Source organism: Hippocampus guttulatus, chromosome 4, assembly GCF_054856545.1.
Source record: "Hippocampus guttulatus isolate MCC_2025c chromosome 4, RoL_Hgut_1.0, whole genome shotgun sequence".
Lineage (NCBI taxonomy): Eukaryota > Metazoa > Chordata > Actinopteri > Syngnathiformes > Syngnathidae > Hippocampus > Hippocampus guttulatus.
The window spans coordinates 21,766,464-22,332,795 of NC_141264.1; the positions used below are offsets into that span (position 1 = coordinate 21,766,464).

The 566,332-nt window shown below is 43.1% G+C and overlaps 28 protein-coding genes, 4 long non-coding RNA genes and 49 other non-coding genes across 107 annotated transcripts; 62 read left to right on the plus strand and 19 right to left on the minus strand.

Annotated features, from left to right (window-relative positions):
- Positions 1–6,693: 6,693 nt before the first annotated feature.
- Positions 6,694–40,923, minus strand: insc (INSC spindle orientation adaptor protein). Its single transcript, XM_086109215.1, has 13 exons — positions 40,759–40,923; positions 23,450–23,541; positions 17,647–18,028; positions 17,514–17,566; positions 17,268–17,391; positions 17,067–17,180; positions 13,330–13,455; positions 10,956–11,127; positions 10,510–10,688; positions 10,349–10,415; positions 9,747–9,902; positions 8,882–8,958; positions 6,694–7,738 (listed from the first exon to the last, which is right to left on the minus strand). Exons 2-13 carry the CDS (start codon positions 23,506–23,508, stop codon positions 7,610–7,612), a joined length of 1,638 nt encoding a protein of 545 aa, XP_085965341.1. The 5' UTR covers positions 23,509–23,541; positions 40,759–40,923; the 3' UTR covers positions 6,694–7,609.
- Positions 40,924–44,982: 4,059 nt separating this feature from the next.
- On the minus strand, positions 44,983–55,172 carry LOC147206566 (calcitonin gene-related peptide 1-like). Of its 2 annotated transcripts, none has more exons than XM_086110307.1 (5): positions 55,012–55,172; positions 53,305–53,400; positions 51,121–51,264; positions 46,482–46,660; positions 44,983–45,811 (listed from the first exon to the last, which is right to left on the minus strand). In XM_086110307.1, exons 2-4 carry the CDS (start codon positions 53,388–53,390, stop codon positions 46,501–46,503), a joined length of 390 nt encoding a protein of 129 aa, XP_085966433.1. In that variant the 5' UTR covers positions 53,391–53,400; positions 55,012–55,172; the 3' UTR covers positions 44,983–45,811; positions 46,482–46,500. The 2 variants fall into 2 exon arrangements, with proteins under 2 accessions (XP_085966433.1, XP_085966432.1); XM_086110306.1 differs by having other exon boundaries at positions 46,482–46,663.
- Positions 55,173–66,232: 11,060 nt separating this feature from the next.
- On the plus strand, positions 66,233–70,919 carry psma1 (proteasome 20S subunit alpha 1). Its single transcript, XM_086109488.1, has 10 exons — positions 66,233–66,378; positions 68,088–68,132; positions 68,229–68,330; positions 68,504–68,607; positions 68,695–68,783; positions 69,352–69,422; positions 69,499–69,628; positions 70,006–70,085; positions 70,214–70,318; positions 70,665–70,919. The coding sequence occupies exons 1-10, from the start codon at positions 66,376–66,378 to the stop codon at positions 70,737–70,739; spliced, it is 804 nt and encodes a 267-aa protein (XP_085965614.1). The 5' UTR covers positions 66,233–66,375; the 3' UTR covers positions 70,740–70,919.
- A 117-nt stretch (positions 70,920–71,036) lies between these two features.
- On the minus strand, positions 71,037–74,769 carry ric3b (RIC3 acetylcholine receptor chaperone b). The gene is made up of 6 exons (XM_086109487.1): positions 74,532–74,769; positions 73,502–73,740; positions 73,254–73,332; positions 73,073–73,166; positions 72,851–72,987; positions 71,037–71,903 (listed from the first exon to the last, which is right to left on the minus strand). The coding sequence occupies exons 1-6, from the start codon at positions 74,647–74,649 to the stop codon at positions 71,476–71,478; spliced, it is 1,095 nt and encodes a 364-aa protein (XP_085965613.1). The 5' UTR covers positions 74,650–74,769; the 3' UTR covers positions 71,037–71,475.
- Positions 74,770–75,253: 484 nt separating this feature from the next.
- On the minus strand, positions 75,254–80,730 carry LOC147206569 (rhombotin-1-like). Its single transcript, XM_086110025.1, has 5 exons — positions 80,415–80,730; positions 79,141–79,354; positions 76,566–76,691; positions 76,041–76,149; positions 75,254–75,632 (listed from the first exon to the last, which is right to left on the minus strand). The coding sequence occupies exons 1-4, from the start codon at positions 80,434–80,436 to the stop codon at positions 76,044–76,046; spliced, it is 468 nt and encodes a 155-aa protein (XP_085966151.1). The 5' UTR covers positions 80,437–80,730; the 3' UTR covers positions 75,254–75,632; positions 76,041–76,043.
- Positions 80,731–86,869: 6,139 nt separating this feature from the next.
- Positions 86,870–91,915, minus strand: rerglb (RERG/RAS-like b). The gene is made up of 5 exons (XM_086110302.1): positions 91,832–91,915; positions 90,818–90,874; positions 90,253–90,326; positions 88,472–88,623; positions 86,870–87,365 (listed from the first exon to the last, which is right to left on the minus strand). The coding sequence occupies exons 1-5, from the start codon at positions 91,881–91,883 to the stop codon at positions 87,077–87,079; spliced, it is 624 nt and encodes a 207-aa protein (XP_085966428.1). The 5' UTR covers positions 91,884–91,915; the 3' UTR covers positions 86,870–87,076.
- Positions 87,503–87,574, minus strand: trnaa-ugc (transfer RNA alanine (anticodon UGC)). Its single transcript has one exon. It is a non-coding gene; the product is annotated as a tRNA-Ala (tRNA).
- On the minus strand, positions 87,763–87,834 carry trnaa-cgc (transfer RNA alanine (anticodon CGC)). The gene has a single exon. It is a non-coding gene; the product is annotated as a tRNA-Ala (tRNA).
- A 3,642-nt stretch (positions 91,916–95,557) lies between the features above and the next one.
- LOC147206573 (tripartite motif-containing protein 66-like) lies at positions 95,558–99,264 on the minus strand. The gene is made up of 9 exons (XM_086108509.1): positions 99,254–99,264; positions 99,107–99,112; positions 98,792–98,945; positions 98,665–98,715; positions 98,064–98,425; positions 97,475–97,580; positions 96,294–96,368; positions 96,064–96,216; positions 95,558–95,802 (listed from the first exon to the last, which is right to left on the minus strand). Exons 1-9 carry the CDS (start codon positions 99,262–99,264, stop codon positions 95,620–95,622), a joined length of 1,101 nt encoding a protein of 366 aa, XP_085964635.1. The 3' UTR covers positions 95,558–95,619.
- Positions 99,265–100,533: 1,269 nt separating this feature from the next.
- On the plus strand, positions 100,534–102,221 carry rpl27a (ribosomal protein L27a). Its single transcript, XM_086110177.1, has 5 exons — positions 100,534–100,598; positions 101,179–101,242; positions 101,336–101,411; positions 101,796–101,970; positions 102,047–102,221. Exons 1-5 carry the CDS (start codon positions 100,596–100,598, stop codon positions 102,173–102,175), a joined length of 447 nt encoding a protein of 148 aa, XP_085966303.1. The 5' UTR covers positions 100,534–100,595; the 3' UTR covers positions 102,176–102,221.
- A 1,138-nt stretch (positions 102,222–103,359) lies between these two features.
- akip1 (A kinase (PRKA) interacting protein 1) lies at positions 103,360–107,177 on the plus strand. Of its 4 annotated transcripts, none has more exons than XM_086110130.1 (6): positions 103,360–103,459; positions 104,130–104,302; positions 105,066–105,140; positions 105,221–105,340; positions 106,225–106,356; positions 106,637–107,177. In XM_086110130.1, the coding sequence occupies exons 2-6, from the start codon at positions 104,147–104,149 to the stop codon at positions 106,733–106,735; spliced, it is 582 nt and encodes a 193-aa protein (XP_085966256.1). In that variant the 5' UTR covers positions 103,360–103,459; positions 104,130–104,146; the 3' UTR covers positions 106,736–107,177. The 4 variants fall into 4 exon arrangements, with proteins under 4 accessions (XP_085966256.1, XP_085966255.1, XP_085966253.1 ...); XM_086110129.1 differs by lacking the exon at positions 106,637–107,177 and adding an exon at positions 106,065–106,104 and having other exon boundaries at positions 106,225–106,576; XM_086110127.1 differs by lacking the exon at positions 106,637–107,177 and having other exon boundaries at positions 106,065–106,580.
- A 1,600-nt stretch (positions 107,178–108,777) lies between these two features.
- On the plus strand, positions 108,778–117,764 carry znf143b (zinc finger protein 143b). Of its 4 annotated transcripts, none has more exons than XM_086109686.1 (15): positions 108,778–108,859; positions 110,028–110,143; positions 111,241–111,429; positions 111,513–111,593; positions 112,060–112,259; positions 112,947–113,015; positions 113,101–113,211; positions 113,377–113,452; positions 114,008–114,133; positions 114,322–114,501; positions 115,021–115,248; positions 115,408–115,562; positions 115,648–115,761; positions 116,851–116,979; positions 117,401–117,764. In XM_086109686.1, exons 2-15 carry the CDS (start codon positions 110,038–110,040, stop codon positions 117,482–117,484), a joined length of 1,848 nt encoding a protein of 615 aa, XP_085965812.1. In that variant the 5' UTR covers positions 108,778–108,859; positions 110,028–110,037; the 3' UTR covers positions 117,485–117,764. The 4 variants fall into 4 exon arrangements, with proteins under 4 accessions (XP_085965812.1, XP_085965813.1, XP_085965811.1 ...); XM_086109687.1 differs by lacking the exon at positions 108,778–108,859 and adding an exon at positions 108,894–109,388; XM_086109685.1 differs by lacking the exon at positions 108,778–108,859 and having other exon boundaries at positions 108,894–110,143.
- An 805-nt stretch (positions 117,765–118,569) lies between these two features.
- On the plus strand, positions 118,570–125,259 carry wee1 (WEE1 G2 checkpoint kinase). The gene is made up of 10 exons (XM_086110020.1): positions 118,570–119,436; positions 120,833–121,047; positions 121,622–121,688; positions 121,793–121,965; positions 122,327–122,595; positions 122,706–122,795; positions 123,790–123,875; positions 123,962–124,132; positions 124,616–124,761; positions 125,031–125,259. The coding sequence occupies exons 1-10, from the start codon at positions 118,963–118,965 to the stop codon at positions 125,146–125,148; spliced, it is 1,809 nt and encodes a 602-aa protein (XP_085966146.1). The 5' UTR covers positions 118,570–118,962; the 3' UTR covers positions 125,149–125,259.
- Positions 125,260–126,617: 1,358 nt separating this feature from the next.
- On the plus strand, positions 126,618–140,106 carry swap70b (switching B cell complex subunit SWAP70b). The gene is made up of 12 exons (XM_086109679.1): positions 126,618–126,787; positions 127,670–127,810; positions 130,210–130,383; positions 131,139–131,375; positions 131,737–131,883; positions 131,977–132,085; positions 132,467–132,648; positions 135,230–135,337; positions 135,434–135,600; positions 137,737–137,935; positions 138,017–138,113; positions 138,905–140,106. Exons 1-12 carry the CDS (start codon positions 126,692–126,694, stop codon positions 139,021–139,023), a joined length of 1,776 nt encoding a protein of 591 aa, XP_085965805.1. The 5' UTR covers positions 126,618–126,691; the 3' UTR covers positions 139,024–140,106.
- A 16,802-nt stretch (positions 140,107–156,908) lies between these two features.
- On the minus strand, positions 156,909–174,016 carry LOC147206579 (uncharacterized). The gene is made up of 3 exons (XR_015100684.1): positions 173,770–174,016; positions 171,054–171,174; positions 156,909–157,001 (listed from the first exon to the last, which is right to left on the minus strand). It is a non-coding gene; the product is annotated as an uncharacterized LOC147206579 (long non-coding RNA).
- On the plus strand, positions 158,243–163,227 carry LOC147206580 (uncharacterized). The gene is made up of 4 exons (XM_086109446.1): positions 158,243–158,297; positions 159,741–159,861; positions 160,934–161,038; positions 161,752–163,227. Exons 2-4 carry the CDS (start codon positions 159,776–159,778, stop codon positions 162,089–162,091), a joined length of 531 nt encoding a protein of 176 aa, XP_085965572.1. The 5' UTR covers positions 158,243–158,297; positions 159,741–159,775; the 3' UTR covers positions 162,092–163,227.
- Positions 164,939–175,719, plus strand: ampd3b (adenosine monophosphate deaminase 3b). Of its 2 annotated transcripts, none has more exons than XM_086108985.1 (17): positions 164,939–165,014; positions 165,540–165,637; positions 166,508–167,721; positions 169,437–169,662; positions 169,756–169,930; positions 170,083–170,248; positions 170,333–170,552; positions 170,747–170,876; positions 170,982–171,176; positions 171,244–171,375; positions 171,759–171,922; positions 172,012–172,138; positions 172,231–172,394; positions 172,704–172,824; positions 172,957–173,130; positions 173,211–173,321; positions 174,363–175,719. In XM_086108985.1, the coding sequence occupies exons 3-17, from the start codon at positions 167,700–167,702 to the stop codon at positions 174,522–174,524; spliced, it is 2,289 nt and encodes a 762-aa protein (XP_085965111.1). In that variant the 5' UTR covers positions 164,939–165,014; positions 165,540–165,637; positions 166,508–167,699; the 3' UTR covers positions 174,525–175,719. The 2 variants fall into 2 exon arrangements, with proteins under 2 accessions (XP_085965111.1, XP_085965110.1); XM_086108984.1 differs by having other exon boundaries at positions 166,508–166,571.
- On the minus strand, positions 175,045–179,948 carry rnf141 (ring finger protein 141). Its single transcript, XM_086108986.1, has 6 exons — positions 179,863–179,948; positions 178,905–179,092; positions 178,253–178,361; positions 177,514–177,713; positions 177,334–177,441; positions 175,045–177,259 (listed from the first exon to the last, which is right to left on the minus strand). The coding sequence occupies exons 2-6, from the start codon at positions 179,033–179,035 to the stop codon at positions 177,118–177,120; spliced, it is 690 nt and encodes a 229-aa protein (XP_085965112.1). The 5' UTR covers positions 179,036–179,092; positions 179,863–179,948; the 3' UTR covers positions 175,045–177,117.
- A 1,203-nt stretch (positions 179,949–181,151) lies between these two features.
- Positions 181,152–194,153, minus strand: LOC147206583 (alpha-1,3-mannosyl-glycoprotein 4-beta-N-acetylglucosaminyltransferase C-like). Of its 2 annotated transcripts, none has more exons than XM_086109168.1 (5): positions 193,332–194,153; positions 193,100–193,258; positions 183,482–183,627; positions 182,597–182,744; positions 181,152–182,490 (listed from the first exon to the last, which is right to left on the minus strand). In XM_086109168.1, the coding sequence occupies exons 3-5, from the start codon at positions 183,614–183,616 to the stop codon at positions 181,325–181,327; spliced, it is 1,449 nt and encodes a 482-aa protein (XP_085965294.1). In that variant the 5' UTR covers positions 183,617–183,627; positions 193,100–193,258; positions 193,332–194,153; the 3' UTR covers positions 181,152–181,324. The 2 variants fall into 2 exon arrangements, with proteins under 2 accessions (XP_085965294.1, XP_085965295.1); XM_086109169.1 differs by having other exon boundaries at positions 193,081–193,258.
- A 4,607-nt stretch (positions 194,154–198,760) lies between these two features.
- Positions 198,761–201,724, minus strand: borcs5 (BLOC-1 related complex subunit 5). Its single transcript, XM_086109170.1, has 4 exons — positions 201,317–201,724; positions 200,420–200,563; positions 200,015–200,172; positions 198,761–199,582 (listed from the first exon to the last, which is right to left on the minus strand). The coding sequence occupies exons 1-4, from the start codon at positions 201,372–201,374 to the stop codon at positions 199,349–199,351; spliced, it is 594 nt and encodes a 197-aa protein (XP_085965296.1). The 5' UTR covers positions 201,375–201,724; the 3' UTR covers positions 198,761–199,348.
- A 185-nt stretch (positions 201,725–201,909) lies between these two features.
- Positions 201,910–213,905, minus strand: smc1b (structural maintenance of chromosomes 1B). The gene is made up of 25 exons (XM_086109171.1): positions 212,997–213,905; positions 211,982–212,170; positions 211,741–211,853; positions 211,458–211,661; positions 210,833–211,071; positions 210,435–210,693; positions 210,222–210,362; positions 209,730–209,812; positions 208,707–208,914; positions 208,448–208,633; positions 207,533–207,724; positions 207,307–207,453; positions 206,799–206,936; positions 206,510–206,626; positions 206,299–206,405; positions 206,044–206,185; positions 205,584–205,729; positions 205,314–205,467; positions 205,053–205,151; positions 204,774–204,927; positions 204,248–204,402; positions 204,021–204,172; positions 203,358–203,427; positions 202,910–203,020; positions 201,910–202,339 (listed from the first exon to the last, which is right to left on the minus strand). The coding sequence occupies exons 1-25, from the start codon at positions 213,103–213,105 to the stop codon at positions 202,232–202,234; spliced, it is 3,723 nt and encodes a 1,240-aa protein (XP_085965297.1). The 5' UTR covers positions 213,106–213,905; the 3' UTR covers positions 201,910–202,231.
- Positions 213,906–214,805: 900 nt separating this feature from the next.
- Positions 214,806–214,878, plus strand: trnar-acg (transfer RNA arginine (anticodon ACG)). Its single transcript has one exon. It is a non-coding gene; the product is annotated as a tRNA-Arg (tRNA).
- Positions 214,879–214,986: 108 nt separating this feature from the next.
- On the plus strand, positions 214,987–215,058 carry trnah-gug (transfer RNA histidin (anticodon GUG)). Its single transcript has one exon. It is a non-coding gene; the product is annotated as a tRNA-His (tRNA).
- A 281-nt stretch (positions 215,059–215,339) lies between these two features.
- trnah-gug (transfer RNA histidin (anticodon GUG)) lies at positions 215,340–215,411 on the plus strand. Its single transcript has one exon. It is a non-coding gene; the product is annotated as a tRNA-His (tRNA).
- Positions 215,412–216,049: 638 nt separating this feature from the next.
- On the plus strand, positions 216,050–216,121 carry trnah-gug (transfer RNA histidin (anticodon GUG)). The gene has a single exon. It is a non-coding gene; the product is annotated as a tRNA-His (tRNA).
- Positions 216,122–217,167: 1,046 nt separating this feature from the next.
- On the plus strand, positions 217,168–217,239 carry trnah-gug (transfer RNA histidin (anticodon GUG)). The gene has a single exon. It is a non-coding gene; the product is annotated as a tRNA-His (tRNA).
- Positions 217,240–217,370: 131 nt separating this feature from the next.
- trnar-acg (transfer RNA arginine (anticodon ACG)) lies at positions 217,371–217,443 on the plus strand. Its single transcript has one exon. It is a non-coding gene; the product is annotated as a tRNA-Arg (tRNA).
- A 641-nt stretch (positions 217,444–218,084) lies between these two features.
- Positions 218,085–218,157, plus strand: trnar-acg (transfer RNA arginine (anticodon ACG)). Its single transcript has one exon. It is a non-coding gene; the product is annotated as a tRNA-Arg (tRNA).
- Positions 218,158–218,265: 108 nt separating this feature from the next.
- On the plus strand, positions 218,266–218,337 carry trnah-gug (transfer RNA histidin (anticodon GUG)). The gene has a single exon. It is a non-coding gene; the product is annotated as a tRNA-His (tRNA).
- Positions 218,338–218,826: 489 nt separating this feature from the next.
- Positions 218,827–218,899, plus strand: trnar-acg (transfer RNA arginine (anticodon ACG)). Its single transcript has one exon. It is a non-coding gene; the product is annotated as a tRNA-Arg (tRNA).
- A 1,383-nt stretch (positions 218,900–220,282) lies between these two features.
- On the plus strand, positions 220,283–220,355 carry trnar-acg (transfer RNA arginine (anticodon ACG)). The gene has a single exon. It is a non-coding gene; the product is annotated as a tRNA-Arg (tRNA).
- A 108-nt stretch (positions 220,356–220,463) lies between these two features.
- Positions 220,464–220,535, plus strand: trnah-gug (transfer RNA histidin (anticodon GUG)). The gene has a single exon. It is a non-coding gene; the product is annotated as a tRNA-His (tRNA).
- Positions 220,536–221,024: 489 nt separating this feature from the next.
- trnar-acg (transfer RNA arginine (anticodon ACG)) lies at positions 221,025–221,097 on the plus strand. The gene has a single exon. It is a non-coding gene; the product is annotated as a tRNA-Arg (tRNA).
- Positions 221,098–221,205: 108 nt separating this feature from the next.
- trnah-gug (transfer RNA histidin (anticodon GUG)) lies at positions 221,206–221,277 on the plus strand. The gene has a single exon. It is a non-coding gene; the product is annotated as a tRNA-His (tRNA).
- A 104-nt stretch (positions 221,278–221,381) lies between these two features.
- trnar-acg (transfer RNA arginine (anticodon ACG)) lies at positions 221,382–221,454 on the plus strand. The gene has a single exon. It is a non-coding gene; the product is annotated as a tRNA-Arg (tRNA).
- A 284-nt stretch (positions 221,455–221,738) lies between these two features.
- Positions 221,739–221,811, plus strand: trnar-acg (transfer RNA arginine (anticodon ACG)). The gene has a single exon. It is a non-coding gene; the product is annotated as a tRNA-Arg (tRNA).
- A 108-nt stretch (positions 221,812–221,919) lies between these two features.
- trnah-gug (transfer RNA histidin (anticodon GUG)) lies at positions 221,920–221,991 on the plus strand. Its single transcript has one exon. It is a non-coding gene; the product is annotated as a tRNA-His (tRNA).
- Positions 221,992–222,650: 659 nt separating this feature from the next.
- trnah-gug (transfer RNA histidin (anticodon GUG)) lies at positions 222,651–222,722 on the plus strand. The gene has a single exon. It is a non-coding gene; the product is annotated as a tRNA-His (tRNA).
- Positions 222,723–222,825: 103 nt separating this feature from the next.
- trnar-acg (transfer RNA arginine (anticodon ACG)) lies at positions 222,826–222,898 on the plus strand. Its single transcript has one exon. It is a non-coding gene; the product is annotated as a tRNA-Arg (tRNA).
- A 108-nt stretch (positions 222,899–223,006) lies between these two features.
- trnah-gug (transfer RNA histidin (anticodon GUG)) lies at positions 223,007–223,078 on the plus strand. Its single transcript has one exon. It is a non-coding gene; the product is annotated as a tRNA-His (tRNA).
- Positions 223,079–223,182: 104 nt separating this feature from the next.
- Positions 223,183–223,255, plus strand: trnar-acg (transfer RNA arginine (anticodon ACG)). Its single transcript has one exon. It is a non-coding gene; the product is annotated as a tRNA-Arg (tRNA).
- A 283-nt stretch (positions 223,256–223,538) lies between these two features.
- On the plus strand, positions 223,539–223,611 carry trnar-acg (transfer RNA arginine (anticodon ACG)). Its single transcript has one exon. It is a non-coding gene; the product is annotated as a tRNA-Arg (tRNA).
- Positions 223,612–223,719: 108 nt separating this feature from the next.
- trnah-gug (transfer RNA histidin (anticodon GUG)) lies at positions 223,720–223,791 on the plus strand. Its single transcript has one exon. It is a non-coding gene; the product is annotated as a tRNA-His (tRNA).
- Positions 223,792–223,895: 104 nt separating this feature from the next.
- On the plus strand, positions 223,896–223,968 carry trnar-acg (transfer RNA arginine (anticodon ACG)). Its single transcript has one exon. It is a non-coding gene; the product is annotated as a tRNA-Arg (tRNA).
- Positions 223,969–224,626: 658 nt separating this feature from the next.
- Positions 224,627–224,699, plus strand: trnar-acg (transfer RNA arginine (anticodon ACG)). Its single transcript has one exon. It is a non-coding gene; the product is annotated as a tRNA-Arg (tRNA).
- Positions 224,700–224,807: 108 nt separating this feature from the next.
- On the plus strand, positions 224,808–224,879 carry trnah-gug (transfer RNA histidin (anticodon GUG)). The gene has a single exon. It is a non-coding gene; the product is annotated as a tRNA-His (tRNA).
- Positions 224,880–224,983: 104 nt separating this feature from the next.
- trnar-acg (transfer RNA arginine (anticodon ACG)) lies at positions 224,984–225,056 on the plus strand. Its single transcript has one exon. It is a non-coding gene; the product is annotated as a tRNA-Arg (tRNA).
- A 283-nt stretch (positions 225,057–225,339) lies between these two features.
- trnar-acg (transfer RNA arginine (anticodon ACG)) lies at positions 225,340–225,412 on the plus strand. Its single transcript has one exon. It is a non-coding gene; the product is annotated as a tRNA-Arg (tRNA).
- Positions 225,413–226,052: 640 nt separating this feature from the next.
- Positions 226,053–226,125, plus strand: trnar-acg (transfer RNA arginine (anticodon ACG)). The gene has a single exon. It is a non-coding gene; the product is annotated as a tRNA-Arg (tRNA).
- Positions 226,126–226,233: 108 nt separating this feature from the next.
- Positions 226,234–226,305, plus strand: trnah-gug (transfer RNA histidin (anticodon GUG)). Its single transcript has one exon. It is a non-coding gene; the product is annotated as a tRNA-His (tRNA).
- A 285-nt stretch (positions 226,306–226,590) lies between these two features.
- On the plus strand, positions 226,591–226,662 carry trnah-gug (transfer RNA histidin (anticodon GUG)). Its single transcript has one exon. It is a non-coding gene; the product is annotated as a tRNA-His (tRNA).
- Positions 226,663–226,765: 103 nt separating this feature from the next.
- On the plus strand, positions 226,766–226,838 carry trnar-acg (transfer RNA arginine (anticodon ACG)). Its single transcript has one exon. It is a non-coding gene; the product is annotated as a tRNA-Arg (tRNA).
- A 280-nt stretch (positions 226,839–227,118) lies between these two features.
- On the plus strand, positions 227,119–227,191 carry trnar-acg (transfer RNA arginine (anticodon ACG)). The gene has a single exon. It is a non-coding gene; the product is annotated as a tRNA-Arg (tRNA).
- Positions 227,192–227,474: 283 nt separating this feature from the next.
- trnar-acg (transfer RNA arginine (anticodon ACG)) lies at positions 227,475–227,547 on the plus strand. The gene has a single exon. It is a non-coding gene; the product is annotated as a tRNA-Arg (tRNA).
- Positions 227,548–228,227: 680 nt separating this feature from the next.
- On the plus strand, positions 228,228–228,300 carry trnar-acg (transfer RNA arginine (anticodon ACG)). Its single transcript has one exon. It is a non-coding gene; the product is annotated as a tRNA-Arg (tRNA).
- Positions 228,301–228,408: 108 nt separating this feature from the next.
- Positions 228,409–228,480, plus strand: trnah-gug (transfer RNA histidin (anticodon GUG)). Its single transcript has one exon. It is a non-coding gene; the product is annotated as a tRNA-His (tRNA).
- Positions 228,481–228,940: 460 nt separating this feature from the next.
- trnar-acg (transfer RNA arginine (anticodon ACG)) lies at positions 228,941–229,013 on the plus strand. The gene has a single exon. It is a non-coding gene; the product is annotated as a tRNA-Arg (tRNA).
- Positions 229,014–229,121: 108 nt separating this feature from the next.
- trnah-gug (transfer RNA histidin (anticodon GUG)) lies at positions 229,122–229,193 on the plus strand. Its single transcript has one exon. It is a non-coding gene; the product is annotated as a tRNA-His (tRNA).
- Positions 229,194–229,297: 104 nt separating this feature from the next.
- trnar-acg (transfer RNA arginine (anticodon ACG)) lies at positions 229,298–229,370 on the plus strand. The gene has a single exon. It is a non-coding gene; the product is annotated as a tRNA-Arg (tRNA).
- A 191-nt stretch (positions 229,371–229,561) lies between these two features.
- Positions 229,562–231,969, plus strand: LOC147206624 (uncharacterized). The gene is made up of 3 exons (XR_015100671.1): positions 229,562–229,852; positions 229,958–231,636; positions 231,742–231,969. It is a non-coding gene; the product is annotated as an uncharacterized LOC147206624 (long non-coding RNA).
- trnar-acg (transfer RNA arginine (anticodon ACG)) lies at positions 229,655–229,727 on the plus strand. The gene has a single exon. It is a non-coding gene; the product is annotated as a tRNA-Arg (tRNA).
- trnar-acg (transfer RNA arginine (anticodon ACG)) lies at positions 230,369–230,441 on the plus strand. Its single transcript has one exon. It is a non-coding gene; the product is annotated as a tRNA-Arg (tRNA).
- trnar-acg (transfer RNA arginine (anticodon ACG)) lies at positions 230,726–230,798 on the plus strand. The gene has a single exon. It is a non-coding gene; the product is annotated as a tRNA-Arg (tRNA).
- trnah-gug (transfer RNA histidin (anticodon GUG)) lies at positions 230,907–230,978 on the plus strand. The gene has a single exon. It is a non-coding gene; the product is annotated as a tRNA-His (tRNA).
- Positions 231,082–231,154, plus strand: trnar-acg (transfer RNA arginine (anticodon ACG)). Its single transcript has one exon. It is a non-coding gene; the product is annotated as a tRNA-Arg (tRNA).
- Positions 231,263–231,334, plus strand: trnah-gug (transfer RNA histidin (anticodon GUG)). The gene has a single exon. It is a non-coding gene; the product is annotated as a tRNA-His (tRNA).
- Positions 231,439–231,511, plus strand: trnar-acg (transfer RNA arginine (anticodon ACG)). The gene has a single exon. It is a non-coding gene; the product is annotated as a tRNA-Arg (tRNA).
- A 7-nt stretch (positions 231,970–231,976) lies between the features above and the next one.
- trnah-gug (transfer RNA histidin (anticodon GUG)) lies at positions 231,977–232,048 on the plus strand. Its single transcript has one exon. It is a non-coding gene; the product is annotated as a tRNA-His (tRNA).
- A 30-nt stretch (positions 232,049–232,078) lies between these two features.
- Positions 232,079–234,552, plus strand: LOC147206633 (uncharacterized). Of its 2 annotated transcripts, none has more exons than XR_015100670.1 (5): positions 232,079–232,350; positions 232,456–232,574; positions 232,711–232,839; positions 232,926–232,979; positions 233,946–234,552. It is a non-coding gene; the product is annotated as an uncharacterized LOC147206633 (long non-coding RNA). The 2 variants fall into 2 exon arrangements; XR_015100669.1 differs by having other exon boundaries at positions 232,080–232,350; positions 232,456–232,554.
- On the plus strand, positions 232,153–232,225 carry trnar-acg (transfer RNA arginine (anticodon ACG)). The gene has a single exon. It is a non-coding gene; the product is annotated as a tRNA-Arg (tRNA).
- An 88-nt stretch (positions 234,553–234,640) lies between the features above and the next one.
- On the minus strand, positions 234,641–273,117 carry LOC147206635 (copine-8-like). 2 transcript variants are annotated; one of them, XM_086108828.1, is made up of 21 exons: positions 272,556–273,117; positions 264,706–264,746; positions 262,790–262,836; positions 261,586–261,689; positions 259,800–259,839; positions 257,567–257,643; positions 256,965–257,028; positions 255,201–255,304; positions 254,039–254,143; positions 252,727–252,768; positions 252,243–252,318; positions 251,529–251,585; positions 250,712–250,773; positions 250,531–250,577; positions 248,379–248,560; positions 247,090–247,217; positions 246,352–246,454; positions 245,778–245,835; positions 244,313–244,386; positions 243,700–243,897; positions 234,641–237,801 (listed from the first exon to the last, which is right to left on the minus strand). In XM_086108828.1, exons 1-21 carry the CDS (start codon positions 272,630–272,632, stop codon positions 237,790–237,792), a joined length of 1,698 nt encoding a protein of 565 aa, XP_085964954.1. In that variant the 5' UTR covers positions 272,633–273,117; the 3' UTR covers positions 234,641–237,789. The 2 variants fall into 2 exon arrangements, with proteins under 2 accessions (XP_085964954.1, XP_085964953.1); XM_086108827.1 differs by lacking the exon at positions 234,641–237,801 and having other exon boundaries at positions 238,035–243,897.
- Positions 273,118–276,437: 3,320 nt separating this feature from the next.
- kif21a (kinesin family member 21A) lies at positions 276,438–304,226 on the minus strand. 9 transcript variants are annotated; one of them, XM_086108700.1, is made up of 35 exons: positions 303,964–304,226; positions 296,460–296,682; positions 295,735–295,917; positions 294,837–294,977; positions 294,635–294,769; positions 294,024–294,191; positions 293,344–293,459; positions 293,075–293,270; positions 292,571–292,760; positions 292,138–292,204; positions 291,319–291,522; positions 290,624–290,692; positions 289,347–289,437; positions 288,920–289,034; positions 288,419–288,607; positions 288,069–288,268; positions 287,519–287,626; positions 287,379–287,447; positions 287,136–287,278; positions 286,496–286,640; positions 285,598–285,792; positions 285,428–285,529; positions 285,076–285,241; positions 284,507–284,527; positions 283,364–283,421; positions 283,219–283,270; positions 282,792–282,958; positions 282,538–282,666; positions 281,352–281,488; positions 280,424–280,598; positions 279,812–279,976; positions 279,606–279,723; positions 278,784–278,954; positions 278,236–278,435; positions 276,438–278,046 (listed from the first exon to the last, which is right to left on the minus strand). In XM_086108700.1, exons 1-35 carry the CDS (start codon positions 304,005–304,007, stop codon positions 277,953–277,955), a joined length of 4,746 nt encoding a protein of 1,581 aa, XP_085964826.1. In that variant the 5' UTR covers positions 304,008–304,226; the 3' UTR covers positions 276,438–277,952. The 9 variants fall into 9 exon arrangements, with proteins under 9 accessions (XP_085964826.1, XP_085964825.1, XP_085964828.1 ...); XM_086108699.1 differs by having other exon boundaries at positions 286,496–286,643; XM_086108702.1 differs by lacking the exon at positions 284,507–284,527.
- LOC147206637 (uncharacterized) lies at positions 294,099–298,557 on the plus strand. The gene is made up of 3 exons (XR_015100652.1): positions 294,099–294,244; positions 295,726–297,114; positions 297,252–298,557. It is a non-coding gene; the product is annotated as an uncharacterized LOC147206637 (long non-coding RNA).
- A 919-nt stretch (positions 304,227–305,145) lies between the features above and the next one.
- LOC147206638 (proton myo-inositol cotransporter-like) lies at positions 305,146–316,907 on the minus strand. Of its 4 annotated transcripts, XM_086109745.1 has the most exons (13): positions 316,770–316,907; positions 314,296–314,768; positions 313,851–314,010; positions 311,605–311,813; positions 311,113–311,221; positions 310,864–311,027; positions 309,562–309,676; positions 309,341–309,466; positions 309,067–309,185; positions 308,577–308,729; positions 307,802–307,974; positions 306,268–306,336; positions 305,146–306,106 (listed from the first exon to the last, which is right to left on the minus strand). In XM_086109745.1, exons 2-13 carry the CDS (start codon positions 314,714–314,716, stop codon positions 306,098–306,100), a joined length of 1,827 nt encoding a protein of 608 aa, XP_085965871.1. In that variant the 5' UTR covers positions 314,717–314,768; positions 316,770–316,907; the 3' UTR covers positions 305,146–306,097. The 4 variants fall into 4 exon arrangements, with proteins under 4 accessions (XP_085965871.1, XP_085965870.1, XP_085965872.1 ...); XM_086109744.1 differs by having other exon boundaries at positions 305,146–306,336; XM_086109746.1 differs by having other exon boundaries at positions 305,146–307,974.
- A 284-nt stretch (positions 316,908–317,191) lies between these two features.
- On the plus strand, positions 317,192–350,024 carry lrrk2 (leucine-rich repeat kinase 2). Of its 3 annotated transcripts, none has more exons than XR_015100762.1 (51): positions 317,192–317,328; positions 318,655–318,740; positions 319,412–319,485; positions 320,729–320,817; positions 322,992–323,129; positions 323,968–324,102; positions 326,788–326,919; positions 327,989–328,108; positions 329,168–329,340; positions 329,407–329,486; positions 329,644–329,750; positions 330,678–330,932; positions 331,001–331,128; positions 331,224–331,368; positions 331,443–331,582; positions 331,864–331,995; positions 332,800–332,970; positions 333,148–333,409; positions 334,378–334,563; positions 334,625–334,737; positions 335,457–335,520; positions 335,605–335,801; positions 336,916–337,166; positions 337,264–337,415; positions 337,491–337,584; positions 338,062–338,248; positions 338,333–338,514; positions 338,703–338,932; positions 339,028–339,155; positions 339,512–339,730; positions 339,805–340,006; positions 340,586–340,674; positions 341,351–341,532; positions 342,320–342,474; positions 342,550–342,696; positions 343,393–343,584; positions 343,661–343,807; positions 344,197–344,309; positions 344,380–344,570; positions 344,947–345,107; positions 345,193–345,363; positions 345,458–345,558; positions 345,632–345,817; positions 346,822–347,015; positions 347,090–347,162; positions 347,280–347,467; positions 348,221–348,367; positions 348,763–349,007; positions 349,313–349,381; positions 349,440–349,600; positions 349,699–350,024. XR_015100762.1 is itself a non-coding variant. In XM_086109739.1 (51 exons), the coding sequence occupies exons 1-50, from the start codon at positions 317,193–317,195 to the stop codon at positions 349,590–349,592; spliced, it is 7,587 nt and encodes a 2,528-aa protein (XP_085965865.1). In that variant the 5' UTR covers position 317,192; the 3' UTR covers positions 349,593–349,600; positions 349,699–350,024. The 3 variants fall into 3 exon arrangements, 2 of the variants coding, with proteins under 2 accessions (XP_085965865.1, XP_085965866.1); XM_086109739.1 differs by having other exon boundaries at positions 349,465–349,600; XM_086109740.1 differs by lacking the exons at positions 348,221–348,367; positions 348,763–349,007; positions 349,313–349,381; positions 349,440–349,600; positions 349,699–350,024 and having other exon boundaries at positions 346,822–347,011; positions 347,280–347,459.
- Positions 350,025–350,237: 213 nt separating this feature from the next.
- On the minus strand, positions 350,238–367,618 carry slc6a15 (solute carrier family 6 member 15). The gene is given in 12 exon segments (XM_086109742.1): positions 350,238–352,754; positions 352,992–353,154; positions 353,933–354,092; positions 354,201–354,393; positions 355,006–355,198; positions 356,146–356,387; positions 357,209–357,319; positions 360,780–360,957; positions 360,959–361,176; positions 361,396–361,553; positions 365,203–365,669; positions 367,452–367,618. Coding segments are annotated over 11 exon segments (2,310 nt in total). The 5' UTR covers positions 365,510–365,669; positions 367,452–367,618; the 3' UTR covers positions 350,238–352,367.
- A 6,801-nt stretch (positions 367,619–374,419) lies between these two features.
- On the plus strand, positions 374,420–413,604 carry lrriq1 (leucine-rich repeats and IQ motif containing 1). Its single transcript, XM_086108510.1, has 27 exons — positions 374,420–374,631; positions 375,398–375,494; positions 375,622–375,707; positions 376,292–376,388; positions 376,480–376,577; positions 376,640–376,714; positions 376,820–378,769; positions 379,037–379,189; positions 379,277–379,427; positions 380,265–380,458; positions 381,237–381,367; positions 382,139–382,212; positions 382,285–382,378; positions 388,298–388,477; positions 392,534–392,812; positions 393,227–393,338; positions 394,346–394,468; positions 395,728–395,799; positions 396,799–396,923; positions 397,087–397,155; positions 399,302–399,378; positions 400,054–400,155; positions 405,440–405,530; positions 406,623–406,686; positions 406,789–406,900; positions 409,332–409,432; positions 410,893–413,604. The coding sequence occupies exons 1-27, from the start codon at positions 374,572–374,574 to the stop codon at positions 411,112–411,114; spliced, it is 4,989 nt and encodes a 1,662-aa protein (XP_085964636.1). The 5' UTR covers positions 374,420–374,571; the 3' UTR covers positions 411,115–413,604.
- A 148-nt stretch (positions 413,605–413,752) lies between these two features.
- Positions 413,753–420,875, plus strand: alx1 (ALX homeobox 1). Its single transcript, XM_086109828.1, has 4 exons — positions 413,753–414,096; positions 414,266–414,522; positions 417,431–417,559; positions 418,619–420,875. The coding sequence occupies exons 1-4, from the start codon at positions 413,895–413,897 to the stop codon at positions 418,952–418,954; spliced, it is 924 nt and encodes a 307-aa protein (XP_085965954.1). The 5' UTR covers positions 413,753–413,894; the 3' UTR covers positions 418,955–420,875.
- A 15,820-nt stretch (positions 420,876–436,695) lies between these two features.
- Positions 436,696–445,860, minus strand: rassf9 (Ras association domain family member 9). Its single transcript, XM_086110305.1, has 2 exons — positions 445,730–445,860; positions 436,696–439,123 (listed from the first exon to the last, which is right to left on the minus strand). The coding sequence occupies exons 1-2, from the start codon at positions 445,774–445,776 to the stop codon at positions 437,956–437,958; spliced, it is 1,215 nt and encodes a 404-aa protein (XP_085966431.1). The 5' UTR covers positions 445,777–445,860; the 3' UTR covers positions 436,696–437,955.
- Positions 445,861–447,267: 1,407 nt separating this feature from the next.
- On the plus strand, positions 447,268–451,669 carry nts (neurotensin). Its single transcript, XM_086109506.1, has 4 exons — positions 447,268–447,473; positions 448,344–448,396; positions 450,491–450,766; positions 451,403–451,669. Exons 1-4 carry the CDS (start codon positions 447,410–447,412, stop codon positions 451,547–451,549), a joined length of 540 nt encoding a protein of 179 aa, XP_085965632.1. The 5' UTR covers positions 447,268–447,409; the 3' UTR covers positions 451,550–451,669.
- A 14,702-nt stretch (positions 451,670–466,371) lies between these two features.
- On the minus strand, positions 466,372–545,022 carry LOC147206645 (alpha-1,3-mannosyl-glycoprotein 4-beta-N-acetylglucosaminyltransferase C-like). 3 transcript variants are annotated; one of them, XM_086109752.1, is made up of 6 exons: positions 544,375–545,022; positions 518,524–518,582; positions 510,176–510,238; positions 472,365–472,504; positions 472,076–472,223; positions 466,372–471,706 (listed from the first exon to the last, which is right to left on the minus strand). In XM_086109752.1, exons 4-6 carry the CDS (start codon positions 472,491–472,493, stop codon positions 470,550–470,552), a joined length of 1,434 nt encoding a protein of 477 aa, XP_085965878.1. In that variant the 5' UTR covers positions 472,494–472,504; positions 510,176–510,238; positions 518,524–518,582; positions 544,375–545,022; the 3' UTR covers positions 466,372–470,549. The 3 variants fall into 3 exon arrangements, with proteins under 3 accessions (XP_085965878.1, XP_085965877.1, XP_085965879.1); XM_086109751.1 differs by having other exon boundaries at positions 518,520–518,582; XM_086109753.1 differs by lacking the exons at positions 510,176–510,238; positions 518,524–518,582; positions 544,375–545,022 and having other exon boundaries at positions 472,365–473,477.
- Positions 545,023–566,332: the final 21,310 nt, after the last annotated feature.

A 566,332-nucleotide genomic window follows, 5' to 3' on the forward strand; every position in this document is an offset into this window, starting at 1 on the left:
ATGTCAACGATGCCGCCAAGAATTCAATAACTTTATTTTTTTGCACTGAAAGGAAGGACTAAGAGCAGTAAGCATACGGCTCCTGTGAGGACAAGTGGATACTAAGCGCACACGCCACTTGACAGATGATGTTGTTTTTTTAAATTATTATTTTAACGCGAGTGCACTGGGGGGCAAGCACTGGCAGTGTGTTCAAAGTGAATATGTAATTAAGAGTAGGTAATTGCAGACATTCTCGCTTTTTTTTTTTCTTCAACTTGAAATGAAGACCGAGCCGAGGTCACAGACCCGTCGATACATATTTAATAAGTAAAGAACTACTATGTGCCTGGATCAGTGGTTCTTAACCTTTTTAGAGCTACAGAAGCCAACCAGTTAATATGCACATTCACCGAATGCTTCATTAGTAGAAAAAAAAGTATATATATATATATTAAAACTTTAAGATATTTAAAAAAACACATTTATTAAAAACAGAAAAAAACTTTAAAAAAAAGATAAGTATATTATTATTATTTTTTTTTTTTAATTGTACAACGTACTATCATGACAGTCACACGTTGACCACTAAGCGAACTAAATTTCCCACAGCACTGATTGGACAAGCAATGTCATGTGATCATCTGCAGCCAGTGATTGCCAAGCGGGAGTGTCATAACTAATTGACATGTTGAGTCAGGTGTGTCTTACCCTCCATGACAGAGGCTCCGTGGAAACCCTGAGACCGATTCACCGAACCCTTGGGGTTCAATCGAACCCAGGTTAAGAACCACAGGTCTGGATGCTTCATGAACACAGCTCTTGCCCTGTGAACTCTAGCTATGACCACATTTACTTAAACCCGCTGCTCATGGATTAGAGGGGAAGCCTTTTATTTATTTATTATTGTAACCTGATAACATGGGTCATCTGTCCACTGCAGTAACCGCTGTCCCTGAAAGCGTTAAACAATTTTACTGTTCTATATGCTAACACGTCGAGTGAAAACGGAGTTACAAGATTAAAAAGATTTATTTTGGAGAAAGAAACAATGCAGATTATTCATAAATCGCCAGAACATAAACATCGTAGTGGTGCAATCAACACGGCGGCTAATCGAATGCTAATCATCGTTAAAGATGTCTTCTCTACTTAACATAAATTAGAGGTCAACTGTGTGAAACTAATAAACTCCGCTAGAATTTTAAGCGGCATCTCCACATAATGTTTATTACCGCGCACAAAACTGTATTTAAGGATGTTGTTTCGGGAGTTTGAACATTTCCATTTACTCCATATATGGCTATTTAACCCTTTCAAGGACAGCGGTTACTAGAGCGGACCGCTTATCATATTACGAGGTTACAGGGTGTATGAAAGAGTTAATATAACAAATGCACACCTATGTAATGTGGCTCGTTTCAAGCTAACGATTCACATTATGTCACAGAAATACAAAAAAAAACGAATAGAATCCTACACCCTAGTTGTCCACAGGCAAAATAATCTCTTCACAAGTCCTCAGAGAGGTCCGCAATTCTGTGTGTTCGTGCGTGCGTGTGCGCGCACAAGGCCTAAATGGAGAAGGCGTGCTGTAGCGGCACGTTAATGGTTAGCGGGCCCCAGTGGACCAGTGGGGGGGAAGAGGCGCTTGGGTGGGTGTGCGCGCTTGTGCGTACCCGCACGCGTGTGTCTGTGTCACATTAAAATTAAAGAAATGTCGCTTAAATGAACGCCGCTGTTTTGATATGATGGCTTCGGGAAAAAAAGAGACGGTGAAGGGAGAAAGTTCAATTGAAGTCCGTTTAAACGCGCGTGTTTGACCAGTTATCGTGTAGAATACAAAACGTAGATTTGTTGGCCGTCAGACAAAATCTCTAGAATGAGTTTGTGTTTGAAGAATCCTTGGATATTTCTCAAATGACCCTTATATGGACGCTTCGATCCAAAATTGATGGCTTTCTGTGTTTTAATGCATGGTTGCTTGCGGCTTTTTTTGTGATTCTACTCATGAAAGACACGACTACCAAAAAACACTTTGCTAAGTAAAATGAGGGGCTAAATTTTCCCCAAAAGCTGGAATGCCTCACTGAACCATGTGCCTCATCACTTCATGTTCCACCCCTGTGCAATGCATACCTGTCAACTTTTCGGAGCGCCAACCTGTATAAACTACCAAAAAAATCCTTATAAAGAGCAAAAAATCCTTATAACATACCAAAGCATTTTATATGTCAAAATAACGGCAGAAAAAAAAACAACGACATTTTCAATGATATTTATTGTAGATCTCCATAATACAATGTCTGGTTAATGTCTAATCATCATTCTACTTAGTGGCATTACTGTGTTCAGAGTTGTATTCCTGCGTTACTTTTTTCACCAACTCCAAATGATTTGGAGTTGGTGAAAAAAAACAAACGGATATTTTCAGAATCCGTATGATTTGTGCGATACCGCCATATACGTAAGATTCACCACAAAATCCGTATGAACTATGGCTAAACCGTATGAGTTGACAGGTATGGCAATGATGAACACTCAAAAATGTTTTGCTCTTTTTTTTCCCCACTCGTAAGTCTATTCGAAGTTCAAAGTTGGAAACAATCTGACACATCGTGTTGGATTAATGTATTTTTCAATGATGCCCAAAAAGTGTCCTCAAATAGTTACTTCAAAGCAATACAGCAGACATCCCATGTCTTTTCCGGCATGGCTTCTCGCCAATTTTTTTTTTTTGACTACTCATGATAGATATAGTCATAAAATTTTAGGTTGTAAAGTGAAACTAGCTTCGGTGGCTCATATTTCCTAAAAAAAATCTATGAAGGTTTGTGGCGACGCCACTCGACTGAAGCGCGCCTCAGGAGTCGATAGTCCGCTGCTCTCTGCAGTGCGTGCGTAAGCGCGAACATGTACGCACGCACGCGTCTTTTGGTTTCAACCAATCAGTGCCGATGCAACCGACGTCACAGATGAAAGAAGCTTTGAACGACAACGGCTAAGTTAGCCTAGCCGACACGACGCTCGAAGTCAGACAGATAATCTGTTCCCTTTTTGCCAAAATATATACAGTATATTTTTTACTACAATAACCGTCTTGTCCGCGGGCCTTTTTTCATTCCACTGGGGTTTAGCAAGTGTGTTTATAAAGAGACGAAAATCTCGAGGTTCACCACTGAACCAATGGCTTTCACCATCTTGCTCAGCTCACATGCACTGACAAAAACTCAATATTTTACCATTCATCATGCAAAATTTGCCACCTGTCTCGTATACCTGATTCAAATTAGATAACAATGGGACAAAATATCTTAGACAAATTTGTATTTGAAGGAACCCTGATCATGACCAAAACCTAGCAAGTCAAATCAAACCAAAATGGCTCTTTTTGGCCCTGATTGCTTGAGATTTTGTTTTGGTGGGTTTAGCCATGATAGACACATCTTATGCACTGTCGTTATAGATGAATATAAATATTGTCATACATAACCGTGTGCATTGCATTCAAGGCGCAATTCATCACATGCCCACAGAGTGAAGCAACACGCACGCACGCACGCACACACACACACAAAAAATGGGCTTAATAAAAAGCGCCTTTGAAAGCAAAAAGACTGCGGTTGCTCAAATTTTAATCACTGCATTTGATTAATTCATTCCTTTTTCCACAAGCACACTCGTTCCAAAAGCGGCACGAACGAGCTCGGAGTTACTTCACACTCCAAATGTTGTTTGCAATGTTTACTTTCTTTTTCTTATTTGAGTTTTTCCATTTACAGCCCACAAAATAAATAAAAACAAATCAGCACAAGCGCGTGAAAGAGTTTTGGCTCAAGGGCGTTATAAGATTAAAAACAAAACAAAAAAAAAAAAAACGATACACGCAGGGCATCCTGCTGACCCCCCCCCCCCCCCCCGTCCGCTTGAACGCATCGTGGCGCATTCAAGCTGCAAGGCAATTGGATGCAAGTCCATAGAGAGAATTTTTTTTGTTTGAGGACGTTGAAAGCACCACTCACCTCATTTTTCATTTTTATTTTGGTCCACGTTAACACGTTTGAAGTCTCGCTCTTTTGTTTAGGGTGGCATGGGAAACACACGGATGCTAATGCTAATTTTTAACAATCTTATAATACACACAACAAACATAAGACATTATGCTTTGCTGTTTTGGCAATAGTCTTACGCGTTGCTTGGAAAATCACGAATGCGAATGTAATTTATACATTTTTTTTTGCTAGATACTAATTCGACAAATGTGAGGAACTCTAACTCAATCCCAAAATACTCGGTTGAATCTTCCGTGACATTGCAAAGAAAAGTTTCAGTGCGAAATGGTCTTGAGGGCATTACGTACAAATCCACTCATTTACGACAACTGAAACACGATTACTTCGACCCTTTGCAGCAAATTAAACTAATATGAGGAGCTATATCAACACCATACCAAACGAATTTGATGAAAACATTCCAGTTTGGTCTTAGAAGACACTTAAAAAAAATGCATGTATTGAAAACTTTAACGGGTCCAAGATGTTGAATGAGAAAAAAAAAAAAATCACAATTGCTAAGGCTAATTCGTCAGAGAAAAAGTTAGCAGCAAATAAAACAAATGGAATAAATCCCACACGAATGACATTATCACAAAGTGTTTCGTGAAGACGGGTTTTAAGGATTACACGGTAAAATCCACCAATGCCATTTTTTTTTTTTAAATTTCTGATGAAAAGCGGGCAGCCCGGTAGTCGAGTGGTTAGCACGTGGACTTCACAGTGCAGAGGTACCGGGTTCAATTCCAGCTCCGCCCTTCCTGTGTGGAGTTTGCATGTTCTCCCCGTGCTTGCGTGGGTTTTCTCCGGGTCCTCCGGTTTCCTCCCACGTTCCAAAAACATGCATGGCAGGCTGATTGTGAACACTCAAAACTATCCCTAGATGTGAGTGTGAGAGCAGTTGTTTGTCTACGTGTGCCCTGCGATTGGCTGGCAACCGATTCAGGGTGTCCCCCGCCTATTGCCCTCAGACAGCTGGGATAGGCTCCAGCACGCCCCGCGACCCTTGTGAGGATAAACGGATCAGAAAATGGATGGATGGATGGTAAAACGTGTTCCCGTCACTAGCGTGCTGGTATTTTTATTGAACGCGATTCAGCCTGTTATTTTGTTCCTATTTGTGCCGTGAACATGGATCAAGACGGACGACAATGGAGGCGGTGGGTGCGCGCCAGGAAATCCAAGGTTGGCGAGCTGAGCGAGCGAGAAATAGGGGAGAAAAAATGCTTTTGATCAACTTGCTCTCACGGTCACGGTCAAAGACAGTGGCGTCATGAAAAGAAAAAAAAAAAGAAAAGAACCTGTTTGGTGGTGCACCATCAATACATTCTGCACAAAAGACATATTTGATCACAAAGAGCAGACACACACACACACACACACACACACACACACACACACACACACACACACACATTCACATTGTGTAAGCATGTGGCCTGAGGGGCAAAAGACAAAGCCACGAACAACAAAAAGGACAGAGAAGAAGAAGAAGAAGATTGTGTCTCCAAGGAAAACAACGCTAGTGGCGGAAATGTAGTTTTGTTTCCCTGCCAGTTGCCGCCGCAAAAGGACAAGTTTCGCACTGGAGCACTCACAATTCTGTTTGGGTCGCTTCTTCAAAACTTCCTTTCAAAGCCACGCTGTGCCACCGCAGTATAATCATGCTGTCTGGAAATAATAAATGGACATGAAACGACACCAAAAAAGAGGAAGAGAAAATTGACAAAGAGAAAAATACTGCAAAAAACAATATATTCTAAAAGATATCAATAATAGGAAAAATACCAAAAATCTGGGGGTGTCACGTTGCGAGGTGGTGGACCCCAAAAAAGCAGGCAGGAGGGAGGAGCAGCGTGAACTTGAAGGAGTGTATTGATAAAACACAGAAAACTAAATCCTAAACAAAGTCCTGAAAACAAAACGAATCCAAATGATCAAAACTAAATTAATAATTATTAAATTATAACCGAAACAAGACCAGTGCAAACATGACAGCAGCAAACAGCGACAATGACCCGATAATGAGTGGTCGGGCTGGGAGTCCTTTTAAAGCACTAATTACATAATGACCAACAGGTGTGCAGCTGCAGGAAGAACCCTACAGTGCCACCTGTTGGTCACAAACAGAATCATGACATGGTGGAAACAAAAATAGCCAGATAATACAAGAAAACAAAATATTCAGAAAATATCCCCAATAATTAAATGCACAAATACTTGAAAAATACACTATTAGACTGTATTACTGAAATGTTCACCAAAAATAGCACTGAAAAAAAAATACTGCTCTTCACATATGCTGCTTTCCATCATTTTTGGTTGCAGCCTTGCATAACAGCACTGATAATGCTGCTTACTTGCCATAGCGAGAAGTGAAGCTCCCAGCAGCCATCTTGAGTTGCCGCTCGCTAATCATGCCAAAAACGAATACCTTGATTTCTCTCCATAATTTTCACTTTTTTTTCCTCAACACTTTTCATGAAAATGGCTAATGTGGGGAAACCGACCTAGAAAATTTCCCCCAAAAAACAAAACAAAAAAACCCTCAGAAGAAAAAAAAAAGATGTCATTAAAGTGGGACAAGGTGTTAGGTGAGAGTACACTGAAGCATCACGCACATTGCAAGAGCGACACGGGTCACCCAAACACTTTTTGTTTTATTCATGTTTGCTGCAGGGTAGAAAACCGGAATATCTTTTCATTTTATCAGACAGATGCTATCATGCAAGATTGAGAGCTGCTTGTTTTTATTACATGTGTTGCGTACAATTGTCCCTTTTAAATAATAATGAGAATAAAAAGACAATTTAACTAATGCCAGTAGCACATATGATCATGACACATGAATGGAAATCCACATGAAGAAGACGAACTCTCCATGTCATGCGAAACACAAGCGATGGCAATAATTCATGCACGCAGTCATCATTAAAAAAAACATTGCTGCCCATAGAAGCGATATCTTGAATTGTAAAGACGTAGTTAGTATGTTGTTATGCAAATACAGTGGTTTGTATGACTGTAACATTACAACTTTATATTGTAAGTTTCATAATGTAAACTCTGAAATACATTAAGTAACATTCTGACTTTTTTTTTTTTTTTATCGGAAAGCACAAACCTCATCCATATAAAATTACAACGATATCATTGGTATACTGTGATTTTAATCTTGTAATAATTTGACATTTTATGTACTGTATATTCACGATTATCTAACCTTCCACCAATTCCGTCCATTTCTGGATTTAACAGACTTAAATAGTTGCAATCGACTGGACACTACTTTCTGTCCATTGAATCCAAGGTCCACTGGTTCTGGGTCCGTTAAATTGAGCTTCCACTGTATAAACAATATAAATAAATAGGATAAGTGACATGGACGCACAGAATTGTGTCCTGATTTGACTTGTCAAGCCAAGCCAGCATCTTATGTCGTATGTTTTCTTTCAACACACACACACGCATAAATGTCTCTACATCCATTCGCATACTTTTGTCTGGTGGTCCAGTCAAGGAATGTTTTCCACTTCTTGAGCGGTCAGCATTGGATGCGTATTATGAGCATGTTAGCGTCACACAAAGCTCTCTTCCATGTTGGAGCACAGGAGGAAGGAGTCGACCAAGCGCGGTTTAATCAATTGCTGATGATCTGCCGCTTCGATGCTGTCCGGGCACACTGAGGCCAGCCTCCTCAAGGCTGCCTGCACACAAAGATCCCAAAATATTTGGTATACGTGTACATTACAAACCTATGGACTTTCCAAAGGTAATATGGCCGCTTCAAACCAAAATTGTCACGTATGCGAGGTGGTGGTGGACCCCAAAAAGCAGGCAGGAGGGAGGAGCAGGGTGTATTTGAAGAATTGTATTAAAACAAAGAAAACTAAATCCCAAACACACAAAGTCCAAAGTATCAAACAAAAAAACCATGACTAAAGCTAAAACATAACAATGAACTAAACATGACAGAAACTAAGAGCAAACAGTAGCAAAAGCAACACACATGACAGTAGCAAGAAGCAACAATGACCCGACACTGAGTGGTCGGGCTGGGAGTCCTTTTAAAGCCTTAATTAGTTATGACCAACAGGTGTGCACTGCCGGGGGAGCCCTACAGTGCCACCTGTTGGTCCCTAAACCGAATCATGACAAAAATGAATTCTCTTTTCAATTTCATCCATTGGGTTTCCTTTAGACAAATTCGTAATATGCCCGCTACAGGTATTTCTTTTTGCCAAATTTCCTTGTCAGAGTTTGTCAAGTATCCAAGCGCTGGAATTTCTGCAAAATGACTCCTTCCAACCAAAATGGGTGCCTTTCTGCTCAATTTCTTCCATGGTTTCTTTGAGAGTTTTTCATTCTTCCTGTACGCTGAATTTCATGTTGGTCGAAATCATTGTTGGAGTTAATAAGCCTGAGTAGTTCATGATTCAGAGTTGCGCTGCCTACAAATGCACAAATGATTTACAAATTTGATACGTTGAATGCTCCCAAAAAATGAAAGAAAGAACAAATCTGTATGTTGGACAGCGCAACTTAACCCTCAGCCAAATGCCACAAAGTGTGAGGTTGAGGGCAAGCCCAATGAACTTACTGACCATCGCAACACCCTCCTCGTGATAATCATAAGTGTATATCCATGACGTGCATATTTTAACAAGTGAACTACTTCCTGGAAAGGAATATTTAAAAAAGAAAAAAATCATTAATACAATATAGGGGAAAACAATTGAATACTATTTTGAATGAAGGTAGTGCACTGAAAAAAGAAATTGGAGCTCACACACGCACACACACACACACACGCACGCACACACGCACACACACACACTCCTATCGCTTACCAGGCAAGCGACCAAGACCGAGTCGCTGTTATTTCTCTCTGTGGGAGATCGGCACAGCTCGATGAGACGAGGAACGGCTGAAGGCAGCAGAGGAAAGTTCACAGACATTGTTAACGTCGTCATAGTTATCACAGGTTCGGGGAGACCGGGGCTTGTTGTCACGTGGCTGAGTTGCCACATAGTATTTATGTTCTCCACCAGAGGGCGCAACTAAAAAGCGTGAGTGTAGTTTTCTTCCTTGATATCGTCAGGGACCATGCCCGTCTGAGAAAGGGAATAATAGCACATTGTGAGCTGAGATGAGGGCCAATTTACCATTTTCCGCGACTCGAGAATAAGAAATATAAACTTTTTATTCATTTTGAATCATGCATCTTCAAGATAAAAATCCTCACAGGATTTCTTAAAGGAGATGTCATCATATATCATACATCAGTCATTGTGCCGTTTTAAAATAACTCTAAACTGCAGCTAGAATTAGCTAATTTGGGAGAAGTAGCTCATTGATTTGGGTGTTAGTTGTCACGTGACATATGGAAAGAATGGGCCAATGAAAATGACCTCCTGGCAAATCGCTTTACGTATGCTTAGAACTGCCATTCGGGTGAACAGTCTTGACTAAGGAGGAAATTTGTCAAGTTTTGTTTCAGTCTTTAAAAATTGAGTTGTTTGTTAAAGGGAAGTAAAACAGGCATTTGAGACTGAGAACCATGGCCTTCATGCCTAAGGACTCCAATCCAGTACACGTTGTATTATATTTTCTGTTAAATTTAGTTCAACGACTATGTTCAATTAAGTTACAAAAAAAAAAAAAAAAAGCAAGAATTTTGTCCCGCTTCAAAAGAAAACAAATCAGCCACGGTACCTTTGAGCTGGATGGCAGCCTGAGCGACATCGCAGTCCCGGCTGAGACGCGCCAGCGTGACAGCGGCTTTCTGCTGCACGCGCTCGCAGGCGGCGCCCTCGGACGGGCTGGAGGAGGACGGCCTCTCGCCCAGCAGCAGCAGCAGCCTCTCCACACCTGACGAGAGATGGGAAAAGAAAAAAAAAAACCAAGGTCAGGCATCACCATCCAGCACGTGCCCTATGTAGCCAAACGTTTAGCGAGTGTTTGGTATTTCAAGCATAACTGTCCAGTTTTATTGACAGGCCTGTCCTCAGTTATGACCATATTTGGCACAATGCTGCCATCTTGAGGAGCGTGTATGCTCAATGGTGAACATCAGTGTCTTTCTGGACAAATGGACTCGTCACCAGATGATCTCAGAGCACATACAGGGAAACGAGCATTCACCCCGATTGTATCATTTTTAGAGTCTTGATTTTGAAATGTGGGAGGAAAAAGCCAGACAACCACAAGCTGAACATTCCAACTAGCCTCACAACCATAAGACAAATGTGCTAACCACTAGTGCAGAACAAATTAAAAATGAATCAAATTATGAGACGGAATCATGAACGAATCACCTTGCTCCTGCAGGACTTCACTCGCACACTGCTCCAAAACAGAGAGGTTGGCTAAGATAGTCACCACCTAATAATGTAAACGTTTGAAGTCAGCAGTCAATTTGGAGGCGATTTTATTTTCATATTATTGCTACAACTCGTTAACAATGGTGACACGGCACCTGGTCTTTGGAGTAGGGGGTGTCCACCCGCTGGCGGTCCTTGCACGCCTGCAGCAGGATGTGGATGGCGTTGAGCTGCAACAGGATCTCGCAGGCCATGCTGTCGAAGAAGGTGATGTTGGCAAGGGCCGCCGACGCCAGAAGGAAGACCTCGCCGCAGGAGGCGCTCTCGCACAAATCTTGACAGACATTGTCAAATCCAGAGTTCACATCAGTCATCCTCAAAGTGTTATGTAATGTACCACATCCTCTAGAGGTCAACATTTTTTAAAATCCTGAACAGTATAGTGCCGCTGGGCTGTATTGAACTTTTGCCCATTTAAATTTGCAATTCATATTCCGTTTTTTTTTTGCGCAGAAATTTGAATTGAAGCACAGGTGTTTGTCAAAGCAAGATTGGTACAGTATTCTGTCCGGCAGCATTGCAAATCAGGTGGATCACTCACTGATGAGCGCGGTGACGATGTCGTGCATGCTCTCCAGGAAGCTGGCCAGGTGTTGCGTGGACGTGTGATGCGGCGACGTGATCTGCGCCACCACCGCCGCTGCCTCAGCCCGCGCCGCCTCCGCGCTGCCGTCGTCCGTCAGGATGTCCGCCAAGCACAGGATGCCGTCCACCTGGTTGGGGCCAAGCATCATCAACACCACTTTTCTGCATATTATGATCAGAACAAGTGCTAAAAATCCTATATTAACAACATATGGATTTTGATGTCAATTTAATAACATTTAAAATGTTAAATGTAATGATATTAATGTAAATATTAGTCTTACATTTTAGTTCAATGTTTTAGATGCAATTCAATATATGTCCACAGAGAGGCAGTGTTGTACATCACATATGCTTTCAGCGTCTTCTTGCACTTGGCATGATTTTTTTTTTCACGTTATTGCCTGACCGCGTAATGAAAAAAGGGGAAATTGATTTTGTTTTTTGACACGTAAAAAGGATGAATAGTTGGTGAGTCAATACTAAATATAATCCACCGTCACTTCGGGGAAACAAAAGTTGGGAGACGAACATGCAGACCGACTCTCATCAATCCACACCTGTCACTCTCATCCGCTGATGAGCATCAACGCGCCCACGTTCACAGGACACTTCCCAGTTTGAGCCTCTGTGGACGTCAGCAGCAGTGACGTGAAACACCCCCGTTAGGATGCCTGCACATCATTACTTTGCTTACTTAACAACAAATAAAGTGCAGTAGAGGGTCAAGTAAATAAGAATTATTATTATTAAAAGATATATTTTATGATCTTTGATTTCATTCACTCTATTAACGCATTTATCCAACTTGTATAACAATGGAGCTGATCAATTTTTATTATTTAACGATATGTATAATTTTTTTTTAAAAATCCTTAATATTACGCCGCTCACAAATGAACAACAGTTTATAATTATTCATCAATAATATATATTAGGCTTTGTATGATCAGGATTTTGGAGCCAATCACCGATCAACAAGTGTAAAAAAAAAAAAAAAAAACGATAACCAATCACAGATGGACCATCTATCCAGTCTATTTTAACAACTTTATTTATGACAGTGGACCCCCGCTATTCGCGGGGGATTGGGACTTGACCGGCTCATCCAAAAAAATAATAGTAGAAAAATATTGGATTTTCTGATGGATAATCTGCTGAGAAAATTTTAGCAGGAGAGAATGTCCCTGGAGTCAACAAAATTGTGTTTACTGTAAAGATTTATTTTTCGGATTGAACAATGATGTCATTGATCAATTGGCAAATTATGATATTAAAACCAATCATTTATTAAAATATCTGCCGACTAATCAGATCTGCATAGTCTAAATAGTATCCCTTGTAAATTATATTTTTAAGTTTCTTAATTTCTGTTCAAATTTTTATCGCTGTCAAATGAAAAAAAATATGTATTGCCAACAATAGAAAAATATTTTTGCTTTGTAAGTTAAAAAGAAATGAGACTTTTCATTGGATAGCTACAGAAGTCTATTATTATTATTGTAGATTAATATAATAGTAATAATAAAAATAACAATAATAATACAGTGAACCCCAATATACTCAAGGTTTGAAGCCCGTGAATTTAGAATTTAAAAAAAAAGTTTTTTACTATTTTGTCTTTTTTGGCAGGGTGGAACCCCCGTTTTTTTAGACACAGATTTTTGCCATTCAGGGTCCAATGTAATCCCAAATCAATGGTGAAAGCTCAGCGACACCAGAGAGTCGACAATCTGTCAATCATCCGGTTTGCTCCCAAATTTTGTTAACCATCATGCTCCATGTTGTGATTACATCAAGTCCCATTAGGGGATGAAAGCAAGCAGTGTATCGGCTGATAAACAGCACCTGCACAGCACCGCCACCCTCCACAGCGACAGTTGTGTTTGTCGAGGCTGAGCGGACGCGGCTGACGGACGCTCCCCCGAGGACCCCACCGCCTCACTCGTCGGGAGCGGACTTTGCTCAGACGTTTCATGCCTGAAAGCTCCCCCCCCCCGCCCCCCCCCCCCTCAGTCTCACATTTTTACAAATATAAGCTGCTCATCACTTACAGCTTTGTGAGATCACCATTTTTAAAGTCGACTTGAAAAAAATAATACTGTAATTGCAATAAGGAAAGGAACGTTTTCAAATACCAGGAGGTATTAACTGTGTTTTACTACCGGGCTCCCCCTGACGACTCTCAAGTCTTGGAAGAAACGCTAACTCAGGGTTGTTGAGTAATCGTGGTTGATTTTAAATCAGAGTCCAATTAAAGTTGAATGATATTAGTACAGCAGTTCCTTGGCATGAAGACTGCAGATCAATATGGATGGGTGCGTGGGTACCTTGTCTAGCTGCTTGATGCCCTCCTCCACGCAGCAGATGGAGGCCACGGTCCTCAGAGCGTGAGCGTAGAGGCCTTTGAAGCGATCCTGCCGGCAGATCTTGAACAGCGACACCACCGCGCCTTCCTGCCAGAGATTCATAGATGCTGGGTTGAACGTTCGGACCGTATAACTTTGTCAGACCACTAAACTATTTCAATTCCACTGTACTTAATTAAAGAGAAGTGGGTTCGTCGACTTTAAATGACTTGACAAATTTGAATAGGAATTAAATCAAGTTAAAAAATATCATTGTAATTGTTGTTCGCGACCACGCTAGTCTGAACACAGCATACGGATTAAGATTGTGTTTGCGGAATATGATTTATGCGGAGAAATCTGACCGTTTTTATCCATTTTAGGGGGGCTGACATTTTACCTTAGACTGCCACTTCAACTGAAAATGACATCACAGTGCCTAAAGGGCACGACTGTCACAGATCACCTGTTTTCTGGGTTTGGTCATGTGACATTGGCAAATTTATGCCGCATTTCAGGAAAGTGGGAAGTCGGATTTTTCCGCTAGGACTGTGCCAGTTGCGATATCAAAGGATTCCAGATGAATGTAAAAAAAAAACAAAGATGGCCGATCGTGATCAAATGGTTTTTGTTTTGTTCCTCAAAACACATTTAGCAAACCTGAATTTGTCATTTGCTTTATTTATAGATAGCAAGTAATAGCACAGCGCATATTTTTGCAAAGAAATATTAGAATTGACTACCCCTTCAAATGAAAACTGATTCCTCACCCAATATCCAAAAGTCGGGCATGTGGATGTCCATACAAAGTGGAAAACAATCCATTCCAAATTACAAGTTGCTTCAAGACAATATAGAATTTCAATCGTAGGAAATCTTCCCCTCGGTCTTAATGGTACCCTTGTACCTCTCCTTAGCATTACACATCACGCACACACAAAAAGCCAACAAATAAGCAAAAAAAAAAAACACTTCCCAAAAGTTCCATGACAGTGCGGACGACCTCAACTTCGTCAAAAGATGAGATGCAACGTGCTGCTTTAGCATCTTGCATCATCCAAAATCGGTAGCATTTTCTCAGATCGAACAAACATTCTAACTTTCCTAGAACCCAGGCTGTCCAATCATCCAAACGGGAAAATGCGCTCAGGGCATGGAGGGCAGGGTGGTTGGCCACTCCACCACGTCAAGAACACGCCACTCTAATGGCCTTATTTGGATAATAGCTGTCCTTCCACCAGGTAATTCCATCTATTTGCACAAAGATGACTACCTGGAACTGTGTTTGCATGGACATGTACCCGATACATTTTTTTTCAGCTTTTCATCATCTTCTGAGTGTTTTCAGCTCATGAAATATGCAATATTTATCCATCGCGATGAATTCCAATGTTTTGTTGTCCCTGATGGGTCATTCCAGGACCTTCTGTTGATTTAGAAGCGCAACGAGCTGCTGGCCCTCCCAAAATAATGCTTCCCTCAACGTTTATGTTTCCGTAGGCCTTCATTATTTATTCAATTAAGATACAATTGGCTGTCTGTCCATTTCAGTATGTTTGCACCATGGGACCAGGTCTGGCTCAGCTAAAAGCAAAACACGTGGCTCTGAAATTTGACCTCACTCCTTTATTTAGGGGCCAGCCTTGAAAGTGTATATAACCAATACAGTATACGTTGCATTTTACAATACTACTGAAATGTATTCTGGATTTTATACGCGCCTGTGCCTAAAAAGCAAAGCATACAGAGTCTCTGTCACTGAAACGCATGGATGCAGTCAGTGAATGAGGCAACCTTAAAATATTCCCAATCTCTTTACTCTTGCTCTTTTCCTATTCTTCGTGGCCATTTGCTTCTTTGTTGACAATTGCGATATGTTTTTGTAAAGAACCATAGTGCACAGTATATTTTATGCGATGCCCCATCCCTCGATACATAGTCGCAATTTTTCCATTGCAGCGTTTTAGTAGATGTGTGATTATTTTCGCGCAATAGTGCGCCTTGGTTTGTAATGGGCTTTACATGCATGTTTTGGAATGTGTGAATATGGCGGTGTAGCCCCGGAGAAACCCCAGGCAAGAACATGAAAACACCACAGAGAAATGCCGTAGCCCAGATCTGAACCCAGGACCTCTCGAGTGTGAGGCAGATATGCCAACCAATCTGAAGGCCACTCACCCTGAATATCAGTTGCGATAGACACCAAAGATTCAGCAACCATGGACTAGTTAAGTGCTAATTAAATGGATGGATGGATTCAAGATGGTCTTGGTAGATTTTTTTTTAGTCCGCACTAATTCCAGATAGGCTGTTAAGAAAAGGCTTGATTCTTGAATCCTGCTGAGAAACACCAAGTAATGCGATGAATTTGTCGTTTGTTTCACCTGCACGGCCGCTTTGCTCTTTCACATGTCATTGAGCAATCGTTTCCACGTACCAACCAGACATCATCACGCACCAGGCTAAAAATGCCTCTCCGTCGTGGCGCATTTGCACGAACAGACCAATGCGGCGTGTAATTCTGTAATTTGCACTTCGTTGTGCACGAAGCATCCGATCAACACTTATTTACACACAGAAACATTTTCTATAGTGGGTTCACCCCTGATAGACATCACCTGAGCGATGTGAGGGCCATTCCCTGAAAAGGCCAAATATTTTTTCCAGTATACAATAATACAGAGTCTTCTGTCTGTCATAAGGCATTTTTGCGCTGTACTCATCAATTTATGTCACACTGTGACTACTTTCTATATATATACTGTGTGTTACCACCGAGAAAATATCAGATCTCCTTCCCAGCATTTAAAAATCTAATCGCATTTAACAGGAGAAAGGGGGGAAAAAAACGAAGATAAGTACGCACTCTGCGGAAAATGATAATGAGGATTGGAGAAGCTTGGAGATTTGCCAGAAATTCCGCACTTAGTTTTGGTGTGTGTGCGTGGGGGGGTGGGGGGGGGGGGTTAATGGCAGCCAATCATTCGTGGCTGCTGGAAGGCAGCCTCCCACTCTCCGCCCTGCAGTAAGGTGGGGCGGATTGATAGGTAGTCGCGACTAATCCACGTGATCAACGTTCTCTACTAATGGGAACTGACAGTATTGATTTTACAATCTGCGTATGTGTGTGTGTCCTGGAAGCGGCCAGCGAACTAATGGCCCAATTGAGACTTACTGTCTGATCTGCTTGCCTGATCTTGCAGTTAAACGGCCGCTTACACTTAAAAGGCAAGGTGCACACGTAGATTGTGAAAGACACCCAACACAACAATAAATTCAATGTCAAGAACAAACTCTCACTTAATCCTCTGCCCACCGGCATTTAAGAGTCTTGTCACTGCAGCCAAATTACAAGTAACTGGATGCCATACCTGGACTGACCTGTGAGAGGCAGCGGTGTGGTATTAAGTCAAGCAGACTGCCGGAAAGACAAAGAAGAAGCAGCTAGGTTTGCTGTAACCTGTTTCTAGTAAGTTCACGACATTTATGTGAAAAAACAAGATTTCACTTCATCTTCTTTGTAGTTTTAGCTGCGGTAGGCTTGGTTGTGTATGCAAGGAACCAGTTGATTTGGAATGATTGATACAAGATGTGCAAGATAGCCTGATTTACTGGTCTCAGATTTCAACTGAACTTCAACTGGTCGGTATAAACCGAGTCAATGTCAGGTTAATACGGCCACTCCGGACTTTAGTTGAAGGGCATCCCCTCCTCAGTACCTTGGCGATGATGCTGCAGAGCTGCGGTCCATCCTGGGTGAGAGACAGCAGGTTGCTGATGGCGCTGCCGATGGTGTGGACATTGTCTGAAGATTCAATCTGCTTGATCAGAACCTGCGAGAGAGATCATAGATCTGACATGAGAACATCAAGCCCAAAAGTAATTTGTCTGTAAAGTACAAAAGGGCATGTGGTACCAACCTGGATCTCATTGGCTAATGCCATGTCAATCATGTTGCTGAATGAATCACTGACATCCGTCAGGATCTCGTGGATGGCGTCTCTCATGGACTTCAGGAAGAACTCGTCCTCGGTGTGAATGCACCTGCAGAGAAAAGTAGCAATAAATCGATACGTGCTAGCCAAAACGTCAATGCACACATTGCATCGTCAGAGTCTACTGGAACGCTAACTGGCTACTACGCTATCGGTGACTTGACGTCGTACCTTTCTGTGATATTCGTCAGCTCCATGCACTTCTCCAGAAGAGATGTCTCAAACTGGAACAAAAGTTGAACGGCACGGATGAGTGACCTGACATCACCGGTTGAGCGTTCAAAAAGCCCAACATCCAGATCACCTTCTGCATCTCTGGCGGCGTGCTGCGTGCTGCGCTGTACTCATGCACCAGGGAGCGCACGTGACAATTTGCTCGCACCGCTGTACTGTGGACCCTCTGCCAGCGTCCCTTCTCCAGCCGCTGGAACATCTTACCCAGCTCGGTGCTGACGACGAGGGCCCGGCGAAGCAGTGTCTGTAGGTTATTGCGGGCCACGTGGTCCCCCACTGCCGCCTCTCCCGTCACCGCCCTGCCGGACACGATCAGCTCGGCCTGCTGGGCATCGTCCTCGACCTCGATGGGTTTGGCCTGGAGCACGCACATGCACTCCACCTCCGTCATGTGACGCAGGTCCTCCATCCAGCGCTGGACCGAGTCCACCTGCAGGCATTGTATGCGACTACTGCTGGAAGGGCAACCACAGGGAGAAACAAGTGGCCTGCATTTAGTCAAACGTAAAAGTCAAACCACTCAAATCTCATTTTCCAAAATGTCACGGCAGACATGCAGGACCGTGAAATAAAGGCTCGCAGGTGTGCCTTACAGGTCTTGGGTTTTGGGTTCAAATCTCTGATTCGGCCTTATGTGTGTCTTTAATGCGGCGCAGTGGACTTGTTTTCTCTTTACAAACTCTCCAAACTTTGAAGTCATCACACAGAGGCTGTTTTCGTGTCTTGGCAGGGCGCTGCTTGACAGAGCTAAAATGAGCCCAGCAGTTAATTTTGTCTTCCTGGCAGCAGGATGCTGCTTGGTACACTAATGCTGAATGCTAAATGATGAATATTAGTTAGTAGGCTTAATTGATTGTTTCCCTTTTTCTAATCGAAAGCCCACCCCAAAGTTTTTCTACACCTTTTTTGCTTCATCCATACTTTTTGCTGTTGTGAAACCTTTCCTGCGTCTGTTTTGGGCCACTTGACTCTCTTACATTTCTTAATCAGTTTGCACCGCCTCTCTCAAATTGACCAATCAGCTCTTGTTTACTCCCAGCGTTCTTGATTGATTTGAGTGTCCACAAAGTATGTTGCATTTGTCCCACTGGAATGGGGAGTACCCATACCTGTTCCTGTCTTACTCGCCTCCCGTTGTTTACTATTTGACAAAAGCTGCTGCTTGCAAGAGTCCACGGAGTAGTGCCGGGTGTCTGAACTGGCCAAAAAGTTGGTCGCGTCAGGCAAACGCATCAATACCTGCCTAATAAATTGAAGCTTAAGAGGGCAATTTTGAGTCCAGGTACCTGGGGAGTCCTCGAAGTGACCGGCTCAATACCGACAACATCTCTTATTTCCCTCCTCGGGCACCATCTGTCGTAGGCCGCACTGAAGGCGGACATAGAGGATTGTGGCGGTGTGTGCTCACCAAACACACGTTTTCCATTGGCAAGCTGTCTGGATGCATGACGTTTGCGCAGCCAGGTATTGGGTTTCAGCTACACAGGGCGAAATCATTAAAAAGGCCGCAGCTCCATTTCTGTCTAATCCACTAACAAACCCAGCAGCAGCTAGCGGGTTATGAAGCCAAATCAATGTCGGCTTTTCTTCGGGTCACGCAAAGGTCTCATTCAGCGCGGAAAGCGGCCAACGCCACCAAACCGCCACGGCAACAAGGTTGGTCTCCGAGCCAATCAGAGCACAGGAAACAGAGGAAACGTTCATACCTTCAGTGGAACCCCAGAGGTTGAAGAATCTGTAAATCAACCAAAATCTTTGGCCAAATAAACGCCTGTAAAAATCACGGTTGTAAGAGCTGAACGAGTCCAAAAATCAGTTGAAGATATGTCAGCGTAGCCATCGAGTAGCTGGCTGTCGGATCAGTCTTTTTCCAGGCTCGCGGCCCTGTGTATATAAGGTACAGATGTACAACCGATGGTGTTGTTCCTCACCTTCGAATTTACCGCCTTCTGATGTCGTATCCGGGGGGGGTTGAAGTCAAAGCACGAAAAGCAAATGTCACTTTCCCAGATGCTCAGCCATCTGAATGCCGATTCTACAGTTACGCTTTGCCAGCAAGGCAGTATGAAATAGGGCTACTGAGGCTACCAAAAAATCAATGGAATTGTTGCAAGGACACCTTTAATGGATTGTTTTAGAGGAGGATCTGGTAAAAATTGAGACCTGGAAAATTTAAAAAAATGTCAAAAGTATACAAATGTTGCACCATTCAATACATTTTAATCGTGACATTAAAGCCGTAACTTTATATTGAGAATAGATGCATTATTCAGAAAAGCAATGAAATTAATTTCTTCAGAGTTCCTCCGCTGAGAAGAGACTGACAATTTTGGAACATGTCAGCAAACCTCTCGATGAACGCGACGACGAGTGAGTCACACTCAGACAGCTTGATGAGCACTCGTTGTTGTGGCAGACGAGGGGGAAAGCCGCCGCACATTCGCTCTCACTTTGGCATCATTTCATACGATTAACCACTTCGCGTCACCGAAAGCAAGCTGGTCCGGGCACCAATGGAGCCATTTCCAAACCATTTTTCCACACATCACCCCATAAGAATGAGCCGGGCTGGATTTACTCGGCTCGCCGGCCGCAAATCGTCAATGATGAGGATAATAATAGGTCTGTTTTCCAAAGGAGAGGAAGCGGTGCATTTCACTTAGACAAACATGACAAATATTTTCATGCCGGGCCCAGATAGGGGTCCCGGCAGCTACGTCATCCTGCATTAACACTGGTCCTCTTCCTCCAGGGGAGGAAGTCAGCCACTCGCTACCTTGAGCATCAGTCAATGCCAGCAGCCTTTTTTCAAGCTTTGGTGTGACTTAAAATAACCGTTGATAGACAGCGGCAATTTCTCTCAACCCGACAGAGCAGGAGAAGCGGATCTCAGGTCTGAAAAGACGGCATGATGAAATACTCTTACACACGGATGCCTTCTTGAGAAGATGCTCCGCTACCATAATGAATCAATGAAGGGTCGAACTAAGACCTTGAGTTCTTCTTGTTGACCTGACCAAGACATTATGGATAATAGAATACGTCTACATTTCTAGCAAAGACCAAATTCTGTGTGCACTTTCTGTTCGAGAGAAAACAAAAACTTAGAAGTGATTCATTTTTGAAGCATTTGCGCTCCTGGTGTTGTTCCTGATGATGAATCATTGCTAGGTCTCATGATCTTTCCCTCTCCGGCAATCTGATGCATGAGAGTGAGCGCTAAATTGATTATAGACGCTTTGGTGAGAGAGCGTCGAGTAACTACTTCTGTGTGTTGTAACACTTTCAGTCCAGTCTTCCATTTTCTATACTGCTTAATCATGTTCACTCCATAGCTAGGATCAATCCCAGCTGATTTGGGTGGTCCGAAACTGTGCAATGGTCACCAATCCAGGCAGGTCATCTCAAAGTTCCTGCCTTGGTCTTTGCACTTTGCAAAGCCCGACTTGAAGAGGAGGAGTCTCTTGGGAAATCGTCACTCAGAAACTAGAGGGGAATTTGTGTGACACGTGTCCTCGCATTGTATGAGTGAGTGCATTTGTGGCTAAAACAGCAAAGTTTGAATGAAAACACACCACCACCATCCGTCTCAGAGCCAGACGTTCCGTCGGCCGACGTGGCGGAGTTAGCCTGCGGCATATGGGCAGGTGTGCAGCAGAGCAGATGTTGTCGCTCAAGTATGGCGATTCAAGCGCGGCTGGAACTAATTTGCGACTGAGGGAGGGGTGTGGTCGACCGAAGCATTCGTACTTGAAATTTACTCAAAGGCCTCAGATGATTTGAGTTTAAGAAGAACGCTCCAGAGATCACAAGTGCAAGTTGAGCCACTTTGGCTTTGGATCTTCTGGATGATGGACACTGGACAGTCTCTATGCGCAACCCGACTCCCTGCTGTTGCCTGCAACAAAGTTCTCACCGATGCTCCAAATTGAAGAGAATTTGCATTATAGTAGTTATGTCAAACTTGTTTTCAATGCAGCCATATCATAATTATGGTGCACGTCCACGTGGTAACTGCTGACTGTGCCCTCTGACTGATCCTTTTTGGTCCTCATGGAGAGCCACGACAGACATGTGACTGCCAGATGTTGTAGGCCAACCTTTCAAGTGAAGCCAGGAAACTGCATCATAGTGCATACAGGCAATTTCGCCGACTTTCACGCCTGGGCCGTTGTGAACGTGAATCATCTCTGTCATTTCTCCTGTTCTTATTCGGAGTCCGCACGTCAACTGTCTCACTGCATGTCTGCGCTCACGTTCTGTACAAAACATCCCATCCCTGGTGGTGATTCAGTAAATCCCCGGCTGATAGTTCATGCAAATAAACAGGAACTTGTCAAGCCACAAATGTCCATGTTTTGGTTTCCCATGTGCACACAGATGTTTTGAGGTCGCAAGTGTATTTGCACGTGTGGCTAAAGTCTCCACCCCAGTACATGATCCATGTGTGTTTCATTCTTTCCGTTTTCAATGGACTATACACTCGCAGCGGTTTTGACATTTGTCATAAGGTGGCGTGTTAACTTCTGATGGCGCGTAAATGCAGATTCACAATTTAGTAAATGTGTTAAAAGGTCAAATCGACTTGATGCTGATAATAGCGGGATACGACCGTTTTGGCTCCTCGTTTTTGAAAAATAAAAAGATTTAGATGCCACTGGAAGCTCGGAAATTACTAGCACAGAACGGCCGAGGTTATTTTTAGTCAGATGGCGTTCAATTAGTTTGAAACTTTTATGCCCTCTGACCTGTCCACCGAAAAACGTTAATGCGGTGCCATGTCTAAGGTCAATTGTGCATTGTGATCGTTTTTTTTTTTAATCTAACACAACAAAGCCCAAAACAATTGGTCTTCCATATATTTTAGTGGCTCTAATCCATCATACAAAATGAAAAACCGGGCCTGATAAATAGGACTGAATTTGAGTTTAATATTTTATTCATCACATGATGATGTGTGTGTGTGTACACAAGACCCGCAGAGACACGCTGCCCAAAAGTTCCATCCCCACTTATTGGGATTCGTCAAACTCCAAGTTGCTCTAAACAGTATTAGTACCATTCATCCTCTCGCAGTGACGCACAAGCCACTCACCTCATCTCTACTACGTCCAAAGAGGACCGAGTACTTCTGACCCGATGCTATTTTAGATTACGGCACCTGTTAGTGTTCTTGTCACTGTCGTGTTTGTTTGTGACGACTGTCTAGTGACTGTATCGTGTCTGAACACACTGATAGAGCCTTTTGAAGAAATATACACTGGGGGCCCTTGTTTTACGATGGATTACGTTTTACGATAGAGTTCTGTGAATGTGGTCTTGTAAATGCATTGCTAGTGTCTTTGTGTGGACACACAAGGTGAGAACAGGGCTTCATATTGCATCAGCAAATAGTGAGTGAAATGTAGCCGCTGGATTTTTCACTAGCGGGGCCCTTATTGTGAAAAGTATTAAGTCGCCAAAAGCACTGTTGGGACTGTTGTGGTTCTGATGCGTTCACTGCATCATCCTTGTGCGTACCATTTCGGAACCTTTTTTTTTTCTGTTTGGTGGAAACAGGACTTCGATTTGTATCAACCACTCTTGTGAGAGATATGGCTACTGGATTGTTTTACAGTAAAAGGTCTGCGCCGGCAAGCTCCGCTGCGACTATTATGTGGTGATGAGGCTTCATCCATGCTGGCGCTTGATTCATTCGTTTCCATTTCGGAACTGTATGGTGGAAATGGGGCTTCATATTGCATCAGCCACTCTTGTGATAGCTATGGTCACTATATATATTTTTATTTATTTTTTTATTTTTTTACACAATAAAGATCCGCTGCCAAACCCCATTGCGTCCTTTAAGGCCTCCCTGTCACCCTTCTACTTGCCTGCCGGGAGAAGAAGATAGCGAGCTGCTCTGCCTGGAGCTGCACTGCGGCGTTGCCATTCTTTCGTCCACCTTCCCGCTTCAGTTTCTCACCTGGAAGTCGAAGAAAACATATTTAATTCGTCTTGCGTGGAACAGGAACGACAGGCTCATCTACTTGAATGTCTCCGTATTGATCCGCCACCAAGCGTCCCATTCTTGTCTTGCTTTTCTTTGACTGCAACCAATTCTATTATGAATGAAAACTCTCTGTGAGGAGTCGCTGCGAGGCTGCTGTGGTGCGCCAGGAGAATCATATTTCTTATCGTCTAATTTATTGGCTGGCTGCCAGCCAGGGCTGCACGCTGTCACTCTCTCTCACTCTCTCGCTCTCTCTCATCACTACTTTGAGCCTTAAGTGCCGCAACTTTGTTCCACCCGTTTTTATTGATGAATCCCATTTGGATTAGTCCATTTTCAAGCGGGAGATGCCACCGAGGCACCCTGCCCAACCCCTCCTTACCGCCGCCGCCGCCTTCCGGGGAATCGTCTCTAATCCTTTTTAGTTAATGATATCCTGCAGGGCGGCTACTCATTTTGTGTTTACTGTAGATTTTAATTACCAACCGATAGTTGGCAAGAAGTGACAATGTATGTCACTCGCGGACGACAACGCCTGCTGTATACGTCAGACTTTGTGGGAACTGTTTGGGGCTCTTTGCTTTTCTACACCCAGTGAATCAAAGTCCATAGCGGAACTATTGTGTGGAAAGAAAAAAAAATCCACCTTTCGGATGAGCGAGATTGAGACTGGTTGAATAAGCAACTTAATATATGAAATATAATGAACAAAATGCAGGGTTGAAAAGTAACTTACAAAGTGTAACGTATTTGAGGTAAGCGACAAAGGGAAACATGCGATAGGTATCGTATGGCGCCAACGTACAAATTATCCACCCATCCATCTATTCTCTTCCGTTTATCTGAATTTGAGTCACGGGTGCAGCTGCTGTCGCGGGGAAGCCCAGACTTCCCATTCCCCGGCCACTTCGGCCAGTGTTTCCGGACGGATCCGAAGGCGTTCCCAGGCCAGCTGGAAGACCTGGTCTATCCAGCCTGTCCTGGCTTATCCCCGTGGCCTCCTCCCAGTGAGACGTGCTCAGAACATCTCACCAAAGTACAAATTATTACATATGAAAGCTAAAGTACAGAACGTATGATATGGTTCATAGCATAGAGAACTGAATTGAGGAATTGTGCCAGATTGTCAAAAGTCACCAGCAGTAATGGTAGATTACTACTTCTATGACAATTCTGGAAAACTGTAGTTCACGGGTGTCAAAGTCAAGGCCCGCGGGCCAGATCCGGCCACCTACGTCATTTAATCTGGCCCGCGGGAGCAAATCATGTGCGTCAACTATCATGATTCTTGCTGATATCTGTACCGAAATGTCAAATTGTCATGGGTAAAACATAACGTTGAGATTTTGCACCGGCCACCTGAGGGAAGCCGTAACTCCGAAGTGGCCCGCGACAAAAAATGAGTTTGACCCCCAGCTGTAGCCCATCGAAAATAAAAGCTGACTACCAAAACTGGTCATTATTTGAGCTCACCGCTAAAACCAGCTTTTTTGTTTCTTGAGAAGCTGCTCCGCTACCATCATTTGGCAGCCACATGTATCCCAACATACAAAGATGCAAATTTCCAACAGACAGTTGAACCCAGATCTGCTGATTGTGAGGCAGATGTGCTAAACCTAATGCCGGTGTGCAGATTAATTTGATTGGCCCTAGCAGGGATCACAGCCACAGAGAGACATGCGGCAGCAGATTCTATTACAAGCTCTCGTGAGGATGACCACAGAAACAGAGACTGAGTCCAATCATGCAATTTCCTGCAATTTTGGAGAGTGTCACTAAAAGAACTGAAAGATACTCAGCAAAAATTTGCCACTGCTTTAGGTTCACATGCTACAATGCCAATAATTGAGTGACGTTAAGGGCCATTTCCCAGCAGTCTAGCCCAAAGCCAAGTCGAACCATGCGAATAGGCGTAGTTTTCTTTCTTAAGTTTTTTTTCATAGACAGGTGCAGTTAGAAACGTTTTTTTTTTTTTTTTTTGCTGTCGTGGGAGTGAACACAACCGACTTGCCTCCCAGCCAATGATGTGCCAGTTGCATGTAAAAGAAAAAAACGCCCGGGGTCCGTTGAAACGCCCAGCATGGCGCAGCACAGTCTGCCAAAGTCCCATACACGGTACATTTAGACTCGCCCCAGTAAGAATAGCAAGAAACGCAAGTTTTTATGGCGAGCGCATGTGCACTCTCTATTAAAAAGAACCCCGAATGTTTTCTTTAAATGCAACATGGCACGTAACTGCCAAAAGGCAAAGCCAGTGGACCATCGCAGCTTGTCACCGAAGCCGCAAAAGTTATACAACTCTGGATTTTCTTTCAGGGATGATAGAGCTTCGACGACACACCGACTAATTTCCATACCATGTTCGATGTTTTTTTTTTTTATGTCCGGCATTGAAACGCGAGCCGCCCTTGCCTGCGAATTTCCCCCCGCCGGTGGGCTGCGGTGTCGGCGGTAAGGTGGACCAAACAAAGGACACCTCTGTTTTGGCTTCATGTCGCATGGCGGCTAAAGCAATAAGCTCTCGTTGCATGTGTATGGAAAAAAAAAAACATTCCAGAATCACTGCTGCACTTCCACACATTTTTTTAGGAATCATTGTAAAAGCTGGATAATTGTGTTCTGTTAGAACCTCTTTCATAAATGTTACAAGTTCCCAAACTGAGGAGCTGGGCCCAAAGTAGGGTACTCCATTTATTTATTTGGGCTTGCCAGGGTAACATGCTTTAAACAAGGCGGCACACAATATCGTTGCCTCTGTATTATTATTAGTTGTAAAATACAAATACAATTGTGAAATGTTTGAAATATAATGTACAAAATGGAACATATAAAAACATACATACAGAAAGTACAGAATGTTAAATCAAGATAATTCAGAGTGAGTTATATACGAAACAAAAACAAAAGGTGCTATACAAAAGGAACCATATGAAACTTGACATCCGATAAGTAAAATGAGGTCGGGTCATGTGGGAAATGTAATGGAGGAAAACAAATGAAACGTACTGAATGGAAGAGTAAGCTATAGTATATACCTTGCTACAAAAAAAAAAGGGAGATGCTTCAGGCTTTCACCCTCTTGTCTACAATAATCCAACCAAGTCGGGTGGGAAAGAAAGCTAAAAAAAAACAAACAAACTAGCATTTATGTTATAGAGTGAGCTCACTGTCTCTCTTAGTCACAATCAAGCAGTCGCTGTATAAAAATAAATGCTCGGTTGCTTTGATGTCATTCTGCGGTGAGCTTGAACGACTCTTGGCAGACTCTGTGACAAACCGCGGACATGAAGATTTAAACCAAATCACAGCCTCGGCTCAAATGAAGCATCCGCCTGGGCCTCGAAAGAAGAACAGGGTGGAGGCCATCTTGAATATTAACCTTCTTTAATTAAGGCCGGGTTCTGCTTTGCTTCGTGCTTTTAAGGCCTTTTGGGCACCAACAAACTGCACGGCTCTAGCTGTTGTGAAAGTGTGGTATAAATAAAGATTATACCACGGAGAGCTCTTTTGCACGTACTCGTTACAATGCACGTGGTCCTTTATCTCCAGTGCGTCTCTAAATACTCTGCATTCCGCTGATTACGTTGACACGGAGCTCCCTATCTGATGAACTACTTTGGCACTGCCTGTAAAAGTTGACTTGGATCGGGTCGTCGTTGTGTAAAAATGGCACCAACAATGAAAAGTGGGATAAGAAGTCCTCCCGAGAGCAGTAAGCACACACATACGAGGCAATACATCTTTACTTACTGTATGTCGCGCTTTCGCAATAGCTGTAGCGGTAACAGAACATTTTACATGAAATAACAAAAATTAATATAATGTTAAAAATATGTGTGTATATATATTGCCGCTGTACGCTTCCACCGTGATATACACCAGGATTCCCCACTAATCACCAAGTTTGGCGCGGAAGCCGTCCTTTCACTTTGAGCGATGCCGTGACATAAATCTTGCCATTAACCACACGCTCCGCCACGTCTTGCAACCTAACGATGGGAAATCAGTGGCGAGTAGCTGACACGTCTCAGGCCGGCGTGACAGGGGAAGCCTCGAAACGAGGAGGATGCTGACAATCATATTTCTTATTTACAGCATTACAGTGTGGTTAGCATTGAGGCTAACGTGTTAGCATTTCATCAATTCTCTTTTGTAGTCGTATTTAAGACGGGGTAAGATGTGAAGTCTTTGTCTATCTGCCTCAGTGCGTTCTCGACTGTCATCTGCCTGGACCACAGTCATTCATGGTGCCAAGGAAGACCTCAGAGTACCTAAAATGAGCTCAATGCACATGATTAAACTGTTCATTTCGCTTTTGGCTTTTTTTGTGAGACATAATCTGAAAGAAGAGAGAGCAGGGGAAAAAAATAAGTGTTAATCGAAATTTACAGACTTTTGTTGTGTTTCTGACTATTACAAAAACTGTATTTTAAACTCGGAGCTGGACGCCAAAGTAAATTTTGCCGGTCACTCATCCGTCATCAGTCGGTCATTTTTTCATGCCTCCCCAGTCTGTCAGTCGTCAGTCCGTCTTTTATTTTACCCACTCTTCAGCCATGGCTAAATTAATATTTGTCAGCGCTATTTTAGGACCGTCAGTAAAAAAATGTTTACAAGGGTAACCGCGTGATCAGTCACACTTTGTGTTTTTCGTCATTTGTCATTTGCCATTTGCCAGCAAGTCGGGAGTCCGTCAGTGATAGACTGACGGGCCTTCCGTCGGTACTGACGAAATGTTTAAACTTCCACTGGAAGGCACCAATTAATTTGGGTCATAAAAATTGGGCAGCACAGTGAGTGTCCCGCTTGTTAACGTGTGTTTCACAGCTCTGAGTTTTTGGGTTTCGAATCTCAGGTCGGGCCTTTCCGTGGAGTGTTTGCACGCTCTAACATTGCCTGTGTGTGTTTTCCCCTTGATACACTTGCTTCTTTGCACATTTCAAAAACATTGAATTCAGCGTTAGTTAAGATTTAACTGCTTATAAATGAGCGTTTGAAAGATTGTTTGTTGATGTGTGCTCTCTGATTGGCTGTCGACCAGTTCAAGATGATTCCCGCTTGATGTCAACTGGGATATGCCCCAGCACAAGGGCACTACATTCAGACATTGGTGGCTCAACTGGAAGAGTATTTTTTTTTTCGCCATGGGAGTGCCTTTATCCCTCTAAATAGACGACATAAGCGCAGTTCTTTTTTTCCACCCCACCCTGACATGTCATCAGATTGTACAGAAGCTATTCTCAGCACTACATGGTCTGCTTTTGCTCTTGATTTGCTTCTGTCCAATACACTTTTATTGGTCTCTGAGACGGGAACCTTCTCACATGCAAGCTGGAGACACAATCAAACACATGGCCTTGTAAGGCCCTCACCATTCTATTCCCGTCTCACCGCATTCTTTCCTTTGGCATCATTGTAATGCTAATATGGAGGGGAAAAAAATTTGACCATAATGGAAAAACGTGGCCACATAGCAAGTAACAAAAGCATGAATGGCGAACATAAATGTGGACGCGCACAACATTGCGGAGCAATCGTCACAGTCAAATAGAACCTTAATCATCGGTATCTCCACATGATTTTTTTTTCCAATATACTGGAACACTCATCATCATTAAAGAAGCCTTTACCGTAAGTCCAAGATTTTGAGGCAAAATTGAAGCAACACATAAAAGAGTTAGCTACTGGAAAAGAAATGTGGATACTGTGGACACACAACATTGTGGAGTGCACACTAATCCTTGTTAAAGACTTCTCCACATCTCTTAATATTTGAGGCAGCTTAGGAGAAATGACTAAATCGCCAGAATTCAAGCACGGATGCACACAACACTGCGGCACGGGAGGTGTCTATCGTGACTGCCACTGTTTGAGGACATAGAAATACCATCCATCCAATTTTATATGGCAGCTGTCCTTTTTGAGGTATCACATCACCTGGCGCCTATCTAAGCCGACTTGTGGCACGAGTCTCAGAGCCCCTTGGAAAGGTTGCCAGCCAATCGCAATGCACAAACAGATAATCATTCGTATTCACTCCTATGGACAAGTTAGTCTTCACTGAACCTATTGTGCATGTTTATAGAATGCGGGAGTAACCCACAGAACGCACCAACTGCACACAGGAAGTTCATAGCATAAATCGAAATGGTGTACTTCATGTTAATGCCAGTAACACGCATAAGCCCGCATGCTTGCTAAGTCTTTTCAGTGCTTCAAATACAATCATCCTCATAAAACAAAGCAGAATCATACCTCCTGAGTCATGACCAGTGAAATATCCAAATGCATTTTAGCTGGACCGCTAACAAAGCATTCAAATAGACTCATAAAGAAAAAAAAGTGACGAGGCGGTCAAGACTTTCTAGTCGGACTGAGAGACTTCTGGGAACTGAATTGGGTGTGGGGAAGGGGATCACTGATGGGTACATGACACCGGAGAAGCTACTGCCAGCGAGCCACTGGGAGCTGCTTAATAATGAATGAGGCCTGCAGAGAGGCGGCGTTGCAAATGGCTATTAGGGGAGAGTCATCCGGACGAAATTGGACGCAGGCAAACGGCCCGGTCGCCTAAATGCAGCAGTTGTAATCAGCCATAGCGAGTGGTCGCACATGTTGCTAACAGCCCTTGTCATCGCCCCCAGGCACTTTACACACAGCAGGCTGCAAACGTGTTGACACGCACACAGTTTTCTTGTAAAAAATGTCTTTGATGCAATGCCCACACGAGAAGTAGACCAAAAAAAAAAAATCATCAGTCTGCTTCAGTTTGGTGTGTTTCCATTGTCAAAGTTGTGAACGGCAGCAGAAAAATAAATCCGGAACCAATTTTTTTGCATCCTTTCTCGGGATACCAAGCGCGGTGGAACACCATTTACTAGAGGTGTGTCGTATTTTACCAAGTTCCCACACAGACTATATTAGGTAAGCGACAGGAAGTGAAACCTTGCGTTATCAACAGACGGCTACACCATAAACAAACACAGTGTAGCTCAACCTCTGGCTAACAATCGTTGCGGCAACCAGTATGCTTTTGGCAATGTGTTAAAATTTGCGTTGAAAGAAAAATAATGAATCTGATTATGTTTTCCAGGAGATTTTTTTTTATTTTATTGTATGAATGGCTAGGCGGTTAGCGCGTCGACCTAACAGTGCCGAGGTCATGGGTTTGAACCCGGCCTTCCTGTGTCGAGTTTGCATGTTCTCCCTGTGCCTGCGTGGGTTTTCTCCGGGTACTCCGGTTTCCTCCCACATTCCAAAAACATGCATGGCAGGCTGAATGAACACTCAAAATGGTCCCTAGGTGTGAGTGTGAGCGTGGATGGTTGTTCGTTTCTGTGTGCCCTGTGATTGGCTGGCAACCGATTCAGGGTGTCCCCCACCTACTGCCTGAAGACAGCTGGGATCGGCTCCAGCATGACCCGCGCCCTTGTGAAAATTAAGCGGATCAGAAAATGAATGAATGTTTACTGATTGCCATTGGCTGTTTTCTAAGTTTCATTTTAAGTCTGACCAAATCAGTTCCGGTTTACCCTCCAAAAATGCATTTTCTTTACTATTCTACCGAATGTGAACCAAACCGTGACTTTCAAACTAAACTGCTTACGGAACTGCGATTTCGAGATGTACTGTTACACTGGTACAATTCACCCACCCCGACTTGGTGGAAACAAGAGTTAAACGTGGCAACACACTAAAAGTAGACTTGGTGTTTCTCCCTTGAAACATCTGTTGAGAATCTCAACACTGAGGTTAGAGGAGATATAAACATATCTGTGATGCATTTTGGGTTGAAAGACTGGATGCCTGTCAAAACCAAAAAGATTACCTCAGTTTTTGCTGAGCAACCAGCGATCTAAAAACGGCAGCGGCGCATTAGACACACCTCACACAGTTTCCCTCCAGCTAAGCTTTTTTTGCAGCAGTTTCACGCTGTTTTTACTGCCAGGATTCAGGCCTTCGCGACAACTCCAAAGTCAGAGCGTTTTTGTAAATATGAGATAAATGTAGCTTAAGAAAGCTATTTGTTGAAGATTGAGCCATCACTGAGCTCTTTACCAGAACCAGAACTTTGTGGTTTCACTTGCAAAAACAGCAATTTAACACTTGGGACAGCCAACCAAAATACCTTCCAGCCCCCCTCATTTCTTTTTGTACAATAGAGGCTTTGTTGTGACTTTAACAGTGTCTCGTTAAACTGCTAGCCATGTTGAGTTTCAACCACGTGCTGTGATAGCAGTAGTTGAATTCAAACATCTAATGGGTATTGTCTCCCTTGTTGATCTTGATTGATTTTAGAAGTTCAGATCCAAAATGGTCACACCTTGTCATTGTCACCGAGTCACCAAGACACTGGCTGAGAATTTACGGTCCAAGTTTAGGTTCTTAGGTACATGGTGATAATTTGAGGTCAAAAATGAGATTTTGTTCATGGTAATTAGATCTCTGTAGCGGCTTTGCCAATCCGAGCCAAGGTATCGATCGTTTTAGATGCGTTGAGCAGAGATGCTTGTTGAGAATTTTTGGTTCGTCAACATTTGGTCAATCTTCAAACTTTCACGGTCAAAGGAAGATAACAATAGTTTTGGATGTTTTGACCGGAAACACTTTTTGTGAATTTTAGGTTAGAGATCACATTTCCTCAGGGTCTTATCAACGCTCTACTGGTCAATTACAAGAAGACCAATCATCATCTTCTTCAAGGCAAAATTTGGACATGGTCCTTGTCAACTTTCGAAAAGACTGTCATCACCCAACTGCTCTCCAAACTTTCCAGAGCAGAGTTTCATTTTGAGATGCTTGTTAAAAAGCTATGGTCGATGCTCTAAACACGAATAGTAAAAAAAAATTTCAGGACGATCTGTCCACACAACGAATATCAAAGTAAGGTAAGGTTCCTTTTCAATGCAGTTTTCAACATGACTTTTTTTTTCTTTTTTTTTTACGTATTGTCGTTCCCTGTGTCTTCGGTACTGATGCGCAAAGATTCTGCGGTCCAAACTGTGACTTAATAAGTTTTAAGAATGTGAAAGTTGCTTTTTTTTTGTCTGCACATATTTTTTTTCACCTTTGTTTCTGCGCTGGGAAAATACTGGCAGTTCCAGTGCACACAGTGAGAGGCTACAGCAATAAAATATGTCATGTAAAAACAATATTAATGCTGCTCCATGCTCGTCTTTAAAACCTTGCCAGGGGCTTTTGAGTCGTAAACTCTGGAGAAACCTGTCTGGAGCCTCCCAAGTTCAACGTGGAGCACGTGAAGCCTGTTGAGCAGGCCTATAGGATAAAAGCACACATTTCACTTTTTCCCCTTTTCAAGCATTTTTTTTTGTATGCTTTGAGTTCTTCTTTATGATCTTTATTGTTCTGAAGAAGCCACAATCATCCACCCAAACCTAAATGACTGCAGTGGATAGCTGTGTTTTACTGTAAAACCCCTTGGGAGTCTTCTAATTTCAGGATTCGACTTTCCCAGATGGACTGTGGTTTGTTCTCTTTGGCAAAGATCATGGATGTGAGTGGACGTCAAGGCTTTGAGCTTTGCTTTCGGCAGTACAGGGGGGGGTGCTTGGTTTCCAAGAGAGTTCTGTTCCTAAGGCGGCAATGGAGTTGTGTTCCCAAGGTGGCAACGTAACCCAAATTTGTCATTCAGTCATAACGTAGTCTATTGCTCTCGCTAACTTCCTGTTTAGTAAACTTGAAATTACACAAAAAATCTGTATGAATAACACTTCTCTGAGATAACTGAAACACTTACGTACAGTGATAACTGAGTGTGGCCATGTATTCATACACCAAACGCGCCTTATATCAAGAAACCATCACAATTCAATTTTTTTGCGACCCATTTAGGCAGGAAACACATCAGGCAGAATTTTATAACCACGGTAAAGACCGATCGTGGTTTCTGGCACACCGTTGCGTCCTAAATTGCAGTCCATTTTTGGTCGTCAACATCTTTTATCTGCCGTACTGAGCTTTTGTCTTAGATGGTCAAAATGGTACCAAAGTGTCCAACAGGCTTTTGTGGCACTGTCCATTATCCTCATCTTTCTTGCCTCTCAATCAAGCGGCCAATGACCTCTCTCGCATTTATGTCATACAGATACCTCAAGCCAGATGGAGTGGCTCACAAATGGCATCGGCCACAGAGTTACATGTCAGGAGGACCCAGCGACTAGAAGTACCATTTCATACATGTGAGTTATAGTCGGCTGAGCATGCGTCAAGACCCACGGCACACAGATTCAAGGATGTACTGTACGTGAAATCCGGGTGCATACGTGCCAATTGTTAAACTGAGACAGACCCCACATTTCACAACTGGGGGATGCACAAAAGTATGGATGTAGCCCGCTTTAATAATCATAAAGTGGCAAACACAGCTGCTTGAGATTAGGAGGCGAGGGTGAAATAGGTTGGCCGATCCCTTGGGTGGGACAGTTTAGGCGAGACGGCTAAAACAGGGATGTATGGACAGGAGGATCCACTGGGCGAGATCTAAGCCCAGCAACAAAACACACACACGCGCACACACGGACACACACACACACACACACCACTTCAAGGAGCTTTCATTTGGGGCGTTTCCCGGCAGCATCTCCAGCAAACGCCAAATGGGAACCACATGGGGGTCAACAGGAGTAAATAATAAAAAGACTATGCAGATGTCCAATGTTGCAGATGCATGCTACTTTAAAAAAGTCACATGAGCACTTTGTTCTTAGCACATGTGAGAATGTAATCGTTTATGTCGACAAAATGCTCTGTCCTGACTCATTTGAGCTGCTTAAATGTATGTACAGTATTTTTTTAATCGCTTCAATTAATCCGTTATGTACAGCCATTTAAGTGGAAAAATAACCCCTGTTAAAGAGTAAAATGTAAAAACAAAACCTGTCCTCACTGACTCTTGAAAAACTATTGAAATTATTATATTACAAAGACAATTATAATTACAAAGAAATAATATTAAATTGAATCGGAGACAATTAAATAATGTTAGGTGAAATTAAGCAATAAATCAAACAATGTAACATTACAGTTGAAGAGAATTGAATAAATAAGAATTAAATTAAATTGAAATAAGAGAAAATTAGATTACAATATATTAAATGTTGGCTAAAATATAAGAATACAAACCAGATACAAATTTATGAAGTAAAAGGCAATCTTAAATCAAGGTAAACAATAATAAATATAATACAATAAATTGAAGTAAATAAAATATAATATTGAAATAACTGTCATAAAATACAATTGAATTTAGACGAATGTAATTTAATATTATTCAACCAAACTGCTGTATCTAAAATTAGATAACAGCAAATTAAATAATTTTCAATAAAATGAATTGATATTAAATAAAATAGAATACTGTTAAGTATATTTATATTAAAATTAATCAAATTAACTATTTAAACACCTCTCCGTGAGCCGTCACCTTACCGTGGTGGAGGGGTTTGTGTGTCCCAATGATCCTAGGAGCTAAGTTGTCTGGGGCTTTATGCCCCTGGCAGGGTCACCCATGGCAAACAGGTCCTAGGTGAGGGACCAGACAAAGCACGGCTCACAAAGCCCCTTATGATAGATAAAATCGATGGCACTCAGTTTCCCTTGCCCGGACGCGGGTCACCGGGGCCCCACTCTGGAGCCAGGCCTGGAGGTGGGGCTCGTTGGCAAGCGCCTGGTGGCCGGGCCTACACCCATGGGGCCCGGCCGGGCTCAGCCCGAAGAGGCAACGTGGGTCCCCCTTCTCATGGTCTCACCACCCGTGGGAGGGGTCAAAGGGGTCGGGTGCAATGCGAGCTGGGCGGCAGCCAAAGGCGGGGACCCTGGCGGTCCGATCCTCGGCTGCAGAAGCTAGCTCTTGGGACATGGAATGTCACCTCTCTGGCAGGGAAGGAGCCCGAGCTGGTGTGTGAGGTAGAGAAGTTCCGACTGGATATAGTCGGACTTGCCTCCACACACAGCCTGGGTTCTGGTACTAGTTCTCTCGAGAGGGGTTGGACTCTCTTCCACTCTGGAGTTGCTCATGGTGAGAGGCGCAGAGCAGGTGTGGGCATACTCATTGCCCCCCGGCTCAGTGCCTGTACATTGGGGTTCACACCGGTAGACGAGAGGGTTGCTTCCCTCCGCCTTCGGGTGGGGGGACGGGTCCTGACTGTTGTTTGTGCATATGCACCAAACGGCAGCTCAGCATACCCACCCTTTTTGGAGTCCTTGGAGGGTGTGCTGGAGAGTACTCCTGCTGGGGACTCCCTTGTTCTGCTGGGGGACTTCAATGCTCACGTGGGCAATGACAGTGAGACCTGGAGGGGCGTGATTGGGAGGAACGGTCCCCCCGATCAGAACTCGAGTGGTGTTTTGTTATTGGACTTCTGTGCTCGTCACGGACTGTCCATAACGAACACCTTGTTCAAACATAAGGGTGTCCATATGTGCACTTGGCACCAGGACACCCTGGGCCGTAGTTCGATGATCGACCTTGTGGTTGTATCATCGGATTTGCGGCCGCATGTTTTGGACACTCGGGTGAAGAGAGGGGCGGAGCTGTCAACTGATCACCACCTGGTGGTGAGTAGGCTCCGATGGTGGGGGAAGATGCCGGTCCGTCCTGGCAGACCCAAACGTATTGTGAGGGTTTGTTGGGAGCGTCTGGCGGAATCCCCTGTCAGAAGGAGTTTCAACTCCCACCTCCGACAGAGCTTTTCCCATGTTCCGGGGGAGACGGGGGACATTGAGTCCGAGTGGACCATGTTCCGTGCCTCTATTGTTGAGGCGGCCAATCTGAGTTGTGGCCGTAAGGTGGTTGGTGCCTGTCGTGGCGGCAACCCTCGTACTCGCTGGTGGACACCAGCAGTAAGGGATGCCGTCAAGCTGAAGAAGGAGTCCTATCGAGCCTTTATGGCCTGTGGGACCCCAGAGGCAGCTGACGGGTATCGACTGGCCAAGCGGAACGCAGCTTCGGTGGTCGCCGAGGCAAAAACCCGAGCGTGGGAAGAGTTCGGTGAGGCCATGGAAGCCGACTTCCGGACGGCTTCGAGGAAATTCTGGTCCACCATCCGACGTCTCAGGAGGGGGAAGCAGTGCACCACTAACACTGTGTACAGTGGGGATGGGGCACTGCTGACTTCGACTCGGGACGTTGTGAACCGGTGGGCAGAGTACTTCGAAGACCTCCTCAACTCCACCAACACGTCTTCCTTGGAGGAAGCAGAGTCTGAGGACCCTGAGGTGGGCTCTCCTATCTCTGTGGTTGAAGTCACCGATGTGGTTAAAAAGCTCCTCGGTGGCAGGGCCCCAGGGGTGGATGAGATCCGCCCGGAGTTCCTCAAGGCTCTGGATGTTGTGGGGCTGTCCTGGTTGACACGCCTCTGCAACATCGCGTGGTCAACGGGGAGAGTGCCTCTGGATTGGCAGACCGGGGTGGTAGTCCCTCTTTTTAAAAAGGGGGACCGGAGGGTGTGTTCCAACTACAGAGGGATCACACTCCTCAGCCTCCCTGGTAAGGTCTATTCAGGGGTGCTGGAGAGGAGGGTCCGTCAGGAAGTCGAGCCTCAGATTGAGGAGGAGCAGTGTGGTTTTCGTCCCGGCCGTGGAACAGTGGACCAGCTCTACACCCTTAGCAGGGTCCTCGAGGGTATGTGGGAATTCGCCCAACCAGTCTACATGTGTTTTGTGGACTTGGAGAAGGCGTTTGACCGTGTCCCTCGGGGAGTTCTGTGGGGGGTGCTTCGTGGGTATGGGGTACCGAACCCTCTGATACGGGCTATTCGGTCACTATACCACCGATGTCAGAGTTTGGTTCGCATTGCCGGCAGTAAGTCGGAATCGTTTCCAGTGAGGGTAGGACTCCGCCAAGGCTGCCCTTTGTCGCCGATTCTGTTCATAATCTTTATGGACAGAATTTCTAGGCGCAGCCGAAGCGTTGAGGGCGTCCGTTTTGGTGGCCTCAGTATTGCATCCCTGCTTTTTGCAGATGATGTGCTGCTGTTGGCTCCTTCAAACGGGGCTCTCCAACTCTCACTGGAGCGTTTCGCAGCCGAGTGTGAAGCGGTTGGGATGAAAATCAGCACCTCCAAATCTGAAACCATGGTCCTCAGTCGGAAAAGGGTGGAGTGCCCCCTCCGGGTCGGGGGAGAGATCTTGCCCCAAGTGGAGGAGTTTAAGTATCTTGGGGTCTTGTTCACGAGTGAGGGCAGGAGGGAGCGAGAGATCGACAGGCGGATCGGTGCAGCGTCTGCTGTGATGCGGACGTTGTATCGGTCTGTCGTGGTGAAGAAGGAGCTGAGCCAAAGGGCGAAGCTCTCAATTTACCGGTCGATCTACGTTCCAACCCTCATCTATGGTCACGAGCTATGGGTCGTGACCGAAAGAACGAGATCCCGGATACAAGCGGCCGAAATGAGTTTTCTCCGCAGGGTGTCCGGGCTCTCCCTTAGAGATAAGGTGAGAAGCTCGGTCATCCGGGAGGGGCTCAGAGTCGAGCCGCTTCTCCTCCACATCGAGAGGAGCCAGATGAGGTGGCTTGGGCATCTGATTCGGATGCCTCCTGAACGCCTCCCTGGTGAGGTGTTCCGGGCATGTCCCACCGGGAGGAGACCCCGAGGAAGACCCAGGACACGCTGGAGTGACTATGTCACCGAGCTGGCCTGGGAACGCCTCGGGATCCCCCGGGGAGAGCTGGAAGAAGTAGCTATGGAGAGGGAAGTCTGGGCTTCCCTGCTAAAGCTGTTGCCTCCGCGACCCGGCCCCGGATAAGCGGTAGAAGATGGATGGATGGATGGATAACTATTTAAACTGAAATATTAGATCAATTAAAAGCATAAAACTAAATCACAAATACAATTGCATAATATTCAATAAAAACTAAATAATAACACTTATATGACATACTATTATCTTAAAATGTTATTTCAAAAAATAAGACATACCAGTCGTTTGTCACTAAAATTCAGTTTTGAGTGAATCAAAAAGTTAGTCAACCTTAAAATGGAGGTTTGTACCGTAATCAATTTGACATTTATTCATTATGATTCATCTCAGTCAAAAGGGAAAGTAGTCATGAAGCATCCTTTGGCTTCTCTCGCGCGACAAGCGCCAGCCTAGTAGATTTCAGTCCAATTAACATATGGACAGAAGAAAAAGTGGGGTTAAGATGTAGAGCTAAAAAAAAACCCTGAAAGAAACAGGTCACGATATGGGGAAGCTCAGAGCCGTCGTTGATATTCAAGCGGTCTGGTATTGATTTGCTCCATGGCCTTGGAGAGCCGTGCCGGCTGCCATATTGTACCCACCTACGCAAAAATTTATACCCACACTCTCCTAATTGAGTCCACCGCCGACGTCTCCCACGGTAAAGCGCCTCTGTGTGACGTACGCGCCAAGTGCACATACATCCAGATTTTGTGCTGGCGGATGAAATCATGTCATGACTCTACACTGTCTACATTTAGGCTTCATTTGGACTGCAGCAAAGTGTTTAATTGCAAATTAATGCCAATAGAGAGCCTAATTAGCCAAAAGGTGCCACCCCCTTCTCTTCTGTGTTGTTCAGCGCCCTTATTAGAGGTTGTAAGCGGGTCTCATGTGCTGAGCTATCATTTGGGTGTGAGCAGTGATAGAAGAAATCAATCATACACGCTCAACTTAAGATGTGGTGATGTCATGAAGGGGCCAGACGAATTGAAATTGGCATCTTTAAAAATAAAAACTGCCTTTGACTTTTAGTTTTTCCAGTGCTTAGTTTCAAAAGCATTGGTGCTTCAGAATTAAAAAAAAAAAAAATAGTACGCGGAAAGTTGACAAAAATGTGTCGTCAGCATATCAACAAACTATATCAAAGTGTTAGCTCTGACCATCTGCTTTTCTATTTGTTTGTCTCCGACCACAAAAAGTTGGACTCAGATTCATCAGGCTGGTCACACAAGATCCAAATTAAAGTCTTTGCTCTCAAAAAGTTGGACTCAAATCAACCGAGAGCATTCAGAAGCAAATCACTGTCCTTTGTTTACACAGAGAACCAGTGTCTTTTTTCATTGTCTTTTTCTTTCACCCAAAAATTGGATTCAAATGCACACCAGTCACTAAAGGTCCAAATAAAAATCATTTATTCTCCAAATGTTCCTCAATACTCGCCTCGTCCTTGAGTCCTATTAAGCTAACCGGTAGAGGAACAAAAAAAAAACATTCCCAATTGTCTTTGGAAAAGCTTTCTTACATTTTGGGCACGGAGTACATCAAGGAGAAAGAATTACGGCGCACTTAACTTCCACTTGTCACACAGCACTTGAAATCATTCCGTTTTGGAGGGGTGGTGCGGTCTCAAACAAATGCTGAGCACAGCTTTCGTTACCATGACAACTGGATGCGCAGCTCGAGCGTTGCGACAAAGCAAGGTCGACTTAGTGTTGACAACTTAATGACTTTGTTGCTGGACTTTGCAACTTTTCCAACCCCTCTAGCAACTAGTTAAAAAAAACTAGCCACAAATGTCCCGTCTTTTTGTGATTTTATCAGAGACACATGATAGTCACTCCTTGCCAGAAGCCCCAGCTGATAATTTAACTGTGCAATATCTCCAGCTAATTTTAAAAAACTGCGTCACCACAATTTGGCAAAATTCACAAGGGCTCACACACACGTTTTCAGAAATTGGCAGATAAATTCAGGGGGTTTTTTTGTTTCACACGAGAGGTGGAAAATTATCCAGTTTCACTTAATTGGACCAAAAATTATATAAGATGTCGATTTTCTTTCACACATTTCGTACTTTGATGAGTAAAATGACACAAGATCGTGATTATTTCAGAATCCGTACTTTTTTTCCCCTGACATTTTTGCTCAATTGTGCCATTGGATGTTTCCAATGTAAATGATGTACCTTGGTTCAATAAAGTTTGGGAAACACCGCATAATGCAATTTACAGGCGATGTTTTAAGTACAAAAATAAATAACATGCTTGGTCATACAAGTCATTGGTAAAAAAGTAAAAACAACAGTTTTAACATAAATGAGTGTAAAATTGGATCAAAATTTCTTTGAAAAAGTTTCGAAACATCTGAAATTCCCTCCAAGTTCCAGACAGGCATGAGACACATGAGCTAACATCCGTATTATGTTTACAATCTGCAGAAGTCACCACTTCCAGACATACTGTACTTGAATGAACTTTTCATTGAACTCACCCCCGCTCTGTGGTCTAAAAAGGTTAAGTGTTCCCGCCGGGATTCATAGCAACACCACTTAGTTCTTCTTCTGTCTCCTTCAGTTTTTTCCGTCCCGCAGCCGCGTTATGTAGCCCTGCCGGAGTAAAGAACTGCACAGACTGGCCTGGCTGGAGAAAGCCGACATCCTACTGACAGTCAAGCGGCGGAGCATAGTTTGTGCCGGGCCACGGTCCAAACAGACATGAAGCTATTCTATTTCGGTCTACTGCCATGTGAGCACGGCCACTGCTGCAGATTGAAGGGGGCGGGAGAAAGTCTCAGTATAATTGCATACTGAGATGTAATTGCATGACAAGGTAAAGAACTTTTTTCTTTCTTTCAAGCAAAATTCTGGAGAAAGAAGGAAAAAAAAACAAATAAATGAGGAGCTGGCTTCCAGATGTGTGGGCAAAGGGGAGGAGAAGTATGCAAGGGAGGGGCTGCAAAAGATGGAAAGAAAGTGCTGCAGCAGCAGAATGGAAGCCCGTTTCGGACCAAACGAAAAGCTTGTTTGCCTTCTTGGGGAAGAATCGCACACAGACGAGTGGGGGATTGTGGGGAAGGTGAGAGGACGTCGGGTTAGGCCCTTTGTTGTTTCTGGACCTGTACCGCCTTGACTTGTCCCACTGGTGTCTGCTTTCACGCTTGGAAGTGACACCCGTGTGGAAAAAAGCGGGGCCGGGGTGCTTTTTAAGACGGCGAAGGAAAGTTCAAGTGTAAACGGCAGTCAGCTGGTTTGCATTAGCTTACGTCGTGACTGAACAATTTCATGGCCACATACTCACACCTACTGTCGAGTCTATAAATATTAGCGCAAATGCCAACGTAAACAACTCATTTCCGCTCAAGTTTTACCTCATTTCCTGTTGAATTTGACTGGAGAGTACTGGCAACTCGCTCGACTTTATCGGAAGAGTTAGATTCCTGGACATACTACCAAATTCCAATTCTATGCCAAAATCCAAAAACGATCTGGCAACACATATTTATGGAGGATTATCGATTCGATTATCGCTGAATGTACACTATGTACCCCAATTTGGTTTCCGATCCTGCGCTCCGTTGATATGTGTGGTGGATGTCATCATATTTCATTCCTATGACATTAGTGTGCATCAGACCCTCTTAATCATTGTTGAAAAACATCATTGAATGCATTCTTATGATCATCTTTATTGTATTTTAATACATATATTCTAATATTGATGGCGGCAAAACTAGTGTGTGTGTGTGTGTGTGTGTGTGTGTGTGTGACATACAGATGCCCGATCGGCGGGTGCAAGGCCTTGCAGAGGCCACCCCCACATCATCCGCCAGTGGAGATCTTGCAGTTCCTCATGAATGTACTTGGTTTGTGGCAATCTCCTGTGCTCGGTTCAGCGAGTTCGTTTTGCTTCCACCATGCGTCTCCTGTACTGAATTTAAGGGGAATGAGAGCTCCGGATGTCCTGTGTCGAAGGGGATAGTGGCGGAAGAAGAGACACTGGATTTAGTCACTTGTGAGACAGAACTCATCAAAGCGGGACAGACCATTCACAGAGCCTTTGCAGCTTGGTGAATGGAGATAATTAGATGCATGGGAAGGTAAGCATCTGCGACAATGACAGACGGGTAGGTCGGAAACATAAATTTAACCCTCATGTCGGTACCTTATCTACAGAGGTTACAGTAGGTGGCCATGTGGGAATGAGGACTTTGTTTGGTAATTAACTGGCCTTTTTTTTTTGTTTGTTACTAGGCACCGCTATGGGGTCACCTCATCTAAATTTAACTAATGGAGCTCGTCCCATTTTGCTCATACACAAACCATCTGGGTTTACTGATCCAAAAGGTACGATGGTGAATCGAACTGAAGTCTACAACTTGATGCAAACATGTCACAGTATTCACAGGAAAGCTACTGCCTTCCCTGCAAATTGGCGTCACGGCATTTCATCGCCTATCCCTCTCAGACAGAACTCGATGGATTGCGCGCACACACCGCGTTTTGCGGCTTGCCGCATCAAGATAAATAGATGCGTGTAGTGCGCGAGTAACTATCGCTTTCAACACAAAGGGGCATGTGGCTCCGTTCAAGAAGCTGGGTGAGGACGCAAGCAAGACATGGGTTGACTTATACGAACCGCAATGTATAGTGTCGCAGTCGATGAAAACGTGTCCTGCTGTCAACCCTTCAACCTATTGTTGCCTATTGCAATTTGTGTCTTGTGTGTTTGTATTTTAACACAGAAGTCAATCAGTAGTCAATTATGGCTTGGTTCGGGGAGACATGAAGTGAATTTCCAGAAGCAGTAGAAAAGCATGCATCTTCCAAAGCGCTTTGGTTTGGAAATGGCTTCTGTGGTGTTGGATTCTGGGAATGAGACTGGGGTCGGCAGTTTTGGATTCAATTCGGTGTGGGGGGCAGGGGGGGGGGGGGGTTGATTTCTTCTCCACAAACCGTCTCATTTCCATGTGGAGGGGCCCCTTGCAGTGCATCTGTGTGCCATTAGCAGCGCCATTGTAGCCTTGTTACATCACTACTGGGAGACACAAGCTCCAAACCCGAAGGAATGACCTACCAAGCTGCCTTCCAGCTGCCTCCCCCCGCTCATCCCCACAAAGTACCCAAACGCAGAGATCATATGTACATATTTTTCTTCTGCCTGTGTCGTCCAGGAAAAGTTTCCGTGCAGATCCCAGTGGTTGTGGCTTTTTTCCATCTGAACACTGAAACTGGGAAAAGAGGGTCTGACGTGCACCCCCGTCTGATATACGCCAATAGCTTCGCTCCACATATTAATCATGCATATCATTTCAATTAGTGAGCATTACCTCCACAAGGGCGTTATTAAACATGCTCCTCACGTTACAAAATAACATCCTCACGCTCTGGTTTCGGAAGAGATGGCGACAAATTCCCTGCCCTCACTCGGGCGCACACTCACCACTCATCCGTGCTCCCAAATAGGATCAACTATATCCTGCTTTGCCGTTTCACCCTTAATGAATGGGCTCGTTATGACGCTCAGTGCGCAAACACTGTTGCCAACAGCCCCTCAATTTGTCCGCCTCGGTTGACGCTGAGCCATTTTTCATCCGAAACAATTTACATAGTTGAATTTATTGTCCTTTTTGGCACATTTTTAGATACCAAAATTAGCATAGAACACTTTTTTTTAGTCCCAAATTTGAGAGACCCCTGCATGACAAGGAAAGAATGGTTGTATAAGTTCGTTTATTGTAGGAATTAATGACAAAAGCTCTTGCTGATATTTTGTCATTTTTAGTTTAGTTTTTTTCTTCATAGTTCATTACAATGCGGTGCAATAAACAGCACGTGACCTTCAAACAAGGTGATTTGATGTGCCCGTTTTTATCACCCAGCTGGAGAGGAGACCAGCGAAGTCGCTCAGCACCAACATAGCTTTTTACACAGCTCAAGAAGATCATCACCATTAGGTGGCTGATGCAAAAACAATTGACACAATAATGGAGCGAGCTGCCACTTAGCTTGGAAATTGTTTTGTCAAAAACATCTTCATGAACTACACTGACGTTGGTTAAAACAACTACTGTACATTAAAAGATTGGATCGGACATGCTAAATTGTTGCTTAAAAGATATGTTAGTTAAAATTGATGGGGAAATCAAGTCAGAAATGTTACAATATAATAAAGTTACAATAATATGTTCTATCTGGTCCCTTCGGTCGAAACAGTATTCTGATTCATATTGTTTGATTATTAATTAAGCCATTTGGCTCTCATTTGGCATTGTGAGAAAACAGGTGCGCTGTGATTGCTCGTTACCTGAGCCCTGATCACCTGTGATGTCATTTTCAGTTGAGAGCAAGTGTCAAAATGGCCGCCCCTTGAGATGGATACAAATAGGGTACATTTTGCTGTTTAATTCATATCTCATAAATGCAATAGTAATCAGAATGCCGTGTCTAAGATAGTGGGGGTTCATAGATAGGATGGATAATAGGATTAATCAGATAAAATGTACGTTAAAACATATCTATTTTGAAAATTTTGTTTAAAAATATAGGCCGATACATTACTACGCTGAAATGTTCCTTAACACTTGTAATAAAAGAAATAATAAAAATAAAATGCTTGTTAAAATTATTCACGAAACCTACGACAACTACAATAAAATGTGCCCCGATCTATATTGAAGACTGTCTGTCCTCAGAAGCGCCAAAAAGAACCAGTCTGATTGCAGGTTGCACTGCCCTTTTTATTCAGCAATTACCCATGCATTTGTTATTTGCCCATATTTTGCAAAACATATCCCACCTGTGTGTGTGTGTGTGTTACAAATCACACACATATACAGACACACACATACTCATCGCTCTCTTCCGGTGGTGTTCTAATCCTATTGTTTGATTATTTCTAGTTGATTGACAGTGTTTAGAACATGTCCAAATATAATCATGTGCTCAGTGGCCCCCTTTAAAAAGAACAACACAACTACCCCAAACCCGAGTGTATCTAAAATACATTTTAATCTTGCGCAAATCTTGTCTTTTTTCCCCCCCAACAATATTGACAACAATCATCATCATCACCACCATCATCATCATCATCACCATCATCATCATCATCATCATACTTCACAGAACTGTACAATCATGTAAATTGTTCTACATCAAGGCACAAGACAACAGCCCACAGTGGGTTAGGGAGGATGTTTTGTTTTGTTTTGTTTTGTTTTTTTTGGGTGGAGGGGTGATGGGAGGTTCATTGGTAGGCTGATGGGGGTCCCGCTGGCTGGATGATGCTACACGGTAGGAGGCAAAGGAGGACTTGGTTAACACTTTTTCCCCCCAATGTAGAAAAAATGGCAAGTGAACACAAACTAAAGTTCTTTTATTTACAGGCCAAAATCAAGATGGAAACTTGATGGAGTTTTTTTTGTTTTGTTTTTTTATGTGAGTGTATGCAAAGGGACAGTTCACTGTTGATTTTCTGCTCCATTGTCGATGTTTTTTGTCCTCCAGGGTTTTTTTTAATCTCCCGACGTTTTATCGCCATGTGTCAACCTGTGTAAAACACAAAAAGAAGGAAATTAACATTTTACTAATGTAACTGCATACAACTGCAGAGCCCTTACCTATGAGAATGTTGTACTTTTTTTTTTCTTTTCCAAAAAGAAATATTTTAGATTTTTATTAACCCTGGAGCACTAGTTTTAAAAAAACACCTAAAACTACTCAGAAATGGTGGTTAAAACATGTTTAAAAAGGTATGCATTAAACTTAAGCACAATCAAATATTTGTTTAAAATGTTTTTGTTGAAATTGCACAAAAAATATTATTTATAATTGAATTCTATTCAAATATTATGATAGAAAGTATGTTTCCATGGTTACTTGTTTAAAAATGAATTAAAACATACTGCAGCAGTTCAATTGTTAATTGTAATGTTGCAATAAATACAATTAAATGTACCGTAACAATGCTAATTGTTTGGTTAAAAAATAAAAGCTACTGTTTGCTAAAACGTTGATCAGAAATAGTTAAAACAACCATATTAGCATGTATACATTTTGTTCTTTATGACATAATTTGGCAAGAATATTGGTCTTTAAAACATAGCTAGGTTATACGTTAGCTATAATCTGCTAAATTTGTCCCACCCCTTCTGACTTGTCCATTTACCGTTTGATAATGTGCCCGTTATCCAAATTGATATCCAATATCTCCGTTTACCGTTTTTGCGTCCAGGTGCTCACATGACAATGCTTCTCCTCCGCCGGCCGAAGGCTTTGGCGCCGACGTTGGTGGGCACAAAGTTGCTGTTGCCCATCCCCCCCGACCGGCTGAGGAAGTCGGCCAGGCGGTGGGTGACGCAGGTGGCTGTATTGCAGGCTCGCTTCTGTGCTGTAACGCTGCTTCAGGGTAAGCGGAGCAGGTGGTTATGATGATGTATGTAAAAATTCACCGTAAAGTTGAACATCCATCAATATTTTCGTCATTTTTTTCTCTGCGTTTTGGCCTTTTGTGCTGATGCAAAACCTCTCTCTTGTTTTATTAGCGCTACGCTAACAATGCTAAAATGCTACTTCTAAGTTAGTTATAATTCAAATGTTTGTTTAAAAATGTATTGCTAAAACATAACTATGCCAAGATATTGATTTATAGAATGTTGAGTAAAACATAACTACACCCAAATGTTACCTAGAAATTGTAGTTATACTGTTCAACCACGCTAATATGTTTGTCAAAAATGTTACAACATCCTACAACTATGCTGAATTTCAACTAATAGGTTAAAAAAATAGTAGTTCCAACATAACTACGCTCAAATGTTCGTTTAAAAAAAATAACTTGAACACATGCTAAAATGAACTGTAAAAAGAGATGTGTGTGTGGATTTATGGTTGCATTGGTATATATACAGTATTTTAGTTCTGATGTTCATACCTTAGGATAATATATGCTGGGCAGGCTGATGGGATGCCATCATTTCCTTTCTGTCTTTCTTTTTTACACTCTCTTTCAATCTGTCTTTTTTTCTTTCCTTCCTTCTTTCTTACTTTCCTGCTTCCTTTGGCTTTCCTGAAAAGTAAATGAGCTTATCGTCCTGGGCACACTGTACGCACTGAATGAAAGTCAGCTAAGGCTTTCTGGTAGAAAAATATGTTTATTGAACAAGCAACATGGCGGCGCTTGCTGATTAACGTTACATGCGAAGAAGTAGGTGTGTGTGTGTGTGTGTGTGTGTATATGCGTGTGCAAGTGCCTGTGCGTGTGTGTCTCTGTTGGTGTACAGCAAAGAACGTGATTGTCTGACGTAGGGCTGGGTGACATGGCCTCAAAATAAAATCTCTTTTTTTAGAATCCGATTTTCAATTGAACATTACTTTTAGGAACATTTCTATCAATTTGTCAGTTTTTTTCCCCTCCCTTTCAGAATTGCTTTAGTTCTTCTCATACTGAACAAGATTAGAAACAGTTTCGCCCCAGCGTTAAATTGCATCAACTTCCAGAAAATAATAAAAATAAATGCTTTTCTTTCCCCTCAAATATACAATAATGTGAAAATACGCATTTCTTCTGGGAAGAAAAAAAATCCATTCTGTTTAAATGTATGTCACACAATCCATAATAAAATTTTAAATGTACAGACAACGAGTTGTCGAATTACAGTACATGGCTCGGCTGCTCCATTTGTATGAATAACGTGGCACTCTTAAAATGAGAACATGAATTAACATTAATTTGTTTACTTAACCAATTTTAGGAAAATGTGGACCAGGTTAAAGAACAAATTGGGCTGTACATGTCCCGCAGGCCATACTTTGTTCACCACTTCGATATAGGGTGCTCAAAGTTCATAAAAAAGTCTTGTATGGGATTTGTACTCAAAGTGAACCCCAGCTATTTGTGGTTGACTGTGTTCTGTAATTGCGCAAAGATGCGCAAAGATGCGCAATTACAGAACTAGGTTAAAGAAATGGGTTAAAAAAAAGTCAGTGAATGATGCGAATATGCAGGGTTCACCATATTAGCTATAGTCCTGTTTCTTTAACCGACGAGAGTTCATATTTGTCCTCAGAGAGCCAGCAAGCAGGCCCACACTAATATCAGTGTTTTTTGATTAAATTAATAATCGGCATACCTGTTGAGCGTGATGTATTACATTGAAATGTTTTATGTTATTGCCTTGTGATGAGGTAAATTAATTTTGAAATACTCCAGAGGACGTACTTGGTACAGATGCCCGCTGTTCTGTTGCATTTCTGAATAGTGTTAATGGTCCAGCTTCCAAATGCACTGCTCGACATTGTTAAAATGTTAGTCGGAAATCTATTAACTGCGAGAAAATAATCATGATTAACTTTCTTTACAAACTAAACCAAATTCAAATTACTCAATGAAATGGATTCGTCGCCCAGCCCTAGTCTGAGACCAAAGATGGCCGCCTGTTTCTTTTCACTTCACGTCAGTCAGGCAAGTTACGCCAACATGCGCTGGCCAATGAGGACGACTGGGAGGTCATGACATAGCAAGGGTGCGGAATAGGGGTTGGCGGGGGGCAGAGGAGGATGGCGTAAAAGGGGGAGTGGTTAGACGGCGTCAAACGTCTCGCCGTAGCTGGCGTAGCGCTCGCCATCGGGAGCGCCACGCTTCTTGCCGGGCGTTCCCGCTCCCACGTTGGTGCGAGGGAACGTCTGCAACTTGTGCAGCTCCTGAGAGAGTTTGCCCAGTACGCAGGTGCTGAGGTTGGAGCAGCGCTTGGTTAGCGGCCGGGCCATGCTGTCAGAATCGGGGTACACAATACATACAGATCACATGCACAGGGGCGGGATCAGGCGGGAGAAAAGAAAACAATGACATGCAGGAAGATTTCATTGGATCCCACCAGAGTTCTTGGGAGTTTTTGGACACTATGAGAGCTCATCGGGCCTGCCGCAGGCAAATTCACCAAATTGATGTGAAAATTATTTTGTTACTACAAGTAATGCTTTGTTCATCTATCTATGCCAGCGACATACAGTGACTGACAGGTTCATGAAATGCTACTCATACGGTAAGTGTGAGTAAATATGGCATGTTAATATATTAGAAAGAAAACATTGCTAAAACATAATTATGCTCAAGTATTTTTATAACCCATTTACGCTAAAATACTAGTTCAGATTTGTTCAAACATGTTTTTCAAAAATTTCAAATATTTGATAGAATAGTTTGCTAATTTTCACTAAAATATGATGTTCATTGGAACATAACTACGCCTAAATCTTATCTATCAAAAAATGAATAGAATAGATTCATTGAAAAAAAACATTGGTGTTCATAGTTCGGATTTAAAAAAAAGTATTTAACATATTAAAACGTAACTAGGTTAACATTGTAGCTTAAAAATGTTTGTTAAGACCAACATACTGCATTGCTTGAGCAAGTCCAAAGATCTCCGGTGGGATACATTGCGGTTGTCTCCAACCATGCATTTTCTACACAGTACAGACAGTATATTTTTTTCCATTTCACCCCCCCCCCCCAAACCCTCTTCATTCCATTCGCACATTCATTGCAGGCATGCCAATCTGTCTCGTGCCAGCAAACCACTTAAGACCAGAACGTCCCTTCCTTGCATCATGCTCACTACATGACCACCCATCCATCCTTTCATGCAAATGTAATGCACCCCTTCACACCGACTACACACCCACCCTGCCCCCCCCACCCTTTTTTAAAAACTTTTTTTAATACATAACAGTCGAACGAACAGTTGCTCCCCATTCTCATGCGAACCACTATCATGCACACTTCATTCAAAGTAGCTCGACTAATTCGGAGCAAGTCGTTCATGCGGGAGTGCCTTCGTGACTGCTGTGGCATGTGTGAGTCAAACCACTCGCAAGAATAATAACTCGAGGATGCAATTTCTTTTCGAAGTACCGCATTGATGCTGAAGATGTGACATTGAACTGAAAGGCTGTGGAATAAAATCCTTTGAATGTTTAAAAATATGGAATGCAAAACTAGAATCAGGAATGCGGTTGAGTCAGTCAAGCGAAAGGAGGAGGTTGTTGGTCAATATGTGAACTGTCTATTAATTTAGGAACTTTAATGTCAGTGATGCGGGACCTTTCATGCTGTAGCTCTGCGTATGTTCTGAACGAGCTCAAACGTTTGATATTGAAATGGTTTGAATCAGTCGAGAAATGTGGAAGTAGAAGGTCAGATATCTCTTAATTTGGGATTTTAAAAATAGGCGAATTTGGGGAATGTTATGCTCGCTCTGTCATGTCCTGAATGAGCCATACAGATTAAAGTTGGAATAGTCAAGAATAGAATCTGTCAAGAACTGTTGGAAGAGGCAAACATGTCAAGTGTGTTAATTTATTAGTTTGGGAATGTTAATGTGAAGGCATTTGGGGAATGTGATCAATACTTCCATCTACTGTGAAGTATGTCCTGATTGAGTTCAACTGTTTGGAATTGGCGTGGTTCAGATCGGTCAAGAAATCTGGAAGGAGGAGATCAATTGGTCATTGTCAAAAATTCTTGATTTGGATATTTTATGGTGAAAATGTGACAATTTGAAAACGTGATTAATAGTTCCGTAGAAGTCTTGAATGTGCTGAACATTTTGAACATTTAAATGTCTCATTCACTCAAAAAGGTTAGTGTGAGTGTGTGTGTGCGCGTGTATGTGTGTGCGTGTGTGTGGAATTGAGGGAAAAAGTGGAAATTTGTGAAATGTCGAAATGTGGTTCCTAATGTCCTGAGTTTTAAATTTGGCATCATTTGAATCGGTTGACAAATACAGAAGGGGTCGGCCATTGAGAAGTTCCCGCAATATGTTAATGATCATAAAAATATGAGCCGAAAGACGTACCTGTTGCCCTCAGCCGCCTGCTGCTGCTGCTGCTCCAGCTCCTCGGCCGTCATCTGCACAAACTCCTTGACGATGGCGTTGAGTAGCCGCCGCGCCTCGTAATCCGTCAGCGTCACCCTCTCCGACATGGACTCCAATGCCGGTCTGCAGGTGGCAAAGAACGGCCGAACCAAACGTTTACAAGCGTAACAAATTTCTTGATTTGTTAACGAGAACATCAATATGTTGGAATGTTTGGTAAAATTTGTTGATTAAAACGAGACTACACTAAAAATGTCCAGCGTTGCTTTTCATCGGATCGTTTAAAAATATTTACACTAAAATTCAGTTGAAAATTGTTCCTTAAATATAACCATTCTGAAAATGTTTGTTAAAGTATGACCATGAAAATAACGACTAAAGCAAGGTTTGCAGAAAAATTTAGACTAACGTTTTCGTTACAAATTGTTAATTGAAACAAGATGATTAAAATGTTCATTGAGTATTTGTTTAAACATAATGTCAATCAAATGTTTTTTTAAAATACAACAACTTAAAATGTTACTTTAAAAATGTTTTAAAAAGCATAACCACGCTAAATAGCTAAGTAGCTAAAAAGCTAAGTAGCTAAAAAAAAGGTCAATAAAAATTAACGTCACTAAAATCACTATGCAAAAATGGTAGCTAACAAAAGGTCAATAAAACATAACCACACTAAAATGTTGCATGGTCAGTGTTTGTTGAAACATGGCTAAGCTAACATTGTAGCTAAAATAAAAAACAATTTTGCTAAAATGGTCTTGATAAGTCGAGGATCGAGATTTTTTTTTCATGAAACAATAGCACTAAAATTTTTAGAACAAATTTGATCAATCCATTCAAACTACTCTGAAATGTTCAAATGTTTGTTCAAGCATAACTACAGGAATATGATAGCTAAGAAATGTTAGTTGAACCATAAGTAAAATATTTGTGGAAAATATTGAACATAAATAACTACCCTCAAATATTGAGTTAAAAATGTGTGAGAGTTAAAAATGTGTGAGATTGATTGGTAAAAGATTATTGCGGTTGAGTGGTCCCTGGCCAAATGGGGATGGTTGGATGTTGGATGCGTGTGTGGGTGGGGTCACGGTGGCTCATGCGATGTCACCGGCCGGGAAGAGATGATGTCGGTGCTGGAGGGCTGCCCGCCAACGTAGCAAAACAATCTGCACAAAGTGCCCCGGCGTCTTAATGTGTATCTGCCTTTAGATATATACTGATGCTTTTGCCAGGACTTGTGTAAATATAGAAGTGCATATGTTTAGACATGACAGTGGCTCCACCCGCACAATCCCAAGTTTCCCAAAAAGTGTATCGCACTTTATCATACAAGATGTGCTATACAGTTGGAAAACAATTTTGCCGTTTAAAATCAATCAATAAAAACTGACAACAAAGCAAATAAATACAATTTTGCATAATGTAATTGTCATGTTTGATTTATGATGATAATAATAATAACAATAATAATAATAATACAAAATAACAATAAAAAATCCAATATTTTTTCAACTAGAACCTTAACGTAGCTTTTATTCATTTGAAAAGAAGAATTCTAAGAATAAAATGGGAGTAATAATATTTTTTTCCAAATCGTAACTTAACCGAATATTATTTTAATGGCAATTTTGACTAAAAATAACACAAAAATATTGTTACATGTTTTGAACATACCTGAGTACCATAACTGATCATATTTTCATACAGTTGAGTTATTTTAAAAGGCATATTTTTAATAATAATAAAAAGAAAAGAAAAATCAAACAATTATTGAGCATTACGAAAACATTTTTAAAGCCAGATTTTTTTTAATGCAGCTTTTTTATTGCTGCAATTATCAGGTGTACCTACAGTAATTGTCTTGTTCCATTACTTTAAACGGGTGTTAGTGGAGATTCTTGACCACAACAACAGTTTCCAAATGACCGTGTAGACTTGCATTAAACACTCTTTCCTTGTTTTTATTACATTATCGTAATCTGCCTGGAAGTGACATTAGCGTAATGGGATGCAACAACTTTTTAAATAGATTAGCTTTGACAGCAATGTGACATCTCCTTCAACTCGCTCCGTTATCACCCACAATGTACGCATGTTGTTGGTTCTTGTTCTCGTCCCATTTCAACAAACAGCGAGTGTCGGCTGACGCCATATTCTTACCTGGCGGGGGCAGCTTGCGAGCAGTACATCTGGCAGATGACCAGGGCATATGTGATGAGGAACGCCGAGATCTTCAGCATGACCATAGTACACTCCCTGCATGACACACACACGCATACTTGTAAGCACACCCCCCAAAAGTGCCATTTCCTGACAATCCTTAATATCCCTGAAAGCATCCCACCAGGATGGAAGTACTGCCAGTTCTGGCGGGTGGGACATGGCTGCAGGAGTGTACGTGCGTGCGTGTGTGTGTTGAGTGGGTGTTTGGGGGTGGGGACATCGATATGTGTATGAGAAGGATGAAGAGTTGGCAGGGTGACAGCGAGGAGGATGTCGAGGAGGTGGTGACTCCATCTAAATTCATGAAACATACCGTGGCTATGTTAAAATGTTCATTAAAACAATTCTAGTTGAAATAGAATTTGGTGGGGCGGCATGGTGGTCGACGGTTTGGCACGTCCACTTCACAGTGCAGAGGTGCAGGGTTTGATTCCGGCGCCGAGGCTCCTGTGTGGGTTTTCTCCGGGTACTCTCATTTCCTCCCACATTCCAAAAACATGTATGGGAGTTAGAGTGGACTACATTGTCCCTGGGTGTGATTGTGAACGCAAATGGTTGTTGTTTGTCTATGCCCTGCGATTGGTTGGCAACCAGTTCAGGGTGTCATATGATGCTGAAAGGAGTTCAAAATTGTTCTCCCCCACAAAAAAAACACTCAAGTGTTTTGTTTAAATGTTCGTGACTATCATAATTGCTAAAACTGTCGGAAAGAAATATTTGTGAAAGAAAAACTACGCTAAAATGTTCGTTAAAGATTGCACAAAAATACGTGTTAGAAACTCAAGAAACAACACTGCTACAAATTTAAAATGTTAGTTAAAACCATAACTGTGCTAAATTAGTGTAGGTAAAAATTCTTTGTCATAACTGTGCAAAAAGCTTTCTTCAATTTTTTTCCTGCGCTTAAACTTCAATTAATAAAACTTCATTAGTATATACAGTACAACATAGCTAAGGTAAAATGTCATTAAAATATTGTGAACCATAATCATGATAAAATATTTTGCCAGACCTATCCCTGTTTAAAAGAAACAAAAAAATGTTTAAAATATTAACATTTTTACATTACAATATTGGTTAAAAAAATACAAACATCTTAAAATGTCTGTTAAAACATAATTATGCAAAAATGTTTTTGCTGTCATTAAGATGTTATTTCAAAAATGTCCCTTGAAAATTACAAAACAAAAAGACTAATGACAAGAAAAAATGTTCAAACCGTAACAATGCTAAAATATTAACACCCACTGACACTAAATAATGGTCTGGTCAAACATAACTAGGCTATAAATGTTTGTTAAAACTGTTAGTTCAGACAGAACCATGCGAAAATCTTTGTTTCAAATGTCATTTAAAAGACAACCATAAAATATAAGCAGAGGGAGGAGGAGGAGAAGAAAAAGCGTGAAGGATGGAGAGGATGACAGAAAAGAGGAAGAGGTGGCGACTCCATCCAAGCTTCCCTGAGGAACCAGTGCATTAGTGTAATGAGCTGCCATTCCCTCACACACACACACACACACACAAACACAAAACCTGACTATCCCGTAGACTTTTTTTCATTCCCTCATTTTTAACCCACTTTTTGGCCACGGTTGCAATCATGATAACCACATATCATATCATCACAAAGCAAATACTCACCTTTGGCGAGAAGCACCAAAAATAAATAAATCTCAAATATGTGGGCTTTTTTTTCTTTTTCTTTTTCTTGTTTTTTTTTAGGGGGTTCCGGAACAGGAGCTGCGAGCTGTGTTTTTGCGTGTAGCGGCGAGGCAGTGGCCCCCTATATATCCCGCCACCCGGGTTTGTGCATCGGCTGTGGAGGTGCTTAATTATCCCGCAGCCCAGCCAATGGGGCAATGAGCTGGGTTCGACGGCAGCCAATGGGAGGGCGGCGAGACACGCGGACGTCATCCGCAGAGCCACTCCATTCACAAAAATCCGCCTCATTTGCATTGATGTCATTCATTAAATGGGCAGCAGGGGCAAAGTTACGTCGCTTAAATTGATAGGGCAGCCCCCCCCCCCCCCCCCCACCACCACCACCACCACCACAACACTTTTTTCACCGGGCAGGGGCGGGGCCATCTACTGGTGAGGGAGCACACTACACACTGAGGCACTCATTCATAAGCTTCTGCAATGTGACTCACCGCTCAGACTTCGGCGTAGCGATTTTTGGCATCCCACGACGTGTTTGCACCAAGGCGAGCTGCGTAATAAGAGCGAGAAATCCACATCGATTGAGCGAATGGAAGCTAAGACAATGTTGAACAGAACTCGAAAAAAATATTATAACAAGCATCCTTAAAGGTTAACTGTCTTTTAACATTGCATTTGTCTATGATGAACATCATTAAAATAGAGCATTTGTTAAAACATAGCTTCACAAGACTTATTCGAAGGGGAAGTCAAGTCAAAAAAGTTCTTTATAACATGTTCTATGCCACACCTGCTATATTGTTAGCCTGATTATCTGCGACATTGTTATTGTCATAATAGAGTGTGATTAAAACACAAAATGTATTTGTTTGAATGGTTTTTTTTTTTTATATCCAATCAATTAAAAATCAAAAAGATGCGACGACCATACTTGTCGAGTAGAAATGTCGCTAATTCCGCCTTGCTTCAGAGTCCTCTCAGCTACTTGTGGTCATGTTGCTTTGCTTTTGTTTGCTAATATTATTCCCAGTTGTTAGGAAACAAGGGAAACATTGACATGTTATTTATACACACACACACACACATACACATTTAGAAATGTTCGCTAAAAATGCTTGTTAAACAATGGCTAAATGCTAGGTGTTTGTTGAAACTGCACTTAAAAAGACGTACCAACAATAAAATACTGATTACATTTATTTCATGAAAACATTGTCTCATTTTAATTATTTTTTTATTTCATTGGGACTTTGCACATTCATCAACACAAAAATAAACAGTGTAAATGCGCCGGACTTAGCATCAATGCTAATTTTCAGCCGCAGTCCCAAGACGGGTTTCTAGAATAGTCCTGAAATCTTAGTTACAAATTGTTTGTTAAAACGCCTCTACACTAAAATGTTTGTGAAACCAATGTTCCTTCGGAATATTACTTCAAAACCACTGCGCTGGTTTGTTCAAACATAACTTTGTTCAAATAGTTTGTTAAAACACTGCCGCTTTCCTTCATAAGCTTATGCAATGACGTGACTCACCACTTATACGCTGATGCTTAGCGTGTTTTGGTGGTCTCACGCCATCTCCGCTCCCAACATGAGCATGGCGCGTGATAACAAGAGCGAATCATCAAAGTCTATTGAGCTAATGGAGTGATTGGAGCCACAAACGACAGGGAGGGGGGGTCAGGGGCTGGCAGGGGGGGTGGGGGGCACGGGGCTGCTGCTGCCCACGCGCTGAGCAAACGAGTTGTCCGTCCTCGGATCGATGGCTGCTGTTTCTCCAAAGCAATTACACAACTCTTTGTCATGCACTGTCGTCTCAGTTCCTTTTAATTAGCCACCACACACACACACACACGCAATCTCGAATTTTCGACCAGATATGCAAGGGCTTCTTCGAATTTTTTTTACTTTTATTTATCAAGTGCACTAAAATTAGTCAACCAAGCAATTTGCATATTGTTTATATAGTCCAGTTGTTTTTTGCAAAACTGCTACCTGAACTTTTTTGGGTAACTTTCTTACCCAAAATACTTTCGGATTTTACAAGATTTTTTTAGACGTGTAACATACCAGAAAATATTTGCCTCTGCACAGAAACAACGGCCGAATCCCATCTCTTCATTGAGAAACAAAACAGGAGCAATAGCAATTTGTCATAAAATGACCATTTGGGAATCACTCATGTGATATTTTCACAATTTGGACGTTGACAGACAGCAGAAAGTGGAGAAAACAATTTTTTTTGCTTGTAAAAATGAATTTATGAATTTATTTATTTGTGAGTGAATTTGTACACCGCGGCGTTACAAAGAGAAAAGTTGTGATTATTTTAGTGAGTCGTTAATTTGCATGCGGGCGTGTGCCCATCCCACTGTCAAGCCAATGAATGTGTGTGGTATGTCAGAGGAGCAGACAAGAAACAGGCTTGTGCGTCATTGAGGAACCCCATTAGACAGGATGAGCCTTTTAGTGCTATTGAGCTTAGCGGGCTCACCCGTGTCAGGTGCTAAATCACCTCCGGGCGGCTTGGATCTGCTTCCAACCCTCCATGGACTTTCTCTTCGCAAACTTCTGAACCCGCTTCTTCAAGTTGGTTGCCTTTTTTAAAGGGTCTAAAAACTTTCCCACGCCCAGTGTCACCATCCAGAGCATTTTTGGGGGGGGGGGGGGGGGCTATGCTACCTTTTTATAGATGATCAGCTCATCGGCAAGCTCTGCAGAAGCCTGATAATGATCCCGATCATTTGACTCAGGTGAAGAAACATATCAAGCATGGAGAATTGTTGCCCACCCCTGTACAAGAAGGTCCAGTTGTCTTATAGTCAACACCATAGAGATAAGTGACATCATGTTATAATCCAATATGTCAAAGGCCGTCAGTTGATCGGAGAGATAATTGTGTTATGTGTTTGTCATTTTTCCGGCGTGGGTGTCGTCTTTTCAGTTACCCACCCTGCCCCGAGGGGAGCCCACGTGGGTTATCCTGGCTCCTTGGAAGTTTCCCTTCCGTTCTTGAAAATAAATTTAGAAAAAAAAAAAAACTTTGCGACCACAGTCAATACAGTAACCTTTGAAAACCGCAGCACCCGCTTGTGCCTATCAACGCACTCACCTTAGTCCACCCTGGGAGGTCCAAATTTTTTAGACGTCCCACCACTCACAATCATCAATCTTTCACAGTTGATTGATTAAAAAAAAAGAAAGTGGTGGGATGGAACTTGACATCTCACATATAAGGTGAAGGTCTTTAAAAAAATCGGTTTTTCAAAATACATTGACACTCATGTGTCAATGTATTTTTGCTCTCACGAATTGAGAGCAAAAATTTTCAGTTTACTCACTTTTTTACGAATAATTTTAGACACTTTCATGTATCACACTGCGTTCGCTCTTTTTCAGGTTTTTGTGTTGCGTTCAGATGTCAGTCTGTTTTTATTTTTCACATTTGTGTAGCACACTGTTGTTACCTTCTGTTCCACTCTCATTCTGTTTTCTTAATTTTTTTGGGGGGGGCGGGGTGAAAAATTTATGTAGAACACTGCCATCCGTCAGTGAGCCTCAAAGGACCCCCTGTTGTGCTTTTTCTTTGGCTTTTCTTTTTCTTTTTGCGTATTCAATCCTCATGAACTTCATGAAGGGAGGGAGGCAATTTGCTTTTGGGTGCCTTTCTCCTTAGCGTTAAGACAGATATTTTAAGAAAGATGTGTATTTTTTTTAATTATCAATGGGTAACTTAGTTTGACGCTCTTTTTTTGACAGCAAAGGTTTATTTTATGATTGCGGATTCGATTATGTCCAGCGGGGACCGATTATCTTCTTTGGAGATTTCCCGGTAGATAGACGGATTGACATGGCCGCCTCCACGCCGCAAATGAGCGGACGCTTATTTGTGTTGGAATATCGGTAGAGAGCAGACTAACGAATGCGCCTTTGACTCTCGTCAAAGGGAAAAACAATTTCAAGCGGGCGGCCCACGGAGAAACAAAAAGACGTCGATGCGTTAGCGCTGCGGGGGGTGACGAAGAACCCCGCCAGAGAAGAAGATTCGTCGACGAGTACGATCACGTCACGCGTGTGGAGAAGCCAGCCGTCGATCGGGCCACGGCGCACGTGGTGATTGATGAACGCTGGCCCCGCAACTGGCGACTCCAGCTCCCGGTCGGTCCGAGCCGCGGCGCTCCGGATAAATCACTTCCCAAGGAGAACCGGCGCTTAAGTCGTTACCCACCTAATGGCTTTCCATCTTCAAATCTAATCAGACGTTTGCCACCAGTGAGGAGGCTCGCACCTGATTAAATGGCAGTTGCAGCTCAGCTTCTGCGCTCATGCTTTCGTGTAGCCCGCCGCTCTCTTGAGCTTTTGCGCTATTAATATTTTGTCTTGATAAAGTGAGACAAATTCTGCCGGGAAGAAATTGTCTTCGATTACCTTGCTTTGTTTACGCTCACAAAACAGCACAAATTGGCCCATCGGGCAGGGATGACATCGCCGTGAACAAATAAAAGCAAATCGATTACACAGGCACTAAGGAGCATATTCTCCCGTGTGATAGAGTCAGAAAAGGCGCCTCGTGATATATTTGTTCGGACTGCGTCGATCTTTCCATCGACTTAAGTGTGTCACCAACGCGGCTTCATGAAACGAACCCACTCCGGCTGGAGCGACCCTGATGTGAGGGAGGAGACTAAAGGATCTTTTGTCTGCCGTACTCGGGGGGGGGGGCTGCGGTAAGTCCAGCGAGGTGCTGGACTTGAAGGCGTAACATCATATTGCACATTTTGATTACATTAACTGCATCGGCGCTTTGCTGTGGTGGCTTTGCAGCTGCCGACTGCTGCAGCTGCAGATGGCGAAATCCATAGAAGTGAGGTGCCCCCTTGTGTGGCGAAACGCGTTGCTTGGCAACGATTAAACAACGCTTTTCTCCTGATGAAACGGCTCCAAACATGCATTGGGTCATGAGTGTGGTCCTCTGATCAAATAACTCGTCCAATATTTGTGAGATACAAATTCACATGCTTGAAAGTAGCCTGTCCGATTAGTCGGGAACACGTCACTGGTGACCATCGATATAATTTACGGCTCCGCTACGCAAGATAATTTCACGTTTGAAGTGTGGCATTGTTTTCCCATCGGATTTCTATGGAATTCAGATCTTTGAAATTTGCGCCACTTCCACCCACTTTTGAGTAGCGCCTTTGCGAACCTGACTGGTGTCACGCTGTCACTCTTTGCTTTTTGTCTGGCTTTTCGGCAGCACCCTGATGTCACACTTTACTCTGCGCTGCTTCGGTTTGCTGGGTCTCTGTGTAAAATTGCCTCACGACGCTTCAATTTTATATTTAGGAATCTACGAACCATTCTGGCGTTCCTGCCGTGGATGATGTTGGCCCTCTCCTTAGAGCTGCTGTGTGTGAAGTACACTCAACGGTGAGTGTCGTGACGTGCACGTCCGCCATACGGCCAGCAGGGCGAGGCTTTTCTTGGCGGAACGTACCCTGATGAAATGGGTGACGGATCCTTCTAAGATTTTATGCAGTTGACTTGGCAAGCACAATGGCGGCCACTTCATTCCTTCTTTGTGTAATCGTGATGAATGGAGCTTCTAAGGGCCACAAGCTCTCCGCTGTGTTCCTGTACTTCATCCGTTAGTGTCTTAAGTATCGATTAGCCCGAGGCACGTCTTTTCTTTTTATTTATTGATTTTCTTAATCAGCCCCAACATCCTTTCCCGAGCTGCCACACTGGGGGATGCTCTGAGCTTTTAAAAAAAAAAAAGAGAAAAAAAAGACCTGGTGTCCTTAACACAACAGACTGAAAAAGAAGCACCGACCGAGCACATAACTAAGCTTCACTGACGTGTGCTACACTTTTTCCGACTTTCGACCTACCCTTGCTTCGTGCTCCTTTTTCAGGCTTTTGTGTATTCTGTGGGTTTCCAACAAACTTGGACAAATCCTTTTAAGATGCGGGTCCTGCATGAAAGCGCCTGTGCGTCAGACTGTGTCAGAGCAAGCGGCTCCACCCCAAGCATCTTAAGGGAAACTTGGCCCGCAGTGGCATGAGGAGTCATTTGGCTTTCAATCACGCCTGATCAACTTGGCGCGCGTCTTGCGGTATTTATAGAAACTTAACGTGATGGGCTTATGACGACTGGCCGCCGCCCAACAATATGCTTTCATTTCTCTGCCTCTGCGGCAAAAGCTCCCGCTTACTGCTTTGCGATTTTTTCTTTTTCCACCGCTTGGATCACTAAAACGCCGTCACACTTAAAATGTCTTTGCAACCTTCCGTTCTGGTGCAAATCTTTATAAAAGTGCAGATATGCTGGGGATCTGCTCTGAGCTTTGATGCAAATTGAGAAAAATGCAACTGAGGCCTCCCCTAAAAATTGTTTAAACTGTAAATCTAACAATCTGTGAACTCAAAGCATTTAGATTTCAATTTCAAGATCATCTTACTCAGTCAAAATGTAACATTTCAACTTTGTTGACACCAATTCCTATTTACTTTTGACAGAGCTTTGGCTGCATTAGAGCATTTCCGAAAAAAAAATAATAATTATGAATTGTTGAGTTTTTCAGCCAATAACAGAGCATTAAAGAAACAAAAAACCCGGAAAGAGCGAAACTCCCGTCGATGAGAAAAGTAGTGCGTTGGCCCCATCTTGTGGCTGTTTCATGAACTATGTGGACATTAGGGGAGGAGCTTCTTTTAGCTGTCCAGTAGACTCTCCTGATGTTCAGTAGACTTAATTACTGACGGATTTATTGACTGTATGCTGATCGTACTCATAATAATCTTAGTTCAATTCTACTGTTAGCGCTGTACGGACATGTAAAAATTAGCTGCTAAAGTCATTGTGAACTTTTGTTTCTTCACAATGCTGTGTGCAACTATGTTCCGTTCCCGGGTTGACGTTGATTGTAATGTACCGATCAGATTGTTTTACGATTATGCCAAAAATCAATTGAACAACGACGGGCGTCCCCAGTAATAACCATAAATCCAAACATCAAGTTGAGCTCAACTAGCGTCGTCCTTCCTCTGCACTATTCTTTTGTGACTATCGATCGTCCGACCTTTCTGTCCTAACTCGCTCCAGTGCTGCTTCGTCTCCGGCCATGACGTTATAAAAGTCCACCGCGTAGCAGACAAGCTGTGTCAACACGGTAATGACATGAAATGATTTTGGCCTCCCCTGTTTGCCTCATGAGACTTCGTTGAAGTGAGCATTAATGGGAAAAGTCTTGAGAAAAAAATTGCAATTTTACATTTTTGTTTAATTTAAGAGAAGTAAGCGGAAAGAAAACGCCAGTGATCCAGTCACCTATTTTCAAGCAGACTACCGCCTCGTTTCTTTTCTGCGCATTTGACATATTTGGCAAATTTATGACTCATTCAAATGTGGCTGTTAACACCCTACACTGTAGTGTATCAAATTTACAAGACATATTTATGTTTCCTTTACAGTTACATGTCTGTCTGGCTATTAAAGGTTTTATGGGAGCCACAATTTCACATTGGGAAAAGATACGGTCAATATACACTACTATTTTAAAGTGCTCCATTTTTTCAAAGATTTCCTTTGGGAAAATTGACCATTTGGATTGAATTTAACAGCAATCTTAACTTGATTTTTGTTGTTGTTGTTCATCTTCTTTCTTTGCACTTGTTGCAAGTCTGGCTGCTGTACAGCGTGTTTGACTGCGTGACGTCCAGGCGTGTGCACACGTGAGTTTGGAGCTGGCTGCTCATCAGGCAAACTCTAAAATTTGCTTTGTGAATCAACCACACCTTGCGGACAAAACTTCTATTACATTTTAATTAAAACATTTATTTCAGATTCTTTTCCATAGACTTTTTACTGTTCATCAACTTTTTGGCGTCTTCTTGGCCTCACATTAAGTTCACCTTGAAAGGTCAAAGTGCATTTTAGGTTAGGCCTATAATTTCACCCCAAAAAAACTAAATTCCCAAATTTTTCTGAGTGGTTCATTTATGTTAAGCTTGGTAATTCCTCCTCATACATCACAGTTAGTTGCATTTTCTGTTCTTTGGTTATTATCACGTTTCCTCTTTGCCACCACCGGTATCTCTCTTTGTTGACGTCACGCCTCCCTCTTTTCCAAAAAAAAAAAGTCAATGAAAAAGCCAAACGCACTTGTAGAGTTAATCCTCTAGAAGCCCTCTTCGATCCTGTTAGACCAAAGCGCAGACGCAGCATTTCTGCAGCAAATGGATGATTTGTTTTTATTGCAAAATACATTGAAAGTCACTTAATAACATCCAAGGATACATTACAGAGAGAGAGAGAGAGAGATCAAGAGGTTTTGAAAAAGAGAAATAGCATCCTGTGGCATTGTATTTTATAGAATGATACAGTAATATATTGAAATCCAAGGTAAAGACTGAAACAGTGACATCACAGCTGTGCAGTAAGCTACAGTAACATTAGTCTTGTTTCACAGAGGATAAAGAATATGCGTCTGGGAGTATTGTTTTATTGTCTGTCAACATTTGTACATGTTGCCGGTGCTGCACGGTTTGTGTTTTAAATATACTGTACATCGCACATCGGTAGCCCATCTGTAGTGTTTTGCACTCTGCGTGAGCACTAAAATCACCTTTGTTTAGTTTGACCCTGGACTTGGCAACTGACAGTGATGATAAACAGCGTGACGTTTGAGTTGAGTTCCTTGGCACCATGCACTCCCAAGTGTTTGATTGTTCAGAATTACTCAAAATCATGAATAAATCGATCAGTCAAGATGACAGCTGAGCATGACCCAGACATAAACAAATCCACTTCATATTGTTACCAATGAGGAAAGCAAAGCCATATTTGTTCATACTCAATACCGTTTTTTTAACATGCTGCCCCGCAAAATCAAATGCCACTTTATGAAAAAAAAAGAGTCAAGACAAAAAAAAAAAAGTTGCTGAAGTCTAGAACAGATGACTTCATGAATGGTCCTACAACCAGTGAGCGTCAGTGGGGTGTGTGTGTGTCCCCCCCCCCCCCCCCACCTTTGCCCACTCGCTCTCCTCCGGGTAGAGCGTGCCAGCTGAGACGCACGGCGTGGCCGGGCAGTGCGCACTGTGACTCAGGCTGCTCTCCATTTGAAAAATTAAAAGAAAGGGAGGGGCAGAAAGGGCGGGGGCGACGTTTGGCAGATTTAAATGAGGCCTCCAGGATGAAACATGCTGATCTCAGCACAGCGCGTACAATCTCAATCATAAAGGAGGAAAGGAAGGAGAGGCTGGCGCGCTGATGTAATGGCCTCACGCCGACGCCATCGGCTTGGCACAGGGGAGGACTCGTCAGCATCCCTCCCCAACCCCCACAAAAAAACTTTCGTGTTCCCAAAAATCTCCCAAGTCCCACCTTCCCAAAGCCATCCTGATTCATACTTTTAAACTTGAGTGAGTTTTTTTTCCCAACTTGTTGCCCTCAAATCTGCTGTATTTATTTGATACATATCCACTTTTTGAGATGAAGAAAATAGGTACACAGTCGGTAACACACATGCTTGAGTCACATATACAATAACAAATGAGATCATGAGAACTACGCAGTTTAGATCTGTCATTTTTATTTGATTTGAATTTTTGCCTTTAGTTTTATTTTCAATTCACAATTTAAAAAAATAATGAATTTTAAAAACATTATCCTTCATTATGTGATTTTATTTCAATTAAAGGTTACATTGAAATTAATAACCTGCACCACCTGTTTAAAAAAACAACAAATTGTTGTGCATTTATTTCCTAAGAAAACATTTAATCTGGTAAAATTTGAAATTATTATTATTGTATTATAATTGATTGATATATTTATATTTGGACAATGAAATGGGTTATTTGTCAAACTGATGTATTGTTAATTGTAATGGCATACTATTTCAAAACACTACATTAAAAAACGTGAATGCATTTCTGCATTTTCTTTTTTTATTTAATCGCCTGTGGCTCAGAACTTTCTTCCTCTGCGGTTTAAAGGTCATCTTTTGGGGGCTGATCCAAAGTATTGGCTTAGAGTGCTGTGATGCAGTAGTAACATGTGTGAATTATTAAAATACAAAAAAAAGAGAGTCTTGATTTCACTTTATCGTTCTGTTTCTTGGCTCATGTATATTGTATTATTCTTTATTTCGAGTTAATTATTCTTGAAAAGACACACGCAAGCCAAAATTGAGATTAAGCTGTTTTAATTGAAATAATACTTTCAGAATCTTTACTGTTGAGCTACGATATGTTGTAGCTACAAAGAAAACAATTGTTGTTTTCATAGCATTTTCTCACATTGTTCTGCATTGTGTTTTCCATAGTTAAATGGATTATATATCAGTCATTCACTGTGGAAAAAAATGTTGGCGGAACATTATATCAGATAAATGTTGCCTTTACCCTTGAGGAGCTTGTCGGTCGTGTTCAAGCACCTAAAATAATAATACTGTTATTTTGAGAGAGAGAGAGAGAACATTTCAAGCTAATAGTGTGATTTTTTTTCCCCACTCAGAAAGCAATTGCTCTGTGAATCAGCTGGAGAAAAAAAAGCCCCCCAAAAAAATCCTCACTCTTTATATGACCCTTCCTTCCCTCCATTTTTTTAATCAGTTTATCCTCACGAGGGTCACGGGCGTGCTGGAGCCCGTCCCAGCTGTCTTCGGGCAGTAGGCGGGGAACACCCTGAACTGGATTAGAGTGTTCCATTAACCTGCCATGCAAGTTTTTGGAATGTGAGAGGAAACCGGAGTCCCCGGAGAAACCCCACGCAGGCACAGGGAGAATATGCAAACTCCACACAGGAAGGCCGGAGCTGGAATCGAACCCTGCACCTGAACTTTGCACTGTGACGCCTGTGTCGCTTTGTGCTTACCAGTTGCACACGTGCCACCTATTTCGAGAGTCCATTCAAATCTAATCAATTGTGAAGTTGCACGTTTATTTAGTTCCATATTGCATTTATGTCTCTTTCAAACACAATTTTTATCTGGGTGACGTAATTTTTCTGGGATAGATTTAGTTTCTTCTGGGCCGTCTTCTTCTGGTTCAGTGCTGCCGTCTTGTGCTGATTTGACGCATTACTTCTACCTTGATGGCAAGTGTGATCAGAATATAGCCACTTGTATCCAAAATAACACCGAAATGTTATTTGTATTATTCAACGTCCCGTTCCTATTGAAAATTTTGTTTTGACGAGGCGAAAAAGCTAGGTCGTGATTTTAGATCGGAGCTTGACTCTTTTTCCCTGTGACGTCACGGTGGCCAGGAAATCCAATCGAGCGGAGAGGTACCCGGCGAAGAAGTGCACAGGCGACGCGAAACCGACGCAAATATGGTCAGTGGGAATGATGTGTTGCCTGGCAAAACGTTATACACAACGTTCACATGTTTAATAAGCTATTTGAGCTATTCTATTTGGAGATAAATCCTGAAAAAACGAGCTCAGGGACAGCTTGCTCGACAGTGGCTAACGTTGGCTAACCAGCTAGCCAACTTTAGAGTGTACTGTGAGTAAGCAAAACAGCTTGGCCGGCTGAGCTAATGTTAGCTTCGCGTAAGCATCCTATACCCGCTCGTTGTGATTCATCTTGTTTGGTGAAGACTGGTTAAAAAAACATGTTTAGGTGTATACTGAGCATGTCGTTTTGGGGGTTGAAAAAGAGCCATGACGGTGCTGGTTGAGGATTTGTTTTAACTGGCGAGCGCGAGGTTAGCATGGAAGCCTACTTTCGTTTTTCATTCAGCCAATTCAAGTAAACTTGTCCAGTTAACTTTGAAAAATGGAGACTAACAAGAACTGTTTTGTTATTTCTCCATCGGCCGCTTACAGTAAAATTAACAAATTTATAAAAAGCACACTCATTATTAACCATTAGTTTAACATGCTTATAAATATTATTGCAACGTTTTCTGTAATTGGGGTGTCTTAAAAATAGGTTTACCTACCATTTTATTACGTTTTAGTTTGTACCCTGGTGTTCTTTCCACGATTCCCTCAAAGTTACCCCAATTTCCTTCCATCTGCACCATACATTGAGTGCTCTGGCTTCCTTTTCATTCTTGCCTATGTCCTGAAGTTTTTCCTTTGCACCCTGCTTCTCTGTCTTCGATAGTTTCTGACGCACCTTCTTTTCCAAGCTCTTTCTTGCTTTCATCCCCTCAGAACTGCTTTTTGGGTCATCTTTTCCTCCATCCTTCATTCATCCCCTCCTCCATACCTTCAGATGTATTTTTCCCCTATCATCTTTCCCTTCTTCGCCTAATTTCTGCTGAGAACAGCCTGGCATATTTTCCTTCTTGACATACTCCTTTCTTACTCACTGCCTGCTTCCTTTTATCCCTCAGTTGCTTGCTAGTCTTGCAGCCTTATTTCCATCTTTTGCCAAAGCTTACTTTTCCCCCCCTTTGCTTTGTTCTACCTTCCTTTCTGACCTCTTTCCCGCCTTCCTTCCTCCAGACTTAATTTATATTCTTGCATCCTTACCTCCATCCTTCCTTTGAAATCTACTGCTCTCCCTTCCTTCATCCCCCGCTTCCTTCTGTTACAGCTGTTTTTAATTCATGCATCCTTTGTTGTTTTACTTTACTCCTTCTGGACTTCCTTCATTTCTTCCCTCTTTATCTTTTTCTTCCTGCATTCATTCCCTCACACCTTCTTTTTGTTTAATGCATTGTTACTTCATTCTTTCCTGTCAGGTCTGTTTTCCTTCCTTCCTTAATTTACATCTGCATTTTTGCCTTTCTTTCCTCCTTCCTTCCAGCGAAGGGCTATTTAGTTTGCATCTTACTTAGTCCTTACTGTCATGTTTTGTAAACGATGCCATGTTTGCTGCTTTTTGGTGCAGCTCGTGTTACTGTTATCAATTATTTAACTTGTAACTTAAAACCTTCCTTCTAGAAAAGTCTTGTGTTAGACTCTGTTCGCAACAGTTCGGTTTAGTTGGTGGGACATGGCGATGCAAGACAATTATGTAAGACTGTGCCCTCGTGATCATGTTTTATGGTCCGAACGTGTTGACACGTATCGTTTTGTTTATGTTGCAGTTTCGCAATCAGTATGACAATGACGTGACCGTATGGAGCCCACAGGTGAGCTCTCTTTCTGTCTCTAAAATGTTGATTTCTATCAGAAAAGTGCCAATGCTGTGCTAAGGGCATTCGTCTTGATGTCGTTGATCGGCTCAGGGTCGCATTCATCAAATCGAGTATGCCATGGAGGCTGTGAAGCAAGGCTCTGCCACCGTAGGACTCAAATCCAAAACCCAGGCTGTCCTCGTTGCACTCAAGGTACAATAACTTTTGATTTTTAATTTATTTTTATTATTATTATTATTATTGTGTGTGTGTGTGTTAAGTTGACATGAGCTAGCAAGTTATCGTTGATTATCTTTACAAAGCAAACACGTCGCTTGGTTACAGTCAATACAAGAAGTGATCGCCTGTGTGTGTGTCGTGTGTAGAGAGCTCAGTCAGAACTGGCAGCCCACCAGAAGAAGATTCTACATGTCGACAACCACATCGGCATATCCATCGCTGGTCTCACTGCAGACGCCAGGCTGTTATGGTGGGTCGCATCTTTGTTTCAGAGCACGGTGAAAACAAACAAACAAAAAGAGACACACGCTAAATTGTTATCTTTTCTTTCTTCCAGTAACTTCATGCGTCAGGAGTGCTTGGACTCCAGGTTCGTGTTTGACCGTCCCCTGCCCGCGTCGCGACTCGTCCATCTTGTCGGCAGCAGTATCCTCACAGTCCGATGACATTTTATCTCTTAGTCGTGCATCACTTCAGCATACTTCCCTGATCCCCAATTATTATTTAGCCAGGACTTTAGCACCGTAGACTCACATGTTATATCCCAATTTGATATTCTTGTTGGCAGTTATGAATTACTTTCGAATGGAATCAACTCATGGTACTTTTATGGGAAAAATAAAACATCAAAGACTAACAAAGGAGAAATCCAATTTGATCCAAATGAAAAGTAGATCAAAGGTAGATCTCGAGTTGGTTTTTGGTTCCTTGAAGGAGGCATTCTTTCAAGGACGCATTCTTCCGCCGAACTAAACTGCACATCAGCTTTGTGCAATAAGTCAAAATGCTATTTGCCGCAACCCCCTTTTTTTTTTTTAACAATTCATTGTCATCCTCGTTTAAAAATGATTCTTCACTCGATGGCTCCACGTCCATTTGAATCGCCTCCAATACATGTACAGTGAATAGTGAAGCATGAATAGGCGGGACTTGACCGTAACTGCCGAACGGTTTCACATCAGAGCAGCAGCTATCGTCCTTGACAGAAGCTCAGAAACTCAAATCCCCACACAGCGATACGGAAGGAGACCCTACGGCGTCGGACTGCTCATCGCCGGCTACGACGTAAGTTCGCCGACTTGATTTGTCAGGAACCCGTACTTAAAGTTGAACCCAAATATGTTTAATATGTGTTTGTCAGGACATGGGCCCCCACATTTTCCAGACGTGCCCGTCAGCCAACTACTTTGACTGCAAAGCCATGTCCATAGGCGCCCGCTCGCAGTCGGCCCGCACCTACCTGGAGAGATGCATGGACAAGTTTGCAGACTGTGAGACAACACTTGTGACCAGCACAAGCACAGTAGCGCAAGTAGCTTTTCTGGAAGGCCGGTCAATCACAGTATCCTGGCTCTCAGGGGGATACTTTCCGGAACCACCTGTTACACCCCACCCAGCTCGAAAAGTGCATCAGCAAAAATCAATCAGTATTTAAAAAAAAAAAACAATGGTAAATTTCTTGAAATATTACAATGACAATTTAGGCGAACATGATCAACATCATGTGGTCATGTTTAGTTTTGGAAAAGGACTTAGAAGGTGCTGAAATTATGTTGTTAAAACCAACCGTAGCAGTCAGGTTTGCATCTCGCTACGTGTTGATGTCGGGAGCATTTAATCAGTTCTTAAACGTGTATTTAATGTTCAGGCAATCTGAATGAGCTGGTCCAGCATGGCCTGAGAGCCCTCAGAGAGACCCTCCCCACTGAGCAGGACCTCACCACCAAGGTACTCCACACACTGCCCCTTACTGGTCCTGTGTGATATTATACCTTCTTTCGGGGGGAAGCCATCCGGTTCATGAAATAGAATGTAATTATGATTTTTTTTTTTTTTTTATGAAAAAAATGTTTCAGAATGTTTCCATTGGCATTGTGGGTAAGGACATGGAGTTCACCATCTATGATGACGACGACGTGGCCCCCTTCCTGGAGGGTCTGGAGGAGAGGCCACAGAGAAAGGTGATGATTTCGTCAACATGCGACTACAGCATAAGGGCTGTTTTTGATCTCCTCTAACTGCAAATCGGTGGAGACATTTAATTATTTTTGTCAGGTCAAAGTAGCATCTAAAAAAGGCCCAAAACAAGAATAGCTTGTTTAGTTTTTTTGATGTTACTTTTTTTAGGTGGCATCTTATCTCAGAGGCCCACTGAGGCATCGTACGATCCCAAATTAACATTACGGGTCACCAAATGTTATTAGCATGCTACGTTAGCCTGTTAGCTTTTAGCATTTTGATAGGGAAGCTATAAATTGTTCCACAGTGATTTGGTTTGTTTGCCGATGAATGTTTTTGGTGCATCAGGTGGTTGCGCCTGCAGATGACGACGCTGCCGCCCCTGCCGCCGCACCCGCGTCTGACGAGCCCATGGAGCACTGAGGCGGAATCTAAAATTGGCGCACTTCCTGTTTGTGACGACAACAACAAAAAAAAAATTGAGATGTGCCACCTGCCTAAAGACATCAACCCCTACATATTCTGCCAGCAACAGTCAGTGAGTGCTTTTGTATCGGTAGAATGTACCCTTTATTCAACAAATAAACGCCCCTTTTTTTTGAAGTCACTTGTTCCATGTACGTTTGTCACTACAGAACCATTTAGTATTTGCAACTTGGCTGTTATATCCTCACTCCTACGAATAAAATTCAAAATGAAACTTCAAATGAGGCGCTTAGGTGAGTTTGAGGTATTTATTAAAAGGGTGAACATGCTTGCACGCATTTTGAAAAAAGATTCAAAACATGGATGAAACATTTGTGCACGTCACATAAGGGGGGAAAAAATCCTGGCACAAAATCTCTCATTTTAATCAAAAAGTTTTAATAACACTTGTCAACAAATTTCTACTCATTTAATCAGGGATGCAAGTAAAGTGTTTGCATTGAGTTCTCCTTTAAAGTAAAAGAATTTCAAAGTGGCCGAGCATCCTTGGATATTTTTCCGTATGCTGCCCTCTGAGAAAAATTTGGACATGTCTGCTTTACCTGACCTCAATACGGTCACCATTTCTACTTGCTATCAAGCAACGTCCACGGTTGTGAAATCCATGCGCAGTTTTGGGCACATGCCTATAAAGTTTGCACACAAATAAAACATCATCCGTCCAAGTCAGGAGTCACTGAGGCACCCGGCTTCTTCTTTTGCTCCGCCGTCTGATGGCACCACCACCGGCCGACGCTTGCGTCTCCAGGCGATCCATCTTCTCTCGCTCCATAGCCGATGTCATTTTCAAGGTGAGCTCCAACTCCTTCAACACGCCCGCCAGCTCCCCCTTGGGCACGCCCAACTGGATCCGCTCCTCCTCGCACTCAGGTTCTTTCTGCTCCTTTCCGCTCAGGTGGACGTCCTGCTGCACCGGGTCCTCCTTGCCTCCCAAACCAGCACCCGGTTCCTCATCAGCTGGATGTGCGCCGGGAAAGCCCGCGAGATCGTTCTCCCCGGGGTCACCCCCGTCATCTTCCCCGGCTTGCGTCTGTGATCCACAATGCTGACAGCAGCCGCAGCGAGGGCGCTCCCACAAGTCACGGCCGTCCTCTTCTTCGGCTGAGGTACAACACAACACGCTTAGTCTCTTCATATACGCTCGCTGTACGCCGTCATACTCGCTGATGTTCCTAATATTTTGACCTGCTTGAGTATGTTTAACATTTTAATCTTGTTGATTTACAAACCACTCGTATCACTATCATATCCATGTATGGACAATGGAGAGAACTGTGCGCGCCTCCAGTGTCGTCATACGCAGCGGATATAAAAAGTCAACATACCCCTGTTCAAATGCCAGATTCTTGTGATGCAAAAAAATAAATAAATTACACCAAAATATAATTTCATTATGTTTTCCAACAATGTGACTTACCTATGAATCAAGTGGGGGGGGGGGGGGGGGGGGTTCTTTCCAAGAGTCAAAGTAAAACTCTGGAGTTGCACAAGTGTCCACACCCTCTTATAACAGGGTATGATGTTGCTGTGTTCTGAATTAACCAATCCTGTTCAACATCTTGGGAGTACGCAAACAACTGCCGTCGTTTCAAGTGCCTCAAGTTATCCACAGATAAAGTTCAGATGTTCTAGTCAGCTTTTCCTGATATTTTTGTAATCATGTCTTGGAGAGCAAGACATGGTTCTTATAGAGAGCCATGTGTCCTTGTTCGAAGGTAGCGGTCAGGAGAAAGCTACAAAAGAATTTCCAAGGCAGTTTTTTTTCTTTAGGTAGAAATAGAGGTCTTAGTCAAGGTGGAGGAAATTATAAACAGGTCTAAATACCAGTCGGTATTAGCACAAAACCTTACGAATGTCAGGGGAAAAAAGCCTACTAGAACATCTTAACTTTATTTGGGGTTGGCACTCGAAATGGCGGCAGGTGTGTGCTGACTCCCATTTAACATGAGTTTGATTGTGATGGGCGAATTCTGAACACAGCCACATAACTGATTTATAACAGGGTGTCCTCTTGTCATCAAATTTAATTCTTGCATGCTTTTGCGTACCTTCTTCCCATGCTCCCTGGTCTTTTTTGTTGGTTGTTGCCACGCCCTCCACTAGCTGACCTTCCTGCATCACGCGAGTGATTTCTGTCAGCTGGTGCAGGAGACTCTCCTGGTCTACGTTCACTCCGTTATTGCCCCTGCAACACAAACACACACACACACACACTTTTAGATATCTGTCTGACATTAGCACATTAGCATTGGCTTTCCACTCGCAAGCACCTGTCAGGGCTGCGTTGAACATTGGAAACGATATTTTCCATCACCATCTCAGTCTCTCTCAGCTTCTCCTGCAGCTGAACCAGCTCAAAGTCGGCTATGGGTGAAATGACATGTTTTAGATGTTTCATAATACGATTGATCCACAATTGATAGCCATGAGTTTGTGGCTATCATGACTCACTGATCTTCCTCTTGGTGTTCTCTGAGCGCACTGAGGAGAATCTGCCCAGGGAAGACGGACTGCTCCCCTTGGAAGTGATCTGACCACACACACACACACACACACACACACCTTTTATTGAATCTCAACTGAAACATGGAAGTCAAAATAATGTTGCCATAAAGGTCCGTAAAATTGTTCCAAATTAAATTACTGTTTCAGGGTGTGCATTTTACTAGCTGCGGTATTTTACAATGTGTGACAGAGACCTTGAAGAGAATGTAGAGGATGTAGAGTAAAATCCCAAATCCGTAGACGGGAATGATTTGTCCCGCCAGATTGGACTTGGCGGCGGTTCCCAGCCCGCCTCCCGCTCCTGCACCTTTGGCTCTGGCTGCCACGCTCTCCGCCTTGTGGGCCCCGGAGGAGGGGCTCGAACCCGCCGCCACCCTCTGGCCGCGGCCTTCTGGGGCCATGTGACGGTGCACCATGGGCGGGAAGTGACCTCCTACACATGTAAGACCACTTATTTAATATGTGCCATTTAGAAATACACAACTGCAAAATTATTAGTTTCCCTAATTTCATTCTATGAACTACTGAGTACCAATAAATAAGTACCAAATTTCTAATTCATGACGAATTTTACATTAAGATGAACAGAATTAATACATCAAATTCTAAAGCCTAAATAAAAGGAATAAAAATGAAAGCATTTATATATGTAGTTGAAATATACAGTCGAAAATAATGCAAATTTCAATTAAAAATAAAGTATTTTAAACTTTAAATTGCTTTGTTAAAAAAAATGTTCCTGCGATCCTTAAATGGTAACTTCATGAATGTAATTAAATAATATCAATGGTGAATAATGGAATCCTTCAACGTGTTTTTTTATGAGAAAATGCAGAGGAAAAATATATCCAACAAATTAAAAAAACAAAATTAATATCATGATGGGAATATTTGAACTACCTACAATTTTCCACTAATTAGTTGAAAAAAACGGTAAAGACACTAATTTACGGCGTATAACACATATCTTTCCTGTCTGTTTTAGACGTTGCTTTTATTATTATTAATACGTACTTTAAGGAGTGCTTCTGAGATTTTTGGCGGCCTCCTCCTCCTCAGGGAGGAGAGTGTAACTACAAGGAGGTTGAACCATCGCTGCTTTTTACCTCATTCATTAAAAATAATAAATCACAACTTTACGGGTATTTGAACACAGCGAGGCGGAACACGTAAAAACCTAGGCCCGGAAAGTAAGCCCTGTGAGCGGCTGGGTAAACGACACACCTTCGGTCGCGCTAGCATCCTTCCTCCCACGAGACAACAACATCCTGGGAAACAGCAGGGCCACGCACAGCACGAGGCACGTGGCCAGCGTCACCTTCTGGAAGGTAGACATCACCATGACAACAACACCCGACACCCACCAAGTTGATGATAAATGGTAAAGGAAACGAAGCGCGACGGATTCCTTCCTTCCGTCCGTCCTTCCTTCCTTGTGGTCGCTCGTCGGCCGATCGATTTGATTTCCTACTGGAACCGGAAGTGCTCTGTTGGTTGCCATGGCAAGGTTATGTCACTAGATGACGCCAAAGAGCAGCCCTCCGAGCCTAAACCTAACATCAGCTCAACCTCCAATGCCCCCCACGGGACAATAATAATAATACTAACAGTAATAATCATCTTTATAACAAAAGAAAACACACAGGCAACACTGGTTGCCAACCAATCGTAGATCCAATATCCAAATCTTTCATTTATTATATATGTAGTGAAGTAAGAATGTTTTCTCTGTTAAAATAATTCAGTATAAATCAATAATTAGGATGACTTCACTTTGAGTCATTGTACTCTTGCTCGATCTCCTTTTTGTTCTGACAAAAAATGGCTGTTTAATGGGCTCATCATTTAATCATAAAACAGCTTCTTTTTTTTCTTTTTTTTTACATGGAAACAGTTAATTTTGCGGCACATAAATGAGAAATAAATAAGAAGTACACCAAACTTGATTAAACGATATTGATGTTGTTCATTCAGTTGAGAAGAAAACCAAAACAAACAACAACAGCAACAAAAAAAGCACACGTAAAAGCGTCTTTGGTCGCAATGAGGAACAAACTGTCCTTCAGTCCGTTTGTGTGTTACTCCTTGCGTGAGAGTTCGCCATTAAATATTTTTTTATTTTAAAAAAATCACATGAAGTAATAGAGGAGAAGTTTGTAACATGTCCACACTGGACTCGTGAAGCTGGAGATCTGTCCTTTAAGTGCTTGCTCCTTTAGATTGTGTCTGTGTGTTGTCATTTTCCAAATTTTTGACCTCCAAAAAGTTCGACAACAAGCTGGATGGAGAAGGTCCAAAATGCTTCTCACTGGTCCTCCTCTTCACCTGAAATAAGCAAGAAGGTGAACACTTATAGATAAAAGAAGCCTCGTACAATTATCAACAATAATGTAAATCAGGGTTTCACCAAAAAAAAAAACAAATTGACGATCTTTTCGTGGCTTTTTATTGTGGGCAGCCTAAGGCACACCTGTGTACACTAACAAATGTATATAATACACTAACATGTATTTATTTTTTTATTCTTGACCTCATCTACTGTATGAATGACCCGGCCCATCTTGGCCACTTAAAAAAAGTAGAATGTGCTTGCTTTTTTTGGGGGGGGGGGGGGGGGGTGTCAAAATTACTTTCCAATATTATGTGTTTTGGGTGCTTCTTTCAGAATGAGCATCCCCCCTAACCCCCCAAAAAAAATCTCAGAAAAAGAATAACGTGGCCTGTTTTGGTTACCTGTCACTGCGACAGCCTCTGTGCCTCGCCATTAAGATTGCCGCCTTCGTAATCCAGCTGGCACAGGATCATGTTGTTCTTCAGGAAGAAGCGGTCGCCCACGCAAAATCTGCATTGGGGTGGGGGGAATTTTTGTGATTAATTCAAGTTTACTGCAAAGGGGTTTCGTAGTTTAAGGCACGCGTCCAAGAATCCCAGAAGGGGCAAAAACAAAAAGCTAAACTAGTTTGTTTTGAATACTGTACTGTAATATGATAGTACAGTAATTTGGTTTTATACAATCGAATATGGTGGGAGGTAATGTACATTAGTACAATCAGAATTTTATTTATTTTTTTGTCACCACAATGCAGAACGATAGCCGCCCTGATGGCCATTCCATCCACAGATCTATGCTAGGCTATGCTAGCAACGCTAATCAGTGGATACACAGCCTAAATCCTGACATAACAACGATTTTAACCAGATCCCCATTACAATTCCTTTAAGTGTGATTTGCTATGCTAATGGCTATGCTAATCTTACCTATGGCGGCAGAGCTGGCAGGCGAAACAGTCCAAGTGGTAAACGTTGTCCCGCGCCCTCATCACCATCTCGAAGGCGGGGATCAGTTTAGTGCAGGCGGCGCATTTCCCCGTCACGCCAAAGAGCCTGAACGGGAAAAATCCCTTTGAGTCAGTCGCACACACACATAGACCATAGCGCAGACCACTGCCAAGGCACACCAATCGTATTTGCTCAACCACAAACCATCACAGTCCTCTGCACTTAATAAACCGTCGATTTAAGATTCGTATTACTGGGGCAGGGAGTTTGTTTGAGGGCAGGGTGTTTTTTTCATAAACGGGTGACACGGGGTTAAAAAAAAAAGTAAGCATTGATGTATGCAAAGCTTCAAGCAATTGTATTGCATGTTTTAAGTGTTATAAATTGTATTTATATTTAATTTGGTGATTCTTTTGCGGACCATTAGAGCAGCCCACTCATACCACACTTTGAGACTCACTGCCCTAACCTTTCAACATAATCCCAACCCCTACCTAAACCGTGACTGCTATCTTGATTAAACCATAATCCCAACTCAAACACTTCACTGTAATCCTTGATTGTAACCATTAACCCGTAACCCATCCAGAACCCAAATCCCAAACACGTAACCAGTAACTGCAACATTTATTTATAATCCCAACTCCTAGCCCTTGACTGTAGTCCTTAACTGTAACCGTTAACCGTTAACCCTAACCCAATCCCTCACCTTTACACGTAGCCAGCAAACCTAACCCCAAACTCCTAACCTCAACCCTTAACCAAAATCCGTAACAATAACCACAACTACAACCGGAACCGCTATTCCTCTAAACCATGACTTGTTTATCTGACAAGTTTTGAACTGCCAAGGAGAGGACAGAAGTAGGTCATCATGATTATAGACTACATTCTCAAATGTTATTGTGGTGACTCATTAGTGGCGTCACCGGCGCTGCTTTTACACATGAAGACAAACACACATGAACTCCACACACTAAGATAAGACGCCATCTCGTAGAATCCCAGCAAGCAACAGTAAGGTCAACGAGCGAACGTCCATTCTCGGGAACAAAAAAAAGAGCGCTGATGACCGCCATGTCCTCATCTAACGAGCAGCAGGCACCTGGTGGGCTCTGTTCCCTCTGCCCCCTTTTTTAACGAGGCTACGCGGCTCAATGCTAATTCTTCGCTAATGGCCCAATTAAAAGAAATCACATGGTTCTAATCCTGCTCTTCAAAGGACTCCAGGCCGGGCCCATGACGAGGAAAGCAGGAGGCGACGGAGCCAATTTAACCGTCAAAGGGGGCTTTTTTGCTGGGCTAAGTGCGGCGTGCGGCTAATGAGCGACTTAGCGGCCAGCAAATCCAGATGGAGTGCGCGCCAGGCCCGACAGCACATGAGCTCGGCGAATCAGGAGGTGTGCAGCTGACCGCTGAGCTCGTTATTTCCCCAAAGAAGTCTCAGCGGAGTCGTCCGGGAAACAACCACCATCCCATAATAGATAGTGCTAAACTTGCTATCATGATTAGCGATGGCTTTATGATTCTTAAAGTGGTAGCGTCGAGGGTAGCGTATTTATTTGGTTGTAAAACCTAGAGAAAATTGATTCTGGGGGGGTTTTTTTTGTTTTTTTTTTTGCATGGGGCGGAAAGCTGTGCAAGTGCTTGGTGCATCTTCCTCACATTCGTGAGGTTTTGTATTCTAATCTGGACACTAGCCTGGAGACCTTTTTTGAATGGATTTTCTTAATCCATTCCAAAAAAGGTTCATGTTTACTTCATTGAAAACTGCTCAATTGTCCATCGGTATGCAATTGGTTAAGATTAGGGTTCGGGTGACCCTCAGACCGCTGACTAACCATCAGTCCATTGCTTATCTTCTTGTGCCCTGTGATTGGCGACCAGTCCAGGATTTATCCTGCCTTTAAGTCAACTAACCCATGATCCAAATGAAGACAAAATGTTGCTACTAACACACAGAGATGACTCCACGCGAAATTTGAATAGACAACATTTAAAGGGAATAATAGTTCTGCCGAATGAAGTCAACTGTGTTCACACCCACAACGCTGCATCTGCAAAATTACCAACACCCAGTCTCTGCGCAGATTTAGAATACGAGTCATGGCCTATCTGCACCATTCACCAAAATAGTGCCCTTGTGTCAACTCCTCAGAGTCTTGGTCTTGATGTGGTCTCAATATGTCAAAGACTTGGCCTGGACTCATCAAAATCTTGCTCTTCATTTGGTCTCAACACCCTAACGTACTAGTCTTAAGTTTTGACTTAGTGTCATTTCCTCTGGCTTGGTCCAGACTCAAAATGTTCCTTTGACGACAAGTTTGGTTTGTGTTCTGACTGACATTGTCAACAGCAGAACCTTACAAAGATAGGTGTGTGCCTTTTAAATTTTACGTCTGATCAACTGAATTCATAACGGGTGGGCTCCAATTAAGATGAGGAAACCTCCAAAGGATGATCAGTGGAAACGGGGTGCGCTTGAGCTCAAGTTTGACCGCCATAGCAGAGGCTATTAATGCTTCCAAACAAGGACAAAGTTTGAAAATGTTACCTAAGGTAGTCCCGACGGCAGAGGATGAGGTTGGCTCGGGTGTAGAGGGTGGAGCCCACCCGGCCCAGCCGGCAGTCGCAGCAGGCACACTTGAGACAGTCCTCGTGCCAGTAGCGGTCCAGCGCCTGGAGCATGAAGCGGTCCCTGATCTTCCCGTTGCACCCGGCACAGCCTCGAGCCTTCTCTCTGGACTGGAGGGACACCAGGGACACACCTAGAGAACAGGAGGCAGGGAAAGGCTCGGGCTCACTTTTGGAAAGTTTTGGTACCACGAGCAGGTTTTGCGGGACAGTTTAGATACGACACACAACTTTTCATTGGTTGATTGACATCGAACGGTCCTCGTCCATATTGTACTGAGCAGCCAGAACACATGAGCAAATTGCAATAATCCATCACCAAAGTTTTGTGCTTTTCGATTTTGCCAGGACCTCCCAAATTCTACAAATTTTTAACTTCGGATGTTTGCTAAAGAATAAATAGCACTGAGTAGCTAGGACAGAGAGTACATTATACTTTCCGGCATTGCGTCTCCATACTTGACAAACGTGACCAAATCCAAATAACACAACGTAGCCTCGGTTTCCTCTACGATTTTAGCTAGCTAGCTATGACCCATGTCACGGCCCTTCAGCGGTTTCTTGTGGTACCGCAACGTTTTTAAAGCTTAGCAGTACTGAGTAACCAGGACAAGCGTTCCCAAGTTTCGTTATGTTTCGTTTCTGCTTAAGCGATCAATCGTCCTGCTTTGTGATCCTGGTACAACATCACAAAAAATTATGACAAATTGACACTGTTTTGACTTGACTGGAGTTTCCACTTTTGTGGAACAAAATTTCCATTATAGGCAATTTGACTTTAGAAATTTGATTGATGATAGTTCCGGAGGTAAAATAATTTTAGTGCGCAATGTTACGCTTGATTCACCCTTTCAGGGACAGTAGTTACTCCAGTGGACATCTTGCCACGTTATCACCATGAAAGGGTTAATTTCAGGTGCCGAAAGGCTGCGGATGGTCTAACAATAATCCAAAGTGCTCTATTTTTAGTAGCTCTGTTTCAGTTGTGTTCATGGATTAGTGTCAAGCATTTCTGGTGTCATTATAGTCAAAGACAGATCCTTTTCACTCATACATCACAGTTTAATATGACAGACAGAACTCCCATAAAGACATCGAAGGCTGTAATTCATTCAGTAATGAACACCATCAACTCGCATGCGGTGCCGACCACGCTCGCCTTTACCAAACGAGCATAAAGAGATCATCACTCACTGTCCTCCTTGTCCAGCAACATCCTTCCCTCCAAGCACTACACCGTCTCCACTCTGGGCTCTCCCGGGAACCAATCAATCCTCCCCCCGCCAGAAAAAAAAAAGTTTGTCACGCGTGAAAGTAGCTTCAATCAGAGGCAAAGCGGTACGCGTCCAATGCTGTTTGTTTTTGTTTTTTTTTTTTTTTCAGGAGAGACCACCGGCAGCCCTCCAGCTCCCCTCCTCCACCTCCTCCGTCTTATCTGAGCTGATGTCAGTGCTCAAGCATTCCTGCTTCATCCGCGGAGGCTGTCGCTTTGTGCAAATGCATCCATCCTCCACCCCCTCTAGAACTTTAACTCTCACTCTCTCTCTCTCTCTCTCTCTCTCTCTCTCTCTCTCTGTCTAATTATATGAAGTCATTATGCTCAGCTCTGATAGTATACGCACCCCTACCACCCCCCCCCCCCCCTCCCTGAATCAATTATTCAATACGCAGTCACACACTAGGACTGCCACGGCCTGAGGTGCTTTAGAATGAGCTTATTCAACTCCAAGGACAGCAATTATCTCCGGGACGCCCTGGCATCAACGCCGCGCTCCACAGACGAATCAACTGTTGGCCTGCTGGAGGCACAATCGGCGTCATGCAAAAAAACTGACCGGTGGAATAGGAAATGTGGTGTTTGTATCGCTCGGTGGCACGTGAGTGTCCTTCACGGGGGGTGCACAAGATTAATGTAATAGTGGGCTGGTTGAATGCTCAAAATATGAACTCCACAATTTTTTAAAATTTATTTTTGGCACGATTCAACTCAATTGCTGTAAACAGACATTGTTGTTAAGTTTGCAAGTGTGTGTGTGTGTGCAGGAGAAAAGGGGTGCACCGATTGGATCAAGATTCTGAAGGGAGTGCAGGGATTCCAAAAGTTTGGGAAGGATATTTTGTGTTTAAAGATTGATATTGAATTTTCAGATAATGCAAGGACAAGGATTGCATATTTTGTGCACGCCAAACAAACAACACAATCGAACAAGGGTTTGTTGTTTGGACGAAGCAAACGAAGTTCGGTGTGCCCCAGAGTTTGGTTGGGTGCCCCCTTGGGTGAATCTTCAAAACCTGAATACCACTTGACCCTGTTTGATGACTTGGTGGTGGTGTTTATTTTGAGGGGGTGTATGCAGTGGAAAGCTGGTGTACCTCCTATGCGGGGAGATTAAAGGGGACGCAAGGACCTTAAGAATTTGGGGGAAAACTTCAAAATAACGAGTTAGAAGACAAGTAAAACAAGAATCACTTGATCATTCTGTGCAAAAAACAAGCGCAGTCTGGCCCGAACCATACAAACGACCTCATGTGCCCCACTAAACAAGGAAAATCGAATGATAATAATCATAAATGTGAGTTTTAATTTTTTTTTAACAACTACATTTAAACCGAAACATGACAGTTAAAAAACGGGTTAAAATAGAAACCTCAAAATAATTTAAATAAAAAATGGTGATTCCCAGGACCGTTTAGGAAATACAGTGGTCATTTGGGTAAATTAACATCATTTCTCGAAATTCCCGATGGCCACCCAGCCCCTGGTATGTAGTCAAATCTCACCGCTGAGAGTACACTGATCGAGTACACACCACGCAGTGCAGCCTTTGCCATGTGTTGCTAGGCAGAATCCAATGGGCTGTGACCACCAGGACCAATAAAAAAAAACAGACAACTACCTGCCACGCCCACTATAAGTGTCTTGAGTGAGTACAGGGAGAATTGAATCACGAGCAAAATAATAAAATATCTTACTGTTTGTGGCAGTCCTTTTTCAACACAGCGTCATCTGCTGGATGTGATGGGACACTGTGTCTGCCACACTTCACACATCAAATGTACATGACCTTATTAAATAAAGCAACTTGGTTTCCCGTTCAGCCAAGGGACTCGCAGGCGTGCTTCGGTTCGTTTTATTCATGAGTCAAGACTCTAAATAGGACAAAGTGTGCTGAGTTCATTACTTATCGTTACCATTGAGCGCATTATTAGCCCCTGCAGATAGATTATTGGAACATGACAATGATTTTTCACGTCAGACGAATGCCACGCAGCCTCTCGGTCGAGCTCATTAGACGCCGCGGCGTAAACAACATGGCCCCCGGATCAGGTCGCACTAATTAACCAGCACCATCGACCCACTGTACTCTCATTATGCGGCCTCTCATCTGATCGCATGAAGGACGTCAAGGCGCTCAAGCATCGGCGCGCTAATTAATCAGCTGATGAGGTGCAAGCCGAGCTCCAGTTTCCCCTCACCCCGGCCCCCCTCATCATCGTTTGCGGCCCACACGGGAGCTAATTAGTTCCATTATTAATGCGCCTAATTAAATAGTTTCTCCCGGTAATCACCCTGGCCGTGACAAATGGATGGCGCATCATTATTTTGACGTGCATGAACGCTAGCCAACGCGCAAAGCCGGCAAGAATACTAACACTCTGTAAGTAAAGTAAACGATTGGCGGTTTACAAGCTTGTATATTGTTTCGCGTTGCTATTGTATCAGTGTATACTGTTGTATTTGTGGTCAGTCATTTAACTCTGAAATGCACAGTAGGTCAAATAATGTCCAAGCAGTGGTGAAACAAAGTGCAAATACTGTACTTAAAGCACAGGTGTCAAACTTAAGGCCCGGTGGGCAGATCCGGCCCGCCACATAATTTTATGCGGCCCGTGAAAGCAAATCACATGTGTCAACTTGCATGATCCTTGCTAAAAATGTGCACCGAAATGTCAAATTTTCATCCATCCATTTTCTTATCTGCTTTATCCTCACAAGGGTCACGGGGCATGCTGGAGCCTATGCTGGAGCCCACCCTCAAATTGTCATGTGTAATAAATAATAAATGAGATTTTGCAATCATTTAGTTATCCTGTTTACACTCAGTTCAACAATAATTGAACAAAGTAATATAGTTGACTGATTTCAAAATTAGCAATCCATTACTATGTTGTGTACAAATAATGCAATGAGACAATTAAAAATGTTTGTGGTCTCAACTGTCATAGAACGGTCCTCCGGGGGAAGACGTAACTCCGAAGTGCCCCGAGACAAAAATGAGTTTGACACCACTGACTTCAAATATTTCAGAGAAGCCGTTTTTGTCATTCACCAAAACAGAAAAGAAACATGAAGAAGAACATACACCTTTCATACCTAAGTGGAACAAGTAAAAAGTCTTCAGGAAAATACTCAAGAAAAGTACAGATACCTGGAAAAAAGAATCTACTGAAGTAGTTAGGTGCTTTTTAACTCCCCACTACTGCAAAGACGGCCCCGGCTTAACATCGCGGCCTATTCACAGACGCGGGGGTGCTATTAGGCTAATTGCGCTAAGAGCTGTCTGTGGCTGACATTAAAGGTGAGCTGAGGTTAGCGCGCTAATTGGCCGCCAGTGGAAATAGAAAAAGCTTTTGGCCATCTGGTCGTGTCCTCTGTCGGGGGGGAAAACAAAGGGCAAAGACAAATATAGAAGATGTTTTGTGAGCTCATCTCAAAGCAGCTGCCTGTCGTGCGTGTGTTGGGGGGAATACTATATTGTTGTTAATCAGTATCCACACACACACACACACACACACACACACACACACACACTTCAATTCCTGATTTCAGGAATTAGTGCATCCTCGATACCTTGAAATACGGCCGGTGTTGGACTGATAACGTTACTCACCCATCCATAATGTCTACCGAATTTCACGTTGCCAAGTGAAACTGTCTTTGAGGGCTGAATTTGCCCGTAAGGTAGTTCTGCAATTCTTATGTGCAAGTGAAGAAAAGATGAGTTATCAAAATTTGCCACCACGCTCCGCTCACAAGTAATGGTGAAAACCCCAATGTTTTGCAAGTTGTCATCATCCATCTGTCTAGTGTCCATGCTTCCAATTTTGTAACAATCCCAAGAATAATTCAACATTTGGCTTTGGAAAATCCTTGGATAATGACCCTAAAATGGTCGTTTCAAACCAAAATGTCACATTACTTTTGTCTTGTTTTTTGAGACTTTTTTTGTGCTTCTACTCATGATAGTTGTTTACCAAATTCCATGTTACTAAGCGAAGCAGGCATTGGGGACCGAATTTTCCTAAAAAGCCATTTTGCAATGGACAGAAGAGGCGCTACTACAATCTTGATTTGGCCACATCCTTTTCAATGGAGATTCCCGTCTTCTGGAAGTCATCCAATTTGTTGTCAGCGCTGCAGAGTTGTGAGATTGGCGCGACAGAGGATGTGCTCACCAGCTGTGAGATTAAGGGGAACTGATCGATGACCCTCCTGATTGGCTGGCGCCACGTCCCGCCAACCATCCAATCCCCCCGTGGTCTGTGGGCTTGTCCTCAGCGGAGCCAAAAGCAATTCTTCCTCCTCACAGGGGCCAAATAAGAGCACTGACCTGAAGCTTCAAGGCCACGCTTGGAGGCGCCGTCTCCATCTTCTCTGGAAGAAAAACATCTCGCTGAAGGGGAAGAAACATGAAGGGACTTAAATTAGAAACACCAGCATTGCATTACGGAGAAAACAGGGGGAAGAGGTGATAGTTTTGCATTAAATATATGTTGTTTTGTTTTTAATCACGTCTTGGTTTGTGCACCAGTTTGTCCCTGAAATTACATGTCAATCAAACGTCATGTGGGCAGATCACTGATGTGTTTATCCGGGAGGAGATTTCTCAAAGGATTTACTGTTTTGGATAGAAAAGAAAATGTATTACAAAATGTATGTTTAAATCCAGGTCAGTTTAACAAATAATGGGATATACTTTTTCTCAAATTAATATTGTTTGATTTTTATCAAACAAACTTTAAAATATTATATATGAAAATTATCATGAATAAAATTAGCTATTTTTCCATAAAATCCATCCATCCATCCATTTTCCGAACCGCTTGATCCTCACTAGGGTCGCGGGGAGTGCTGGAGCCTATCCCAGCCGTCTTCGGGCAGTAGGCGGGGGACACCCTGAATCAGTTGCCAGCCAATCGCAGGGCACACAGAGACGAACAACCATCCACGCCCACACTCACACCTAAAATGAATAGTAAAAAATCCAATGTGTTTATTTCTATTTTATCGAACTCTTTTGTATTTTACAGCAAATATTATTTTTTTAATGTATTTTTAGTTCATATCATAATTTATTATTCAATGTTTTACATATGACTGACACTTCAATAAATAATCACAACTCGTGCAACTGTAAGTCAATCCCATGCCCGGAAAAATAATTATATTATTATTATTATTAGTTATTCGTCAAAAATGTTGACGTTTTATTTTTATTTTTTGTATTATCAGTTGTAAACGACAAATAAACACTGCTGTGTTTTAAAGCTAAATTCTACATGACTGATTTATATCATAACATTTCCTTCAAGTGCTATAAAAATAAAGTTGTAAACTGAAACAGCTCGCAAGTGAGTGTACCCACAAGTCTCCGCGACAGTTTACTTCGTCTCCTCGCTGCATTTAGACGGCTCGCCCACCATCATGTACGAACTGAGAGGTAAGAACGACGATGCTGCTGCACACTTTTCAATGAATATATATACTATATATATAATATAATATGTCATATATGAATATGTGGTGTGAACAAAGCGTCAAAACAACGTTATGTTAGCTTACGTGACTGTAGTGTTACCTACTTCTATGTGTGACGTCATACGCCACGACAAAATCCATTTCGATCCTAATTATTTTTCGTCTGTTTCCCCTCATGTTATTGTTTGTGAAACAGCTTTAAAATTGAAACGAACAAGCCAGAGTTAAAAAAAAGCTGGTTTTACGTCTTTGCTGTCATCTAGTGACCAAACCGGTAGCCTACAGCTTGTGTTGAGCTCCAGTGAAGACCTTTTTATGTTCGTAAACAAGCGGACCAGAGTGCTTCTTGTCATATAAGGACTCTGCGTGAACATTTTTCAATAACATTACACTTCTCGGTGGCAGAAGAGTAACTTACTATCGCCGACCTGAACTAAAACGATGACAAAAACTTTGTGTTGGGGGGGGGGGGGGGGCATGATGCCAGACGTTCTCCATAATAACAAAAATAACATTTAGTTATTTGCATCTAGTTTACAAAATCAATCCAGAGCGACTTGTGGGTGAGTAGGATAGTTTGAGAGGATTTTGTAATAGTTGAACAGCCACAACTCGGGTTTGTGTAAAATATTTGCTTCGGGTGTCTTGTTAGGAAGTAATTTGTTTTAATTTAAATATAACTCACATGTCACTTTTAACCAATGACCTCCAAACAAAGGATCGATAACAGTTGTCCATCAGTCCTGGGAAGCCACATTTCCCATCATAGACGGCAAATGGAGATGCCAGGGACTGAACGCTGGACTTCATACATGCAAAGCATGCGCTCTACCACTGAGCTACATCCCCACTTCTTGCTGCATGAGTTAGGTGACTGTATCGCGAATGATCTGAGTACAGGCTAGATTTTATTTACAATGAATACAACCTGCCCGAGTGCAATTACAAACATTGTCAAGTGTTCTAAAACACAAAATATAAACAAGAATAATGTGATCATAGGATTAAGAGATATTCAGTTACATTTAAAGGCACAGGTGCAATTTTCCTCTTGTTTCATTTGGAAATGTCTCTAAACGTATCGGTGATCCCTCCGTCACACCGACTTCCTTCTCTTTCCGAACACATTGTTGATCAGCTTGGTCATGGACTTGGACCCACTGTAGCGACGGCGGTCGGCGCGGTACTTCAGGTGCTCCATCACCTGCCTGATTAGCTGTGTGAAGAGCCCGGCGATGTCTTGGTAGCTCTCGGCCGCTGACACTTCCTGGAAGTAGCAGCGGCTCTCCTGCGCCAGGCAGCGGCCTTCGTCCTCGTGTACCTGCCGGATGTGACACAGGTCCTGCTTGTTGCCCAGCAGACACACGGGGACACCCAGCGGCTGCCTGGAAAAAGAACAACACTGTCAGGAGCAACGAAACACTTTCCCCGAAAAGGCCGTCCAATTTTATTTGGTTTCCCTTTCAGTACTCTGAAGCAAATAGAACTTTGTTCATGTAATTGTTAATGATTTCAAAGGAAATGGAGATGCTGGGGATTGAACCCAGGACCTCATACATGCAAAGCATGCGCTCTACCACTGAGCTACATCCCCACTTGACTAGTTGTGTCACTCTACTGAAGATTACTTGTGCCGTATGGGATAAATTCGATGATTTTGAATGAAACGTGGTGTCCAAAATCTGAAAATTTAAGTTTTGCTATCAACAATGACACTAAGTTTCATTCAAGTTGAAATCTGGTTAAACCTCACTGGGTGAATTCGGCACTGATATGGGAAAATGGAGATGCTGGGGATTGAACCCAGGACCTCATACATGCGAAGCATGCGCTCTACCACTGAGCTACATCCCCACTGGTCTGGCTGTCAATACCCTTTAACACCACATCAACTTTGTAACGTAGCAGGATTTCAAATGTCAAAAAGAGTCATTGACACAAAAAGCATCCACTGAGCCCCCACTGCTGGTTTATCGTTGTTCGGACTAATTTTCTATTAGACAGGGCTATGGCCCGCATCTCGAGACCTTTGAGCGAGAGTACAAAAACAGCTGATAGGTACGTTTTAAGGATAGGCTCCGAAAGAAAGTCAACACATCAAGCCTCAAGTCGGCCCGGGCATGGAAGCGTTGGCATTCCAACCAGCTATTCCGGCATGAGGATCTGTGCGCAGCTTCAAAGGAAGTAGGACGGTGCTTTCTTAATGTTCTCTAAAGCTTTGAAGCACGTGCTGTTATCGTCTTCAAACCTTTCCTCCATATTGCTGCAGGAAACCATTTGTCAATGATGATCGGACACAAGATGATTGCACTAATCTCTATTCATGTTTGATCCAGTCTTCAAAACTTGAAGATGTTTGTCCAAAAACAGCATTGATTTGTCAGGGGATCCGAAGGACTTTGAAGGAGAATGCAACCATTTTAGATTGAGTTGAGATGAAAGAAAAATCTGATAAGTTATGAGTTACAGGGTGGCGGAAAGGGCTTCTGACCCTTTGCATTGGTCCTGCTGGCGGGCCTCACGGATCTGCCGCAGGATGTTCTTGGCGTCGAGGAAGGAGGTGCGGTCGCTGATGTTGTAGACCACCACAAAGCCGTCTGCCCACGCCACCGGTTCCTCCAGTACACACTTGGCCTCCGAGTGCTGACAACAAACAACACAAAACGGATAGAAGTGCTCAGCCCATTTGAACTTCTCTGCTCACCAAAACAGAAGCGCCTATAGAAATATATAAAAACCTTAGATGCATTAAGTACTGGATTTTACGCACTATATGGCATTTCGGAGTATGAGGAGCACCTTCAATGAATGGCCAATTTTAAAACTGCTTTCATACATAGGGCGCACCGCATTATAAGGCGCAGAGAATAGAAGCTACAATAGTGGCTGCAGTTGCATTATGCATCCACTAGATGGAGCTACGCTAAAGGAATACAATACAATACAGCTTCTTTTATATAGAGCTTTCACAACCACTGCAGCTGTAACAAAGCGCTTTACAGATCATTTCAAATACTAGGTCCAAGAAATCAGAATATTGATCCATATATGAGGCGCTTTGGATTATAAAGCGCACCGTCGGCTTATCAGAAAATTGAATACTTTTGGGCGAGCCTTATAGTGCGGAAAATACAGTCGTATTAGCAGCTCTGCGTAGTAACAAAAGACGATTTTTCCGTTATATGGAGACGTCATTAACAACAATTACGATTCAAATAGACTTGGACACATGTCCGCTTCAACAATGTCATGTGGATGTGGATTTTTTTTTTTAAGATCCCGCTTTATCATGACATAAATTGTAATATATTGCCACCACTGTTTAATATTAATCTTAATAATATTTGTTTTCCTCATCTTCAATAAAAAGGCAACTGCAGGAGGATCTGCAGTTGTTTCCACCACTGTTTGTGTAACCTTCAGGGTGATATTCAGGAAGGTCCCGTCCTTGAACCGACAAAACTGTAAAATTCCTCCGGCTTTTCTGATTTCACAACGTCTTTGTGCTCCAACGGATGCGACAATGTTCTCGGAGCTTGGGGCCATTCCAATAACACTTTTTGTGTGTGTGCGTGTGTGTGTGTCTTGTCTTTAAAGAGGCAGCACATGGCCTTGGGATACTCGCATGGATCGCTTCGGATTCACTGTTGATGACGTTTTGGATGGGTAAGGACAATTCCAGGTCTGCTTATGTGAAACACAGCGAAAAGGATTTCCATCCAGGCTGGATGAATTTTCGAATATGTTTCAAGTCCTCTCAGTGGAAAACAACCTGGGTCTCGTCCACTTGGCAGGTATTTTATTTTTTTTGTTGTACCCAATTTCAAGAAATATGTACTGGTTGAGGTTTGGCGTCTCACTCCTGAAAATCAAGTGGTGGCAGATTCAATTTCATTTTGTGTTTCATGTTGGAAAATGAGTTAGTTACTTTCGCTAAGTCCAGTCTCGGCTGCACGGTATGCCTTTTGAAGTGACGCCAGGAAATCAGGAAAGACGCTAAGCTAACATAGCAAATGAAACAGAGAGCAACAAACAAGGATGCTAAGCTAACATAGCACACAGATGGCGGCGCAAAAACTCAAACCAAAGCAACGTTGGGAGATGGAAGGCTGCGTGGTATTTCTTTGCGGTCACGCCATGAAGTCAGGCAAAACATTGATTCTAACATTCATCCATTCGTTATCTAAAACGGCTTTAAATTAGCATACCAAACCGGAGAGTCACAAACAAAGATGCTAAGTAAATGTTAAAGACAGATGGCAAACGTGGTACCTGTGAACAGGGATCAAACACCTCCAGGTTCAGATGCCTGCCATCGATGGACAGCCTTTTTCGATACAGAGAATCTGCGGTGACGTAAACAGACGGAACGCTCTTTCATACATGTTCAGGGTATTTCAGTGCAATCCCTAGATACAGTAAAATCAAATATGGCGGAGCTTGCACAAATCTGAATTGAGAACATACTTACCGAATCGCACGCAAGCGCAGTACGAGCAGACTCAAGTTTAAAAAAACAACAAAAAAAAAACTACGTGATGCATACCTTTCAGTCCTACAAAGTAGACCGCGAAGAAATTGTCCCATATTGTTTTTATTTCACCAATCCCCACACTGTGTGCGCACATATGTTTGTTTTTTCAGCTGGCAGTGCATGATTTTTCAGTGGTTAACTTTCTGCAAATATGCCACTGATAGACTATACAAACTTTGCTGGAGTTGCTCATTGAGAAAATGTTCTTCAGCTCGTGCCAGAAATGGCTCGGCGTTATGGCCTTAAAATAAAATCTCTTCTGCTCTTCGCGAAGAGAAAAAGCAAATGTCAGCGTCAACTCACTGGTGTCGGACGCGTATTCTCCAATGAAGCGTCTGGTCAGGAAGCGCACGAGTACAGCTGGACAAAAAAGATGTAGAGAAACATCAGTGCAGCCGTTGTGCCGGGGAGGTTTCAAGTGGGGGGGGGGGGGTTAAGGGTGGTGGGGAATGAACGTTAAGACGGTGCCAACGGTCGCTGCGAGCCTGCGGGTGAAAGTCAAGCCTCAGATGAAAGAGGCGACTGGAAGGCCTGTCAGCTTTTTCTGCTTGTGGGCCAACTTTGCGGCTTTGCACAGCATCGCTTTCAATTAGTAGCTCGAGTGCTGAGCGATGTTCGTGCTCTTCTGCGGACACAACGTTAGGCACACCTGCAGCGTCCAAAGGGCCGTTCATTTATTCATCCTTTCGTTACTCTCGTCAGTTTTGCACCGCAACATGGTAAGAACCGTTCCCAATTATTTTGACCCACTCATGATACTGAGTGTGGTAACCAATTATTATTTTAATTTAAATACATTTTAAAAAAGTAAATCAAATATAAAGTATACGATGATAAACCATAGGCTTTTGCATGCCCGCAATCCTCGCGAGGATAAGCAGTTCAGATAAAGGATGGATGGATGACCATAAACAAAATTGGTACTTTTCAAATTAATATGCTATCATAATCATTAGAAAAAATTGCTGGGTCATAAAAAAACATTAATTCACTTGTGGTCAGTTTTTAATTCATATAAAATAACGAAAATATTTCAACCAAATTAAAATTGTAAATCCAAGAAATACTGAAAAAATAAACAAGCATTATCAGCATCCAATAATTATTCTAAGATGCTTTTTTTTGTAATGACCAAATGAAAAAACATTTACCCAATATACTTGTAATGAATTTAACAACAATCATCAGCACTGGAAAAAGTTTACAATTGGAAGATAGTAAATGGGAAACATTGCCATCATGTTACGAATATGCATTTATGGTTTCTAAAGTGTTTTACTTTAAATAGTAACTATACATCTCAACACAGAAGCTTACCTGATTTTCCAGCTCCTGGACTTCCCAGCAAGGCCAACTTGATGTCGTTCATGTTTGCTCTTCTGCGTTGGTTTGATTTCTTTTAACTAAGGCATGTCTCAAAACAGGAGGGAGGCGAGGGGAGGGAAAACAAGCGCTCCCCTCCCCTCCTCGACGTTTCTTTAATTCTGTCTCTCTCTTTCTCTCTCATGCATTCAAAGTTGGAGGATTCAATGTGAAAAAGATATTGTGAGGACGGTCATCGTTTTTCGAACTTTAATTGTTTTTCTTTCGGCGAGTGAATGGCCTTTTGGTTGGCCTCAACATTCCCGAAGACTCACCAATTTTGGCATGCATTCGTATTTTGGTGAAAAGGCATCTTCCAAAAAAAAATAAAGATTTCTGATTACGCACAATAGAACATATATGTGCATCATTTTCTTACAGTGACATAAATTTGAAAAAAATGCGGACAAACTTTTTTTAACCGCCACGGTCCGAGATCGCCACGTCAGGCTTTTGTCGTAAAAGTGAGATGAGAACATCCGACACATTACCCAGACACGCATCGGACGAGAAATCCCAACGGGTAGTACGCCCAGCCAATAAATCCCCCCTCACAAGCCTTTACATTTTACATGCACTGAGCGTCGACCAATAGAATTCTTGTTCCTGTGACTAAAAACAAATTTTTCTTCCTGGCTGACTTCCATTCCCAGTACTTTGGACTCTTTTCCAAGTTTTCTTTTATTGGTGCAAGGTTACAATTTGATCCCTTTCAAATGATTCCAACCAGGATCCAAACAGTACAGGAATATCATTGATGAAAATCAAGCTCATGGTTTTGTGTTTGCGGCGATTGCGATGCCCACGCTTTCTGACTATTCCATGTTAACAATCATGTTCCACATTAGTCCGAGCATCAGGAATCCCATCAGTCAAGCAAAGCTCATTCGCCTTTTTTGGATGTTCTCTCTCGTTCCCGTGTTGACTTTATCGAATGCTACAACGGGATTTGCATACCCGAGTCAAAAGATGGAATGAAAATGTTGTTTACGGAGTGATGTTCTCTTCATTCAGCGGTGTTTAGAGATCACTTATACGCTTGCATGAGGCCAGCTAATTAAACCCAGAGAGTTCTTTGGTCAAAATGAGGGCCACCCTGAAAAGTGAAAGGTTGAAGAAAAAAAGTGTAATCTGATGCCAAAAAGGAATACATTTTAAAGCTAAGAAGTCATACATCAAAGGAAAAAGGCCTTAGGCTACATCTTCAGAAAAAAAGGGAAAAAAATATATATATATACATGTGTCAAGTCAAGTACAACTTTATTGTGCAATATGCTGTATGTGGAATTTCCTCCCTCTTAAACAGACAACAAGAGGAGCCGCTGCGGGTGCCCGCGCCGCCATCAACACTTGACATAAAATGACAAAATAATACAACACAACACAACACAATATATATATCCTATAATATATAATTTTTTTATTTGTATTGTTTTTAAGTGTGACTCTTCCATGATCAAGGGCAAACTATTTATTTTTTAATTTGAAAAAAAAAGTCTTATTTGCCACAGGCATGCAAATTGTACTTAAAAAAGAAAAAAGTCATGTCATTTCAAGGCTAAAGTTGTCATTTTGCAAAAATACATTCATATGTTTTTGGGATCAAAAGGTTTAGATTATGGGCAAAAAACAGAATATAATTTGGTGAATAAAGGTTGGTGATTACAAATTACGTAATATTTTCTGTGTTTTCTGGGGTGGGTTGTAATCTTAGCAAAATCGTCATTTTCCAGATAAAATGACATATATTTTCAAGATAGAAAGGACCATAATTTTTAATGGGAGAATTTATTTATTTTCAAGAAAAAAGTCAAAACACTGAAACTCAAGAGAATAAAGTTGTATACTTTTGAGCTAAAAAGAAAATCGAACACTTTTGGGATGAAGTCTAAACAATTTCCAGAAAAACTCTTCGAGCGATCACGATCTTAAAAGTCATACGTTCGAAAAGTATTATTTTTCAAGATATCGTCCCTCGGTTTTGAGAAATGCTTTCAATTATCAACTTTTAAAAAAAATGCGTGTTATCAACATGATTTCCCGCATTTTTTCGAACAAAAAAAAGTTGCATATTTTCAAGACCCCAAAAAAGTCTTATTTTCCAGAAAGAGTCAACATGAGTAAAGTTGGATCTTTTTCCCTAAAATGTAATCGAGCACACGCCGGGGGAAAAAAATCCTGCAAACAACAAGAGTGGTTACATCATGCGTGCAGCCAGGAATCTGACTGGCATGTTTTTGTGTTTATTCTGCTCAAAAGGGTTAATCTGCCACGTGTGACCTCCAGAGCAGAACAAAAATATACGGTATATGTGTTCAAAAATCAACTCTTTATCCCCAAATTTGGGCACACGGGGGAATTGGTTTTCTTTTATTTCTGCATTTTTATTATCCTTGTTATAGAGCAAGTCTATGATTATGATTTTTTTTTCTTAGCTGGCAGACAGACAGATGTGGCGTCCAAGTTAAACATCCCCCATTTATCCCTCTAAACGGCGCTTCTCAGGGAGGAAATGAGCAGGAGTGACCCCGAATGACACGCGAGGGAGTTAGAGTGAATCTCCTCGTACGCATGTAGCTCTTCCTCTTCATCATCTTCCTCATTCAGCGGCCACACTCGTTCTTTTGATGTCCGAACAGAAAACATTCCAGGTCAAGAAGAAATGGGATGGAGCTGTTTACCGGATGGATTAAAAGCCAGTTGAGGCACTCGAGATAAAAACTAAAAAAGAATTTTATGCTTTTCAAATGTATCTGAGCGTGATCCAAAAGACCCTTAAAAGCCCCGCACTTGCTCCCCCTCCTTCGTGTTCTTCTTCTCTGATCTGAGAGCCAGCGTTTACAGATTTTGTCTTATCAGAACACTTTCTCCACCGGAATGGCTTTTCATGGCTCTTTTTTTGTGACAAATGATCTTACGTCCAAGTAAGTTGTTTGAAAAGCGACCAAAGGGAGGAAAAAAATTAAACGGTTGAAAGAAAAACTGGAAAAGCAACGTTTGGGACCATTTTAGTTTGCCAGGTTGCGATGCATTATAATATTTTGTGCTTTGGCACAGTCGTGCGTGTGTTTCTATTTTACATTGTTGGGAAATTACAAAATGTTATGTTCTGGGAAGTACGATACAGTGTGCTAAGATATTTAAGTTCCAATTTTATGATTTGATACATAGCAAATTGACAGTATCATACCTTATGCTACAAGTAGGTTTTATGCGATCAGAGAGTTTAGAAAAGAAGCACACACAAAAAAATGATACTCAATATATCGTTTTAAAGAACTTGTATATGTACTGGCAGGGGGCTTTTGCTCAAACTATTGCCAACTTGGTTCAACAGCTGCAAAACAAGTCCAAACACTTTGTTACCAGCTACGCCAAGTAACCTACTGCTCGTTTTTGGAATGCTATGTGACGCCAACGTAAAATATGATATGAACAATTACAACAACATTGCCTACAGTTAACAGAGAATTATGCTAAAATGTTACAACACATTTTAAATAAATGATGACACAATACAGTACAATCAATCGCTAATCGCACATGTATGCTAGCCTGTGCTATGATAAAATGCAACAAGATACATACAGTGCTTACTTACAGTACATTACTCAAAATATTTTACATTCAGTTATGCTACACGACGCTAAGATGCATTGTGGTAACTTAAAATATGTCACGATTAATCAAGATGCTTTCTGTTCACTGAATAAGATGCGTACGATATAGTAGTGCTTATTACTTTACGATTCACGTCTCTTCCTCCTTCCTCCCCCCTCCTCTTCCTCACGGCGCCACCGCAGGCGAGCTCGCTCCATCCTGTCCTGGTTGGTCGACGGGAAGGTCCTGTCGGGGAAAATCTCCCTCAGTTTGCTCAGGAAAAACACCTCCAGGTTCCGACCGGCCCGGGCCACCTCCGAGTCGGGCTGCGGGCAAGCCGGAGTAGAACAGCAAGGTCAGAGAGCCTGTTTCATTTATGTGACTTCAACATCACACCGCTAATGAGGCCCTAATTACTTGACTTTTGAAGCACTTGCGCTCGAGGACTCTAATGAGAGCTGATATGTGTCCTGAAAGTCCCATCCACTACATGTGATCCTGCAATGCGGTATGCTATGATGTGTGGGACTTCCACCCCTACATAAATGCCACAATTCAAGAATTCGGCTTTGCGAATATGGACTTACATAGTTAAAGGTAGCACAGTTCTTGAGCATGAGCAGGACGTCGTGGACAAAGAGTTCTGGCATGAAGTAGTGCAGGGTGTTAGTCTTGTCCAGCTTCCTGCGGATCAGCGACAGGTCCACGGGCCTCTTAATGACCTGGTAGTAGTTTCTCGCCTGAAGCACAGCCAACAGACCACTTCAATGTCAGGGAAAAATGTGAGACGGTGCTGGAAGAGTTTAAGGTTACCGACCAGGCGACTGACGGGATCGTGGAAAGGAGCGCTTAGCGGGTGAACGTACAGCAGTAATGTCAACTTTTCACATCTCTGTCGAGAGGAAAAAAAGAGCACAGCACAACTTTTAGAAGTGGAATAAGTTGGAGTAAAATACAGTGAGGGTACAATACCTAACGCCACTATACATTATGATCAATTACAAGACAACATTATGCTTTGATACATTTTGACGAATTACGATAAGATAGCTAGCTTACAGTAAAGATACATTGTGCTGCTTATTACATTGTGCTAAAGTACAGTGTGCTACGCCACGATACTGTACTGTATGATTAAGCCTTGATTTATTATACACGGCATTAAGATGTGAACCCTGATGAAAAATCGACATTCACTGTTATGGTTCTGTTCCGTTGGTGACCAACAGGTGTCATGTCCTGCGGCCGCCACTGGGTGGCATTAGGAGGTGTGGGATCCGTCCGTTGACTGTTATGGTTCTATTCCGTTTGTGACCAACAAGTGGCATCGGAGGACGCCTCCTCCTGCGTCGCACCTGTTGGTCATCATGTTATAAGCTTGTTCGGTTAAAAGGACTGCCGCGCTGAGCACTCCGCGTTGGATCGTTGTTTTACTGTCTTTGTTTGTTTGTTGTTCCTTTGGTTTATCTGGGTCTTTCAGGACTTTGTTTTTGTTAATACATTTGGTTCAGTACACTTCTCCTGTCTCCCTGCTTTTTGGTCCTCTACCCACCACGCACAATCATGACAATTCACTATATTCACAAACACTGGCCACTCAATGGGATATGGACTTAAACATTATAAGTGACAATTCAATATGTTATGTTCGAAGATGGTATATGTTACGTTACAATACACCATGATAAGATATAATAAATTGGATTAAGTCACCGTATGATATTTTTGGGCTACGATGCATTACAAGTGCATATGCATTGACTTGTATTGTATGTTAGCCGTTGTGCTAGGCTAATATTCAGGCTACAACACACAAGATATGATGCGTGTTCCGATGCTTTTTGCTCACCCTCTGATACATTACAGTCACAATATCCTTAGAGTATGATTTCGTACCCTACGTTTTGTGACACGAATGACATATTGCACAAAGTTACATACTGTAACAAGAATCAAGGTCGAGAACCAATGCAATATAGTACGCTACGCGATTGTCACCCTCTGGTCACGGTGAGACAGAGCATAGGGAACGTTGACTCCCTCGCGGCGGAAGTTCTCAGCTGGGTCGTGGTCAGTCCTGCACAATGTACATGTCCAGTCACCCCTAGAGGACAGCAGGGCCTCACTTTAGAATACTGGCGTGTTAGCATTTTAGAAATTCTCATTCGAAATAGTAGCTGTCTAATTCCAGGTCAAGATGTAAAATTCTTATTGAACTGCTTTCGGGCTTTCTCTACTCAGGTTACCATCTTGCAATAAATTAGCATCCCAACTGTTTGCATTTTAATGATTCTGAGATGTACTAGCAATCAATGGTAGTCTTGCTACAGTATTTATGTGAGCTCTGCACATGTATTACAAGTAATCCCCGACCTAAGGACAAGATGCAAAGTCCTTACTGACTTTACAGCCTAACAACTGTTTGCATTTGATCAGTTTTTATGAAAAAAAAACACCCAATTACAGGGAAAGTTGTAAAATCATTGTCTATCTGGCTTTTGTTGCTATCTTGCTGTATGTTAGCGTAGCAAATAAGCATGTTGGGATTATATCGGTTCTGAATTAGAAATAGTAGCCAACTACGCACGTTGGGAAGGTAAGCAGTGAAGGAACGTGACAGGCCAAGTGGTAAACTTTGGGACAAAGATCACAGCACAACAGATCTCCTCCGTTCAGACACACGGCGCAGAAGTCTTCGCTCTCCGTGTCCTTGCTCTCGCCTTCGCCGTTTTGGATCGCCTCCTGTGTTAGAGGTGGCTCGACACATTTTGATTCTTGTATCTGGTCTTCTGGCTCCAGATCAAGCACCATGATCATCTCCCGGTCTGGATCCAAGTAGAAAGTATCCGGGTCAGCCTTCCCGGAATGAACCAGGATGTATGCTGGGTTCGGATTTGGAGAGACGTCAGGATGAAGTGGTTCCACACAGGATGTTGTTGTGCTGTCATCCTGCCAGAGGTGGGAGTTTGTCACATATGTGCAAGTCAGAAGTAAGCCTCAAGTATTAAGTCCCGCCACAAACTGAACAATGAATGTGAATGAACTATCGAGCAGTGTGCCGGGTTCTGCAAGTAGCTTTCTGCAACATATTCCCTAACAATCTTCAACGGGCAAAACTTGTAGTAGTTCCAAGTCATAATTGGCATTAAGTCTGTCTCGAGTCAAGTCATGTGACTCGAGTCCCCCACCTCTGTCTCTTGGATCTCCAGAATGTCAAATGCATTTGAATTGACTTCCTCCTGAAAAGAAAATCACCATCAACAATCTTTTCCCGGCATGAATCATCGTTATGCTTATTATGGTTCATTTTTGCACCCGCCAAGGACAAGCCGAGCATTCCTCAGAGAACTTGGCTCGCTTTTGGCACGGCAGTCGCATCAGGGAAACAAGCGGCTGCAAGTTCAGGCGCTCCAGTCTCACAACAGCTTTAGTGGAATCATGCAGAACCCGCTGGACGTCCGGCTGGATCCTGATTGGACAGCCAGAGAACGTGATTAGAATTTAGCAACTGTTTCCCTGAAACATCTTCTGGGGAATTCCCTTGTACAAAATCTCAATTTTAATGTTTGTTTCGCTACATTATAGAAACACGTACGACATTCACCACACCAACATGTACTCGATTCTCACCTTCCCCTAATACAAAAATGCAGATCAAAAATGTGTTATAAGCCCACAAAGCTTTCTTTGACAACATGGGGCAGAGGGCCTCTCTGCCCTGCCCCTTACAGAGAATGAAATTGCTACTCTGCGTTAACTTGAAAAGACAACGCTCACCACATCAACATGTGCCCAATCCCAACATTCCCAATATATTATTTTTATTACCTTATTTTGTTTAGTAACGTCTTCGTGAAAATTAGTTTTTCACTGGACGGAGCAGCTCCATCAGTTTGTCGCCCTCTTTCCATACTGATTACCGGGAAGAAGCAAAGACAGGACTTAATATCATTGGATATTGTACATTAAAAACAATCTAATTAAGCTGAATATCTACTCACAAACAACCTTACCTGATTAGAATCGTGAGAGACCGTGGAATGGTTTACCAGACTGGAGAAAAGGTGACAATGAGAGTCTCAATGTTGTCTGAAATTTATGTCATGGGGGAAAAAAAAATACAGAAGGATTTGATTGGACGAAAGGTGAAATCCCCACAAGTAAAAGTCTCCTGCTAATGATGCCTTCACTATTTCTCCAGGGCATTCCGTGCTCACAAACAACAGCCGCCGTGACTGTACATTTACTGCTTCAAAAAATCCCAATGGACTGTTGTGACGCCAGCGGGTGCAGGTTCGGACACTCCAGTCTCACAACAAAGAGAGAGAGAGATATTTCCATCCAGCCATCCATTTTCTGATCCGCTTTATCCTCACAAGGGTCGCGGAGGGTGCTGGAGCCTATCCCAGCTGTCTTCGGTCAGTAGGCGGGCTACACCCTGAAGTGGTTGCCCGTCACACATAGACGAACAATCATTCACGCTTTAGAGTGATCCATTAACCTGTCATGCATGTTTTTGGAATATGGGAGACTACACAGGAAGGCCGGAACCGGAATCGAACCCTGCACCTCTGTACTGTGAGGTGGACGTGCTAACCAGTCGACCACTGGTCTGCCTAATAATAAAATAAATAAGAAAAAATAGTATTTTCTGCATGCCTTTCGCTATTTGGTTAAAATGAACACCTGCAATAAAATGATCATTTATAATAAACAAAGGAAGAAAGAAAAGGCAAGGTCAATATTTTTATATATTTACAATTTCAGTCACTTGGTTAAAAGAAAAAACAAAATAACGAGAACAAATGCGGGAAGGATATCTATTTTTTTAATGTTTATTTCGAGGTCTTTCAGGGCACAAACAATTATGGCAGTTAAATACATAAGAGTTTAAGAAAACATTTTAAAATACCTTTAAGTAACAAAGTAAAATTTGAGAAATAACTCAAACAATAACATTTTTAAAAAGTGATTCTGTTCATTTGTGTTGTCGTTTTTATGTGATATTTTCCAAACCGGCCGCTGTAGGTCGCTGTAGTTTACTTGTCGTCGAGTGCCAAATCTCACAGATAACCGCGTGGTTTGTAAATCCCGTTCCTCTCTCGATCAACCTCCAAAGATGGTAGGTGCTATCATGAACGTTCTGTGCTGGGAAATCCACATTAATCCATGTCCATCCTTTTCTTGAATCACTTACACGTGGCATTCGATGAATGCAAACAACACACGAATCTTGCCTTTTGTATTCGCGATGACTTATTATTGTGCGTTTCATTGTCCGGTATGTTCTCACTTCACTGTGAGAGCTAGTCGGCCCTTTCCGGCCGAACGCATAACTGCTTCATGAACTCACACTTTATTGGTATGTTCCATATATGTGGCATTTAATTGTAAATGGTGTAGCGGAATAACAGTCACGGCCAGTGAAATAAACCCAAGTATTTCATGCGGGCTGAATGGAGTGTCTGTGTTAGCATTAGCCATTTAGCATACTTGGTGGTGGGAGAACTACAACTAAATATTCGGTTGTCGCTATACTCGTGAACTTAGTGTATCGTTGAACATTTACACCTGCAAACGGACTTGCTGATTACACTTAATTGTGATGTTAAACTACCCAAGTTGTCGGCAAACTAATGAAATGTTAAATGATCATGATAGAGTGAGCGTGTTGATATAAATTTCTTCTGATCTTTCAACAGCCTACTAAGAAGTCCAAGACCAGGAAGCTCCGTGGACATGTGAGCCACGGACACGGTCGCGTTGGTAAGAACTACGCTCATACATATATCTTGTGTTAATGTTAAAATTTGACAGGGTTGGAAGGCCTTGACTCACTTTTGTGATGTTCTTCCACAGGCAAGCACAGAAAGCATCCCGGAGGTCGTGGTAATGCTGGTGGCATGCATCACCACAGGATCAACTTCGATAAATAGTGAGTAAGCGATGTGATGGGGTGTCACCCATCGGTGACCTGCAAAAATGACTGAAAACTGGTGATTTAAAGACAAGTGAACATGCACTTTTATTCTGATTTATTCTAATCTGCTTTCGTTGGGTTTGTGTCAGGTAAGCTAATGTCGACATATAAATTGTATATGTTGGAGTTTAACAGTGCTGTTGTCCACTGTTGTATCATCACATACATACACAGCCCTACATTTGGACAATTTAATGCAAATTCATGGAACACTAAGTGCAATTTTTAAACACTGGCACACATCAGTGCCAATAATCATGCAAAAGTACATTCGTGTGTGAGGCTGTAGCATCAGGAACCCGTCATTGTGTCTTAATTAATGACTGTGTTCGTTCTCAGCCACCCTGGGTACTTCGGCAAGGTGGGCATGAGACATTACCACCTGAAGAGGAACACCACCCACTGCCCCACCATCAACTTGGACAGGCTGTGGACACTGGTGAGCGAGCAGACCAGGCTCAACTACAGCAAAAAGCCCGACGGCCCGGCGCCCATTATCGACGCTGTGCGCCACGTAAGTCTCACCTCAGACTATTTATAAAGTTTTAATATCAATTGAGGATTTTAAAACATATTTTTTTAATCCCAAGGGTTACTACAAAATTTTGGGCAAAGGCAAGCTACCCAAACAGCCCGTCATCGTCAAGGCCAAGTTCTTCAGCCGACGGGCCGAGGAGAAGATCAAGTCCGTGGGAGGAGCTTGTGTGCTTATGGCGTAAACACCTCGTCAGCGTTTTGGAAAAAATAAATTGTACAAATACACAATTGATTGGTGACTTCACTTTTTCACGAACACCTCAAATTGGATTTACTTATACATTCTCAAAACTGACTTTTGATGTTTAAAAATGCATAAATCTTGAATCCCAGTGTTGTTCAATTGTGGCAAAAAATTATTATTTTTGTGTGTAGCCGGTGAGTTTGATTTTGGTAGTTTGCATATTTTGCTGTGAGCAGTCATCACATTTGTATAGGAATCTAAAAAATGATACATTTCTGATTTTGGCACAATTGAAGGGACTAGTCCAATTTTAATAACAAAATTAAAATGCAATACAGTATCGGGGTGTAATTTGTAAAAGGAGGACCAAAAATATGGCCAAATGAGAAACAAGATTTGATTAATATTCATCATACTAAGTGTTGATTTCGGCACAATTGAAGTCAAGTCAACAGTATTTATAGTGCACTTTCAAACAGCCATCGCTGCATACAAAGTGCTGTACACGGAGCAATTTAACATGCACAATAAACAGTAAGACAAATCGGTAATAAAGGCGGTAGAAAGCACCAAACAGTAAAACCAAGAACAAATCTAAGTCATGCTGAGTCGAATGCCAAAGAATACAAGTGAGTTTTGAGGAGGGTTTTGAAGATGGGCAGCGAGGAGGCTTGCCGAATGTTCAGTGGGAGGTCATTCCAGAGAGAGGGACCAGCAACAGAAAAGGCTCGATCCCCTCTGAGCCTCTTTTTATTTCTTGGTACTTCTAATAAAGTCTGGTCCACAGACCTGAGGCGCCGGGCAGGTGTGTAGGGGCGGATGAGCTCAGAGAGGTAAGGTCTAGTCCTATTTTAATAACAAAATTAAAATGCAATAGAGTATCAGGGGTGTAATATGTAAAAGGGGGACCAAAAATGTGGCCAAATGAGAAACAAGATTTGATTAATATTCATAATACTAAGTGTTTTATACATTTTTGCTGTTAACTCTATTGCAATAGAAAATTACATATTTCGTGCTGACTTAGTGTACATCCTTAACACACTTATAGTAATAACATATTTGAGCAAACCAGAATAATGAACGAACGAAGGGCATAAAATTTCCCCATCCAATATGGCGCACAAGTTGATCTACGGTTGCTGAGGCAATGTGACTTCCGTGTTTTCATTTCCGGAAGGCGTGCCTTAAAAAGCGAGGGATTCGCTTCTCACTCGTCCTGTTCTGTTGTGTGGTGCGGAAGGTGTCATTTGCGGGGCTCAACGTGACGAGTCAAAGCAAGGTATTCTCTGGTCCAGTAGTATGACACATACTGACGTTTGAAGTCACTCAAATCGCCCTGTTTTATACGTGACCGCCCTTCGCTAATCGCATTATCTCGCGCGAGACTTCCTGACGTCGCGCTGAAGTGGCGTTGTAATGACATAATTTCTGTATACAAACTTCCAAAACTTGTGCGAAAGACCCGCAGTTTAGTTTATTTGTCAAACAAATGAAAATTATCGAGACAAGGTTTACATGGGGGAAAAGGACACGGCTAACTATAACTCCAAGCTAACAATCTCAATGCATGTTGAGTTTTGGACAAGAACGAACTAATGGTTCAATTTGAGAGTCGACATTTTTGTGGTCTTTTTCTGGTGAGTGAAACCATGAAACCTACACAGAAAATCCATGTAAATCGCCACATGAACATTTTATACTTAACAGTTTTTTATGTACTTAAAAATATAAATTTTAAACTGCTGCTGTAACCTTTTTGTTATCATTAAACGATTATCTTTTCTTGATTTAAACAAATTATTGCGCTCTTGATTCGCTCCAATTGAGTGAGTAAGTCCTCAATTTTTTTTCACTTGATATGGTTACAAAAGAAAAAAAAATCGCTACTCCTCTTATCATGTCATGAAACAAAATTGATTATATAAATGAGTGCCGTTTCCTCCTTATAGGTGAGCCTGTTTTTCTCATGGCAACGCTAGCCGGTCTTGAACAGTCTCTGCGACAGTCTGCCCGACGCGGACGAGAGGTTCTGGAGCGGGCCTCCAGGCGGAAGGTGGACTGGGGCAAGCTGCCGTACACTTACACTCCTGTGGCAGATGATGACAGGGCCGTATACAGCAAAGTGAGGCCTGCTTACATTGACAAACATTTACACTACAGTGTTTCTGGGACACAGCTACTTGTGAATTGATGTCTTGCCCAAAATACTTCTGCTCTATTATAAAGGGCTATGGCCCTTCACAACCCATAAAATTGCAAATGACTACTTTCCCCTCAGCCATTTTATCACCGGGTTCTGCTGCTGTTTGCCATCAACCCGTCTGGTTATCAGCTGTGGCCTAACGATAGCTCCAGGAACAGCCCCTAAGAAGGAGCGGTGTCTTCTGGGCGCTGCCTTACAGAAAAGGCATGAACATGTGCAGATAGGTGTGAATCATGACCATTTTTCTGGTAATATTCCATGTTCTATAGAATGCCTATTTGTGAGTTTGCAAGGGTTCACTGGAGTAGCAAACCGGCTGACAAGTGCAAGAGACTGTCTCAGTCTACATCTTTACTCAGTGCTGCCTTTTTGTAACACAGCAGTTACAGAAGGTGCAAATGATCACAAAAATTGGGTTGATAGCGGCTCTTGCTGAGAGTCTGGGAACATAACCGAAAGTAGAAACTTACTCCCTGCCCCCCACCCAAAAAAAAATAAAAAACCCTGCAATATATGATGGCAAATCTGTCTGTTAGCATGTGAAGCTAACTTAGCGGTCTGTTCCTTCTCAAGCAGCACAAACAAATGTTACTCAACTACACCACACATGTTGCACGAGACCCAAATCAAAGTAGTTCGTTCTCAAAAAGATGTCTCAAATCTGTGTCTTTGTCATTGTCAGAAAACAATGGAGGAACTTCAGGAGGCCTTTTCCACCATCACTGAATTCATGGCGGAGACTCACATTCATTGCAAAGTCTGTCACCTAATCATCCCTACACTCTCCAAAACGGGTCTTCATCAGGCTCAATTGTGTACTGTATATGTGTATTGCAGAGGTTCTACGACTCGGTAGGATGTTCTCAAGGTTCCAACATCGAGAAGAAACATGTGCCTCGCTACCATAAACACATCTGGGCAACCAAGATTGGGTCCTCGTCTCAATTTGGGCAACATGTGAGTACAGCATAGTTTAGCATAATACCGGTACCGCGGCATCTTTTGAAGCATTCAAATGAAATGCGATGCTTCCCACTTATAGCTGAAGGATTTTGAAAAATAATATAATTGTGATTGCCCCCCAAATGTATGGGTTCATCTTTTCACCAATTCATGTTTCATGAAACGGAATGTAAATGTTTATATATATATATATATATCTATATATATGTATAAGTAAAACGAAGCCAAGATCCGACGTTGGGCTCAGGGCCACCACGTAACTGCCGGATCACCCAAAGTTCCCTGATACTGGCCGGCAACCAATACAAGTTGTAAATTTTATATAGGGATGCATTTTTCATGCTTTGCACATTATCACTTGGTGGGAGTTCATGACTGGAAATTTATGACTGGCAACTTCATTAATATCATTTAATAATTGCTGTTGTCCGTCCTTATTGGGGTTTCCTTCCTTTGTGCGCGCTAACAGCCATCAGTCGCTTTAGCTTGATGCAGTGAGAGTCTAACTGAAAATTGTGAGGGCTCTTTAAATGTGACCTGAGGTGTTTGATTCTCAATTTTGCGAGCCAATGTGTATTCATGGCACAAAAGTCCACATTTACATCCACAAACAGCGATGCAAAACCGCTTGGAGACTTGGACTCGTTCCAATGATTCAACAGGATTGTTGTGTTGACCGTTTTTGTGGACACATCTTGGCATACGGCTTTATTCACAGTTATCCACATCGCTTTGGGGAGACCGCCAAGCATATGACGGTGAGGAACATCTCTTGTCAAAATTGCATCATCTTTGGAAGCTAGTCATAGATGGCCGTCATACTTTACGAAATACCAAGAACCTCTATCATCATCTCAACTTTCTCCCCTGGTCTGAAGGGCCGGAGTCAAGGTCAAGGTCCACCAGACGACTTGTACATGGAGGTGGCTCCCGGATTGTACACCATCAGCGCCAGCCGGCCTGGCTCACAGCAGCAAACCCAGATGATCGACCTTGATCCTGGGGATACTGTCAGTGTCACGTTTAACCTCTGAACCAAAACAATCCTGCGTGTATATATGATTATATCAGCCACAATTTTTATTTTCTTATGCCAAAGTACTATTTTTTTGGTAGCCTCCATGTTTCTATCAATGTAAAACAAAGCATCATGAACTCACAATAAAGTTTTTTAATTAATAAAAAGTTATCTTGTTGTCTTTGTTGGGAGTGACAATCATGGGTGACATCATCGATGTTTAAACGAGGTCGCTCCGAAAACTATACACATATTTGCTCTTTTCTCCGTAGAAACATGAAGCCAGTGGAACCGAGAGCTGTGATAGAGAGAAGCAGGGAGTGGCCGGTACAGAGAGCTGTGATTGGGCGAAGAAACAGGAAGTTAGTTGAACCCAGAGCTGCAATTGGAAGAAGCAGGAAGAATGTGGAACTGAAACCCGATTGGTCAAGAAAGCAGGAAGCGAGCACAACCGAGAGTTATTGGATTAATTAGCTGGAAGCGCTTTAAATAGCACAGCCACTTATCTATATCTATATTTATATTGCACTTAATTGAACGGTGTACATTGAAACTGTAACATTTATTTTGTGAATGCAAAGACTTTTGTTTTTTTCTTTCTACCCACAATCTTGCTGCTGTAGACTGTAAATTTCCCCAGTGTGGGACAAATTAAGGATATCTTATCTTAAATGATCGTTGTGATTGGGGTCGAAGCAGTGAGTGGCGGTAACCGAGAGCTGTGATTGGATGAAGAAGCAGAAAAGTTGAGCGCCCCATCCTCAGTGATGCCTAGACTGTATTCTAATAAATCGAATTATTGTGAGGAATACATCTGTTTCTCAGAAAACAAAATTGTGTCGCTTATAATGGAGAGTCAAACCAACTCTTAACCTGTTGGCACTCACATGTAAACAATGCACTCAACAAAGTCACTGACATGCTAGTTATATTCAAATGCTTTGTGGCTTTTCAGTTGGAACCACATAGGCCAGGAACATTGTCTAAATGAAGGGGATAGAGGTCAGTGGAGGCAAAGATCTTCAGGCTTCTGGTAGAATGCAAAAACATCAGGAAAAAAAGCCTCCAAGAACATTTGAACTTCATTTGGGATCACATTAATGATGGAAAAACTTACTTATTTTGGTCTCATGTGTCTTTAAAAAAGAGTGTTTAGATTTTTAACATCTACAGCTACATATTTACAGAATAATTGTTAGATCGTCATGTTAACAAAGTAATTCCACTTAATTCTAATCATTCCATTGGTGGTTGTCAGCTGTGGTGCATTCAGGTACTCGCAGCGTCGGTCAGACTGCATTGCCAACATTGCGCTTCTCCCACACGGCCTTGTTTTCAACATGGATGCCCAGCTAGCCTGCTCGCGGGTCGCCAGACGACATTCGAGCGGGCCACCGTTCGCGGTGGGGAAAAAACCCAACACGAGACGTTTCCGTGTCGGGGTACGACCGTCCCACGCGTGTTCGACCTCTGCGGTGTCGTTTATGGGGCTATGGAATTGTCGAAAGGTTTCGGAACAATACGAAGAACGACGCGGAATGGCGACTGTCAGGGGCCCAGGAACGTGTATGAGAATTTTATTTCCGCCCTCCATGCGAAGGAACAGGGATAGAAGTTGTTGACGCATCGTGTACTGAATCGGTTGTAGCTGGCGCCGCCATATTGGATGTGTTATAGAGTGAGACTGTTATTAATTTGATTGGAAGACTGGCCCTTTTAAAGGCAGTAATCAGATTTAAATTCCCTTTTTAATGCGAAAAAGGCAGGCCATCGCCGAGAAATTTGTGAAAATAAAGTTGTTCATTGTTTTTAAAGGTTAGGGTTAAAGAAATATACATTTCCCTCTTGCAATATTTCCCTTCCCAACGTAAATAGCAAAACAAAAACAAGTCATTTGCTGTACAATCATAAACAAACTTTGACCCTCAAAGATATGATTTTGCTGTCATCATTTTGCAGGTAAATCCGCCGCTTTTTTCAGTTTTTCCTGCAATTAAAAACAAACACGCACAAGACACATTCACAGCACACGGAAACACATGCCGAAGCAAAAAAAAAAAAAAACCTACCCACCAACAAGCACTCAACATATATACACAGTCACAGGAATACATAATGCACAAAAACAAGAAGACAACGAACTGCACCAAACAACACTTGCATAACGCAGATATGCACAAAAACACAACAAGTTAAAACCCTTCTTATTCCATAAATTAAAGGGCATATTCGCCCCTTCTAATATGGCTGAAACGCCATCGTATTCTTGCCGAGTTCTCACCCGTTTACTGAGAGTTGATGTAAATGTTAGACGTTCATTTCGGCCAATGCAAGACAGCCTTTCAAGTGTCGGCCAATCGGAATGCAGGTAAATACGGAGGAGGCGGGCCATCGCCAGGAACGTCATGTTTTCATACACGTTCCGGGTGTCGAGTGTTTCCTGCACTGGTGCATGGTGGTCGAACAGGAGGAATTGTTGGAAATTTTTTCCCAAGGTTCGTATATAAATTGGTTTTTACCCAGTGTGCAGTATTCCCACTGCCGTCACCCAGCCAGAGGGTGTGGCTGTCCGCGGCCGGAGCTCATAAGACGAACGGAGAATGTCGTTTATATCGTCGTTGATAACATTGACATGTCGACGACGGGCGAAAAATGCTTATGTTATCATTAATGAGCCCGTCTTGTCGACTTCACGCGAATAAGCGGTGGCAAGCTCAGCGGCTAGCCGTTGTTAGCTCACTTTTTAGCACTTAGGCTATCATCAAATGAGCGTACGAGGGCCGAGTAGAGCACACTTAGTAGACGAGTTCGTGACAATATTCACGTTAAGCGGAACGACGCCTTACAAAGTCGTGATAGCGCTTAGCTGCCGCAGTTAGCATGGATGCTAACTCCTCGATCCAAGTGTGCATTTGGGCGCTCTGAAGTGTGACAAGTGTTGAATAAAAGCAACTGCCCACTATATAATGAAACATAGTTATATGTCCATATTCACATGTAGAGCGTCAAAAGCAACATAAACTGGTTGGTAAACCGATGAAATGGTTAAGTGTAAGCGTATGGAAGTTAGAAACTTGAAAGGCTGAATTTTTAAGATGAGCCTCCATGTTATGGACGTCCATTTTAAGCACAGGTGTCCTTAATTGTGCCAAAACAGATAATTTAATAAATTTTTCAAGGTGGCCCACATTTACAATTGTGGAGTTCTCTCATAATGTATCCTGAATCTTTTTATTGGTTTATATATTTGGAAGTATACAATCCCAACAAAAGAATCGCCGACACATAAAAATGTGATTTTAATACAAGTACATGTTTTTATACTTAGTACTTTCAAAAAATGTTTTCCCAATTCCCCAAACTTCCTATGGAAATTTACCAGACACTTATCTCAATTAATTTTTTTTTTTAGGGGGGAGTGGGTGGCTTACACAAGACACAATTATTGAAAATGAACCCACAAAAACTGTAGAAGTCGATTCGAAAGTCGACCGAACAGGGATGTTATGTCGTGTTGCCGGAGCAACCTTTTCCACTTTGTGTGTCATATGCCTTTGTATGTTCAGTGGCGCAATTTATCTTGGCGACAAATAGTTTTATCAGCACTGCTGCCAGATTACAACTTTTCTGTACGCTCATCACTCATGTGTTGTGTCATGGCAGCGGCTGAAGCATGCTCTTGGCGCAGCTCAACCGGGACTCCCAAGGAATGACGGAGTTTCACGATGCAGACGGTCAACCCGTCACGCTTTGCCTGACCGAAGCAGTGACTGTGGCAGGTGAGTTGAACGAGAGCCCAGGTCTGTGTTTTTGCTGTATACTGAAGACGTTTGGATTTCAGATCAAAAGATGAATGAGAAAAAAGTTCAGAATTCCAGCTTTTATTTCATGTTATTTACATGTGGATGTGTTCAACAACTCAGGACAGAGCACCTTTTGTTTGAAATTCACCCACTTTTCACCTGAGCAAAAACATTGGAACAGACATAAACTGAATATTACAGACACAAGTGAATATTATTTCAGATTAGGTGGCACAACTGTTTGCAATAACTGTAGCAAACCTTCACCAGACTGTTGTATTCATCATTTGAAATGCTTTTCCAGTCCTTAACTGCAGCCTCTTTCACTTCTTATTGGTTTCTCCCTTCAGTCTCCCTCTTCAGGAGGAGAAATGCTCTATTGGATTATTGTCCAGAGATTGACTTGGCTAGACAACACATGACATATATTTACCTTTTTAGACGGAGCCCAGCAAAGTCGGTCAGATGGCTGGATGATGCCTGCTTGTTTTTCTTACTGTATCAAACTCCTGGTTCGGCATCTTGGAATACCATACACAGTATGTCCCACCACGATTCTGTGTCAGTGCTTGTACAGAACAGCCACGCAGAAGGCACGATGGCTGTGTGAAAGGGGTTCATGTGTTGTGCTACTGCTCACACCCAACACAAAAGTTGTATTCACTCCAGCTTCACAAAGATCGAGTAACACACCAGAACAAAGGCATCGAGCAGAGCGCAGACTTTCACCAAGGCTGAATAATAAGCCTTGATGATGATATGTTCCTCCCTTCTAGCTTAGCGTATAGCGTCAACGATAGCAAAACACAAAATGCGTTCCTGGGTACCAAGAGACATCCAGCTAACTGCCACCAAACCGTGTTTTGCAGTTTAATACCCATATATTTATCATATCATTTGTACCTGTGGCTGAAAAAATGACGTGCGATTAATGACCGTCAAATGAAAGTACATTCAATAATGTGACATGGATGAGTAATACATAAAATGGAGTTTGATAACGTTGCATCCGGGGGCAACAGTCAGTGTCGAAGGTTTCCTTGTGGGTCTCAAAAGTTGTGTTTCCTCACCAGATGGCGATCAGATGGACACCATGGACACGGTGAGCCTTCAGGCCGTCACGCTTGTGGATGGCTCCACTGCCTACATCCAGCGGGAAGCCAAGCCGGCCTTCTCCGACGGGCAAATCATGGACGGCCAGGTGATCCAGTTGGAGGACGGATCGGCCGCCTACGTCCGGCACGTGTCCATGCCCAAAGCAGGTGCCACCTCAGCGTCGTCGCCAGTTTACACATCACGTATGTTTGGGATTTGCTGAGAAATCAAGTGTTGTTGAACATTCCAGGAGGAGACAGTTTGCAGCTGGAAGACGGACAGGCAGTTCAGCTTGAAGATGGAACAACAGCCTTCATACACACACCAAAAGGTAAAGTTGAAAAAAAAAAGTATTTTAATATTATGTTGGCATGTAGGTCGTTGCCATTTGTGTCTTTCTCACTTTAGTTAAAGATCATGTATGAAACTTCCCACGGGTGTGGTGCGTTGTCTAATTTGTTATAGCCAACATCAGATTTAAATGTATACTTTCTGTTGACTTTTATACTAATACGAACCAATGTTAAAATTTTAATCTGTTTTAAAAAAGCAAAATACTTTTTTTTTTTAAACTACAGTCTGTACATGGCCTACAAAAAGGCCCAAGGCTTAATTATGTCCTTATGTGTGATGATATTTTGCCTTTCAAAACATCAGCCAGCGCACATCTCATGAAACGGATCAAGGTACCCCTCCCATCTACTGATATAAATTGCAGTGATGGAAGGAATAGTTGTTGGAAGTAATGAAAATAAGTATACAGGAAAAAAACATTTGTATCCGCTTCTATTGTGAAGCAGAAACGTACGAGCAAGGCGGTCTGCAGGAGGTGCAGCTGGAAGACGGCAGCACGGCCTACATCCAACATACGGTGCATATGCCGCAGCCCAACACCATCCTGGCCATTCAGGCCGACGGCACCATCGCTGACCTGCAGGCTGAGGCCACCGCCATCGACCCCGACACCATCAGTGTGCTGGAGCAATACACCACCAAGGTGAGCGAAGCTATTCCCTTTTGTGTATCTACTCTATCCAGAGCTAAGGCGCAGTGCACACAAACCAATTTTTAACATCTTAACCCATTTTTTTAAATGTGAGAGACCCTACACCAGAGGTGGGCAATTCATTTTGCAAACGGGGCCCCATGAGAAACTGGAACACTTGCTGGGGGCCAAGCCAACATGCTGACCTCCAATTTTGTCCGTATTATTTTTGATGCATTTAGAAAAAGCGCATTTGCTTCGTTTTATAGATATACGCATTGTTGTTCGGAAATACAAAATTATAGGCGGTCATCAAAGTGACATTTTTACACTTGAGAAATAATCACATTAATTTTGTGCATCGGCACAAGCAAATATTAGCCGTTCCTAGTCCGGATTCCCAAATGTGTAGATAAGTGGAAAGTAGGGGGATGGAAAAGTTGCTAAGATGACACCACTGCTGACACAAGTTGTAGTTCATGCTTGCCACCTTGCTTGAACTAGCGTGCGCATAAAATAAAAGCACAACTTTCAAAATAAAAGTGCCACATATTGTACTTTGAAGCTTGTGGTCACCGAGGGCCTGTCAGAGTGCGCTCCGATTACCATCACATCACAACTTAAACATTTTTGGCAGTGATTGGAAAGGAAGGAAAAATCCTCAACTTCGGTTAACTCGCAGGCATCATTTCTGCTCAGGTGGAGAACATCGAGAATCCTTTGGTTCCCTACGGTAGAGTGGAGGCAGACAATGGCGTGCACATGCGGGTATGGAAGAATATCATTCATTTCCAGAGCCTTTATCCGTTTTGAGGTTAATGGTGTTTTTTTATTTTTTTTTCTTGTCTGCCAGATTGTGCTACAGGGTCAGGAGAACAGGAGGGTGGCCAACGTGGGCGAGAAGTCATACCGCTGCGAGCACGAGGACTGCGGAAAGTTGTACACCACTGCACACCATCTCAAGGTTTGTTCTGTCAATATGTTTGCAGTGGTACTGAGAAGTGCAGCAATTATGAATGTTTGGAGTTACAAGCTGTCACTCGGTCAATTATTTGTTTTCTTGGGGGGTTTTTTTGGACATACTTTGTTATCCACAACAAGCCTCATTAATGCATTTGTGTTGACGCAGGTGCACGAACGCTCGCATACCGGAGACAAGCCATACATGTGCGAATATCCGGGATGCGGGAAGAAGTTTGCAACAGGTAGGGTTTCTCGTACAGCTTTAGGTTAGACATGTCTTTTTTTTCTTGTCACATTTTGGAGTGCATGCGTCTTAAAAGGTCTGTGACATTTTTCAGTCAAAATACACAAAAAAGACAAAATAAGTCGAGGCATAACAATTCGAGGTCAAGCCAAGGTGTTGGTCAACGCAAACACTACTTAGTCACGGTTGCCAATTCAGCTACTTTTCTTGCCCCTCCAGCAACAAATCTAGTCTTTTTTTATTTATTTTTTTGTGTGACATTATTGGACACTTGCTTTAAAAGTGTTTTCTCGTTGACTTCATGATGACACAGCAGGAGCTAACCATCTTCTATCTCGCATATCCTCACTAGGGTTGCGTGTGAGAAGGAGCCTTTCCTAGTCCTTAGTTACCTACGGACAATTGTAAAGTTTGTTAAATGTCTCCTTTAAACCTCTTTTTGATGAGAAAATACATATATTTTTTAAATGTGAATTCATAGTCAGTCAAAGTCCTCCTTTGTTCACAAAATAACTAGTGTATGTATTTTTTTTCCTTGCCTTTTTTTTTCAAGGTTATGGCCTCAAGAGTCACTCCCGCACGCACACTGGCGAGAAGCCCTATCGTTGTCAGGAGCTCAACTGTTGCAAGTCTTTCAAAACTTCGGGAGATCTTCAGAAGCACACCCGCACACACACAGGTACGCAACCATGACCATGATGTGGGCAAAAAAAAAAAATCCGGTCTTGGTTGGATTTGGATTTCCCTGCAGTTATTTGAACAAATGTATGTAACGCACAGGAACCGTGTGACTTTGTTGGTATCGATAGTCATTGTTCTGTCGCTGGTAAGCAAGTCCCTGAAATCTCCGTTTTTGTGGCGTTGCAGGAGAGAAGCCGTTCAAGTGTCCGGTGGAGGGCTGCGGCCGGTCCTTCACCACCTCCAACATCCGCAAAGTACACATCCGCACTCACACGGGCGAGCGGCCGTATTACTGCTCCGAACCAAACTGCGGCCGCTCATTCGCCAGCGCCACCAACTACAAGAACCACATGAGGATCCACACCGGTAATTTTCTCTTGAAGTGCAGCGCTATCTTCGAGGCCCATTGCAACCTTGATGTTGCTAGTTCTTGCGCCATATTTTCCATTGAGATTTTTGGGAGTAATTTCTTCCCAAGTAAATTCTATGATAAGTGGAACAGGCAACGTTTCAGGCCACTGCTTCCTGTGGGCTCCCTCTAGTGGTAGTCAGTGTGAGTTCTTTGCAGTGAATACATGATGTGAGTTCTTTGCAGTGAATACATGAAACCTGCGTCTCCAACATATTAGTGCAATGTTAAGGTTCAAACATCCACGATACAGTGACTTTCACTTTTTTTTAATTCTGTGCGTGTGTGTGGATAGGTAAGTTTTTCACTTGATGGGCAGGTAGGCGCTCCAGAGATCAAACATTCAAAAGCCCATTTTACGTCTCCTTTTTGTCGGCTTGGACATTGGAGTATGTCTTTGTCTAAGCGACAAACATTTCCATTGAGGACAATAGAAACAAAGCGTTAATATTATCATTCATTTGTGTCGTGTTCAGGGGAGAAGCCGTACGTGTGCACTGTGCCCGGATGTGAGAAACGCTTCACAGAATACTCGAGCCTCTACAAGCACCACGTGGTCCACACGCCGTGCAAGCCGTACAACTGCAACCACTGCGGAAAGACCTACAAGCAGATCTCCACGCTGGCTATGCATAAGCGCACTGCCCACAATGACACGGAGCCCATCGAGGAGGAGCAGGAGGCCTACTTTGAGCCGCCCACGGGTGAGTAGAACGTCTTGCATGTCGATGTAGGAATTGGTTTTTGCAGCAGGAGGAAGTGCGATACTCCTTCGCCCCCCCTCCCCCATACTATGAACCCCTAAGCACTTCGTTACAGGATTACGCTTAAAATCACATTAAAGGTCTTTGTCATGTTTCCAGACGCCATTGATGACCCCAGTGTGATCTACCCGACGACTGCGGCGGTGTTGGAGGAAGACGACACGGGCTCCAAGCACATTCCTGTGGAGAACGCCGACGTGGTTGCCCAGCAACACGTCGCAGTGGTGACTCAGCCGGACGGGACTCAACAGCAGGTATCATTTGAGCCTGAAGCTGGATATACACACGCACTCACAGATTTTGATCATTTATTGTTGTGTTCTCGCTCTGCCTTCCCAGGTGAGCATCTCTGAAGCGGACTTACAAGCCATGGGCGGCACCATCACCATGGTGACCCAAGAAGGCACCACCATAACCATCCCGGCCCACGAATTGGCCACGCAGGGTGCTCAGGTAAAAACAAAAACATAATGATGTAATGTAGAACAGCAAGTTGTGCAAATAATACTGAAACATTGAACAGTTTGACATGTGAATTAAAAATCTGAGAGAAGGTCAAATTAAGTTCACCCATAAAGATCATAGTGCATAATAGGTTCATCCTGAAATTTCACGTGGAACCCCAATATCCTAAACTTCTTGTGAGTACAATACATACTTTAACTCATTCCAAAATTAGCATGGTTACCAATGAATCTGCAAATAAATAGGCATCTGTGTTCCAGTTCCCTAAAGGGAACTGAGATAAAAATAAATGCATTGCTGTACTCAAAATTGAGTACGGCCAAAGTTCATTGAACACGTTCAGGTTTATCTCTATAAATGCAGTATTGATACGCAAGCACCAAAAGGGCTTACTCTACTCTTAATGACTCTTAATTTTTCACCTTTTCATATGATGTGAATGTCAAAGTGTCTTCTCTCAGGTGAATGTGTTTTTTTTTTCTTACATATTATATTACTGGCACTTACTGCCATACTTAAAAGTATTTTTCATTATTTTACATTTACGGCCTATAAGTTGTTTTTTTTGCAAACATATTTACTATAATGATGACTTTACTACTGTGTTAGCATTGGTTAACGATATAAGCGTCTTCTCTCATTGAACCATTAGATCACCTGCGTGGGTTTTCTCCGGGCACTCCGGTTTCCTCCCACATTCCAAAAACATGCGTGGCAGGCTGATTGAACACTCTAAATTGTCCCTAGGTGGGAGTGCATGGTTGTTTGTCTCTGTGTGCCCTGCGATTGGCTGGCAACCAATTCAGGGTGTCCCCCGCCTACTGCCCGAAGACAGCTGGGATAGGCTCCAGCTCCCCCCGCGACCCTAGTGAGGATGAAGCGGTTTGGAAGATGAATGAAATGAAAAAAGGTCATAAATAAAAGCAAAATTACTGAAATAAAAAAAAAGTGAGTTCATTAGCTAATTGGTTAAAAGAAACTATTCGACTCCTCTCATTTATTTTATTTTTTTTGGTCTGGACTTGGTAAACTTTGACCCCCCCCCCCTAATTTTGAGTGTATGTTTGAACCCCCCAGGTGGCCATCATGACGCCCGGCATGACTTCCTTTGAAAGTGTCGAGGAGGCCACTTATAGCCATGAGCAGGAAGAGATTCACCCAGTCACCTTACTGGCCACCTCCAATGGCACTCACATTGCTGTGCAGGTTGGTACTTAATGAAATACTGATCAACGTCATCTCAAAGCGGGAGTGCAAAAACAGATTTTAATCTGTTCTCATCTGGTTTAGTGTCAAAAGGGTTGAGTGAACGCTGGCGCGTTTTGGCTGCCGCTGCTCAACCCGTATTGTTTTGTGTTTTTTGTTATTGTAAAGTGTCCTTGGGTGTCTTGAAAGGCGCTTATAAATAAAATATATTATTATTATTATTATTATAATAGATCAAGGCTTTTTGAGATTGTGACCATGAAAGATCATGTTTTTTTGTGTGTGTGTCATGGATTTTTAGAATAAAATGTTTTTTTTGTGACAAGTGAGAAATAGTAGCCATGTAAAAAGAAACCTGGATGAATAATGATAGAATGTTTTCCTTATGAATCTTTTTTTTTTTTTTTTTAAATCTGCGCAGCTAAGCGATCAGCCTTCGTTGGAGGAAGCCATCCGAATAGCCTCGAGAATTCAGCAAGGGGAATCGCCCGGCCTGGACGATTGATATCGGATGGGATTCAGTACCAAGTTGGAAAAAAAAAAAAAAAGAAGCAAACGCAAACTCGCAAGTCTTCCTTCAGAGTTGTCCTACCCTCCGCCGCTACATGCAAAAGAACTTTGTTTTTAAGTGTACATAGGATTTTGATAACTGGACTATTTTGTCTCTCAACCAAACAGATTATGGGGTGTGGGTATGCTTTCTAATGATCATGCACAGTGCAGGGTACATCTAATGCTATTTGTAATTAAAAAAGAAAAAAATAATAAAATCATGAAGCATCGTACTTATTGACTAAATACTCACACTCTTACAAAATAAGCACAACTTCCACCGGCAATTAACACGGCCTCTCGCGTCAAATACCATTCATATTTTTATAGCGTCTTCATTCTGACTGGTGAGTCATTATTATTGCCGACCAAAGAGAGACCACTGGCATTTTGTGCCATTGCATTTACGATTACCGGTAGTTTTTTTCAAAGACATTTTGAACATGTAACCATGTAGTTACGTTTGGAAATATACGAAGATCATGATTTTTCAGAGGCCATTTTGGAATAATAATACATCAGATTTATTATTCTGACCTCCTGAGAGGCGCTGGCTGGTTTTGAGTATCAGGTCTCGCATTGGAGTGGAGCTCTTGTTATTGCCAGTGTTGGTGTTTTTATTTTTATATTACCAGATTGTTCTTTAAAATAATTTATAACAATTAGCATATATAATACAATATAACAATGCATGAGAGTTACAATAGATGACGTCAAGTAAGGATTAATACGTTGATTAATATGAATTCATTTGCGATATCTTGAATTATTAATTACATTCTAAAAAATGGGTAACATCAAATCTAAGGGAGCTCACTGACAACTACCTTTAGAACCAGTTATCTATTTCGTCACCTTTGAAGTTGTGATGAAAGGTTGGTGACGTATTGTTTACTTACAAACAATTCCCCCAAATAAAAGTTGGCTACTTTTCACGCCACGCCCCCCAACTCTTTCATCTCGAAAGCCCTTTTTTTTCAGATTTCGCGGGCACGCTCTGATTGGCTGCACTGTACCACGTGACTAACGGTCGCGGGAAGTACGTTGCATCGCGCGTGACACGAATCTGGATTTCTAGCGAGGCTTTTTTCACGTTCTGTTTTTTTTATTTTTTATAACTGCCTGCTGGTTATTTGTAACCTGTTTCACAGCGAGTTGAGCTGCTGGAACAGAGGGCGATACCCAACTCGTGCGGGTACTTTATTTTATTTTTTTACGTGTCATTAGGACGACCAACTTCTTCAACGTGGTGGGCTGGAGTTTTAAAAAAAAGCCTTTTCAGGGCTAACGGACTTTTACGTGGGTGACTGGAATACCTTCCTTCAAGGTAGTTTATTGGGGGGGGGGTGTTTTGTGGGGGAAAATAGAACTAGTTCTTGTTTAATTTTCAACGACCAAGTTTTTACCGAGAGTAAAAACCACTTGGCTAGGATGTCGAGCTACAGCCGCCATTGGCAGGACTCCCCCTCGCCCAAATCTCGTCCCGTCCGCCAGAGACTCCATTTCACGGCGAGCGACAGCGAGGGTGACTCGCTGGAGGACGTCAACGAGTCGGGCTTCACCGAATTGGACTCACCGACGGCGATGCGAACCGGCGCCGTCGACACGCTAATGGAGGGCGGCGGCGATGGAAGCCCAGTGTTGAGGCGGTCGTTCGGGGACGACATGTGGTCAGAAGAAGGCTTCGGCTCCCCATCGCATTTGCTTTCTCCGCGCTCGGAGCTCTTTGCCGCCTGCACGCCGACTCCAAAGAAAGCGTCGTGGTTGACTACCGGCTCACCGGAGCAGATTTACTGCCGGACTAACAATGATGGATCGGGCTCGCCGATCCCGACGTGCCCCGACACACCTCCCCACAAAACCTTGAGAAAACTGCGACTTTTTGACACACCACACACGCCAAAGGTAAGAAGAAATCGCCCACCAGCGATTCATGTTTTTTATTGGCCCAAGAATGTAATGTGGCGACTTTGTGGAGGACTCACGGCGAGTTTTGAACGGTAACAGTTTTTGCTATGTCAGTTGGCAACCCAGTGACCCACTAACGACGGTGCTGTTGCATAACAGTCTCCTGTACTGGAGTACTGCTGTAATGACGAAATAACTGCACTGTCATAAACAATGACTGTGCTTTTTTTTCTTTATGCATTTTCACCCCAAACAACTGTTAATGTATGCTTCATTTTTATTTAAACCAATCTCAACATTTAATTTGTGTTCAGGTTGAGACTACTTGTGCACCAATCGATTACCCGTTTTTTTAAATCCACAGAAGTAGTGCTGTGCGATATGCATACAATTGTACATCCTGATTATAACATTCCTCTTGATATATTATTTTCATTAAAATGACACGAAGCTGACAACGTTCTCCTTTCTCCATTTGTGAAACACTTTTGATTGAAAAAACAAAGTGAATAAAAGAAAAAAAAATACAATAAATCCGGTGAGGAAAAAAGCAATTCTGGTAGTACAACCAGTTTTTAAGGGAATTGCATTATTGTTGTGCACATTTTAGACGTACAGTGAGTAAACAGGCAGCTCATTGATTACCAGTTTAATCACTAGTCATTTGTATTAATTGTTTTCTTTAGATGCCTTTTTTGATTTGGAACTGTCTGGGTGCTCATAATATAAATTTCTCAACAGTGTATATCCGATTTCTATAGTCTGCCACAAAAGTAGACTGATTTATCTTTGTGTTGAGTCAAAGTAAAGCATTTGCTTTTACTTTGGAAAACCGTGATCAACATCTTTGCCCATTGTATGACATCCTAAGGACCAAAGCATTAACTGAATCATAATTCAATTATTTCTGCCCATTTTCTGGATTGTCGCTTTCAAATATTGTCCTTTTTTTTATATGAATGGGTTGATTTGAAAGCATGCTTGTTTGTAATTTGAGTCGTCGATTAATTGGCAAAATAATCAACATGCCGCAAAATAATCAAAATGCTGCATTTGAGGGTAATGTAAACATACCACTGCCAAGCACTGGTGTTGTTGAAGTTAACATTAACAGTCATTCATCGTTCATACAATGTCATTGGAGCGTTCGAGATGTAAGTCATCGAAAGCGGCTCTTGTCACATAAAACCTTTTACTCATTTTGTTTTTATACTGCCCTCTGCTGCCGACTGAAATTGCTGTCAAAGTGCCCCCAGGCTCGCATTGCAATTGTCATGGCTCACCCGTTTCTTGGTTGTGGTCACAAGGTGCAAAGAAGACTTTTGACTTGAGTTCCACTTTCAGCTGCTTTGTGCGGGGACATGGGAGCTAAAAGACTGTTTTGTGTATCCAGAGCCTTCTATCCCGTGTGAGGGCTTCCAGCGGGAAGGGTTCGCTCTTGAAGACTGGCGAACCTGTGGCGATTCTGTCCAAGTCTCACACAGACAGCGACAGTGGCAGGAGACGTCACACGCCTCAGGTCAACTTCAACCCCTTCACCCCCGACTCCTTGCTCATCCAGTCGGCCACGCAGCAAAGGAACAACAGGAAGAGGCCACACTGCATCGCGTATGTGACAGGATTCCGTCGTTCTCGCTTTTGCGCTCGCGCAGTTCGCCAAATACGAGGCAAAGCGTGTTGACTTTCGAGGTGCTTGTCAGCCCCAATCGCAGTTTGACACAAAAACAAAAGAAAATTGAACATTGTCTAATCAAGCCATATATTAAATGTAACATTCCCACTCTATGAATAAAATTGAGTAGCCCAACGTTGCGCGACACTGAAGTCCAAATTCACGCCTACATGTGAAAACTTAAAAAAAAAAAATCGCTTTAAAGTCAGCAGTATATTGGATGCACGAAAAAATAAAACACAAAATAGTGACGGTTTGCTGCAACTTATTTGCACGTAAAAAACGGGTGATTACACTGCAGGTTGCTCACCTCCAACCGATGGCTGGGAACCAAGACCTCATGATTGAGCGTAAACTCTGTCGTGTGCTTGTGAACACCCCCAAGCTCCGCCTTGCCCACCATGCAATCTGCTGCTGCACCCAACCGAGTGACTTTTTTTTTTTTGTTAACTTGTTTTATTTTGCTGTCAATACGCTATACATGCTGAGTAAATTGTGATCTCCACACAGCTCGAGCGGTGAAGACATGGAGGCAAGTGAAGGCGAGGACGAAAAGGAAATCTTGCCACCGTCCAAGGTAATTTATGATGGCGGTTATTTTTATGTCACGGTGTCCCTTTTTAATTGATGCCCTGCCTCAGTCATCGATTGGGTTTATTAACACGCGCTTCTCTTCCAAAGAGGGTCACCATGATGCAGAGCAACATGATGTCGCGCTACGCCTCTGAATTCCTGGAGCTTGAGAGGATTGGCTGCGGCCAATTTGGCGCCGTGTACAAATGCGTCAAGCGATTGGACGGCTGTCTCTACGCCATCAAGCGCTCCAAGAAGCCCTTGGCTGGATCAGTGGACGAGTGAGTGTCGAGTTTTGAACCACGGGCCTTTGTAAATTACATCCTTGAAATTATATGGTTGCACAATTGAAATATTTTTCAGTTGAGTTGTACAAGTCACATTAAGGTTGGAAAAAGTTTTATGTTGGTGTTTATCTATCTATCTATTTATTTTTTTATTTTTTTAAAACACAAAAAACTTGACTTTTTATAATAAAGTCCACACCAGCAGCAAAGGGCACCAAGCTACTACCTGTATAGTCGCTTAGCAACCAGTGCAGCATGGTCGACACACATGTGCCGGGCTACCTTCGTCCCAGTGCAGTCTGGTCATTTCCCATGGCGTTAACAATGCCCCCCCCCCCCAACTGCGTCTGTCCAGGCAAAACGCTTTGCGCGAGGTGTATGCTCACGCTGTGCTCGGCCAGCACCGGCACGTGGTGCGCTACTACTCTGCGTGGGCGGAAGAAGGCCACATGCTGATCCAGAACGAGTACTGCAATGGCGGAACGCTCTCAGACGTGATGACTGACAATGCCCAGCGCCACGCCCGCCTGTCAGAGCTGGAGCTCAAGAACCTGCTCCTCCAGGTGGCCCGCGGACTCAAGTACATCCACTCCATGTCGCTGGTGCATATGGACATCAAGCCCAGTGAGTTGGTTGAAGGCTTTTATGTGAAGCAAACAGGGGAAATTGTTTTGTTTTGGCAGTTATTTTATTGTGTTTTTTTTTTTTTTTTTTTTTTTTTTTTTTTTAACAAGGTAACATCTTCATATCACGCAAGTCTGTCGGCAGCTGTGACGAGGGCGATGACGAGGACGGCCTCAATACTAATGTGGTCTACAAAATAGGTTTGATTTATATACAGGTTTTTTTCTTGGACAACTCTGTACTGTCTAGACCAGGGGTGTGAAACTCGTTTCACATTGTAGGCCATCTACAGACTCGGTAGATGTCAAGTGGGCCGAACCATTAACATTATACCATACTGTGCTATAAATCACCAAAATATCATGTCTTTCCTTTGTTTTGGTATAAAGAAGCATTAATTGGCGCTTCCATATCATTTGGTCTGTTGGGTCTATCTCAGTGACAGAATGAGCCTGCTGTTTTCTTCTCTGATCAAAACAATGTTGTCTTCTACTGTGATAAAAACAGTGTGCCCCCTAGCGGATAATCCACAAATTGCATTTTATTTAAAATATTCGTTCTGTGTCTTTAATGTATTTTTTTCACTTTTAAATTATCCTGCGGCCAGATCGAACCTCCTTGTGGGCCGGTTCCGGCCCGCGGGCCGTATGTTTGACACCACTGGTCTAGACTCTAGAAATTGGCACGGTTATGTTTAAATTAGACATGTTATTTTTTGGGGGGGCGGGGTTGTCACGATCATAAGATAAGAAAGCCTTTATTAGTCTCGCAATGGAGAAATTCCCAATTCACAGCAGCAAAGTTATGAAAGGAAGAAGTAGAACAACAAAATATAGGAGCTGCTGGAAAGGCAGCCACTCTCGCGGCGCCATTTTGAAGTCAAAATAACACAACACAACACATAGGACACAGACAGTCGTGCAATCTTCACCACTTTTCTGCATACACTTTGTTGTCTGAAGCAGTTATAGATGAAAGAGGAGAGGATCAAAGTGTCCTTTCACCAGTGGGTCACAACATAACTTATTCTCAAATAGTCCGAAAGGCGTGACGTGGCTTTAGTCAAATGGTCTAGATCATTAAACTCCCCTTTTGGCATTGACACAAAACAATCTCATAACACCAGTGTATATAAAAATAAATACATAGAATTTTCCTTCTTATTATCCAATTAAATCTATTCCATCTTGGCAGGTGATCTTGGTCATGTGACGCAGGCCAGTAATCATCAAGTGGAAGAAGGTGACAGCAGATATTTGGCCAATGAAGTTCTTCAGGAGGTTTGTCATCAAAACTGAAAAAAACAAAAACGTTGTCATCATCTTTCTTCGCCAAAGTCTGATTGGCTTCGTCTGGTCTTCCATAGGACTGCAGCAACCTGGCCAAGGCCGACATCTTCGCCCTGGCCCTGACGGTGGTCAGCGCGGCGGGGTCCGAGCCTCTGCCCAGGAACGGCGACGCTTGGCACGAGATCCGACGGGGGAAACTACCCGCTGTCCCCCAAGTGCTCTCACCGGAGTTTCTCAGCCTCCTCACGGTGTGTGCGCGACCCCGTTATGAAGACGCCATACGTAGCGGCACATTGGCCAAATTGTGCAACATGGCGCCGTCACAGCCGTAGCTTCACATCTGGAGGGTTATTGATTGATATGTTGATTGATTTATAAGGCCCACATCAGAGCCATACATGAATACAATAATCAGAAAGCACCTTCGAAACAGGTGACAACAACAAGACATTTATAGATGGGTACATTAAAATGATTTTTGGTAAGCAAGCCAGGTTAAAATTTCAGGTTTTGTGTTTCTGAACAGTATGACAGTGAATCCCCTTTTCTAATGTCAATGCAAGATGTAATGGCATTATCAGTTTTGTGAGTATTCAAATGTAAGTGGTTTTACTCGTTCTCGGTCCCGAAAAAAATAAAGGCGTTGCACGTTGATATGCTTGAATGTGTTTGCATTGAAACCAAGTGCTGCCAGCCCCCTGGCGTTAACTTATCGCAATGATGTCTTCCAGCTGATGATCGACCCCGACCCCACCTGCCGCCCTTCCGCCACGGATCTCATCCGCCACCCGGTGTTGCTGACGGCCACAAAGAGTAGCGCCGACCAGCTGAGAGTGGAGAACAACGCCCTGAAGTGCAAGAATGCCCTGTTGGAAAGGTGAGTGGTTGCTCGACAAACTACAGAAACGACGTTGTTTGTTCACTGGGGGTCGTCGGTTTACGGCGGGTTCTGTTTGTCGGGCTGAACCCATTTTTATGTCCTGCAAATTTGGCATGAAAAGAAAACTTGGGGTAAAATGACGCAGTTAAAAAAATACTACGTGGACCACCATACCAGTTCTCTGAGCACAATTTATAACCTTGAAATATTGTAGGTGTATTGTTTGGAGCACAATGTTGATAATAAGGGTGTGGGTGTGTGTTTAGGGAGCTGCAGAAGGCTCAGCTGGCCAGAGGCTCCGCGGGGCAGAAGGGAAACAGCAGTAGCACCTCGAGGCTCATCGGGAAGATGATGAGCCGATCCGTCAGCCTTAATATCTTCTGAACTGTTTTTGTTGTACATAAGTTGGGAAAAAAAGAATTAATATTTGTTCAATCAACACTTTGCCCTGTTTGAACTTGTACAAAGTTATTTAATAAAATCGTTCTATCTACACTTCTTTTCTCACTATTATCTTCGGTTCAAAAGTCATGAATTACTTATTAAATACTAGTTTTCATCGTGAATACTTTTTTGACCTGAGATGAGAACATCTGCTACGTGTCAGGAAGTGTGCACACAAGTTGAATAAAGGCTGCTAGAGTTAAAAAAAAAAGTCCATGTCGAAATGCAGCATTTTAACTTTTTAGGCTGACTGCGACATGTTGGCTTAAACGTTTTTGTATAGAGTCAACATTTTATTTTATTTTTTACACTAATGAGACAATCAAGTTGGCAAAGAAAAAAGCAGCTATGCAAAATCTACGCCTGTGAAGTTTTGTCAGCATGGGCGTGTATGTCTTGTAAGCAACCTAATTAGAAAATAATTCTACCATGCCATTATCAGAGCTGTAGGTCAAATTAAAGATGTGCATGCATCACCAATGTATTAAATACATTAATAATGCATCTATCATGATAATTATGCTAATTTGAAGAAGAAACTGCAATGCTGTAGGTGTGCAATGTACTTACTTTAAAGGTGTCATGGTTTATTTGGGGTTTACAAAACTGCAATATGCACAAAAATATATTTTGTAATCAACACCAACTGGAATCACTTAACAAAATGCCTTAAAATCCCATAGGAAATTGATTCGTGTGTTCCCTCACACTTTTGGGGGCTGATGTGTTCCCCTCCGTCTTCCAGTGAATTTCTGCCAAGTGGAGGATGACTTACTTGCATTAAAGTTTTTCTTTTTATCTTAAAATGGCTTACTTTACCTGAATCTTGTATTGCATTGTAGCCAAAAGTACAATGCTCATGGATTAATGTGCCATGTAAATTATTGTTGTGCACACCAAGAGTCTGTTGCTTCTTCTTCATCTTCTTTTAAAGAAGATGAAAAAGAAGCTAGTTCCACCGAAAGTCGAGAAGTAGAAGACTGTAATAGACATGGCAACTAACTTGGAGCTGTTTACTTTCCTTGTACTGCCTGAGGGACTCTGAATAACCAAATATGGCAGATTTGAACAATGTTCTGAGTTTCTGAACCGTCTGAGTAAAGCAGGATTTTGTAAAACGGATTACCCCCCCCCCCCCAAAAAAACAAAAACATAAATTAATTACTTTTTAAAAATCCAAATTTCTTTACAGGGCAGACTGAGAAGTTAGAAAAATAACAAGAAAACCAAAAAAAATTGCGAGGTAAAACTGCAATAGATAGTTATGGTCACAAATGAAAACCCGCGATAAGCGAACCGCAAAGTAGCGAAGGAATAGTGTACTCAAGAAAGTGTGATTAACGCAAATCCAAACGTGTCACATGACCTGGCCTGGTCGAGAGAGAGAGAGAGAGAGAGAGACTGTTACAGTGTGTCATCGAGGCAGAAGGAAGCAGCGCAGAAAGGAGAGCGCGTCGAAGCAGTTTAGAAGCCGACCACGGTGATGTCTCTGCGGGACGAGTTGTTGAAATCCATTTGGCACGCCTTCACGGCCCTGGACGTGGACAAGAGCGGAAAAGTGTCCAAATCTCAGCTCAAGGTAAAACATAAAGAAAGAAGGACGACGAAACTTCTTCAACAGACAAAAACAAAGCTCGTGGATGTCACGCACCTGCGTGCCATCTTCTTTTAGAGAATAGATTTTTTTTTTAGATTATAGTTTTGGGGTGTGAACGTCAAACGCGAACGTTTGTTGCTCAGTAAACTAGCAAATGGTCGACAGACAGTGCAGTAGTTCCAAAAGTTTGTCCCTGATGCCCTAACGACGATTTGAAACTGCTTTTAAAAAGCAGTTTTATTTCCAAATATTCATTCAAAACTAACCAGTGAGCTAAAAGAAAGCCATGAAATATTTCACGCCACCTGAGCTTGTTGTTGTAATGACAAATTTTTGTTGTCTTGTTATGAACTGAGGGCATTGAAGCCACAGGGATGCCAGTGTCAGCGGCAAAGCAAAGATGGCGAGCCCACTACCCCAAAAACAACGCCCCCCCCCCAAAAAAAATCCCAAACATCGTTGTTTTGGTCCATTTATTAAATGTTTTAAATTCGAAAATATTTCACTTTAGTTTCATTCAAGTGAGTAAAACCAAAACAAAAAATCAAAATGACGTATCATCATCAATTAGAAAATGATGCATACAATTTTACTGTACAAAAATAAAAAATAAATATTTTTTTTATGTAATGGAAAATAAATAATAGATAGGAACAAAACATATTTAGAAAATTACATTTAACATGAAAAAGGACATATTTCCTCATTAAATAGAAAATAAATACACCGTATGTGACAGTTACCTTTGAATGTGACACTTCATTTTGAAATCATTTGTACATCGTTTCATTCAACACAGTCAATAAACACAATCACGGTGTATACAAGCTTGTATTCCATGTTGTTTCTTGCGCGTTTTTGTAGGTGTTGTCACACAACTTGTGCACAGTGATGAGAATCCCACATGACCCCGTGGCTCTGGAGGAACATTTCAAAGACGACGACGAGGGGCCTGTTTCCAACCAGGGATACATGCCTTACCTCAACAAGTTCATCCTGGACAAGGTTAGCACATCTATGCACCTTCTCTGGCTATAAAAAATATACACACTCCTGTGAAAAGGGCTTTTTTTTTTTGTCATGTAAAAAAGATAAATCATTTCCAAACAATAATGTGAACTATAACTTGTAGCACTCGATTGAAAAAAATAAATCTTGAGTGGGGCAGTAAAACTAAACAACTGAGATAATGTGGTTGCACATATGTCCATGACCTGTCATGACTGGAGAGATTCAACCAGTCTCGTTCAGACGCATGGTAAATGACCCAGCACACACTGGCCGGCAACCTTTTAAAGTGCGTCTGATTAACCCCAGACAAAGTTCAAATGTTCTAATATAGTCCGATTTTTTATTCTTTTCTGATGTTTTTGTCGTCACATTTTAGAGCATAGGTCATGGTCCGCAGCCAGCTTCCAAAGCAACAGAAATGTGATTATTCAAAAGTATCTGTCAAGGAAAGGGTACAAAAGATTTTCCACGACAGTAAGATTTTCCAAGGCTGGAAATATACCAAGGAAGGCAGTCAAGTGGAGAAATGATGGCACAACACGGACATAACCAAAAACCAGTTCCTTCCAAAGTTTATAGTAAGACAGGAAGGAAACATGGAAGTCTCTCTTCTTTATACCACAAAAGTCTGGTATTTGAACCGGGTCATCTAGACTTAAATCAACTTTGTCTGTCTGTCAAAATGAGTCTGACAGGCTGCCATCAAAAAGTGCATTCATTGCACTGCTTATCCTTTCCTCGTTGAGTTTATCACAGGACCTTGCTCTTGTCCTTCATGGCATTTAAATATTACAATGTTGTCTTTATGCCAACACGCACACACAAGAATCCTGTGGATTTGAGTGACTTTTGCTTTTTTTTTTCCCTCGCTGCGAGTGACTTTTGGTGCTATCAGGAAATGCAAAAGTAGTGATGTAAGTTCAGGATGTGTCGTCATCGATACGTGCAGTTAAAGTAATGGCATCATTCTAGTGAGGAAACGCCACCCTGCTACACAAGGAGTCAGTCACTTTTAGTTCGTGTGTGTGTGTGTGTGTGTGTGTGTCTGTCAGTGTCAGGGTGAACCAACCTGCTGTCTGGTCACATGACTCCACAAGGCATCCCATTGTGGATATGAATGGATTCCGGAAGTCTTGAAAAAATGTTGGGTCCGCTTTGTCCCCCACATTTTATGTCTGTGCCATTTTTACAGATCATTGGGAAAAGGTGAAAATGCTCCTTTTTTTCCAGGCAAGGTGAAAGAGCCTACCATCACAACATTGCCGCTCCCCCCCCCCCCCCCCCACCCAGCCACAGAAACTTTTTGAGCACAGCTTTTGACATAAAGCTTCCAATGGAGCATCTGTACTTTGAAGTAGCTATTTTTATTTGTTTTAATTTTAAAAAGGACAAAAAGGACGGGGTTGTTTAGCTGTCTTGCTAATCTTTAAGGGAGGCGCCATTCTGAGCCTTTTTGGGAGGAGTACCACAAGTTTCCACACAAGCGCAAAGCGCCAACAGAACACAATAGCGCTTGCGTCACATCCTGTCCGAGTGTGTGTGTACTACTATAGTCTTAGATTACACATGATGACAAGGAAACTCATAATGATTTCTAAAAGCCGGTTCACTTCCAGCCCACTCATTTTGTGTTGGCGTGTGCTCTTTAAGCCAGCGTGAGTGCACACCGGGCCTGCCAGCCGTCTCCATGCTGACACTTGTGTACCTCCCCCTCCACGTTCCTCACATTTTCTCTGGAAGTTCAGCATGGTTTATTTTTGCTGTTGACACAGCCACTTCTCTTTTGTGGCACACTAGGATAGACACTATCATGGAACACCACCAGCCAGTGCCTCTTTGTTTGCCCACTTCCTGAATTTGGCCATTCAGATTCATGCTTTACTATATTCTTTGAGAAATTAGGCGAGGGAGGGGCGGGGGTGGGGGGATATAAATTCATATTGTCCCACAAATATCTTAGCATGTTAACTTGCTTCCAAAACAATGAGTCATTTTTTTGACACATTGGATGGAGATGTTTTTAGCATTTGTTGTATTTTCATCCAAACCTCACAAAAATCGCCATCAAGAAATACATATCCCTATTTTTTTCTTTGTTTCAGATACAATTTTTTTTTTTGAATCACGAAACGGATATTTATGTTGGACAGTAAAAAAAAAAAACTCACTGTTCAACAAAAAAATGCATTTTCTTTTTGTGTTATTAATTTTAATGATTAAAAACAATCCATAGTTTTTTTTCTTTCTGTTGGCTATACATTATGAAAAAAAATTCAAAACGCAAGAAAAATATTGCAAATAAAAATGTTATTATGGGATGCCATGATTTGTGCAAACATGATGCTGAAGTTTGTCCCGTATATTGAGAACTTTTCTTCAATTGTGTGTGACAGGTGACGAACAACTTTGACCGGCAGGACTTTGACAGGATGTGCTGGACTTTGTGCTCCAGGAAAAACCTGGACCAGAATCAGCTGCTCATCTCCAACGAAGACGCCTTCAAAATCTGGTGCATCTTCAACTTCCTGTCCGAGGACAGCTACCCGCCGGTCATCGTCACGGAGGAGGTGAGCAGCGTCCGGCGTTTCGGTGTGGCTCTCGTGAATGGATTCCCGCGCGCTCGTTTTGGCGCATGACGAGTCGCCGAGAGTCGTTCGAGAAGAGGAAGTTGGGAACTTCCTCTTCTGTTACGAATGCTGGAAAATTTCAAGCTTTGACAAACACCGATGAGCGCAGGAAGTTTGTCAAAGTACACATGTTGGTCTTTTGCCTTTTGCTAATGCTGAGAGACACACATTCAAACTATTGCTTTCAAAGATAAGGGGAGTGCGTCAGGATACTACGAATGCTGAAAGGCATTAAAATGAAGTTATCAGTGGAAAAAAAGTGAATGCTGCGAGACTAGCATTCAAACTAATATGACCGCGCGTCAAAAAATGTGAATGATGAGAAAAGTAGTTTAAGTGAAAGAAAATCATGGATTAAAAAAAACACCCGAAATAGATTTTAAAAAAAATTTAGGATGATGCCGATTCAGATATCTGGCAGAATAAAATTACACATACAGATTGACCTGTGTATTTAAACGATATGAATGCTGAGAGACAACCATTCAAAAATTGCAACACAAAACCTTTCAGAAATGCAGACCTTTATAGCAACTTGAGGCGTGATCAAGAGTAGCCCATGAATGCTGCGAGATGAGCGTTTGATGCAACTGTGAAACTTACCCCCAATAACAACACCAATGCTATACCATGTGGCCTCTCTTACATCATCTCCCAGCATTCGCACCCAAAGTTTTGAACCTCCTCGTTTCCAGATGGAGTACTTCCTGCGCAAGCTGACGGAGGCGATGGGGGGCAGCTGGGTGGAGGAGCGCTTCGAGGACTACAAGCTGCAGATGCTCTCGCAGCAGCAGCAGCAGCAGAGCATCAGCGTATGGCAGCTCATCGCTCTGGTGGGCTCCGGACACTTCAGCAAGGGCATGGACAGACAGACCCTCTCCATGGGCATCCACGAGCTCCACCAGGAGCTCATCATGGACGTGCTCAAGCAGGTCCGTCCCCCATCTGCCCATTCCGAACTTAAAGCAGAATTGGTCAGTTTTGCAATTTTGAATTGTTTTATCAAAGTGTGGCTCTTTACTGAACCAGACATGTCCTTTTTTTTTTTTTTGCATTTTTGAAGTACCGTATACTCGACGGTGCCTCTTTATTCCATTTTTTGCCGACTTAAAGTGATGCACAGGTGTTATTTAAGTAACGAGGCACCCTTGCAGAGAACAGTCGAAGGTTTTGAATCTTGCTGCCTGCTTTGAACGGGAGAGAGTAGCACCAGCTGGTGGACCAATCGTCCAGACTGAAAAGTTAATGGAAATTACTTTAGCATTAGTTTATGTGAAGATGTATTTTGTGCAGGGCTACATGTTGAAGAAAGGCCACAAGAGGAAGAACTGGACGGAGCGCTGGTTCACCCTCAAGCCCAACTCCATCTCCTACTATGTGAGCGAAGATCAGGCTGAGAAGAAGGGGGACATCTTGTTGGATCAAGACTGCAGCGTGGAGGCAAGGATAAGCTCCTCTTGAAACGCATACGATGGGAAAGGAAAAATGGGGTGGTGAACTCGACTGAAGTGTCACGTTTTTTCTTAATTAAAGGCTCTGCCGGACAAAGAGGGCAAAAAGTGTCTCTTCTTCATCAGATCCTCAAACAAGAGTTTTGAAATCAGCGCGTCAGATAAGAAGAAGAAGCAGGAGTGGATTCAGGGTGAGTGGTTGACCTCGTCGGAACTCGTATATGGAATATAGAGCGTGCATCCAGAAGGGTTTCTCATGTTACAGCCTCATTCCAAATTAGGAAAATAATTGCATCCCTCGAAATTCTACACACACCACCGTCATGTGGTTTAGCATTTTGGGATGTTGTATGGAAAATTCCTGAGGGAGAAATGGATTTTTTTGGAATCCGTTTTGGAATGAGTCTGTCACAACAATATGTGTTACATGACAAAAACTTGCACAATGAAACTAAAATGTGCTCGAACCTTTACAGGTGAACTTGTTTGACCTCTAAAAGCCAAATAGCCCCCAAATCGTTGTGAATAGTGTGCACGAGCGTAACTGAGCTTTTCTTGTGTTTCGGCGGTAGCCATCCAGACGTGCGTGAGCCTGCTGCGAGCGGACCGCCAGGCGCCGCACCGCGAGTCGCGCCACAAACGTCGCGAGCTGCGCCTCAAGCAGCAGGCCGACCAGGAGGAGCTGCGGACCAGGATGAAGGAGCTGCAGACGGCCAACGAGGCCAAGCAGCATGAGCTGGAAGACATGAGGAAGGTGAGGACCACCAAGTGTAGGACACGTCCTCCTTTTAATGTTTATTACCTCTGCCGAGCGGAGAAGCGAGCGCTCTCGTTTTGATTGGCAGGCTGTGAAGCAATTTTTGATGTCAAGAGCACTTTGCTCGTCGCGCACATGTCCACAGTTCTGCCTCACATAGTGACATGTAGTTGTCCAGTTAGTATGCCAAAGTTGTCTTACTTAGGTACAGAAATGTCATACAGTACAGTGAAACTCCTCTACAACGAAACCTACATGGGCGAAAATAGTGTGAAATAGTGTGAAAACATTTTCATGCATGAGAGCCATTCCCACTTTTCTGCTCCCCTACAACAAAAAGTCCCCGTTTCGTGATACAAAATCGTTTTCTCTGCTCTTGCCTCGCAACAAGATTTACTACAACGAAAACAATCCCTCCGCAAAAGTCTAATCCAACCTCAGCATGCCACATATACATTTTTTGTGTGTGTTCATGGTTATGTCTGAGATCAAATTTGCAACAGTGAAAAGACCCCTGTTGTGAAAAATCTCTTGCTGCAAACATGATTTCATTGTAGAGGAGTTTCACTGTACTCTACAAGGAAAAAAAACATTATGAGTAAGGCACACTAAGCTGAATCGTCTTCCCAGTAAAGTCAAACAATGTACTCGTACGTGGGGTCTCATTGTCGATATCAGTGATATGGAGTAAATGCTCAAACAGCGTTCCATAGATGGGCAACCTTCCTTGTGGATGAAAACTTGCTGTGGTGCGAAGCAGCCACTTTGTTATTCTAAACAGCGCCATTGTTCTACAACGCTGCAGTTGCCCTCTCGGGCCAGTTTGACGCCACCCCATGAATACAAATAGCATCCACGAATCCCTCTCACCCTCCTTCCATCCCCCCCCCCCCCCCCCAGCCCCCCAGCTCATGAATAATGTGCCGGTTCTTGTCATGCAGGAATGCAGAATGAACAGGGTCGGTCACCCAGTCGGTCGCCATTGAACACGTTTTTCCGGTTTGTATCCCCAAAGCGGAGCGTCCGGGCAGACTGCCGACGTGGTCCCAATCACCTGCTCTGTGATTGGGACCCGTTAGCATTAGCGATAGCAACTTTGAAGTCATCGTGACGTGAAGTCATCCACCAACAGTAATGTCGAAAGTAGATACTTTGTTACTTTACTGTACTTAAGTAGACTTTTTTTCTGTACTTAGTGCTCCTTACGTTGTCAAAATAGGGCAAAAAAAAAAGGTGTAAAGTCGCCTTGGTAGAGATCTGGATTAATTGAGATGTTGGGGTCTTATCAAGCAGATGATGTAGGGACAGAAAGAACATTCTGTTGTGCCAGCCTCAGAAACACCAAATATATTTTTAAGTTGTTGTCACTGAGCAATGTATTCATTTATTTTTTGTTACTTAGTTCACAACCTTAGCAAAGCTATAGAAACACGTTTTGAGAGCACAAATGTTGACTCACCGCTGTTGTAGCTGGACTTGTAACATGTTTTGTTTTTTCTTCTCGGAATGAGCCCTATCGAATTAAAGGGGAAGTCCATCCAACCAGCCATTATCCGATCCCGCTTATCCTCACAAGGGTCGCGGGTGTGCTGGAGTCGATCCCAGCTGTCTTCGGGCAGCCGGCGGGGGACACTCTGAACCGGTTGCCAGTCAATCGCAGGGCACACATAGACAAACAACCATTTGCAATCACACCTCGGGACAATTTCGAGTGTTCCATTAACCTGCCATGCAGGTTTTTGGAATGTGGGAGGAAACCGGAGCACCCGGAGAAAACCCATGGGGAGAACGTGCAAACACAACACAGGAAGGCCCAATCGAACCCCGCATCTCTCCGCACTGTGAGGCGGAAGTGCTAACCAGTCTACCACCATGCTGCTTAAAGCGAACGACAACTCCCAACATTTCTTTACAATCTAAATGTCAAACCATATTAATACCCGAACCCCGAAATCGATTCTATTGCTATTATTTCCATTGTGGGGCAACCGAAACAGATTGGGATTCACCGTTGTTCAAGTGGGTGCGCAGCGCGTGTGAGTGTGCGTCCGACACTCTGGTGTGCTCACTGGCTGACACACTTTGTCTTGGTGCTGAATGCACAAGCATTTGCCATTGAGGTGCCACTCTTTTGTCCGGCGTAGTTTGTGACTGCATGAATGCACAATGAGACCATGTGCACGCACGTAACACAATGTCAGATGCTGCACAGAAGTAAATGGAGTGCTTTATTAGTTTGTTTGTTGCCATTGATCATTGTATTCTCTCTCTCTCTCTCTCTCACACACTCTTGAAAAGTATGTATTGATGTTTTTTTTGGTGTCATTTATCTCACTAGATGATCGTAAATAATATATAACATAACTCCGGGTATGTTCTGTTGGCCAGACGATTTTGATGTTTTTGGAATGTTTTCTCTAAAACTCGGAAAAGAAGACAAGAGATTGTTTTGGACAAAAAGTTTTTTGTTGTACTTTGGTGCTGGCGGCAGGTCATTTTGTTCGTTTGGTGTCTTGTAAGTGTGTATGCATGACACAATCATAAAAATGTCATTCATTCATTATGTGGTCATGGTCAGGCTCTGGAGGAAGCGGCAGCCAATGCGGCGGAGGAAGAGCGGCAGCGGCTTCAGACTCAGGCCGACCTCCAGGACCGCTACCGGGTGGACCTGGAGAGAGAGAAGATGGTGTGTGTGTGTGTGTGTGTGGACTCTTGTCCAGCTTCACGTTCAGCGGGCACAACATTAGGAACACCCTTGTGTGTGTGATCTACACGTGTTCAGGTTAGGCAACAGATGGAGGAGCAGGTGGCCCAGAAATCCACGGAACTGGAGCAGTACCTGCAGAGGGTCCGAGAAATGGAGGACATGTACCGGCGGCTGGAGGACGCCTTGGAGGAGGAGCGGCGCACCCGCCAGGATGAGGAGACCGTCCGCAAGCTGCAGGCCAGGTCAGTGCGTTCAAAATATGACAAAAGGTTTGTCGGTCCGGTGGTGTCGCAAAGGATTCATCGATTAAGCAACAACTCGTGTACAGGTCAAGAGCAAATTTGAATCAGAGGTGGCTGCTGATTAAAAAATGTATTTTTTTTTTTTTTTTTTGGATCAGGTTTTTGAGATTTTCACCATTTGGTTTTAAGTTTGACCTCTAAAGGTTGCCCAATATGGATTTTACCACACATCGTGTAATTTATAGCAATGAGGTTTCAGACAAATTCCACCTGCTATGAACCTAACCCTTAATTCGGAACCGTCCTCAAATTGCATTTTATCAGAATCATCTGCCCTGTGTCAACCGTCGAGACTTTCAAGTTTCTCTTGTTATATATAAAACTCTTATTATTTAAAAAAAAAATATAATAATAATAATATGAAACCCTGATGTGCGAGAGGAAACGAGCGCAAATTGACGGCTTATTTCTACTTAGGACTTTTTTGTAGGTCTACTCATAGTTCACATGCCATCAAATTACACGTACCAGTTTCTAACTAAAACCGCTTTAGGGGATGAATTATGAAAAAAAAATCAGCAAAAAAATTCAGACAAATGAAGGGTAAATACAAGAGTTTTATGTCCTGGGAAGAACGGTGGCCTTATTAAATGGTCTCACAAGCAGTCACATATTCGAGTTCCTCTGTGACCTTCCTTCCTCTCTGCTGACGTTAACTTTCCCGACCAGGGAGCGACTGAGTCGGCACCTTTTAACAAAACAACAGACGCTGAGTGTTCAAAGTGGACCACACGCATGAAGAACATAAATCGGGAGCTGTAATCAGATAGAGCAGTGGGTTGCAAAATGGCTTCCATTTGCAATTAGTCATTATCCTGAAAGGATAAAGAATATATGCCGTAAAGTATTGTTACATTTTCTGTTGTGCGTTCGTGGTCAAATATCCATTGCTTATATAACACTACAGTGTTGCTGCTGGGTTTGTTTAGTCTGCCTATGGCGTACTGATGAACCCCCATCATGATGTGATGCGACAGCACCACCTGTTGGCTACGCTTGCTACTTTCCAAAGGTTACAGTGGGAACTTGAACAAAGTTGTTTGAGTAACTTATTATATTTCAACTGTATTACTCGTCGGAAAAGTTCACCAGCGTTAATACAACAGTCAAATGTCAAATCTACAAAAACAACTCCGCTTTAACGTCAATGATGAATGACACGTTTAGTGACAAAATGATGGACGTGTTGTCGTTACGCCTCATTTTATTTGTGACCTTAAAATGCTTTTTTTTTTAACAAGACAGATGGTCCAGCTCATTAGAATATGATGTTGAAAAAATGAAAATGATTGAATAAAATATAAGAGTTTACTCTGATAATAAAATCTCACCTCAGGTGCAAACACGTGACCAAAGATCTTCATTTGGCATGATTTCATTCAGAATGCCCAAAACGTCTCCATGTAAACCTGACTGCCCACCATCATATCTTCCTTACTCCCTGTTCTTCTTCCCACTGGCATACACACACTCCCTACAGCGCCCTCTCAGGTGTGGGGGGCGATACACACTCAAAAGCAAAGTAGTCACACAATCCACACCAAAAAAACAGACTGTCAGTTACACTAACTTTTATTTTGAAGTTGGTCCTCTGAAGCAATTTTTGTGGCACCCGACCTGACTTGAACTGTAGCGCAATATTCAATTTCCAGTACTCATGCACACCGGCGCACCACTTATATACGGGGCTCCAGACGGCCCCTAAATGTTGACAGTCTGGAATCTATAAAATTTGAGATGGTGCAACAAAATTTCTCACCTACTCGCACCACTAAACCAATAAATTCTATGACCAATTTGCCTTTTTTTTTTCTTAGTTCTACAATATTTTGTTTGCTGACAACCTTCTGATCCACTCTTATGCCCATTTATCAGTAACGCGAAGTAAAAACTATTGGAGATGTGAATATTTTTGTAATTTATGCATGTGTCCCGATAATCTGTACTCAATTTTGGGTTAGGCGACACCGTGTTCTTAGTAAGAAATAGTCTGCACACACACGTATAAAAATAAGTGTGTACTGTTTATGTATAGTGGTTACCATTCGCCGCTAACGGTGGCATCGGTTGGCGCAGGTTGCTGGAGGAGGAATCAGCCAAGCGGGCCGAGCTGGAGGAGATCCACCTGAGGCAGCAGCAAGCAATCTCGGAAACGGAGGCCCAGAAACAGGAACTGCAAAAGGAGCGGCTGGCAAAGGACAATGCCCTGAGGGATGCCATGATGCAGCTGCAGCAGCTGGAGCAGGACAGGCAGGGGGCGCTGGAGCAGTACCAGGTCGGATCATGCACACCCCAGTCACAATATGATGAAGAGTAGATGATTCTGATCATGATGTTATTTTTTGGCGTGAGTCAGACGGTGATGAAGAAGCTGGAGGACGCCACCAATAACACAAAGACGTGGAAGCACAAAGTGGCCGAACACGAGGGCTTCTTGCGCCTCATTCAGCCAGGTAACCTAGAAAATGCCTTTTCACAAGATTTCCTCTAATATGTCTTTTTTCGTCTAATATTGGGTATTTTGTATTGACCAGTTTGGCAGTACTATCCTATTTTCTTACAGTAAGAATTATATAAACTTTGTTGTAGTTTGTCTCATCATTTTTTTCCGTTCAATATTTTTATCGTTTTTTTTCCCTTTAATACTGTATATCTCTATCTTTATTTTCTCATATAGTTGTAATAATAATTGTTCTTATTGTCCACTTTTCATCCTTGTATTCTTGTAATATTTATGCATTACTCTTCTATTTCTAATAATTGCATACTCTATTTATAATCTATTGTTTTATTAGATCATATTTTTGTATTTTTCATTCCAAGATTTTTGGGGTGTAGTTTTATCCAGTATGTTTTAATATTTCAATATTTTTCATCTAATCTTTTTGTATTTTTCATCCCAAATTTGTGTTCACTACTGGTCCAGTTTTCCTTAAAAGTCACATTTGTGTATTTTTGGTCAACGGGCTGCCACTTGTATGGCATTTTTCTAACTTCTGCACTCCAAGTGCCTTCCGCTGTTCTGCCATTGACTGTACCGACTGATGACGCAGCATTAGGCGCAACTGGGAGTTCAGTATCTTGCCGAAGGACACTTTCACACGGTCACGATGGGGATTAAACCCCCAACGACCACTCTCCTACTGAACCATGCCGCCCAGAGCATGAATGTTCTTGTAGCTCTGGATGTGTCATTATGTATTCAATCGGAGCTGATGAACCTTCTTCCTTTCCGACCTGTCAGGCTCCAAAGCTCATCAGATGATCACAAACTGGGGCCCGGCCGCCTTCTCGGATGCCGAGTTGAGCCTGAGGGAGAAGAAATGGCAGGAAATGAAGAACCAGGTGACACCGGCGCAGTAGACAACAACTGCGACATCAATGCTAACGGCTAAATCACAGCGGGAAAGGAAATACTGTCATTAATGTGATGTTTTGTACGTGCTGTTCTCACCACCTACCTACATGTTAGGCAACCAAAATATTAACTTATATAAACTTAATTAATTGCGACCATACCTAATTAAGTGTCCAGTGAGCCTACTTTTGGTCACTCCTAATTGAGATTAATATGGAAAAATGGAGGCGGACTGGTTAGCACGTTCACCTCACAGCGCAGGGGTCGCGGGTCCCCTGCCTTCCAGTGTGAAGTCTGCATGTTCTCCCCGTGCTTGCGTGGGTTTTCTCCGGGTACTCCGGTTTCCTCCCACATTCTAAAAACATGCACGATAGGTAAGTGGAACACTCGAAATTGTCCGCGGGTGTTACTGTGAGCGTGAATGGTTATTCGTCACTGTGTGCCCTGCGACTGGCTGCAACCTGCCGACTGACTGAGGATAGCCGGCAAAGGCTCCAGGACGCACGCGACTCTCGACAGGATAAGCGGATTAGATCATGGATGGATGGATGGTTGCCATTTCCGAACCGCTTGATCCTCACTAGGGTCGCGGGGGGTGCTGGAGCCTATCCCAGCCGTCTTCGGGCAGTAGGCGGGGACACCCTGAATCAGTTGCCAGCCAATCGCAGGGCACACAGAGACGAACAACCATCCACGCCCACACTCACACCTAGGGACAATTTAGAGCGTCCATTCAGCCTGCCATGCATGTTTTTGGAATGTGGGAGGAAACCGGAGCACCCGGAGAAAACCCACGCAGGCCCGGGGAGAACATGCAAACTCCACACAGGGAGGCCGAAGCCGGAATCGAACCCGGTACCTCTGCACTGTGAAGCCGACGTGCTAACAACTGGACTACCGGGCCGCCCCTGGATGGAACCGTGGATGTAAATATGTTGTATTTAACTCGCAGTACATTCAGCGCACATGCTAATAATAACGAGTGAACCTTTTAAGACCGCTGTATTTAGCGTAACTTGAGCGTGTTGTCATTTTAAAAATGTGAACAAATATTAAAATGTGGAATTAAAAAAAAAAGATTGTTAAAACTGAGTGAACCGTCTTGAATTTGAGAACATGATGATTTTTGGTTCTGCTTTTCATATCAGTTTGAGGCTGCCTATCAGTTTCAGTAAGGGACGACACGCTGGCTGCATCAAAGCATATTCCATCATCAAACAGTTTCGTATTCTTCACGTTAATGTCCACAAGCCAAAACTTTGATCACTTAAATCCATTGTTAGTGTTTTTTAAATGTATTTACATTATTCTGCTCTGGGCAACAATGCTTTACCTTATTTTGTGTGTGTGGGGGGGGGGGGGCGCGTGTGTGTGTGTGTGTGTGTGTGTGTGGTGAAGGAGTTTCATCTGGGTAGAAAACGTGCGGGAAATTTCTGTGACCTTTCCACATCACGCTTCAATTTTTTTGGTCTTACCTGTTGTAGTTTGGCAAATTATTTTCTAACTTAATTTTATGTCATGTTTAATTGTTTTTTTTCTAATTTGTTTATTTTTGCCATATGATATTTTTGTAATGTTATTCCAACATTTTCTTACCAAATACGGACAAGCTGCGAAGACCCTTTTGTTTTTGGTGGCAATTATTCTTATTATTATTTACAAAAATTAATCGAATTCTTGCTTAACGAAACGTGCACGAAAACTTTGCACCATATTCGGGCCTGGTGATAAATTTGACATTTTAAAGGCGTTATAAACGATAAAAACAAAACAAAACGAAGCTGAAGCGCTCACCTAGAATGGAAAAATCAAAACTCATTTGACCTCGGCCGAGATATTTCAGCATTCTCAACAGAATTGAAGGTCAAACCAAACACTTTCTCTGTTTGTTTTGCCTGAAAATTCCCATACTTAAGTGATTTTCCTGGAAAAAATCAAACTTGATCACTCAAAAAAGAAAAAAAAAAGAATTTACTGTTGGCACAAGACTTCCAGTTTGTAAATAGACATGATCCGGCCTTCAACAGCAGGGGGCAGCACAGACACCAGAGAGGAAACCCAAATTGTCAACAAGGTGAAATCCGAGTGAAGGAAAACGACTATTGATATCTGACATCAATTATTTGGAACACGACTGTAAGGAATGACAAGGCCAAATTCCAAAGAGTTTGCTTCATGTTGCGTGACGGCAGTTTTTCTGCAGCATCTGGACCGACACTGGAGTCAGTCGTAAAAAAAAAAAAAAAACTTGTAGGGTTGGTCATCGTCAAGCTTTAAAAAAAAAAAAAAAAAAAAAAACATTTGCAAGATTGCGAGGACTAAAAGCAGGCCGGGATTTCACTTGGTCCAAAAAGACAAAGAAGACACCAATTGTAGTACAAGGTGTCCCGAAATCACAATCCACTCCCTTTTTTTCAGTTTCATTTGGACAAACACTGAACTCGAGCAGGTGTTTGTGCAAAGTCAGCTCGATTCTGTGTCCCGGCCTTCCTGTGTGGACTTTGCATGTTCTTCCCTGTACCTGCGTGGGTTTTCTCCGGGTACTCCGGTTTCCTCCCACAGCCCAAAAACATGCATGGCAGGCTGATTGAACACTCAAAATTTTCCCTACGTGTGACTGTGAGCGCAAATGGTTGTTTGTCTACTGGCAACTCTAATCCAAGTTTACAACCCCATTTTGAAACCCTAACCCTAATTTAAAACCCTACTTTGAAACCCTGACACTAGTTTAACCCTTTCAGGGACAGCAGTTGCTACAGTGGACAGCTTATCATGTTATCAAGTCACAGGGTGCATGAAAGGCTTAAAACCCGAGTTTGAAACCCCTAACCCAAGTTTACACCACCACGTTGAAACCATAACCCTCGTTTAAAACCCTGACGCCAGTTTAAAACCCGACTATTAAACCCTAACTAAGCCTTCTGTGAAAGGCCATACAGACGAAAAAAAAAGGTTGAGCAGTCAAATGGGATTCATGGCTTATTTATGACACAACACTAATACTAAATCGATACCGAACAAAACTGCTCTAAAAATGAGGATAGAATAAGGGCGGCCCGGGGGGCGGCACACTGCACACTTTCCTCTCACATTCCAAAAACATGCATGGTAGGTGAGTTGAACACTGAATTGTCTGGGTGTGATTGTGAATGTGAGGTTTTTTTTTTTGTGTCTTTGTGTGCCTTGCGATTGGCTGGCAACGAGTTCAGGATGTCCCTTTCCCACTGCACCAAGATGGCTGGGATAGGCACGCTCGAGACTGGTTCAGGTTAACTCATTCACTCCCAAAGACGTTTTTAAACGTCTTTTCAGACTTGGTCCAGAATTGGCTGGTACTGAATGAGTTAATCATGGATGATTTTAATTTTTTTTTTTAATCTCGAAATGAAACAAAAACTAGCCATAAGGTCAAATCCAAAATATAACCCTGATAGAGGATCCTGAAAAATTATGGAACAAAGTAAAGTTAAGCACTACCTGGAGGGGTAAGAATAATAATTGCCATGTGGCCCCCCCAAAGACTGAGGTCTGGCGACAGCTCATGTCTGTCCCGATGCTACCTGACACGAAACATAGTTAGCACTGTCGATGGTGCTTTTAAAAATGAGTCAAATACATACATGTCAACCTCGGCTAATAGCTGCCCTTGTAAATGATTACGATTCCCCTTACAAAGCAACAAAAAAAACCTTCCAACGGCTTACCACGCATGCGCACATCATGCTTTATCAATCCGACCGTGCGCAGCGATGAAAAAAAAAAGATGATTGAGGATTACTTTTGCTGGTTTGCCGTGACAATAGTAGCGATCGACGACGGCATTGTCGTTGGCTACCAGCAGGTGAGACGTTCTGGATTTGAGCCGAAATGGTCTTTGCGAGATCGGTTCACAATTGTTTTTCTTTTCGTATCAAAGTTGTAATACGCCGTATATGATTTGAAATGATAAAAAAAAATGTATAAAATACGGGGAAAACGTACAAGTTGACAGGTATGCAAATAAATCCTCGATTTGAAAACGTGTCGGGGGGGAAAAAAAAATCCCCCTGCTCAGCCCCCCGCTTCGTTCTTGCTATCGTGCTAGCGCGCCGCCACTGCCCAAACAAAGCGCAAAAACAATGTGGCGTCCAGATGCGCTCGGCACACAGGCTTTTATGCAACAAGACGTAGCATCATTAACGCTGAACGCCGCGCCACATGTGCCAAAGCCCCCCGCCCCCTCCTTCCTCCCTCTTCCCCATCACCCCCAGCGGCGCCTGCATCCCATCATGCCTCGGGCTCTTCAAACATCCTTGCACCGGAGGTTACGAGCATTGCGGCTCGCGTGCCGCATTCCAGCGACGTGATGCAAAGCAGAATTGCTCTAAACTCTCGCAGGGGGTGCGAGTCGGTGCGCATACGTTAGGAAATAAGAGTTCAAAAGTTGGGTTAAGGGCCTCTCACTGCCCCCCCCCCCCCCCCCCCCCCTGAGCATCTTCGATGCAAAAGCCTCGGAGGAATTTCCAACATGAGTGTTAGGAATGTCAGGCATGTGCGGCGAAACGGCGCGGAACAGCGCGCCGGACAATTCATGCACCCCTGGGGGTGCCGCGGGGAGGGCAAGCATCTGGCGGGGAGAGGAGACCAAAATGGCCGATCATTGCATCCTCGCTGTATACGTCTCCGAGGGTGAATCAAACCAACAGATGTTGTTGAGGATGTTGTTGAGGAAAATAAAATACGGGAAAAAAAGTTTATCAGCGGGCTCCGACATATGGTCATAGAATACAAATGTTGTTTTTTTTTCACATAATATGCAATTATGATCACAAATTAATGCATACGCCAGGGGCGTGCTTAGGGCACAGGCAATGGAGCGGGCACCCCCCCCCCCCCATACACACACACACACGCACACAAAACACGCATTGAGTCAAGCGTTTGCCCTTTGAGTGGGCGTGGCCTATGCAAATAAAGGTGCAGCAAGCACGCCCTGTCATTTAGAATGAATTCTGATTCAACATTTGCATAATTTGCGAAGACAATGGGCACGCCTGATGAATCCGATGGTCATTTTGCACTTATTTCGTTCGTTTTAATTTGCTTTTATACAGAAAAAAAACCCAACCTTGATTCAGTTTTAATCTTTGATGTGTGGCATTTGTTGAGCGTGAGACAAAAAAAAAAAAGGTCACAATAAGTATTGTCATAAAAACTCAACAAAAAATTGTCACAAACAGATGAACGATCCACAAATAAAATTTACACACAAAATAAATAAATCAACCCTAAAATAGCTTACATATCGAAAAATTTATCAATTTCAAGGCTCCATTGCAACCGTACAAATAGATTTTACTGTCTCTGATTGTACAATAATTTTTTTCCTATTGATCATTTTATTTAGGTTTTTTTTGCACTTTTTATGGTCCATTGCAAATCTTGTTCTCGTTTCGAAAATGACTTTTATGTTTCGCCTTCCCAATATGGAATCGATGTTGGCTGTTGACCAATCTGAAATTTGTGACGGATGACGGCGAGAGCACATGTACAAGGGTGCAGGATGAGGGACTTTGTTCTAGAAAGACCCTGTCTCCAATCAGCCCGGTTGACCGAGGTGGAATCAAAGGCGACTTTACCCGTTTGCTCGCAACACCTCAAAATAAACGATGACAAGAAAGTGCCTTTGACCGATATATGTCTTCAAGGTTAGGCTCATACTCTGCCTAAGTAGGCTGCGCTCAATCAGCAGACAAATGCAAAGTAGGACACCCAGTCAAAGATGCGCCCAGACAGAATAAATAAGCAGCAAACTCGTTTGAGAGGACGGCTCGTCTCCATGGCGCTGCTTTCTCGACGTGGAATGCTTTTTACGTGACAGCCAGCGTCTCCTCCTGCTTTTTTCCTCCCCCGTGAAGACAAAAGAATGTGTGGCAAGGCGCAAATATGAAACACAAGTGTGAGTTTTATGTTGGGGGGGGGGGGAGCAGCGAGCGTCTTCCAAACCCCCCCCCCACGGATCGGAGCCGTAGTCCCGCCAGCGCATCCAGTCGTTCCATCAAAGGTTTGGCCTGCCACCAGTGCCGCATTGTTTATCCTCTCCAATAATAGCTGAGCACAGCAGGATCGGAGGAACCGGCACGCTTCCTGCGCCATCATCCAAGGGGAAAGCGCGGCGTCCATTGTTTGGTCCCCCCGCTACCGCCCCCCACTGACACGGTGACGCTTTCGAGGAGGAAGGCCGGTCTGGATGTTCTCTGCGGCGCACAGCGAGCGCAGGGCTCGAATTTGATCCTTGCTTGGTGTCTCTTTGGTACTCGGCGCCCAGACAGAAAAATAAGCTTCCGATGACGTTAAACCAGGGATGTCTGAGTCCAGTCGTCGAGAGCCCCTTTTCAGCCTGTTTTTTTTTCCAAGTCAAGTACAACTTTATTGTCAAATGTGCTGTATGTGCAAAATACAGCGGCAGATGAAATTTCTTCCCTCTCAAGACAACATCAAACAAGAGGAGCCGCTGCGGGTGCCCGCGCCGCCATCAAAAGAAGAGTTAAGATAAAATGACAAAATAATACAAGACAACACATTAGACAGAGACAATTGTGCAATCTTAACCACTTTTCCTGCATACACTTTGTTGTCTGAAGCGGTTATAGATGAAGAATTTAAGATGTTTTCCCCTCCTTCAGCACAGTTTGGTATCAGGCTTCTGCAAAGCTTGCTTTCGAGGACTGGACTTGGGCACCCTCGCGTTAACCTTTTCAGGGACAGTGGTTTCAAGGGTAAATGTTTAAAAACAACCATGTATAGTAAGGCGTTTTTGGACTAAATTTTTAGCCGAAAAAAACGACCATGTATAGTAAGGCGTTTTTGGACGAAATTTTTAGCCGAAAAAAACTACCATGTATAGTAAGGCGTTTTTGGATGAAATTTTTAGCCGAAAAAAACTACCATGTATAGTAAGGCGTTTTTAGCCGAAAAAAATGACCATGAATAGTAAGGCGTTTTTGGATGAAATTTTTAGCCGAAAAAAACGACCATGTATATATAGTAAGGCGTTTCTAGCCGAAAAAAACGAACATGTATAGTAAGGCGTTTTTGGACGAAATTTTTAGCCGAAAAAAATGACCATGTATAGTAAGGCATTTCTAGCCGAAAAAAACGACCATGTATAGTAAGGCGTTTCTAGCCGAAAAAAACGACCATGTATAGTAAGGCGTTTTTGGACGAAATTTTTAGCCGAAAAAAATGACCATATAGTAAGGCATTTCTAGCCGAAAAAAACGACCATGTATAGTAAGGCGTTTTTAGCCGAAAAAAACGACCATGTATAGTAAGGCGTTTCTAGCCGAAAAAAACGACCATGTACACTTTGTTGTCTGAAGCGGTTATAGATGAAGAATTTAAGATGTTTTCCCCTCCTTCAGCACAGTTTGGTATCAGGCTTCTGCAAAGCTTGCTTTCGAGGACTGGACTTGGGCACCCTCGCGTTAACCTTTTCAGGGACAGTGGTTTCAAGGGTAAATGTTTGAAAACAACCATGTATAGTAAGGCGTTTTTGGACTAAATTTTTAGCCGAAAAAAACGACCATGTATAGTAAGGCGTTTTTGGACGAAATTTTTAGCCGAAAAAAACTACCATGTATAGTAAGGCGTTTTTGGATGAAATTTTTAGCCGAAAAAAACTACCATGTATAGTAAGGCGTTTTTAGCCGAAAAAAATGACCATGAATAGTAAGGCGTTTTTGGATGAAAATTTTAGCCGAAAAAAACGACCATGTATATATAGTAAGGCGTTTCTAGCCGAAAAAAACGACCATGTATAGTAAGGCGTTTTTGGACGAAATTTTTAGCCGAAAAAAATGACCATGTATAGTAAGACATTTCTAGCCGAAAAAAACGACCATGTATAGTAAGGCGTTTCTAGCCGAAAAAAACGACCATGTATAGTAAGGCGTTTTTGGACGAAATTTTTAGCCGAAAAAAACGACCATGTATAGTAAGGCGTTTCTAGCCGAAAAAAACGACCATGTATAGTAAGGCGTTTTTAGCCGAAAAAAACAACCATGTATAGTAAGGCGTTTTTGGACGAAATTCTTAGCGGAAAAAAATGACCATGTATAGTAAGGCGTTTCTCGCCGAAAAAAACCACCATGTATAGTAAGGCATTTTTAGCCGAAAAAAACTACCATTGTAGTAAGGCGTTTCTAGCTGAAAAAAACGACCATGTATAGTAAGGCGTTTTTGGACGAAATTTTTAGCCGAAAAAAACGGCCATGTATAGTAAGGCGTTTTTAGCCGAAATAAACGACCATGTATAGTAAGGCATTTTGCGCCGAAAAAAACCACCATGTGTGGTAAGGCATTTTTAGCTGGAAAAAAAAGGCTTAAATAAGCCTTACTTATCATGGTGGTCAAAGAAAGAAGGCATATGGTTGCAACCTCTGGGGATTGAACACCCAACCGCTAGTTTGGGACGTGGTTTCTCTACCCCTGGGACACACCACCACATAGCTTCTTGTTTGTTTTGTTTTTTCTTCAATAAAGCTGCACATGGTGGTTAAAGAAAGATGTGACCTTGCTGCAAACACTGGGAATCAAACACACAACCTCTGGTGTGGCACTCCATCACTCTACCACTGAGCCAAAGCACCAGAGCAGTGGAGTTGTGTTTTTTTTTTATTAATCATGGCCTTTGTTTTTCCGGCTAAAGGCACCTTACTATACATGGTCATTTTTTTCGTCCAAAAACGCCTTACTATTCATGGTCGTTTTTTTGGGCTAAAAACGCCTTACTATACATGGTCGTTTTTTCTCGGCTAAAAATGCCTTACTAAACATGGTCGTTTTTTTTCCGGCCAAAAACGCCTTACTATACATGGTCGTTTTTTTCGGCTAAAAACGCCTTACTATATATACATAGTCGTTTTTTGGCGTAAAAACGCCTTACTAAACAAGGTCGTTTTTTTCGGCTAAAAACGCCTTACTATCCATTGTTGTTGTTTTTCGGCTAAAAACGCCTTACTATACATGGTCGTTTTTTTCGGCTAAAAACGCTTTACTGTACATGGTCGTTTTTTTGGGTCAAAAACGCCTTACTATACATGGTCGTTTTTTCCGGCTAAAAACGCCTTACTATACATGGTCGTTTTTTTTTCCGGGTAAAAACGACTTACTATATATATATGGTCGGTTTTTTTTCGGCTAAAAACACCTCACTATACGTGGTCGTTTTTTTTCGTCTAAAAACGCCTTTCTACACATGGTCGTTTTTTTCGGTCAAAAACGCCTTACTATTTATGGTCCTTTTTTTCGTCTAAAAACGCCTGACCATACATCACTGGTGTCAAACTCATTTCACATGGTGGGCCACATACGGCCTCGGTAGACGTCAAGTGGGCCTGACCATTAAAATGATACCATACTTTGCTATAAACAACCAAAACAATATGTCTTTCCTTTGTTTTGGTGTAAAGAAGCACAAGAACATTTGGAAAATGTTGAAATTTAATGAACGTACAGTATCTTTTACAAAACATTTCATGAAGCACCTTACATTTCCTTCAACAAATGTGCAATTTACTTTTATAATTCACATACAGTATATGCATTGCAACTGATCCCATTGATTGTACAAACTTTAACAAGTAATTGGTATTGAAAAATATAGTAATGCACTTTATGGTTAAACCAGATTTATAAAGAAAGGAAGTTTTAAACCATTTACACGTGCATATAAAATCTAAATGTAATTCCTGCCTACACCTTACAAACTAAGGAGAGTGCTATTAAATTTGTAAATGTGAGAGTGCTATTGATAGCGTCTGCTGTCATGGGTCTGTCTCAGTGACGGACTGAGGCTGTTGTCTTCTTCTCTGGTCAAAACAGTGCCCCCTAGCGGATACTCAATGAATTGCACCTTATTAAAAATAGTAATTCTGTGTCTTTTATGTATTTTTTTCATTTTTAAATTATCATGCGGGCCTGATTGAACCTCGCGCGCGGGTGTGTGTGTGTGTGTGTGTGTGTGTGTGTGTGTGTGTGTGTGTGTGTGTGTGTGTGATGAATGGAATTCCGCATCGGTGTGCAATTGTAAAACAAGGCTGTGTGTTGAAAAAATAAATCTGAAACTGCATTTAAGGGTGGCTCAATACTGGCTGGCCATATACGGGCTGGAATTGTAAATTGATTTCTGGCCCAAATACTTCACTCCACAACTGGCCCTAATCTGGTTTTTCCAGAGTCAAGCCAGTGCCTCCTTTGCCACTCCTGGGCCGTGTTCGGCCCACATGCATTATGCCAGTGCCGACTCAAGGCCAGCTGTGCCAGCTTCATGCCGAATCCGGGCCAGATGCCTTTGCTGACTGGGTAGCAACCCGCATGCGCACATAACGTTATCTGTTGCATCCCCCCCACCCCAACACTGAAAAGAAAAACAAAACGAAAGTAAATTAGAAGAAAGACACTCACACACCACACCACAAACACACATACAGGCACAGTGAAATCGCGTTGATCACACAGTCAACTCGTGTGCGGTGACTTTTATGGTTAAACTATTTTTCGGTACCGTTAAAATGACGCCACCGAAACGACATGCTACCGATAACGATTGTTACCGTGAACTCCTCAGGCTTTCCGTAGTTTTTTTGTTTGTTTGTTTATTTGTTTTGACTGAGAAATTTCCTTGTGTCCCAAAAATGCACATTATTTGGAACTGTGCGTCCCGTGGGAAAATTATACGTCTAGGACGCGGGACGCAGAGGTAACGAGATGGCTGAATCTCTAAACACTCTCTGAGTACTACTTTTATTACCACTCCCACTAATACTACATTAATTAATTTAATACCTTCAACTTCACAATAATAATAAAAAATAATTAAATCAACCATGATTTTAAACTATGTATTATCAATATTCATTATTCCAAACATGAGAAAGCATTCAGCAAACATAACTGGAATCGAGCAAAAGGACTCCAAATCCCAACGGCCAAACCCGGAAGTGAAGTGCCGACATTATTGACTCCAGCTGTAATGCAAATTACTTGGTTCAAACAAACATTCTAGTGCGACCGCACAAACGTGACGACTGTGCAAAAATAACTAAATAAAAGACACCACTGTTACAGAAAGGCTTTACACGCTATTTAAACTGCCGATCGCGAACAGAACGAACCGTGATTGAAACTAACTGTGATGCCGCTCTTTACACGTTTTACTGACTGTCAGTGACAGCCCCACCCCTCTTAAAGCGCCAGATAAAGTTATCAACGTGGGTTTCCCTGGATGGATTTTGATTGATTTCTTTGTGATTTTTGCCGTCCTCTGGCTCACTTTATACCTGTGGACGAAGGATTAGGGGTTCTAATCCCTCCCGAGGACCGGCAACCCGAGGCCAAGGCCAAGGACCAAGGACTTGACTCCGAGGCCAAGGCCGAGGACCAAGGACCGCCCTTTGGTCCTCGAGCCGGTCCTTGAGGCCAAGGACCGGCTCGAGGAACACATCACTGGAAATTATATTATTATATTCTATTAAATTCTATTAAAGTGACCAATGTCCTTAATCCATCAGTCCCCGAAACTGGTCGATGATTGACATTTTTTTTTTGGTCAATTAGTTTCATCAGTGAGCTTTTGGGGTTAATTAAGTATTTATTTGGGTGTTGCTGTGCATCCGTACAGAAGAAGGAAGGTCTAACAGAAGAATTGTAGTTGGTTTCACTTAATTCCCGTACCCTGCCATGCACCAATAATGATAACCTGTAACCTGATAACCGGAAGAAGTTACTGTCCCTCAAAGGGTTAAATCTTGCACTCAACAAATACTCCATATATTTTAAAAAAAACCAACACCAAATAAACCACCTAATACTAAAACGAGGGCGGCATGGTGGTCGACCGGTTCGCGCGTCGACCTCACAGTGCAGAGGTACCAGGTTCAATTCTGACTCTGGCCTTCCTGTGTGGAGTTTGCACATACTCCCCGTGTGGGTTTTCTCCGGGTACTCCGTACAAATACGTATGAATTTAAGAAACAAAAGTCAAAACATAAAAACCAAGGCGAATGAAAAATGCAAAACTATTACAACCCTTGTTCGGCCAACATCGCACTCGCTGTTTCTCATCCGATTGTTTTACATTTATGGCCTGCAAGTGTTTTTCATCCAAATGTGATTATGATTTTACTGCGATGCTAGTGTGGATAAACAGCTGTGTGGCAACTGCCAAAAACGGAATACCCTCGTAAGAGATGCCCCGTGTCAACATGGAACACCATGTCCATTGAGAGTTGCCTGGCTAACGGCTTACGCTTCCACGGAAGGCAAGTTAAGCACAAGATGGCCACTCTCGTACGATCAACATTCAGATGGCGCGACAGGTCAAAACAACCGAGTGAGATCAAGACTTGCCCGCGTAAGATGAATTATACCCCCGCTCGTTCCAGCCGACACTTGGTCCAAAAAGTGCTGAAAGGCACGCTAACGAGGACAATGTGATTCCAACGTGATGGAGATTCATCCAGCGGAGCGAGAGGGGTCTCGCGTTGGGGGTCACACGTCAGAGCGTGTAAATCAAAATCTAAAATAAAAGGGGGGGGGGTTTCGGGGGAGTTGTTTTTAATAACAAAATTCTGCAAACTCACGACAAGCAAAAGTGGCGTGCATTCTTCGCTTTGTAACGCTAACTTTAGTAAACACGTTATTTTTGGAAGCACATAAGGGGCCCTCTGGGGGTGGGGGGTTCTTCTGCTGGAAGGGATGTGGAATCTAAGTCAATAAAACATCTTGAAATGTGAGCTAAGTTCAGTCAAAAAACAACTGTGACCAATATATCACTGAAATGACAGTCAACATAGTTTAGTGTTTTGTTGGTGAGGGAAGGGGAATTTATTTTATTTATTATTTTTAATGATCCTTGCATGTGTAATGCGCAGTGCGCAAAACCAACAGTCGCAGTCGACAAGGTGAGTTCGTTGATTCCAATTCCGCGCATCTTTGCATATCCACTTCGAACTAAAATGGCAGACTTGTGGGGACTTATCAATTATGGCTTCTTGAGATTTTTTTTTAGTTTTTTTTTTTTAATTTGTTGTTTTTTCAAATGTGTTCTCAAACTTTCTGTTGTCTGTGAAGGAAATGGAAATGGCCTGAAAATGTGGTCGGCTTCAAACCAAAAGGGCAGAATTTCCAGTGCCATTTCTTGAAACTTTTTTTTGGTGGATCTCCTTACGAAAGACATGCCTGCAAAATTTTGAATTAATGTTTGACAATTGAGCAGCACCCATCTGTCTTTTACAGCAATATACGCACTTTTGAATGTGACAGCAAGCGGACGAAATTTAAGAAGAAGAGGACCATTCCAAAAGACCAAATTGACTCAAAAATGTCTGCTTCAAACCAAAACATGAAAATACATGAATATTTGGGAGAATTGCTTCTGAAAACTTTTTTTGTCGGTCAATCATCATAAACATGCCAACCAAATATGTTGTTTTGTGAAACCGGCTTTGGGGGCTGCAACCCCCCCCCACCCCCTCCACCCCCAAAAAAATAAGGGTGCGATACAGACCCCTATGGTGAACCACCAAAGTTTGCTCCCATGCCTCGACCACGTGAGGCCAAAACCAAAATATTTCACAATTTAGCATCGTCCATCTGTCAAGGTACACGTGCTTTAAATGTGTTAACAATTGGACATTGTTTCAAACCAAAATGCCAGCCCATGTTTCTTTTCAGGAATGACTCAAGACATTTTTTGTGGGTCTTACTCATGATTGACATACATAACAAGTTACGCGTTGACACGTGAACTGGTTTCGGGGGCTATATTTGCCCCCAAATTCCGAGGTACGGAAGTGATCAATGCCGAGTCATCAAACTTCACCTCCATGCTCCGCCCACATACAATGACAAATCCCAAAATGTTTAGGGTCGCCCATCTGTCTAGCATACGTGCTTCAAATCTGCTCGCATCAAACAAATTCTCTCGGAGGAGCTCATCGTTGAAAGACCCTGAGAAATGACCAAAATGACCCAAATATTTCAGTCCCGACCAAAATGGCAGAACTTCCTGTGTCCTCTCAGGATGGCTTCCAAGACTTTTTGGTGGTTCTACTCGACTAAATGTCATGTTTCTAAGCGAAACTGCTTTCACTCCTTACCTTGAGGCCGGGGGAGCTGATGACATAATGGAAATAATGATCCGTTTTTTTCTTCTTTTTTTTTAAGATAAACTTGAGCATCACAAAACACGCACTTTGGCAGCCTCGCTTGCGCTGCTCTTCTGCGTTTCATTAGGCCACAAAAGAAAAAAGGCCAAATGGCACCAACAGTGTCAGACTGTTCTTGGAATAAATCACACTTGATAACGTCTCGACAATGCGATGAAAGTCTTCGCCGCTGACTAACTGGCCTCGTCACATTTGGAGTCACCGGTCTTCGCATTCTTCTCCGGATAGCGGCCACCGTTAGCTTACGACTGACTCGCCGGGAACAAAATGTACGTTTGCTAAAAATAAGAACGCTAGGAAGCTCCTAAGTACAACAGAAGAAATTCTCCAACGGTCTCATCGTCAAGCGCTTCCTTTTTGCTAGTATCGTAACAGTCTCTCTGTCGCATGGCATCGTGAGACGCGAGGCCCGATCCAAACTACACAGATGTGTGTGTTGTGCGAGGTCCTATTTTTAGCGACGCATTTACGACAAAGTTCTTTGTTTTGCTCCTGTGTGGACAAAACCTACTGACTATTCATAGGCCTTGATTTCTGTAAACATACTGTACATAAACGTGGACGCACGCAACATCGCGGAGAGACGACGGGTACGATTCTACTGGCATGCTAACGTTAAAACTTGGACTCTATGCCAAGCCCACATTTCAACAACAGCACCAAAAAGTATTATTTGTCAAGCGATGGAGATCGACACCACATTCCTATCTCATCACTTGACCGAAAATACATGCCACTTCTTTTTTTGAGTCACCTTGCATTAATATTAACAACCGGAGATTAGCGGCTGCGTAGTTACGGGGAATAGAAAGACAGTCTAGGCACAAAGATAGCTATGCTAGATATTTATCAAACTTTGCTATATTGCTCCGTTTCCCCATCAACACTTCGAAGTGGGTCATCAGACGTGTATTTTAGCCTGCTACCTTTTTTTTTTTCGTTAGCACAGGCAGGCTAATAGTGAGGCACCCTGTAACCTTGATAACATGATAAGCTGTCCGCTGTAGTAACCGCTGTCCCTGAAAGGGTTAAAGTAAAATATAAAGACTATCAAAACACAGCGGCGTGGCTCAGTAGGTCGAGTGGGTTTATTTCATCATAGTATAAGCGTAGGCTAATAAAAAGTGATTTTAAGAGGCCCTTCATTAAAAACGCGATAAAAAAAAATCAAGCTAGTCCACAAAGCTAATGTTGACATCCTCCCTGATTGAATTTGGTATGCGCTTGCTTGGAATCCACACAATCATGAGTCATTCCCCCTTCATCGGAACAGCTTACATGTGTGCGTATAAATGTAAACTATGTGACACGTGTGATATCTCTACACGATGCAATTGATGCGCTCTTGCGCATAGCGCACGCTAATTCAAACCTTTCCATCTGGGGGAGTAATAAAAGACAGGCGGGTGCCTATAAATAGAAGCGCGGGGTCTAAGAATATCCCGTCAAGTGGGAGGCGACCAGCGTTTCTGCGCTCACGTTGTGTTCTACTGACCCGGCGGCGCGCATCCCAGACTGATGTGCGCTCGCTCCGATTGAGAAAACAACATTCTCGGTGTTCAAATTGTTCATGTATATTTGCAGGTAGGGTCCCGCTCGAGGTCGTTAATTGAAGATGACGCTTAGCGGGACCCCCCCCCCCCCCCCCCCCCCTGCCCCTCCTCACAGGAAGGCCTGGTGGTGCAATAAATTATACTGGCCACATCAATCACTCCATGTACACTCACGGGACACTTTATTAGGTACAATTTCTCAATCAAACGCGGTGGGGGTCCAGCCCATAAACACGTTTTATACGCATGCTTTCGTGGAAAAACAATGACCGCATGAAGTTAGCTTTGTTGGTTTGTGTGGATTTATAGTTAGGTATACACAACTGAAAACTCAAAGACATGCTACAGTTAATAATAACAACAATAATAATAATAATCCAATTGTACTCAATAAAAGTTGGAGGAAAAAAAAGCTTGACCAAATGCTTTTCCTTTTTGGACACGTCTGATTTTGTTGATTCAAGATGTGATGCAATAATATAATAGTATGATACTGTATTTCATGTTCTTTGTTATCTTAACCCAAGATGTCAAACTCAAGGCCCGGGGGCCAGATCTGGCCCGCCACATCATTTTATGTGAAAGCAAATCAAGCATATCAACTGACATGATCCTTTCTAAAATGTCAACCAAAATTTTTAATCCTATATGGAATAAATAAGAGATATATTCTAAGCATTTTCTTGTAGCCAAACTCCTCATGATAGTAACTTCGACCATAGTTGAATCAACAGTTATTCTTGACTTCTTGATATGGTTTCAGTCATAACGGCCCTCCAAGTGAAACGGTAACTAAAATGTGGCTCGCGCCAAAAATGAGTTTGACACCCCGTTAAGACTTAACCCCTTTCAGGGACAGTGTTTACAACAGTGGACAGCTTATCGTTTTATCAGGTTACAGAGTGCATGAAAGGATGAAAATGGTCATGTTGAATGCTATTAAATAATGAATGCATGCCGCGCATATCTACTTTGATAACATTCTTTAAAAAAACAAAATCAGTTCACTACTGTTAATCGTAAAGAATAAAACACTCAGTCTTAACCTTAAAAAGCCCAATAAGGCCATTGTCAATGCTTCAAACATCTTATTTGTTTTAGTGAAGGGATTGCTCGCACGGCTAAATACGCAAAACGAAACATAAGCAATCATGAGTGTAATAACAAACAGACGCGTCAATCAAAAGTAGGCTTTTTTTTTAAAGGCATCTTTGGCTTGAGCTCAATTGTAAAGAACGATGATTGTAAGAAGATGAGGGTGAGTCAAATGTTTTGATAATGTGTCATAAAAGAAAGCGCTTTATGATTTCAAAAACGGGGGGAAAAAAAAACATTTGCGCGTGGCCCACAAACACATTGGCTCCATTAACGTGCGACAAAAATAAAAGCCATTCCTGCAGTGATACGAGGTGAGAATGTTGTTGGCCAGGAAAGTTTTTTTTGATTTTTTTAACGTCTTTTTTTTTTTTTTTTTTTGTTAAATAAGAAAAATAAAAGTTGAGCCAGACATGGACGAGAAGCACGCTCGCTGTGTTTTGAAATAACAAGACGAGGCGGCCGCACGGCACGCTGCTCCGCGTCATTAGGATCATTCGTCACATGGGACTTCATTTATTTCACGTTGCCATCAACAAGCTGACCATGTTTGGAGGCGACGCAACGGAAGCGTCTCGGGTTTCACGACTTACTAACCAGCAGAGGGAACACTAACTTGCACTAAGGAACTAATGAGTTGGCCGACCTCGATGGGCTGCCATAGAAATAGAAACAGGAAATGACAAGGAAGTGGGCACATTTACTTGATTTTCGGTTGCGCGTGATTAAAATGCGTGACGCTAATAGTTGATCGTTCAGCGTGAGCGAGTGAGCGTGAGTTGTGGCCTACAGCAGTTTCTTACAAGTGCTCTCATTTTACCGTATCGTGTACCGTTCACGTTTGCATTTTCGATAAAGCGCATCAAGACGACAATGTCGACAGTGCGTGCCGTTGCCGTAGCAACGCAGAGGCCATTCAAGGAAGCATAAGCGCTAGGCGCCCACCTAAGTTGAGTGAAGCCATGCGGCGACACGTATCGCCATTAATGACCCATGACACCTTTCGACCTTTTTCGGCCACAGTCGCGCTTACCTCCACTTCCTCTGCAAGGTCAGCAACTTCCTGTGTGAGGATTTCGACTTCCTGTTGAAGGCCTCGCAAGTCTTCAGCAGCAGCAGCAGCAGCTGGGAGAATCACAAGTAGATTATTTTTCAAAATCGTTCAGACCTACTCTAAAGCCAGGGTCAAGGTTTTAGGTTGGAGCGTTAAAGTTGGCCTTGAATCCTGGGTTGGAGTTTTAAACAAGGCATAGTCACGGTTTCGGTTTCCAAGTATGCCTTGAAGCCGTGCTTGAGGTTTCAAAGTCGGTTAGGGCCTCAAAGTGAGGTTTTAAGACAAGGTGAAGGTTTCACGGTAGGGGTTCTAGTCAAGGTTGGGTTTCAAAAAATAAATGTTAGGATTTAAAATTACAATTTGAAGCCAGGGTTCGGGTTTCAATGTGTGATTCCAAGTTAGGGTTAAGATTTCAAATTAGGGTTTCAAGACAGACTTATGTTTCAGTTTAGGGTTCCAAGCATTGGTTAGGGTTTCAAATTAGTGGTTAAAGCCAGGGCTTAGGTTTCAAAGCGTGGTTTCAAGCAAGGGTTAAGGTTTCAAATTAGGGTTCAAAGCATTGGGTAGGGTTCCAAAAAAAATGTTCGGGTTTCAAATTAGTGGAAGATTTCAAGTTAGGGTTCTTGGTCAGTTTCAAAACATTGTGAGTATTTCAAATTAAGTGTTCTTCAAGCACTGATTAGTGTTTCAATCAAGGGTTAGGATTTCAAGATGGGATTAGAATTAGGGTTTCAAGGCATCGTTTGGGTTCGGGTGATTTCGGCCCGGTTTAAGGGTTAAAACAAGGTGAGGGTTTTAAATGTGGAGGTTTCAAAACCAGGATTAAGGTTTCAAGATAGGGTATCAAACTTGGTTTCCAAAAAGGGTTAATATTTCCAATTCGGGTTTCTGTCTTAGGGTTGCGTTTCAAGCCAGGAATAGTGTTTCAACTACATTCCGTTGTTTCTAATTTCCCACATCCTGGTGAGGTTTTTGAAGCTGCAGAGGGGAAGACATTAGAAAGAAAAATGTCAACGTAAAAAGCGCCTAAGCACCCATTCAATCCAACTTATGCAAACGAAGCGAAAAACAACCATGTGCGCTAACCGTTGCTTGCGGCACGTGTGTACTGTACCGTTGCCGCTCATCTTTTCCGGATGCTTCTGCTCTCCATGTGGGGTGACATCAAGTGTCCCGCAGCCCTTCCCACTCGCACTCTGGCATTCAGGTACCCCCCAATGCTCCCCCCCCCCCCCGCCCCCACTCCTCCTCGCTGCCTCTATAAAAACTCGCATGTCCTCAGCGTAAACGTCAGACTTCCACACATAGTAAAGACGACGACACCACCGTCCTTTTCGTCACCTTGCCAACTCACTCGGAAATTTCAGGTAGGAGATTTTTATTTCTTATTTGCACCCGTGCACGTCTTCATCTTTGGACTTTTTCTGGATTTGTTTTTAAGTCACCTGGGATGGTCAAAAAATAGGATGGGATGAATGTTGATTTTTTTTTTTTTGTATGACAAATTTGTGGTTCAAATCATTTTGAATGCTTTTGATCGCACTTTTTTTGGGGGGGGATTTTAGAATTTAGGATGGTCGCCTATGGCCCGCAGGCCACAGCATGACCACCCGTGTTAAGAGTAGGCCTGGCAGTGAGCCGCATTAAATTCAGGAGATCATCTAAGACGGGTTATCAACTTTTTTGAAGCTGAGAACTACTTTTGGACCATTAATGAGAAGGGCACTCGACAATATTTTTTTTTTCTCAAATGACCTTAATGTGTGATAAATAATTAATTATATTATTTGATGTGATGTCACCGATCGTGTTAATGATTTGTCTCAATGATTAGGAACCAGATAAATGTATGCGACACTTTATTCCCATAAATGTTCGCCCGTGTTTACGTTTTCAAATGACTCCTTCTATGACATTCCTGGACTGGAAAAAAAAACGTGCAAGTGAATTTACTCCATTTTATTTTGTCAAGCGGTTGCGCAAAATAATAATCATCTGGATCCAAGAACAGTAGTTTAAAAAAAAAAAGGGATCAGGATCTAGATGATTTTATTTTGTGCGGCCGCTTGACAAAATAAAATGGAGACAATTCAATGCACCTTTTTTTGGGGGGGGTCCGCAAAATAATTTCCAACAAATTATGTTGTATCATTTTATATGTAATAATTGTCCCTACCGTTGCTTTGGACCAATTAGAAGTTTTGACGCATATCGTCATATAAATCAGATTTATGAATAAGTACTTTTTTTGGATTACTACAGTTAAAAAGTCCGATTTTTTTCCAAGCAAAGTTATAACATATGCACCTATATTATCGAGAATAAAGGCATCGAAAAACTGCGCTATTGCAATCACAAAGTTGTATTTTTAAAATTCAGTTTGACTAATATACTTTTACCATTTAAATTCCCTTGCGGGGTGAATAAAGCAGTGAATTTATTATAAATTTACATTGGAAAAATGCAAATACATTTTTGAAAGATTAATATTTTTTTTATCCTGACATCTTTGCTATTGTAACTTTTTCTTGAAAAAAACCCATCACATTTTTTATTCCCACAATATTGCTTTTATCTGCATTAATTTTTTTTTAAATGAGATTTGAAAGGATGTAACCTTTTCCCTTTTTTTTCCCGATCAAAATTGGGATTTTTTTTTTTTTTAATTCTCATGGCTATTTGGGCCAGGTTAGTGCTGATCCTGCTGGCATAAGCCCAAAGTCACAATAACAACACGATGAACATTTTGCCCTGGATCTAAAAAGTTTCACAACAGTTCTGACTCGCTTGTGCTCCTTCATCCCTGGCAGTTTTTTTTTTTCTTCTCGCCGGCCCCCCCTCCAACATGAGGTTCGCGCTGCGCACGCTCGTCTGCTGCTGCGTGTTGATCGCGGTGATGCCGCTGGTGAGGAGCGCCGTTGCAAGGAAAAGGTGAGTGCTCACATTCTTTTGGGCTTAATTTGGGAGCTCATGCGGTCATCTGCGCTGACACTGAAATGATGAAAGCTCAGAATCGACGTCGTCATAGCAGCTTGTGGTTGAAGGGCTCCTCAAACTGAATTGAGTAGGAAGTTTTGTGTTCATCAAAATTGTCATTCTTCAGTCGAAAATTGACTCATGTCTAGTTGATGTTTTCTTTCAAGGGCCTCAGGAATTGTCAAAACGACCTCCAAATATTTGTTTCCAACTTACTGGGTCCAATTGGACTGGTGTTAAACGTGCCGACCAAATTTCACATCGCTTGAAGTGAAACTGGCATCGTGGCTTCATTTTCAAAATCGAACCCGCGGTGACTCGTCAAGCTTGCATCCGAATGCGCTCCAGTCAACTCAAATTCCTCACAATTTCGTGTCGTCCATGTCCAAAACCTCAAGGACAAGTTTGTCTTTAAACGAAGCCAAAGACCCCCAAATGGCTACTTCAAAGGAAAATAAGAAGCCTTTTTTTTGTGGGTCTACCACTCATGATCGACATGCTCATTAATCTTTTATCTGGGTAATTGAAACTGGTTGACTGCTGAATTTTCCAACATTTCTTGGTTGGGCTACAGATCCAGTGGCGATCCATCAAACTTTGCCTGCATTCTCGAGCCACATGCTGGGACGAAAACTTAAATTCTAAACAATATACAGTACATACGCGCTTCACTTTGGTAGCAATCGGAATAAACCACAAATGCCTTCAAAGGACCCGCTAGAAATGACCAAAAATGTACCCCAAAATGATCACTTTTAACCAAAACGCAAAACTTCCTTTGTCATACTGGGCATGGGCTCTTGAGAATTTTTTTGTGGGTCCTCACAGGATGAACATTCCACTCAAATTTGATGTTTCAAGTGAAACTGGTTTTGGGCGCTTGACTTGCAAAAATTTCAAGGACGCAAATTGCCAAAATGGGCCGAGAATGCTGCTTCCTACTGAACGAGGCAGATGACCGCAGACTTTGTTCAATAAATTGCTCAGAACGAAACAGAGGCCTCATGTTACTTCGCGTTTGTGTCAGGTTCAAAGGGCGTTTGCTGATCAAGAGAGACCTGGCCACGGTCCACGTCCACATGGACCCACCACAGCGGGACGGGGACACAAAAACTGAATCGCCGGACTCCAGGTAGACAAATAGAAAGATTCAAGTACAGTCAAACTTCGGTTTTCGAACGTCTCCGTTATCGACCAAATCGGATTCCGACCAGAAAATTTGAGATTTTTACGCCTTGGATTATGACTGAAAACTAGTTTTCGACCAAACTGAGCAAACCCGAATACGCCAAACGACTCCTCTCGGCTTCCTTACACGAGAAAGTGACGCTTCCCGTTTGTTGTGATTGACACAAATCTGACTGGTTTTGTTGTTGCCGTTGTTATTTCTGCATAGTGTATTATGGGATAACAAAATAGTTTTGGATTTCGAACAAATCGCTTTTCGAACAGCCTTGTGGAACGGATTATGGTCGAAAACCGAGGTATGACTGTATTCTCTCAAGATGGACATCTGCAGAATCCAAATAACTTTTTGACTGTTGGTTTAAAAAGAAATGCTGGATGACAAAGAAAAGCAGCGGCAAAAATGCCTTTCGGGACACATGAAGCCACCTGTGATGAAAATTTGCCATTAAAGACATCATGCAGGCAGAACACAAGATCATCTTGAACCCTTTCAGGGACAGCGGTTACTGCAGTGGACAGCTTATCATGTTATCAGCAACAAATATGTCATGTAGCTGCTGGGGTATAAAAAAAAAAAACAGACGCGTGCAGGATTTTGGGGCGACCACCTGCCTGTCAACAAGAACTCGAAAGACTTCATCTCTTTTTTTTTTGTAGACTGTTGCTAAACATCAGAAGGCGCCGCTCGCCGTCCAAAACCTCCGGCTGCTTCCTGTTCTCGTGCTCCTACCACGACCTCATCCACCGCCTGAGCCAGATGCACGACAACAACAAAAAGGTGCTCACCGCCCCAAAAGACAAGATGATCTCCATCGGCCGCCGCCGCCGCCGCCGGGGCGCCGACGAACCCACGGACGCGCCCGGGCCGGAGACGATCCCTTGTTGGGTGTGCTTGCTCACCACAGACAAAGCTCAAGACAAAGCCGCTCTTGACGAGTCATTAGGACGGACGAGGAGTGAAAAGGACCGGCCACGCCCGACGCAGCAAGCGCCATAGATGGCGAGGGCCGATGGAACTGAGAAAGAGAGTATGAGCTGGAGAAGACGACATCGCCGGAAGCATTTGAAAGGAAATGAACTGCTTGTGGAGGGGAAATTATTAAATATGTAATGAGCTCAGTCATAGTTAAAAAAAAAAAGTATATTTTAATTGTCTGTTGATATACTTGTGCATCTCTGTAATTTTGAATGTGGTGGAAAACGGAATTTATTTCAGAGTTCATTTCAAAAAGTGAATTTTATACATCACAGCAATCCACCAAAAATTCACTATTTTTTTTATATATACTGTATTTTTACAGTATATATATATATATACTGTATACATATTTTTTTGTAGATTATCTTCTGGGAACCCATCCACAGAATTTAAGTACTGTACTCTTTTTCACCCTGCAGCACAAGATGGCGCCAAAGCTCTGTCTAATCTGCAAAGGAGGAAATTAGAAATCAGAGACGAGGCAAAAGTGATACATCTCGCAACAGAAACAAGCTTTGTATCTATGTCGGGAAGGAGTTTAGCCTGGGATGTTCAGGAGAGTCATCGCCGCACGCATCTCACGAGCTTCGGGTGCATTTTTTTTTAATCCATTCATCTGTAAGTCGTTCAGTTTTAGGTAGAAAGTCGTACATTGAGTTTGCAATGATGTTGAACTGTTTTACAATCACAGTTTGGGGTAGATACAGTATTTGAGCTTCAGTTATTCACAGTTCTCGCTGTTCCCGGTAGGAAATGGTCAATTACTGGATATAGAGAGCCACTACACATGGAATGAATATTTTATATATATATAAATTAGTTGAGTCACTTGGAAATCAACTTTTTCCTCCCTGTTCTAATTTATTGAAATGCACTTGTATACATGTGTCCCCCCCCCCCCCCCCATTGCTTTTTGCTTGTGTTTCCGCTTGTAACTTCAGTGAAGTATTTGATCTTTGTAAGGACTTTTTTTATACAGCTCTTGTATTTGGATAGCTGTCCCTAATGAAGTGTCCGATGATTGTATCGAGCAAGAAGGCCACGCGGGGAGGAGCGGCATGCTGCCATCTAGCGGTCGAATCGCAGGCCTGCAGTTTGCATGTTGTCAAACTGCTTCTTTTCATATTTGAATGTAATAAACCGCTCACATCGCGCTCATGTACCAGCAGTAAAAGCTACAATAGTATCAAGTTGTACCAGCCGCTTCTCAGAAATGGTAAATGGCTGTCACTTACATAGAGCTGTTCTACCTCGGGGTTCTCAAGTCGCTTTGGAAACACGATGCAACAACCACAACAATCTATTCACTATTAACAGGCAACGGGAGGGAAAAAAAAGGAAAAAAGGAAAACAGCAACGATTAGAGCAATCCAGGAGGGCATTCTGACCCAAGGTGAATGGAGATGTGTCATACTGGTCTAAAAAAAACAAAAAACAAAAAACAACCCTTTTAACAGTCCATGTATTCATTCATATGTAAATTCTTTTGGTACAGCATATTTGGTACAATCGAGTTTTACTATCAAACATATGAAGCGACACGCAGCTAGCTCGAGGCAAGGTAGCATTGATAAGAAACAAAGAAAAAAGACAAGGCAAAACTTTACTGCACATCGTTACCCTTTTAAAATATGTTTAAGGCAAAAATATATATATGTTTTTTTTTGGGGGGGGGGGCTCAACCATTATTTTAAGAGGGTGATAACATCCATCCATCCATCCATTTTCCGAACCGCTTGATCCTCACTAGGGTCGCGGGGGGTGCTGGAGCCTATCCCAGCCATCTCCGGGCAGTAGGCGGGGGACACCCTGAATCAGTTGCCAGCCAATCGCAGGGCACACAGAGACGAACAACCATCCACGCCCACACTCACACCTAGGGACAATTTAGAGCGTCCAATCAGCCTGACATGCACGTTTTTGGAATGTGGGAGGAAACCGGAGCACCCGGAGAAAACCCACGCAGGCCCGGGGAGAACATGCAAACTCCACACAGGGAGGCCGGAGCTGGAATCGAACCCGGTACCTCTGCACTGTGAAGCCGACGTGCTAACCACTGGACTACCGGGCCGCCCGGGTGATAACATGTAAAATCAATTTTAAGTCGCTGCCAAATGTGGTCATTTCCAAGTTTCTATTTATTATTCTATATTGAGACAATTTAGCAGCAAAAGTTGGGCAAACAATCAGTCGCTGATGAAGTGGTACTTCAACTTACGAGGTGGGTCGACAGACATCATTTTTGAAATATGAGCTATTGTTTGGCCATTTTATTTATTTATTTATTTGTCCCTAGTTATGACCAAAAATGTGTGACGATCACTTTATATCTTAAAGAGTATGCAAGTGTGAAAGTCCACATGCTGTTAACTTTCTCCAGCTTGCCGCGCTGCTCCGTTTTCAATTTGGGACCAGAAAGTGAGTTAGCCACTTTCCCAGTGCCACGTTGCGCATTGAGGCAGGTGGGGTAAGCTGTGGCTCTTTTGCACAAGACAGGACACCCGCTTCCAAACTGACTGATTTCGCCAGGGCCTTTCAACCTGATAGTTGACTTCCGCATTGGAGAGGAAAAAAAACATTTTAAAAATGAAGCAATTAGTCCCTGCGGTTCAAGTCACTATAAGAACTCTATTTACAGTACTTTAGATTTTTTTTTTTAATCTTACATGTTTTAAACACTTGGCCTCATTATTACTATTATTATTATCATTACTATTTATTTATTTATTTTTACAACAGGGGTGCCCAACCTTTTTCGACCAAAGATCTACTTTTTGATCAACCAAAAACTCATGACGTGCAAGCCCGATCCTAAATAAAACCAAGCGGCCCTCCCCTTATGAGCCTTCATCTAAAGAAGCATCATACAAAGCTTCCTGCTCAACTTCCTCTAGCAGGACTTGAAGCTCACTGAGGGTCTCTGCAGGATTCCACACGCGCAGTAAGTAAAACTGTCGGTTTTAAAATTGGGCAAATATCTGGCGGGTGGATAATTATTTGCACTTTCCCCCTCAAACAAATACGTATTTCATTCGTTACTCAGGACACATAAGAGTTGCGTTGCAATTTGTTGATTCATTCTTTATTTAAATTTTTTTTGGGGGGGGGCTTCATCATGTAATTGTTTGGCTCAACACAAACTTACATTGTTAACCAATATATTAGAAGTAGGTCAACAAACAGGAAGTAAACAGTAAATGAAGCCTGCTGACTTCCTTAACCCTCGTTGTTGGTTATATACCAATTGGAAATTAAACACTGTTATAGTTTGAGTCGTGTGCATCGGAGCGACATGCAGATGTAAGATGATTTAATAAAAACATATCTTTAAAAAAGTTACATTTTATGTCTATGAGAGAGAGAGAGAGAGAGAGAGAGAGAGAGAGAGAGAGAGAGAGAGAGAGAGAATATTTTAAAATATTATTTCTACAACCTGTGCATGTGTTGATTTGTGTCAATGTGACAGAACAAGAGGCTTTAATAAACAACCTTGACAAGAACAAGCGCTCCGTTGATGCCGGTGCAATTGACTGAATCATCTCGCTGACATCTCCGATCATTTTGGTGAGTGTCTAGCTCACGTTGTGCCCGAGTCAACGCGGGTGGGGGAATAACTGGGGGTCGATTGCCAGCGAAGGGCATCAAAGTTGACATTCCGCTTGCAGCATGGGAAGAGCAGTTCCAGAGCTGTCATTTCCTCCAAGGCTCCAAATCAGCCAAGACTTGCCTTTATAAGGAAAGCGGACGGAAAGTTCTATAGATAGCCTCACACGAACGTGACGCAGCATATTTACTGAAGCGGCTTTCTCTGTTTTTGCTTTTTACAAACTCCTATTTGGGCTCTGTACACACTTGTGTTTAAAATACCAGTGGAAAAAAAAACAGGTAATCCTCGAATGCCGCCAAAATATGAATTGGTGTCAAGGAAGTATGCTCAAGCGATTCAGCTGAACTGTTCAGTGGGATTCTTCGGTGTACAATGCAGGTGCATTTTTTTCCCCAAAATCAAATCTGTCAAGCATTGACTTTTGAATAGACGAGTTTGAAAATTATATTGTGTGTGTGTATGTGTGTTGGGTTAAATGCTCACTTTTTTTCATTCTTTGCGGCAGGGCTCAGCTCCTACACATTACTGTATATAATTTCAGATTTTAAATACGATTATTTCAAAAATGCTCTGGCTGGATCATTCCAGAGGGAAGCTTTGCTTTTAGTTGATGGTTTGCAAAAAAAGAATAAATAAATAAATAAAAAGTTCCCAATTGGTGGTGTGATTTTTTAAAATATTGCAGCCGGACGCCCAAGTTACCCAGGAATCCCCAGCTTGAGGACAACTGCTTTAAGTAATCACGACCAGGTCGCACAGTGCCTACTACCCATGCCCAGTGGGAACTCTTGTTGGCTTTTGTTAGACCTCATGTGCAATCTTCCCAGGTCACAATGAGGAGAAGAGAAGGAATCCTCTGCAAGCAGCAATCCACACCTTGCCTTGGGAGAGGTCAGTGACTATTATCCTTCCACCTGGCGACTGTCAGCGGGCTGTCCACAGTCTCTATTTATAATTCCAGCCACGGTCTCCACACCCAACATTGTTTTCCACCAACGTGCAGTAACAAGAGGTGGCTCACAATCAAAACTATAAAGGAGTCCGTAAACGCCTCATTGTGATAGCAGGGCGAAAGAAATATAAGCACTCATCACAATTTGAATGCGAGTGTCACAACATAAGCGCAAAACTTAAATGGTGTCCGTGTTGCGTATGTGCACACTTGGAAAACTGAGTGAAGCCAAATGACAAATGGAAGCTGTTTGATGCCACTCCCGGTTAAAGTGAACTGAAAAACTAAACAGAGACATTTACATGTTGCGTATTTGACTGACTAATATCATTTTGATCGGTAGTCTGCGGTGCGGTCCCAAGAACGATCGCGGGGGGTGTAAAGAATGGTAACGAACGGGAATACGGAGCGCCATGAGAAGCATTTTAAAACGGTACACGTGAGCTAAGATATGCGTGCACGTGTGGTAGCAGTCGATCGCTTGAAAAGTAGCTCTTCAATTAAAAAAGGTTGAGCACCCCTGCTTTAAACAGTTGATATTTGAACAAATGGTGCAACAACACATGTAGACAGACAATATAACAATACTCCCAGTCGTATATTATTTATGCTCTTGCAACAAAATAAAAAAGACAAATATTACCACAACTATCTTGCAATGGTCTTTGTGTTCCAACCTCAAATCTACATGTATTACATATAGATGTCTCATACTGCCTCCTGGTGGCCAAAGCACATAGACTAGAAGGAGGAGCACAATTCAGACTTTCTCATGGTTTCGTTACTAGCTAAGAGCCTCGGCGTCCCTCCTTTGCGGGCCCACCCCGAGTTGTGACATCGCCACCTGATTTAGCCCCCCTCTGTCGCCACGACACTCCCAATGGCCTAAAATAGTCCAGATGACCAACGCATGAACAGCCTGGCCTCAAAGTCTAGTGAGAGTGAGTGAGAAAGATACCAGTTGAGAAACTATCAGCTCCGAGAAACAAGCTGGACATTTCCAGAAGAGGCCGGAGCAAACGATAGAAGTGTTGCCCAAGAAGGGTGAACGCGTAGAAGCAGGCAGCATGGCCCAAACTGCCACAGAAGGTAGGAAACAAACAAACCAAAAAATGTTGGGACAGTGAACTCAGGTTGCAAAATGACAGGAATTTTTTTTAAGTTGGAAACTTTCCATGGGAATGAAGGGTCGCTCATAATTAGTGATTTTAACTGTAGTTGGGGAAAACGTATTTTTAAATGTATGTAAAATGTTACTATGTCACTCTTGCTATCTTAGTTGTGTATACATTGTTTGAAAACCAACAGATGAACTGCATCATTTTGTATGAAGTTCTAAGTTATATTAGATGAGCAGGTCAGGTTTCGGCAATTTCCAGTGATGTAGGTCAAGGGCGAGCGAGGAATCGCTCAGCTGTCGCGTTGATGGCAGCCACACACGTGCCGCCTGTGGAGGCATATAGGCCGTGACGGACAGTGAGCGCCAGGGTGGCGGCACGTGTAAAGATAAAGTTACGTGTTAGCGCTTGGTGTGTCAACAGGCACACGACTAACTAACTAACAATCTAGGTTCCTGAACAAGAAGGGCAATGGAGAAGTCAAACCGGTCAGGACAAAAAGAGCAGAACCGCCAACTCCGGAGGTCGAAGATGCGGCGCTTCCTCTTCTACGTCGTTTACGTCAGACTCATTGTTGACTTATCAACACGGGCCTAGAGCGCCCTCTTAGGTTTTAATGTGAAAATAACCCGTCACATGGACCTGCGAAAATGATTAAAAGCGCTGAAATATGCATGCCAGGCCAGTAGTTGCCGATGTCACTCTGTAAAGAATGACAACAAAATTCCCAATGCGTGTTTGAATATAATAATAATAATAATAATAGATTTTATTTATAAGCGCCTTTCAAGACACCCAAGGACACTTTACAATAACAAAAAACACAAAACAATACGGGTTGAGCAGCGGCAGCCAAAACGCGCCAGCGTTCACTCAACCCGAAAGTCAGAAAGAAACAAGGGTACCGTGAAACCCTCGCCTATTCACGTTCACACAATCAACTTATTTGCGTTCTCTTGTTTTTAGCACGAACACTATAAATTGCAAAGTCACTCAATCTAACTCAAGAAATACAAAACAAAAGGTGTGACAAATTACGGGGAAGTGCACTATACCACCAAAAGACTAAAACAGGAAGTACAGTATCGTAGCTTGCGCATCTTACGGCTAGCTGTGTGGTCGCAAGGAGGGTTCACGGGGTCTGTCTTTTTTTACCACGTGCGGGACACATAAAAGCCAGTGATACCCAAGTCCGGACGGGGCATGTTTACTGGTATGGGGTTTCAAAACATGTCGGGTCCACAAGTGAGGCCCCCCACTGATGTTATTTCCATGTCGGTGGCTACCAGATGTCAAGAAGTGTTACATTTTAACAAGTTGCGAAGTCGACTGTAAACAAGAGTGACACGAACAGTGGAGGGACCATGTGTCAGAGTCAACTCGACTGTTAATCGTGGCAAAGAAAGTGTCAGCATAAAATAAGATGGCGGGGCAGAATGGAGGCAACTGCTAAGGCACCGGAATGTAAACACACAAGATAGGGCAGTGTGTAGTGACCACGTCAGAGTCTACTGAGAGGCTTATTATCGTTAAAGACGCGGTCTCCGCATAACATCAACGTTTACAACGTGCTGAGACTCCACACGTGAATCCATCTGAGAAACCGTTATCGTGCTTTCTGTTTGCTGTCGCGGTTAGCCAGTAGTTCCACGATGCACTTTTAAACTAAAGCAAAGTAACCTTCAGCGGAGATGCCACGGCTCTTCCCAAAAATGTCCATGAGCGAAGTGGATGAGAAGGTGCGTCTGCTGGCCGAAAAGGTCTACGCTTCAGCCTTGAAGGAGGAGGACACCAAGGACGCCATGGCCCTGTTCACCGTACCCGAGCACTGTCCCATTGGCCTGCGGGAGCACCGTGAGCGCACCCTACAAAAAGAGTTGGCCGAGCAGCGGTCCAAGGAGACAGTCAAGAGGTCTGTCTGGGAAGACGGGCTCACCAGGCAATGGCAGCCGGTTCGCTGGGTTTTCTCTTGAGTGATACCCGTTTTTCTCCTGTGCGTCACCAGGAAGAAGAACTTTATGATGAAGCGTTCCCAGTCGCTGTCCCTGCAGATTCCCACCGGAGACTGCGGCTTGTTGGCACCCTCGCCCGTGATGTCCCCAACCACGCCCGAACCCGTTTTTTCAGAGAGCTTCCTCGACTTCCAGAGAGTGACAATCAGTGGAGACTACTGCGCCGGGGTAAGCATGTCTGTCATAAGCAACGACCTTCATGGTGACACCCTTCTGCAGCTGCTACTGGCTGACAAAGGCCAAAGGCCAAAATAAAACGCTCACTGGGCGTTTTATTTAGGTTCCCAGGATGTAATGCGGAATCCTTGCGCTTATTCCAGGTCACTGTCGAGGATTATGAGCAGGCAGCCAAGAGCCTCCTAAGAGCTCTGGTGATCAGGGAAAAGTACTCCCGGTTGGCTTACCACCGCTTTCCCAGGACCATTGCCCGGTTCCTCCGAAACACAGAGGGGGAGAAGTGGCGAGAGGAGGATGAGGTCTTGCCAGGTGGGGAAACAAACTTTTTTTTTTAAAAACCCTTCTCTTGTGATCAGGTAACAGCCTTTAAACGTTCCTTCTCTGGACTTTTAGACATCTGGCCGTTCCCCCGCGAAGACGAGGACCCATACTCCACGGAGAGCATTCCCGAGAACTTGGACTACGAGTTGCAGATGAAGGACGGCATCGTTCATGTTTACAACAGCGCAGAGGCCCTGAAACAGCAGCAGCCTCGCAGGCTCCCTTACCCGGACCTGGAGACCTTTGCCATCGACCTGAGCCACGTGCTGGCCATGATTGCTAATGGCCCCACGTAAGGACTACCCATACTACATGGTTGACAGCGTTGGTAGCTCATAGGAAAAATAAAAAATATAAATTGGGATTTTATATCGGGCACAGGTCGACTTTAATGGGTACTCGAGCTTCCATAGTCCACAGTCCCAAAAACGTTGTTAAAGATTTGACGATTCAAACAGGTACGGCTGACTCTCCATTGTCTTGCAGGAAGACGTACTGCCACAGACGATTGAACTTTTTGTCCTCCAAATTTTACCTTCATGAAATGCTGAATGAAATGGCCGAGCTCAAGGAGCTGAAGAGCGTTCCGCACAGGGATTTTTACAACGTCAGAAAGGTTGGTGGGTGCCTTATTGACGAACCCCGACTTGAGCTATTAATAAACCATTGCTACATTCGAACCCTTGGTATCCTAAAACCAATCTGCGCCATCAAACAAAAGGTGGACACGCACATACACGCCGCTGGCTGCATGAACCAAAAGCACCTGCTGAAGTTCATCAAGACCACATACCAGACGGAGAAAAGCCGCGTGGTCCTGGAGAAGGGCGGCCAGAGGTACACGCTGGAGCAGGTTTTTAAAAGCCTCCACATGGACCCCTACGACCTCACAGTGGATTCGCTGGACGTGCATGCTGTAAGGACGAAAAGTGTCGAAATGGTCAGCGCGCCGGTTGCAAATAGTAAACCTTTGACCTTTGCAGGGGAGACAAACATTCCATCGCTTTGACAAATTCAACTCCAAGTACAACCCGGTGGGAGCCAGTGAACTGCGAGAGATTTACCTCAAGACCGACAACTACATTGAGGGAGAGTACTTTGCACGTCTCATCAAGGTGTGTCAACTTTTCATCGGCACTAGTTTGGACCTCTGTTTCCGTTAGAACGGGGCTTTGGTTTTACAACGGACTCCGTTTCTATGGCAGCGACCTACCCCGCATTAATACGCAAGTCGCAAGTCACCCGTTTCACCGCTTGGAGTCTAATCACTAACCCGCGTCAACAGTTGTTGAGTCATAATTACAGTTGATATTTGCATTCAAACCCTTTTTGAGCCATATAAATATAAATCAACTGTCATAAACCGAGGACCCCCTGTACAAGAAAAGATACGGACGAGGTCATTCGGCACCGCGCATCAATAAGAGTTAAGGACGTGACAGTATGATAACCCAACGGCTGTTTCAGTATATTGAGAACTTCCCGCGATCTGTTCCAGGAAGTGGCAAAGGAGCTGGAGGAGAGCAAGTACCAACACGCCGAGCCTCGTCTGTCGATTTACGGACGATCCGCAAGCGAATGGGTGGGCCTTGCCACCTGGTTTATTCAGCACAGAGTCCATTCGCCAAACCTGAGATGGATGATCCAGGTCCCTCGGATCTAGTGAGTGCTCTCGGAAGGTCTATCCGGATCCAAAAGGGCCTTTCCGGATGCGCATCAGATTGATCTCAAGACGTTCCTCTGTCTTACAGTGACATTTTCAGGTCAAAGAAGTTGATACCAAACTTTGCCAAGATGCTGGAGAACATCTTCATCCCCATCTTTGAGGCCACAGTCAACCCGCAGAAGCACCCGGCGCTTCACGTTTTTTTAAAATATGTAAATGCCTTACTCGCGTCAAACAAACCAAGGTGATGTTTAGTTCTCTGGTCACGTTGCTCTTCAACTCTGATCTTCATCTCGCTCTACAGGTGACAGGATTTGACAGTGTGGATGATGAGTCCAAACACAGTGACCACTTGTTCTCCTATCAAAGTCCGAAGCCTGAGTCGTGGACCGCAGACGAGAACCCGCCGTACACTTACTACCTGTTCTATATGTACGCCAACATCATGGTGCTGAACAACCTGCGCAAGTGAGTCCTTTGGTCTGGAAGAATACATCGGTGTCTTCACAGTAAAGACACTGTCACAAAGGGCCCATGTAGCAGTGGTTTGGGACCCCTGTCTCAACTTCACTTTGCGACATATCTGATGCTTGCGACTAACTAAAATCTTGCCTTGCAACACAAAGCAAAAAAGATTATTATAAACTGACCCAAGGGGTCGTTTCCCAACGTGTAAAAGTCTTAAGTCGGGGCACTTGTAAGTCAAGGTACCTCTGGAATTGTCACACAATGAATGGCCTATAAAATGTCCACATTTTAATTTTTGTCTCTCCAAAGGGAACGTGGGTTGAACACCTTCCAGTTCCGTCCCCACTGCGGCGAGGCCGGCTCCATCACTCATCTGGTGTCTGCTTTTCTCACGGCGGACAACATCTCCCACGGCCTCAACCTGAAGAAGGTGATGGCCGTCTTGCGCTTTCACAAAGATGAAAGTTTTTTTTGTTTTTTTTACCTCACAAACAGTAAACGACTCCTTCATCGTGACAGTCAAGTCCTCGAATCCTCATTTGGTATGTCTCCTGTCCACCAGAGTCCGGTCTTGCAGTACCTCTACTACCTGGCCCAGGTCCCCATTGCCATGTCGCCGCTGAGCAACAACAGCCTATTCTTACAGTACTCCAAAAACCCACTCAGGGAGTTTTTCCAGAAGGGCCTGTCTGTGTCGCTGTCCACCGACGACCCCATGCAGTTCCACTACACAAAGGTTAGAACCTCTGCCGTATCCAAACGCAGCTTGCGGCGCATGATAAAGACATGGTTGAAATGGCGTTGAAACATTGACAGGAAGCGTTGATGGAGGAGTACGCCATCGCAGCACAGCTCTGGAAACTCAGCACTTGCGACTTGTGCGAGATTGCCAGAAACAGCGTGCTGCAAAGCGGCCTGTCGCACCAGGTGAGCACATGAAAAAACATTTTTCGAATGTATATCCAAACCTGGGTTTCACCTGTGTAAACCGCCAAATATTTGTCACTGCGAGGGAGCGCAACATGGGATCAAATTTTGGTTCAGCAGTACACACCAGAATTACTGGACTTTTCAGCCCATGTAATTAGTTTAATTTGGCAACGAGAAATTTGGTAGGTACTATGTGTAAAACATGGAGAGACCCATCAAAACATGAGGATTGTTTAAGCCAGGGGTGCCCAACCTTTTTTGACCAAAGATCGACTTTTCGATCAACCAACCTCCCGCGATCGACCTGTTACCGCACTCGCTCGCATACGCACACACTTACACACGCATGCCCTGCTGAGCAACAATAGCCACAACAATGAAAGAAACAGAAAAATAAAGTAGACAAAAAAGTTTGTGAGTTTGTGAAAAGCAAATGACTGCCTACCTTTTAGTCAAGACTTGACGAGAAGACGTGGGATGCAGCATGTTAACAACGATCATAGCTCATGTGTACCGTTTTAAAATGCTCCTCCCTGCACTCTAGATTCCAATTCTTTGCCATTGCCCTCGGTGAATTATGCAATTGTAAAAAACTCTGAACGACAATAATACGAACATTAAAAGATATAGTGCAACAGCTCTGATCGCAAGCTGCAATTCCAGACAGCTGACCGCTAACAACTTCCGGGATGCAGCTCACTCGCCACCGTCGGTTAAAGGTGACCTGCTTTTTTATTTTATTTTATTTTTTAAATACTTTTTGTGAAAGTGGGGCTAATGGAATGATAAGGGTGCAGCGTGCACTAACAAAAAATATATATCACATTAATAACACGCACACAAATGTTTTGGGTTTGTTTGTATTTTTCCCCCCCATCTACACCCCTCGCGGTCGACTTTGGACCAGTCCGCGAGCTACCGGACGATGGCGATGAAGTATCGGGGCACCCCTGCTTCATATCGTCAACCAAAAAGAGAGAGGAGAAAAAAAACTGCGTGAAAGAGCCCAGTATGCTTTTTTTCTTGTCTTGTCTCCAGGAGAAGAAACACTTCCTGGGCTCCAACTACCTACAGGACGGCCCCGAGGGCAACGACATCGGACGCACAAACGTGGCGCAAATCCGCGTGGCGTACCGCCACGAGACGTTGTGCAACGAACTCAGCTTTTTGGCGGACGCGACCATTCCAGCGGTGGAGTGACTTGAGTTTGAAAGTGTTTTACACATTTTTTGGTAATTCATCTTTGAATCGATTCTGGTTTAGACACATGTAATGGCTTTTTACATTTAAAAAAATTGCACCTTCAACAACCCTTGTGAGGTTCAGCGGATCGGAAAACGGATGGATGGATATAACACTCACATTAAAGCAGTTCTAGGAAACCAAAGAAAATCCCAACATATGATCTCATTTATTTAATATAGGCCTATAATATTACACATCAGTCATCTTATTTTCTTAAATGACTTAGAAACTGAAAAGAGCCGGTCAAACAACGTAGTACACTGAGAGAATGAAAAGATATTTTTTTGTAACAATGGGAAAAATACTCCTGCTACAATCAATCCACGTGATTATGTTAACACTTCTGTATGGATGTTTAGTGTTATGATTCCACCTAACGGCCAAATAAAGCATTGCTTTTACACACAATCAAATGTTATACTGTATTATTGTAAGAAGCGGTTAAAATAAATGTAAATAACCATGCTGAAATAAATACTTATGCATGATAATTTATTTTTGTAGTGCAAATGGAAAGTACAGCAAAGTCAGCATGAGATTGGGTAAAATTAAACCATATACATGTCTTTTTTTTTTAATTATATGACCCCCCCCCAAAAAAATTGATTAAATAGATTAGAATATATGAACTCTGGATAGTTGCAGTCATATAGGCTGCCAGTGTATCTAATATATCGCGATGAAATGATTAGAACAATTCAAAATGTTTCAGATAAAAGACTGAAACAGACATTGGTCGATCAAAAAAAGGATCAGCCAAAGTCTGGAACAAAGGACAGTATTTCGTGTGCAAATTAAATGTGAAAATAAGACGCGGTATTTCAAACTCATTCATTATCCATGCGCTCATCAGCGATATTACACAGCAACATGCTGGGTTAGAACAACTGGGGGTAGCGGGGGGGGGGGGGCATGTTTATGAATAAAATGCATTCCCTTCATGTGAACTTCCCGTTTCCCCTGATGAAATTCGGTACGTGACAACCACACTGCATGCCGCCTGATGCACGGTGAAATCCCATAGTAAGAGTTTAATTCAATCCACAGCAAAGTTTGAAACTCGATTCACTCATATATAAAGCCCCCGCCGCCCCATAAACATTTAAAAATATTTTTTAATAAAAAAAAAAGCTTTGTATTGCATAAAAACACTATAACAGAGTCGAAGATGATATACGGAAATAACATGCAATTGTGTTCTTGTCAGTGTGTCTTTAAGGGGTGGGGCCCCATGAGTTATGGCCCACAGCTGCTCCCTGCGAGCATTCTTAGTTTGTGTATTTATGTATAAATATTTGTCCCGTTCAATACATGACAGAAAGTGCATCAGTGACTGTGGCTCTTCTTGCCCACGTGCGAGGGCATCACAGTACAACTTGGCTGCTCAACGAATGCTGTCAGACCACAACAATGTTGCATTATTTTGCCCAGTAAACACTGAGGAACCTCCAAAGTGGAACACACGCCACAAAACATCCCCCAAAAATTAACTGAGCATGAGCTCAGCATGTATTTAAAGCAGGGGGGGGCACATAAGGACCACCAAGAAATTCACAACATCGTGAGTCCAGTTTCATATTTGTTGCATTCATTTACTGAAATGTACGTTTCAGTTAAGTCATTTATTCATTGGCTAATTGATTTGCTGTGAATTTCTGATTCATTTGGTTCAATGAATTGGTTAATTATGATGACATCAATATGATTTAAAAAATAAAATAAAGCAAATTTACCATCAAATCCACATTTTAACAATTGGGCAGCACAGCGCCCAGCCGGTTCACACATGCGCCTCACTGTCGAGAGATTCCCGTTTTCAAATCTGTTTTCCCACATGCTAGCGTGGCTTTTCTCCGGGAAGGCCCCAACCTAAGAACTCCAAGGCAGATGTGCGAACCGCGACTCCACTGTGGAAATCACAAGCGACACGATTCAGTCAATGCCAAATGCACGCACACGTTCATCGTAGCGAGCAGTTGCTAACGCAGGCGCTAACTAATCCACTTCTAGAACCAGCCACACAACCACACTACCTACTGGATGACAGTATCGGCAAGTAAGCATTTTTACTATACAGCACAGCGGTTAACTTATTTTTACACTTAAGACTCAAACGGAAGAATGATCAAATGTGACTTAACGCATTACTTTTGTATTTAAGGAAGAGCTCATTATGGGCACCTTTTGACAGGGGAACGGATTACTTTTTGTTTTATGAGTTCTGAAGAAAAAAAAAAGAAAAATTAACTAGCACTGGCAGTTGTTAACTACTTTTTACACTTGTATGACAAGTAAGAATGTTCTGTGAGTTTCTTCATTGCGTTCATGAAGATTTTATGATGGCGCCAGTTTGACCCGGGAACAGATTACAACTTCTTTCATTATCTCAGATGAGGAAAATGAGTTTGCTGCGGAACGGATTGTGTTCCACTTTGGAGGTTGTGGTGTTACGTGACCTCTTGCGAATAGTTCCCCCATAACGCACCGCGTCTACTTGCCGAGAATGTTTTTTTTCTTCTTTTGTTTTGTTTTTCATTTACTTGTTGCGTTAAGGCCGATGCGGGTGTCCCGCCTCGTCGGCCAGGTTGAGGATGTATCCCACCATGTCGTTCTCGGTGGGGAAGTCGGACATCACCCACGACTCGCTGGCGGCGGTCACCTGCAGGCGGCACATGGGGCAGTTGCGGCTCCTGCGGGCACACGTGAAGCGCGCGCACTACTGGTGAACAATTTTTGCTTTCGGAGTTGGTGTTAATTGGCGTACCATTTATCGATGCACTTCTGGCAGAAGCTGTGAGTGCACGGCAGGATGAGGTCGGCCTTCCCGTCCATACAGATGCAGCATTCCTCGTCGTCCGTCAACTCCTTCACTCTGCGGGGGGGTATTTTGTGTCTTAAGAGTTTGATTAAAAATGAGTCGATGGCACGTGCTTTTGATGCCGACCTGCCCATCCACATGCTGGCCTGACAGGCGTCGGGGGCGAGAGGCGGTGCGGAAGAGGCCTCGGTGGTCAGGCTGGCGGCGGCGCCGCCCTCTGCGGCCAGCACGCCGGCGGCCTGACTGGTCATGTCGCCGTACAGTTGGATGAACTGGTACAGGTTCATGATGCGCGACGCCTCCACCACGCCGTTGTCCTTGTTGATCTGGCGGTGAGGCGGAGGAAGTCGCGTGACAGTCAACCATTGCTCACCGAAGAACAACAAACGCAAATGACCGAGCGGCCACCTCGGTCGACGCGCCGGCCTCCCCGGCGACAGACCATTCAGCAGCCGTTTGTCAGATCGTCATTTCTCCAAGCACCGCCGCAGTTGCCGTCGTCTTTCCCTCCAACCAACTTCAGTTTTTCTACTTAGCGGCTTGGAACGACCGGTTCCAATGTGTCAATGTGTAATGGACAGGCGTTGTAATAGAACCCCCCCCCACCCCAAAACTAGACATAAGTAGACAAATGTCTGATAACGTTAACGATGGATGAAGCTTCTCTTTGTGTTTTCCTTTTTTGCATGCTCGCCATTAAACCTGGCGACTGGAAACTAATCATTGCGGGTTAAATGACGTCAGGTTAATGACGGCCACAATTGGACTGCAACGGATTATTACTATCCACCTTTATTTCCCGTGGGTAAATATTGTCTCCTGAATTACTGGAAGTAATAAAATGTAGTTCTTTTTTTGGCCTCACCTTGGTGCAAACGATCCTGGCAGACACCTTCCACAAGGCGCTGGCATCCGATCCCGGCTGGACCTCAAACAACAGGTGCTTGTGTTGCCCTGCAGCTAGCTTAGCAGTCCTGCGGAGAGCAGAATATCCAGCCACGTTTTAAGCGATGCTGCTTCAAAAGAAACAGAATTTGGAAATTTTACTTTTTAATTGCTAGTACGGAAATCCTTGTTTGTCTGGAGCGCCCTTCCACCCACCAATCAAGTGTGAAATTAAGCAGCCAAGTATATGTTCAGTTATTCAACTCTTTCTAATTTTCTGATTTATTCATTTTTTTAAGGTGACTCGGTTCTCATTATTTTCCAGCATTTTTTCATCTGATACAACAGAAGTCAAGTTATCACAATATATACAAATAAATTCTACCCCCAAGCTGTGGGGAACTGTTGTTTTTTTCACAATTGTAACTTATATTTTGTACATTTAACTAGCTTTCTTCAAACGTTACAGAATAGCATACTAAATAAGCTTAAAAATGCTGCTTCAAATCGATTAAACTAGAATTAGCTCGAGTTCCATCTGCAAAGCTAATGGCGATAAGTGATATCGAAAATGGATGAACGGATTTCACATAATATCCAGTAAAAGTGTGTTTGCATGCATCTGTGCTTACAAGTCATTGAGTTCGGCCACCCTGGCCAAAAACTCCTCGTAGGTGAGGTAGCAACTGTCTCGCACCAAGCCGACGTGTTTGAGCAACTTCTCAGGGAGACGCGCCGCCTGACCTGAGATCTGCTGGCCCATCCCAGAGGCAGCAGGCAGCAGGTGACGCTAGCACAACAGTACTGCAGTCATTCAAATCTGCAGAGAATGGAAGAACATTCTAATGAAATACAGTAATCCTCGAACAATTTTGTTTGACCGTTTATGGGATTTATTTATTCACATTTTTTCCCCTGTGGAGCCTATCCGACAAAACGACAGCATTCATAGTTTAGGAGCTTCCTAAAGTGCTAGAATGATGCCACCCCTCAAAAAAATATATATTTAATAATATTTTTAATAATTTAATAATATATTTAATATTTAATAACAAAAAATAACCATTTATTTCAGGGTAAAATTGAAACAATATTAAACTGTCGGGGATCGTAGTTCGTTGTATAGTCATTGTTTGTCAGCCGCGTCCATTGCTGGAGAGGACTACTGTCCTGAAATTGCAAGTAGATACCGAGGCTTTTGGGGCTAGTTAAAAAATCGAGTGCTGGAACAATGAAATGGCACAAATTTTGTTCTGCGGTGTGTTATATGGTGAATTATCATGTCGACTTAGCGCGCGTATTTCACATATGGGCAAAGATGAAGAAATCAATTCGATCAGACGCCACGTCAACATCAGATGCGTCATCAAATTATTGTAACTTGCAGCAGTAACAACGCTCGTCTGAACATGAAAATTATTAGCATTTCTAAAACAGTCATTTTGGGGTGGGAGACGTCAGATACAACAACGCGGCTCGCACAGAAAACGAAAGCGTTACTTTCCACGCTGCCACGCAAGTAAGATGGTCTTCAAGAAAGCAAATATTAACTGTGCACTTGACACGTTTTGAAAGATAAAAACAGCTGACCTAAATATAAACACCTCCAGTGACAAGTGAGCAAAGTTCCCCACAGAAAGCTTCTGTTTTGTTTCATACGAATATGTCGCACTGTGATGACGTTGAGCGCGTTAAATTTGCGTGCTACCTGATTGGTCCTTTTTTCCGCCAGTCTTACGCAATCAGGTAGAAATCAAAATGAGCGTTTCCCTTTCAATTACACCCAATAACCGAAAGAAAATACACGTCTGGCTAGTCTTTATGAACGCCGCTGCCAGTACAACATTTATTGACAGTGTACTCACCAAGTTTCACTTTATTATCATGCCTCTGGGTTCAAATCATTATTAACTATCAAATTAACATTAAAATGTTTCATAGAAGTGATTCAAGTGGCTGTAAAAATGGCACGACGTGGTGGTGTTTTGGATGTCTGACGGGAAGAAGTGAACGACGCCGTGTTGGATGAAAAGCGAGGTGGATTTTAGTCCACGGGCCTCAAAAACGAGGGCAACAAAGAGCAGATGGAATGACTGTATTCAATCAGACCCCGCAGAGAAAGAAGCGGAAGGGATGCAGGCTCATACAAAACTTCAAATGTGAATAAGGAAAAGCTCAGGAGTAGATGACAACACTGATGTGAAAGACCCTACGCATGATGAAGGCGGGAAAAATTATTCTCTGTCTTCTTACTTTATTCTTTGTCATGAATTCATCTTCATCCATCCATTTTCCGATCCGCTTATCCTCACAGGGGTCGCGGGGGGTGCCGGAGCCTATCGCAGCTGTCTTCGTGCAGTCGGCGGGGGACATCCTGAACCGGTTGCCAGCCAATCGCAGAGCACATATCGACGAACAACCATTCACGCTCACACTCACACCTAGGGACAATTTAGAGTGTTCCATTAACTCGCCATGCATGTTTTTGGAATGTGGGTCGAAACCGGAGTACCCGGGGAAAACCCACGCAGGCACGGGGAGAACATGCAAACTGCACACAGGAAAGCCGGAGCCCAAATCGAACCCTGCACCTCTGCACTGTGAGGCCGGCGTGCTAACCAGTCGGTCACAGTGCCGCCCACCATTGTAAATCTTGAATTTTTGTTTTTCTTTATATCAATAATCTCTCTTAGCACAGCTCAGACCACAGGACAGTCACTCAGGATAACCTTTCGCGACATCCACTAATTGGATCTTGTCAGACTTTGACTTTGTGGAAAAAAAGCAGAAATTTGGCCCAATTAACAGGATGCGCATGATTACCGCTTTTAAGCGGTTTGATTTCCAAACTTCAAAAACATGACAGCAGACACATACAGTAGAAACAAATTTCTGTTTTTATGTTAGGAAAATGAAGTATAAAGGGTGGATTCTGAATCGTGTTTGAAACTTATCAGATGGAGGGAAAAAATTGTTGAAAAAAAAAATACACAAGAAAATATACTTTTTTTCTGAGTCTTGTCCAACATGACCGCACCGATAACCGAATTGGTCACTTGACCGACGAACTGCCGGGATGTGCGGTCCATAGGCTGATGGTTCTGATTATGAGCCACTCTTTCTGGCCAGCTGTCACCACGATGCGCACACAGTCCACATCGAAACCAATCTTGCGGTCCACGTCTTGAACCTCAACCCTGCCACCTTTGAACTCCCCCAGAGTGATGTAGGAGGCGCACTGGCCGTCCTGCTTGCCCTCCACGCGCCTCTGACCCACTTCCACGGCGCCGTGATGGAGGATGTCGCTCTGTCTGTCGTCGGAGCCCGTGGCGATTTTGATCCTGCTGATCTTGGCCGACTTGTTGAAGACCACCACGAAGAAATCGCCGGTGGACGGCGGCTTGCCCCAGAAGTACTCGTCCACGGCGCTGTAGGCCTTGGCGGCGGCGTAGCTCTCGAAGACAGCGATGTTGGTGTAGAGCCGCGCCGGAGGGTTGTCGGGAATGTCCACCGCGTCCTCCTCAAAGTCGTCGTCCTTCAGCTTGTTCTCGGCGCCCCGGTAGGACGAGTAGTAGCCCATGTGCTGGAAGAGCGACGGCTTGAAGCGGATCACGTCCTTCTGGGCCAGCAGGCCGCGGAAGTGGATGAGCAGCCAGTCGCACGGCATCTCTTGGTAGAACATGAGCAGGAAGTGCGCCAGGCGCGGCAGGTCCCGCGTGTGGTACAGCTTCCCGATGTAGCCCAGCTTGGAGAACTCCAACATCACCCAGTAGGATCCCTCGCGGGAGGCGATCACCTTCTTCAGCGCCGTCAGGAAGTTACGAGCGCAGCGCACGTCGTCCTCCAGCATCACGTAGAAGTCGGAGAGGTTGGTGCAGAAGTTGAGCAGGAAGGCGTAGTCCACGTTCTGCTTGGAGCGGAAGCGCACCCGGTCCTCGGGGTCGTTGTAGTTTCTCTTCAGGCCGTCCAGGGACGGGTAGTAGTCCTCGGGAGCCTGAATCACCAGCAGGCGGCCGGCGATGATGTGGTGCGAGAACTTGCGGCTGATTTCCTGCAGCAAGTTTTCACACCACAGCGAGTCAAAGTCGGCCAGGTGGACCACCACCACGATCTCCTTCAGCTCCTCGTAGCTGGACTGGTCAAAGATGGACTTGATGGTCTCGAGGAGGTAGTTCCCGCGCTTCCTCTTCACCGACGACAACCCGATGGTCAGATACTCTGATGATGACGAAAAACAAACGACGGTCAGGCCGTCTGATGATAACACGTAGCACACAAGACGTCACATTTCCAAAGTGACATCGTTCTCGTGCGAACTACCCACTTTTGCGCGGCAGAGGGAATCCCGCCAGGTAGCGGTACGTCACATTAATGGTCCCGGAGAAGTTGGACAGGTCTCTGAAGGTGTGGATGTATCGCTCTGAGCTAGCGGGTTGCATTAACGTCTCACCCAGCTGCCGCTTTTCTGCCTCCTGTTGGAAAAGAAGAACATGTACAAATGTGTTTACCCTTTCATGCACCCTGTAACCCGCTAACATGATAAGCAGTCCACTGTCGTGGCCACTGTCCCTGATAGGTTTAAAAATAAAAAAACATTTCATTCGGCACGTGATACAGGTTTCCAATTACCGCATTTTCCGCACTAAAAGGTGCACCTAAAAGTCTTCCATTTTCTTAAAACTCATTCACTCCCAAAGACGTTTTTAAACGTCTTTTCAGACTTGGTCCAGAATTGTCTGGTACTGAATGAGTTAAAAGTCCGATGCGGCTTGTGTGTGGTCATTACGGTAATATTTCGACCCCAAAATGGCCCCTTTGCTCGAGACATGCTGACAATGCAGAGTTCAAACTTACGGCGATTGAACACAGAAATAGAGCAGCGGCAAGAGAGTTCAACGCTAATGAGTCAATGTTATAACTTGCTGTTGGTTAAGTGAACTGCGTCGCTGCTTTATTAAATCAGTTTTACTGACATCTGATCGTTCTGTTGGCGGTTCCTTGAGTGTAACTCCATCTAGTGGATGCATTGCAGATTGCGTCTTATAATGCGGTGCGCCCAATGTATGAAAAAAAAAGACAAAATAGGCCATTCATTGAAGGTGCGCCTCATAATCCAGTGCGCCGTTTAGTGTGGAAAATACGCTAGTCAGATCGATAAATAATGCAAAGAGAGAAAAAAAAAACGCTAAAGCAAAACACCGCCACTCACCAACACGTATCCGTCCATGTCCATGTAGAGGTTGAAGAACAGCAGGAAGGCGACCAGGAAGCCCAGCAGAGGCAGCGTGGATCTCTTCCTCAGGCAACGCATCTTGTCCGTCGACTTCCACATCAGCCTCAGCATCCCGCCTCTCACTAGCGCGCATCATGAGAAAGAATTCCACGCGTTAGTCATTTTCATGCTCATGATCGTTCCCCCCCCCCCCCCCCATGTAGGGTGGAGCAAAGCACTCTGCAATCCGTCGATTGGTAGATGGCCGCGTGTCTGCGTTGGTGTCGCAATGGAAACGGGAGTTAATGTTCAAAAGCATTTTTTTTAATCATTCTGAATAATAATCAGGAAATTGTTGGATGCCTGGAAATGATGATCCCGAGCTCTTATTTTGTGGTGCGGCGTATGTCATGTTCGGGGTGATTCTTTTTTTCTTCCCTCCCCAATTGACGTAGAAAACGATCAGCAATCATGAACATCAAGCAAACGCTTGCAACACAAAAGGAAATAAGGAGGGATCTTTATTTTTTTTTTTTAAGTTTAGTAAAGAACTTTCATAAGTCAACAGGGACAGAAACGTTTAAATCAACAAGTGCAGGGGAGATATGATCTTTTTTTTTCTTGTTGTTGATCTTCTCTGACAAAACAGAAACTTCATTCAATCCTGTGCTCGCCCGCAAGACATTTATATGGAAATGAAGTCACGTCCACGAATGAATAAAGCCCCGTGTGTTGACTCGACTTTATGACACATCTCTGCCATCTTGTTTGTTTTGCATCGTCGCTTCTTCCTCCATTCCATCATCTCCATTTTTTTTTTTTGGATGACAACAACAGCGGGTGGCTCTGAATGCCAATCATCTTTTTCGCGGTTCAATGGCGGAAAAAAGGGAGCCTCCGTCAAGGTGCCCTTCAGAGACACGTTTAATCCCTTGGTTTGCGTTTAAAGCGGTGGTGCCCCCGCGTGGAGGACCCCTGCGCTCTCGGCTCAGCCTCATCAAGATGGATGACGCGCTTGTTGTAAACGCGACTCGTGCGAGGTGATTGATGCTTTGGCTTTGCTTTGACTTTGCGGGCTGTCGCCTCGCTCCGGGAACGCATCCATTACGCATTTAGCCTCGACTACGACAGGGATGGACGCAACATTGTGGACAGGCCCTCGCGTCAATCTACCTGAATGCTCGGCGTTGCTAAAGATGCCGACATATCATAAGATGGTAGTGAGGTTGGGAAAAACAAATAACTTTGTCACGGCGCTCCCTGGAACGTCAACATGGACACCCACAAAATTGTGGAGATCTCATCGCCACATCATGTAAAAAAAAAAATGAGGAAGGCTAATATACCGTATTGGCCCGAATATTTTTTGCATTGAAATAAGACTGAAAAAGTGGGGGTCGTCTTATATTCGAGGTCTAGACATTATACCCATTCACGACGCTAGATGGCGCCAGATATCATTGAAGCGAATGCTGAACTTGACTCCCCATGCCAAAGTGAACCCCTGCCACGAAGAATAAAAATGAAAACAGCGGTAGCACAAAGAAGAAAAATAAAAAATAGTGGCAAGAAGGAAAAGAGAAGAAAATAATAGAAGAGATAACAGAAAATGGAGAAACATAGCGACTATCTGGAGAAAAGTGGGTCGAAGATCGGCCAGGTTAACCGGCAGCTGAGGAGAAGTTATGATGTCATTTACATTTCAAAAACCAGAAGCCATTCATTTACGAATGTGATTGCACTTTAGATTTGAATGAGGCAAAATAACATGCTTTTTCTCTCAAATATATTGTTGTAATCATTTGTTTCAGATGTACTGTCATTATTTTCTGTATAAAAATTAATTTGGAGTTCAAAAAGTCTTTTTTCAAACTTGAATCTTGAAAAAGAGGGGGTCGTCTTATAATCAGGTTCCGTATTATATTTGGGCGAATACGGTAGTCAGTCGCCAGAACATAAACATTGGCACACACAATGTTGTGGCTCAATAACATGTCAGAAATTACAGGGACCTTTAGAGACTCTCAAATGGAAACTCCCGGTTGGCCGTTTGTCTCCATCCCGACTCAACGGGCCTCAGGGCAGCACGTGAAATAATGTGGGTCAGAGCCACCACTGCCGAGGAGAGTCGATCCTCATTAGCGTCAGCCACAGACGCCTGCGACGGCTGCGCGTTTAACACTCTGCATGACAGTGACTCCACCCAGGAGCACCATGACAGCATGTGGGGTGGAAATGGGAGTTCAGAACATTTAAAAGGGAGGGGGCAGTATCAGGGCACATATATGGACTGGTCACGAGCACGGTTATAATAGTTTGGGATTTTTCATGATAGTAAAGTTTGTGTTTAATCGAGACTTTTTTACATTCGGTTACTTGTATTTCATTTTTTGGGCAGGTTGGTTTTTTATTTTTTTTAATGCTTTGTTTGAGTTTAGGTGGTCCGGTGGTCAACCTCACAGTGCAGAGGTACCGGGTTCAATTCCAGCTCCGGTCCCTGTGTGGAGTTTTACATGTTCGGGCCTGCGTGGATTTTCTCCGGGTACTCCGGTTTCCTCCCACATTCCAAAAACATGCATGACAGGTTGATCGAACACTCAAAGTTGTACCGGTATACCCCGCCTCTCGCCCAAAGTCAGCTTGGAATAGGCTACGGCTCACAGGCGACCCTAATGAGGATAAGCGCTATAAAAAGGATGTACGGATGGATGACAGTTAACAACATAAAAAAAAAAAAAAAAAAAAGAAGATGCGCGAGGTGCACGTGAGCCACGAATGGTGTCAGAACAGCACGTTCACAATTCACGCTTCCACACCAGTCGGTTTCACAAACGTGTCAGGAAACAAACGTGACCCATTTTCCCCGTCGAGTGCGGCGAGGCTGCTGTTTAAAATGTAGCGTCCTCGCTCTGATGGCCTTTGGCTGCTTTGGCGAGCATCTCACCGCAGCCGTTTGTATGTTTGTACAACCGCTACAGTGAATATGTACAATTGCGAATATGGAGTACAATGTGACTGCCACAGCCGCGTTGCACGGCAAGATGCGGAGACAACAATGAGTCTGGTTTCATGCGTGCCACATGACTCGGCGCCGTAATAAGATTGTGCATGACTATGTTCGAAAAGTGTAGTCCTCGGGGCGTGAGCATCACACACAAGTTTGGCCTCGTGCTGCCGCATGGTTTGTTTCCTGGCGATTCAACAAACTCCGCCCACGGGCAATGACGAAAAGTCACTGTTGAGTTGTTGCTTTTTTCTCAATTTACCATCATCCATCTTTCTAGTCTTGTAAATGTGCTTTAATATGTTAGCAATTGGGGGAAAAAACTAAAACTTTTCAAGAAAAAGCTCCTCTTTGTATGTCCATTGAAAATCGCTATCACGAGTCTATAAAGTCCACTTGAAACCAAAACGGCAGATTTCCCGCATCTTTTTGGGGTATTGCTTCTTCAGACTTTTTGGTGGGTCTACTCATGATAGACATTTCGAGCAAAGGTTGCTAACTGAAATTGGCTCCAAGGGGCGGAACCTTACCAAAAATTCTAGTGTGCGATCATGGTCTTACTTTGTACTGTCAAAGGTTGCAGCTAAGCAAGGCGTCGGATATCTCCCTGGAAGATAATGAGCCATTTTATTCCAACACCTAAAGTCAGCGCCATTGCTCTCGATAGAATTGAGGGGCGTTCCCCCCCACACTGAGGGACGGATCCCGCAAGACGACATGATCGTTGTGGCGAGACTCCTGTGCAATGAACTCCAGTGAACTGTAAAAGTCTTGTGTGTGAATTCTAAATCTTAATACAAAACTGGCTCAGCCTGGTCATTGCCCCTCCCCACGAGCTTATCGACAAAATAACTGGAAAAACTATAGCAGGGGTGCCTCAAGGCTCTCGAGGACTGGACTTGGGCACCCCTGAACTACAGTATGTAAGATTAAAGGTTTCAATGAGGGCTTTCCAGATACTGTCCATAATTTCTTATGTAATGACATCATGACCCCAAAACAGTTTTTTGGGGACTGTTTTACCTCCATTTTGCCAGAAATTTAACACTCAAGAGCCTTCAACGGGAGGAGGAGCTGTACCCTTTGAGTAATGCATCAAAATTCTGCTAGACTTTGCATCTTTGGATGCTGAATACTCCTCTGCTACTCCTCACACCCTCATCGGGCAGACACGCTAACCAATTGATTTGGTACACTGGCACCATCTGAATGAATTGAAAACATCTCGACAAAGATAAAAATGAAAAAAAAATTGGGACTCTTGACAATATAAATGCTCAGTGGGCCGGAATAAAGAATTAAAATGGCCATACATTTTCTACCACTGGTCTAATTTGCAATTTTTAGAAAGAAATCGGAGACATTAAAGCACGTTTTGGTTACATTCCGCATCAATATGTTCCTTTTGAAATGCAAAAATGCGTGAGCGCTGACAAAGCATCTCCATGCAATGTGTGTGTGTGTGTGTGTGTGTGTGTGTGTGTGTGTGTGTGTGTGCAATCATCAACGAGTAAACAGCCGGTTGCTGGCCCTCCCACTCGGAGACTTTTAAAGCAACTGCTGGCTTGTACGTGTTTACTTATTCATCAAATGGTGGCGGAGGGGAAGGAGGAGTAGTAGAGGGGAGCACGCAGTTAGTTTCTCCCCTTCCAGCAATTACTCGGGTCCGGCCGATGCAGGAGGGAGTATACGTCTTTAAAAATGCATGTTACTCATTTCCACACTTGGGCTCCGATGGCCAAACAGTGGGAAAAAAAAATGAACCGGCCAAAGATCCAACTGCTTCATATTTTGGGTGCCATTTTGGCATCATTCTGTCACTGAGTGAGTAAGTAACGAAAGACAATTAAAAAAATCATTTCACTGTGGTGACAACGAAAAAGAAAAAATATCCCCTGTCACCCAATCGCTAACATTTGTTTTGCGTAAATCAAGCCAGCTAGTTAGCTGCTAACTAACCGACGAACGGTAGCTTTGTTTTCGCCCGGCCTAATTTTGATGCAATTCCCCATACTAACGAACAAATTAACTCATTAAGTAACTAACATACTCGCAGCAGATTATTTCTTGGGTTAATCTGGCCTAACTTTGGTTCAATTCTGTTAGCAACCAGCCAACTAGACAAATTATCGAAACAACAAATCAACCAACCAACCAATCAACAAACTTACTAACTACCACTGAAAGATAACTGCTCACTATCCTGAAGTGATAATTCAAAATAAATGTACCACCTTTATCTGGATCTGTACTGTGTATTTTGTCTAAAAACCAACAGCAAAATGTAACATTTTCCAGTTTGCGCCTCGCCCCCTTTTTTTTTTTGTCCAATTCACGTGTCGCACGGAAAAATGAAAACGTGTTGTCCGCATGCATTCATGGGGGCAACTGCTGTATTTGAATGAATAATTCATGAGGAGATGGAGGAGGAGCTTCTTTGTCTGGCAAAGAGACCATAATAAAGATATTTTATTTTAGGAGAGCCGCTTAATGGTCCATCACTGCTGCTGCATATGACATCACCTGGGACATGCCGATCATCCATGAGTGCGGCGAGGCGGTTTGACGCCAAAGTGACATTCGGCTGTTTGCCATTGAGGACAGATGACAATGTACGCGAATGGAAGCAAGAAAGGGTAGGACAGGGAAATATATGAGACATGAAAAGTAGGGGGTTGAAGCTGATAGCAGTTAAAAAAAAAAAAAAAGGAAGTGTGATTGCTACTTTGGGAGCTTTACAACGGGAAAAGTGAGAATAAGATGCGAGGGAAGATGGTGGTCTCCATGGCGACAAGCCCGGTAATGGAAGAGCTCTCCATCTCGCTCACATTTGGGGAATGACACCTCCTGCTTGACAACAACTCAGCGACCTGAAGCATTTATGATATGTTTCGAAAAGGAACAAGATTCTTTGGAATGACGGAATGTGACAAAAAGAGCCCCCCCCCCCGCGCCTCAATAAATAAATAAATAAATAACATTTATAGATATATAGACATAATGATGGAATATAAATCCAGGACGGTCAAGAGGTCAGTGGACTTCGTGAGTCATGGTCGATTAGCGGAGTCTTGCATTTAAAGCAAACATGGTGCATCAGCATTTAGCGGTTATGCTGCACACAAATGGAATAAACTGCCAAAAGGAGTTTACGTTTTTTGAAATCCAGGTTAAGAACGATGATTTTTTATTTCAGTAGCTATGATTAAGGTCTTTTTGAGGAATTCTCTTATCTTTTTTTCCCCCAAAATTATGTTCTTGTACTGTAAGTTCTCTTAATAGTTTTAGTAAGGTATTTTTTATTTTTCTATTTAGTTTTTTTTAATGCCTTATTTATTGTCTTTCAATGCTCTTTTGTAACTATGTGAATCACGCAGTTACCTTGTGTATGAAATGCGCAGTATAAATAAAGCTGCTTTGCCTTGGCAAGATAGTTCAAAGGAAAATGAACCTGGAGAAATTAACTTGAGTACCTATGTCAGACGGCAAAAACAGCACAAATCAATCGTCACGGCACACTTTTTTTAAATTGACATAATATTCCTGAATTTTGTTGCCACTGAAATGTTCAGATTTCTTTTTTTTTAAATTAGTGGTGCCTTGAAATATGAGTGGCCCAATTAACACGTTTTTGAGAATGCAAACTTGAGATACGAGCGCCGTGCGGCAACAGTGAACTCAACTCGCTTCAACGAGCAGCAGTTTGGCACGCCGCAAACAAATAAATCTTTAAAAAAAACGAGGCATCAAGCTTTTTAATGCCACTCCCAGTTGAAGCTTACTGTCAATCTACACATTTAACAAAGAGAATGACACATCGATTTAAAACAGCCGAACTGTGCCTGAAGAATGTCCCGCTAGTTTAAAACCCCCTACATAATGACGTAAAAACACCTCTGAGCGACTAACGATGAGCATCGAAAGTTGGTATTGACGATTCTATAAGCCACTGATAATTTAACACAAATGGTGGAGCAACACATGCAGACAGACAACATGACAATACTCACAGGTTATCTGTTTTGATTATCTGTGAAAGAACGGCTCCATTAAGAACCCCGCCGAAGTGCGTTTTTTTGTTCCAGCCCACATGATATGTGAAATGCAAAATAGGAACACCATATTTGGAAAAAAAAAAAAAAAAAGACAGCCAGGAATGTTTTTATAACATTTCTACTAATTTACATTGAAAAACGGTTTTGACACTTAACTGCACCCTCCTGGCTTGTCATCAATAGATTTCAACTCCAACGCAGTTCAATAGTAGTATCAATTCGGTAAAAACACTCACAGCTAAAAAAAATAATAAAATACGGGAAAAAATCAGGAGGGTTGCCGAGTTTGTAGTTGAGATAGAATTGGATTATTCAAGTGGATTATTAAAATTAATAAACCCAGTGCCTTTGATCTTGCAGATCCGCACAGATTAATACAGCTAAAAACGAGGATGGGATTTAAAAATGTATAACAAGGCCAAACACTGAAAGCGATGACTTGTCTTTGCTTTATGAAAAAAAGAGATTTCTTATAGACATACGGCGAATACCAGCATGTTTACGCGCATGCAATGCTCATATTTTCAGATGAACATTCTTGACAAAAATCATCTCTGAGGGGATTTGCGGTGAGAGGGGGTGGGGGGGGGGGATTAAAGATGCCAAATGCGAATCAAAAGCGGCTTTTTGCTGCTTCTTTTTTTTTTCCCCCGCTGCGCGTTATAAGAAGATTACAACACGACATGCAACTGATGGGATAAATGCTCATCTCACATGGGCAAGCACGTCCGCACACACTCGCGCGCGCACGTACGGACACCATCTTTTGAAATACAAAACTGCCAGAGGCATTGAATGCCATCATTTTTATCTAAGATGAGACTGAGGGCAACAAGAAAAAAGGAGAGCTGCAACACGAGACTGTGGAGTGTAATACTGCACCAGACACACGCAAACCTCCTTTGCCCTGCACATCCCGACACCGTACACACACGATTCTTCCGTCTTTTGAATTGAAACCTGTCAACTCACAGCGCGCCGACCGCGTTATTCGCAACGGTGGGACGTGCTGCATTTACCAATTGCTTTCAAGAGGAGACTGAGGGCAGCAAGAAAAACGAAAGATTGATTTCTTTTTTATTTTAATCCGTCCGCCAGCCTATAAGAGTTCAATTTAAAACGGTTCACTTCAGCAAACTGTTTCAATTGAATTTGCGGTTGACTTTATGAAGTGATGCTGCTGATTCTGGGGGACTCTGCAAAATTGGTTTTGTTTGAAATTAAAACAAAGTTGAACATTTAAAGTGATTTTGAAAATAGCGGAGAAAACTACGGGAAGCTATTTGCTCGTTTCAGTTTTTATTTCGCTTTTTAGGACATGCTAATGATCCTCAGAGCTCCAAAACTTTTCGTAAATTTTAAAACATGGTCGATTGTTTAAGATTAAAAAAAAAAAATCAATACACAGTTGCTTGAAAACATTTCAACAAAGTTTTGTCTTTTAAATTCCAGACCAACATTTCACTGAAAATGAACATTGACTTTAAATGTCATTTAAATTGGTCCTGAAAACCTGGACTCACCCCCCACTCACCCATTTTTAATATGCTTATATTTATATTTCATATTTATATTTATTTAGATTTTTTGTCTTCTACTTTGTCCATGTCATAATTTTGCTGCTGTAAATTGCGACGGTCTCCATTGTGAGACAAATAAAGGTTTTCTTATCTTATCTTATATCAGATCTCGGCCTCCTTGACAACGAAATAATCATAATATAAAAAATAATAAAAAAGAAAAAAAAGTGGGTTTATCTCCATTTTTCCACATCTCTTTGTTTCTTTTTCTCCACAAAGTGAATCTGACATGAGGATGAAAATATTTCATTTTTCAGCATTTTGAAACAATTACAATAGGGTTGGCCAGATTCCTATGAATCAAGTTGAGAAATATTTGATGTCAAAACAAGAATCCTACTGACTTGCAAAAAAAAAAAAAAAAAAAATGCAAAGGTGGCAAACATGTTCAATATGGCCGCGTAAGTAGATGGAGTACATCTGTGCAGTTTGAATGGATTTTATGTGCACAATTTCTCAGTGTTCTCTCCCAAGAACGACAAATCCCATTTCCGCCATTCAGTGGACATGCCTTCACCGTTTTCAGAGCAGAGACAAGGGCTTGAGTTAAATTTTTTTTGAAATCTTATTTTATGTACGACATACTTTTTTGGTGATATCATCCAATTTTCACAGCATCCTTTTTATATGTCGTGGCAAACTCACAAGACATTTATTGTTGCTTCACAGGGTCTCTAAATTTCAAGAAAAGGAGAAAAAGCAACTTACTCGCAAACAAACTTTAAAGTTCAGCTAACTGATAGCTGGTCAAACATGAACCAGTGCCTGATACAAGTGCCTTTGCAAGACTCAAAACTTACTGACTTGCTCCCACGTCTGGTGGAAACACCTGGTAAAAACATGGCTGATAACACGTGATGGTATTCGGCGCAAAATTGGCTCCAATACACACACACACACACACACACACACACACACACACACACACACACACCGTAAGAGTCGGCAGTAACTCACGGCAATCCCCGCAACGCACCGGTAAAAGCCGAGTAATGATGCTTGGCTGTCAATCAAGATGCGGATGAGGATGCTCTCGGGCGGTCCTGATGGTGCGGCGGCATGTCAGCTCTCACCCGACGAACAGGAGAAGCGCACGAAAGCGCGATTAATCTTTTCCTCTCCGCCGACGTGGAGGCTGAAGAAGTGAGAGCAAGTCAGATGGAAGTTGGCGGAAGAGGAGGGGCGCCGATAAAAAGGGGTGGTCTCACCTGAAATGATGTCCGTGACTCACGACGGGCAAGAGGAAGATGAGGAGGAGGAGGAGGAGGGTGGGCGAAGGGGAAAGTGAAGCTCTCCTGTCTGGCTGCGCTGCAGCTACATCTGCTCGTCCTAATCATCTTCCTCCCTCTCTCCATCCTCGGCTTTCATCTCTCTCTCTCTCTCTCTCTCTCACAAGGTGTCACAAACACAGTGTGTCTGCACCAAATGCCTCATTGGCTCATCTCCTGCTGTTTATATGTGTGTGTGTGTGTGTGTGTGTGTGTGCGCGCGCGTGCGCGTTGCATCACACAGCAGCTGTGCATCCACAATGACTTAGCATGACACCTCCCCTCCATCTTGCCCCTCAACGTTCCTCCAATTCAGATCAGATCCGTTACTTTGTTTCGTCGTTTGCCAAAATACATTTTACATTACTTCCAGTACGTTAGCGTCGCCAATCGTAATATATATGTAGATATACATTTTGGCATCGACTCCCAGGCTGGCGGCATTGGTGGTCGACTGGTTAGCACGTTTGCCTAAAAGCGCAGAGGTGCAGAGTTCGATTCCGGCTGTGTGGAGTTTCCTCGTGTCGGCATGGCTTTTCTCCGGGTGTTTCCTGTGTGTATCAAAACTGTATGTATTTTAGCCATCCACGTCCACATCCCATGCAGGATTCAGTTTTGGCCCTTGGTATGTTAGAAATAATTCGTTCCTGACACCAGGGTCACCGATCACCACTAAATTGGCCGGATGTGTCCACAATAGAAGCCGTAAAAAAGTGTCAAGGACCCATGCCAGCAATTGAACAAGAAGTCAGGTGTTTTGGTTGGAAGTCTTAATGCCTTTCGTGCGCTTCTCCTGTTCGTCGGGTGAGAGCTGACATGCCGCCGCACCATCAGGACCGCCCGAGACTTCCATTAAGACCAAAGGCCTTCTCATTAAGACCACTCCTATCCTGTCTGGAAGAAATCAAAACCTGGATGGCACAAAATTTCTTGAGATTCAATGAAAAGAAGACAGAGGTGATATTGTTTGGTCCCAGTGGCCCTTGTACATTCCATCCTGTAGACTTGGGTCCCCTGTCTCCTTATCTTAAGTCAACAGTCTCAAACTTGGGCCTTAAACTGGACAGTGATTTCAAACTCGATCGGCAAATTGGTGCCGTTGTTAAATCCAGCTTCTTTCACCTTAGACAGCTGGCCAAAATAAAACCTCTCCTCTCACATGAACACTTTGAGACGGTAATTCATGCCTTTGTCACATCCCGGCTCGATTACTGCAATGCCCTTTACTTTGGAGTCAGCCAGTCCTCCATTAAGCGCCTTCAGCTGGTCCAGAATGCCGCCGCTCGCCTCTTGACTGGTACTCGTAAGAGGGAGCACATAACTCCTACTCTGGCATCCCTTCACTGGCTCCCCATTCATTTTAGAGTTATTTTCAAGATCCTCTTATTTGTTTTCAAATCTCTGAATAATCTCGCGCCACCTTACCTCTCTGAGATCATCCGCCCCTACACACCTGCCCGGCGCCTCAGGTCTGTGGACCAGACCTTATTAGAAGTACCAAGAACTAAACTGAGGCTCAGAGGGGATCGAGCCTTTTCTGTTGCTGGTCCCTCTCTCTGGAATGACCTCCCACTGAACATTCGGCAAGCCTCCTCGCCGCCCATCTTCAAAACTCACTTGTATTCTTTGGCATTCGACTCAGCATGACTTAGATTTGTTCTTGGTTTTACTGTTTGGTGCTTTCTACCGCCTTTATTACCGATTTGTCTTACTGTTTATTGTGCATGTTAAATTGCTCCATGTACAGCACTTTGTATGCAGCGATGGCTGTTTGAAAGTGCTCTATAAATACTGTTGACTTGACTTGAAGTAGCCATTGTACACTCAGCCAGATCACCTTGGAAGGAAAAAGGAAAAATAAAAAGCGCCCCAGACACAGGTTTCATTGATGGACACAAAATGGATTGGATGTGTTGTCATAACGACAAAGTCTCAAGGACCCATTGCGGAAACTGGACAGGAGGAGCGGTCATTTTGGTTTGAAGCAGCCATTTTGCTCTCAGTAAAGTAAGGAGAAAAAAAACAGCCCCAGATGCCAGTTTCAGTGATCAAAATGAAACTGGGTGGACGTGTTTCGCATAATAGAACGCACGAAAACGTCTCAAGGACCCGGCCTCGAAACTTAACAGGAAAATGGGCGAGTTTTCCTTTGAAATGGTCGTTCGGAATGAATCTCGGTGCTAACCCACAGAGAATTTGCCCAAATGGGCCTAAATGGGAAAGCAGGTATCCAAGACAGATAGGCTACGCTAAATTGGGAAGCTTTTGACCTCTCCCATCGATGAGCGGCGCATGACAACACATTTTGGCCATTTCAAGGATTGATGATGAAAAAGTGGGCGCGAGGGACCGTTGCCAGGTTGTACTCATTGCAAAACCATTTTCTTCCCCCGTAAATGGCTTCTTCTATGTTTCCTCGCTGTCCCGGCTATGTTTGAAGTCACATTGTAACGTTTGAAGTGCGGAAATGAGTTTCACATTCTGCAATGGATCTCAAATGAAGTAAAACGCCATCACCGATGAAAACATGTCATCGAGCGGGAACACACAATACGGTGCCTGCGGTGCCCCCCCCCCCTTCCCGGAGCCTTGTCGTCGCTGTCCTGAATCAGTAGGAAATTGCCTGATTAAAAAGAAAGAAGAAAAAAAAAAGCACTTTGCGAAGCGCAAGTTTTTCCTGGCGGAGACGTGTCTCTTAATAAGCGCGACGGTTGACAGACAGCATGCAAGCGCGCGGCGCTGATGAAGACGACAGCAAGCCCGCGCAAACACAAGCGGCTTCGCGTTGGGATCGTGACGGCTCGCGCGGCGCTGAACAAGAGGAACAAGCGTCAGCAGTGCACAGTGTGAAAGGAGTGAATGTAAATAGAAAATGGAACGGAGCTACCTCGTGCCTTGATGACATCAACAAGCACAAACGGCGACAAGAAAGGCTTGATTGAGCAGCAAACATGAAAGTTGCCGTGGATCAAACAAATTACAATTTAAACAGTGACGAATGATCAAATCATTTTTTTACCGTAAGGTACGTCTGGGTGGTATAAGGCTATAACCTCAGATTTATTTAGTTATTTTTTCATTTCCAAAATTAAAATTTCAATTTCAAACATTTGTACCCTATATTGATCATGATGGACAAAAAATGGCAGCTGTGGCGGCCTTCGCAAACGACTCGAGAGGTGATTTGTGGTTTTTTTCTTTTTTTAAATTCCGACAATGCGAGCGGTTAATATTTCATAGGCGTTAATCTGGAAGTTTGCATGCGGATGCACCACGCTGCCGCCGCCGCTCACTTGCATGCTAACCAGGAGCGGCCTGGCGGCAGGACGGCGCGAGGTCGCACCCTCTCAAATTCAAGTCATGACATTCCTTCGCTTAGCCTGGCTAATACAAGTATCAGCACCCACATTTTTTTTCCCCAATGCCAACTTTCAACTCCCGGTGTCCCAGTGTACTGATTGGTGGTTAGCATGCTTGCTTCTAGAATACGAAGAAGAAAAAGCTTAGTAAAGGAGCCGCATTGTTGTTTGAATGGTTGATCTGTTTTGGAGACCGCAAATGACCATTTGCTTAAATTCTCGTCCGATTCAACACGAGTGCGTGACAAAGCATCTCGACAGCCTCTTGCCCGTTAATCAACGAGAGAGGAAACCACTTGTCATTATTGTCAGCAGACTCAAAGAGTGACGGAAAATTGCAGCATGCTGAGAGGAGGGCGTGCGTGAATATGGGTGCTCATTTGCATAAGAATGACACTGATTGTTTGTGCTCTTCTTGCTGTTTTGTCGCCATGGCGGCTGCTTGTATAATACTTGTACCAACAATAAAATTGAATCTGAATAATATAAAGCAAATTTCAAAACTTGTAGGACTAATAAAAGTTTTCTGATGAAACAATGTTACTGATCATTTATGTCAAGTCAAAAGGGGAGCTTAAAACCAAATCAGAAGGACTCTGCTCTGGTGGTACCTCGAATGTCTTCAAAGGAAAATTTTGCTCTACCAAAAAAAAATTTTTTTAAACAGTAAAAACAAATAGTGGAAAAAATTACAGTCATCAGATTGGCCACCGAGAGCAGTAATACAGTCTGACAGACAGAGACAAAGCAAAGGGGGGGGGGAAATACAGTATTGGCCCGAATATAAGACGGTGTATTTTGCATTGAAATAAGACTGAAAAAATGGGGGTCGTCTTATATTCACGAGAGGTGACTTGCGTTGCAACGTGCTGCCGTTTTCCAAAAAGCTCGGCATGTGAACTTCGGTGCAATCAAACAAGTCAATTGATGCTCGGCGAAGGAGGAGCTGAAAGTCGAGCAGCACATCCAGGAATGGGGACACCCGCCATTTTGATTTCCATTCAAATGAGACGTTTAAAAAGGGGGAAATTGGATTTCTTTCATTTCACACAGAATTGCTCCACCGGCAGATTGTGTCACATCCTTCTGTTAATAGCCAAGGCATGGTTGCGACATTTTTTATTTTATTTTTTTTGCGTAACCTTCAAACAAGCCCCGCTCCATTCAAGGCCTTTAAAACCTTTTTTCTCTCCAAATGACACAGGCAAAGTTGCAGCTTAGACTGACACCACACAAAACCTTCTCAAATGGAAGCACACCAGCTTCAAAATACCACGCGTCGCTCACCATCAGAGCCCAAGATAAATCCTTTAAATCCTCATTCACACCAGCTTTGAGCCCGATAAGCGCAAACCGCGCTGCCACAACGCCTCGCAGAGCTTCTAAAAAACACGGAAAAAATAAGCTGTTTGTTCATTTGATGTATAAGATGACAATTCGGGCAAAATTGACTGTAAACTACCTTTTTTTTTTTTTAAATAATATGCTTTGTCTACACTTGGGGTCACTCCATGCAATGGACATGTCTTTATATTAGAAGTGAACATTCTCTGTCCGTTCATCAACATGCTGCACTATGTGTAGCTCGGGCACCCGAACGCAATTTCATTAAGCCAGTGCATATACCCCATATCGGAAAATTCGAACAGCAGTCACCTCCGAAAACAACAACAACCAAAAAAAAAGTATACAATGGTGCCTTGGAAAAGAAGTTCAAATTTGTTCTGTGACTCCACATCATTGCTCATATGTCAAATCATCTTTTCCCATTGAACTTAATGCAAATGCCATTATTCCGTTCCGGCCTTCCCAAATAAAGTTTGATTTTTCCATAACACTGAACTTTATAGCAACATAGTTGTTACGTTATTATTGAGAATGTAAACAATTCAACAGTTGATGCATCATGACTACAGTAATTCATTATGATTGCGCAGCTCCTACTGGTGCGTGCACCGTGGCCACCCGGGAGTAGTACATTGAAATATTGAATTCAAAAATACTTAAGACTTCCTTTGGCAACTTTATTGGGTTTTTTTAAATACAGCCTTTCAACATATTTGCATTCCATTCTTTTGTCATCTGTAATGTGATGGCGGCGCGGCTAAATGTCGACCACGCTTTTAATGGCATTGAGCACAAGATGACTAAATCTGAGCAGTGTTAGATGGAGTGGGGATCTTTGCGTGAAAGAGGCTTCATAAAAGATCATTGGCAGGTCTGCAGTGGTCATTTCAAAACATTGTTGAACAACAAATAAATTAACATGGTCATGTTTGTCCAAGCTCCTTCCGTTATTCTTGAGTCAATGTCCCAAAATGGAAGAGTAGGAAGCCCGTGGAGAGAAAATCTATCAGGTCCGCACTGGGTGTATCAGGTGCGTGATTTCTCCAAGATTATACGGCTTTTAAATCCCTTAAATTCCAGTTTCTCAGGACCGTGAGGCATCCAGATCTCATTATCATTCATGTCTCATACTTCCAAGATTAAGTTTCAGGAGAATCAAATTCTCCCAGATGGAAGCTCCATATACAAATCAAAAATAGGAAAAGACAGAAGCGACCTTCACCTCAGATTTCAGGGCTCCTAGCGAGTGGCTTACTTGGTGCCCGAGTCTGCATCGGGCCGCATGCTGAAGGGCTCCAGGCGCTCGTTTTCCGGCAGCATGTTGTTGAGGCGCTCCATCAGCGGCACCGTCTGGTCGATGCCCATCTGGATGCGGCGCAGGATCATAGACATCTCGTTGACCTTCTGGATCTGCTCCGCGTACTTGGCGTAGCGCTTCTGGCGCTCCTGCATGATGCTGAACAGGGTCTCCACCGAGAGGTCCATCTGGAGTACAACCGCAATTTAGAAAACGTGGAGATATGCGAGCACGTTAAAGCACAACATCGCACTCTACATACGCACTGACACAAATGGTGGCCGAAAGTATTAACTGGTGCGAGCCAAGTATGTCGAAGTCCAGCCTGGTTTGTTCGTAGAAGTGTCTTTACCACAAGTGTATGTACATGCACACTTCCGCATGTCAGTGGGTACCAATGATCTGCACAGTTCTGCTATTTGCTGCCCAGGCAAGTCCCTATGCCCTGTAAATAGCGATTTGATATCGGAAAAGTGCTGCACAAATAAAAGTATCATCGATTAAGCAATATTATGAAGTAAGGACATGAGTTGATGCTATTGTGGACATTTCAGACGTTACATCTTGATGTGAGCATTCTATTTAGGATTTTGTAGTTCGACTATGTCGGTGCAGCTCACCTCTTTGATGCGCTTGACTAAGGCATTCTGGTCAAAGGAGACGGCCTCGGCGCACTGGTGCAGGTGGTCCTGGTAGCGGGTGCACAGCTGGAGCACCTGCACGGAATCCAGTCTCTCCAGACACACGCTGCTGGGGGACGTCTGACCGCTCAGCACCCCTGTCGAGGAAACAAGGAATGTGTCAAAACAACAAAACCAGGGTCAACTCGTGTAATTGATTGACGTACGGCTCACGCTGCTACGATATTCCAGCATGGAGCTGGCACATGGAGCTGCTCTGGTCGTCGTTGGCAAAACTGATCATCTTCTCATGTTTTGTGAACTTAAGTATTGGAACGGGCAACAAGGGCTGCTCTACAAGCCTGAATCTTCAAAAGGCAGACAATAAATAAAGACGCATTGTACCTTTCAAGAGGGGCTGGAAGGTAGGGATCTCTTGGAGTTTAATGACATCAGGGTCACTGTGGATGTTCCTCATGGACTGAGTCCCCTGAGTCACCACCACAATGTCATCCATCTTCGCCTTCTGCTTGGCGGGAGAGGGAACCACTGCAAAGACAAGTGTTCCATTTATTACCCACCAATACACAATTTAAGTCGCATTTGAAGTGGCATTGAAATGGACGGGCGGCGACCCTGGTTCTAAGAGTTTTGAAGTAGTCATTATAGTTGTTTTTTATTTCGTTTGGGCTTTTTTTCCTCCAGTTAATTTGACTACATTTTAGTGCAAGTTTATTAGAGTATGGTTTGTTTTAGTTTCCGTACAATTTTATCTTTTACCATCATTCCACAACTGTCCAAATGAATAATAAAACGGTTTAGATACACAGTCAAGATTATTATTCAGTCAGAAATACTTATGATCGTTCGGGCGCAGTCAAGTATCCATTCCGGTCTTTCAGGCACTCACAGGCTATGCAATACTGTAAAGGGAGAACTATAGGAATTGAACTTACGCTGTCTGTATAGAAGGCAGGCGAGTGAATCACTTAAGATTTAAGCGATATATAAGATTTGTTTCAACAGTTTTCATTTCTCGAATATGCCACGTCAACATTTCAACGCAATTGTGAGCTAGGGAGATTAACAAAATAACATAGGACAAAGGAAAGAGAAAATGTGAAGAGAACGAAAGGAGTCGTGACAAAACGAAAGGAAAGGTCTACTCTTGACTAGTGAACGTCAGGAATAGGACTCTGGAGCAATAGAGAAATGGATTATGGGAGCAAGGGCAAAACAATGGCAATACAAACACCATCTTACTAATAAGGAGCGTGAAAAAGAAGCGAAAAACATGCTCACCTGTGGAACTGTAGTCGGAGTGTTTGTGCTCCGCATCTCCGCTCTGCTCGGCGCCCATGATGCAAATCAACCAGCTAAGGTTATCGGTCAATCAGGTTAACCCCGCAAATGTTCGACAAACGAAACACCACCGACTGATTTACCGAAACCGTGAAACACCTTGTTAACTACATGAATATTATTGCCTGACTGACAAGTTCCGCAGGCAATGAAACTCAAACTAGCTGTTTGCTAGTAATTACCAACGAAGCTAGGCGGTTACTATCTCATCTACCCTAACATTTTCTGGCAATATACAACCTTGCGCACAGTCCGGTTGTGTGTAGCTTCTTGTTTAGGTAACAATTTAGCTTATTCGCTCTTTAGCGTGACATTTAAAGGTGGAAGCCATTTGAAGCTGAGAGACGCCACTTCCGTAAATATTGGTCACGTGGTGGATGACGTAAGGAGCGGCAAATTGGCAACAGGTAAGACAACATAGTGGTTAAACAAATTATTTATAGACTGTAAAGGAACAGAAACGTAATAATTAGCACTGGGTACAAACTGCAGAACGTTACAAAGATCTGAGACCTTTTTGTGTTAAGTGGTCAACCGGCTGAAAAGGCCGCTTACGCCCCCGTGAGGCCAACTGAAGCTAAAACACACGGTGGAAACGGGCGAATTTTTAAAAACAGGTGAATTCATTAAGTACCAATAGCTCAAGGGGCCTGAAGTCATTAAAACACACTGAAGCTCGGAGCACATTAACACACATTTCAAAGAGAACGCATTTGGAATATCAAACCCTTCTGTTTCTAAAACAGGGACAGTTAAACACCAAACTTGCAAGGAAATCTAACGGAGGAGGAACTCTTTCTTTTTCAGCGAAAATGACTTCAATAAAACAATGAAACCAATGAACGTGATGTAGAGCTACTTTGCTCTGGCTCTGATCCTCGTAGGTCTTCCATTGTCGTCCTCCAGAATAGGGAACGCACGCAGGTCCAACGTCAGGATCTGACTAAACATACAGCCATCAAACTGGGGGAAAAACAAGCAAAAAACATGGCATCTTGATCCTAATAAACGAGTCAAGTGGGAAATGCAGGAGCGGGCAATGTATGACCCGTTCAGTCCTTTCATTCAGCCCACTGAGGAGTTACATTTCCAAGTCTTGTATTTGTAGGGGTACAATCTGAATTGATTGCCAGCTATTTGAATGTCTCACACAGACGAACAATCATTCACACTCACAATCACCCCTAGGGACCATTTAGAGTGTCACATTGACCTGCCACGCATGTTTTTAGAATCTGGGAGGAAACCGGAGTACCCGGCGAAAAGCCACGCAGGCACAGGGAGAACACGCAAAGTCCACACAGGAAGGCTGGAGCTAACCAGTCAACCACAGTGCCACCCAGAATCAAATAAATCAGAAAATTAAAATGATGTATAATCAATATTACAAGTGTTTTAAAGATTTTACGTTCACATTTGACCTTTTTTTGTCATCTCATCTGCAAATAACCAGGCCTACCGCTCCATGTAAAAAAATGAAATGTGGCCTTGGGCACAAGTTTACCAATTCCTGGTTTAACATCACATTCTTACATTCGGGTAAATGCCCAACAGGGTGTCAGCCTTGGAGAAAAAATCATCCTTCAGGGAGATGACGATGACCTGCATTTTCTTTCTGGATTCCTCCCGCAGGAAGTTAGTCACCTGGAAGCACAAAATGGACGTCACATGATTTTACGAGTGGTTTTTGGCGTTATATGATTTGGCACCAAATCATATAAAGTGACGCCTTGACTTGGGAGTAAAATTGGTCCCATGAAATACTGGGTGTGCAGAGTGAATTGCGTTTAAGCTGTGACTCTGGCAACCAGTCCAGGGTGCACTCGCCCCTCGCCTAAAGATCGGCTCCAGCTCACTTATGACTCTATTGAGGATACGTGCTAGAGAAAACGAAAGGATGGAAACATCCCTACTTGTGATATGTTCAGTGCAATTATGTCATCTTCCAAACAATTTGCTCGCTGAATGTCAGGAATCTTACCTTCCCGATGTTGGAGTTGTCAAGGGCAGCGTCCACCTCGTCCAAAACCAAAAAGGGAGCAGGACGGTAACTATGGAGAGAAGTAGATTTTTTCCCCCCCATAAGTCTTATTTTAGAACAGGGGTGGGCAAAAACTGTTGACCTCAAGAGCGCAGTTGATTTTTAAAAGACAGATGGGCCAGGTCAAGTAAAAATATGGATGTGAACAATAAAATTTATTATTATTTATCATTGGAATTAGTTTTTCATCATGATTAGTTTTAAATGAATTAGTTAAGAATTTAATAAAATTAATACATGTTAAAATAATTTATTCCCACGTTTTTTTTTATAATAAATCAATAAAAGCATTAACAATGAATACATACATTATAATTTACCTGAAAAAAACCCTCACATGAAATAAATGCAACAATTTAATTATGTAAATCAGGGGTGGTGTATGCGCGTGCATGCATGGTCGATTGCGACGGTTCGTTGGCTTGAAAAGTAGCTCTTCAGTCAAAAAAGGTTGGGCAACAATGACGTAAATGCTCTGTCTGCCAGATTTTAAAAAAACGTAGCAGACCATATGTGGTACTTTGCCCACCTCTGTTAACTTCGTAAACCCTGTGTCTGGTTTTGACTGCACTTTACAATTTTTTTTTTGGTCAATGATACTACCTGTAGATGGCAAACACCAAAGCCAGAGAGGCGATGGCCTTCTCCCCGCCTGATAGATTTTCCATGGACATGAAGCGCTTCCCGGGAGCCACGCAGCTGTAGTTAATGCCGCCGAGATAAGGCTCTTCCGGATTGTCAGCAGACAGAGTGGCCTGAAGCACATTTCATATCTTGATGTCATCATTTGACAGGCGTCTCACCTTGGAGTCGCGAAGCGGTCCTCTCACCTGGGCGCTCTTGTTGCAGCATATTCTCTTGTAGATGCCGTCAATGACGGCAGACACGTGATCGAAGCACTGGCTGAAGAGACGGAAGCGCTTCGCTTTGACTTCTTCAAACTCTTGTTGGCACTTCCTGGTGGCAATGGTGCTGGCTCTGAAGGCTGAATCAGAGGCAGAAAACTCTGATTTACCATTGATGCTATTCATTGTTAAAGTATGTTGGTAATAAGTATGTTGTAGTAAGTTTGGTAAGGTGTATGGTTCGCACATCGCCTCGGAGATTGTAACTACAAAAGCCGCAATTCGCCGTGGTTTGACAGGTCAATACTGTGTTAAGATCGGAGCGGATGGCGTGAGTGAGTGAAATAAAGGCACTCAAACGCAGCCGCTGTTGCGGAGCAGGCATGCGCAAAATCTAATTCCGTAGTGAGATCCAGCCATGCGTTGTCATGTCATTGAATCCAGAATAAACGGTACACGTGTTTTAGAACAAAACCTTAACGTATTTATTTTTAAAAAATCCTCAAAGTACCATCTGTCACGTCTTGTAGCTTGTCCTTCACCTCCCTCAACTTTTCCTCAGCTTTCAAGTTGGGCGTGGCTGTGTGTTTTAGCTGTTCTTCTACGGCGTGAAGGGCCTCCTTCAGCCCCTCGAGATAGTTGTCGAACTCCTCTGCAGGCACATTCTGTAAACACACACACACACACACACACACACACACACACACACACACACACACACACACACACAATGTTAACACAGCATGCCGGTCTTAATACTAAATTCATTGATGAAAGAGTAATGTGTCACCCTGTTCTCATCTTCCAGGCAAGAGTAGTCGATAACAAGCTGGGCCTCCCTCTCAAAGATGTGCATTGTGGTCGAAGGACTTTGAGACCCTTCATCTAGCTGGAGAGAACCAAACACATTCACTTAATTTGTACTTAGGTGCACAAATAGGGTATTGTGTCATAATGAGGGTATCTGTCCACATACAATACAATCAGCTCCATTGACACTTGCACACATAATTAATTGAATTAGAAGGTGGAAGTACAGATGTCTTTTTACCTCAATTTGGCTGATGTCATTCAGGTCACCTGACAGCAAATTGATTGGCAGGCCCTCGATCTTGCAGGCCAGTAGCAAGTTGTGTCGGACTAAACGTTTCTGTTCCAGGATGCTCTCGGCACTCATCACCTCCCGCTGAAGTTTCACCAACTCTCTGAGAGAAAACAACGTTTCGTCGTGTAAATCCATTTCACGCAGCATACACTTCATACATCAGAAAAGGAGCAGCAATGGAGGCATTTGTTCTTCTTCATCAGTGATTTGTTTTACCTGTTAATCTCTTTGAGCAGAAGGATTTTCTCATCCAGCTCCTTTTTGGCAGACGCTACCTGCCTCTTGTTTGCCAGCAGCTGCTTCTTCATCTCCTGCAGTTTGTTGTCATTTTTTTCAACGGCCACCAGCAGCTTTTCCTCCTCCTAAAAGGTGAGCCAGAATACGAGGCTGAAAACATCTCCATCGACAATACAAAAGCAAACTAACGCATTTTTTTTTTTTTACCAGGCCCTGGTTACTATTAAAATCTTCCCAATGGCAACCCCGCCCCTGTCTGAAACCTTTTTTGGCATGGGGGCGGGGGGGGGGGGGGGGGGGGGGGGGGTTACTTTAGGTTTTTTGCCATTTATGGCCGGTTTCTGGGATTGTTGTATTAGTCAAGTCAAGTAAAATGTATTTATATTCCTCATAATCACAGAAAAGTCGCAAATATTAACGACAGCGCATCCGTGCTAACCTTTCTCTTCTTGGCCATGTTGCTTTCTTCCTGGTCGATGGAGGACTGCATTTCACTGAGCTTCATCTTCTGCTTCTCTAGTTGACTTTGTTCATACTCCAGCTTGGCTTTCAAACGATTGCACTGGTTCTCAAATTGCAAGCTGAAAGTATTTACAGTACATTGCAAATTCCCACTGAGGTAATTAAAAAAATAAAAAAAAACGACAGTAGAAGTGAGAAAAATAAATCCCAATCAGTCTCATATTATTCATACCACTTCCTGTCATGCTCCTCCTGATGTTTCAGCTGCTCCTGCTCAAACACTCTGATGTTGTCCACACCGATCTCAGCACAGAAGTCAGAAAAGACCATTGCCTCTGTCTAAATAAACAGTTTAACAACTATAAAAAATCCATGCGATATCTTGAAACTGTAAGAGATAATGACCCTTTCTTTGATTCTCCGTTTAATTGAAGGTACGACACCTGTTCAATCTGGCCTTTAAGGTTCTTCAAGGCATCTTCCTTTGCCTGCACACTTTCCAGCTGCATTTGGATCTGGACATCCAAGTTTGCCAGTTCACTCTCATTACGGGAAATATCCTGGAATCAATTGGCAGCAAATGACAATGAGTGACAAGAATGTGTGTTTGGAACAATGAAAAGAATGTCCCAAACTATCAATCACATAAAAAAGGAACAGGTCGCACCACAACGCCTGGCATTAGCATTTTTAATAACCGAGTACCTGATGGAAATCAAGAGCTCGTCTTACCCCGAGGCATTTAGGGATGCTTTTCTTCCCAAGGTTATCCAGATCATTTTTTGAATACTTCAGGCGGGTCTGGGCACCCTGAGCCTGTGCAATAATCTGTTTCAGGTCCGACTCCTTCCGCCTGAACCTCATTAGTTCCTGCAACACAACAGACACACAACAAGACAACAAATATTATTCTTTCCATCAGTGGTTCTCAAACTGGGGTCCCAGGACCCACGGGGATCTGAAGCTGTAGCCTGGGGGTCCCCAAATTATTTAGCAAGGAAATGAATATTGCATATCATTTAATAATATGCATCGCGGGGCACTAATTAAATAAACGTAATTAACTAATTGGGCGGCACGGTGATTGACTGGTTAGCATGTCCGCCTCCCAGTGCAGAGGTGCGGGTTTTGATTAGAATTTTAACAGGGTTTTTGGAAAACTTTCTCCATGCATTCCATGGCTCAATTTGCGACTTAATGAATTAAGAGCACATCAAACACCTAATGTATGTTCACTTGCCTGTAGCTCATCAGCCAGCTGATCTTTTTTAGTCTTCAGCCTGATAACATCCTTGTCATTCCAGCAGCGAGCTTTGGTGCGCAGTTCACTGGAGCCTCCGGAGATTATACCAGACTTTGAAAACAGGGTCCCGTCCAGAGATACGGTCTAAGGCACCCAATTTAAGATTTTCTTTTAAAAAGCCCATTGCGTGCATTTCCTGCACCCATCTGAACAAACTGTTTACCTTAAGGCGGCGCTCCCCATCAAAGGCGACGCTCTTGGCCTCTTTAATGGTTTCACACACCAGCGTGTTGCCACACACAAATTGCACCACTCTCTTCAGGTGTGGCACGTTTGTGGACATATTGATGAGCACAACATCCACCACCAACCTGGCGCCCGGTATCTCCCTCAATCGTTCATTCAGGGGACTCACCTGAAAATGTGAGCTGATGGTTAATAATGCCACAAGCAGTCAACCAAACAAGTCATGCTTTAAGAAGCCAATGTTTTTTCCTGCAAATAAAATTTTGAAGTGGTGGCCTCTGCATAATTTTTCAGGGTGCATCTGGCTCGAAAGCAGCTGACATCATGACTGTCATCCAACCGTTGTTGCTCTCGTAGGGTGTCATCTTTAACTGCGATTGCAACAAAACAGTTGGAAGTCGCTCCTGAACTACCGAAGGATAGAAAAGACACACATTTTCTAAATTTTCGTTCCAACCACAAATGTTTTTGCAAAAATTGCTTCATTAGTAACCAAGCGGGTCTGAATCCTGTGAAAAAAGAAAAAAAAACGTTTCGTTACATCCTATGGTTTTGGCTTTCCAAAGATGTCTCAAAAAATAAACGAGGTGGAGGAAATTCACGAGTACAGGTGATAAAATGCAGATAATTACAGGTAACATTCAAGATAAAGAAAATTCAAGTTGCAATTCATATTACTGATGACGTGATCATTTATAAGGTGAGGGCCAGAGTTCAGGGCAGGACGACAAGGCGATTGGGTTCAGCAGGACAAACATGATAACGATTAATCCGACTTTAGGAAATCAACATAATTTACAGATGAATTTTCCATAACCTTTCCAGGTGTTTCCCAAAAACGCTGGTGGCTGGACAAATTCACCTGGCTCAGAGGTACTATTCAAGCACTTACATCCAAGTAGTCGATGGGCAGGAAGATCTCAGGCTCGGCCCGCTCCTCCTTGAGGAAGTTGATGCAGGCCTGAGCCACCTTCTCTGTCGACACCACGATGGCCTTCAAGAAGCGGCCGCACACCTTGGTGACGGCGAGCTGATACCTCTTGTGTATGGGGCTGCACAAGTCACACAGGCGGCCGTACTGGGACAAAAAACGTGACAGATTTGTCCTGTCTTGCTTTCAGTTCATATCATCCTCATCATACATCTCTTACCACTTTGTCAGGGAAGAGCCTGTGCATCTTTTCCAGGATCTCTTTGCGCTGTCGCTGCCGTTTGCTCTCCTGGCTATCCAGGCGGGCGTCCCCCAGTTGCTCCAGTACCTGGGCCAGCTCCTCTTTCACCTGGGCAGTACGCTCTCTGCCACGCTGCAACTCTGCCTGCAAGCTCTCCTCCTCGTGACAGAGGTCATCAAGCGATGACCTTAAAAACAAACACACAGTGACTCCATTTTATAGAGTACAGGATGTCAACAAAAATTCTGATAACAGCGAAGCCCCGCCAATGTTACCGTTCACCATTCGCAAACTCGCAAATGTGTCTGACGTAGGGTGGTAAACTTCTCAAAATGATGCAGAGAAAAGTGTGGATCGTTATGGGCAGTGGTGGATCGGCTGCTAACAGATAGCTGCTCAACATAAGGTACGGTATGTGCCCGACTTCAAATAATGAGTTGTAGTTCATAATTCGTAGTCATCTGGGGGACTGCTTTTCAAAAGTCAGAGACAATTTCAGCCTTCACAGACAACGAGATTTGCTTCCATTGACCAGACATGTTTTCAGACCATGTGCTCAGGACCGCGCTGTGCCTCGGGAAGTACAACAATGTACTAATCAATCAGTAATTTTGCTAGGCAACATAGGGGAATCCCGCGGTACATTTTGGTCATAAGCAAGGTCGCAGAAGCAGTTACCTTCCCACAGTTTGTTGGAACGAAGGTCTCTTCACTATTTTGTGGGAAAAATCTGGTCGTTATAATGAAATTTACATTATAGCGTGTTCATTGGAAGCAAAATCGGCGAATGGAAAATTAACTGCGTTATAGGGGTGAAAACGTACCCCGTACACTAAAAAGAGAGACTGTATCTCTAAGTACAAAAATGATAAAATGTCTAAAAGAAGGAAGTGGTATTTTTACGTCTCCCTAACGTTCGCAAATAACGTGGGTTTTCTGTAAACCTGTAAATTAACCACAGAATGTTGTTAAGTGGTAGAAGGAAAGTGCATCATGACATACTTGCAAGCCTTGATGTACTGCTCGAGCTTCTCCGCTCTTTGGCTTAAATCATCCAACTGCGTCTTGTTGTTCTTGATTCCAGCCTATAGCAGAGCAGTCAGTATCACCATGTGTTGCCTTTGCAACTTCACCATTTCAACCCTAAAAATGTGAGATTTCCCATCGAATTTCATACAAATTAGATGTGAGCTTGCTGATATGGTGGACATTTTTTGGCTACTTTTAGATTAAACAGACTGCCAGCTGGTGGCAGCATATCTGAAGCTCGCGCGAATGAGCAACAGGTCCGAGGGGAACTGCGGCAATCAATTGTCCAAAAGGTCTTTATAAAATGAACATTTAAGTTTCATACACAATTTAAGAGGGGCAAATACAAAGACATTCATGAGGTGCAAAGACATGCATGTTGGCCATTCTTATTCTTGAGTATTTCTTTGTACCTACCTTCGAGTAGCAATTGTCATGGATACAGAGTTTCCATTGTGCCATTACCTGCACCTCCTTCCGTTTGCGCTGCTCAAACTCTATCTGATCATAGACTGCCTTGACATCCATCTGCATCTTCTCGGCTTGCTGACCCAGCACTGCACTCTGCTTCCTGGACAGCTCCTTGAGTTCTTCGTAGCGCTCTCGCTACCGAGCAAGTCCGCCATGAATAAATTAACCATGCATTTATAATACCTAAAGTTCTTTGAACACACTCACTTGGCTCTCATCCAGTTCAACGTCCATGCCCTGGGACATTCTCTGCTCTCGAAATTGTTCCTCATAGACCCTGCGGGTCTTCTCCAGCTCCTCTTTTTCCCGTTGGGCTTCAGCAAGTTCCTGCTCCGTCCGGGCTAAGGCTTTCTGGCACTTTTTCATAGACTCTTGAAGTTCGTCGATCTTTTTGAGATGATGGGAGGTGTTCACTTTGGCTTTGATGAAGTGAGAACGAGACTGGGACAGGACATGCTCCTGGGTGCTAGACATGAAATTCAGTAGATAAGTCTTTCAATTCACCTTCTGCCCTTTTTCGGTGAGGGCTCGTAGATATACTTTCCGAAATGTGACAAAAGCAACTAAAATGGAAAAATCGGATCACAAAATGCGTCTAAGTCTACCGTATCTCTTTCTCCATCTGCTGCTGCTCCCTGAAGAGGCGTCCATGCTCCTTCTTGAGGGATTTCACCGTCTGCTCATGGTCCTGCAGAGAAGCGTTCTGAGCGGCCACAGCACTCTGCTTGACACTCAGAGTGTTGCTAGTGCTTTCGATGGCCTTCTCATTAAAGTAGAGCCCAGTCAGGCTCAGCTGCACACGCTTCTGTTGAATATCATTGAGCAGTTGCTGGTATTTTTCAGCCTGGGATAGGAAAAAGAAATGGTTCCATCACGCCTTATAAAAGCTTCAGTTGTATTTTTTCTTGTCCTGTTAAGTCATTGTGGACTGTTGAGTGCCTTTTCCTTACTGTCCCTTTTAAAATTTTTCACGTGTCAATCATTATTGCAACCCGACTGATCCATGGGAAGCACAACTACGTTTGGAATGTCACAACTGGTCCAAGTAAATGTCATTAGTTTTTTTAAGGGTCAACATTGGAATAGAATCAAGTCTAAGTTTACTCTATTTCGATTTTGTCGTCATTTAACTGTTTTATGCACTCTGTAACCTGATCACATGATAAGCTGTCCACTGTAGTAACCGTTGTCCCTGAAAGGGTTAGAAGTAACTCGCCCAACGCTGTTCACCTCTAATTTATCATTAGATATCTGCTTTGTCTCGACAGCTGCTGATTTCTTCTTGTTGAACTGAAAATTGGTGTCCTCCTTGGCCTTCAGCATGGCCTCCTTCTTCTGGTTGTACTCAGCCGCAAACTCTTTGGACTGACTGATAAGCTCGAACAGCTTGGCACGCTCCGTGGGGTTCTTCAAAGCGATGGACTCCACTGCTCCCTGGTGACCAACGCGGTAACAATATGATCTGAAAATCCAGCATTAACCATCCGGCACTGATAAAATCCAAAACTTCTACCTGGAACACGAGGCAGTTTTGAGCTTTGGTGATGATGCCGATCGTGGCAAGCTCCTCTGTGTATTGGCTGAGAGTAACTCGGTTGCCATTGATAAGATACTCGGAGGAGTCGCCTGAGAAAATACAGTCACAAATAAAAATAGTAATAGACGGAAATTCCCACAGACAAGCCACGTTTTCCTTCACTTGCATTTCCTATCAGTCCAAATACTTGTGCCAATTCAAGTGAAAACATGCTGACCAGAAAAACTCCGAGAGAAGATGATCTCCTGGTCCTGGTTGTGATGGTAGAACATGGTGACGCAGGTTCTGTCTGACACCGGCTGCCCGATGTGAGCTCCATGGATCAGGTCACTGAGGTACTTCACCCGCAGAGAGCTTGCCCGCTCCCCCATTGCAAAGCTTATGGCGTCCATCACGTTGGATTTACCTGGTTTTGAGAATAGCATAGTTGTTACAAACCATAGTTATCCCGGAAACATTGACTTCTCAGGTAGCCAAATAAACAACAGGCAGAAGGGGGTCGCACTGCAGATATGGCTTTTCTCGTAGTCGTTCCCTTATCTCGACTCAAAATGGTTCTCTTTACTCTCACTTATTCCTGAATAGCGGCACACCGCGTAGCACAGACACTCACCACCGGCAAGAAAGTTTGAGACATTTTTGCCCGCTTTTTGAAACCTTTAAAATGTGACAATTCCTTAATTTTTAACAACATTCAAACATCGTTTTGTTCTTTTATTCCCGCTCTTTCCGGGGACATTGGTCTTGCTCGAATAATAAAAAATGATTTCCATTTTGTTGTCACGTCCTGAGCATATGTAATTTACCATAATTAAGCACGAAACAAACACAACAAAAATGTCTTTATTCACATTTTTGGTGGGAGTACTTTTCAGCGGTACACAATAAAAGACATAAAAATAATGGTGAAAGAACGAATTTGAAGATAAGCAAGTGAAGATAAGCAAGTTGAAAATATTTTTTTCTCAATCACAAGTTAGGTAAAACAGCATTATTAATAGCCACGAGCATGTTTCAAGGTGAACTTTCGACTAGAAAACGTGGCTATTATCATCTTACGAGTTGATAAAACAGTTCATACATTCTAAAGAGACATACGTAGTTAAAATGAGTGCAAAGATTAAGACACTCCAAGGACTGTATTTTAGTAGCTAGCTTCGCCCAAGAGTTAGCTCGCCTTTCACTAAACGTGGTGAAAATTAAAAAAGGAAAGAGGGGGTGGGGGGACTTACCGGAGCCATTGGGGCCAATAATGCAGTTAAAATCCATGAATGGTCCAATAACTTGTTCCCCTCGCCATGTCTTGAAGTTTTCAACCACGACTTTTGAGAGATATCCCATTGCTGAAGAGGAATAGACGTCTGAAAACCCACATAAAGTTGCACTTTTCCACCGAGTCAACTACAGGACAGGAATAACCTTTATTGGACTGGCGGGAAAGGTCTTGGAAGGTTTCAAAAGAATCGTCAGATTAATATCTACAGTACAAAATTAGAATTTGAATTTATTGGACAGAGAAAAAAAGGTCCTGGAAGGGCAATACAAATACAGACGCTCCCCGATTTACGAACATCCGAGTTACGAACAACGATACATACGAACATTTTTACGGGTATGTCGAAAAAGAAAAGAAAAAGTTTGATTTTGTATTGCGCGCCTTTTTCCGAGTACAGGTACTGTAGTGCTTCTTTCCGCCGCTAATACCGACGTGAGGCGCTGTGAGAGCTCGCCCAGCATCCACCCCGAATCCTCTGCCAGTTGTTAAATATCTCGTGCATCCATTATTCAATATGGTTGGTGAAAAGCGAAAGGCTTCTAGTGAGAGTGGAAGTGTAAAGAAGAGGCAAGCCATTTCATTTCAAAAGAAAGTGGCAATAATAAAGAAGCTTGATGCGGGTGAGAAAATGGTGAGCGTTGCACGTGCATACAACATACAAACATTTATAAACAGAAAGATCGCATAATGGAACACGTGAAAGGTGCAGTGCCGATGAAATCAACGATCATTAGCAGGAAGAGAGGGAAAATCTTAGAAGAGATGGATAACTTCTCACCACCATGAAGAAATTCGAAACTCTTGGCCAAAGGGTTTTCGCTCGAGTGTGCATTGCCCAGAGCAAAAGAAACTTGTTACCACGAGAGCTTCCTTCAGGCCGTGATCGTATAGTGGTTAGTACTCTGTGTTGTGGCCCCAGCAACCCCGGTTCGAATCCGGGTCATGGCATCTGCATATGGCGAGCTTAATTTATTCATTTGCTGTTTTACTTTCTTCAGGACCGGACGATTCCTCCACAAGGGACCACCAAGAGATGTCGACTTGTACTTGTGGGGCTAGTGGCGCAATGGATAATGTGTCTGACTACGGATCAGAAGATTCTAGGTTCGACTCCTGGCTAGCTTGTGAGAAATGGTTTTCTGTTTTTGCACGCAGTTGTGAAGCCATTCACTGTAGCCATTCGGTGCATTGCCCAGAGCAACAGAAACTTGTTGCCACGAGAGCTTCCTTCAGGCCGTGATCGTATAGTGGTTAGTAATCTGCGTTGTGGCCGCAGCAACCCCGGTTTGAATCCGGGTCATGGCATCTGCATATGTTGTGCTTAACTTATTCATTTGCTGTTTTACTTTCTTCAGGACCGGAAGATTCCTCCACAAGGGACCACGAGAGATGCTCACTTGTACATGTGGGGCTAGTGGCGCAATGGATAATGCGTCTGACTACGGATCAGAAGATTCTAGGTTCGACTCCTGGCTAGCTTGTGAGAAATGTTTTTCTGTTTTTGCACGCAGTTGTGAAGCCATTCACTGTAGCCATTCGGTGCATTGCCCAGAGCAACAGAAACTTGTTGCCACGAGAGCTTCCTTCAGGCCGTGATCGTATAGTGGTTAGTACTCTGCGTTGTGGCCGCAGCAACCTGGGTTCAAATCCGGGTCATGGCATCTGCATATGTTGTGCTTAACTTATTCATTTGCTGTTTTACTTTCTTCAGGACCGGAAGATTCCTCCACAAGGGACCACCGAGAGATGCTTACTTGTACATGTGGGGCTAGTGGCGCAATGGATAACGCGTCTGACTACGGATCAGAAGATTCTAGGTTCGACTCCTGGCTAGCTCGTGAGAAATGTTTTTCTGTTTTTGCACGCGGTTGTGAAGCCATTCACTGTAGCCATTCGGTGCATTGCCCAGAGCAACAGAAACTTGTTGCCACGAGAGCTTCCTGCAGGCCGTGATCGTATAGTGGTTAGTACTCTGCGTTGTGGCCGCAGCAACCCCGGTTCGAATCCGGGTCATGGCATCTGCATATGGCGTTCTTAAGTTATTCATTTGCTGTTTTACTTTCAGGACCGGAAGATTCCTCCACAATGGACCACGAGAGATGTTCACTTGTACATGTGAGGCTAGTGGCGCAATGGATAATGCGTCTGACTACGGATTAGAAGATTCTAGGTTCGACTCCTGGCTAGCTCGTGAGAAATGTTTTTCTGTTTTTGCACGCGGTTGTGAAGCCATTCACTGTCGCCATTCGGTGCATTGCCCAGAGCAACAGAAACTTGTTGCCACGAGAGCTTCCTTCAGGCCGTGATCGTATAGTGGTTAGTACTCTGCGTTGTGGCCGCAGCAACCCCGGTTCGAATCCGGGTCATGGCATCTGCATATGTTGTGCTTAACTTATTCATTTGCTGTTTTACTTTCTTCAGGACCGGAAGATTACTCCACAAGGGACCACCGAGAGATGCTTACTTGTACATGTGGGGCTAGTGGTGCAATGGATAATGCGTCTGACTATGGATCAGAAGATTCTAGGTTTGACTCCTGGCTAGCTCGTGAGAAATGTTTTTCTGTTTTTGCAGGCGGTTGTGAAGCCATTCACTCTAGCCATTCGGTGCATTGCCCAGAGCAGCAGAAACTTGTTGCCACGAGAGCTTCCTTCAGGCCGTGATCGTATAGTGTTTAGTACTCTGCGTTGTGGCCCCAGCAACCCCGGTTCGAATCAGGGTCATGGCATCTGCATATGTTGTGCTTGACTTATTCATTTGCTGTTTTACTTTCAGGACCGGAAGATTCCTCCACAATGGACCACAAGAGATGTTCACTTGTACATGTGGGGCGAGTGGCGCAATAGATAACGCGTCTGACTACGGATCAGAAGATTCTAGGTTTGACTCCTGGCTAGCTCGTGAGAAATGTTTTTCTGTTTTTGCACGCGGTTGTGAAGCCATTCACTGTCGCCATTCGGTGCATTGCCCAGAGCAACAGAAACTTGTTACCACGAAAGCTTCCTGCAGGCCATGATCGTATAGTGGTTAGTACTCTGCGTTGTGGCCGCAGCAACCCCGGTTCGAATCCGGGTCATGGCATCTGCAAATGTTGTGCTTAACTTATTCATTTGCTGTTTTACTTTCTTCAGGACCGGAAGATTCCTCCACAAGGGACCACCGAGAGATGCTCATTTGTACATGTGGGGCTAGTGGCGCAATGGATAATGCATCTGACTACGGATCAGAAGATTCGAGGTTCGACTCCTGGCTAGCTCGTGAGAAATGTTTTTCTGTTTTTGCACGCGGTTGTGAAGCCATTCACTGTAGCCATTCGGTGCATTGCACAGAGCAACAGAAACTTGTTGCCACGAGACCTTCCTGCAGGCTGTGATCGTATAGTGGTTAGTACTCTGCGTTGTGGCCGCAGCAACCCTGGTTCGAATCCGGGTGATGGCATCTGCAAATGGCATGTTGAACTTATTCATCTGCAAATGGCATGTTGAACTTATTCATCTGCAAATGGCATGTTGAACTTATTCATCTCCTGTTTTACTCTCTTCAGGACTGGAAGATTCCTCCACAAGGGACCACCGAGAGATGCTCACTTGTACATGTGGGGCTAGTGGCGCAATGGATAACGCGTCTGACTACGGATCAGAAGGTTCGACTCCTGGCTAGCTCGTGAGAAATGTTTTTCTGTTTTTGCACGCGGTTGTGAAGCCATTCACTGTAGCCATTCGGTGCATTGTCCAGAGCAGCAGAAACTTGTTGCCACGAGAGCTTCCTTCAGGCCGTGATCGTATAGTGGTTAGTACTCTGCGTTGTGGCCCCAGCAACCCCGGTTCGAATCAGGGTCATGGCATCTGCATATGTTGTGCTTAACTTATTCAATTTGCTGTTTTACTTTTAGGACCGGAAGATTCCTCCAAGAGGGACCACCGAAAGATGCTTACTTGTACATGTGGGGCTAGTGGTGCAATGCATAATGCGTCTGACTACGGATCAGAAGATTCTAGGTTTGACTCCTGGCTAGCTCGTGAGAAATGTTTTTCTGTTTTTGCAGGCGGTTGTGAAGCCATTCACTGTAGCCATTCGGTGCATTGCCAAGAGCAACAGAAACCTGTTATCACGAGAGCTTCCTGCAGGCCGTGATCGTATAGTGGTTAGTACTCTGCGTTGTGGCCGCAGCAACCCCGGTTCGAATCCGGGTCATGGCATCTGCAAATGGCATGTTGAACTTATTCATCTGCATATGGCATGTTGAACTTATTCATCTCCTGTTTTACTTTCTTCAGGACCGGAAGATTCCTCCACAATGGACCACGAGAGATGTTCACTTGTACATGTGGGGCTAGTGGCGCAATGGATAACGCGTCTGACTACGGATCAGAAGATTCTAGGTTCGACTCCTGGCTAGCTCGTGAGAAATGTTTTTCTGTTTTTGCACGCGGTTGTGAAGCCATTCAGTGTAGCCATTCGGTGCATTGCCCAGAGCAACAGAAACTTGTTGCCACGAGAGCTTCTTGCAGGCCGTGATTGTATAGTGGTTAGTACTCTGCGTTGTGGCCCCAGCAACCCCGGTTCGAATCAGGGTCATGGAATCTGCATATGTTGTGCTTAACTTATTCATTTGCTGTTTTACTTTCTTCAGGACCGGAGGATTCCTCCACAAGGGACCACCGAGAGATGCTTACTTGTACATGTGGGGCTAGTGGCGCAATGGATAACGCGTCTGACTACGGAACAGAAGATTCTAGGTTCGACTCCTGGCTAGCTCGTGAGAAATGTTTTTCTGTTTTTGCACGCGGTTGTGAAGCCATTCACTGTCGCCATTCGGTGCATTGCCCAGAGCAACAGAAACTTGTTACCACGAGAGCTTCCTGCAGGCCGTGATCATATAGTGGTTAGTACTCTGCGTTGTGGCCGCAGCAACCCCGGTTCGAATCCGGGTCATGGCATCTGCATATGCTGTGCTTAACTTATTCATTTGCTGTTTTACCTTCTTCAGGACCGGAGGATTCCTCCACAAGGGACCACCGAGAGATGCTCACTTGTACATGTGGGGCTAGTGGCGCAATGGATAACGTGTCTGACTACGGATCAGAAGATTCTAGGTTCGACTCCTGGCTGGCTCGTGAGAAATGTTTTTCTGTTTTTGCACGCGGTTGTGAAGCCATTCACTTTAGCCATTCGGTGCATTGCCCAGAGCAACAGAAAGTTGTTGCCACGAGAGCTTCCCGCAGGCCGTGATCGTATAGTGGTTAGTACTCTGCGTTGTGGCCGCAGCAACCCCGGTTCGAATCCGGGTCATGGCATCTGCATATGTTGTGCTTAACTTATTCATTTGCTGTTTTACTTTCTTCAGGACCGGAGGATTCCTCCACAAGGGACCACCGAGAGATGCTCACTTGTACATGTGGGGCTAGTGGTGCAATGGATAACGCGTCTGACTACGGATTAGAAGATTCTAGGTTCGACTCCTGGCTAGCTCGTGAGAAATGTTTTTCTGTTTTTGCACGCGGTTGTGAAGCCATTCACTGTAGCCATTCGGTGCATTGCACAGAGCAACAGAAACTTGTTGCCACGAGACCTTCCTGCAGGCTGTGATCGTATAGTGGTTAGTACTCTGCGTTGTGGCCGCAGCAACCCTGGTTCGAATCCGGGTGATGGCATCTGCAAATGGCATGTTGAACTTATTCATCTGCAAATGGCATGTTGAACTTATTCATCTCCTGTTTTACTTTCTTCAGGACTGGAAGATTCCTCCACAAGGGACCACCGAGAGATGCTCACTTGTACATGTGGGGCTAGTGGCGCAATGGATAACGCGTCTGACTACGGATCAGAAGATTCTAGGTTCGACTCCTGGCTGGCTCGTGAGAAATGTTTTTCTGTTTTTGCACGCGGTTGTGAAGCCATTCACTGTAGCCATTCGGTGCATTGCCCAGAGCAACAGAAACTTGTTGCCACGAGAGCTTCCTTCAGGCCGTGATCGTATAGTGGTTAGTACTCTGCGTTGTGGCCGCAGCAACCTGGGTTCAAATCCGGGTCATGGCATCTGCATATGTTGTGCTTAACTTATTCATTTGCTGTTTTACTTTCTTCAGGACCGGAAGATTCCTCCACAAGGGACCACCGAGAGATGCTTACTTGTACATGTGGGGCTAGTGGTGCAATGCATAATGCGTCTGACTACGGATCAGAAGATTCTAGGTTTGACTCCTGGCTAGCTCGTGAGAAATGTTTTTCTGTTTTTGCAGGCGGTTGTGAAGCCATTCACTGTAGCCATTCGGTGCATTGCCAAGAGCAACAGAAACCTGTTATCACGAGAGCTTCCTGCAGGCCGTGATCGTATAGTGATTAGTACTCTGCGTTGTGGCCGCAGCAACCCCGGTTCGAATCCGGGTCATGGCATCTGCAAATGGCATGTTGAACTTATTCATCTGCATATGGCATGTTGAACTTATTCATCTCCTGTTTTACTTTCTTCAGGACCGGAAGATTCCTCCACAAGGGACCACCGAGAGATGCTCACTTGTACATGTGGGGCTAGTGGTGCAATGGATAACGCGTCTGACTACGGATTAGAAGATTCTAGGTTCGACTCCTGGCTAGCTCGTGAGAAATGTTTTTCTGTTTTTGCACGCGGTTGTGAAGCCATTCACTCTCGCCATTCGGTGCATTGCCCAGAGCAACAGAAACTTGTTGCCACGAGAGCTTCCTTCAGGCCGTGATCGTATAGTGGTTAGTACTCTCCGTTGTGGCCCCAGCAACCCCGGTTCGAATCCGGGTCATGGCATCTGCATATGGCGTTCTTAACTTATTCATTTGCTGTTTTACTTTCTTCAGGACCGGAGGATTCCTCCACAAGGGACCACCGAGAGATGCTTACTTGTACATGTGGGGCTAGTGGCGCAATGTATAACGCGTCTGACTACGGAACAGAAGATTCTAGGTTCGACTCCTGGCTAGCTCGTGAGAAATGTTTTTCTGTTTTTGCACGCGGTTGTGAAGCCATTCACTGTCGCCATTCGGTGCATTGCCCAGAGCAACAGAAACTTGTTACCACGAGAGTTTCCTGCAGGCCGTGATCATATAGTGGTTAGTACTCTGCGTTGTGGCCGCAGCAACCCCGGTTCGAATCCGGGTCATGGCATCTGCATATGTTGTGCTTAACTTATTCATTTGCTGTTTTACCTTCTTCAGGACCGGAGGATTCCTCCACAAGGGACCACCGAGAGATGCTCACTTGTACATGTGGGGCTAGTGGCGCAATGGATAACGTGTCTGACTACGGATCAGAAGATTCTAGGTTCGACTCCTGGCTGGCTCGTGAGAAATGTTTTTCTGTTTTTGCACGCGGTTGTGAAGCCATTCACTTTAGCCATTCGGTGCATTGCCCAGAGCAACAGAAAGTTGTTGCCACGAGAGCTTCCCGCAGGCCGTGATCGTATAGTGGTTAGTACTCTGCGTTGTGGCCGCAGCAACCCCGGTTCGAATCCGGGTCATGGCATCTGCATATGTTGTGCTTAACTTATTCATTTGCTGTTTTACTTTCTTCAGGACCGGAGGATTCCTCCACAAGGGACCACCGAGAGATGCTCACTTGTACATGTGGGGCTAGTGGTGCAATGGATAACGCGTCTGACTACGGATTAGAAGATTCTAGGTTCGACTCCTGGCTAGCTCGTGAGAAATGTTTTTCTGTTTTTGCACGCGGTTGTGAAGCCATTCACTGTAGCCATTCGGTGCATTGCACAGAGCAACAGAAACTTGTTGCCACGAGACCTTCCTGCAGGCTGTGATTGTATAGTGGTTAGTACTCTGCGTTGTGGCCGCAGCAACCCTGGTTCGAATCCGGGTGATGGCATCTGCAAATGGCATGTTGAACTTATTCATCTGCAAATGGCATGTTGAACTTATTCATCTCCTGTTTTACTTTCTTCAGGACTGGAAGATTCCTCCACAAGGGACCACCGAGAGATGTTCACTTGTACATGTGGGGCTAGTGGCGCAATGGATAACGCGTCTGACTACGGATCAGAAGATTCTAGGTTTGACTCCTGGCTAGCTCCTGAGAAATGTTTTTCTGTTTTTGCACGCGGTTGTGAAGCCATTCATTGTAGCCATTCGGTGCATTGCCCAGAGCAACAGAAACTTGTTGCCACGAGAGCTTCCTTCAGGCCGTGATCGTATAGTGGTTAGTACTCTGCGTTGTGGCCGCAGCAACCCCGGTTCGAATCCGGGTCATGGCATCTGCATATGGCGTTCTTAACTTATTCATTTGCTGTTTTACTTTCTTCAGGACCGGAAGATTCCTCCACAAGGGACCACCGAGAGATGCTTACTTGTACATGTGGGGCTAGTGGCGCAATGGATAACGCGTCTGACTACGGATCAGAAGATTCTAGGTTTGACTCCTGGCTAGCTCGTGAGAAATGTTTTTCCTTTTTTTGCACGCGGTTGTGAAGCCATTCACTGTCGCCATTCGGTGCATTGCCCAGAGCAACAGAAACTTGTTACCACGAGAGCTTCCTGCAGGCCGTGATCGTATAGTGGTTAGTACTCTGCGTTGTGGCCGCAGCAACCCCAGTTCGAATCCGGGTCATGGCATCTGCATATGGCGTTCTTAACGTATTCATTTGCTGTTTTACTTTCTTCAGGACCGGAAGATTCCTCCACAATGGACCACGAGAGATGTTCACTTGTACATGTGGGGCTAGTGGCGCAATGGATAACGCGTCTGACTACGGATCAGAAGATTCTAGGTTCGACTCCTGGCTAGCTCGTGAGAAATGTTTTTCTGTTTTTGCACGCGGTTGTGAAGCCATTCACAGTCGCCATTCGGTGCATTGCCCAGAGCAACAGAAACTTGTTACCACGAGAGCTTCCTGCAGGCCGTGATCGTATAGTGGTTAGTACTCTGCGTTGTGGCCGCAGCAACCCCGGTTCGAATCCGGGTCATGGCATCTGCATATGTTCTGCTTAACTTATTCATTTGCTGTTTTACCTTCTTCAGGACCGGAGGATTCCTCCACAAGGGACCACCGAGAAATGCTCACTTGTACATGTGGGGCTAGTGGTGCAATGGATAACGCGTCTGACTACGGATTAGAAGATTCTAGGTTTGACTCCTGGCTAGCTCGTGAGAAATGTTTTTCTGTTTTTGCACGCGGTTGTGAAGCCATTCACTGTAGCCATTCGGTGCATTGCACAGAGCAACAGAAACTTGTTACCACGAGACCTTCCTGCAGGCAGTGATCGTATAGTGGTTAGTACTCTGCGTTGTGGCCGCAGCAACCCCGGTTCGAATCCGGGTGATGGCATCTGCAAATGGCATGTTGAACTTATTCATCTGCAAATGGCATGTTGAATTTATTCATCTCCTGTTTTACTTTCTTCAGGACTGGAAGATTCCTCCACAAGGGACCACCGAGAGATGCTCACTTGTACATGTGGGGCTAGTGGCGCAATGGATAACTCGTCTGACTACGGATCAGAAGATTCTGGGTTCGACTCCTGAGAAATGTTTTTCTGTTTTTGCACGCGGTTGTGAAGCCATTCACTGTAGCCATTCGGTGCATTGCCCAGAGCAACAGAAACTTGTTGCCACGAGAGCTTCCTGCAGGCCGTGATCGTATAGTGGTTAGTACTCTGCGTTGTGGCCGCAGCAACCCCGGTTCGAATCCGGGTCATGGCATCTGCATATGGCGTTCTTAACGTATTCATTTGCTGTTTTACTTTCTTCAGGACCGGAAGATTCCTCCACAATGGACCACGAGAGATGTTCACTTGTACATGTGGGGCTAGTGGCGTAATGGATAACGCGTCTGACTACGATTCAGAAGATTCTAGGTTCGACTCCTGGCTAGCTCGTGAGAAATGTTTTTCTGTTTTTGCACGCGGTTGTGAAGCCATTCACTGTCGCCATTCGGTGCATTGCCCAGAGCAACAGAAACTTGTTACCACGAGAGCTTCCTGCAGGCCGTGATCGTATAGTGGTTAGTACTCTGCGTTGTGGCCGCAGCAACCCCGGTTCGAATCCGGGTCATGGCATCTGCATATGTTGTGCTTAACTTATTCATTTGCTGTTTTACCTTCTTCAGGACCGGAGGATTCCTCCACAAGGGACCACCGAGAGATGCTCACTTGTACATGTGGGGCTAGTGGCGCAATGGATAACGCGTCTGACTACGGATCAGAAGATTCTAGGTTCGACTCCTGGCTGGCTCGTGAGAAATGTTTTTCTGTTTTTGCACGCGGTTGTGAAGCCATTCACTGTAGCCATTCGGTGCATTGGACAGAGCAACAGAAACTTGTTACCACGAGACCTTCCTGCAGGCTGTGATCGTATAGTGGTTAGTACTCTGCGTTGTGGCCGCAGCAACCCCGGTTCGAATCCGGGTCATGGCATCTGCATATGGCGTTCTTAACGTATTCATTTGCTGTTTTACTTTCTTCAGGACCGGAAGATTCCTCCACAATGGACCACGAGAGATGTTCACTTGTACATGTGGGGCTAGTGGCGTAATGGATAACGCGTCTGACTACGATTCAGAAGATTCTAGGTTCGACTCCTGGCTAGCTCGTGAGAAATGTTTTTCTGTTTTTGCACGCGGTTGTGAAGCCATTCACTGTCGCCATTCGGTGCATTGCCCAGAGCAACAGAAACTTGTTACCACGAGAGCTTCCTGCAGGCCGTGATCGTATAGTGGTTAGTACTCTGCGTTGTGGCCGCAGCAACCCCGGTTCGAATCCGGGTCATGGCATCTGCATATGTTGTGCTTAACTTATTCATTTGCTGTTTTACCTTCTTCAGGACCGGAGGATTCCTCCACAAGGGACCACCGAGAGATGCTCACTTGTACATGTGGGGCTAGTGGCGCAATGGATAACGCGTCTGACTACGGATCAGAAGATTCTAGGTTCGACTCCTGGCTGGCTCGTGAGAAATGTTTTTCTGTTTTTGCACGCGGTTGTGAAGCCATTCACTGTAGCCATTCGGTGCATTGGACAGAGCAACAGAAACTTGTTACCACGAGACCTTCCTGCAGGCTGTGATCGTATAGTGGTTAGTACTCTGCGTTGTGGCCGCAGCAACCCCGGTTCGAATCCGGGTGATGGCATCTGCAAATGGCATGTTGAACTTATTCATCTGCAAATGGCATGTTGAACTTATTCATCTCCTGTTTTACTTTCTTCAGGACTGGAAGATTCCTCCACAAGGGACCACCGAGAGATGCTCACTTGTACATGTGGGGCTAGTGGCGCAATGGATAACGCGTCTGACTACGGATCAGAAGATTCGAGGTTTGACTCCTGGCTAGCTCCTGAGAAATGTTTTTCTGTTTTTGCACGCGGTTGTGAAGCCATTCATTGTAGCCATTCGGTGCATTGCCCAGAGCAACAGAAACTTGTTGCCACGAGAGCTTCCTTCAGGCCGTGATCGTATAGTGGTTAGTACTCTGCGTTGTGGCCGCAGCAACTCCGGGTCATGGCATCTGCATATGGCGTTCTTAACTTATTCATTTGCTGTTTTACTTTCTTCAGGACCGGAAGATTCCTCCACAAGGGACCACCGAGAGATGCTTACTTGTATATGTGGGGCTAGTGGCGCAATGGATAATGCGTCTGACTACGGATCAGAAGATTCTAGGTTCGACTCCTGGCTAGCTCGTGAGAAATGTTTTTCTGTTTTTGCACGCGGTTGTGAAGCCATTCACTGGCGACATTCGGTGCATTGCCCAGAGCAACAGAAACCTGTTACCACGAGAGCTTCCTGCAGGCCGTGATCGTATAGTGGTTAGTACTCTGCGTTGTGGCCGCAGCAACCCCGGTTCGAATCCGGGTCATGGCATCTGCATATGTTGTGCTTAACTTATTCATTTGCTGTTTTACCTTCTTCAGGACCGGAGGATTCCTCCACAAGGGACCACCGAGAGATGCTCACTTGTACATGTGGGGCTAGTGGCGCAATGGATAACGCGTCTGACTACGGATCAGAAGATTCTAGGTTCGACTCCTGGCTGGCTCGTGAGAAATGTTTTTCTGTTTTTGCACGCGGTTGTGAAGCCATTCACTTTAGCCATTCGGTGCATTGCCCAGAGCAACAGAAACTTGTTGCCACGAGAGCTTCCTGCAGGCTGTGATCGTATAGTGGTTAGTACTCTGCGTTGTGGCCGCAGCAACCCCGGTTCGAATCCGAGTCATGTCATCTGCATATGGCGTTCTTCACGTATTCATTTGCTGTTTTACTTTCTTCAGGACTGGAAGATTCCTCCACAATGGACCACGAGAGATGTTCACTTGTACATGTGGGGCTAGTGGCGCAATGGATAATGCGTCTGACTACGGATCAGAAGATTCTAGGTTCGACTCCTGGCTAGCTCGTGAGAAATGTTTTTCTGTTTTTGCACGCGGTTGTGAAGCCATTCACTTTAGCCATTCGGTGCATTGGACAGAGCAACAGAAACTTGTTACAACGAGACCTTCCGGCAGGCTGTGATCGTATAGTGGTTAGTACTCTGCGTTGTGGCCGCAGCAACCCCGGTTCGAATCCGGGTGATGGCATCTGCAAATGGCATGTTGAACTTATTCATCTCCTGTTTTACTTTCTTCAGGACTGGAAGATTCCTCCACAAGGGACCACCGAGAGATGCTCACTTGTACATGTGGGGCTAGTGGCGCAATGGATAACTCGTCTGACTACGGATCAGAAGATTCTAGGTTCGACTCCTGGCTAGCTCGTGAGAAATGTTTTTCTGTTTTTGCACGCGGTTGTGAAGCCATTCACTGTCGCCATTCGGTGCATTGCCCAGAGCAACAGAAACTTGTTGCCACGAGAGCTTCCTTCAGGCCGTGATCGTATAGTGGTTAGTACTCTGCGTTGTGGCCGCAGCAACCCCGGTTCGAATCCGGGTCATGTCATCTGCATATGCCGTTCTTAACGTATTCATTTGCTGTTTTACTTTCTTCAGGACCGGAAGATTCCTCCACAATGGACCACGAGAGATGTTCACTTGTACATGTGGGGCTAGTGGCGCAATGGATAACGCGTCTGACTACGGATCAGAAGATTCTAGGTTCGACTCCTGGCTAGCTCGTGAGAAATGTTTTTCTGATTTTGCACGCGGTTGTGAAGCCATTCACTGTAGCCATTCGGTGCATTGCCCAGAGCAACAGAAACTTGTTGCCACGAGAGCTTCCTGCAGGCCGTGATCGTATAGTGGTTAGTACTCTGCGTTGTGGCCGCAGCAACCCCGGTTCGAATCCGGGTCATGGCATCTGCATATGGCGTTCTTAACTTATTCATTTGCTGTTTTACTTTCTTCAGGACCGGAAGATTCCTCCACAAGGGACCACCGAGAGATGCTTACTTGTACATGTGGGGCTAGTGGTGCAATGGATAACGCGTCTGACTACGGATCAGAAGATTCTAGGTTTGACTCCTGGCTAGCTCGTGAGAAATGTTTTTCTGTTTTTGCACGCGGTTGTGAAGCCATTCACAGTCGCCATTCGGTGCATTGCCCAGAGCAACAGAAACTTGTTACCACGAGAGCTTCCTGCAGGCCGTGATCGTATAGTGGTTAGTACTCTGCGTTGTGGCCGCAGCAACCCCGGTTCGAATCCGGGTCATGGCATCTGCATATGGCGTTCTTAATGTATTAATTTGCTGTTTTACTTTCTTCAGGACCGGAAGATTCCTCCACAATGGACCACGAGAGATGTTCACTTGTACATGTGGGGCTAGTGGCGCAATGGATAACGCGTCTGACTACGGATCAGAAGATTCTAGGTTCGACTCCTGGCTAGCTCGTGAGAAATGTTTTTCTGTTTTTGCACGCGGTTGTGAAGCCATTCACTGTAGCCATTCGGTGCATTGCCCAGAGCAACAGAAACTTGTTGCCACGAGAGCTTCTTGCAGGCCGTGATTGTATAGTGGTTAGTACTCTGCGTTGTGGCCCCAGCAACCCCGGTTCGAATCAGGGTCATGGCATCTGCATATGTTGTGCTTAACTTATTCATTTGCTGTTTTACTCTCAGGACCGGAAGATTCCTCCACAATGGACCACGAGAGATGTTCACTTGTACATGTGGGGCTAGTGGCGCAATGGATAACGCGTCTGACTACGGATCAGAAGATTCTAGGTTCGACTCCTGGCTAGCTCGTGAGAAATTTTTTCTGTTTTTGCACGCGGTTGTGAAGCCATTCACTGTCGCCATTCGGTGCATTGCCCAGAGCAACAGAAACTTGATACCACGAGAGCTTCCTGCAGGCCGTGATCGTATAGTGGTTAGTACTCTGCGTTGTGGCCGCAGCAACCCCGGTTCGAATCTGGGTCATGGCATCTGCATATGTTCTGCTTAACTTATTCATTTGCTGTTTTACCTTCTTCAGGACCGGAGGATTCCTCCACAAGGGACCACCGAGAGATGCTCACTTGTACATGTGGGGCTAGTGGCGCAATGGATAACGCGTCTGACTACGGATCAGAAGATTCTAGGTTTGACTCCTGGCTGGCTCGTGAGAAATGTTTTTCTGTTTTTGCACGCGGTTGTGAAGCCATTCACTTTAGCCATTCGGTGCATTGGACAGAGCAACAGAAACTTGTTACCACGAGACCTTCCTGCAGGCTGTGATCGTATAGTGGTTAGTACTCTGCGTTGTGGCCGCAGCAACCCCGGTTCGAATCCGGGTGATGGCATCTGCAAATGGCATGTTGAACTTATTCATCTCCTGTTTTACTTTCTTCAGGACTGCTTAACTTATTCATTTGCTGTTTTACCTTCTTCAGGACCGGAGGATTCCTCCACAAGGGACCACCGAGAGATGCTCACTTGTACATGTGGGGCTAGTGGCGCAATGGATAACTCGTCTGACTACGGATCAGAAGATTCTAGGTTCGACTCCTGGCTAGCTCGTGAGAAATGTTTTTCTGTTTTTGCACGCGGTTGTGAAGCCATTCACTGTCGCCATTCGGTGCATTGCCCAGAGCAACAGAAACTTGTTGCCACGAGAGCTTCCTTCAGGCCGTGATCGTATAGTGGTTAGTACTCTGCGTTGTGGCCGCAGCAACCCTGGTTCGAATCCGGGTCATGTCATCTGCATATGCCGTTCTTAACGTATTCATTTGCTGTTTTACTTTCTTCAGGACCGGAAGATTCCTCCACAATGGACCACGAGAGATGCTTACTTGTACATGTGGGGCTAGTGGCGCAATGGATAACGCGTCTGACTACGGATCAGAAGATTCTAGGTTCGACTCCTGGCTAGCTCGTGAGAAATGTTTTTCTGTTTTTGCACGCGGTTGTGAAGCCATTCACTGTCGCCATTCGGTGCATTGCCCAGAGCAACAGAAACTTGTTACCACGAGAGCTTCCTGCAGGCCGTGATCGTATAGTGGTTAGTACTCTGCGTTGTGGCCGCAGCAACCCCGGTTCGAATCCGGGTCATGGCATCTGCATATGTTCTGCTTAACTTATTCATTTGCTGTTTTACCTTCTTCAGGACCGGAGGATTCCTCCACAAGGGACCACCGAGAGATGCTCACTTGTACATGTGGGGCTAGTGGCGCAATGGATAACTCGTCTGCCTACGGATCAGAAGATTCTAGGTTCGACTCCTGGCTAGCTCGTGAGAAATGTTTTTCTGTTTTTGCACGCGGTTGTGAAGCCATTCACTGTCGCCATTCGGTGCATTGCCCAGAGCAACAGAAACTTGTTGCCACGAGAGCTTCCTTCAGGCCGTGATCGTATAGTGGTTAGTACTCTGCGTTGTGGCCGCAGCAACCCCGGTTCGAATCCGGGTCATGTCATCTGCATATGGCGTTCTTAACGTATTCATTTGCTGTTTTACTTTCTTCAGGACCGGAAGATTCCTCCACAATGGACCACGAGAGATGTTCACTTGTACATGTGGGGCTAGTGGCGCAATGGATAACGCGTCTGACTACGGATCAGAAGATTCTAGGTTCGACTCCTGGCTAGCTCGTGAGAAATGTTTTTCTGATTTTGCACGCGGTTGTGAAGCCATTCACTGTAGCCATTCGGTGCATTGCCCAGAGCAACAGAAACTTGTTGCCACGAGAGCTTCCTGCAGGCCGTGATCGTATAGTGGTTAGTACTCTGCGTTGTGGCCGCAGCAACCCCGGTTCGAATCCGGGTCATGGCATCTGCATATGGCGTTCTTAACTTATTCATTTGCTGTTTTACTTTCTTCAGGACCGGAAGATTCCTCCACAAGGGACCACCGAGAGATGCTTACTTGTACATGTGGGGCTAGTGGCGCAATGGATAACGCGTCTGACTACGGATCAGAAGATTCTAGGTTCGACTCCTGGCTAGCTCGTGAGAAATGTTTTTCTGTTTTTGCACGCGGTTGTGAAGCCATTCACTCTCGCCATTCGGTGCATTGCCCAGAGCAACAGAAACTTGTTACCACGAGAGCTTCCTGCAGGTCGTGATCGTATAGTGGTTAGTACTCTGCGTTGTGGCCGCAGCAACCCCGGTTCGAATCCGGGTCATGGCATCTGCATATGTTCTGCTTAACTTATTCATTTGCTGTTTTACCTTCTTCAGGACCGGAGGATTCCTCCACAAGGGACCACCGAGAGATGCTCACTTGTACATGTGGGGCTAGTGGCGCAATGGATAACGCGTCTGACTACGGATCAGAAGATTCTAGGTTCGACTCCTGGCTGGCTCGTGAGAAATGTTTTTCTGTTTTTGCACGCGGTTGTGAAGCCATTCACTTTAGCCATTCGGTGCATTGGACAGAGCAACAGAAACTTGTTACCACGAGACCTTCCTGCAGGCTGTGATCGTATAGTGGTTAGTACTCTGCGTTGTGGCCGCAGCAACCCCGGTTTGAATCCGGGTGATGGCATCTGCAAATGGCATGTTGAACTTATTCATCTCCTGTTTTACTTTCTTCAGGACTGGAAGATTCCTCCACAAGGGACCACCGAGAGATGCTCACTTGTACATGTGGGGCTAGTGGCGCAATGGATAACTCGTCTGACTACGGATCAGAAGATTCTAGGTTCGACTCCTGGCTAGCTCGTGAGAAATGTTTATCTGTTTTTGCACGCGGTTGTGAAGCCATTCACTGTCGCCATTCGGTGCATTGCCCAGAGCAACAGAAACTTGTTGCCACGAGAGCTTCCTTCAGGCCGTGATCGTATAGTGGTTAGTACTCTGCGTTGTGGCCGCAGCAACCCCGGTTCGAATCCGGGTCATGTCATCTGCATATGGCGTTCTTAACGTATTCATTTGCTGTTTTACTTTCTTCAGGACCGGAAGATTCCTCCACAAGGGACCACCGAGAGATGCTTACTTGTACATGTGGGGCTAGTGGCGCAATGGATAACGCGTCTGACTACGGATCAGAAGATTCTAGGTTCGACTCCTGGCTAGCTCGTGAGAAATGTTTTTCTGTTTTTGCACGCGGTTGTGAAGCCATTCACTTTAGCCATTCGGTGCATTGCCCAGAGCAACAGAAACTTGTTGCCACGAGAGCTTCCTTCAGGCCGTGATCGTATAGTGGTTAGTACTCTGCGTTGTGGCCGCAGCAACCCCGGTTCGAATCCGGGTGATGGCATCTGCAAATGGCATGTTGAACTACTTCATCTCCTGTTTTACTTTCTTCAGGACTGGAAGATTCCTCCACAAGGGACCACCGAGAGATGCTCACTTGTACATGTGGGGCTAGTGGCGCAATGGATAACGCGTCTGACTACGGATCAGAAGATTCTAGGTTCGACTCCTGGCTAGCTCGTGAGAAATGTTTTTCTGTTTTTGCACGCGGTTGTGAAGCCATTCACTGTCGCCATTCGGTGCATTGCCCAGAGCAACAGAAACTTGTTACCACGAGAGCTTCCTGCAGGCCGTGATCGTATAGTGGTTAGTACTCTGCGTTGTGGCCGCAGCAACCCCGGTTCGAATCCGGGTCATGGCATCTGCATATGGCGTTCTTAATGTATTCATTTGCTGTTTTACTTTCTTCAGGACCGGAAGATTCCTCCACAATGGACCACGAGAGATGTTCACTTGTACATGTGGGGCTAGTGGCGCAATGGATAACGCGTCTGACTACGGATCAGAAGATTCTAGGTTCGACTCCTGGCTAGCTCGTGAGAAATGTTTTTCTGTTTTTGCACGCGGTTGTGAAGCCATTCACTGTCGCCATTCGGTGCATTGCCCAGAGCAACAGAAACTTGTTACCACGAGAGCTTCCTGCAGGCCGTGATCGTATAGTGGTTAGTACTCTGCGTTGTGGCCGCAGCAACCCCGGTTCGAATCCGGGTCATGGCATCTGCATATGTTCTGCTTAACTTATTCATTTGCTGTTTTACCTTCTTCAGGACCGGAGGATTCCTCCACAAGGGACCACCGAGAGATGCTCACTTGTACATGTGGGGCTAGTGGCGCAATGGATAACGCGTCTGACTACGGATCAGAAGATTCTAGGTTCGACTCCTGGCTGGCTCGTGAGAAATGTTTTTCCGTTTTTGCACGCGGTTGTGAAGCCATTCACTTTAGCCATTCGGTGCATTGGACAGAGCAACAGAAACTTGTTACCACGAGACCTTCCTGCAGGCTGTGATCGTATAGTGGTTAGTACTCTGCGTTGTGGCCGCAGCAACCCCGGTTCGAATCCGGGTGATGGCATCTGCAAATGGCATGTTGAACTTATTCATCTCCTGTTTTACTTTCTTCAGGACTGGAAGATTCCTCCACAAGGGACCACCGAGAGATGCTCACTTGTACATGTGGGGCTAGTGGCTCAATGGATAACGCGTCTGACTACGGATCAGAAGATTCTAGGTTTGACTCCTGGCTAGCTCATGAGAAATGTTTTTCTGTTTTTGCACGCAGTTGTGAAGCCATTCACTGTAGCCATTCGGTGCATTGCCCAGAGCAACAGAAACTTGTTGCCACGAGAGCTTCTTGCAGGCCATGATCGTATAGTGGTTAGTACTCTGCGTTGTGGCCGCAGCAACCCCGGTTCGAATCCGGGTCATGGCATCTGCATATGGCGTTCTTAAGTTATTCATTTGCTGTTTTACTTTCTTCAGGACCGGAAGATTCCTCCACAAGGGACCACCGAGAGATGCTTACTTGTACATGTGGGGCTAGTGGCGCAATGGATAACGCGTCTGACTACGGATCAGAAGATTCTAGGTTCGACTCCTGGCTAGCTCGTGAGAAATGTTTTTCTGTTTTTGCAAGCAGTTGTGAAGCCATTCACTGTAGCCATTCGGTGCATTGCCCAGAGCAACAGAAACTTGTTGCCACGAGAGCTTCCTTCAGGCCGTGATCATATAGTGGTTAGTACTCTGCGTTGTGGCTGCAGCAACCCCGGTTCGAATCCGGGTCATGGCATCTGCAAATGGCATGGTGAACTTAGTCATTTCCTGTTTTACTTTCTTCAGGACGGGAAGATTCCTCCACAAGGGACCACCGAGAGATGTTGGCTTGTACTTGTGGGGCTCGTGGCGCAATAGCTCTGACTACGGATCAGAAGATTCTAGGTTTGACTCCTGTTTCACTTGTGAGAAATATTTTTCTGTTTTTGCACGCGGTTGTGAAGCCATTAAAGGTACCCATTCGGTGCATTGCTCAGAGCAATCGAAACTTGTCCCCGTGTGTGCGTGCGTGTGTTGGTTTACCTCCTGTTCCTCTTGCAGCGCCTGAAGGAGTTGGATCTGATCCGGTGACTGCACATTGACCCTGATGACTTGATTGCTGCAGGCGATACATCTTCTTGTTCATATTTTTGCAGTGTGCATCAAAAGCGAAATGATGAAGTCAAGCACGTTGAGTACTACAATTGCCGTTTATCACTAATTACAGCCCAGCCTCTTTGTAATTAGTCTTAATGTAATTATCTTCTCCTGAACAGATGGCAACTGAGGGAGGGAGGAAGGCACTTCATAAAGCCGGCATCATTGAAAAGGTATTCAACTGTGAAGGGATTTTCTCCTGCAAATAGTTAGATGAGCTGGACGGACACTTTATTAGGTCCACTTGCCCCATGGAAGGGCATCCAACACACGAGTTGCGTACCAAAGTATTGGATATTTAATCATCCTTGACATTATGTGTACATTTTGTCATTCGACTACATCGGTTATTCAGTGAGATGTAAAGGAAAATGTCGACAATCATAATAATCATCTTTACATTATTATATATCACGACATGAGTAGGGTCAGAACGTGAGGAACATCCTCCAAATGTGGAGTACACCACAACTTAGTACAAGTACGCTGTAAGCACAGTCAAATAATAAACAACCAAAAAATAAACAAACGTCAGTAATAACGTTCAGTTCCATGAATAATAATAATAATTATTATTATACCATTTTATGGGCTAATCAAAAAATGAGTATAGAACGCCCCCCTTTTAATAGAGTGCAGGTATGATAATAATAATAATAATAAGAGCACTATGAGTGTCTTGAAAGGCACTTGTAAATGAAATGTATTATTATTATTATCACGTCCACACCACTGCCTTGTTGTACCACATTTTGACTTTTACGCCAGCAGATGGCAGTGCAATGCAATTTACTTGAATGGCAGTTCCCTGTCGTAAACCCTTCATTTTTTAGCTTTTATAATTTATTTTAATCCATGTGTCATTCCTTCAATATTTTTTTTAAATGAAATGAAAAAACATGGGATAAAAAATAATCAGCAATAATTCCCCCAAATAAATGGAAGAAAACTCGCCAACAACATAACAGGCATTCAGACGTGTCTTGTTTTGTTCAAGACAGCTGACGTGCTTTCAATACCAAAGAATCCGCGCGTGAAAATGTTTCCTCACGCAAAAAATGATTAATCTTAAGAGAATAGCAAATTCCCAAAACAGTCTGACGTTATAAAAGTAAACATGAATTTTTTTTGTATTGTAGTTGCTTAACGTTGATTGATGTCAGCAGAAAACTACAATCAATTTCGACCAAAACGGATGTGGACTTCTCTACTTATGCACACTTCGACCACCGCAAATATTATTTTCTGCATGTTAAACATCTTCCTTGGATCGTCAGCAAAACCTCTCTCTCTCTCTCTCGAAAGAAAATGTGTTTTATCATGTCACTTTTTATGACCATATGCAAAGTGTGCGGGAGGGTCCTCGGCGTGGAAATTATTTATGGATTCTGCTGCTGTGTAAAAGTTTAATAGCAGCATGGAAAGTGTCAACATGAAAATGTGTGCGTAATGGCCTTTCTTTCTCCTCTTTTTCCATCTCCCACCTATAGGAACAAGGGGGGGGGGGGGGTCTGCCGCACGGTTCCACTGCGCTACTATATATAGATCATGTTACATGTTGACTTCAATATTTCACAAGCCCCGACACTCACATTAATCATTCATTCCTCACTCGTTCATTTAATTTTGTCCAGTTATTAAGGCGCTTTGGAAATTGTGATGAAAACCACAAAACAGGAAGTAGAATTGTGAAAATTTGTTGCAACTCTGTATTACGTATAAAATGATGAATGCTGACTCCTGGGACCCTGCCACCACTTCTCTTGTCAATGAACATATTCTTTTCACATGAGTTTTGTTACAACAACTTTGTTTCAAAGAGTAAACACATTGAACTGGGCACTTGGAGCTAAAATAAGCGGTCATTATATTCAATAATCATAGGGCCTTGTTGACAGTGCTCTCCATTCACATGGAGTTTATTATTATTACGCCTTCAGACGTCTTACCATTGAGGATTACATAAACCGCTCGCTCGCCTCCACGGCCTGGGCAGCATGGAGCAGGCCTGACGGGGACATACATGTGAGCACATAAGAACAGGCCCCTCCATGTGAGCTGTGACTTGTTGCTAGGCGGAATTCACCAAGCACAAACCCATTCGGAAAAGCTCCACCCAAAATTAACCAAACCAGTGACGCCGGTAACACGTTAGAATGCAATGACTAATCTTAACGCGTTATTTCTCTCAGTAGGGTAATTTCACTTTGGTTACATTGCAAAGTCACATTTCGTTACTGCTGAACGTTTCATCATGTTAGCAAACAGAACAGAAATCTCATGGACACTTTTAATTCATGACCACGTGGTAATGCCATTGGCGGCCTCTTGGGTGCAGCACTGAGTAAGATTTTACACCACATGAATAGGAATCACGCGAAGCTGTTCAGCTCGAGCGGTGTTGAAGATGGATGGATGGATGGATGGATGGATGAATTGGAATCATATTTTTCAGTCAGTGTTCACTCGTGCGTTGACGTGGAACAACACTAATCAATTAGCATTGCCAAAATCGGTTGTCACTTTTATTTCACTTTTATCTGAATGTAACTGTAAAGTAGCTTATAATTTAACTTTAAAAACCACATAATCACGTAAAGTTACCAAGCTTTACTTTTTTTAAGGCAACTGTGGGAACACTGCCTAAGCTTAATGGCAGTCCCAATTCTAATGCTAACCTTTATGCCAAGCCTAAGCTAACAATGAACCCTAGGCTAAAATAATAATGACTTATTTCAACCACAACTTTGAACAAACCTCAACCTTAAAACTAACAAGAACCAAAACTAACCCATAACCTTATCCCAAGCCCTAAACCGAGTCCCATCCCATACGGTAACCGCGTCTCAAAATCCAAATCTACTTTGGTCTCGGTGGCCATGGCAGCTTGCTTTAACCCGAAATGTAGTGTGCCTTCGTATGTAGCTATTTTTTTTTTTTCGTATTCATGACTTGCTATATTAGCACTGACGGCGGGCAGCTTTGGAACACGTTTGGCTAGTTTTTGTACGACAGTTAAGAAGGTTCCAAGGCGATTTAACTTTGACGTACAGACGGTGTTTTGAGTGCGATTACGTGCTCTATCTCTTCATACTAACACAGCTTGACTCGTGTGTCAGATAGTGATGTAATATTTCATTCTCAAAGTCTGCATCACTCGCCTTGAGAACCAGCGCGTTGTTACGTAACATTCCCAAAAAAAGACTGCCACGGCTTAGGGAGGCCTGGGAGAGACCTAAAAATAGACGACTGGGCACGAAAAGTAAAGAACGGAGTTATATTTAGCCAAAGAGACACCCCCTCCGCTTCTATTAATAGCAGGAGATGTTGCTTTCGGTCCTGAGCGTGCCTTGTACTTGCCAGCACATCTCCATGTAGGAGCGGCCCCCCGAGTCCAAGGACACATGCCGCCCTCTGTTGGTCTGGCTCTTTGGGATCTCGTCAAATCTGCACACATTAGTGCTTATTCGGGACCAATTCTGCATGCATGCATATTCCATGCTCATGGGAAATAAAAAGATGGAGCAATGTGAGATTCGTGCTGAGCTTGTTCAGATGGGCTTTATTGCTTTGGAGCCCCAAACAGGCGGTGCGGCAGCGAGTAAAAAGAAAGACACTACGTGTGAGTGATTCCCGCAGCCTCAAAAGTTAGGGGGGAGAAAAAAAAATATGAGGCTCTCATGTATAAGAATGACCGTTTCCGGGACGGCACAAAACTGCTGAACAGCAAGCCATTGTTAAGTGCATTTTGTGTATTTTTTTTCCCCCCATAAACTCAACTCACTCCATTTTTTTTAAATTTTACCCGCAGGTACTATATTTGTCCCTTTCAAAATCCACACAAACGTTTCTCAGGCCAACTCATGTTGTAGGATAAGGCAGCAGAAGGCCTGGTGCAAGTTTAACTAAGCCATGTCATCCTAGTGGTGAAAGGTGATATTACAACGTAAAACTACAGAGTGGAGCCTCACTTGCTAACATTGACGTTTGCTAATAATCCTTATAAATATTATTATTATGGGGCAGGGGGCGAATCTTTGCTTTTCATATTGTGTTATTGGTCCCAAGCAACAAGGAATAGTGAGGTTTCGCTGCACCGCCTTAATGTGGGAGCTCTTGTTCTATTTTGCTCCTTTTCTACTCTCGTCAATGAAACTATGATACAAAGTGCATTTCCTTAAAAACATTAACCTGCCACGTGTTTCCTTTGTGTCGTGTGCGAGTGCCAATTAAAACCTCTATACTTAGCTACCAGTAGGAGGTGAGTATTATAAGAAAATAATAATAAGGGCTGAACAGGGAGTTAAAAGTCATACGTGGCTAACCACAGGCAGAGGCTCATTAAATGTTGGACAGGACTTTAAAAATACATTTTCTAAAAAGTTGTAATTAGCACCCTGTCACTTGTTAGCGAAGCCGCCCGCACACTCGGTGTGTGGGATGAGCTGCGCGTTAAGCATGCAGCCATTGTTTACTTTTTTTTTTAATCCAGCGGAAAAAAAAAAAAGAGAGAACCCCCCCACCCCAAAAATGTTCCTCCACCAAGGTCCCAACATTTGTCATTTGTTTATGTTTGTCCACCTGCTTAAGCAAGCAAATGACTTCCTGGTTCATGCCAGTGCTGTTTTGATGCGAAGCCATTTGTTTAGAGAACTGCAGATAATTAGGTCAACATTTTAGTTGAGTTAGGTCTGACAGATGGTTTTTTTTGTTTTGTTTTGTTTTTTGCAAATTTTTGGGTGGGAATCCAAAAACGAAACTTGGGGGGAAAAAAATGCATAAAACGGAAAAACTTTGCAGAACTTACAGCACTATGCCCATGGTTACAATGTGACGAGGAAAGACAGCACTGATCCTCTTAATTCTATGCTAGTTTTGGTTTTGTACTGACCTTGTGGGAGCCACACACACCTCTCACTGCACTGTCTCAATTGTGACCGCACAAAGAAGTTGCCACAAAGCTGTAGATGAGTCCAATTGTAATCAACCGTTAAGCTGTGGAGAAAGAAAAAAAAAATGGACATGTTGGAAAAACATTGACTGCAATTTTGGGAATCAATATGCCAATTTTAGTTTTAGTCAGCATAAAAAAAACTGACTCAGCATGTACTTTTGTTTTTGTTCCCAGTGTTATCAAATTATTCTCATTGCTATTTTATGCAATTCAGTAACAATTAAATCGACAAAAAAAATGATGGTCAAGGTGCCAAAGAAGGTTTATACACAAGTTTTCATTTAAATAGTAAGATTTATTGAAAGATTCTGAGAGTAATAATCCTTTTCAACCAATTTCATCAAGGCTTCCATATACAAGAGGAGTAAAACCAGTGCTGGTTTGTGACGTGGCAAACGGATGACACGTTTTCTCATCATCTGTGTTTTCGTGTTTACACAAACGTCATGCAAATGCCATCGACAGCCAGAAAAGAAGTAAAGGCTAGTTTACTAAGAGTTCAGGAAGACTGACTGCTTCATTCTGCAGTGGGATCTGTGCTTTGTTTTCTTTCTTTTTTTTTTTCATGGGATTAGGCCACCAGTTTGGATCCATAAAAGTCTGGTTTCCATCGAGCGGTGCAGTTCAGTTTTGTAGGGATTGTATTTCAAAATGTCTTCAAATACTCCAGTTATCACATTTGGAAAACTGCTGTGCAGGGTTAAAAAAAAAAAAAAAGTTCTTCCCACAGCATTTTTTTTTTAAATTTCAAAAGGTAGCAACCGTGCCAAAATTGGGACCCCCCCAACCCCCATTTGAAGAATAATGTCATAAAGGGTGGAAATCAAGTTGTTTCCAGACAATATTTGGTTGACCTTTTCAATATTACTTTCCCATTCTTCGGGATGCACCAAAACTGTTATTTGGGGGGGGCTTTAAGGTTTGAGGACTCATTCCATCGGAAGTAACTTGAACAAATACAGCAATGAAATTGCCCTTCTGTGATTGCGAAATAACCATTCAATTTGTTCTTGTTGTTGTTGCTGATATTTTTAACGTCCAAGGATTATTTGGTTGTTTTGAACTGAACTGTATTGCTTGCTGGAAACGTGGCAAACGACTTGGAAGTCTGACAGAGGAGTGATTTTGTAGATGAAAAGAAAAACGGAACAAAAGTATTTCTCTTTAAGAAAAGTTGCACAATGCCAAGATCGGCCTTGTAAGATTTTTAAGGCAAAAACAGTACACATTTCAACGATACTCTTATATTGAAAATCCATTTGTTCGAAAAGAACCTCGACATGCAAACCCAATGCATGCTCGGATAAGTGAGGATATTCAGCTGAAGCATTCCGTGGAATAAATGCGTTCGTATGAGAAGAGACATTTAAAAACCGGCGAGGAGGTCACATGGCCTGGCGGCGGGCGGAGGCGGCGGCGGCGGCGACCGCGGCTTTTCTTGCCTCGTTGTAAGCAATGCTCTTCATTGTTACTCCTACACGGCCTCAGAGGAACAGTGATTTCACACTTGCCGGCGTCATGCAATCGAACTGCTGGAAGACATCCAATGAGCACCCTCCGACTCCCCCCATCGTCATGCAGTTTAGAAAAACAAATGCTCAAAACAAACCCAACTGTATTGGGTCTTGATAAAAATTTAAAATACTGTAAACACTGTTCAAAAACAAAACGATAACGTTCCAACTTTAAAAAAAAAGGCTCTTTACCAACCCAATTATTTGTTCGTGATGGAAGCTGAAAAGACTACAACGATGGATCATTACCTCAGAGGTTGGAAACTAAGTCAACAGAAAAAGTCAGTGGTCTCAACCAACCCAACAGAAGAATACATGATTGAAATTAATCAAACGGTAAAATTAATTATCTAAGCCAAATCAAAGGAAATATAAATGATATAAGCCATTCCAAAAACACTGTACACCTCCATGCAAAGGTAGGAACATGATATGAACATATTGAAGGAACTAAGAAGTCCTAGACCAACTGAACAGAAAAATAAATGACCTAAACCAGCGATTCCCAAGTCCGGTCCTCAAGAGTCCCTATCCAGCCTGTTTTAGATTTCTCCCCCCGCCCCGACAACACACCTGATTCAAGCGATCAGCAAGCTACGAGAAGACTGATAATGATCCTAGATAATTACAACAATCCCTGATCCAAACCCAATACAACGATACGAAACGATACACAGCACCATGTAACGGTATCGGGTCATGAGACAGAATAGCAAAAGACATTTACCAAGTATAGAATTTTCCAAAAGGTTTCTAGACCAACAGCAGAAAAACAAGCCATTATCCACAGCATTATCCTTCCACCATCAAACTTTTCTTGAATCCACCCCCCCAAAAAAGATCAGGACCAGCCGCGGACCAAGCAACGTCTCTCAAAGTCTGCGTTGGCTGCGCTTTTTAGCATCGGCTAATTAGCCAGCTGCGAAAGCGCATCAGGTCATGCATCACTGATGCATCTCAGTGCCCCATCGTTAGTGTGGCCATCTTTGTGAAGTCTTGTTTTTTCCGATCCCTGCGTTACAAATGTCAAACGGCGCGTTTTTTTCTTTTTTCTTTTTGTGAGGTCGCTGATGGAGCAATTCATATCTAGCGACATAAAAGTACCGTTCCTCTGAGAGCGCGATCAAAAGTCGACCTGGTTACAGAAGCGCCATGCATGTTTCATACATGCGCTAGATGCACATAAGCGAGATGGAGGGGAGAGTGGGCGACATTGAAGTTGTCGTCATGAATAAATGAAATGAAAAGGCCCTTAACGCCTCGTGATGCATGCTCTATGAGCTGCACACTATATATACACTCATTGTATACCGGATTTACTATACACCCACTGGACACAGCATTAGGAATACAATCGAATGAAATCCAATGCACAAAAAAAACATGACCTAAAATATCTGGTGACAGGAGTTGTATCCCACATGAACACATCATTTCGATAAAGAAAACTTTATTGCCACGGGGCAATTAGAGGAGACGCCATTTTGGTGACAGAAGTAGGATCAAGAATGATATAGTAACCATACCTTTGGTCCCAAAATGTTTGTTGACTTAAATGGGATCCCAGATGGACACAATGACAATTCATGTAGTTGATTTTGATTACCAAGGTTTAAAATATTGTGGGTAATTGTTTTTTTTTCTTTCCACAATGTATGTTCACATTATTTAGAAGATGTTTGTCGGATTATATGATGGCCACATTTCCATGACTTACTGTATATTAAACAAAGATCAAAGCAGCATTTGAATGAATTGTTTGAAAAACCAAGCACAAGAATTAAAATATTACAAATATTGTCATGGCAATAGTTTACCGAGTCAAAAATGATGTTTGCTTTGTATCTTATTGGACGACGTGCCTAATAAAGTGTCCGGTATATTGACTTTTCATTCACAAGATTTTGTCTGTCTGCTTCTCTGCTATCAGCTGTTGATGCTACATTTGACTCTCAGGTGTGGGGGGGAGAAAAAAAGGACAAAATACATATAAAAAATACGACCACTAAAGAGTAGAAAAAGTCTGTCAGACCATCCTTTCGTTGCCCACATTACACGAAACAATTACACAAAACAAGTGTTGGGGCGAGGAGGGAAGGGTGGGGGGCAATGCTACAGAGTGTCCGTGTTCACAATATATAGCTATAAAAAAATACAGGCCTGTCGTTCATCATTTAAATATGAATAACTCAACATAGAAACACAGATAAGGCCTGTTAGTCATAATTTAAATATGATTACAGGCCTCGGTACAAAATATGATACATCAAGAAGCAGCAGTACATGTAATCATAAGATAAGCCCATACACCAAAAAAAGGCAGATATTTGTACAGTGTATAAATATATACTGTATTTATATGTATAAGAAAACGTTTTACAAGCGTGTTTTGGAGGTGTATTTTGAGGCCCGACTTTAGAAAATGTTGTAAACCTGAACAACAAGGGCCTAGAATTTTCTTTTCAGATACAGAAAAGGAAGTGAGTGGTTGCTTGACTTCACATTAAAACAAACAAACAAATAAACAATCAAAAATGAAACACTAAAGAAAAAAAAATGAGGGTCGTGGCTCAAAGTGTCAGTGCAATTTGGGAGGGGAATCTTTTTCCTGAACTTTTAACAGGGTGCAGCACAAATAACGCCCCCCCCCCCATCCCCACCCTTTAAGCTTGGAAGCGTCCCTGAAAAATTGGCAGCCCAAAGCCAAAAAGGCAAATTAGGAAATCTGTGAAATAATTCCTTCATGAATCACAGTATTATTATTATTATGATTATGATTATTCTTAATGAGACACTGGCGAGGAAATGTTTCCATTTTTTTGAAGCATTTACGCTTGTCATGGTAAAAATGCAAAATGCTCTGTGAGTTGTTTTTTAAATAGTGGATTGTGAGTTTTGTCAGATTACGATTTACCACGGGTATCAACAGTTATGACAATTATCATCAATCACGATGGAATCGTGACACTAACTATCGACAATTACAACGGTGTCATCAGTATCAACAATTTGGATAGGTATCAATGAATGTGGGTGTTGCTAGTAATATTGGATATCAACAATTCACGAGGTTATTGACAGTTTCAATGGGTTTCTTTAGTTGTGATGAATGTCGCCCGTTACGGCGGATACCATCAATTACGATCAGTATCGTCAATTACAACGGATATCATCAGCTATGACGGGTATTGATAAATACAATCTGATTATCCATTGTCAATAACTGATACCGCCAGTAACATTGCATATAGTCAATCAAAACGGTTATCGTCAGATACGACAGGTATCACAGATTACAACAGGTGTTGCCAGTTAAAATGATAAACAATCGTGGGGATTGTTACTACTTACAAATGGTATCGTCAATTATGACTTTTGTCACCAACTATAAGGGTTATTATCCTTTTACGAGAGTTTTCATCAATTGTGGTGGCTATCGTCAGTTACGATGTTAGTTATTATCGGTATTATTTATTGATGGATATTGCCAGTTCCGAAGGGTCGGATCAATTTCGATGGGTATCGGCATGGTTATTGTCAGCTCTAACTGTTATCATCATTTATGACGGGTATCATCCATTATGACAGGTATCACTAGTGAAGATGGGTAATGCGAGTTATTTTCAAGTGGATTAGCTGCAAACCATTCAGCACCACCTCACACTTCAGTCTTGTACTTTTCTCAAGAAAGGAAAATGTTTAAATGCTACTAGAACCGCAGCAGTCATTTACTACTGGCTTCACGTTGACAGTTTTTTTTTTTCGTCTTTGCAACCAATGCGCTTGGGATCAGATAAGAATTCAAAGGCTCGAATAACAACAACAACAAGAAAAAAAGACAGCCTAGCATGCTTTGGCAACACACTGAGAGGTAGGAGGACAAAAGATATGCAAACCAAAAATTGATGACACACTCCAGTCCTGTTTTGAAGTGAAGGGTGTGGATTGCTGCCTCGCTACATTTCCAAAAAGCCGTGTGGAAGAACGCCGCCAAAAGTAAGGCCGGTTCAAGTCGGTGGGGCGGGACAAAGCCCTGAGTGCGGGACGACAGTGCATGCTTCTCTTTAACTAGCACATGCTCCATTTAATAACATAGTAAATATGAAAAAGTCACACGTGCCGATACTGCATCCTCACTTTGATTGGTAGTTTCATCCCTTTCCAGGCATCAACTTGTAAACATTTCTATATGGAGAGACACAATGTGGTGACAGAAGTGAGATGCCAAATATAGTCCGTTCCTTTCATGCGGCGGAGCTCACACCCCGAAAACGGCTATCATTCCCACATGTCCGTTTGTGCAGCATCCACCTGCATGGCGTTCCGACAACAGTGATCGGCCACTGTCTCAAAAGCTTCCAGTGAAGACTTGGAAGAAGAAGAAGAAGAAGCAGGCGAGTCCTCGGAAGCTTAGATCCGACTTACCCGTCTGGTGAGTAGAGGGTGAAGAGCTGGCGGGGGGCACGGCGTGTAAGGGGGAGGCAGCGGACCGGGTTTGATTCCCCGTGTCCTCATATAAGACAGAAACTGGTCGGGGATTTCCGCCAGTACTTCCTTGGCCAGCCGAGCCATGCTAAGGATGTGATTGCCCCTGCGGTCGATGTAGTCCCGGAACGGAACAAACTTAAAGACACGGAGAAGAAATGCACGGTATGTTAACGTCTCATCAAGTGTCCTTTGAGAAATAGCATCGGAAGACCAGACATGACGTCCTGTATTTTCCTTACAGGTCTGCCTTTCTTCATGGAATTAAGTTTGCTAAATGTTGTGCTATGTTAGCATTTAAGCATTTCTTTTTCAAAATCGCGCTCGACTTCACAGAAAGAGTTACTTGTACAGTGCTCGTCTTTGGATATTGCCAGATGTGGGCATACCGACTTCTGGCATGTGATGTTGTCTAGCTAGCAGACGAGAGTGTACACCAAGGAAAAAGTGGACAAGGACGTAATGAGCAACTAATGGTTTTATCCCTTTATTTCAAAATCTCATTGAAGATTTTCTGCCGTGTCATAACCAAGAGCCTGGGAATTTTTCATACCTGAACAATGTCCCTTTCAGCAAAACGCCCTTGGGAGGAGATCCTCTCCTCGTCCCCATCCAGTTCGATCATTTCTGGTGTGGGGGGGGGGGGGGGGGGGGACACATCACACAGAAATGTTAGCCATGTAGCCTGTGAAAATGTGCTAAATTCCAGAGAAAGATTTAAGATATACAGCAACAACCTGATCAATCTTTTTTAGTGCTTTTTCTGCCCAGTTTGCTATGTTGCTGTATTTCAGCATTAACAACTGTTAGCATAATAGCATTTGGTCCATTCCCAATCGGAATAGAAACTGGCTGGTGCTTGTAGCACATTCTCTATTCACGTTTCTATCTGGATATGTCAGCAAACTGTTGCCGTTTTATACCGTATCATTCTCATCTTGAATACCGTAGTGCCAAAATAGGCCACAATGTAAATCGTTGCAATATGCTCGTAAACTAACTGATGACGTGTTAGCATTCTAACCATTAGAAATAGTATTGAATTAAAGGGCAAGAGGTAAAATCTATAGCAAACTGCATTTGCGCTTTTTGTACAGGTACTTAGGTTGCTTTTCTTTTTGGCTGTATTTTAGCATACCAACTGTTTGCATTTAATTGATTCCCATTCAAAACAAGGCTCGACTTTAAGCATGATGCATATTCCTCATCAATCTGCTTTAGCACTGGATGCACCCAGGCAGCTATCTTGCTGTATTTTAGCACACCAACTGTAAGCAAGTTAGTGTTTTATTCATTCACATTAGAAATAACAACCAATTAAAGGGCAAGATGTAAAATTCTTAAAAAGCTGCTTCAGCCCGTTATGTACTCAAGCAGCTAATTTGTAGGATTTTAACAAAACAATCCTTCATTGTCATGCTACCCAATTAAAAAGCCAGATCGTTTTAATGTGCCTTAGCACTTTGTGTTAAAAGTTTGCAGGCTGCTACATTGCTGTATTATGGCATCCAAAAGTTAGCATGTAAACATTTTATCCCCGTGTCATTAGACACAGTACCGTCTTCACTCAGCCAGCCATTTTCACTGGAGCAAACAATTCAATCCTAGCCGTTTTACTTTGGACTTTTCTACTGCAGGACATGTCATAAAATCTTTACAAATCTTTCGAAGCACATTCTGTATTCAAGCTGCCATGTTTTAGCATACCAACTGTTTTCACGCTTGCATTCAATCCAGTATCATTACTCCTGCCCAATTCTATAAATAATAACGCTGTCGGGAGAGTGTTTTGCTGCGATGTTACATGGGAAATAAGCACTCGTCCTCTGGCGTGACAAGAGGGAATTTTCCCCTCAGCGGCGGCGTGCCTGGGAAGAGCAACAATTATCGAGAAGAGGGCATGGCAAGAAGCCTTGTGCCATGTGGGAGAGGAGATAGCGAGTATGGAACGGAGGATTAACGCCAAACACACACACACACACACACACACACACATGTACAATATGCGCACCGCTTACCATCAAATTCTGCTGGTCCGACCCCGACAATTATAATTGACATGGGCAGAGAGGCGGCCTGTGAGGGTGAGAGGAGAAAGAAGGCATCAGAGACAAGCAGGGGGGATTGGGTACTGTTTGCTATCTTTGGGGCTGCAGGCTGTCAGTGAAATAGTGCCGCTAATTACTGGCTGAGCCCATGAGAAAAAGGAAGCACCATTGTGGGGGAAAAAAAAAGACGAAAATCAATCTGCCTTTTTCTAGTGTGCTCACTTTTCTCATTTCAATGTTGGTAGCTAAGCAGGGATGGGAAACTTCCGACAAAGGTGCTAGTCGGGTAGGGCGATATGGCCTTTAAAGTCAATCTCAAAGATGTTGTTTTTTTCTTTTTCACAAAAATCCATTTTATGAATTCTGTGAATGTAGCATTAATTAAAACGTAATTTGACCCCACACAATCGCACACACAAGCATACCTCCCCCCCCCCCGACCTCGCAAATATAAACATGTACACACACAAACACACACACACACAGTAATTTGCCTTATTAATCTTTGCACAAGAGCTGACACTACAAAAGCAAAAACGCTTACGTTGACAATGGACTCTTTGGTCTGAGCCATGTCCGTGATGACGCCGTCCGAGATGATGAGCAGGATGAAGTACTGAGAGCCGTCCGTCACGGCTGACGCGTACCTGCAACAGTGGAAACATCAGGAAAGGTGGCAAAAGGAAGAAAAAGAAAATCCAGCCCATGAGACCAGTTTCACTCAGCACTATGAAATTTGGTAGGTCGTCCTCTCATGAAAAAGTCTCGAAAAGCCATACCTGAAAAATGCAGGATGTCTCCCATTTTGGTTTGCACACCAAATTTCCGGACAAATTTAGCCCCTGAATCCAGTTTTACAGAAAAAAAATGGTGGACATGTCTATCATGAGTAGACCCCCCCCCCCAAAAAAAAGTCTCAAGATGCCATATCCGAACAGACGCACTGTCCTGTGTCTGCCATTTTGGTTTCAAGCGGCCATATTAGCATTTCTTTGACCATTTCCAAGTCATTTATACTACAGTACTTATTTTGTCTGACTGCTACCAAACCTGAAGCACAGACCGCTTGCGTCGGGTGGAATCCGCACACCTCTAAAATCATCACTTTCCTCAGGAGAGCCCCCCAAATCAACATTTGAGATTGCTCAATATTTGGTAAAAATTGTGACAGAAATGTCAGTGGTACACAAACAAGACAGATGAGCAAAATTTAATTACAAGGTAGGTGGAGCACGGCGGGGAGGTTTGATTGATTGGCCGTAAAAGCTGAAACACTTCGTACCTGGCCACGTGGTTGATGACCGGAGAGAAGTGGGTGGGCCCGTAGAGGCGCACTGACTTGAGACTCTGGTAATAAGCCTCCATCACGCCCTCGATGCCGCTACAGTACGGATTCTGCGGGTTGCCGTTCTGCACACGCACGCACACACGTGCACAGACAAAAAGTGATGATGAAACAAACTGAGCAGCAGACTCTGCTGCATTATTGAAGAGCTCCACATGTGGGAGGCTTTCTAAAATCTGGTGTAATGATGTCACACGTGCAGTAGCAGTCACTATAGGAAGATGACCACGTGTTCGTCCTTTAGCGGCGAGGTTGGTACATGTGCGCCTGTTAGCGCTAATGAGAAGCATCTGGAAGGCAGAGCTGAGGAGTGGATGCGGTCTGGATATCTGGCACTGTGTTATGGATGGAGCTGCAGGATTATGATTGACATAAAGAAATGACATCATCCTTAAACTGTTTTGGATGTTGATTACAGAATGGGTCACTGCTTTTTACACTGCCCTCAAAAAAGAGCCACAAAAAAGTCACATGAAGTCTGGCATTTTGGTTTAAGGTAGACACTTGTGGGTCAGTCGTGTATTCCTGAAATTTTGCGAAAATTCAGCCCCCAAATGTAGTTTGACTAAGCAAGCCGGTATTTTGGTAGATAAGCCTACCATGAGTAGACCCACAAAAAAGTCTCATGAAGCCCTGCCCAAAAAGACACATTGAAGTCTGCTATTTTGGTCTAAGATGGACACTTCGGGTTCAGAATCTCAATCAACCCCAAAAGGCAGTTTGACTTAGCAATGTGAAATTTCACAGACTTGTCTATCATCGGCGCATTTAATCAAAACTTCCCACAAAAAAAAGTCCCTAAAAGCAATGCCTGAAAAGAAACAAGAAATCTGCCATTATGGTTTGAAGTGGCGATTTTAGGTTCAGGTGTGCACCTCAGAATTTGGGGAAATTGAGCTCTCAAAGCCAATCTCAGATACCAACATGAAATTTTATGGGCATGGCTGTCATGAGTTGACCCTCAAGAAAGTCTCTCAGAGTAATGCCCGAAACCACATCGGTCTGCCATTTTGGTCAGAAACAGAAATTTTAGGTTTATTTTGAGATAATTTGGGCAATTTTCACACAATTTGGGTGAAAATTCAGCCACTTACCAAGAGAAAATTTGATCTCTATCTTAACTTGCTTTAGCATTAAGTCTCTCTCACAAATTATCAAGATAGTATTAATTGATTTCGTTTTTAGAACACATGCATGATACTGGATAAATGCTCTCCGGTCCTCACCAGGGCAAACTCGTGCGAGACGCGTCCGTCGGGGGGCAGCTTGGCTCCGAAACCGAGCGCTGGGAACATCTTGTCGCTGTCATAGTCCTGGATGATTTCGCCCACCGCCCGAAGCGCCATGGCGTAGTCGTTCAACTGGTACGGGCTCATGTAGTGCAATGAGGTGGGCTGCGACGGATTGCCTGCGTGGGCATAGAACGAACACGCGTCGGCACGGCGCTGCAACGGCATGTCACATATCACGTGGTCACATACATGCAAATCACAAGTGAATCATGAGTCTTAATCTTCATGTTTGGAGCAAGTCCCAAGTTTCTGCGGGGAAAGAGTGAAGTTGTGTCGTCAATAAATGTAATCTTTTCCATTTATATCTAATGGGGGGAGGACGGGGGGACGGTTTCCGAAGTAATATGTAATTATCCCCTACAGTGAAATCAAAGAAATATATGTCATTTTTCGCCATTTCAAGAAATGACGGCCCCAAAAGTATCACATAAATAATCACCCACTCGCCTCACACTTGAGCGCCCCTGAGTAGTTCTGTAATAAAAACTCGCCGTGGCCTGCGGCCAAACTGCCAGGGATAAAACAATTATGCTGCTAATATCACCATTTCTACGTGCAATCAAAGCAACCAGCAACCAACGTGCGGCCCCCTAAAGTTAATTACGTTTCATAACTCTGTTTGCCTCTAAGCGCCTCATAAAGCCGCACAAGAGAAACATTCTCGGTCCTTCCGAGTGGAAAGTTTGGGGAAAACTGGTGCTTTTGTCTTTGTATGTGTGTGTGTGTGTATGTTTCTGATGGCGCCAGAGAAATTGGTACCAAAAGGAAAAATTATGTAAATGCTGTCATTTTGTTTGAGAAGAAGAAACTTCAATTTCCAGTGGACCTTTCCATACTCAGTTCCTGCAGATTGACTAATTTGCATTTTTTTCTCCAATATTTGTTTGTTTTGCTTAGTGGGAGTCCACTGCGATTTTTAAATCTTTATGTTTCATATTTTCAATTTAAGTTTTGTGGAATGGAACGGAAGTGAATAGAATTTTATTATCACAAGTACAGAGCAGCAAAATTCACTTAACAGTTGCAACCATTCCAGGAGACATAAATCAATGACCAACAGGGCAAAATGAGAAGCCTGACAAAATGGCAACCTGAGTTCTCAGATGAAAAAGAAAAACAAAAGGAAGGGGGAGGGGGGAAAAAGCCCCACATTATGCTGCTGTAAGGGAGAAGCACAGTATGGATTTAGAAAAAAAATCTCAGTACACATCCACATTAATACACAACAAAGATCATTTTGTTTTTGATTTGCTCTATTTTTTTAAATAAACCAAATCTAAAATTAAATTTCCAATTAAAAATGGAATTTAATTTTTAAAATAAAAACATAGGGCGGCCTGGTAGTCCAGTGGTTAGCACGTCGGCTTCACAGTGCAGAGGTACCGGGTTCGATTCCAGCTCCGGCCTCCCTGTGTGGAGTTTGCATGTTCTCCCCGGGCTTGCGTGGGTTTTCTCCGGGTGCTCCGGTTTCCTCCCACATTCCAAAAACATGCATGTCAGGCTGATTGGATGCTCTAAATTGTCCCTAGGTGTGAGTGTGGGCGTGGATGGTTGTTCGTCTCTGTGTGCCCTGCGATTGGCTGGCAACTGATTCAGGGTGTCCCCCGCCTACTGCCCGGGGATGGCTGGGATAGGCTCCAGCACCCCCCGCGACCCTAGTGAGGATCAAGCGGTTCGGAAAATGGATGGATGGGAAATAAAAACATAGTTTATTTAAAGAACTCAAAAAGAGTTCTTTAAATAAAATAAAAACGTCAAAAATATTTTTAAAAAATTAAATAAAGGTGAAATATAGGATGTGTTGTACTATAGCAATATCCAAATTATAATGAAGCAAACATTTTAGGCTCAGTGACGCAACCAAGAATTATGGGGAAAATCTCATCAATGAATTTATCTTCAATTCACAATATTAAATCCTGTAGGCATGTACTTTGTACGTCCCGGTGACATTTAATCAAAACTTCGCTCAAGTTCGTTTTGATTTTCAAACAAAAAAGGGGGCGACGTCAATCTCGACAAAGTGAGTGATAAGGCAAGCCCAGCGTGTTGCCTTCCACCACTTGGAGCGAGAACGTGCACTCACCGTTTGATGCCGTGAAATCGATCGCCACCGTGAAATTAATCTGCGTCCTGCAAAGACAAAAAAGACTAGATATTAAATCGGCGCAATCAATCTGGGATTTGACGGCATGTCGTGCCATTAAAAAAGGCCCGCAATTAAGAGCCACGTTACGGCTCGCTTGTCCGTCTTCATTTTGGCTTACCCGCCTCGAATGTAGTCCAAGAAGGACAGCTCAGTGTCCACCAGGCACGACAATAAGGTGACCTACGACACAACACCAACTTTCATTCTCATGGGCCAATGTTTATTGAGCAAAGGTACATATTTTATGCTAGAAAAATACCACGGCACGCCATCAAACAAAAATGTTAGCGAATCGACGGTATCTACATTATGATGTAGAATTACGTAAGTTCTGCCGTCTAGTGGAGGAACATTTCATTATTTTTCCACACATTCATACGATTGGTCTGTCTAGACGCGTGGGCGTTACTTTCACAAATTATTGACCAATGTAATGTGCTGAAAATGGCTTGCTCTTGTTGACTTTTTTTTCTTTTTTCTTTGCCGGACCAGAATAAGGTGTAATTGCACATCCACTACAGTAGGAGGCAGCGGCACGCTCACTGACAGTGTGCACAGGGGTTATTATTCAAAAGATTCATATTTCTTTTTTAATATAATGTTAATAAGGACACATTGTTATACAGCCGTGCACTTATAACAATTTTTGAGACAAATGATACCGCCGTATGGATAGCTTGAGAAGCACTGTCTTAGCATTTAATGAGTTTTAGCAACCAAGTCATGAATAGCTCCTTGTACATGTGAATGCCACTGGGGAATGAAATCATGACTGTATTTTCATTCGTTTATTCATGCGCTTTTTATTTAGCAAATCATCATTTTATGGATTCCCTTTGTGGAAATAAAATAAAGCAATAAAGTATATTTTAAAAATAAACAAACACAACAATAATAACGATGACAACAGAAATAGTCATAAAAACAGAACTGACCGTTCCTGAGTTTTGGTACTTTTTCTTCTTCTTTCCTTTCTTCTTTGGATTTAGCACCTGTGGAGGAAAACAACATTGATTACAATGATTGTCTTGCGTTGCCACGGTGACGCCTAATGAGCGAAGGCCGTCAACACCCTGGCAACACCAACCAGCTGCCGTTGTTTTGATTTTCAATCCACCGAGCGTCCCCATGATGCTGACGGCTGACTTCAGTGTCAAAACCCCACGGAATGCTTTTGCTGCGCTCTCCTTCGTGTGCTGTCAAGCGTGCGTAGCCTAGCAAGCCATGGAAACGCATAAAGACGGCAGTGTCGGCAAAAAGGGGATGCCATGTTTGATGCACCGCGCTTTCTTCTTCTTCTTCTTCATCTTCTCCGCTTTGTCTCGCGCTCGACCTTCACGAACGGTTTGATCAGAAAGACGAGGTCAATGAACTCCACTGAGTTATTAAGCGCGCGATGCTAACCGTACACCACCCTAATACTGATACTTGCACTGTCGACAGATACACGCGTGTGTGCTGACGTCATCGGTTCAGGGTGAATGCTGTAACAGGCACGGGACACTTCACGTGGTACACCTGCACCAACCGAATGGCATCCAACATGCAATCAGCCCACTTCGGTTTTAGACTTCGTTGACCATTAAGACTTGTAAAAATGTCACCCAAAAACAACAACAACAAAAAAACACTTGTGCATAAGAGATTACCTCATAGACATGGAACTGCGACTGGCTTCTGGACATTTCTCTGTAGCTGGTGGTGAAGTCGCCGATAAAGTCGTGTCTGTGTGCGAGGAAGGACACGGACAAGGACGTGTGCGCGCGCACACACACACACACACACACGAGTCAACATTATCGCATTAAAAGTGTGACGTGCATCCACATCATGTCAGTAGATATAAAGCGCCGGCGCTAACGAGCCGATCGGCGGTCGGCATAATTGAGAGACATGGACGTTAATTGCCGCATTCACACATCAGACATTGGGAAATTGCGTAAAAACTGATAAAACTGTTGGCCACGTTCGCAGCTAATCGGGATAATGTAGCTAATAGCACATTGAGTTCATGTCCATCACCACTCTGCTCTCTTTGCGACCCGTCATGGGTTTTTGAACGGCCGATGAAACTAAACATCTGGACTGAATGAAGGTTGACAGTCGTGTTGGCCAGATGTCGCGTGAACTCACCCGCCGTCTCTGTCCCAGTCGTACACTTCCACTTTGATGCTCCTACGAGATCAAAAGGCAAATGAAATGACACATTTTAGACAATAAAATGAAAATGTCTTTTCATACGATCGAGGCTTGCAAAGTAGAAATAAATGTCACAAAGTTCACACTTGTCAACGTAAGACGCGACACACCCTGACAGTTATTCATCCTAACCATCACCTTGCCCAATTAGTTTAAAAAAAAAAGTCCCCAGCATTTTTCTATACAGCCAGCAACATTTTTAGCTTTTATATCGTTATTAGTTGCAATAAAAGTGATGTTTTTTTTTACATTTTCTTGACAGCTAATACAAGAACTGCCATCATCTGGTCTGATATTTAACCTTAAAATCATACATGAATAAAAAATGTGCTGCCGCAGGTTTAAGGTCAAGTCATTACAAATGCAAATCCCCTTTTTCTTTTTTTCCTACCAAGTGGGGGGAGTCCAAGTCATCCAGCACAAAGTGCAGTGTGAACGTGACACCGTTCAAACCTGCTGTGCTTCTTCTTTTTTAATCTCACGGGCAAAGTCTACGCTTTCATCTCTTATCAAGTGCCGCTTGTATGGAAATTAAATATATGACATGTACGTTCTTAATATGATGGATTCCACCAGCCTGCGGAACCTAAAAAGATTCAGCCGAGTAGAGGAGATAAAGTAACTCTGCCTGCTCTGTGACTCAATAACCATTTAAGTAGTGACCAGTAATACAAATGAGAGCGCTTGAACAGCTCCATGCAAAACATTATTTCAGGTTTATTTGCCGTCATGTTATGTAATTAGCAGTGAAAGGGGCTCACGCGAAAATGGGTCATAAGCGGCGACACAAAATGAGATCCTGCAACTCTGTCGAACTACATTCATATGAATATTTATTGTATAAATATTATTGCAACAACTGAAAACAATGACTATACAGTGGTACCTCTACTGACTAAATTAATTGGTTCTGGAAGGAATTTCTTAACTACATTTTGTAAGTAGAGACGCGTTTTCCATGTTAATGCGCTAATCTGTTCCAAGTCCCCCAAAATTCAGACATAAATGTTTTCTAAAGCATAAAAATGCATCAAATTATGTAACAAATACATGTTACAATTAGATTATTGCAAAATAAATGACACTTGAGCATAAGAAAAGAGTAAAGGATAACTTGAAAATTTCGTGTGAAAAGACGTTCCTAAGTAGACGTACCACTGTAATACAAGACTGGCATCGGTTAGTAATGACATGATTAAATATTGAAAAGACATGATTATGAGTATCCTGAATGGCGGTGGTGTACCTGTCGTAGTCGCCATTACAGAGCGCCCTGACGGGAATCTTAAAGGCCTGCCACACGGGATCCAGAGTGTTCTTCACCACTTCAGTTTTGTGGCAAATAGTGAACCTGCCAGACACACACACGCACGCATGTTCACAAGCACACACGTTCAGGTTTGTGTGTGTTGTCGAAGCCCCTCCGCATAGTATTTCAGCCGCCTCAGTAGATGCCAACATTGGGACAAAAGCGGGATTTTGTTAAGTGGCAGGCCTGCTTTCGCTGGGGGGCCAACTACTGTACTTGCATGTCACCACTTTGCTTTTTAAGTTGAGGGAAGCTTTACAATGGCCACGGTTTGACCCGAGGAACCGAAGAGTTCTTTTGCAATTTATTCTTCTGGGAGATTCTTATTTGCTGCCATACCAACGTCAGTTCCCGATTGGCTGACAGAAACTCACGATATTATGATATAAACTCACTCATGATAGGTGTCCATCTTGAACATCTGCTTAGTCATTTGTTTTGCATGATCTTATATTTGTACGTGATTAAAACTTCACAGATTTTTTTATGGTCATGATTATTATTTTATTTCAATTGAATGTATTGCTTGTAGCATTTAAAATGATCAGTATATTGCTCTAATGTGATTTCATAAACTCCTATTCAAATTATGTTAGATCATTTATTATTATTTATTACTTAGTATCATCATCACCATCTTGTGATTGGCTGGCAACCAGTCCGGGGGGGTGTACCCCACCTCTTGCCGAAGCCCCGCGACCCTCGTGAGGATAAGCGGATTAGAAAATGGATGGATGGATTATCATCATCAGCATTATTATTATTATTGTTATTACGTCTAATTATTATTGTTCCATACAAGGCTAATTGGTGTTGTTTTTTTTCTCCTCTTGCTTACTGGATGCACATTGCACATGAATATATACAGTATATATATATATATATATATATACACACACACACACACACACACACACACACACACACATGCTGTACAGAAGATTATATAAGAACAACACATTTAGTGTTTATAGAGTGTACATGGCAGCTTTCTGGAGCGTGAACGATCAGCGTCCATGTGTGTGTGTCTTAGTGTGTTTGTGCGTGCTTGCGTTCGTTAGATGAAACAGCGGAGGCGAGCGGCAGCTTGTCAACTCACGATCCGTCTTCATTACTGCGGTAGAAGACGAGGAAAGGGTCCGACTTGCCAAAGAAATCCTTCTTGTCCAATTTGTTGCCGCAGAACTGCAGCATAACCGACTCCTGCTAGCATCACACACACGCAGACACACACACACACACACCCACACACACACACACACACACACACACACGCACATTGTGACGGAAGTATTATGGGATGGTGTGAGGAGACTTTCCATTTTTGACTTCATTTCATTGTTCACTGATGCATTCCAAATGCATCCATTTTACTGTATGTCTAACCATATATAATAATCCTACTATTTACAAATTTGCCTAATTTCACCTATTCTCATTTACGGCGCTCACTCTAAAACGCCAAAAGATGCTACGCAAACCCTGCCTATCCAGAAAAGTTGCATTGTAATTGGTATCGAGGAAGTGATATATCTCCACTGTGAGACAAACTTTGTCATCAGGAAGTGGCAAAGTTTAGCTTGGGTCATTTGTGAGGATACAGAGTCTTCGTTGCATGAACTTTGCAGATGGGTACTCTGAGTACACCCCCCCCCCCCCAAAAAAAATATCTGAAAGCCATGTATTTTTAAGATTAATGTTGTAAGATGACTTTTAATGACATTAAAATGTTTTGTGGGGTATCCACGGTGAAACAATCAACATAGGCATTTTTATTTTGGGGGAGGAGGGCATCAAGTAATTTTTTGGGGCAGTGCTTGGAGAGAGTCACAAAATCTCCTTAAAATGATATTTCTGAAGCACAAAGTTAGAAAGAAAGATGAACAGAAGAAAAAAAAGCTGAATTCTGCATTTAAAAAAAATCTCTCTCTCTCTCGAAAATATGTAGTTTTTTTGGACAAATGTATTTATAAAATAAGAAATTATCCAAATAAATATTATTCACAATGTAAGTATAATTGACATTTACTGATGACAATAAAAATAAATCGCTCTTGGGGCCAAAATTAACAGACTCTTGTTACCATGGCAACTTGCAACCAACTAGAATATTGAGAACGACTCTTGCTGCTGTGGAGCTCAATGCAACACCATTGTTGAGTCTATAACAGACTGTCTAAGTGAAACAGAATAACCCAAAATAAAGAAAACACTATACATGCTGACATCATTTCTTCTTCTTGTGCTGCAAGAGGCAGTTACAGCAGTGAGGGGCTATTTTTAGAACGTCCACTTTTGGACACTCGCCTTCTAATTTTAGCCCCGTTGGGAGCGTCTCCTGACAAACAAACACGATCTCTGTGCTGCATTTAGGACATGAAGGACGTTTGTGTGTCGGACCGTCTGTTGACTAACAAACTTTCGCAGTTTGGTCCATTTAGGGCATGTGGGACGTTTTTGTGTCATTGTGCAGATTGACATACACTCTCAGTGTGGTGCGTTTAGGACACAGGAGATTTTTGTGTTGAGGCATTTTCTGACAAGGACACATTGTGGGGACTTGAGAACACGTATGAGATAGGACGTTTGTGTGTCAGAGAGTCTATTAACTACCTTAACAAACCCTATCAGTGTGGTGCGATTAGTACACGTCGGATATGTATATCGGAGCATCTATTGATAAACAAAACATCTCTGAGTGTGGTGCATTAAAACATGTCGGACGTTTGTGCGTCAAGTTACAAACAAACACTCGCTCTCGTGGTGCATTCATGACACGTAGGTTGATTCAGTGTCGGAGTGTCTCGAGACCAAAACCTCTCTGTGGTGCGTTTAGAACATGAAGGACATTTGTTTGACTCACCCGGCAGTTGCTCAGCTCCTCAGCTCTCACAATCAATGCCCCACATTTTTTCCCAGGAATACCCCTGCAACAACACATCATGACAAGTAGCTTAGCGTGGCATCACAGTGCATTTTTTTTTTTTGGCCTCCATGTTTCTTTCTACATGTGTGCAACATTACAGAAAAGTGCAAAATTAGGAGACTCTCAAGCTAACGTTTGACGGGATACCCCAATATTTAGATTGCGTCATGGTAGCATGCCAGTCGATATTAGCTAGCTGGCTTTATCTTAGTATGCTAGCTGATATTAGGTAGATGTTAGCTAGCTAGCTAGCACATCTGGCTGTGTAGATGTTGACTGACATAAGTTGTTGACATTGCGGTTATCTATCTTACTAGGAAAAATGTCATTTTCAGAATAGCATGCTAGAAGGTAATTGTTTTTAAACAATACACTTTTCTTTTACTGAAAATAGAAAGGTTTCAGATACATTTGAGGGTCTGGAATGGGGGAAATTGATTTGACGTGTGCAATACATGTCAATGAAATCACGAGATGAGTTCAAGTTCTAAGTCAAGATTCCAGTAGTGTACAATACATTTTTAGGGAGCCCAACTCACATCAAAGCTTTCTCCAGACGGCTTCCCAGCGAGCCCACAATCTCGCCCAGCGTGCAAAAGGCCTGGCCTAGAAAGTCCTGCATGGGCAAAGAAAACCAAAACATGATAAACATGTCATCTTAAATACCTAATGAACATGAAAATATATAATTTAAAAAGTGAGTCCAGTCAAAGACCTTCACGTTTTTCATGTTTTGAATTATGTGCACTCTCAGGTGAAAAAAAAACAAAACATCCAAAAACACCAGCTCTATGCTATAGAAAATGGACGGATGGAATTTAGGTGGCTGCTCTGATGCAAGCTCCCTTGTCAGAGGCCTTAGATTTCCCAGCTGTCTTGAATGCATCATGTTTTGACATGAGGAGGCCGACCACTCGTAGTGTCCTTGTTCATTTCTGGGGGGCCTCCACAAGAGTATTGGCTTCAGGAGCAGCAACAACAACAACAAGTCTGTGCAATGATATACACGCACACAAACACACACACTCACACACAGACAGAGATACACATGGACACACGTATTCACGTCCCGCAGGCGCAAATCTGCTCCAAAGATGCTGGCCAGAACAACCACAACACAACTAGGTCCTCCTCCTCTTGACGACTAAGAAACATGACAAAAAGCTGCGACCTTTCCAAGAGGGGCGCACTGGAAATCATATTCAACTACAAATGCACGGAGGAAAATGACCACAATGCATCTTGAAAGTTTAAAAAAAAATTCTCAGAATGTCACGATTTAAAAAAAGATTGGATACAGAAAATAACAAAATACCATATAAATGGATATTCATTAACATATTGTCATTTTACATTGAGCAGGCAAGTTTCTCCACATTTTCAATTGTTTTGTCATCTTGTATGAAAAAGTATCTTCAATACCCCTTTTTCATACCCCTGACAACATTTCACTGGTATCAATTATGCATGGATTTCCCGATTCACCGGCCTGCCTGCTCTCTTTCCCACGTAAATAGTAGAATGCATCTCCAAATTTTGTGATTTTTTTTCTTTTACTGTCAACGGCCATTGAAAATGTTTGGTGTTTTTTTTTTTATTTATGTTAAAGTGCAAATCACTGCCATCAAGCCAAATCGTGCTAAACTTAATTTTTTCTTCACAAAATAAATAAATAAATAAAAAGGAGTATTAATCATTTCACATGCGTGGATGTTATTTTGAAAAATTACTGACCATTCTCAAGCGTTGAAAAAGGCATGCTCTCTTGAATGATGCAATGTTGATGGTTGAATAAAAATGCCATTTTTAGGTCCAGGGTCCTGAAAACTGATGGTTTTGAAAGTACCAGGCTTCACCGGACAATAGCGAATGAGTAAAAAAGCAGAGATACTGGCTTCTCATCAAACAGCAAAGCCACAACCTAATTCTGGCCGTGCCTTGCATATTTCAGCATCACTTCGCAAATTAAATGAGATTGAAGTAGTGTTTCTATATGTCAGGACAAGACAGCAAATAAAAGCTCTTAATCCATGAGTGCTTGTTCTGTCAACACATCTGCACCCTACGGCCATATCTGCACAAGGTACGTAAACAAAGCATATGGGCTGGAACAACTAAGCTACTGTACTTTTGATGATAAAGATGAATTGTTCTCATTTTTGGGGGAGGGGGGGTTATTTATAGCCGGGCAACCGGATAGGGGCGCATTTGTGGACAATGGGGCCACGTGCCCGATCTGCAATCCCACACATCCACAACTCTGACAGGACGCATCCAAGCATCCTCAGCGTTCATACTGCATGCAGATGGAGCATTATGGGTTGTAAAATATGGGGAAGGGGCTGAGGGGTGAGCACTCTCGGCCACTAAGATGAGGATGAGGAGGCGTTAGGGCGTGGAAGGGTTGATTCTGTTCAGACAGGAATGAATAGCTGAGGGGTGATAAGAGCATCTTTTGTACAGTATCTCCAAAGGTTGCAGTTTATTTACGGAAACAAAAAGCATGTCGGCAATTTTTTTTTCGTCATTTTGTTGTCATTATCCAATTTTTAAAAAAAAAAGAAAAAGCACGTGCTATATCACATTACCATTCAGAAAAAACATACAGTATATCTCCATGGATGGCATTTTTGAACATTTGAACTTTACCATCCAGCATGTATCTCCAAATTTGATTTCTTATGATTGTTACTTATACAATTAAAAGCATTTTCAGATAATCATTACAATCCAATAAAAGCACAAATAAAATGCACACACAGAGAGACTCACATGTTTGGAGAGATTGTCACTCTTGCAGTCCAAGTCGTACCTGAGCGGAGAAGAGAGCATCATTAAAGTACGTTCCAACACTATTCTAATCCAATTTTGCTGACATGCTGCACCCACACACAAAGAGCAAAACTCAAATGGTTCACACCGTGGCATTGCCCATCCGTATCGTAGATGTGATCCAAATTTGGGAGCAAAGGGACAAAATGTCACCTGGAAATGAGCCTCAAATAGCCACTTGAACCCAAAATGGCTGCCTTCTCGTGTCTATTTGGGCTTTGTTTCTTTTTGACTCAGCATGATAAGCATGCCTACCAAATTTCCCGTCGCTATGTGAAACTGCCTCTGGGGGCTGAATTTTTCTGTTGGTGGTGGTGGTAGGGACGGGGGATAACTATTGAGAGTCGTTAACTTGATTTTACAATATTTTATTTTTCTGGTATCACATGAGTGTGCGCTGGCGTCACAAGGCACAGGTGCGCTTCATGCGTTCCACTCGCCGCTGTCACTTTGGACGCCTCATGAATCATTCATGTGATCCCGTTTCATAATGAGACACACTGACAAGTGTGCGTCTGCGAGCTGTGCGTGTGCGTGTGTGCGTGCGAGAGAGCGAGATAAAGTGAAGGCAAGGGAGGCATTAAAAACAACATCATGATGGATGTATGTTGATTCGACCATGCAGACACACGCACACATACAGGCACACAGATATCCCGCGGCGCCTCGTGAGCACAAAGTTGTGGATGACATCACTCGGCACCACGCCAGATAGGATTCCGCTTCCTGTGCTGTTTTCTTATTGTGGTGGCTTGCTTTTATAGACACGCGCATAAAAGAGGCCACAAAACAACAGATTGGCGTACAGAAAGCTGTTTTGAGCATTGATTTCATATCGTTGAGATTGTGTTCAAAGTCCATGTAGTAGTCCACTCTTTGGCCTCATGAGCATAAGACAATTCATTGCACTAGTAGGATAACCAGGGCACATTCATTGAACAACTGCTTGCAATGTTTTTTGGGATTTTTTTTTTCGCTAATTGTTAATTTGCTAATATGCTAAATGTGCTACTTTTGGCCTAGAAGGACTTGCAATGAAACCTTATTGTGCTACACTGGTGACCGTACTTGGCCCAACTAGTAGCAGGAGCCTATTCCAGTACAATAACAAAAATTTGAACAATAATGGATAATGATTTACAATTTATTAAAATTGATTCCTTTTGGAAATCATTTGACATATTTTTTAGTTGCTTACTTTTTAACATTTAAATGTGCTTGTTCTGGTGGATTTTGTGTATAGACAAAGGATGGTTATAATTTAAAATTAGTATTAAAAAAAAAAAGGTTTACTCTGCATTAAAAAAAAAAAGCACTATGTACTCTTTTTTTTCCTCCCCTATCTTTGGTTCATTGAGTCCTGATCAAACTAACGGCAATGACGACTTGAGCTTGAAGAGTTCCATCTCCTCTTCAGGATGGGTTCCTCACGATGGGCACCTAAGATTTCCCATCACCGTCTCCATAAAACACTTGCAAGTCAAATTGACTTATTTTTCCTCTTCGAGGGCAACCGAGCGAAATGAGAATGCTGCTCGGGAAAAGAAGAAGAAAAAAAAGTGACAAGAAAATGTGTCTTTTATTTAAAAGGCGGAATAACGGACATCTCCCTCCCGCACACGGCATGAATATTTCACGCTTAGCTTTGCTCCAATGCATGGAGAGCTGTGCGCACACACACACACGCACGCACACACGGACACACACGAATGAATGGATAACTCACAGGTCAAAACGTAGATTCTGCCTCTCCTCAAAGAAATAATCCAAGATGAACTTGCGCACAAAGTCAGGGTTGAGTGTGTTGTCGATCACTTCGGTCCTGCCAAACTGTTAAAAAAAAAAAAATGTGGAAAAAAAATCATGTCAAATATGCATATTGCATCATATATTTTTAGAGACATCTGCCAAACACAGTTGGACACCGTAAATCGGATGCAAAGATGCTAATTGTGACAGAAGACTCTTTCCACGACACAGTTTGTGTGTCTGAAATAACAACGATGACAAATAGATGGGCCATGATTGGTTACCTTATCCTGAGCAACCGTGATATCGGCTGTGCCGAAATTGTCACAAAGACCGCATTTTCGGACGCATTTTTCATCCGCATGACCTCAGTCCCAGCGTGACTTGACCGCATGGGGTTTCCAAGTTCAAGAAAGAAAATTTGCAAGCTTGGTCCTTTGACACCCTCAAAGGCTCCTCCTTCTGGACTGCATTCATCTTGGCAAATTTGGACAGGCTTAATGTGAATTTGGACACCGTCTGCGGTTCAGTCGTGGCGGAAGTGACTTCATGTGGCTAAAAATGCGGCCTTCTGAGGACACAGCCATCATTTACAGTACAAGGCAAGATGGCCGCCTCCCCTATGATGGATAAAAACAAGTGGATTTTGACCATCCCATCCCCCTGCCCCCCACATTAAAAAAAATTATAAGAATTACATTTTTCAAAAAAATTAAAAGCTATAAAAAAATAAATACAAATTTGAAGCCATAGTCCAAACAATTTACATTTTTCGATGAACACCACATTCCCAATCATTGTTCTAATATGTCTTAAAGTGAAAGTCATTCTGTGTGTTCACTGCGCTCTCCACATAAAGTCTTTTTTTCACGACGCCAGTAGCCACCCAGCGACTGTAACACCAGCGCATCCCACTGGGATGCAATTACACTAATACGGACGTTGCCCATTAGACGGCATCAAAGCGGCCGCGTTAACCTGCTCGCTAGCATTTGGGAGAGCTTCCCGTGTGTGATGCATAATACATTTGCTGACAACAAAACACCACAAGAAACGTTTCATCCCTCTCGTGGCGCAAAAACTGTGAAAACAACAGTCTTGTTCCCAGTGTCGGTCTCCCAAAACAGTCTGCCGCCACCATTTTATAGCAAAAAAAAAAAAAAATCCCATTTGTGACTCACCTCTCGCCATTCCCTGTTTGCTATCCCCTGCGTGTACAGCACACAGACTGCGAAGAGAAGGAGATGGAGAGGAGACTTTTACGACAGAACTTTTCAACAGTGACAACTTCATGCTGATGAGCTGAGAGCATGTTTTTTTTTTTCTTCCCGGACAGCGTCGTGGCGGGAAAACTCCCTAATTAATTGTCACTAGAAATTTGCCTCGCAGCGTGATGATATGTCAGTGGAGGGGTGGTGGAAGGAGAAAAGGGGCAAGGTTGTTGTTTGCGTAGGTGGGAGAGGAAAAACAAGGTTACAGTGCGGCGGAATGTCTGTCCTCTTTATCGAGTGAGGATGGTCGATAATATTGACATGTGAGTGTTTCCCGTCCCTTGTGGGGAGTCTCCGTGGTTTTTTTTTCTCCCTCTCCCCGTAAAGACAGAGAAATGGTAGAAAAGCAGAGCGAGGCGATCATCCGGCACTAAAGTGACATTTCATTAGCATTCGCGCCACCGCCGCTACCGTGCTGGAGATGTGCTCGTCTCACCAAGTGCGAGGAAATGATGTCATAGTGAAGTAGGTTTGAGAACAGATAGCGATCATCATTTTGGGGCAAGTCCCATCCTCTCTTTCTATGTTTTGATGCTCCATGTGAGTTAAAGTTGCAGTTGTTTGAAGTTTTACAATCACAGGTAACGTCGAAGCTAATTCCTTAGCCGGTATGATGCGTTTGCAAAAAGCACTGGTGATGTCAAACGATGTCATCGAGAAGGTTTGAGACCAGATGGCAATCATCAATTAGGGTTTGTTTTTTTACCGCATCAGGTCAAGTCCAATACTTTGTTATTATTTTGTGGCGTAACCCCCGGCAGTTTACCGGAATGTTAATTGCTGTTAAAGACGTGCTGCTAATTGGTTCTTGGATGGGAAGATCGGAGCAGTTTCTTTTCCGATTTTGGTCACGCAATGAATCCAAAATTGTAAGTCAAGGTTCCTCGTTTTGGGGAAGCGAGAGAGGAAGAAGGATGATCATTCTCGGCGGGGCCAACGTTTATACAAGGAGGCACTTGTGCTGCGTCCATGTCTCTGCTCTGCTGACAGTCACTGGCCACAGTCACACAGCATTAGAGCGCCTCAGCACACGTACACAAACGCAGACAAACACACACACGGCTACATATTCAGGGCCTGCGGCACGCACTAGCGTACCATATTCATATTAGCTTATATAGCCGGATGAAATTCCATTGTTTGTGCATATTGCCGCTCCTATATATGCACACGTGTGTTTGTGTGTGTGTGTTTAGTAAACTGGGGGGTTGTGGGGGGGATGATTTTGGAAAAATCCCCAAATCCAACAGGAACGATGTCACAGTCGCCCTTTAGTTTTACTATATATATACTTTATATGTGTGTGTGTGTACATGAGCGCACACCGTCAAAAATTTTGTTGAAATGCCCAATTTAAAATTTCCGTTTTGTGCCTTGAAATTTTGAATCCAGCCCTATTTTTCTGCAGTTTCCTTGTTACCAGTTCACCCCCCCCCCACCCACCCCCACACCCAGTCTGCCTCAAATCTTCCATAATGTTTGGATTATAAGCATGTTTGATGACAGTTGGCATTCCAGTTGATTGAATGAGCCATTCCGCAATGTTGCGTAAATCCATGTTTATGTTCCCGGGTGCTATGTAAATTAGCAGTCTGTCCCAGATCTTAGAAGACAGCATCTTGATGGTTAGCCTTCCAGTAACCCAACAAGTGGTCAATGTTGTATGTGTCCACGTTTAGGTTCCAGGAAACATATTTGTTCTGCCAAGCCTACTTTGGATCTTATGTTATGTGGAGATTAAAATGTTCCAGGAGACTCACAGGTAGTATCGCCACAATGTTGTGTGCATTAATGTTTATGCTATGGTGTGTGTGTGTGTGTCTTACTGGGATCCGACTTGGAGAAGGTGTCTCGGTCCAGCAGGTTTCTAAAGTAGAAAACAAGAGACAACCATTAGCGCTAATTGAATAGCATCTTAATTAAGCATCCTCAGCAAACGTCAACAAACAAACAAAGACTTCTCTCTGACCGCTGGCCTTTGATTGGTTTCCACTGAGGCAGCAGCATTAAAGAGACTGCAGAATGCAACATAAAGTGGAGCTTATTAAATATTTCAGGCGTGCAGCAGCCTGTTTTCTTTCTCTTTTTGCCTTCCCTCAGCGCCATCAAATTTACATGACACCGCCATCTTGGCTCTGCAGGCCCAACGGGGAGGAGGAGGATGATGATGAAGATGAGGCAAATGAGAAACACCCGACGCCGAGCAGCTGCTCTGAACTGAGGAAATCAATTAAAGACGAGCTCGGAGGGAGACCCAAAGTGTTGTGTCATGTACAAAAAGCAAAAAGGTTCTGATAGAGTATAATTTAAAATAATGGGACGGTGATAGTCACGATGAAAGCCGGATCTGTTATAACACCATTAAAAGCAACACTGATTTAACGCAATTAAAATAATAGGGTTCTGATACAACAATTTGAAACAATAGGCTAATGTCGAAAAAAAAAACATTATGATACATTACAATGAAAAGTAACAGTTGAAACAGAGAGTTCTCGAAGTAGCAGTATGCTTGACAGGAAGTAGCACAGAAGAATAATTATCAACAAGTAGGACAAGAATTGGCACAGGAAGATATATTTTGCCAACCTATATGTCAATACAGTGAACAGGAGACAGCACAGGAAGTTACGTCCTAGCTAGCAGGAGTTAGTACTGAAAGTGGAATTACAACCAGTAAAAAATAGCACAGGAAGTAGAATTGAACATGACGCAGCGCAGAAGTACTGCAGGAATTAGAACAGGAAAATATAAGCCGTTCTTTAAGTGGCGTTTTTATCCGTACTTATGTTCTTCTAAACTCCCGAAAAGTTACCGGTCGCAGCCCAAGTTCTTTTCCAATTGAAAGTACGAATAAACCAAGAAGACACAGAATACCAGGCTGTTTTTCTTGTAAGCTAGCAGCTAGCAATCACTTTGTGCTGCTATCATGGAAACACATCACAGTCAGAGGGGCAAGTACACAGTCGTTCAAATTTACAAATTGACTTGCGTTTTAAAGAAGAACATTCTTGTGTGTGTGTTTTAGGAAGACCGTACTTGGCGCGATCACAAACCCGTATTCTGCATTCTTCATATTCATGAAAACTTGGCCATTTTATTGTCAACGTGAAGTAGCACTATTTTATGTTTGACAGGAAGTGATACAAGAAATTGAATTATGGCTGACATGAAGTAATATTACATTTGATATGAAGTAGTAGAGGAAGTAGAATTACAACCAACAGGAAGTAGCGTGGGAAGTAAAATTACATCAGAGCAGGAACGGTACTGCATCAGGAAGGAACACATAAACTACACGGACGTAGCTATAACAGGCGAACAATTGGTCGCTCGCGGGCGAAGCCAGAGGGCGGCCATTTTACGTTGCCATTGTTGCTGACAACTTGTTTGCTTTTTGCGCTATTATCAGTACATGTTTTATGCATACAATTGTGACTTTGTGAAAAATGGAATTAGGCCAGACAGGAAGTACTACAGGAAACAGTATTGCAGATGAAAGTAAGCAAAACAGGAATTAGCATCGAAAAAAATGTATCAGGAATTAGCATTGAAAAAATGTATCATTGTCACCAGGAAGTCGAACAGGAAGGTGTATTATGGCGAATTGGAACCAGGAAAAGAAGTACAATTACGGTCAACAGAAAGCAGCACAGGAATTAGTACAGAATGCAGAATTGCGTCCAACAGGAAGTAGCACAGTAAGTTGTGTCACAACCAATAGAACGCAGCAAAGCAAGTTGTAATACACCTGACTGAAACTCGTAGAGGAGACAATACTCATGTCCAAGAAAAAGGAGCACAGGAATTTGTACTACGGCCGATGTAACATGGTAATTCGTATTTACGCGCTCAGGAAGTAGCATTAACGTACTTAAAATAAAATGTAATTTTCCATTGACAGAGTATGTGCGTGCGTGATGTGCCAATGCCAGGAGTTGTTCCAAGTTGCTTCTGGGGCTGTGAAGGGGTGTTTGGTGGGGGCGTTGGGGTTGTTTGGATGATGAAGCTATCATGCTAGCTGGGGGGCGAGCGCAGTGTCGCTCGTGTCCCGTCCTGTCCCGTCCCACTTGACAGGCGGCGAGAGCCGTGCAGCTATTGATGTCAAGTGATGTTTCTGGATCAGGCTCACGGCTTCTGCTGATCCCAGCGTGGCCCAGATGGTACCCCCCCCCCACCCCCTCCACCCAGACTCAATCCCCCAAACTCCCCCTCCTGTAAATAAATGATAATAAGCCGACGGGATGTCATCCAAGCGCTTTGCGAGTGTGTGGGAGTGAGGAGTGGGAGACTTCACCTGCCAAACCAGATACAGTACATGGTGGGTAAAAAGACAAGAAATAAGGCAGCAAGTGAATACAAATGTGTGTGCACATGTGCAATATATATACTGTATGTATGTGTGTGTGTGTGTGTGTGTGTGTGTGTATACATACATCTGCGTAGCCTGTTTGGGTGGAGCTGTGCCAGTGCTTATCTGTGCACATCAATATGTGTGTGTCGCATGTACTTGCACGTGTATGTGTGTCCACCTGATCTTGTTTGGGAGGCAGCCCCCCCACAAAAAAAAAAGGAAAAAGGAACTGGTGTCCCATGGTGGGAGGCCCCCGTCTGAGTGGCTCTATATTCATCAAACATTTACAGCAGCGTTCCCACCCGACACCGAAATTACATTTGAATTACATTCGAACTCCCACCAGCGACCTGTCACGTGCTGGCCGCAACATGGCCGCCCGCCGCTTAAAAGCCGCTTTTATAATAATAATAATAATATATTTTATTTATAAGCGCCTTTCAAGACACCCAAGGACACTTTACAATAACAAAAAACACAAAACAATACGGGTTGAGCAGCGGCAGCCAAAACGCGCCAGCGTTCACTCAACCCTTTTGACACTAAACCAGATGAGAACAGACTTCTATGCTTGGAAAATGAAGCTCAAATTGAAATAATGCTTTTCTAGTTGAAGGTCTGGAAAGATGTACAAATACACACATAACAATGGTGATGTATTAAAAGATTCAAGTGCAGATAGGGGAGGGCATCGACTGTATACACCATGGATGCACATAACATTGTGGAGTAACCAACTGTCAGATTCTACCAAAATGCTAATTGTTACTGAGGACGCCATCTCCACATGACATAAGATCCAAAGAAGACTTAGCATGAATTTTGAGTTGTGCAGCTAAATGGAACATTTGCAAGGACACACACAAACAACATTGTGGAGCGACCGCGTTTGAATCTACCACCGGGCCGCCCCAATCGAATGCTAATGATCGAAAAAGATGCTGTCGCCATTTTATCCAATATTCCAGGCATATTTGATGTAACTTGTGAGTTATGTCGCTCCTTGTAATGACGACCACATGCTCGGTTCAAGCGGGATGCCGACTGCCTGGAAAGAAGCTGTCTCCATATAATGTAAGATCCGAGGCAGATTGTAGCATCGATTCCCAGAACATAAATATGAAGCACCACAAGATTGTGTTGCAACCAGCTGTCACTCTACCGGGATCCCAGTTGCTGTAATTGACACTTAAATCCCACCTAAATACAAAATGATGTCAGGCAAAACGCAGCTTAATTGTCACAGTTAAGAGAGACTGAAGAAGAAGACGACTTGGAGGCAGTCCAAAAGTTGCTCAAGCTAATTTGGAGTTCCATCTTTTATGACGGAGAACACGGCACCGGACGGGATAGAAGTGCAGCGGAAAAGTGGGTCAAAGTGGAAAACAACTAACTCATTTTGACTTGAATGACCACGAGGGTGCCACTTGAGGCAAAGGCTTTAAGACCCCAACAGCCAGCTTGTTACAGTCAGTGTTATTCCATGCGCTTGCTCTGTATCAACTGCCCACAACACTGAATATCATGAGGGTAATTTTCCACCTTTCGGAGGTGCTAGCAAAGCCGTAACAACACTTGACACTTGCCTGTTGTGTTGAAAGCAATGAAGTACTTTGATATTTACTTTTGGTATTTTACACAAGACAATGGAGCTGGTGTCACTGAAATGCCTTGCAGTGCAAACGCACATAGACATGGAAATATGCTGCCTTTGCCGAGTTCTGTGTGAAAAAGGGTGAGAGGACTCTCTGTGGAAAAGACTTCAGTCTCAGGACACTTTTACACTGTTTCTCTTGGCATGATGTTGGCACTAGCTGGCTTTGCGGGGTTCTGTGTCAAATTGCAAAGGCGGTAGCCTCTGTTACGATTATGCTTTGGCCATCTTGTGCTATCTCTGTGTGAACTCTAAAACTCAATTTTAGAGGCATTTTCTCCCCCTGGTGTCCCATTTTTTCATATTACTTTGCTGAATTCTGCATGAAAGAGACAAAATGCCAAATGCTTTGAAGTGGCAATTTCTGTCTGTGTAAAAGGCTCAAAGTCTTAGGCCCATTTTCCCACTGCCTGTAAGAGCAGCAGTTTCTGTGTCACCGTTTTCCCATGTGGCTTTGCCTGGAAAAAAATGTACTGTGATTTCTGTGTAAAAGGCTAAAATTTAAACAGCCTCTAAACAAATATGTGTGTGTGTGTGTGTACATATGGTGTATGAAGGGCTGCCATTTTCCATGATGCTTCGTTGGATTCTGTGCGAAATCCATGAAATACAGTAACTGCAGTTATGGCTTTGTAATTCTGTAAGAAAAAAAATCAGCAATTTTGTGCGATACTGTGTGAAAGTCCTCATCACTAAGCCATTTGATGAAGCTTGTATGTATGTTTTTTTCTACTTGCCACCCTTTTCCATGTAGGTTTGCTGGGTTTGTGTGAAACACAAAATGAGATAACAGTACATAACAGATACATTACAGTAGATGTTATGTATCAATGTATAATTTTGGGGAATGGTTGTGTGAAACACTTTGTCTTAAACCTAATTTTACAGTGCCTATGATTAAAAAAAAAATCCATGTGTCTTTGGTGCATTCCGTTGAAAAAAAACAGTTGTGGTGCTGAAGCTGCAATTTTACAGGATCTCTGTTTGAAAAACTTGAAGATTTACGTCTATTTTTATCCTGCCTGTTAAAATAATCTTTTACGTGCTGTCGCTTCACTGGGTTCCTTGAGAAAGACAAAATCTACTGCTATGCCTTTCGGAACTGCAATTTTGCAGCATCCCTGTGTGAAAGTCTTTCAAACAAACTCCAATTTTACACTGCCTGTTAAAAGTGACATTTTTTTGTATGTAGGACGAACACTGCCTCTACAGTACTCTTCTGGCTCTGATGCAAGGACTGTGTGAAAAAAGATGATGGACAACAATTGTCCAATGTCGTCAGTCATCCTTTGGCTCAAAAAACAAAAAAAGAAAAACACCAATAGAGAAGAGCATATTGATTCCATCCCAGAAAGGTTCTTCTTCGTTACTGTTGTACACATGGGGTTTCTTTCTTCACCTAAGTGAGGAAAACGAAACATTGGCGCTGACACATCGACCCGCCTCGCAGCGGGTCAGCGGGGAATCTTCAATGGCGCCACATCTCAACGCGTCAATGCTTCTGCGCCGCCTTCTGTGGGCCCTAAATGTCAAGCGGCTTCAACTCCACAATGCGCTCGGACCCTGAGACAGGCGGCGGCCGTGTGATCTTTTGACGCTCTGATTTTCCCAACATCTGCGTGGTCGCTCAATGCCGTCTGCTCGCAACACGCACTCACCCAAATGTGTGTGCATGTGTATGGGTGTGCGTGTGTGAGTCCTTCTGCTCTGATGTAAATGTGAAGCCTATGGCAAGAGAACCATCTTCCAGAAATTACGCACCACGACAAAGTGGGAAAATCACACCGCCTATACTAGCACATGCAGAAAGAAGGGTGGGAAAGATTTTAGGCGGCGCATGGATTTGGATTTTCTGTCAACTCCACAGAGTCAGCGGGGGACGCCTGTGACTCTCATCAGAGAGGCTAGATCCTCACACACGTAGCAATCGTTCATTGCAACGTCTGGAAATGAAAAACGTGGCCGCTTCCCACCTTTTGTGGCAGACTTGTTTTGTCTTTTCGGCCATGTCTTCTTGAGACTTTTTTGTGGGTCTATTCTTGATAGACATGACCCCCAAATTTTGTGGTTATTCTCGTGCAAACCAAATGTCATGTGGCGAAGTGAAATTGGGTTTGGGGCTTGAATTTCCCTAAAACATGTCTTCTGCCGTTAATCAAATAAGCCAACAAAGCTGTCACTAACCGTTTGGTCATGTGTAGCTTGTGTGAAACAGTCGCTGATTAAGTTCAATCCTGCTGTCATGAATGGTATATACACAAGGGTGGCCGGTACAACGATATCTACTGTGCTTCATGCGAATATTAATCATAACTAGGACTATATGGCAGTGGGGCATACTTTTAATTTGTTTTTTTACTTTTGAGTTTATTTGCTCCCCCGACTGGCCAAGAAGAAAGTTTCCTCAACTGCAACACCGTTTAATCAATCTATGAGACTGTTGAGGTGCCACTGGATTGGCGAGCAACAAAGATCATTACCGTGACTCCCTTTTTTCACTGATAGAGGGAGGGAGGGATTTTTCATTCATTTTAATTAGTAAGAAATAAATTAATACAAAAATAAAAAATAGATATATATTCAGTATCATAAAAATAGGGGATGTGTTATAGTCGTCTAACACCATGTACACGAACTGGACACTTCATGAAGAACACCATATTATGAGATCCAATACAAAAAATAAATAAATCTGCTGTTCGTACTGTAAACCTGAGCATTGACTCAATCATGCCGAGAGCTGCCTAATATTTTGGTGAGTTTGTTGCGCTACATCACAGGGTCAAAATATTAGGAACTGCTCCCAGTATGACACATTGCTGTACACAACTAATTACTCATACAACAATACTGCAATGTGACACAAAATGAAATTATATTCAACAATAGGGAGGATGCCATACCACCATGCATTTGATGTTTGGACGCTTCATTAGGTACACCACCTCATCAGATCAAATACAACAACAACTCCTCCTTTCATCCAATAATGCAGATAGAGTGGGACTTTGGCTTACCGAATACGTCCACCAATTTATGAGCTTTCCTCATTGTGAGCCTTCACTGGGTCGATTTTTGTTGGAAATGAGGTCGCAAAGGTACTATAATGCCCTCACATGTGGGCAAGGAAAGACAGCCAATGATGCTCTTATCACTGTTTATCGAATGGAAAAGTCCGTCAAACACTAAAATATAAAATGAAACACTTTCAAGGAGATGCTGTAGGCCACTAGTCATGCCCTGCCACTCACAGGCAGACTACCGGCCAACTCAAATTTGCCGCGGCCCTTAAAAGGTTCACATTCAGCACACGGATACAACGTCCTCATTTATTATGTTTCATGCAATGCAGTGCTAATTTTTCCAATATTAAAAACGTCGAACCATTTTTTTTTTTTTTTGTGGGCTGGAATGCAGTTATGGCATTTCAATTCATTTTAATGGTGTAAATTGAGTTGCGAGCTTGGTCACAGAATGAATGAACCTACTATGTCAAGAAAGCACTGTGTAATAATAATAGTAATAAAAATAATAATTAATAAAAACACCATCTTGGCACCAGGGTGAAACATCTCTGCACGTGTCAGCTCACACATATGACAGCTTTGCCAGAAATGAAGCATCACGCTCACGCAAACAGACAAAAGCGAACGACGCATGTTCCCTACCTGCACGACACGGTGAGTTCAACTTTGGTGGCGGGGATGGCCGCGGTGAAGGGGTCCGCGTCCCCGATGCACGCCATGCTCCAATCTGCAGAAAAGCCTCAGTGGCGGGCATGAGACGGATAGGAATGAGCTGGATGATGATGATGAGGTTGCCGGTGGTCCTGTCGCAGGGAAGGAGACAAAAGGGAGTTGGCGGAGGTGGAAGTGAGACTGGGGAGGAGGAATGAAGGAGGCTCCTCCGTCCGCTGCTCCTGACCGAGCGCCGACGTGTGGATGCTTCTGAGCGCGGGAAAAAGCTGGTAGTGTGTGACTCGAGAGAAAGTGAGAGAGCGAGAGAGAGAAGGGTGGAGGGCAGAGATAGAGTGTGAAGGATTTCAATTGGCTGTGGATTAAAGCAGCCGTGTGTAATAATTACATTCTTACCTCTACTATACCACTCACTGCGAGAATTGGGGGGGGTGTGGAGAGAGAGAGAGAGAGAGATTCCGCAAGAGGGAGAAAGAAAAATAGATTGATGGAGATGGCGAGAAAGAGAGTGAACAAGAGAATGTGAGGGAGAGAAGAGAGAAAGATTGAATAGGGTAGAGGAGAGGGAAAGAGTGAACGAACAGAATGACAGGAAGAGAGGGGGAAGGAGAGGGAGTGGGGAGAAGAGATGGAAAGAAAGGAAGAGGAAGAGATATGAAAGAAGCAAGAGCAGAGGGAGCGACGGAACGTGGGATAGGGAGAGATGAGAGCACGGGGAGAGGGTAAAAAGGTGAGGAAGGGGAGAGCTGGAGATGGAAAGAGAGAGAGGGAGTGGGGAGAGGTAGATCGAGTGAGAGAGCACGGAAAGAGAACAAGAGAGGAGACGTGTGAAAGGACAGGGAGAGAGGTGCGGGGAAGGTGAGAGCGAGAAAAGGAGCGAGCGGGAGATAGAGAGGGAATGGAGGGAAAGCATAGGGGAGGAAGAGCGGAGGAAGAGAGAGAGGGGGACACAAGTTGAGAGAGGGGGTAATGAGAGAGGGGAGGGAATGAGGTAGATAGAGACAAACAGAGCAGGTGAGAGGGGCTGACCAAGGATGGAGAGATTTCCATTTCAAGTATCTGGGGCTGAAACCAACAGTATCCAATTGACTGCTTTCCAAGTGCAACAATAAGTTTAGCCCTCAAAACTAACTTTGACAATGACTGAGGATGCGCATGATTTGCATGTGACATCACTTCCTGTGTCGCCCATGAAAAATCGGCATCTTGGAAAAGAAAGTTGCGTCAAAGTCGCGCAAAGGTGGTCCAGCCCAGCTGTGACTCGGCAGATGGTTCGCCTTCGGGGACCACCCTGACCACTACGGACATGCCCGGAGCAAAATGGCAAGCGGGGAACATGACATCCATGCTAACCTCTCTCCTAAAAGTCTTTTCCAGCTGAATGGCGGTTTCACTCTTCACCACAATTGGGTGAGAGCACATCACTTTGGTTTCCAGCGTGCCCAAAACAAAGATGGCGGTGAAGCTCTCTCTCTCTCTCTCCACGAGCGAGATGGCTGCCTGAGCAAGACAAAGCTAATTAGCAAGCCCAGTGTGAAGCTGAGAGAAAAACACAGGACATCTGTCAGTGCTGGTCAACATGGACGTCACATTTCAGCAAAAGTAGAATGTTCCCACCCATGAACAACATTCCGAGTAGCAATTGTTGTTCCAGGCATTTGAGGACTAACATTCTTTTTTCATTGGCGGATTAAACAAACGCTCATTAAGACCATTAATGTGACATGCCAGACAATTTGGTTTGTCTCTAAGTCAGATCTATTGTAGGCAACCTGTGACCAGGTTTTGGACATTTTTTCTTCTCATCATTGCTTCATTTCACGATGTCACGCTGTTGAGAATGTGCTCATCAAAACCGTTAATATGACATGCGAGACCATGTGGTTTGTCTCGAAGCTTTATTTACATTATTGAAGGAGTGAACAGTCAATGGGCAAATTTAGGATATTTTATAGCCCAAAAACATTTTTTTTAATTACCCACGGTCATATTGACTCAATGGTGCCAGATCTTGAAAGCACTCACCAAGGCTGTTAATATGACGTAAATCCACGTGGTTAGCTGCAAACTTTTACCTACAGCAGGGACAAAATAAGTTGACTTGGTTTGTTGGAAATTGATTTTTGTGCTTGTTAGTGCACTAGTAGACTTTGATCCACATCAGGGGGTCACCTATGGCTTACCGTGACGTTCCAAAGACAAACAAAACCTCGAACCACTTCACTCCCACTCCTCATCCCCAACCCCAAATGGGCCAAATACATAAATAAGGTGGACATTTCTCCTGAGTTGGCAGGAGCACAGCTGACAGTTGAAAAGCATGAAAAGTCTCACATTGAATTGCAGCTGCTCTCAGACGACATGTGCACAAGATCCTGTCCACACACAAACACACAGTCAGCAGCAGAGCTTGAAGACAACACGATTACATTGTATTATCAGACAGAACGTCAGACAAAAAATGTTGACATCGATCTGATCGAGGTTCAGATAGAATAAGTTAACCACAATAGCATCAAAACAAGAAAGCGGCCTTATCTTAGCATAGCGAACAAAAGAAGGTAAGGTCTTTAATAAGAATCCCCCGTCCCCCGCGTTCAAAGGGTGTTCCTGATGAAAAGTTGCGCTGAGTCGGCATCTCCCACATGTGCAATGCTGCAAAAAAAGGTCCGCGTGCCGCTGCTGTTTTTAAATGAGGATGAATGGACGCCCGCGCTTTAATAAGCTTCATCACCGTGCTGCTGCCCGGGAGGCTCTGAGGAAACAACACGGCAAGTTGGACTGAAATGTTTGCAATGATACTTGGAGATGTTGAGCAGGGACCATGCCAAAAAATATCAAGTGAACCCGGACCACGATGGGATGTAAAAATATTCAAGATAATTGGGGTTTTTAAAAGTGTGCGCACACTCGCATAACTCTGAATGTGTCTGTGGTCAGAATTAAGCAGTTACATTGCAATTCATATAAATGGGCGTAAGTAAACACCTGCCATTATTTACAGTGCCTCTGATTAAATCCAAATAGCGCTCAGATGCTCTCGTAGTCTTTTCCTGATTAAATAAAACAAATGTTGTGGAATCTCTCTGCAGATTGTGCAGTAAAACACGACGACAAAAATGTCAGGAAACGCCTACAAGAACAGGATTACATTTGGGGTAAATCACTGGCACTTTAAATGGTGGCAAATGTGTGCTAACACGCATTTGGCACAAGTTTGAATGTGGCTGTTTAATTCCACACACAGCCGCAACCACAGCTATTTACAAGTTTACAAATGATTTAAATTTACCTTATTGCTTTATGTTTAAAATCACAAAAACCTAGCATTTAAATAGGGGCGTGTCAACATATTATATCCCCCGCAGATGTAGTGAGCAGATACCATGTCAGGATGCATGTAGTGTGTACAGATGTCTACCGAGCATGGGCCATAATCAATATACAGACCCACCATCACATGGTGACTTGCAAGTCTGTTGACATGGTCTTTGAGATCATGTCAGTGCCTGTGACCATACAATATGAGTGGTAAACGCAGACCACATCAATAAACATGCAGTGAGTGAAGACCATAAGCAACTTGGGCGAACACGTGTAGCGTGTTTTCTTGAGACCGTTTGTTTGCCTTGCCGCTGCTGCCATCTGGTGGTTACATTTGTTAATTATTTCACAGCCATAGTCCATTGCCCAAAGTCCTGGTTTGGAAGAATGTGTCCTATGGAAAGCAGGAATATTTCACAGTTTGTTGTCATATATATTTTTACACGAGTAGTTGGAAATCATTTTTTTTAACAGTATGTATACATATTGGGGGAACGGTGTTCTGTGCAAAAATAAAAGCATCGGGATCTGTTTTGTTTTTTGACAGATGGCGTTTATTCTCACTGGGCATCATCTGACATTAGAATAGCTACAGAGACGGCCATTTGGAAGGTGGCTTCTACAATTCCAAAAGGAGAGGGAAGGTCCGGAATTATGTCAAACAGGGACCGAAACTGACTGTTAACAACAATAAGAATCTAAGCGTGAATGAATGAAATCAGGAAGGGTTCCAATCAGTGGTCCCAAAAAAAAAAAACATTCATTCGTGTTAGCGTCATCATCACCAAAACATTCACGAAATCTGAAGGCCTCGCTTCGACAAAAAAGATCTGTGACATAAAATGACATAAACAGCGCTTTGCAATGCTCACGAGTGGGCCTCGCCTGCGGTGTGCGACAAGAAGCCCTCTGATAAAGGTGAGCAAGGCGACAACATCAGGGTGAACATGCGGTCAAATGCGCCTGAAGTGAGTGCAGACCACATCTTTATACTGTACGCCAAGTAAGTGTGCCTCCGTGTCTACTGTAGGTGTAATGATCACGGACCCCGCTGTGTATTTATAATGAGCACGAAGCATGTCCGTATACGCGTGGTGATCACAGACATGAAGAGAGTGCAGAGCGTGTCAACCTGTAGCTAGAGTGCCTAATGCAACATACATACTGTACATACAAGTCAGTTAACGCATATGTAGTAGTGAGCGTGGACTGCGTCAACATACGCCAACATGTTGTGAACCCGGGCCATGTTAATAACATTCGTACACGAAATGTGCAGGGCCCACATCACATACACAGGGTGAGCATTGACCATGACAGCCTACATGGTCGTGACTGTGTGGCAACATTTGTGGAGTGAGCACGGACCATGTGGTAATCTTTGCAGTGAGACTATAACCGCATCGACATACAGATTGCGCATGGGCCATGTCAACATACATTAAGTGTCGTGGGACGCAAAAGTACTGGGCAGGTCCGCGTGTGTTTGGAGTGCTGACCATGTCACAGTATGTAGCCTATAAGGAGGATATAGAGTGTTAATGGGCTTCTTCCTTTAAAAAAAAAAAAAGCTACTTTTTAAGACTTACGTGCCAAGAATAGAAGACCGATTGCATTACATGGCAACAAGAAGGCCGCGCACCCCACAACCAAATCTGTTCTACGTTACATAAATAAGACACATCCAGCATCAATTGTCACCTTTGAACACTTAATTAACTAAAATGCCTTGTATGTATATCACAAGGCTTAAAAGAACACTAAAGGGGACTGATGGCTTTTTTGAAGACACTTGTACAAGTGGTGACTTGAGGACATCCAGCAACAGGAAGCGCAGCGCCGGGTTGTTTAGACCGGCTAGCAACCCGACACCTTCCATTCAAGACCTACAGCTAATAATAGCTAATGTTCGGAAAACGTACTTAAAGCAACCATGAGTATCGCTTAGTGGCCGTATGTGTGTGTTAGGGGTTAGAGAGAAGCATCGGGCGAATCAAAGTGCACATCATAACAGTGTCCATCAGAAGGTGCTGCGAATGTGTTCAGTTACTCGCCACCTTCGTCTGCCGCATTGTCGACCGCCTCGAAAGGGCCGTCCAGTCCGCCGCTGCGTGCACGCCAGATCTTCACTGTCCGGTCGCTGAGAGGCAAAAACAACCAAAATCAAATCAAAATGGAGGTTTCATTTGAAATATCAAAGGCACAGACCTTCTCCAATGCCCCCGCCATCCCCCAAAAGTGACGTTTGCGATGTTGATAAAAGCTCCATGTGTAAAAACTCCCATAAAAAGCAATCAGTCTGGTGGCCCGAATGAATACGTAAACTCACTCAGAGGCGGTGAACAAATGGCTGGCGTTTGTGGAGATGCCGTTGATGGGGCTGTCATGACCCTTGAGCTCGCCCAGTCCAGCCAGAGTGTCCGTGTTCCACAGTTTAAGCACCCCTCCTCGACAGCCACTCAGGAGAGCTGGAGAGCCGGGGACCACGCCCAGGGCACACACCCAGTCACGGTGGGCGTTCGGGACTTGCTGGTGGGAGAAAAGTTGAAGGTAATTGATTATGAAGAGGTGCGAGAAAAAGAATTGGATCAAGTGAAGTTCAAAACAAAATTAAAATGCAGAAAAAGAGCAAACCGCAAAAGCTCCCCAGAACATAAACATGGACACACAACATTGTGGGGCAACCACATCTCTCATCGACTTGACGCTAGCTTGCACTGAAGATGAGTCTCAATATGATGCAAGATTTGAGACAGACTTGGTGATAAAATATCTGGGGCGTACCTCCCGTAACACGAACACGCCCACAAAATTTTAGAACATTCACGTGCCAGGTTCTGATGGGCCACTAATCGCATGACATTATGCTAGCAGCACCTGCAGCAAGTCCTTGCGGTCCAGGTCCCACTTCTTGATGCCGTTGTCGCGGGAGCCGCTAAAGAAGAAGTCGCCCTGGATTACCAGAGACTCGATCCCGTCATAGTGGGGGGGCTCAAAATTGTGCATCGGGCTGATGCTTCCCAGGGTGCCTTCACTCACGTCAAAGAGCTGCAAACACATTGTTAACACACACACACAGAATTGATATATAAGCTTCCACAGTGAGGGATGGATGTGATTTGAGTGACTGTACCATCTTATTATACATGTCAGTCTCGTGGCCACATGCGGCCCGGAACCACATTGAGTTGCTCCTTGATTAACCCTTTCAGGGACAGCGGCTACTGCAGTGCACGGCTTACCGTGTTATCAGGTTACAGGGTGCATGAAAGGGTTAATAGCAATTCATTTTTGAAAAGAAGAAAAAAAAGTGATGCAATTTTACAAACCCCCCCAAATTATTCAAAAAACGCTGATTAGGTGACAGCGACAATGGGGAAAGTTCTGGAAAATCAAAATCAGAAAAATAAGCGCTGAAAAGTTATACTTAAAAAAGAAAACACTAAAAAAATGGTCTTATACTGCCCCCTATGCAGCAATGCGAGCAGAACTAATGTTTTTTTTGCAGATTTAGAATGATATGCAAGAAACACAATAGCTCAATCATACTATACTTTTGAGTGAATTAATTTTTGTGGGAAAAATGTTGGTTTCTTATTCAGCAGTTTTGTGTCGTCCTTGAATTGTAATTTTTATGCAAGAGACCACTTTGCACTGAAAAAAAAAGAAGTCAAAAAAAAGTCTACTGGAATAACACACCTTGACATAGTGGTCTTTGGAGCCAGTGATCACCACGTCCTGATTGTTCCCCGAATGGTCCACAGTCAAACACATAACAGGTCCCTGGTGGCCGGTGAGTTTCCCAGTGGATGCAAACCTAGAGAAATAATTGACTGCGGTCAATACATGGTGAATTTTTATATAGTATACAGATATAAACAAATGATGAAGCCCAAGTGGCTCACCTTCGTAGATCCCACACTCTGACCGAGTTTCCGGCCGCGGCGTACAGGACCGTTCCGTTGGGGTTCAGTGCTATCTGGTTGATCAGGTTCTCACCTGCCGGGATGGTGACCGTCCGGCTGGTGTTGGATGCACAGACGTCGCCGACATTAACCTGACCGGAGGAGCTGCAGAAAGAATTGGGTGCCATGAAATAGCGCTGTAGAACATAAAGATGAGTGCGCACAACATTGTGGAAGGACCATGTCTGATTACTGGAACCCTTATCAGAGGAAAAGACACTGCAGAACTAATAAAAACAACATTGGTCCACCATGTTGTTTGTGTCCATGTTAATCCACCGGAATGCAAAGTACTTGAAATGACTGCACATAATGGAAAACCAGTGGGAGAAAACGCAGAGCTGATAACGTACATAGCACAATTGAAAGTGGTAATGTCGCTCCACTATGTTGTGCGTGCCCATGTTTAGTCTAACTGGAACACTAATCGAAGGATAAGTCGCAACATAAGATCCAAGGCAGAGAGGGTTGAGACGATAAGGTCCCCAGAACATAAACATGGACGTACAAAACATTGTGGTGGTGCCGCCCCCTGCCTAACCGTTCACTCACCAGAGCGTCCGAATGCACTTGGCCGAGTCGCGGATGTCCCAAACTTTGATGTAGGAAGTGGAGACGGAGAACACCAGGCTGGAGCTATAGCGCACCGACACCACGTTGTTGGGGTGTCCGGCCAGCGACATAATTTCCTGACCCGTCACCAGGTTCCACACCTTACAACTGCGGTCTGAAGGAAAAGAAAGAAGCAGAGTCCAGAGTGTCCAGCATGGCGTGCACTGTAGGTAATAAGGGCCTGAACTGTGAAATGCCTATTTAGGAGTCTCTACACACACGTGAAAACTCACAAATATTTGCAAGCATGTGTATCTAGGGAAAAAGGTATGTTATATCTCATCCCTGCTGACTGCCAGGTCATCCGGTGCTTAAAGCACCGCCCACTGGCAGTCATTCGGGAATAATAGAACTGTAGTCACAGCTGTAACTTTGTATTTGAAGGAAACCCAACACGACGTCAGAAATTAATCAGTAGCGCCCCCTGGGAAGTTTGGAAAAAACACAGTTGCACACTCTTGCCTGAAATTGAACAGGAAGTCATTCGTATTGTTTTGAAACAACCATTTCATACTCAGTTGCATCCCCGGGAAGGTTGGGGGAGAAAAAAAAAAACAAAATTGCCATTTTGGTTAATAGAATCAGCCATTTTAGGCAAATTTTTGGGCTCATACCAATGAGGCAATTTTTGCAATGAAACCAAATTGGATGTATAATAAAACAAAAATGTGCCCCTAACACTAGTTTCACCAACTGATATGAAATTGAGTGACAGGATGCACAAAAAAGGCTCCAGGACCCATGGCCAAAATTAAACAGGAAAACACCTGTTTTGCTTTGAAGCAGATACTGAGTTAACTTCAGGGCTCACTACTTTTACAATAAAAATGATGGAATGGGGGCACGTCAGTTCACCGGTTAAATATACCCTTGGATCCGGTGATGAGCAGGTCGTCGGTGCAGTCGACGCAGAGGACGGCCTTGCTGTGCCCCTCGGCCACGTGGACGCACTGCAACAGCGAGGTTGAGCGACTCTTGGTGGACGTCACCGGATGAATGACGCCCCTGCAGAATCAAACAAACACGTCCATTTGCATGCCGTCAAACATCGCAGGGGTGACTACCTTCACCGGAAGGTGCTCCTAACTCACTCTCAAGCGCAGAGACATGCAGCTCTGTGGAAAGTTCAGATTATTTGAATAAGGTGGACACAAAAGGGATGAAACACAAGAAAAGAGGGTGGGGGGAGGGGGGAGAGATGGTATTTTTTCCTTCACATGCATTCATGTCACAATTTAGCAAGAAGAAAAAGTGTGGTTACTTGTGTTGAGACATAGGTAGTGCTACTGAGATGAGTAAACTGTTGGACACTTGTGGAGTCAACCATGGAAATAATTTATCCAGTTTAATTGCCACATTACTGATTGCTATGTCAAATCACGCAAGTGATGGTAGTTATCACTTGAAAAAAAAGACCAAAAAGATAAAAGACATCATGATGGTGAGGAGAAGTAGTCAGTCGTCGAAATCAGTCAAATATAAACAAAGATGTATGATGTATGCAATTGTTAATTCTTTTGTCCCACATTATCTAATGGCGACATCATTTTGAGCCGACAGACGTGTTGCAGACCAACGTAGCATCTCGTAGCTAATTTTGAGTTGTCTTGACACGTTGTAGCCCATGTATGTGTGATATACTCAACAATTGGTCGTGAGGCATCTGGGATAATATTTTGTGAGCTTGTCAGTCATTAATAGACCCCCCGCCCAAAAGTCTCAAGAAGTAACTGCTGAAAATGTTGGTTCCAATTTGGTATGAAATGGCTGTTTTCTAAGGGCATCTCCCTAAAGGAACTTGGCTACCAAATTTGAAGCACAAAAGGAGTTTTTTTATTATGCCGGGGGTGGCTGGAGAATGATGGCGGAATCTGCAAGACATCGTCCCTAAAAACAATCAAGGATGGTGCAGAGTGATAAGAAGCAAGGCGAATGAGGACAGAATTAGAAAAAACTGCTTATTTCACTTGATCAATTTATTGCCATGCTTCCCCAAAGCTGGACTGTATTAGTGGAGTTACTGTAGCCTTTTGGGTGTTACTGCTGGCTCTTACTGTTTAATCTCCTTGAGCTTTGCCCTGTCGCCTGCCGCTTGGGCCTTGTCATACGTCTTCCTGCGAGAGAGTGGTGAGGGTGCCGGCGAAGCTCGGTTTTCAGCACCCGATGGCTTTCTGGAGCCCGAACTGATCGTTGGATTCAACAGTTTAAGGGGACAAATAAATTGTAAAACGACATAAATGGGGGAAGGGAGGGGGCGGAATGATGATGAGGGGCATGCAGGTCAAGACAAGGAGATTTGTGGACTTACACGCTGTACATTTTGGAGGAGAAGCCTGGCGAGAGCGCGGCAAAGTCACTGCCACCGTCTGGCGTCTCTGCTAGCGGCAACAAGGGGCCAGAGAAATCGGCCGTGTCGGAGGCGGCCTCGCTGTTGGCATAAAGGAGCTCCATCTGAGTGGTGGTCCGCCGGCGGGCCTACAAAGACAGGAAGTGAACCCATGTCCAAAAATCATGTCCCAGTATGACATCAGTGTCCAATTAGATTGTGCTGTTGCCACCTTTATAGACCAGACTGCGACTGATATATTTGTGAATTCATATGTAAAAGTATAATTATATAAAAAGCTGAAAAAAAGATGGCTATCATTTAAAAAAAAAAAAAAATATATATATATATATATATATACACGCATACACACAAGGCAGGTAGGTCATATAGCAGGAAGGACAAATACCTTATTCCTGGACTTGGTCTCACCACAGAACTTCATGAGATCCGGCACAGTGCTCAAAGGACAATACAAACACTTTTATTCATACAGTATGCTATCATCTTGTTAATAGTCATAGAAACAGGAAGCGATGCCACACCAAACTTACTTTCCGTCTGCGGACGGGCTGGCCGCCGACTCGTCGCTGCTGCTGTCGTCGCCGTTTTCTGTGGGGGAAAAAGAAACAGCTGTCAAGACACACTTTCACAAAAACGTCTGCATAGTCACTTCCAGTGGAACCTCCAAAGTCAAAGACGCCAATCCTAGTCGGAAGTAATGTAAAGTGAATTTATCTGTTCCAAAGATGAACTGTTGCCATGATAAAAATTCTATTCAGAGTAGACGAAGATTCCCAATTGAATAGTGGTGACGCAAGAGTCAAGACCACTCAATGGCTGTATAATTGTATTGCAATAAGCAAGAAACTGCTCAATTTCAGTTAAAATATTACTTTTCGGTTGTTAAATCTCAGCTTTTATTGTTTTTATTATTTTACTATTTTTATTTTCAGGGTGACCAAATGACCTTTTATATTTAAAAAAACACATGCACACACAAACCTTTTGTCAATAAAATATTTTGATGGAATTAAAGCTAGATAATATTTTCCTTGTTGAATTTAATCTCTTGTTGCAATTTTTTTCTACATTTTTTCTCTCTCTTTGTTGTTAGGTTAAGGGGAAAACTATTTTTTATGCTGACATATACAATATAGACAATAAAAAAAGACAATAAAACAATTACATCATTCATTCTCACACTTTAAAATAATTGGACATTGGAGGTTCCGCTGTAGTTTGTGGCTGAGGAGAATGGATTTCGGGAAGGTGAATGCGGGAGATGGATGATGGCAGGCGGTATCAGGACAGCGCCATGTCGCTTCAACGGGAACGCCTTTCTTCACAGAGCTCGGCCAGAAAAAAACAGAGAAAGAAAGGGGTTTAAGGAATCGTTAGTTTGGGGTTCCTGGAGTTGACCTACAGAGAAGGTCACGCGATCCATGAATGCTTCCTGCGTGTGTGTGTGTGTGTGTGTGTGTGTGTGTGTGTGTGTGTGTGTGTGCGTGCGTATGCATGTGTGTGTGTGTGCTTGCGTGCTGGGGGTTAGCACTAAAGCATGGAGGCTGCAGCGCGTGATGAGCTGGGAGGGAGGAGAGGAGAGAGAAAACTGGCTGCACCTCATGCACCCGTTTAAGTTAGTTGCAAATAGTGCATGCGCTCACAAAGCAGACTAACGTTGTTGCTCTACTTACCAGATGGCACGTTAACTAGTTCTGTAAGAACACCACAACACAAAAGGAAACCGTGTGGAAACAGAAAATACATACACACACACACACACACACACACACAAAAAAGGAAAAATCAAAAGCACAGTTGGGGTTGGGTCGGTGGAAGGGAAAAAAAAGTGAAAAAAGTAAAGACCAAGAATCCCGATGAACACCACCTGTACTCTTGGTTTTCAACACAATTCATACTGCACGGTGGACAAAGGTATCGAAAGGTCTAGTCCTAGGACCCAATTTTGAAGCCAGGAAAAATGTGCAATTATTTTATACTGTATAACATAATTCTCGTTTTAGAGCCCTCTACTGCTCTACTGTTGCTAATTAGGCGGCATTTGGCTGTGATTCATGGACAAAAGCATTGAGACACATGCCCTCGATTCATCAAAGGTTAGTTTCTCGAAACCTTTGTCCAAAATGGCTCTATTGAAAACAGTTCGTATTGAGCATCAGGTGATGGGAAATTGTCATGCAACAAACAATAATCTAATGCGACATAACAAGGTAACAGTCAAAGTCAAAATGTCAGCGTCTACCTTGCAGGGCGTTGCCGAGCAGCGCGTCCAGCTCTGGGTTGAACTCAGCCTTCTCCTTTAGCATGTGGAAGAGCAGCTGGTTTTGAGTGGCGCTGGTGATCTCCGTCTGCTTCAGGCGGCCCTCCATGACTTTCACCTGGGACTCCTTCTGGGCAGCCTGCAGACCCTGACACAACCAATATACGGAGATTAACATCTACTGTAAAGTCTTGGAACATAAGAAGAGCTAGCTGGCTAAGTGTCTAACAAGTTAAGTGATTGTCATGAGTTAGGTGACAATTTTGGATCATTTTCCTTGCAAAAAAAAAAAAATTGCATGTTAATCATGATGAATTACAGTACATATCCATACCTTGTTTATAGCCATTGACATAAAGTGATCTAGCAGGAAACGAGCCTCAGCCAGAGTGCAGGAACCAATCACTGCAGAGACATCCACGGTGTCGCCTTCCTCCTAGACACCAACACAAAGCTGGATGAGCGACAAATCCCAACATCTTGTCATCCATCCAACTTTCTCACCTTGGTCTCCTCCATTTGCATGATGTTGGCCTGACAGTCTGCAATGCTGTCGTTAATGTAGTCAATGTTGGCAGCCAGCGCGTCCACTTCCTCGTTGAGCGGGACCACCGCCTTCTCTGCTTCGGACCCTTCCCTGGCCAGGCGCTCTCGCTTCTTCACGACCTTCTCCTTGCGCTTGGTCAGCTCCTCACGTTGCTATGGAAACAAGACACCTGACTACGCCGGCCAGTGGTACCCTGACATATTTTATTTGACAAACTTCCTTCAAGATGCGCTACATGAACAAAAGTATTGCGACATCTGCTCCAATTATGGGGCTAATAGAAATGCAGATTATTATTATATCATAGAATTATACAGATATGCCTAAATGAATGATAGAGAATTATTCGATATGTCGTAATGAATTAATAACGGATCATCACAATTTTATTTCATCGTTATTTTATTCTTGGAAAAAAAATATGACTCATCTACATTTTTGACTGTTTTCAGGAAAAATACAACTTTACTCTGAAAAAGTGTAATTACTCCCAAAAAAGGATTGGTTTTCTGAGAAAAAAAATCTAACTCCCACCTTAAAAAAAAAAATTTAAAAAGCTATTCTTGGAAAATATGAACATTTAAAAATAATTCTCAGTAACATTTTAAAGACAAATCTTATTCTATTTAAAAAGGGAACACGTTAAAGAAAGAAATACAGCTTCTATTTTTATGCAACCATCTTCTTGACCTTCTTCTCTAGCACTTGGTCCTTGCATTGCTCCAAAAGAAGATGCTTCAATATGCAACCATCTATTGGATCGCTTCCTGCTTCCTCTTGGCCACCTCCAAGAAGCCTGTGTTGGCTGCGACATTTGTTTGTTCGCGCCTAGTCTGTTTCCCCCGCCAAACCTACCTTGAGGAGGCGGTTCATGTCATTCTCCATGTTGGAGATAGTCATCCTCTGCATGATGATGTCAGTGATGCGTCGCTCAAGAGACTGCCATTTGTTGCGGGCCATCCGGGTGGAGTAAACTCCACCGGCACGCCTGGGAGAGGACCTGCTGAAAAGAAAAATGGATGTATCTGCTTTTATGTGGCTCAATAGGACCACAAAAGTCATTGAAAAGGGGGACGTGCAATGACAATAAATATTCAACTCAAGCAATCAAGCGAAGTTTCGTGATCAATCATCAAATATTTGCGTGCGTAGGCCAGGGCCCGAATCAAACCAATGACCTCTGCACTGTGAGGAAAACATCCTAAAATTCAATCATGTAGTGTACAGAAAACCCTAGCAATGTCTGTGTTAGACAAATGCATGTTCACGTGTAACACTGTGTGAGTATCTGGGCAGTAAGTGGTGGCAGACAGCAGCTCCTGCAATGGTGTACTTGTGTTTCTGTGTTTTCAGGTTCTGCCGGTGTTCAATAAACAGCTGAAAAGTGCATCGTGACTGTTGCTCTCTTTTCCCACATGTGGGGGCATTACAGTAAGCATACAGTAAAAAAAAATCTTTTTTTAAAAAAACACCATAAAGCTAATGGGGGTTGTACCTGGTGCCGTTGGGAGCGCCGTGTCCAGAGTACATACGTCCAGAAGGGGGACGGTGGGACGAGTCCTGGTTGGGATCTGGCAGGTTGATTTTCCGAATGACTTTCCCCGAGGTGGGCCTGGCCTGCCTCCTTAGTGCCGTCACCTGATCACACACACGCAAGAAGCTTGAATACAGCCTAAAATAAATAAATAATTTATTTATTTGTTTTTAAAAAGAGTTCCATCGAGAGGCTAAAACCCACCTCTTCCGTCTTCCTCCTGAGGATGAGCTCCTGCTGCCTCCTCTGAGCCTCCAGTAGCTTCAATTGGTGCTGAGGAGAGTGAGAAAAGGCTGTACATCGCATTCATCCATAGAGAGGAGGACCACAGGGTGTTCGCTCACCTCTTGTTTGCGCTGATCCTTCTTCAAGGAAGCGATCTCCCGGTTACGGCGGGACTCGTTCATGCGATTCTTCTCCTGCTGCTCCTTCATCTGCTTCATGAGGCGAACCTAAATAATTGAAGAAAAAAAAAAATATCATTCTAAATTGTATTGTTCATCAGAAAATATATTTTGATAGCCTTTATTGCTCCCCAGATAAAAAGTTCCGATGTTAGGCAATAATCTGAATTTTTTTAAAAATTCATATGAATAAAAATAATAATAATGATCAAACAACAAAACAAAATAAAATAATGAAGGCTACAATAACAGCCATTCGGAAAGAAAACAGTCCTTTTTCAGAAAAATATTCCTTTTTCATGATTATAAAATCAAACGGTGACATGGAACTGCCTGTACGCAGACACTTTATGACCAACGACATGTTCAAGACATTTTGAGCTTGCTTTGTTGTGTTTTTACAATATGCTAAAAAAGTGTGTTTTGGTAAGTTTAAACCATTCTCTTCCACTACGGCGAGGTCCCTGCGTGTTGTGTAAGGCGTAGTTACCTTCGTCTTCTTCATTTCGCCCACGTCCATCTGGAGCTTGCGTAGCTGCTTCTCGTACTGCGACTGGTTTTTAAGCAGGCGGGCGTGTTCCTTCTGGGCCGACTGCAATTTCTGCAGCTCCTTGTTCATCACGCTCAGCTTCCTCTCATACTCAGTCTTGATTTTGCGGGCCTTGTCGTCCGAGCCGCTTTCCACAGAGTCTGAAAAAGATGCACACGTGGGAAGGTGGGACACAACCAAGTCCAAATACTACTTCTCCAGTAGAGAGGGTGAGTACTTTTGCCACCTGTGAATCCATTCATGATAGATGGATGAATTCAAAGATGGGTTCATACAGAATGGGAGCTTACTCATGTTCTGGAGCACACGGTCTCGCTCGAGCTGCGTGTCCCTGATCTTGCACTGCAACATCATCAGCTTTTGCTCATACTGCTGCTTGAGCGTGTGCAGACGGCGCTGGCTGTTCTCCAGCTCGTCGATCAGCTTCTGCTTGATGGCGATCTCGCACGTGATGTTGGCCAGGTCCGCCTGGAAGTTCTCTATGGAAGACCCATAGAAATGCAGGCATGTTGTAGAGATGAAATAGCATGGAAACGTCCATCCATCCATCTTCTATACAAATTTTAGATGAAAATACACTGAAATTCTGTGTGTATCACCAAGGCTGCACTCTACCATGTTTTGAAACATCTCAAAATATACAGTGCATAGAAAAAAGGTCTCTCCGCTCATGCTCTTTACAGGATCTGGCCTGGCTAAGAGGGCCTTCTGGTTAGGTGTGGGAGTGCAACTTGCTTCTTCAAAGTACAATATGTACTTTTCGCTACTTGTTGACCTCAGACTGCTCACACCTTTCTCGTCCGACTCCGAGTCGGAATCGTCTGTGCTGTCCTCCACCTCCATGTCTTCCTCCTCCTCTTCGTCCTCCTCCTCCCCTTCGTCGTGCTCGCTGCCATCCTGCGCGTCCTAACGGGGTGATAAGTAGTCAAGATACGCAGTTATTTTTGCGTCATGGAAAGAAAGGCAACAAGATTCTGAAGGCAATGAAGAACATTTCTTCAAATAGAATGTTTTGTTCACTTACAGCATTGTATTTTTTCTGTAGTATTATTTTTAGATATTTTCCATTTTTATTACGTTGTGAGGGTGTTGAGGAAAAGTGCATTTTCAAGTTTATTTTTTAAAATTGTTTTAGATGTGACATCCGTTTGACACTATCCTTTACATTCTGTTTCTATTCTTTATTTTTCAAGACACTGTGTACGTGGAGCAACTCACCATGTCGGCATCATCGCTGGCTCGCTCGGCGTAGTTCTCCTTGTCACTGCTCTTCTCCTGCTCGTTGTCGGGAATGTCCTCCTTGCCTACACTGAAAGATAGAGGCACACCGTTTTTCTTTTACCAGATAACTGCCTTATTATTTTTACAAAAAAAAAAAAATCAACATAAAGTCCTTGTTATCAGAGCATAATCATTGTCTTGTTAGCACATAGCAAGATTTAGTTTCCATTGTGTGTCGGCAATATTTCTGTTACACCACATGGGGTACATACACCCGTTGGCCACAACATTAGGTACACCACATGTGCCTTCACAAAGATAACGCTCACTGTTTAGTCGATTTGACATTGTAGTCACCACTGTAAAGACGGCTCGTTGATGAAAAAGACATGTCAGCTCATTAAAGAAATTATTTCGTGAGGAAACATGACCACAATTGTTTGTATTGGTCACAAAATAATACGGAGGAGAAACTACTTCAGCGATTTCATAACAACACACTTATGTATACGTGAGCGACACATTGAGAGCCAAAGAAACAGATGAATATATTAGAGGAGAAACGAGAATACAACAGAAAAATACAACTGGAGGAAAAAATATAATCCATTATTTAAAAGAAATACAACAAAATGCAGAGCAAGAAATAATGCAGTACAGACACGCATAACAAAAAGAGAAAAACATTCGACAAAACTAATTTAAATATATTCCAAAAATATTAGGGGTAAAAAAAATAAAAAATACCAAGACTAAATAACAAAATTATTGTAAAACCTTTTGAACAGATCAATCAAACAGAAAATACAAATGATACTAGACAAATATATTAGTCACTCATTTTGGTAAATCTGTGTTGGTTCGTCAATCATGCAGGTGTACCTAATGTTTTGGACATTAAGCAGTGTATGCTGTCATTAACTTGTTGGTAAAAAATACAGCTGGTAAAAACGGGGAAACGAAAAGAGGAACTTTGCACTGGGGGGGGGGGGGGGGAAAGGGGGACCAGAAGGCGTAAGAATGAAAAGCCATTTTGGATAACTATTTCATCCAAAAGCCGGCTGCCAACGTTGTTATTGCAAAACCTTTACAGATGTTTCGCAACATAAAATTAAAATTTTATATGAATTAAAATAACTTTTTAGATGACAAACACAAGTGGCGTTGATGGGCGAATCATAGGCAAGACTGAGGCTTGTGTTTCATGATTATGAGGAGGATGAGTTCAAAAGTGAGGAGCAAAAGGGACAGCGGGAGGGTGGAAGCCAACAAACCTGACGACAACCTCCACCACCTCCTCCTCTTCCTCCCTCCTCTCTCGCTCCTCCAACAGCTGCTCGAGTCTTCAGGGGAGGAAGTGAAAGGGTAAACGACAAGTGAAGAGGGATGAGGAGAGGAAGGAAGGAAGGAAGGTGAGAGAAAATCTTTTGCCTTCAAAATCTCGAATGTATGTGATCAACTGATGAACTGTGCGTCTCTGTTTTTGTCATGAGTCTTTATGCCAAATGAATATGCAAAATGAAACAATTGAAAATTAAAGCCATTTAGGTTGAGTGAACGCTGGCGCGTTTTGGCTGCCGCTGCTCAACCCGTATTGTTTTGTGTTTTTTGTTATTGTAAAGTGTCCTTTGGTGTCTTGAAAGGCGCTTATAAATAAAATGTATTATTATTATTATTATTATTATATTTAGCACGGCCCATTTGTCTAGGATACTGGCTTCCAATTCGAGCTTGAGTGGACATATTCCCTAATTGCAGTTTGTCAAAGTACGAAATAGCTTCTTCAAACCGAAATGGCTGAGTTCCTGTTCAAATTCAGGCATAGGCCCTCAGATTTTTCCTGTCCTGTCATCCCGTCATGATGTCCAGCCAATTTCCTGTCATTTGTCAAACGATAGCAAATTTCCCCAACTTTCACAAGGACCTTACTGAATGAGTTTTGCCATCCCAACATTCAGTCTTTGATCACCTTTTCTTCTTCTTTTTCTCCCGCTTCTTCAGCTTCTCCAGGTCCTTCTTGGCCATCTCGATGATGTCGGATGTCTCCTTCTCAGGGGCGGCGGAGGAAGAGGAGAAGGAGTCAGGACCGCCGTAGAAGGCCTGGCGGTTTGAGGCCCGAGAGAGGCTCTTGCGCAGGCTCTCGTTCACCGCCTCACTCTCCAGAAGCTTGGCTCTGAGCAACAAATTAAGTAGGTAAAATACTGTATGTAAAATGTTTTTGTAAAGAATTGTATTATGTATTTGTATTGTTTTTTCTTAATGTCACTATCAATAATTATCTAATAAATCAAAAGAATGCTAAATCGTTTATTTTATTGATTATTTTTGTCATTTATCTCAACAGATTTGAATCCGAAAATAGTTTTCACTTTCTGAAAATTATCATGGAGTCATGATTACAGCAGCAATAAACAGAACAAAAACGTTTTTTTTAAACAAATGATAGCGTGCTAATTTTACTATTGAGCTTACTAATTAAATAATTATTTAATGAAAAACCATTAAAAGTATTTAATATAATTTACAAGACAACCTATAAAATATTTCAATGCCCTAAAACAAAAATGAATGAAAAATGAACGAATACATTTGACTTAACAAATCTTAGGCAGAAAAATAAATATATATATTGATGCAACAAATATTACAGGACTTTTGATCATGTAAATGTTCAGTGAGCTCGATAAGTACAAAATCTGACCCATCGAAACAGCTTTAAGCTCAACCGGTACAGTTTCATTCAAGGTTAAAGACTTAACGCACAGCATCGGGCCCCTCCTGTGTTTACCTGAGTTCTTCAATTTCCTTGATATAACTCTGAATCATGTTGCCAATTTCCTCTGTGCCTCCTTCACCTGAACAAGAAAGGAAAGTGATGAATTTTTCATGCTATTGGTTTAAACATTAGATGAAAAATGACGGTCGATGTGTGGTGTTAAGGTCATGCATGGTCTGGTTCACATCCAGTGTGATAAGGGAACTAAATTCTTCTTGTAAAATTGCTTTTTTTTTTTTTTTAAATATCGCAACAGCTGCAAACTCTTTTTGGGGAAAATGTAACATCAATTGTTTACTTACTGTCTGACCTCCTTCAGAGTGTATAGTGCGAGTTGTAATATATTGACTTGCGATGATCGCTAATTAGAGAGTGTGCTGCACTGGGTTTGTTTCCAGAAAAATGAAACATTTTCTATCCAGCTCTTGTGTTCGGTGGTGCCTACCCATCCTGGCAAGGGCCTGGTTGGCCTGGTCGCTGAGCAACTGCGTGAGTCGCGCCCGTTGGGCGTCGATGGTCTCCTGCATGGCCTTCACCCGCACACGCAAGTTGCCATTCTCCGTCTGCAGCATGGTGTTCTCATGGAACATGTCGCTAAAGCTCTCCACGCCATCCTCACCCGCCAAGCGTTTACCCTGCGTGGGAATGGACAGCTGTCAGCACTTTCTGACAGCAAAGGTGACAGGTTGCGTAAAATATTTATTTTTATTTGTACACAAACAAGAGGGACTATGGATGGAGTAAAATTAAACAATGACATTTACAGTCTCCCGTTTAACAAGATTTTTTGACTGAAACATTCTGAAAACATTTTGCGGGTGTGCAGACCTTTGCAACCACCGTACTTATTTCAGCTTATCTTTACTTGCTGAAAAAAGTGGATGGCCTTTTAATATCCACAGTATATTCCCATTCAAATACCCCCCCCCCACCCCCCCCACACACACACCGTCTTGTACTCCATGAGTTCCATCTGCAGCCTGGCGATCTCCGTCCTGAGCGCGCTGATCTGCTGGCTGGCTTTGTCCTGGTTCACCATCACCTTGTTCTTGATGTTGCGGGCGCGGTTGGCATACTTGAGTGTGTTGAGTGTCTCCATGAAGTCGCGGTCGGACGGGCTGATGCAGGCGATCATCACTGTTTGGCTGAGACACGGAAGGCTAACTCTTTAGTGTGCCTTTGTGTGGGAAAATCATAGAGCAAGGTGTCTCCATTGACCTGTTTCCTCCCAAGGAGTCCTGCAGAAGTCGAGTCAGTTTGGAGTCTCTGTAAGGCACGTGTGAGGCTCGCTTGCTGCGGTCACCCAAAGCGCTGATAACATTCCCCAGAGCCAGCTTTAAATGGGAAAATGAATGAATGAAATAATCAACAAATAAACTCAACACTGTCTAGCGTGCTAGCTAATACTATTGATCAGTCTCAAGTGAAGGTGGTTGTTTTTTTGTTGAATAATTTATCGAGTGAATACAGTCGTTCATGTCACGTGGGTTCATGATTGTGTACGTTAGATGCATGGTGTTGATGCGTTGCTGGTTTTGTCTCAGTTGTTGCAGAACACAGTAGGTAAATCAATCCAAATTGAATATTTTTTAGGTGTTCAGAAACATTTACAACGTGATTGAAAAGTGTGTTTTAATTCCTCTAAATGAGTTAAAAGTGTGCGGATGAGGAAGAACACTTTTTCTTTTTTAAGATGATCTCTCCATATGACAGATTTTCACCCATCACATACAACATATTCCTGCGATAAGTGTGGGTTAACGCTATTATGGGTTTCACTTTCTAAATTGAACAACTGAAATAAATTAAGATTTCCACAATGTTCTAATTTATAAAGAGACAGGGTTCATGTATCCATGGTGTCCACCAGATGTCAGCACAACACTATGCTCACTCACCAGTCCACAGTTGATGGAGATGCCCTCTTTGGCTCGGTCTCCAGTGGCGCCTGTCCTCTTGAGCCTCTCGGAGCCGGCCAAGTCCACAAAGTGAAATTTGGCACTGAGCGTCTCATACTCGTCCATGTCTCCGTTGCCATTGGAGACCCGATTGTCGCCGTCTTCCTGCTGAAAGAACCAAGAAGAAAGAATGCGGCAGGTCTTACCATCAAATATAAACAGTAAGTGACTTTACAAGTGAAAATATTTACATTTAAAAATGTGTTTATTTTCAGTTTTTATTAATTTAGCTATATGTACCTTATTATGAGTAATTTACTGAAAAGGTATCTGCATTTTATGTCTTTCTAATTTTAAAAAGGCATTTGTATTTTAATATGTAAAATGTGAGGCTTTAAAAAAAATGGGGTTAGGGGAATTTAACCCCCAGTTTACCCCCCGTTTATCATGGAAAATGCATATTGGATGTTTTTTTCCTTCCAATGCATTTCAACGCAGTGAGTCTTTTGCATGCGTCTGATTTCAACAGGGCTGCTTACAATAGAGAGGGAGATGTTATATATTACATCACAACAGAGAATAGGGTTTGCATCTGGTGGCGTGTGACTCACATTGTCGGGGGAGGCACAGACTCTGACTTGGCACAAGTGGATGGTGAATATGGCGTGCGAGCGAGAGCTCTGGACATTCATCTGCGTGCTGGCGGTGGTTCGAGACAGAGCGCCTAGCTTCAGGCACTGCATCATCTGAATTACCAAGAACAAATATGAGTGACGCCATTGGACTGCAAACGTTCCTACTTGGATGCCATACCTCGGCCTCGGAGGACACAGTGCGTGTGGTCACACCCACGGTGTAGATGCCCCCGTTGGCATCCTCATGGATCCTGATGTGAGATTTCTGCTTCCCATCCCGCACTGAGTCAAACAGATCCAGAACTTCCTCGTTATATAGCTGCGCCAAGACATAAAACAACACAAAAATGTCATTAGGTAGAAAGACGTGGGTATCATAACAGGCTGCAGGAAAAGGACCCATGGCTGAAATTGAACAGGAAGTTCACCATTTTGTTTTGAAGCAGCCTTTTCTCACTCAGCACCCTTGGAAAGTGAGAAAAAGTAGTCCATGACAGCAACTTCCACACTCAAGATTAAAAATTCTATTCAATTTTAAAAATATTCCACAAATTGGAAAGAAAAGCATTCAAGTGAACACATAAAAAACAAACAAGCGTAGTTTTGCAACTCATTGTAAAATGAAAATGTCACAAAATGAAAAACACCCTTTCTATTATAAAAGTCGCAACAGACACATCAAATTTAAAAAACAATTTGTAATAAAATGTTTTCACACAATTAAAAAAAAAACTAAAATTACCAAACACAGAAAAGTATTTTTGTCATCTGAGAAAAAAAAATCCAAAACACAAGGTTTAATTGCTTTTTATGGGACCGTGATTTACTTTCCATGTTACATTGTGTCTTTTTTCTTTTTTTTTTTAATCCAAGGGTATTCTGCTGCCCAGTTTGTTTTGTGGTCATCCACATGTTATAACATCTCGGGTTGCAGCTTGTCTTTTTTGGTATGCGAGCGCTGTCAAAGTGTGACGGAGACGCACAATGTGTCTTCTTCTGAACTCCTCCATCGCCACCTTCTAAACTCCCTCCTTTGCCCCCCCCCCCCCTGCTGCTGATAATGACAGCTGCCGTACCTCCAGGAATTGAGCGTTGATCTTAAACTCTGGCGCGGGGCGTCCCTGTTCCTGCGCGGCCTGCCGGCGCCGCTCGATGCCCCGGAAGAGGTGGTGGACGGCCCGGGGGATGATGCCCAGCTCGTCGTCGGTGATGTTGACGTCGAAGCCCGTACCCATGGTATACGTCTTACCGGAACCAGTCTGCGGATGCCGGGACGCAAAACCAAGTCAACAGATCCCAAATTTAGGATCAAGACAGTACAGGATATGCTGCTACAGTTTGTGTTATTTTCCATCTTCATCATCCACTTTCCGAAGTAGTACGGAGACAGGGATTTGAAGTTTTAACACCCGCACCGTCTGATAGCTACGTTATTCGTGAGGTCAAGAGCGTCTTGCCAATTTTGCAGGATCTCTTTAACAAGGAAGTATAAGTACAGAGCTGTGTATGACGGTATATGCAATACTGAGACAAGAGTGCGAGGAAGTTTAAGACTCAACACTCCCTTCCCCTGCCCTGTTGTGTCCAACAACTATTTTTTGATTACAGGTTTCTGTGAAAAAGGCTAAGGGCGACAAATGTAAAATCTTCTCTTCTGAAATGTAGTATTTCTGCGGTAAAGAGGCTACTGCCTCATTAGCCGTGTCGTTGCAAGATCCTGCTCGTCTGGATTCTGCGCAAAAAGGAGTGGCGATGACATTTACAGCATATGGTGCCATCCGTAATGTAATGTGCAACTGGCCTGTCCGTAGGCGAAGACGGTGGCGTTGTATCCTTCAAAGCAGCCCTCGATCAGCTTTTCGGTGCATGTTTGGTAGATGGCGTCCTGCTGCGAGTCCATGTCGAACACATAGTCGTACGTGAAGGATTTGTCCTTGCCGAGGATGACTTGAGGCTCGCCGGGCATCACGTACGTGCAGATGTGGCATCCTTCGATCTTCTCCCGTGCTAATTGCGGACGGATCCTGAGGGGGGAGACAGTAAGAAAATAAAATGAATAAAATCTCATTCATATAAAATTTGATGTCTCCGATACACCAATTCAGCTGGATCACCGTGTGAAAGATTTGAAGTTTCTGTGTGGAGGACATCGGTGGTATATCAGACAACCGCTGACTTCTGTGTATGAGGAATGGGAGAACGAATGCCAAATCTACTGTTACATCTCCGAAGGACCAATTTTGCGGGATCTTTGTGTGAAAGGCTTGAAGTCACCATGTGAAAAGGCACACAATATTTCGCCCTCACTGTTTGCTGCGTAATGGCGCAAGCAAATCAATGTCGGGTCTACTCTTGCTGCTGGCTCTGATCTACCGATTTTGCTTCATGTGAAAGGTTTAAATTTGCTGTGAGAAACTACTGTCTCGTCATCGCTGCGTTCCGTGAGAAAGTCAAAGGTGAATACATGTTAGAGTTACCATTTAATGTCTCTAAAACTCTCTTTACTAAGGTTATTTTTCTTTCCAATCATCAATGGTGACTCCTGCTTGTCGCTGTCTTCATTTTGAAATCGACACCTTCCCTGACATGGAAGCCCTCAACAGAGGCACCTGGCAGCCTTTTGCATCGAGCGTGGATAACGGCCTCATTGTGCATTCAAAACAATGTCTAGGGGTCCAGCACAGTGTGCACATTGTGCATCCCCAAGTGTGACACTGGATCCTGGCACCGAGCGCACAGACACCGTGGGAGCAACGTGGTACTGGGATACCTCCAGGCTGTCTTTGAGAAGTTTGCAGCGACAGTGTGTAACATTTGTAATCCACAACAGCGAGAACAGAACGCTCGTTGTTTAGGGAGACTGAACTGTGTAATCCGGTCAAGAATCTGAACGTCGATGTGACGTCTGTTGGCTAGTTCGAGACGATTGGTTTGGCAAAATCCCTAGAAATGGGGCAATGTCCCTGAAAAAATCAAAATGTGGCATCAATTTGGACAAACCCACATTGGTGGGTGCTGATATTCTGCACTTTAGACTCTAGAGGGTTCTGGAAACATGGACAACTACAAGTGTCATTGATAGACCCAAAAAAAAAAAAAGCAGTTGCAGTCTATTTTGGGGGATACGGATTCAGGAGGTGGGTTAAGGTTCCAAGCCAGAGGAGGATGGGGTTGAAGTTCACCAGAGTTTGTACAGAGACATGCTGTCGGGTTGTCGGGTTCTCAGCCACTGAGAAGATGCACAAAGAGGACACTCGAATGTGACGAACAGATGACTAACAGATTAACCTTGGTGCGCACCTAATTCGCACACAAAAAGCAAGCAAACCACAAAAAAAAACTTTCATCCGCGCACAAGTAAAGGTCAAATTAACGCTTTGCTGCACACTAAATAAGCAAACCAAGGTGTGCATAAAGAAAAAGGAATATCGGTGTGCACCAGGGTTCTGATAGTTTTGACATTTTAATTATAATTTGTTTTTATTTCGTTTTGAGTTTTTTTTTTTACAATTATTAGTTTGAATTTGATTTCAGGGCAGCTTTGTTAATTTTTATTAGTTTTTTTTAAACACTGTTTTAGTTAGTCTTTTTAATTTTTTTTTTTTTTTACTTGTGTGCAAGAGTAAAAAAAAGCACCATGGTCAGTATTGTGAAGTATAAATTCAACAGAGATTTATTTGAAAACATTTTGAAAATAGAGGGTACAGTTTAACAGTCCACAGACTTTGAATTACAATGACCGGTCGTGCAGTCCAAACCGCCGCTTCTAAAGTTAGATGCATGCATGCACGCACTGTTTTAAATAAAGCGAGGATGCCTTGTTTGCCAAGTCGCCAACTTCTAAAGTGGATTCGTGGCTTGAACTCCTGTTGAAAAGTATTAAACCTGGGTGCACAGTGTACTATTTCCTTTTTTTTATGCTGTAAATCCATTTTCTGAGCTGCATATCTTCACAAGGGTGCGGACTGTGCTGGAGCCAATAGCAGCTGTCTTCGGGCCATAGGCGTGGTACACCTTGAACTGGTTTGCCAACCAATCACAGGACACACAGAGATGAACAACCTTTCGCGATCAGTCACACCTCCGGACAATGTAGAATGTTCAATTACCGGTACCTGATTAAAGAACAAAGGGTGGGGAGCCTTTCGAGCCAAAACCACACACAAACATCATCCGGTGGCTCTTATTAATCGGCTGGATCTTGACAACTTTGCTTCTGTGCGGACATAAAAGGACTCCCAGATGACTCTTTGATCTCTTCTTCCAGCTCATGGCCGTGCAGTGATATCGAAATAAATACATTTAGAATGAAGCACAAGGGCTCAATTATTAAATTAATTGACAAAGACGAACAAAAGACATTTTGGCCATAATTAATTATTTTTAGTTAGTCCGGTAAAGTTTCGTTTTTGTGATTTTAAAGCATTTTCATTTATATTTTATTTCGTGAACAAAAAAATGTTTTTTCAACTTTAACTTTCGTTATTTCATTTGTTTTCATTAGCTAAAATAATCTTGGCGCGCACTAGAAATGTTGAAAGAAGTGCTCCAAGTAATGCCACACCCCAAGTATGCTGGTGCAGTGTGTGTGCGCGCACGTGACGGAGGATGGCGTTGCCATGGTGACCATCAATGAATGAATTAAAATCTTAATCCCAGGCAGGGAGGAAATGCTCCAAGGGAGTGGTCTGGTCCACTGCAAGATGAGAAAGGGGGAAGGTGGGCAAAAGAAAAAAAAAAAGAAAAAGCTCAGCATCCTGCCAAGCTCCAGGCCTAAAAGCAGACACCGTACCACAAATAGGACAAGGATGTAACTCCAGCGGGGCTCACAAATAGGACGCACTCCCTCTCAAATAGATTCACACATCTCATCATCATCATCATATTTATACCAATGAGGTCTGCATTTCCTCTATAAACTAATGTGTACTGCGGCTAGGCGATACGGGCTAAAATTCATCTCACAATATCATTTGAATCACATCACACAAGAACAGTAAATAAAAGATATAAACTTGAGTGTAAAAATAATAAGCATGTCTAGATGAGATATAGTCCGAAGGTGTTGATTCTGATTTAAAAAAAAGAGGTCAAGATGAAATCTCAAAACAATAAAGGAAAATTGGTAGAATACGTGATTCTAAAAATATGTAATAGCTGCAGCCATACTGCACAGGTGCACTTTTGTTATACTTACTGGTAATTTCATATCAAACACAGCTACTATATTTTTATTTTATTTTGTATTTTACAAAGTAGCCCTCCTCCCCCAGTTAAAAGCTTCAGGCACGTCTATCCCGTGCCGCCCGCAAGAACTTTGACCTGCAGGAAGCGGCCAAAGCCGTTATCAATGCACCATGCGGGGACTTTTGACCCACCTTGTTTGTTTGGACGTCACTTTTTCCAAAAACAACTGACGAGGACTCGGGGATCAGTGGAAATTCCCTGTGTAGGTCCAACACATCATTAGCAGAGGAAGCGGCATATCATAATAAAATCATCTCCCTGTTCTACCCAATTATGGCAACCGCCTGTTCCCAGTTAGCCTGTCGGATGAGCCAAACAGGTGTTTGATGAGCATTCCTCAACCATTAAACATTTTACATTTAAACATTATCAGTGATGAACTAAATGTCGGTCTTGTATTTTATAAGATTCCACTAAAGCCTTTTCATATAAAAAAAATAAAATATATTATTATTATTGTGTGACATTTTTGAACCTTCAGTTTTTTCATTAACATTTGATAAGATAAGAAAACCTTTATTAGTCTCGCAATGGAGAAATTCCCGATTCACAGCAGCAAAGTTATGAAAGGAAGAAGTAGAACAACAAAATATAGGAGCTGCTGGAAAGGCAGCCACTCTCGCGGCGCCATTTTGAAGTCAAAATAACAAAAATAACACAACACAACACATAGGACACAGACAGTCGTGCAATCTTCACCACTTTGCTGCATACACTTTGTTGTCTGAAGCAGTTCTAGATGAAAGAGGAGAGGATCAAAGTGTCCTTTCACCAGTGGATCAACAATTTCATTTGATGCAAACACCCATTTTTTGTTTGTTTGTTTTGACCTTAATGACATTGATTTTAAGGAAAATCTGATCAAAGTTCAAAAAGGTATTTGAGGCGAAAGGTTCCCCTTTTGATCGTCTTCCTGATTACTTCAGAGCTTTTGAGATATACTGTATATATTTTTTTAGTTCTGTCCACTTGACTTTAAGGAATATCTGACCCAAATTGATAAGAACTACAGTATCACCTCTTCTGATTTGTAAACAATATCTGAGCCCAAATCCTCGTGACTCTTTTAAGCATCCACAGCAAAACAAAGATAAGAGTCTCAGTCGTAGTCCCCCCCCCCCCGCCATCCCCCCCTCTTTTTTTTTTCCAACCCGAGCAAGCAGTCAGTCACATGCCAGGCGGCGGCGCCAATTACAAACACGGCGAGCTAGCGGCGGAGCTAAAGAGGGAATGCTTTGGTTCAGTGGATGTGAACAACGACGAGGCTACGGGGGGTGGGGGGGCCTTTGGACACTGTCGTGGCTGCTGTGCTTGCACGACTGTGCCCCCCCCTTCAGGTCAGGTTTTCATCTTGGGCAATGACTCTTTCGTGTCCCACCGGAGAAAGCACTTTGAGAATGAGTACTATTGTTTCCTCAAAGTCTTTTTGTTCTTCTTTTCATGAAGGAATGTCTAAACGCAAGTAGTCTTGGTTCATTCATGTACAATGGAAGGAAAACTTTTTTTTGGGGGGGTGACATTATTTTAGGCCTAATCAATCGCTGTTCCCGTCGTCAAAAGCACGTGCAGTGGGTGATTATCAGCTGTTGTTCCTCGTCAGCTGATTTGGGTCTGCTTAACTTCCTTATCCACTGGCCTGCGGCTCACAAGGTTCTATCCACTTATACGAGCAGCGGCATGCCTTCCACCCCATTACGCTGAGCCGACGAAAGCCTTCAGGTCTTTACGGATCTAGTTAATGTCATTACAAAGCCCTGCCCAGCAGCCTGAACAGCAACAAGCCCTGGCAAGACATCGATATGAACTTTGCCGACGAAAATACTTAGATGCAGCTCTTAATGAATTCAGTAATCCGTTCGCAGTTGGACCACAGAGCCTTTATTCTTTTTATTACTTTTTTTTTAATGGCAAAGTAGACAAGGGAGCCAGAAAGTGTGTCAGTGCAAAAAAGTGGAGAATGCGCATCTGTGTATGGATGTGTGTGTCGTCAAGCAATGGAAAGAGTGTTGCAGTCACCATGGAAACCATTATTTTTCTTAATCCCCGCTAATCTCAACAGAGCTCCTGCTGTTCTTTCAGCTGGAGCTAGCAGGTATTGCTAGTCCCCGTGGTGCCTGTACTCTGAATTATTTACACAAGAAACAATTACTATGTTTCGAAGGTGTACACTGATGAGCGGAGGGGCACAATATCCTGCGAGGCAGATACACTTTATTTGCACGAGGAAGGATTGCGACAGACCAAAGCAAAATACCAGTGAAACATGAAGCAACGTGTGTTAATTGTGAATAACAAAAATACCACTCACCTTTAGAAAGGTGAAAAAGGTAAATCTGTCATACAAGTGTCAAAAGGTCAAAGTTAAAAAAAAATCAATAAACAAATGCATTTAAAAATGATTTTTTTCCTCTGACTTTACATCGCAAGGACCTTTCGAATGTTAGCCTTCGCATGACCTGACTTGACACTCTTTTGTTTCTAATTGCAAGTTATCAGCGCGGGTCGACATCTCTTCTTGACTGTATTTAAGTTTCAAGAATTTGAAAAAGGACCAAAAAATGGATGTGACAATGAAAGGAGGAGGAGAAGCTGCCCACACATTCTCAGCTAATTGCATCTTTGTTGGGGGGGAAAGAAAAACACCACAAGTCAAATCGCGGCAAGACAGAAGAAGTCCTCCAATAGCAGGGGGGGGAAAACCCCAAAGTGCTGCTTTACTCCTCTTTTATAATAATAATAATAATAATACATTTAATTTATAAGCACCTTTCAAGACACCCGAAGACACTTTACAATAACAAAAAACACAAAACAATACGGGTTGAGCAGCGGCAGCCAAAACGCGCCAGCGTTCACTCAACCCGGAAGTCAGAAAGAGACTTTTTACACCTTCACCATAGTGTCGTCCCTTTGGAGAAACTGAGAAAGCCACGCCGCATTGAATGAATGCACTGTTGGTAAGCAGACACATGCTAACAAACAACAAAGGACAAAAAGAGGGCCCCCCCTCTATTTACTTCTCAGCATGTGACTGTTGTCAAGCAGACTTGATTCAAAACGACGCTGAGGGCAGCAAGAAAACAGGCCAAGGCGACAAAGTGGAGACTGTGACAGAGAGGTGCATGGATCAATGCACTGATGGACAGACGGACTGACGAGAGAAGACTTTCTCAGCTTGAATTTCGGAGTATTTACATCCAAATCTGTCATATCAGTTTTGGATGCCTCACACGTTCTAAGGGACCAAGAGTGATGGAACAAATTAACAATCATAAATCGAACTTTCACTTGTTCATGTACTTGGGTGCAAATCCTTTGCAGTCAATGACGTACAGACATCATCAGATGTTGAATTTGATCCCTGGTGATGCGCTGCCGGGCCTCTATTGGAACTTCTGTGGGCATATTCCCTTCAGTTTTGTCTTCACCAATATCATTTCCATGATTTGGATGTAAATACCCTCAAATTAAATCTGACGTCTGCAGTAAAATGTCTTAAAAGCACATCTTGTTCATTTCATTTCAAAATCATTCTAGCTGAAAAAAGATGAGAATTGTGTCAATGCCCCACTATTTATAAGGCCGACTGTATGTAAGACTGAGAGTACACATAGCATTAAAAAACTGCAAATTACAGTAGATAGATAGATAGATAGATAGATATAAAAGCGTCAAGGGCGGGACGAGAAATGGCGACATCCATTACGTCATAGCCTTTACAAGTCGCATTATTTGACCAGCCTATGAACGCACTTGGCTGACGAGCTAACTGGTGGGCCCCCAAATTTGGTGCGTTCAGAGACACCAGAACGTCTCCAAACAGAGAGTCAGTCACTCAGTCTCCACGTCTGCTTCATCCACGACCGTTACACCACCATCCTCTCGTCTCCCGAGCACCTGCACCCCAGCCACCAGCTGACCGACCATGACTGGAAAAAGGCCGATACATAGAGCCCCCAGGCCGGGTTCCAAGTCGGTTGGTGATTCTGTGTTACCGCGCAGGTGCTAGCGAGTTAGCTTGACAGGTGTTACAAACACATACATAGAAGTGGACTCACCTCAACGCCACACGAACCGAACTTTCATCCTGGCCCGACGTCATGGTTCCTCGCGTAATCCTCTCAAATTTGGAAAGGGGAAAGAGTCACCGCCATGTTCAAAAGAACGCCAAAAATAAGACGTTTTGTCTTGTGGGGGGGGGTTTTCTACCTGCGCATACGCCGCGGATGCATCCACGCGCGTGCGCCTACCACAGCCAGGACCAGTAACAGGCGACTTGGACCAGCACGTCCAGCGTGAACGCGCACGCCAACAAACGTGTGGTTTGCACGCAACCGCACGCACGCGCTGTGTGGAGGACGCCAGAGGGCGGGGAGGTAACCGCAATGCGTCACTAAGCCGCGCCCCTTCTCGTGTCGTCATAACCAGCGGACCACACATTTGGTCTCTTTGGATAAACTATTTAGATTTATTAAACCAGCACCCCCCGCGACCCTAGTGAGGATCAAGCGGTTCGGAAAATGGATGGATGGATGGATGGATTTATTAAACGTTATTTTTGAATGACTTAAAGGTTCTACTGTACTTGTTTAAATAAAAATACATACATGCAATTACGAATTCAAACGTCCACTTTCATTGTGTGCACAATAAATGCAAACGACGTCATAACAGGAGGTGTTTTTAAGATTTTTGATGACCTTTATTTGTTTTCACGCGTGCGTTTTTGCTCCCTTGACGCGTACATTGTTCTGACAAGATTTCCCCGCGGTTGCTTAGTGTTGTTGGAGGCATGCACAAGCATGCAATGGGCCAAACACATTACAGTACAGGAGGTTCGGGTTTTCAAGATTTCAATTCGGTATTGGGGGTATCGTGGAGTTTTGGCGACATCTTGTGTCTGCGATGTGTGACGCCATTTTGATGAAATTGACAAAGGATCGTTTAGTATGGTAAAATTCATACAAATAACGTGAATTTGTAAACGGGAGGTTAAAAAAACTGGTCAAATGGGGGAGGAAGAAATTCACATCTTATAGGACCTTAAATTATTTTATTTCCTTTCAGGAACAAGAACTTTACAAGTACTGCACATATTTTTAAAAAAGTTTGTTTTTCAAGTAACTTCAATGTCACCAAAAACAAACTTCAACAAGAATAACTCAACAACATATTACACTGTGTGACTATATTTGATCTAATTAAATCACTGTGTCACTGGCCAATGAAAAGTACTCCTATATCTTGCAAATGTTTTATTTTTATCCAAAGATGGGGGGGTAAAACAACAAAAAAAATTGTACATTTTATTGGACAGCGACAACGTACATAAATATCATTCAATTTAAAATAAATCCCATCATGAATCTATCAGAATTTACCATACATAACTGTGCAAGTCTTAGACCAGCCCCCCCCCCCATATTTTTTTCCTATTACCTCCAGTGAACTCAGCTATGTGAGCCACTAGATTATCAATATTAGCCATTTAATGTGTACTATAAATAGTATACATTCAGAATTTATGTCTCTTTCACAATAATTTCTTCACTGGCATAGATGACCAGAGATGCAAACCAAACATGCATTCTAACTGGGAGGGATCGCAGTGAATGAGTTGAACATACCAAAAGAAAGATGATCAAAAATTCACGGAAGACATTTGTATGCCACTGCAGTCCCAGTGTTTGAAAGAAAAAGGACCTCCTTCATCACAGAAGTGGGCAAAGTATGTCAGGTCGGCCACCTCGCGCTCACTTAATTCTATAAAAATGTACATTACCAAGAGTCCTGCAATAGTTTGTATTCATCTATGTTCCCCCTAATCAAAATGGATGTATTCCTGTTTTGTTAATTTATCTCATGAAATAATTTGTTGATTTATTTACTTGTATTACAATCAAAAAGTACAATGTTACATTTTTTTTAAATCATTTGATTAAGTAATTGTTTAACAACTGTTTAAACTATTTCTATACATATTTTACCTTCTATGATTCACCCTCTCTATAAGTGACATTGCCCATCTGTCCCATTTAAAAATGCGATGTGGCCTTCAAGCACAATAGTTTGCTCACCCCTGACATAACCTCTCATCAAGTGAGTCCGACTGGATACCCTAAAGGCACTCTTCTACATGCCAAAGCAAAGTGAAGGATGTGTTGCAAAAAGGTGCTCGGTATAGAAAGTTGGTCATTTCAGCTGTGGGGTGGGAGGAAAAAAAAAAAGATACATTTCAGAAAAACGACAGAGCGAAGGAATTAAATGTGGTTCTACCTTTGCCAAGGCGCTTAAATACAACATTGTGCTTTTTTTTTTTTTTGGTGTTTTGGTTTTTTTTTTTGGAATTCATTTTTACTTACAGTGATATAGGCTATGCCATTTTCCAAGCCCATCTTCCCGTTGTCCACTGGGCTGAATTCCGGACCTTTCTAAAAACATTTCGGCCACTTTTAGTCAGACAATTAAAGCAGTAAAATAAAATAGAATGGCTTTGTAAAGTGCACCACCAAGCACCAAAACATGAGTATGACCCAGGAATCCATTTTAAAAAACAAAACAACAACAAAAACCATCTCCACCGAGGAATACGCTTCAGTTCAGTATGGCACTTTTCTGTTGGGGCGCCGCATAAATTGCAAGATGACAAGCTTTGTTTGTTGTCCCTTTTTTTCCGTTTTGTCTGCCTGCCAATCAATTCCCTCAAATGCGGCATACTGCTAGGTCCAGCCGTACAATACTGAACAGAACGGCTCGTGGAGATGCGGCTAAAATAATAAGGCACTGATCCAAAAACATACAGTACTCTTATCATGTTGATGGAGTGTTCGGTAATAAAGTAATAGTATCAGTAATAGTGTTTCTGTGGCTTGACAGCAAAACTGTCATGTTTGGTTATCTAAAACCGAAACACTAATTTGAAACCATAACCCTGGCTTGAACCATATTTTAGAAATGTGGCTAAAATAATATGGCATTGGTCCAAAACAGAGAGTTGGTGGAGTGTGCCAGGAATAATGTCAAAGTAATAAAGTAATCTTTCTGTGGCTTTTCACACCCCAACTGTCGAGCTTTGTTATCTGAAGGCTGAGAACCATGAATTACCGTCACATGAAAAACAGCCATAATCCTGTGTGGTGTTTGTCAAACGCTTGCTTTCTTGAAACTTCAAGCATAGCACTTGAAGGCGGCAACTTGAATCACACCACTCTGGAAAAGACAGCATTTCACCAGGGCGTAGACTATACAATCGGCAGAAACTGGCCCACTGATTAAACTTCAAATCAAAACTGTCAATGAGGGTCAGAGGATCAAGCAGCGAGTCCACAAAGAGACCCTGCATCTTTTGCTTTGCGCAGGGCGCGAGAAGGGGCACCCGACACCTGTGGCCGAAAGGAAGATGATGAACAAGCATGTACAATCCATGGATCATGTACGATCCAGAATGAGAAAATTATTCCTCCTCCATTCCCTCAAGTCTGTACTGTTAACACTATGCACCTTAATTTTGTACCTTCAGATTGCGCTACAACTACCACTTATGTGTACGTACGTAGTTATCTATCTAGCCATCCGTCCCTCCATCCATCCACAGTAACTAAACAGAATGTAAGAGGAAAGTCGTACCCGAGTGAAATGAAGCCACAGACTGATTAGATTTGCCTGAGTAGGAGGGTAGCACAAAAAAGAAAGAAAGAAAAACAAATCAACAGGTGCAAATTTTGCTCAATTTATGCTCTTCACCACTAGAGGGCAGTAGGTGATTTTCCTCTGCGCTGCAACAGTCTTCACAAAAAAAAAAAAAAAGCCAGACAGGAAAAGCCAGAATCCCAACACCACACTCTAGTCTATGTCGGAGGTGTCGTTGTCGGATGGGAGGTAATTGCTTCCCTTTACCCGGATGTACTGGATGTTCTGATTGGTGAGGTGTGAGGAGGTGCCACAGGAGCACAAAGGTCCCGTGAACAGGTTCTCAATGTCCTCCAGCTGCAGGCCCTGCGTCTCGGGCAGGCACCCGAAAGCGAATAGCAGGCCCAGCACGGTGAAACCCATGTATACGAAGAAGATGCCTGGCAGGGAACGCATTGGGTTAATTCCAAGATCCACAAATTTGAAGCCCCAAACCCAAATTTGAACGCCAAACCTAAGATTCAAATATTTCAAAAGCCTAAATTGAAACCCTGATTTAAAACCCCCAAACCTCAGATTTGGACCCACCCTAATTTGAAACATTTCTGTCTTGAAACCCTAACCCAGGCATGAATACCATTTGTTTGAAACCCTATTTGGAAACAAACACTAATCCTGTCTTGGAATCCTAATTTCAAACCCTAATCAAGGCTTTAAACCCTGATTTGAAAGAAAAAAATATAACCATGTCTTTAACACCTAATTTCAAACTCTTAACACTTGCTTGAAACCCCAAGTGGCTTGATGCCCTCATTTAAAACCATCTTGTAACCCCGATTTGAAACTGTACTTCATACATTGAACCCAGATTCAAAATCCTAACACTGTCTAAAAATCGAATTCTAAACTCTAGTCCCCCACCCTCGCCCGTAATCAAAATTAGAAACTAACCTAAGCCTTGTGAAAGCCTAATTTGAAACCCTACTCTTTGTCGAGAAGGTAACTTTGAACGCAGTCCATGTTTGACAGCATCTTCAGTTACCTTGATAGGTGATGAGCTCTGCGATGTGAAGAAAGGTGAGTGAGAGGACGACGTTGAAGATCCAGTTGACTCCGGCTGAGCAAGCATTTCCAGTGCTGCGGGCCCACAGTGGGTAGATCTCAGAGTTGATAGTCCACGGCATGGGACCCATTCCTGACACACAAAAAGTCCCATTCAGTGTTTGGTTCATTTTACAGTTTTTTAAACAATGGATGACAGTAGGCAAACCATGACGTTTTTTCTTTTTTTTTTTTTAAATCAACCTACTTGCTAAAACGGCGTTCCATTTTTTGCAATTTATCTTATGTCGCATCATAGTTTCGACTGACTCTCAAACCCATTCTCATGTTTTTCTTTAATTGCGCCGCCTCAGTTAAACGACATGTCAAATGGGTTGTTTTTGGAGAATGCTTGAGGTGGTGCCACCTGCAAGCACATCCTGTGACGTCATGGTGAAAAGGTTGATTGTTTTACAAGCGTGTTTGCAGACCTGGAGCAAAAGAAGTCAGGTAGAGGAGGAGACCCATCAGTACAACCCAAGAGTAAGTCGTAGGGCAGAAGTTGTAGGCCCAGAATGGACCTTCTAGCGTCTCCGTCTGGTTGGCACACCTGTGCAAAAGACATCGCAAAAAAAGAAACAAAAAAAAAAAAACAACAACAACAAATCAAGTCACCAAACAGCTTTCAACTGAATAGATGAAAATGTAATTAAAGTAAATAAATGAGCATTCCATCAAAAAATCTGCGTTAACATCACAACTTACCCTCCCCACGCCGAGTGCTCGGTGGTCTTTGGATTGACGGGCAGGCAGGTGGAGTCGAAAACACTGCTGCTGTTCTCGTGGTAGCAAAAGCCACAAGCGGGATTCAACATGCAGTCTTCACAGTAACTGACGAGAGCAATCACGGATTCAATGAAAAACCAGACGTATATAATAGGAAAAAAAAGCAATATTATTGTGGGCAGAGGATGTGTTTTTTTTACCCGTATTTTGTGCAGGAGGAGTTGTGGGAGTCGAGCGGATGGAGTGTAACAGGGGGAGAGTACTGAGCTGCCAGCAAGAAGCCGACTGACAAAACGCTGAGACTCAGAGCGGTACCTATAAAAATCAAATAATTCAAAGAAATTGCAGAGAGTATTATCATTGATGCATAAGGTACTGAGACCAATTGTGTCAACATATGGTCATTCAAACACAATTCCAAAGAAGTTGGGGCGTTGTGTCTCTGGGTGTTGTTGATAAATGGCTTTTGCTTTGTACAACGGAGTTTTATTCATTCATTCATTTTCCGATCCGCTTATCCTCACAAGGGTCGTGGGGGGTGCTGAAGCCTATCCCAGCTGTCTTCGGGCAGTCGGCGGGGGACACCCTGAATCGGTTGCCAGCCAATCGCAGGGCACACAGAGACAAACAACCATCCGCGCTCACACTCACACCTAGGGACAATTTGGAGTGTTCAATCAGCCTGCCATGCATGTTTTTGGAATGTGGGAGGAAACCAGAGGACCCGGAGAAAACCCACGCAGGCCCGGGGAGAACATGCAAACTCCACACAGGGAGGCCGGAGCTGGAATTGAACCCGGTACCTTTGCACTGTGAGTTCGATGCGCTAACCACTGGACCATCAAATTCAGATTGTAAAAAAAAAAAAAAAAGCATGTTTGTATGTTTTCGAATAGGGGAATTACTTCATCTTAGCGCAATATGAAGTATGTCAACCATAGTGCATAAAAAGGCAATACAAGAAAAATTGGACCTCTTTCTCACAGATGTCAGGCCACTGCCAAGTTTGTGTGGTTAAAGTTGGCTTTCGTGCCTGCAACCTTTAAAATGCAAAGTAACCACACCTCTGCCCCAGGTACTTTCGATTTACTTAACACTGGACACGTTCCTCCAGAGCTGTAAGAGTTTGGTATTTTCATCACAGTTGTTTCTATTTCGTTTTGACTTTTGCCTGTTTTCAAATAAACCTTGAAAGCTCGAATATGAAATAAATTGACGACGCCGAAAATGGAGGGCATTTTTTCCGATAATTATCATTACTCTTATAAACACAAAGAGAATTTTCAGTTTTTTTTTAATCAACATTTTATTTTATTCATGAAAATGCTTTTTCAATTTTAATTGTAGTTATTTTGTTGGTTTTCATCACCTATGCTGAGTACTTGCAGCACCTAATTAACTATATATTACGGCTGTCACTAACGAATCTTTTGAGGATGGATTATCGTATCTATAAGTAAATTGAGTTCAATTCAGTTGAGTAATGCACTGAGAGAACTCACCAGTGAGGCTGGCCAGCGTTAGCTTCCTGCGCCCAACTCTGTCCACAAGCCAGATGCTGAGGGATGTGCACACAAAGTTGGTCCCGGAGGTGACGGCCGACAGCCAGATGGCCCGCCTCTCATCGCGCACACCTGACATCTGCAGAATGGTGGCACTGTAGTACCTAGAAGGAGAAGAGGAGAAGCTCACACAAGGCGCCAGAAAGTGAGCTACACCCCCACTCTCCCCAAAAAAGGGAGAGGACCTACATGACGGTGTTGATGCCCGTCAGCTGCTGGAACATCTGAAGGCCGCAGCCAACGATCAGAGCCCTGCGGGTGGGCCCATGGCCGAGGATGCGCAGAAAAATGATCTCGCCTGGACGAGAAACACATTTACATTTTCAAAATGTTTTCAACTTGCATGATTCAACCGATTCAAACCATTAAAGCTACAAAATGCCCAACTGATTTCATTGCAAAAATTCAATTTTTCCACAATGCAACATTTCGATGACAACGTTCCGAAACCAATGCAGATATTTTACATGAGCCTTAAATGCCATTTAAATATTGTGGGATCATAGTTTGGGATATAATTAGGGTTCAAAACAATCATACAGGCCATTGTTAATAAAAATAATAATGGGTGGGCATCTGTTATTCAACGCAGGTTTTGGTCCCTAACCCTTATCAATAGTGAATGTTCACTGTAGATGTCAAAACAAAACAGACAGAATGTTGATATCGCCTCCAGCTCACCTCCCCTCAGGTCCTTTTCCTCCTCTTCAATGCTGGTCCTGATGTAGTCGAACTCCTCATCCACGTCCTGGCAGCCTCGGATGCGACTCAGGACCTGGCGGGCCTCCTCTTGCCGGCCCTTCTGCAGAAGCCAACGGGGGCTCTCTGGCAGGAAGAGGAAGCCCACGAATTGCAAGATGGAGGGCAGCACCGACAGACCCAACATGTACCTTGACCAACGAAAGATGTAGATTCAAGGGGGGAAGATCCAGACAAATATAATTTTGTCTTTATTCTGATTCGCAATTAGTTTGTCAGTCCAATTCTTTTTTTTACATTTTTTTCTTTTAACACTTGGGTAGGTCAAAGCCCATCGCGGCTGACATGCGCAGCTTACACTAACGACATTGATTTCCGCTAAACAGTCATTATGCGCTGAGTCATGATCACGTTGTGGTGTCTGTGACAAAAACAAGCCAAGAGGAAGGCAATCACAGAGCTATGAACGCTAAATATGCCAAAGACATGGTGCCAATTTACATGCCGCGATTATATACGTACACTTCGCTAATACGTGCTACCGAGCGACAAATATTTTGCGCAGGTTACCCTGTCTCACCTTTACAACTGCACATAAAAAAGATTCCCCTCTTATGGTTTGTGTTTACATACATGTTTTAACAACAGAGACAGGAGGAACACCTTTTTGCATTATTGTCAAGGGAAAACAAATTAATTAATTTCTATTATGTCTGTAGAAGGTGAGCATGAAGTTCAAGGGGTCATATGATGCTAAAATCAACCTTTTTGAGCTTTGAGTCATCTTCAAAAGTTAATTCTTTAAAAACAAACAACACCTCCAAAGAAGCGTTTTCCGACATCCGACTGGGTCCTCAATTTTATACATTACAAAGTGAGGAGACAGCCCCGCATTGCTCGCGCAGACTAACCACGCCCCCATTTTTTCAGACCAGACACCAGTGAAACACTAATTTTAGCACCGCAGTTGGGTAGAATTGGCTCCATTCACTTGAGAAGTTTCCAGCTGAAAGAGTGAAGCATCGGCGCTTCGCGACCTCGACGGTTGTGGCACCCGCTTCGAGGATAGCGACTTTGGGTAGTATTCACCTCAGGCGGCTAAAACCCGGAAAATTGTTTTCATATACAAAGTACACGTGAAAGCTTCTGCGCATTTGATGGACTTTCCGACGTAACAACGAAGGCTGTGCGGTGTGGTGCCGGGCCAAACGGAGCGGCGTGTGATGTGGGCGGCACTGTTCATTATTGTTTCGTTTTGCAATACGGGCAGCAGACGGCTTTAAGGATGACATCATAAAAAGGAGTGTCCGTTATTTTTTCATTGGCAGTGCGCGCAGCAGACAGCTTAAGGACGACATCATGAAAGGGGTGAGGCAGCCACACGGGGAGAGTCAGGTGTCTTACTTTCCGGTTAGACCTATAGTTAACTGTGGAAAGCTTAAAATTACATGACATGGCCCTTTAATGCTGGAAAAAAATGTCTCAAAGCTTGTTTGGTGTCAGCATAAATAAATCAAACTCCCACAGATTAAAAAATAAATAAATAAGATCACAAAGCTTGTTTTGAATGTCGCAGTCACATTTCCTCCAGAATACATTCTTGCACAATAGCCTGTGGTGCCACACCTTTTTCCAGAAAGTAATTACTAAGTACAGTTAAGTGTGAATTAATCTTTTCGGCAAAGAAGCTAATCGTTAGGTTAATAGCATAACTGCCTATGGCATTTTAACTTTGTTCATACGTGTGTGCTAAAAACAGTTAGACCTTAACCACAAATTAATCTCAAAGGTCTTCAAAGGCAGACAGTTAACAAATATTTGTGACATTCCCTGATTTTACGGAATGTCCAAGTGACTCTTGCAGTTTGTTGAATTTGTTTTGTTTTGCGAAAACATTCAAATATGACATGCAAGTTTGAAAACGATGGTGCTTCCAACAGGCGTCCAAAACAGACAGCCTGCAGCACAACACACAAAGTCACGCGTCACGTGATGTTTTGTTAAACTGACACTGAATGGAAACTGCCATTCAAACTGCCCCAGTCTCTTGAGTGTGCAGACTTCAACTGAGACTGGCAGACGGTCACTTCACAATATTGTTTGCATCTTTGTTTATGTAACGGTGAATAGTTACAACCAGTCTGTTTCAGCACTTACATTAGGTAGAGAGTGTGTGTTCAGTTACAAATAGCACTGCTTTTGATTTTGATTTTGTCAACAGTACTTACCTCCAGCCATCGTGTTTCATGTAACTGAAGGCGCCGTCCACCACACAGGCAATGAACTGTCCGGCGGTAATAAGGACGGTGATGACAGTGACCAGCTGGCCTCGCATGTGAGGGGGCGACACTTCGGCGATGTACACGGGGAGAGTCATGGAGGCCACGCCTGGTGGGAAGAATTCCTCCCTCAGTAAGCTGCAGTAATATTCGTTGTTTTTCAGAGACTAAAGAATATATACTTCATGTGTTGCTGCACCATTTGTGTTCAAATGGCAATAACACTGTGACATTAGTGCTATTCTTTAGCCTGTGCATGGCATTTTGTATTGTGCGTTAGCATTGAGCTCGACGATAAAACAAACAAAAAAATCCTTTTAATTGCCATGGAAAGTCTCCAACTGTGAAAAATCTTGCAATTCTGCAAGTCTGATGGTTACTGACATAAACTCACCAATCCCCAGGCCAACAATGATCCTGCCCACCAGCAGTACCTCCTTGTTGGGCGCGAACGTCATGAAGAACCCGCCGAAGGTGAAGATGAAGCTGGCCAGCAGCGTGCACTTCTTGCGCCCCAGTAGCCCGTTGAGGAAACCACCGCTCAGGCTGGAGATGGCCGCTGCCCCCACCGTACTGGAGACCACCAGCTCCTGCCACATAGTGTTGAGGTTCATCTCCCGCTTGAGGAGTAGCATGGCTCCCGACACCACGCCGGTGTCATAGCCGAAGAGGAAGCCACCCAGGGCTGAGAAGAAGGCCAGCACGTAGACAAAGTGCTGCGTGGGGGGGTTCCGGGACAGGGTGTCCGATGATGGCGAGTTGATGAGACGCCGCTCGCCATCGTCCTCTCCTGCAGTGGCATTCTTGATGCCCATGTTGACGATTCTGCTACTGCTGAAGCCCGTCAAGCTGTACTCATCATCCTGCCTGTTGCACATGGGAAGCAGGAAGGAGGGGTCGAACTCAGCCGGAAAACTTTTCCTTGCCTCTCCCTCACTCGGGAGCTGTCAAGTCTGTGTGGGCGTGCAACAAAGACCTCCAATCTTCACTTGACACTTGTCGGACATTATTTACGAGCCGGCCACCTCGTCAAACATGCTTTTTCGAGAAGAATCAGACGCACTCATTTCGATCATTTGAACGAGCTAACGTGCTAATTTCCCAAATGTTTTCTACCCGCTGCATAGGAAAAACTCACTCGTGCATGGGGAGAAAGAAGGTGAGGGGGTAAGCGACTTTGGCCAACTTTGTTAAATTATTACTACCAAGTTGCTACGACTGACTCTGCGAGTCGCTGTGCCGCCATGTTTGTGCGACGTCACCATACGACCCTCCTTACCCCCACCGCGTCGTGACGTCATACACATGCGTCGACTGTAACAGTATACATAAAAAAGTGGAACTTTGTTGTGTAGAAATTACCGTATACTACTTTTAATTAGATACAATATAAGTCTGCATAGGATTACTAGCCTTTTTTGAGAATACTAATTTACTTTGAATTAATATCAATTAATTTGAACTGAAAACTGTTGAGAACATGCAAATTGCAGTTATTGAAGGTCAAGCCATAACAAGAATCCACCGATGGTTTGCTTGCAAAGGAGGAAATACGGCATGCCTAGTAATGCATTTGTCATAATTCTTTTTCACATTATAATAGTAGGGTATTTTTGTTTGTTTGTTTCAGTTTTATTTTGTTGCGCCACTGTTTTATTTCACTAAAGTTGTGGGTAATTTTCTGTTTTGACACCCAGTCCGTTTGTGGCAGGGTGTGAATGCACATTTAGTGCTGTTGCAGAATGAAAGAGATGGCTCTTCAGCTAGACTGAAGTACGCCAACCAACTTTTCATTTTACAATCCAATGGTGCCATGATATGTATATGGCCATGACAATATTTCACGATCCCAGCTGGCCCTACTTCACAGGCAGCAGACAACATAACACTGCAACGGTGCCCCACACTGATGACAATTATCATTTTGGAATAAAGTTCAAATTGGACACTTAAAGTGCCCCCCCCCCCACACACACACACACTAAGTTTATGCCTTTTTGTGGTGTATAGAAAAAAAATTACAGGCTTGTCGAACTTGTTTGACAACTTCACATTACAAATGCTTGTGGCAATACAGTATTCATATTCTCATTTGAACATGCTTAGGCTCCAAACAGTTATTATTAATTTGGTCTTTTGATGTGTTGGGTTTTTATTCCTTTAATGGTCATTAAAAAGTCGTTATCACATTCACAACACACCTTGTTTAATTATTTTGCATATGCTGTACCCCGTTCACTTTCGAGAAAAAAATCTGGTCGTTCCCAGGTCACATTTGAAACGCACGGAAAAGAGAGCCTTTGCTGGAGCAGTACCAACTGTACAGTATTAATGTTGCTTAGTTTTACATGCTGCGTGTTTAAAATGGCATTACAATGTATTTTCAATGTGCTATTTGAATACATCTGGACGTCGGTTAGTGGTGTGTTGTTGATATATTTCTACGAACATGAAATCCAGTTTATAATAATGTCAGAATAAGGGGAGGAAATGCTTTTCTACACGAAGAAATCTATCAATTAATTGATCTAATCGATTTTCGTCGTGGTATAAAATAAGACACGCCTAATTAAAACGGGCAACATTAATTTCACTAGACAACCCGTTAAGGTAAATCATTAGCATCTCATGTATTCTCACAATCAATCGCAAAATTTAAAAAAAAAATAGTGGCTTTTTCCATTGCAGTACGGCGCCATGGCAATCCCGATGCTTTACATATCGCGGCTGTCACCAGACACCGACGTACGTAGAAAATAGAGGGGGGGGGGCAGTTAGGGGGCAGTTCACTTGACAGTTTTAAACGGTCATTTACATAACGCCACCAAGACAAAAAAGGCCAATATTTCAAGCAAACTAATTACTCACCAAGTTTAAATGACGGACAAGTGATCGGAGATAAGAGACAATCCTGGGCGACCGCTTCTTTTGAGTCCTGTCCCGGACGGGAAGTTTGTTTCCTCTTCCTGTGTGGAGTCATATGATGTGATCGAGGGAGGCAAGAATACGCCTGGTTGTGGCTGTCTGTCAGAGAGAAGAGGACTACCGCACACAGACACACATACACACAGGCACGCGCGCGCGCACACACAAAACAAACAGCGAAGACAAAAAAAAGAGGAAGGTGAGCGAAAGTTGACTCAGTCTCTCGATGAGACATGCGCGCCAATGCGGTGACTCGCAGCCTCCTGCTAGGTCCCTCTTGCCGGCCGGGCTGTAGCGCCCGCGCGGTCCCCCGGAACCTCTCCTCGAGGCTACCATGATCTGACTTTCCGAGGCGCCTTTGACGCGATGGACAACAAAGAGGAACTGGAGGAGAGCCTGAGGAAGCTCCTGGTCAGGCTCAGGAGCCCGCAGGAGGATAGACAGCTGTGCACGCTCATCCAGATCCTGCAGGATCTGCTCTTCCTGTCGCACACCAACCATGGTAGGGGCAATTTGTGGCTGCATGTGCATCACGTTGAGCATCAACCCTTCAACTAGTCCTTCCTCATTGAGCCACTGTCCAACTAGTCATCCAATTACTCTTTCCCGATTAAATCAAATGTCCAACTAGTCCTTCCCTAATAGGTCCAATGCCCAGTCCCCTTGACTGTCCAACTAGACCATAACCTGTAGATCAACAAGTATCCATCGAGACCTTTAATTAATCCTCCTTTGATGGCTCCAATCTCCAACAAGTCCTTTAATTACTCCATCCCCATAGATCTTATGTCCAGCAAGCCCGAATTGTTCAACCAGTCCTGCTCTAACTGGTCTAATGTCCGAATGGTCATTTAACTGCTCCTTCCTTATGAAAGCCAATATCTAGCTAGTCCAATATGTACAACTAGTCCCTTCCAAATAAATCTATTGTTAAACTAGTCTCTTGACTGCTCCTTCCCTAATAGCTTCAATGTCCAACTCTTCCCCACAAAATCCAATATATGATTTGTTTTTCGACTACTCCATCTCCAATAGTTCCAGTGTCCATTTCAGTCTTTCCCAAATGGATCCAGTGTCCGACTAGTCTTTCAACTATTCCTTCCCTATCAGACTCAATGTCCAGCTCCCTTAACGTGCAGAGCTCGTCCTTTCCTGATCCAAATTCTAATCGCCCAAATTACCAACTAGGTTTTCACTGGGAGATATAGTTTTAGATTATCTACTTTTTACCAAACATAAATGCCCAACTAATACAACAGTTTCTTCCTTACGAGAGCCAATGCCCAGCTCTCTGGAATGTCTCCCTATTCATTCACTTGTGCAATAGCTCACTTGCCCGACTAGTTCTCCAACTACGCCTTCCCGAACATATCTAATGTCCAACTTGTCCTTCCCTAATAGAGCAATTGTCTAAAACCCCAAACGTCCAACTACTCCTTCACATCTCGGTCATTGACTTTCCCCAGCCCATGCGTCTAACTAGTCCTTCAACTACTCTTTTTCTAATAGATCAAATGTCCAACTTTCCCAAATGTCCCACTACGACTTCAATGGTTGGTTAATGATCAATAACCTTCACTTGAAGGTTACTTTTCCAAATAGTCCATCACTTGTAGATCGATGACATCTCCTTGTCGATCTTACAGTCTGTCTAACTCATCCTTCACTTGTGTTGGCCTGACTTTCCTGAGAACCAACGCTTTCCATTTTCTATCTTCTTAGTAAAGGACACTTCAGAATTTTAGCGGGGCCGCAAAGCAAAACAACACACAAAATTGAACCGGTGTGAAGAACTGAGGGCTAATCATGTGGTCTCTCTTTATGGCAGCGTGCCAGCTGTTTGCCGACAAAGACATCCAGGAGCCGCTCATGGCCACGCTGTCGTCACACATGGAGAGCCGAGGAGTCCAGCAGGTACTTGAACACACCATAACTGTTCGGATGCAGTCCCGACTGGAGGAAATAGACGTCTGTCCCCCCCCCCAAAAAAGCGCACCAGAGGCTCCCGCAAAGACCGCAAATGAAAGATTTTCCTCATAACTGATTTTCGGTGGCTTGCTCGAACCTTTATTGTCATTTCTGACATTTATGAACACTGTCTAACGTAAGAGTCTCTTTGAGGCGTCACATTTCCAGACATTTGACACCGTTGCTATTCCATAGATTTTTTGGCATTTTGCATTGTTAGTATTAAGCTAGCAAACGTTTGTGAGACGAAATTACATTGTACGTTTGAAAAGTATAAATATTCTTTTTTTTTCTCAAAATATCTTTTGTTTTATGTCTCAGTTTTACTGTAAATGTCACCTGGTAGTGACAAATAAACTGTATGAAATGAGCACTCTTATTTGGAGCACTGTGCAAGTGAGAGTGAAAACAACGGCTAAGAAACACTTAAAAAAAAAGTGCTTTAACAAGTTTAAGTATGTTTTTGATATGTTTGAATGTGTTGAAAGTGTATGGGCTCTGCTAACAGATTTTATATTTTTGATCATTACTCATGGCGCGTAGATCTGAAAACTATTCCGGCGATAAAAGGGAGTTCGCTCTACGTTGTATGTGAAGACATTATCCTCTCGCCATAGGTGGGCTGGTCACTGCTGTGTCAGCTGCTGGAGATTTGTCCAGGCATGCTGGAGAGCTTGAACACACCTCACCAGTAAGTAGCTGCATCTCGCTCAAAGTCAATACAATTGCACCGAATCATACTGAGTGAGGGCTGTTTCGAAAAATCTGCCAACTCAGTTTGGGTGGTGTGATAACTTCCTGCATTACGGTATTTCATGCATGTAATGGTACTTACTGAACATTTTTACCTGCTTTCATCGACTGAGAGTAAGATTATGTAATTATTACGGTAGTCAGTGGATTAATGAGGTATATTTTGTCCTGTTGAATACATGCAGGCAATAACTTTTTTGCTGATCCTCAACTTGGGAGGAGGAATAAGTTTGTTCTCATCTCTCACTTCAGGCATCCATGCAACCATCCATTTTCTAACCTGCTTATCCTCACAAAGGTTGCGGGCATGCTGTTACTCAGTTACTGCGATCATTCTTTTTTTAAATGTGTTCACAATATGGGGCACAGCAATAAACAAAACGCTAAACAAAAACATGCCGTGGGCCGCAATTAGCTCCCAGGCTGCACTTTGAACACCCTTGTATCTTTGTGGAGGTTATTTATTGACAGAGAGAGTCATGCAGTAAAACATAGTTCATTTCTGGCAACTGCCTCTTTTAATGTCTGTCAGGTGAACACTCTTTAAAGGGGGGGAAAAAAATTCTTTACAAGAATATGTTTATATGATGTTGACTGAATATGACATCATGGTTGCTCAGGGCGCAGGTAACGACCAATCATGGCTCAGCTTCAGAACACAGGTGAGCCGCAATTGCTCGTTACCTGAGCAAGCAACTGCTATCATTTTCAGTCAACTGAAAGTGGCAAAACAGCCACCACCTGAGATGGCTAAAAACGGGTCGATTTTGCTGCTTAGCTCATATTACACACACGCACACACACACACACACACACACACACACACACACACACACACACACACACACACACACACACACACGAACGATCTGAATCAGAATGCCCGTATTTAGACTTGTGAAAGCGCATAGAACATAGTCTTGTAAAGAATATTTTGGCGTTGACTTACCCTGCTGTTGCGTGTTATTTCAATAACCAACAACTTTCAAATCCCTTTTCATTTGACAAACGGTGTCACACTTCCCCTTTTGAGAAGATTTTGCCAGACATTTCACACATTCCAAAAATGCACCAAGCAGGTTCTGATGAACACTACCACGCATGTCAATACAGAGTAGGATTAATAGAAATTCTTAACTGTATGCGTGTGTGTGCTTGCGCGGGTGTTTGTGTGTGTACAGGCAGATCCTGAGAGTTCTGTCGCAGTACCACGCAGATAGCCGGGTGGCCATTGTTGCGCTCCAAGCTGTGTCCCACCTTCTACGCTCAGGTACATTCCAGAAAGGGCGGATACCGGTGTCTGTTACCTCGCTTTCAGTTTTGGTCTAAAGTGCTCCCATTTTGCTGCAGCATTTGTTCCCAAGTAATTATAAAGTAACCACTGTGAGTGTTTTTTTATTTTTTTAATAGACTGGTATTATTTGCACAACCAAAATAGTGCAAATACACCTTTCAAATTTCTGTATTCGGGGAAGGTTTTAAGTCGCATATTATTTACTGTCATGCAAACATAAAACAAGTTAACTTGTACCGCGTAGTAACGTAAGCTTAGAGGAACCCTGGGAAAGAACATAAACGCAACTTGTACCACGCATTGTCTTAAGCGAAAACGCAACCTTAGAAGCGACATAGACATCATTTGTAACTAGAAGTAACTGGAGCTAAGAGCAACAAGTAGGAAATTCTATCCAACTTGTACCAGCAACATCATGTACATGTTAGTAACTTCAGCCAATGCGTAACCCAGGAAGTAACGCACATAAAAATAGATTGTAACTTGACGTAACTTCAATGTAATGTTGAAGTAACCAAGCAGTGACTTCAGCTGAGATGTCACCTAGGAAGTAAGGTCAAAGTAACTTTTAACTGTCAGTAACCAGGGCTAAGACATAAGCCTAACTTAGGAAGCTATCGACAGTAAAAGTGAGTTGTACCACGTAAAAACTTGTATCTTGAAGTGTCTTGAGCCCGTACACAACCGAGAAAGTCAATTTACTGGAGATGGAAGTTGTAGCCTACCAGGTTGTAACTTGAGTTAAAAGTTAAGCTAGGAAACAACATGACAGTCTCTTGGAAGTAGCATTAGCATGCACCAGTAAGTAAATTGAACGAAAAGATTACCTACAAAGTACCCAGGAAGTAAGGTAGCAGTAACTTTTACTTGGAAGTAACTTAGGCCAAGACGTAACCTAGCAAGTAATTTAGAAGTAGCTTGTGTTTATCTCAGTAATTGGAACAAAGATGTAACCTTATGTGATGTATAGCACATTTTACAAAGCAATAACTTGTACCTCGACGTGACATGAGTTGGGTACAATTAATGTGAAAGTGGAATTTGACTTCCTTAGCCTAAAAGTATGCTTATTAATGTCATAAATTAAACATTAGAGTTGTTTAGTTGATGAATGAAGCCAATTGTTTAAACAGGAAATGTCTCCCGCTTCATATATACTTCTAAACAAGATCTTTCCGTCCGCACAAATTTTCATATGCCGTATAATGCATACAACAAATTCATGGCCACTAATCTGTTCCAACGTGCAAAACAACCATTAAGCCTCAGGCGCTGTCATTGAACTGCACAATTAAGACGCTTTCCAAATGCAATTATCTTACATTTAATCTGGGAGTTTCCCATTTGTTCGAGTGCTTTAATTAAGAAAGGGTGCTCAATTAGTTCGCTAGTGGAAATGTACAACACTCTCACTGTCTGGTGCGTTTCCTTTGTTGAGAGAAATCTAATCTTGCCGCTCAACTCAACTCGACTGTATTTAAAACAACCAGAGCTGCAGACTAGTGCTGTACATGGAGCAAAAATCATTCAGATGACAACAAATAAAATAATAACAACAAATACAGTAGGAAGCACAAAAACAGTCAAACTAAAAATCAATAGTGTCTGGTCCGCACACATGAGGCACCGGGCAGGGACGGAGGAGCTCAGAGAGGTAAGGTGGGGCGAGGCCATTTAAAGATTTGAAAACAAATAGCAGGATCTTAAAAAGAACTCTAAAATGTATGGGGAGCCAGTGAAGGGATGCCAAAGTAGGAGTTATGTGCTCCCGATGACGAAAATACTATTTTTCCAGGTCACGCATCTGCTCGGATATTTGTCGCTCAGCGGAGTTCACGGCGCTGAATCATAACTGAGGCAAGAACATAAACGTAAACCTAGAGCAATAAGAATTTTGGATTTTGTCCAAGGACATACTATTAATTACATGATAAATATTTCTCGACATGTCAATTCTGGGTGGAATTTAGGGCTGCAACATTACGACCAGAATGATAATAATGACTATCGGTACTTTGATCAATAAAGTACTCAAGATTATTCATCAAAATTGCTGCTCATCGAATTTTTTGTTAATTTTTAAATAAACTTGACTTGTTGGAGCACACGAGACATCGTGTTTCCCCCCCCCCCCCCCCCTTCTCACGCAGACGCCATTGCTCTGCAGCTGCTGGAAGACGAGGAGGAGGACGTGTTCGGCCTAGTGGTGCGGGCCATGAAGGCTTTCCCCACCGGTGAGGAGGTGCAGCTCCAAGGCTGTCGAGCTCTGCAGGCGCTCCTGCATCGAGGTGAGTCTGAAGTGATTGGTCGTGCTCATCAGAATCAGAATCAGAATCATCTTTATTGGCCAAGTATGTAGAACACACAAGGAATTTGTCTCCGGTATAACACGCTGCATTAGTATCATCGTAAACAACAAATCATTCGACGTGTGACAACAGATTATTTTCCATGCTCTGTCAACGCTATCAAACTTAACAAGCAAACAAAAAACACGTATTGGGCCATACAACAATGTCAAGAATGAAGCCGACCGACCTTCATGACTTTGTATTCATCAGCCATGCGTTGCGTTTTGAATAAACGCATTTTCAGCAGCTGTGAAATGTACACATTGCACTTTAAGCAAATGATTGGCGAGTATTGGTTATTTCGCAATTTCCACAAGCTTGAGGACAATGACTTTGTTTTAATCGCCCAATTGTGGAAAACATTTACATTAAAGCTTTAAGTAGATGATTGGCAATACAGTTTGTACAAGTTAGCTCACCGTCAATACTTTAATGAACCAGTTCTGGGCAACCTTGAAATTGGAACATTACTTTAAGCAAGAAGTGTTGTTTGTTAGATATCTCGCATTAGCTCGTGACGACAACCTTTGCACTTGAACATTATGTTTTAAAATGATGATTGACAATAAACTGTCTGTTTTACTTTTAATGAACCGATTGCTGAAATACTAAACAAGGAGTCATGCGCATGAATGTTTTTTCAGACTATTAGTGCGGAAGTATTTCAAGGAAAAGTACATTTTGTGTTAAATTATTTTATGCCTTTGATATTGAATGCATCATAACATTTTATTTATTTATTTATTTTTAACACAAATCTATTGTGATGTTGCAGTGAGCGACGAGCACCTGGTGGAGTTTGTGGAGAACCAAGACCACCTGGTGGTTCTCGCTGCACTACATGGGTTCCCCGGCAACCCAATGCTGCTACTTCAGGCCATGAAGGTTCTCCTCCCCCTGTCAAGACCCAGTAAGACCCTCCTCAATCATTATGACCACAATACCATCAAGTATACATATTATGTAACTCTTACAACAGCCTGTCAATCTGTCAGTTTGTCATTAAACGTGAGGTCGCGACAAGCTTGGCCGACATGCAACGCATTTTTTTTTCGTTGCCCTCTGGCATCCGTAATGTGAATCTAGCTGGGTTTGGCTCCCAGTCAACTACCTCGAAAACAAAACATCCAGCAAGCACTTAAGGGCTCTGGTTTCGCAGCAAGCACATCTATTGCAATGCGCAAATGCGGCCGAGCCTGATTTGCAAACCAGCGCCTGACAGGCTGCAGGTTTGCAAATTTTCCAGACCTGTCGAAGCCAACCTGGGTGTTAATAACTTGACTTGCCTGGCATCTGCGTCAAAAGCACATGTCGACAGTTTTTAACCGCCGCCTCACGCTTTTCAGTGACTTTGCGTGAATACTTGAATGCGGAGGTGCGCGTGCCATGCTAATGCTAATGCTAAGTGAGCACACCTGTACTCACCAGAAGTGTACTGAGGTTTTCATTGTGTTTGAAGCACATTTTGATGTATATTCAGAGGAAATGCCACACGTGTGTAATACACAGTCGTAGCCTCGTGAACGGGCGGCTCTATTTTCAACTCTTTTTGCCTCATAATGACTTCCATTGAGTAACTACTATTGTAAGGGTGGGGAAAATTTCTGTTTTTCCCTGGCTCCCAAGTGTGCGTAATTCCTGTCCTCTTTGAATATGTTTACGTTCACATTGCCCTGTGTGGAAACGCATGTCTCTGCTGATGTAATGCAGGCACTTATTTAGCCTCCGCACAAATGTAATTAATTATCCGCTCTCTGCGATTTTGCTTGACGAAGACTCTGATTTATACAGTGTGGGAAAGTACCCCACTGATTGTGTCATGGCATTTATTCCCACTCGCTTTCTATGAGGTCGCAAACCACTCGGCGACTTGGAATTCTAGAAAAGTTGGTCAGATGATGATAATAATTCACATGCTTGAACCGCAACAAGGGCACAAACAACTGCTATACATATAATTTGCACCATATTGGGAACATTGGGCCTATCCATCAAGTATGAAATCCCACACTCGTATCCTGCTGAAATAATGCAGAACATCATGAGGAAATGACATAAGTGATACATTTTAGCGTTGCAGATCGGCCCGTGCTAATTGCTTTCGTTCGGGGCTCACTTAGGGAAATTCCTTAGTTGGAGTTCATCAAGTTTAGTTCATTAAGCTTAGTGACCTCTCAGAGCAGAGGTGCAGGGTTCGATTCCGGCTGCGGCCTCTCTGTGTGGAGTTTACATGTTCTCCTGTGCCTGCGTGGGTTTTCTCCATGCAGTCCGGTTTCCTCCCACATTCCAAAAACATGCATGGCAGGTTAATGGAACACTCTAAATTGTCCCACGGTGTGATTGTGAGCGCGGATGGTTGTTCGTCACTGTGTGCCCTGCGATTGGCTGGCAACCAGTTCAGGGTGTCCCCCACCTACTGTACGGAGATGGCTGGAATAGGCTGCTGCACCCCCCCCCCCTCCCTCCATGACCCTTGTGGGGATAAAGCAGATTGGAAAATGGATGGATGGATGGAGTTCATCAAGGCAATGGAATTTGACCAAAAATGGCTGTTTCAAACCAGAATGACCAACTTCCGCTTCCATTTCAGGCATTCATCCTTGAGCTTTTTGTGTGTGTGTGTGTGTGTCCTGTCAGAACAGATATATCCACTCAACTTTATGTTGATATGTGAAACTCATATCCTGTCATTTTTTTCTTCTGATTTGAAAGTGGGTGTAAAATTGAACTTTCCGTTCAATTTCGGGCATCGGTACATCAGACTTTTTTTTGCATTCCATCGTTTCCATTTTCATGTCCATTGGTTCAACTAGTGCCTGGTGTTTATTTCCTATTTCACGGATCACGGAAATGACAGCTTGCACCAAATTTGACACAATGCTCCGCCCAACCTCGAATGGCGGAGGCAAAAATGCTTCGCAAGTCGCCCAACTGTCTAGTTCAGTGCATGCCAACTTTTGAGTCAAGGCACATATTTGTACTTCTGGTGAAATCTGGGTGTGTTTAGTTGAACACAAGGCTATTGTTTTCACCAGTGTGCCCAAGGAACATTCGCACTAGCATTCGGGGTTAGAAACAAAAAACCCCCCCCAGCATCTCAGGAAAGTGTCGAGACTTCCTCCCCTGTGTGTGTCATCTGGGATGAGCTACTGATTGGGATTCATTTGGGTGAATTCAAGTACAAGCTCTGCAACTAATTTAAAACAACCTACTTCAAATTTTGGGCCTGGTGTAAATGTAGACCCATCCAGACAATTTAATGTTGAGTGTGGAAATTGTTGACAGGGGCTATTTCCAATTCCGACCTCTTCCAATTGGGGCTAATTTGGGCAGCATAAAAAGTACACTTGCATGAGTTTGGTGGGCAAGACCCAGCCCATTAACAGAAATTCCCAAAGAAAAGTCATCATGGAAGAGCAAAAGCTGTGACAAGAAATATTTTCTTCACTTTTCACTCATTCGAGGTGTGTCCCAATACTTCTTGACAATGTATCATATCCAAACATGACAGAACAATGGCTACTAACTTTACTTAACATCTTCTAATTGAAATGTATTGACCTTACTCTAAAAGTACGATGATGTCTACTTGCAGGCAGTAACGTGGAGATGTTGATGTCTGGCAGCGCTCGCTGCTATTGTGCGCTCATCTCGGCCATGGACGCCTTCCCGCAGGATGAGGAGCTCCAGGAAACAGCGTGCTGTCTGTTCCGGAGATTCACATCAGGTCAGGAGAATAATGACAGTTGTTTTGATTTGAATAATAAAGATACGGAATCTTCAGCATGTCCGTCACGCATGCTTTGGCAAGTGGAAAAATAAAATAAAATGAGAGTTGTTGCAGTATACGTGAAATTCTGTTGATTGCAATTGCATTTGCAATATAGAGAGAATGTAAATTAAAGTTGTGATATATTAATTTAAAAAAAAATTAACGACTTTTTACAGTGAGGTGACTTGAAAACAATAAATTCCAAGCATAAAATACATAGAAAATACTTTATGTTGTGTCTGTGTTAGATATCTGCCTTGAGCTGGCGGGCCTTGATGCTGTGGTGTGTGATGTCAGCAAGCGGGAGGGAAATTGGTCAGTTTGCCTTACGCCAGGGGTGTCAAACTCATTTTTGTCGCGAGCCACATTGTAGTGAGCATTTCCCTAGGAGGGCCGTTATGACTATGAAAACATAACAAGAAATCAAGAATGATGGTTCATTCAACCATTGTTTCAGTTAGTGTAATGAGGGGTTTGGTAACAAGAAAATGCTTACATTATCTCGCCTATTTATTACATATGAGAAGTTTTTGGTACAAGTTTTAGCAATCATCGAAGAAGGTGACATGTTTTATTTGCTTTCGCGGGCCACATAAAATGATGTGGTGGGCCAGATCTGGCCCCCCGGGCCTTGGGTTTGACACCTGTGCCTTACACTATCTGGGTGTGAGCTCGGGCTGGCAGTGCTTAAATTAAAAAAAACTAATAAAAGAAAATCCACAGCATGTTCAGCCACTTGCATGTGTCGTTACTATGATAAATATGCATGGGGGGCGAGGGGGTGGGGGGTTGGTGTGGCGTGTTTGTAAATCAATAACATGCAGCGATAACAGTGTTGAACAAAAAGATCAAGTATGACAATGGAGGCTTCCGTGTTTGGATTGCGTGAACTGGGATGACATTGTGACAAAGGTTCGTGTCAGTTGATTGGGCACTTCAATTTGATTGATCTCTATGCGCCTGCGTGTTCAATTGTGTGTTTGCGTGTACGTGTGTGAACGGTTGTGCGTGTGTGGCCACTCAGAGAGCTACTACAACATCCTGGTGCTGAACGGCGTGACCCGGGTAGCGGTAAGGGCCTGCCGGACATTCCCCTGCAACGCCACGTTACAGGCCGCCGCCCTCTCCTGCCTGGCAGACCTCAGTGAGGCCACACACGCAAATACACACACACACACACGTGCTCACATTCAAAACGAGAACCGTCAGACTCATTACTGCACTTCATACAAAAAAGCTGAACAGCCAAACCTGCTTGGAATCAATGGCTGACTTTTTACTAAAGGCTCAACCAGGTTTGGTCCCATCGTGTCTTGGATTTGACCTTGTTAAGAACCAAGGACAACATAGCCTATGATCAAATTTAGTTTCTTACTTTTGTCATGATTTGGTTTGGGACCAACAGGTGGCACTGTAGGGCTCTCCCTGCGGCTGCACACCTGTTGGTCATTACGTAATTATTAGTTGTATAAAAGGACTCCTGCCCAGACACTCGGTGTCGGGTCATCGTTACTGTCATGATTCGGTTCGGGACCAACAGGTGGCACTGGAGGGCTCTCCCTGCAGCTGCACACCTGTTGGTCATTAAGTAATTAGGGCTTTAAAAGGACTCCCAGCCCGACCACTCATTGTCGGGTCATTGCTTGCTCTTGCTACTGTCATGTTTGTTTATTTGCTGTTCCTTTGCTGCTGTCATGTTTGTTCTAGTAGTGTTTTGGTTATTGATAGTTTTTGTTTAAGTCATGGTTTTTGTTTGTTACTTTGGACTTTGTTTTGGATTTAGTTTTCTTTGTTTTAAATACAATTCGTCAAGTACACCCTGCTCCTCCCTCCTGCCTGCTTTTTGGGGTCCACCACCACCACGCAACGTGACAACTTTGACTGTTTATCACGTCCTCACAGAGCTGGGTTAAAAAGGTGTTTCATTATGCAGCTGGCTCTGCATGGAAAGCCCTGCAAGCTGAATTCAAGACTATTGACAGTTTCATTGAACCAAAAAAAAAAAAAAAAAAACTCGAACGCATTGGGCTAAGTTTTTAAATCAGATGTTACTACTACTTACTACTACTTGCTACTACTGCCTCTTTACCAAATCACTTAAAAGAAATGCCGGGTTAAATGTAGATCGAATACCATTAAAACCATGTACAGTGCAAAAGATACAAAGCTATCACATGAAAACGCGTGACGTTGTGCTCTTTAGCATCCAGCATGGTGCAGAGTAGAGCGGCGGCCGAGCAGGGTTTGGAGGACGGCGAGGCGGAGGAGAACCGCGGGGTCAGCTCGGAGCATGTGGAGGACTTGGACTTAGACCTAGGCTGGATGGGGGTCTGCTGCACCGCACTGGATGTCCACGCCGCAGATCCACATGTTCAGGTCGGGCGTAGCAAATCCATCTTCGAAAATGAATGAAACGTAAAGAAACCCAATGCCTCCTTGCAGAAAGCTGCATGCTGGGCCATTCACAGTCTGTTGGTGCACGGAGCAGGAAGGAGGCATCCGGAAGAGGAGCAGGATGATCGGTACTCTTCATCAATATTACATACACCTCATGGACCAAAGTTTTTTTGTTTTTTTTTAATCGATCCATTGATTAGGAGATCTGACTCAACATTTTTGCTCGTAAAGTGTCAAGAGTTGATAACCATTTTGTGGTCCAAATTGTGCGTGTCTTTTCAGGACTCCTGTTCACAGACAGCTGATGGCGGCCATGTTGCTTCACTCCTCCTCCCCCTCCGTCTTCGAGGCCGCCACCAGCGCCATCGCCGTGCTGGTCAAGCAAAATCGTAAATGGGCCGCGCACACATACACACACACACACACGTATGCACGCATTTGGCATTTACAAATGCACAAGAAAGAACTCAGACAACGCACATACAGTACCAACTTTTAAATCGGGGAAAAGGACCTAAATGCTGAGCTCGGGGTGGGAAATCGGATTGTGATGCTTATATGTTGATTGTGTGTTTACAAACATGGTGCGTGGGAGATGTGGATGAAGGAAAACAGTTCCTGTTTGATGGCAGGTGTCTGTGCGCTGAGTCCAAGCAGGCAAGGAACAGGATGCACAGCTGGCATGAGGAGAGCGAAAACAGGAAGCAGACAGGAGACAAAAATGCGCGGACATGGCAGGATAACTATCATGAATTCAAGGCAGAAAAGGCAGTGGCTGGATATTCAAAATCGACATTGATTGTTGATGATCTACTGACAAGGTTACATAGAAAACGCTCACACTCATTGACACAAAGACACGTAAAATGCACAAAAATATTTGAAATGCATACAAACATTCACGCACAAACCTTACAGGATGAATACACACACAATGCATGTGCAACAAAACAAAACGGATACACAAAAGCAAACACGCAAAGCATACCAGGCAACGGTAAAAAAGGAGGAGGATAGGGGCCGGCTGCCCCGTGAATAGCGAAAATCCGGGAACAATTTGCACCCATTCAATCGGATATATAAATGTAAAAAATGAAATTAATATATTTGTACTTGGATCATTTTTAATATAACACCATGACATGGTCTCCCCCTCAAAAAAATTTGCAAATAAACAAATAATGAATATTTTTTTTGAACCTGCAAATAGGTGAAACCGCAAGTTCTGCCTGAAAATATACAGGGGTCCTCTCTACGTGTACAGATACCTTTTAATTACTTTATATTTAAAGGAATATCTTACTTTGGTGTTGTAGCTAAGATGCGCTCCATGCTGCTGTCCAGCGGCCTCCATGTCAACGTGGCGGAGATGATGAAGAGGCACCTAGCCTCGGTCCAGGTGTCGGTCAGCGCCTGCCGCCTGCTGAGCCTCCTCTTTCAGGGCCGGACTGCCGGCCTGGACGAGCTCAACATGGCCGTGGGTCAGATCCTGAGTGTCATGAAGTTCCACAACTTCCAGCCAGAGGTTCAGCTGGAGGCCCTGCGGGCCAGCCTGGTCTTCCTCTGTCCAGGTATGATTCAGTCTGTAGACCTGAAGTCAAAATGCTCCTGCTGCATGCGGCATGCTAAACTTTGCCAGACCGGAGCTTACGAGAGCACGGCGCCTCGGTGGCAGACCCCGACATGGTCGATGTGTCCCTGAAGGTCCTAAAGAACCAGTGCGTGGTGGAGGGAGCGCATGCAGTCTACCTGGAGGTCCTCAATAGGGTACAAATGCCGCAGTGTCATGACCGTCTGGCACAATATTACAGCGGTGCCTCTATATTGTCATTCTGGGACCGGTTTCTTCTGTCTGTGTACAGTTCATCAGGTGTCCGACCATCCAGGTGTACGGCTTAAAGGTGCTCTCCGCTCTGGCTGACTGCTCGGGTGCAGTGGACCTGCTCTGCCAACAGGGGGCCATTGACACGGTGCTCCACACGCTGCAGATGTTCCCGCAGGATCGAGGTGCGCTCATATAATCCCTGCTCCAAAAGATAAATAAATAAAATGAAAATTCATGCTTCCTTCCTAACCGACAGAAATTCACCACTGTGGTCTGACCCTGCTCAGCTACCTGGTGTCCAAGAAGAAGCTCTCCAGGATGATTGTCCCCGTCCTGGCCTCAGTCTTGGTGGCCTCACTGGGCCAGTACAAGGAGGATTATGACTTGCTGCTCAAGGTATCGAGCATCCTGCATCATTTGCGGCTCACGTGCCCTCGAATGTCACAGATTTTCATTTGATTTCAACTCTAGTGTGACGATTAAAAACTGACTGAAAAAGGGAGAAAACATTAGAAACAATTTGTGCCTTCATTCAAGCCAACACATTTGGGAGTATATTTTCTTCACTGATAAAAATATATATCTATATCTTATATAGATATATATATAGAGAGAGAGACACACACACACACACACACTTTTTTTTCTTTTACAAACTCTGCATGTGTCTTCCGCAGTGTTTCCAGGTGGCATTGAGGATGCTGGATGCCTGTTCGGGATCGGCTATGGAGCTGCAGAGGGAAGACTTCGACCGTCAGATATTCCAGCACCTCCGAGAGTCTGACATTCCTGAGCATGGCAAGAATCCAGTATGTGACAAGACGGGGACTTGGTTAGAGCGAGGTTATTTAAGTAAACCAAAATGAATGAAACCAAATTTTCGTGAACCAAATAACAAATCAAAACAAAGTTTAAAAGCATTTTTAAAAACAAAAACTACCCGTAACTGAATTTACATTTTATGTTTACAAAACTTACTAAAACTTACTATAATTGTACTCAAAATGCCCTTTGGTTTCATCTTTGGCGGCTGGGGATGATTTTAAAATGTATTTATTTCGGTATTGCTCTGTTGCTGAGAAGTCAAAAATATTGTATTTTCTACACCGGGGTTTAATATTCCTCAAGAGGAATTCATGCCACAAATCCACTTTAGAAAGTGGCAACTTGGCAAAAAAGGGATCAAAAGCGAGACTATCTTGGTTTACACATTAGGGTTGTGATGTATCTAACTTTTGAAGCACCACGATGCCCCTGCTGATTCAAAATCTTTTCTTACAGTCCCTGTGTTTGATTTGTGGATGATTGTTTTTAAGATGTTTTTTTAATAATATTATTACTTAGTTTTTGTTTCGTCTTGCATGAAAGAACGACGCAAAATAAAAAATAAAAAACGAATACTAAAACTAATTTTAAAAATACAAGTAGTAAAAAAATCAAAAACGGCAGTGCTCCGAAAGCAAATTAAAACTTACTGAACTTGAAAAAATACCACTCAAAACGAAAAAAAAATGAACTATAATGAAAATTCCAAATCTATTTTAACCCTGGATTAGAGATGACATTTTGAGACTGAAATGGACACTCCCCCAATCGTTTTTGTATAACCTCAGCTCCGTCGGTCAGCGTGTTTGGCTCTGTCCAAGATGTGCGCCAACTCGGAGCTGCACTACAACATGCTGGAGAAGGCGTGTGAGGACGGAGACACCGTCATGGCAGAGTGCCTCATCGAGCTCGGGGCCGACGTCAACAAGAAAACCAAAACGGAGTCGCTCATCTACCAGGTGTGCACACCAGTATATTACATGGCCATTGATCAAACTTCTCTGCCCGCAAATAATGAAAAATACAGTAAACCAACCCCCGTTTATTGGTCGGGACGCATCCCAGGTGAAAATCTGGAATACAGAGAGGCCATAACCCAAATTCTGACCCGTGCTTCCACTGGGTGTGTGGTCCAGGTGTGTGAGAAGGGAGGCCCGCTAGAACTGGTGCTGCTGTTGAGCCAAGGCGCCCACGAACAGCACCTGCGCCGGGCCCTGGCCGTCAGCGTGAAGCGCGGCGACGGGCCGATGGTCATCCAGCTGCTGGGCCGTCTGGGCCTGGACCTCAACAACAACGCCTTGTGTCTCGGTGGTTTTCGCCTCGGCCGACTGGACGCCGCCTGGCTCTGCCCCCTGCTGGCCCAGAGAGGCAGGGTGCACAGTCTGCGCTACAGCAGCAGTAAGAAGGCTTTATTTCTTTTTTAAAAACTTTTTTTATTTGATTGTTTTTGAAAAGTTTTTTTTCCGGATCGATACGAGGCTTGGGTGGTACTACCACATATTTCAACAAAATGGCAAAACAAACATAGGGCGGCCCAGTGGTCCAGTTGTTAGCGTGTCGACCTCACAGTGCAGAGGTCGTGGGTTCGATCCCGGCTCCGGCCTTCCTGTGTGGAGTTTGCATGTTCTCCCCGGGCCTGCGTGGGTTTTCTCCGGGTACTCCGGTTTCTTCCCACATTCCAAAAACATGCACGGCAGGCTGATCGGACACTCCAAATTGTCCCGAGGTGTGAGTTTGAGCGCAGATGGTTGTTTGTCTTTGTGTGCCCTGTTTATATTTGTCTTTATTTAATCTCACAAGTATAAATACAAAAGTCAAATCTAACCTACGCAAGGAAGAAAACGAGGAAAAGGAAAATTCTTGCAAAAAAACCCCCCAACAAATTATAAGTTTTCTATTTTGGTTAGGACCAAGAGCTCGAACACATTGTTTCTTTTTCTTTTTCATTCATAACAGTCGAGGCTAAACAGGAACTTAGCCTACATTCCACTGAAAGCACACCTGAACATCAAATGGGGTAATTTACCACTAGGTGTGGCAAGGAGGAATTATGGAAACAAAGAATGATGTTAACAATAGGCAGAAGCGCAGAACCTTGCAGAAAGGTTTTTGTCATTACTAAAACTGACTCTGCATCATCAATATCAATCAAATCCCCTCTGACACTTTTGGAGTCGGAAAATAACGCCGATATTGACGACCCTCAACTTCCAACTGTTTCTGATGCAGCACCCAACTCTTGCCGGTGAAATGATCGTTTTCACAACGACACAGGTCTCGAGGTTGTGGCGATCGAAAATTTGGCAGAGATGGGAAAAAGCCAGAATAAAAACTAAATTACGAAATGTGCGTTCTATGTTTCGAAGGTAAAGGAGCCAGCTTGGCACGCTACATTCACTCCTTGCAGCGCTCCAGGACCCCGGGAGCTTCTCTGAAGTCCCTGGGTGACCCCTGTCTGACGTCCGGATACATCTCTGACGAGAGCGATGACTCCAGCTTCAGTTTCCTCTCCGTGGACGAAGGCCTCTTCGTCGACGACATGGAGAGTGACGGTACGGATAGCATTTGCTCACGCCCGGTGTGACGTGTTATTGATCCTTTTCGGTTCTCTAGGGAGCGATTCATTGACGGGGGTCTCCCTGAAGCCGCACAACAACTCCACAGAGGAGCTGAGGTGGGGCTCGTTCAATCGGAACCATGGACGCCGCCGACACGCCAGTGCGGAGGTACTTGAAATATTTCATATACATATCAATGGGTAGGCATGGAAGGGGTTTTGCCCATCTTGAGTGTGAATTTCCGGTTGAGAAACCTTTGTAATGACTAACAAATCCCTGTAGATGGCAGTGTTGCTTCACTTTGGATTTGAGATCAACACAGCTTTTGAAGAGAAGATCAAGATTAGGTTATACGTTTCGCCATGTCACGTCAATTGGGGAGCACACACTTGAACCGAATTTGTTTCTGCTATATATAGAATGTGTGCCGGTAGGCAGTACAAAGTATGTGTCAAGAAAAAATTGGTTAAGTTAAAAAAAAAAAAAAAACCTTGATGTTCAACTCGACTACACAGTGAGTCAGCATTGCTCCCCGCGCATTTCAAAGTTGTGTCTGTAATACATTATTTTGCCATCAAAAGAACTTTCGCAGTCTTGATTTTGTTGTTATATCGTTTGAGGTGTCACAAAAACAAAATCTATTCGCGTTAAAGTCACCATTCTGCTTGGTCAGAAATTACTGGTACTCAACGCATGTTCCATTGGTGATTACCAAAGAACGGAAAAGCTGGAAACTATTTTTGTTTCTGGTGTAAAAAAAAAGTCTGCCCTTTTCTTTTGGGAGGTAATTCAGTATTGATATTATCACAGAACACATCATTCTGTGGGTATTGAAATATCAGATAATTTTTGTGTCCAACAACATGTTTAAGCATTTCTTTCCCCAGAGTGGTCCAATAGATGGCGAACACACCGAGCATGCACACAGACGATATGGAAGGCACCCAAAAAGTATTTGAACACATCTATTTTCATCGGTTGTTTTTGATCCAATTGTCACAAATGAAAACCAGTGGAGTCGGATTTCATTTCTAGCGTTCGGGTCTCTGGAGATTTCATCGGCGCTTCCCAAGGAGAAGGAGAGGATCCGCCTCCTGGACCTGTCTGGGAACGAGTTGGACTGCCTCTTGTGCCTAATGGACCACGGGCCGGTTCAGCAGCAGCTGGCTCACCTCCTGAGACTGGACCTGAGCCACAATGTCCTGCTGGAGTTTCCCCCTGCGCTCTGTCAGGTGCCAATAAGCCGCAATGCAAAATCAGTTCGAACTCTTACGGTAGCATGGGTGCTTCAAAGACAAATTACGAGCCAGACTCTGTTTTACTCTGAAAGACCAAATTTGAACTGCATATCTCTCTACCTTCTTAAAATAATGGCCTAAGTCATTTGTTGACCCCCCCCCCCCCAAAAAAAATCACACATCATTTAAAAACAGGTCATTCAATTCTACCCATGCAACGATTAATACATATAGTGTAATCAATACTTGGTTCAACTTTTTGTGTTTTCCTAAAAAAAAATGGACAAAAAAAGAACAATAACCTAACTTGACAGTCAGGCGATGGAAAATGAGAAACATTTGTAAGTTTTGTTGTCACCTGGAGGCGGAGCATGGCAAAAAAATATTGGTGACCCCCCCCTCCCCCAATCCCCCTATTGTTTCTATTGCGTCATGAATCCAACGGAAAAAAAACAGGAACATTTAGTCCTCAAAGCCAGTTTCACTCACTCACCATCTTAAACTTTGGCGGACACTTTTATCATGAGTAAACCCACAAAAAAATCTCACAAAAGCAAGTGCAAAAACATACCGGAAGTCTTCAGTTTTGGTTTGAAGCATCCATTTTAGGTAAATTTGGCAAATGAACTTGACCTTGGGAAATCTATTGTGTGTGTGTATACACAACATGTGGGTGGGGCTAAACATCTAAACATTTGGATCTTTGTCTTTTTAAGTGGGTCTCAAATCTCAAGAAGCTAAACTGGAACAACACACAGAAAGTCGGCCATTTTGGTTTGACACGGCCATCTTCGGGTTATTTTGGCCACTTTCAAGTGTGCTTTCAAAGACGAAGACTTCTTTTCATCAGATAGCTACTCAAATCGAAAGAACGTTGACTAAATAAATGGTTCAAATAAATTTGGAAAACATTTGACTTTGGTGACGCCAAACTATGTCTGATTGCTACCAAATAAGATAAACAGTTGGACAACGCTAAAATACAAAACATTTGAGTGGTTGCCATTATTAGTTTGCAGGGCATGTCGACAACCTTAGCTAGCGCGCCATCAAACACAAAAACTAAAAATTCAGATTCACAACCTCAACTTGCTGTTTTCTGGTGCAGAGTTTAAGCGGCTTGACCCGATTGGACCTGCAGGGCAACCAGCTTCAGTCCCTTCCGGCGGAGCTCCTTGCGTTGCCGGCGCTCGCCACGCTCAACGTCTCGCGCAACTGCGTGGGCCCCCACCTCACCTTTGACGCTTCGGCCGCCTGTCCGTCCCTGCGGCAGCTCAACTTGTCCTTCAACAAGCTGACCACCTTCCCACGCCAGCTGGGGCGGGCCACACAGCACCTAGAGGAGCTGCTGATGGAAGGGTAGGACCCCCCCCACCACCACCACCACCACCAAATAGTCAGGTGCTAACCCTTCTCTGATGTCAGAACGATGTTGACTGTTGGCTGCGGTCTTCAGGAACAACGTGGCCGATCTCCTCATGCCCCCGCCGCACCTCCCCGAGCTCAAACTGCTGGACGTGAGCAAGAACGCCGTGACGGACATCTCGCCCAGCTTTCTGACGGGCTGCCCCAAGCTGGAAATCTTCAACGCCTCCTCCAACAAAATAGGTGAGTGACTGGATATGAAAAGACAATATTAGGTACGCCCGTTCTGGCCCATAACAAGATAATTATCGGTTTCAGATTCCTTGGAACAGCTCCCAGCAAAGCTCATCACTCTGAAACTTGCCAACAACAATTTCTCTGTCGTTTCTGATTCCATACTCTGCCTGCCTAAGTGAGTGTGAATGCATGAAAAACTTTTCATTGACCTTCTGACTTGTGATGTATTCTATCGTCTGTGTCCTTTGAAAAACACATACATCCATTTTTGTCATGGTTAAAATTTACGTGAATGGCGTGCCCACGTTTCAGGCATCCCATTCACATAAAAATTTTAACCATGACAAAAATGGAGATACGTGTTTTTCACAAGACAGCCACGATAGTATACTGAATTATGTATTTGTATGGTGTGGTTTATTATGTTTTAAAATATGTATATTGCAGATTATGAGTCATTTTAGTCATATAATATATTTTGTTTTTATTTAAATGCGATGTCTATTTATTTTTCAAACAATCATCACTCATCGATGATCACCGTTACTGTATATTGAGTGTATTTTCCTTTTAGGCTGGAGCAAAACAGTGTCAATGCGCAGCCAATATTTTTTCCCTGCAATGAAATGATCACGTTTTTGTTTACCCCCAGCTTGAGATCAGTGGACATGAGAACCAATCACATTGCGGTATTACCGGGCCCGGGCTTGTGGCTGTCCAGTAACCTGCGCGAGTTGATGTTCAGCCACAACATCATCCACGAGCTGGATTTAAGCGGCCCCGTCCACAACTGGAGCCGATTGGAGAAGCTGCACTTGAGCAACAACAAGCTCACTGAGGTGAGCTGAATGTTGGGCAGCTGCAGCAACCGAACCAAAGGAGCCAAAAAAAAAAAGATCATTTTTTATGGTGGTTGGGATCAGATCCCGCCTGAGGTCGGTCTGCTGGAGGGTCTCACTTCTCTGGATGTGAGCCGCAACGCCGGACTGCGCTCCTTTCCCGACGAGATGGGCAGGCTGGGCAGACTTTGGGACCTGCCTCTGGACGGCCTGCGACTCCAGCTGGACCTCAAACTGATCGGAAACAAAACCAAAGACATTGTCAGGTAGGACCTCGACGAGGATATGGACTCACCAATTTGGAAAAGGAGTGAAAAGTGAACTTTTCAAGGGCTCTTCCTCCAGAACCGACCCGTCCCATCTTGGCTTTTGCATAATTTAATTGTATTTTATTCCTTCTTTTTTTCTGAGTATGTTTGTCTGATCTTAAGAATATTCCTTCTCCCCTGTTCAGGTTTCTGCAGCAGCGTCTGAAGAAGGCCGTTCCCTATTACCGGATGAAGCTCATTGTGGTGGGGAACGCCGGCAGCGGGAAGAGCAGCCTGGTCCGTAAACTGATGAAGCTCAAGCGCTCGCAGCAGGCCTCCTCCAGGCGGATGGCCGGCACCACCGTGGACGTACGCGACTGGACCATCAAGGAGCGGGACAAGAAGAAGATGGTGCTGAACGTCTGGGACTTCTCCGGTGCGTCTTTGTCTTGTGCTTGCGGGTCAGAGTCAGCGGCAAGGCCTTTTCTGCCGGCCGAAACACTTTTGAACAATTGTCCGGGTTGTGAACAGGTGGCGACGAAGTGTGCAGCTCGCAGCCTCATTTCCTGTCCCCCAGAGCACTCTACCTGGTGGTGCACGACCTGAGCAGAGGAGCCCAGCAACTGGACGCGCTCAAGCCTTGGCTTTTTAACATCAAGGTTAGAATAAAGCGAAAACACCAACCTGAACCGAACCTAATCGCAACGCACTGACCCACTCACACATCTGACCTCAATCCGCAAATCCAAGGACCCAAAGCCAACCCCAAATCTCCTCTTTCCTCACCATCACCCAATTCTAAACCTCGCCAATTTTTGTAGCCAAATTAAATTAAACCGCCCTCTTTTTTAAATCAAAACCCTTTTCTTCTTCCTCCTTCCTTCATTTTAAATCAAGCCAATGAAACGGGAATAACTGTTCTGAAATTTATTGGGGGTTTTTTTTGTTTTGTTTTTTTTACAGTGATGCTTGTAATGTATCAGAAAGAAACCAAATGTTTCACATCCTGTTGCAGGCGGTGGCTCCTTTCTCTCCGGTGATCCTGGTGGGAACTCACATGGACGTGAGCGATGACGTGGCGTTCCAAGCCTGCCTTACCAAGATCCGCGAGGAACTGCTCAACCACCAGGGATTCCCGACCATCCAGAACTACTTCACCGTGTCTGCCTGCGACGACTCAGACGCCGTCGTCCGGCTGCGCAAGGCCATTGCCAAGGAGGCCGCTGACTTCAAGGTGGCTCGACGCTGACGTCATCCCGTCCAAATGCGTTTTGCTCACTCCCCACCCCGTCTCCTTCCGTCCGGCAGATCCAGGGTCAGCCCGTGATGGGCCAGCTGGTTCCCGACAACTACGTCGAGCTGGAACGCAGGCTTCTCCAGGAGAGGACCAGGGTTCCGAAGGAGTTCCCCGTCCTCACGCGCCACCAGCTCCTGGAGCTCATCCAGGAGAGTCAGCTGCCGCTGGAGGAGGCGGAGCTTCCCCACGCCATCCATTTCCTCAGCCAAGCCGGTCAGTGTTAGGCTGCTAATAATTAGTGCAGTAGCACCCTCTGTGCTGACAGATGGGCCAGGTCATTCGTATATGAGGTTAAAAAAAAAGAAGTAAAATTCAACAGTCATGTAAAAATGTCTCATTATTTATAATTATCGTTTAAACAATTAATTAATTACTATTATTCAATTCTAGCCAGTTATTTAATTACATTTCATTAAAATGTCTTGGTAAAATAGTTTACTATACACTTATTTGTTTATTTTATTATTTACGATACAATGTTTGTAAAATTATTTTTCGTATTTAAATTTTATTTTATTTCCAGTATATCACTCAAACAATCATTTAATGGGAAATGAACGTTTGAAAAATATTAACATTTGGATGGCCCAATTTGATGGAAAAAACAAATATTTTTATGGCATAAATGCTTAGTCGACTACATCGACTAAGCATTTATGCCCACCTTACTAAAAACTTACTATGCCCACCCCTGGGTCAGTCTGGTACAGCACATTAGCTCATCACCGTAAAATGAAGTCAAAAGCCTCAGTTTTTAGCATTTTTTGTTTGTTTGTTTGCGTGTACCTTCAGGGGTCGTACTGCACTTTGACGATCCCACCCTCCAGCTCCAGGACCTCTACTTCATCGATCCGCAGTGGCTCTGCAACATCCTCTTGCAGGTTCGTCCTATTTTAGTGATTTCAATGTACAGTGTGTAGAATCTATTGCTATCTAGTGGCGAACCAATAGAACGCAATGACCTAAGAGCGGCTGAAAGCTCTGCTCTGCATCGTGCTGAGACGGGCAGACGGTACAGATAGGTGAAGGGACGAGATGGATTTGAGGCAGCGAGAGGGAACGGAAATTCACAGACACAGTGAGCTATCGAGGATGACACCCAGACTCTTAAGGTGAAGGGAGGGGGACACAGTGGAGCAGTCAATATTGAGGGGCAAAGTATCGCCTTTGAATCAGCTGGATTGACGGCAATTAACTGGCACAGACAAGGAGGAGTTCTGTTTTATCGCTGTAGAGTTTGAGGAAGTTAAAGGTGAACCGAGATTTCATTTCTGAGAGGGAGGAGGGTGGGAGGAAGGTGTCAGGTTTGCTGGAGAGGTAGAGCTGGGTGTCATCCGTGAAGCAGTGAAAGTGGATACCAAAGTTATGGAAATTATTGCCAAGGGGGAGGAGGTAGATCATGAAGAGGAGGGGCCCCAGGACAGAGCCCCGGGGCACACCTAAAGAGAAAGTGGAGGGCTGTGAAGTCAAGGATTTTACTTGGATGAACTGATGGCCTTTCTTTCCAAGTTTGTGCTTTGTCATCTAAAAGCAACACTTTGTTCTTATTGGGTGCAGAAACTGACCCTCAAGGATGGATTGAAACATTCTCAAGGAGTCGTTGAGCGCTCATCCGTGGAAAACTTTCTGCTAGAGGCCAAGTGTTTCCCCAGCAGTCATGCCACGCACTACTTGAAACTTCTGGAGAAATTCCTGATCGCGCTACCCCTTGGAAAAGACCAGCTGCTTGTGCCCAGCAGGTACACACACTGAGTTAGATGTGCACCACACTGGACACATCATAAAATACACTTGCATTGTCTTGAAGAAATATATGCTCGGAGAATAACTTCGGAGTATTACGAGAACACAGAACAAAATACTAATAGCATCATAAATGGTTTTTAAAAAATCCGTAAACTCCTCAAAAATGCTATGAAATCGTTACAATTAAAACAAATACACTTAAGACAATACTATGAAATAAATTTGAAGAAAGGCGAGATCATGTAATGTAAAAAATATAAATAATAAAACTAAAAATATAAATACAAAGCACCAATTCAAAATTCAAATCGATTTTGGTAGTAAAGTAATAAATGAACCTCAAAATCCTTACAAAAATATAAAGATGGTAAAATAAATCAAAAAATATTATAAAACAATTGAAAGAATACAATTTGAAAATAGTTAAAATAGTGCCGCTAATAAAGTGCTTACCTATGAATGTTTCTTTTTAATCAACACACTCCACAACAATATAAAATAGTTTTAATTTAAAACATACTGAATTGTATTAATGTATTTAAAAAAATCTATCTCATAAAATAATAAAAATTTACTTAGAATTTACAAAAAAAAATTCGGAAACTAAATATATCTTATCTCGCTAAATTGCAAATAAATCTCTAATTAAATAAATAAATCTCTTTTTTTAATACATTTGAAAAATACAAAATTAAATTAAAAAAAAAACACTCTAAAGAATGTAGCCTGTTATAGATACCTTTTTTATATGATTCAAAGATACTTTTTCTCTCCCTCCAGTTTAACAAAAGACAAGCCGAGTATTGAGCTGCCTCACTGCGAGAACTCCGAGGTGATCGTGCGAGAATACGAGATGCCTTACTTCCCCGCCGACTTCTGGCCGCGACAGATCAGCCGCTTGCTGGAGGTCTCCGCTTATTTGCTTTACGGGAGAGGTAACGCACGCTTGCCTGTCACGCCTCTTCGTGTGGCCCTTGAACTCATTCACCGTGTGCGTGTGTTTTCCCCAGAGAAAGCGTGCCCACCTGAAAAAGTGTGCTGGAACCGAGGCGTGCACCTCAGCTGGTCGGCCGAGGCCTACTGCCTGGTGGAGGCAGCGTGGCGGCAGGAAGAAGTCTCCAGCGTGCTACGGATCACCGTGCCGTCCTCGCGCAAAGGTATGCGGCGGCCCCATCACCAGCCAATCCATCGCATGGAGACACACGAGCGTTCACATTACCCAACTCCACCGTGTGGCTGTTAGTCTTGTTGACTTTGAGATATTTCTTTCAGAAATACATGTTTTTATGTTTTTACTATTCGGGAGCAACAAGAACTATTGTGATTGTGTGTTTTTTGCGGGGGTGGTGGGGATGGAATGTATTTATATTTTATCTATGGTTTGTCTTTTTTTTTTTTTTTTTTAGAAAGCCATTTAATCAAATACAGAATTATAAATATATAGCTAGCAGCATGAATTTTCAATGTCATCAAAAAATACATTCACTTCAGATTCAGAGAACAATATTTTCCCCGAGTTTAGTTTTTTGTTTGTGAGTTTTGTTTTGGGGGTTTTTTCTGAAAATTAAATGAAAGGGATAATAAACTCATGAATTGTATTCCTCCACAAAACAAGATTATATCAAGTCTTTATGCAAAGTAGGAAAAAAAATTTAACCGCAAAACTTGATTTACATGTGATTTTTTTTAATTACCTTTTTTTTTTTCTTCCCCCATTTTGTTTTGTCCTCTCTTTCCAAAATGTGTTTCGTATTGAATGCAAAGTAGTGATTTTTTTTTTTTCCTTCTGTTGCAAGATTATTCTCGTGATGATGAATAGGATTGTGGGAGTCACTGTTTCACTTTGGCGCCAGGCCGGGTGCTCCTGGGCCAGTTGGTGGACCAGGTGGACTCCCTACTGGAGGAGTGGTTCCCGGGCCTGCTGAGCACGGACGTGCATGGCAGCGGCGAGGCGCTCCTGAAGAAGTGGGCTCTCTACAGCTTCCAGGACGGACACGAGTGGAGCAAGATGCTGCTGGAGGATCTCTTCACCCACTTCGACCAGGGTGCGGCCAGCACGGCATTGAAACGTGTCAAAAATTGCGATGACCGAGTGTAAGAAATGCTTTTGTGGGTCTTCAGACTTTCTTCTGGTGAACCCCGAGGACCCTCGCTGCACCGTTCCCATCTCTCAGGTTGCTCCGGACGCAGTCCTTAGCGACCAGCCGGCTTGGACCATCCTGGACAGCGACGAGCTGCACGTGGACCTTTCCAAAGTCAACCTCCTTGGTGAGGAAAGCGATAGGATTATACGAACAATCGTGTCAGTAATGAGCAGGATTTTTTTTTTCTTAAATTGTTTTCGATTTATTTTTTCTTCAACCCTTTCTGGGATAGTGGTTCCTACAGCGGACAGTTTATCATGTTATCGGATTACAGGGTGCATGAAAGGGTTAATGTTCCAAGTGGTTTGTTTTCTTCTACTGCACTTAAATTTGATGATACTATAGTTATGGAAAATAACATAGATACATTTTCTGTCAACATCTACTTTGAGTTTAAAATCTTAACCCCTGACTCTAACCGTAGCTGATAAAAATATTTCTTTCGGTATTGTCGGGAGTAATTTTTTTTAGAACAAAGACGACTTAAGAGCATCGCATGTGTTGAACTGACAGGGGACGGCGGCTTTGGCACGGTGTACCGAGCCGTCTACAAGAACGAGGAGGTGGCTGTCAAGTTATTCAACAAGCATGCCTCAGAACTTTACATCTACAGACTCCTCCGACAGGTACACGCGCCGTGATTACCCGGCGTCGCATCACCTGACGTTAACCATTCTCCAACCAATCCTCCTCCAGGAGCTGGTGGTGCTGGGTCGTCTGCGCCACCCCAGCCTGGTGAACCTGCTGGCGGCCAGCTCGGCTCCGCACGTCCTTGTGATGGAGCTGGCCATGCGGGGCTCCCTTGACTCCCTGTTCCAGCACAAGAAAGGAAGCCTAAATTTGAAGCTCAAGCACAGGATCGCGCTGCACGTGGCCGACGGATTACGGTATGCCGGGGTGTTCCGCTTCTTGGCGGACGCTTTCACGTGAAGACCGTGATGGAAGATTTACTACAATTTAACTGAATGGAAGTTGCACTACAACGCTGGATTGCTAAAAGTACACAAAGTTTCATGAAAATCTAATTTTGCTTGGTTGAAGTATTCAGATTTTTGGGGTAGTTTATCAAAACCTTGCTGCCATCTACTGGTGGTTTTGCCTCATTACCACTCTTCTCATACTTGACGAATTTCGCAGGAGACCAGCATCTCAGTGAACAAACTTGGCATTTTTTGTCCTGAACTGTTAAAAAACAAAACATGAAAATACGTCTTTGCCACTGAGTGAGTCAATCTCGCATGGCGGTCCGCTGCCTTCCGTCAGGTACCTCCACTCGGCCATGATCATCTACCGCGACCTGAAGCCCCACAACGTGCTCCTGTTCAACCTCAAGACGGACGCAGACGTCATCGCCAAGATCACCGACTACGGCATTGCTCAGTATTGCTGCAGCATGGGGGTCCGCAGCTCGGAGGGCACGCCAGGTTGGCTAAAAAAAAAAAAAAAAAAAGGACCAAAAAAGACAAATCCGAGCGAGCACTGGAGGCTCATTGCAAAGCTGTCATACAGGTTTCCGCGCACCAGAGGTCGCCAGAGGGAACACGACGTACAACCAGCAGGCCGACGTCTTCTCGTTTGGCCTCCTCCTGTACGACCTGCTGACGGGCGGCGAGCGCATCTGTGACGGCGTCAAGTTCCCCAGCGAGTTTGACGAGGTGGCCGTGCAGGGCAAGCTGCCAGGTAAAATAAATAAATAAATAAATACTGTCAGCAAGCCCATTTGCGAAGCATCATTCCAGCTGTACGCTGAACAGCATCGATATTGTTTGTGTAGATCCGGTGAAGCACTACGGTTGCTCGCCTTGGCCTGGCTTCCAAGCCCTGATGAAGGACTGTCTCAACGTTTATCCTCATCATCGACCCACATCCGCGCAGGTGAGGACCTCTCGGAACCCTGGAACGAGGGATTCAATGTCCAACATTTGCAACGGTTGTGTGTTGCGGTCAGGCGTTTGCCCGGCTCATCTCGGGGGAGATGTTGTGTCTGATGAGGGAGCTGCCGCTGCCCAGGCCCGTACATGCCGAGTGCGTGGCCGTAAGCGCTGGCACGGCCTGGCTGGGAGGAGGTCGCAGCACCCAGAGGACGGGAACCGTCACCGCTGTGGAACTGGACTCCAACCGGGTCACCACGCAGGTAATCGACACACACACACACACACACGCACTCACGTGTGCACACCTCAGCGACTATTGGATTGACAGCAAATGTTTTGCCGTCCTTGAGCTTTTTATATTCTTTTTTGTTAATTGTTGGCAAAGTGGAAATGTGATGGAAAGTTTAGAGCAGGAAATGAATCGTATTCTAACAGTGTAAACGGTCTGGCTGCCTACAATGTGGAGTTTAAATCTTTGTCATCTCATCTCATCTGAAACTATATCTCTTTCATTTGAATGCGTTTATCTTTCCATTACTTTTTATTTCATTCATTCTTGTAATTATTTTTTTCTTTGATACATTTTGTTTATTTTCTGCTACTTTTTAGATTTGTTTTTCTTTTATTCTTTCTTTTTTTAGTCTTTTCATGTCTTTCTACTTTTAGCCACTTAATGCAGTTTTACACTTTTTTCATTTTTTTCTTTCTGATCTATTTTTACTTCTTACATGTATTGATTTTCCTTCATTTATTTTTTTAATATTTCATGTATGTATTTGGGTTTATACATGTTTTAATTTTTGTATTTCATATGCAATTAAATTTATTTTCTTTCCTGTTTTTGATTTTATGTAATCATGTATTTTGTTACACATTTGTTGTACTCTTACTTTTATTTTTCATGTTGTAGTTTTAATGGATTTATTCATTTTATTTTTTTCCTAGTTTTGTAAGATTTTTATTTTTTCATTTTGTTTTCTTTATTTTCAGTGATTTTTTTTTTTGGACATTGTTCTTTTACCTGTTTTAAATTTAAATTTTCCTTTTTCTTAATTTCTTCTATATAATTAATGTTATATAATTATTTAAAAATACTTATTTTTACTATGCTCTACATTTTTTTTCATTTATTCCCTTGTAATAAATGAATCAACCAAATTGTGACCATGACCACAGAACAGGGAATGGCGTTCATCCCGATGGATTATCATCAATTTATTGCAAGTTTTTCTTCAACTTTAACAAAAGAAACTTGTTCAATCAGGAGATTGACAGCAGTCCCGTCCTGTGCCTGGTGCCGGTCCAGATTCCCGGCGAGGCTTCCGATTGGGTGGTCGGGGGCACGCAGTCGGGCGCTTTGGTGGTCTTCAGCGGCGTGGATCCGTCCACGTGGTATCGCTTGAAAAACGTGTCAGATGCCGTCACCTCGCTGTACTTTCACATAAACCCCCCACGTCTGTAAGAGCCCACAAAACGGACATCAAAACCCGTTGGGCCGCCCAAGATGAGAATTTTTTTTTTTTTTTTTTTAGGCAAAGAAAGAACTACTTGCTCGTTGGCACTGCAGACGGCCTTCTCACCATCTATGAAGATTCTGCTCTCAAGGTTTGAACACCAATCCCAATTTTGGCTGCACTGCCTGTAACATTTCCACCCAACCGTAACATTCCACTTCTTTCCCCATGTGACATACCGGCTCTTTTCTCCTAACGTTTCACTTAGGAGTTTGGTCAGCCGGTGAAATCGGTGGTCCTGGGCACCGTCAACACTCCCGTGGTGTGCTTGAGCACATCGTCGTACTCTCTGGACGGCCGCTGCGTTTGGGCCGGCTGCGGCACCAGGATCCTGTCCTTCAGCGCCGACTACACTGTGAGCCGGAACATCGACACCCGGAACACCGTACCGCTCCCGTAAGTCCACAAAACTCCACACACACAAATTCTGAGGATGGAATCTGTGTCCAGATGTAGGATGTAAAAGTACAAACTTGTCCAAAAAATACTCATAAAATAAATCCATGTACCATAATTTCACAGGAATAAAATGCATCGCTCTGTTCCCCTGATTAACGTCGTTAAAAAAATTTTGTCTTTGCTTTTAAGTGTCTTCTACTCTTGTGTTTGTAAAAGCTTTTGAATGTTTTACTTTTAATTATGTGAAGCACATTGAGTTACCTTGCGTATTGAAATGCACGATATCAATAAAGCTGCCTTGCTTCAAGATATTCTGACCCACACTAGCGACTTTGCCAGTTAGAACATCACATTTGACTCATCCTGGTTTGTTCAAAAAATGATGAGTATGAACTGCAAGTGTGTCATGCTGTCAACGTCAAAGCGTGCCGTCATTTTCGCGAATCAAACTGCTTTTGGAAAGAAGTCCGACCACTCTTGCTCTTGGCTAGTTGCTTAGCGGCTAGTTGCTAGCTACCAGCCGCTAACGTTGGGAACGGGCGCCACGTTCTACAATGAGTGCGGAATTAATTTGTTTTTTTGTGATGCACTTGAAAGTGATTTTAGGAAGGCGTGTGTTAATTTGGGTGGCAACAGTTTGTGATGTACAATTTAAATTTATACTGTCTCAAAACAAATTACAGTACTTTAGTATTTGTACTTTGTCCCCCCCCATCACGGTCCAGTGTAACGATACCTCTGGTTCCGTAGGCTTCGTCCCAGCGCCGAGGCCAACGTGTGGCGCATGGCGGTGGATAAGTACGTGTACCTCAGCAAAGCCGGCATGGCCACCGTCGAGGTTTGGGACAAGAGGAGCGAGCGCATGGTGGAATGCATTGACTGTGCACAAATCATCAGGTAAAGCGAGTGAGAAGGGATGCCCATCCAAGAGGAACAAAACTGTTGATTTTAATCACATGACCGTCAACAACGAGAAAACCAATTGATTTGAATCTGTAACCTCTAGTGCCATCTAGTGGATGCCTAACGCAACCACATCCACGATCGTAGCTTCTATTCAATGCGCCTTATAATGCTTTGCGCCCTATATATGAAACCAGTTTTAAAGTAGGCCATTCATCAAAGGTGCACCTTATAGTGCAGAAAATACGGTAATTACATTCTAGAAATATTGCAGAGGTCAAAACTAATTTCTCACGCTATTGATGTTGCCAGCCAGTGCGCCCACGCCGAAATCTCGATCCCTATTGATTTTAAACCCTAAGAGCGCCTCATCTCTGTTCTCCTCACAGACAGGAGTGCAGCGCCGATGGAGGAGGCCCCTCCGGTGTTGCAGACGTACCCGTCGACGGCTCCCCGTCTTGGGCCCGGTGGGCGCGAGTCAAGTCCTTGCTGGTTGGGCAGGGTTCGGCCACGCTGTGGGTGGGCACCCGAGGCGGCCACCTGCTGCTTCTGGAGCTGGGCAACAAGCACCACGCGCTGCGAGTCATCCCGCCGAGATGCCACTCGCTACGAGGCATCGTGTCGGCGTTCATTGGTGGATCTCATTCTTAGAATTATTGATCATTGACTCATATGTTATTCCGTACCTAAAAGTCGCTTTTCCTAAATTCCTAAATTTTCAGATTGTTTGTTTACCTCCTCCTTCCACATCATTCCGACTTCACATTGTTCAGCTCATCCAGGACATCTTGGGAACTTTTTTTTTTTAATTCCTTGACAGCCCCACCAAAAAAATCCCAAATGTTGAGACTTTGAAGAATCTAAATTATTATTATTAACAACATTTATATTGCGGACCAAATATTTCCATCGATATTTCTTTCATCTCCTTCTTCACAGAGACGCTAAACTGTAAGAACACGGTGCTGGTGTTGGGCCGAAGACTCCCGCACGACAAGAGCGAGTGGGGTGGGTGAGGGTGCATGACTCTTGCCGGGATTTCCATGTAGACTAATGTTCAGTTCAGTGCGCTTGTTTTATGCGCCCCCCAGACGCTCAGTCGGTGTTGATGGTGTGGAACGCCACACTGCCCTCTGAGGTCAAAGACTTGAACAAACACAGTGAGAGAAGAGAACACATTGCGGCCAGGATGAGAGAACAGCTACACAACTATGACTGAACGCAAAGGTTGACTTCTGTCTTATTTTCAACTTTATACATATGTACAGTATATGTAGAATTACAATTTGTCTAAATATAACTTCTTTTTTTTTCTGATTTTTCAGAACGTTGGCGGCAAAGGGATTAAGATGACCTCAGTGCTTTTTTGAATGAAAGAGGAAACTTAAATTCGGAACAAATGGATAATCGTAATATTGAAGAGTCACGCTGGAGCAAATGAAGATAAGAGATTTTTTAAAGGGACAAGTGTTCTACATCAGGGCCCATGAGCAACATTAGCATAGCTGCTACACAAAAGCCAACCACTGGCTTAAAAAAAAAAATACAACAAAAAGCATTAGCCACAATGCTAATGACATCAGCTGTTTCAGGTCATGTTAACACCCCTCAAATGATTGACTGAATAAACACAAGAGGGTTTTTACTGAAATGGTTCGTTCCTGTCTATGGTTTGTATCACTTTTTGCCAAGTGTAAAAATAAATTTACAACTGTTTAAAAAATTTACTTGAATGAGGCCAGACTAAGGAGTGGCTGCAATATTCATTTCTTTAAATGCTAAAATAAACTCTTAAATGTCACTTTATTTTTATTCTTTGCATACCGGTTTGAACTCCCAGATTTGTAGTCATCATCAAAATCAGCAGAGACCTGGAGTCTTGTTTCGGGGTCATATTTCATGTTTAATGTCGAGGAAGAGGAAGGGGAAAAAGACATTTCTCTGCCGTATGTTTTCAAGCCATTTCATGGATAAAAACAAAACTATTTACAAGGACGAGGACTCGGCCCTCACAAACACGTTAGTAAAAAAAACAATGACGTTAATGATTTGATGACTGAACCTTTAAAACATTCATCAAAACAAAGCAGATAAATATATTTATGATATTTACAGAATACTGTAACTATACAAACATGGCGTATTCTATAAATGACGATGCAGTGTAGGCACTCGTTAGCCTCGAACGATCGTGAAACTTTTTGCGTGTGCGCGCGCACCTTCTTGCTGCTTCTTTACATAGGCTCGGTGGCACGTCCACCTTTATTGCTCACACTTCCTTCTTCAGCAGCAAGGAGGGATCCAAAGGTTGAGTAAGTGAAGGTGGAAGGGGGCGGGGCCAAGGGAAAATTCACACGTTCACCAGAGACTTCATTAGGTACACCTGTTAATGCATTTCAATACAAAATTGTTAGATAGTAAACTATCGTTTCAATTCATGACGTCAAATTGATAAAGTAACGGCGGCAGAACTCAGTAAGTTTTAATCAAGATTTGGGCTTGGCGACTCTTGTCTCGTGGGCTGTATTCGGCCCGCGAGAGCATTAAATTCAACTCGCCATCCAATTCTAAAAACTAAGAGGAAAAGAGTTTCTCACCAATATTATATGGTGAATATTAAATTTTTTTGAAGCAATATATATTTTCATTTGATCAAAACGGTGAAAAATAATGGAATATGAATTTAATATGAAGCGCAGTTCGTCAGGATGACAATTTGATCGAGATAAAAGTTGGGAAACTCATCCAAATTGTCAACGTTTTCAATCAAAATCATGTTTTTTGTTTGATTTTTTTTTTACATTTCATCAAGTTGTATCGATAAAATAACATCTGAAAAACGCTCATCAAAGCCGTCATATTGATTGTCGCAATTTCATTAGTTTGATGGGTAACTTACGGTCCAAAGGCCATCACATGGCCGTGAAGCATTTGATGCAAATCTAAAATCCGAGAAAAATTGTTGGAAAAACATTACACTCGAGGATGCTGCCCATACTGCATTTAAGTCCTGCATTCGGTCGACGGCTACAAGGGCAAACTAAGAAATCCGTCTATTAGTTCGCTGAGTCTGATTTGCACTAATTCCTTGCAAATTCTACTTGAGCAAATTCACCTTTTTGTCAACTTTTTTTTGGGGGGGGGGGGGGGCAGCTATCCTTCATTCATGGCTGTGCATTTTCTGAAACGCGAAATCCCTGTCCAATAGGAAATTGCATTTTGTCGCCACCTTTTGGCGTTTTAGAGCTAAGGAACGAATGTAGAATGATGGAGGTGCTTTTCCATTCGACCTGTCAACCCTGTCTAATAGAAAAGTAGTGCTTCTGTGCCGACTTAGGGCATCTTGAGGCAAAGTAGAACTTTGGTGACATCTCATTGGTATCTTGGCTCCAGGGAACTATGTTGAAGTAAGGGGAAGACATTCTATTCGAAAAGTCTAATAGAAAAGGAGTGCATTGGTGTCATCTTGGTGTCAAAAAGCTATGTTCAAGTGAGTGCTATTATGAGATGTCAAAGCGACTGTCCAATGGACAAATTGTGCTTTGGCGTCAACGTATAGCATCGAACAGGCAGGCAAAGCCCCGTCTAATAGAAAAGTTGACCATTTGGAGCCACCTTGTAGCAGCTTGGTACCAAGGAACTGTGTTGAAGTCAGGGGACGAGCTTTGATTGGACAAGCTAAAGGCCTGTCTAATACAAAAGTAGAGCTTTGGTGCCATCTTGTAGCATATAAAGGCAATTAGAACGCTTTTTGGGAGGGGGAGTGGCGTCAGTTAACTTGAGGGGTTTTCTGCTATTCCTGGCAGGGCTATGGTGTGCCTAATGAAGTGACCTGTGATGGGTGAGTGTACATTCCCGCCCCTTGGTTTGTTGTTTGAACATGTTCAGGTTCAGAGACGACGAAGAAATGATAAGAAATAAAGCAGCTAGGCTGTTGAACAGGGAGTATGCAGTACACACACACGGATGACTAGACGGGAAGAAGCGGGCCATTCTACAAGTCTGACTCGGGCATGTCCGGCACGTCGGCCATCAGGTAGCCGATGCCGTAGCGACCATTGGGGGCGGCGTCTGACTCGGGACCCCCGCCGCCGCTCTGCTTGCGGTAGATGCCGTTGGCGGGCATGGGCGAGGGCGCCTCGCTCGGTGTGGTCTTGGCGTGAAGGAGGCTGGCGTCGTCGCCTTCGCCGGCTGTGCCGGCGCTCTCCTTGATGATGTGGCCCTTCTTGTAGGACACGGCAGAGATGCCGCCGGCGCCGTCGTCGATCACGTTGAAGTAGCGCAGCATAAAGACCACCGGCACGGGCATCACCGCCACCACCACAAGGGAGATACACAAAGCCACACCCCACGGAGGGAAGCCCACCAGCTTCTCCCGAGCCTGCAGACCACACTTAGCGTTAAAACGGAAGAGGAACGCTGGGAAACAAGCATTGAGGCAACATAAGGTACTGTATTGCACACACACACACGCAAAAAGACGGTCACGCTGCTCAGTAGCCGGCAGTAATGATTTTTTTTTTTTTGTGTCAAAAGTTGTGCATGTTGGATGGATGACAATTTCCCAATTTTGCGGACAGATTGTGAATTGATGAATGCAGGCAACGAGGCTCCCGACCTGCTCTTGGTTCCAGGCACTGTAACTGGGCGGCGTCATGATGAGCTGGACGAAGCTGGAGCCGAGCAGCACCAGCAGCAGCGTGGGTGTGATGAATTTCCACATGTAGTAGTAAAAGCGGTACGGCTTGAAGCCCAGCATGTCCTCCAGGTCTGCAAAAAACCTGACAGGACCACACCACAGGTGAGCTCGTACTCCAGGTAGCAAAAAAAAATGAATAAAATTAAGCCAACAGCTCACCCTAAGCCAGGGGTGGGCAATTATTTTTTGCATAGGGCCACATGAGAACCAGAAAATATTATGGAGGGCCGGATCAAAAGGGTGAACTAAATTCGACATATTAATTGAATTTCTTTATTTAAAAAGCAGTATTTTGCATTTTTTGGCACGTTTTTCAGACTTTAAGAGTACATTATTCCGTCGTATCGAACGGGATTTGCTTGACTTGGCGCAACTGCGGGCTTCCGTATCGTCTCCCCCTTCCTCCCAATGCTCTGCAACTTCAAGTAACTGTGCCACCTGGCGTTGAAATGCCTGTCATTACAAGTCCAAATGAAATGAATGCAGTCATTGACATCGAACCTTAATTGCGTACCAACCTTCGGCGGGCCGGATTAAAAAGACCAACGGGCCGGATTTGGCCCGCGGGCCGTAGTTTGCCCACCCCTGCCCCGAGTGGACGAATCCACGTTTTCTTCACGTTAAAAAGCTTTGGATATAGGATTTATTTGATCACTGTCAATAAACCCGACGGAAATAAAGTAAAACCGCTCACCTCAAAATATATTTTATCAAATAAAATGATTAATCATTTTGGGATTCAGTGAAATCCCAAAATGATTAATCATGTTTTTAAAATGAGATGTGCCCCTCGAACACCTTCAAGCTTTGCCCAACGTGGTTCTACTTTTTAAAAACTTGCAAATCAGTGAAGCCCGTACTTGTCGATGCCGTAGAACCAGGCGATGGCCAAGTTCTCCAGGATGACCACGATGAGCAGCGGCAGCGTGGCCGAGTAGTCATCGAACATGGTCACAAAGTAGTTGCCCGAACGCTGCACGAACACCAGGCCGAGGGAGAAGGCCAGCACGCAGCAGCCCACTGCGCCACGAGAGAGAAGGTCACAACATAAGGAACACGCCTCTCGCTGTGATCACATATAAGCGGTCGTGGGAAGTTGCAAATGTCGTTCTTTGTGTTTTCACTGACCGGTCAGGAGCTCCTTGCGCACTTTGAAGGTGTCGATGAGCGGCGTGAGGATGCCCTCGATGGTGCCGAACATGCTGCCCAGTCCCAAGTTGATCAGCATGAGGAAGAACATGACGGACCAGAATGGAGAGGCCGGGAAATGCGTCATGGCCTCAGTGAAGGCAATGAACGCCAGGCCTGTGCCCTGCACCGCCTGGTGGAGGGAGGGAGGGCAGAGTGCAGGTGGGTAACCCCCACTGGATGCTTTGCACTTACTCCCAAAATTAACATTTTGCTATTTTTCTTGGAAAAATGCAACTTTTTCATGAAAAATATGATCAGGTTTCGAGTCATTTTTTGTTTGTTTTTTTTTTTACTTTTCCCACATATTTTCCATCCATCGCAGCCATTTATGGATCCGATTATCCTCATTAGGGTCGCGGGCATGCTGGAGCCTATCCCAGCTGACTTCAAGCAACCTTGAACTGATTTCCAGCCAATCGCAGGGCTCACAGACTAACAACCATCCGCGCTCACACTCGTACCAAGGGGACAATTCAGAGTGTTCCAGTAGCCTGCCGTGCATGTTTTTTTTTGGAATGTGGGAGTACCCGCAGAAAACCCGGAGAACATGCAAACTCCACACAGGAAGGCCGGAGCCGGAATTGAACCCCGCGCCTCTCCACCGCGAGGGAACAAAACAGTACTACTAATGTTGTAATGTTTTATGCACACAAAAATCTGACGTTATTCTCATAATTTTCCAACATTTCTTTTCAAGTAACGTATCAGCGGGCATGGATACCGTTGCCGTTTATGGCCATACCTTGTTGAGCTCGTCCTCGATGTGGCAGGAGTCCAGTCCCAGTTTGTCAAAGTTGCCCTCCTTGACGCCTCTGATGATATCGATCATCTGATGGTAGTCATCCACGCTCACTTTGTGACTGAGGTTGATGTGGTTGGGGATCAGGTTGGCCTCGATACCGTTGCCCAGCAGAGCCGCAATCTTTCTGCCGTTGCTACAAAAATTGAACGCAAGAATTTTTAAGCGGAAAAACACGCGGGGTTGGAAATGATCTGTTTTAAGATGAATCGAAACCATCGCCGATGTTTCCTAAAACCAAACACAGACTTCAAGTATGACAATTTGATTCGATTTTTTATTTATCGCCTGTAGGTATGGATCGATTACTGGTTTGAGGGTTTACCGTGGGTTTACAAAGTCAAAGTTTCAATACCCGTGAATACTGGGTATCGCCAGTAACGAGCTCTGTATGAGCCACCTCTATAAAGTGAATTACCTCCAATTATCTTTTTTGTTTTTTTCACCTTTTCGGTGAGCAGAGAGGGGAGGGGTGAGCAGTTAGGCAGGGAGGAGGAGGAGGAGGAGGGGCTGAGCACTTCAAACACGGACGCCTTTTTTGCTCCTTGTGAAGATAAGTCATACATATAACGAATCGATGGGTGATGAATGTACATTGTCCTAAAACAAAAACAAAAATGGTCCTACAGCGATTACGAGTTAGGGCAAAATAGCTCCCCGGGGATGGGACACTGTGACTCACTATGAAGAATCTTAACATCTAGTTTAATGATTTATTTACATGGTACATGTGTGTTATGTACCAAATATTGTTGCTTTTGTTTTCATATCAAGTAAGATTGTGTTTGACGGGGAAGACAAATGCTATTTCAATTTGCTAAAATTTCTCAAAAAGGCCATTTTATGGCTATTATTTTAATAACGTGACACCGCCATATTTTTGCTTATATCGTCAGATTCTAATATCGGCCCATGGCTAGTTGTCTCATTGTAGCGGCCAGTGCTACCAGACCTGTTTGTTCCACCACCTTGCGTTATCCTAATTGTCACACTTTTCCTTATTTGGTCTTGACTTCCTTGTGACTCTGCTTGACTTTTGAGAAATCCTAATTCTTCAACAAACACGAGGCGGCGACGACTCACTCCGCCACACATTGGCCGTTCATAATGTTGGCCTTGAAGCCGAGGACGGCGAACACCACCAGGGTGGCTAGCACAGACGTGAAGAAGTTGATGAAGGACACCAGCACGGCGTCAAAGTGGCAATTGTTGTCGCGCTTGTTGTAGCTGGAGAAGGCGATGACACCGCCGAAGCCCAAACCCAGCGCGAAGAACACCTGCGTGGCCGCCTCACGCCACACCTTGGCTTCCAGCATGATCTCCAGCTGGTACACACACACACACACACACACACACGGGAATGGTGAGCTAGCTCATGTTATCAAATGAAGTCCTAATGCTATGAGAATCAAAAAAATACAATTTTACTCCCTTAAAATTGTCCACATAAATTCTCATAAAATCAAAACATTTTTCCTCAAAAAAGATAATTTTCTCTGGGGGAAAAATACATTCTTTTTTAAATCACGTCATGTAGTATTAAAAAAACTGGAATATTTGACTGTATTAAAAAAAAAAAAATTAAATAAACACACTGGCCACTATTTTGAGATTACAACTTTCTTTTTTCTAATTCATGCAGTGGTAAGAAAAGTGCCCATGTGAACTATTTATTTTTATTTAGAACGCTTTTGTTTGCGGTTGACTGATCTGATTGCATGGCGTTGTCGGGTACAATGTGTCCACAAGAGGGCGACAGAGCTCTATGGCAACGTTCTTCGCCAGGCCCTCTTGAGTGATTTATGTTGAAATTATTCTTGTTTCCATGGCAATGGAAGCTGCTGCAGAACACAGCCTTGGAAGGTGACTGGTGTGTTATTGCTGAGGTGTCAGCCAATCAAAGCACGCCGATCTTTTTTTTTTTTTTTTCTCCAGACAGTTTTTTTTCCTTCTCTTTCCAGTCTGGCTTATTTGATGTACTGTGTCTTTTGGTACTTAAAGTAACATCATTTTAAAAATTGTTCTTTATTTCTATAAATAGATTATTTGATCATTTTCTCTGGGAAACTTCCAAGTGTGACTTTTTGTTGAACTAAAAAAAAAAACCTGTCGGAGAACAGACATTGACTCCAAGACTGTGCCGTACCTTGGGCGTGAACATGTGTCGAATCCCGTCCATGGAGCCTTCCAGGAGTAGCGAGCGTACTAGGAAGCAGATCAGCACCACGTAAGGGAACAGCGAACTGAAGTACATCACCTGGCAGAGCAAGCACAACAAAGGTTAAAAAAAATTAAATAGTAAAAAATTTGATTAAGCGATGATACTGAGAGTGACAAAGTGATTCAAACTCCGCCCCAAGCGGCATTTCACAGATTACCAAAGTGAATTATCCCCTCCCAGAGTTTGGATACATGAGAACTGGGTTGATAATCACAATTTCGTGTGTGTACAATCGTCAGGTCCGTTCTCAAATAGCGCGCCCCACAAAATCCCTCGGACGAGTTCGATTTTTTATTTTTTAAAGGAGCCCTGCGAAAAGTATTCTTCTTGACCAAACCATCCTGCTCCCTGTGCTACCGCCTCCCCCCACACACACACTCCACTCCCCCTGCCCACCTCTGAAAATCAAGCCAAGCTAAAAGAGCGCGTGTAACCACGGCAACCAGATCCCTTTCACGCCCACCCACGCTCAAACGAGGATATTCCTTGAAAAAAAAAAAAAAGTCTTTGTGCACACTGGAGGAAGAAAAGCTCCATTAATATTCTTTTGTGCTCACCCTTGCAAGACGCCTCGTGGGGCTTCTCCAAGGGACAGTGTGGACTCATATCTACCCCAAAACCTGTCTAGACACACCAGGGAAAACATCCACGTAAATTCTGGATATTTTAAGGATTATTTCCATCCACGATTTGTTGCCCAATTACTGCAGTGACAGCACTAAAATAGACGAGAGTGGCAACGGAAGATAGCGTCTTGACAATGGCATTGGCTATCGGCGACATTTCAAGCCGCTGAAGCCAAATGGGGACGGTCTGGCGCGACAAAACCAGATGGCAGAGATTTCAGGACCTCCGCTGTTGAGGGCATCCATTTTGTTTTGTCTCAACCTTCCCCTTTGGATAGGGGCACAAAAAGCTAGATGGCCGTCGCGAATAAACAGCAGATAACGGCAACGCCAAGACAGTCGTCTTGGCAGAGACAACAGCGAACTTAAGCGTCAAGTCCTCTTCCTCGCTTTAACGGCCGTCGACTTACTTGACACTTAACATCGATTCGTCTTCAGGTCATTCTGAAGCGACCAGCCAAATGTCGTCAAAATATGTGACGTCTGTAGTCTAAATTCTATTTATATTAAAATTGCATCATTCGGTCCGTGATGTCACGCCCAGATCAAGAATAACTGATAACGATGAATTCTGGTCTTCACCATAAACTACCAAACGTCGTCGAAATACATCCAAAATCCAATCAAATTTTGATAACCGATTCACAGACCGATGATTTATTATTATTATTATATTTTTTAATGAATGAAATAACTTGTGAGCGGCCCGGTAGTCCAGTGGTTAGTGTGTCGACCTCACAGTGCAGAGGTATCCCGGTTCAATGCCAGCTCCGGCCTCCCTGCGTGGAGTTTTGCATGTTCGGGCCTGCATGGGTTTTCTCCGGGTATTCCGGTTCCCTCCCACATTCCAAAAACATGCATGGCAGGCTGATTGAACACTCTAAATTGTCCTTAGGTGTGAGTATGAGCGCGGATGGTTGTTCGTTTCTGTGTGCCCTCCAATTGGCTGGAAACCGGTTCAGGGTGTCCCCCGCCTACTGCCCGAAGACAGCTGGGATAGGCTCCAGCACCCCCCGCCACCCTTGTGAGGATAAAGCGGATCGGAAAATGAACGAATGAATGAATGAATAACTTGTTACGGGTCCATTAAAGCTTACAACAAACAAGATGAAAATGATTCATGACACATGATAAGGTGCATCATTAGCGTCGTCGAGGCGTGACGATAAGACGATGGGATCAAACCAAATCCAAATGTCAAAAGCATCAAAGCTTTCCTCGTGGAAGATTAAATGCTGCGTCCATCTTTTTTCCAATTAGCTGCGGCTTGACCCCCCGAATGCCCGGCGGCTAATACTTGTCACATGACAAACAATGGAATGATGAAAAACGGAGGTACGCTCAAGTCTTAATCCTTCCGGATGCGAGTCTCGTTACTGTCAGCTTTTGATGCTGGAGGTCAGCGTGGGGAGATAAGCTGAAGTATCGAATCCCTCCAGGAAAATCACATGAGCGACCAAGGATGACACTTCTTAACATCTTTTTATGCTCCCACCACGGAATTTGACCACTTGATTCTCTCTCTCTCTCTCTCTCTTTTATTTCATCTAACCAGTTCCTTCTCATAGCCTTGCATCTTTTTACAAAAATACATTCGCAACATTATCCTTTTGTCTTCTTTTTTTAAGCACTGTATTTTCCGCACTACGAGGCACACCTAAAAGCATTCCGCGTTCTCGAAAGCCGACAGTGCGCCTTTTAATCCGCCTTATATACGGATCAATATTTTGATTTCTTGGACGTCTTATTTTAAATGTTCTGTAAAGCGCTTTGTCACAGCTGCAGCGATTGTGAAAGCTTGATATAAATAAAGCTGTATTGTATTGTATTGTATTCCTTTAGCGTAGCTCCATCTAGTGGATCCACAACGCAACCGCAGCAACCAGTGTAGCTACGATTCTGTCTTATAATGCGGTGCACCCTCTATATGAAAACAGTTTTAAAAGAGGCCATTGGTTGAAGGTGCGCCTTATACTCCAAAGCGCCTTATAGCGCGGAAAATACGGTAATTCTTTTATTCTCTGTGACTGTTACAGCCTAAGATGACAATTTCATTGGCTGTCAAATTACTACTTTATGCTCATAACATGTCTTGCCATGATTAACGTTGCCACTCCAAACACACAATACAGTCGCATCTTCAATCTCGTACAAACTTTTCCGTGTAAATGTAACAGAAGGGAGAAAGAAAACCCATCCTGTTAATGGCATCTTTAGTCTGCAACTTGATCATTGTAACTTTTTCCTTGGTAAAATTAGGGCTTCATTATACAATATTACAATTTTTTTTCTTTCAATATTCGGACATAGCATTATTATATCTTTTTTTTGTAAGTTTGGGACAGTTCTTGCAATACTGCAACTTTAACCAAACAGCATTGCTGTTTTCAGAACTATACAGTAAAAACTTCATTTTGTTTTCTGTCAATTATAACTTCATTGAATAACATTGCAACATTTCACTTTTTACTTTGTTTTGAATGACGGGTCCGTTGCAACTTTTTAGGATAATATCACCCAACTTTCTCCTCTCCCCCCAACATTCCAAACATTACTTTCACACCCTTGAATCTTTTTTTGTTGTTGTTGTAATATTCTGACTTTTTTTGCTATTGCAATTGCAAGCTGAGCATAAATGAGCAATCCAAGCGCGTGTTTGTCGACAAGGCATCCATACAGTTCGCGCTTTGTAAACTTTTCCACCCTACTGTAAGCTAACTGGGTGTGAGAGGATTTCCCAAACACTTTGGCAAGAATTGGCCTTTTGTTTTATGAACGCCGTTCCCAATATCCAACACGACATTTAACCTTGCTATGTGCGCCGAGACCTTTCCCCCAGTTCCCTCGAAGAACAGCGATGACAAGCATACCTTCCCGGAAGACTGGATGCCCTTAATCATGGCCAGGCAGACCATAGACCAGGCGGCCAGCAGGCACAGCGTCATCTTCCAGTTAAGTCCCCCGCTCTCTGAAATGTTGTCGGAGATGTCCAGGGCCTCGCGGTACCAGTAGTAGGTGGTGGCCGAACTCTTCTCACACTCGGGCACCACAACGGTACCAAAAAAAAAAAAAAAGTAGCTTTGTTATGTCATTTATTCTCAAAACATGACATTTTTCCACGTATCATTTATCTCGCTTACATGTGCTGTTCCTGTTCTTGGCCAGAGGACACTGGTGCCACGGCAGCGGTTGCTGGAAGGACTGCGAGAAGTAGAAGAGGCTCCAGCTGATGATGACATTGTAGTAGAGCGCCACGAAGAAACACACCTGCACAGAGCGTGTATTATTGGCCGGGGGGTGGGGGGGGGGGGGGGGGCTTTAGAGAGGCCAGGCGTCAGCATCCCGTGTGCCTCTATGTACTGAGCTAATAACGAGTGCTAGCTATTTTTGTTCTTCTTTTGTGAGCCGCAAAAGAAGGAACCCTTTAAAACTTTTAAACCGTTTGGATTTTAACCAGCATGCCATGGGGAGAGCCGCGGGACTCACCACGCAGCTAGCGAAGCCGATACCCCCCAGTCGAGGGCTGATGTAGTTCCACACGCCGATGCTGCCCCGACGGATGCGCTGACCCACTGCCAGCTCCAGGAAGAAAAGCGGGATGCCAATCAACACGAGCAGGATCAAGTAGGGCACCAGGTACGCTCCTAATGGTCAAGATGACAGATGCGGGAAACATTGTTTAAAATTTTTTTTTGAAAAGCCAATACAGTAGAGGTGCAACCATTAATTGACTAATTGATGAACAAATGAATCAATAATGAATGAATACTTTACAGACCTAAAATTGTCCAAATCCCCAGATTTTCAGCCCCTCGACAATAAATATTCTCAGATATATTTATATATATTATATTATTTATATATATATATATATATATATACAGTTCCAGCTCCGGCCTCCCTGTGTGGAGTTTGCATGTTCTCCCCGGGCCTGCGTGGGTTTTCTCCGGGTGCTCCGGTTTCCTCCCACATTCCAAATACATGCATGGCAGGCTGATTGGACGCTCTAAATTGTCCCTAGGTGTGAGTGTGGACGTGGATGGTTGTTCGTCTCTGTGTGCCCTGCAATTGGCTGGCAACTGATTCAGGGAGTCCCCCGCCTACTGCCCGAAGACAGCTGGGATAGGCTCCAGCACCCCCCGCGACCCTAGTGAGGATCAAGCGGTTCGGAAAATGGATGGATGGATATATATAGATATATAGATATTTATATATATATTTTTTTGTAGTCCTCGATGAAAGCAGACCGATAAATTTGTTGAATCAAAATTGGACAAACTTTGAAAACAACGTTATTGCCTGTTTTCTGACGCTACGGGCCAAGCAACTAAATGAGATCGAGGTACCGAGATCTAAACGGACACTCGGAGGGGATCGAGCCTTTTCCGTTGCTGGTCCCTCTCTTTGGAATGACCTCCGACTGAATGTTCGGGAAACAATGAAATGCATTGGATTTTATTTTTTGGATTGTTTAAAAAAAAAAAAAATGCTGTTAAACCTCCCACAAAATGCGGGAAATTGTAGTGGAAATTTGACATTTAACAGTATTGACCTGTATCTTAAAATTAACTGCTAACTTGCATCACACATCCTGCTATCAGTAAGTGTTACTATGCAAGTTCGTTGCTGCCTCGAGGTTGCGCGTCACACTTTAAAAGAAGAAAAAAGAAATGGTCTAAGGGGGGCCGCACCCCACTGCTTGGGGAGTCGCTCCATCATCGATCTGTAAATTGTTGAAAAGACTTTCGGTGTCTTGGTTTCCCTGGAAAAGACATGCCCCCCCCCCACCCCCAGCCACTCCAAATAAAACCCACCTACAACATTTTAATCAACCAACAGTTGAATCTGAGGGAGGTCCGCTGTACTTGATCTCTTTGGGTTATGCAAGAAACATCATAGTTGGCAGCCGTCTGCAAGAGCTCGTCAAGCTTCACGTGACGAGGTTCATCTCAATAAATTAGAATGATTTTATTTATCTCTGAAGTTTACTTCCAAACGCGAAACGCAAACAAATTATGAGTGAGATATTTCTTTATTCCTTTTATGTCATTGTCATAATTATAGCTCACAGCTCAGGGGAACCCCAAATTCTACTTCACATCTCGAGAAATGTAAATGAATTGAACCACAGAAATGACATATTACCAGATTCAATTTTCGACAGGCTTTATCGGTTGCTCGTAAGGGGTGCCACCCTTATCAAACAGGATTCCCACACAGGCATAATTCCCGTGATGCAAGAGTCTGTCCTCGAGGTGGCTTCATCAAATAACAGCAGTCGGGAAGAAGTGGAAAGTCGGTCACAGTCCAGCTTTTGGCGTACTTCTGCCTGCGCTCGAAAAATCAGTTGAAGCGGCGTTGCGTCACACCTTTCAAAACTACATGATGCAAGCGCACAATTTTGGTCCTTTTTCGAACCCACTCATGCACACCAAATCATGCTCGCATTGTTTTGATTTCTTTTTAGGTACGCGTCACTGCCTTGCGCAATCTGACCACGTGCGTATTGTATGACGGTTAGTTTAATCCTTGTCCAAATGAGAGTTTGGTTTATTATTTCTCCGAACAGGATGTTCTTAAAGTTCCACTGCCCCTCCTTGGTGTAACACTTATGTGCATGGTAGCTTAACAATTCGATCATCTTATTCTGTTTCGGAGATATCGGTCAGCTCCCAAAATTCACACCCACCTCCCAGGTGGTCTCCCATTGTCTTCCCGCGAGCAAACATTCTGACCTCAGCACCTTTTTATCTTTCCAAAAGCACAAAGCCATCTGCTTTGGGTTGTACAGTAAGGAATCGCTACTGTCCTCCTTAAAGTGTTGTTAATTTACAAGAATTGGTGGAGCCATTTGTGAAGGTAGAGAGGCATTCAACCACTACAATGGACCCTTACTGTGTGTGTGTGTGTTGCCATCCACTGCCATTATTTTTTTTCATGCCTAAAGACTAACAAAATCACTTGAAAAAAAAAATCAAAAAATCTTGATGTAGGTTATCATTATTTATCCCCAAAAGGGGTACATTTGAAAACATGTATGCTACATTTTGCTTGTTTCGCAGACTCCTTTTCTTGTCGTCAACCGGCGGCTGAATCACACAGCCTAAAGTTGAGTACAGTAGCCACTGAATCCTTTTTCCACTCAGGCCTGCGCATTCTTAAAGCGACAGTACCACATGGCTCGTGGCACCCTGAAAGGAAATTTGTATCTTTTAGTAGTTGAAAGCTAATGACGTACATTAAGAAGTAGGCTGACGTTTCGTGTGTGTGTGTGTGTGTGTGTGTGTGTGTGTGTGTGTGTGTGTGTTGGTGATGGGTCTGCTTTGGGTCCCAGATGTGTCATTTTAATCCAATTACACGTGAACACAACGGGGTGACCAGAGCTGTTTAAAACAGGCCTGACTCTCTGAGCGCCTCATGGGGAACGACCTGACTCACCGCATGATGAGTGTGCCGGGCACCTCACTGTATAAAAGTAAAACAGTAACGTCATATGAGGAAATTGTGACGAGAATAAAGTCGTAGCGCTGTGACGCTTTATGGCGTTTTGGTGTGAGTTGGGTCTTACGACTTCTTCGACGATGATGAATAAAGTTCTCGTTCATTAATGCGAATGGCTACGAGTGTCCGATACATATTTGAAGCCGGTTCAGGATCGACGACATGCCAATGACAGGTTATTCATATAATGGGGGTAAACTTTAACAAAAGGCATTGAATAAAGCAGGGGTGTCAAACTCATTTTTATCGCGGGTCACATTGTAAGCACAGTTTCCCTCAGAGAGCCATTATGACTGTGAAAGCGTACAAATGTTTAAACCCCTCCTCGTATTATTACATATACGGTACACAATTAATAGATAACTAATTTTGAAATCAAAAGTCAAGGAGGGTGGTTTATTCCACCGTTGTTCAAGTTTCTGTAATTATGTAAAACAAGAAAATTGTTGCAGAAGCTCAACGTGATTATTACATCTGACAATTTGAAATTTGCTACAGATTTTAGCATGCGTCATGGAAGTTGACCTGATTGATTTGCTTTTGTCGGCCCAATAAAATAATCTGGCGGGCCAGATCTGGCCCCCGGGCCTTGAGTTTGACACCTGTGGTATAAAGTATGAAGTTGACGAAACAACTTTGGGGATATGTTGCAATTTATGTCAAAGGCCCCCAGAACAGAAACATGGACACACGACACTTGTGTGGCTCCCTGGAAAATACACATGGAGGCACACAACATTGTGGAGCTACCATGACAGAATCTACTGGAGCACAAACGGTCATTTCACTCACCTCCGCCGTTTTTCTGGCACAAGTAGGGGAACCTCCAGACGTTGCCGAGGCCTACAGAGAAGCCCACCTGGGCCAGGATGTACTGCAATTTGCTGTTCCAGGCCGGCCGCTCCTCCTCCTCCTCCTCGCCATCGGAGCCACCTTCCTCCACGTCGCGCTCCTTGCCGTCGGCGTCATGGCCGCCAATGATCAACGAGCTCTTCTTGAAGGAATCGTCGCAAGGGTCCTCGTTGGAAAGCAGGTCCCGGGCCGACTCTGTGACATCGTCGTCAAGCTCTCTCTTGACGGCTTTGCTGTTTTTGGGCATTTGATAACGCAAACGAGGGCGAGGGCTGCCACGTGCTTAGTGTCGTTAGGTTACGGTAGCTCAATTGTCCCGCCTTCAACTTTTCAGTTTGTTTGAGTCCGTCTCGATTTCAGGAAAGGTGCTTAAAGAAGCTTAGTTTAGTTCGTCATTATCACCAGATCTGTGTAGCACAATGGAGAAATTCATCAGTAAATCACACAAACAATTGAAAAAAAAAAAAAGCACAAGCAAAGTTTTCTCGCAACCACAAGAGAACCTCGGTGCACAAACAATTTGGTGTACAAAGAAAATTTTGGAAGAAATATTGTGGCCAAACATACTTAAACATTTGAAACATGGGGTAAACATACTCCGTTTTCATTTTCGGGCTGGAATGAATGCATTTCCATTCATTCCAATGAGAAACATTGATATCGATAAAGATGTATTGTAACAGCAGTGCCAAAGAAATACTGTAGTCTTTGCAAGTCATTTTATCGTCATTTGTGTTGCTATTGGCTCAGCGGCACAAAGTGTTGTGGTCGATGTAGTTCACAATGCTGTGTTCGTCTGAAATGGTTTTGGATGGCGATATGCTGCCTTTACAGTTGCAACATGACGACAACGATGATATCGTGGCAATTCTATTATCGCCGTTATCTTTCCATCCTTACTTTACAATAAATCCATGAACACATGACTTCATTAGAAATGAAGTTAAATAAGGAGTTTTGAAGTGCAGAGGTTAAATTCACACCCCCCCCCACCCCCAATTTTGTTTTTCCCCCCCAGCATTTTCACAGGACCGTTTTGTTCAGCGGCGTTGGTGCGGCTGGATGGATGGCTTGTGGAGCCGATGATGAGGAGGGAGAGGAACGTGTATTTGGAACTGTGAGTCGCCGCTTGGAATTGAAACGGATTTACATGGGACAGGAGAAGTGAACCAATGTCTTTTTTCATCAATGGACCACAGCTTCTTTGTTTACTTTCAAATTTAGCTTGTAGCAGGCGTGTGCACATTTTGAGCATGACGTCTCTGATCCACTGATGAAAGGACACATTCTCTCTTCTTTCATCTAGAACTGCTTCAAACAACCAAGCGTGTAAGGGAAATGTGGTTAAGATTGCACGACTGTCCGTGTTTCTATGTTGTGTTGTGTTTATTATTTTATATTTTGTGAACTATTTTATAAAGCGCTTTGTTACAGCTACAGCTGTTGTGAAAGCGCTATATAAATCATGATGCAATGTATTGTATTGTATCATTTGTCCAAGGGTTTGTCCGCCCCCCCATCCCTTCCGCCCCTCGACCACCACCACACCCACCCCGTCAAAATGCCTCTCAACTGACTACAAGCAACAATGAGGCCATTTTAAAAACATGACAATGATCATCTTAAAGGCAATCTTTTTTTTATCTTCTCACACTGTGCAGGTATAGCTAATAATTTGCCTGATGGCGTCTGATTGTTTGGGGATGGGGGGGGGGGCGCCCAAGGGTGTGGACGACGCCACGCGCAGCATCAAGCCTTTTATGTTCAAATTCTTTCCTCTTTTGTGGAGCACAAGGATTTAGAACACAATAATTAGGCCGATTAATAGATTTACATAGTTCCAGATTAGCTGATCTTTCGTAGGAAGATGCTGAGAGCAGCGGGGGAGGGAGAAATCTTGAAGGAACGCATGGTGATTTCACCGGGGCCTAAGTATGACAAAATGAGACCGTAATAGCAGCATTCAAATAATTTCAATAAATACATAATACGAGTAAATAAAAGGTCACACGATTCGTTGCGAGGTCCTACAATGTGCCCCTTTATTAGCCTGGTTGCCTTCGAGGCTTCCGCATGTGATATTTCATCATCCCATCCGGGGCGCGCGCACGTTGGCACCCCAGTCCATACCCGGTCTACCTCACATGCACGCGCACGCACACTGGGGATGCTCCGTGGCGGGAACTCACCTAATGAAGACGAAGAAAAAGGCCGAGAAGAAGCGGGGTCGTCTCAAGGGATGAAATTGTGCGAGCACATACACGGGGCGGACATTATCACTCGTTCGAAACGCGTCCAACGTCGTTATGCTGTACTGCGGTCGATGAGTCTGATGGACTGGTGCAGCTCTCAGTTGCTTTCACCTCGCTTGCCAGCCGGCCAGGGACACGACGCGGAAATTTGGGGGATGCATGCGCTCACTTCCAGCGTCATCAAACGATCACATCCCACTTTCTAATCCACAGTGTCAACTTACATTTTTTAATAATTCTTTAAAATCGCAATTAAAGCTATTTAAGTGCAATTTTGTGGCGTGTTTATCGTATTATAAGCACCTGTTTCAGCCGCATCTCCCCTCTTTTCTCTTTACAGTGGTACGTTCCACTACTACTAGCTTGTCATTACCGAAAGGGGTTGGCGCTGAACGAGCAATGTGCCTCTGTTTGTAAACCGCCCAAGAAATATACGTTGAATGTACTCTTTAAACGTACCATGCTAAAGATCATTGCTTTCCTTCTTTTAAGTTTAACTGATGGCCAAGGCTTGACGTTCATACTAGAAGGGAAGGCTAAACATGTATGCAGTAGTACAGGTGTGCCCAAATCTGGCCCTGGAAAGCCGCTAATCCAGCATGTATTAGATGTCTCACTCCTCCAACACGCCTGATTCAAATGTTGAGCTCATCAGCAAGCTCTGAGGAGCCTGATAATAATCCTGATCATTTGAATTGAATTTAATACAACTTTATTGTCAAATGTGCTGTATGTATGTGTAACATACAGCACAGATTACATTTCTTCCCTCTCAACATAAAACAAGAGGAGTCCCTGCGGGTGTCCGCGCCGCCATCGAAAGAAAAGTTAACAAAAATGAAAAAATAATACAAGACAACACATGAGACACAGATAATCGTGCAATCTTAACCCCGTTCCTGCATACACTTTGTTGTCTGAAGCAGTTATAGATGAAAGAGGAGCGAAACAAAGTGTCCTTTTCACCATTAGATCAAAGGCGTCATGCTGCAATGTGCACACGTCTGCGACACGCTAAGCTTGAAAGCAACAGGAAGCTGTAGCATCCATTAACGAAAAAGAGAGATTGTCTCTCTTCTGCTGTCCCATGTAAATCCGCTTCAATTCCAAGCCGCAGTTGTGTTGGGAGATGCAAACATCGAAAACAGGCTGGATTCGCGAGAATCTGACTTGCAATACAATACAACACATTTATACAGCGCTTTCGCAACAGCCATGGCACTTTACAAAACAGTTAACACAAAATAAAATAATAAACACAACATAGACAGTATGGCGGCCCGGTAGTCCAGTGGTTAGCACGTCGACTTCACAGTGCAGAGGTACCGGGTTCAATTCCAGCTCCGGCCTCCCTGTGTGGAGTTTGCATGTTCTCCCCGGGCTTGCGTGGGTTTTCTCCGGGTACTCCGGTTTCCTCCCACATTCCAAAAACATGCGTGGCAGGCGGATTGAACTCTCTGAAATTGTCCCTAGGTGTGATTGTGAGCGTGGATGGTTGTTTGTCTCTGTGTGCCCTGCGATTGGCTGGCAACCGATTCAGGGTGTCCCCCGCCTACTGCCCGAAGACAGCTGGGATAGGCTCCGGCGCCCCCCGCGACCCTAGTGAGGATCGAGCGGTTCAGAAAATGGATGGATGGAACATAGACAGTCGTGCAACCTTAACTGCTTTTCCCTCATACGCTTTGTTGTTTGAAGCAGTTCAACATGGAAGAGGAGAGAATCAAAAGTCTCCTTTCACCAGTGGAGCAGAGACCCCTCATGCTCAAATTGTGCATACGTCTCCTACCCTGCAGTACTGTATATATATTTTTTGTCTTGTTAACACTTACCTGGATGAAAAAAACTACTAATTTGTCCAATTAGTATTACATCATTTCGATGAACCAAGCAGTTTTAGTGAATTAAGATGATTAAAGCTACATCATGGATTTTGATGATGTAAGAAGTTTAGTTGTGATTAAAGCAATACAAAAATTAGCTTGGAGTTAACCACCAATCTTCATGTCCAAAGTATGGCACTTCATTTTTTTCTGATAAATTACACATTTTTCTTTGGCTTATTACTGTGTTTCAAAATGTCAATATTGTCATCTTCCCTCAAACATTCCAAAATGAAAGTGTATTCATGATTTGTTGAGAATGAGCCATGGTTTTCATGCTGCTCCTCCTCCAGGCAAAGTGATCTTTTTAGACTTCACACATGCTCAGTGCACTTTGTCTTATGATTAGCGTGGTGGCAAATAGGAATGAACCATTTCATTCCCCCTTAAGGCTAATGTACTTTATTTATTTATTTATTTATTTTGCACTTGCATCATAAGCTTGATGTGAGATCCCAAGACTATCTAGTACTGACCTCTGCCAGGGCCACACCTGTTTTCAACATAAGCAGACAGTAAAATAACATCTCAGATGTCTGAACCAAAAAACCTGAATGACTTGTAATGCCACAAATAGGCGTTGAAACCTCAATATTCTTTTTTTCCTCTGTGTCTCATCTTGATAACTCGTGCCATTTTCTTTTGCATGTCTGTGAACTCACCCCTCCCATCCTGATGTGTTGGAACCACACTGACTGACTGACTAACCAATCAACTGATAGTCATCGAAACAAAACTCCTCACAGCTATCATGCGAAATATAACACAACTTTTAGCCTCACAGAAATCACTCTAACAGCCCGACTGACTGACTAACTAATGAGATGAATCAGCTAATGTCACATAATTCCTCACAAATAATCATTATATCATGGTAGAAAAATCATGCTAACAAGAAAATCCAAATTAAAAAAACGAACTTCTTACAGAAAGTTTGTCTTTATTAACTAACTAACTAACTTTTTTATTTTTCCTTGCCCTCCTCCACTCACTCACTCCTTTAAAAACATCATGGCGACTAACCAAACTAACTAGCACGGCAATAACCAAAAAGCCAATGACTAACTCATTTAACAGCATCACATAATTCCTCGCAGAAATCATGTTGAAGAATTAACAGACATAATTCCCAACAGAAATGATTAAAACTAACTGACAAACTAACTGACTCACTAAAACAAATTAGTATTTCGCAGCAATCATGCTAACTACCTGTGATCAAAACAACTCTTAGAATAAGCACTAACTAACTAACTAACTAACTAACTAAGCCAAGTATTGTCCTCACATACTATCGGCCGTGGCCTCATTAAGGACCATTAGCACCGTGAACACGTCATTCAGATGTTGTTTATCTGGTGACTGCTGGTACAGAGCGTCATGAAACTGCTGTTTTGATTCAGCCATGACCACAAAACACATAAAGAGGCGAGTCGCTTGTGGCATCTCGCTGGGGCGCCTCGTTGAATAGTTGATGGCGTGCTTGTGAGTTTGGTAACACGAAGCCCATGGAAAGTTGAGGCGTGTTGTTTTACACTGCGCCTCACAAACACGCTACATCTCAGCCAATGGGAATCACCTGCCATGGAAGCAATGAATCAATGAATGAGTGAGTCAATCAGTCACTGCGAAACTGTAAAACATCTTTGAAAAGGGATTTACATCCCATAAAATAGTCATCAATTCTCCACAGCAGCATGACCGCTAGTCCCCCTCCCCTCCCCACCACCACCAGCATGTCCACACACATTTAGGAACTACGTGTTATACGTTCATTAATATGCACTGTCCCTTTTAAATAAATTAATTAGAAATTACAATAAAAAAAGCTAATAATTGACCATAGGCTGACCAGACATGGCCACATCTTAAAAAAACAGCATACGCCGGAGTTTTTGTCACAAGAAATATCTGCACAGCATCCTGTAATATTACTTTGATCCTCAGGAGGCACCGTTGAGCGCCTACAAAGTGTCGAAAACATCATACGTGTTTACTCACAACGTTTTTCTATTCAAAAAAGCGACAACATCCTGCCCCTGCTGTCCCAAGCTTTGATGGAGTTGATTATTTAGAATATCATTGTGGCACAATAAACTTTGGAGTCGTGGGACACCTAGGCGTTCACTTTGAGCAGAATAAGTTCTTTTCATGTCTTCTGGGAAGCCTGCGAGCACAGTGCTACTGCGATAAAGATAAAGAAAACACCAATTCTATCTACGTGTCTTTTTTTTTTAAACCACTTTAGGGATAGTTTACGTTATTTTCCCTCTTTAGGAGAATTCCCCGGATGTCACTATTCAGCCTGCCGGGTCACGAGTTAGCAAACAGATGTGCATTGTTACTCTGCTATCTCTCGATTCATCATTTCTGCCACCATAATATATATTGCAGATGTTTAAGTCATTATTTGTTACATTTTTTAGAGCATATACTCTACAGGCAAATCAGCATTTAAAGTATATTTCATGATGTGTTGCTGTATGTATAGTAAGTTTTGCTGCTGTTAAAGTAGCAGTTGTCAGTACCATTAATGCTAATTTTCATTAGCCCATCTAGAACATATGTTAGCATTGAGCTACTGGACTTGCGTTCAAAATGATATAATTGGAGGAACATTTTGTTGTTTAAATATACAATATTGAATACTTTTTTTTTCTTTGCAGCAGTTTTATAATTAACCTTTGAACGGAATGACAAACAGCTTTTAGCTAACAAGCTAACTGATATTAAGCATCAGGTACATTAATCAAGCCATCATAATGCATAGTTAAGAAACATCAGAGTGCTTCTACTGCAAGGCAGATCACAACAAATGGTGCAATCATCATTACAACACTCATTTCTCTTTTGTGTAATCCATAGCCAAACAAATCATTTTATGTACCTTTATGGCATATCAATTCATATCATATGTGCATTGCATTTGTGTGGACCGTGTTCCAAGTCCCTCCTTGAAATTGGGTTTGGCGTACACAAATGTTCAAATTGGAAATTATAATTTAAATCGATTCCAAATTCAAATTGGAGGAAATTCCTATTCTTGGCATTTAACCCATTAACTTATTAATTTATTTCACAATAAATCCATCACATCACCATCACTTCGGTCTTTTGTACATCTCTTATCATCCGCACCTCACTTTGGGTTCTTAGGCTGCGGCTCAACCCCCCCCCCCCAAAAAAAACCATGTATACATACACACACACCCACACAAACACCCACCCACACACACACACACTTCTACACATCGTTGGCACACATTTTGACGTCAGAACTGCTAGGTTAACGGCTACAGAAAATACTTGGGTAGTAAAACAGCTATTCAAACACCACCATTGACGGGTGTAGTCTGCTGTGCAAACGTGTGGCTCGTCGTTGTCTGGCCGCTGTCTGTAGGGCCTGCACTCGGACAAAAGCTGCGTACACCTTGCCCAGTGGGAACTAATTGGAGCAGACAAGGCTTGCTGAGGGAGGCGTTTTTACTGATTCAACTTGCTCCACGGAGCTAAGCAAACATAAGCCATGATCGTTACTGAAGTTGTGCTGCGACGCGAGAGGACATTTAAAATACACTTGTGTTCACAGTAATGGCAGCGGTGTTTTAAAAGAAGTCTGTAAAGCTCAAAATCCTTCACATCGGTCTTCGTTGGAGTCCACCTGAAGCAAAATCTTCAAAGATTTTTCTTGTGGTACAAACGCACTTCCAATGAAGTTGGGACGTTGTGTTAAATAGAAATGAAACCATAACAATGATTACAGATACAGTTTTTATTGATGTTTAACACAAAGTCCCAACTTCATCCGAATTGGGTTTGTACTTTAAATGCAGATGATTATTCAGACCACTGACCATGAACAGGTGCAGACTGTTTGATGTCGTGGCTTGAAGAAAAAATGATATTCCTTTTGTTTTAGTTTCCATGAACATGCCGTTCCCCACCGTATGAAAGGCCAAGGAAGGAGACTGGGTTCCTTGTGGAGGGCCCTGGGGGGGAATGTGGACGGGAAAAGCAGTGTAGGCCCATTGGAATCTCCTCAAAGTCAAAGTCAGCATGACTGCAGTGCATTCACTGCGGGAGAGGGGAACAAGGGAAAGGGTCTGCATTGTTCACAGTCCCATTTTTGTTTTGTTGTTGTTGTTGTCTTGTGATTCTCACCTACAGAAGCTGACCCGCATCCGGCCCACCACAATGACCACACAAGCTCACCATTCACCAATGCAGAAGGACAAAAGGCCATAACAAATTGTCAAAAGCTTGGTTTCATGATGTTAGTTAATTGGTTGTAGTAGTTTTGTTTACAGTAATATTTCTATATGATTTCAATCAATGCAAAAATAGGACATTTTAGCCCGTTTTTACACTAAAACACCTCAAAAGGAACTAAATAGACTAAAATGCTTTTTGAGAGTTACAATTTGTAAATCCAAGTATTAGTGCCATTCAAAGCAGTGTTTCCCAATGTTTTTAGCCAAGCAACATATTTGGCAATGGAAAAAAAAATCTTGTCACTCCGCCAAACAAAAAAATGTCACAAAAGTGGATACTGTCCCAAGCCATGTACCGTCTGCCATCTAGTGGAAGAGGTTTAATTGTTATGCCTATCGTGATGCGTTAGTGGCATGGAAGATGCTCAAAGATTTAGATATTAGGATGAGGGATACAAACAAATACATGTATATTGATATAGACTTAGATATAAACACATTTCCCATCCTACCTGACGATAAAAAAGAAATTAATTTCCTATTGTGTGCGTGTATGTTTGTCTTTTGTGACTAATTTATCCTCTACTGCTTCATAAATTCTTCAGTTACTAAGTTAAGAGATGTTTAGTTAGATTGTTGGAAAATTATATAGAAGTTAAATTATTCAAATCCTTTTTTTATGAGGGGTCACGGGTGGAATTCATGAAGCTCCAATTGCTTTTCACGTCAATTGTCCTTTATACTTTTCCGTAGCGGCCGCTGTTGCTATGGTAACAAGAACTCGTGGAAGTGGACCAAACTTTTTGTTTACGAAGGTAACATTTCACCTGACCAATGTTCCAGTTTAGCATATATTCCCGGTTGTGGCGTGATTTTTAATATGATTTTTAATATGTTTTTGGCAACTTATGTTAGTCAGGTTACTAACTAGTCAGGTTAAAAGAAGTCGACAATTAGCGTCACAATATGTCGGAGGTGCTCCTCACCTCCTCCGAAACGGAGGAGGAAGACGCCGATGAAGAGGAGGTTGGTGTTCATTTAAGTATTTTGAACCACGTTTATTTGTTCACTCGAAAAGGTTGTGAAGGCAATTGTTTCATGGGGGTGCTAGCATAATGGAAAATACAAATTGAGGCAAAAGTAGGTTTGCTACACGTTTGAACTGAACTTGCGGGAAGAAGGATTTGTGAAAGGAAGGAAAGAAAGGACGCGAGGAAAGGATGCGCCATGTAAAGACGGATGAGGGAAGTCAAGAAAAATGGAAGGGAGGAAAAAAAATGAAAAGAGGAATGAAGCACGGGGTGAGAGTCGGGTAGGCAGCGATGAATGAAGAATGGAAGGAAGGAAACATGAATGTTATAAAGAAGGGATGATGGAGGGAAATGAGAAGAAGAGAGGACAAAAAGAAGCAAGGAAGAAAACGAGGATGTCTGACCAGAGGTACTGCAGGAAAGAGGGAAGAAAGATCGGATGGTCAGTAAGGAAAGCATAATGTCGAGTAGCATTGAAGGAGGGATACAAGGATGGTATGAAGGTAAAGAAATAAGGATGTAAGGAAGGGAAATAGGAAGTACCATGTAGGAAGAAAGGAGAGGAGTGAGTTCAACCTGTGTTTCATGTGTTGAGTTGTATGGATCTAGCCGAAATAAACAATGCTTTGTTTTGATTGACACCACTTGGCAGGTGTTTCTAATATTTTGAACCCCTCTTGTTGCCAATAAGGTCACCAAAACAACATACTGAGCATATATTGAGGCTTTTTCAATAATCTTAAGCCATTTTGTACCTTCAGGCCTCTGAAGAGATCCCGGCATCACTGCTCAGCTACTTTGAGGCCTCCAGAAGGCGAGCGGCAGCTTGTGAGAAGTTGATCCTGGAGGACCTTGATAGTATGATTTCTACTTAGTTTTCTGAAACTGACACATGCACACTCACAAACAAAACAAAAGAAACCCTAATTGATTGCTAATCTTCTTTATCTCCAATGATAATAAATGAGTATTTGTGTGTTCTCAGATCTGACTGCATCACAATGTAATGAACGACCGGCACAGGCAAATTTTGCTATGATCGACAAGGACACAAAGACAATACATGACACGGTAAGTGTCTTTAATTTCATGACCGAGATATAGTTGGCTTAAGTTGACAAGTACACATGTTGAGAAGTTTTAAGTTTGTCTTACCTGTACTTGTGACTTATTTTTTACAGGATATCACACCTCATGGTGTTACTCATTTATCAGTTTACGTTGCTTACACTTTGCAGCCCACAGTTTATGTACAGATATCTGAACTCGTATTTCCCAACCTTCGTCACGGCACATCTTTTACAATAGGAAACTCCAACAGAACACAACAAAATGTCAAAGTAAGTTATATAATGTAAACTGAAATAAGAATGAGCTCATCTACATTTACTCACAAATGTACTTACTCAGCTTAAACACAAAGCTGATACATTGATATTGAATTATTCTGCTTGTCAGTATATGTCACTGGTATAAATAGATGAACACAAAATGAATTATTATCCCTCAAAACCATCACTGTGCACAGTAGAAAAAACAACCCAGACTACAAAATATGTTATACTGACTAAACTGGAGTTCATTCATGAATTTCCATTAATATATATAAGGTTTCTTCTTGTGTATAGTACATCTGTATGTTTGCCCTGGTGCAGGCGGACACGTCTGATGAACAAAATGAAGACAACAGCGTTTCCTCTGGCAGTTATGCAGATGAGCAAGAGTTTTCAACGGTGCCCCGCTACCGCCATGGTAAAGGGCTGCAGGACTGTCACGGGTCACAAGGCGGCGTCATAGTCCAAGCGGGTTGTCTTTTAATCATATCCTTTTTTTTTTTTTTTAGACGTGGTTGGAAGTGAACTGCAGCTGGACATGGAGCGCAGGAGACGAGAGGAGCAAGATTTTGAGAAGGAGTTGCAGAGAATGATGGCGGCGGGAAAGGTCAGTAAAAGAAAGTCTGAGGTAAAACCGGGCACAAAATATTGTTTTTTTTTGTTTCGCAGCTGCGTCAGAAGGAGGCTGATATGACAGAGGTAAAGGCTCGGGAGGAGCTTGAGCGGGAGTTCCGGCTTCAACAGGTTGATCTCGTCGATAATATCTATGAAGCCAATAATTGAAAACATTATTTCAACTATTTGGGTATCAAATTTTGCAAGAAAATGTGCAATGTATCGATCCGACAGGAGCTACTCAATGACATGAAGAGACAAGTGGAGGAGGAGGTGAAAAAGGCGCGACGACAGAAAGAAGAGGAAGAGAAGAGGAAAAGGGGACACGATGAAGATAGGTGGAAAATGGTCCAGGGGAAACTGAAGGAGGAGGAGGAAAAGGACGAGAAGAGCAAAGAGGCAAATAGGAAGCAAAGAGCGGAAGAGGAGGAGAGGAGGAAGAAAGAGGAAGAAGTCAAGAGGAGGAAAGAAACCGAAAGTAAACCGGATGCTGAAATGACGAGGAGCGCGGAGGAAGACGACAAGAGGAGGAAGCGCGTGGGGGGAGAACAAGAAATGAAGGTGAAAAGGGAGGAAGTGGAAGCTCGCAGGAAACAGACAGAGGAAGAGGAAAAGAGGAGGACCAATGAAGACGACGAGGGGCACAAACAGCTGCAGGAAGAACCGACGATGAACAAGCAAGAAGAAGAGAGGCGGGAAAAAGCAGAAAGGAAGCTGAAGGAAGAAAAGGAAATGGAAGAGGACAAGAGGAAACTGGCAGACAGGAGGGGAAAAGTGGAAAAAAGGAGGAAGGAGCAGGAAGAGGAGATAGCAAACTGGGGGGGAGGGGAAAAGAGGAAACAGGAGGCCGAGGTGATGCAAATGCTAGAGGAGGTGATGGCAAAGGAGGAGGATGAAAAAGGGACGAGCAAAAAGGCAGGCGGCAAACGACAGGAGGAGGAGGGAAAGGTGAGGAGATTTGTGGAGAAAGAGCAGAGCAGGCGTGAGGAGACAAAGGGGAGAGCAATTGAGGAGGACGATAAGAAAACAGCAGGTGAGCCCATGAAAGAAAGGAGCCGGAATACCGAGGAAAAGGAAAAGAGGAACAAAGAAGCCGTCAGAAAGAAGGAAGAGAAAGCAAAGGGGACGAAAGAGGAGGAAGGAAATAAGAGGAGCCAACAAACGGAAGAAGAAGCAAGCGGTGAGATGAAGGATGCGGAAGTGGAAATGAGGAGGAAGCGGGAGGAAATGGAAAAGAGGATAGCGGGGGAAGCGAAAAAGGATTTAGAGCGAGAGTGCGAGAAAAAGGGAGAGAGGAGGAGGATAGAAGAGGAAGAGGAGAGTGACGGGATGGGGCGAGGGGAAGAGAGAACGGATAAGATGGAGGGGGGGGCCACCGGGTGTGAAGAAAGGAGGGAAAAGATCCAGGGGGTCGATGTGAAGATGAAGAGGGAGGAGGCACGGGAAAAGAGCAACATCCAGGCAGGGACGAAGTGGAAAGAAGACCAGGAGACGAGAACCGGGGAGGAAGAAGGCAGGGCGAGGGCCAACGAGGATTATGACCGATGGAGGTGCGAGAAAGAAAACCAGAGGACTGAGGAAGTTGAAAAGAGGAAGAAAAATGAGGAAGGAGGGAGAAGTGAGGAGCTACAACCAAAATGGGCCGAGGAAGAGGAGAGGAGGAAGAGTGATGACACAGAAATGAGGAAAGTGAAAGAGAAAATGGAGGTGAAGGAGAGGATGGGCCGAGATGAAAAACTACGATCACTGGAGGAGGAGAAAAGTGAGGAGCAAAGGATGAAGCAGAAGGATGAGAAGGTGACCGGGAGGAGGGACGAAGAGGAGAGAAGAAACACCAAAAAGAGCCACGAGAGCGCAGACGAGGAGAAGGAAGAACTTTGGACTAAAAACCAACACCAAAGAGATGCAAGCGATCCGAACATTCATCAGAGCATCACTGAGAATATCCGCGACAACATTCACCGCAACTCCTCATGCCGATCCCGCCTCTCCCGGCTGATGGATCAGAGGAGACTTTCTTGGATGGAAGTACGCGTCCCCTGCTCGGAAATGGAAAACGGGAGCGGGCGCGCAAGTTCTTTCGCATCCAGGAGAGAATCCAGGAGGTCCGGCCAGGACCACGACCTTCCTCCGCTTTGTCCCAAGGCGCTGCTCCGGGCTGCAGGCGGGGGCTCCCTGCAGGAGGTATGCCACTGAAGTCCTGTTTCCACCAAGACCAACACTCCAATTTGTAGTACAGTATTGTGTACATATTGCCATTAAAAAAAAGAAAAGCTGCATTTTTTTTTTCGCAATTAATTTTTCCACTTTGTCCCACCAATTCTGTGTCGTTGCCTTTCAACACAAGACAGTAAACTTTAAGAGCGCCTCTCAAAGGAATCCGAGGATACTTCTAATAGTATGTAAATAGGGAAAATGACTGAAATGGTGACTCCGTTTTATGTCTTCCAGGTAACCATCTTGGTTCTGGAGGACTTGGCGGGTTGCAGTTTATGCACACTGGCTCAGTGTACGCGACTCCAGTCTCTGACGATGAGAAGATGCGGGCTGAAGGTCTTGGAAGGAATCAGCCGGTTAGCGGATCTGTGCTACGTCGACGTGCCGGTGAGCGCTCGGTTGGCCATCTTGAAATGTCAAAGCAAGGATCTCGTTTGGATTTATTGCTATTATTTATTTATTTTTGGGTGGCAGGAAAACGAGATCTCGAGATTGGACTGTGAGGATATGACGGGCCTGAGAGTTCTTAAAATGAGCTGCAACAAACTGACGTCCATTCACGGTTTAAGCGGCGCAGAGAACCTGCGCATTCTAGAACTTTCGCACAACTCCATTGCACGCATTGGTAATCACTGTTTTAGCTGAGAGCAATTTTACAATGAAAATAGTTTGCATAAAACCTTTGTCAATTGGTCCTTAATATCAATTAACACCCACATTTAAACGATTTTGCAATTACCCCCTTTTCACTGCTCTAGAAACTCCAAGCAGTTATTTGTATGCCTTCATCTCATCACCAACAAACAAACGACAGTCTGGATGACCACAATTTACAACTTTTAACAGTCACATTTTGATCAGGTTCAAACACAATTGCGTTTTTTATGGCTTACAAAGGTTTTGATGAGCAATGCCTCCAATTCTCCATGAGGGGGCAGCATTACCCGAGTATGCCTGTGCTTTGCTCACCATGAGAAAATGACGTCATTTGAGTAATCACTTTTAGACCCTTAAATGTGCACCTGTGGTTGTCAGAAGGAAAAATACAGACGGTTTACAATACCACTATGCTTAGCCTGATATTTTATTTTGTATTTTAACCCCTGAAAAGCCAAGATTTTTTCTTTTTCAATTGGAAGAAAAACAGACAAAACAATCTCTTCAAATTTCTACAGATTACATATAAAAGAGTATTAATTTGAGGTTCTAAGAATCCCAACACACCCTCAAAACGGTGTGGCAAAAAAAAAAAAAAAAATACCCGTTGAAAATATGTTTTCAATCCCACATTTATTTTCAATGAACTTAGACCACTGTCTGTCAATGTTTAATTTTACATTAGAGCAACAGATGCCGCTACTTACTCTCATTCAAAGCATGCAGCAAAATTACACCCCTGTTAACATTTTCGCGAATGAAATTATAATTGAGTGCCACGATTGTTGTCCTTCTCATCTTCTAGCTGGTCTCGACTCTTTGAGGAGACTCCAGCGCTTGTCTCTGGACCACAACCGGCTCGTGAGTACAAAAGGGCTGAAGGACGTCTGCACCCTGCTGCACCTCGACTGCTCCTACAACCACCTGGCTAGTGTGGAGGGTCTGGAAAGCAACGTTCTGCTCCGCACGTTGGACCTGACCTCCAACAGCCTCAGCGAGGTCATATATATTGTATTACATACGGTAATATTACGGTTTGAAAATTAAAAATAATTCATATTTTTACATAGAATTTTGACAATTATTCATATTAAATGTACTTTAGCATTTTTGTACACATTCTGAAAGCAGAATTTGAAAATACTGTGTAGCACAAATACATTTATTACAATTTAAAAATAAATCACCAAGGTAAATTTGTCGGTGGCACACATTGACTTTCAACTATGAGAAAACCAGTTGAAAAAGCCACCAATATAATTTTTTAAATATGACAATTTCCTGTTGTACAAATTAGAATAAATTAATGTTTTAAATATGACAATTTCCTATTGTACGAATTAAAATAAATTAACGTGTAAAAAATCCATTCGCAATTGATGATTTCGTTTGCTGATTGCAATTTAAAAATGAATAAATTAGTTCAAATAAACATTTTGTCAATATTTACGTTTATTTAATGAGGCTTTGTATAGAGAAGAAACGGTCAAATAATTTGTTTATGATGTCATTTTACAACGACGCAGCAATTGAGAAAGTATCAAAATCAAACTTTCAAAACAATAACTGGGCAGTAGTGTCATTCCAAGCCAAACACAAGAACATATTAGTAGTCTAATCACTTCATAAAACGCTGCTTTTTCTGCCCGGCTGGACCATCTGACATTGATGGATGGATCCCACTTAGCAGCAGCCCGCTAACATTGTTGTAACCCCCCCCCCCCCACCGAGGGTGCTTGTCGTTAAGTGACAACTGGGATGTGTTTCTCCACTCCAGCCGCCCGCTCTGCAAGACCACGTCCTCCTCGGGGAGCTGCACATGGACGACAACAGCCTGGCCTCCCTGCGCCACCTTTTCAGTGCCTCGTGGCTGCCGCAGTTGCACACGCTTACGCTGGCGCACAACAGGTAATCCAGACCGTGATGGAGAATAATCTAAACATATTCACTTACGGGCCATAGCGTTAGTTATGCACTCCAGTGAGCACTGAAACAAAAATACTACCATTGCAACGCTAATAATGCAAAATTTTTGATTTATTAATTGAACAATATGAAGGATTTGTATCATGGCATTTTAAAAGGTTCTGTGAAAACAGTTGTTTTTTTTCTGCTTTTTTTTTCCTAAATCACCTGAAACAGCAAACATCTACCGACTGGTGTTTTTGCATTATTATGCAAATTATTGTTATTAAAATGATTATTTTTTTTATAATAAATTATAGTTGACTTCTTTTGATCTTTTATTTTTTTCCTGGGAAGAAAAAAAAAGCCATAATATTTTGTGATAGGTATCCTTCCACCTATTTGTAGTGGATATAAATCTCAATCTATCAAATGTGATATGTATACACATTTACTGCATGTATACAGTATCAGGATATGTGTATATACAGCAATGTTATATATCCTGTACGTGTCTAAAGCTTGAAAATGTCTTGAAGTATTTGAATCACACCGAGAGCTGTTTCTAATATTCGGACTCTCTCGCAAAGCCACATAATATATAAGAACAGTGTGATGCAGTACACTGTAAACTCCAAGCGCAATAATAAACATGGAATGAATAGCTCTTGACTGACAGAGTCAATCAAAAGTGAAAACAGAGGGTGGGAGGTTTGCGCCTCATGAGATTGTGTACTTAATTGTTCTTAAAATGTGCTTCTTTGTGCGTTCAAGGCTCACGCACCTGCCTGACATGTCTGTTGCTGTATCGTTAGCGAACCTGGACCTGCGTTTCAACTGTCTGTCAGGTAATTAAGCTTTAAATTGCAAACATCAAAACCAATACGTCCCGCCTAATGAGCAAAAATTGTCTCCTAAAGATTTGCAGGACGTGTGCCGCAGCCTGGAAGGTTGCTGTTCCTTGGATGAGGTACACCTTGCTGGGAATCCTCTCCAGAGGGAGAGCAGCTGGAGGTGAGAAGACTGCGAAAAAAAAATTGACGCGCAGTGAAAAATCTCCTGCGGACTGCTCAGGGTGATTTGTCAAAGCAGCACATTCCTGGAATTTCTTAGAATTTCCCTTTGGGATCAATGAAGTATCGAGCGACATTCCAGCTGGAAGTCCAGAGCTTGCCGCCACCGATGTTCTGTGGAACATGCTGTGACTTTCCTTGTCCCCCCCCCCCCCCCCCCCCCCCGAATCATTACAGTCTCTCAAATAACCTCAACATTCCTTCATTCGCATGTACTTTCCGGCATTAGTGCTGTACTTGTGCGCAGACTCCCATAGAGCTCGGGAAAAAAAATTGTATTGTGTAAATGCAGAACAACAATTTCCATATTTAACTCATCCTTCCGTAGTTCTGTGTTTATTCAATTATTAATAAAACCATTTCCACTTCCAAATATTCACCATATTCCGTCTACTAAGCTATTTTTCACATTCTTCAAATTCCCACTTTTTTTAGTATCCCACATTTCCCGAGACAAAATTCCCAAATCAATGTAGAATTTCTGTACCTACTCCTTCCACATATTTAATCCGATGAAAACCATTCCAACTTCAAAATGCTCATCTTGTGAGCTATTTTTCCACATTTTAAAGATTTCTATTTGTATAATTTTTACATGTTACATTTATTTGACATTTTCCTCCTCATTCCACATTTCTCCACCAATTTCAAGGATTCCAACTTCAGAATGTTCAACTCATTCAGGTTAGATTCGGGTGACTATTTTGCCATATTTTACTGAGGGTTAGCATATCAGCACATGCGCAGTTATCATTAGAAATAGTACATGGATACAAGACGTTAAATCTCCCTTTATCGCACTAATTTGAACTATTTTCATTATATTAGTACTAAAATTCAGTATTTTTAAATTTCACAACCCTCACATTGCACATTTTACATCACTTAATACTTTGCCGTTTCAGTTCGAAGTCACCTCTGCACCATTGAAGTGAAAATAATTACTGCAGGAATTGCCTTCTCAAATTTTCTATGAGTTTATGTGGTAAATATGCACAGAAGGCTTCTCTGGGACTGTCTTGGTGACCAAAAACGGATTCATTACCATTCATACCATTCTGTAATGGCAGCAGGTCCAAAAGAAGTTAGAGTAAACTTGGACTACCTTCCAAAAAAGCCATTAATGCTTGGCCGAGGTGTAATTGCGTTACAGATTTTTTTTTTTTTTGTCTCTAAGAGCAAACTCGAGGAGCTACACACAAGCGGTACAACTTTGCTCAAGGATTCCGACCCCTTAGTGTCTCAAAGGAGACATATTATGCAATGTTTTCCACTGATTAAAACAATCCCCTGGTGTCTCAATAAAACGTCACTGACATTCTTCCGTCAAAATCAACACCGGATTAAAGAATTACGGAACACTTAACATTAATTATATCACAGTCCCATTGCTTCAGTCTCATACAAATGCCAAGGACAGCTTTTGTTACCATGGTACCTGGGATGGAGCTACGGCGTTGTGATGAAGCGCGTGGTTACTTATTGTTGCCAAATTGAAGACTATGGACCTTATTTACTGAGATCCCAAATAGTAGGTGCTAAATTACTTTTTCTTGCTAATAGATTACAGATTGCTTGAGGGTTTGATGCACTTCAAATTCCGTCGCTCTGATGGTTTTCACCTTGGAACACCGCAAGCGCAAAATGAGGTTTGCAAGTGTCAGTGGAAGAAGCAAACAAACTTATTTCTGAGTTACAGAAAAGAAATTGATGGCTCCTATAAGTTTGGCTGAGCCAGTGGCTGCATAAAAGCCATGTTTTATTTGATTTAACTTTCCGTGTGTGGAAAATTGATGTACTCTATGTGCCCATCCTGTGTAATATTACATTTAAAATTTGGGATCGCACACCTGGAAAATTGCTGTGGGAGAGGCCAGAGCCACTTGTCTTTGTTGCACTGAAATGATCCATACACCCAGAAATGCAGATTTGAATGGAGTTTTGTCAGGTGATCTGGCATGACTCCTTCTTGTGACTGGCTCCAACTAAGTCTTTAGATCAGTGGTGTCAAACATACGGCCCGCGGGCCGGAACCGGCCCCCGAGGGGTTCGATCAGGCCCGCGGGATAATTTAAAAATGAAAAAAAAGCATAAAAGACACAAAATGAATATTTTTATTAAGATGCAATTCATGTATTAACCGCTAGTCATTGTTTTCTCTTTCGTTTGTAAAGTGTAGGTGGGGGTTACATTTAGATTTCATATGCACATGTGTAAATGGTTTAAAAAAATCCTTTCTTTATAAATCTTGTTTAATCTTAAAATGCATGACTATATTTTTAAATACTAATTGTTCAAGTTTTGTGCCTTTGTACAATCAGTGGGATCAGTTGCACTGCATATATGTGAATGATAAAATTAAATTGCACATTTGTCGAAGGAAATCTAAGGTGTTTTATGAAATGTTAGGTAAATGAAATGTAGGTACATTTCAACATTTTCCTCATGTACTTGTGCGTCGCTATATCAAAACAAAGGAAAGACATATTTTGGTTATTTATAGCAGAGTATGGTATAATTTTAATGGTCTGTCCCACTTGACATCGACCGAGGCCGTATGCGGCCCACAATATGAAATGAGTTTGACACCCCTGCTTTAGATCATTCAGAAGCCTCAAAATTGCATTGCTGAGTGGCAAATAAGTTGTTCTTCTTTTTCTAAAATGTTTACCCAAGCAGAAATGTTCTCCCCGCCTCCTCTCATTTTGCCTGCACAACGCTGGCAATGCTTTGCCTGCCCCTTTGACCTGCTTTTCAGCCTCAATGTTTAAAAAGAAACACAATCAACTGGCACAATTTATCTCTTACATTGATTGGGACATACACATGATGTATATACAGCTGACACAGTTTTAGGCAATATTAAAATATTTACATTTTTTGTGAATTTTTACTAGCTAGGCTTCATTGTTCAAACAATTAAAAAGTTGATTTTTCTCTAAAATATGGATAACTAAAAAACTAGCTTTCCCCCTTGCGATGAACTGAAAGTGACCTCCTCCGATGCCTAAAAGTGGAATTTACACTTTGTATTTCCACTCGCCTGTCTTTCATCCAGAGCCAGCGAAAACAGTGACAAGCATTTGGGAATCTCATCACCGCAGAGGAAAACACTGATCCCGATAAATTTAGCTTCCACCTTAAGAGCCGGCTTTTCTGGAGGAAAGTCCTTGCTGTGTGAAATATGGTAAGAGGGAGGATGGGGATGATATTCAGTAGTGTGCGAAAGTCTCAGATGTGTTGTTTTGACAATGCTACGCTAACTCGGCAGGCGAACAACTCAGGAAAGCGCAGACCTCCTGGGAAATGAAAGAAAAAAAGTATCTTGTTTTTTATTTGTCATCCGTTTCTAGCGAGCAAGCTATTTCCTGGTTCATGGAGAATGGCTAACAGATGGGCGCTATCATTATTATTTGTTATATAGTCATAACATGATCATGTGCAACGTAACATTATGATTATTGTAGGCAAAACATTGCGATATATCACAAGTTACAAACCCAAATTTGTGACAGCGGTTACTACAGTGGACGGCTTATCATGTTATCAGGTTACAGGGTGCATGAAAGGGTTAAAACCGAATAACCTGCATAGTTCAGTGGAATTTTTATCTCCATTTTTGAAATCCTTCATTTTTCCTGTGTCCCCAAAAACTTGACATATTTGTTAGATGTCAAGATATTTGCTCCCCCCCCCCCCTCCCTTATTGTATATCACATATTTGCTGTATTGTGATATCAGCAATTTTAGTGATGGTAAGACATTGCCATTTTATTGCACTCACGACTTACTATGTGCTTGTTACACTAGTCTGCCCTCACCAAAAATGAAATGGTTCCCCTTGACTTGTCCTCAAAAATGTCAGTTCAACAAATTGTTTCTTCATCCAAATCAAATATTGCACGGTAATCATTTTTTTAATTGTTATGTATTTTTATCCAGATCCTCACCACAAATTTCCCTTGACGAAAGGAAATCCCTTTTTATATTTGTCCAATGTTTTTTTTTTTCAATGTCGAAACGACAAGAAATAATGAGGATGAGATTTTCTCGCAGGGAGTCGCGCACTCCCCACCTCAGTGAGCTCATATGAGGTCGGACAGGGTTTTATTTATTTAGATTTGGTACTACGTTTGAAGAGTGCCAGACATCATGCCCGCAGGCGTGCAACAGAATCCCGATCTGTGTCAGCGAGACAAAAACACAGTCAGACCGTGGCGGACGACATCAAGCTGTCAATCAACAGCACCGAGGAAGTTCTGAAAAAAAAAAGTCCTGTGTTTAATGTTGTTGAACTAAAAGCAGCCTTTCCCAAACATATTAAGACCGCCTTCGAGGCGCACCGCCTATCCCCTGCACACATCCTTAAAAAAAAGCCTATTTAAAGCATCATGTTTAATCATGCGAACATTTAATGCAAAAAAAAATAAAAAATGCCTGACCTCCCACAAGTGCCAACTTAGAAAATGACTTATTTCTTTTTTTAATTTAATATTGTAGAGCATAAATCAGCTTTCTCCGAACATCTTTAAGCCGTGCACCACCTTCAATATCCCGCCAATGTTGGTGTACACCCTGAGAGGATCCATTTTCTGATCCGGAGTACCCAGAGAAAAGCCACACAGGCATGCAAACTCCACACAGGAATCGAATGTGCTAACCAGTTGACCACCGTGCCACCCCCATTTTGTTCACTGATGTTCAAAACCTGTCCGTTTTTTTTTGGTTGAACGCAAGGAATAATCCTTGAAAATTTGAAGAAAGTTCACAGAATTGACGGAGTAGTATGCAGAAAAGATTCAAAACTTTGGGCACACTGATTTTAATCAGTCAGTCAGAAGTGTTTCCAAAACTTTTGAAGATTTAAAGATCATAACTGAGTAGCCCGGTGGAGAGTGGTTAGTGCATTGACCTCACGTTGTAGAGGTACCGGGTTCGATTGCACCTCTGGCCTTCCTGTGTGGAGTTTGCATGTTCTCCCCGTGCCTGCGTGGGTTTTCTCCGGGTATTCCGTTTTCCTCCCACGTTCCAAAAACATGCATGGCAGGCTGATTGAACACTCCAAATTGTCCCTAGGTGTGAGTGTGAGGGCGGATGGTTGATCATCTCTGTGTGCCCTGCGATTGGCTAACAAGCGGTTCAGGGTGTGCCCCGCCTACTCCCCAAAGACGGCCGAGATAGGCCCCAGCATGCCCTTGTGAGGAAAAAGCGGTTCGGAAAATGGATGGATGGGGGGATCCTAACTGATCGAGTTGCTGTTTTATAAATATATCAAGTTTTCTGAAAGGTTCATCTTTGGTAAACATGGAACTGAAATATCCACACAAAAAAAAAAAAGGCCCTGAACCCATTTCATGTTTGGCAGCCTGTCGCATGTTGCTCTGAGAATCCATTTTGAACATCTATGTTGTTCATCGTATTTAAAAAAACAACAACAGCCTTGTTGCCCAAGGGTGTTTTTAAAAAAACCTTTTATTATTATTGACGTTCCCCAGCGTCCCGCAGAGTTTCCAGCCCCGCGTATTCCCACATTTGGATGGCTCGGAAACGTCTGTTTCTCTGGCAGATAGTTGGGATTCCTCTGCTTGGACATCCTTAGCCTCGGGCCGCCATTTCAACACCCCTCACTCACAGACTCTGCCACTCAGCAGGTCGCTTACCCTCACAAGACCCTGCTACTTAACTAACAACACTTGTTAGGCTTTTTATTTATTTTTTTACAAATGCAGAATTACTAGATGACCATTATCGAGAAAACATATACCAAAAGGACTCTAATAGTATCGGATATGTTACCAAATTTAATTACTTGAAACTGTCTTGACTTCTATCTTACAGCCAAGTTTCCTCTTGTTGTCAGATGCACACTACAGGCAGAGGTTTCCAGTCTGAGGACAATCGATGGGACGGATGCAGACGTCCTCCGGACGGACTCGGCTGTTGCTAGGCAGATCGACTCTGGCTCGGGTGTTCTCAGCTTGATCCGGACGCAACTTCATCAGATGAGCGATTTACAGCGGCAGCACACAGAGCAGCTCAGGTAAGTAATTTGGATGTCAATGCAGGTGCCTGAAAAGACACGGTAAGTTGGGAAACATTTTAGTTTTTGGGATTGTGTGTGGGTGAGAAGCATTGCAGCAATATTTTGATGACTCGTTGTAAAGTGGGAAACAAATGCTTACATTTTAAGTAATTTTCGGAAGGACAAAGACAACAACGTCAAGAATGGAGCCATTCGTCAGTTTTGTCTTCATCAGCCAGGTTTTTCTCCAACTTTCCCTTTTTTGGATACTGTAGATGTCATGAAAGAATCATAGATGCTTCCCCTTTAATATATCAATAATAATCACAGCATGTGGGATATTTTAATGATAGTAATATGTCGCTACAATGTTCTATCCTGATTTAACTTAGATTCTAGCCCAGAGGTGGGCAAACTTTTTGGCTCGGGGGCCGCATTGACTTTTAAAATTTGACAGAAGGGCCAGGTCAGCCTGTGTTCTGCAACTTCAAGTCAATGCGCCACCTGGCGGTGAAATGCCTGTCATTACAAGTCCAAATGAAATGAATGCAATCATTCACATCGAACCTTAATTGTCGACCAACCTTCGGCGGGCCGGATTAAAAAGGCCAACGGGCCGGATCTGGCCCGCGGGCCGTAGTTTGCCCACCCCTGTTCTAGCCTTTACTTCCTGGTAGTTTGCCGCCCCTTGTTGCCATGGAGTACAAAATTTGGAGGCCTTTTTTTTGCAATTATTGGTGCTCAGAAACCTTTAAGTGATCTTTTTGTAGCATGTTTTACCAGGTAATCAAGCAGCGCAGCAAGCGACAAACACACTGGGTGGTGCAAAAGACACCATATCTTTTTAGTCTCGTCTTAAGTGACCCTCGAGCCGGCCAGGAATGCGGAGCTACCTTCTTGTTATGTCTGATGCACGGGGTGTAGCGAGCCTTAAGACAACGTTCATCTATTTTCACAAGGCCTTCCACGTCGCCGGCCCGCGGTGCTTCGCGGACCACCAAGGCTTTCAAAAACGGCGGTCAACTTTCCACTCGTCTCAGTGACCCATCCAAATTACGAAGCACAAAAGATGAAAAGTGGCATCGACGACTCCCAAAGGTCACACTGAGGACTGCGATGGCTTGAGGGAGCGCCGGTAGCGTGGCTCACCCCTCACAGCCTGCCCTCTACCCCCCTCTGGCCATTGGACAATGTGCCAGTTTGTGGTCTTTGCAGGGAACAGCGCCGCCATTTAACCCCTGGCCCGACCCGGTGTCACTGCAAGGCTTAGACGAGGTTGAGCGCATTGACCACACGCCCGTGTAGTAAAGGTGGAGGAACCATGGGGTCCGGCGGGGGTACAGTTTCACAACTTTTCCCTACAGGAAGCAGGATGAAAGAGCACTTGTAGACAATATCACTTTTACTTTTAAAAGTCAGTGAACATAAGACTGCTGCAAAGTGGTCCAATATGTTGGACGGATACTTAAAAAAAATACAGTGAAGACGTGTACAACTAGAAGGCGGAAGGTTCACAAAGAGGCTGTTGTCGTGAAAAATAGATTCTCTGGAATTTACCCCAAATGGCTGCTTAAAGACAAAATAGCAGACTTCCTGTTGAATTCTTTTGAGTCTGTCCTGTTATATGACAGACATGTCCATCAAATTTTGCATTTGTCTGTGTACTGGTGTCAGCAGCGCTTTTTTAAATTTTTTTTTTTTTTTAAACTCCAAAAAACCTCAATGGTCCAACTTAAATGGCATGCTCCACCCATAAGAAATGCTGCAGACAAAACTAAAAGCCATGGCCTATTTGTCTAATGCGCCTGCTTCCAAATGGGGTTTATTTGGGCGAATTCCATCTTTGGAATTCGTCATTCTACGAATCCCAGAATTTGCCTAAAAATTGGCTGCGTCAAGTCACAATGGACAACACGACCCTTTAACCCTTTCATGCACCCTGTAACCTGATAAAATGACAAACTGTCCACTGTAGTAATCTGAATCCCTGAAAGGGTTAAGATAGACACGTCCAGCGATATTTCCTGTTGATTAGGGAAATTGGTGTTGAGGCCTATTTTTATTTTATTTCCTTTTTACTTGCGTGTCCTTGAAGTGTCGATCAAAATTTGACACCATGCTCTACCCAAATTATTGGTGTAGCCATTAAATCTTGATCATTTAGAATTTTTCATTGATGAGGAATATTTGCTTCCTCGTGAGGCTCACTTACTTGGGTGAATATCTTTGTACGGGTTTGCCAAAGTACAAGCACTGAAATACTGCTGAATTGGCTTCACCTTCCTGTTCAGTTTTGGGCATTGTTCTTTGAGACATTTTTGTTTTGTCTTGTTTTGCCAGACATGTCTACCCAGTTTGGTACTGATAGGTGAAACTGGTTTCAGGGGCTCACCCCCCCCCCCCCCCCCCCCCGCCCCCAAACCCAACTGTCTGAAAGTCCTCCAATTTATGGTTAAGCTTATGGTCTGTTGACATTAGATGCAGGGAAAATAAAAATCGGAGTTAAATCCCATCTGTCTAGTATCCGTGCTTCCAATTTGGGCAAATTCCCCAGTAAAAGTTCATCAAAGTAACAGCCTGGGAATTTGTCCCAAAATGGCTACTTCAAACCTAAATAGACAACTTCCTGTTGAATGTTAGACATGGGTCCTTGAGACTTTTTCGTACTTCCTGTTATGATAAACATGTCCACCGATTTCGTGTCAATCAGTGAAACTGCTGTTGGGGTCTTTTTCTAACATTCCAGGTCTCACTGTAAAGTGCAGTACACCTCTGGATTTTTCAATAATTTCCTATTGAGACTCTATAGGGTTTTTCCATATAAACCTTGAGTGGAACAGTGTTTTAGCATCTCAGAGTGACCCCGGAGTGAACCAGCAGGTAAAAGAAGGAGGGTTACCGGGGTCGCTTCCCTTTGGACCTCCAGACTCCTCTCCCTCTTTATCCCACTGTGAGGGGAAGAGGCAGGTCTTTGTAGAGAGGGACGTGGTCTACAGGTTACTGGCTTGCTACCCTAGAAAAGCCCCCCGGGCCGGAGGACAGAAAGCGGGAATCAGAGACACGCTGCTAATAGATTCATTACGTTTTCATTGGGGTTCCTTTGTAGCCACTAAAATCCCTTCAATGAAAGAGTCACTATATGCGGTTTGGAGACCCACATACCTTCTCTTGGAGGTCCACGATAAAAGGGTGTGGGGGCTGATGTTACTCACAACTAGTATGAGTAACAGAGGTCTTAGGTTTACAACGGAGTTTTCGTTCCTACGGAAATTATGTAATTTGTACATCAGTCGGAATACGCTGTTGACGAGGGGTTGCCAACGTAGTGCCCATGGGCAACAGGCAGCCCCTGTCCAAAGACCACATGCATAACCTGCGGGCCTGTTCTAAAAATAGTCCACTGGTGAGATGCCTCAAACTTTCTGAGTGATGCTATTCTTTTTTTAAATCACACCTGCGTCGGTGTAAATTTGGAAATATTAGAAACACGCAAACAAAAACGAATGCAGTTCACAGTTCAATTTTGTGTGCATGACCCGCCCCGTATAATTCGTACAGACATGCCATAGAGTGACTATGAGTCAATGAATAGCCCCAAATAGTTTGAACAAATGAGTTATTTCAGAGGTGCGTCTCAAGCTGCTGGCGCATCTCATTCATCAGAACTCAAGAAATAGCTCTCCGTTTTACAAAGGTCGGTGACCCCTGCCCATTTTAGACAATTTCTTGCTGGAGTCTGCTTCTTTTGCTACCGGCGGTTTGGACTTTAATGGTTGAGTGATTTTGAGGGGACAATACATTTACAGTTATTTGAACGTGAGTGAGGAAAACGGGTGATTTTGGAAGGCGTAAAAACTGTGCTAAACAAATCTTGCAGCAGACCTGCGGTGGCGACCTCTGCTGGGACAAGCCAAACGTCATAACGACATGCAATCTGTATATTGGCTACTGTACATGATACTAAAGTGTCATCACGTCAGTGTTGTACCATGAAAATATATAATAACTACCGGTACTAATGTACGTTCTTATTGGCTTTTCTTCATGCTGTGTAAAAATGCTCTTTGTTGACAGCAAGGTTTCGCGACCACTGGACGCCATCAAACTTTCCTGCGGACACCTGATGGAAACTTTGCATCTGGCCAAGGAGCAACGACGCTCCCTAGAACGTGCCCACGTCGGCCCAACATCCGCCAGCTGGACAACCTTGGAGAAAAGTCTTGACGAGGTTTTACCTGTCGCCTCCGGCGCGGGCTGTGCGACGCCATTTTGTGATGTTCACGCATCTGCAGTGGATGGAACAAGGGGCAGTGTGCAAATGGTGTCACACCATCAAGACTGGGACCTTCAAAGGTAATTCACTCACATTTGTTTGTTCCACCAAACATGGAAAGGCATTGTTTTGTGTACCTTGACTGAAGTGTTTAATTCATCCGGGACTGAGTTTATAACTCAGATCTTGTCAAATTGAGCGAGCGACAGCTCATAATTTGGAAAAGTCATAGGTCAAGGTACCATTGGAATGAGATTCACGTATCCGCTTTTCTGCTGTTTTAGTCCGAATGGAAGAGTAAATAAAAAAATTATATCTAGTCTTGTCATTTTTGTTGTTGTTGTGAACCAGTAGGTGGCCTGCTAGCATCATGATAGTCAAGCAAAGACAAATACCCAAGTTTGTTTGTTTTAAGATTCATTTCTGACTATTTTTGCCATTTTTTTTTTAGTTTTAGAGGAATTTGTTTTCTCATTTTCTCTGTTTGCCATCAGCAACTCCGTTGCATCAGAAGTCGGAGGAGGATACGCCTCATATGAAGGGAACGCTGAGTCCACTGTGCAGAAGAGCATTATTGCCCAGCACCATGCGGCAACTCTCATCCAGGTAAAAATCATTGGCCACCCCAGGGCAATCTTTCCCAAATGTTTTTAGACACCCCCCCCCCCCCCCCCGACTCCCACCAAACACCCTGATTGAGTTGGTGCACCCGTTCTTCGACCCCCCCCCCCCCCTCCCCCCTCCAAGGCATATTGTGATGGTGAAAACACATGAAAATGAATTTTGGTTAAAGTATTAGAGATCACTATTTCACTTTTAATGTGGCGTGCGTGTCCCCATTTGGGAATTCTTGTAAACCAATGTAAGGTTCTTCACCGGTCGGCTATTTTGTGGGCCTCACACGTGCCGTGTAGCCTCGTTGCACTAATCCTCCACGGGGCTTTTTTTTCTTTTTACAAAAAGTGTGTCAATTCAACACTTCCTGCAGATTTATTATCCAGCACACAATCCTTTGAGGTATGAACGATTGTAGGTGTGTTTGTGTACGTGTGTGTGTGTGTCTGTTTGTGGGGTGGGTGGGTGTAATTAGTAGCTGTATTTTCACAAGAATAAGATAAAATCTTAATAGTCATATTTTTTTCCAGATAACATTTTTTATGAAATGTTAATGTGAGAAGAAATATTTTTTTCTATAATAAAATCTTATGACTATTTTAAAATAGAAAGATACTCTCTTATGAGAATAAAGTTGTATTATTTTTTTAAAGGATATATAGTTTTCAGAGCAAAAGTTGGAATCTCACAAGAATAGTTGTGCGTCCATGTGTTGGAAAGGTACGTCGTGATTTATCAAATTCCAAAGAAGTGTGGTAGTAGGAGTCGCCCCTGTTCTTCCTCCAATTCCCACGGGGACTCATAGGATTTAGAGGCACACTGGAGCTCCATTTGTCTTGCAGCAATCTGAAGTCATGCAGAGTTCAGGGGAAAAAAAAGAAAAAAAAAGAAAGCCGAACATGTTTTGTCTTTGGAATGGAATAGCGTGTTGTATTTTAGCACTGTGATTCATGAAGCGTTCAAAAAAAAAAAATGTTTTGTGTGTTTTCCGCATCCAGGCGCGATGGAGAGGCTTCACCTTGAGGAGGAGGTTGGCCGCTGCTCTTGCCGCCGTCACGTCCCTGGAAGATGACGACGATGCTTTTGAGCTGGTGGATGTGGAGGAGTTTGTCATGGATGAGGTGTGTAGGTACACCTTTGCTAAGACACACCTTCACCAAAAATTGTTCAATCACAGAACAAAAAAAAGAAAAAAAGCCAACACTCAAAACCTAATTTAAAGCTATGCAGCTGTCTGTATAGTCATTTGAATCTTTAAATTATTCCTGGACAATGTGATGAGCTAATAAAGCTATGTGGCCGTCCACATAGTCATGAAGACGCGTTACAGCTATGCGGCCATCTCCATAGTCATTTGAATTTCCTGAATAATTTGTGAACACTTGAGTAGACTATCTCAATCGAAGATAAAGCTATGTGGATGTAGTTAATCATCGTTGAATCCTTTAATTCTTGGATATCACAATAGACCATCTGACAAATTAAAAAAGCTATGCAGCCATCCACATCGTCGTCTCAGTCCCTGAATTATACTTGGATGCTACAGAGACCATCTGAGTAATTATTAAAATTATACGGCTGTCTGCATAGTCCTTTGAAACCCTAAATTACTCTTGGACAAAAAAGTAGACCATTTGATGAGCTACTAAAGCTATGTGGCCATCCACAGTTATGCATTCAACGAATTCTTCATGGACCCAATACCAGACCATCTGACTATTTAGTAAGGTTATGCGGCCACTGACAAGTGCTCCAAAATCACAAAGTATGTTTTTTTTTTCTTCTTTTAGCGAAACTCGTAAGGTCAATATGTGCCTTAAACAGTACAAGGGGTCTTAAAGGGTCAAATGGGCTTACAAGTTGAACTTTTCCATTTATAATTTAATAAATGACCAATAAAGCTATACAGCCATCTACAAAGTCATTTGAATATGTCAAAAATCAACAGGCTCACCTTTTTTAATCTGATTCATGGTAAACATTGTGATTACAAAATAGTGATATGCTTAATCAAAAGGTAATTTTATGTCATAGAATGTAGATTTAAATATAAACTGTGTGGCAAGTTACTTTGCAAAATGTTTTTTATTCAAGCCAGTGAGCTTTGTACATGTCTTAACAAAGAACCAGGAAGTACAATGTCTGTAAAAGGAAAAAAAAAAGCTGTAATTGCTGAACTTGTTTTGTGATGATTTAATTCGGAATTATTCTTGGACACTATAGTCGAATATCTGACTAATTAATGGAGCTATGCGTCCGTCGGCATAGTCATTTGCAATAAATCAAAAATGAAAACGTGAACCTTGCTCTTTTCCTGTCCAAAAATACTTTTATGAGTACCGGTAACTTTATTTATATATTTTTTCGTCTATATCAAAAGACAACACTGGAGCAAGGCTGGACTTTATGTGAGGATGCTCCTGCCAGATGTTACTCAGCGTCCAAGCAGCCGGTAAGGTTGAACTGATAGATATGGCCGACAGACGGGGCATGTCATTTCCTTGATAAATTAAGGGCACACGTGACATCACAAAAAAGATGGTGAAATTCAACAAAAAAAATGTAATCCATAAATCCATCAATTTTTTTTTAATCCGCTAATTCACGGGTGTCAAACTCAAGGCCCGGGGGCCAGATCCGGCCCGCCACGTCATTTTATGTGGCCCGCGAAAGCAAATCATGTGTGTCAAGTTCCATGGTCCTTGCTCAAATCTGAACCGAAATGTCAAATTGTCATGTGTAATAAATGAGAAATGAGATTTTGCAATAATTGTTGTACCCTGTTTACACTCACTTGGACAATAATTGAACAAACAACAAACAAACAATTGACTGATTTCAAAACTAGTAATCCATCAATTTGATTTGTTGCGTACAAGTAATAATACGATGTGATGATTAAACATTTATCCGGTTTCAATGTCGTAATGGCCCTACGAGGGAAGGCGTAACACCAAAGTGGCCCACGACAAAAATGAGTTTGACACCCCTGCGCAAAATCATCAAATATACATACTATATACAGTACATACGGTATATTGTCATCCAATGTTAACTGAATATTATTAAAAACAAATGGAAGGCCCTTCTCCTCCGCATAAACATTGTACCCCTCATAAAGGCCGGTACGCTTGGATTTCTTCCCTAGAGGAGTTATTCGCTGTCCCTTTGTCATGGCTGTTATCGCCCCCCTCAGTGCATTCCTTTCCATCTGTCGCTGATTGATCTTTAAATGCGTTCTCTGGAAAAACATGCTGGCTTTTTTTGTTCTTGAGGCCTGATGTCATTTTTCACATTGCTGTGTTTTCTCTGCCGTCATTTACCTCCCATTGGATCTTTTCTTTGGCTGGCCAGCTCGCTCGCGCTGTACATCATGTGGGCCGTTTGGGTCAGGCTGAAACGGCCCAGCTGCTTTTACGGTCGGTCCTAGTAAGTATTGTTTGCATTCTAGCTCCCAGGCATCTATCCGGAACATTCCCAGTTGGTTCTACCACCTCTGCCCAAACAGAGGCTTACGCAAGCTTGGGAGGTCAGAGAATGTGAGGAGAAGAGGGTTTCCCCCCAGAGCTCCAATAGGTAAGACAGGTAACTGCCAACTAGCCACTAGCAATGCTAACGCCAGAAGCGAACGGAGTACTTGACAACACCGCTCATGACTTCTGACCATCATCTCTGGAATTGTGAATGAGAAATTTATGTAGTTTTGAAAATCATAGAAAATATATTTTTTTCATTTTAGGAAAATGTCTTCTTCAACTTCTATCGCAAGCGACTTCTCTGAGAGATCAGAAAGAATTCTGGAGGAATGGTAAATTATCTCACGATGATGAAGAAGCAGTAATAGTAGCACATTGAAAAAAATGTTATGATGATAAAGCAGTTTGTTTTTGGGAAAAAAACATAAATAACATTTTTTAAAGGCAATTTTCGTACATTTGTCATAATTTTCCCTAAAGAAAATAAAGCTGTTTTTTTTCTTGCAAATTTTTTTTCAGGAAATCTTACAAAAAATGAATTTCTTCCCAAAGGTTTAACTAATAACCTTATTATAATAACATTATATTTGTAATTATATATTTGAACCGGTGGGCAGAGTACTTCGAAGACCTCCTCAACTCCACCAACACGTCTTCCTTGGAGGAAGCAGAGTCTGAGGACCCTGAGGTGGGCTCTCCTATCTCTGTGGTTGAAGTCACCGATGTGGTTAAAAAGCTCCTCGGTGGCAGGGCCCCAGGGGTGGATGAGATCCGCCCGGAGTTCCTCAAGGCTCTGGATGTTGTGGGGCTGTCCTGGTTGACACGCCTCTGCAACATCGCGTGGTCAACGGGGAGAGTGCCTCTGGATTGGCAGACCGGGGTGGTAGTCCCTCTTTTTAAAAGGGGGGACCGGAGGGTGTGTTCCAACTACAGAGGGATCACACTCCTCAGCCTCCCTGGTAAGGTCTATTCAGGGGTGCTGGAGAGGAGGGTCCGTCAGGAAGTCGAGCCTCAGATTGAGGAGGAGCAGTGTGGTTTTCGTCCCGGCCGTGGAACAGTGGACCAGCTCTACACCCTTAGCAGGGTCCTCGAGGGTATGTGGGAATTCGCCCAACCAGTCTACATGTGTTTTGTGGACTTGGAGAAGGCGTTTGACCGTGTCCCTCGGGGAGATCTGTGGGGGGTGCTTCGTGGGTATGGGGTACCGAACCCCCTGATACGGGCTATTCGGTCACTATACCACCGATGTCAGAGTTTGGTTCGCATTGCCGGCAGTAAGTCGGAATCGTTTCCAGTGAGGGTAGGACTCCGCCAAGGCTGCCCTTTGTCGCCGATTCTGTTCATAATCTTTATGGACAGAATTTCTAGGCGCAGCCGAAGCGTTGAGGGCGTCCGTTTTGGTGGCCTCAGTATTGCATCCCTGCTTTTTGCAGATGATGTGGTGCTGTTGGCTCCTTCAAACGGGGCTCTCCAACTCTCACTGGAGCGTTTCGCAGCTGAGTGTGAAGCGGTTGGGATGAAAATCAGCACCTCCAAATCTGAAACCATGGTCCTCAGTCGGAAAAGGGTGGAGTGCCCCCTCCGGGTCGGGGGAGAGATCTTGCCCCAAGTGGAGGAGTTTAAGTATCTTGGGGTCTTGTTCACGAGTGAGGGCAGGAGGGAGCGAGAGATCGACAGGCGGATCGGTGCAGCGTCTGCTGTGATGCGGACGTTGTATCGGTCTGTCGTGGTGAAGAAGGAGCTGAGCCAAAGGGCGAAGCTCTCAATTTACCGGTCGATCTACGTTCCAACCCTCATCTATGGTCACGAGCTATGGGTCGTGACCGAAAGAACGAGATCCCGGATACAAGCGGCCGAAATGAGTTTTCTCCGCAGGGTGTCCGGGCTCTCCCTTAGAGATAAGGTGAGAAGCTCGGTCATCCGGGAGGGGCTCAGAGTCGAGCCGCTTCTCCTCCACATCGAGAGGAGCCAGATGAGGTGGCTTGGGCATCTGATTCGGATGCCTCCTGAACGCCTCCCTGGTGAGGTGTTCCGGGCATGTCCCACCGGGAGGAGACCCCGGGGAAGACCCAGGACACGCTGGAGTGACTATGTCACCCAGCTGGCCTGGGAACGCCTCGGGATCCCCCGGGGAGAGCTGGAAGAAGTAGCTAGGGAGAGGGAAGTCTGGGCTTCCCTGCTAAAGCTGTTGCCCCCGCGACCCGGCCCCGGATAAGCGGTAGAAGATGGATGGATGGATGGATATATTTGTTCTGAACAAAAGCACCCACTTTAACAAGTGCAATTGGATCTTAGATCGACTCTTGTCCCTATTTGTATCAACTTGTGTCTGAATCTTCACGGTGTGGAGTCCCACATGGTTGCATTCTCGGTCCCCTTCTATTTGAACTTAAAATCCTGAAGCATTACATTATTCATGGATCCATATTACATTTAACATCACACGTAATGCTCTTTATGGTAATGTTATGCCTGTAGGGGCTTCACTAACAGGCACACGGCTGAGCTGATGCTTAGGAGAGCCCAGAAGATGAAGTCCAAGCAGAAAAGCGCAGGTATGTAACATTTAAACTTTGTAGGAAGTATGCATTTGCTTATTGCTCTGACAAGTGGAATATATGAGCAGGATATTGTAAGCTTGAGACAGCCGAGGCCACTCCGAAATGTCTGATTTCTTTTGTGTTATAAAAGGAGTGTAATAGAAAGTATGCTGTAATTCTTGATCCTTGGTCTATTTTGACTTGTGTTGTGGAAAAAATTGCATAATGTGTCTCCTTTAACACTAAATGCCCTTGACGGCATTTCCTAACAAGAAGAAAAAAAATCGAAATGTTGCTTGGTTTGATGGTCCTGTTTGTTCCTTGGGCTGCGCTTTGAGAGCAGAGCACCTTTCCAGCTCGCGTGCGCTAACGAGCCGTAACACACAGCAGAAGCCAGACTCTGTCGCTTCTTATTGAGCTTCATTTGCGGAAAAGGACAAGTCTCGTGTCGTCGTTGTCTGGGTTTCGTGCGGTCCGGGTTGACGTGGCCCTGCAGCTCCGCTCCAACAGTAGTCCAACCCTTTGATGGGCATGTCATCCTGTCATCCCGCCCCAACGCCGGCCAGGTCTTCGTCGAGTATAACTCATGGTGGCAACCAGAGCCGTGCTTTCATACTTCCCAGAAGTGAGGTTGCGGTTCCCTGCTTTTTTTTAGGTCTGATTTAACCTCCTTCTGCCCTCCCTCTGTAGGTCCATCAGGGCAACTGGAGGCCTGGAGAAACCAGCCGCTCACCACCTACCAGCTGGAGCCCCCAAACAGGCTGGCACGGCGCAACAGAAATGCTACTAGGGGTAAGGCCAAGCTGTTTACGGAGGGACATTGTCTAAAGCAGGAGTGGGCCGAAACAGAGACCTGAGAATAATTATTCAATATTCAACCTTCTGATAATAGTATGATTCAAATATTCAATCTTTCTTTTGTTTCCTATTATTTCTGTCAACAATTGGATAACTGCCGTTGTTATACGCTTTCCCACTATGATTACAGTTTGCATATGTATTTTTTTGAGATGTTTATCATGCCCCTCTACCCAATCAACATTGATTAACATTGACCTACACTTATATACACAATCACAGTCACAAAGTTATGGTCGTTCGTTTATTCGTCTGTCTCCCTGCAAACTTTCATTGCTTCACAACATTAGTTTGATAAATAAAAGAAAGCACGGATCGGTTTTAGTGTAAAAGTAGCTCAAGACTCGAGTCTTTTCCACAGCGTTCCTGAAAATATGCATAACGGGCTCGGAGGAAGTTCAAGAAGAGACATTTCTCCCTTGGCCTCCTCGGCCTGCCCTGAGGTGGAGGGATAATTTGACATTGTGACATCCGCAGCCAGACTTGAGAGGGGGAGAAGGAGCTGGAGGGAAGAGAGATAAATGAGTGGTAGGAGTGTGCGAGTGGGCATATATTATATCTCATCCAGAGAGAGCTGTTCAAACAATAATTCGGGCATAAAAGTGTCCACTTAATGGTGACACCATTTGCTTTGGTGTGTTCATGACAGGTAGCAAACGTCATTTTCACTTTGGGGGTTGGGGGGGGTGGTTAGTGAGACAGGACAGCCCCCTCAAAACCGACTTATGAGGTTTTTTTTTTCAAGAGAGGAATTGTCATGCCAGGGATCTTTTTATTTGTTTTGAGCACCAAGCGAGTGTTGTCTGATTATAACTCCACTAAACAGCACATTGGTGCAAATGGTGAACAATTCAACGAAAAAAGAGTCTTCAAGTTATTTAATACCCCTCCCAGATCAGGTTTACTGTCAAACTAAACATGAAACGAGTATTATATGTGTATTTCAAACAGCCAAACAGCTGTTTAAAGAAAGTCCCTGCTAGCTTAATGCTAACATACAATGGAAAAGGCCATTGAGATGCTCATGATTAGCATCGCTCGTATTGGGTTAAAATACTTACGGCTATTTGAATACAAATGGTGGAGCCACACATGTAGACAGACCAAATAATTCTCACAGGCATGTATTATTTATCCTGTATGAAAAAAATCTTACTGAGTCACTTATAGAAATTTTCAAACTATTCTTCCTCGTGTGTGTCGTCAAGACATTATTATTCTGCCTCCTGGTGCCCAAAGAGAGCCCACCAGAAGGAGCAGCACAATAACTTGAATTCCTACATTAAACCATGATGCACAAGCGTTTTGTCTTGATGTCACGTTTTTTATGTTATTTTGCAGAACGGATTGATATCTCCACACATTTTAATGGGGAAAGGTGATTTGAGATCTGAGCGTTTTGAGTTTCGAAGCGTGGTCACATATCTCAAGGCACCAGTGTATTTTATTTTATTTTATTTTATTTGGGGGTGGGGGGGTACAATTTACCCCCCTGCACCTTCAACACAATAAGCGCACTATTTCCTAATCGTTATTGAGCCAAGGCACAGAGTTAACATTAAAATACTCTCATGGCGCATCACAAACAATAATGATGATCTGGTCTGAATTTACTCACACTTTTATCAACTCCATGTGCAATCAAAGCCTGATCACAGCGCTATTATTCTGTTGTATGAATGGCAACAGGTGGATAGATACACAGGTTAATTATGACTTCTGCCATCTAGTGGGAGATACGTTGTAGCCATGGATAGATGAACCAAGATGCATCATTTGTAGTAATTAAATAGCACGTTTGAGCAATTAAGTGAAATTGGATAATTTCCCGGCACAGTATTTGGGAAACACCGCATTAAGCCGATGGTGTGTATGGACTGGCTCCCGGTGCTGTGATCCTTAATGGACCTTCTCTGGCGCGCCCCTGGCCGTGACCTGTAGAAAGCACCTTCCTCCCCCTCCTCCTCCTCCGGATCTCCCCCCAGTGCCCGAGGTCTGAGGAGGCAGCCAGGCCTGGCTGGGCCCGACACGCTCTGCCCAAGAGGGGTTAACGTTTCAGGGGGTTTTGAGTACGGGTCCTTCTGGAGGTGATTAGCCCCGAAAAGCCATGACAGATTCTTTCCAAGATATCTGACGCGGCGTGTTTATTTTATCCGGGCTTTGTGTGGATGTGCTGGACATGAGTAACCCACTTGAAACGGGTATCGGCTTACACGGAGAGACAGGGAAGAGGATGGAAAGGGGTGGCGCGGGAGGTGGTTGACGAGCCTCGAGATGTTTTGTTGTGAAGGGAAAAAAAAACATTCCTCGGATGATTCCTGTTGTCAAGTGTGCCACAGTGGGTGACGTGGTCCCTCCGCAGTCTCGTATGCGCGTCCATGTTTTGTGTTTGGGGCAGCTATGCAACTTATTTGTTTCGCCTCAATGCCGTGAGTAGACGGCGTCTTTAGTGTTCCTGTAGCGTAAGACGTGTCGCTTCACAATGTTGTGCATGTCCCAACCGGTCTTCCTCAATTCTCACCTTCATGTGGAGACGGTTGTCTTAAAAGGTGATTAAAAAGTTCTGTATGCGTTCTTTCCACAATGTTGTGCATGTGCATGTTCGTGTATCGGGGAGCAATGCAATTTATTGGTTCCACAGAGTCTGCCTTTGATCTTCGAACTATGTGGAGACAAATGTTAGCGTTCAAGTACAGTCTGACGTGGTGGCTCCACAGTGTTGTTTGTGTTCCAACAATTCTGCCCGGTCGGCTTCAAATCTTACATGATGTGGAGACAGCGGCTTTAACTCCTCCCCCATCTGTAGTTCAGTAAATAAACCGCTTGGTGCACTTTTTTAGGGAAGTAGGATTTACAGTATCAAAAACAAGGCATAATGGGGTTTTATGATCATCTTTGACAGTGCATTCGTAGTTTATCGAACTAGCTGAAGGAGTGGTCGGGGCGGACGGGGGGAAGAAGTGTGTCATTTCTTGAGTCCTTCAGGCCACCCTCTGTTCCTCCTCCCGACCTTCTGATATTCGCTCTTCTCCTCGGCGCAGAGACGAGCTCGCTTAATGCGCTTAAGAGCCCCTCTTAATAGGCGTGAATCCTACGGGGCCCCCCCCCCCCCCCGCCTGATATCCTGAAGGAGTACTGGAGGGGGTCTCGGGAGGTTTGTAGATTCGTGGGGGTTGGGGGCGGTTGGTGCGGGGTGAATTGTCTCCATGCTGTTGCCGTATTGAATGTTATATTCCCAGATTCGGTCAACCTAACCCTAACTCCAACATATTAAACCTAACCTCAACCCAAATTTAAACATCATCTGTAATGCCAACCCTAAACCCAACCTAACCCATAACCTCAATTACGATAAGAACACCTCCAAGGTGTTAAAAAACCCAAACCGTTTCCCCCCCAACCCTCATCCTCAAACTCCAACCCTGACTATCATCTTTTTCATGTGGTTTCAGAAGCTCTTTTTGAGATATGAGCGCCATTTTTTTTTGAAGCACTTATTTGACTAACCATAAGCGTGTCTGTGTGCTCATGTCGGAGGATTGAATTTATTTGATCAACTCTTGCAATTTTAGATGCCTTGACTGTCTTTTCATAAAGGTGAGATGAACAGAGCCGACGGAGCGCAACTTTGTTGGCTCCCACACCTTGCTTAATTTTTGATCAAATTCTTATTACACACGAAAAAGGGAAGATTTGGTAACCTCTTTCTTTTCAGCAATACGTTTAAAAATACATTTTTAGTAGGAATTCTTTGTAGAATTTTTTTTTCTTACCGTCGTCTTGTGCCCAATGCCACCGTTAGTGTACCCTCCTGGGGTACTACATTTTTAGCTAATTTTTGCCCCCAATCCTAACCCTCTGTCCTAACCCCCTAACCCAAATGCCCGAACCCCTTACATAACATTTAAACACTAACACGACCGCCTACTTTGTCCTTAGCACCTAACCCTAGACCAAGGCTCAAAATGCCAACCCCCAGACTTAAACCCCAATGCCCACCCCATAAATCTGACCTCCACGCCCTAATTTTAATTTTCTAACTCGAACAGCCTAACCCTATTTCCGAACCAACTCCCAACCCCCTGACTCTAACCCAAACCCCTTCACTTAAACCACCTGATTCAAACCCCAATTCCGTAATTGTAACTCTGAATCGAACCCCCTCCCACTAATCTCCAATCCTAACGCCTTTAACCCTAATAGAAGTCCTAACGTAAACCTTCTATCCCAACTCCCTAACCTTCATAGTTTTTCTGTCAGAGTCAGTGGTTCTTTATAATTAACCCTAAAACTAGTTCAGCGCTGGTTTGCTGTCGTTTTAGTCCATAAAATTGCTCCTGCGTCAATTTCAATCACATAAATTGTTGAAAATACACATATTTAATCAAAAATTAATTCATAGTAGTTGAAAGTGACTCCCGACGGCCTCATCTTTCCAAATTGGGAAGCGCTAGCATCAATTTGCCGGCCCCGCTTGTGCACCCCCTGAGGGGGGAACATCCATCACTTGACACTTTTAGTGGTCCTCAGCAATTAACCCATGAAAACTGCAGCCCTTTCCCTCGAAAGTGAGCAATAATGTCGTCATTAGTCCCAGTGACGGCCCGTCAGTATCCATTATTACCCCACACCCGTGTCTACGGCCGCCCTACTGTCAGCACAATGCAAATGTTTACTCTGAGTTACGGCCTTATTATGGGATTTCAACACGCCTCGTAAATCAGCCCAGTTCTCTCTTGCTCCAGAAAGCTGACGGACTGGAGAACCACGGCGGTCGGGGAGAGAGTCACGTGTCTTTCAGCAACTGGAAATCTTTGTCAACAAACATACAATGCTCTTAAAACTGAAAGTAAACACACCAGCAGCTTTGTCCGCACAAGCTTTTTTTTTTTAGTCTGCCCGCAGTAACTTTTTACTGTGACACACACACACACAAACGTTTTTATTTTTTCAGCGATGCAGAGCCACTTTTGAAATTGCTGAGGTTCCTGAGGTTGTCATTATTATTCGTAGGCTGAACAAATCAACATATTGAGGGCTTTCCCACACTGTCATCTATGGTTAAAATAAACATTTTGTATATCATTATTTAAAAAAAAAATCCCCCAAGCCTCTTTGACTTAGCACATGTTGCTGTCAAATGAGCTTTGTTTGATACAAATCTCAAAACTAATTGTCACCTTTAATCATTATTGGTTGTTTTCTTGCGGCGGCCCAGTTCACCAGGCGGAGACCGGCCCGGGTCGGGCGAGGTGGGACCAGACTCGTGAATGGCTTCGAAACCAGAATACTTTGAGGCACTCGGAGAGGTGAGCAGCAACCTTTTAACTGTTGAACAACCTTGTCTTGGTTTGCCTTTTAACATTAACAGGCTTCTATGTCTCACGTAAACTGTCAATCCCAGAAGTCTCAATAAATGCAGTATACCGGTATAACAGAAATATACTGTACATAACACACATGCATGAAGTACCATCCATCCATTTTTCTACCGCTGAATCGGGATTGGGTCATGGAGGCAGCAGCTTCAGCAGGGAAACCCAGACTTAACTCTCCCCAGCCACTTCTTCCAACTCTTCTTCCAAGGCATCCTGCCGGTGGAACATGCCCGGAACACCTCACCAGAAAGGCATCGTGGAGGCCTCCTAATCAGATGCCCGAGCCAACTCATCTGGCTCCTCTCAATGTGGAGGAGTAGCGGCTTGATTCCTGACGGATGATCGAGCGTCTCACCCTATCTGGGGAGAGCTCGGACACCCCGCGAAGGAAAAACACATTTTAGCCGCTTGTATCCGGGATCTTGTTCTTGCGGTCATGATCCAAAGCTCGTGACCATAGGTGAGGGTAGGAACGGGAATTGACTGGTAAATCGAGCTTCACCTTTCGCCTCAGCTCCTTCGTCACTACGACAGACCAATGCAGTGAAGGCATCACCGCAGACGCTGCAGCGAACTGTCTGTCGAGCTCATTCTCCATTCTCCTCTCACTCGAGAACAAGACCCCAAGATACATAAACTTCTTGGAGCAGGATCTCATCCCGACCTTCGAAAGGGCACACTACCCGTTTCTGATTAAGGACCATGGTCTCAGATTTGGAAGTGCTGATTTTCATCCCAACCGCTTCAATTTCGGCTGCGAAACGCTCCATTGAGAAGATCACGGCTTGAAGAGAGCAACATTACCACATCATCTCAACAAAGCAGGGATGCAACAATGATTCCTCTGTATTAAATTAAAATAATCTTTTGAATATTAATAATATTTTCTGTTTTAATTCTAAAACTATTTTAATCATGAAGCTTGCACCTGCATTACATCTTCTGTGTTCCAAAGGTATTTGCTGAATTAATGGCTCATTAACACATAGAGGAATGCATAACTTTCCAAATTGTCATCCTCAGCGAACATTTCTTACCAAACATCTCCACCGACTTGGTGAGTGGTGGACAAAGACGTCTACTTGCAGTAAGTAAGCCAACACAGCCAGACACACACACACACACACACTTGAAATGCCTGCAATGCTAACGCTAATAACGTTGATTGTTTTGTGTGCAATGTATCAAGCCAGAAGCAGGTCGTATGGAAAATCAAGCTACCGGAGTTTGGGCCTGCGACAATTTACTTGCCAAAGACTGTAGAGAGAACAAAAATACTGTAGGACTTCCAGTTGTGTCAGGTGAGTAATTTCAAAATACTCAAACTTCACTGTCATTGGTTGCTAGGCAGAATTGTTTCCCACATGACTATTTGTCCCCCAAAACCAAAAGTAAAGCCGCATTCCCTATTAACCGTTTTTGTTCCTGGTACTTATTAGGCCCAAATAGACACCCGTCCAATCTCACAATTGTTCACTGATAGTGCTTAGTCCAGACAAAAGTCCCTGCTGTGGAAATACGCCATACAGAAATTGCCTGTTCGGACTGCAGGAATTGTTGATTGGCCCAAGCAAGGGAAGGCTAGAGAGGACCCACAAGGTCAGTCTGGGGACACAGTATGTTTCTCCTCTGGCAGGAAATGGGTAAAAAAGAAAAGGTGGAGGATGACTGGGCCTTGTGTGAAAGCCCTCACTGACAAAGATGCCAGTGAGGGCAGATGAGCACATGAAAGCGTCTCAGGAAGGCGGAGTGAAGGAAAGCCCTGTCCTGTCCTGTCCCCCCTCCACCAACCCTTTAACGAGACCTAATTGGATTCTGATGATGATTTCAAAATGATTTCCACGAGGTGGGCCGGCCCGGAGGAAGAAGAGTGCCTTGTCCCGCCGCCACCATCGGACGGGACACTAAAAACAGACTGCCTCTGTTTGCACTGAATTATGAACATGTGCGGTAAATAATTTTGATCACCTTTATGATCATTACGAGCTCGTCAAACCACAAGATGACCGTTTTTGATTGTTGACTTGAATGCAGTCGGACTTAGGACTGGGAAATGTGGCCTTAAGATAAAATGTTTTTTTTTTTATAATAACAATATGATTTGTGATTTTATTTTTCATTGCGCCTTTGATGAAAGAAACAAACAAATGACAATAACATACAAACAAGTTCGGCTTTTAGACCATCTAAGATTTATTTTATCCCAAACAAGCTTTGAATTTTTATTTTTATTTTTTTATTGGGCAAGTCACCCAAGAAAAATCACCAAATATAGTGGCCAAACTGCTAAGTTGACAACAAAACTCCACTTTACTTGCGGCCTTGTTGTTAGTGGAAGCAGTGCAGGTCAGCGGGGAATCGTTTTGACCTATGAAAACCGTTGCCCGTGCATTTAACCAACATTGTCTACCCTCGCAGGGACACCCCCACCGCCATGTCTAAGCAAGAGCCCTAATGATTTGAATGTCTTTCTGGTCCAGGATATCCAAGGTAGATCACAGACCAAGTTAACAAACAAAATTGAGATCACATGCTCAACATGTGCTCGGTCATTCCTTGGCCCCCGCTTTCAGCCAATAGCATGCAGACTTTTAGGGTGGATTGTTCTGTGTCAGTGAAAGACCCCCGTCGACTTTAAGATATCAGATCACACAGTACACGTTCCTCGGCGTGTCATTCGCAGGTCGCCGCGACCCGCACTCTAAACGGAGTGACACACTATACGCGGTGTGCCAGCTGTGCACGTATTCAAGCACAGATCGGTACCTGTTTTGGGGTTTTGGGCCCCCATGCCCTGTCTTTACCACACACTCCCCCCCGTCGCCTACACGTGGAATCCATCACGGCTGCCAGCATCGAAAGAACTTCACTGGGATCTACAGCTATTTGCTATTTGGCCCCCTCCTCTTACAAAATGTTTAGAATCGCCTATACTTTGTGTTACTTGATGAGTGACCCAACTTTCAAGTTTTTGGCGACACCAGTCGATTTTTTTTTTCCTCTTTCACTTGCAAACATGGTTGCAGTGATCTCTACTCAGTTCACTTCACAACGAGTAGCAGTTTGGTAGATTTGGCCAAAGAGGCTTCAAGTTGTTTAATGTCAAACTAAACATAAAACAAAGAGAACTATACGTTGTGTTTCCAAAACAACCACATAACGTTGCTTTTTCACGGAAAGGGGAAACACCATAGATGGGCTAACGAAGAGTGTCTATGTGGCAGCGTTATAAGGCTTTAGGCAATGGAGAATTGAACAAAAATGGTGCAGCAGCACACAGACAGATAATATGACAACACTAAAAGGCAGATATTTTTTATTAATTTATTCTGTATATAATATGTTTTTATGAAGTAAGATATTTCCTTAAAGGGAAAGCCAACCCCCAAATTTTCTCCACACCTATATATTCTATGCGCCTCCACTAGTCTAAACAGATGCTGATTCATATTGCATTTGTGGCATATGAATTAAGCAGCAAAATCCACTTTTTTTTTTTTGCTTGCTTTTTTTAAGCCATCTCAGGGGGCCGCCATTTTGCCACTTTCTGTCAACAGTTGCTCAGGGCTTAGGTAACGATCAATCACGCCTCATCTGTTTTCTGAAGCTGAGCCATGAGTTATTTGATCATTTTGCACTTATTGACCAATACGCGCAACCGTATATACATTTTTGTGCATAAATGGTGCTTGTCAATCATGTCCTCTTCTTTATATGATGTTTTCCCAGTAGAACAAGACATTCCCACTGCGTGGAGGAAGGAGCGCATCTCTTTCCGGGATGAGCCTGTGTGTCGTAGCAGTGGCTGGGGTGGAGGGAAGAAGAGACAGAAAGTAAAACACTGACGCTGCTGGGCTGCTTATATGTTTTGAGGCCATACTTTTTCTAAAGGCCAAACACCTACAGGCGCTTTCTTTGACTATTGCAGACTAACCGTGCAATTTTAAGACAACACAGTTCGTATCATGACAGGAAAGAGGAAGCAGAAACTTTTGCTCACCTGCTTGTTCATCTTTCTTAAGCTTGGGACAAAGTCCAGTTTTGGAAGTGCAAATCATATTTTTAAGTTGAAGCACGTATCTCTAGCCAGGCTAGCATTCTAGTTGCACTCCCTACGGAAGAAGTTTTGAAAGATTTTTATTTTATTTTTTAGACAAGTCCGTAAATAGATGACTAAAAGAGTTCTGTTGCATCTCAAGTTATCAAACTTTGCCGCCGTGGTCCGCCAACACATCATGACAACACCTCAAATATTTCATTGTTCAGCTTTGTCTTTCTGTACGTGACTCAAATTTGGTAGCAGTCGCATAGAAGTTTGTCTTTGAAGGACACCTGACCAAAAATGACCCTAAACTGTCAGCTTCAAACCAAATTGGCTGCCTTCCTGTCTTTTCACAAATGGCTTCCTTTTTTTGTGGGTCTCCTCATGATTGACATGCAGAGCAAATGACATGTTTCTAAGTGAAACTGCCGTCGGAGATGGAATTTTATAAAAGCGATCTGACGGTTTGGTACTCAGCCAATGGTGAGTCATCACACTTTGCCGCCATGTTCCACCCACAAACAATGACGTTAAATCGTTTTGCAATTTGGTGTAAGGCGTCTTCAAAATTGGTCACAATTGAACTAAATCATTTGGAGTTCAACGACCCCTGGAAAAATGACCAAAAATACTGTAAAACTCTATAAAATGGCCTTGTCAATCAAAGCAATTTTCAACAAGAGGAAGTCTTCCATTTTGGTTTGAAAATGACATTTTTGGTGGTATTTAAAGATGATCTCGTCCAACAGATTTCCGCTCAACTGCTACCAGCTTTAAAGCATGTATACTCAGCAAATAGTTGCCCAAAACAAAAAAAAAAAAAGCTGAATCTTGTGAATTTTAGACACTCCGCCCCCAAAAACAGTTCCTTTTGGTCATCATGTCACTCACAAAAAAAGTCTCAAGATGCCATAGCTAAAACGACACCAGCTGTCTGACATTTGGCTTGAAGTGGCCATTTTTGTTTTCTTTTGGCTATTTCCAGGGGTCCTTCAAAGATGATCTTGTCCTCGAGATTGTGCCACCAAATATGATGCACAAATACCAGACATGTGGATGACTATTTGGCTCACGATGTAAAGAAGTGAAGACGCTGGCAGATTTCATGACTTGCCATTAAACCGGAAACTCTTAACACCTTAACTTCACATCAACATACCCTTTGCGAGCCATTGCTGATTATCTTCTTTATTATTATTTAAATTAACAGTACACATGAAGCCAAATAAAACTGCCAGTGCAAAATGGAAGTTCAGCGTTTATTTTTCGCTGTCGCCGAGAAAAGTGAACTCGGCGAGGAATGTGCCACAGCGAAAAAGCCAGAGAAACCCGAACCCACGTCGAGGGGATAACGTGGCGCTAGCAGAAATCATGGGTAAAATGTCCAAGCTAATTGGTGGCTCTAATAAGGGCTGCAGGATGTTTTTCTACAAATTGAATTTGAAAAAGAATGTTAGCCAAGTGGTATCCTGACTCTACTTGGTTGAAGAGCGAGCGTCAGGTATTTTTTTGACCTTTAGCTCACTTTACATGAACATTGTAAACAAGTCAATGCAGAGCATACACACATGCTTTAAAATAGGATGAAATGTCTTCTCCTTGCAAAAAAAAAAGTCCGAAATTCTGTTTTTTCATTTTGAACCGGGCCTGATACTAACAGTCAGCTTAAGTACAAACATGAAAATGGTTTTAAAGGGAAAGTCAAATTATGCGGCCCCTACAAGTCTACACGCGGTATTCTGATTAATGTTGCGTTTGTGGAATATGCATTAAGCGATATTATATCCATCTAAGGGGGAGGCCATTTTGCCTTGTCCTGGTCAGTGATCAGGTAATGACCACTGCTCACCTGTTTTCTGTTTTGGTCATGTGACATTTGCAAGCTGAATCCTTAGGCACTCTGATGTCATTTTCAGTTGACGGCGAGTGGCGGTACAAGGCAAAATGGCCGCCTCTTGATAAAAATGGCTGAAGTTTCGCTGCTTGATTCTTGTTGCCCAAATGCAATATGTCTTCAGAATACCGCGTTTTTAGACTGATGTGGCTGTATCGAACATATTATTTTAAGTAGGAGTTGTAATAGCGCAATTTTTCGCTCACAATCTGCAATTCCGCACTACTGAATATCGGTGGAAGAAAACACTGACGAGATCACGAAACACTTTTCGATAACTGACACTGGTTTAAGATATACTAAAATGTTGTTATGGTCACAAATGATATAAAAAAAGTTTTATGCCCACAAAAGAAATCAAAAATGTATTTTGTGGGGGGTGGGGACTTTTTTTTTTTTTTTGCCCATAATATCATGATATGACGATTGTGTGGTGTTTGGGAGGAAGAAAACATTGACGATTAATCCAAAAACATCATGTTAAAATCCCAACAGTGGTGTGTGCGTAGCACAGAAAAAGAAAAAGAAAATCCACTTTCACTTCCCTCTGTCATCCGTAATGCATTTTCATTTTAATATTCCCAGCAAATAAACATCTTTTTAGCCATGAAACAAAATGACATACGTGTAAAGCTCACTTTTTATTTCGCCTCCACATTTGATATAAATCATAACACTTAATATTAATGTCAGTGGATAAGCTACATTTTCAGTAAAACTTATTTATCTAGCTATTTATTTCACATCATGTTAATACAAAAAAAATAAATCCAAACAATTATTGGTTTACAATTGTGCGATGTTGAAAAAAGAAATAAAAATGCTACACTAAGAAGCCTTCTCCGTCAAAATTTAGAAGGAGTTGTCTCACAATGGTGGTTATCTAATTTATACAGTCGCATGGCAGTTAAGAATCTATTTCATTTGACTTGGAGTGGAAAATTACAACCATTTGTCTCCCGACTTGCGTTCTGCCTTGGAGGTTCTCCTCCCTACAAACTGTATATTTGAATCAGCAACTCGTTTGTAAGTTAGCTGGCTGTCTTCAGGACAAACCCTGGCCGGCGTTCTCTCTGCTGGTAGCAAAATTCACAGAAATCTTAGTGAACTTTTCACATTTTCCTCCCCAGCGTGGTGCAGCTGCCACACTCGCTCACTTAAGAAGTCCAATAAGACCCTCAGACCCCCACTCTCCCTAATACTGATGTTTATTTGGGCTTTTCCTCCCTGTGGCACCGCACGGGCCCCGGGTCCCACTCACCCTTGAACGACAGTTTTCATCACAAGACTGCAATTTGATATCACAAGTTCTATTCGTGTAATGTTATTCATAAATACTACACTGTAAACAACACAACTTGTATTTCTGGGGGGCTAAAATAGTCATTTAAATTTGAAAAAAATAATAAAATATAAATGATTGACATTTATGGCAACAATTGTAGTTGTTACAACTCATCAAGCAAATTGTTTGCTGCAAAACAGGTTGCCGAGTTTTTTGTGATATCCTGCCCAAGTTTGATCAAGGTTTGTTGCCTAGAAATGTTGAGTTCTCCCAACTGAAAAAAGTGTCATTTTTTTCACAGTTAACGGTAGTTTTCCTTTAAAAAATATGTTTACAAAATCCCCCAAAAAATATTCGTTTCCTTTTTCATCCCTCTTGATGAAAAATGTGTTAGTGTAAATCTTAAAGTTTTGAACTTTTCAAAATAGCATTCATCACATATTTATCTGGTATTTTCTATACCAGGCTGTATTTAAAAAATATATATATATGCTCAACACAATATTTGTATCCATCCCTCTGTGGGTAAATTTTTACTTCAATGTACATCTCATCTCGAAATGAGACAAAATTTCATGATGTAATTTCTCCAATTAGTGCTGAAATTATAACATGACATACTGCATGTCTGATTAGATCTTTACACTCTGACTACTGAAATAATATTTTGTTGAATTTGTATTTAAGTAACCATCACTGGGACATAGAATTGTTGAAAATGCCAAAGTATATCTTTCTACGCCATTTAAAACGTGTTTATATTCTAAAAGTGAAATGAAGTGCATTTAAAAAAAATAGCATATCGCAAACGCAACATAACTGAACAAGTTCTTAAAATGCTACTGGATAAACTTCAGAAGAAATCGTAGCTTTTTGTTACATACCCGTGTGTTTGTCATTTGTGGGCTTCGGTTCGGTTGGGCTGGCCCGTTAGTAGGAGGAGTTCGGAGGGAGAGTCGAGAGGGAGTGCGGTTTGTTGTGGATGTCTGTGTGGTGGTGGTGGTGGTGGGGAAAGGGGGGAGGGTTGTCATGGAAGACTTTTGGGGGTGTCTATAAAGTAGGGCCGCCGCTGTGATGACCGCTGCACTCACAATGATGATGATGGACTTCATGGAGGACAAGTTCGGCCTGAAGAACCAGGCCATGAAGGCCGCGGACTACTTCATGGAGCCGACAATCGAGAGTCTGGACGGCGGCGTCTACTTTGCCAAGTCCACCCCAAAATGCGCGCAGGCCTTCGGCGAACACCGCGCCTCGCCTCGCTCGGACCAGCACGGTAAATTCACGAATAAAATATAATCTTATTTATTTATTTATTTATTTATTTATTTAAAATTGGACTTAATTAATACGTATTAACATAATGAGTACATCGGCTATTTTTTGTATGTATATAGTATATATATTTTTTGAATTTATTATTGGTCGCCGTCGGTGACTTCCAGGCGGCTATGGAGCGGCCAAAGCGGAGGAACTGGCCGGCTCCGCGGCATCATGTTGCCGCGGCGACGAGGCGGACGAAGCGGCGGCGGACAAGGGCGACGACAAGGTGACGAGCAGCAAGAAGCGCCGCCACCGGACCACTTTCAGCAGCGCGCAGCTCGACGAGTTGGAGAAGGTCTTCCAGAAGACGCACTACCCGGACGTGTACGTGCGCGAGCAGCTGGCCACCAGGACCGAGCTGACCGAGGCCAGGGTGCAGGTACGCATGCACGCACGCTACTCATTTTGCGCTAACTTTAGGATTGCCAAAGAAAACACCACGTTACCTTTAAGAGTCTCTAGAGATAATATTATAAATTATTTGTGTTGCTGTATTGACATTTTTTCGAGATATGCCGAAGGCATTTAAGTTAGCAAACTTAGCACAGTGTTTTTAACGCTTTATTGCTTGCGTGCAGTTGAATTCGAAACAAATTATTTTTCGGACATGCCAAAAGAAATCGTAGTTTACAAGCAACGTTTTGTTTACCCAACTTAAACTAAATAACCAATTTATTTTGATTCTATTTAGTGTTTGCATGTTTGATGTGTAATTCAAAACACAACCTTCTCCAAACATGCCAAAAGGAATGGGTCACTTTAGCATGTTATTTCCAAATGTGCAACTTTAAATTATGTACTTAATTTATCTGATTTATTCTGATTAATTTATTATTATTACTGTGGACATGTAATTCAGAACAAATATCGTCAAGCTTTGCCCCCCAAAAAAAAGCCTAAATGACGATTTTTGCTACATATTTTTCATTGTGCATTCAATTACTTCCTTTGTATGTACGTAACTCAAAACAAATGGAATGAAGCCTCGCCAAACGTTTCAAAAGAAATCATAATTTTAGCGACTTACTCTCAATGTGCGTTCAATTAACTACTTAATTTCTTTGAATTTCCCCCCATTTTTTCACTATCTTTCCAATTAGATTCGTGTTTTATATATAAAAAAAAATCCGTTTGATGTGTCACTCAGAACAAATGTACTTAGGTATTAACAAACTTTCAAAAAGAAATTGTACATTTGACCGACATTCTTTTTTAAATAAGTGGTTAATTTCTTGGTCCTTTATTCTTGCATGATAATCATCATTGCTTGCATGTGTGACGTGTAAGTCAAAACAAATCAATCAAGCGCTGCCAAACATGCCAAACGAAATGACAATTTCAGATCCACATTTTTTTAATGTCTTTCAACCAGCCACGTAAGAAAGATAATGACTGATTCAGAACAAATGTAGCACAAACATTTTTGAAACATTCCCAATTTTTTATTTTAGCACCACATGCTTCATTGTTTTGTCAATTAACCTTTTGAAGGGACAGCGGTTACTACAGTGGACAGCTTATCATGTTATCAGGTTACCATGCATAAAAGGGTTGCTTTCCTTATTTTTATAATCATTACTCCATTTCTATTATTATTTTGACTGACGTATGTTACGTAACTCAACGCAAATGCGGTTCAGGAATCGTCATTTTTAGCTACGTGTGAAGCTAGGTCTCAATGATACGGTCAATTTATATTGCTTATGGTCATATGACCAATGATAGTTGTTGCGCAATTGAAAATATGAGTGTTTTGTTTTTGTTTTTGTTTTTCCTCTGGCTGCTTCATATAATCATTTGTATGTTTGACCTGTAATTTAAAACAAAATGCATCTCCCAAAGAATTTGTAACTCTGTTGACATGTTTCGGAGTATTTCAAGATGTCGGAAAATGTTTTTGCTTTTTAATATCCTTATTTTTGGTTTTGGCACGATTGTTCAAAATTGAATCAAGAGTGTCAAGCTCCTCCAAACAACTTTCAGAAGAAATTGTACTGTATGTGTATGTTTTTAGTGAATATTATTATTATTTATTTATTTGTTTGTTTGTATCATTAGCACGCATGACCGCAAAATTAAAAACAAATGTCGAGTATTGTCAAGAGTCGCCACCGATTCAGAGAAAATTAAACTTAGATGTGATTTGTGAAATGGGCAGCTAGTTACTGGCACATGATAATGATGATGATTTATAATTAGAATATAATTTACTTTCGTGACTGACCTGCTGATAAAAACAAAACAAAACAAACATATATTAAGATTCACTGAACATTCTTAAGATATATAGCTATGCTATGTTAAGTGGTTGATTGTGTCCTGACATGTTTTTTGACATCGATTTTTATGCTTATTGCTGCAATTGGGATTGGAACCCAAAAGAGAGTTTTTCAAATGTTCAGATTTATTTATTTTTGCTTAACTTTATCTAACTAGATATACAGTTATGATAAAAGTTGCTTTCACAAACGACCCTTGATTGAATAAATAAATGGATGGACTTTTCCAAATTTTCCGGAAAAAAAAAAGGTTTAGCTCCATCATCAAATGTTCAAAAGAAAATAATTACTTGCGCTGCACATTGGAGGGTTTTAATGATCTTTTTTAAAAATATTATTTTTGTTATTGACCTTTACTACAAATGTTTAAAAAAAAATCCAAAGAAACTGTAACTTTAGCTATTTCACTAAAAATAGTGTTGGACAGAATGTACGTACGTTCACAGTTGAATTAATTCGTTGCCCCCCCCGACCCCCCATTCAAAAATTGTCCGTTAAATTGGAGCAACATTTTTAAGATTATTTCTAGCAATTAATTTCAAGTGTATTTCCGAGTGTTTTAAATTGTAAATTGGGCATTTATGTTTGGGTTTTTTTTTAAGCTTAAGTTAAATATCTGGATAAAAAAAAATCGAAACTTCATGTAATTATTCAGTTCTTTTTTTTTTAATGATTTCTATTGCTGGATTTCTAAAACTGCATTACCCTCAAAAGTTTAAAACTTTTTTGAAAAGTACTTCCGAGTCTCTTAAATGTTGACATTGTAGTTGTTAATGACTTGTTTTTATTAAATCATTTTTTAAAAAGTTTGCATATTTGACCTTCATTTAAAATGACCATTGAGCAATGTTCACAAACATTAAAAATAAATGACAACGACAGTAGTTTTCATACATTTGTTCTTTGTATCACAAGGTGTCAACTCATACTTTTTATTTTGATTCTATATATTATTATATTTAATAAATCTATATATTATTGTGGCATATGTGTGTGCGCGTGTGTCAGGTGTGGTTCCAGAACCGAAGAGCCAAGTGGAGGAAGCGGGAACGTTACGGACAAATCCAACAAGCCAAAAATCACTTTGCCTCCGCCTACGACTTGTCTGTGCTGCCTCGCACTGACAGCTACGCGCAGGTATGCACGTCCAACTCTTAACATTTTTGATACTTACAAAAAAATAAAATAAAAAATTGCACATCCACCACATATTATGAAGCGGACGTCAAAAAGACTGACCGCCAATTAGAGGTGTCACAGCAAACGGAATAAATGACATTCAGATACGTTGAAGGAAAAGTTTAAGCAGTTGAAAAGACAGATGGTGATGTACGTATTCAATGATGTATTTTATTACCAATAATTATGCGGTTAACCTATTGTCAAACACAAAAGAAACACCAAATTTGAAATGTAACATGGGACTTTTAAACATGAGGATTTGGGAGGTGAAGAAAGTTGTTGGTGCTAGAGATGATTGGTTGTTAATATTAGTAATTAAAAAAAAGACATTATGGAAAAAGGGATCATCAATTATTTTGATTGACATTGTTGGCAAAATAATGTATTTACAAATAATCACTTGTGTAACACTTTTACATTTGAGGAACATTACAAGCTATTTGCACTTTATTTAGTAGTAGTGGTAGTCTTCAGTCGTGTGTGTGCATGTGTGTGTGCGTTTGAGCCACGTCATCACTTCTACTTCTAATTTTAAACATTGCCCATCATCTTTTCTCGATTTTGCGACAGTCTTTCGAGTTGATTTAACGCGACAAACACTTCGATCACCGCTTGTAACGGTCCAATTTCCAAATATCTGCAATGCTCGTGAGCTTCCACCTTGTTTTGATACACAGTGATCTCATCCAAAAGAGAGCAGCCAATGACGCCATGTCCTGACCATGGTTCATCTTTTTTTTTAAACTTACTCTCTTGGCTTAAAAAAGACCTTCGTGCGCCCATTCCTGGAACGAAAACATACTTGACGGCAACTGACATGGAGGGCGCTGGAAGGGTTAAATATTTGATCTTGTTTCTTCTATTGTAATGTTTTTATCATCGTGGAAGGAAAAATTAAATCAAAATCTCAATTCAGTTTCAAATAAATACCCAGCCCAACTCTTAAGTCAAGGCATGACTAAAATTCCGAACCTTATTTTGTCGTCCGCTCATGAGTCCTTCTTGTCCTGACAGATTCCAAACAACTTGTGGTCGGGCGCCAATCCGGCCGCTCCTGTGGTGTCACCCTGCATGCTGCCCCGAGGTTCTCCCCCCTGCGTGGCCTCCTACTCCCCGCGCTCGGCCTCCTCCGCTGCCGGCGATCACGGCCACGGCTACTTCCCCAACCAGCAAAACCAGTTTGGCCACGTTTCCCTCAACAACTTCTGTGGCGACCCGCTTCTCTCGCCGGCCGCCAACAGCCACCACGCCTTTGAGACCAAACCCGAGTTTGAGAGGCGCTCGTCCAGCATTGCCGTGCTACGCATGAAGGCCAAGGAGCACGCCGCCAACATTTCTTGGGCCATATGATCCCGCTTCTACAACCAAAAAATAATAAAAAATAAAACGCTTGGAGCCGCTTCTAGAACCAAAGAAACACATTTCAGACTCGAGAGTGAGGAGGACATCAGTCAATGCACTCGAAGGACTCTGTTGCCATCTCCATGTGTCTTCAGACCCGTGCTCACATGCTGACCCGCTTCTAGAACCAAACAAACTTTAGGCCCCTTCCAGAGCCAAAATCACTTTTGAGGCTCTGGTGCGAAGTGGACGCAATGCACATGAAGGCAATAAAAATAATGCTTGGCATTGTCATGTTTTAATGGTCACATGTTGACCCACTTCGAGAGCCAAAGAAACTTTTATCCATTTCTAGAACCAAAAGAAACACTTGTGAGGGTCAAGTCTGAGGCGGACTCCAGTTAACCCACATGAAGGAAATATAAAAAAAAAACACGCCGACGGTGTTTGAAGGCACATGTGAGCCCACAGTTGGACATGTTGATACTCTTCTACAAGCTAGCAAATACGGACCCGCTTCTAGAGCCAAAGAAATTTTGCCGGCTTCTAGAGCCAAGGAGTAATGTGGACCAAAGAACATAAAACCAATGCTTGGATTGACAAAATGCACCCTCACATTTTTATGGACACATGGTGACCCACTTCTAGAGCCAAAGGAAATTTGACCTGCTTCTAGAACCAAAATAAACTATTTTTTCTGGGGTGAGGTAGATCCCATATCCTGCACCAGACGGCCATACAAAAGCTTGTTGTGATCCCACATTTTGGTGTTTGGAGATAGCTTCGTGTTTTTGTGGTCACATGCTGACACGCTTCAAGAACCAAAGAAACTTTGACCAAAACAAACACTTTTGAGGCTCTGGAGTGATCCAGACCCGAGTTAACACATATGAAGGGAATAAACAATTCCACCGCCAAAGTTTGGAAGCAGATGTGATGTCATACCATGCTTGGCCATAATGACCCGTTTCTAGAAACAAAGAAACACTTTTGAGGCTCTGGAGTTATGTGGATTCCAAGCACATGAATGAAATAAAAGATGCTGCTTGTGATTGGAGGCAGATGTGATCACACGTTTGGACTCAAGAGTGCGCCATGTCTTTTTGCCCCTGAAATCACAAACGCGGACCTGCTTCTGGAAACAAACATGGTTCCACTTCTGAAACAAAAAAAACTGTAAACATATACTGGCCAGCCTCTTAACCTGCTTCTGTTACTAACAAAAATACTGCCCGGCTTCTGGGAGGGACATTGGCCCACGATGGGACAAAAAATACAAAATTGTGATTCATCTCTGTAATAGAAAAAACATAGACTCACTTTTGGAAGTCTTTCTTCCGCCCCCGCCCCCAAATAATTACCCCCTTCTGGAACCAAACAAATGCACACCTGTTCTAAAAAATAATTAAAAAAAATTTACCCTGCTTTGTGATCCCCAAAAAACACTGAACATATTTCTGCAACCAAAAACACCGGCCCTCTCCAGGAACCAAGCCACACAATTTTAAATGCAGGAAAAACCCTGCAAAAACAAAGACCTGCTTTTGGAAAGAAAAAAAAAACAAAGAAACACCGCCCCATTCAATATAAAACAAAACATATTTATTTATGTAGCGCTTTTAGAAAGAATAACAATAACCAAAATACTGACCCACTTCTGGAACCGACACAGCTCTCAGTCTGGAACCAAAAGAAGCATTGCTCACTTCTGGAACCCAAAAATGCTGCCCCACTTCTAGACCCAAACAAATGCTTCTAGAACCCAGTTAGCTTCAGCTTGGGGGAAAAAAGTCCCGGTGATCCAAACAAACGGATGAGAAACCACAACATGTTTGCTTTTCCTCCAGGGCCGGACTTGAGCAAAGTAACGTGAGTGACTAAGCATCTTTTTCTGCTTTTTGGCTGGCCTTACCTAAGTGCACCAGCTCGTTTCTGTGTCTTTCACTACAAAGAACTCTGAATGTGTGATGTTTACATTCATGTGCCAAAGTCAAATAAATCCCCTGACGTCATTTCAAATGTTTGTGACTGTTACCGCGCTGACGAAGGGCTGCAGGAAGACGAAGAACGGTGGAGGTAAACTAGTTCATGAACTGATCAGTACACTGCAGTACGACTACAGTCCACTAGGTGGCAGCAGAGCAGTGGCTATTGTTTGGTTAGTTTGGTTCTTTTTAAGCTACGCTTAAAAAATATGGCTCAGTCCGACCATAAGGGTCAACCTTACAATTCAGCGTAAGTTTTCATCGAAAATTTGGGAATTTAGCTTTTCTCTTAAAAAAAAAAAGAATCTTTTTGTAAGTATTTTTTTTCACTTTTTTTCCCAACAGAATGACTTTGTTCAAAACAAAATGCACTTTTTTCACCCCAAAAAAGACTTCCATCTTGAAAAAAAACGTTTTTTTTTTAAACTCCTTTCTCAAAAGACTATTGTATTGTACATTGGACTAATACACACCAGATTAATTATAGCATCTATCTAGCATCTATATTATATATTCAAATGTTTTTATTGGATTTCTTCATTACAAATTATATATGAAATTCCAGTCTTACCAAACAAAGTCTTTGTCTGCTGAAGTGATTGTGAAGACATAAGTGGACTTTGTTTTCCTCTTCTGGAGATGCAGCCCAGCAGTAGTGAGAAACTCGAAACATTTTCATTCATTCCTCATTACTGAAAGATTATATTAACTTGTCATCTGCTTTCATCCCATCCATACAAACGTCCAGTATATTGTTACACCATAAATGTGTGAGGGCACTAATTGAACTAACCCATCCTGAAATAAAAGCTTGTGGTTGCATCCTGCTGAATTAAAATTGCAACGATTGCCTCAAAAGGATGTGACAGCAAAATATGAAGTGTACTATCAATTTTGTTCAGGCCTGCTTCACGAATTAGTTGGTTTAAAAAAAAAAAATCTGTTGAACCACCATTCAAAGGTGACATCTGAATTAAAATTTTTTAATTGTTTTTTTTTCTCTTTACTTTCCAGGAGCTGACAAGCAACCACATGCGGCACCCACGTGCGTCTTCTCGATATGAGCAATAATGAGTTTTGCAACATCATCATCATCATGGAGATCCACACAGCATGTGGCCATAGGTCAAGACCACGGCCCTCTGGAGACCAAACACTTCAAATGAGACCCGGCAAGCCAGAAACCGCTGACACACACAAACACACGCACAAATGTCATATTTTCCCATAGTATGGAGGACTGTGTATACAGCAATATTTAATATGTGCAGCACATATGTATGGCAGAATTATGGTGGGAAAAAGCTACATCTGTAACATTTGAGACAACAAAAACAAAAACTTTTTTTCAGAAGAAAATGTAACACTAAACTGAATTGAGTTGCATTTCGTTGAGATTTTTTAAATACAATATATACAGTTTTCAACACGCCATACTGTATTTAAAAAAAATATATACTGTATATAATGAAAATAAAGTTCAATTTGTTCGAGGAAAAAGCCAATCATATTAGACAAAAATATTGTTAGGAGAGAACTGAATAATATACAATTTTAATATTACAGGGAGTCATATCTTAACCTTAAAGTGGAAGTGAGAATATCGAATGTATTATTTTGATCAACTTTTAGTCTTCTAATTGGCCAAATTGGAAACTGCATGCAGATATATTAAAATTATTCTAAAAAGTTACAGACAACTCAACTGCACTTGGGCAATGATTAATTTATTTTATGTATCGACGCAGTCAGGCCGAGAACCACTCATGTTTCGTAGACCACATTGGTGACGTCTGTTGTGTTGCATTCAGGTTGCCAGCAACTTGTTCACTAGTTTGTGGAGCTTTGTTCGGTTTATTTTTAGTCTTTCTCCTGCCTGACGTTGTTGTGCGAAGAAGATAAGCGATGTGGGATGACTCATCAAAAGCTGCTTTTGCACAGCAAACCCAACGTGGAGGCAACCAAATGGAAAGTAATCCTCGTTTCACAAATAATTTGCCCCCCACGCCGTGATCTACCTTACATCTTTGCTTCTTATGCAATATACAGTTTTCGAAAATCACGTTTGGAGTAGAAATGGCCTCGTTTGGTGGTTTGATCCATCAGTAACCGTACCGCGCTGAGGTGAAGAAGAAAACATTAAAAACATGACACGTCCTAAAAAAAAAAATTGGATACTCTATCAAATGTATGTATCTATGATTGGCACGGCAGAGTGCGTTGTTGTTAGTGTGAAGCGTGCGTCACGGCTTTGGGTTTATTTTCCCCCAAAGTGTCTGTGATAGCACTCACCAGTCCGTGGAGGCGAACTGAAGGGTCGCTGAATGGTCATCTCGCTCATCATCACAGCACAAGCCACTCGGCCCGTGACACTCGAAAGCGTCAACCAACCGAATTCATTTGGTTAGCACACGCAAAGAAAGAAAAACAAACCTAAAGAAAAAAAAAAAGGTAACCGCTCAGCCCCTTTTGAAGGTTGTTGCGAACCAAAGCAGCAAGCAGCAGATGAATTCCAGCCAAATGATGTAAAAGGGACTGTGTGTCATAAGTCCCGGAACATGGAGGATTCTTTTTATTGAATATAATTTTCTCCGATGTGTTCATTTAACCTTTGAATTAAAGTGCCACCATTGTAATTGTGGCACATCCTCATCCAAATTAAAATCAATGGAAGTCCTTCCACCTCCATTAGCTATCTTGAAAATCGATTGAGTTGCTCTTACAAAGTTATGGCACGGCTCCAACATTTTTCCACCTGCAGCATGAAAAGTCTTAATTGTATCGTCTCACCCTTGAACCCATCTTGGCGTGATTTCTTCATCCGAATGTCAGGGTTGCTGTGTTCATTGGCTGACGTTTCAATGAGAGAATTTCAAAAAACATACAGTAAACCCTGCCAGCAAATTATTATTATTGTCATAATTTTGTATGCTTCCAGAAAAGGGGGAAAAAACACACACACACCCACAAAATGTCCACACGTTGAGCTACATGAAACATTTATGACATGCTAATAGTGTGTTTTAGTGGCACACGTGTGTACATAGTGTGTGGAGAGATGTCATCAAAGGATGGATGAGCGAGCGAGCGGTTGCCGCAACACAATTATGCGTGGCTCAGATAGGGTTATGCCCCGCCCCCCACAGCGCTTTCTAAAGGTCAAGCGTATTCATTGCCTCCTCAAAAAAGCTGCCGCGCTCGTCCAATTCTGCTAACCTGGTAACCCGCTAACCTGTCTCTGATGGCGTTTTGATGCCACTTGAGCGAAACATCACTTGGTTTGCCAAAATCAATTCCAAAACGGACCCGATGACCACTGATTGCTGAAAGGAATTTACTCAGAAACACTATTTGGCAACATTTTGGGGGGTTTAAAATGTGCCGTGTGATTGACCAGTGACTGTTTTTTCACAGTTTACACATTACTACGACAACAACGATGGTGTTTTGCTGTAATATTTGTTGCTTATCCTTGCATAAACTTGACTTTGAGTACATCGTCACTGAAATGTATTCGTCAGTACAGTATGTAAATATTTCCAAGGAAAGAGAAGCGCTTTCCGTCGTTTTACAAATGTCGGTGATTGTCAACAAGCTCCCTGTTGAAGCATGTATGAGAGCAGCTAAAAAATGGCCCATCTTGTTTTTGTGCTTCTGTCTCTAGTTTACCTAATGTTGTGGCTTAACAAGAGTGAGGGTTTGGAGGACGGACCCCTGTGGGACTCCGCACAGACAAGCTGATGTTTGTGCTAATAAAAGCATCATAATCATCATCATGTCAGCCAGGGAGTGAAGTGTGTATGTGTGTGTGTGTGTGTGTGTGTGTGTGTGTGTGCGCGCGCGCATGCGGGCGTGCGTGCGTGTGCGAGCGCTGGCAGACGCAGACCTCATAAAGCGGCACAGCTGTGCACCTTATGTAAAGCGCTCGTGTTAATTGTGGCTAATTGATAAAACAGCAGAAGAAAACACTCAGACTCGTTAAGGACTCGCAGGCCTCTAATTCAAACATGTACATCCATCCATCCATTTTCTCATCCGCTTTATCCCCACAAGCGTCGCAGGTGTGCTGGAGCCTATCGTAGCTGGTTTCGGGCAGTAGGTGGGGTACACCCTGAACCGGTTGCCAGCCAATGGCAGGGCACATAGACGAACAACCATTTGTGCTCAGAATCACACCTAGAGACAATCTAGAGTGTTCACTCAATCTCTCATACATGTTTTTGGATGTGGGAGGAAACTGGAGTACCCGGAGAAAACCCACGCATTTAATTATTAATTGCTCTGCATGTGTGAAATAACATTCACTGATTTTATAGTAATTATTATAGTATTAATTGTACTCATTTCATTCCCTGACACGGAAATTCAGTTCACGCCATGTAGTTTAACATTCATTCATCAAATGTAAACAGAGACTAACCATTGTAAATAATAACCATTCCAATGTATTTAAAATCGGAATGTGCATTCAATTGTATTTAATTTGAAATTGATTCACCTTGTATTCAAGGGGAAGCTGATTTTAGCCTCTATACAGGATGTTTTTGACTTTCTTTACTACTATAAATGTTTTTTAAAAAAGATACCATTGTTTTGAAATGACATAATAAAATGAGGCGGCCCGGTAGCCCAGTGGTTAGCACGTCGGCTTCACAGTGCAGAGGTACCGGGTTCGATTCCAGCTCCGGCCTCCCTGTGTGGAGTTTGCATGTTCTCCCCGGGCCTGCGTGGGTTTTCTCCGGGTGCTCCGGTTTCCTCCCACATTCCAAAAACATGCATGGCAGGTTGATTGGACGCTCTAAATTGTCCCTAGGTGTGAGTGTGGGCGTGGATGGTTGTTCGTCTCTGTGTGCCCTGCGATTGGCTGGCAACTGATTCAGGGTGTCCCCCGCCTACTGCCCGAAGACGGCTGGGATAGGCTCCAGCACCCCCGCGACCCTAGTGAGGATCAAGCGGTTCGGAAAATGGATGGATGGATGGATAATAAAATGATCAGGGAAAAGTGGAGAACAGAGTTGTTTACTGCGTATCAAATGAAGATTGGACTCACTGATTTCAAATGTGGTCTGACGCGTATTCTGTTACATTGCCGGTTAGCACATTTAAATGAAAGCATCACCTACTAAATGAATGAATGCAACATTATATCCACATTGCTTCTTCCATTTGCTCTGGGGATAATTTTACGAAATTAAATCTTCTCAGACCAATTTGCACAAACTTTGGACATATATATATATATATATATATAATTTTTTGGGGATAAAATAAAATATCTTAGGAGAATAAAATTAACATTACTGGAATAAAATTGTGGGCAGCACGGTGGGCAACTAATCTTCCAATTGCTCAATTTGTATGCATGTTATTTAATCTCAGTGATATTTTTTTTAAGCCATCACTATTTTCACATAAAAAGGTATGTTCATGAAATTAAGTTGGAGAAAAACGGTTGCAATTTAACAGCAAAAAAACATTTGAACGTGGTTTACAATTCTCGGCAAAGGAGAAGAAACTTTAGATAGAATTTAGCAAGCAGCATTCGATCATATAGTGACGTTTACATAGAAATGTGACCTGACAGCTTCATTTGGTGCAGTGTTAAGTATGTGTTGTGCTCATTAGCGCCTTCTACGGGACTGGAGAGGAACAGTCAGGCCCAAACGCTGTGCTTTCATCAGATTAAGATAAGAAACCCTTTATTAGTCTCGCAATGGAGAAATTCCCGATTCACAGCAGCAAAGTTATGAAAGGAAGAAATAGAACAACAAAATATAGGAGCTGCTGGAAAGGCAGCCACTCACACGGCGCCATTTTGAAGTCAAAATAACAAAAATAACACAACACAACACATAGGACACAGACAGTCGTGCAATCTTCACCACTTTTCTGCATACACTTTGTTGTCTGAAGCAGTTATAGATGAAAGAGGAGAGGATCAAAGTGTCCTTTCACCAGTGGATCAGAGACGTCATGCTGAAAATGTGCACACGTCTTGTTCTGTCCCCAATTTACAGTTAATCTAAGTTTGAATGTTTTATTTAAGTTACACTGAAGTAACATTAATATTTATATGCATAGTTAAGAGTATTTTCTTTATGCAACGTAACTTTATTGATTCATTGCAAGCAGCGTACTTCACAACCGGACGTGACGCCATGAAAGCGGAGACGCGTACGCGGAAGCAAGAAGTAGAGTGATAGATCGTCATCAAGAGAGAAATGTGATGGTAGTCGAGTCTAATCCAGCAAAATCCACATACATCTCACGCCTTTGGTAGCATCGTGTGTATGTACACGTTTGTTTTGTTATTGGTGAACAGTTCTGTGGCACTTTATGTTAGAAATGCTGCTTGGCAATGTGAAAAAAGAACATGTTAGGATTTGAGCTAGCGCTCGCTAATTGTGTTGGCACCATGACGTCTCGCTAATCCCGCGATTGAGGTAATGTTATTTTATTCCGTTGGTTGTGAATTCAAAGTAATATTGCCTTGTATTTTATGTTGCAGTTTCACATTTTTCGCCACCATTAAACCTGTGGACTAAAAATAACGTATTCAGCGTCGTGGTGTAGAAGATGAGTTTAGCTGACTGTCCAAATCTGGCCGAGACAGTACACGTCTGCGACAAGCGAAGTTTTGAAAGCAAACACGAAGCTGTAGCGTCCATTGACGAAAAAGAGATTGGCTCACATCTCCTGTCCCATGTAAATCCACTTCATTAGCCTGCAATTTCGCCTGTACACAATTTTGTTCCTGTTTGATAAATGCACACACACAGACGTGCGGGATGACGCATCCAAATACAACGTCCTGATGACAAGGTGAAAGGAGATACAGTAGAAAAGAGAACATTTTAGTGCACAGAAGCGAGCTGTTCTCCCTCATTGGTTTCTTAGAGCTTTGTCATGGTGTGAGCAGCCAGTTTTGGTCATGCACCAACAACCGAGCGAAAGGAGCTGCGGTTTCCGCTTATGCCTGATTAGCACGTGAAGTGATCCTAAACGAGGTGCGAACCTGCCGTCTCGCTGTCACGCGTTCATTAGCGTCACTTAACATCAGATACATAGACAAAAGTTTTCCCTTCATTAATCAACGAAACAGTCCATCAGAGGTTGGACGAACCTAACGGACCTGACTAACTACTCACACATCATAGCATAATGCAATTTAGGGGTTGCAATGCCTTCTATAACAATCTTAACATCATTAAGTAACCCAAATAACGTAGCATCGCCCACTAGTACTGACATAAAGTAGCTAATATAATCAAGTAATGCTCACATAACCAACACACGCAGCTAATGTTATGCAACCTAACACAAGTATCTTACGCAAGCAACAAAACGAGCTAATGCAAACTAACCAACTAGTGTAACTTAACACACATAATATAAAGTAACCTAACACAGACGGTCCCGTAAACCCCTTTTTGGCAGAGCCACTCCCAGATTCGCTCTCTGCTATCTTTGGCACCCCCAATTAGCATGTCAGCTAATACAGACCTGGTCCCCTGAACCATTCATTTCTCTTCCCATTATTGGAAACAATATGCTGAAAATAATGTGTATTGTTCGCCTCAAGATGAGAAAGTGTTTCTCTTTTTAAAGCGTTCTTGAGAGTAGTTACACTTTCAAACTGATCCATGCGCTCTGTAAACTATTGCTTGAAGAGTCAAGTCCTCTTCTTCTTGGATATCCATTACACTGCAGAGATTTGCCAGGCACACAGGTATTTTGTGTGATTTTGTATGCACGGCACGTTGCAGCCTCGGGCTTCAGACCAGGAGAATTGTCTTTCAAGGATGGAGGCTAGGGGGTATAGTGTGAAAGGGAATTGGGAGGTGAAAGGAGGGATAAGAAATCAGAGTCCTGTAATCCTTCTGGGTGGCACCAAGTGGCTAAAAACTGTGTTCCCCTAAAACAAACAATCATTGTCGTCTCACGGCAGACATTTGTTTAAGATAAGATAAGATATCCTTTATTTGTCCCACACTGGGGAAATTTACAAGTTTAGTGACGATCACTGAACTGGTGTGGTCTTCACCACTCCTGTTAGTTTAGCCATTAAAAAGAGGTATTTGTTTTTTAAAAAATATCTCATTTTAAAAAAGAAACAGTGTAAAATATATATTTAGATATATTTTTTACTTTAGAATCGGCCCGCAAGAGAGCAGCAATGTTTCATGATTCCAAGTCTTTGTTAGCTGTGTCGCTAACCACTTTCATGCTCACACGCTACGCATGTTAGCTAGATATCGTCTCAGGTAAAATCACAATGTTCCCACAGGACTTCATCTTAAGAAATTTTTAAGTTTTAAAGTAGTTTTAAAGTAACATTTTAATTAACTGTCATACAGATGTAAAACCAAACTAACCACAGCCACACACACACACACACACACACACACACACACACACACACACACACACACATTTTTATTGTTAACATCATGGCTAATGTCATGGTTAACACTGTGGCGAATGTAATTGCCAACGTCATGGGGAATACAGTAGTTGTATTTGTGCGTTTGTGCGTGTGTGTGTGTGTGAGTGCAAATGTGTGTGTGTGTGTGTGTAAGTGTACTATGTCCAGATGCTTCCATGTTAATGACAAAGAAGGGACGCGACCCTGCATGCCCACCGCCCGCTGTTGTGCGCAAGCAAAGCAAACAGGTGCTGCCTGTGCCCATCCGGACATTACGTCACCTACTGATACACGGCATCAGCCAGCACAAACAACGGCACGTGCGCACGCACACACATGCACACAAACACATCCACACACACTCACACTCTGATGCTAGCTTTGATTGAACAGGAAACACCCTCCATTGTTCTCGACTGCTAGCAAAGCCCAGCCCAACAACGAGCTTGTCCTTTGAATGTCATTTAATAATAATAAAAATTTTCTTTTGACAGAACTTAAGAGTTTTAACTATGTTCTTCGCTGCTGTGTTCACTAATAGTAACAGCTATATGTACACACCCTCCAGATGCACAACAAGATCAGGCGGCTCTCAAGTGCTACACAGCTTGTGCACTAACAGTAAACATCAATTAGCACACTTATAGAAACCAGTGCTTATGTGCGCCACATTAAAGCTTTACTGTGGCGCCTCGCTGGGTCTTCAGAAGCTCACTTTGGTGTCTAGACGACAACAATGAGTATTTCGATAATGTAGATCAAACATGAGGAGGAAACACAGACGTGCTAACAGCTCTTGCATTAAGAAAGTTGCAACGATATCACGGTCAGATATGATTAGCGATGATGTTAGAAATGATACTGACTAGTGTTAGACATGATGTTAGCTACTGCATTAGCTATGAAGTGACCTACTATCTTACCCATTGTGTTAACTGCATTAGCCACGATTGTGGCAATATTAGTCATAAAGTTAAGTATGATGTTACCTACTGTGTTAACAATGATCTGAGCCACTTTTGTTAATAATGCTTTTATTCATAGTATTAGCTATAAAATTGGCTTTCATGTTAGCTATGATGATAGACAATGGTAATTATTGTGTTACTACGATATGTTAGCTGTGACATTAGCAACAGTGTTAGACATGATGTTACGCTGCCTTCAAGGAAGATTGTAAGCCAGACATTCCGACTCGGAACATTTCACAAGGAAGCCGCTTTGAAATGTCAGGTCAGAGTTGCCAAGTCGGGGGGAGAAGCACCCCAATTTGACCGACCAACTTCATTGTGACTTCACTCATTAATGGTGTGTGTGTGCGTGTGTGTGTGCATGTGTGTGCGCTCAAAGAATTGTTTCACTTGCTTCACAAAAGTTTCAAGTGAATTGAATATTGTGTTTGGCATTTGCTTTTAGTCCCCTGTGTGGTCCTCAGCTAATGAAAATGGTGCAGCTGAAAAAGGTTATGTTTACATTCTCTTGAAACACAAGAGTAAAAAGTGTGAAAAAGTAGGCAAACGAAAAACTTCAACTGACGTAGACCATTACATGATGTTAGCTATAACGTTAGCAGTATTATTAACTGATGTTTTGTGTAATGTTTTTTGTGGGTGAGGCACATTGTAAGCTCATAGCCAAAAGCCATGTTAGCAATTATGCTAGTCATGTTAACTAGTGTCACCCAGGATGTAAGCTACAGTATTAATAATAATATCCACTTTTATGTTAGCCACAAGTTTAGCTTGAGAATTTCCATGATGAAAGTATAGTATGATCTGCGATATTAGCAATTATATTATCTGTTGTCTTCATGATGACGTTAGCTACAATGACAGCTAGGGTTGCCACCTTTCAGAATTGGAAATAAGGGACACTGCTCATGGCGTCGCGGCAAAACCACGCGGACGAAAGAAATGTTTTGGTGCACATTATAACAATGCTCCGAAGTTCCGAATGATCGGAGTGAACCGGGGTTCTCTCGGGTTGTATTTCTGAACATGGACCTAGTCATGATGTTAACCACTGTGTTAACTGTTAGATTAGTGTTCATGATAGCTACTCTGTTAGCCATGACTTTAGCTAAAATGTTAATCATTTCTTTAGTTACGGTGTTAGCCATGTTGTGAGCAGTAACGTTAGCTTACTGTGTTCACCTTGTGTTAGCGGCAAAGGATAAGTGACTAAAGCACGTAAGAATTAATTGGCTATCATATTTCCAGTTGTGGCTGTCAAAATATTTTATTGACAGCCCTCTGAGCCTCAAAATAATCTTTGGATGGATTTGTATTTTAGTGCAGAAAAAAAAAATCTTCATAAAATTTATATGTGCTGCTTGAACTCTGTCCTGAAATTGATGGAGTGAGACAAGAGTCAATCATTTTCCTCCAGAGAGACTGGAGTGTGAAAAGTCTCACAGGTGATTGACAGGAAGTTATTCCAAAGTAAATTTTATAGAGGAATAATGTGATCGGCCTATGGTGGGACGTGTTGATTATCAGATGGAATAAATCTCATTAGGTTCTCAGACCGCAGCCACTAATCTAATTTAGGGAATACAATGACTCAGCCAAAAACAATTAAACAAGTACAAATATGAATGTATTCTTATCGAATTAAGTTGACAGTGTTCTAAATGATACCTCTTCTTAGACTATCCCGCTTCAACAAAGAAAAAAAAAAGTCACTTCAGTCTTTATTTTTCTTCCTCATAATTGTTTTCATTTCATAATGCATTTTTATACTTTTCCGTGTATGTATGAGTTTTGAGACAGGCACTTTTTACTAGACTTGAAACATACATGCGAGCTTTGCACACTGTCACACTTGCATTGTTAATATAGTTTACTCTTAACCTTTGCCAACTGTTGGAGAGTCATGGTATATTTTTTCAAACGATGCCATTTTTTGGGTAGATTTATGGTCGTCCTATTTAAACTTGCGCAACCTTTGGGGGGATTTATCGTAGCTTGATTATATTCTGCACAACCTTTGGAGAAGTCCAGTACAGGCTGAACTTTGTTGCTTATGACTGTTTTGACAAATTAGACATTTACGAGATTTTCTCAAATATTTTGCATGGAGTCTTAACATTAACAGCCATAAAATATGTGTGTGTATATGCGTGAGTTTGTGCGTGTGTGAGACTGGAAGGTCAAGCCTGTTCACTTGCTACCCTTCACATTCCTTTTGGCTTCCCTTTAAGACGGGAAAGCTGACGGGAAACACGCACACGCTGCAAGGTGGGAGGAATGTGTCTTTCTTTGTGCCGACGTAAATCTCGAGCCACCAACCAACCTCCGCCTGTCACAGTGAAGGCGACCGCAGAGCGTTGTTTATTCAAAATGGACTTTATCCACGATGGTGTTTTTATGGTAAATAGGCTATTTGTTTTGTGGCAATCTGATTGAACCGCAGCAAATGGACATCTAAGAATGGCACTGCAGAAGCAGTCGAAAATGAGTATTCCTATAAGTCGTCATGGCAACATATAGTGGGCTTTGAAGTGTGTGTGTGGTTTCTACCAGGGAACCCGTCTGATCGTGTCATGCTGGGTTTAGGCCTAACCATTTTCACAGTCTCAGACTAGAAACTGAAAGTTAGAAGGAAGTTTTAGAGTTTTTCTGGAGTTTTACTGCCCTCGTCATCTCAATCGTTAAGTTTAAGGTGGTAATCTCGGCTGTTTCGATCACTGTTTTGCAAGTCTTGGCCGTACGACAAACATGTAATGTTTTTGATACTCTCACAAGTCTTTCCGTTGCCGTGACTCAACCAACCAGTAGATGTGCGCTAACAAAACCGAAGATTGAAGACTTGGAAAACAATTATAAGAGCGGCTAGGATGAAGGGGAAAACACAACCCAAATTCAGTACTAGTTGTTGGAGATGTTTTCAGCAATTACTGTATATTCAAACAAACATTGAGAAAAAAAGATCAACAATTAAATTTTATATGGTCTTTAATAAACCTTTCACAATGGCGTAAGTTGGATGTATTTGACAGGGTGAGTAGTGGACCTAAAATCCATTCCTGTGGTACACTGACATCAAAGATATATTTGTTGCTATGCTGAATTTTGATCATGTTTACGCTGATATATCATCATGAGTTTTCATTTTCAATCACAAGTCTGCGGCAGGAGGTCAGACATCAATGTTTTCCTTGGTTGAATCAGCATTGTAGCTCCTTGACAAGCGGCGCAATCAGGCACTCGCCACAGCTCCTCGCTCAGCAGCAATTGTTGGAATAGACTTTCATTACTTTCACCCTGCACTGTACTTATTTCGTCCCAGCCCCGCCCCCCGCCCTTTTCCACATACAAAAACATTTGACAAACATAAACAAAGGCATTGTTAATCGACAATGTGGAATTAACTGTGACATTTCCATGATATTGTCGCTAAATGTTAAGCTACTAGTGCCATGTTTGGGAAAGCATTCAGAAGTCAGCAAAAGGCTTCTGCTAATGGGTAACCCCAGAGTGACATATACAGTCTGTGGGAAATGTCGCTGTAATATGCCTTTATGTTAGCGCCCCTGTGTCTGTGCACTACTATCTTCAACCTTTTCTTTAATGACAGGTTGCATGCACCGTTTATGTTCTTATTTTGAAATACAAGAGATGTATCGTACATGTACATTCACTTTATAACTTTAATGTTAAATGATCATGAACTTAATATAATTGTTTAACTGACAAAATAAGCATGCTAGTTAGCTAGTTAGTTCGATAGTTAGCTTTTTAGATAGCTCATGGGTTTCAAAAGGAACAAGGTTAGTTAGCTATGTAGATTTCAAGTTTACAGCAACATTCCATAACCAAAACTCCAGAGAGGCAATAAGCATTAGCATTATTAGCACAGCTAAAATGAACAAGGTTAGCTTGTAAGTTACCTTGTTGTTAATCAATTTATTCGTGTTTTACTGTAGTTAGCTGGTGTATTCACGATTGGGTTTGTTACAAACGATACAAGATTAATTAGCTCAGTACCTATAGTGAGGTAGCTTGGACGTTTTTGACATCACAATCCAAATGGGGCACATACTGTATATCTGAGTCAGTGTAGGCAACTCCTATAGCGCAGGGGACTTCAATCGTGTTGATCGAGGGCTGCTGTCCTGCCTGTTTTCCGTCTCTCCCTGCTGCAACGGATTCGAATGATCACATAATCACCAAGGCCTTCAGAAGCTGGATAACTATCTTGGTCACTGGAATCCGGTGTATTAAGGAGGGCAACCTCTAAAATAGGAAGGACAAATGCCCTCGAGAAACAGGATTGACGATCTCTGCCATAGAGAGCCGCTGTCCCGCCTGATGTCGAAGTTTCCCTCCTTTGCAAACCTGATTCAAATGATCGGTGTCGTTATCAATCTTCTACAGAGCTTGCTGGTGAGCTAATCTTTTGAATCAGGTGTGTTGAGGAGGGAAACCTCTAAAACGGGCAGGACAGGGGCTCTCTATGACCGGAGTTGCCTACCCCTGGTCCGGGTAATGCGACGGATTAAGGACGTATTTTTATTTATTGTTTAAACTTATGGGCATTACAACTTGCTTGTATACAATACGCATTACGTCTAAAGGACCGGAGGTAAGCAGCTTCAAGTCATACAGACATGTTGATTTGTCTGGCCTTGGTGGAGGTCTGCGTAAGTGATACAGCTCTTGTAGCCTGTGGGTGGAGGAAGTATCTGTACGATTTCCTGCCTTTAAAACTGTCAGTGATAGCACACACACTTCTAGGCGTAGTGGTACTGTAGTGCCGTTTTATTGCCTCTTGGGCCGTTTGATGAAATGATTCACGCTTGTTGGATGTGCTGCCAATTATCCGTGAGGCCCTCGAACGTGTTGGACGCGTCTCAGCTTGTGGAGCTTGAACTCAGATGTGACACCACCGCGTAGCTGGCGTCATAATTGGACCTCTTTATGCTGCGGACCCTGTACCACACAAGACAAGCGGTGGCGGCAGAGCACGAACATCAGATTAATATGTGAATGGAAATCATGTTTTAGAAAAAGAGACACAGCTATCTGGGTAAATCTTCAGCTAGTTATTTAGTACCCTGTTTACAACATTTTCACTCCTATAATGTTCATTTCAAAGCCCCAATTTCACGTAAATGATTTTCCATTTGCTAAATTTTTCTTACAACAAACACCTTTATAATGTCAACTTCATTCGGACGACCAGATTTTTACCACTAAATAGTGAAATAAATAGAAGCAAGGCCTTCGTTACAACGAACAGTGAGAAGCTAACTGCTACCGCCACCATGCTTATGAACAAAATGTACAGCACGGGATTCCCCCGTTGCTTAGCGACACTACTGCTCCGCTCCTATATTGTACTTCCATAGGCACGATGCGGCGAGCACATGGTCTGAAAACGAGATTTGCAGTTAGGCAGGTACCATGCGAGGGAGTGGGGCATCACGCATTACTAATAGTATTTGACAAAGTTTACGTGACTTGATAGGCTATTATCTGTGCTTAGCCCAAATGAAGAAACGAAGCACACATTATCATGCATGTTTGTCATACAAACTGTATCAAGGTAGGAAGCAAACTTTATTTATTGATTTGTTTAGCGATGAATTTGTATTACCTACAAAACCAATGCTTTGGTGTTTTTAACTCGTTACCATCATGCTAACGTGAGGGTGCTAACCTGATGCCAAGGGACTATGTTCATGGGTCAAAATAAAATCAGGCGCCAGTTGTCTTTCAAGCTCTCACTCGTGACCTGATTGTGGAGGAAGCGGTAGTGGAGTGGGTAGTCAAGGATGGAGGGGGTGTTAAAGTGATTTTTTGGGGGGCGTGAAATCGAAACCCTCCCCTCCAGCATGTCTGTCTCAAGTACAAGTTGTTTTTTTATTTGTCGCCCTGGAGACCATTTCCTATGATTATATGTAACACCCTATATATAAGCCTCTTTCACACAGGGATCACCCAAAAAGAAGCAAACCCTTTTATACAAGACCTAGCCAAAGGTGGGATGTGATCCATGTTACGTTGGATCTAGCAAAGGGAGGTTATTGACACATTTGGACAGCAACACAGCAGTCTGCAAACAGATCATTAATTACATGGTGTCATTGTCTGGTGTGACATCTTTTACACTTCCTATTTAACCCAACAATCCGTAGATACAGCCTGATTTTCTTTCTGGCTTTGGAGTTAGTATTAGAGTCATAACGGAAGCATGATGGCTTTTTTTTTTTGGAAGAGCTTAGTGGAAAGCTGGGATGAAGGGGCTCAGATTCCCGGTAAATATCCTCTGCATCCTTATTTTTTCCCACCGTGCTCTTTTTGGAAAATGAACAGAAATTTGCAATTTACACCAAATTCAACTTGTGTCACCTTTTCATTGGTTTATTAAAGTTTGAATGCACATTTCAACTTCATTGTGTAGATTAAAGTTGTGTGATGAATAAATATACTGTATAGTCTTTGTACAACTGTAATACGTATTAAAAACTAGAGATTTATAATGGATACAAAACACTGTAGATAAAAACAACAGACATATACTTTATATGTACAATTGTGTCAATATTGAACTTATATAAAACTCATATTTATATAAAGATATACAGTATCGCCTTAGTGAGTTTTAATATAAAACACTGTTAAAGAACATTAATAAGTGCCATATGGCTTTTCAAGAAAATTCTAAAACTACTTTGTGTAGTTGTTCAGTCAGTTCAAACCATTCCGGACGTCTTCAAAGGCAACTTCTAGAAGATTGTTGTAAAACAAGGAAGTAAGCCGGATTTGGATGAGGCTGAAGTAACTGCAGGTCGGATTGTGGTGCTCTTTGCGCTCAACAGGCAACCAGTCCAGGGTGTCCCTGGTAGGCTCCAGCTCACACGCTACCCTAATGAGAACAAGTGGTACAGAAAACTGCAGACAGGATTTTGGATAGAAAGTACTCTGTCATTGACTGGCATTCAATGTCGGCTTGTCCGATCATAGAGAACGTAAGCCGGATGTAAACCCGTCTCTGGCTTGTCCAGCTCAACTGTGATCCTGAACAGGATAAATGGGGCAGTAGTCAGATAGTGTAGTGTTTCTATCACTGAACTTTTTTTCTTCGTCTCCCTCTGCATCCCGTCATTGGTGGCAATCGAGCCAACATGGGCTACAGTCCAGCTCACCTGTGAATCAAAACTGGATAAACGGTAGCAAAAGGGTTGATGGATGGATTGTCTTTAGATATGTATTTTAGACCTCGGTTACTATTGGCCAAGACATCTTCATATATTCATGTCCAGTGATATAGAGACTTTCTTGAGAGGTTTGGTTTTTGTCCGGTGTCAGAAACATCCTTAAGATCGAGGATGGACATATTCAGATGTCCATGTCCAGACATTTTCAGATGTACTGTATGTATCCGAACACCCTTCAGAAGTCCATGTCCAAAAATCCTTAACACATCCATGTCCTGACATCTTAAATCCTTGGCCTGACATCCTTTAGAAATCTCTGTCCAGACATCTTTGAATATCTGTGACCAGTGGTGGAAACATCCTTTAGACATCTGTGTCCAGAATTTTTTTGGCGTTGGTCTCCAGACATTTTTAGATGCACGCGTGCCGACATCCTTTAGACGTCCGTGTCCAGCGGTGGAGGGAAGTCCAGGCCGGGTGACAGTGAGTCCTGGCTGTGTGTGGAGCTGATGCCGGTGTCTGAGTCCGTGTCCGTCATATCCATGGGGAATGAGACATGTTTGACCACAGCGGCCTCATTTGTCACCGTTGCATTTCCACCACAGATCTCCTGGGCATCGTCGCTCATTTGCAGCGAACGAAGCTCGGTGGCCAACTGCCAGCACTCCTGATCTCTGGAGAGCCAGGCGGCCTCAGAGAAGCGGATTTTCTTGTCTACCTCGGCCGCCTGGCTGTGGAGGGATACGCCGGCCAGGTAGCTACGCCTCACCTCAGCTTGGATCCTTTCCAGCTCGGCCAGGAGCGACTCATCGGCCTCAGACGGTGTCCAGGGAGTGACTGATGCTCCTTCCTGCTCGGGAATCGCTGCCATCCTCTGCTCGGCGTCTATGTCGCAACAGAGCTGCGCTATGAGCGCTTGCTGCTTATGGATCTGAAGCTCCACCTGCTGGACATTTTCACTGACTTGTAGTAACGTATCAAGCTCCTCCGAGTTCAAGCCGCAAGCTTCCAACTTGTCATGTTGGTCTTCCTGTCCTTGAAGCTGCTGTATCTCCACTTCTAGATCTTCCATCCGCTTGATCTGCTCTTGAATGGTTTGGTCCTGGTTGAGGATGAGCTGCACCATGCGATCGATTTCCTCAGTACCGGCGGATGTTTTGCTCTCCTTGTGGAGTTTCTCTAGCTTCCGGAAGGCCTTCCTCACTACACGTTTCTGCTTCTCCACAGGAAGAGCCTGAGGGTTCCTGGTGTATCGGCTCCGGTTCTTTGTAGGCTTCATAGCCCGCTGAGACACAACTTCGCTGCTTTGGACGAGGACAAACTGGATGAACGGTCTCTGGTCCCCCCAGGCATACCACAGCCTCAGGATCCTGCTGAGGGGTGGCAACACCCTCTCGAAACCTTTGTAACGCTCCACCAGACTGAAGTCATTTGGCTCTCCGCGCAGGAGTTGCTTGCTCTCCGGAGCCGATCTGTGATCTTCCAGCAATGCCTCAATCATGTCAGCACAGGTAGTGTGCTTGGTCACACCGCAGACTACCTTCTCCTCATTGCACACTGTCACCTGGATTTCCTTCCCAGCGATGGGCTCGCTGTCTTTTGTCCTGGAGAAGACAGGAACAGGAACATGAATGTCATAAGTATTTACATTCCCGTGTTATACTCTAGCAAGGAGGTTGTCCTGCACTGTTGTTAGATTAACCCGATCTCAGCGAAACTTGATTATTTTCACAAATAAGTTATCGTAGATGTATTTGAAGAAAAAGGGTCACATCAAAGCGGTATTCTGTTTGTAGTTTGGATTTTAAATACACGTATCTTTTGTGACACTGGTCCCTGGAACTTCATACATGTACGTGACAGACCCTTTGGACTAACTTCCGGCAGCATTTGGCTAGCCAAGACATTCACTGACTATTTTAAGCATTTTGCAGTTCGCTGAGAGACGACGTTCCTTCGTAGGGTCTCATTATTGTCCCATTAGCCAATTACTCGTCCTCTATTGCTATTTAACCCCTCATTACCTTTTCATTTGGACAGCAACAACCCAGCGTAATCCTTTTTTTTCCAAATACATATATGTCCATGTATGTGGCTAATAGGCCAGAGCTAATGTAGCGTTGCTAATACACATTACTTTAAATGGAACAGACGTCCAAGTTGCGGGAGCAGGTAATCGAATAAAGTCATGGCATTTCCAGACGTTCCGATTGGATTTGCGTGCCGTGTTTGGTGGCCGCATGACAGGCGAAATGTTTGCGTCATCGCAGTTAATGTCATAGCTATGTAATTTAATCACATTTTATTATTTTAGTGAAATCCACTAACGACCGGAGCAGCGCTTATGGCAGGGTGGCTTTTATAGCCAGTGTGAAAGGGGCCATTTATGCACAGATGACAGAAAATCTTTACAACAGAGCCTGAACAAGACTCAACGAAGTGAGTGTCAAGGTCTTAAAACTTCACAGCGCATAGATTCCCCCCCCCCAAAAGCATGTCTTGCAATGTTTTTTTCTGAAAATATGCTATTTTTTCCCGCCAAATACACCACCTTTTCTCGGAAAAAACGAATTTTGTTGAAAGTAAAACATGTATTTTTATCATTCAAACTTTATTTGTATGGCACTTTTCACATTTAAAAATGCAATGTCCCCACAAGCATGCATATGTTCACACACAAACACACACATGCATTCACATACATATACACACGCGCACACACACACACACACACACATACAAACAAACGCATTCAATGATAAAAAAGACAAAGCACACCTACAATTTTCTACCTGTTAAATGTAAAAAAAAAATCAGCCCAAATTTTGTATTTCTATATTTAGGTTTTTTTATTTTTTTACAAAAGCACGTACAATTCGTTTTTCTCAAACATACTTTTGTGGGAAAATATCTTTTTCTTGAAAATATGTGACACATTCATGAAAATATAGCACCCGAAAAATTTAATGTTCTTGATAATAAACCACTTTTGTCTCAAGAATATTTGACCTTTATTTTTAAAATGTACTTTTTTTCCTTGTATTACAGCACTATATAAAAAATTATTTCCTTTTCCTCACAAAAGATTTTTTTTCCCGCAAATATATATTTTCTTTCTAAAAACTGTATACAGCTTTTTTTTCTTTAAAACAAAAGCATTTTTTGTGTGTTTTTGTTCCTTTTTTGTTTGTTATCGAGACACACCTCCCTTTTAGGTCCATCGCATCAACAAAACGCAATCCCGTACATCAAGTGAAACAAGAAAGCACTGCATCTTCTCTTTATTTGGGTAAGATTACGACTTTTATCTCAGAGTGTAATTATGTTGTTTCCTTTCCCGCGAGGGCCCCAAATAGTTGAAGACTCTTGGAGGTCAAAGTTGCGCTTGCTTGCTGAATTTGGATCATTTGTTTGTCGAATACGTCACTCAACTATTTGCTCAGAGGGTCCACGTAACCATTAACTCCCATTGTTGCATGCCTGCCACATTCCCGACAACTTGTTCACCGCTTCCACTCAAAACACACGCTACACTTTGCGTTCACATCCACATGTGAGGTGAAAGAAAATTATGTGTTTTTTAAAATATTTTTTAATCGATAATGAGCTGACAATTTTGAGAGAAAAGGTTTTCTGTAGGGGAAAAAAATACTTGATATATTTCAGAAAAAAAGCATCTTTGTAGATTTTTCCAGAATTTGTTTTTATACTATTGCAAAAAACAATGTAAAAAATTTTAATTAGCTTTTATATTTTCATGAAAACGAAATTCTTGACGGGTCAAAGGGTTTTCTACAAATTGTTTTTATACCTATGACAAACTAAACAAAGACAAAAAGAACTTTTTCTGAGAATCTGTTTTGGGGATAGAATAAAAAAAAAAATTTTCTCAGTGCCAAAAAACTAAAGTTTTTTTAGTCATATTTTGAGCAAGTGATTTTTCTCCAATGTGTTTTTATATTTTCAAGAAAAAATACATTTGCAAGAAAGTCAGATGATAATATATTTTTTAAATTTAAAAAAATACATTACATCTACACATTCAAGAAAAAGTCAAGCAAAGCATTATTTTTGACAAAAAAAGTATTTTCAATATTTTTTTATTTTTTGAGAAAAAAAGATTTCTCATAATGTAGTGTTTTATACTTTATTTACCTTTTTAAATAGAAAAGGTTTAGTTTAAAAACTGCATATTTTTGTGAAAAACGCTAATTGTAATGTTTAAAAAATGCATATGATTCAGAACAATGTCGTATAATCTTTTCCCACGCATTCAAAAAATTTCCACTCAAGGCAAATTTCATATGCTTTTGAGAAACAAAGTCACATATTTAAGGAAAACCAAAAAGTCAGCAACATTCTTCTTTTGTGAAGGCAGAATTCAGCTTGTACTTAATGTCTTTCCAGTACATAGTTCAGGTGTTCCTAATGTTGTGCTGTAAGTTCATCCAGAAAGTCATCAATCACGTCAAAACATATCAAAGTTATTATTATGAACGAATATTGCGGACACACTGGTGGATAGACACATTCAGGGCAGAAAGAGGGTATAGCCCGCGCATTCTTATGTGTGTGTCGGGAAGCACCTGCATTTATCCTCGGCCACAATCACCATTTCCTGTGCCAGATGGGAAGTACGAGAATGGCCCTTGCCTCTTGATTTTCCACTGAAATCTGCTCAGTGTGTGAGCATGAACAGCAGCCGCAATCTGGCGAAGCTCGTGGCAAACGCATTGGATTGATATACCGTATCGGTCAAAAGTTTGGAGAACATTTTCAGAATCAAAACACGTGAAGAGGTCGAGAAATTCAAGCTAGCAACTCTTGCTAATGCACTTCTGTGAATTGAAAGTCATTTCAGGACTTATAAAGCATACTCTGTTTTGATGAACATGGTTTAGCCTACTGAACTCAGTGCCGCTACATTAAAAATGACATTTTGCCAAACTGGTCATGTGGTGTCGGTGCGCAGTACCAGTATCCCCCTATTCCACCATGATACCATTCACACAGAACCCAGCAAAGGTGAGCTATTTCCGAAAATGTGCGTGCTTTAACACATCGACACGGCATCACCAGCATCTTCAGAGTGATCTATAATAGAGTTGTTACCGTATTTTCTGCACTATAAGGTGCTTCGGAGTATAAGGCACACCTTCGATGAATGGCCTATTTTAAAACTGTTTTCATATATCGGGCGCACCGTGTTATAAGGTACATAGAATAGAAACTACAATAGTGGCTGCTGTTGCATTATGCACCCACTAGATGGAGCTATGCTAAAGGGAATACAATACAATACAGCTTTATACGCCTGTAACAGTAAGCGCTTTACAGAACATTTAAAATACTGCGCCCAAGAAATCTAAATATTGATCCATATAGAAGGCGCATCGCATTATAAGGCACACCTTCAATGAATGACCTGTTTTAAAACTGCTTTCAGATATAGGGGGCACCGCATTATGAGGCGCATGGAGTAGAAGCTACAATAGTGGCTGCGATTGCGTTATGCATCCACTAGATGGTGCTATGCTGAAGACAATACAAGATAATACAGCTTTATGCAGCGCTTTACAGAACATTTAAAATACTGCGTCCAAGAAATCAAAATACTGATCCATGTAGAAGGCGCATCGCATTTTAAGGAGCACTGTCAGGTTTGGAGAAAATTGAATGCTTTTAGGTGTGCCTTATAGTGCAGAAAATAGGGTAATTGCTTTTAAAAACTATACTACATGAGAGGTGAGTGCCGGGAGTTAAACTTGAGGCCCCCGTCCCAGCTTTTGACTATTTCTTTTCACACAGAAGGCATGTCACCTGTTATGCCACGTATATACAGTCTCCAAAGCTGGGAAATTTGACAAGCAGTGGTAAAGAGGTTGAAGGGACTTTGATGTTTTGAGGAAAAAGGCGGGTAAACATTCACTCAGCATAGCGGAAAAGAAAAACCCGGGCGGCGCTTCCTGTCGGTGGCCTTATCTGGGCGGGGAATGAGGGAAATAACATCATCTTTATCTGCGGGATGAGTCGCACTTGTGATCTGTGAATAGAGACACAACACTCCGCTTCCCCTCCTTATCTCACAACAACAATCTTGACACCACCTTCGCACACGTTCCCGAGGCACTTTGGGTTCGAAATGGACAGCAGCATCAGGGGGCTGCCGCCAATTTTTATTTATTTCTTTTTTTGTCAAACACGCAATTAAGATATAGGTGAGAATGTTTTTTTATCCCACAGCCCCAACTTTTTTGTGTGAAAATGTGTGTCTGTGGGGGGTTCGCAACCCCCCCCCCCCAAGTTTTTTAAAGAAAAAAAAATAGAAAATTAAACCTTGCTTTGAACATACTTTTTTTGTCAGTAACATGACTTTTCTCATTCAAGAATATAAAAGATAGTTCTCAAAAATATACCAATTTTGCTCAAAAGTGTCAACCTTTTTACTTAATGTATAGCTTTTCCTCAAAGCATGCAACAAAATCAATTTTGAAATAATTTTTTTCAACTTTTTTCTGAAAATGTTTTCTTTTTCAAAAACAAAACAACATTTTTTACTTTTAAAATATTGGCACAGTGCAAATGGTCAATCACATTGACTGCATTACGAATGCTGTATTCATCCTGAAAATGCAAGAAGTTTTCAAAACTTTATATTAGTTTTATGATACAGCGTACACATACTTAGCATCGACCATAATGCAGATTATTATTTCTATAACAACACATTGGCTACATCTTGGCTTGTCCACGAACGATGGCAAATAAATGCAGTGTAGGACCCGTCTTGAGTTCCAAGCGAGTTGATTTTATTAATTTATTTGGCTAAAATCCACACTTTTTTTCTCTTCCTACGTTTGACAGCAAGGAGAGTACCTTTCAATTAAATCCAACTCAAAGCCAGCTGAGGCTTTAGCCGCTGCCCTCATCTCGTCAAGAATGGCGTTGGCTCACTCCAGACCACTCAAAGCAAGCTTTTGGCTGCATTTTCTGGGGGCGGCATGCTGATTTCACACGTTTTTTTTTTTCTTCAAAGAAGCGTCAGGAAAAAAATATATACATGAAAAAAAACCCGAGAGTGAGCCACTCAACCAAATTGCCGCTGCGGATTCAAGAAGTGGTGAAGAGAGTGTTGGCTATCAAGATGCAAAAAAGGAAGAAAAATAGGGCACGTACATATTTCGCAGGCAATTGCAAAACAGAGGCGCACAACTGAACATCTGTTCAAACAGGGCATGAATGTAAATATCACTGGGGAAACCATATGTGACAATAGCATTCATTAAATATGAAACACGGGCACCAATTCATCCAACCAAACATTAGTCGTAACAGTCATTCGAAATGAAAACAAAATGTAAACATAAAATGCTTCGTAGTTTTCCATTTTTTTTTCCAAATCATCTTTTCTTATTGAAATGAATGTGAATTGACTTGGCACCCCAAAAAGGACCAAACATTTTTGGAATGTGTTTTCTGTCACATTTTTTATTTTATTTTATTCAAGTCACTGGGCATTGTGCTGCTCCTTTTTGGGGTGTGCCCTTTGGCCACCTGGCTACAGACAGTCGGATTTATATGAGGGCTGTATTATTAGTTGTTCTTCACAGAGGATGCAGAATATATGACTTTGAGTATTGTCGTATTAACAGTCTCCGTGTGTTGCACCACCATTTGGGTTCAAATATCCAATGGGAAACCGCGACACCGATGCTGTTCGTTACCACTTCTTTAGTGTTTTCCATTATGCATTAAGCCAGCAGTCTTGATGGCAAAGTACCTATCAATCTATCTCCATACATATATATAATACATATATAATGTACATATTTAGTAACATTTGGGCTGGATCAAGTCATTCATTTTGGGGCTAAAGTAATAGCAAATAATATATTCAATCTATTCGATTATTAAAATTAACACAAGGAGGTACAGTACTAGTCATAAAGAAGTTAGATGATATGTCAAGATGACTTTTGCCTTGTTTTCTTTCAAATAGTGACCAAAAGCCCTTTCTACAACCCACTTCGTATCACTTTCAAATAACAGCTTTGCCAATTTTAACACTTTAAAACACTTTACATGCCTGACCTGGTTTCCACTTGCACGGAAACTCCCACCCAAAAGCCCCCCCCCCCTCCCCCCACCTCACATCGACAATGTAACGTGAAGCCCCCCCTGGAGGGGCTCACATGGTGGTTTTAAATTACCTGTTTTTAAGACGAGCTTTCAAGAAGTTCTTCCCGAATGGAGCCATTGCAGTCGGTCCGAACTCCTCACAAACAGAACGACACACACTTTGTTGCGCTAAACTCCCAAAAAAGTTCCTTGTTGTCCCGGCAGGAACTCAAAAGGAGGAGGAGGAGAGGAAAGAGGAGGAGGAGGAGGAGGAGGAGGAGGGAGGCAACAGTGGGGTGGTATACTGACGCAACACTGCCTCCATGTCTCTACGCGGCCAACAGAGGTACTGCAACACACTTGTCCGTGCACCTGCCGAAGAAATGACACGTGCTTCTTAAGCATTATGGACGGTTTGCGCCAAGTTTGACAGAAATACAGAAGAATGCCCTAAATATAATTCTGTCATCCAAAACTTGATATAGTTTCCTCAAGTGAACCAAAATGCTCTCCGCTAAAAAATGAAAATGTTAAAATATTTTTATTCTTTTGTCCAGGTTCGACAAAGTTCATGGACACTTTTAAGCCGTTCTAGACTAAACATGGTCTCGTAAGAAACCTGGAAAACTGTAAACATTTTCATGCTCTAAAAGTGCGTCTTTTTCATGGGACAGTGGTGACAGTGCCCCAGAGGGAGCCAAAAACAGCTGTGTGGCCACCACATTGGGCCACGTTTCAATCATGTTTAGTTTTATTTTGAAATTTCATGAGGAATCTCGAAACACTAAGAGTCAATGTCATGTATGTGCATTATTTATGGGGCAGTGGGCACAGTGTTCACTGTGAACGTTCGAACAGTCGTGCAAACTGGTCTGTATCCACCACATTTTCCCGGGTTCATGAAGAAACGGGCCCTTGTTGGTTTTTGAAGCGCCAAGACCCAATTCATGTCCACCTGTGTATATACTCGATACTTTTATTCAACAGTGTGGAAAGTGTTCACTCGAGAGTTTGAAACAGTTCCACGAACTGCCTGCGTAACCACCTCTTCTCTGAAGATTCATGGGGGAAATCTCGAAAGACAAAAAGAGTCCAAGTCATAAGTCTATAATGTGGATTGTTTCCCATCGGACAGTGAGGTCATTATTCGTAGAGGGGGTGTTAAATATGAGTGTTTTTTGTTAATGTGTGGCCTGTGATTGGCTGACGGCTGGTCCAGGGTGTGCGTCGCCTCTTGCCTGAAGTCAGCCAGCACACCCGTGACTGTCTTGGGGATAAGCGTGAAAGAAAATGGAGGAATGTATATTCAGGTGTGAATGAATCATCAGCCGGCTGCAGTGATGCTTGGTCGAGGAGTAAAATTAGCTTTGGTCTCAAGACAGGACCCCCCCCCCCCCCCGCCCCCCTCTCCCCAACCAACGACCCCATCCCATCATCACCCCGCAGACCACATTTGATGTCAAATAATAAAATGACACTCATCAACAAATCCATGACGGCAGGATGACGTGTGATGAGTATGAAGACATGACGGTGGTGAGTGGAGGAGAAGGTGGGGGGGGGGGGTCTGGAAAGGGGGGGGACTTGTATATAGCTGAGGCTCACATGCAAGCGTTCCTCATCAGCAGCAGCAGGACTAGCGGGGAAATCTCAAAAGTTTTACATCGATGGACTAAAAGACTCCCTCTTGTCGGGGCCACATCCGGGACTTTTTCTTTAGATTTTTCACTCATTGCTATTTTTTGCTTTGTTTGTTTGTTAAAACGGTCGAGATGCAGGCTCACTTGGCTTGTGTGCTACTGCTGCTGTGTTTCACCTGCAGTGGGCTCTGTGCAGGTAAGATGCCCCCCAGAGAGTAAAAAGCTCTCTTTGGATTGACACTCGCTTACGAGGGGAGCTGTTTTATTACACACACACACACACACACACACTGAGCGCCGTATCTAATATTCAGCCGTGAACTGAATAAAGTCTGAGTGAGAATCACTTGAAAGGAGGCATGTTTTTTTTTTTTTGGGGGGGGACATTAGTTAGTGTGTTAGTGTACCTAATGAGCCAGTGAGCGTGCATCATACACTTGTTGCAGTAGAATACCAAAATTAAGATCACTAATGAGTGAACTAATTTTATATGTGTGTGTGTGTGTGTTTTCTATTCATTTTCATTGGCTCAAACATTAGGTACATCAGAGCTATCGAACACTGTCACGTAAAATTTTTTTTTTTTTACATTTTTATGTATAACGTGGAGATAAGCTCTTAAGTACAGTCATTGTAAATTGTTGTTGCCTTGGAAGTTGTTTTTTAATATGTATTTAAAAACAGTCATCATAATCACTCTGTAGAAACATTGTTCAACCAGTAACTCGCTGACGTTTTAAAAAAATGTTATCTGTAACTCGATTTTATGTTTGTAATTCTACTTGCACCGTCACCGCCAATCACCATCATCATCGTCATCATACTCAGGCAAAGTGGATACATTTGATATTATTCGAACATCACAATTTTTAGGAGTATGATAATTCTGATTATTTTTCGATGATGAATTATGATAATTATAATAATTGTAATTGTGATTAAAAAATTGCCTCTCTGAAATATAGTTTTAAAGCTGATGTGTTTTTAAAAAAAAATAATTTATTATTATTATTTTTTGTACCATAACTACTTATGATAACACTAATAACAGGTTATTCCTCTTCAGACATGGAGCAGGATCTTGGAGAACAACTGCTCAGCAGCCTGCTTGCTTCCAAGGTAAGACAAGACTCCACAAAAAGTTCTCACAGTATCAGCAGCACTCCTCTCCACGATATATTCAATATAATGTACAAATGGAGCAACACTGACCTCCGCTGGCCATGCTGGGGCACTGACCCCTCTGCCCCATGATCTTTTGCTACACAAAAACGGTCCTCCTTTTTTTTCCCCCAAAGCGTCCATTTTAAGCTTAGTTTAACCATTTCCAGGCGTCATTCAAAGACAAATGCATCCTAGGAATGTTGATTGCTTCATATACACAAATCAGGTGGAGCTGCTAAATTGCAGTTTTTGTCATGCGTGGGCTGATCATTGCAGCAAAATTTGATGACTGACATTGGTTCAGCAGGGCGCCATAGACTTTGTGGACAATTCAGCCCCTGATGCCAGTTTCACTGAGCAAAATAAAATTTGGTTGGCGTCTCTGTCACGAGTAGACCCACAAAAATAGCCGCAAAAAGCCATGTCCAGAAAGGCATTATAAGTCTGCCATTTTCTTTAGACGTGGAGATTTTAGAAGGTAATGTTCAAGGACCCTTTCAAGGATAAACTGACTGTACAGGCTTGGTTGTAAAATGTTATTTTAATTCGGCACTTGTTGTCATTTTCATGAGAAACATGAAATTTGCTTGGTATGTTTTTTTTATAAGTAAAGTAAGTCTAGTATTTTGGTTTAAAGGGGCCATTTTACGAGTACCGTAATTTGCCGGGGATATTTTAACAGGGTATCTGTCGAGTCTTAAAATGTCGAAGAAAAGAAGTCTTAAATCCAACAATTTGAATTTGAGGTCTTAAAATGTCATCTTAGATCTTAAATAAGAGTTTGGCGGTTCTTAAAAAAACAAACGACTGACATAACTTTCAAACTCGATTTGAAATGTTTTGTTTTTTGAGGAAGCTACAACATAACGATAAAGCGGCGCTGTGGAACTGTAAGCGACCCGTGCTGCCCGGTTATAAGTTATTGAACGCCACCAGCCATTGCTGTGCGTGGGCAGTGATGTATTTAGAGCTTAGTTAGCAGCTACGAAATCTTACAAGTTTACCTTTTAAAAAAAAAAAAATTAATTACAATGTAGGTTACGTTTGTTTTGTTTTTTAATTCCAATGTGAAAGCTGTGATTCCATTCTGGACCTCCAATTTTCCCTTCAAGTCTTTTGTACTTTTTTTCTGTATCGATGGGAAATGGTCTTAAATTGTATTCATGATGGTCTTAGCAATGTATTAAAACGTTTTAAATTTGGCCTGTTGAAACCCGCAGAGGCCCTGTTTCACGATGGACTCACTATACAGTTATGGTTCGGTGTTTGGTGGAAAATTCTGCTTTCAAACTTTCACTTCACAACAAGAAATTTGGTCGTCATGTTTTTCTTCCGAAGACCCACAAAAGCAAATCCAAATGATTTTGTTTTGAAACAGCCATTTTAGGCTCAATTTGGCCCTTTTCACGCGTCCTTCAAAAGCCAATCCAATGACTCAGACCTGCCGTTTCAAGGTAGCATCACACAAAGCAAAGTACACTTTTTTTCAAGCTAATAGATGGATGCATAATTTTTAATTTTTTTTACGAGGGTGGCTAAATTATTGAATAAATATTACAGGAAGCTTTATGATGTAAATCCTCAATAGGCCATAATGAAAGAACAGAGTGTGTGGCCAATACTTTTGCCCACTCTGCTTCGATGACACTATTGGATTGGATTGGATAAACTTTATTGTCAAATGTACTGTATGTGTATTGTAACAGCTATGAACTCCAAATACTTTTTTTCTGTGGTTGTCATCACAATTTTGATGGTTGCCATCACTTCTCTTGTGCCCCGCCCGAAAAGTCAAATAAATATAAAAAAAAAAGAAAAGAAAACGATTTTGTATCACCTTTCATCCATTTTCAACACTGCTTAGCCTGAAAAGGGTTGCAGTTGACTTTGAGCGGAAGGCAGACTACATCCTGAATTGGTCGCCAGTCAGTCACAGGGCACATAGAGAAACAAAAGACCATTCAAACCCACATCCACACCATCACAGACTGGAAACCAATTCGAATGATGAGCTCAATCGTTACTTGCTGATCCTCCTGTCTGAGACAGCTGAAACAGGCGAGCAAGCAGAGCGCCCCCTACTGGCGCTTAACGCTGGACAACCTGTGCCGGCTGGCTGACGGCCTGCGGCTCATAGAGGAGGGGGCGGAGGAGGCGGCGTGGTGGAGGAGGAGTGGCGAGGAGGCTGGAGAGGAGGTGGAGGAGGAGGAGGAAGAGGAGGGGGAACAGCAGATGAGGATGAGGGAGTGGAGCAACAAGAGTCTGGAGGAACTCTATAGCGTGCGGCACATTTGCAGAGCGCTGCTGCACAGTAGCCAGGGCAGGGTGAGTTTACAAGCACGCACACACGCACTCACTCACTGTACATGCACACAAATTGCACAAATATAAATACACACATACTGTATCTGCCCATATGTTCACACATTAAACCTGTAAATAGTGTTGACACACACACCTGCCTCAACATCAAAATGACAACCGGCTTTGAAGTTGTTGTGAAAAGTATTTGAATTGAATAGTAGTATTCTTTGTTTTGTTTTTTTAAACAATGGCAGTCTTTCTTGATTTCACTTCACATAAATATGCACAATTATTGTCTCATGGGGTTCCACATGGTTCATTTGCAGGGCCCTTGCTTTTTTCTCTTTGCATATGTTGCAAAACAATGGCAGTCTTTCTTGATTTCACTTCTCACAAGGGCAAATATATATATATATATATATGTACACACGTGCATACAGAGAGAGAGAGAGAGACTTTAGACTCCACTTACCATACTGTACGTTTTTCAAATAAGACTTGTTTGACTTTAACCATCTATCCAGCAAGTAGGAATTACTCTGAAACACATTCCCAATGTCACCGCTTGTAAATCAAGCTACGACTGTATTCTGGAAAAACCTTGACTTAAAAAAATGAATATCGAACACCCCTAATGGTGCACCTTTCTCTCAACAGCTACGCTACGACTCCATGGAGTACGCAGCGGAAAATGGCGGCGGTGCGCAGCTGAAGCGCAAGTCGCCATACATCCTCAAGAGGCAAGCCACTCACGCAGCCAAGTCTCGGAGGCCGTACATTTTGAAGCGGAGTGAAATTTACTGACCGGTCGCTACCCTTGTTCCTCTTGACGCCACCCAGCTCCTTTAACCGCCACCCTGCATCCGACTTTTTCCTACTCTGCCGCACTTCTTGCCGAAATAAAAAGTCGAGCATCACATTGAATGAGAAGCTATATTTCTTTACTGACACTTTATTTTGGTTTGTTTGTGTACATCATTAAAGAATCACGATACAAAAGAAGAGTCTAATTTACTTCGATGGTCCGCAAGTAGGGTGGCCCTCAAGGCCCAAAAAAAACCATTGAAGTTTTCTTCAATTTGGAGTCAGCATAAGAATGATTGAGGAGGCCAATTATGTGAGCATCATTTTTTTCTCAAGTCCATTTTTTTTCCCTAAAAAATATTTTTTTTGTTTCTAATTTGCAGCAACACAAAAATGTTCTTTTTCATGACATTATGACTCTCATTCCATATGCCATTTTAAAAAAAGATACTATTGTTTCACAGTTAAATGACAGATTCAAATGTTAAAAACAACAATCACCAATGTTATGCCAAATGGAGTTTTGCTGCGACCAGTGCAGACAACCAGGGTGAATAACATGTTAATAACACAGGTATAGTAAAAAAAAATGCTTGCAGTAAAATGTTTATATTTGGGGGGGGGCATCTTTTAATTTTTTTTACTCCCTAATTTATTCAGGCAACATTTCATTTTTTTCATCCATCCATCCATTTTCCGAACCGCTTGATCCTCACTAGGGTCGCGGGGGGTGCTGGAGCCTATCCCAGCTGTCTACGGGCAGTAGGCGGGGGACACCCTGAATCGTTCGCCAGCCAATCGCAGGGCACACAGAGACGAACAACCATCCACGCTCACATTCACACCTAGGGACAATTTTAGAGAGTTCAATCAGCCTGCCATGCATGTTTTTGGAATGTGGGAGGAAACTGGAGTACCCGGAGAATTTTTTTTCATATTATTCTTTATTATTATTGATGGTGTACCTAAAGGTGTGTCAGGTGAGTGCCCGTTGCAGCCAGCAGATGGCAATGTTGCAAAAGTCATTCATTGTGCCATTCCCCCAAAAAACGTCTTTGGACCAAATGACTCAAGGCACAGTGAAGCAGCATGTGGCTCATCACCCAAGGTTATTCCTGGCCATCATTTATTAAACGGGGCGCCAAGCGGTTTCCCATTTAGTGTTTTGTGCGTGACTTTGCGCACAGCTTGCCCTGCGTATGCGCCGTTCAGCCGCTCGCTCGTCTTTCTTGGCATGGAATAAATTCCAAAGACAAGGACTGTTTTGAGGATTCTTGGAGAGCTGCAGGCACCACAAGTTCTTAACTTTCATTTGAAAGACATTTTGGAGATGTGCTTGGGCAAAAAAAAAAAAAAAAAAGACAACGGAATGTCACTTTTGTCTCCCCCCCAACTCCAGAAAGTTAACTTTTCAAAGACGCGTGTGTGTGTGTAAGTGTATGTGTGTGTTCACCGCAAATGAAAAGCCACAAGATAGGATCTCATATTGCAGACGAGTTGAGCAAACCTGAGAAGGTTAATGGAAGTCTCTCAGGTTGTCTTTTTTCAATACTGCGGAATAAACATGGACATCTTGAGTTTCAAACCACAATTCGTAATCCACAGTCCTTTCCTGCTTTGTTAAGAGAAAAAAAAATGCTGTTTGCAGATAAACTATGTGATGTACAATAAGAAGAAAATTAATAAGCCATTATTTCTTTTTACCCCGCGACACTTGAGAGGATAAAGTGGATCAGAAAATGGATGGATGGAAATTTCTTTTAAGAAAAAGTTATCGTATCGCAGAAAAGGTAATTATTACAAATGATAACACATCTGTTGAAAATAAGTTTTTTTTTGAAAAAAGTCTTTTTTTAATAAGAAAAAAAAATCCAGATGTGTAACTGCATTATGTAAAATTAAAGTATTTTTTTAGGAAAAATCCTAAAATATATAGTTATTGTTTCAACCCCCCCCCCAAAAAAAATTGAAGGAAAAAAACGTTATTTCCCAAATTTGAATTACTTCCTAAAATTGAATATTATTTCCCTTTCAATTTTTTGAAATTTTTGTCAAGCGTTTCCTCAAAATCTTTTTATCGCCATTCACCGTCCACCATCCATTTTTAAGTGATCTTAAAAGAATGTTTGACAGTATAACCACTACCATGTGGGAAAGGAGAGTCACAGCCGTGCATGCGCTTTTCAGCTATTTATTGAACACTCTGAGAACAGTCCGGCCCATGAAAACAAAGAGTGCACACTCACACAAGAGCTGCTGTTGGCCACATCTCACACCCTGACACTCACACACACAGACACGCCGACATCACATGCCACACCACCCTGCCCCGCCTCTTCAAGGAACACCCAGTACACAGATTCTATAATATGTATCTCCTAAACATTTTATGCTTTTATTCATTTATTTTTTTGCTTGTTCCAAAATGTTTAAAAGTCATTTTTAATAAGTTTGTGTTTCAAGCCAGCAGTTGGAGCAAAATGACAACAATAAAAATAAAGTATACGGTCTCTCTATTTGGTGGATTATGTATCCCATGTGAGAAAGCAGGATTCACTGTCCTCACAAAGGCCACAAATGTGATTCCTCCCCCAAGTTTTTATTTGCCGTCCCATTGAGATGTTTTTGGGCCAGCATTCAGCGTAGCTCGAAATGTCAGCTAAATGGGCAAAGCATCCCCCCTGGCCAGATGTCTGAGCAAAGTTTTTAATGGAATCCAATGATTTGGCAATTGGTCGTGTTGGATGCCTTTTCAGGGGGGGCGCGAACCATTCTGGTTATGGACATCTGTTGTTCTGAAAGGCAAACATGTCATGCGATGATCGACTGCTTGGCACACGCAAACCAGGTTTTGTCTATATGCGGCGACGGAAGGAAGAGAACAACGTGGCCTCTTCAATGAGCGTGTAACTGCGGGTGCGTGCATTGAAAGACACACTGCGTATCAACAGCATCGATGACACTCCCGCCCCAGGCAGACCCCCGAGTTGTTGCTATGGCGACGTCACATCTTCCCGGTGGGCACTGTCAAGAAAAAAGATAAAGAAGAAATACTATGAGAAAAAAAAGCTGCATTCTCATGAGAGTAGACCAATCTTTCTGAGTAATATATATGCTTTCAAAACTTAGCTTGTAGCAGACGTGTGCACATTTTCAGCATGATGTCTCTGATCCACTGGTGAAAGGACACTTTGATCCTCTCCTCTTTCATCTATAACTGCTTCAGACAACAAAGTGTATGCAGAAAAGTGGTGAAGATTGCACGACTGTCTGTGTCCTATGTGTTGTGTTGTGTTATTTTTGTTATTTTGACTTCAAAATGGCGCCGTGTGAGTGGCTGCCTTTCCAGCAGCTCCTATATTTTGTTGTTCTACTTCTTCCTTTCATAACTTTGCTGCTGTGAATCGGTAATTTCTCCATTGCGAGACTAATAAAGGTTTTCTTATGTTATCTTATCTTAATATAAAGTAATATTTTTAATAGGGTGCAATTCATTGAGTATCCGCTAGGAGACACTGTTTTGATCAGAGAAGAAGACAACAGCAGCCTCAGTCCGTCACTGAGACAGACCCAAGACAGCAGACGCTATCAAGAGCACTCTCCTGAGTTTGTACGGTGTAGACAGGGATTACATTTAGATTTTAAATGCACGTGTATATGGTTAAAAACGTCCTTTCTTTATAAATCTTGTTTCATCATAAAGTGCATTACTATATTTTTCAATACCAATTACTTGTTAAAGTTTGTACAATCAGTGGGATCAGTTGCAATGCAAAAATGTGAATGATAAAAGTAAATTTGTTGAAGGAAATGTAAGGTGCTTCATGAAATGTTTTGTAAAAGATACGTTCATTAAATTTCAACATTTTCCAAATGTTCTTGTGCTTCTTTATACAAAAACAAAGGAAAGACATATTGTTTTGGATGTTTATAGCAAAGTATGGTATCATTTTAATGGTCCGGCCCACTTGACATCTACCGAGGCCGTATGTGGCCCACCATGTGAAATGAGTTTGACACCAGTGATGTGTAGTAAGTCGTTTTTAGCCGAAAAAAACAACCATGTATAATAAGGCGTTTTTAGCCGGAAAAAACGACCATGTGTAGTAAGGTGTTTTTAGACGAAAAATCCGACCATGTATAGTAGGGCGTTTTTTGACAAAAAAAATACCATGTCTAATAATCTGTTTTTTGACAAAAAAACCCCCGACCATGGATAGTAAGGCGTTTTTAGCCGAAAAAAACGACCATGTTTAGGGAGCCGTTTTTAGCCCAAAAAAAAGGACCATGTAGAGTAAGGTGTTTTTAGCCAAAAAAACGACCGTTTAAAGTAAGGCGTTTTTTGACGAACAAAATGGCCGAAAAAAACTACCATGAATAGAAAGACGTTTTAACAAAAAAAAAAACGACCATGTATAAAAAGGTGTTTTTAGCAGAAAAAAACGACCATGTATAGTAAGGCGTTTTTAGCTGAAAAAAACGACCGAAATAAACGACCATGTATAGTAAGGCGTTTTTAACCCCCAAAAAATGACCGAAAAAAACGACCATAAGGCGTTTTTAGCCGAAAAAAACGACCATGTATAGTAAGGCGTTTTTAGCCGAAAAAAACCGACCATGTATAGTAAGGCGTATTTAGCCGAAAAAAATGTCCATGTATAGTCAGGCCTTTTTGGACGAAAAAAACAACCATGTATAGTAAGGCATTTTTCGCCGAAAAAAACGACCATGTATATTAAGGCGTTTTTTGCCCAAAAAAACAGACCATGTATAGTAAGGCGTTTTTAGCCGAAAAAAAACGACCATGTATAGTAAGGCGTTTTTAGCCGAAAAAAACAACCATGTATAGTAAAGCGTTTTTCGCCGAAAAAAACGACCATGTATAGTAAGGTGTTTTTGGCCGAAAAAAACGACCATGTATAGTAAGGCGTTTTTAGCTGAAAAAAACGACCATGTATAGTAAGGCATTTTTCGCGGAAAAAAACGACCATGTATAGTAAGGCGTTTTTAGACAAAAAAAACGACTATGTATAGTAAGGCGTTTTTAGCCCAAAAAAACCGACCATGTATAGTAAGGCGTTTTTAGCCCGAAAAAAAAACGACATAGGATCGTAAGGCGTTTTTAGCCCGAAAAAAACGACATAGTATAGTAAGGCGTTTTTAGCCCGGAAAAAACGACCATGTATAGTAAGGCTTTTTTAGCCAAAAAAAACGACCATGTATAGTAAGGCGTTTTTAGCCGAAAAAAACCGACCATGTATAGTAAGGCGTGTTTAGCCGAAAAAAACACGACATAGTATAGTAAGGCATTTTTAGCCCAAAAAAAAGACCGAAAAAAACGACTGTGTATAGTAAAGCGTTTTTAGCCGAAAAAAATGTCCGAAAAAAACGACCATGTACAGTAAGGCATTTTTTTTCCGGCTAAAAACGCCTTACTATACATGGCCGTTTTTTTCGGCTAAAAAAGCCTTACTATATATGGTCGTTTTTTTCGGTCTTTTTTTTGGGCTAAAAACGCCTTACTATACATGGTTGTTTTTTTCAGGTTAAAACGTCTCACTATATATGGTCGTTATTTTGGGTTAAAACGCCTTACTATACATGGTCGTTTTTTTTCGGCTAAAAACGCATGACTTTATATGGTCGGGTTTTTTTCGGCTAAAAATGCCTTACTATATATACAGTACATGGTCGTTTTTTCCCGTCTAAAAACGCATTACTATAGAGGGTCGTTTTTTTTCGGCTAAAAACGCCTTACTATACATGGTCGGTTTTTTCGGTCATTTTTTTTGGCCAAAAACGCCTTACTATACATGGTCGTTTTTTTCGGCTAAAAAAGCCTTACTATACATGGTCGTTTTTTTCCGGCTAAAAACGCCTTACTATACATGGTCGTTTTTTTCGGTCATTTTTTGGGGGCTAAAAAAGCCTTACTATACATGGCCGTATTTTTCGGCTAAAAAAGCCTTAATATACATGGTCGTTTTTTTTCCGGCTAAAAACGCCTTACTACATGGTCGTTTTTTTCGGCTAAAAACGCCTTACTATACATGGTCTTTTTTTTTGGTCATTTTTTTCCGGCTAAAAAAGCCTTACTATACATGGTCTTTTTTTTCAGGCTAAAAACGCCTTACTATACATGGTTGTTTTTTTCAGTCATTTTTTTGGGCTAAAAACGCCTTGCTATATACATGGTCGTTTTTTTCGGTCTTTTTTTTGGGCTAAAAACGCCTTAATATACATGGTCGTTTTTTTCCGGCTAAAAACGCCTTACTATATACATGGTCGTTTTTTTCGGCTAAAAACGCCTTACTATCCATGGTCGTCTTTTTTTTCAGCTAAAAACGCTTTGCTATACATGGTCGTTTTTTTCGGCTAAAAACGCCTTACTATACATGGTCGTTTTTTTCCGGCTAAAAACGCCTTACTATACATGGTAGTTTTTTTCGGTCATTTTATTCGGCTAAAAACGCCTTACTATACATGGTCGTTTTTTCGGTCTTTTTTTTTCATCTCAAAACACCTTATTATACGTGGTCCTTTTTTTGGCTGAAAACACCTTATTATAGGTGGTTGTTTTTTTTCGTCTAAAAACGGCTTACTATATATGGTCCTTTTTATCGGCTAAAAACACCTTCCTATACATGGTTGTTTTTTTTCGTCTAAAAACGCCTTACTATACATGGTCGTTTTTTTCGGCTAAAAACACCTTACTATACATGGTTGTTTTTTAAATTTAGTTAAAACGCCTTACTAATCATGGACGCTTTTTAAAGTATTTTTTGAAATAAGTTATTTTTTCCCTTTCCTTTAATCTTATGACAGATTTTTTGTTAAAAAGGTCTCTTTCAAAAAGTTGGCTTTCAAGAAAAGAGTCCTGTGTTTTTCGAGAGTAAAATCACAATTATTCAAGAAAAAAAAGACATTTTTTTTTTTAGAAAAAGTCCAATGTTATTTTTTTTCTTATTAATAACGTAACGTTAAATTTTAGGAAAATGTCACATTTGGTTAAGAAATTGTCATTATAATTTTTTTCCAGATGAAGCAAGGATTTTATAGTATTTTTTGGAGAAAAAAATTTTTTTGGTAGTTTTTTTCTACCCATCGCGCGCGCATACACACACACACACACACGCACACGCACGTACACACATTATATATATATGTATATAGAGCTGCAGCTGTGTTTCGAGAAAAAAACTTCAATGTTTTGTTTTTGTTATTTTTCTGGATTGTATGGTTGCCTGCTTGCACTAATTAAAGTGAGTCAGTCAATTGCTGCCACTGTCATTGGCTTTTCATGTGCTTGCTGGCCGGCGACTTGCAGTCGTTTGTCGAATAAGAAACATGCGGGTGTCCGGCGGGGATGCTTTTGAGCAAAACGCTGCTGGGAGCCCAGAGATGCACGCAGCGCACGCTGACATTAATCTTTAATTAGAGACTTTACAGTGTCAGGCTGTACGGCTGCCAGTACACACACACGCACATGTACATCCACCCACGTATGGGTGCGCGCCGAGTCATTTGATGTGATAAAAGTCAAAGTGTGTGCATCTCTCCCTTGCGTTGCACAGGGCATGCTGTCAGAAATATCTGGAAGTGACTTGCTTTTCTTACTTGTGATTCAGACTCGTGTCCCCAGAAACAGTCAACTCCTTCTGGTATGCACGCTTTGGCCACCAGGGGGCGGTACAATACCAACAAACATGCCATACATGTAGATTGCCGATGAAACATAAAGACCATCGCAATGAAGCTGCTATAATATTAGTCATTTTTTGCAGCGATAGGTGTTATAAAGTCAGTGGATGGATGGATGGATGGATGGATGGAGGATGGATGGATGGATGGATGGATGGATGGATGGATGGATGGATACATGGATAAAGCATATATGCCTCAGTATACTCTTCTATTGTCAGTCTGGAGGTGTTGCTCCACCATGTCTGTTAAAATATCTGTTTTTTTTTAAAGGTTTGTATTAACTACCTGATAGAGAAATCTACGAACAAAATTGTATCATGTTTAAAGTTTCGGTTAATTTGGGCATGTCTAGACATGCTCAGCGCAGAGGTGTCGGCCGTTTGGGCGGAGGGCCTTTTCTTGAGTAATCACGTCAAAGCAAGGGGGGCGAAGGCTAAATTCAATCACAGAGTGGGAATAAACAAATTGGGAACAAAGAGTTGTTGAATACCAAAAGACAGTTTGGGAACAGCTGTCGCGCCCAGGTGGACATTACAATCTACCGAAATCCGCTGTGCTTCACCGGAATAATAATTGCTGAGCTTGAAGAAGAAGAAACCAATTCATGTGGCTAGTAGTAGTGTAGAATAATCCATCCATCCATTTTCCGATCCGATTATCCTCACAAGGGTCGCGGGGGGTAAGGTGGGGGGGCTGCTGGAGCCTATCCCAGCCGTCTTTGGGCAGTAGGCGGGGGACACCCTGAACCGGTTGCCAGCCAATCGCAGGGCAAACAGAGATGAACAACCACCGGTGCTCACACCCACACTGAGGGTGTACAATGTAGAGCAGGGGTGTCCAAAGCTCTCTCGGGAGCAACACACCTGATTCAAATAATCAGGGTCCTTCTAATGCTGCTTCAGAGCTGGTTGATGAGCCATCATCTGAATCAGGTGTGTTGCAGCCGGGAGAGCTGGAAAACAGGCAGGATGGCGCCCCCTGAGGACTCTACTATTTGTTTGGACAAATACAGTCAAATTTGCTGTAAGCCTTTTCTGACTTCCGGGTTGAGTGAACGCTGGCGCGTTTTGGCTGCCGCTGCTCAACCCGTATTGTTTTGTGTTTTTTGTTAATGTAAAGTGTCCTTGGGTGTCTTGAAAGGCGCTTATAAATAAAATGTATTATTATTATTATTATTAGTCATCAGCAAAGTCTGTGACTTGTGTATTCGGGTAAATCAGATCATTGCCGGGGGGCCGGACCGGGGGGCGCGGGGTGCAAATCTCGGGGGCAGTGTCTTTCTTGTATTTTGCAATAAAAGTTCGAACCGGCGGAGAGGGAGGGAGTGTGATCGCGGAGCAACTAACCGTCGTTCGCTCTCAGAGATCCGCTCCCGCCGATATTGAAGACAATTTTCCTGTGTGCCGAGTCATTTCTTTAACTTTGTCCGAGAAAATCTCTGACACTACCACAATATCAATGCTAGGGTTTTTTTCTGCTCATCTATGGCATTTCCCATTCTGTGTTTGTGTTTGGCTTGTGGACTTTGGTTAAAAAACAACAAAACAAAACACAACAAAAATGATAATATACACATTTTTCGAGATGTGGGTGCCGTTTGGAGGATTTATGATTATTTTTTGCCTGCTTTGACTTGACTGACAGAAAAATGTGACAGCTGTATGGTGGCAGTGAACTCTGTCAAACTAAACATAATTACACCTTGTAATTTAAAACATCCACATAGCTTTGTCTTCAGAAAGTCTCCTTATGTTAATGCTAACAAACAATAGAAAACACCTTTGGCGTGAGAAAAAAAAAAGTATCGGTGTTGTGCCATTTAAATGCTTTCAGCTACGGATATTTGAACAAGGGCGGCCCGGTAGTCCAGTGGTTAGCACGTCGACTTCACAGTGCAGAGGTACCGAGTTCAATTCCAGCTGCGGCCTCCCTGTGTGGAGTTTGCATGTTCTCCCCGGGCCTGCGTGGGTTTTCTCCGGGTACTCCGGTTTCCTCCCGCATTCCAAAAACATGCATGGCAGGCTGATTGAACTCTCTAGAATTGTCCCTAGGTGTGAATGTGAGCGTGGATGGTTGTTTGTCTCTGTGTGCCCTGCGATTGGCTGGCAATCGATTCAGGGTGTCCCCCGCCTACTGCCTGAAGACAGCTGGGATAGGCTCCAGCATCCCCCGCGACCCTAGTGAAGATTAAGCGGTTCGGAAAATGGATGGATGGATATTTGAACAAAAACGGAGGTGCAACAGATGTAGACAGACTTCAGTATGGTGATGAATAGCTCAATGGCAACCCACGTTAACTATAACCCCAACCGTGAAACCTAAACCTCAAAATTAAACCATTAGTGAAATCCTCTAACCCCAATAAACATTCATTTCAAAATCATTTGGAACCGTGACGTTCCATTTTGTGTTAAACTAGACTTTGAAAGTCACCGTCATGCATTGTGTCACACAAGATGAACTCCAGTGTGACGAAAATAATCTTTCGGTTTTCTTTTTTTTTTTGCGATGCGTTAAGCGAAAACTACATGCAGAAAGAAAACATATATTCTTCTTTTAACACTGGTAGGACTTCAAGTGAGTCTGAACGTCCTTGAGGTTTGTCTTTTGTTCCGACCAATCCAAAGCGTTTCCCTCTCTCGTCCTTTAAAGTCAAGCGTAACCAAACGGGGACGTATTTTCATCGTGACACTCGGCCAGCTATTGCATGTGGTTACAAAAAAAAAAACAATAAAAAAACCCCAGGAATATAAAAATAATAAAAAGAGCAGCAGCCAGCTCAGCCCCACAGGAGATTGCGGGACAATCAATTGTCGCGGTTGCCATGGTTCTGCCAGCAGACGGGAGGCCAAAGCCCACCAGGCCTTCCTTCGCCTTTTGATGCTCCCGCTTGTGGGGACGACATCTGCCCCCCGCTGAGGCGTTTCAGTCAAAGCCCACTGAGAAAGAAGCAGCCAATAGCAAGCCTCCAACAAATGCCTCTTTTTACTCATGTAGCACACACACTGTTACATGTGCGCCGACAAGTGCGACTGGATATCGGACTAGTACATTTTTGTGTGTTGGTGCGCATAGGAATGAAATTTGGGTGGATAACGGGCCAAGTTGTTCCCCCCCCGACTCCAAAAAAATGATTTGGGAGTGGTCTTAGTAAAAATAAATGCCTCGCTCAAATAAATACCTCAATTTCGGGCAGATTAGATCAAATTAAAAATAAAGATCTTACTGAAATAAACACCCCCAGTAATTGTGATTTACAGTGAGCCCAATATGTTTGTGGCTTCCATGAATGAGGACGCTTCAGTGTTAAAAAAAAACTAAAACGTTTGTAGCCAAAAAAACGAACATGTCACATGACAGCCGTCATCCAATCAGTTTTCCACTTTATTTTGGAGTATTAGTTGTTTCTTTCCCTTATGGAATTGTCACAGCAACCATCTGTTGTGTCGGCTTGGCAGACTGCGAAAGGAAACGTGTTCCAAATGTGGGATGAAAGTTGAGAAAGAAGTGCGTGGAGCATTCAAAGTGAGTCAAAGTGGAGGAGAGAGGCGTTCCATGTGGCACCTCACAGCGGAGACCTCCGCCAAGGCCATATATATATACACACACACACACACACACACACACACACACACACACATATATATCTCCATCTATCCATCCACTTTCCGATCCGCTTGATCCTCACAAGGGTTGCGGGGCGTGCTGGAGCCTATCCCAGCCGTCTTCGGGCATGAGGCGTGGGACACCCTGAAGCGGTTGCCAGCCAGTCGCAGGGTACACACAGTTGAACAACCATCCGTGCTCACACTCACACCTATGGACAATCGTAAGTGTTCAATCAGCCTGCCATGCATGTTTTTGCAATGTGGGAGGAAACCGGAGTACCCGGAGAAAACCCATGCATATACAGTATATATATAAATCTCTTGGCGCACAAGCTAACAGGTCAACGCAAGCTAACAGGTCAAAACAACAACAAAAAAAAAAAACACCTGGTCCTTTTAGTGTCATTTTACTTTTATCAAGAAAATGCTGCTCAATTCTCATCACAATCATTTTTTTCTGGTAAGGATATGACTCTCCATAAGGAATCTCGCTGGAAAGACTTAAATTTTTTTTTGAAGAAATCATCCGAATCTTGATTGTTGCGTCTGGTTGTTCCTTGATGTGCAGTTGCTCTGGGCTTCTATTGTGTTACCTTTGTTATGTCAGATAGGCGTGATGTCTTCCGGGGTATAACCTTGGATGTCAGGACGTCGAGCTTTCTACCAGAATGTCATCTCTTCCGTGTCTTCTGCATCTCTATAGTTACTTTGTATTTTCATGGATAAAAGACTTTTAGTTGTCAACTTCGGTGTCACGTCTGCTCCAGGGTCCTAATTCCGCTCCTCATCTGACAAAAATCCCACTTAATTCCCGTAATAATCCTTCCTTCTGGTAAGGATATGACTCTCCATACGGGATCGCACCGGAAAGACTTAATTTTTTGGAAGGTATCAACATCGTCTTCCTTGGTGGAGGTCTAAATCGGGCATTGATTCAGCCAGGTGCGCTTGCTGTTTTCCCGCACCAGTGGGACATAATGTTCTTGCATTTACGAAACAGGAGGAGTTGAGACAGACAAACAGAAGGCTCCTCGGGGGCGTTCGACTCCGAAAGGCTGGTCCCTTCGGCGAACGACGCTTTTAAGCGCTGCCAAATGCTTCCTGTCGCAAAACAACGTGCCGCGACACCCCCGCTTACACTGCCCCTCTCGTCTCTCCCTTTTGGGTTTCCATATCGCCAGTGTATGTGTTCTAGCCTAAGGGGGGTCGGATGGTGGGGAACGTCCAGCTGGTTACGATGACAATTATCAAAGTCTCGCGGCGGTGGTCTCCGAGGTGCCTCATCTGCTTTCAAGTGCGTCTCCAAGCAGGTTGACGGTCTGAAGGCAGGCAGCTGTCACGACAAATGCTGCGCACGCAAAACATGAGCGGCAAATGGAAAATGTTTGGATGCAACGGCGAGTCTCCCGAGATCAGGAACAGATCATGTTACGTGACAGGAATGCAGAGGAGACAAAGAGATTTTTTTTTTCCCCCCATGTAAATATGACTTTAGGGTGGCACGGTGGACGACTGGTTAGCATGTCCGCCTCACTGTAAGGAGGTCGTAGGTTCAAATCCGGGCTCAAATCCTGTGTATGCATGTTCTTCCCGTGCCAGCGTGGGTTTTCTCTGGGTACTCCGGTTTCCTCCCACATTCCAAAAACAATTTAATTGAACACTCTAAATTCTCCCAAGGTGTTACTGTGAGCGCAAATGGTTGTCCGTGTATGTGTGCCCTGCAATTGGCTGCCAACTGCCCGAAGACGGCTGAGATAGGCTCCAGCACACCCGCGACCCTCGTCAGAATAAATTTATTAGAAAATGGATGGGTGGATGAACATGACTTTATTCTCCCACAAACGACTTAACTCAAAAGAATTTTTCTTTCGCAGAAAATACCATTTAATTCCCCAAATAATGCTTCCTTCTGGTAGGATTACGATTCTCGGAAAATGTTGGGCTGGATAGATCACGCGGATTAAAACAGATTTAATTAACTCGGAATTTCTGCAAATAATGAAGAACCATTTGTTTACTTTTTACGGGCACATCAGCCCTCCCACGGCATGGGACTAAACGGCACCCGGCGGGGTTTGGTTCTGACATTTTGCTTGGTGTCAACGCCTAACTGCAGTTAAAATGTCATTCTGTCTTCCGGTAACACCTTTTGACAGGATCATAAACCCGGAAGCTTCAAGTAACATTTATCACTGTTGTGAAATGAAATGCATGTATCAAAAAATTTCAGGAAAGTATTTGTTTTCCCAGTGCTGCATTTTCTTCCACATTTTGTTATAGCCTTATTCCAAAATGGATGCAAGGTTCAATTGAACACCGACAATGCATAAAACAAAATATCAAAAGTCCAATCACATGAAAACAATGACATCATGAGAGGTCTAGAAAATCACACTCGAAGCACAACAGTGAGCAAGGTCAATAATCCGACAAGGGCCAGGCACCTTGAAAGTCCTTAAATACATGTCAAGGCTTGATTGGAAAACGCGGCACAGGTGTGCCTGCTGGAGGGAAACGCCCTCCACTCCAGCTGAAGCTGAAACGCAATCAAGACAGAACATGACAGGCGGTGTTCTGAATACAATTTTGAAGTTCATTTATTTCATTTTGGAAGCAGGCTGTAAAAAAAGTGAAAGGGAACGGTGAAACGTGAATCATTAGTGGTTGCACCCTTCTGAACATGATCTGATTTCCTTTTTTTTTTTTTTCCAAAATAAATTTGCACCAAAAAAAATCTGAATTTATTTTATGGTTTTATTTGTAGAATTTAGAGAGCAAAATGGAATTAATTTTGCAATAAGAACGGATCACTGAATAGTTTCAAGATGAACTGCATATAACATGATATTTTGTTCTTTTTAATTTTTAACAAAATGAGGGGAAAAGTCCTGTTTTATTTTTGTTTTGTGTTGACTTTTGAGGGGGTAAAAAATGAATGTATTTAATTTTGGAATAAACCCGTAACAGAAGAAAATGTGCCAAAAGTGATGCACAATGAGTGTATCGCAGGACAATAATAGAATTTCCTCATTTATTTTTCATAAATTTGAAAAAAAAACAAAAAACGTTTTTTTCCCAAAATTGTCATGAATCAGTGATATGTGTCGAATTTTGATGGGGGAAAAAAAACGAATGTGTACAGTTTTGGAAGAACAGTGTTGCACCGTGAATGCTTTCCGGATGCCATACCTACACATGTAAGATGTATACGGTATAGTTATGAAGGTATTACGGTAAATCTCATGTGTGTGTCCCCCATGTAAATCAAAACAAAGAGCCAGAGTGTGTCCCTTCCAGCGTTCATTATGGATGCTCTTGAGCAGGGGAGGGGGGCGGGGGGGAAGCATATTACGAATATTGAAATGAATAATGTATGTTCTTAGCTGGCGGCTAAACGCTAGTCTCAGGATGCTTCAACCAAATGCAAATGTCACAAACTGATTTTGGGGGGTTTTCGTACGATTCCACTTTTATGTCAAAAGTGTGCAGTCAAGCAACACAAACGCACGGTAGGCATTCATGGATTTAATCCGTCTCCTTTTTGCAACACGGTATCGTCATACAACATGTGGGTAGCATCGCAGTACAAAAATATATGCGTCATCTTACAGTACAGCAGCAACGAGAAGAACAGAAGGAAAGACAAGGAATGATATGATGTCGTCGTCCAGGAAAAAGGTTTCACCATCACTTCATGCACGTGTTACATGCGTCACATGACCGACATCGTGACTCCAGACTGCCGCCTAAGCTAACGTCAGGTCAAGTCTCACTTAGCAGTGTGACAAGAACTTTTTCATGTTGTCATTAAGTGGTGCGGTGAGTACAATTTTGAGGTTGAAAAGTAAATGTATTCATTTTTAAGCAGGTCTACCATGAGTAGACCCACCAAAAAGGCTTAAAAAGCCATGCTGGAAAAGACACAGTCTGCCATTTTGGTTTGCACCACTTGGCCATTTTGAGGTCGATTTTTAGTCATTTGTAAGGGTCGTTCAAAAACAAACAAGCCACCATTGCTTTGGTCGGGCAAGTAATCTGATTCAGCCCCGAAAGTCACGATCACTCAGCAACATGACATTTTGGTTTGCATGTCTGTCATGAATAGACCCACAAAAATGTCTCATAGCCATGCCTCAAAAGACACAGAAGGTCATCCATATTTGTTTGACGTTGCCATTTTAGGGTCATTTCCAGGGGTCCAAGACATTTTGTCTCATACGACATGTGAAGTACGTAAACTCGTGACATGGGCAACACTAAATCGCAATTGAGTTTTTGTCATTGTGTGTCAGCAAAATCTTATCACCATGAAGAGTGCACCCTGGAATTTTTGTAAGATTCAGCCCCTTGAGTCATTTTTATTTCGCAACATGAATTTTGCCAGGCATGTCTATCATGAGTAGACCCACAAAAAAAGTTCCACAAAAGTACAAAGGAAGAACCTCATTGATTTTGTTTTGAAATGGCAATTTTAGGGTTTCCGGGGGGCCTTCAAAGTCATTGAGATTTAGTCCGTTTGACACAAAATTTGAAAAACGTTTATTAGACTAGGATTTGTCACAATCCATGTTTCTAAATCTATTTAGAACATTCCTAGAAAATCACAATGTCTCATGCGCTGGTGAACTATTTTTGGAAGAGGCCCACGGGCTTTCCATGTGCTCCTTGGGGGCAATGCGGTGCCCGCGGGCAGCACGTTGGAGACCACTGTGAGGGATGGATGGCACTTGACAAATTGAAATTTCTGTTTCATCATGTTTGAAAAGTTTGATGGCTCGCTCTTGGCTCCGTTGTGCAGCCCAGAATATTTTCAAGAATTCAAGCTCTTAAGCTAGCTTCACTCAGCGACATAAAATTTGGTATTCATGTCTGTCACGAGTCGACACACAAGAAGCCTGACTTGAAAAGACACGGCAAGTCTGCTATTTTGCTTTGAATTGGCTTTTTTGAGGGTCTGTTTTGTCATAAGAGAGCGCATTTACTGCGGGAAAATTGTGCTGCTGAGATAATATGGGGGGTGGAAAAAAGAAGAGATGGAAAAAAAGAAAGAAAATAGCAGCACTGCTGGCTCATTCTTCACTGAGCAATCTCATCTTTAGTCTAAAAAAAAAAAAAATAAATAAAAAAAATAAAACCCCAAACAAACAATGTTCTCCTGTCAGCCGCTTTGACACAACACGAAGCAGACGCGGTGACACAAGGGAGGAAAAGCGCCTTCAAAGTGAATATCCAAAGTGCCAAGCACCTCAAGATGGCGCTCCTCCAGGTGGCTTAGCGGTAAGGGAGCTCATTAAGGTCCAAACGGGGACAAGGCCTGCCGGGAATCCCACCGCGACACTTGGCCGCCTTGTTATCCGTCTTGAAAGGCTGCAAAAGACACAATTACCTTAAGTAATTGTTCTCAAAGACAGCCTGTTGTACTGCACTTCCTCATAACTATTACACCCTCATCCTTTTATTATAAGATGTAGTACGGAGATGCTTCGGTTAAATGTAATACCTTGGACAAAAATTCAACAAAATGTTAATCTCCTTTTTGGGGGGGCCTCCAAATTCTCTGAAATTTTTGCACGTGTGTATACAGTGGTACCTCGACTAATGAAATCAATTGGTTCTGTATGAAATTTCTTCACTAGAAAATTTTGTAAGTCGAGACGCGTTTTCCATGTAAAGGCCCTAATTCGTTACAAGCCCCGACAAAATTCAGACATAAATGTTTCCTAAAGCATAAAAATGCATCAAAATATGGAACAAATACATGTTACGATTTGATTGTTGCACATTAATGAGAGTTGTGCATAATGTAAAAAACAACGAACAAAGAATAAAAATTTAACTGCGTCCTCATCGTTTTTTTGCCCTTTGTAGTCCATGTTCTCTCTGAGAAGTGGTTTTTGCCTTGTGTTTTGTCAAGAACTGATCCAAGGACGTACGCTTTTGCCGGCTTTTAACAGTCCTGCGAAAATGTCCAAGGCAAACATCAGCATAGTGAGCGATCGCCTGACTGCTGAACACTTTTTCGGGGTAATTCACATTTACGTAAAACTATCAGAAAACATCATGGCCCGAGGGGCAAATGACGAGGACGCTGCATATCTATCTCCCTGTCCACACACAGAGACAAATAAGGTAGAGTTCCCTCTTAGCCAATGGGATGCCAGGATGATGCTCGGTAATAGCCAATGGCAGAGCAGCTATAAATATGTTGTGTTCAGAGAACTCGGAGCTACGACGAGCAGACCATACTGTATTTTTACCTTTTGTATGTTGAAATTTCTTTCGTAACAAGAGAATATTTTCCTGTTGAGGCATTTCGTAACTTGAACATTTTGTATGAAGAGACATTCGTAAGTAGAGGTACCACTGTGTTCTGGTGTAAATGTATTTTCGTAGTCTATCTGGAGAAAATGAAAAGAATTGAAAATAAATATGATGATTTATTGATTTTGATTTTTTTATTGATTTAAAATTTATTGATTTATTGATAATGATTTATGTAAAATCATCCACCCAACACCAGTTGGCAGGAAGTCTGCCATGGTGATTTGAAGCCGCCATTTAGGAGCAAATGCCTTATAAAAGAGGTCTGGAAAGTAACGCACACACACACACACACACACACAAATGAGCTCCTGCCACCAGTTTCACCAATCATGACATGAATTAATTTGGGCCTACAAGTGATGTGGACATGACATTTGGAACAGAATGCATGAAAAAACTTTAGGATCCATAATTGAAACTGAGTAGTAAGTAGTAGTTGAAGCATCTATTTTGGGATTCATTCCAATAAATACATAAATTGGGCATGAAGGCTGGAATACTTAGCCCCCCTCCCCTCCTCCCTTTAGACAGGAAAATTGGGTGGGTGTACACGTCTCTCATGAGAGGATGAACGAAAAAGCCTCAAGGGCTCATGTTTGAAATTCTACGGGAAGCTAAGCATTTTGATTTGAAGTTGACATTTTTGGTGGATTCCAGGCCTTGTACTTTTGATGAGCTCTGACTCAGGAATTGGTTCAAATGAGCTCTCGTTGGAAGCAGATATCCTTGATGGGCCACGTGAAATGGTCAACCTTTTTTTGGAGCATTGATTGTCAAACTAGGTTTGATGCTGAATGCTCTTTTCTTTTATGAAAAAAAACCCCAAAACAAAAACAATCTTCCATTCAACAGCTTTTAACAATGTTCAACAGAGTTTACCTTCCCAAATACTTCCTGTTTTCGCTCACACAAATCTATTTTGCCCAGTTTCGCTTTTTGGGAACAATAGATTGACTTGAATCTCACATTTCCCTTTTTTGTTGTTGTTGTTGTTTTACCAGAGTGAACGCAGAGTAAAGATAAAGACTGCTAATGTTAGCCTCTGCCAACTGGTTTTGTAAGTCAAACAAACCACTGGACCGCTTCATAACACCGATTGATGGCGATGGTCTTTGTGGGCCTCATGAAAGAGTATCAATCACAATTTTGAAACCACACCACGATGGCTCTGCGCTCGCCTTTCTGCTCTACGTTACCGTCACGTTAACAACAAACACAAGGACCAGGAGGAGGATCCAAGAATCGCTGGTATAAAAAAAAAAAAAACATTGAGCAATCCAGATCAATAAATACGTACAAAACGCTTACGTCGGAGTGGTACATTTAAAATAGAAATTGTTGTCCGCGATGTCCGCACGACCTCCTCATTGGCTGGGCGGAGGTGTCGTCCATAAACTTATACTTCTGATGATGAGCCACTCCTTTTGAGTGGCCGTCACTACGATACGCACACACTCCACGTCAAAGCTGATCTTGCGGTCCACGTCCCGGACCTCAATGTTGCCGTTCTTAAACTCCCCCAAGGTGATATATGAGGAACACTGCTTTCCCTTTTTGGTGCCCACCAGTTTTTCGCCGACTTCCAGAGCTCCGCGGTGCAGGATGTCGTTCTGTCTGTCGTCGGAGCCCGTGGCGATCTTGATCCTGCTGATCTTGGCCGACTTGTTGAAGACCACCACGAAGAAATCGCCGGTGGACGGCGGCTTGCCCCAGAAGTACTCGTCCACGGCGCTGTAGGCCTTGGCGGCGTCGTAGCTCTCGAAGACATCGATGTTGGTGTAGAGCCGCGCCGGCGGGTTGTCGGGAATGTCCACCGCGTCCTCCTCGAAGTCGTCGTCCTTCAGCTTGTTCTCGGCGCCCCGGTAGGACGAGTAGTAGCCCATGTGCTGGAAGAGCGACGGCTTGAAGCGGATCACGTCCTTCTGGGCCAGCAGGCCGCGGAAGTGGATGAGCAGCCAGTCGCACGGCATCTCTTGGTAGAACATGAGCAGGAAGTGCGCCAGGCGCGGCAGGTCCCGCGCGTGGTACAGCTTCCCGATGTAGCCCAGCTTGGAGAACTCCAACATCACCCAGTAGGATCCCTCGCGGGAGGCGATCACCTTCTTCAGCGCCGTCAGGAAGTTACGAGCGCAGCGCACGTCGTCCTCCAGCATCACGTAGAAGTCGGAGAGGTTGGTGCAGAAGTTGAGCAGGAAGGCGTAGTCCACGTTCTGCTTGGAGCGGAAGCGCACCCGGTCCTCGGGGTCGTTGTAGTTTCTCTTCAGGCCGTCCAGGGACGGGTAGTACTCCTCGGGAGCCTGAATCACCAGCAGGCGGCCGGCGATGATGTGGTGCGAGAACTTGCGGCTGATTTCCTGCAGCAAGTTTTCACACCACAGCGAGTCAAAGTCGGCCAGGTGGACCACCACCACGATCTCCTTCAGCTCCTCGTAGCTGGACTGGTCAAAGATGGACTTGATGGTCTCCAGGAGGTAGTTCCCGCGCTTCCTCTTCACCGACGACAGCCCGATGGTCAGATACTCTGATGATGACGAAGAACAAGTTACGCTAATTGTGTATTGACGCTTTCAGAGTGGAGATTTCTGACAAGATGGACTCGTCAGACCACAGCACACTTCTCCATTTCGCATCAATCCACCGCAGGTAAACCTGGTTCTTTTTTTTTTCTGAAGAGCTAGCTCAGACAGGAAGGTAAATCTGGGCCTACACCAGACGACCAGTTGATGAACAACACATGCCAATCATGTTTTGATGTATTATGAAGATTTCTGAAGAGCTAGACTGGACAGTAAGCTAAACAAACTTTTAATGAAAAAAAAAATCTGTTGTGTCATGACACTTTACTTGAAATCCTGATGTGAAAATCTTTTTGGAAAACATTTGGACCTACTCTTGCGGTTGAGTGGCGTTCCAGCCAGATAGCGGTATGTGACGTTGATGGATCCCGAAAAGTTACTAAGGTCTCGGAAGGTGTGCACGTATCGCTCTGCACTCGGGGGGTGGGCCGACGTCTCTCGAAGCTGCCTCTTATCTTCTTCCTGGAAGAGAAGGTGGAGCATTCGACGCTATCAGACAGCCAGAGACACACACACACACACACACACACACACACACACACACACACACACACACACACACACACACACATATCCATAGAGGGTAATACTGGAATTACGAACCATCACATATCCGTCTTCAATGTAAAGGTTGAGGAAGAGGAGGAACGTGACGAGGAAGCCGAGGAAGGGGATGGCCGAGCGCTTCCTCAGACACCTCATCTTGTCCAGGGACTTCCAAAGCAGCCTCATGGTCAGCTCACCTGCGGCAAATGTTGGAAACAAAGGGCCCACGCTATTCTTTCCTCTGATCGGCAGAGCATTTGGATTTTCAAGTGGCTTGTTATATTTGTTGCATGAATTGAGTCATTTTTATCCTTTACATTAGGTTCATTAGAATGCATTTATTCTTTTTCAAATTCATTTTTTCATGCATTTAGTTCCAGTGCTCGTTGGTCATTTTGGTCGTGTCATTAATTATTTGATTGATTAGTTTGTTTAGTTAGTTCCCATGTTACTTCATAGTGTTGTTTATTTACCCTGTTGATTAGTTAGTTAAGGAGTTATTTGGTTGGTTTCCATGTTTGGTTGGTTGGTCACTTGGGTCATGAGTTGGTTTCTTGGCTAGCTAGTTGCCTCTCAAAATCCGGATAATTTTGTAACACAGAACATGGATCGATAGCCACATCTGTCACCACACACCGCTGGAATGGATAAATAAACAAAGATATATTGTTTTTAAACAAATGGACAATCATTTTTAGACCAATTGAACGATTTCCCATTTCCTGTTCATCAACAGCCTCCACAATCATCACAATCATAACTTCCCTTTCTTGCCAACCAGCGGGCATGTCCTTTGGTGCACCCCATGAAGGAAACAACCCAACACGCGGCTCCTGTGGATTATGCGCTTTATGTGCATAACTGCTGTTGCATGGCGGCCAATGATGCCCAGGCGTTGCCATGGCAACCGTCTTCTTTCCTCCTACCCAGAAACCGAGCTGACTGACAAGACTGCACATCCCTCTTATATTCCTGGAACAGGGAGTAGCTATAAATTCCCAGGATGCATTAACCGTGTGTGTGTGTGTCTGTGTGTGTGTGTGCGTGTGTGTGCACGTGCTTACGTGTGTGTGTGTTCACTTTAGTGGCAGCAATCCAGCCTGCCAAATGGGCAAAAGTGTCTTTTAACGGTCGCAACCCACCGGCGGTCACACCGGCTTGGATGTTGGTGCCGCCATATTCTCAGAACGCTGCACACATCCAGCAGCAGGCAGTTTTGTGTGTGTGTGTGTGTGTGTGTGTGTGTGTGTGTGTATGTGTGCGCGCACGTGCACACGCACGCGTATGTATCACCATGTTTCAAGTGGAGCACAAAGGCCACATCATCGCTTCTGAGCTCGGCATTCACAGCCATTGACGTTTCCACACTCCTGTGCATTGAATGTGAGGTGAGGGCTTGTCTTTAAGTTGCACGGTTGGGTCTTAAGGTTCCTTGGTTGCGTTATTACTATGTCACTTTGTAGTTGGTCGCTTGCTTTGCTCATTTGTTTGGCAAAGCGAAAGACAATAGATCAATAACACCCCAAAGTACAAAAGCCACTATCTATGATGGTCTGGGGGCCTGTTGGCTTGAGTAACTTACACATCTGTGAAGTCATCATTCATATTGAAAGGTACAAACAAGTTTCGAAAATGTATAGGGAGCCAGCGAAGAGATGCAAGAGTAGGAGATATGTGCTCCTTCTTACGAGTACCAGTCAAGAGGCGAGCAGCCGTATTGAGGACCAGCTGGAGACGCTTGATGGAGGATTGGCTGACTCCAAAGTAAAGTGCATTACAGTAATCCGGCTGAGATATATAGGCATGTTTTTGTCAGCTTTCTACCAGCGCCTGACACATCCCCCCCCCCCCCCCCCCCCGTGTTGTTAAGCAGAGATCGCCTTGTGTTGCTCGTCTTTTTCTCAACTTTCAATTACCTGACTAAAATAAGCGGAATACCTGTATACCCTAGCTTGCAGGCTGCCTTTGAATGCGTTGTCACACCCTGATACAGTCACACACACACACACACACACACACACACACACACACACACACACACACACACACACACACACACACACACACACACACACACACACACACACACACACACACACACACGAAGCATGAAAAGGTGATCCGTGAGGAAGGCGAAGGACAATCTCAGCCTGCAGCTCGTCCGCAAAACAACAACATCAACAAAATGGTCTTTCATTGGCTGCTTCTCTGTGGGAAACAACTCGACGAGTAAACATAGCACAGTGACATCGTGTGATGCATTCCAGGGACACACGGTCAAACATTAGTGACAACAATTCGAACTGGCAAGCCATGAAATTGTAAAACAAAACAAAGCGATTCGCCCTTATGGCCCTTGACTGTCAAATTATAAATAAAGATTTGTGCACATAAAACAAATTGTCCTCCTTTTCATTGTAAAGACCTGTTCTCAGAAATCATTTTAAAAGTTTTTACATGATTTATAGGTGATGCTAGGTGACATGACAGGTTGGGTCGAACAATTCTGGTATTGGGCAGACTCTGGGTTTTTAGAATAATGCAATTAAATAGCCCACTGATTCCAAAATAATTTGATAAACTCACATTTTTATGAAAAGTGTACATCATGTAATTTTTTTTAAGGGATTTTTGCATGGTTGCTACTTTAAACATCTATTTGAAAATCTCACGTTCCCCCATTTGAGAACCACTATGTTTGATAGTTTTGTTGGTTGTAGTTGGTTCCCCGATTGGTTCATGACTTAGTGAACTAGTTAGTGAGTTAATTTCTTGATTACTTCCTTGGCTGTTTGGTTCACGAAAAATAAAGAACTATTCTTTTGATTAAACTTTACAATGAGCCATTTGGAGCCGCCGCAGCACAGGAGTGCTGCTGAAGACAAGGGCGCGGAATTAAACGTCCGCATGAAACGCTTGAAAGTCAAAGTCGAGCCGTGAAAAGTTGTCCGGCGGGAACACTTTGAACTGGAGCCACGCGACGGAGTCACTTTGGAAATCAAAAAGTACCTCCGACACTTTTTCCGATTACATCATGTTTACGTTTCGATTCGGGCAATTTTGAAGAGCTTTGTTGGCACGCCAAGAGGAAACGGGCCAGGCGTTAATACAAACGGGCGTTTGCGGCGACGGCAATCCTCCCGCATTTCATCTTATCTGTTTTCCATTATTTCCCCCGGGGCCTCCTGCACCTCGCAGATACCCGCTTCCGGCGCCAATAATCAATTAAGCGGGCAGATTTGCTGGGCTTCAGCAGTCGCTTTGTGTCAGCACGTCAGCTTTCCATGGATTTCTCCTCCTTGATGAGAGACGCCAGCGCTTTTTATTGATAAGAGAAAGGCAGCGCAGGCAGGGGAGGAATAATCAGCGCCTTTCATTACAGAACGGCTGTTTGGTTAATCTCTGAAATTGGTCAAAGAGTCGAGCTTCTTACAGGACGACGCACAAAAGACGAAAGTCTCTGCACACTTGCCGAACATCAAGCTACGCTAATTAGCAGCCGGTGTACATCTAATCTAATCAGGTTCTTCTGTAATTCCATGGCAGTCCAATTTTCTAGTCGGGTCAGGTATGGGACTCGTCTGAGTCTAGTTTTGTTCAAGTCTGTCTCATATGGTTGAAGTCTAGATCTAGTACTGTCCAATTCTATCCAGACAGGATCGTTATCAGGATCCCGCAGGGCTTGCTGATGAGCTGATCGTTTGAATCAGGTGTGTTGGAGGTGGAAACATTTAAAACATGCAGGAAAGCGGCCCTCAAGAACCGAAGATTGAGATCTATGGACAAGTTCAAGTCTAGGACTAGGTGTGCAGATCTTAGCCGGTCTGGTTCTGGTATAGTTCTTGTCAATGGCGGGTCTAGATTGCGACTGGGTCTCACATAGGCCAAGCGTAGGTCTGGTATTGTCAGTTTCGGTCAGGGCTGGTAAGAGTAAGTCTGAGTCAATTGTTTTTGAAGTTGAGACTATTCTTGGCAAGGCGAGGTCCTGTCTGGGACTACAATAGTTATAATTTGGGTCTAGTCTAGCTCAAGTCTAGGTTTTGTCTTGTCCCAGTCTACCACTGGTATTGTCCCCTCTGGGTCTAGTTTGGGTCTCGTCCTTGTCTAGTTTAGTTCAAGCCTAAGTCCATTCTACTTCCAGTATGGGTCTAGTATTAGAGTCCTGTCCTGTTCCAATATGGGTGTAGTGTGGGACTGATCTTGTTCATGTCTTGGTCTAATATTATTCACGTTTTTTTTTTCCAGCTCATCCCATCCTGTGTTCACCGCAGCATCCAGACGGCGCCACCAAGGACCTGAACAGATGTATGAACCCCACCAAACCCATCCACCCCCCCCCACGGCTTTTCCTCCCTGTCACTGCTGTCAGAAGCGTGACCAAGTGAAGCTTCAACGTTAAGGACATGGAGCTTGTACCCAAAGACGCCAGCCACCAGCCCATCGGGTCGCCTTCGGGGAATAAATGAGGCACCATGTCCACTGGACCAGGAAGTAATTTGCACATGTATAAAATAATATAAATAAATATTGATTTCTTTTTTTAAGTCACAACAGAATTATTCTCCCCCGTGCATAAAAAAAGGGTATGGTCCTGTCAATTGACGTCATCCTCAGTAAATCAGGAAGTAGCCTGCCACGAGTATGGCCCTAGGCTAGGTCAAAGATGGTTCGAGTCTAGCTATCATCCAGTCTAGGTTGGGACTCTTATGGCCTTCATCTAGGACCAGTCAAGGACTAGTCCAAGTGTAGTATTGCTTTAGTTTTGGACCAGATCAGGTCCAATCAAGTGCTCGTCCAAGTTCAGCATGGAATTAGTTTTGGTCTTGTCTGGTTGTAGTCCAGAACTTCCCTTGGTCCACTCTTGCCACTAGCCATTTCAATTCTTCACCCAGTCTAGTAAGATTCCAAGTCTAGTATGGCACTGGTCTTGTACCAGACTTGTTCCAGTGCAGGACTAGTGAGGTCATAGTCTCCGGGGGCGAAATGGGGTTCTAGTCATGTGACCGTCCTAACGAATATAGTCCAAGCCTGGAACGAGTCTAGACAACAATGGAGCCAATCTAGGCCTGGTAGAAGTCTATTATGGTCCTAGTCTAGGACCATCTTGGACTCGTGATGGCCACATGTTAGGAGCATTTATCTGTGTTTATTTTGGCAACAGTACAAAGAAATTACAAACATTAAAAAATGCATCTTTAAAAGTATTTTTTGTAAAAGAGCAAAAAACACCCACACTTGTAAAATTGTCAAATGTATCATGGCATTTAAAATGTTGAGCCTCTATTTTGGGTTGTGATTGGTCTGACTTAGAGGGGCGTGGTTTACCAAAAAGGTCCATTAAGAGCTGCTCTGTTGGCCTCGTAAAGGACAGGATGAGGGATTGCAGTAAAAGTCCGCAAGGGATCTTTTCTCCAGTCTCTTGAGAAAAAAAATAAGAAAGCACTTAAAAGCACTTTAGAGAGTCAAGGTCACGTCCTGGTCAAAAAAAAAAAAAAAATGTCTGCAGGCGGAAGGCAACATGACAAAGCTTTATCTCCTGCCGACACACTAGGAGAAGGATGGCGCCCGGCTGGCTTTTTACCAGGAAATGAACGCTGAAAGACACAATGAGACGGCACACTGACACCCCAGGGTGAGGGAACGCTAGCTAGCTCCTCCGGGCGATGATAGCCATAGAGACGGAAATTGGAACGACATGAGAAAGTAGTATAGGCAGGCGTCTTTGTCCCGGCTGTAAAGCAACGACAATAAAAGAGTAGAAAATGTCTTGTTAAATTGGCTTTGTTAAGTTTTCAAGTTGTTTGTGTTTTACTTTGTCTTTGCTACCCAATATGAATACGAGTGATGCCACATGATGATAACCATGAAACAGGACATCAGAGTTTGCATGACATGGGAACGTGAGACATACAGGACGTCTCTGTCCGGGCGGTTTGGTCCAACAAAAACTTAGTTCGCAATGTAAAGTTTTTATGCTAATCGCATGGCACATAGAGACAAACAACAGACTGGCCACCAGCCGATGGCATGACAAATAAAGGACTGGTTGCCCACGTCAGCATGGCAAGATCATGCAAACTCCAAACAGGAAAGCCACAACCCGGAGTCGAACTCAGAAACCCACAACTGTGAGTCAAAGGTGGTCCCCACAGCGCTGCCCCTGCTCAGTTCAACATGGCTAAAATATAAATAAAAGCCACTGACCACACTGACCACAGTTAAACCGACTTCATTAAACAATAAAACCCATGGGGGCAATACAAATGACGGGCCTCGCACCCACAACCCTGAAATGAACAGAACCAAGATGGCATGTACGCTACCTCCATCAAGAAGAAGAAGAAGAAGAGAAAGATGAGCGGTGAAGCAAGGAGTAGACACTCGACTGCCTTTTCCCGGACACGGCTGGACTGGCGGCACAATATCCAGGACATCTGCGTATGAATCTTTGATGAGGCGCGTCGGACGGCCAGTGGCTACTAGACACTTAGTGGACATCCAATAGGCCTGTCGGGGCAGACGTCTCCGTGCCCCCCACCACCTTCTTCCCACTCCTCCCTCCTTCGGAAATCAAGCAAACCTGTCATGATATTTAGCTCGCCTGTATTTTAAAGCTACTTTAACCATGTAATGGTTGCGGGCCATTCATTTACTTAAGTGAAGGTTGGAGGGGTGGGTGGGGGGGGGGGGGGAGATAGTTGGGGAGTCACATAGTTGTGTTCACAACAAGGTGTTTATTGTGGGGCAGTCCTTGAAACATGGAAACATTTCGGCATGTAGTTGATTGTAGGTCGTTTTATTAAGTCAATTAAAGAGACCATCAGGTCTCTAGTCGGTGTGATTCTGGACCAAGTCTGAAAAGACGTTTAAAAACGTCTTTGGGAGTGAAATATGTTATGTTATATGTTGTGAAATAAGTTAAATATGGACACAGGTCATCACGCAAGAATTTGGGGCATTTATTTACGCCACCAAAGAGAGGATCAAGTCTCTATTTGGTCTGAGGCAAATCGGATGGAAAAAAATCAGACCGACACAACAAGACATTTATTGGGGGGTGGGGGGGGCATTTAAATATGTCCATCCGTCAACATATGCTGGGTGCGGGATGTTTATTTACTCAAATAGAGAGGCTCGGGTCTCTCGTGGATCTGAGACAGATGGGTTGAACAAATCATTTCTGTAGCTGCCTCCAAAACAAAGGCCTTTAATAAATATGGAGACATTTCATTCAGTGGAATTTTCAAGGCATTTATTGACTCAAGTCAAGGGACGATCAGGTTTTTATTTCATTCAGTGGAATTTTCAAGGCATTTATTGACTCAAGTCAAGAGACGATCAGGTTTTTATTAGGTCTGAGGCAGATTGGGTGCAACAAATAAGTCACATATTTTGATCATGGACGCATCAGAGAATACCGGAATGCTAATAATCACAATGTCAAAATGTGCTTACGGTATTAAGGGCCGGGCCTTTGATATAAGACTCGGCGCAATGTAGCGGCAGAATCTGACATCAAAGTCCAGGCTTGATCCTGTCTTTAAATGCCAACCTCCTAATAAAGGCAAGGCAGTTTTATTTGAGCGCATTTCATACAAGAAGCAACTCGGTGCGCTTCACACAAGCAAAGACACAAACCCAACAGTGAACAACATTCAAGAGCAAAGCCGAGAAAACCAAAGTAGCTTGCAAAAATGACTAGAATGTACATTTAATTATACACATAATACATCACACAAATAAAAGTCTTAACGTGGTGCTTTGCGTTCTACTCGACTCTGACGTGTGACCACTCGACAACGTTGCGCTGGTCTATTTGCATTTACAAACCTCCTAAGGTTGGCTGTTTGTTAGGGGGGGAGGCATGGACACAAAGTTTGGAACGACCACGTGTCTGAGTCGACTGGAACATTCATCATGGAAACCGTATTTCCGGAAGAAGATGTTTAATAAGAGGAGGGCTTTAAAATTGGACGTCACACAACATTGTGGGGTGATCACATGTCAGCACGCTCATCGTCATGGAAGGTGCCGTTTCCATAACGTGGCGTTTATTCAAATGAGCTCCCTAAGCTAGCACGTCGCATCCTGTAAGGCTCGTTTTTATCACCTTGTGTTTGGAGGCGCAGCACAAATTTATAGTAGGCTCCGGCCCAACAGTGACACGATTACACTTTAATTAACAGGAGGTTGTTAATGCTCACTGACATTCACACTTAAAACCCTTGCACCAGGAACAACACTCTGCCAGATGAGCCCTCTTTCAAATCTGCCTCGCATAAATTCACTTCTTTTTTAAATCACCCAACACGACTCCACAAAGAGGTCGAAAAAGAACTGTAGCTGTTCTAGTTCCTCTGTAGTATTGACTCAGTTGGACGGAAGCCCTGCAAACTCAACTGACAGATAAGACCGCTGTGTCTATTGGGGGTGAGGTCTTTTTTCCATTATTGCGCACATTTATTTATTGAACTACAGTCAGGTGTCAGGTGTATATGAGAGCAAACCACCCTATTTAATCAAAGGTGGGCATTGACTTGCTCAAATATAAAGTGGACCAGAAGTCTATTGGGGGTAAGGCATTTAGGTAATTATCCAAAGCAAGCCACAGGACTCTACAACACAAACTACATGTCTGAAGAATTGTAAAATAAATCCAAATAAAGTCTTATCAAGTCAATGGGGAAAGGCAAGAGAGAAGGCGGAAGAGTTGTGGGCTGCTCAGCGGAGACGTTCTGCCGTCTCGGAGAAATAAATTAGACTAAAGGGCAGACTTGAAGAATGTATCGAAAAACTAAATGTCCTTTTCACAGTTTAATGCCCAGTAGATGATCGCCAAAGGCTAATGCTATACATCGCAGTGACAAGCGCCGCTTCACAGGGCTACCTCTGAGGCTTTAAATGCCACACTTGGACCAGACGAATGTCTGGACCAGCTTTATGTGAGCAAAGGACTTCGAATTGAATCTACAGTATTTATTTTGTTCGTTATTTTCGTTTTTTTAGAGCTGTCATTTGTGCTGTTACTGGATTATCGTGGTGCTAGCAGGGAAACAGGGCACAGTTTTATTTATTTATTTTTTGCATTTGTACGTCAGCCAGTGAGACACAACAGGACTGAACTGCCATTGTCGCTGCTCCTTTCAGGAGGTGCCGCTGACCGTCCATGCCGAAACTGAAGCAAGGTGAGAAAATGTTTCCAGGAGATGCTGTGTGAAAGGACGCCGGGTGACATCAGTGCGTTCTCCCGGAACATTCCGCTCCGAGAGTCACGCAGCCGGTATGTGAGCTGGCTTAGAGCTGTTACGACGCAGATTTGCTCGTCTTTTTTTTTTTTTTTCGCGGGGGCTCCCGAACATAGGGGGGGGGGGGGGGAGAAGAGGCTTAGCGTCTTGACTCTTTACTGCGGCGCCACAATGATGGCCCGATGCCCAACAATGACTCAGAGCGCGGAAAATTGGCGGAACCGAGGCCGTCATTAGCTGGCAAATCCCGTCGGATCGCACGCAACGCCAACAATGGAGAACCGTGTTGGGACATTCATTGAAGGATGCGCCTGTCACGTCCAATGTGTGACTCTTGAAGTCACTTGACGTCATTTTGTTAAGGGCTCATATAACATATTTAGCTCGCGTGTTTCAATATTTGGGCCTGCCAAAGCTTTGCCTGTCAATCTATTCCATGTTGTAGTGACTCACTGTTTCATTTCTATGTGACGTCTTACAGCACAGGTGTCAAACTCAAGGCCTGGGGGCCAAACCTGGCCCGTCACATCATTTTATGTGGCCCGCGAAATCAGCTCAAACGTGTCAACTTCCGTGATCTATTCTAAAATATCTAGCAAAATGCTAAATTCTCAATAAATAAGAGATATAGTATGAGCATTTTCTTGTTACCAAACGCCTCATTGTGTAACTTAAACAATAGTTGAATCAACAGATATTCTTGACTTCTTTATCGGGTTTGAGTCACAACGGCCCTCCAAGTGAAACGGTAACTAAAATGTGGCCCGCGCCATAAATGAGTTTGACACCCCTGTCTTACGGGAAGGAGGGTCAATGTGGCAGTCATGTATTTGAAAGAACTACATAACAATGTATATATATATTTATATATATCATTACAAGGGTCATGGTCATTGGGCGGAGAGTAGAAAGAAAATAATAAAAAAGCACATCAAAGGTAACCACGTTCAAGCAGCTTGATGTTCCTGTGACTGCAGTTGCACATTGTATCCCCAAATGTTAAGATCCCCGGGACTGGGGCAAACGTCCCTCGAGTTGGAGAGGAAAATCGATGGAAGAAATGGAGAATACGAACACTGACAAAGAACCCAGAATAGCCTCCCCCCAAAATTCATCATTTAAAAGTGGACCTCAAGGAAGACACCACTCTGGAAATAAATAATCACAACAAAAAACGCGAGACTGGAATTTGTGAAACTTCATGTTGACAAAAGCACAACGCATCTGGGAAATGTCGTACGGACAGACGAGAAAAAAGTGGAACTTTTTGGCACGGTATATATCAGCATTAATACAGTCCCCCATTTTGCAGATGAACATGTATTTGTTCCTTTCTCCTATCAGTTTCCAATCGAACACATTTGATCGAACATTGTAGAATAAAAACATTAGTAAAATATATTCTGACTTTATTTTAGTTGTATTTTGTTTTCGATACACAGTGACCGTGACTCGTCATTACACTTGAATGGCAGTTTATAATGATAAAGTGTCCTTTCAGCATCTTCTTAGGGTGAGTGGGTACTTTGACCTCATTGTTTTTGTTTGATTGCAAAGTGATTAACTTGTCTTTGCTTGGAGGAGTAGCTTGGTGGGCTTGATTTGTTTTTTCATAACAGCTCAAGGTGACTTTTCATTGAAAATGTTTAAGGAGAAAAAAAAAGTGTCAAAACAGCATTCCATGAGTATCCGGGGGGGGGTTACTCTAAGCTCTTCTCCCTCGCATCAAACATAGATGTGCTGTTTTTATTTCAATTTCCGCCCGCCGGCGCGTGTCGTGCCGCAATCGGAGCGTCCGTGTATACAAACCGCAAGCTTGTTGGACATACCTGCTTATTAAAAACGTGTCTCATTAGAAGCACTGAGCAGCTATTTTGCAATCATTGTTTTTTTTTAGCCGCCCTTTGTCCTCGTTACCATTCCGGCTTGCAAATGGTCGAAATAGAAAAGAGAGATCGTGAATATTCATTTTACAGTCCCCTCGGAAATGGTTGTGGAAATGAGCCCAAAGGTGGAGTCGTTTCGGCGTGACGGCTGCTGATGAATAATAAACAAAAGCTTGTTTGTTTGCTATAAACAGGGAACCACAGCTCTCATTGACTTATTATGTTGTATACATATTTACAAAATAAAACGGGACCTTCCAGTCCGACCACAATAATTTTCTCCCCCAAGTATGGCCATTACAAATTTGTATTAAGTGGTGATGTTTTCTGACCTCAATGAACTGCACCAGGCGCAGAAGATGAAGCTGTCAACAAAAAGCTGGTTCTATCAAGACAACAGAAATACATAAGAAACAAAAGCAGGAGTAGCAGCCTATCAAGATAAAACTGGTAACAGCACAAGCTACATCTCTGAAAGGTAAAAAGTTGCAACATTGATTCAAAGGAAAGTCGATGAGCCATAAAAAAAAAGGTTTGTTCTAACAAGCTAACCAAAACAGTACTCGAACGAAGTAAAAACCTATCAAATTAAAAGCACCAACTACAGCTCCAAGTCTATATTGTGTAAAAATACACCCCAATAAATAAAAAAATGCTGCTCCTGTGAATGAGAGCGAAATTGGAAGTAGCAACCTATCAAAGTAAAACCAGTAACAACACAAATTTAATCTCCAAAGGTACAATTTGTTACTGTAGATCCAAATCAAAATCTTTTGTCCACAAAAATCTGTCTCTCCTAAAGCAGTGGATCCATGGAAAAAAAGAGCTGTCAAATACAATCAAATAAGCCAACAAAAGCATAAAACCAGCAAGATGAGAACAAAAACAGGAGTAGCAATTTATCAAAATAGAACAACTAACAGCACACGCTACATCTCCCAACATACAAGTAGTATACGACCCCCAAACCAACGTACTTTGTTCACAAAAAAATGTCGATTCAGCCGGCAAAAAGAGGGAAAAAAAGAGAAGGAAAAAACCCCCAATCAATTGAAAGCCCTTAAAAACACAAACTATATCTCAGTATGCACGATTTGTGAAAATATATCCAAAGTTCTTTGCTCAAAAAAAGCTGCTCCTGTCAAATCAATGAAAATGATAACAAAAACAGCAGGAGCAACCTGTCAAATGAGAACGACTCATCGAACAAGCTACATCTCCAAATGTATAAGTAGTGAATGATGCCAAACAAAAGTCCTTTGCTCACAAAAAGCTGGTTCAATCAAGCCAACAGTAATGGGAATCAAGCTTCATCGTTTCCAAAAGCAAAAGGTACAATTTGTGAAAATAAGTCTACATTTTTGTTTCCAAAAAGCTCGTCCTGTCAAGCCGAAGAGCATGAGAACCAAAACAGGAAGTAGCAGCCTTTAAAAACAAGTAACTGCAAAAATGACACCTCAGAAGATTTGTCAAATCAAATCCACATCAGTCATTCGCTGTCAAAAAGCAGGAATTAGAAATTTGTCAAACTGAAACCGGCAAGAGCAAAAACAACACGGTTAACATTTACACACGGACACACACACAAAAAAAGAAAAAATCCAGATCAAAATACTTTGTACACAACGGTCTGCCCGATAGCAACTGAGAATCGAACCAAACCAACTATGATGTCATTAAAAAACACAAAAAGCATTTGATCAACCATTTGTTCACAAAAGCTCGTCCTGTCAGGGCAACAGCATTGGGAACAGAACAAATCAGAAATGTTTCTTCTTGCCTATTTTCTGAACTTGGACGAGAGAGAGGCTCATATGAAGGTTTTTTTTTTGTTGTTGTTGCCTGGAGTAGATACAGATGCAGAGAGGGTTGAAATGTATAAGAAAAAGAACGGAAAAAAAAGGTACTGCCCGTCTATCTTGTAAGAATCCAGTAAAAGCTGTTGTGCATTATTAATAACAGCAGAGTGGAGGAGAGGCGCACACTTACCAAATGTTCCGGCAATCACAATGGACAGCACGGCAAAAATACACAAGGAACAACATACCAAAGTCCATACAGGAGCACGATGGGGGTGTGGGGGGGGGGGGGGGGGGTTCTCGAGCATGTATAATTTAGTGAATGACGAATTTTCTCCCGTAATTCAGTTTATTTTCAAACTGCTGGGAACCACGTAAAAGCGACTCGAGTGCCGGTGAAACAGAACTGTCTAAAAGTTCCAATTTTGGTTCCTGATGAGATGCGCTCACACGTAAAAGATGTGAGTCCCATATTTTTGCGACCATATGGTGCACTGTATTAAAAGGTGTAGTGTCAGTGCCGGCTGCTAAAGACACATTGTATTCTTGTTTGCCGGTGTAGCTTAAACAATAAAGTAGCACGCATGCTAGCTAGCGTATGTTTTTTTTTTTTTTAAAAAGGCAGCGGGAGCAAAACTCGGTTCAGGTGTACTTTAGTGAAGTATTCAACAATGTACTCAGATTATTTAATGTATTTATTAGAATTTTTTTAAAATCAATCTTCATTATCAAGCTGGGCAAGTTCACAGTCGGACAGGGCCAGGTTCCCTCGCGTCATTGTCAAGAGTCAGTCTCGCCGTCGCGCGGCTACTCGGGGATGATGTGGGCTTTTGCGTAAACTCGAACAACAGTGCAAGCAGACCGTGCAAATCGTGAGGTGTAAGCCCTGCATTAGTTGCTTTGATTCTCATTTGGTTGGTTTTGACAGGACCAGCTTGCAGATTTTTTGAAGATCTAAGTTATGCTGTTACTACTTCCTGTTTTTTTTTTTTTGTTCCCATTATGGCTGTATTGATAGAACCAGCTTTTATGTGAAGAAAAGACTTTTAATTAAAATCCCGTGTTATTGGTTGGGCTCGATCGGTTTGAGACTTTTGGCAAGAAAGTGCCAAAAAAAGACGATCGTTAGCTTCTCGCGCTAGCCGCCTTGTCACGTGATCTTTTTAAAGCCTCACTTTTGAGTCAGCGCCGCTGACATTTACAGACCTCAACAATGTGGCCTACGGGGTTACGTTCCAAACATAAAGGTCTCACGTCGGGACTCCCGCAAGCTGGGTCGCAAGCTGTGAAAGCTATTTTGCCCAATGTTTGTGATTTATTTGCGAGACTGAAATAAGCAAGGCGGTGAAAGGTGAACATGTGAAAAGGTCACGTGGTACAAAGTGTTCGTCGTGTTCTGTCAGCCGCCTGCTGTTGCTCAGACTGCAGTCATCACGCCGGCACCCCCTTGTTTTGATTCTAACTCATGTAGCCGACTGTAGGTCAGAAATAGGCCATGATGCCATAAAAGTGCACAGCGTTCAGGTAGCATCACCTGAAATACATGTGAATTGTTATGCGTAGCATTCATGGAAATTGAAGTGAGTTGCATCGTCATTAAAGTATGTTAATTGGAGTGAACGGATCATATTATCAAGTGAAACGTATTAGCAGTAAATTGTCGCAATAGAATTCTATAACACAACAGGATCCAATTCGCTCCAATGACGAAACCATTTCCATTCATCAGGATTTGATACAAGGCAAGTCACGCCGATTCCGAGACGATGCGAAATCACTTTTTCCAACTACGATATGATTCATCCCCAATTCCGATTGGATTTGCTCTAATCGCCATTTGGCTCACTCCACTTCTGATGTGACGAGTCACTCAAATAACGATTATTGTTTGACTCATTCCAAATAGAGTCCGGTTCACTGCAATTTTGATACAATTCGCTCAATCATGATTTGATTGAATTCACTTCAATTCGGATACGATTTTCAGTGGAAATGGGCCAGCCCACTAAAAACCCACCGAAATGCATCAAGTGGAAAAAAATCTCAAAACACTGATAAACATTCAATATGTGTACGAGAAACATCGACCTATACATTGATATCTTGAGGCATAAACATACGACATGATTTACTCTGCTGGTCTCGAGTCGCTGGAGATGTCCCTCCGATTGTGGCTGGTGAGTGGCCAGATAAATTGAAAGTGAAGTATCCAGACATCAAACTCCATCGACTTGTGTCAGTCAAACTTTTAATCGAAGAAAGCGTCGGTGGGAGACTAGCTTCGCACTGGAGTAAACCTCCCGGGAATCCTCGAGCCGGCGGCTTTTTGTCTTTGGCGTTGTCTCCGTGTCGCCGAGTTGCGGATGACTCGCCGTGCCCGCGGGGGAAGCTCAGAGGCCGAGACATGTCCTGATGGATCAACGGGATTTCACGTCTGGCCGGCGGAAGATTGTCAGCTCCGATTTCTTCAGGGAATTACGAGCGCGACAAGACACGCAGCGTCCGACTCAGCCCGGAACTACAACTTCCCCCACGTGCTCCGGCGTGAAAACGGAGAGAAATGTCAGTCTTGACGTGAACGCGGGATAATTGCGCCGCCAGTGTGAGAGTACCACATGATCCCGTACCGTTCAATCCAATGATGCTGCAATATGGTACGAAGCACAGCAATTATTATCGTACGTTATTAAAAATTGGAACGCATGTTATCGTCATTGTTGTGAAGTGGATTTTAACACAATAATCATATCGCCACATGAATCGTAGGGACTTGGGAGTAGCTTTAGCGTTAAGGATGGCAAAACTATGTTACGGTAGCATGAGACTGAGATACAGTGTGTGTCACATCGTCCTTACTGATATTGCCACATATCCCTCATATTAGTAATAATCCGTCCGTGCTCAGACAAGCGTGAAGACGAACAGACGCGAGGGTGATCAGCCTCGAAAGAGGACGCGAATGATGAAGGTGTCATTTTCGACCGAGGAGGATGCTGTGCCCAAAAGGTGTGACAGGGCGCCGAGAGCACAGAGTGTTGACGTAGTGGTGCGAGGTCCGCTCGGACAGATGGCGACCGCTAATGAGAGTGTGGCGGCGAGGCAGGAGGATGACGGTGTGCTCCCGCTCATCCATTATACACCACAACAACCTTGTCCACAACAGGAATATTTTTTTTCTTTCACTCAGAAAAAGACAAAAAAGTTTTTGAATAATGTCAACAAAAAAAACAAACAAACACGGTTGTAGAGTAATAGTGGCATCTGCGTTTAAGCTTATGCCACATTGCCGGGATGGACGGTGTGAAGTTCAACAACTGACCACCCTGTTGAATGGAAAGCAATTGTGAAAAACTTTGTTGGTTTTTGTGTAAAAGGCAGGATCTCTGTGTTGAAGGATGTCTTAAGTCCGTCCATCCATTTTCTGATTTGCTTTATCCTCACAAGGGTCACGGGGGGTGCTGGAGCCTATCCCAGCCGTCTTCGGGAAGTAGGCGGGGGACACCCTGAACCGGTTGCCAGCCAATCGGAGGGCACACAGAGACAAACGAGACATTGGCGCTCGCACGCACAACTGGGGACAATTTTAGTGTTCAATCAGTTTGTCATGCATGTTTTTGGAATGTGGGGGGGGAAACTGGAGTACCCGGAGAAAACCCACACAGGCCCGAGGAGAACATGCAAACTCCACACGGAGAGGCCAGAGCTAGAATTGAACCCGGTACCTCTGCACTGTGAGGTTGACGCGCTCACCACCGGACCGCCTCGTCTTAAGTCCCTTATAGACAAATCTGTAAGCAAAGTTGTGAAGAGCAACACCCAACACAAAATTCTCCCATCCTGGTGCGTTCAAAGCATTAGCCGATTTGTCTGGCTTTCGTGTGAAAGACAAAGGTGGATAATTTCTGGGTCTTCCTTTCCAGCTCGGATGAGACAGGATCGCCTCATTTAATAAAAATAATTATTATTCTGTATAAAGAACACTGACATCGAGTAACAGGGCAAAAGGATTTTTTTTTGGGGCTACAGTACTTGGGAGGCACTTGCAGTGACTGGACGTTTCCGCGTAATGATATTCCAAAATGCCGGCACGAGGGTGTCAAATTGCCGCGCTACCCTGTTGTCTTGAAAGCAGACACTTCCACGTCTGACATTCCGCACACAAATCTCGCCTTATCTGGGCAAAGGCAAATCCAAGCCGTGAATTCTATCGCCGGGAGACCCCATTAAATCCACAATCAATTAACAGATTCTTAACGAGCAATTTCAGGCCAAAATGTCACGATTGGATTATGCGCTAACGCTCCCTCAGGCTGGAAGGTAGAGCAAGAACCTCCTCCCGAGGTGTGAGGACGGAAGGGAGGAATATTCCGGCTTTCTTGGCCCGCCTGGCGCTCCTTGACCTTGTCATCATTAGTGGCTTGACACGAATGCATAATTAATGGAAAACAAATGAGTTTATGCTAATATAGCGGGTGGAGGTGCACCCTTGCGGTCCAGGTTCAGATGGCAGGGACATGTACCGCAAGTGTGAGATGACTCATCGCTGCCGTCTGTCACATCAGAATTTAAAGAAGAAAAAAAAATAGCATGAACAAGAAAGATGAAGATTCTTTCTTTGAAAAAAAATGTTTGAAATTTGAGAAGTGATAGAAAATGTTCAAAATTAATAGGATTCTCAGTCAGGCATCGACAAGGATTTTTTTTTAGTTGGCCACATCCATCTTGCCTTGAAAAAAAAAGTTCTAAATCAATAGGATTCTTGCTCAGGAGTTTACACAACAAAAGTTTTTGTGGTGCCACGTCCATCGGGTACCGTTAAAATCAATAGGATTCTTGCTCAGGCATCAACGTGACAACATTTTTTGTGTACTCTATCGATCTTGGGTTAGAGAATGTTGACAACTAATTGAAACTTTGCTCATGCGTTGACTTGAGAACGTTTTTGCTGCGTTGCATCCATTGGGGCGAACATACAATGATTTTTTTTTTTTAACAGATCCTTTCTGCCACTTTAACAGATTTTCAAAAAAAAAAATTGGGCAGTCATCGCAAAAGGGTGCATGAAAAAAAGCTTCAAGAACCCATGCTTGAAATGGAACAGGAAGTTGGCCATTTTGGTTTGGATCAGCCATTTTGACCATATTTAGTCATCAGTGCCCCGTGGAAAGTTTTAGTTAGTTTAAAGTTTTAGGCTAGCCCACAGACTTCTGTGGTCAATGCCAAATTGGGTGGACATATCTATCATAATTGGACGGATGAAAAAGTGTCAAGGAACCATGACTTAAATTAAACAAGAAGTCGCCATTTTGTATTTTGACAAATTCCTACGAGAGAATTTGGCCAAAGGGCTCCAATTGGAAGCGGATGGCAAAATTGAGAAGCCCTTTTGCATATTCCATCTAAAGTAGGCGGATTATGGTGTCAAGAGTTTGACGATGATTGATTCTTGAATCTTGACAAAGAAATTCCAAAGCTCAGTGGGAATTTGTGCTCCATCTCCACCCGTTTCCGAGGACAGCTGACAGGCGGCAATGACATTTTTAGTCATTAACGGCATGCACTCACAGGAAATGAGCGCCGGTATGTCAATATCCCGCAGTGACAGCGACTCTGCACTGCGCCTCGCTATTGATCCGTCCCTATTATCATTATGGATTCCGGTGCAGATCAAAATGGCGCGTGTCTTTGTGTCAACGCTCAGAGCTAACGGGGGTGCGAAAGGACAAAGACTGCCAAGTGGCGACGCGTGTAGGTTGGATTCCCGCAATATCAGGTACACCAGCTAATCAGATCTTTGTCATTAGTTCTCAAAATTAGGAGAAGAGGCATGCAGTATTATGGAATGAATTTCTGAAGTCAGAAAGCAAAAAGCTGTAGGGATGATACTACCGATTATTTCAATAATTGGATTGGATCAACTTTATTGTCAAATGTACTGTATGTGTAACATAGAGCACAGATGAAATTTCTTCCTCTATCGATTCATCTGTTGATTATTTTTTTCGATTAATTGATCAATTGGAGAAAAAACTTTTACATTTTTTAAAAAAATGTCCATCCTTTATTCAAAAAAGGATATTACAGTATTTTCCGCACTATAAGGTGCTACGGAGTATAAGGTGCACCTTCAATGAATGGTCTATTTCAAAACAGTTTTCATATATAGGGTGCACTGCATTATAAGGTGCATAGAATAGAAGCTACAATAGTGGCTGCAGTTGCATTATACATTATACCCGAGAGGGAATACAATACAGCTTTATTTACATCGAGCTCTCACAACCGCTGCAGCTGTAATAAAGCACTTTACAGAACATGTAAAATACTACGTCCAAGAAGTCAGAATATAGACTCAAATATAATGTGGATCGGATTATAAGGCACACTATCGGCTTTTGAGACGATTTTAGGTGCGCCTTATTGTGCGGAAAATACGGTATTTCAAATTGGCAGTGCTGAAAAGTGCACAAACAGGTTGCTGTTGATATAAGATATATCAAAATATCAATATAAATTGATATGCAAGAGAAACGCAAAGGGCATTTAGCTTTCTATGAGGCCATGGACCAGCATACACAAACGGATGTATGCTATAAAATCTTATCAGCTAAAAATACTTGACCCTGTCACATGGCTGTCATCTCTTCAACCCCCTAATTCTTCTGCGTTGGTGCCGCTCTGACATAGAACGGCCAAAGGGGAAAAAGATGATGGGCAGAGTGAAAGGAGCCCTTTTGACTAATGCAATCATAACACTTAGCGCTAGCCATCCAAACCCTTCGCAAGCTCCTTTTATCTGCCGGGCTGGAGGGCAGACAGCTCCATTTGGGATAGAATCTATTTCCCATCCCACAAACGGTAATGGAGTCTCCGCTGATAAATGTGTCGACTCTGTTTTTTTTTTTTTTTTTCACTGCGAGATTCGCCAGGTATGTGATTGGTCGAGAATGGTCACTCTCCAGTCACGTGACAAACGAGCCCGGCGGCCATTAATCATAGCGCGGCTTCATTTTGCCATGTAATTGCGGTGACTAATTGCGCTCTGATGGCAGCTGTTAGCAGATGGACCGAGTTGGGAATATGGCGCGAGCATTTGTGATGTTGAGATTGCCGTGGAAAACGAGCACCGGGGCAGAAAATCGGTGCCATTTAATAACAACGTGTCGTTCAGAACATTTTTGCATCACATTCAACCTGGGTCAAGTAACGTTCAAAATCAATAGCATTCTTGCTTGGGCACATCAACATTTTTGTTTTGGTGCCACATCTATCTTGTGTTGAGGAAACTTCCAACTTCAACTTGCTCGGAAAGAGATAGTCCAGATGCTGCTTTCTGAGTTCTGCTAAAAAAAAAAATCTGTTGTTTACTATTACTATAATGTATTTACTATTAATACAAGAACAATTTTTGTTGTTGCGCTAGGTCACAGGTCAAGGCTCGGGGCCAGATCTGGAACACAAATATTATTTTGTTGTGCCGAGTTCTCCAACCACCAACACAAACGTTGGTTCTCCAACCAACGTTCTCCAACCACCGATGGGGTGGTTGGAGAACGTTCAAAATCAATAGAATTCCCAAGTTGGAAAAAAAAATTAAATTTGACTCGTTAAACACAAAGTTGGTGGACATTTTTTAAATGTCCCAGCCCGAGTATAAAAAAAATGTATTTTATGAAAATCATCTTGCATTACTGCATTACTCTAAACTGAAGTCGTCCAGCATCATTTCAGTCAAGCTAAGTTCACAAGGCGCTAAAAACGGTTGCACACATTTCCATCTTTTTATAGGGCAGAAGACATTCATTACCGCGGGGCGAGGGGCTCCGTCAGGACCTAACGTTTGCCGTGGTGTAGCCACAAAATAATTATTGGTTGAGTAAAAGGTTAATTGCCAGACGGAACGCGAGCTATTGTGATTTCATTGTGCCGTTAAACGTCAAGGTTTTGAAGTAGGCGTCGGTAATTTGCTCATTTGGCGCAGTGTAAATAAAAATGAAAAGGAAAAAAAAAACGGATTCCCAGATGAGTGCTCAAAGTTTGCAAAGCGTTGCTGAGACTTGCTGCAGAAAATGTCGCGTCAGATTTTTGGTTGGCAAGTTTATCACGAAGAGACCCAACATGGCATTTCAGAATCCGAATGCCATTTTTAGAGTGATTTCTTGGGATCTTTTGAAAATCTATCCCCCAAAGTCATTTTTCATTGGTAAGCATGTCTATCGTGAGCAGACCCACAAAAAAGTCTCAAGTAACCATGCCCAAAAAGTTAGAGAACATTTTGCTTCGAAGCTGCCGTTTTAGGTTCATTTGTAGGGATCTACCGTATTTTCACGACCATTCGACGCACCGTATGGTTGGGCGCAGTCTCATTAATGGGTGCTATTTCTGTATTTTACACATAGACAAAACGCACTGTATTATTGGGCGCAATTTTAAAGTGGTAAAACATACGCCAGCTTAAACATACGGCATGCATGCGCGCACGCTAAAAACACGTTAGCTTGTAGCATACGGTAGCATGCCAAGACATACAGATACAAGATAAAAACACGTTTTTAAAAAGGCAACGGAAAACTGAGTTCCGTTGTATTTTATTTAGCCATCGTACAATGTACTCACGTTTTTCGATCAATCATCACCCAGAAAGTCCTCATCCTCTGTATCAGAATTGAACAATTGTGCAAGTACCGGTAATCCATCAAAAACGCCGTGTTCCCTCTCGTTGTCAGTCACTCTCATTGCCGTGTGGCTCCACAGAAATGATGCCAGCTTTGCCAAAAACTCGAACAACAGTGCAAGCAGACACGTTCGTCCAAGCAGCCACAATCCATTCGCACATTGTGGCGTAACTCGCCCGGCGCTGTCTCTCACTCTTTGTAAAGTTGTGTTTGCCATCGATCATTCATTGTTCCCATGACGTTCGCAACTTTACTTTGAACGCCCGGTTGATGCCGATGTCCAGCGGTTGGCGTTCTTTAGTTAAGCCTCCGGGAATAACGGCAAGCTCAGAGTTCATTTGCTTGACTTGGTTTTTCACCGCTGCTGTGAGATGGGCACGCATGCCAAAAGCATAACCGATGGCTTGAAGTTTGAACTGAGCTTCGTAGGTGTGTCTCTTTGTAGAATTTATTTTCGGGGGTTCTTAGAAACCAAAACCGAAGTTGTTTTGCAACAATGCACATAGCCACACTCTATACAGGTGTTGGTACCTGCTTGTAGCGTCCCTTTAGCGTCCACTTTCACGCCCACCCTTCACTGATTGGCCGACTTCTTCCCCGCATGCCTGTCACTCACGTCTGCCTTTTCTCTCTCTTTCTCTCCATCTATGTATATATATACACGCCCACCCTTCACTGATTGGCCGACTTCTTTGCCGCATGCCTGTCTACAGTCACTTCCGCCTTTTATAATAATAATAATAATAATACATTTTATGTATAAGCGCCTTTCAAGACACCCAAGGACACTTTACAATAACAAAAAAACAAAACAATACGGGTTGAGCAGCGGCAGCCAAAATGCGCCAGCGTTCACTCAACCCGAAGGTCAGAAAGAAACCACAGGGGAGGGAGAGAGGGAGAAAAAAACCCACGCTCGAACTACCCTCATTTTGAGGATAATTTGAGTGAGGCAAAAAAAACCCTCCTGCACAAGCATATGACAGTTACAACAGGTCACAAGACATAAACAATGAAGACGGTGAATCAAGGGAATGTATGAGGGAGGGGGTGATGGTGGGGGACTAGCTTCTGTGCATATTTTCATCAGGGGAAGGTCGAGATAGCAGATGTTGTTTTGGTAGCAGGCTTTTCTCTATATAAACAGCGTGTCGGCTGTCAGTCAGGTTTTGGAACTCAGCGCATAGACAAGACGCTCCGCATCATAAGGCATCCTGTCCATTTTGGAGAAAATTTTAGACTTTTAATGGCGCCTTATAGTCGTGAAAATACGGTACTCCTCGTGGAATTTTTAGGTAGTCATGTCCGTCAACAAAACTTTCTCAACCAACCAAAATTTTATAGAAATCTGTCTTTTTTCTCTCTCTTTCGGTCTGAAGCTACCATTGTACAGGGGGCTGGCTTCTTTGGATCCTTTCCCGCTGGAATTCTTTTAAAAGTCTGCTCCTTTTATAAAGCAACATGAAATTTGGTAGTCATGTCTATCATGAGTAGACCCACAAAAAAAGTACCAAGAATTCATGCCCGAAAAGAGTATTTTGGTTTGAAGCTGCCACATGAGTGTCCTTTTTTGGGATAACTTGGGCCTTGGAACATTGTCCCCGAGATTTTGTCTAATTGCCACCAAATTTCAACCACATATGCTAAAGACGCAGACGACGTAAAGCTGTGAAGCAGTTGAGTTTTCATTATTGCATGTGCGAGGAATTTGGAGGTGACATTTGATCTCTTTCCATTGGTTCCGTAGTGCACCACAGAAGTTTGGGAAAAATCAGCCCCCAGAGCTCGTTTCACTTCATAAATTTCAGCAGTTCGGCAGCTAAACGTGCTGATCACGAGTCGACCCACAAACAAGCTTCGAAAACGCCTCTCCAAAAGCTTATGACTGCTCATGAACGGCATGCCTATCACATTTCATGGTCATAAGTGAAGCTGTTTGAAATCCGGTAACCAAAGCGATGAAAGGCTTTTCACTCTTCATTGACGACGAGCCGGTGGGTTGACCTGATCGTCCTGACCTTGGAGGCGTGGCAGAAAAGTGCACGTCAACAACAACGTAATTACCTTGGCTCTTGATGGACGGAGCTGCCAGCTGGATGTTTGATAAACCGTAATGAGATGTCCCTGCATTCATTTCACGCAGGTTCACTCGGAAATGAGCCGATGGCGATGGCGCTAATAATTTATACAGCTTCCATTAGGCTGTTCTTCTGACAAGATGCTCCTCAGAACGCTCCCTCGACGGTCTGTTTCTCACTTGTTAATCTTTTGTAACTCAATGCTGCGACGCTACCCTCCTGCCCCGATTCCCCCTGACCCCCACCTGCGAATGACTAATAGGAGAATCACAGCGAGTGGCAACACATTGCGACGACTCAAAACACCTAATCTATATTGAAAAATGGCCGCCTATGGAGACCAATGTTTTTTTTTTCACCTCTCATTTACCGACTGTATTTACTTCCCTCTGATGCATTTGGAGGAGCCCGAAAGAAAATGAAGCCGGCACGGCAGAGTATAAGGCCCACCGTAAAATGGCTTATAAGCGGACGCTCACAAGAAAATACACACCCGCACACCAGGGAGTTGACTCGCGCACACACAACCATTATCTGTAAAGGGCCACATACAGTATAGTATTATTTTTTTATGAAGACACAAACAATGTGGCGATTGTCGAAGAAGAAGGGGATGAACCGGTCCGCTGTAGCTGTTCTACAAATAATACCAGGAGAGGAAAATGGCAAAAAAAGGATCGAAAGATGTTGATTTGAGAGGCACTTGATATTACCCCAGCCGTGCATTTCGGAAAAAGAGACTCACCCCGCTTAGCTTTTTAGCCATAGGTACATACACACAGACAGTATTTGACATTTGAAATATAGCTAACGGTCAGTATGACAGTAAACCACACTATATAAATGAACTGTACGGGTATTGGCATTGCTCGGCTGCATCTTGGTTCTTACCTGATTTTTTTTTAAATATCTGTGACTGTGTGACACTGTTCAGATGCCATTCAAATGTAAAATTTGCAGCAAAACTAGCGGCAAATGTTTGACCAGCAATGAAAGCTGCTGCATCATGCCGTTGCAGCAGGCCTTCTACATCAGCCTGCCAGAGCTCAGTCACGGCAGCAGTTTCAGGTAATGTTAGCATCAAATGTTGCGATGTGATTTCGTTCGTCCGTGTGGTTTGGATGCGGCAACACTTTGCACCCCCGGTACCGTTTCTGCCAATGGAAATGTGTTAGCGAGTGGAGATCTGAGTGGGGTCACTTTTGGGCTGCTTAATAAGCACGCATACAGGCGTCTACAACACAGTGATAGCCTAATTGATCAATTTAAATTTCATGATTTTTTTTTCAGGACCATAACTTGTGTGTCTGATTCCTTTGATGAGTACAGGTTTCTCATCACTATGGTTACCAGCGTCATATCCACAGTGGGACTCAGACTCGAGTCCCGCTGGGCCAGAGCTGGCCGCCTTCCGACGTTCTTCTTTCATCCAAGAGGCTTCATAACCCAGTGGGAGCGCCGCGGAGGTGCTCCTGCTGTTGTCGTTCCACCGCAAAGTGTTGAGATACTTGTTTTTCACGATATTTTGTTACTTCAGCTGTTGGTGTTAACTTTTTTTTTTTTTGTATGCCGTTTCTCCCCCCCCCCCCCCCCCCCTACTGATGAGAACGTTGATTTGGTTGACCTGAGATCCTCTATGGGTGTGCGGTGCACCAAAAAAAGAAAAAAAATATATATATATATATATCACCATTTTGCCCACTTTTGGGACACAGTAAGGGAACAAGATTTAATCACATTTTGAGTAAAAATCAATAGCTGGACGCGCCCTTTTGTCTTCATTGTGCTATTTCGACAGTACCTCACTATTTCCTTCATTGTGAGTTTACGTGGTTTGATCATTGACAGCAGGCTGCCTTTAGCGCAAATGCTAATGTTGTTCCGTGCATCTCGGCGTGTGATCACAGCTTGTCGCGCTGGCGGTGTCGTCGAGGATGAAAGCGGTTTGTCGCCATGCACCCGCGCCGCCGTGAACGGGCTCGAGGTTGTGAGCCGAGATCAAAGCCGAGATAATCGACTGCAACGTTCCGCGTGAACACCAGCGCACGCACCTCTGGGATGCTGAATTTTCATTAAGCGCAAACTTCCGGTTTTTGCCGCGGGGTGGGGGTTGGCCGGTGCCAAACGCTCGGAAAACGGCTGCCAGCCACTTGACCTCCCGGCAAGTTGCGGACGGCTTGGCATCGCCTCCGACCGCTCAAGCTGTTAATCTAGTTCGGCGGACAACACGATCGGCAAACAGGAACACTTGGAGCAGAGCAGACCTCTGCCAAGTGCCGAACGAAAGTAGCTTGCGACATCATGCAAACAAAACACTAACTCGATGCATCGATTGAAGAAGAAACACTTGGGAGATTGTAGTCAACCATCTATAACTCCAGTCCTGTAGGTGGCGCTAAAGTGCATTACAAATCCAGTACATATAGCATAACAAATTTAAAACTACAGTGGGTCAGAAGATCATCCTTGTTACGATAAGTGTTTTGGTCCTGATATTTAAAGTTTGAATCCCCTTTTAAAGATGCATTATTCAAAGTAGATTTTTTTTTTAAAAATTCAATCAATTATTATTTTTTAATTAATGCATTGTCATAAATTGGGGGAAAAAACGTATTTTCATGGCAACATTATTTTAGGTTGAATTTGAATTCCCAAGAATACGCTGCCAATTAAATGTTCAAATGAACCCTTTCAGGGACAGCGGTCACTACAGTGGACAGCCTATCATGTTATCAGGTTACAGGTTATCATTATTGGTGCATGAAAGGGTTAAGGAAAGAAAATAAATGTTTCCTGGATACGGGTAGGGTTTGGAGTTACAGGTAGTAGGTTAAGGTAAAGTTTAGAAATAGGGCTAGTGGGTCAGGATTTTTGGTTAGTTTTATGGTTAGAGTTCGGGTATGTTGCATTGAAAATACAATTTTTCCAAAGGTCAACGATCCAGAGAAAATGCAACACCTTACTACGAACATCTGGTTAGAGTTTAGGGAACGCTTTAGTGAGTTTGTTTGTAGGTTAGTAGTCCGTGTTGGGGAATACTTTTGGGTTTGTTGATTCGGGTTTTGTTTGAATTTTTTATGTTGTTAGGGATTCCGCTAGTAATGTACTTTTGTCTTTACTTTGCTTTTAGAGGTTTTTAACTCTTGTTTGTAAATGCATTTAAATGTGCTACTTCTAATGAAGTGAAGCACATTGAGTTACCTTGTGTATGAAATGTGGTATTTAAATAAAGCTCACTTGCCTTGCCTTGAGGGTGAGGTTTAGTTGGGTGGGTTTCATGTGTTGCGGTTTGATGAATGTAGGATTAGGGTTGTTTTTGCAGTACCTTTAAGGTTAAGAGCATTTGTTGAAAGTTTTTTGATGGTGACCAAAAAAAAAAAATCACAAAGCCCTTCATCAAAGTGAGTGTTATGGATTGTCAACGAGGGGTAGAGGGTGATGGGTAAGCAAAAATAAAATCTGATCTTAAAAGACTCACCCGGAGGGTTTATTCTTTTCATCATGCGGTTTGTCAGAAAATCGACGTGAAAATACATCAACATTGCTGACCCAAGATCTGTTCTGTCGGACTTCGTACCGGGTCCTTGGGTTCTTTTTGAGCGGTTTCTCATCCACTCGTGTCACACCCTGTTGTATTGTTTTTTGTTTTGTTTTGTTTTTTTACACCCTGAGGCCTTCCACTGCTAATAACATTTTTAGACAACCTGGGAACTGCATTGTGGACGTGCACGACGGTTTCCATGGAGTTCAAGTGGATCAACCACCTGTGAACCAGTTAATACTCGCGTGTCCTCCAGTGAGGGGCCTGTTTACAAGAATCCCATTAGGCCCAGCGAGGCTCGGCATCTTAACGCCACCCCCGGAGCTCGTCTCGCATCCAATCTGCAACGGATCGCCTCTCTGTGAGAGTAATGAGAAGCCGCTTCTGCCACGGAGATTTCCTCAAAGACAGGCGGATTAGGGATTCACGGGAGCTTGTGCCAGATCGCAACATCCCCTCGGCCTACCACCCTTCACTTCCCCACAAATCAATTCTAATTTTGCCTTCCGCGTCGATATCCCGCACACGACTCCCTGTCTTTCTCCTTTCCCACCAACCATTTTAAATTCCAGGATTTGGTTGATGTCTCGCTCTTGTGCTCGTATACGGAGAAGTGATCGCTCCCCGAATGAGGATTGTCATACAGTCAGATCTCAGGTACTTACACATTTTTTAGGAGAAGCTAACTAACAGTTCTTTGTTGGAAAAACTCATTTGCGCGTGCCTGCCCACATATTCTTGTGCTGTTTCTGTGATGCCACAAGATGGCACCCAATCGTCCTGCTCCTTCTAAGGCGTCATGTTAGTGAAGGAGTAAGCTAGCATTAGCCACCGGTCGATAGGCAGTTAGCATGCCCTCAAACAGCAGGGTGATACCAGTTCACAGTAGAGATTTTACTAGCAGGGTAAAGATTAAGACTCACTTGCCATATACGTATTTAAGAAATGACAGAGTGACTCCCTGTATCACTGAGTAAACAACGCAATAAAATGTCTCCTAGGAAAGTAGTCATTGGTATGTAAATGAGTTGCCAAGCTACGAGATCCATGCTAGCATACTGACACTTGCGGTGCATTTTGTGTTTCTGTAAGGACATTTATTTTTGAGGGTGCTGTTGTATCATAGGCTTGGAATGATGTCAACGCTTTGGGGAAGAATAATTACTTGACATAGGACAATAGGAAATTGTAAACATTTTTTTGTGGTGGGTGACGGCAATGCTGCTAAAAATTACAATACCTGAGTAACTGACGCCGCCACCCAAAAAGTAGGCTTATCAATCGGACGCTGTTGGCTAGCCTACAACTTAAAAAGTATAAGCGGGCATGGTTTTCAGGAAATGATGGATAGGTTCAAAAAGGAAAATACGGTGAATGCTTAACAGGGAAAATGCGGAAGTTCCCGGTTATTTACCGTCCTTAAATACGATCTTCGAAATATGTGCGGATTTATAATTGTCTTTTCATACCAAATAATACCTTGACACTTGGCATCACATGATCCGCACAGAGGAAGCAGCGGTGATTAGCGGCATTGTGCTAAAAATCCGCCACGCGGTGCACCTGATCAGAAGCGGCGCGGCGCTCGGCTCACGGGTGAGCCATGCGCGTTCGGCATGTAATTATGAACCGGCGCCAGGCAATTTTCTACTTGGCGACTCCGAAACTGCGGCAAGGAAATGACACAAAAGCGTCAGAGGACAATTTTGTAATGACGGAGTAGAGCCGTACCGCACCGCTCGTGTGCCGTAATGTGCCTTAATGTGACATAATGTGCCATTTTACCCTTCAAAACACGCCGCAAATGCACACTGACTGAATGCGCTGACTTTGAGGAGAAGATGGAAGGCTTGTACGTTGGACGATAATTATAATGACTGTGTTTACGGTGTTTCGGAACGCCATGCATCAATGAGCCAATTTATGCCAGTTTGTTTTCACTGTGCTTATCCGAGTTTGACCTGTTAGGCTATCGCTTTTTTTCCTTTTTCCTATTCAGAAAAGGGCACCTCCAATAGTTGGATGCCACTCAAGTGCTCACACTGTGCTTATCCAAGAATGGCCTGTGACTGACAGCAGTAACCAACCATCAAAAGGAAAATATAGTCACATTTTACAGAACACATTGATATTGTTATATTTTCTTTTTCAGAAAGTGCAACATCTGTACATGGATGCAGATCCTTGTTTACACTGTGCTGGTACTACCATTGCCAGTGGTTGTCTTGAAAAACAGTTAAACAAAAATAATACTGCATATAACATCTTAAATCTTTTCCTTTTAGGAAAGTGTAACATCAGTAGTTGGATGTCAGTCCTTGATCTTGTCCAAACGTGATCTGTTACGGTAACTAAACAACAACAAAATATAGCCGCAAATGATAATAAACAGCAACAGCCTTCATCATGTCTTTTTCGTGAAGCGCAACATCAATAGTTGATGCCACTTATTGTTTTTGCTGTGCTTATCCTAACCTGGTCTGTTACGGTGAAAAAAAAAAAACCTGCTGACAGTCAACATGAAATCATAAGCTATTGAATCGTTGCTATTCGTGATGGCTTTGGACTGAGCCTTGCTGTGAAAACTCACCCCGACCCTGAAAAAAAGGTTTTGAAAGGTCTAGCTAGATGCCACCAGATGCCAAGCACTACTTTTCCACGAATACTGGATGCAAATTTACAAACGCGTTTTCATGAATGTAAAACTGTAATGTCCTGACATAATGGAACTCCAGCAGCACACTCACAGGCGCCTTCCCGTCTCAGATGGATGCGGTGGTCCATCCTAGCTTCACACTTGACCCACCGACCCCCCTTAAGCCTCACACCAGCTTGTGCTCGGAGTCCAGTGCGCTTTGATGTCACCTGCGTCACTGGAGCCATTTTGCCTGCCTGCGCAACTCAGGTATCTCCAATTTGCTACATTTGTCACAGTCATACGCTCACATTCATGCAGTCACCATTCACATTGCAAATAGGACATTCCTTATTTCTATATGCAAGCTGTACTATGTGACCTCATTCACACCGAAATGGGTCAGCGGATTCATGTATTTAGACTTAATTGCCATACATGCCAGTATATCATCACAGTGTGATGACAACCATCCATGTCCAATTATCCAAAGGTCTCAGAGGAAATAATGGGAGTGAAATCAGCTCAAGGGTAAAACTAACTATAAATAATCAAATAGTTTGAACGGCGGTGCAATTCTGACTAGTCAGGCATGTGGAAAACAAAGTGAACCACTGTAATATAAAATATCTCTCTCCGTCTCTGTCTCTAGATCATAGGTGTCAAACTCAGGTCCTGGAGGGCCGCTGCCCTGCATGTTTTCCAAGTCTCCCTGTTGCAACACACCTCACCTGTTGCAACACACCTCAAATGAACAGGTTCAATGTCAGGCTTGCGCAGAGCTTGCTGATGATCTGATCACTTGAATCAGGTGTGTTGCAACAGGGAGACTTGGTAAACATGCAGGGCAGCGGCCCTCCAGGACCTGAGTTGGACACCTATGCTCTAGATGGATGGATGGATGGATGGATAGATGGATAGATGGATAGATGGATAGATGGATAGATAGATAGATAGATATGGTGGAGCTTAACTTGAATTTTTGAGGTGTAAAAAAGTAAAAAAAAACAAAAACAAAAAAAAACCCCTGCCTCCTCACTGGTTTGGCATGCAAAAAACATAAAAGATTTGTTTCTAAATAAACAAAACATGTTTGAAGAGAATTGGGGGTGGGTGGGGGGGGGGGGGGGTAACTCTAATGGCACTTGGTTGGTGTTGCCAAAAAGTGTTTTAACCCTTTCATGCACACCCGTAACCTGATAACATGATAAGCTGTCCACTGTACTGACCACTGGCCCTGAAAGGGTTAAACAAGCAAAGCACCAAGATGCGTTTGTTAGGGCCGCATCAGAATTCACGTCCATCAGGGTTCGAGGGTGTGCCCCTCCAACCCCCAAAATAAGGTTCATTAATTTGGTTGGCACCAAATTCGCTAGCGATGCGACGGCTTTTTGAAGTGAATGACAGGCGGTGGCTACTGAGTGTGTGGCGATTTGTTGTCCTTTTTACTCTTCAAGCCACATGTGATTGGTCAAGATGTGAGGCTGCATCTGTGTGTCCACACTAAGCAGAAGGGGGAAGAGGGAGGTGACACAAACTGGAGTGAGCAAAAAACAACAGAGAGAGAGCATTGCTACTGTGTTTTTAAAACAATTCATTGTTTGAGAGTAAAAATAAAATGTCATACGGGAAGGGGAACACAAACTAGCTTCATTAGTCATTCCAAATTGAGGCGATATCTGAACACAGCCTGGGAAGAGATGGTTTCCGCCGCGCGCCCGAGCGTGAGTGCTGTTACCGATCGAAGCGAATCACACAAAGTGTGGTCGTATTAAAGCGGACTAAAGGGCGCCTGGCTTCTTAATGTCACAGTGTGTTTCCAGAGCACTGATTCAGCTACTTGTGGAGATGTACAGCGCTAACCTTTACAGATTACACTGACATTAAACGCTGCATATGGCAAGCGGGGGAGAAGGGGGCGGTTTTCCTGGGAAGCAGGCGGCGTCCTCTTGTCACCTCTATCAGCGCAAGTAATTACAACACCTCAGAAGGGACCCTCATACCCGCTCAGGGGGTCACGCAGATAAATGCCCCTCCCCCCTCCTCGCGAAGACACAATTATCTTTTCAACTTTGGGAAGAACTACTCAGGGACTTTCCGTCCTCCAGTTACAGTGTCTTCGTAGTGATGCCACATATAAAAACGGAGGCTTCATGAAAAGAGTCAACCCCGGCCACTTGGGATTTTTTTTCTGTTGAATGTATCAAATGAAAAAAGGGAATTGCAAGCATGACAAAAAAAGATAAGGTGGTGCAAGTGTCTGGCCGTGAGCTGTGGCTGACAGCAGCTCCTGTGTAAGTGTGCACACAGTAATTAAGTGCAGTGCACCCCTGCATATTCGAGGGTTGGCATTCCTTATTTGGAGATTTTATTTTGGACCCTTGCCTCCATAAAGAAATAATAGGCGATTTGTAATTTTATGTCACATGGCAAAACAAACAAAACAAGGACAGAAAAATTCCTTTTTAATTTTTGAAGGAAAAAAAACATTTCACAGCAGTAGTTCTCCAACGTTTCGCGCCAAAAAAATCGGCCCAAAAATTTTTTTTTAAAAAACCATGAAACAAAACTAACTCTCATCAACACAACCTCGACCATTATGGGCGGACTTTTGTTATTCGAGGGTTAGCAATGGCGTCACTGGACGTCAACAAACTGTGAGTGTTGTTGCTTGGTTCTAGAGCCAATGCAGAGCAGAGTAAATATGTACGCTAATCACTCACACGCAACACACACACGCGCGCGCGCGCGCACACACACACAGAGGGTACGATGACGATGATGATGATGTGTTCACGGTTGGCTGGCTTCAATTCCCACAGCGTTCCGATTCACATCAGGTTGTGTATTAGAGATAAAAAAAGGGCGTAGAGGACATCCTTCGGGGGAAAAAAATACATATAAACAAACCTTCTGTTTACTTACTTACTTACCCTGATAAAGTTTGTTCACGTGGGTGTGCATCTTTTTTTTTTTTTTTGGGTGCAGCAGACGAGGGAACCCAAGTGTGAAACAAAGCAAGCAATCCCTGATGTGCGTGAGCCCTGCGGCACACCAAACAAGTGAGTCCTGGTTCTCACCAAACAAGGGAACTCTGGACTTTGTTGTTTGGTGCACACCTTGCCTCACAGACAGTTGGAAATTCTGATACCAATTCACATAATACAACGGCAGGGACACGACTCACTCACGTACAGGTATATGACAATAGTATCTACAGTGCTGTGAAATGGGATTTGTCTCCTTCCTGACTTCTGTGTTCCTTGCATATTTATCACAAAGGTTTCACTTCATCAAAACAATTTCAATACTGTATCACACATAGACTACCCAAGGAAATACAAAATGCAGTTTCTTCTAATGTCAATTTCATTCATTAAGGCACAAAAACAAAACTCAAAAAAAAATCCAAAACTACCTGTCCCTTATGTGCAAAAGTAATTGCCCCCCCCCCCGTTAAATCACAAAGTACCGTATTTTCACGACTATAAGGCGCCATTAAAAGTCTAAACTTTTCTCCAAAATGGACAGGACGCCTTATGATGCGGAGCGTCTTGTCTATGCGCTGAGTTCCAAAACCTGACTGACAGCCGACACGCTGTTTATATAGAGAAAAGGCGGAAGTGACTGTGGACAGGCATGCGGCAAAGAAGTCGGCCAATCAGTGAAGGGTGGGCGTGTATATATATACACATATGGAGAGCGGGAGAGAGAAAAGGCAGATGTGAGTGAGGACAGGCATGCGGGGAAGAAGTCCGCCAATGAGTGAAGGGTGGGCGTGTAAGTGGACGCTAAAGGTACGCCCCAAGCAGGTACCAACACCTGTATAGAGTGTGGCTATGTGCATTGTTGCAAAACAATTTCGGTTTTGGTTTCTAAGAACCCCCGAAAATAAATTCTACAAAGAGACACGCCTACGAAGCTCAGTTCAAACTTCAAGCCATCGGTTATGCTTTTGGCATGCGTGCCCATCTCACAGCAGCGGTGAAAAACCAAGTCAAGCATATGAACCCTGAGCTTGCCGTTATTCCCGGAGGCTTGACTAAAGAACTCCAACCGCTGGACATCGGCATCAACCGGGCGTTCAAAGTTGCGAACGGCATGGGAACAATGAATGATCGATGGCAAACACAACTTTACAAAGAGTGAGAGGCAGCGCCGGGCGAGTTACGCCACAATTTGCGAATGGATTGTGGCTGCTTGGACGAACGTGTCTGCTTGCACTGTTGTTCGAGTTTTTGGCAAAGCCGGCATCATTTCTGTGGAGCCACATGGCAATGAGAGTGACTGACAACGAGAGGGAACACGGCGTTTTTGATGGATTACCGGTACTTGCACAATTGTTCAATTCTGATACAGAGGATGAGGACTTTGATGGATTTCTGGGTGATGATTGATCGAAAGACGTGAGTACATTGTACGATGGCTAAATAAAATACAACGGAACTCAGTTTTCCGTTGCCTTTTTAAAAACGTGTTTTTAGCTTGTATCTGTATGTCTTGGCATGCTACCGTATGCTACAAGCTAACGTGTTTTTAGCGTGCGCGCATGCATGCCGTATGTTTAAGCTGGCGTATGTTTTACCACTTTAAAATTGCGCCCAATAATACAGTGCGTTTTGTCTATGTGTAAAATACAGAAATAGCACCCATTAATGAGACTGCGCCCAACCATACGGTGCGTCGAATGGTCGTGAAAATACGGTAACTGTGACAAACGATAGTTGGTTTTGGGAATGCCGAGTTCAATTTCACCGAGCCCCATATTTGTTGAATCAAGAAATCACATAAATAGAATATGTCAGACAATGTGAAGTTGGCCTCAAGATCTCAAGAAACAAACGCATCATGCCACGATCCCAAATTAGATAAATGGTATTGGAATCTGCCAGTCTGGAAAAGATTACAAAGCCATTTCCAAGACTCTGGGGCTTTAGCCAACCACTGTCAGAGCCATTATACACAAATGGATAAGACTAGGAACAGTGGCAAACATTCCCAGGAGTGGTCAACTAGCTAAAATTGCACGGGAGAACCACTGCTGTCCCAAAAAACACCAAGGCTCATTTCACATTTGCCAAAAGACATCTTTATGATCCTCAAGACTTTTGGAGAAACATTCTCTGGACTAACAAGTCAAAAAATTGTGGGATGGTGTGCGGCCGGTTACAAATGGCACGGCATTTGATAAACATAACATTATGCTAACAGTGAAGCATGGTGGTAGCAGTGCGGTGGTCTGGGGCTACTTGTTAGCTAACCTTTTACTCAATGCAAAAAACACATGCTCCTTCAACGTAGCCTACAGATGAGCCACACACACGTCACTGGCGATAACCTCCAGATCCAAGACGCAAGCTAATTTCACAGTCAATCTCTATGGAATTCTCATGTCTCATGAAAAATCCACGATACGGAAATTAGAGCCACCCTCAGACTTCTTCAACAAGTCAGCCCTCTTTGGTGGTTGTGGACACATTTCCTAGTTACAAATGGCGGGTGTGTCGGAAGCCGAGGCGGAAGTACCACAGGAACCTTGTTTGGTGGGCGCCGAGGTTCTTTTCTTCTTACTCATTTGGGATGCACCAGAGATTGCTCATTTAGTAAGCACCAAGGTTTCATGGTTTGGTGGGCAACATGGTTTGTTTGTTTTGGTCCGCATCACTGCAACTATTTCCTTTCATTTAGGTTTCATACAGGAGATTGCATATCCATTGATCTCAGCGATCAAGGGCAGTTATCAATGAACTCGTGACTTAAGGAAAAGAACTCCAGTCAATTAGCTCCCTGTTTGCACCCAGCATCCATCAGACTCTGTTGCGCTATGGCCCCGCGTGCGAGCAGGAGCAATTAGGTGCGAGGATGCGTGGCTAACAGCTGCTGATGAACGAGGAGTGCCGTGCATTGACGGCCTTGTAAAAACACGACCAGATGCTCGAGAGGAGCTTCGCTTGCTTATTAGCGGGAGGGAAGCGCTGGCGTGATGACAAGGGTCTATGTGGCCGTTTGTGTTTGTTTGCCGTCTTACCGTGACTCCGCGGGTGTGTGTGTGTGTGGGGGGGGGGGGGCTGAATTTCCCAAGAGTCGCAAATTGGCAATCGGTAAGCTCGAGGAGGTTCTTTTCTTTGGCGAGCTCAGGAGATGAGGTCAAGGCCCCATTTTACTGCTGGAGAGAGTGTCATTTCGTTGCTCCTTCGCTGTTTTTACAGGCCCACAGGAGAGGAAGTCAAATGTAAACCAGCGGGTGGGCAGGTTTCTGTGCTCAAGGGCCACAGCTGTTTTTGTTTAACTTTTAAATCACACTGATGGGCCAAGTCATTTGAATAAGAGATTAAAAAAAACATTAAGAAAGGAAAAAATTTTAAACCACTGCGCCGATAAGATTTATTAAACCATCTAGAGTAGGCCAAGGATCAAAATCACCTTAAACGGATGACTGTCCGAAACCACGCATCATACAACAAGGACCAAAACCACGAGAAACTGGCCAACACCACAAAACCACCTGAAAGGGTCTAAGACCAAAATCCCTTGCCACAGAACAAGGAACAGAACAACAACAAAAAATGACCAACAAAACAAAGTCAATTGTAACAGATCAGGAGGACCAAGTACAAAAATCACTCACCATAGAACAAGGACCAAAACTACCAAACAGTGACGAACATCATAAGGCCATCTAAAAATGGACCAAAACCACCTGCAAGGGATCAGAACTATCTGAACGGGTCAAGACCACATGCACCTGACCAAAACCTCCTCCAAAGAACCATACGAGTAAACCACTTGCAGACAACCAAGGACCAAGAACACCCCCAAAGAAACACGGACTAAGACCACCTGCAATGGACCAAGGACCAATATCACCAGAAACAGACCAAGGACGAAAACCATTTGCAATGGACCAAGGACCAAAAGCAAGCCAGCGCCTGCTATGGACCAAAGACTGAAACCACCAGATTGGAACAGAATGGAACAGCAATTCCTTTCAGTGACTTGAAACGTCCAAAAATAAGCTGAGCCATATGCTGCTTCACCCATCCTAAGAAGTCTTTTGATGCATTTCCAGTCCAGATGCTCATCTTTAAAGCCTTTCCAGCGGAATGTGTTTGAGTGAATCTTTCATCAGCTTCAGTCTTTCAAGTCCCGTGCCATCACCAAGTGTCAAGGGCCTCCTTGACTGGAGTGTGCCACTCCACCGGGGGCTTGACAGACGTTTAAAAGCTGAAAAAGTGGGCGTGCGGCAATTACAATGCACGCAATAACAATAGTAGAGTGTCTGATGTGCATGAGGGGGGATTGTAATAAAGCTCAGGTTCACCTGCTAAATGTTACAGGGGTCACACTCACAAACTATCGATGGAATCGCTCTCGCTATTAAAATTATAGCCTAAAAGTTTCAGGTTAGGGTTAATTTGTGTTGGGCTTAGACTTAATGTTCGGCTTGATTATGATAGTTAAAATGATAGTTGGTTTGGGTTGAGGTTAGGGTTAGTTAGATCCCTGGTCCGCCTTAAAAAGTGACCAAGTAGATTTGCGCCAGCACAATTATTTAGCCATCCACACACTAACACACACAAGCCACAAAACATTAATTCAGAGACTCCTCGGGGTTTTTGCGACTCACCAAAACACTTTTGCTTGTGTTCTCTTTACTCAAACAAATGTGTTATTTGTCCACAGGACACACACACACACGCATGCACACACACACGCATGCACACACACACACGCATGCACAGTGTAAAAAGTAATAACGCCAGCAAAGTGCAAGTATTGCTGGTCAATATTTCCTCTGGCAGATAAAGACTGTGGGCAGCAGCCAGCCAGCCAACACAAACAATGTTGGGGGGTCCACACTTTCAATCAGTCACAGGTTGTGAATTCACCTCTTGGAGGAATCTATGAACGCTCATCTTGCTCATAAAGCATTTTTTGTTTTTGGAGGGGAGGGGGTGTCTTTCGATTGGGATCATCACCAAAATCACACTTCCGAGTTGATCTCTTACTGTAGTCTCAGGCGTGTTTGTGGACTGTCAGGTGGACTCAAACCAGGAAGTTGTCAGCTGCTCCTGAGAAGCAAAGAGATGCTAATGTCACACTGTGGAGTATTTCATGGACATGGTGCGCGTGGGGAAAATATACGAAGCTGGCATGCCGAACTTCTTACGTATGGCTACATAGTACATATACTCAGTGAACACTAATGACAAAGGAATGCAATTTTGTTTTTAAAAAATAGAGTCAAGTTGTGCTAGCTGGCTAAAACTAAAAGTGTATGCAAACACTGCGGTCATGTTAGCCAGCTACTGCTAACGCTGATGATGCATGTCAAATAGTGGCGCGCCGTAGTAATATTTTATCTTGCTAATGCTCATGATGCATGTGATTTAATCTGTGTTAACTTGTCCACATTAATTGAATGTATGCTGGCTATAGCTAATGGCAATTGTGAAATAAAGTTGCGCTGTTTAAGCCACTGCTAACTCTGTTCATTAAAAATAGGGTTGTGGTTGTGCTAGCTAGCTAAGGCTAAGACTGATGGTAAGCATATTAATTAATGGTGCGCTGTGGTTGTGCTAACTAGTGAAAGCTACCACAAATGTATATTACAAAGAAAGCTATACAGATGGAGAGCATCTCAATTCACATTTTATATTTGCACTGTTCTCCATCCACCTGAATTATCACCATCGCAGAAAGGTCGCCCTTTCCCGCACCATTATTAGCATCAGCCGGCGTCGGATAAGAGCACACAGCGGCGGATAATAGGCTATCCTTTCCCGCGGCGCTCACACCGCCACACACAGCTGCCTCCCATTACCATAACACTCGGAGCCATAATAAGCCAGAAGAGGCTTCCAGTCGTGACGGCCACTGTGTGACGAGAGGTCAGTGGCGTCAAGGATGTTTGCTAGCGCGCAGCTAATTGTGAGAAATCAGGACGCCGCAGCAGCAGCAGCACGCCTTCATTTTTCTTTCTCTGTGTGGTCACTTGCTTCCTGGTCCGCCTTGGAGTGAAACAAAACTACCTCGGGAAAATATATCATTCAAGTGTGGGTGCTGCTATTGGAGATAAGCACATAAGATAAAACACATTGGAGGTGGCAGAAAAATATCACATCATAGATCATCACACTCGGTGTGAATCATCAATCGTAAATGGAGTTAAATGTATTGTATCTCAACTTTAATTATAGAGCACGTTATAAAAACCACCACAGCTCTAACAAAGTGCTGGAAGGATGACTACAGTGGTATTTCGGAGCAGGAGATAATATGTGCGATGTGGTGCAGATGTTTCTATTGTTGGTGGCAGCTAGCATGGTCCTAAAGCATCTCTCATTATTGCCCTCATTAGCGGTGCCATCAATATGGCGGCTGGCTGCCAGCAGACCTGATTTATGTGCCCAACTTCACCACTAAACACCAATTAATGATCTGGCAAGCGATTATGCAACATCGCTTTTTTACAATTTAGTCATACACCAACGTAGATCCCCCCTACCGGAGTCTTTTACATATGGACTGAACCAGATTTTAATTTCAGTGGTTGAGGTTATGGGGGCAATGTGAAGAGGCTGCAATTTTTGTTCTTTATTGTGCCAACAGCTGCATCTTTACAATATCACCACAGTCATTTGACTTTAAGATGACAGTTGGGGGGGGGGGGGGGGGCGAAATGCTATCCCGTTATATAGAAATGTCAGATAATTCCTCCAAAGATGGAAAACACAGGCTTTGACTTTGACCACTCCATTCCATGTCAGTGTCTCCAAGATGACTGACTATTGTCAACCCATCCAAGGTGAGTGACCGGATTCTAGTCCAGAGTAACGGGTGACCAATCCAGCATAACTGACTCGCAAACAATCCAACATGATTAATGGATGATAAATCTGACTTGCGATCAGTTGCTTGACAGGCGACCAATCCAGTGCGTGGTGTGCCTTTAGCCCACCGTCAGCTGATATGGAATCCTCAGTCTTGGTTCTACAAAAGCGAAGTGCTCCAGAAAATGGATGGATGCCATTTCCTCTTAAGGGATCATGGACTGGGCGCAGTTTGATGAGTATTCATGACAGTGTCACGCATCATCAAGAAAGCAATTATGCGGCAAATTAATTTGACCAAATTGTGAAAAATGGCAAACGCTCAAGTCAGTGGACTGTAACCGCGGTGTCATTTCAGAGCGGTGCTCTCCACAAAATGGCCCCCAAACTGTCTCAGGTGAGAGTGAGATGGAAGAGAGAAAAGGAAATCAGGTCAGCGTGACGATCTCTCTCCAGGGTTCCTCGCCGGCTCCGTAGACAGGAGGCCCCCGGGGGAAGCATACAGACGACACTTACACCCAGGGTGGTGACCACATGAGGCACTTGCATGTTGGAGTGCAGTATCGTACGAATGGGAGAAGAGCAACAAAATGGTCGTGTTGAGAAATGTCATCGTTTGGAAGAGGGCAGCGGAATGTATTTGACGATGCGTTGCAAGTGCCTGTTTGTGACACGTCCACATCACTCAACCATTCACCAACCCACTTACTCCATCGATTTCCAACCAGCCATCTGCATGCATCCATCCATCCAACAGGCCACACCTCCGCGCCATCAGCCACCCTTTCAACATCTACGAGTCATCCACGTATTCCATTAATCTATTCATCGATCGCCATCATCCGTCCAAGTGCCCATCTGTCCGTTCATCCGTCATCCTCATCAGGCATCCATCCATTCATCCATCCATCCTCGAGACATTCAATCCATTCCATCCTTCTCCTTCCACATCATCATTCATCCATCCATTCGTTCATTTCTGCATATGTATGCATGTGTCTGTGTTCCGAGTGTGAGGTGTGGTGCAATATTCATGGTAGAATTTTGACAAGCTGGCTGTCACAACTCCTCCCTACACACCCTCCCTCACTCGTTTACATTTCCTCTTGCCTGCACGCACGCACATTTCTCCTTTCACGTTTCCGCCCGCAGAGGATTCCATCTCCAAGATAAAGGAAAAAAAGGCATGCAGTTTTTGTTGTTGTTGTTGTTAAGTCATCATGAAAGGCTCGCTGCGAGTCCTTCAGCTCGCTCTTGCTACCTGATACATTTTCCCAAGGTGCTCCTTGGTGGCTCCTCTGTGAAATAGATTGAATTTATGCCAACGCAACGGAAGAAGAATCGAGGCGTCTCTTGAATTTATGTGGCGTTCCCCCCTAACCCCCAGACGCATATTGTTCAAAACCAGTCAGGACAATTATTTAAAAATAGTCAAGACAAATACACTACAGCTTGCGCTTTTAGTAATTAATTTTAATGTTTGGATTCAGGGGTTAGTGGTAGGGATTTAATGGATTTAACATATTCTACGGACGATAAATCACAGTTTTTTTGTTTGTTTGTTTTGCATAGTTTGGCCTGGGATGCAACTTTTGAGTGAAATGAATACATTATCTCATTTCACATGTTATTTCCACACAAAACCACAAGAGGGCGCACTAGGCCTGTTGATAGATCAACGATGAGTGACGTAGGTGACGTCGAATAGGAAGCGCCGCAGCTTCTACCTCCGGAGTTGGCGGAGTTGTTTAAAACTGACACAAAGGATGAACATTTGATTGGATTTAGTGATTTGGAGTGACACTGATGGTTTGGTAAACGTGTTAGCATGTTCTTTATGCTATAGTTATCTGAATAAGTCTTAATATGTTACGTGAACCTACCAGGCACGTTCCGAGTTCGTTGTTAATGCGTCATGTAACGTTAGCATAGCGTACACTTATTCAGCCTGTTTGATATTTTATTTTATTTTAAATTGCCTTTCAAGATGACATGTATGTTCTTGGTGTTGGATTTTATCAAATAAACGCCCCCAAAAAATGTGACTGACACTCTTTTCTTGTTTATTATGCATTTTATGGCTGGTGCGACCTATACTCCAGAAAATACAGTGAGTAAATCATTTAAGACCCTGTAAGGTGAATTCAGATTTGTGTTTCTTCAAAAAAAATCTATTAAATAATCATGACCCCTAATCTGGTGGCACTGAAAAGGAATAGGATTTATGTGTTGACACGGAACAATCATCCTGAGGATTTGGAGACACGTGACAAAGACGTGAAGGTGTTTGACCTGTGTCAGTATCAATGGGGCTCTTCCCGTGACACAGAACGCGAACACTCGATAACGGAAACAAAACCAGTGGGATTCTTGCTCATCCAAAGGGAGCAAGAAGAGAAGATGTTTCCCCGCATTTTCTCTCTCGGCCGGAGAGTGCGTGGGAACGAACGTCTGCAGTGAGGCGCTCAAGTCAAAGTAAATCCTCAGCCATCAGCGGCAGAAAATCTTTGTGCGGTGACAGGCGGCTTGTTTAAGTCCGGCAGAGCGTTTGGCCGTGGAAGGCACCATTGATCATCTTGCTGCAACGTGATTAGCCTCCGAGCAAGCAGCACAAAAGCAGGCAGGCAGGCAGGCCGGTAGTAAGGATGACTTGAAGGTTGCAAATCAAGCTTTCATTATCACTGCAGCATTGGAGGTTTTCGTTTGATTATCCGGTGGCCAGTTTAAGGTCATTGACTGGCATCCAAACTAAGATAGTCATCTCTTCTTGACGTACAACAGATATGCTCAGATGATGGGATGGTACTCTTAACGTTCTGACATCATAGATGCCGAGGTTGGCAATGATTGAAGACCCAAGTGCAGGGAAGCGGGTAGGCAAAACCAGGGAATCCAAAACAGGATTTATTCAAGAGAACAAAAAAGCAAGCGGGGTGTGAATACGTTTCAACACGACTACACTATATCCATCCATCCATTTTCTGATCCACTTTATCCTCACAAGGGTCGTTTATATATTTTTTAAGGTGGTTAAAAAAAAAACTAAAAAAATACGAGCAGCTGCTTTAGCACATACAGTGTAAGGATACAAACGGTCTCCCAGCAGCTCATTAAAGCCGTAATCACGTTGTAGAGGAAACACTCAAAGGGGTGTGGGGGGGTTGGAGCTTGGGCTCTGTGCACTTTTACTTAACAAAGTCAGCTAATTAGGTCAGAGCTCTCTATCCTCGTAGAGCTCTGAGGCCAGAGTGCTGGCCCGGAATTCACCTCCTTCTGCGGTTGAACGTCAGGAAGTTTGGACGCCATCGTTTGTTTCTTCTGCCCGGTGACAAAAGGCCAAACGCATCACAGGCGCGCCCGAGCAAGGTACCTCCGCCGAGGCGAACTCATCTTCTATCCCCCTGTCAGAGATTTTCTCGGACAAAGTTAAAGAAATGACTCGGCACACAGGAAAATTGGCTTCAATATCGGCGGAAGCGGATCTCTGAGAGCGAACGACGGTTAGTTGCTCCGCGATCACACTCGAGCTCCCTTCCCGCCAATTCAGGCTTTTATTGTAACATACAAGGAAAACACTGCCCCCGATATTTGTATACCGCACCCACGGTCCGGCCCCTCGGTAGTGATGGGTTACCTGTGTTAAACATTGAACCACCAGTACATTGGCGCCTTTTCTGGCTGGTCTACATCGAATTAGCATGTTGTAGACTTTGCGGCTGGCCAATGTCGTCTGGGCGCGACGGGTGTTCTCAACTCGTCTTTTGTTGTTCAACCGCTGTTCCCGAATTATTCATTCCCCTTTTGTGACCGAGTTTCGCCCTCTCCCCCGTGATCGCCCACCTGTATTGACGTGCTAATTGTGGACTTCAACAGCCCTCTGGCTTTGTGCACAGGAATTTGGGGGTGCTGGATACGCACCCGAACATTTAGATGTGTCCAGATTAAATGAAACTTTAAACATGATACAATTTTGCTCATAGATTCCTCTAACACCCCCCCCACCCCCCCCCCCCCGAGGACATGTCCGGGTGTCACTTCGGTGGGGCGAAGACAGCAGACGGTGGAAGCGGGAGATGTCATCCTTTTTTCTTCCCGATAGCGACGCAACCCCATCGCTGTCCCGATGGAGGATCAATGATGTCAAAAAGCCTCCTTCGAAGGAAGACTTCTTTTCCCTTTATTTAACCCATATTTATCATATGACTCACATTGTGTCATATGATACATTTATGATGAAATTCAACCCAGTTACTGTTAAAAAAAAAAAGATTTGCTCACTACTACCACGATGATGAAATGATTCACCCCATTACAATGCGATATGATCAAGTCGATTGGAAAGTTGAAAGCAAACACGGTGAATCAGCAAGTAGCCGTTATGCCGCATGCAATAAGATTCCAACAAAAGGGAAGTCAGTCAAAGGAGTATAAATGCTTTTAAATCCAGGTTCATAAAGATGTTTTCTTCGTTGAACGTTCGATGTTTTCGAACGTTCACGAGCTAATGCGCTAATCGCTGTACGTAAATGCTAACCGTAAACAATTGGAACATCCATCAAATGTAAATTCACGGTGAACACACCCCACTAATTAATAATATTGCATACATTTACATTACATAGACATACGGGCTTGGCTTAGGACATGAAGTTGCAGTCCATCTTTCGGAGCTTCAACGTAAAACAGCTCGTGTCTCACGCAACAACACGCGGTGTGCCCTTCACAATAACAAATTGACTTTACAAAATAAAGCAGCTCTGTAACTATAGAAACAGAAAACGAATGTTCAATGGCTCTTCAGGAGCCAGAATAATGTCCTAGGATCGGCTCCGATTAATATACACACTCACACACGCAATCCAATTAAGATGTGACGCGTTCCAAACAAGAGGCTGGGATAAGATACACTCCAATTACAGAATAATATACTCCAATAAATTGCCATCCACTAATTAAAACGCATATGATGCCGTCCAATTAAGATATGACCCACTTAAAAAAAAACAACCACAAAATTCGACGCCAGTTTCAAAACATGTACGACGCTGAAGGCATTTCATTTTGATGTAGGGATGAATGGCAAGCATCAAAAGTCACCCTTTCAAAGACCGCGGTCACTACAGTGGACAGTTTATCATGTTATTAGGTCAAAGGGTGCACGAAAGGGTTGTGACGGGTGGAAGGATTCACCGCTGAGTGATGCGAGTTGGTAACCATGGTGACCGCCGAAATGCATCAGATCTGTCACATGACTCTTTTATTCCTGTCCAATATGACACTCACTGTATACTGCATGGCGCCAGGATAACAACAACAACAACAACACATCACAGACCCAAAACCGTGTTGTCCGCGGACCCACGCCACAACCTTCAGTTTGATTTCTTCTCGTCAGACTTTCTTCAACTGGATGGCCACCACATAACAAGAGCTAATATCGAGCTCCAGAGGCTCTGATTTTCCGCTCTGAGAACTTTATTAACGTAATGCCCGGGAAACATAATGGGATTATTTTTCAAAGGCTTGCAGTGTTGTCACTGCAAATGAATTAAAAAGACCAAAAAAAAAAAAAAAAACGACACTGGATGGACATGTATTATTTTGCAAGTTTTTGAAACCAAAAGTCAAGCCCATAGGTCACTTTCCATCCCCTCACAGCAGTGTTGAAATTAGCACGTTTTGGGGTAGCTGTCCTGTATTATGCAAATGAGCCACTGCTCACCCCTCCTCCTCCTACTGCGGACTGTACCAATGTGAGTTATAAATAGCGCGGAATGCCTACAATTATGACACATCGCTGTTCACACCAATTGAGATGCGATCCCCAATTATTGGAATCCCATTGATGATGATACGCGTCACTCCGGTTGGGATGCAATACGACTTCCTTCCTTACAATTATGATCCAATTTACTCCTGATTCAAACCAATTATGAGATCATATGTCTTGTTCCAATCACAATGCAATTTCCTGTCGTTACAATGCAGTTTACTTTCATTTTATTACGATTGACTATAATCAATACAGGATTTACGCTAATCATGATACAATTCCCTCCCAATATGTGATTATTTACGATTAGAATAAAATTCACTTGAAAGACAAGGCCATTTGAACCAAGCACGAAGCGATTCACTACAATTTAGATACGATTCAATTTGATTACAAATCGATTCACTCCTATTTTGAGACGATTTGCTCCAATTACGACGCGTCTCACTCACCTGTTACGATAAAATTCACTGCAATTAGAGTACAATGTAATTCACTCCAATTCCAAAATTCACCTGATGCAATTCATTCCATTTCCAATACGATTCATCGCAATCCCCCCATCGACTGCGGGGTGCACCAAGGCCCGGAATACGTACCACTGAACGTGTTACATGTCGGGCTTTTTGTGACAACTACATTTACTTAAATTGCACGAGGCGTACGTGTAACCAACATGAAAACCTGGGCAAAGCTGTTGACGGATACGCGGAGGGCCAATAAAAACGGTGAAAGCGCCACACTTACTTACTTCCACTGCGGGGCCATCACTGAGCTCACACATCAAAGTGGCAGAGGGTCCTTTCCGGCCTAAAAGGGAAGAAACAAAAGGAACATTAAATGGCTTAGCCACACACACACACACACACACACACACACTTGCGCGCAGTAAAGCTCAAGCTGAAGTTGTGCAAAAGAAAGATGGAGGCACACGAGAGAGCAAGTGCCATTGATTTTCCCTCTTGTGAAGTGCCGCTTCATCATTTCTCCAGACACAATCTATTGATCGGCCGCCTTTAGTTTGTTGTTAATTTTGGGGGGCTCCAAAAGCCATCGTCCACACTGACACTTGAACCTCGCCTGTGATGGATGGCAGTGGAGAGAGGGGGACAACGCTCTTATATGACCTCGTTTTTCTTTCTTCTTTTTTTTGGAACCAATAAAGTACTGTTAACCTGGACTAGATACAGCCCAGGCCCGCTCACAAGAGGTGAAAATCCGCAAATATTGAGAGATCACATCACTCAATGTATCAAAGCATTGTAACCTATCTGCACACAAACATACAAATAACAAGCACAAAATAAATTGAAAATAGAAAAAGGTGCCTTTAAGAGGCAGGGCCAAGTGGCCTGCTATGTGACGTTAGTCATGAGTCGTCGTGTGAGCTTGTGGGCGTGAGCTGAGGCTGACGGCAGCTCCATGCATGCTTATTGTGTTTGTAGTGCTCCCCAGTCAAGTAATGATGCCTCACCCGAACATTTATATTTGATGACGGCAAAACACTGCTTTTGTCTAAACACCACCTCTTTAAAAAAGCCAGTTAGTGCGCATATACTCACTTAGGGCGAGTGCAAGTAAAAAAAGAAAGCCTAGCTTGGCCCACCTCCTTTTCCCTTATACACAAAAAACAGCTAAAAAAAAAATAGATCACCCTCTTGGCTCTGCACACAAACCCGTTCAAAAATTTGGTGCACGCCCGTCACCAAAAAACAAACAAAAAAAACCTGAGTTGGCACACCGTCTCTTCCATCACAAATAGTACAGAAAAGGCTTAATTGAAAGAAGCTCCTATCCACAAAAACCTTACTTGGGGGTGAGTGCAAGTTAATAAAAACTTGTTGCACCGCCTACTTCTTCTCACATGGTATAAAATTACCAAAAAAGCTTGATATGGCACACCATCTCTCCAAATCAAAGCCAACATTGGTGAACATATTCACTTGAGGATATGTGCGAGTACAAAGAAACAAAAAGCCTAAGTTGGTACACCCCCTTTCTGCCACACACAAAGAAATTGGTGTTGCCATGCTTTTGCACAAGTGTCTGTGGACAACAGCACTCAGCATGTTATAAATTATTCACCGGCGCAAAAAAAAAAAAAAAAAAAGAACAGCGTGCACACACAGATCAAAAGGTGTGTTTTGGTGCGCGATTTGTCACCTTCGCATCACAGTGGGAACGCAATTTGCACATCCTTGCTGACAATATCTCAAAAATAAACAACGCCTGCCGGCGTCGCTTATTTTCTGCCGTTTTATTTGAAAGAGCAGCGTGTGGGCGTGCAACAGCATGACTGAGTGTAAAATAGAGAGTGAGTGGATAGGCGGCGGTGCGGGGTGAGGGAGGGGTGCGCATGCTGGTGATCCTTTGTCAAGCGCTCAGTGCCATTTAATGGCCTGTAAAAGGCCCCTTTGCAGCAGAAAGAACAGGCAATTAGCATAGTGAGTGGATTACAAGATTGCTCTGACTCCGGGATTAATGTGTGCACTTCATCCTCTCTTTGCTTTTACTATTTACTGCGCCGCAGGAACTCATTTCTCACTCCCTGGGATTTCTTTTTGGATCCTGCTGGTATCGTTGTCAAAGAAAAAAAAAAAACAAGTAGACACTTTATTAGTTTCACCTAGTCAATGTGACACCATGTGATGAACCTTCATGCACCCCTATCAAGTCTGCCTACCTTAGCGCAAGCCAAGCAGGTGAGCTGTGGTGCACCAAGTGAACCCTGGTGTGCACAAAACAACCGAAACATGGTGCAAGTCAACAACAACGAAAATGGAGCATCGACAAGTGAGCCCTGGTTGGCATCTCACAAGTGAATCAAACACTAAACAATTTAATCCTGGCACAAGGCTGTGCACCAAACAAGTAGCGTGCATCAAAAAGGTGATCTCAGGTGCGCACCAAACAAGGGAAACCTGGTGTGCATCAATTGAATCAATTTGGATGGGAACCAAATGAGGAACTGTACACCAAACAAGCAAACAATGCTGTGCACAAAAAACGGAATCCTATTGCACACCAGACAAAGTAACCCTGGGACTCTTGGAAAAAAAAAAAAACAACTCAACCACTGCACACCAAACAACTGATACACACCATGGCGCATCATACAGGTGCATGCGGTCCCTGATCCATCGAAAAACAGAATACGTGGGCACACCAGACAAAGAAACCCTGAAAAAAATCTGAACCGGTGCGGATCAGTGGTGGTGAGCGCAAAACAAGTGACCCACACAATTTATCCCTGGTGCGAACAAATAATTGAATCCTAGTACCTGGTACTTCTTTGATACTCATGAGCGTTCGGTTGTTTGGTGCACACCAAAGTTTGCAACTGGACAACGCCACCCTGGTAGAACCAAACATCAAACCCTGGTGCACACCAAAAAAGTGAACCCTGGTGTATGTCAAACAAGCAAACACAAGAGCTCACCAATCAGGTGGACTTGGGTGCGCACCAAAGAATTTAACACCAGAGAAGCAAAAACTGTAGTGTGCCAAGCGAGTCAACTGAGTAAACACCTACAGAACACTGATGCGCACCAAACAACGGAACCATTTAGATTTTTACCACACACCAAAGTTTGCAATTGTTCAACTGGACACCAGTAAGAACCAGGCATGCAAACCTGAGTGCGCACCATTCAAGCCTACCTCACTTTGCACAGTGGTGTGCGCTCAACGAGCAAACCCTGTTGCGCAACAAACAGCAAAATCCTGTCGGGCCACAGCAAAACTGACTCCGGTGTAGCCAAACAAGTGAAATGAAGTCTCAAATGATCCAAGGCACACCACGACTCTCATCAGTATTCTACAAGTGAACTTGTGGGATGCACTGCACTTCGCCAGCAACTTGGCCAGTATCTCCGCCATCATTCCTGCTCCGCCACACGATATCATCTTTAATCCGCAGCCCGCCCGCCTGCCTGCCACCTCCGTCCAGATTCTTCTCAAGACGCAGCCTCGGGCGGCCACAACTCATCACGATGAGCCGAGAGCCTCCAAACAAAACTAATACGCACACCCTCTACGCTGAATACGCCTGAAGTCCAAAAAGCCTGATTTGGCGCACCCCTTGTAACTCCACACATAAGACGTCAAAAAGGAACGTGCTTATATATAAACAAACACAAAGGGGAGGAGGTGGGGGGGGGGGGGGGGTTTGTTTTTGAATACAGTACTTTATGCATGTTTGAAGATTGCACTGCTCATTATGCACACAAAAAAAGAAAAAAAAAGACCTATGGTAACGCGTACCAAAAAAAAGTCAGACTGTTCACACCCTTCTCCGCTGCAATCGTAAATAAGCTCTATTTGGTCCACCGCCTTGCCAAGAAAGCCTTCGTTAGTGCATCCACGCCAGTTTGAATGCAATAGTGAGAAAAAAATTTATATATACTGTATACACACACACACACACACACACATATATAGTACTCATTTTCACTGTGGAGGAGGTGAGAAAACAAACAGCAATAACACACAGCTTGTGCGTGCGTGTGTTCGCAGATCAATAATGTCACATTGCAGCCAAGATCAGCTCAAAAACAATCACGCTCAGTGTATTCACTCCATCAAGACAACCTGGTGAGTCAGTGCTTTGGACGACCTAAAGCAAAAAAATTAAAATATAAAACTGGGTTGGCATTTCCCCTCCACAACCCCCGCCCCCTAAAAAAAGCCAGAGTTAGCATACAACACAAATAAAATAATAAAAGTTTCAACTTCAGCATGCCCTCTCCCTGCACCTTTTCCCTTGCACCTTTTCTCCACAGAATGCAATAAAAATCGCCAAAAGCTTGAATTGGTACACCAGCCGACACAGAACACACACACACACACTCGCATACAAAGCCTGACTTGGTGCCTTGCTGCTCACAATATAGCACAGATATAAAGTTAAAATAAAGTCTGAGTTGAAGCACCCCCTCATCCCTGGAAAAAAAAAAGCCTGATTTGGCACAACCTTTCTCAACCACCCACAAAAAAGGAAAACTAAATTCCAGAGTTGGCAGCCCCTCTATCAGCCACACCAAAAGAATGGTGTACCCCAGCACTGTCTCACACATGTAAAGTAAAGAAAAAAAAAAACAACTGACAGCCTGGATCGAAAACAGTCAAATGAAAACCCCGAGTTGGCGCACCTCCAGCCCCCTGCGCACAAATACACCTCCAAAAAGGCTTGATTTGGTGCAAACACTCACAAAAACACTGTCAGCTGGCACACACTCTCCAACTGCATACAAATGCTGGCTAAAAACGTGCACATTGGCCTCTACCACGTTGGCTAAACATAAAATGAAATACCTGAGTTGATGCACCCCATGACATCGGCACACAAATTGTTGGCGAACCCCTGTGTTCACACAGTACACAAAAAAAGTCCAAATACACTTGATTTGGTGATTAAAAACAAAAGAAAACCACGCATTGAGACACACCCTCCACCATCAAATGAGTCGGCGCACCCCAACGCCCACTACAAATCGCACCATCAGTACATTAAAACGATGACATGGCTCTTTTTGTTTTTGCTAGCGTCGCATCGACATGTGATACGTCGCCGCAGAGTCAGATGCGGTTGAAAGCCAAACTCTTGACCCAACCCAACGGCACAACGCAACACACAAATGTACGACAGGAGGGCCGCTTTGCTTTATTAGCGCTAATGTGCCAACTGCCTCGCGGGATGACTCCTCATTAAAGATGGAGGATGTGAATGACAAAGTAGACCATCTGACTAATTGGTATTGTTATACAGCGTGCGTCAAAAATCAACAGGCGCACCTTTGTCTGTTAATTGGGTCTCATCATGACATACGCAGTCAGTTTATTAGCAGTGATCAGAACGCCAATGCGCGTCATGGCATTCCTTGGAGATTAACGAACTTTTGTTTCCTTCATGGGCTGCTTTACAGCCTCATGTGACACCTGAAAAAAAAAACCTCTAACCTGGCCTTCAACACTTCATTTGAAATCCTAATCGTAGTTTTAAATTCAATCCAAATTTGAAACCCCAGCTCTTGTTTGAAACCCTCAACCAAATTTGAAATCTTTAACCTTACTTCAAATCATAAATTTAGCTGACGCTAATGCTAGCACGGATATGCGAGCAACACTGCGTGGCGTTTCGCACCGGCTTTATGATGCTAAATCGGCCAGTGTAATTTGTCCAGGGTTTGATTCATCACACTTACAGTCCATCATGGCGTTTATGCTCCAGACCACGCTGTGATAAGTGAAATCTGCAATATAGAGATACCCTATTTATATACTCCCTCGGCATGTTTTTATAGCATTCTTTTTTTTTCATGTCTTTAAAAACACTTACATGTGTTGTGAGAGGGAGACAAAAATTGTGCGCAAACCGATTAATTGTGTATCTTGGGTTTACAGGTTTACAAATGTCGTTTATGTCAAACTAACAGTTTATCATCTCACAATCTACATCAACAACCATCTCCAAAGATGCACACTCCCACCGTTGCTTACTGTCGGCGTAAAACGCAGGATGGGAGAGACTCGAGTCGTTCAACAATCTCTTTCTCATACCTTCAGGAAAAAAAAAGAGGCCTACCACTTCCTGTTTTCTTTCAGATTTTACACAGTGTTAAACACAGTACTGTTCCGCTAACTAGTGGCTGAAGGTGGAATTACATCTCGGAATAAAGAACAGAATTAAGCTTTAACTGTACAAAGAAAAAAAATCTGAAATAGCGGGACCTTGAAACCGCTACGCAAGGGGTGTTTCTGTCATCCAGGGGTTGCAAACTTGCCGTACGTGGGCACCAGATGGCCCCCAAGGATCAGTAGTGGGGCATTGTGGTTTTTCTCCCAATGTTGTCACCTTTTGATAGAAGCATTGTTTGGATGCTGCCCTTTTGTTCCCTCAGCTTTCTATCTGTTATCTTTTTTTAAATCTAAAAATTGAGGCGCCGTCTGACGACTCGATAATCTTACTATTGTGTCTCTCCTTGTTGGTGTCATGCTCTCGAATGTTCTCAGAAAGATTGAAATTGTGAAATTAATTTCTTTGCCCTGTACCCGTGACATGTTCAACAACAATAACATTTCCACTTCCATCCATAATTTCAAGCAATTTTGTGCATTTTGACAAATCTGGTTACACCGCCCGCGTGTCGTTCAAGTTTGCGCCTGTTTTGAATGTTCAGTCTTGAGTACACCAGGCCCTGGGTGTTCGGTGTCAGTTTGCTTGTGGCTTTGAACTTTCAAAGACACTCTGCAGTCCCGAAGACCTCAAAGAACCTCCACACGTGTGTGGACCCTAATACAAGTTATGAGCGTGCAACAGAGAAGTTTCATCTGTGACCCTCCACCCCCTTCCCACAAGTAAAAAAGGTGAGCCCGATAAAAGGCAATTTACTGCTTGGCTGCTCCAGCGACTAAATGCACCATATGGACAAAAGGCTCCTCTTAATCAATTAATTCATCAATGGAGAGTTGGAGCGGAGCCCGAGTTGTTAATTTGTCATTTTAACAAGACATTTTTAGAAACACACTTTTGGAAAGGGCCCCACTGCTCCACAGCTCACCAAGCCTGACTTGAAACCCTAATTTGAAAAATTAACAATTGTTTGAAATCCCAACCCGGTCTTCAAAAAGTTAGTGCATCAAGACAGGGTTTAAAATTAAGGTTTCAAAATAAAGGTTAGGGCTTCAAATCAGTGTTTAAGGATTTGCAAACTGGGGTTATGCTTTCAAATCGGTGTCGGGGTCACTTGAAACACGAACCCTGCCTTGAAACCTTAATCCGAACTCTCAAATTGCCTTCCCTCTCCATTTATGCGCCATTTATTGTCCATGTTTTCTTTTTGTATCGGTGCGACAGCAACTAACGTTCAAAAGTTGTCGATGAACAGAGGGCAAACCAAGTTTAGGAAAGAAAGTGAGTATGTTTCTTTGGCTGCGCTGAGATTCCGCCGTCCCCAAAGCGGGGCCGTGCTTTGTCGCACTCTGTGAAATGAGCTTACAATTCCATTACACGCTGGCCCGGGCCCGGACAAGAGCTCACTCTTGTTTCCATCAGCCCACAGGTGGACCCCGGGGGCCGACCGACGCAGTCCGCTGAGCCGTGAGGAAACACAGCCGACGCCCACCGAATTGCGATTCACTAAGAACTTCCTCGCAGGCTTTTATTTTGAAATAACATGGGGTGGGGGGGGGTGAGCGTTACTTTGGAAGGGCTCTGTCATGAAAATCGAGCACAGCAAAGGGTGGGATTCAGGTAGCTCAATGTGCTTCACACTCAAAGGCATTTACAAACAAAAAAATTCAAATTGTGCACAGCGCAAGGAAAGCATTCCGAAAAAAAATGATCCTAGAAATGCTTTAAAATACCTTAATCATAGGTGTGAGGTGGAAAAAGGTATTGTTTTTACCCTGGATTTAAAAGCATTTTCACTCTAGGCTTATTTAATTTGCCAGCAGCATCACAGATAAACGCTGATGCACCATTTTTGCTTTGAACTCTGGGCTCCACTAAGCGGCCAAGTCTGCTGACCTCAGAGCCATTCTGGGTTTATATCAATTATTATTTATTCAATGTATTCACAGCCTAAGCCATTTATTAAATGATAGACCAGTAGCAGAATTTTTTTAATCGATTCTACAGCTGCCTGGGAGCCAGTATAAAGCCTTAAGTCTTGAAGTAATGTGGGGGTTTTTGTTCCTTTTCTTTATTTTTTGTAGAGGGACAATGTACATGAATAAACATTTCAATAATAATAAGAGGCTATTCCCATAAGTAGTCTTGCCATGAGGAACATGGCTGATGAAAAGCAAAATTGACAACAATGTAACAGGAATGCATAATACGATCAAAATACGGACACAATCTTGAAAAACAAACATGACTAATAACCCTCTGTGTATTATGTTGACAAATTTGGTTGTCAATCAAACATCCATCCATTCATTTTCTGATCCACACCTTGTGGGTGCGCCAGAGCCAATTCTGGCTGACTTGGGGAAGTAGGCGGGGAGGACACCCTGAACCGGTTGCCAGCCAATCGCAGGGCACACATAGACAAACAATCATTCGCACTCACAGTCACAAGTTTGAGTGTTCCATTAACCTGCCATGCATGTTTTTGGGAATGTGGGAGGAAATCGGAGTACCCGGGGAAAACCCACACAGGCACTGGGAGAACATCTACACTCTACACTCTCTACACAAGAAGGCCGGAGCCGGAATCGAACCCTGAACCTCTGCACTGTGAGGCCAGCGTGCTAAACAGTCCCTTCACCGTGCCGCCCTGTCAATTAACAATTTCTTTAAATTATACTTATGTGACTCAGGGCTATATAAATATATTTGACTTGATGTAAATGAGCTGCATCAGATGAACTCTCTTATGTTTTGTGGGATTACATTTCCCTCATAACTTGCCCTCAAAGCATAAAACGACTGACCAAAATGAGGTGCTTTTTTGGACGACTTTCACAATCTGCTCTAGCAACTGCTGATCTCAATTATAGAAGATGACAGAGTGGATGTGGAGCTTGTCTTTGACGCATGAGGATATTTGAATACATACATTTGTGTGGGTTTGGTTTTTTTTTCATGTTTTTGTATTTTTGTCTAATTTATTTTGTCGTTTTCATCTCATAATTTTTGTCATGTCTAATGTGTGTGTGTGTGTGTGTGTGTGTGTTTTATGGCATCCATTTAAAGATTTAAGCATTGAAGAGCCAGGGGGGCCCACTGCAGTAATAATAAAAGCTGGAATGACCGCCATGAATCATTGTGAGTGTGACACTTTTCACTCGGTGGATGGTTTCTGCGGACGATTGAAGTCGGTGCGATGACTCCACACTGCAAATAGATGCCGTTGGCCACAAGGGGGCAACATCAAATCCTCCTTTTCGTCAACAACCTTTGTTTTGGCTCCTCGGGGTTCCCGTCAGGCCCGCCAACTCCGTGATTGAACACAGCCTGTTTTTGTTGTTTTGTTTTGTTTTTAGCGCTCCTTTCAGCACCCTGCCATCACTAATTTTGTTTTGTTGTGTGCGTGCATGCGTCCCGTCGGCCTAATTACGTGCGGGATATTTACAGGGGGCCGTCGAAGCTGACGGGTGATGAAGCCGGCGTCGTAACTAAAATATACGGTGAGCCGCAGCGAGACATGGAGATATGCAGCCGAGGACGTGGGGAAATTGCGGCAGTATTAAAACGAAATGTTGAAATGCTGGCAACCAATTGGATTCGAGGGGGAAGGGGCGAAATCAATGGAAAAAAAAAATTGTCCTCGATTCACAGCATTGTTGAACGTGAGGGCTTGATTGCAGGGCATTCACGTGCTTAGCATGATGCTACACCATATTAAAAAACAAAATAAATAAAATACAATAAAAATCACACTAGAAATAATGTCAACGATCACGCCACAAACAAACATGTTTATAAAAAAATCATGGATCAGAAATCAGAAAAAAAAAAAAAAGTTGCTTAAATTTAAAAGATAAAATAAACTAACAAGTTACTTTCTGTTGCCGGGTTAATTTAAAAAATGGGAAATTATTTTTTTTAAATGATCACAAAATTAAAACTGTCAAAAATTAAAACTCCCCTCCGTGAGTCGTCACCTTACCGTGGTGGAGGGGTTTGTGTGTCCCAATGATCCTAGGAGCTAAGTTGTCTGGGGCTTTATGCCCCTGGCAGGGTCACCCATGGCAAACAGGTTCTAGGTGAGGGGCCAGACAAAGCACGGCTCAAAGACCCTTATGATGAGAAAAATATATGGACCAAGGTTTCCCTTGCCCGGACGCGGGTCACCGGGGGCCCCCTCTGGAGCCAGGCCTGGAGGTGGGGCTGGTTGACAAGCGCCTGGTGGCCGGGCCTACACCCATGGGGCCCGGCCGGGCACAGCCCGAAGAGGCAACGTGGGTCCCCCTTCCCATGGGCTCACCACCCATGAGAGGGGCCAAAGGGGTCGGGTGCAATGTGAGCTGGGCGGCAGCCAAAGGCGGGGACCCTGGCGGTCCGATCCTCGGCTGCAGAAGCTAGGTCTTGGGACGTGGAATGTCACCTCTCTGGCAGGGAAGGAGCCCGAGCTGGTGTGAGAGGCAGAGAATTTCCGACTGGATATAGTCGGACTTGCCTCCACACACAGCCTGGGTTCTGGTACCAGTTCTCTTGAGAGGGGTTGGACTCTCTTCCACTCTGGAGTTGCTCAAGGTGAGAGGCGCAGAGCAGGTGTGGGCATACTCATTGCCCCCCGGCTCAGTGCCTGTACATTGGGGTTCACACCGGTAGACGAGAGGGTTGCCTCCCTCCGCCTTCGGGTGGGTGGACGGGTCCTGACTGTTGTTTGTGCATATGCACCAAACAGCAGCTCAGCATACCCACCCTTTTTGGAGTCCTTGGAGGGTGTGCTGGAGAGTACTCCTGCTGGGGACTCCCTTGTTCTGCTGGGGGACTTCAATGCTCACGTGGGCAATGACAGTGAGACCTGGAGGGGCGTGATTGGGAGGAACGGCCCCCCCGATCAGAACTCGAGTGGTGTTTTGTTATTGGACTTCTGTGCTCGCCACGGATTGTCCATAACGAACACCTTGTTCAAACATAAGGGTGTCCATATGTGCACTTGGCACCAGGACACCCTAGGCCGCAGTTCGACGATCGACTTTGTAGTTGTATCATCGGATTTGCGGCCGCATGTTCTGGACACTCGGGTGAAGAGAGGGGCGGAGCTGTCAACTGATCACCACCTGGTGGTGAGTAGGCTCCGATGGTGGGGGAAGATGCCGGTCCGTCCTGGCAGACCCAAACGTATTGTGAGGGTTTGTTGGGAGCGTCTGGCGGAATCCCCTGTCAGAAAGAGTTTCAACTCCCACCTCCGACAGAGCTTTTCCCATGTTCGGGGGTGGGGGGGACATTGAGCCCGAGTGGACCATGTTCCGTGCCTCTATTGTTGAGGCGGCCAATCCGAGTTGTGGCCGTAAGGTGGTTGGTGCCTGTTGTGGCGGCAACCCCCGTACTCGCTGGTGGACACCAGCAGTAAGGGATGCCGTCAAGCTGAAGAAGGAGTCCTATCGAGCCTTTATGGCCTGTGGGACCCCAGAGGCAGCTGACGGGTATCGACTGGCCAAGCGGAACGCAGCTTCGGTGGTCGCCGAGGCAAAAACCGGAGCATGGGAAGAGTTCGGTGAGGCCATCGAGGAAATTCTGGTCCACCATCCGACGTCTCAGGAGGGGGAAGCAGTGCACCACTAACACTGTGTACAGTGGGGATGGGGCGCTGCTGACTTCGACTCGGGACAATGTGAACCGGTGGGCAGAGTACTTCGAAGACCTCCTCAACTCCACCAACACGCCTTCCTTGGAGGAAGCAGAGCCTGTGGACTCTGAGGTGGGCTCTCCCATCTCTGTGGTTGAAGTCACCGATGTGGTTAAAAAGCTCCTCGGTGGCAACGCCCCAGGGGTGGATGAGATCCGCCCGGAGTTCCTCAAGGCTCTGGATGTTGTGGGGCTGTCCTGGTTGACAAGCCTCTGCAACATCGCGTGGTCAACAGGGAGAGTGCCTCTGGATTGGCAGACCGGGGTGGTAGTCCCTCTTTTTAAAAAGGGGGACCGGTCTGTTTCAACTACAGAGGGATCACACTCCTCAGCCTCCCTGGTAAGGTCTATTCAGGGGTGCTGGAGAGGAGGGTCCGTCAGGAAGTCGGGCCTCAGATTGAGGAGGAGCAGTGTGGTTTTCGTCCCGGCCGTGGAACAGTGGACCAGCTCTACACCCTTAGCAGGGTCCTCGAGGGTATGTGGGAATTCGCCCAACCAGTCTACATGTGTTTTGTGGACTTGAAGAAGGCGTTTGACCGTGTCCCTCGGGGAGTTCTGTGGGGGGTGCTTCGTGGGTATGGGGTACCGAACCCCCTGATACGGGCGGTTCGGTCACTATACCACCGATGTCAGGGTTTGGTTCGCATTGCCGGCAGTAAGTCGGAATCGTTTCCAGTGGGGTAGGACTCCGCCAAGGCTGCCCTTTGTCGCCGATTCTGTTCATAACCTTTATGGACAGAATTTCTAGGCGCAGCCGAAGCGATGAGGGGGTCCGTTTTGGGGGCCTCAGTATTGCATCCCTGCTTTTTGCAGATGATGTGGTGCTGTTGGCTCCTTCAAACAGGGCTCTCCAACTCTCACTGGAGCGTTTCGCAGCCGAGTGTGAAGCGGCTGGGATGAAGATCAGCACCTCCAAATCTGAAACCATGGTCCTCAGTCCGAAAAGGGTGGAGTGCCCCCTCCGGGTCGGGGAGGAGATCTTGCCCCAAGTGGAGGAGTTCAAGTATCTTGGGGTCTTGTTCACGAGTGGGGGCAGGAGGGAGCGAGAGATCAACAGGCGGATCGGTGCAGCGTCTGCTGTGATGCGGACGTTGTATCGGTCTGTCGTGGTGAAGAAGGAGCTGAGCCAAAGGGCGAAGCTCTCAATTTACCGGTCGATCTACGTTCCAAGCCTCATCTATGGTCACGAGCTATGGGTCGTGACCGAAAGAACGAGATCCCGGTTACAAGCGGCCGAAATGAGTTTTCTCCGCAGGGTGTCCGGGCTCTCCCTTAGAGATAAGGTGAGAAGCTCGGTCATCCGGGAGGGGCTCAGAGTCGAGCCGCTTCTCCTCCACATCAAGAGGAGCCAGATGAGGTGGCTTGGGCATCTGATTCGGATGCCTCCTGAGCGCCTCCCTGGTGAGGTGTTCCGGGCATGTCCCACCGGGAGGAGACCCCGAGGAAGACCCAGGACACGCTGGAGAGACTATGTCACCCAGCTGGCCTGGGAACGTCTCGGGATCCCCCGGGGAGAGCTGGAAGAAGTAGCTAGGGAGAGGGAAGTCTGGGCTTCCCTGCTAAAGCTGTTGCCCCCGCGACCCGGCCCCGGATAAGCGGTAGATGATGGATGGATGGATGGAAAATTAAAACTGTAAAACGACAATGAAAATGACAAAAATACCAACTAAAAAGTATACATACAAACGTAAAAATAGGATTATCCGTCCAACTGTCGACAGACCGAATGATTTGACATAGCGAACAACAACAAACATAACAAATCATCGACGAGAACAAACTCCGCTCTATCTTATACACCGAAGGGACAAAGCACGAGGTACGCCTCTTGCAAAATATAATTTTGCCTCGAAAATGACGATAGTGCTCTGATTTGAGAGGCTTTCATTGAAGAGAATTTTTATGAATGACCTCCTCTCCAACAATGTCAATCAAGCAAGACACTATCCAGGGCACAGCACTCCAGCTTTTGTACAGCCACAAAAGGGGTTTCTGAACAGCCGATAATTGATTTTGCAGTGAGATGTGGTCTATGTGGAGAGAACGGATGAGTCAATTATACTCGGGCACCTCAGAGCACCTCTCTCTAAGCTCAATAGAGGACATGGCATCCATGTCGAGGGGGAAAAGAAACACTTTGACGCTCCCAAAATTGACCCTTTTACAACATTTCACAAAAGTTCGAGAAAAGCTTCCAGGGATCAGCTTTGTTGCCAGGCAACTCCCAGAGCACCCTTCAGTGTCCGGGGCATTTTAGAGGCCAATATTCAAATATTCTCATGGTATATTGATCTTGAGGCAGCGGAGTTTAAAATAAAAAGCGCCGGCGCAGTCAAGATGCAGGGAAAAAAAATGCAGAGAATTATCATATTGTCATGGCGGAAATCTATAGCGTATATTCAAAGACATTGAGAATATACTGCATCATCGTTACTGCTCAAGGGAAAAAAACATTGCTAAGGAAAGTGTGTAAATCCTTCGAACTGTATCATGATATTATTAAGATTGTTGGAAAAATATCACAATGACACGTTACGATGTGATCGGAACCAATCCAATTACAATACAATGCGCTGCAATTACGATACGAAATGACACCGTGAGATTTGATAGGAGTGACTTACAACGATATGTTACAATAGAATAAGATGGAATATGATCAGAGGTGTTTAGAGTAGCCAAAAATTGTACTCAGGTAAGCATACCGTTACTTGTAAATGATATGGCTTCAGTAAGCGTAAAAAGCAAACAAATTCTTGAAAAAGTCATTCAGATGCCCAACAACATCACGTTAACTCAAACTTTTATCAATGTATTTCTGAATTTTGACTTGACTTTTGTTGGTAGCTTATTCCATTCGCGTGCGGCATCACAGATAAATGCCACTTCACCGTGTTTACTTTGAAACCTGAAGTCCAGTCACAAGACCACAGGCCACGGTAGCATTTCTGTAACATAAAAATGCTACCAAGCGGGATTCTAGAAAATCCCATGGGGGGAGGTGGGGGTTTGGGAAGCAAAGAAATGTATGTAATTGCTTGGTTGCACATTCTATCCACCAAGGCAGATCAAAAACAACAAAGTAGGACTTCTTATCAAAGCAGGCTGGTTTTATCTCATTAGCACAGATGCAGTCGAGAGGCTGGTGGGGGTTTGTACAGGGGTGGGCAAGTAGCGAGGAGGTGTTGCTTCCAGTTCCAAAGGGAAATGAAACAGTTTTGCCCATATTTGCTTTGTTATTTAGCTGGAAGAGCTAAAATTAATGACTCGCACTCTATTCATTACCGGCGCCGTAAACACATTAGTCCGATGAATCGTCTCCGAGCACACCTGGCCTTATCTGCGTTGGCGAAGGAGGCAGGCAGGCGGCCGGCCGGGCAGGCAGGCTGGCTGGCTGGCTCTCATCCTGCCAACGTGCTGCAGGCGTATGAAAGAAAAGGCGGCGCGGCGTTGATGGGATGCGTTACCTGCCACCTCGTCGGGGGCCCCGCAGCTGCCTCCCGGGAAGCCGTAAAGCATGAGATCTGTCAGTGTCAATTTCCCGCCTAATCTCGCCGCCGCCGAGCCCGCCTTCGCTCGCCAACACACAACACAGAGCAGCAGGAATTTCACCTGCGATAAGACAATCGGCAATCGACGCACGTTTGTTTGGCGACGTCCAGGTGGTGGGACAACACCACGCGGGCAAGGTCGAGGCAAGCGGCAGCCTCTTGATGTTTCCGAGACACTGCTCGTGTTGTGCACAGGCTGCGGGCGTATGACAGATAAAGCTTCTTACCGCAGTGTATGATATGATTTTAATGAATCTACAAAATGGTGATGATGTAAATAAACATGCAGCACGATTCGATTCAATATGAAACAGTTTACTCCACTTGCTATGTGATGCAATATAATACAATCCAATTAATTCCGATACAATATAATAAACAATAAGACACAATACAATACCCTTATCATTCATCCGAAAAAGGGAAAAAAAGTGATTCAATCCCATCAGGATACGATGCGATTCTAATATGATACAATGTGAGACATATTGAGGAGAATACGATTCACTCTCATTATGCAATGACAATTTGATTCATGATAACTACAATACAGGTTCGGGATGCAACAGAATCGGAGTCATTCCAGTTACGATATGATTCACTCCAGTGCAAAAGTAATATTAGAGGCGCAGCGATCAATCGATTAAACGGACAATTAATTGATTATGACATTCATTGATAATTACTTTTGAATTTTTTGAACAATTAACGGAGGTATGATTACGATACGATTCCAATTACGATAAAGAATTTGACTTGCGGTGCAATAATATACAATTCCAATGAAATCCATTATGATTCACTCAAATTACGATATGCCATGTTAGCATACGATTTACGCTCAAACGGAATGAAGTGATGTCATTATCAGATTCGTGCCACGTCGACGTTGATGACCGTTCAATTGCATGACATCCGTCACACTGACGACCAGTCACATTTACCAAAGTCCACTTTTGGCTGCGTCATCATCCTTAACGGACCCATTCCGAACCTGAAGCAGAATATCAAGCAGCGTCTTGGAATTAATGCATACAGAAATACTCCACGGCGCCATAAAATGTGGAGCTCTCCAGCTGCCTCTCACACTGACATCAATTATTATAAATTATGATACGACGCAACGTGATGCGATATGATGTGATTCACTTTTTTTACAATGCAATATGATTCAACTCAATTACAGTGGAATATGATACAAGGCACTGCTACCTGTATATGATGATGATGATGATGATGATGATATGATGATGACAACACAATACGGCGCAATAAAAGACAATCCTGTGTGATACGATTCACTTCAATTATGATGCATTGCGAAAGGATTCCATTCAGTTACGATACAATGAAATGCAATCTAAATACAATAAAATATCAAATAGCATAATAAGCGCTGCATTCATTCCTGCTACAATGCGATATGATGAGATTCAATTCGATACAATGAATCTGCATGATTGACTCTGATGACATTCCAACTGACTATATGACACACCACGATAGGATTCAACACGATGCAATATGACAACATATGGCCCAATCCAATAAGCGACCATTCATTCTGCTTGCTTTGCGATGCAATACGATTCAATCCAGTTTGAATACAATATGATGTAACATGATCAAACTATAAGACGCGATACAGTACGATACCAAGCAAGATGGGAGGTGATTCAATCCAGTTACAATATACGATTGACATAGTACAAGATACAATACGATACAATTCAATACGATTCACTCCACTTACAAGGCGATACAATTCACTTCAATTTCAATACGATACCACGCAATAAGATTGTCTCCACTTCGGACCTGCTTAACTGATATACGGTGCAATGAGTGTTAGTTATGATTCAAAACCACATTATTCGTTCATTCCAATCTTGACATGTAATGTGATACATGCCATCTACTAAATGACAGCATGATTTGCCCCAATTACCGTATTTTCCGGATGATAAGGCGCTTTGGAGTAGAAGGCGCACCTTCAATGAATGGCCTTAAAAAAAACCCTGTTTTCATGTATAAGGCGCACCGCATGATAAGGCGCCTAGAATAGAAGCTACACTAGTGGCTGCGGTTGCATTATGCATCCACTAGATGGAGCTGCGCTAAAGGCTTTACAGAACATTTAAAATATGACGTCCAGGAAATCTAAATATTGATCCATATATAAGGCACATCAGATTCTAAGGCGCACTGTGGGCTATTGAATGCTTTTAGGTGTGCCTTATAGTGCATAAAATACGGTACAATACGATGCAGCAGGATGATACGTCATGGTGACAGCCAACATGATGTCCACCGTCGTCATCCGTTATGGACCCATTCTCAAGCCAAGGTAGAATAAATAAGAGTGTACACATTTCTGTCATGTCTCGGAATTGATGCGAGCGGAAGCAACTCCGAGAAGTCGTAAAAATGCCGTGATCTCCCGCCGTTGTCTTTAAGCGGCGAGCTAACGAGCGTAGCGCACGGCGTGAGACATCATCCTTCATTCAAGGTTGTCAGGGGAGGAATTATCAGACTGCACGGCAGCTATGACTTGAAGCCAGAGAACAGATGTTGAATTCAAAGAGCTCAGGAAAAAAAGAGAAGGGGGGGGGGGGGGGGGAACAGCCTTTCACGAGCGATCTCAGCGGGCTCCTTGGAGACAAACTGCTAAAAAGGTAAAGAGGAGCATTCTGCACATTTCAGGGAATCTTTTCAGATCTGTTGCGGGGAGGGGAGTATAGGGGGAATCGACAAAAAAACAAAATCTATAATACAACAGAATAATTTTCCACCGACATTTTGCCAAAAGGACTAAAAGCATTTAGGATTTTTTTTTCTCTGAAAGACTTGCCTTTCTTGACCTCTTCTGGAATTTTAAAAAATATTTTTTTACTCATCTAAAGTTGAATACCTCTGAGATTTTGCTTTTTTTTCCCTTGCAACCTCAAGGTAGATTCGTCTCCAATTAATATTTAGTAGAAAGACAATTTAGACTCAAATTTAGAATCTGGTGCACATCTAAATTGGCTTTTATGTCTACAAAATGTTCACTGAACACTCAATTGTCTTTGACGGTTACAAAAACACACCTGAAGTCTTTGCCGTTTAAAATATTGTTTATTGAACATGAAATAATGTTTGCGTAAGGTGCAAGTTAGAAACGCAAACTTCTCTTTGTTGTCACAAAAACACAGCTGTCTGATTTTTTTTTTTTTTGGAAAATTCTATTTGATGACAAAGCATGTATGCGACGGTCATTCTTGCCTTGGATGTTGGCAAAAGTTCCATTCATTAAATCGTCTTCGGTGTTTCCAAAATGAAAAACGAAATGGTCTTTAATTTTTATCAAACCGCATACAGTCGGTTCATTGGAGACTCAATTGGTTGTTGACATTCACCAAAAGACTGAAAATTGTCTTTTGCGAAAACCAAAATGTGTACAGCGTTGTCTTTAATGTTTACAAAAAAGTATTAGGTTCAAGCATGCAAAATTGTTTCAAAAAACACTTAGTTAGCTTTTCTCGGGATGTTTTTGTTGGTATTTTTAAAAAAATATTTAGATGAAACAAGATCTCCTCCATTAATAACATTTGAAAACAATATTAAAAACAAACAAAAAGTATAGTGATTCACAATTGAAAAAGCTGTCATAGTTTCACACTTGAAGCCGCAAAAAAAAAGGTTTTTTTTAAGTGTTTATCTGCGAGTGAAACAGAAAAACCTGCTGTTAGCTTCTGCGTGTGTAGTTGCCGCTACACAATATACTTGTAAATGTTCAAATTGGATTAAGTGCTAGGGAACTTGTTCCCAGCTCACTGCGCACACCGGCTGGAAATTAGCATCACAAAGAGCAGAACATTAACACCGCACGCCTCCCGCTCCCGCTCACTTCCCGTACGCCCTCGACTGAAGGCAATGCGATGCGACCTTCAAAATCTGCGGGATGTTCATTAGCACTGGACCACTGAATTTGACTCTGTGCTAACCAGTGCGCTAGTAGTTAGCATGCTTACCTCACAGTTCTGAGGTTTGGGGTTTGAATCTCGGCTCCCTTATTCCTGTGTGAAGTCGTCCCCCCCCCCCCCCACACACACACACACTCCAAAGAAATGCAGCTTTGGTTCATGAAAGTATGAGTGTGACTCCCACAGACTAGCGAACAGTTCATCTCTACGCGCCCTGACATCGGCTGGTGACCAGTCAAGCTGAGGAAATTGCGCGTTTCTCGAAAGTTACTTCACAATGGTAAACGCAACAGCCATTCACAGGTTTGATAGTAGGGGGAACAAGGATGTGAAAAGAAAGCTTCCTGGGAACACGTGTTGTCAGACACCACGAATGTGAACGGACAAAGGAAGCGAGTGAACGGAGACGGAACACATGGATTGAAGGGACAAAACAAAATGATTTCCAACTGAAAGCGTGTTCTGACTGGCCCTTTTGTTGAAGGTACCGATGTAAACAGGAGTCTGGGAAGATAAGAAGGAAATGACAGAGACACGCTGTATGCTTGACTTACAAAATGGCGCTAACTCGCAAGATACTGTGCGGGTGGTCTAAGTCCCGTCAAAAATCAGTGCAGCTCCGGTTAAGCCCCTCCATCACTTTTTTGATATGTATCGGTTAAAAAACATTTTAGCTCTGGGAGAGGGGGAAAAAAAAAACTTCAGCCGTCCCTGATAACAGACCGAGGTAAAATATGGCGACGGGGGCCACATCCGATCTAGCTAACAGTCTGACTGGCCCTCAGAGGGACCATGAAGTCAAAGTAAATCGTAAAACGCGCTGTCATTTTATGGTGAAAGTTGCGATTTATTTTGCGATTTTTTTTGGCGATATTAGCGACTTTTCCGTCCCCTCCAGCAACTGTTATTCCAAAAAAAGTGTCGAGCAAAAAAATGACAGCAGGGGTCCTAAAGTTAGCAACGTTCCTTTGTCTATATGTGCCCCGCGATTTGTTGGTGGACCCCATCACGAGCCCAAAGTCCACTGGGACAGACTCCAGCTCACCTTTGACCTTACAAAGTCACATTCAGCAATGATAAAAAAGTTGTCTTTGATGTTTTCAAAAAAGACTCAATGTCTTTGAGATTCACATAAATTTGTTTTTTGGAGGATTAAGAATAGCCTTTGATATTTACAAAAGGCTTATTGATGACATGAAATTGTCTTTGGACTCGAAGCTGTCAGTGATGTTTACAAAATAATTCACATCAGATTCACTGAGGTTTTTAAAGTCTCTTTGATGTTTACAAAGAACTTAACGCAGACAAATAAATGATGCGTCCTTGCCGCTGCCGATTCTTTATCTCTGCGCTTGGGTCGTCTCAACTTGTTCAAACTTGTTGCGTTAGCCCGATAACATCGTGTTATCTGTGTGTGAGTGCACGCGTGTCGATGCTGGATTCATCATTGTAATGGAAAGCGCACGCCTTTTGCGAGGATCATATTTTAAATCAATTTTTTACGTGGGCTCCGGCAGCCTGCAGGAAGACAAGTCACCCAAGTCAACGGGAAAAGAAGTTGCGAGAAATAGAATGTCAGCAAGAGTGGAAAACAGCGCCTTCACAATCATACAAAATGACCATTCAGTGACGGCACAAAACAGCCAAACAGCAAGCCAACATTTAGTGCACAAATTGATTTTGTGCCATTTTTTTTTTTTTACACAAAAATAAATCCCCACAAAATTGTAATATTATTCCGGTATTATGTTTGTCCTGCATACCATTCCATAAATGTAAAAATTATAAGGCCTACTCACATTATGGTTTAGGACAGCCTAAGTCAACTAATCCATGTCTTCCATCTAGTGGTTAATAGGAATATTACAACTTAAACCTATACAGTGGAGCCCCACTACTTGTGGGGTGATAGAGAAAAAAAATCTGCGTAAAATGGACGTCTATTGAAATGTATTGGATTTTTTATTTTATTTTGGAAACCCTCCAAAAATCTTCAAATAAACCTCCAACATACATTTTCCATAAAACACCACATTATCAACATTTCGCATCGATAAAAATAGGGCTGAATTGCACATCCAGATAAGTTGAAGAGCATGTAAAAAGAAACGCAGGCGTCATCTGCACTAAAACAACCGAAGCGCACCTTCAAGAAAAAAAAAAAGGGGGAGAGCAGATCTGCCGCCAGCCGCTGACCCAACCTGACCCATTTGTGGCTGATTTATGCTTCACAGGCCCTCAGCAGACACAACTTTATTCTGCCGGGGTCATAAATCTCAGGCTCCTCAGTGCCCATCAAGTGACCAGACAGACCTCTGCCTCTCCCCGTCCGTCATACACTGACACTACCTCCGCTTCTTTTCAAGGATCACCTGAGCCACATCCTGGGCACTTCATCAGCCTGAGCAGACAAAGGCGGCAAACACTTTCTTCATAAAACAAACTGTGAAGATGGTCATAAAACACTGCTCATTACATTGAAGAATAGAAACCATTTGTTGTTTGAAAAATGTTTCCGTTATTCGGTGGGGTTCATCGAATTACATGACTTTAAATTATACAAGCTAACATTAGTTTTGTTGGCTCAGGACTCAGTTCTCTTGGCGCTTGCGTAAACGTTTACCTGAAGGTTCCTTCAAGATGCTGAATTGTCTTTGTTGGGGAGGAAAAATGCACATTTGGTTCTTCCAAGAGGAAATTGTTTGATTACGCAAAAACACACGAGGTTGACGGACGAATCTCAATTGGTCTTAGATGTTTCCAAAAACGCAAATTTTAGGACTTTATATGTTGGAAGCTGAAATGTCTTTTGATGTTTACAAAAAATATATATGAGCGTCAGTGAGGAACTAAACTGTCTTGGAATTTTCAGAATGCATTTAAACAATGTTTAGAACACTACCCCCCCCCCCCCCCCTCTGCCAAAAGCTTCTACTTGGCGCACGATGACGAGAAGTGTCACGCCAAGCTAATTAGACGTACGGGTGACAGAAGCGGGACACGGCTCCATAATTCATGAGCGCCATTGATGTGGCGACAGCATGCAGATGCCCACCTGAGGAAAGAGCGGAGGAGTTTGTGGTTAGGAGAGATGGAACATGGGACTTTATCTCCTCATCTCTGCCATTTATTGATCGAGGCGACGCGGCGGCGGCTTCAAAACGTGCGGCAGGTAAAAAGCAGGGTTGCGGGGAAAGCTGCCTAAACGGAAGCGACGGGCCATCTGAAATGTTTGTTCACGAGTTAGCGGAATGAAAAAAAAACCCTTCAGTTTCAATGCTCATAAATGTGCTCTGGAGGCTCTTGTGAACGATGTTACTAAGTTACAGAATCACGACACAAATGGTTCGTCGGCAAAGTTTGAAAACAACACCGGACACACAAAGTTCAGCACGTGAATCATTAGCCTTGACAGAAAAATGTGCGTTAGCTTCACAGAAGACTAGATTGCCATTGTTTTCAAAAAATAGGATCATAGAAGATTCAGAAATGTCTTTGTTGTTTTTAAAAATGACATTAACTTCTGTTGACAACTGTACATGGTCTTTGATGTTTTCAGAGAAACGATAACACCTTTGTTTCACGACAAAAAGTCTTCAAAGCGTTAACGGTGTCGACTGAACTGCTTTTGAAGTTTTCAAAAAAAAAAAACAACACAAAAATGTGCTTTATTGAAGAGTTGACAATCTTTCAAGAGTTACAAAAACACGATGCTGGCCTCGGTTAAGGACGTTGACGTTTTCAAAAATTGTGATTTTATCTTAATGGAGAAAATTATTACATTGTCTTTTTTAAACATAGTTTTCGCTTCGGAGAACCTAAATTGCCTTTGCTTTTCACAAAAACATGTACACGGTCTCTCGTGACAAACTAAACTGTTTTTTCCCCCAAAACATTCACATTCACTTCATTGAAATATCTTTTGATTTTTTTTTCCCAAATACTTTTATGTCATGATTTGACTAAGACTCGAAATTGACTCGATGTTTCCTAGAACATGTAAAGTCTGCAAGGTTGAAGTCATACATGAGGGGCATCAGCAGCGTTTCTTAAGTTTGTGCGAGTAGAATGAGTCACAGGGACCTTTTTGACCTCCACTACGGCAGATAATCAACACTGGGAAAGGAAAACAAGGGGTGTTATGGGGGTGGAGGGGGTGGGCGTCAAGAGACACCACAACCAATATTGCTCACATTTGTCTAAGCTCTCGCGGAAGATTCTTGGAAAAAGGACAACAATTGGGATACAGTCGCCGTATAGACAGGAAGCTAGTCGACACAGACAAGGTCGGTCGGTTAAGAGAATTGCTGTTTGAGAATTCAAATTAAAATGATGTTACAAAAATATATATACTGTATATATTAAAACGAAAGGAATGCATTTCAATGAACATCGCTGAAAGACTCGTACATGAGCGGATAAAGCGAAGAACATTTCATTAAAGTTACGTACAACAAAATGTACATAGTGTACATAAATTAAATACCTGTAGCTAATTAAGAGACCGGCTATGTCTAGTTCAGCCCAGAGTGGATAGCAAATGTTCTTAATTACAGAGACTGGGGAGCGCAAGTCTAATCCGGAAAAAAAAAAAAATCTTAAAATGCATCGACTTTTAGGACCATTCGAGACAGCGAAGAATTTGAATATTAATCCGAGTGTCGTCTCACTTACTCCATATTTATGTTCATAAGTTTTGATACTGCACGGCGCATTTTAATTAACCCCGGGACGTGCATCAAGGAGGAGTGTTCTATTACATTTACAGGCAATGTTGATGCAAAATAGGGATACAATATGTACAAAATGTTTGACCACATGGCTCGCTGCATTACAGTATGAATCCTGTTCATTCTGAGCTGTATGCTGCCAATCATTTCAGGGTAGGGAACACCGTGCCCTCTTATTAAAAACTAAAAATCCTGTTTATGTTGAATGAGCACAGCACGTCCAACCGCTTGCGGTGAGGCGCGTTGCTTCTTTTCTTTCCAGGAATTTTGGCTTTATGATCTAAGAGACTTGACATCCATGAGTTCAAAGGTCGTATATATTTTTAGATTGGTGCTGACTAAGAGACATCTGGCATTTCTTCCCCTTAAGAACACTAAAATGAAAGAAAGCAAAAAAAATATTAATAAAATAAAAGGGCTCTCCGAGAAGCTCTGTCCACCTCTGGTGACCCCTAGTGGGCCGGCAGCAGGAAGTAATGAGCCACTGTTTGGCTGGGGAGTGATGTGGGGGGGCTGCGGGGTTTTAGGGGTGAGGACGCCAGCGGCAGAAACCCAAACGTGATGTAATTCCTCCGTCGCTTTGTGAAGAAGGAAGCCTGACCTTGTGGAAGTGTGACTCCTCCTTTTGGTGTTTCATGTGATTAAAACCCACAACAACAGTCTCTGGTTTGAGCAGAGAAAGGGACAGAGAGAGCCAGCAGCCGGCAGCACCAGAAAGTCACACACACAAGAACAAAATAAATGTTCCGGTGATAAAAATGCTGAGTTTTGATTTAGAGGGCCGTGTTTCTTAATATGTTGTCCCATTTCTCATGGAGCTGCCGCCACACAAATAGCAGAAGAAGGGCGGTGAGTGTGGCAGCAACATGAAATCTCACACACGGGAACGACAAGAATTTTACAAAAGAGTAATGCTCATTTTTGACGGACACAGCACTTTTTTCTACACAGAGCACCTATCCAATATTGTGGAGGTGCTGCCACACACAGCAGAAAAAGGACAGAGGGAGTTGGCAGCAAAAACTAAGTCAAATAAGCTAATGACAAATTTTCAAGAGTAAAAAGTAAAGCTCCATAACAATAACTAAAGCCGTAAGTAAGTCATGAGGTTCATTAATAGTGATAACTAAAACAACTTTGTAGTCCTCAGCAAAATCATCGCGAGTAATTGGTAAATGGCAGTAGGTAAAGCAATCAACAGTTATAAATTGGGATGGGCCAGTACCGATACCAAAAGTATCGGCATCGGACCAGTACTAGCCTTATTTTTAAGTATTGCGGAGGCTGCGATACAAGCCACCCATACTTAAGGCAAAAGGAAAAAAAGACATCGAGTACTTATACTGTGAACATTTGACATATCGGTGAATCATAATCTGCATTACAGAAATTATTTTTGTCCAATTTTTTGTTGCCGTTGTGTTAATTGAAATTTGCGAAAAGTACTAGAGCAGGGGTCTCCAATCCTGTTCCTCCACGGCCGGTGTTCCGGATGTTTTCTTTGTCCCTGCTACAACACACCTGATTCAAATGAGGTCTGCAAAAGCTGGCTAATGATCTTTCATTGAATCAGGTGTGTTGCAGCAGCGAGTTATGGAAAACAACCAGGAAATCGGCCCTCGAGTTAATAGGTATCGAAGACCCCTGGACTAGAGGTATCGGTGAGTACTCAAGGAGAGAATACTTGTGCCGGTAACGATCAGGAAAAGTGAGAGTAAAAAGTTAAAAAAAACAGTCATAAGAAAAACCTTGCTAAAGCAAACAAAGCAAACCATGCAAATAAATAACTCAAGCCATCAATAGTTAAAGGCAAAATCATTAAGTCAAGCCATCCACAGTATTGAGTAAGTCAATAGCAATAAGTAACGCTATCAAAGGTAATAGTAATAATTAAATCCACCCAAAAATTAAGTAAAGTCATCCCCCCATAAAAACCATTAAGAGTAAAAACCAATCAATGATTGTAAGTAAAGTCACCGATAAAAACAAAGTCATGCCGATTGACTCGCACGTCCACATTCACTTACGGACATGCGCGCGCGCGTCACTCACCTTCACGTCAGCACGACGCCGATGTCTGCCACAGAAATGCCGGAGCTCGGGTAGCACAGCGCCAGGCGACCCCACCACAAAGCACCGGTCGGGCGGCGCTGTAGCCGCGAACGTCCGCACAAGGCGTCGGCACCTCCTCCTTCTCCTCTCCACCCCTTGCCGCCTCGTCCGGTGCCAACCTCGGTCCACTTTTTTTTTTGGAATTAATTTCTTCTTCTTTTTAATTTTTTTAAAAATATTTTTTAAATTATTTGTTCGCTTTGCCGTCCGAACTGCTGCCGTGTCCCAGAGGTGCCATCAGTCGGGATTCTGAGCGCGTCTGCCGCTGCGCTCTCGGAGCGGATGCTCGCGGCGGCGCGGAGCTGAGAGCTCGGGAGGGGCGGTGCGAGAGTGAAGCAGATTGGAGGGAGAAGTGGAGAGATCGCTCCAGCTGTGTGCACGCTTGTTCATCGAGACGAGGCTGGCCTGGACAAACCTGTCAAGAAGCACGCGCACACTCACTAAATTAACGTCAACGATAACAAGACTTCGTATAAGCAATGTTTTTTGGGAAATGGAAAAGAGCCCATCGAAATAGAAATACTCAGTTGGTTCAAACATACATACCAATCAATTGCTTGATCTGAGAAGCTTATAATTTTGGGGAAAAGAGCCCATGCCGAAATAAAAATGCTCAGTTGGTTCAAACATGCATACCAATCAATTGCTTGATCTGAGAAGCTTATAATTTTGGGGTGGTCTGTTAGTTGTCAGAAGCAGGTTGCAACAGAGATACACAGAGACTGGAGCAGTTACAGAAAGGAATAGAACTGGACGTCCCTGGGAATTTTCGTGGTTCAAAAATACCTGTTGGGAATTCTGCGGTTCACCTGCTTATCACATGCATATTTGTTGTCGTTAATTTGGTCACAATTGGGAAGTCACTTGTTGCTAGGCAGGATTCATGGGGCTGAATGCACTTGGACACCAAATTCCAATCAAATGTATTTCTAGGAATTGATCTTAGTTTTTAATCAGTTCATTTGGCCTTTGGGTGAGGTCACTTGCTGCCTGGCAAAATTAATCAGGATTTACTTGCAACAAACTCCAATAAAATAGATCTAACTGGTAGCTCCGTCATTATGTCAACAATTTGATCCGTTTGTTGATTCGGTCCATTTGTGAGTTCACTTGTCACTTGACAGAATCCAGTGGGCTCAATCACCTGCCATCCAGTCCAATAAAAACAGTTGTACCTAATTAATGCGTCACAAGTGCGGTTTCCTTGGCAGAATGCAAGGATTACCGTATTTTCACGACCATTCGACGCACCGTATGGTTGGGCGCAGTCTCATTAATGGGTGCTATTTCTGTATTTTACACATGGACAAAACGCACTGTATTATTGGGCGCGATTTTAAAGTGGTAAAACATACGCCAGTTTAAACATACGGCATGCATGCGCGCACGCTAAAAACACGTTAGCTTGTAGCATACGGTAGCATGCCAAGACATACAGATACAAGCTAAAAACACGTTTTTAAAAAGGCAACGAAGCAAAACGGAGTTCCGTTGTATTTTATTTAGCCATCGTACAATGTACTCACGTTTTTCGATCAATCATCACCCAGAAATCCATCAAAGTCCTCATCCTCTGCATCAGAATTGAACAATTGTGCAAGTACCGGTAATCCATCAAAAACGCCGTGTTCCCTTTCGTTGTCAGTCACTCTCATTGCCATGTGGCTCCACAGAAATGATGCCGGCTTTGCCAAAAACTCGAACAACAGTGCAAGCAGACACGTTCGTCCAAGCAGCCACAATCCATTCGCAAATTGTGGCGTAACTCGCCCGGCGCTGCCTCTCACTCTTTGTAAAGTTGTGTTTGCCATCGATCATTCATTGTTCCCATGCCGCTCGCAACTTTACTTTGAACGCCCGGTTGATGCCGATGTCCAGCGGTTGGAGTTCTTTAGTCAAGCCTCCGGGAATAACGGCAAGCTCAGAGTTCATTTGCTTGACTTGGTTTTTCACCGCTGCTGTGAGATGGGCACGCATGCCAAAAGCATAACCGATGGCTTGAAGTTTGAACTGAGCTTCGTAGGCGTGTCTCTTTGTAGAATTTATTTTCGGGGGTTCTTAGAAACCAAAACCGAAGTTGTTTTGCAACAATGCACATAGCCACACTCTATACAGGTGTTGGTACCTGCTTGTAGCGTCGCTTTAGCGTCCACTTACACGCCCACCCTTCACTCATTGGCGGCCTGCTTCCCCGCATGCCTGTCACTCACGTCTGCCTTTTCTCTCTCTTTCTCTCCATATATGTATATATACACGCCCACCCTTCACTGATTGGCCGACTTCTTTGCCGCATGCCTGTCCACAGTCACTTCCGCCTTTTCTCTATATAAACAGCGTGTCGGCTTTCAGTCAGGTTTTGGAACTCAGCGCATAGACAAGACGCTCCGCCTCATAAGGCGTCCTGTCCATTTTGGAGAAAATTTTAGACTTTTAATGGCGCCTTATAGTCGTGAAAATACGGTACATCATATACTGTACATAATAATAAATCATTTGATCAAGTTACACTTTTGTAAGGTCACTTAGTGATTGGCAAAATTCATGAGGTGCAATATTTGCTCACCACTAACCATTATAATAGATTTCACAGTAACAATTAAAACGACAGTAAAAAATAATAATAATAAAATATCAGGAATTCACTAACACCTCATTGCTCAGTAAGATAAGCAATATGTGAGAAACCGCAAGTGGCTCCTCTTATTTCCTTTCCTTCTTATTTGTCTGCTCACAACCATAACACATGATTGTGTTCATCTACTTTGTACATAACAATTAGCAAAAAAAATATTAATGCAGAACACTTTTTTAAACCCTTATTATTTTCCATCACATTTGCATCGAGAAACACTGATTAACCGTGGCACGTTCCGTTTGGCGTCAGCACGCGGAAATTATGTCGATTGTCTTGCACATTAAAATGCTGATTGTATTATTTAAAAAGCCAGCCGGCAATTATTCCCATTCTGTTTTACTTTCAAATCAATTTCTTTCATAGCGTTGATGAGCGATGACAGGCGCAAATGGAAAATTGTTCTGTTCATGTGTGTAAAACAACTGCCCATTAATACATACTTTCAGTTTTGAAAAAATAAAAATAATGGAAAGTCTATTCGGTCCAAAAGAACCAAACGTAGAGGCAAACGCTAGCTGTCTTGCTAGCAGCTAGCATGCTAAGATAATGTAGAAGTCAACTTAATTGTTCAATTTTTTTTCATGTCAAAAAAGATGGACTAAAATGCCCACCACCAGAAAGTCCAATCCTAGAAATGAAACAAAAACCCATGGAAATGTGAATTGTATTACTGTCGCAGAGGCTTTACTTTGCTTTTTCTTTGGCTTTTCTGAAAACACAAGGAGCAGCCTCACAAGCTGTGTTGAGAAGAAGGCAATAGTTAACAGCGGGAAGCAGGGTGCTTTGTATTCCTGATGCCTGTCAACATGGCCCGGTATCATCTGGTATGGCCGACAGCCCAGGACTGCCACTGACAATGAAACGTACACACAGTGAAATATTTCAAGACGCCGCGTCGTTGACTCTGTCCCAGCAGCAGTAAAAAAAAAAATAAAAAGCCTGTAAAACATTATGGCTTGTGCAGAACTTGAGAAGGAAACAAAAAATGGAAAGCAGTGGAGAAAGCTTATTAAACTCATAAAAAGTCATGTATCCGATCAGTCTTTGGATTCTTTAGTGAAATGTTCTTGTCTTTTTAAATTAAAGCTGTTCCTTTATGCTGTACAGACACTGTTTGAGGTCAGGTTGACAGTCATATAGGTGGAAAAAGTGAACCAGTTGACCAATAATTCAATAAAAATACAATTAACCATCAAGTACAAAAGAAGATGTTCATGTGATGTCGAGCGTGCGGCAGTGGAAGCTAGCATGCTAGTGGAGGCTCGTGTGCAGGTTGAGGCTCGTGCGCTAGTGGAGGCTAACGTGGGAAGTTGTGCGATAAGCTAGCGCGGGAATTTGACGCCGAGGGTTGACACGGAAAGCCAATGCGGGACGCTAGCATAGCCGCTAAATCTCATTATCCAGTGGTACTTCACAGAGAGACTGAAATATGACTGACTAGTTATCTCTCTCTCTCTCGCTCTCTCTCTCTCTCTATATATATATATATATATATATATATATACATACATATATATACTGTACATATATATATTCTTTGATGCTGGCTGAAATGGAGTCTATAGACGGAGTTTTTACTCAATGTAAATGACAGAAATGGTAAAAACCAAGTCCATTTTTGTGTTGGTGGTTGGTGTACCAAATGGCTCCCTGAGGTAGCATTGTTGAAGCAAAGCAACGGTCATAGGATAGCTTGCGGGCTTTTGAGAATGGCTTGGGAAAAGCCGGAGTGACAATTAGCGGAGTGACGCATCTGGATGAGTCACGCCTTACGGTCGAATCACCACCGTGCCACTTAGAGCCAAAAATAGCTCAGAACGCTTTTGAAACAACACAAGAGTCAAAACTCAACATAATGCACTACTTACCAAAACACAACATTTCCTCACATTTCTTTTTCACTCGGATGGTGATAATTAAAGAAGGGCTGTTGTCACTGTCATGCTGCATGAGTCCCGACAGTGAATGGTTTGTTTGGGCATAATCTCTGATTTCTTTCCAATTGGTGTGACTGAAAACGATGATGAAGAAAAATAGCACTCTATAGTATTATACTTAAAACATATATATGCACACGGTAGTTACATAATTAAATACAACCATTTTTGTCACCCTTTTTCCTTTTCATTCACTTTGCATTCTGTTGTATGCACCATGGCCACCTGAGGGCAATTTAATACCAACTTATCAGTACAGCAAAATATTAGTCATTCCTTGCAAAGGACAAAGAATATATGCCTGTCACAATTGTTATATCAGTCTACATGTTGCAATGTTGGCCGTCAGGTATCCATTGCTTAATGGTACCGCCATACAGATGCTAATTGTTAGCCCATGTGCCTAAGACATTTCTTTTGTATGCTAGCATTAAGATAGAGGTAGCGGGAGTACCTTCGACTGAGAGTGGGAAAAATGATACGATGAGGCATCCAAAAAGAGAACAAATAAGTTTTCTCTGATTTCTTTCCACTAGGATAGAGATAAATCCCAAAGATGATAGCCAAGGGCTGCTTTCGGTATTTTGCTGCACAAGTCATGACAGTCCAGGGAATGCTGCTATGCATCTAAAACAAACAAGGACATTTTCTCTGATTTATTTCCAATTGGATAGCCCAATGTTGCATTGCCATGGTCAGAGTGCCTGGGATGCTGTTCTGCATTTAAAACAAAACAAGACATTTTTTCTAATTTCTTTCCACCTGCAGCACTATTTATCACAAAGAAGAAAATCACGAAGGGCTGTGGTCGTTATTACAATGCAGTGGTCATCCCAGTGCACCGTTTTCTGCAGGAAATGGAATCTTTTTTTTCTATGTAACACACAAATTTAAAGAACCAGATGAGGCACGACTGGTTAGTACACCCGCCTCCCAGTACATAGGTCATAGGTTTGATTCCAGGCCCGGCCTTCCTGTGTGGAGTTTGCATGTTCTCCCTGTACCAGCGTGGGTTTTCTCGAGGTACTATGGTTTTCTCTCGAAAACATGCACGGTACATGAACTGATCTACGTTGTCCCTAAGTGTGATCGTGAGTGTGCATGGTTGTTTGTCTATTCGTTCCATGCGGCTGGTTGGCACCCAGTTCAGGGTGTACTCCGGCTACTACGCAAAGTCAGCTTGGATCGCCTCCCGCACGTCCGCGACACTCTTGAGGAAAAAGCAGTTCGGATAATGGATGGAAGGAAAAGAACCAGATGTAGTCAACATATCAATGCAGAGTGATTTGAACAACAGCGTTGACATTTTACTAATTGCGGCCTTCACCGGGCACTGGATGGATTACACTCATTCATTAGAAACAAATGTACACTGATGGGCGAGCTAACAGCCATGCTTCTAATTGTGGAAGCTAATTAACATAACAAGGGTTGTCCAAATGAAGCAAGCAATAATGTATTCTCTGTACTGAACAATCCAGCTCACATTAGTAACTCAACATGAGTTTAGCGCGAACCAAAAGCTCTCCTGAGTTTACAGCTAATACAAGTTACCTTGTAGCAGACAAAGATGTGTCTTTTACAGAGTCCTAAAAGAGAGTAATAACACTTCAAATTAGTAGCATAAAATCAACATTTTGGTTAAAGAGCTAACAGCAGATAAAAGATGCTAAAAGAGAGTAATAACACTTCAAATTACTAGCGTAACGCATTAGCAGGCGCTAAGTAGGTCTAAACAAACTTAGCAAACTGAAACAAGCCTCTTTAGCTGAGCTAGCTAACAGACGGTTTGTTTGTTTGTTTGTTTTAGCTTATGGGGAGTTACTAGGCCTCACATTTGTAGCATAACATTTGCATTTTGATTAAAAAGAAGGCAAAAGGTGTGCATTAAAATGATTATTGTCACTATATGGCTTACTGCCTACCTTTATACGGAGCTAACTAGGTTTATGTTAACATTGCAACTGAGAAATAGCCTCGTTAGCTGGCAAACGGGCAGTAACTTGGCAAACCAACTCAGTCAATACAAATGTTAAAATTTGGAGCTTCAAGCTAGCCTTGGTAGCTGAGCTGGCTAACAAGGCTTAGGCAATAATTAGGCCTCAATCGTGAAGCATATTGTTAGCTCTTCTGTTATTAAGTAGCATTAAGAGATGGCTAACATGAGTACATTGAGCAAACATTAATTCAATGGATAAATGGATAACGGGCATTTCTTATCATTAATCACTTTCTGTCGCAAACCCCCCCCCCCCCCCCCTGAAACTACACACCAGATATTTTCACTTTGATTGCAAGGTACGCAACAGGAACTGATGGTGGCCGGATGTTGTGAAGTTCATCGAAAAAGTAAAATAAAACAGTAAAAAAAAAAAATCAACCCAATGATGGCTCATAAATTGACAAACTTGACCCAATCCAAGATAGAACTGCATCTACTTTTTGTGACATTCCTGTTTGGTGGCGTGCTGTGACATTTTTTACAAATAGAGAATACTGTATGTGCCATGACTCAATATAGTTCTGTAAATGGTGATCTGTATTATTTGATGTATTTTGTTTTTTGGGGTTTTTTTGGGGGGGGGGGGCGATTCTGACGAGTGTTGTTTGTTGTCACGTAAGCGCCTTAAGTGTGTTAAGGTAGCGCGACACTCGTCAGAATCGCCTCCATCCCTTTTCTGTTGATAAATGTTTACGGCACTACATTAAGAGCAAATTACCTCTCCTTCTCGAGGCCGTGTCATCGTTCATTCGTGGGGGCCGCTGTCGTAAATTTGTTTTGCGGCACTTGGGCGGAAAGAATTAAGGGACATCTATCTTGTGGATGGGTGGTTGAAATGACAACTTGGCCTCCTGTAGGACACAGGCTGCATTGTGGAGTAACAGATTGGTGTGTCTTGTTGTCTTCGTGGTTGGTGGCGAAGGCGGGCCCACCACTTGCGCACGACCGTGCCGTGTCTTCTCCTGTGTGAGCACAGATGACAGGCTCGTGAGGAGAGGACTCAAAGCGAGTCCTCAGCGCTTTCACTTAGCAAAGATTTACAATCGGCTTCAAACAAAATGCATGCCAATCCCCACTGAATCTAATATTAGTCCTTGTGCATCAAGGATAGGAAATAAGCTAAATAAGTTAAGGCAGGTGGTTTGTTTCTGCACTAAAAAATAATGCCTGAATAATGACAGTTCCGGGAAGCCGGATCAAGGCTGTCAATATGACGTGGTCCGTCTAAAATGTATTAATTGACCTTGTATATTGTAAATTTTGATCGAGGGCCAAGGCGGAGAAATTATCGCACGCCACCCCAAACTTTAGATTTGACCTGATGATTTGAAGAAACACTGATGCCACAGAACCTACATGGTGAACGTTAAGTTGTTCTCTTGCATATTTGTGAGTTTTAAGTGAAACATGTTTTACTCCGTCGCACCAACTACATAATAACAGATCTGGAAAGCACAAATCAAGGCCTTTAACATGACATATGAGTGGATGTAGTTTCTCACAAATTGATTTTTGACTTTGTTACAGGTAAATGGGAAAACGAGAATTCGCGCCATGCTGCTATTTTACTAGGGGTAAGCAAGTCACAAATCAAGTCATACAGTCTTACAGATATTAAAGTTTTAGCCACTTTGCACTCAGTATCTGTACTTGTGTTAGCTGTGCTCATGGCACAGAACTTGAGTCCGCCACCTCTGGTAATTAACATTTTGCAAACATGCCTTACGGAGAGTGACAATGTTCAACAGGAGAGATTAGCATCTTTAATGACGTTTGGCCAAAGATCACTCGCCGCTTGACGGGGCCTCCTCTGCCGCTAATCCCGCTAAACCTCCCCTCTGGTGGACTACTGCTACTTATTTTGAATGAGCAGCTCTGGATTCATCTCAACGAAAAATGTTGCCACCGAATTGATGTTTGATATTGTTTCAGTTAAAATCTGGACTCCAAGAAAGCTGTTTGTAATATTTCGGTTTTATGATTTTGTGATGTGAAATGGTCAAATGTGGCTAATGTAATGTCTCTACAGAATAAATATTAAGTTTTAGCGTATTAGTCTCTTGAAAAATGGATAAGGTTGCTAATGACTCGACGGACCGTCCTTCGCGGCTAAACCTGCTCGCTAAACCTCTCACTGGTGGCTCACTGCAACAGGATGGCCATTTCCAAAGAAGAAGGATGAGGCTGGGAGGAATTAACAATGGCTTAACCTATTCATGCACACGAAGCCTCCATCGGGAGGTAGGGAGTGACGTTCAACGACGCCCCCGCCAATTAGCCGCTATCGTTTGCCACAGAAATGATGAACCTAACGTTACTGCCCTTCCATTGTTGAGACTTCATTTCAACTGTGTTGTCAACTACCTGGCTGTCCTTTCACAAGATAACGCTGAGGTTTTAATGAGACGCACCAAAATCTCCCTCCGCCCCTACACACAAGAAAAAAAAAATCACTTTTTAATTACAGCTCAAGCCCATTTCTTCTTGTGTAGTCCAATAATGAGGCTGTCCAGCAAATCAATTGAGTGCCCTATGTAACAAGCGGGAGTAGCCACTTTATTCCCCCGCGCTGAAAAATGACCTCAGATCTCAAACATACGTTGGCATATTTTTGCTCAAAAGGCTTAATGGGCTCAGTGGAAAGCTTTGGCAATGATGTCGCTTCCCCATGTGCTCAGTGTTTGACGTTTGGATCGCCAATACATCTGTATGATTACAAATTATATTCGTTTTTCAATATGAACATGGTTGTATGCTATTGATCTTTTTATATGATGTCTGAGAGCAGTTGGAACTCTTGTACGTCTTTCACAAGGATTTCGTTTGAATTATGAAGTATACATAGACAGGTTTAACTTGGCCCAAATGTATTATATGATGTTTTCCTGATGGTTCAAAATCATGCATTTGAAAAAGTTTTCAAGGAGATTTTGTTCAAATTCTCACTCTGGTTGAACTTTAGCATAACTGCAGAGAGCATAAATGTCACTACAGTTCCGCATTGTACAAACTTGCGGTTTGGACTTGCCACAAAGGCTATGCTGGCACTTTGAACTCTTAAGTTTTTCAGAAAAGATTTCGATCAAATTCAACGTTTTTCAAACTCAGGTTGGAATTGAGTGAAGTACTGTACATTCAAATTTGGTCTTTTAGCATGATATATATATATATATATAATATATATATATATATATATATATATATATACAGTGATCCCTCGCTATTTCGCGGTTCGTTTATCACGGATTCGGTGCATCGCGGATTTTTTCAAACATATTCATACATTTATTATTTTATTCTTTTTCATATACATAGAGTACAGTACTCTATATGTTGTTCTATGTGACTCGCTGTTTTGCAGCTTCTCACGGACTGTTTGTGGACTTTTTGCGGACTTAAAAAATAACCTGTATATGTTAATTGGTCGCTACTTCACGGATTTTCGTTTATCGCGGCTAGTTTTGGTCCCCATTAACCGCGATAAATGAGGGATTACTGTACATATATATATATATATATATATATATTAAAAACCGTTGTGTTTTTAGCAACAATTTCGGTTGAATTCCGGCTCAACTTGGCTCAAATGTTATTTTACAAATGTTATTTCATCCTTTATCCTCTTAGGAAATGCTGAACGTGACCTCCAGGTCAAACTGCTATCGTTTGACCTGGAGGTTTTTGGGATTTTGTTGAATTCCAAACCATAAAAACTCAGGGTCATTGGACTTGGCCCATGGCCCATACATTATCTGATGGGGGGGGTGATCAGGGTTCAAGGGGGTCTCCAAGTGCCCACTTCACTGCGGTGATCTGTGATCAGCCTGGTCAACTTTTCAAGTAAGCCATGCCCAAGTTATGGTCTGCTTGCAGTTCACTCTTAAACATAATGTTACGCACTTCGTGCTTCTGCAAGGACTCGAAGCGAGTCTATTTCGCTTCCCTGGGCCATTGACAAAATCTGTGTTCACTCCCACAATGGAGCTAACAACCTAACTTATGACCATTGATGCAAATACCAAAAAAAGAAAACTTCACCATTGTGCACAGTTAGTTAGATTGCATTTTGTGCGAGACCTAAGCTTGACCTGAAAATAGGGGCCTTCACTTCCGTTTTATTTTGAATCGGCACTCACTCATTTCTATTTGTTTTTAATTATTTAGGCCTTTTTCATTGTTTCATTTGTTCACTGATTTTCAGGAGGCCTTTTTTTTTGTAAATATAGCCTCATGGTCAGATGAAGGTTGCTCTAAAAGCACATAATAATCCATTATTAAAGCAAGCTTTTGGTCTGCGTAATTCATCCCTTTTTAAACTTCAAATGTTTTTGCCTTTGGATAAATTCAGTTCGCCTTCATTTCTTATTGAAATAAAAATGAAAAGTGTGCTTGTGATCCCAAAATAATCCCCCTGCATGTGTCTTTGTTTGCCCCGCGTCGTAAACAATGCGGCTCAGGGGATGCGGCTCGTATTTTATGCATTCGCACGGCGACTATGACGACAACGCTGCTGTTGTTTCTGCTGCTGCTGCTGCTGCTATGGCTCCTTCGCGCCAACCCTTCCACAGTGCGACCTAGGGAATGATTGCAATAAGTCTGACAAGTCTTTTGGCAAAAACCCTGAGCTGCGACAATAAGACTGCATAGGACATACACAATATGCTTTACAAAAGAAAAATGCAGGCTAAACATGGTACAACAATCATGGGCTCAATTAACGATTTGATCTGTTGCGATACACTCACGAATTTCTCTGTAAAACAACAGTTAATTGCGGACAGCGGGGATGCCGGTAATTTACTGTTGATTTACAATGCGCTAACTGTAATTTATTTTCAGAGTATACAACTGTGTTTTGGATTATTGTGCATTACAGAAGGATAACCGTGTTCTTTTTTATTATTATTTTTTAAACAGTACATGAGTTTAGGTATTAAATCTGCTATTTAATAATAATCATAATAATAATAATAAGAAGAATAACAATAACATCCAACCATCCATTTTCTGAACCGCTTTGTCCTCACAAGGGTCGCGGGGGGTGCTGGAGCCTATCCCAGCTGACTTTGGGCAGTAGGCGGGAGAGACCCTGAACCGGTTGCTAGCCAATCGCAGGGCCCACAGAGACGAACAACCATCCGCGCTTACACTCACGCCCAGGGACAATTTGGAGTGTTCAATCAGCCTACCATGCATGTTTTTGGAATGTGGGAGGACACCGGAGTAACCGGAGAAAACCCACGCAGGCACAGAGAGAACATGCAAACTCCACACAGGAAGACCAGAGCCGGATTGAACTGAACAAGAATTGAGGTAGAAATAAAAAGACAAGCATTAGTGTGAGTCACCTCAGCCAAGTGCGCAGAAAAAGAAAAGCAATACAAGAGCGCTGTCAGAAACAATGAATCAACAGGAGAAAGTGGCCTCTAAACGGGAAATAAATCAATAGTCAAATGTCATTTGATGCTATGCTGAGCCTTTTACCCGTCTCTGGGAGTCCCATCGGATTTTCCGCTCTCACCAGTAAGGCCAAACGTTTATTGAATGCCACTCAACGAGACTAAAGCGTATTCAATGCCGTGTCATCACCGAATCGATCTTTTTGAGCCACGATGCAGAATAGGAGTGCGTTAAGGTCCGCGTTAAAGTTCAGCGTCCGAGATTGGTCGCATCAATCTTTTCATCTATGGACGCGAAATGAGCAATTTTAAACTCTAGGACACCGGGAAACGTTGCTAACTTGTGCCACTAGCTGCTCTCTCTTTTTTTCAGTTATGGCGTTAAGCGTCAACACGCTCATGCTATTCTGCAACAAACAGGCCGTGTAATTTGACGACATTCAATATAGCACCACAATTTATTGGTGTATTTAAATAAAGTGGAATACTATACCTCGTATAAATTTGGAAGCAATATGAGCATTCAAAGTGCTATCGTGCATATAAAGTTTAGCATAGGAAAGGAAAGGAGAACATTTGAAATGTGATCGATCCTCGTTTTTAAATAAAGAAAAATAGCACTGTGTTGTAGAAAAAACATCAAACAAGATTTTTAAAATGTTTTTATAAAGTTTAATTGCTGTCTGTATTTCCATCTTTGTGTATTTCATATGTGCCTTTAAGGGGTGTGACTGAGTAAGTCAGGTTGGCTGGTTTGTCTGTGTGTGAGTATCTGGGCATCAGTTGTGGCCTACAGCAGCTTCTTGCGAGCGTTCTCATTTGATATTTGTGTATTTGACCATCCCCGTTCAATAAATGGCTGAGAATTCATCGGTGACTGTGGCTCTCCTTGCCCACTTGAAAGAGCGTTAAAGTACAGGGCATTCATTTTTTTTTCACTTCACTCAAGTGGCGGCATATCGAAGCTTGCTCGTGACTTGGGCCATTCTTTTAATAAGGTGACGCAATGAGAAATTTTGGACCAGCCAGTGTCCCGTAGTTTGTACAAAAATGTTTGCGAAAAACTACTAGCATGCAGAATCCTTTTTCAGGAGGCCCCTAGAACGGTGTGTTTGTTTATTAACCTTTACCATTACATTGTCCAAGTTCGCAAGCCCTTTTTTATAGTTTCGTCATAAACATTGTGAAAAATAGGTAAAAAAAGTGTGGACTGATCAATACTATATCGTAGATTTGTGAGCATTAAAAAAAAAAAAATTGCAAAGGTAGTTTTGTTCCAATGATATGAATGTAGCATCTCACAAGAGCCAAGTAAAAAGGCACCAATCCAAGTTTGAATTTGGAATTTGAAAGAAATGTTACATGTTAGCGTACCACAAAAGATCAAAGGATAATATTATGTGACATATAGTATTTGGGTAAAGTCTTTGAGGTTACGCAATTTGCTATTACGTTGCCATTTTGCTCAAGAAAACCCCTAGTTCAAACGATTGTACATGATGTCATCATATCACATCAGATCAATGGATGAAATTATTTCGCTTACTTTAGGAGAGTCCAACAGTTCTGAATGAGTACAATTCAGAATGTGATCGACAAACGTTTTCGGTAAAACTGCTGTCATCCATATGCTATAAGCACTTCACAATCGATAATAGGATAAAATAAAATCCTGCATTTGGGTCAATACCAACATCCCTGAATGTGTACGATTCGAATTCAGCCAAAAACATTTCAGAAACAACCCACAAATGGAGCATTTTCTTATCACAACAGTGAACAACACAATCATTCACCGCGAGAATAATGTTCCCCAACCCCATCCAATCCACACACAGAAGACATCTTTCCACTCGGCTAATGGTCGTCATCATTCCGCCATTACTCCCTGCGCCAGACGCTAGCAAAGCTCATGAATATGTATGGCACGATTCAGCACGTCGTTACTCATAAGAAAATGATGTTGTCAGACACGACGGCGACAACAACAATGATGATGATGATGGCGGCGATGATAATGAGGGCGTCGTAATTAAGACGACAATAGCCCGAGGCCGTGTTGACGGCCCTCGCAGACGTCTGTTGAACGCCGTTCGCCATTTTTCAAGCACACACGTCTCCCATCCAAATGCTGTCGCGCGAGATGAAGACTACTAAGTCATTTTCGAATCTAATACCATATCATTCTTATCTTTGAATTTTTTGACTGTATCCCTACATTTTTAATTATTTTTACTTCATTTTCTGAGACAAAATCACTCCAAATGTAATCCTGCAAGATTAAAACCATTTATTTGATGCTTTCTGTTCTGCACTCTACTGCTCTGGTTGCCTTCTACAAAAAAAAACTGAAGAGCGTCGTATACAGTACTTACATTCATTGCAACGGATGTTCTTCTTTGGCAAGCGGTGGCAGTTTGAGGTGGAAATGGGTTGTCAGAATGTGAAAGTTACAATACTGTATGAGTATCCATCCATCCATTTTCCGAACCGCTTGATCCTCACTAGGGTCGCGGGGGGTGCTGGAGCCTATCCCAGCTGTCTTCGGGCAGTAGGCGGGGGACACCCTGAATCGGTTGCCAGCCAATCGCAGGGCACTGTATGAGTAGATTTTTCTTTTTATCTGCAGGAAAAAAAAAAAAAAGCAAACCGCGGTCTCGCTAAACATTGTTTATGTAGGGCTTCAATCCGAAGCACAACAAAGCAGATTTCGGCAGTGATGGATGGGCATGACGGAGGAATGACAGACGAGTGAGAAGCCATTTTTGTGACTACCATGACCTCCAGGTAAATTTGTCCCCCCAAAAATGTAGTGACAAACAAAAGTCTGCGTGGAGAAAGAAATGTTTGTTTTCTCGGTTTTCTTCCTCCGCACAAAAGTGCAAAAACTGCTAATTAACCTCAGAGGAAGTCATTAAAAAGTTGCCGAGGAGGCAAGATGTATCACAATGAAAATCATTGTTGACATTTGTGCCTGTGTTGTTGTTAAGTAAACTGACATAGGACGACAGCTACTTTATTTGACGTGTGGGCTAAAAATAAACAGAAAAGATGCTTTGCTTTGTTATCACTTCATTATATCGGCTCCGCAAGAATATACATTTTGTTGGATAAAGTCCTTTATTGTGTTGCTCTCTTTATTTTATTTGGAAGAGCTGCCTTTAACCAAACTTTTAAAGCCACACATTCCCTTCAACGCCGCCATATAGAATGTGCGCACCCCTATTCATGGTACCACACCTAACAAAAAAAATAAAAAATAAAAATAGCACCCTGTTTCTTACAGCCTATGCCTATGCTATGCTGAATTTACATAAAAGGTCATGTTAGCAGTTTTGAAGCTGCTTACAGGTTTGGAGTGTAGTCCCATTTTCCTGCCTGCCTTCAATGGCATCTTTCCCCAAAGAAATACCCCCCCAAGCTCACTAACGTGAATGCACAGCAGCACTCCAAGGCAGCTACGTTGCTAGCTTGTTCATGATGGAGAATTGCCAACGAAATGTTACCGGTTTGATGTCGTATTTTTTGGGGAATGTATCATCAGTTAAAACATCATGATGACATGATGGGCGCAATCACATAAAGCACACACACACACACACACACAAAAAAAAACCTACAGTTTAGCATGAAAAACATTTTCATGAGTTTCTCAAAGTTTATCAGCCTCGCACTGCATTTCCACAACTGAGCTGGCACACCACAATCCACACAACACAACCCTTCACCTGCCAAAACAAATCTGTTTCGCTGAATTGATTTAAGGTCGCTTTTCGAGAACATTTTTAAGCCATTCAACCATTTCAACACCCACATCCCCCGTGCTCTCTTACCCTTTAAAAGGACTTTACGCAACCCTTACCCCAGCATCAAAATTCCGTAATGACTGACTTGCTAGACAGACTGATGAAGAGTCACTCAGGGACTCGTATCAAGGGAAAGCACGAACATGTAAACTCGTGTCCAAGTCCATTTGTATTAAGCGGTGTGTTGTTGTTGTGTTTTTCCCGAGTGACAAGATAAATGCTGACGTTCCTGACAGGCTGAATGTAGAATGATGCTCACGGAGATGCATCGGCCCTGAGAACAAGCTGTGGACTTAATGAGAGGCTCTCGGAGACTTAGGATGGTCTGATCCGAGAGTGTGTTAATGTGCTTATGTTAGCATTCCGCTAGCATGGGCAAGATGAGTGAATCAGGAGAATCTTTGCATTCCCGTATACTCAGACAGACTGTACAGTAGGTAGCTTGGGTGCGGGGGTCATCGATCTGATGCTATTAAAATGCAGATCACACTCTATTTGTGTGCCCTGCGAAACCAGTTCCGGGTGTACCCCGCCGACTGCCCGTAGATGGCTGGGATAGGCTCCAGCACACCTGCGACCCTCATGTGGATAACCGAATAAGAAAATGGATGGCTGGTTGATTCGTTCGTTATATTTTTTTGGTTCATTTTTTGAAGTCATTTGTAATTCTGATTTCCTTAGTTAGATTAAGTAATTTAGTCAGTTGGTTAGTTTGTTTGGTTAAACTTCTTGGTTAGCTAGTTACATTGATTACTTTTTTTGTTTCGTTTGGGAGTTCGGTCATTCAAAGTTTGTTTAATCTGTTAGTTTAATTATTTCATCGGTTCAGTCATTTGTTCTTCGTTGATTGGCTAGGTTAGTTCAGTTGCTTCATCAGTTCGAATGCTTATTGAGTGATGTAATTTTCCCATTGATAGTTAGTTAGTTAGGTTTATATGTTGCAGCTCTGAGACAAAAACAGCTACAGTGTTGTCTTTTCAGCGTACACTTGATGAATTTTTTAAAACTCCCAAACGAATACAAGCACGTCTCGTCTGAATTCGGCTCGAGGGGCGTTCAAAGACCGCCTCAGAAAAACTTAAATTAATGATACCTTCAATGGCACTAAGAATTTATTTTTTAAATGCACCAAAACTGAAAATCCAGCAAGGAAATCACAAAATAAATTCTACAGGAATAATCCTTCTAACATCAACATTGAGACAATTCTGAACCAGTCCAGTCTCATACATATATCCTTAAAGTCCATTTAAATTGCGGCCAGATGGAGCAGTGACACACCAAAATCAAGGATTTGCAGCTTTTTTTAAGCTTGTCATGCCTGTAGCAGTTGGCACGACTAACCCAACTAACTAACAAGCAAACTCACAAAGGAACTAGCGAGTTAAAGGAACCAACCAACCACTACCTCCACGACTGGAGTGAAGCAGAATCACCTTGCAAGGCATTTTTTTCAGAATCGGACACGTTAAAGACAGTTTAGCCTTGTTGAAGCTCAGCCCTCTGCTCGTGTTGTTGCTTTGATGTAGCGGTTGTTTTGTTCCACTCATTTCTGCTTTCCCAGCAAAGTAAAAACGAGCCGGGGGAGTGACAAGCTGGAAGAGAAGCAGCTTCATGTTCAAGCGAGAGGCAACAAAACATCTCGAGGTGGTTGGAGGAAGACGCCTGCCGGGGGGGCATCCTGATAAGTCGTTCTTTGCATGTCAGTAAACATCAGCGGAATGCAGGTCAGCGCAGATGGGCAGCTGTACGCCACGGGCACAACAGCATGTAACGCTTAGCGTTTGGCTGAACGAGCAATATAACAGGTCAGGGGAGCCGGAGCTGGTGGGCTCGCGTAGTTTAACAGACTGGGCTGATGTGTCAAAAGAGAAACCCCGCAGCCCGGCAGGTCGCTGTCAGACCCTCATATACGTGCATACATAATAAAGCGCGATGCTTGCGAGAAAGCAGGGCAGCTCATAAGCATGTTTTCTTGCCCCGGGTTCAATCGGTAAACACATCATCACAAGCAAGGGCTTTGACTTATTAGCCACACACTCTTGAATGATATGAAAAGTTGCGCATGTTTCATATATTCTATTGATTTTCTGTCATGACATCAAACTAATGGATTACGAAATAAATTCCACAAAAATATATATATACAGTATACAGGATATACAGAATGATTTCTTCCTGGGTTCCTGGGGTAATAATTGATATGTAGACTGAACACGATTTGCAAAAGGAATGACTGAAATGCCCGCTGAATGTTTGCGGAATGCACCGGATGGCAAGTCAATTAATGCTGCTGTGCATTATGAAGGAGCTGTCGACAGGGTCATGTTTGCTTTGGGAACGAGTTCAATGAGTTGAATGTCCAAGCAATCGATGGTGCTGCGCTTGAGTGGCAATCAAATTCATTTATTAGTTCGAGAAGGACAATTGGGTTTCCCATCATATAAAATTATATACAGCAAATAATACAATAAAGACAATTGATAATAATAATAATAATAATAATAATGCATTTTATTTAAAAGCGCCTTTCATGCCACCCAAGGACACTGTACAGACAATAAGAAAATACAATGTAAAAATTAGTAAACGAGATATTATATAAAAACAGGACATAAAATCATAAAAACATAGGAAATGGAAGAGCTATGTGTTGTAGGCAATCCTGAACAGGTGTGTTTTTAGACGGGACTTGAAAGTGGAAAGAGGTGTGCAGTTTTGGAGGTCCGGAGGTAGGTTGTTCCAGAGCTTTGGAGCAGCGTGACTGAAGGCTCTGGCTCCCATGGTGCTCAGTCGGGCAGGGGGCACTGACAGGCGGAGGGAGGACGAGGATCTGAGGGAGCGAGAGGGGATATGCACCTGGAGAAGGTCGGATAGGTAAGGAGGGGCCAGGTTGTGGATGGCCATATATGTATATAGAAGCAGTTTGTAATTGATGCGATGTTGAACAGGGAGCCAGTGAAGCTGTTGGAGAACGGGGGTGATGTGCTGCTGGGAAGATGTTTTTGTGATGATGCGAGCAGAGGCGTTTTGGACCAGCTGGATTTTATGAAGGGACTTTTGAGGTAGGCCGAAGAGGAGAGCGTTGCAGTAATCAAGGCGGGATGTGACAAGACTGTGGACAAGAATAGCAGTGGTGCGGGGGGTGAGGGAAGGGCGAAGTCTGGTAATATTGCGGAGGTGGAAATAAGCAGTGCGGGTGATGGTGTTTATATGCGAGTGGAAGGTGAGCATGCTATCCAGGATGACACCCAGACTCTTAACCTGGGGGGAGGGGGACACTAGGGAGCTGTCAATGTTGAAGGAAAAACTGTTTACTTTGGATAAAGTGGATGAATAACATGTAGCCTGACCCATGCTCGCATTGGGAATGAGTCAAAGGGTCGACCAATCAATGGTGCTGTGTCCTATGACCCATCTAGCGAGATCAATATTCACAGTACAAGTCCAGACTGATCAAAGTCTATACTCGGAGCCCTATTTTCATGCTCAGCGCAAGTCTAGTGCAAAACACACGGGTGGAAATTTCTTCCTTTTGGCATGTTCATAGTTGGGTGGATTTAGACAATGGGCGTTTACGCCATTGTGGGTGTGAACAAAGCCGAGATGATTCCCAGCCAATGGAAGCGGCTCCCCTCATTCCCTCCCTCGCTAGAGTACGTGCGGGAGTTTGGTGCATGGAAAGTACGTTCATTTGGAACTGCAAAAAGATCTCCGCTTTTGATAATGTCAAGTTGGCTCCTGCGAAGCGGGCAACTGTAGAACCCCTTTGACGCCCGATCGTCCATCTATGTGTGACAATGTTTGCAATAGTGATGCGTTGAATGACCAACTAATCACCGTTGCTGTGTGCTTTTGATTGCCAAGGGAATCAAGTGGCCGAAAAGTCAAAAATGTTATGATTGGCATGTAGGATAACCAATCAACTAACTGATGAATTTTCATCCTAGGATTAACCAATAATCACGTCATGTTCATGTTGTTTGTTTGTGTGTGTGTGTGTGTGTGTGTGTGTGTGTGTGTGTGTGTGTGTGTGTGTGTGTGTGTGTCTAAAGAGAATAAAGTACAATACAATACATGCAGATTTATATAGCGCTTTCACAACAGCGACAGCTGTAAGTAGCACCAATCGAGCCTCCACCATGCTTCTAAAAGCTTTTCCCAATTGCGCGCGCCTGGCCGCAACAATTTTCCATCCTTCCAGTGTGAATGTGGCTGGCTCCTCCTCCCGCTGAGGAATCGTTATCTGAGTTGGCAGCAAAACGCAGAAAGGTCACAACGACCACGCTGGCGCCTCTGCCGTTTCATTGCCACTGAAGAGAGTGGATGAAAGGATTCTATTGAAGCGTCTATTCAATTGAGTGAGGGCTGCTTTTTTAATCAATCGCCTTTTGGTCCATTTGATTGTTCTGTAAACGGCAGTTGCAAAGCCAGATTGCTTTTTAAAGTGGAGCCACTTCGTCGTCAGTCTGGCAGGCATCATCAAAGTTGTTTTTTTTTTTTTAATGTGTGAAATAAAAGTCACAGTCTCGATCAAAGTCACCATCGTTGAGAATGAAATATGACGAAAACTTAAGATCGGTATCGGCAGAGCATTGCCGTTCAAAATGAATGGCAAAATAAACACATGAATCAACCGACTAAGTACGAACAGCTGAACGAGCTGACCAAACTAACTCATGTAAGAACAAATGACCTATCTGAAGAACAGGTTTACTAATTAAATAAACAGGCAATGAACTAACTGTGTGACTAACTACACAAGCTAAACCGCAAATGCCGAACAGTGACAACCGAACAAGTACCGGTAGCTAATCTATGAACAAACTGACTGCCCAAACCCGACGAGGAACACTTGTTTGTTTGTTTGTTTGTTTGTTTGTTTATTGAACATAAAACATATATACAGTAATAATTTGACAGAAAATAAGGTAGATAAAAGAAGTAAAAAGAAAGAAATCAATCTTCATTCAACACAGTTATTATGTTCAAGGGAGTAGGAAGAAGTAAAAAACTTATCTAGTCCTACCCCGTTATGTGATTGTATCTAATAAATCATTTTTATATCAATCAGAAAAGTAAGAAGAAAGAAGTCTCCATTAAGGCTCATACTTTACCCTTAACCGTGATATTTTTACAACTTTTGGTTTGTATCGGGATTATATACTTCCACACCCTGACACTCTTGTGTCAATTTTCTCTTAAATTCATAATGGATATTTATATACCTTTCTCTATTTATCAACTTAGTTCTGATTTATCATTATATTTAATGTTTTGAATTTATCATTTTAACTCTGATTGATGTAGGTTGTTTGTACTATTTTTTTGAATTTGTTTTTTAACTCAGCAAGCGATTTACTCATTTTCAGGTCCGTTTCGAGATTATTCCACAGATTAACACCTTTGATAGATACACTTCTTTGCTTGATGTTTGTTCTTGTTTTGAGTTTTTTGAATAAGTTGGTACCTCTTAAATCATAGCTGCTTTCTCGAATTTCGAAAAACTTCTGAATGTTTTGGCAGAGCAGGTTATTGTGTGCTTTGTACATTAATTGGGCGATTTTAAAGTCAACCAGGTCATAAAATTTCATCGTATTTAATTTGATAAATAGTGGATTTGTGGGTTCCGTATATTTTGATCTATTAATAATTCGAATTGCTTTTTTTTGTAGGTTGAGAATAGGGAGTGTGTTTGTTTTGCAGGCATTTCCCCATATTTCCACACAGTAGGTCATATATGGTAATAATAATGAAGTGTACAATGTGTACAAAGATCTCTTATTTAGCACTTCCTTGGTTTTGTAGAGGATCCCTACGGTTTTGGCTATTTTTCTTTTTACGTTATCGATATGTGGCTTCCAACATAGTTTTGAGTCTATTACTAATCCGAGAAACTTGGTTTCATACGCTCTTTCTATCTCAATTGAGTTTACCATAATTTTAGCTTGGTGTTTGATTGGTCTTGTGCCAAAAACAATTAACTTCGATTTTTTCAGGTTAAGTGACAATTTATTTCTGTCGAACCAGTTTTTTAATTTGTTTAATTCGTTTTCTACGGTTGTCAGGAGCTGTTTCAGATTTATTCCAGAACAGTAGAAAGTTGTATCATCAGCAAA

Coding starts and splice junctions, on each gene's coding strand:
- lrriq1 (XM_086108510.1), top strand. CDS start 374,572: ATGTCGGAGGTGCTCCTCACCTCCTCCGAAACGGAGGAGGAAGACGCC. Junction 396,924..397,086: donor TCCCCCCAGAGCTCCAATAG/GTAAGACAGGTA, acceptor TTTTCATTTTAG/GAAAATGTCTTCTTCAACTT. Junction 406,687..406,788: donor GACAAAGACGTCTACTTGCA/GTAAGTAAGCCA, acceptor CAATGTATCAAG/CCAGAAGCAGGTCGTATGGA.
- LOC147206569 (XM_086110025.1), bottom strand. CDS start 80,436: ATGTTGCTGGACAAGGAGGACA. Junction 79,355..80,414: donor GTTGCTGGACAAGGAGGACA/GTGAGTGATGAT, acceptor CCTGTTCTCTAG/GTGTGTCCCTGGTGTCCCTC. Junction 76,692..79,140: donor TGCCGTCGGGACTACCTTAG/GTAACATTTTCA, acceptor TTTCCCGTTCAG/GCTCTTTGGCGTGACGGGGA.
- borcs5 (XM_086109170.1), bottom strand. CDS start 201,374: ATGGGCGCCGAGCAGAGCGGAGATGCGGAGCACAAACACTCCGACTAC. Junction 200,564..201,316: donor CTCCGACTACAGTTCCACAG/GTGAGCATGTTT, acceptor TTGTCTTTGCAG/TGGTTCCCTCTCCCGCCAAG. Junction 200,173..200,419: donor CTTCCAGCCCCTCTTGAAAG/GTACAATGCGTC, acceptor TTTCCTCGACAG/GGGTGCTGAGCGGTCAGACG.
- lrrk2 (XM_086109739.1), top strand. CDS start 317,193: ATGGACAACAAAGAGGAACTGGAGGAGAGCCTGAGGAAGCTCCTGGTC. Junction 331,996..332,799: donor CTGAGCATGGCAAGAATCCA/GTATGTGACAAG, acceptor GTATAACCTCAG/CTCCGTCGGTCAGCGTGTTT. Junction 339,731..339,804: donor AGGAGGCCGCTGACTTCAAG/GTGGCTCGACGC, acceptor TCCGTCCGGCAG/ATCCAGGGTCAGCCCGTGAT.
- ampd3b (XM_086108984.1), top strand. CDS start 166,514: ATGAGGAGAAGAGAAGGAATCCTCTGCAAGCAGCAATCCACACCTTGC. Junction 166,572..169,436: donor CACACCTTGCCTTGGGAGAG/GTCAGTGACTAT, acceptor AGTAACCTTCAG/CGGAGATGCCACGGCTCTTC. Junction 170,877..170,981: donor ATTTTTACAACGTCAGAAAG/GTTGGTGGGTGC, acceptor ATCAAACAAAAG/GTGGACACGCACATACACGC.
- znf143b (XM_086109686.1), top strand. CDS start 110,038: ATGCTCTTGGCGCAGCTCAACCGGGACTCCCAAGGAATGACGGAGTTT. Junction 111,430..111,512: donor CGTGTCCATGCCCAAAGCAG/GTGCCACCTCAG, acceptor TGAACATTCCAG/GAGGAGACAGTTTGCAGCTG. Junction 116,980..117,400: donor GCACTCACATTGCTGTGCAG/GTTGGTACTTAA, acceptor AAATCTGCGCAG/CTAAGCGATCAGCCTTCGTT.
- alx1 (XM_086109828.1), top strand. CDS start 413,895: ATGACCGCTGCACTCACAATGATGATGATGGACTTCATGGAGGACAAG. Junction 414,523..417,430: donor TGACCGAGGCCAGGGTGCAG/GTACGCATGCAC, acceptor CGCGTGTGTCAG/GTGTGGTTCCAGAACCGAAG. Junction 417,560..418,618: donor GCACTGACAGCTACGCGCAG/GTATGCACGTCC, acceptor TTGTCCTGACAG/ATTCCAAACAACTTGTGGTC.
- nts (XM_086109506.1), top strand. CDS start 447,410: ATGCAGGCTCACTTGGCTTGTGTGCTACTGCTGCTGTGTTTCACCTGC. Junction 448,397..450,490: donor GCAGCCTGCTTGCTTCCAAG/GTAAGACAAGAC, acceptor TGTCTGAGACAG/CTGAAACAGGCGAGCAAGCA. Junction 450,767..451,402: donor TGCACAGTAGCCAGGGCAGG/GTGAGTTTACAA, acceptor TTCTCTCAACAG/CTACGCTACGACTCCATGGA.
- akip1 (XM_086110127.1), top strand. CDS start 104,147: ATGGCAACGCTAGCCGGTCTTGAACAGTCTCTGCGACAGTCTGCCCGA. Junction 105,141..105,220: donor AGACTCACATTCATTGCAAA/GTCTGTCACCTA, acceptor TGTGTATTGCAG/AGGTTCTACGACTCGGTAGG. Junction 105,341..106,064: donor CGTCTCAATTTGGGCAACAT/GTGAGTACAGCA, acceptor CTTTATTCACAG/TTATCCACATCGCTTTGGGG.
- psma1 (XM_086109488.1), top strand. Junction 68,133..68,228: donor TGACCGTATGGAGCCCACAG/GTGAGCTCTCTT, acceptor TGATCGGCTCAG/GGTCGCATTCATCAAATCGA. Junction 68,608..68,694: donor GCAGACGCCAGGCTGTTATG/GTGGGTCGCATC, acceptor TCTTTCTTCCAG/TAACTTCATGCGTCAGGAGT.
- LOC147206580 (XM_086109446.1), top strand. CDS start 159,776: ATGAGGTTCGCGCTGCGCACGCTCGTCTGCTGCTGCGTGTTGATCGCG. Junction 159,862..160,933: donor AGCGCCGTTGCAAGGAAAAG/GTGAGTGCTCAC, acceptor CGTTTGTGTCAG/GTTCAAAGGGCGTTTGCTGA. Junction 161,039..161,751: donor ACTGAATCGCCGGACTCCAG/GTAGACAAATAG, acceptor TTTTTTTTGTAG/ACTGTTGCTAAACATCAGAA.
- LOC147206566 (XM_086110306.1), bottom strand. CDS start 53,390: ATGGTCATGCTGAAGATCTCGGCGTTCCTCATCACATATGCCCTGGTC. Junction 51,265..53,304: donor TCGCAAGCTGCCCCCGCCAG/GTAAGAATATGG, acceptor TGCCACCTGCAG/ACCGGCATTGGAGTCCATGT. Junction 46,664..51,120: donor CAGGCGGCTGAGGGCAACAG/GTACGTCTTTCG, acceptor CTTACCCTGAAG/CAGCGTTACAGCACAGAAGC.
- ric3b (XM_086109487.1), bottom strand. CDS start 74,649: ATGGTGATGTCTACCTTCCAGAAGGTGACGCTGGCCACGTGCCTCGTG. Junction 73,167..73,253: donor GAACACCAAGAGGAAGATCA/GTGAGTCATGAT, acceptor TTTCACCCATAG/CCGACTTTGAGCTGGTTCAG. Junction 71,904..72,850: donor CCAGGGAGCATGGGAAGAAG/GTACGCAAAAGC, acceptor GTTGTACCTCAG/CCGAAGAAGAGGACGGCCGT.
- insc (XM_086109215.1), bottom strand. CDS start 23,508: ATGGCAACGCCGCAGTGCAGCTCCAGGCAGAGCAGCTCGCTATCTTCT. Junction 18,029..23,449: donor CTATCTTCTTCTCCCGGCAG/GCAAGTAGAAGG, acceptor CCCTTCCAGCAG/TAGTCGCATACAATGCCTGC. Junction 17,567..17,646: donor CGCCGCCAGAGATGCAGAAG/GTGATCTGGATG, acceptor CTTTTGTTCCAG/TTTGAGACATCTCTTCTGGA.
- smc1b (XM_086109171.1), bottom strand. CDS start 213,105: ATGGGATATCTCTCAAAAGTCGTGGTTGAAAACTTCAAGACATGGCGA. Junction 211,072..211,457: donor TATCTAATGATAAATTAGAG/GTGAACAGCGTT, acceptor TTCCTATCCCAG/GCTGAAAAATACCAGCAACT. Junction 210,694..210,832: donor CAGATGGAGAAAGAGATACG/GTAGACTTAGAC, acceptor TTTCATGTCTAG/CACCCAGGAGCATGTCCTGT.
- swap70b (XM_086109679.1), top strand. CDS start 126,692: ATGTCTCTGCGGGACGAGTTGTTGAAATCCATTTGGCACGCCTTCACG. Junction 132,649..135,229: donor AGCTGGAAGACATGAGGAAG/GTGAGGACCACC, acceptor GGTCATGGTCAG/GCTCTGGAGGAAGCGGCAGC. Junction 138,114..138,904: donor CTTGCGCCTCATTCAGCCAG/GTAACCTAGAAA, acceptor CCGACCTGTCAG/GCTCCAAAGCTCATCAGATG.
- rerglb (XM_086110302.1), bottom strand. CDS start 91,883: ATGAACGACATCAAGTTGGCCTTGCTGGGAAGTCCAGGAGCTGGAAAA. Junction 90,875..91,831: donor TCCAGGAGCTGGAAAATCAG/GTAAGCTTCTGT, acceptor TTTTTTGTCCAG/CTGTACTCGTGCGCTTCCTG. Junction 90,327..90,817: donor AGAATACGCGTCCGACACCA/GTGAGTTGACGC, acceptor ACGTCACCGCAG/ATTCTCTGTATCGAAAAAGG.
- wee1 (XM_086110020.1), top strand. CDS start 118,963: ATGTCGAGCTACAGCCGCCATTGGCAGGACTCCCCCTCGCCCAAATCT. Junction 119,437..120,832: donor ACACACCACACACGCCAAAG/GTAAGAAGAAAT, acceptor TTGTGTATCCAG/AGCCTTCTATCCCGTGTGAG. Junction 123,876..123,961: donor CCAATGAAGTTCTTCAGGAG/GTTTGTCATCAA, acceptor GGTCTTCCATAG/GACTGCAGCAACCTGGCCAA.
- rnf141 (XM_086108986.1), bottom strand. CDS start 179,035: ATGGGCCAGCAGATCTCAGGTCAGGCGGCGCGTCTCCCTGAGAAGTTG. Junction 177,714..178,252: donor CCAGGATCGTTTGCACCAAG/GTGAGGCCAAAA, acceptor CCTCACCGCCAG/ATCAACAAGGACAACGGCGT. Junction 177,442..177,513: donor GCCAGCATGTGGATGGGCAG/GTCGGCATCAAA, acceptor ACCCCCCCGCAG/AGTGAAGGAGTTGACGGACG.
- LOC147206635 (XM_086108827.1), bottom strand. CDS start 272,632: ATGGCGTGCATCGGGGACGCGGACCCCTTCACCGCGGCCATCCCCGCC. Junction 248,561..250,530: donor CGATTTCACGGCATCAAACG/GTGAGTGCACGT, acceptor ATGCCCACGCAG/GCAATCCGTCGCAGCCCACC. Junction 246,455..247,089: donor GTCATCAACCACGTGGCCAG/GTACGAAGTGTT, acceptor CCACTGTTGCAG/GTACGCGTCAGCCGTGACGG.
- kif21a (XM_086108699.1), bottom strand. CDS start 304,007: ATGACGTCGGGCCAGGATGAAAGTTCGGTTCGTGTGGCGTTGAG. Junction 287,448..287,518: donor AGGATCAGCGCAAACAAGAG/GTGAGCGAACAC, acceptor CACTCTCCTCAG/CACCAATTGAAGCTACTGGA. Junction 287,279..287,378: donor TCAGGAGGAAGACGGAAGAG/GTGGGTTTTAGC, acceptor GTGTGTGATCAG/GTGACGGCACTAAGGAGGCA.
- LOC147206583 (XM_086109168.1), bottom strand. CDS start 183,616: ATGCTGAGGCTGATGTGGAAGTCGACGGACAAGATGCGTTGCCTGAGG. Junction 182,745..183,481: donor ACATGGACGGATACGTGTTG/GTGAGTGGCGGT, acceptor CTTTTCCAACAG/GAGGCAGAAAAGCGGCAGCT. Junction 182,491..182,596: donor ATTCCCTCTGCCGCGCAAAA/GTGGGTAGTTCG, acceptor CGTCATCATCAG/AGTATCTGACCATCGGGTTG.
- LOC147206645 (XM_086109752.1), bottom strand. CDS start 472,493: ATGAGGCTGCTTTGGAAGTCCCTGGACAAGATGAGGTGTCTGAGGAAG. Junction 472,224..472,364: donor TTGAAGACGGATATGTGATG/GTTCGTAATTCC, acceptor CTTCTCTTCCAG/GAAGAAGATAAGAGGCAGCT. Junction 471,707..472,075: donor AACGCCACTCAACCGCAAGA/GTAGGTCCAAAT, acceptor CGTCATCATCAG/AGTATCTGACCATCGGGCTG.
- rpl27a (XM_086110177.1), top strand. Junction 101,412..101,795: donor AGGATCAACTTCGATAAATA/GTGAGTAAGCGA, acceptor GTTCGTTCTCAG/CCACCCTGGGTACTTCGGCA. Junction 101,971..102,046: donor TTATCGACGCTGTGCGCCAC/GTAAGTCTCACC, acceptor TTTAATCCCAAG/GGTTACTACAAAATTTTGGG.
- LOC147206638 (XM_086109743.1), bottom strand. CDS start 314,779: ATGTGCAACAGGCAGGATGATGAGTACAGCTTGACGGGCTTCAGCAGT. Junction 314,011..314,295: donor CATTGTTGGCCTGGGGATTG/GTGAGTTTATGT, acceptor TCTTCCCACCAG/GCGTGGCCTCCATGACTCTC. Junction 309,677..310,863: donor AACGCTGGCCAGCCTCACTG/GTGAGTTCTCTC, acceptor TGATTTTTATAG/GTACCGCTCTGAGTCTCAGC.
- LOC147206573 (XM_086108509.1), bottom strand. Junction 97,581..98,063: donor TCACTGCTTACCTTCCCAAC/GTGCGTAGTTGG, acceptor GCTGTCCTCTAG/GGGTGACTGGACATGTACAT. Junction 95,803..96,063: donor ACTGTGCTACCTTTAACTAT/GTAAGTCCATAT, acceptor GCTTGCCCGCAG/CCCGACTCGGAGGTGGCCCG.
- rassf9 (XM_086110305.1), bottom strand. CDS start 445,776: ATGGCTCCATTCGGGAAGAACTTCTTGAAAGCTCGTCTTAAAAACAG. Junction 439,124..445,729: donor AAAGCTCGTCTTAAAAACAG/GTAATTTAAAAC, acceptor TGTCTTCTCCAG/GACAAAAGACAGCGAGCCCA.